At 40.7% G+C, this 576716-nt stretch overlaps 4 protein-coding genes and 1 long non-coding RNA gene across 22 annotated transcripts; 2 read left to right on the forward strand and 3 right to left on the reverse strand.

The window, feature by feature from the left end:
• Positions 1–14522: 14522 nt before the first annotated feature.
• znf503 (zinc finger protein 503) lies at positions 14523–17548 on the reverse strand. Its single transcript, XM_072676900.1, has 2 exons — positions 16911–17548; positions 14523–16469 (listed from the first exon to the last, which is right to left on the reverse strand). Exons 1-2 carry the CDS (start codon positions 17151–17153, stop codon positions 15042–15044), a joined length of 1671 nt encoding a protein of 556 aa, XP_072533001.1. The 5' UTR covers positions 17154–17548; the 3' UTR covers positions 14523–15041.
• A 4425-nt stretch (positions 17549–21973) lies between these two features.
• lrmda (leucine rich melanocyte differentiation associated) lies at positions 21974–305064 on the forward strand. Its single transcript, XM_072676901.1, has 7 exons — positions 21974–22208; positions 23227–23327; positions 206494–206620; positions 208009–208148; positions 211578–211704; positions 274958–275042; positions 304910–305064. The coding sequence occupies exons 1-7, from the start codon at positions 22167–22169 to the stop codon at positions 304987–304989; spliced, it is 702 nt and encodes a 233-aa protein (XP_072533002.1). The 5' UTR covers positions 21974–22166; the 3' UTR covers positions 304990–305064.
• A 20167-nt stretch (positions 305065–325231) lies between these two features.
• On the reverse strand, positions 325232–524982 carry kcnma1a (potassium large conductance calcium-activated channel, subfamily M, alpha member 1a). 16 transcript variants are annotated; one of them, XM_072677908.1, is made up of 32 exons: positions 523915–524982; positions 473950–474105; positions 429912–429973; positions 416811–416904; positions 415747–415858; positions 404263–404338; positions 403054–403129; positions 402448–402618; positions 400019–400110; positions 391724–391834; positions 391474–391579; positions 390060–390142; positions 389277–389346; positions 388847–389002; positions 383153–383262; positions 382821–382889; positions 381267–381278; positions 378227–378313; positions 377115–377191; positions 363547–363816; positions 360661–360754; positions 353126–353249; positions 352294–352518; positions 350793–350985; positions 345575–345688; positions 344607–344690; positions 343321–343451; positions 336900–337094; positions 336262–336380; positions 333791–334009; positions 331797–331825; positions 325232–329571 (listed from the first exon to the last, which is right to left on the reverse strand). In XM_072677908.1, exons 1-32 carry the CDS (start codon positions 524200–524202, stop codon positions 329420–329422), a joined length of 3957 nt encoding a protein of 1318 aa, XP_072534009.1. In that variant the 5' UTR covers positions 524203–524982; the 3' UTR covers positions 325232–329419. The 16 variants fall into 16 exon arrangements, with proteins under 16 accessions (XP_072534009.1, XP_072533995.1, XP_072533996.1 ...); XM_072677894.1 differs by lacking the exon at positions 363547–363816 and adding an exon at positions 370637–370810 and having other exon boundaries at positions 523915–524981; XM_072677895.1 differs by lacking the exons at positions 363547–363816; positions 381267–381278 and adding an exon at positions 370637–370810 and having other exon boundaries at positions 523915–524981.
• On the forward strand, positions 523881–540321 carry LOC140554669 (uncharacterized). The gene is made up of 3 exons (XR_011979638.1): positions 523881–524060; positions 526316–526419; positions 538885–540321. It is a non-coding gene; the product is annotated as an uncharacterized lncRNA (long non-coding RNA).
• Positions 529848–574201, reverse strand: dlg5a (discs, large homolog 5a (Drosophila)). 3 transcript variants are annotated; one of them, XM_072677892.1, is made up of 35 exons: positions 573435–574201; positions 559047–559115; positions 557412–557565; positions 556393–556536; positions 554747–554930; positions 552888–553144; positions 552419–552731; positions 551652–551882; positions 550375–550559; positions 549894–550019; positions 549205–549337; positions 548392–548519; positions 548117–548292; positions 547876–547979; positions 547169–547261; positions 546536–546841; positions 545580–546134; positions 544534–544654; positions 543623–543767; positions 543125–543207; positions 542914–543003; positions 542412–542580; positions 541913–541990; positions 539692–539854; positions 539415–539548; positions 539175–539339; positions 538879–539062; positions 537299–537447; positions 536567–536737; positions 535812–536008; positions 535435–535578; positions 535194–535321; positions 533999–534108; positions 532801–532910; positions 529848–531773 (listed from the first exon to the last, which is right to left on the reverse strand). In XM_072677892.1, the coding sequence occupies exons 1-35, from the start codon at positions 573730–573732 to the stop codon at positions 531670–531672; spliced, it is 5901 nt and encodes a 1966-aa protein (XP_072533993.1). In that variant the 5' UTR covers positions 573733–574201; the 3' UTR covers positions 529848–531669. The 3 variants fall into 3 exon arrangements, with proteins under 3 accessions (XP_072533993.1, XP_072533992.1, XP_072533994.1); XM_072677891.1 differs by having other exon boundaries at positions 557412–557574; XM_072677893.1 differs by lacking the exon at positions 541913–541990 and having other exon boundaries at positions 557412–557574.
• Positions 574202–576716: the final 2515 nt, after the last annotated feature.

A 576716-nucleotide genomic window follows, 5' to 3' on the forward strand; every position in this document is an offset into this window, starting at 1 on the left:
GCCTATAGGCATGGTGCCAATAGGTTTGTGTCTATCTGCTCCAGAAAGTCCTATTCTATTGGCATTGCTTCTTTACAGGGACTAGAAAGGCTGTGTGTGTTTGTGTATTTTAACATCTGTAATGGGCGCAACTTAAAAGAGCTGAATGTATTCTTTAAAAGGAGCGTCCACAAACATTTGGACATATAGGGAATGTGTGAGAATTGTGTTTAAGGGCCCATATCATGATAAAATGGAATGTGTCTCATTGTTATTGAAATAAAACATGTGTAATATCTCTAAATATTCAACATGTGCCGCTCCTCCCTCCCCAAGACCTGCAACAAATACAGCTGCAAACACAGTCCACTTTGAATTCACTCGTTTTGTGATGTTACAGAGCCCATACCATTCACACTGATATACATATTCAGCTGACAGCCGTGTAGTTCACTCGTTTCTGTTGAAGTTAGAGTACAATATTCATAAGCAGTTCATTTAAAGATTTTTTTGTTTGCTATTTTGGATCACACCATTAACGATGGCTGTAGTAAGAGAAGAGACTGTGTTGCAGGCAGGGCTGGGAGGGTTACTTAAAAATGTGTTCTGTTACAGATTACTGATTACCTGCTCAAAAATGTAACTGTACTGTAATCCAAAGGATTATTATATTATAGTAATATAATCTTTCAGATACTATTGGAGTACTTTTAAAGTCTTGTAAAGCCATATATATTCAAATAAAGACAAAAGAAACACTTTACGGATAAATTCACATAAAACCGTCCTGTGTATCGACACCAAATACCAAATTTAGCCATCTCATCTCCACATCAGTCTTGTGTTCTAATGAAACAAATACCCTGTCTACTAAATTATATATGCCACCACTGCTGGAACAAAACCTTATCTCCAAAATAGGAACTTCACAGAAAAAGGAAAAAATCTTATATTTTCAAACATAATGTAAAGAGATTGTAAAACGAGCTATTATTTTTTAACAGTATTTTAAATCTATTTATTATTATTATTATTATTATTATTATTATTATTATTATTAATACTAATAATATTAATATTATTTCAGTTATTAACATTTTGATTACTAATGAGATGAGACTCATATGGGTGAGACAGAGATGGACCTGTCTGCACTTTTAGTCGTCTCACTGTGAGCACACTTTTTTTCTCTACGATTGGTAATGGCACATTCTGTCATGTCCAAATTCCCTGTTCTTCTTACACATGCCTTAATTGAATTTAGTGGTACATCACTAAATGCCTAGGCCTACTTGGAAGTTCTTTAGAAATGTATAATGATCATATCTAATCAATAACTATAAAATGTATCACATCATTCCTGCCATGGTGGGGCCCCCTCAGCAGGTGAGGGGCCCTACGCAACTTACATAGTTTGTGTATAGGGAGAAACAGCACTGGAGGGAAAAGAACTCTGGAACACTGAAGTTCTGGGTGGCTTTTTTCTTAAGCTAGAAGCCTGGAGCTCCTCATGCTGAACAGAGGTAGGACTGAAAGTGGGGCGAGATGGGTTGTGAAACCACAGGAATCATAGAGTAGAGGTAGAGATGGACATTTTTAGGAGGAGGAGCTTCAGGCATGGTCTTTCACTCAAACTATTGAGCTCTAATTATTTCAGAACTTCTTCTTTGGCGTGGAAAAACAAGCTGACCTAAAGTGTTGCTTGATGCATAACAAATATGCCTCTTCAACACAGTATTTTTATCTTTTAATTAGTAGCAAATATATCCTTTATGCGAGGTGTGATATTGTCCAGGAAAAAAGACAGACAAAACAGAAAAAAAACTTCAATCAGGTTTCTTTTTTTAAAATATAGATAGACAAGGAGTTGAACTTAGCAGCTATCACATTACATTAAGTGACATCTCTCTCAGAAGCCTGTGCTGGTTGTGTTCAGGGTGGAGCATCTGGTGCCCTGTGGATGGGAGCTATTAACAAGCCCACTGTTTGCAGCCTCTTCCCAGCATGACTGCTTGTAAATGGCACTCTTTTATAGTAAAAGATCTGCTTATTGGCTCAACCATCTATGAAAGAGCACATGGTTTCGGGAACTTAAATTTAGACTCAAGAGCCACCACAAACCATGTGATACGCAAACTGTGTTTAGTGAAAAGCCGTAGGTTTTTATTACCCGAAACAGCTTTATTTTTCTGTTTTCTTTCTTTTTTTTACTAGTTTTACATATTTGTCTATATTTACACAAGCATGCAGCTCTGTTTAACACATTACTTAGTTCTGCTTGAGGAAAGCCTGACTGTAATATTGCTTTGAAGAACATTCATGCAAGTTGAACCCAAGCATGTTTAGTGTTGAGAGATATTAGTGTGCAGTCGTGTAGTGCTGTCAGGAGCCTGGCGATATTTAATCGCAGAAAGAGTGAACAGTCTGCGAAAGCAGGCCCAGCGAGGCCAGAACAGGATGAACCGAGTTGTCATGAGTGAAATCCAGGCTGACGCTTTGAGGCAGAACACAAATTTAATCATGGTCACATTAGATATGCTTTCATCTACAGTTTTTATCATTAAGCTCCGTGCAGAACAACTGTTGGTTGCAGTGACAAAGGCATACAGCTGTCGTCAGCAGCTGGGGCTGCTAGGATGGTGAATGAATGGTGTATAGTGACGAGTGTTCGCAAGAGACCCAGCTATGTCAAAGTGGTGCACAGAGAGACGAAAGTATGTATGATATTCACTGCACATGCTCCGCCCGAGGGCGGTTTACATAGAACATATACAGTTACAGTGTTCATGGAAGCAGTAGCCTGCAAAACTGCTTTGACTTATACGTCCAATAAGCTGGAATCTCCTGAATCCATTACTCCAGCCACCTTGGCTTACTCGTACTAGAGACAGTGCTGTCATAATAAAAACATGTACAAAGTGGTCATTTTATAGGAAAAGGGAAAACTGTCTTAACCATAGAATAAGCAGCATATAACATAGTGTATGGTTTCTTTGGCTAGCTGTGATACTATAATTTAGTGATATTACTGCATTGAAACTGATGACATTGGTCAGCTTGGCCTGTAAGTCAGATGGCCACCTGTGGTGCTGGATGTGCATTATCTGACTAGTTGTGCTTTTATTATAATTTTTCTAATAATTGCAAACTTCAGTGGGGAAGCCTAAGGGGTGTCTAGGCTCCCAGGAAAAGCCTAATGACTTTTGGAAACTAAAAAGAAATATATTTGGCCATTTTTTATTTAGTTGAATCTTAAATTAAAATTCTGAAATTGTTGCAGCATTTTGGTTGAAAACCAAAGAGATACCTTCTTGAACTTCCCAACAGAAATTGCACAAGCAGGATTTTCCCTGACAGTGCAATTTGATAGAACCAATCAAGCTCCCCATTTGGTATGTCTTTCAGAGCTGAACTGAAGCCCTAACATGTTAGATCCACCAGTCACATTGTGTTTTCCAATAGGTGACATTCATGACGTTCATGAGAAAAAAATGTCACTTTAGGTCGTCTGGAAGATCTAGATTCTACACTGACTGTTATTGATAAAAGAGATGATTCATTGTTCGATGTTACAACAGTGGCAGCCCTGTGCCAAGGCTGTTTACTGGAAGAGTCACTGTAATCTGAGTAAAAGATCATGTTAATGTCTGTTACAAGTTTCAAATAAACCATGATGTTTTTACAAGCTTCAGATGTCTGTGTTTAATCTACAACTGCCAAATAATGTTCATATACACCCTCGTCCTGTACATGCTATTTAAATCCCACATGGGGCAACACCAAAAATTAGCATTACTGTAAATCTGTCATGTATAACATGCCTACTGATATATGTTTTGGTTAGTCATTTAAATATTGCGACATATGCACACATACATGGTAAAACAACCAACAACAATATGCCTAAATGTCTCAGAAGATCAGCAACCTTCAAAACGAAGAGTGTGTCTGGCAAAGAATCTGATGGTTGTAAATAATAGACGTTTGAGCTACATGTATCACTTTACAACCTTTTTAACTTCTTTTTTTAATCTAATAATGGAAAAAAGTGTTGGTAGACAGCAGCCATGCACCCCGAATCACATCACAAATCTTATTTTAATAAAATCTAATGCTTTAATAAAATAAATTAATATAAAAAAATCCTTTTCTTCACATTTTATTTCATTTTTTTAATTTATCTTGAACATAGCAGCTTCCTGAATATTTTATGATAAACAGACCAAAACAAATGCTCCAGAATTACTAGGAATAAAATCTTTTTACATTACCTTACATTAAACATTCATTTAAAAGATACACTGATCAGCCATAACATGTGAAGTAAAAAACATTGATTATCTTCATCTTTAGCATCTGTCGAGGGTGGATATATTAGGCAGCATGGGGACAGTCAGTTCTTGAAGGTGAACAAATCAGGAGAAATGGGCAAGCATAAGTCAAGAATCGAATTGTGAGGGCTAGATTACTGGCTCAGGGCATCTCCAAAACATCAGACAGGTCTTGTAGGGTGTTTCTGGTCATGGGCACCTAAGGCTCACTGCTGCAACCCATGGAGGAACCATCTCACAACTTACAGGACCAGTGCCAGATACCACAGTACACCCTCAGAGGTCTTGTGGAGTTCATGCCCCGAATGGGCACAAAAGGGACCTACTCAATATTAGGCAGGTGGCGCTAATGTTATGGCTGATCGGTACATGTTATACAGGTTTTATGTCTAATCTACATGTTACTATATACACAATAGTATCAATAGCATCTCACATATAATCATAGACGTAATCATGGTCCTCGTGTTAAAACCAGCTGGTAAGTGCAGCTGGTAATTTTAAAAATGGAGTATTACATTTTCATAATGGAGGTATGATGATGGGATGATGGGAACGCTAGGTATTTTGTGTATACTGTATATCCACTAGTAAACAATGTTGTTCACTTTTAAAGTAGCGAATGGATACATTTGACATATTGGCAGCATTCAGTCACCAATCAATCCTTGCGTTCTCATGAGCACTTGAGTTTACAGCTTGGTGAGTTATGATTCACAGACTATAAATGATTCAGCAGCTTCTGCAGATTACATCATGCACATCTCCACATTACTGACATCTTCTAGGTAGGCATACATCAGTACAAAACATAGAAGCATAACACTCATTCTGTATGGCCCAGGTCAGGTGTAGTGTACAGTGCAATACGGTGCACACATGTACACACACACATATACATAGTATACTGTATACTGTATGTCCTCCCATAACCTCAGCTAGAACTGTGCTGAGGAGAATAAGCTGCATATGGAAACATGGTGAGGAGAAACATGAAAGGCGCTGTGAAAGTGGAGGTCAGCAGGTGTGTGTTTGGCTGACTAATGCATTCATGATCACCTGGTGATTCACTTCAACTGTTAGTGCGGAACCATTCCTCATATCGCAGCCCCTGCCAGAGAGGTTAAATATTAGCCCACAAATATACGGCACATGATACTACAATGGCTTTTGATTGGCGGCGTCTATGAAATGGAGTATAAATGACTTGGTAATGAATAATATAATACCGCTCTGTTTACAAACCAAAGAGTGGACTCCTACTGCGGAGTGACCGTATTTCTCTTTGAACTGCCGTTTAGACTGACAAAACAAACATTTGCAGAAAACAGGCCTATTCATATTTTATCGTGCTGCTCCCTTGTGAACACTGAAGGTAAATCATGCATCAAATATTAAAACACATTTTGTGTGTGTGTGCATGTGCACGTCACATCAGACGTTTCTGATTGCCTTTGGATCTGGGCACGTTACTGTGCATTGCGTCCTTCCACTGGAGGCTTTTGTAGTTAGGGCCTGATACGTGGTGTGTTTATGAGGTATGGAGCAGATTATTAATCACCGCTCAAGTCCACCCCCTCACCCCTGCCTGTGCCTGCAGGACACTTTAACACCCGGCACTCTCAACAGCAAACAGTCAGGGCGCTGCGGAAAGCACATACTAGTAAATTATTTAGTGGGATATAGCAAATTACACTGCGTGTCCCATTCATCACATATGTTTAGAGAAAAATGTATACAGGCCAAAGCGAGCTACATTGAGAGCGCAGCACGCTAAAGCCAGAGGCCGACTGGAAGTCTGCTGTATTTTACAGTACTGCCAAAAGTCACTCATTGAGACTAATTTTGGTAATGCATTGCAAGGTATTGAACTAAGATCACCATTCCAGCTCCAGATTGTTTGGTCTGATTGTGTGATTCGGGCTTGTGTACAGCTTTTCGGTTAGACTTGCTGTTTCCAGGTAGCAACGGATTTCCATGTTTACTGTATTTTTTCCTGTTGGATCGAAGAAGTGCACCTTTTTATATTATGATTATACAAATACAGAAGTAACAACCAACCATCCACATGGGGCACCACAGCAAGCACTTGACAACACCCTAGCAACCACTTGGGATACCATAGCACCTGCCTAGGGCCGACCTAGTGACATCCTAACAACCACTAAGCCACAACATAGCAACCTCCTGAAATATCATATCAACTACCTAGCAATACTATAGCAACCATCTATCATCCACTTAGCAACCACCCATGATACCATAGCAACCAGCTAGCAACACCATAGCAACCACCTGCGATATCATATATACCACCTAGCAATACCATAGCAACCACCTGGAATACCAAAGAAACTACCTAGCAACAGTTTCCCTCTAGTGACCATGTAGCAACAGCCTAGCAACTGCCTGGAAGTGGGAACCACTTAGGCTATGCAACTGTTCTAGTTATGACTGATCTTTTCAGGAGTGCTGTACAGTGCTGCACAGTGGTGGCTTTTTTTTTTTTTTTTGGCTGCAGGCTTTTGACATGCTCCGGCACACCATCACCCGAATCACAACATTGATTGAGAGAAATGCAACCTGAAAGGGGTCCCATGTGCACCTTAAAGGGGAAACATGTTTTGTTCAGAGGCGGCTGAAGACTGAGAGCTCAGGCGGAGCGTGTTTGACATAAACACAGGAGCGGCCTTATTAAATTAAACATTAAAATATGAGCGCCCATGCAAACATTACACAGTGCGAATATGATGCTCTCTTGCAACGAGTATTCACATATTACTTTTATAATTTTCTCTGATTTATTCTCGCGGCATGTCAGCGCCTCGACACGACAGCCTGTCATCATCTGCTGCCTTTGACTGACATCCCATCAATCTTACCCATCCTGCCAAAGGGGAAAAATGGGATGCTTGTCAAAATAGGAACTTGTCTTTGGACATATTTCAAATCTATGCTACTGAAAATGCAAAATAACAACTCTAGACATATGATTTAAGATTGACATGGCTTGAAATTGCATAAAAGTATGCGCATCACTGTGTAACTAGATTAAAGTGATTCATGATGGTTGGAATCACAGCATGCGTTTTGTAAATCTATATGTGGTTGTGCTGCAATTCCTAAAGCTCTAAATAGGTTTGCACTGTTTCGTTCTCTGGAATGCCCATAGGGGGTGCTATTGATGATTCATCATCCTCTAACTGCCTGCATCTGCTGTATTTGTGTCTTCATGCAATCCTGCAATTTGATGAATAAAACCACAGTACAGGATCTAATATAAAGTCATCAAACATGTACTGTAAACTGGTATGTTCTTCACGAGTAAACCATCATTTTCACCCACTGTTTCTGCTGCTGCACTGTACAGTAGATGTCTCGAGAAGCAGCACCATATGGCTTACAGCTGCACAAGACTGCATAGGGGGCTATGAGGTGCGGCTGTAGTCTTCAGAGAGGCTGTAGTTATCTGTGGGAGGTCATGGTACACGCATATCCTCTGAGTTCCAGCAGTCTACCACAGTGGAATTGGTGGGGTGGATGGGGTCAAGGAGACGGCGGCAGGTGGAGCGTTCTGTGCCTCCCCCTGTGAAGACGACATGTGGATGATGTATGGAGGGAAGATACCATGGACTATTTTCAGGCCTTTCTTCAAGTGCTCAAGACAAACGGAGCAACTTTATTGGAACATTCACAAACGGAAAAGGCCGCTTTAGTGTGAGACGTTTGCTGGTTTGTTGTCCTACTTAAGAAGTGCAATTCTTTACAAATTACAAAGTACATAATTACAAAGTATATCTGATTACAGTGTATTACTTTAGGACTGTGCCTCTTTAAATGTTATGGTTAATGCTTAAGTTAATGCTCCATCTTGGCTGATATCTCCTCTACTCAAAACACATACAGTACACAAGTACTGTTGTTGGTTTATTGGCACAATGAAGAGTCTATTTTTAATTAACAGACTTCTTTGTAAACTAATCGACAACTACTAGTCAATTACTACACAATATTGCTTACATATAATTTCCTTTTCTGGTGTTCTGGCCTTGCTGTCTGATTCGGGGGCACTGGTTGAGTTTATCTTTAATAAGCAGTTTGTGTAGTTTGTTTTTCAATGTATCTGCCAATTAGCCTTCTCCTGCAAGAAAAAGTTGTCCATTTTGTGTGTGTGTGTATGTGTGTTGACATGTGTGAGCTGATGATGGATGTGTGTATGGAGACGCTCCTGGAGCTGTGATCTCCCACCAGATGTGTCTGAGCCGAGGGGAGAAGTTCCACGCAGGCTGTCAGGAGCAGAGTGCTTTCAGAGGAGACCCAGGTGTTGGCCTCCGGACAGCTGAGAGAAATAAACTGAGTGGTGTTAGAACGATAGACACAGGAGGAGGCAGAGGTGGGGGAGAACGATTCAGAGTCCAAATCTCATCCTAATAAACTCTTTTCTACTTGAAAGATGCTTGAATATATTATGATTGGAGCTCAATTACATCTGAAATGACAGATGCCTGAACTGAATATAGAGGTTATGCCATTGCAGTTGAGCATACTGAAAGTCAGGGAGTGCTCAGCTGATGTGTGTGTCTGCTGAACATTTGATTTTAGACTTTCTAGATTTTCTGGCTTTGTGTAGTCATTCACAATAAACCTTACAACTCGATTTGACCTCTGCTGATAGACCATGCAGTTTCGCTTCATGCCGTATACTCTGCAAAGTGTTGTTATGCCATGTTATGCTATGTTTGTGGGCTTGATCCTATAACCAGCACCTTTATGTGGTAATGTGGCTGCTGTTTCAGTTGTAGTGCTGTTTGAGGACCATTTACATTTTCTTCCTTATTTTGCACAACAATCTCTCTCATCTCTCACAATTTGATTAGCAGAAATGACAACATCAAGTCCCCCTGTTTACCAGACGTGCTCTCTAAAACAGGTCATTCCATTATTTTCATGCAAAATAACCATGTTATTGGTGGGTTATTATATACATATATATTTATATATTTGTGTTTCTTCTTTGTCCATGGAGCAAGAGAGAATCAGGACTGGAGGTTATTTTGATCTCCTGTACTACAGTTAACGGTAAAATACATTAAAGCAATAAAAATAATGGGAGGCCCATATTTCCTGGGGCTGTGATGCCTAGACCCATTTGTCTCTTGGTCAGCTCCATTAGTTTGGCTCCGGAGCTCAGCACTGTCAGCTTCTTCAGACAATTCAGATCGACGCAGGAGACATCTGAGCATCATCACCGTCTGCTTGAATATTAGTTCAGAAGTTTCACTTACTCACCATGTGAATACAAGGGACCTCGGAGCTGCTGGAACAGCATGGATGCTAGTTCCATTCTAATAACCGATATCAGCCTGCCAAATAAAGCTGTCACAAATCACTTGAGTGTTATATGTTTAATTTCTTATTCTGCCTGGATCTAAAAAGATCAAAAACACAATTCCTCGCAACATCTCTGATATTAGCATGAGCAGCGAGGCATGTTGACAGTCCATCATTAGGTCTGTCATGCTATCTGTTCTGAATGGAAATGCGGCTGCTAATATTATTCAGCGTCTGCTCAGGAAAATGAACTTTCATCGCATTGCGGGCATGCTTTAACAACCACACAGAGAGCGAGGCATGTAATTTTATTATAATCAGAAAGTGTGCTCAAAAATTGTTGCCTGGATTGACAGTGTGGTTTAAGTGTAATGTGCAGACTCTGGAAGCCAATACATCCTAACTGGAACAAAGTTATGCACAACAGCTCTGGTGCCTTTTCAGAAAAATGTGTTGAAACTAATTCTTCAAAATGCTTCATTTCCTGGGAAAGCTGTTAGCAGTTGTACGCTTTTCCCCTGTAAGATAAATGTATGTAGAGCTTCTGATTTGTTTAGAAGATCAAAAGTTCACTTATTGCAAACACTGGAGAAGTTAGCATAGACTACTTAGCATCAGTCACGCATCCACATAGCCCACACAGCCACACTTCACACAGTCCAAGAAGATGAGAAAATATGACTAAGTTCATAATGGCTGCTTTGTTGAATAAAGCCAAACTGACACTTTTACTGAATTCTTGGTTCAGACTAAGTGGCTTTATATATAGGCCATGCAGATAATTAACATAACCTGGTAGGAATTCAGTCAACTACCCTTTAGATTCAGACATAGATCATTTCAAATGAAAGCAAGAGGTCTCGGTTGTATGGGCCTATTTTTGACATCTCCTCAGCTATTTACATTTAGCACTGCCAGCCATCAGAGCCATCAGCAAGCTCTTTACGCACAGGACCATTAAGTATTCTCAGGCAGGGCTCATTTCCATAAAATATTCTTTGTCAAAACCTAAAAAGTGCAAATGAAACAGGCATTGAGGTATGATAGCAAAGCCCCGCGAGCTGCTGTAAATGACCTCAATTATGCACTTACAGAGCAAGAAAGGTGCCTGGCAAAGTAGAACCTTTGAATGACAAGCCGTCGCAGGAGCCGTTTTTCTTTGGGTCCATCTCACCTTGATGAGCACTTTGTAATTTGTAAATCAATGAGGGAGAGGGAAAAGGAGAGAGAGAGAGAGGGGGAGAGAAAGAGCGAGAGTGAGAATGTAAGTGCTGAGTGATAACCCAAGCTGCCGTGTTCAATGAGTGAATTGTTTGCCTGGGTCTCCATTACTGCTCTCTCAGGGAGCCTGGGCTGGGATTAATCTGTCAAAAGGAGATAGTTTAGCATTGATGAATATGACATGTGACCATTGATGATGTTGATTTTATCTCTCGAGATTAGCGAGATTTACTTGGGATGGGTAATAATGTCATTTGCTTGATGCAGTGGATCTGTTTACGAGCTGATTAAATCGCGAGGCTCCTGCTTCATTTCATGCTATTTAGTTTATGGCTTCATTACTGCAAGCACAAAAGCTGTGGACATTTCCGCATCTCATGTCACCATAAATCTCTGCTTAAGATGGTGTGTTTCAGCAGGACACCTTTTAGTGGAAGGGGAAAGGGGGGGGTTAAAAAGCAATCCTTAAAGGAAGCCGAGATTTACTTCCGTCCAGCTTTCGTGAAGATGCATGAGAATCTAGATGAATATCACGTTCAGGTCAGCCTCATCAACTGACCAAACAAGCAGCGGTGAACCATCAAAACCATCTTTCTCATAACCTTTCTCATGTGCAAGACTGATGATAAGCCTCCTTGTTGCAGCGTAAAAGGATTTGGTGTCATTATCTTAATCCCATAAATCAAGCTACTTTCCTGAATGAGGAACATAATGCTCTCTGACTTATGTCTGGGAGTTCAGCACTTTAGTGCTGCTTACATATTGACACAGCTGTTGCGCTAACCATAGGCTTAGCAGACCATAGCACGTCTGTGTATTTTGTCACACGCCTAGTAATTACATCTGTGTTGGTGGTAATTCCGCGCTATTAAATGAGGGAGCTGAGTGTGAATCAGTGGCTGAGTCGTCCAGGTCCAGGTGTCGTCTTGGGTTAAGCGTACAATGATGTCAGGCGTTCAGGGTAGTGCCATATCATCTGAGGCCTACACCAGAAGCCGAATCAGAGACATGAGGCCTTGCAATTCAGCATTTCAACAAACCGGGACAGGGCCTTGAGAGACATGCCTTTAATGCGGCCCATAAACCAGCTATTCATCTTCACCAACGCAATTAGTTATTCTATCACTCCTGGTAGGAGACCCTTCTCTGTTGCCACATATATGGGAAAGCAGTCACCTTAAGATGACACTGTTTCAGAGGAAATGAATGGGCACTAGGATTTTATGAGTGTGATAGGTGTTACACTGTTGAGTCGTAAAGTCTTGTTTGTGTTGTTTTTACCCAGTAGCAGGTTTGGACAATGGTTCCCTCTCCGAAGGCCCCATGCACTAAAAACAGCCCTTGATCCACTGCTGCCATTTGGTGCAGAGTGCTAAACCTTGATCCCCTGTACACTCATACTATCCGATGACCTCCGGTTTTTGTGTCCCAGCATATCCTCCTCAGAAACCCAGCCCGGACGGTGCACCATTCCTTCTCAGAAGCTTTTTCAGGGCTCAGTGGTACCCTCTACATGCCAGCAGCAGAGTGGACGCAGAGAGTCTTCCTTTTCTCTCTATCCACCACACAAACACGCTTGGTTCAGAGCTGATCGTAGCCTAAGTTGTGCTCTGGTACTGAGCCGTGTAACTCTGTGCTCCTCTTTATTCTCGGCAGGGTAATTTATGCACACATGTGCCTGCGAGCTGCTCTGATGACAGGCCCGGGAGGAGGGGCACATGATGAATGGCTTTCCATCGGGGACCGCCACACAGCCACCATGATGTGGGGAAAAATGGAAATTGCTCTCTTTCACCGTCATTACATCAGTTTAAAGCTTGTGTGGGCCTCCGGAAAATACTCTAGTTGCTCTGTCTTTTTTGAGGACGGTGTGTGCGGGGTTAAATCCTAAATCGTTGATGTGCATAAATTAATGTAAATGAAAATGTTAGTACGTTAGTGAGGTTACATTATGTTATACACACCGTCGCTGTCATTCACAGACTTCGCATCTCCAAAATGGCATCTTTACAGGGTAAAAACTTCTTAACTTCAATTAAGTCACTGTTAAAAAAATATATACAGGTAATTTCGGAGCATTTCCGCTGATTCATCATGAAATTTACACCCATATCTACAGAACGACTGCCAGAATTAAAACGGGTCAAATGTGAAAAAAGTGAAAATGGAGAAATGCGTGACAGCGGCGATTTTACACATTTCAACGTAAAAATATAAGCTGATAAAGTTTCTGAAATACAGTATAAAGTTTCTGAAATACAGTCCAATAATAAACAACGAAAGAAATGTGTGAGACTAAATTGTCTACAATTGTAGATTTAATCTTGTTGCAGTTTCAGGACTGACGACAAAAAACTAAAGGCCTGTAAACCGGGCTACTTCAACCCGGATTTGTTTAATTAAATTATTTATTTATTTAAAGAAAATATTCGTTCATATTTATCAGTTTATAAAGTGACAAAATAGTTTTGTTGTTGGTGAGCGCCGCTGAGATCGTGTTCTTCCAGTGGATTATTTATTTATATATTCAAACAAAAGTCTAAAATTGTATTTTCGCAACAAGCAAAAAAAGCGCCACCCTGTAAATATAAAATATTGAGAAAATCAGATTTAGATCTGCTCTAATTCACATTAGAGTAGAGTTTTTTTTTGTTTTAAATAGGTAGAAGTGAGCTTTCTCTTAGGGAGTGCCAAACACCTTAAATAAACCTGATGTTTATAAAAGCATTTTGTTTAAGCTTCCGAGACATTAACATTAAAAGCTGAAGGCCACTGGCCAGAGGAGTCAGTGTAAGCTAATAATCAGCCCTACAAGCCAGAGATGGACCCTTACACATTAACCCGACCTCCAAAATAAAACTTTTTAAATCTTGAAAGATCATTTTTACATAAGCAGTAAAATAATTTTCACAACAGCCCGGCCGCAATCAGCCCCTCACAGTGAACACTGCGGCTAATTCACCTCTGCGTTCTCATTAGCTCTAATAAAACAAATCAAATAAGACTAAAATACAGTGGAATAATTCAGAAAGGTCCACAAACCGCTTCAACACAATCGTGTGTTAGTCAGTTGAAAATGAGCGGGAAGACAGCCGTTAAGAGTTATCACAACAGCCTGGAATTTCACAAAATTCCAGTTATGGGCAGTATATTATTATCATTATTATTATTGTTATTATTATTAAGCTTTCAGAAGTAATACTTTATGCATTTGTAGAAATATTGTGCCCAAACAGAATGAGTCAAATAAACTTAGGCTAAATATCTCCACTTATTTCTGCGGAAGGTACAGATGTACTGGCGACTCACGGTGTTTTTGAATATGTCAGGTTTTATATTACAAGACAAATCGCAGTTTTTAAAAAAATATATTTTACTATTAGTGTTATAAAAAAATAGTTTTATACATTTTGACTCATCAGCAAAGTTTGAAATAAATATTTTTGATAGTTTAATATGAAATAATCCGATTTTAGTTCAATAATGTAACCTAACAGGACATTTTATGAGATAATTGCCAAGAATATATCTTTAACGCTTAACTTAAACTAAAAAAAATAAATAAAATAAAATACACCCACATTTAAATCATACCAAACAGAAAATATGGTGCAAAATCACGTGGTGTGTTTCAGTTCAAGGAAAAAAAGGAGGCGAATATGCAACAGAATTGTTTCTTATTTTCCCAGAATACATACAAAAAAATACCAATTCTCTCTCCATGGTATACACCTGAAAAATAACGGCCATTTAAAATTATGCGGACAAATTTGGGATTTAAAAAACAAAAGCAAAACAAAAACAAACAAACGAAAAAAAAACCAAACATGCATGTCAATTATTTCCTTTTCAATGTGACATTAAATAAGAACGTACAATACAATCATAGCAATTTCAAATCAACGTGGAAAACCGCAGAGCCCCTAGTTTTATTAGTACTCTACCGCGGCTCTCACTTTCACCTACTGACTTTAATGCACTTTTGAGTTGCTCTGATATTTTTCCTCTGTATTATTGTCCGCTTTGAGCTGACAGAAATAAATACGGGAGAGGGGAGGAAGTCCACGGATCCAGTCCTTCAGTGGCGCGCTGCTATAAAAGTCTTTATATTTCAATCTTTATAATCTATAAATTTTTTTGAGGGGGGAAAGGGTGTATGGGGGATAAAAAGAGTTTGTTTCACTGGTATCCAAGCGCTGATGCTGTGGTCAGTCTCTGCCCGTAGAGTGCATAGGGGGAGTAATAGGGCCCAGTGGCGGCCGGCACGGGCACGGGGGCTCCGGCTGTGGGGAGTGGACTTTTAGAGTACGGGTGGTAGCGGCTACTCAGTCCCAGTGCGTGGTGAGGGCTCCTGAGCGCGAGCGTCCCGGGACTGCCCGGAGCCCCTGAGGCCGGCATGTGCATGTGGCAGGCCATGGCCGCGGCTGCTGCGGCGCTGGCGAGAGACGACGAGCTCGGGTAGCCGGACATGAGCTTGTCGGCCCCGGTGAACGCCGTGTGCGTCCGCAGGTGACTCAGCAGCTCCTCGGACGAAGAGAAGCGTTTGTCGCACGGCCCGTTCGCAGACACCCAGTTGCACGCATGCGGCAGCGGGTCGTTCGGCAGCACGAAGCCGTAGGGGTAGAGCGCAGCGTGACCACCGAACGACGGCGGCGTGGAGTGCACGGAGTGCAGAGGGTGCGCTGGGTACACCAACGGGTATCCGGACTTGAGGGCCGAGTCGTGCGCGCACGAGGCGCCTGCCGCCGCTGCCGCGCCCGCCAGGTGGCTCGCGCAGTGGTAGCTCAGGCAGTACGGGTCTCTGCACAGGCTCGCCGACATAATGGAAGGGGGTGAGGCGCCGGCCAACGGGCTCGAGCCGGCCTTGCTGCAGCCCAGCGACGTGGCGAGCTGCGCGTTCACGAGTCCGCCGCCGTGCGGCAGGAAAGGTTGCGGGTAGCCCCCGTATGCGCCGGCTAGGCCGCCCGGATACGACATGCCCGCTGGCGGAAGCGGGAACACGGCCTGGCCCGGTTTGTAGGGAGACACTGGCGCCACGAGTCCAGAGCCCAGCACGGAGGAGGCGGAAGAGACGGAGGGGAGAGACGACTGCTCGGACGCGGCCGAGGCTGCGGAGGCCTTGCTCTCCTGCTGCTGGTTCACCTCCACGTTAATCCCCGCGCAGCTCACGCTTATCCTGCTGTGGCTGACGCCCGTGGCCCCGGAGCCGTCCGTGGCGCACGACTTGGCGCACTCGCCCTCTTTCTTCTCTTCCCGCTCGCCCTTGCCGTCCGAGGGCATCGGCGAGGCCGACGTGCTGGAGGTGGGGCTGCCCGTCCTGGGCGTGAATGGCTGGCAGGTGGCGCTCGGCACGCGGAAACCGGACTTGTCCGCGCCCGTCGCGCCTGCTGCTGACTCCTTCTTGTCCGACGGCTTGGAGTACGGCTTGAAGCTTGACTTGTCCTCCGCTCCGATGTCGCTGAGTTTCAGCGGTCCAGACTTGGCCTCCTTGTCACCGGAGCTGCCGGACGACGCCGAGGAGAGCTTGGAGGAGGGCGGGGGGTCCGGCTTGCCGATTTGGGAGCATGTCTGCGCCAGCAGCGCCAGAGGACTTTTCTTGGCATCTAGCTACGAGAGCAGAAACACAAAACACACACACTTCAATACACAAATATATATTTTATACACGAACACACACAACTGCTGACTTCATGTGAAGGCAGTCGGCGCTGGTTTGGGGGAAAATAAACTGCAGCTGGCCTCGCTGAGCTCAGTGCAGCGAGACTGTAGACAAGATACATCCAGAATCCAACCACGGTGCTGTTTCTCTCACACACACTTACTCACATGCACACAAGAAGAGGCGTTTAAAGCGGATGCGGAGTCTTATTAACACGCATCCAGCTCGAGCACTTTAACAGCCTATTCTGCCTTCCCGTTGTGTCTATGGCTCGTTCCCTTCAAGCCCCCACAGCATAAACACGCAGCTATACAGGCTACTGCGGGATGATACAGAGAAAGCACGACGGGGAATGAGGGAAAAAAAACCCCACAACGGGCTGCTCTTACCTCGATCGGGCTGACCGGAGTGGACGGTAAAGGCTGCAGGTACTCCGGGTGCAAAATGTGTCCTGTGCGCGCCGTGAGCATTTTGAGCACCTTGATGGGCAGTCGCTGCGCTTGCCGTAAAGGGTCCGATGGGGGGACGGGGTGGAAGAAAGGCTTGGTGCTGGTATTCCGAGAGCCGCAGCTGTCCCACGCTAGAGCCGAGTTGCCGTGTCGGAGAAGAGTAGCGGAGGGCGATGTGATCATGACCCGCTAGTCGCGCGCTCACTCCTCGGACTCATGAACGCGGCAGTCTTCGCTCTCAGTTTCTCAATAAAAAAAAACCAGAAACAGCAAAAAAACAAACGAAGGAAAAAAATGAAAAGCAATCGTCAGACGGTGTTAATCCGCTGGCAGGAGGAAAGGCTCTCTCTCTCTCTCTCTCTCTATTTTTCTCTCTCTCTCTCTCCGCCGATCCCGGAGCTGCTGCGTCTCTCTCTCCCACCACACGCGTCGCGCGCACTCTCTCGCTGCTCTGCCGCACGTCCGCGCGCTGCTCCTCCCAAGCCGGGAACTGGGAGAAATTTTCACTTCAAAAGCGGCTGAATTAGTGCGAGATTAAAGCCTTTGCCGCCTTCCAATCAAATGGGAGCCCGAGGTGATTGGAGGGTCAAGGGGATGTGACGTGCTCCTCTCGCGCAGCAGCGCCTCAGTGTTTTTGCTTTTGCTTTTTTTCCCACCAGCGCGGGGGAGGAGACAGCGTTTAATACACTGTGTCTTGCGCACGCCGCCGTGTTTACAGCCTTAGTCTCACTGTCCACGCTAGACCGGACTATCCAGATAAACACATTTCTCTACGTCCCATCTCTGTTCACCCACCAGGTCTGAAACTGCAGCGGATCACCTTCTTTCGCCAGTCTTCTAGAAGCTAGAGCTAAATTAACGTCACCATTACACACAACTTATTACAGCAGAGCATACACGAGTAAAACCACGTATGTCGTAATATTGCTAACCGTCGACGTCTTGGACTCGCGCTAATAGTCTGTGTTGTCAGTTTAAGGCACTGTGAACTCGCTGTTTATACCCAATTGCGTATTTTTGAACACCTCCCTCCCGCTTGGTGGATTTGGAAAGAAACTGGACGAGCAACCAGGAGATCAACTGCTTGGTGTTTGAATCCCCCAATCAGGCAGGCGTTGACAGGAACAGACCAATGCAGTGATAGAGGGATGTGAGGGCCTCGTGTTTTCAGTATAATGTACACCGCCCTCCCATTCCCATCCCCACCCCTCCGTCAGCTGTCAATTCTGCTCCACCGCGATCAATCAGCTATTTGTCAGTGGCTGTCAATCCTCCTGTTGATTTATGTCAGCTCTCGTAGCTGATTACAGGCCGCGGGTGACTGAGGAAAGGGCACACGGGGGAAGAAGCACCTTGCTATAGAAGCACTTCATATGAGGGCCACTGTGCTGCTTTATTCACTCGGGAAGGTGCTGATGTAGGAACGGACACGTATGGAAACCAAACCCAACCTGCTCACACTCACAGCATGTCGGACTGTAGTGAGTACTGGAAGGTACCGTTTCTGGCTTTGTTTGCATGGGATTTTAAAAGCGTAACTTTTAAAAAGGATTTTATAAAATACTTTTATTGTTTGAGGGCTAGAATGATTACAATGTTGTTGTACATTTTGCTTTTATATCTATATCTATCTATCTATCTATCTATCTATATATATATATATATACATACATAATGTACATGTGTATAAAATATATGTTTTCAAATAAAAACATATTAAAAAGTTTTTTGGCTGTTGTTTACAGCTGTACTGAAGTCTGTGTCATGTGACCATCTTTGTACAATAAATAGACATGGCTGTATTTCTGTCTTGGTCTCGAGTCTTTAAGGTACATTAACAGCAGGGTCAAACAACGATCAAAGGCCAAACTCCACACCAAGGTGCACACGCCATTACTGCACTTTCACTTGGGCTGATTGTATTTCCACTCCTTCCATTTTTCCCAGTGAAGTTTTCCAGTACGATAAATGACCTCATTTACACTGGTGAGTGGAGGGCATGTGAGTGTAATTGTAAATATTACGTGTATTTGAAAACACTGGGTTGAGACTGTATGAGACTGGAAGACGTACGTTGAAAATGTTTATTTCGCGTACAATAAAAAGCGGGGCGAATAAAGGGAATGGATGCGGTGTGTGAGAGGGTTTTGGTTAAGCAGAGTAAAGAGGCTAATCAGCAGCGAGGCTGCAGCTTTTCATAGCGCTCTGCCTTTCATCTCGCGCTGGATGGAGGCGCTCAATTAAAAGCCTATCGGTTTGGAAGTAAATCAACGCCTATCAAAGTTGTCACATCAAACAAAACGATTATTATTGCAGCCCGCCTCCGCCATTAATCTCCTTCTGCGCTAATCCGCCTGACAGGTCATCGAGGAGAGCAAGAAAACCTGGAGTGGACAGTCAGGGGGCAAGTGTTTAAGTCTTCACTGGTTCGGGGGGAGGAAGCCTGGTCAAATGTGTTTAGGCTGTGAGGATCGGTGACCTCCCTGTAACAGGGTTTTATTTGAGCTTTAAAAGCCGGTGAAGTTGCTGAATGTTGTTCATTACGTTTTTAAGTATAAATTATTATTTACAATAATAAACACACAAATATATGAAGTAAGAATAATACAGCCCAAAAAAGTGTGGATATTATAACCATCTTAACTAAGGCCTTATATTTTCACGCTTATATTGTGGAAAACACCAGCAGTATTTAATAAAAGGGAGCACGACGACTGACTGATTCAATCTAAACGTACATTTCTCAAAAATATATTGTCTTTAACAAATAAATACGCAAATATTAATACATGGACATTTCTCGAAGTTTTTCTTTTCTTTTTTTAACATCAGTTTGTTTTTACCTCTTACAGAGCCCAGAAACAGCATAACGTTTCTAAGCAGTAGAAGCAGTCCGTATTGTCCCCTCCTGTGTCGGGCATTTAAAGTGGAGCTGAGCAGAGAGCTGCAGCTCCGTATGCAAAGCTGCGTGATGGATAACAGGGTGGCTGTTTTGTGCAGGGCCTGTCACTGCGTGACACACTGCGTGAGTTATTAGGGCACAGAAGGGCAACCATAAATTTCCAGCGTCAGGCCAAAACTCTCTTTATTGTCTGCGTGACGAATGGGCTTCTGAAGCAGACACCAAATACTCGGTATTACCCTTAAATGGGAGCACATTTTTCAAGGCCATAATTCACGATATTTAAATAGAAAGTTTTACATGGTTCCGTATATTTCATATCAATGACATGTTTATGAATCACTCCCTCCATCCAAACAGAATTATTTGCAGCGCCGAGGCTCCCCGCACGTGGACTTCAACTGCACGAGAAATAAAGCAGAGGCTCATTTTTCACCTACGCATGTTTTTCAGCCGCACACACACAGAAGAGTTAAAGGTGGACAAAATAATGCGATTACACACTCCTGTTTTATTAATGAGACTGATAAGGATCAGGCAACAGTTCAGCAAATGGCAACGAAAACTATCTACATTATTTTATTTGAAATGAAGCGCTTAAAAGACAGAGCTGTAATACTACTAAAGACAGGTTAAATTAAGTTTGCTGTGACTTTACGGTGATACCCTTTCATTTTTTAATCATTAGGGGGGAAAAAAACCCCACAAACCTAAGGCTGCGTCCCAAAACATACACTACCGCACGATGTAAACACAGAGCCGCAGCGAGTCAGAAGTGCGTTCAAATACAAGTGTGTGGTTTGGGACGCAGGTATACAGTCTGTAGGTTGTAACATGCACCGCGCACAAAAGTACAAGCATCGAGCCTCAACAACAACCCCGGAGAAAGAGACCGCGGCGAACCACTTTACCTGCCCTCACACAGGTTAAGCGCTTCCAGCGGACACAGAGGGAATAAACAGAAGCTTTTAATCAGCGTCCCTTTGTTTAGTTTCAGTGCAACGTTAAGGTATTCAGGAACTTGTCGCTGTCGAGTCGTCCCGGTGTTTTTCAGCTAGTAGAGTAAAGCAGTACAGCACTTTACGGCTGTTGGTTTTCACAGCGCTCGCCTCTCCTGCCTGCCCTCCTGACTTCCGCGTATGGGCGGGGCCATGTGACGCAAGGCGTGACGAAATGCCCGCTGTGGCGCGCTCACATAAGCAAACCTTACACTGTATAAACTTCATTTACTCTGCAAATGGACCAAATCAACACAAACACGAGACATTATTCATTAAGCAAATCTATAAACACTACTAAAAACTAATAATAACGACTGAATGTGACTTTAGGTGAGTTTTGTTTAAAAAAATGTAGGCTGTCATAAAGATGTTAGAAGAGAACAGTTAAAAACTACGTTAAAAATGAAGTCATGACTTTTTTTTAAATAAATAAAATGTAAAAAATGAGGAACATTTATAGCACTGCTGCTCATCAACTCATCTTAAACGTAGCTAAGTCCATTGACGTATTACTGTGCTGTCCATAATATTCATATGTGAAAACAGTTACACAACTGTAAACAGAAGCTTAAACTTATGTTAGTTTCTATTTACACCAGGAAAGACTAGCTACAAAGTAGCTAAAAGCTAACTACTGTCGCTACAAGCTAAGACAAGCCCGTTAACCTTCGACTTTTTTCAAAATGAACAAAGGACAATTTACTGAGCAGCTATATAAACACCCACACCAGTTTGTTAAGTTAATGTGGGTTTTAAGTGAAGGTCCTTCAATGAAGATGTAAGTTAGCTAGCTAGCTATATTTAATTAGTGCACTTCCTTCAGATTGAAATCCATACACTGCCAGGAAACAGTCAGTAACACAGGAAACTTTAAACAGATAGGGAAAGGCTCTCCATGTTCTAGCAACACTGACCAGACTTACAGCAGCTGAAACCAAACTTTACAAACTTCACATACTATGTTGGGCTGCAGTGACCCTCTATAATACTGGCACTACTTTCATTTAGACTCGATTTAGTCAGACTTTCACTGCTCCCTCTCTGCTGTGGACCGAAGAGTGTCTTGTGTAAGAGCTTGAGCAAAGAGAGGTCCCGCTCACACACGCGTGCTTCCTTCTCTGATCAGCTGACTCCAGCATGCGGAAGAGGGCAATTACAATCGTTAGTACTGAGAAAAGCGAGGTAAAAAAGTTGGCAAGAGTGCGACCAAATACGAGTTTCTCTAAGTTGAGCATTCTGACAGTCCGCATCTGACAGTCTGTTTGAGGCTCTCTGACCTGTCGGCGGTGGAGAATGGCACACAGCGAGTCAGTGGCTGTTGTGAATGGGACTCAGGTAAGTGGGCTGAAATGTTCTGCACGTGCGTTTCATACTGATGTAACGCACACGTTACTGCGCGCGCGCCTGTTTGTGTGTGTGTGTGTGTGTGTGTGTGTGTGCGTGTTTGTTTTTTCAGTAGTTTAGAGTTTTCAGTGGTCTCAAGTAGGCGAGTAACGGTGTCATGTGACAAGGGGCGAGTTTTAATACGGTTGGCTGTCCATTATAGGACCATAAAAAACAGAATATCAAAAACCTTGTATTTCCAGTTTTTTTTCCAGTTTTTCACATTTTGCCATAATTAGAAACTGGCAGTAGTTCTTTTTTATTACAATAAATGAACCAATTGAAATACTCCAAAATGACTTATTAAGTCATAAAATCTTTTTACATTGACTTCCTTTGAAAGTTATCTTTAGTCTTCTGTAAAGTTGCTATTCTGGAAAAAAAAAAATACAATTATTCTATTATAAAAAATACAAATAAAGGTTCCTAAATGGTTTTTATATGTAAGGAAAAAATGTAAAGGAACCTTATTATGTTTTTGTAGTTATTATTGCTATTTGTTGCATTTCAGACAGTATATATAAAAAAAAACAAAACACTTGTCTACCATAAAATAATTATTTGCCAGTTATTTAGGCCTTGAAAATATTCCTCCTTATTTACATCTTACTTCTTATTTACAAACAGTTCTTCTTAAGGCACAATAAAAAATGGTTTTCCAGGTAACCGAAAGTTTTTTAAAGCTTATTTGCTTTAAGAGCTGTTTAACTTTTTGAGTTGAATTGAAAAGATATTGTTGATGTTAACTTTGCATGGACTATCAGAGGTGTCAGATTATTTTTTTTATGTTAGTAATCAATATCCATTCATTTTAAAGTTGGAGTAAGCTTTTTATTTTTTATTTTTTATTTATTTATTTTTTTTTTTTTTACAAGTGATTATATAGGGTACACATGAAGAATTGACTCTCTCTCTTTCTTTCTCTCTCTCTCTTTCTCTCTCCCCCGCTACTTTTCCTTCCGAATTTAAGGTGTCCTATATTGGACATGACTGTGAGGTCATTCCAGATTTTCTTTCAGCTGCTTATGGAAGCGTTGCAAGACGACTAGATCTCAGCTTCAACCAACTGAGGTAAGATGCCAGTAATACTACCACAGTGAAAAGCTAATGATGAGCAGATGCATTAAAGAGGTCTAAGGCTAGAAAGTAAAACAGTTCCACACAGTAATCGCACGAGCGTATTTGCTTTGATATTAAGAGGTGAAAAGGTGAAGAGAAACAGGGTGCTGTTATGACAAGTACATAACTTGTTATCTAGGCACTTGGAGGCTCACACTTGGTGTTTCTGTGAACATATATAAAAGGCCCTTGACGTTGATCTTTGTTTGGCACATATGGTTTGGAAGTTCTCTGCGGTACATCCCCTTTTTTCACCCCTTCTGTTTTGTTATTGCTCTGCTATTACACCATCCTGTGGCGAAGTCTTTGGAAATACACTTTTGTTGCATTCATTTCTTTTGAAATTCATGTCACAACAAATTCATGTCTGTGTAATTCCACAACATGCCAAGCGATCACAGCCGTGATATCCACTGTGTTTGTTTAGTTTACCTGGATTTGTTCTTTTATGAAGGAGAACATGTTGTAAAAAAATAACTGTTAAAAAGTGGTGGATCAATGACGTAAACAGGAGACGGCTCAGTGGTTTAAACTGCTCCTGTCTGAAGTTTCTTACAGCCTTGCAGACGGTTTAAGAACATTCAGCTAAATGACAGCAGTGTCACATGATATGAAATATTTGACTCAGTGTATCTGCCGCGTAGGGAGACACATTTTTGCATTAAGTGCAATTTAATATCTGCATTATGTGCATTACGCGGTTTGGAATGTCATCAAGACATCAAAGGGCCTGGGCCACGAAGAGGCATGCTGTGGCTGCATGAAAGGTCTGATCAATAAATGTGACATGTTAATGCCGAGCAAATAGAATAAAAGATTCCTTTGACAGGACATGAAGAAGCACCTTGTGGCAGCTGGGGAGGGGGATGCCATTTCACCAGCAGGACTAGCAAAGTTGATCTGACAACTAAAAGAGAAGAGATGATGGTTATAAGGTGCTTTTGTTTCAGACTTCTTTTCTTGACCTGTCAGGCCTTGAAGGACTCTGAATGGGCCTCTCTTTGTCATGTGAAAATTGTCGTCTTGAGGCAGTTATCTGTGCTGAAAATGTGGATTCTTTCGTTTAATTGATTCGCCTTGCGATCAAGACTGTCAGATTAATAATTGCGAATTCCCGCGCTGCTTCAGTGTTTCATGGAAAAAATGTGCGCTTATCAGTGCATTAATATTCCTAATGAGGCTGCACCAGTAGCTTACCAGCACTGGGTGAAATCTGAGTTTACATTTTATTTGCTGAGGGTACCAGAGGCATGCATTTTTAGGCATAAAAACAGAAGCGTTTTGCATTGTGTGTGCTGGGCACAGTGTGTGCTCACAGTAGTCCTCTTCATTAGCTAGATGAATAGCCAGTGATGATATTATGCTGATGTAGAAGTAGAAAGAGCCAAGACAAAGAAAAATGAGTTTGTGAGAACATGGTTAGTTTGAATTTGTTTCCGGTGGAACCTCACGTCTTAATTTAATGCCACTTAATGGCACTATTTAATGTTGTTGTAATAGCTTTCTCTCCTTAGGAGTTTGTTACTATATATAGCTAATAGAGAGTCCCAGCAAATCTGCTCCACATCCTCAAAAAAACAGAACTCCTAAGGTTAGATGCACTGTTTAACTCGTATTGTGTTCTGCTGTGGTTGTCGTCAAAGCCTGCATACTGGCCAGAACACATCTTGGCTAATAAGGTCAGCAATGCTAAGTACTCTGTTATACCATGCAGTGGCTGACAAACCTGAATGCATGACATTAAACACAATAACAAGAAAGACAAGCACTCTTCTATCCTTCCTACTCAAGGAGAACATAGCCAACCCTAACAATCAAGTCATTGCTTGTAGAGTACAGGGAAGTGACATACCCTGGATCTAAAACACTGTTGTCTCTTCATTAAAAAGCCCAAACGGTTATGTAACAGTTGGGAACACTTTTTGAGGCCTACTTAATGCAAGAAAGGGAGAATATGGAAGCGAGTGGGAATTCATGCTAGGCAAAAAGCTAACCCTATCCTAAGATGCAAGCACAGCTTGCAAAATGGCCACCATGGGTATCTGATCCAAAAGCTAACCCTAGCTGACCAGCTACAAGCTTTTTAGCTAGCTAACTGCACTATGCTGAGAGGACAGCAACAATATCCAGTAAGACAAATAATAGCATTGCTATGGTATGTGATGCTATGCTATGGCTGTTGTGGTGATAAAAAAAACTGTTATTTAGAGCAGAATTCGATAAATTATTTAAAAGCATCATCATAATAGGGGAAACAGCATGTTTTGTTCTAAAGCCATAGGGTTGTAAATGCACAAGAAAAACCTATCTGGGCACTTTTCACCCCGACCAGAATCTCAAACCTCTGGAACCAATGGCACTTTTAACTATTTGTCCCTGAGCCTAAAAGAGCACATTTGAGTTTTCCTTTTGGAGCTAGGCTTTAGGTCAGCATGAAATGTGACTTGCAGTAAGGACAAGCATGTGATCAGAATGAGGGAATGTGGTGTGCAAGCATGCTCTGACCACCTCCTCCCTAAAGTGCAGACAAAAGCCTTATAGTGAAAGGGTAATAGATGGACATCCTGCTCCCTCGCATGAGTTCGCTATTATGAGAAAAACATAAAGACGTGGTTTCGTCTAAGTTTCTTAGTTGTTGCAAGAGCCAAAACATGTTAATGTGCTTTTTTTCAGAAATTGTGTCTATGTCTGTACTGTATAACTGTTTTTTCTTCCTGCTGTGTTAGCAGAGAATATGCTGAGAGAAAGTAACCCTTTAAGTGAGGTCTTGAGGTCTTATGAAAGTGAGGTCTTGAAATGAAAATCAGACAAAATGAGCAGAGAAAGGGCTTGAGGTGATGAAAGTGTGTTCTTCACTGTTTGTGTGCTTCCTGAGGAGAGCGGTGTCAGGGAGTGTTGCTGTTAACATGCATGTGGAATCACATTCAGTTTATCAGAGCTTTTCACATGGTGCTGTTTATCAGGAGGTAACATTGAATCGCACTGATGGTGAAGCAGCACCTGTCCAAGGCCAGAGCGTGGTGAGGTAGCAGATGATTGGCTCCAGAGGTAATCCCAGGATGGGTTTCAGGAGCAACCTGTCATATACGCACAGTCTAGCCATGAACTGTTGTCAGAGTGCCCTGTCCGTCTGTGGACGTGCGCGACACTGGAGGTTATTGGATGCTGGAGACAAAGGAGATCTTATTGTCCTGTCTAGTCTTCCCCATATGAGCTGCAAACAGGATGCACCTCAGTCATCCTGAGGTATGAGGCAGCCATGATCTCCCTTCACTAGTGTCACTTCATGTCGTCGGGGCTTGACAACCACTCTGTCATCAGAGCTGGCTTGTATTACCTGCTCAGATATGAGCCATGACCAACAGTCAGATCGGAGGATCATCCATGCTTGGGAGATTCTCCCTATAGCATTTTGTTTCTGTGTTCTGGTACTTCTGATGAGTTTTGTGTTCACTGGCTACCGCAGTGCAGTCCTCTGAATATCACCTTTTAGATTAAATAACATTTGAGAAAACAGTCTCTAAGGAGTCTATATTGTATCTGAAACCATAGCTGTCTTCAGAATCCAAATTCCTATTAGAGAAAGAGTCACACTTATACATTTTGTACAGTCTTTAAAAACAGGTTATTTAAGGGTTCAACAACTAAAAGAACTCTTTGGACTCTTAAATGGTTCATTGCTTGGTTAAACTCTTGTAGATGGCTCGATATAGAACCTAGGTTCTAAAATAGCAACAAAATGTGTCCCACAGTCAAACAAAAACCCTTTCATAACTATATAAAGCATTTTTCTCTTAGAGTGTACTCTTTTATTAAGGTTTAAAAAGTATATTGACACTTCACTTAAGTAAATGTAGTGTGTAAATAAATACAAATAATGCTAATAATATTTCTAATGCTAATATTATAATAATCTTGGAATTGTAATTTAGCTGGGCCATAAGTATTTATTTACAGTAAAATGTTTTTATTTTGTCATTGTCTAATATAGCTAATAAACACTGGACATAAACACCCATTCTGCATCCAGAGCTTCATTTGTTTGGAGCAGACAAATCTATGTGGTTCAGAAATTTAGTGTGGTTTTACTTGCCTAATGACTGAATGCTGGGCCACCATTTTGAATAAGCACTCCAATTCAGCTCAGAGGTTTAAATAAGGTCTATTTATTATTTCGGCCCTTTTATTATTTAAAAACTAAACAATCAAGACTTTTGCCCATTGCCATGTATTAACAGATATGGACTTTGCAAAAGTCAGAGTCCAGCGTCTGTTAGCAACGTTACTATCTTTGGAAACACACATCAGATCGCACACAGTACTAACTGAATTACTCTTGCTCAAGTATTTTTCACATCTGTCATGTTCATTGCTCTGTATGGTCAGTATATAACAAACACTATGTCGTGAATGGTGAATGAGTTATCGAGTGAACCTTTCACAACACAGAGCATGAAGTGATTTTCCCTTCAGTGTGGAGTTCAACTGATTTTAAAGGCCTGCTTTACTTATCCTCTTGCAGCAGAAGATGTTCCACATTAAGCTTTAATACAGCATACCCACCTGTGTGGTGGGTTCTTCTCTGGTGCCAGGCTTTTTGCATTTTAATGGCTAATCAAGTATGCTAACTTGCATTTTTCAAATTGAAGTGCTTAAAATGTTGCCGGTCTGTCACAGTGAGATATGATCACAGCCATGTGATAAAAGGAAGGGAGCATACAAAGTGTGGTGCCTGGGTACAGTGAGAAATGAAATAAAACTGTGTATGGACCGTCAGCAGTGTCGTTTTATATTCCTATCTAAAGCACATTATAGTATTACTCTGCAGCTCATGCCTCACTCAACTGTCTCTCTTCATTCGTCATGGGTTAGACTGTATCTTTCAAGCCCCCACATGTCAACACCAGAAGGCTCCTGTTAATTGACAAATGAGAGTCAGCGACATGAAGTGCTCCCTCTACATCAGAGCTAGGTGGAGTCTCCTATTTGATGGGGCTATTATTGGCATGAGCCAGTAAGAGGCATCACTCTGTGGCGAAATGAGAAGTGACAATGGAAGAAGGGGCTGTCATTGTCTTGCGGGTGTGTTCAATCTGCGGCGATGCCAGTATGCAGATAAAACGTCAGTTAAAAGAGTATGAGGGGGGAAAAACTGTCGGAATGAAGTCTTCAAATCACTTAGCTCAGAGAGGGAGTGGAAATTGATGCTCGTGCAGAAATGAGAATTTTCCATATCTGATCTATCAAGCTTATTTAGGGCTAATATTTGGGAGCAGCCTTCACTGTCTGCTTTGTATTAGGAAATATGCAATGTTCTTTAAGCCTAACTGGCTTATAAGACAGCATCTTCTGGTGTGAATGAAATATATGCATTTTCATTTGGAACACGGCTCTTGTAAATCAACTATGCGATGATAAAACCCCATTTAATTTCTCGGAACAAATTTGTACCACAGCAATTCCTTCAAGGAGTGATGAGCTGAGGGGAGGGTTATAATAATACAAGGGAATGCTTTTAGACACATTGTTTTTGACATGTTTGTTGCTTGCTGTTTCACTAATGGAAAATTTGAATGTGTTTTGTTTGTGGTTGTGGTGCTTCTTTTGTACCATCGTTTAAGACATGACCGGGTTATGTTGAAAGAAATTGTACTGAAATCGCAGCAAAACAACAAGACATTAAAAGAATCTGAAAAACCTGAAAAAAGGGTTTACCCAGAGGTCACAGAATACATAAATACTTTGTTTTCTTGTAGTTACAAAGGTGTTCCAAAGGGTTAGCTGAGCAATGCCATAGAAGAACCACTTTTGGTTCCAAAACCAGAACCATGTTTGTAAAAGAGAAGCCTGGGGGTAGAGATCCTCATAGTTAAAAACCTTCACTTGATGGAAAGGTTCACACATGATCTAAGGAAACCAAAAGTGGTTATTCTATGGCATTGCTCAAAGAGCCCTTTGTAGCACCTTTTATTTCAGTATTTATTATCAGTAGATATCATTTTCTAAGCTCATGTGTATCTTTTTCATAATTGAACATTAGAACATGTATTGGTATTACTATATGTTAAGCCCAAAACCACATGCTCAGATGAAAGGCCCAATCAGACTCTTCTGGCATTTTTCAGCTGACTAGCTGCCATTAGAATAAAATTGGAAAAAAATATATTTTTGGCAGCTGAACTGGGATGTCATCCTGTAGGCAGAGACTCAAAATGTAAAAAAATTGGATGGCTAGTATCACTCAGTATAGCTAGTTGTCCTAAACACATCACAAAAACGGCCTTTTCTGCATGCCAATTATTTTTATCCAGCTGTTTTGACAATTCTTGCTAAACGCTTCCTAAACTTGATATTAAGACTTCCAAACCATACAGCAATGTCGAAAACAAGAAGGATCGCTACCACACTGACAAACTCTGTAAAATGTTCATGCTGACTCGCTTTTAGCTTTCTGAGCGAGTACGGTTGTTGATTGCCTTTTGTACAAACAACCTCAACATTTTCGATAAAACTCTTATATAGCTTATCAACTATTAATGTCTCTAAACACTTATAAGAGGTATCAGTATTGACTGTTTTATTGCGAAGATTAAAAGGTAAAACAGGTTCCTCAGGACTAAGCATAAATTCCATGGTTTTATCCACATTAATCACCTGTCCGCTGGACCTGCACCATCGTTCCAAGAATGATGCTCCATTAAAATAATTGCCTCCGTCTCCATTCTGGTGAAACAGTCCAACCAATGCCATATCATCTGTACAATTAACTAACAAATCATATTTGTCCTGTATTCATTTGTGTGGATTGAAAAAAGTAGATAATAAAGGACATCCCTGTGGGGCACCTGATCTCATTAGAGAAATGTCCTGTAACAGATACTCTGTGTGGGATTGATTAGAAGGTGCAAGATCCAGTGAACGAAACTTCTATTTGCATTCAGGTCCAGAAGAATATAGTCTGCATAGTGTAAAAAAGGGGAACTAAAATCTAGAAATAAAATGCGTGCCTAGGTTTTACTCCCTTGTAAATGTTTGGCCACCATATAAACCTTGGGGAGAGTTGCATCCCCCTTTCTCCTTGCATGTTTTATAAGCACACTGTAGGGGAGTCCAGGTTTTGAGTGGCCTGGCTATAGAAGATGTCAAATGGTTACTTACAACTCCATGCATTTAGCCAGTACTGATAACAGGGCCACAGGTCGAAAGTCATTTAAAGCTTTAGCCCCCGGTTTCTTTTCTAGGGGAATAATAGTCAATACCTTCCATGATCTGGCCTCTGTAGAGACGTCTAATAAAAAGTGAACACCATGTATCTCTGCTTGTTTATCTAACTCTCATTACAAATAGACCTGCCCTCTGTGTGCTCCAGGCAGAGTAAAATGCTATTGATGTGTACTGCTTTTGTGGTCTGTGTGCCAAAACAGACTGTCCAGTCTACAAGGGGAAAATCATCCCACCAAGCCCCACCAAATTAATTTTGAAAACTTCTCACAGGCAAGTCATGCACTCTCTGTTTTGGTAAGATGACAGTGTTTTATCTGATGAAACATACTGGAGCCAAACCGCAGCAATGTGGTCTTCATTTGGAGCTCACTCCATCTTGCTGACAGGAGTGAAAACACAGGTATCAATACACCAACTTACTGTAGTGTAATGTTTCTTTAACCAGACACCCCTGTCCTACAGTAGATTGAGCTCTAATGTATACTCTCTGAAAGCTGGAATGACACTAGTTACACTAGTTACCTGTAACACTAGTTACACTAGTTACCTGTAGAGTCCCTGTAGAGAAGCTTTGGCAATAGAATAGGACTCTCTAGAGATAAACATGAACCTATTGGCACCATGCCTAATGACAGTTATGGGCTAGAGGGCTATAAAACCCCCCAGCATTGAGCTGTGCAGCAGTGGAAAGGTGTTCTCTGGAATGATGGTGCTGGGATACGTCTGGGATGAGTTGGGGAGTTGGGGATGAGGTAGAGTGGTAATCACCCAACATCCAGACTTCATAAAGGCTCTTGTTACTAAATGCAATCAAACTCTTACAGCAATGCTCTAAATGCTGTTCCTGGATAGTAGAGACAGGATATAATCTTTTTTAACACCATTGATTTCAGAAGAAAAAAATAATAAGCAGGTGTCATAATAACTTTGTCATATTTGAAGATATGATGGACAAGGTTTTTTTTGTGTGTTTGACAGTCATAATTCATTCCAGCATCTATTATATCTCTAAATTAAACAGACTGGTTTTGTGATCGTGCTTTAAAGGTGCCATAAAATACTATTATTGAGTTTTTTTAAGCCGTTCTCTGATTTCTAAATAGAATATATGACTTTGGCCAGGGTGAAAAAATGCCCAGGTGCAGTTTTACATGCCCAATTAAGACCCTTTACAAGAATACAACAGGCTGTTTTTCCGTTTATGGTTGGCTCATGAATAATTTGATTAGCTCTGCTCTGATTGGCTGGGTTACAGCAAGACACAGTGAATGCTCACACTGAATCAACATGTCTGGACACAACAAGCATTGTGTGTAGATTTTTTTTAGTAATTATTCCTGCCAACTTAAGCTTTTAGCTTAATATGGAGACCTGCATGCTTCTGATGAACATATTAGGGAAAAATATGTCTCAGAGAACTAACTACAACAGTAACGAATGCAGCATGTTCTTGGGACGTTTCTATCGTAGACTATGTTAGGAACACTGGTATATGCAAATTTTGGCGGTGTAAATATGAATGTTTTGCCTCCCTCTTTTGCTCATGCAGAATTTGCATTTGAATGAGGACACATGATTTGTCTCTTCTATGTACTGAGGTCTCATTATTCAATTAGGCCAAGGTAAACAGTTTTCTGCTCTAGTGCTCCTTTAAGACTATTATATATGAAGTACCTCCATTCTGATTGGCTGCCTGAAGTGTGCTGCAGTGGTGGACATACAGTGTGTAAATAAAGTGTAAATTAAAATAAAAAGTGGATTTAAAAGCTGCTTAGTTTCCATATGGGTACTATGTGGACTAAAGAGTGAAGTTTTATTGTTAATATATCAGAAATGCAAGAAAATACCTGGACCCTAGGTTTATTATTCAGTTATTCCAAATGCAGAAACTATTGTAAATTATTTGATAACCCTAACTTTAGCAGGCTACTGCTTATGTTATTGATGATGTTTATGATGTTAATTAACACAGTAATATCATTATGGAAGTGGTGAAATGTGGGCTTACGCTTACGAGTCTAAGGGGTTAAGTAATATGGCTAATGGTTCAAGTTAGGACAACCTAAGTAATTTGGCTAAGAGTTTAAAGTCTGTGTCCTAGTATTATCACAAACATTCTGCAGTCAGATGCAAAAACCTCCTCAGTCTATGTATGCTTTTATATTTATATGGAGCTCTAGAGAAGTAGGTCTTATCCTGCCAACTCCATCTCAGTGGTATAGTTCCCTCCAACAATATGGCATAAATCACGGTTTTATTGTTACAATGCAACAAAAGACCCCCGATGGCAAAAGAATTATCTTTAAATCACTGTCAGCATTTCCATCAGCCAAAATATCCTTCCAAAGCTACTGTACTCTGCTCCCAGCACTTCTTACACTGTCGGTGTCCAATGGAACCAAACATCTTTATGTTCTCTTTTTGTTCAAATTAAATATATATCGGGTATGGATGCCATTCCCTTTATAACTGCATCCCGTTTTTATTGTATATCCCAAGACTGATGGTGCGCCTGTGACACAGTGATTTACAGGCGTTCAGTTTTCTGTGGCAGGGCTTTAGAGGGGAGAGCTGACATGCAGCCAACACTTTGGAGGGGTAGAATAAAAGCTGACGTTTTATTGGCTTTAAGGAAGAGAGAATAGGAAGGCCAGTCACACACAGGAGAGAGTAATAGTTTCTGTGCTTTATGCTTCTCGGCCCTGCCAGCTGTCAGAGAGCCCCTCAAAATGGGGGGAAAATTTATTGGCTATTATTTAGAAACATGTCAGTGGTAATGACTACAGCTATGATTTCAATTATCACCCACTAAATATAGCTTAATTCACTGTTTTGCTGGACCTAATGAGTGAGTCTGACATCATTTTTCAAAAATTCGATACCGTGCCATTTTAATATTTTATGTTGACCACTGGTTTAATTTCCCCCCTCTGCATTTGGCATTGAGGAAGGGCTTGGTCCCTCAAGGGTTGTTGTACCGTCAGCGTTATGTAGTTCAAAGTCTTCCCAGGGATATATTTTTTCCATTGACAGAAATCCAATTAGTTTTAGTACACAGTCTGGCTGAATAAAACGGCTCTTAAAATCTACAATATGTTTCCTTAGCGCTTTAGCAGAGCACAGAGCCCAGTGATGGATTTTTACAGCCTGACCTGATCAGGCCGCATTATACTCGCTCCCTTTGTTTGACATGTTTAGAAACAAACTATTTAGACATCCGTCTTCTTCCAATAGCAAAAGTGGCCCATCAATATTGCATGAATTTTTACAGTTAGCGGTAAGCTTCGCGTAGGCGTACACATGTTTAAACATCCTTTAAATACTAGGCACTTAATCCGTAAACGTTGACTTAACAGTGTGTAAATGAATAAAACCAGATGAGATGTTTATTTCGTAGGTGACACGTTTAGTATATGTAGTGTATTCTGCACTGTATTGCCTGCGCCATGCCCGTTTCTTTCTGAACTAGTGCTTTGACTGGCACTGTGGTTGCTTGCACCATCAGAGGCGCGAGGTTTAAATATGTGTTACTGTGTGGATCATTTCCAGCTTACGTCTCCTATCATGCAAGTCATCACGCTGATTAATGATGTAAGCAACTGGGAGGTATGGAACTTATTAGTACTTTTGAAGCGAAGAGGGTCTGCCATTCTTTAACTTCCCCTGGACTGTTCCCAAAGGGAGGGAGAAAAAAAGGTTAGCAGTTTGGAAATGGAACAAAGGAGTTTCCCCCTCAGTATTGCCCTCTGTATATGCTTGCTTCATGACACTCTGTCTCCCACAGCCTCTCCTGGAGAGACGGCTGTGAAAAGTGAAGACAGATACACAGGCTTTATCGTGCCAAGACTTGAGAGGATGATTGTAGCTCCTTCCCCATGTTTTGAAATTTGGGCGCAATTTCTCCAGCGGGCGATATGATAAATGTTGACGCTGTGCGAATTTATCCCACCGCCATAAAACATGCTATGAAGCCTGTCATTAGGAATTTACTCCTCCAAACACTCATCATTATTAGAAAATATCTACGAGAACATTTTGAGTATAGATGGTGCCCAGAATAATAAGTCAGGCCTCAGTGTTTTGACTGCTGTTAAGCAGTGGTGTGCCACCTGGAGAGTGATGAACTAGACGGTACTGTCCAAGTTGCTTGCTTTGCAGACCTGCACCGGCCCAGAGAGGAGCACATTTTTCCCCCCTGTGCACCAAGACCATAGAGAGTTTAAACAGCTGCTGCAGATTTTGAGCACAGCTGCAACACATTTCCCCTGCACATTTCAGCGTCACTCACTGCCTTTTCATAGCCGCAGCGCACAACTGCTATTACTGTCCTTAAAAACACTGTCTTCATATACTGTACTGAATTAGGGACCAAAAATGCAGTGCTTATACATTAGCTGCGCTTGGACCGGTTTACCCCTTCATTCACTATAACTGACTGCAAAGTGAACTGACCAGGGAAAGACTATAGAATATCCAAAAGATTTATAGTGGACAATTCAAACAATGCTACAAAATGGCTCACACACTATTTGACTGTATTTTTCGAATGGAGCATTTACAAATTCAGCAGTAGTACAATTCCAGAAGTAGAAGTGACTGTCACAGCCTTCGGTAATTGTTTTATGTGTTTATGACTGACATTAGATGGCCTTACTTAAATTGGCCCATAAAAAGACGCTGCTATGCTGTTAATCAGGGACATTATGTTGGTTGCCACCAAAGCATTATTTACATTTACAATCAAGGCATTTGGCTGATGCTCCTATCCAGACCAACTTACAATTGATGATATTACACAGGTCTTGCCTTATTGGGAAAACAAACCCATGTCTACCGATGCAATATGAATGTATTGGGGCACCTGCTCGTGCATTGTTTCTTCAAGAGAATCAAACAGGCTTTCTAGTAGATTTTGAAGCATTGTTGTGAGGATCTGGTTGCATTCAGTGACGAGTATTAGTGAGTTTTTTATATTGGATGATTGCCACCTCACCTCATCCCCAACTCATGCCAAAAGTATTGTATGGGGCACCATCATTCCAGAGAACACAGTTCCACTGCCCCACAGCTCAATGTGGAGGAGGGGGCTTTATACCCCTCTAGCCTCTGCCTGGCATTAGGCATGGTGCCAATAGGTTCATGATTATCTGCTCCAGAGTCCTATTTTATTGCCAGTACTTTTCTACAGGACTAGCTGTGTGTATGCATTTGCACATCCGTGTCAGCAATGGGCCTGACTTATCCGAATGTATTCTAACAACCATTTGGATATAAAGTGTATAATATATTTGATACTATTTTTGAGAATGAAATCTCAAGGTGTGTGCAGTGAGCCAAATGTTCCTGACCATGAACATATATCTCATGACATAATTATTCGCTAACTATGATAAAATGTACAAAAAGTAAAAATAATTAAATAAATAAACCAAACAACAACTTTGAAACAGTTACTTTGCAACTCAGTCATTTTAAACATAGCTTTGAAGGCCATGTCGGTTGTAAACAAATACAACACTGCTAGTTAGCACAGCGGCTACCAATCACACAGTGTTTCCTGGTGAAAAACAATGGATTTGAACTAGTACACGAGTATAGATGGAAATGCCTTGTAATCTGTATTTTGGCACAGCGAACCATGGGGTAACCATCCAAATTTGTATGGTAAAACTGTGATACTCTGACAACCCTAGCTGACTATGGTAAGCTTTCACATCCCCAAATCTTTATGTTTTATTGTTGTTTTTTTTCAGGGAAAAATAATTTGCTCCTGTCCTGTGGATTTCTGTCTTAACTGCTAGTCTTGTAAATTGACAGTTTGTTGTTTGTTGTGTCTTGTGCATGGACTGTGTATATTTAGTAAGTGGGTCTTATTTACCTCTCTGCTCTGTGTCTCATTGTCCAGACATTTGGTGATGTTTAAGGCACTCTTCTCCCCCTGGCAATAACGCTGCTTTTGTGTTTGAGAGAGCAGTTGTTTTTTATGTCTGGGCCAGAGGGGTCTTCAGAGCTCATCTCGTAACTGAGGGAGAGTGGAAGGCTTCAAAACGCCTGGCACTGGAGGAGGAGCAAAAGGAGGAGGACGAAGAGGCACTGGGATATCCTCATGAGCATGCTCTTCACAGACAGACAGCCTGGGCTGCATTCGTCTGATCTGAGAAGCGTTTGTGTGTCAATAAGATGAAAGGCTTTCAGGTGAAATCCCTTTACTGGACTCTGCTGTAGGAGGCCTCATTGGCACTTAAGTAAAGGAGGAAATTTCACAGACCAGCTACATGGAGTGTCTGTTTCTGTTTGTGCTGGCTTTACAGAGCAGCGCATATTCATAGTTTGACGTGTACAGTCCACTCATCTCTTTAGACAGAGCCCCTTTTTAACGCTGTCCTTTAACGCGGTATCAAGTTTTTACAGCTAGCTGAGAAGACAAGAGGAACTAAAAGTCTTTCCAAATTTCATTTCTAGTGGAATTTGTAGCTTGTCTTTGGACATAAAGGAACGAAGGCACCATCTAAAGGCCAACTAGACTGATGTCTGCTTTTGAAAAAAGCCCCAGCACTCGTTTTAGATCTTGCTTTTTTGAATTTTACAAAGACGTTTTGTGATGGTTGACTTAATATCATCAAAATGTTCCATAGGCTTTCACAAAGACTGAGACTGCCATGACGGAGCCACACATCTGCCTCTGGCCCATGAAATACAACTCTCTACCGCTGTCTTCTTCGGCATTAAGACTTTAGATGACGTGATGAGGTCTTCTAATTCCGCAAATTGAAAGCTTTGAATCTGTATCTGAAAACATGGTCTTTGGGAATAGATTTATTTTTTTAGTTGCTAACTTGCTTGTTGCGAACACAAAATTCCTTCAGTAACACACTGCCCAGAAGTCTGCTAATGGAAAAGAGCATGTCCTACTGGCTGTGGTCGGAGCCCATGAAAGTGTGTCTCTTTCTTTGAATAGAGTCACTGTGCTCTGCCCCTGATAAGAGCATGCTGAGGACATTATGAGCTGAAAGCCTGTTACCCGTTCAGGGCGGGGGGAATTAGGTGTTTTGACCCTGTGTTTGGGTTCAAGCGCAGTGGCAGTCTTCAGAAGGAGCAGAGCTGGCTGCTTAGTGGGCTTGTGTTCTGCACTCTCTCCTCACCCTTAATTTGCTTTTAGCATGCCTGTCAATCAGAGAGAGCGGTACATGTGGTCTTTATTGGCCTGCGTCGTGTGGATCCGACAGGGAGTTTTATTCAGTATGCAAGAAGAAAAAAGAATCACTTCAGGATTTATCGCAAGCGTTTTCCCCGAAATAATTCCGCGAGGCGTTCCAAGTCAAAGTCGGCCATTTTCGCGCAAGTCTTCATACTGTTGCCACACATGTATTGTCTCTGTCCAATGTGCCAGAGATATAAATAACACACCGCTCCTCTGTGTAGAGACAGTCACAACCAGTTGGCTGTGTGTTGCAGGCGTGGATCCTTCCATAGCCCAGGCAGGCAGTTTAAATTAATTATTAGTTTTATAGCAGCCCCTCAGGCCGTGCTGAGGCAGCTGAGCCCTAAAGGGGGCTAATCCGGCCCTCCTTTACAGAAAATCAATGCTGGCCTTTGGTGTTGGCATGCCATCCGGGTAGGGGGGACACATGTCAGATAACTCCTGATTTTTTCATGAGGTGTGTTTTGAAGTTGTAAAACCAATGGGAGGTAGCTGGAGGTGCTGAAAATGAAAGGAATATCCAGAAGCTGTGAAAGGACGGCCCAATTTCTCATGAGGGGTCAGACAAGTGTTCACGAAATATGAACTGAATGGAGAAAAGAATGCAAAATGCTTTTTAAAATACATTTTCAAATACCTTTAAGAAATATAGTGCTTTTTTGTAGTACCTAAGGTATCCTCATAATGATAAGTCAGTATAATTGAAAAAGTACAAGTTTGAATTACGTGTTTACTCAGTGTAATTGAATCTCTCGTCTTAACTATGAATGTGATGTTATTCATGTAACTTCTTTTAGAATTAGTTGATAATAATCATGAATAAAGAGTCTGGCAGTTGATTCATTAATTCATTTTCTCTGTTTACTACTGCCTTTTTGCACTGTTCCAATACTGTACCTTATTTGTTCCATACCTGCATCTTATACTCTCTAGCTCTGTTTGCTCATTTGCACATCAGTTGCACTTCATTCTTATGTTCGCTATTTTGCACTTCTGGTTAGATGCTAACTGCATTTCCTTGGCTTGTACTTGTAGTTTCTTACAAGTTAGTTTCTTCTCTGACAAATTTGAATATATTATCTAATCTAATTGAAGAGTCAGATTATTCATCATGTTTAAAGTTGAAAGATGCCCAGAGTTAAATGCTTAGATTTGAGTTAAATGCTTAGATCTATTCATTTCAGCCACAGCTTGATTATTCTATGTTTACCTCCATTTACTATATTCATTACATGTAGATATATACTGTGTCAGTTCAGAACTTTTTGCTTTCATAAATTAGGTAAAGTGGGTCATCAGTTTATATACAATATATATATATATATATATATATATATATATATATATATATATATATATATATATGTATTCCAAGATGTTAACTCTGAATTGATTAGCTGAACTGATCTGAGCTGGCAAGTCAGAAAGGATTGATTTCTAAAAATGATGCATTCATAGAGCAGTTGTTGATTAGGCCTTAGTTTTTGGATTTCCATTCAATGTTTCTGGTCTAAGTTACTAAAATAATATTTCATGCGTATTCCGAATGTGCTGAAACACAGCGCAGCTTTCTCTGAGTCTCCTCTTTGCACTGGCTGAGGGGTTAAGATCAAAAGGTGTAGAGGACTAGAGGGCTCAAAGGTTTTTCTTGAGCCTGTCACTCACAAAATCTTTGGAGCAGGCCTGCACAGAGGAGCCTTTAGTATGCTGTCCATGGCCTGTGATGGAGCCCTCTGTCATAAGTTCATGATAAATGATTTGGTACATGGCTGGAAGACTCACTTTTTATATAAAGGCATCGGAGCATTTTATGTGGGGGTGATCTTTGACCATACATACTGTAGTCACCAGTGAGCTTTCATTTTTGTATCACTTCCTTCACAAAGGTTGGAGTCAAAACCACCTGATTGAGGTGGACAGACACCAAGCTGGAGAATTACACGAAGCTCAGTGCCTCCCCTCTGGTCTGAGCCCGGGGTTTCTGGTGTACGAGGTTTACAATTTTTTTCCTCACGCTCCTCCACTGCCATGCTGAAAGCTTTTTGGCTGCAGCTCCTGTGGAGGTGCTGTTATCCTGTGGACGCATGCGGTGGATGTTTCTCTCAGCAGCCCAGCGAGAGGCCTCTCATTATCTCAGGGGAAGCCCTCCAGCACATCTGAGGGGGAGAATCCTCTTAAATCCCCAAAGAGGACGCACAGCACAAGCACCCCACCCCCTCCCCCTTCTCCAGCTCGCTCATTGCCCTCCCTTCCCACAGGCTTTCTCAAATCTTGGACACCTCCAGCATCTGTAATATAGGACCACCATCTCCACATGCCTTCTTGGTCCAGGACATATCTTCTCCCATGTAGAGCAGAAAGGAAAGATTGAGGCAGAAGGATTGTTGGCAGGCCAAGGATTTGGTGGCAGTTTCTTTTCCCTTCATAATTTTATAACCCATAAAAAAAAGCCCTCAGTGGTTGGATTATTAACCACTTGTCACAAAAAACGTACAGCTGTAGAAAAGCAACACTTTTGATGACTTAATGCCTAAAAAAGTGACCACATGGTTTTGCTGGGGACCCTTTTTGTTAGCTGTCTAAGACAGTATGCAGGCTTTATCCAAGTGGAGGCTTTCTGCAGATCTAAACAAGGTTCTTTTGTTTTTAGATATGAAGACAAATATCATTGCCCGCCCTTGTTCATTCACATTATTATTCGGTGCTTTCTTCATGGCGGAATGCGAGAAATTGATGAATTATTTCCATCACAGTGAATCCATCTTTCAGCCAGCGCAGTGAATAATAGAGTAATGTGACAAATGCCCAAAAAAACGAAGGGGAAAACCTCATGAATGGAATTAAGGGAGTGATGCAACCCGGCATAGCTCTCCATCTGATTCACTGTGGCCCATAGATCATTTTATGTTTAACTGAGTGTGTAGGACATCTGGATATTAAACAGAACTTCGAGTTTGTTCAGCTGGGCCTTTGTCTCTACTTTTGACTCTGAGGCAAGAAAATGAGCTGCACAGTAAAAGGCCAAAAGAACGATGATATCATAATTATTTTAATATGGGCTAAAACTGTGAGGGTGAATATGTAGTGAACGGAGTCCATTGAGCAAGTGTGATGGGTGTCTCCAGGCTTCAGTCACAGAGGAAAAAGGACAACATTGTTCGGCACAGAGGGGGGATAGAAAAAAAAAAAAAAGTTACATTTTTCATGAGTGTATGTCAAGGACTCCCTCAGAAAAAAGGGATATTTTAACCAGATCTCAATTAACATTAACTGGCCATCTTTTGTTCTGTGATGTAGTATTGATGAGTGGCCTGGAGCTGCTCTCTGGAGCTGGAGGAGGATGGAGAGTGGGGTGTGCAGCGTGGCAGGCTGGTGGGCACACATTTATCAGTCATTTTAGCCTTCGGAATTTATCTTTATTTTCAAAAACAGATGTGAGGTTTTGGCCATCTGCAGTTTTTTTGTTGTTTTTTTTTCTCCCTGCGTGCTTATTTAGATTTATGATGTACTATATCTGTCAATAGTTATGTGATCTTCCCAAAAAGAATATGTATGTAAATGTATTTTCCCCTTAGCTGTGGATTCCTGTGTGTTTGCTTAGCGTACCTCTGATTAAGGGTTGGAAGGCAGAATTATTCAGTTTTATGGTGTGCTTGCCAGCTTGGCAACAGCGGTAGCATTTAAACGTCCATTTACAACCTTTTAACTGTCAGGATCTGTTGAATTATGGATATTTACTTTCCTCACAGCTCCCAGAACCACCAAAATGACTTTAATAGCTCAAGTGGTGATATTAATGTTTTCTTATGAAGAACAACATTATTAGCATATTAGTCCAGTGCTTAAGAGCGCTGCCATTGACTTCCGATGAGGAGTGCACGTGCTGGGAGAATCCAATAGTTCATAATTCTCCACTTTATTCGCTGCCGTTTTCTAATGCGCCCGGCGATGAGTTCAGGAGAGATTGTGCATCTCGATAAATTTGATTCTATCGGCTTGTCAGCGACGGTGTTTGGCTTTTTAGACAGTATATTTTTCGTAGTCCAAAGCAGGCTGTGCTGTTGACTGCAGAGTCATTTCGGAGGGAGAGGGAGACTTGTTTGAGATGTGCATTTTAATCCTGGCCTGTTTAATGTTTGCCCCCTGACAATCTGAGCCAGACATCATTTTAATGGCATGTACAGTGATAAAGCCAATAAAACGTCAAGATGATTGATAATATGAGCATTATGGCAATATGACTTTCCTGTCCTCCTCTCCGCTGTAGATGATGGTTTCCAAATTGAATTCTGTACGCCATCGTGCGCGCGTGTGTGTATGCGTAGTGTTGGGGGCTTGTATGTGTATGAGCTGTGAGTGTGTGGATTTCTCTTTTCCTGCAGCTGTACGTTTGTGTTAATTGGCGTATTGGAGTGGAGTGACTGGCATTTCTCCACTCAGGGCCTGCGCTCTTAAAAAGAATGTTGTTATTGTGACTTTACTGAAAGCTTCTTTGTGATGAAAGGGTTGAAGTTAATCATGGAAAGTATTATATATTACTCTAATAAACGAGATGGCACACAGTTCCTAAAAATGACTGCAGAGATGAATGTATCACAGCTATTAGATAATGGGTCTATTTAATATTTGCCCACAGTAGTTAAACTGATACATGGGGGGAAAAAGGCCTTTTTAACTCTCTTTTGCTTCAGCAGTCAGTGTATGTGTGTGTGTGTGTCTGTTTAAGAGTCAGAAAGAGAGCTATCGTGGCCCTTGTGCTGAGTGTGATGTCATGGGATTAGTGTATAAGTGAGAGCGTGTTGGACCTGTATAAAAGCAGAGTAAATCACTCATTGGTAATAAATAGTGTTAAAGCTTTCCTCTGGGGTGACAAAGATCTGAAGCTTTCTGCCAAACGCTACATCCAGTGTGTGTGAGTGTGTGAATGTGTATATGTGTGTGTGTGTGTGTGTGTGTGTGTGTGTTTCATATCAAATGAGGCTTATTTAAAGAAAATCTTGAATGGGTTTGAGAGCCTGCAGAGAACTGAAATATCATTCATTTCCCTCCACATTTCTGCACTTGTCCAAACACCATCAAGCCGGTCCTGGCTGTGAGGACGGAGAGAGCCATCTTTCATTCTGCAGCAGAACGGCTTGGTCTGAACACTCAGACTTGTTGTATTCTCTCTTGGACACCCATCAAAACAGAGTGTAATAAAAAATTAAAGAATGAAAGTCAATGATTCATACTGCACAAGCAACCTTTTAAACCTGCGCATGTATTAGAGCTGTAGGTTATGTGATACTGCATAATTTAGTGTTATTACAGCGTTTGCATCATTTGATGACATGCTTAGTTAATCTTATTTGTACATCTGTTTTATAAGTACTCAGAAGCAAAGCTGGAGCAGTGCCGTAGAAGAGCCACTTCTGGTTCCTTGAAGAACCTTTCCAGTTGAGGATCTTGAAGATCTTTGATGATTGTCCGAAGATCAATTTTAGTTAAGGACAGGCATGGGTTTGAGGACTTATTTCAAAGTGTTAAAAGCTTCCACGTAATGTTTATATTTCTATATCAGTTTTTAAGTTTTAAGTTTTTGTAGAACCACACATCCAAGCCCAGAGTCATGTCTGGAATTTTATTTTTAGCAGTGCAATTTTACTTCAAGACCAATGTATACAGAAAAACATTAAGAAACATTTACTTACAGAAGGTAATTAATTAAAGCCATGTTCTCTCCGTACTTCCCAGCTTGTAGATGCTTGTTGCAGTCCGCTAAGAACTTGTAGAGTGACCCCACTATTCCTGTTAACTGCCATTTCGTAATTACATTATAACCAGCTACCTGAAAAATGGATGGGTAGCTATGTAGTGATGGGCAGGTATGTAGAGGAGGATCATGTGGCTGCTGATTGTTGACATAAGATTTAAGGGTATTTGTAAACTGATATTTACATCACATGGCCTAAGCTTAAATCTCTCAGGGTCCCTAAACCATTTTTACCCTGTAAAATTGTACAAAATATCATATACACCACTGTTGATTAACATGTTGGAAAGACTGTTCCTTATTTGACTATGTCTTTTGGAGATCAGTTTATCTTCTACTCACTTAGTATCCACAGTAAAAGAGATATCGACCAGTGCTCAGACTTTTGAATGGCATACACATTACTGATCAAAAGTTTTAGACATCTGTGAAAATGAAAAAGTTCTTTATCTGGGCAGCAAGTGTTTATTTACTCAGTACGACATTAATATTAGCCTTACATTTACATTTATGGCACTTAGCTGACGCTCTTATCCAAAGCGACTTACAAGGTTATTGGTATTACAGAGGAGGGCCAATGTAGTGTTAGGAGTCTTGCCCAATGACACTCTTATTGGTGTAGCGCAGCATAGTCACCCAGACCGGGAATCAAACCCCAGTCTCCCACATGGTGTGGTAACTCACCGGCAGGTAGTGGTGTTATCTGTTGTCAATGTTAATAGTGATTTTAGATCACTGTGTTCATCAAAATATCTCCAAAGCTCTTATCTTTATTTACAGTCATCAAATAACATCTGGTTTGGCAAATCATAGCTTAATGATGTTGAATTAGGTGAGCTGGTGGTGGAGTTAAACAGATCCATGCACTGGCTGGGGGCGGCCAGGAGAAATCTGGAACCTAACTTTGGAGAAGAACAAGATAAGTGCAAATACAATGAAAGCTATTAGTAGATATTAGTGCTTTATTAACTAACTATAACTAGTTCTCAACACATTAACTACTTAACATCAATTACTTAGCACTGTGTTTGACTTACATGCACCTGTTCTAATGTCATCTAGAGTTTATAAAGGAAAACACTCTTCTTGCTGAGATAAATGCTTTTAAATTATGTGCTTAAGTGCCTAAAATGTCTGCTTGGTAACTGTGGAGTAAAAACCTTGTATCTCCAAAACAGCAACTTTACAGGAGAAGGAAAAGACTTTCTCAACTTTCAGTGGAAGACAATGTAAAACATTCGGAGCTTTTCTATTGGTCCATTCATCATAAAATCTTGAGACAATGTAAAGAACAACTGGCAGATTCACATTATCTTAAAAAACAGTATGTAAAAAAACTGCAGAAATGGAGATACAAGGTTGTTGCATGACAGTGATGATATACAGTATTTCAAAGTTCAAACATATCATAGATTACTTGCTGAATAAATGTTTTGAATAAGTGTGTGTGTGTGTGTTTGTGTGCTATATTAATTCTCAGTCAGCATGTGCTGACCTGTGTCCTCAGAAAAACACTACTCTCCATTTTAAACCTCCCCGCTGGCTCGTCTCGAGAAAAGCTTTTTGCATTTTATGTAAATAGTGATTGATGGTGCATCTTACCTAGCGTGCAGCTTTTGACAAAAAGTATTGATGGGTGCTCTCAGTAAGTGTTAGTCGGGGTGACAGAGCAATCCATTTTAAGATGAATTACAGGACAAACTACCTCCATGGCAAAGTCATGGATTCTGTTTCATCTGCTGTTTAAGGGCTGACTGAATTCAGGAATGCCTGACTGTGAGAGTGCCGTCATTTCAGCACCACTTTAAGCTCTGGAATGTACCACCATCCTTCTGAATTTGGGCACAGAACTGCTGTGTGCTGCATTTTAAACTGGAGTTACTTTTATTGCCAGACCTGAGACTTGAAATACTGCAGGATGTACAGAAAATTCCCCTGTTGTTGGTGGATCAAACCAAAAGTACTCTATGCTTTGCTGTAGGGGTGGGTGATATAGCAAACATATTTACTCTTAATATCTTTATGATAGACGATATGTTTAATTGTATTTTTATCACACAGATAAAATGCACTAGCAGCGTCAGATTTTTTAAAATGCCTCTAAAACTATTTGTATTATGCATGCACTACATCCAGATCCACAGGAGTAATTATGGTCTCTGTCAGTCAGTGTTTAAGTGTTTTGTAATCACTGCAAAAACTATGAAGCATCGTCATACTGCCTGTCTCTCGTTTGCAGTGACTGTTCCTTCTGTTTAAAGCAACTTGAAATTGATACATTTGCATTGGATTCTGATAGTCAGCTAATATTCAACTGTTTTTCATTACTGTTTGAACCTATAAACATTACACAGGCAACCAGTAGTGGCTGCCACATGCACAATGTGGACAAAAGTATTGGGACACCTGCTAATTCATTGAAATCAAGGCTATTGAAAAAGAGTTTATTCTGCTTTTGTTGAAGTAACTGTCTCTACTGTCCAGAGAGGGCTTTTTTATTTATAGATTTTGGACTTTTGCTGTGAGGATTTGATTGCATTCATGAACATTAGAGATCACTACCCCACCTCATCCTCACTACTCCACACCTCCACAGTGCATTCATGTTTATGGGTTCATGTTTATCTGCTCCAGAGAGTCATATGCTATTGGCAATACTTCTCTACAATGACTAGACAAGCTCTTTGTGTGTGTGTGTGTGTGTGTGTGTGTCAGTAATAAGTGCAAATTAAAGTAGCTGAATGCGTTCATTAGAAAGGGGTGTCTGTAAACATTTGCATCCATAGCATATGTTCATGTGGATTAATTATTTAGCTCTTAGGGCCAATTATCCAGTTTGAGGATATTCTGAGGAAAATAATAAATGGAACTGAGCAGTGTTTTACTAGGATCAAAATCACAACTGAAAACGGTTCTGAAAACATGTTTTTTTTACATCACTATTACCGGTTAATAATTCACTTTTGTAAGTAAGTGATTAGTAAGTGATTATGGGCTATTTTTTTTTTATTTCTATAGGAATATGTTGGTGCTGTTTCATTGTATGTGTGTAAATGTCAAGAATGACCTTAGTAATACACACAATTACTTTTGTTAAATTAAATATTAAAATCTAATGTCTAAATGTACTCTTTTATTATATTAGGCAGGAATGGAATTTACATTTGTGTTGTTTGTTTGGGATTGTTTATTTGGGTTGGAATGCAAGAACCATTTAAATACTGGTTCTGCTGAGAAGGATCCACTTGATATATTGTATTCAGTTTCTGAGCTGATCTTCCTTGGTGTGATTTCAGTTTTTACCAACCTAACATAGTAAGTGCTGTTCACTGTAAGGAGAATAGTTCACTCTGAGGTTACCCTCCACATTTCTGCTTTCTCTTAGTTCCACAAAAACACATTTTACATTCACATTGTTCCTACAAAATAATGTTTTTTGGTTTGTGGGAACAAATGGACTCAGTAATGGAATCAGTATTGCTCACGAACTTACTCAACAAATCCTGTTGATAGCCAGTTTAAATCAATAGTTAAATCACAGCCTTAACAGACAAATAAAAAAAACCAACAGGTGAATTTAAATATAATAATTATATTTTATATTTTATATTTATTCATAATTATTATTCATTTATCTTGAACAGTTCCAGGCTTCTATTCTTGTTGTTTTGCCTTTTGCTTTTTTTTTTTTAAAGTAAATTACTTTGAGCGAAGGGTCAACCTATCTCTCTTTGTCTAAATGACAAATTATACATGTTCTGCATCTAATCCTTATATACCAATTTTCCCACTAAGGCTCATTTGCTCAGTACATGCTTCCTGTCGGGTGCTTGCATGGTTTGTTTAAGTTGGATAATGTGGTTGATCCACATAGTAGTCAGAGTTGCAGCCCAGACTTGAGGCTTGATGATGGATGGACAGCCGCATTTCCCAAACCATGCACACAGAGGAAACGCAATTTCTGTAATGGCCACAATCAAGGAGAACTGCTCTCACTTCTTTCTTTTGTTGACAAATGCAACATAACAGCTCCAGACCCGAGGCAGGATGATAAAGTTTTGTGTATGTTAAAGCAGGGGGAAAAAAGAGCAGAGCTGTGAAGTGGATCTGGTGCAGACACAGGGTTGACAGAAGAAGATTTTAACAGATGCTTCAAGGGGACCTCGGCCCATGAAATCATCCTGTCCTGGATCCAGAGCCCCACCCTCTAACTGCTGTATAAATAGATTCTCATGACAGGGCAATTCATCTCCAGCCATGAAAACATCAACTTTAAAAGACAGCTTGTAGAGACCCGGTGCTTGTTAGGGCCAGATCAGCAGTGCAGATGCCTGGGATGTAAACTCATGAAGAGAAGATTAATTTATCTGTCATCCCTGACTTTGACAGTTGCTGTAAATCTGATTCAGGCCTGTGCTGGGAGGGGTGGAGAAACAGGGGTAGAGAAGGGTGCGATGGGTGCTAGATAAAAAAAAAAATATCGGGGCAAAAGAGAAGGCCGCAGTGGATGGTAAAAAAATTCAAATGGGCAGCATTGAAATAGCTCCCTCCCTCCCTCACTCACTCACTCGCTCACTCGCTCACTACTTCAGTCCACCTGGGATATGTTGAGCGTTCTTGTCGGATGATGTGCTTGGAACTCATTGTTAAAAGAGAACATTTGGCAATGATTTCAAGCCCTCCCTTCCACCCCTACTTTTTCACTCTTGTTATTTTCAAGATGGTGGTCACGTAAGGCGCCCTGGAAAATGAATAGTGGGAGTGTCAGAAGAGCCATTTGCGGCTTGATTGATGGGAGCAGGCGAGCTGTGGTGGCCCTGTTCTGTGATCTGCTGCATCTGAACCATGCCTGGCATTCCCTTGGAAACAGCACAAGTTTTTTAACACTTAATGCCACCACATTGTGTTAAAGTGCCATATATCTCAGTGGATCTGCGACACGCTCGCAGAAACGTTCCCAATTATAACAGAGAAGTGGAGGAATATCTGTTTGGCAGAAAGCAACTTTCTCTTACTTCATCATCCATTTTTTAATGCATGAGTTCAAAATCCAGGACTCCATTGAGATTTCCATTGATTAAAATACTTATTTTACTATTTTACAAGTTTGCGTGGTTAAGGTTTCAAGCAAAGTTTATCCCACTTCCATTTTCCATAATGTCTGTGGCCAATGAAAAGGCTTCATTTGATGTACCAGTGTACAGATGTGGATGTAGTTACAGCCATGTCCACAGCCCATTTGCTGTCAATAAAAAAAACAACAACTAGGTAACTATTTGGCATATGGACTTTGATGTCTGCCTGTCTCCAAGTGGACCTTTTCTGCTCTGCTATATTTCCACCAGCTTTTTCCTTCAAACGTCTCCATATTACTGAATCAACTGTATGGAAGTTTCAGAAGTCCTTCCACTAGGCCCTTTTCGGGACATTGTTTTTGATCTTTGCAAACGCTGTTAAACCGATAATGAGCAACCATTACATTTTAGACTAGCGTATCAACACCGTTTATTTAGCATGATCAGAATCTGCCACAGTTCGGTGACAAATGTAAGCTGTGGGTTGTCTTTTGATGTAAATTTGCATGCAAATGGTTTTTGCCTTGATATGCCAGTCCTTGTCCTGGAGCAAGGCAAGGCCGTAAGCCTTGAGAGAGAGAAAAGACTGATGGGGGGGATGGGAAGGGCGTATAAAAGGGGGTGGGGATTTTGTTAATTAGCATGTGGAGGGAAAGTACTTCTGACAAGTGGTAACCAGGCCCTGATAAATATGGTGACTAAACATTTCCCCATCCCTTTTGTCTGTCAGATCCCCCAGCTGGGAAGTTTAAACTCCTTTCACCTGAGAGGAAATCAAAGATAATCCAGAGTTTGATGTTGGGAGAAACTTTTCAGTTTCTGGAAAAAGGGGTCACCGAATGTATAGGGCAATGGGTTTAAGCTGTAAACCCTACACAAAGGGTTCTGACAGCCTGCGTTTCCCTGCTCTTCTTAGAAGAGTCTTTGCGAAGTTCTAAGCACCTTCTCTGTGCATGACTAAACCTATTGAGGGCTGGAGAGATAAAGGAACCCAAGGCTTAAAATCAAACTTTAATTTTCTATTAAAAAACAAAATCCGAGAATCAATTTGTGTGTGTGTGTGTTGGGGGGCTGGGGTACAAGCAAGCAAAAGTTCTCGTACAGGTGGAAGGAGAGGGGGAATTTCATTTGATTGATTTTATTCCATGGTTTGTGCTTTATAAATGCTAATGTTGCCATGGAGATGCTGAAAAGAGAGATTATTCAATGTTTACCCCCTATAAATGGCAGTCTATTCAGCTCTAAACAATCATTCTGTCAGTGTTGTAGATTTATTCTTAAGGGTTTTTTCTTTGTAGTCAATCATTAGCAAACTTCAGTCGAAGGTTTGCCAAACTTCTGCTATTGGGAAACGAAAATACAGTGAGTGCATTGAGTTGAAATATCGCTTTCAGGGGGATGCTGTTGATGTTTTGCTCTCATTGTTTATGCTCTTTGTCTTCTTTTCCTGTTAACCTTAGAACTATTATGATCCCACACTGCCTGTTTGGCTACACTAACTCCAGATCCAAGCTGGTCTCTCATCTCCACTGACTATTTCTAAAGGATCAATACTTCAAAAAAGCAGACATGCTGTAGAGAAAGAGTCTGAACACAGCATTCATTACTGTAAGTCTATTCTAATGTTGAGCTACCCAGAGTATAAAATAATAAGACTATGGGAACTACGGGAAGAACGGGTCTACTTTTAAGATCTACCAGAACCTTAGGTAAACGATTGATATTCCCATGACAAACTAGTAATGCATCGACATGCATCTACCACAGTAAGTAACTATAATGTAAGAAAAATCGCACAGTCCAGCCATTATGGTGTGCGGGGTCACTTTCGGAGTGTGTGAGCCTTCAAGGCACGTCCTCCTCTGCAGGGCCTGAATAATGACCTTTTCCTCCTTTCCCCTCTGACTGATTCATGCAACTTCAGTATTGCTTTACTGCACATTTGCTTACCATAAGAATGTAATTTTCAGCTATAAGGTCCCAGGACTTGGCAGGAGATCGGGGGTGAGGGGGGGTGGTAAATTTCTTGCCAAAGCAACAGCCCTGGATGATCTAGAGGTCTGCCCCGGGGGATGGGTTATCCACATCAGGCCAAAGTGCTGTCACGCTGTGGAAAAATGATTAATTTCCCCTTGCTCCCTTTTATCCCTGAAGGATGCGGGGTTGCATAGCAGCACTCGCTCATATAAACGCTGCACCCATGCATATGCAGTTCTCAACCAGAGCCATTAGCTCGTCTCTGATCAATAATTGACTGCATGATTATCATTTGGCGCTAAGCTAGAGAAGGCTTTGCCGCGTGCCTGCGCATATGTGCCAGTCGCATGGTCAGTTCTGTGCTCTCAGGGACAAATCTCAGACAGGCCTGGCACTTGTTAAAGTGCATTACTTTAAAAAAGAAGCATATATTATTGGATGTAGTAGTAAACTGCATACAATTCAAATGTGATATTCAACACAAAATAACCTAATAACCTAACATGAATTTAATTTCTTGTGAGCTAGTTTGGAGAACTAAACTTTCTCTAGGACAGCGCTAGCTGGCTTGTGGATTTGTTGAATATCAAATCAGTACTTCCTGTATGTTTGTTATTTGTAGTTATTATAACATTAGTGTTTTACCTTGTAAATAAACACGTACTGTATATATACTATACAGTTGTTATTATTAATAATATAAAAATGATTATTAATATTATTATTATTATTGTATCATCCTGTACTACACAGACACATATTGCAATTGTGATATGCCTTCCAATATACTGAAAACACATTTAGCGACCTTTGATGCGATTACATGATTCATATTGGATGACAAGAAAGCCATAATTCATCCAAACACACAAAGAACATCTGTGATTGGTCAGGGTGCTCAAGACAACACATAATAAAACATTCAGGGATTAGTGAGAGGCTTATTTGCATATTGCATATCTGTAGCGAGGCTTATGTTACAATAATGATTTGATATGATACAGTGTGTCAGTGGGATACAATTTTGATAAGAGAGCCTAAAAATTCTGCCAGATGTTAGCATAATATTATTCCATTCAATAATTGATTCATATGATTAATAATTGTTCTAAAAAGTATTTTTTAAAAATAAACATTGGGGTTAAATAATGTATATATTTCTAGAGGACTAGAGAGATACCAGTGGCCAAGGCCAAACTGCTTGTGTATGTAACATAATGGTCAGTGAACATAATTATAATTATGAATGTATGCTTACAGGGAGCATGTTATTCTTCCATGCTCTTGATTTTGATAAACCATGTTTCTTAAAGTAATGTCCTTATTGAGATTTCTTGTTTATTTGTGTTAGATATGCAACATAGTCATTAATATTTTATTTGCCCTGGTCTGTTGAATGCATTGGTCGATGCTTGCATGTATTGATTTGAGAGGCTCATACTGAACGATACAATATAATGCACTATATTGTCACGCTCCGGGGAACGATATATTGTGCAGCCCTAACTGGCTACATAGACCTTGTGCAGTAAAGGCATTGCTTCCATAGTGCCCAACATAAACAAACAGGTCAAATCTTCCTCTCCCTCCATCCATCCATCCATTAATCTCTGGTTGTGTGAGTGAGCCGCTTTTAATGAAAAGAGAGCGTAGAGAGCGAGTGACAGAGAGCAGGAATAAATAGCGAGTGTGCAATTCTATAATAACACGGTTAATGACATAAACTATTCAAATGTCTCAGAGGCCGGTGCAGAAGGGGGCCTCTGCCGTACTGTTACAAAACAGAAGACAGTACCAGTTTGACAGCTCAAGTGTCTGAGGCCAAGGAAATAATTGATAGCAGGCTGCCTGCATCCAAGGTCCTTTAGCAGTAATTGCAAGCAGAATGCGACTCTCTGATCTCACCAGTGGTATTCGCCATGCCAAAACAGCCCAGCTTTGACAGATTGCCTTCCTGCAGTAATAACTTAGGCATGTTCTCCGCTTTCTCACACAAGGCCACGCAGCCCTCCTACCACAGAACCGGGCTGAATGATTATTTTATGCTGAGTTTTTATTTCGCCTCTGCTCCCATTTTTGACAGGCCACTCTCAAAATAATGGTTTTATTTTATAACTGCCAGAAATACTCAAGACATTCTTTTTTCCTCCCACTCTTGATTTCTATGGCAAAAAAATAAGTAGTGGTGAATAGAGAGTGCTTGTACGAGCACAGTTGAAGAACGTGCGGTTGCATTTTAAGTTTGGATAGCGAATACCTTTCAAATACTTTCCTTCTGTTCCTCTTAAAGAATGTAATTGGCACTAAGCACACCTGACGATGTCTTTTGCAGTGCGTTTCCGCTCATTCTCCTCGCTGCCTGGTGCAGGCGAAGTTGTGAGGCCGTAGCTGTTGAATGAGAGCGTGTGAAGCTGTGCAGCTATCAGAGCTGCCGCCCTTTTCCTCCTTCCATGTCCCTCCTCGGCGCTCCACGTCTGCACCAGACAGCACTCTGGGATTTATTGTCAGCCAGAGTTTCCTTGATGGGGTGTAATAATACTGAGCCTCCTTTTCCCTCGCCAAGGTGATAGAATCTCCCCTCGCAGACCCGAGAAGACCCCTGTGTGCTCCCTCTGCAGTAGCCTGTGTTCTCTGGCCGGGTTAGAAGAAGCCTGCCAGCTCCACCCTATGGCTGTCCAAACAAGGTTTCACTACGGGCGCCGACATCAAAAAGATCCACGCAAAGCCTGCTGGAACACCAAACTGCGGGATGTTGGTTTCATTTATTTATTTCCCTCCCCCCAAAATCCATAAATAAAAAAGAGGTCCGCTTGGCGGTAGCCGCTGTTTTTTTTCCCCCTCTTACTTTCATGGGTATTTTCTCCCACTCATTACCTCTGTTAATTTATGGACGTGTCACAGATTAAATGTGGCGCTTCAACCTAACAGACAGCCATTGTGAACGGTGCTGTGGATGTAAGCAAATTGTCTTCAGATGAAAGCAGAGCAATATGGAACAACGACTGCCAACATACGTAATCGCCCGCTAGAATAAAGTTTTAAGATAACAAACTGGCAACGCTGGGAATTCCACTTTGGTTTAGTGTAAGAGACTTATATTAAATCATGTGTAAAGTGTTAAAGGCCGCTAAATGCCTCAGAGCTAGAGCTTTCAGCTGCTGAACTGCAGAGGCAGTGGAGAAATGTATTAATAGAATCCCCTGCCACAAACACACAATTGATAAAAAGATCCTTTGAATCTGCTTTACAGTGGAGGATGTGGAAAGACAAGTCAAAAGAGGATAAAGTGGATAAGACCACTACCAGCCCCCGATGAGTGCTGCGCGAGACGCAAGCGCTATGTTAAATCGACTAAACATAGAAGTTTTAAAGGTGGACGCAATGTGAAAATGTAAATAAACTTTATAGGGGCTGTGGGTCGGGCCCGGCTGGATTTATGGATTTGGCATTCACCCCATGGCCATCAGTCATCCCTCCCCCTGCTAACTCCAGCCAAGCCCCCGATCACAAGACCTCCAGCTGAACTACAGCTGACCTGCTGGATCTCTGACCAGCTGGGCCTCAGATGCCTTAATGAGAACCATTCAGCCTCCTTAATAATTGTGTGAATATCCGATGGGCTCTTTCTCTTTCTCTCTCTCTCTCTCTTTCTCTCGCTCTCAAAGGGTTTTTAGAGGTCCTCTTTAAAACTTCGATGAGCGGAGGACTTGTAAGACATGTTGAGGACAACTTCCCTCCCTGGTGGCTGTGATGTCACCCGAGAGTCCCAGGAAAAAGCCTGTGCTTATTTACAGCACTCCGGCCTGACCATGCCAGTGCTCTGGACACACAAATAAGTTTTGACGCAAGAATTCATCAACAAACAGCCCACAAACAACCAGAGTTATCTTAATGATTTGATTTTGATGATTGGTTGAATTATCTGGGCTTATTCGGATAATAAATAAATTTAAGTGAAATTAGCAAGCCATACACAGCCTTTCAAGATTCCAGAATACCAGAATACTTTTTTGGGGAAAGATAAACAAGGAAGTCCTAAAAAGGCAGTCCTTGTAGCAGTCTCGCCATTTTTGAATCTGCCAATTTTTCTGTAAACAGATGTTTCACGACGAATGGACCAATAGAAATGTCTTGAATAAAATTGTTTACATTGACTTCTATTGTTGTTCAAGAAAGTTATTTTCTTCTCCTGTAAAATTGCCATTTTGGAGATTTTTGCGTGACAGCAATGCAGTATTTTATTTCTTACTGTAAGCAAAACTAGGAAATCTAACTATGCAACACCATAATATTACCATGTTACCACCTATTCACTGATAATTCATAATAAAAGTACCTTTTAATTTGAGTAATTGAGTTGAATCTAGCATTCATGACAGCCCTGTCATAATTGAACTAATTAAAGCTGGCGGAACGGTGTGGTGCATTTTTGCGTTTTCTAAAACTATAGAAGACTTACTGTCTCCTACTGTCAGGACTGATCCCCCTAAACTGTAGAAGTGAAAGGATCAGAGCTGGGTTTCCCAAAAGCATCTAAGCACAAAGATGATTCCTAAATGGTTGAGCGAACATCACCCTGAACATCAGCTTAGAGAGTCTTAACATTAAGATGCTTTTGTGAGACTAGGCCCTGATAAGTTCAGGCAGGTTGCTCTCCTGCTTTAAGCGATTTCATTAATACTTCTGTTAGCTCGTGTTTTAATTAACACATGCGCTTTAATCCTTTTGGATACCTTTGTGTTGTGCAATCTACATAGGCTCTGTCCTCTGTAGAATACATCTGCATGATTTTTGTCCTGCTCCCAGTGTTTTAGCCATGAAAGTGATTAATGTATAGAATTACACCGAAAGCAGTGCATGTGTATTCTTGTAGAGTGAAAATGTGCTTAATGTTGCATAAACATAATGGAGTTGGCAACCTTTCAACTCTTCTTTCTGGGGTGTATCATTGAGCTATATAAAATAATGTGGAGTGCTGCAAAGGCTAAATCAAGCCTTAATAAGGGGTATGGGCCTCTTTAAGCAAAGTGACATTTTACTTAATTGTATTCTATAAAAGTTGCAGTAACGTCGGTCCAATAAGTTGTTTGCTTGCCTGCCATCCTGATAAATTACCAACTAGCCGGGACAAAAGCTGAACCCCAGAGAATATTTCACCATGTACTGCAAAGGATTTGCCAACATTTTAGACCCAGGGAGTGTTTGTGGCTGAATATGCAATAATAAACTTTAAAAAAAAGAATACGTTTTTGTGACTTGATTGTAAATGATTGATCTATGACCTAATAGTTCCGGTCAGAGGGTGCTTTGACCGTACACTGGTGGGAAATATCGGCTCTGGCGTCATCCAGTGTTAAGCACAGAAGAGAAAGTGGCCAGGACGAGTCAGAAGCTGTGGCGGTCCACTCTGCCGATAAGAGTTCATGCACTTGTCTTGGCATTAGAATAGGAGGGGACACCTGCCTGAACTCCTCTCCATCTCCAGCAGGCCTCTTTGATCTGGATGACAGTTTGACTACATTAGTGGGAGTGTCACACTTAATCCCTTTGCTTTGCTCCCTCCTTTTTTGGCCTAGCCAGGGGCCAGTCCAGGGAGCGTTCAGAGGGCTAAATCTTAATCAAACACCCATGCCATGACTACAGAGAGGCTTCGGTGTAGTAAGGAAAGGCCAGTGTTCAGACTGGCATGGGTTCACACACATGTGATGTTTGCAGGCGGCTTCTGATTAAGACAAGGGGGTTTGAAAAGCTGTGGCCTGATTAAATGTATCAGTCATGTCTGAGATCTCTGCAAATGTATGTGTTAAGCCAAACAGTGTCTGGATTAAAGCTGAGACTTGCCTTTAAAGATGTGAACCACAGTGCTTATTGATTGATTAGCGCTTATTTTTAAGATACATTATTCATTGGATTAGGGATCATACCTTCAGTATAGTTCATGTGCTGTTTGGACTGTACATCTCTAAAGACACACACACACACACACACACACACACACACACACACACACACACACACACACACATCTCTGCAGCTTAACTAAGTTCATGTAAAATAAGCTAGTGATTTTTCACATGATCCTCATTTATGAAGTGGTCACTGTAGCACGGGTTAGTGCTTGAAGGCGTTCTTTGAGTGTTTATCAGAGTTTAAAAGGTGAAAGGTTGAGCTGGAATGGCCTTCACATTTCTACTGGAGATTGTTGATGAGGTGAGCCAAGGTCTCGGCGAAAGCAGATGACTTGCATGCACTAACATGTTTATCTCAGACCTTGCCTGCCATTGTTCTTCCTAAAGTTCTCAAATGTTAATAGGGGCCTCAAATAACCACAAACAAAGAAAGGAGCTTTTGTGCTTGACTCTGAGTACGTCAGGTGTCAGGGCTGTGTTCCCCTCTACAAATAACACGGCTAGTGATCACCATCCCCTCAACAGCGTCTGATGACTTGTTTTGGGTTGGATTATTCTTTTTTTTTATGATATTTGGGTTGGGTGTAAGGTTCTGTGGACAATACAGTCTTATGCACAAGTTTGGTGCCCCAGGTAAAATGAGGCATTTGTATTTGTAAGTCTAAATAAAAGAGTAGACAGGAAAGATACAGGAAACACACATAAATATAAATATTTTTGGCACATTTTACAGCACAATATCGCACAAGACCTCTATATCTTTATTCCTATTTTTGCACAGATTCTTTATTGTTTATTATTATTCAAGTTTAGCAAATAAATAGTAATTGGTCTTTAGAATTTGTCTTTTGAATACGGCTGTGTGTAATTGATGTAGATCATTCCATATATATTTAATATAATTGATAATAAAAATGGTTATTTTAACAGCTACATTTGGAATTCCTCTGGTCCATGAATTTCTAGCACCTTTATTTTTAAGAGTGTGTATAAGGATACATTTGCTACAGAGGGGTTCACAATATATCATGTAATTTTAGGGTTCTACTAATAAAAAATAAACTTTACTCTGAAGTAAAAAGCGTAGCAGTGTAGTGGATAACAACATCTTCTTCCCAGAGTCAGACAAGGGTTAGATTTCTCGGCTGGGCAAAAACATGACACTACACCAATAATTGTAAACCTCGGGCAAGACTACTAACACTACGTTGACTTAGTTGTATAACATGATTCAAATGTAGGTCACTCTGGTTAAGAGTGTCAGTCAAATGAAAGTGTGATTAAATCACTTGATGACAAGCAAGGGGACGGACAAATAAACTGCATCATTATCCACAATAATTCTAGTCAAGAAAGTTAAAATCTTCCCAAATAATACTTCTTTACCACCCCTTCACATGTTTTTTTCTACTGTGTTGTAATTATTATCAGTCATTCATGCGCACCATCTCCCATTGACAGGGTACTGATGACCGAACACAAATGAGCCATCAGCTGCTAAAATGCCAGCAACAACTCACCTGGAATTATTAACCAGTTTTCTGTTTGTCATTCCCTATTGATTTTTCTACCTCATAGTTTATTTCTGGCAGTAAAAATACACCCTGAGAGAGGATTTACAGCTACTGAAGGCCTTGCCTGCTAGGGCTGCCATTATGAACAGATGAAAGCTGGAGGGGAGCTGGAGCCCTGGTGCAGTGTGGGATATTGTTTAAATAGCGTAAAAAAGGCCCCGCTCATTTACACAGCCGGAGTGCAGGCTGGGAAAAACGCTGCTGTAATCCCGCTTGTAGCAGGTGGCACTGCTTTAATATCGGTATAAAACAAAATTGAGTGGCTGGTTTTTAGTGAAAGCCGCTCAAGCTGCTCGGTGGCACCGGAGTTGACCGTAGAGATGGCGTAGGTTTTTGTTTTGTGTTTATTTTATGAATTTTGTCACTGTGTGCACCTCTGGACACTTTGAGTCGGTGCTGTCAAACGGAAACTCCCTGTCTCCACCTCTCCCTCTCTTTCTCTATCTTTCGCTCTCTCTCTCTCTGTCTCTCTCCCTCTCTCACTCACTCTCATTCTCTCTCTGTCTTCTCATCTGAATTACCTGCTGGGTCCGAGCTCTTTTATGCTGTTGTTGTGACAGGTAGATTTATAAGGCTTGAAATTTGTACAAATCAGTTGTCATTCACTGCGAGCTGTCAATGTGTCAAGCTGTCAGGCCTGCTGTGAAGGGGGGGAGGTGGAGGGGGGTGCCTGGAGGGGGGTGGGAGAGCTGCGTGAAGAGGGCAACCGCAGAGAAAAGAAAATGAGTTCAAACAGACCTGAAATGGAGCTCTATTCTTCCCTCTCCGTGCCCCTGCGGAGCCGCCATTGATTTTCCTTGATGTTGAGCAACAGCGTGCCGAAAATGACATGCCTCCTCCATCGGTCTATGGCTGCTTGCTTATTGTCTTTTAAATGGCAGGAAATCATTTGGAGGAGAATACAGGGTCCTGTAGTCGGGTGTTGTGTTTCTGATTGGTGGCCAGTGAATATTTTAGTGCCGTTCCACCTGCATGTTGCATGCGTGTGTGTGTGTGCATGTGTGTATTTTTGTGTGTAATGGTGGAGTCGTGCTGCTGTGCTGATGGGCCTGACTGTCTCCTTGACTCTGAGGGCCCAGCATGAATCTCCTTAGAGAGGGCAGCTGAAACCCAGGTACACGAGTAGGAACCTGAGGCCTGTCTACAGATCAGTCACACGAGTCTGACTCCTGGGAGGTCTGTTGGTTTTCAGTTTAATTATGATTTACCCATTGTAGCGCCATCAAAATAGACCCGGCGCTGGAGGGACTCTTCACATTGTAAACCAGGGTTGGCAGGATCCACAGTACAATAGTCCTATATTTGCATGGATTCCATACCATTCCAGCCAGCAAAAAAGCTGTTGAAAAGACATGACTTTGCGAGACATCTTAACCATGTTGAGAAAAGTTCAGGTGGTTGGAAAGGTATCTAGATAAAGACATCCCTTCATATCAACCACCTGCAACTAGTTTGACTTTTAAGTGACCAGTCAAGTCATTATGGCATTGCTTGGTGCTATCACCGTATTTATATATTTATATGAATATATTTAAGTTTTCAAACTGCAGAATGTACAGAAAGACTCTGAAGGTTTTCATTAGTCTGATTTTTATGGTTGTATTAATTTCCAACTACTATTTTTGGACTAAAGTCATGATAGGCTGATTAGATTTAGCCCAGAAGACAACATCCAGATGACATCTGGTGCTGGGTGGGAACTCCTCTTACATTATTTTAAAATCAGAAAATTATCAAATACAAAGTTTTGTTTACTCACAGGTTCACCAACTAAGTAAACACAATCAAAATGTATTGAATCAGTCATTCAAGTGTTGTGAATCAGGAGAGAGACGCAGGTTAGCATTAGCCTAGTTAGCATGATAACATTCTGTACACCCAGCAGTACGAGGACACAGATATGACAGCTGAAACTTCCAGCCGCTCAGGCATGCCTCCTTGGAGCTCTGTTGGTTTTCAGTATGGGTGCGCAGATCCAATAGTGGTATTGGTCAGATAACTCCCTCAATCGGACCTTGGAAGATAAGTATAATCCGATCCATTACCTTGATTGTGTAATTGCATGGTTCATGTTACATGCTGATATTCTAAGCTTCATAACCCAGGATCAGCGTAACCTACAGACAGATGCATGCATGGTCTTTACAAGCAACTCCACCTACAGATGTAATGTACATTTCTGATCAAAACATGGCCACATTTGTATCAGTCTAAATTGTGTTAATATGTACATCTCAAAATTTTGATTAATGTAACTAGTCTAGAATCTTGTGAAAAGAACATGGCATGCGTGACCGTCTCTTATAGATTCTTCGGAATTTTTAGGTGACGAGTATAAAATTATATAAAATTGGCCTGGGGTCTAAGGGTTACGAGATAGAAAAAGATTGGCATAATCAGTATTGGTATCGAACATGAAAAAGTGGTATTGTGCCACCCCTAGCTTTCAGTTAAATTATGATTTACCCATTATAGCTCCATCAAATGTACACCCAGTGCTAGATGGATGCTTTGTTTTTAAATGGGAAACTTTACATTGTAAACATTTTCACATGGTTATGATATAATAGGTGCTTCTAAGCGCTCACCTGCAGAACATTGGTGAACTTTGAGCACCCCCAAAACGAGAGCGGCGTAAAACATTTGTTTGGTTGGATGTGATTTAATTGCTGGTGGCATGTTTTTACTGCAGATTTACAGTACGAGTTGAAGATTGAGGTCAATGTTTTGAGAGCTTTAAATTTAACAGGAAGATGCTTGACACTGCCAAAACATCTCAGTGAATATTAATGCTGTAGCGCGCGGCCAAGTTAAATCTGTGCTGGGGATGAGCGATCGGTTTGCCATGTTTATTTTCCCCCGTTGAGAGTATTAAATCTACAAAGGTAGTTCCTGAGCAGATTTTCAACAATAGACACTCTATATCCAACGGAACTCTTTAAAAGATCAGCACGTTCTCGTTACAGACGTCTTTAATGTTATCAGACAAGCCGGACATGAGTTTGAGGGGTATTAGCCGAATTTTGTTTGAGAGCTGTGTAATTTGTGGGATGAGGCCTTGATTTCCTCACACATCTTTGGCACTCACTCACACACACACACACACACACACACACACATACACCTCCTTCCTGGCTTCTGTCCAGCCTCTCTGCTTCATACACATCTGGCTTGTTTTGCTTGGGCTTTAATTAGCCCTATGATTTCTTTTGGAGCCTGTTTAACTGATCTATCATCTCTGGGAGCATGTTTAAAAAAAAAAAAAAGCAAAACAAAAAAAAAACGACAGTGTCGAGGGACGGAGCGGAAAGGTGACACTTGAGCAACAGTCGGCACCAAGAGGTAAAAAATTAATCAAAGATTTCCATATCGCTGCGAGCAGCTGGCCGGCCTGCCCCGGGTGCCTTTGAGCAGGAGGGGTCCGCTGAGAGAGGAGCATGATGCAGCCCGAGTTTGTCTTGCAAAAGTGCAGCTGTCCAAAACATGACAGCTACAGCATTAGCGAGGCCATTAAGAGGTGTAGAACATTTCCAGGGAAATGATTTGAAAAATGACAATGCAGGCTCCTGTGCAATATTAATTACAACAAGCGAGCGCCGAAAATAAGTTAAAATCTGCCTGAGCGGAACATAAGGAGATGTGTTATTTGGGCCTCTCGCTCTCTTTTCCTTCCAGTCATTTGCAGGTTTTTTTCACACCCTAGTTAAAGACAAGGTTTATGACTGCGCAGGGCCGTTTTGGAAACAATGGAGCAGTGTTCGTAGTGTTCCTTCCAGACTCACTGTAGTGTAGCTTTAATGTCGGAGCTACCTCGCTGATGTTGACCTGCTTGGTCTCATTGGTGTAAACAGGAAGAGTATTCTGCAGCCATTGGGCTCCCACATGGATTTTTCCTTGTTTAACAAGGGCCGTCTCCACTGCTGGAACGCTTTGGTTTGCAAATAGCCCTCGTGTTTCGTTCAGCTTTCATTGAGGTGCAAATTGTTGTTAATTGTCAGTAACTCATTTGCGCATGTTAAGCAAATAGCTTGCACCACATGGAGGTCTTAGATCTTTCGCATCTCAATGCCTAGTTTGTTTATGTGACACTAGTAGCTGTTTTGTTTTTTAGTCTATAGCCTAATGCTAGGTATGCTAAAAGAGACCTTTTGAAAGGTTTTGCTGCAGCATAGCTAGCATTAAGCTATAGAATAAAGAAAAACAGCTGCTAGTGTCACATAAACAAGCCAGGCATTGAGATGGGAAAGATCTGAGATCTCCCTGTGGTGCCAACTATTTGCTTAACAAGCAAACATTCCAGCTCTACACAATAAAGGTGCTTCAAATGGTTCTTTGAGCGAAGCCGTAGAGGAACCACTTTTGGTTCTGTGAAGAACCATGTTCGCTTAAGAGATTAAGGAACAGAGTGGAACAGAGAGCACCTTTACTTCATCTTGAGCAACAAAACACAAGATTAAATATTCGGTCACACTATTCGAGTCAGTCAGATTCTTGTGACTGTGAGAGATCTGATTAATAGTGGAGGATTTTCTTACTTATTGGTAGGTTTTGCTTTTACCAAGCAAGTGGATGTTTCTGGCTCCCTTTTGATCACTGAAATGCCTGATAAAAAGCTGAATGCTATCAGTGTATGCGGCTTAGCCTCTGCCCTGCACTAGTCTGAGAGAGTCCGGGCTGAAGTAGGTGGTTTTTAAGAGGGGAAAAACCTCCCCGGAGTGAAGTGTTGGCCCATTAAAGTCAGACACCCAGTCTGTGGTAAGTCTTTTAATGGACAGAGAAGCCAAGTCTGATGACAGACAAGCATTTTAATGAGGTGATACGTGAATAACTCAAAATGCATGTAGTTGGGCGCTTTATATGATTTAATTCCACGGCCTGTAAAAGCTGAAGCTGAGGTAAAGCTATGCAAAATAAGGGGGTTCAGTGGCGTCAGAGCGTATTGTTTTATACCTCCGTTCTCGCCGTGTGTTTTGCTTTTCTGGTAACCAGCATCTGCTGTTTGATAGGAAATTAATTTGCAGTCCCTCTCCTTGTAAATCAGGCATGTAAAACAAAACCTGAACACACCAACTAATTACAATCAAAGGGGCTGAGATCCGTAATGGTTTGCCTTCACTCAAAATGGTTACTTTAATTGGTCGTAAATAAACTCTTGCTGTTTTTGTGTGAGTTGTAAACAGCTGAATGCTTCAATTAAGCAGAAATACAGCAGTAGTGTGTTAGGAGCCCAGTGCAGGAAAGACACTGGCATATGGAGATGATCTGAGCTCCCCTGTTAGCATTTGGGGGCTGTTTTTATTTTTTCACAGGGTGCGTGAGAAGGGGAGATCATTTTTTTTTGGCCATTGTAATATTATGGTGACTCATAAATAAATGGTTGCTGCCTTTGGTACTAAAAGTTTTCATTAGAGCGGCCTGAGTTTCGTTATTGACACTATGGGTTGCCTATGCAGGGTGGAACGAGACAAAATTTATCAGTGTGCTTTTCTGCACCTAATAAATCATCTAAACAGGGGAGCCATATGGCAGATAAGACCTTGAGAATGGGGGCTTCAGCCGAGGAGGAGTCAAGTGGCCTGAAAATCGGAGAGTGCCATCACAGCCCTGTTTTCCCCCTCTTCTTCCTCTCTCTCCCTCTGAATATCTGCTGCTTATTTTACACGCCATTTTCTTGTTCACCTTATCACCTCTTTGTCACTTGTTTTTCTTCTTTTCAAGGGGGGAGGGAAGGGAGAGAGAGAGAGAGAGAGAGAGAGAGAGAGGCAATTGTCGTGAGTGCCGGAGTGGGCAGAGATAAGGCAGGGAGAGAGAGAAAAAGAGAGAGAGAAAGAGAGAGAGAGGGAGAGGGTCCGGGAGGTGCTCTGACTGATGGCGAGGGATGATGTATGTAGCGGCTGTGTCCCCGCTCTCCTCTGGCCCTTTGTCATTAATCATGGCCATTAGCTTCTCTCTCGGCTGCCTTGTCTGCGGCGGCCTATCAAAAGCCTTTCCTTTTCTCCCTCGCAGCCCACACCAGGAAAGGCCTCGCGCTCCTGCTTTGCTGTCACATGTTTTCTTTCCTCTTCTCACTGTGCCTCAGACAGGAATTCTAATTTGGAAAGTAGATACGGCCTGATAATAAACCTGCAGTGTTAAAATGCACTGAGAAAGCCTGACTTAAAGGTGGAAGCGAATAATTGATGTGGATTGTGCAATGCCCTCAAAGCCTTGCCACTTAAATGTCGGCGAATGAGCATTGTTTAATGCTGTATGTGGTTATTTTTTGACTAATGAGAGGGTGAAGTGACAGGGGGTAGGACAGTTCTCCCCTAACAGCACACAGAGATGTTACCTCAGTCACAGTATGGTGTTTTTCAAAAGACAGCCTTGTTTACCTGACACCCACCAACCCTCGGCCAGCTAGCCGCTTGAGCTGCGCGTCCCAGGAAGTCGATAGACAGGCATGTGCTATGCTGCTCGGTGCCACACTGATATAGAAGGTCATATTTTCAGAACACATGAACAGATGAAAACATGGAAACCTGAACGGGTAGAACTGAGAACACGGGGGTAGTTGTGTGCGGATGTTTTTACAAAAGCTTCTTAATTTTTGGATTTCTTCTTGCAAAGTCATAGCTAATTCTGGTCTCGTTTTCTCTCAATGTAAATTTGACCTGGGCTTGTCTCCCTGTACCTGCTGTTGGTCTTAACTTGGACACGAATATTAGAGTACCTTGGCTTTGACTTGATGTGTCCTGGTTTCAGTTTTGACTTGGTCTAGTAGTTTCTAACAGCTTGATAGCTTGACTAAGACACTAGTCATAAACTAAGTAACAGCATTGTGGAGATACTTGGTTGTTTCACAGCAATGACAGTTCATTGTATATAAATATATATTTAAAAAATGATGTCCAGATGGACAGCCCACACAAAACATGTACATTATGGAAATTATGTCATTTTCATAACATAACAGTTTATCAGTAAAGGCAAACTTGATAAGAGAAGGGCGGTTATTCTTCATTTTAAAATATGTCAATATGACACTTTTATTCCAATACATTTTGATTGGTCCATGCTTCATGGAATATTTACACAATGTAAGGCAGCTGGTATTTTCAAATACTGTGGGAAAAAATATAAATGGAAGAAAGTTTTCCGTTTGAACAGCATTGATCTATTTTTCAGAATATAAATATGCTTCCTCACAATAACAATAAATTTCATTTTCATTGGGGAAGGCTCTAATCCCAAATGTGCGCTAATCCCAAAGACTTCTCTGGCAGCTGATCTCTAAGGAGCGCTCATATTACATTATGTAACCGATGTATCTTTTTATAAACATCATTACTAGCTTTTTTAGGTTTAAGTAAGAAATTTGCTTAAACAGCACTGGCAGCAGGTCACGGCAGCAGTGTTGGCTTCTGTAGTGCAATATTTTAAAGGAGAATTCCTCATATTTGTCAGACTTTCTGCATAATTTTGACTGGTGAGATTTAGAGAAAGTTATTCAGAGTAGGTTAATGTGAAACTCCAAATGAGCAGTGAACCTTAATATCTTTTTTGCATAATATGTTAGGTGTTTATGTTAAAATGGTAAAATAGTTTCTTGGAGGCTTGAGTTGACTTAGTACACCTTGGCTAATGTACCTCTCCACTATTAAATGATTTAACCGAATCATCAGACAGTATGCAATATATTCTTCACCATTTCATGTGATTTCAGAGGCATTAAATCCGTCAGACTGTCTGGTTGCCATCACCTCCACAGTTAAACAGTTTTGACTCTAGAACAGCGCATTTCATATCAAAGCACTCTGAATGACATTTTAATTACAGTGGCCTTTGGTGGAATTCTCCTTTAATGAATGGCCATCAACACCCCATTATCTACTAATGCTCATATGAAATGACATTTATATTTTATCACTTTTATCTACTTTTATCCTTTTTTGCCCTCGCATGTTATAATGAACTAATCTAAACTAATCTAATAGTAAACTAATATCTTTATTATCCCCTCCAAGACAAAAAAGCAGTGAAAAATAATAGCAGTGCTTCTTCATTGTGATTGAAGTGAGCAGTATTTGAAGTTCATGTATATAGTGTGATGATGTCCATTGATTACACCTTTTACTGGGAATGCATTCACACACCCACACATGCACACACCTACGCAAACACACACACACACACACACACAAAGGCAGGTTTTAGTAGGGATAGATGTGTGCCCCAGATCGTTCCCATTGTCTTGGCTAATGAGAATAAACAACTGGCCAGCAGACTGACCATCAGATGTAATAGAGATATATAGCTGGCTGCTGCTGCCTGTGTGCCTCCCTCTCTGCTCTCTAAACTGAGACTGACACATATACTAAAGCACCATCAGGCCCAATCCCAGTGCCCCTGCACTGCCACTAACCACCCTGCATCTGCCCACTGTTCACCCCCCCCCCCTCTTCTCTTAATGCATCATGCTTACTCTGTGAAATTATTACTGGCTTTAATACACTATTATTATCAAGACACAGGGCTTTTTCAAACACAAACTGAGCCGTATTGATTTAGTGCAGGGCTGCCGAGAGAAAGGCCCATTGCAGGGTGGTGGGGGGGATATTTTATTTACCTCCCAGGCACAGTAATGAGACTGAACAAAGATGCAGGAGCAGACATTAAACTACAGTCCAGTCATTTTGCATGGCCACTTCATTATGCCTAATTGTCGCAAAAGCAAGGGAAAAAAAAACACTTGCACTGCCTTTCGTATGCATTAATCTTGTGCTTTCGAGTACATCATGCTATTTTATCATTTGTAGTTTTGTTTGCTCTCTAAAACTAGCCTTATTTGCCATATATTCCTTAATAAATGGCTAAACCCAGTAAATACCTTATTCAGCAGGTGTGCGGGGAAAGGCTGAGTTGAAGCGGTGTGTTTTATTTTGCGCAGTGTAGAATCCTTGTCCCTGAGGATTTATACAGGCAAGATCAGCACTTGTCTCTGCAAGCCCAAAGTGGCTCTTGTTAGGCGGCCAGCGCAAAGATGACTGATTTTGACAACGCAATTTACATCTTTGTATGAAACAATCTGCACTAGCCGCGCTGATTTAGGCCGGATTAAGCTGTTTGTCTCCGTCACCGGATAACTATTGCAATCTATCAGCGACCCTGCTTTTCCAATAACACATCCCTCTGCCCAGCCCAGGGGACTGGTGGGGGGAATTGATCCAGAATATAGAGAGCTAAATTGTTGCCGCAACTTCATAGAGGCCCACAATTACTGAATCATGCAGATGTCAGTAATTCCATAAAACTGATATGGGGGTAATGAAAACATCTGACTGCTGGATGGTGTGTGGATTTATGGCTGCATTAAGAGGGAAGGAGGCTCGGGTGACAGTTTTGTAGCGTTGCTCCTGTTGTTTCACACGTGTAAAGGGCCAGATCAATTAGTGTCTGCAGCCCGACACAGCGCCTCTGACAATGCTTTTATAGCGGCATGAAAAATGCATGTGTTTCAGAGGGAGATTTTGGAGCCATTAGGCGTCTACATATATGATTTCACGTGAGTGCACATTTACGATGATGTATTGCGCTAGCGTCATGTTGCTCCATATCAGCAGTAAAGCATGGCCTTTCTCATAGTGCCGCCATAAAGCCGCTCAGTCAGCCCATAATGTTTGTCCTCAACTTTGACAATTAAAATGACCAAAGATTAATTGGCTTTCAAGCTGCTGTGTGGTGAAAGAGCAAGACCAGGGACAGAATCATGCAAAGCAGCATCCATTAGTGGACTCAGAAAAAACACACAGTCTCCTTCGTTACATCTTCTTTGTTTGAAATCATTTCTTCGTAGTTTAATCGTTCATGTTTAGTGAACGATTAAACAGGGGTAATGGTTCATGTGTGCTACCTACCCATCATGCAGTGATTGATGTGAAAAGACGAAGTGCCCCTTTTAATATTAATTCTCTAGAGGTGGAATGATCTCATTGTGTCCCTTCACCCCTTTGTTCATTCTATTCTTTCCACGATTCTCTGCTGTCTCACTCATCTTCTCTCCTTTTCCTTAAGCCATACGTCTAATTCTAATTAAACAGTCATTACGTCGCCTCCCTCCCTCCCTCTCTCGCGCTCCCTTGCTCTCTCTCGCTCTCTCTGGCACTCTCTCTCGCACTCTCTCTCGCTCACTCTCACTCTTTACTCTCTCTTCTCGCTCTACTCCGATGCTATCAGACCTTTGAAAGCTCTTATTACAGTAATAAGTGTGAAGGGAAATCTCAGCCTGGTGGTTCATATGCGGTCACGGGCTGGATGTGTAGAATTTGCATAACCTGTTAAGGAGATATGTGAGGGCCGGCATGATTGAATTTCGCCGCGCTGCGCTGTTAATTAATAATGCTGTGGCTGTGACAGGCCTTTATCGTGCACTGTGGATTGGTGATGATGTGTGTGCTAGTGTGGGCACAGGCAGGTGCTGGCATTATGATGGCAATGGCCCATGCTGTAATGAAGTAGTCACAGGGAAGGACTTGCTACACGAACAGGTCATTACCGGACAGCCATGTTGTTCGTTTGAAGTGGTGGGATGGAAGGAATAATGATTGGAATGGAGTCAGTGAAGAGGAGTGTGGAGATGGGCTGTTTGCAGTGCTCCAGAGATGCAGTGTACGAGGGATAATTTCAGGTGAGGGTAAACAAGAGTATTGCATTGAATGGGTGGGTGGTTTTTTGCCGTGGTGGCTTTGTGGCCATTGTACATCCAACATGTTCAAGCATCTCACAGTCCCTGCAGGCTTGTAGCAACTTCTCTGGGGAGCTGCTGCAAGCGTTCACTTGGGGTTTCTGTAGCGGAGCACAGATCCATTATGTTAGATCGTTATTGGCACCTCTTTAAACGGATCAGATTCCAATCAGGCCGACTGTCCACATTCAATACAGTTTATTAGTTCTGGTTCTTATGAAATTGGAACAATACAATTTTCATTTAAACAAATCACACTGTCCTAAAAAGCATGGCATAGTATGGTACTCTCACTGTTGGGCAAGCTACTTGGGCTAGAAGGTGCAGTGAGCTATGCTACCAGTTATACTACTTTACCCCCAGAAAAATCTAGCTAGCTTAGCTACACCAACATGGTAGCATTAAGGTAGTTTACTTCCTCAGAAGCCATTTTTAAGTTTTATTCGTACTTTTTAATCAAACCAACTTCTATGCCAAGTTCAAATAATCTGCGTTTGAGAATAGCTTTTGTAATGAGCTGAGCTCATTGTCACTTACGTGTTTTCATTTTGGTAGCTAGCTGTTTCACACACAATATCAGTTAGCAAACGGCTTATTGTTGTGAGTACTTACACTATATGTCCAAATGTTTCTGAACACCCCTTGTAATAAATGCATTTAACTACTTTAAGTTGCATCTGTTGCTGACATGGATGTGCAAATGCGCAGACACCTTTAGAGAAGGATACTATGTGTCCTATACAATAGGACTCTTTGGAGCGGATAAACATGAACCAATTGGCACCATGCCAAATGCCAGGCAAAGGCTAGAGGGGTATAAATCCCCCAGGGTTGAGCTGTGGAGCAGTGGGACTGTGTTTTCTGGAATGATGGTGCTTTATCCAGTTGTTTTTGGATGGGTTAGGGAGGAGATGGGTTGATGATTATCCAACATCCTGACCACACTGATGCTCTTCTGGCTGAATGCAATCAAATCCTCACAGCATGCTCCAAAATCTAGTAAAAAGCTTTCTGTGGGCAGTAGAGACAGTTATTCCAACAAACGCAGAAAAAAACATTTTTTTTTACCTTTCATTTTGTAAGAAATTATAAATGAGCAGGTTTCCCAGTGTTTTTGTCCATATTGTGAACTTTTGGCTTTGAGATGTGTATTGGTCTAGATTGGTACATTTAGCAGTACTGTACTTACAGTACAGTACTGTTTCTGCCTTTAAACTGATAGACTAACATTGGTTACACTGGTTAGTATAGAAGTGTGTCGCTCTCGGCGCAGCTCATCAGAAAGTGCGTTCACTGCGTCTGTTGTGAAATAGTCTTTCATTTCAGACCACAGAAGTACAATTTGTCTTGCTTAAACTTCAGGAATGCTTAGGATAATGTTTGTGAGGATGCCACCGCATTACTTAATCAATAAAAGAACTTCACTACAGAAGAACTGTATGATTGTGTTTGATTCCTAACACAGTGACATTCACAGAGTGCTAAAAAAAAAATCACTAAAAAAAAAGTTAAAAGTAGAGAATGTATGACTCCATCCCATAGTTTCTTAATTATACTAATGTGGCTAGACCGGTGAAGTGTGAGGGCGTAGTGTAGGATGTGGCCATGCTATAGTGAGTTGTTTGATTGTCTGATCTACTTCCTCCTGGTCAGGGTCACTGTGGGTCCGGAGCCTACCTGGAATCATTGGGTGCAAGTCAAGAATACCCGCTTGGACTGAAAGGGCTCTACTCTATCGCAGGGTGGTGTTCTAATAATGCAGTTGCATTAAATATCATAAAATAACAGAATGATTATTTTCCCTCATACACCCCTAGAATCTGGAGGATTTGGGACAGAGGAAGTGACTTAGCATCCTAGCTTTGCTGTCCACTAGCTCAAGGTTACCTCGTGAGGCGAAATATGTATGCAAAACATAGCCCTCTTCTTTTAATGTGCTGGCTCCATATGCCTGAGAATGTGTGTATGGGGGTGCTGCCAGCTGCTACGGCTTAATATTCTGCCTCTCTCTGCCGTCCCTGTCCTTTTGGCCTCTCTCTGTTTTACTGCCAAATTAGGTAGCAGTAATTGCCAATTATGTTGATTCTTTTATGATATGGACTCAGCTCTAGACTGGACTGAAACCGAGCATATTTCATGTACACCACAGATGGTTTGAGACATTTGGACCAGCAATGACACAGCAATCAGCCAAATGGCAGTGTAGAAACAAGTCCACATGGGGGACAGAGGTTACAGAGATGACACGCTTCTTTTAGGATGCAGAACGTAAGTGCTCTGGACCATCTACAAGAGCAGGACTTGTTTTAACAGGTCTTTTTCTGTGTTGCAGTTTCATACATGGCTTCATTTCCTGTGTTTCCTTCTGAGTTTACCCTGTGTGACCTCAAATTTGCTACATAACAAAGACATGTGCTGTCAAATGCCTTCCATTGCTGAGCTGCATCTAGCATTGTTAATGAGCCTCTACAGCTCCCTTCTGAGAATATGACATTGAAAGGCCCCCTCATTAGATATTTTAAGGAGTGTAATACTTTTTCTGTCATTCACACCCACATGTGTTACATAGTAGGATGTTAGTTAATAGGAAAGATTCTGGCTCAGACTGATTTGAGAGCAGTCATAGGCCAGGGCCTACGCTTATAAAACCTTTCAGATTAAGAATATGGAACCTGGATAGGTTTATGCTGTAATATATGACTGAGTAGATGAAAAGATCTAATGAAATCTGGCCGTAGATTAGTGTTTTTTCTGAGTTGCTCTTTAAGTATGTGCCCCGATAGACAGATTTAAGTATGTGAAATAAATGTGTAAGAAGTTCTACGGTGATGGACTGGCGCCCTATCCAAAGGGTATACCTGAGGGTAGGCTTTCAATTTTTGTAGCTGGATCCCTCCTCCCTCACTCTTCTTTGCAGAAGGCCTCTAGATCTGAGATAGTCTAGGGTCTTCTTCTATGCACAGCTTGTTTAAAGTCTGTCCACAAGTGTATGAATTATATTTATTTAGGTCAGGGAAACGTGAGGTTCAGGTTGTGTCTCTTAAAGCTTCAGTTTGTGTCTCCTCATGTAGTGTAAAAATCGCAAGCTTTCCTTGATTAATCACAAGTTTGGACAATTGCTATATATATATATATATATATATATATATATATATATATATATATATATATATATATATATATATTGTATATTTATAAGCTCCCTGGACAAAAAATTCATCACCTTGCGTCTTTAAGGTGGCAGTAACTTCAGGCCCCTGCAGATGGTGATGATCAGGCTATAAGTACAGTGGTACAGTGTAGTGAGTGTCTCGTTCCGAGTGTGGAAAATGGGTCGCAAAGCAGATGTTAATAATTGGCAAAAAGTAGTGATTGCATTCGGGTGTGCTAAAGGCCATAGTGTGAAGGAAGTTGCTGAATTTGCAGGTGTATCAAAGGGGTCTACCAGCAGTGGCAAAAATCCCAGTCAACATGAAATGAACGAGCAAAACAGGGAAGGCATCCGAGAAGTTTGGCTAAACCGATGCAAAAGTGGCCAAACATTGATGTCACCTACATCCAGAAACTTGTCCAGTCCATGCCAAATTGAATCTCAGCTGTTATTTGTGTGCATGTAGGTATTACACACTGTTAGGTCACACAATTCAGTCACAGGTGACTAATATGTTGTCCAGTGAGCTTATATAGTTTAAGTAACACCAGTTTATCGTCTTGAAGTAGTATTTTTATATTGCATGCTGCAAAACAGAAGGGAAAATGCTGCTAAACTGGATACAGTGATAAAACAGTAGAGCCTCCCTACATTAGGGATGTGAAAAGCTCAGAATAACTTATGTCCAAATATGAACTACCATTACTGTGTTTTATAGCTTGTTTGCTGACATTATGTAGCATCTTCAAAGGCATCGCTGAATTCCTCCAGCTTTAAATTGGTTCTACTAAATCAGATACACCTTCCATAGGGGACACAGGAGGGTTTTTTTGCGTCTTTAATGTTGCATACCATTCCCGCAAAGAGGATGCTTCAGTGCCCTTAATCTTGCCTGAAATGGGAGAATGTCAGAGTGTAATAGTACTGTCTTCATTTGAAGGTAACTTATGGAAGTAATATATTCCAACAAGCGCCGTATCAATGGTGGTGATGTAAACATCCTCAGTGGGATGCACCAATACGTGAAGGTATTTGCTTACATTTTCTCTGGGACATAAATGACTTTTTTAATGCTAACATTTCATATATATATATATATATATATATATATATATATATATATATATATATATATATATATATATATATAATTTATACAGTGCCTGAATGATGTGCTTTTTGTCTTTGAGTCTTGCACAACCAAGGAGGAAGGTTTCTCTGTAAATTGCTTGTACAATTACGAACGTTGGCACTTTGTCTTGTGCTTGTTAGATGCTTTAAGAGTAAGAAGTTAATATGCTGGGAACAGGGGAAATGTTGTCTCCTTTAATACCCTTGTATCATATTGAATTTAAATCCCTGTAATGGACCTCTGTGTGTGTAATTTGTCTAAGTGAGCGCAAGTCATTATTTTAAACCCCAAGCCCTTCTTAAGTTTTTTTTTTTCTTAGCCGTTATTGGTCAGATATCTCTTTAAACAACAAATAGGTGGTCTGTGACAGAAATAAGGTGCAGGCATTCGATACTTCTTTTTTCCCCCTTGTCTCTTTTTTTCTCCCTCCCTCACACTCTCTTTCTCTCAGCAATACAAAACCATGCATAATGTGCAATCTGATAAGTGTTGTGGAGCACGCTAACACCCCCCGCCCCAAAACCACCACCACCAACCCCACCCCGTCCTATACATCACAGTGGCGAGCTCAGCTGTGCTGTGAGAGAAGTGAACTCTGGGATTGGGCCGGCTGAAGTTGATTAATCGGTCGGTGCGGGTGAGAGACTCCAGGGCCAAGCAGTAGGTCCATCCTCGTGGCATGTGATGTTGATTGGCTTTGTCCTGCGCGGCCGCGCTGGAGGAGCGGACATTAAGATTAAGTGATGCTGTCGTGTCGGCGAGCGCTGCACTGCATCATTCGGAGCGAGAGACAGCTGCGGTGCTTAATCCTTCATCGCCAGGGGAGGCCTGCCAGCCCAGAGATATACAGCCAAAGATAACCCTCCATAACTTCTGCTAAAGATCAGGAAACTTTGAATTCACATCCATCTGCTCCATAAGCTCCCCTTTAAAAAAATAAAAATAAGAGCAATCGCTGCCCTGCAAAATGTAAAGGAGGAGACGGCAGGAAGAAGGATGGTGGGATTCATCAGTGAGAGTGTGAGACAGAGTGTTTGTGTGTCAGTGTGGGTGTTGCATGAACAACCTCTGCCGCTAATAGCCTTCATTGCTCTTTAGGAGCTGCGGCTGGTTTGTGTTGTTGAACTGCCAAGAAATGCTGGTAAAAGGCGCTAGATGTGCTAGATTCTGGAGGTTTTGCTTCCATGGACTTCCACTGTGGTTAGCAATAGAAGCTACATTTCTTGTTAGCAAATGTCTAAGCCTTAAGCCTTTCACAAATATGGTCCCACCCATGGGATCTGAACAATTAGCTTCAAAAGGGATGCAACAGTCAGCTTTAATTCTCCTGATTCATCAAATCTATTTCATCTGCTCATTAGTCTTCCCACAACATACAGCACATCCAAAAAACGCAGGAATTTTCCATTCCATCTGAAATGGTTCAGATGTTACAGAAAAGGAACTCATACTGGGCGGATCATTACAGGTAGCTAGAACTTACTTGTGAAAGCGTTAAAGGTCATTCTACACTCTGGCTTGGTTTGGATGCTCTACCACAGTCAGTGCATTGTGATGAATTTAGCCACCTACAGTCTTAAAATATAAAATAATGATCATGAAAAGAGCCAGCTTTGTTTCCTTAAGTCACATTTAAGTAGATGATTCTTTAAAGAACCATTTTTATAAATAAAATGTAACTGATGAATGTTCAGAACCATACATCCTAGCCAATATCCATTTCTGAACCATTTAGGAGCATAATTATTTTGAAAAACTGCTAGCTGTGGTGACATGTTTATAAGTAGTGTTGTCATTATATTTATTTATTTATTTATTTATTTGTATTTTTACAACAAAAAAGTTACATCATTCTGTCAGTGTAATTTAATTTCTAATCTGTTTTTAAAATAGTTTTCTTGAAGTCTAATATTTATCTAGTCTAAATGTAGCTTGAAGCTACAGACGAAATCTAAAATACAAAATACAACACATTTATTTCTCTCTTTTTTTTTTGGTGGAGGCTGTATCTTCCGAATGACCTTCCAAAGTCAAGCGCTCAAGTCAATATAACGACAGTGAGGCTAAGCCTCCTGACCCTGCTCATAAGGTTAGCACTATTGGCCTGCAGGCCTTCTTGATTAGGTTTAGTCACCTCCACTTTTTCCTTACTGCCTAATCGTTAACTCTGCACGTGCTGGCTCGGAGTAGCAGCCTGCCGGAGCCAGAGCCGGAGTCGGAGCGCAGGGCATTGTTCCCTTGAAATGGATGGTATTTATTTTACAGTGGCTGGAGGAAGAAGGAGAGTCTAATATGAGAGAAAATAAATCCAGCGTGCAGCCTGGACTGAATGATTATTTTCTATGCAGCGATTGGTAGCGTCAGCATGTTTCAGACTGCTGGGCTTTGCATGTTTGCAGCTGGCTTGATGCAGCTGTCAGCCAGTGATTGATGAGTATCATCATTTAAAGTGTAAAAGAAAACGTCTCTGTGAAGGCAGACATGATGAACTGCCGCCTGCTGGCTCTCCCCGAGACACGCTCTGCGTTTTCTTCCCTCCCTTTTTCCTGCATTCTCTCTCTTTCCCTCTCTCCCTCTCTCCCCCTCTCTCTCTCTCTCTCTCTCTCTCTCTCTCTCTCTCTCTGTCTCTCTCTTGCTCTCTGTCTCTCTCTCTCTCTTTTTTCCACTGTCCTTGCCAGAGTGGGGGAGAAGTCATCAGAAGCAGCCTCTCCCCAAGCCCTCTCAGGCCTCTCGCTTTGATAGTTGTCAGATCGTATGAAACGTCAAAATTCATGTGGCCTGTGCAAGGAGATATATTTAGTGCGGCTGCTGCATACCTACGTAGCACCTCTGACAGTGACATATTAGTTCTGCTGTCTCCTGCAATCTGATATCTTTAAATTTGCCACCTTGTTAAGTTTTGATTAATGCGATTCCATTTCAGCGGAGTAATTGGCTGGGCCTGTTGGTAGAAAATACCCAGCCTCTCTGAACAGACAAATGCTGGGCCATGCTAATGAAGGAATGAGTTTGTTATATTGATGGCGCGGACTGACAGTTATTAATGATTGTTATGATAAACAGACGAGTGCAAATCAGGATGAGTCTTGCGAAAGTGACAGTTTAAAAATAACCCGCGTTGGAAAGTACTAACGAAGTAATATACTGTTAGGAAAACAATCATGCAGGTTGTCAAAGGAAGAAGTGTAATTACTGGGCTACACAGGCTGCCGGGAAGGACTGGGACCTGCACGGTAACGAATAAAGAGGAATATGTTGTGACAGAGCCAGCAGATTGATATGCGCTATTAATTGGATCTTTTTTTTTTAGACCATTAAGGCCATTGCAGTTAAATCATGCCATATATGATGTTTCTAAATGTCCTACAAGTCATATAGCTGCAAGCACAAATTGCTGTTATACTGTAACAGTTTGTACAGTGTGTGAATGTGTCTGCAGGTTTCTTCCTTATGTATAAGAACATTGAAATAGCGACATAGGGAGGGAAGATGTATTTTGGCTTAGGCTGGATTTTCCAGCATTTTTCTAGGACTGCGGAATGACATCAGAATTCGGTTTGTGCTTCAACACACACACGCATATACACACACACACATATGTATATAATTGTTATTATTGTAAATGCATGCATTGCCAATGACCACTCACTATCTAGGTCATGCATTGCTGCCAGCACTGAAAGAATAAAGGCTAGCATGGGTTTCCTTTTAGACACATATAGCACTAGCTCATCCTATGAAACAGCGCAATGTCATTGGACAGCTCAACATGCTCAGAGGAGACGACTATCAGCCAATTCTGCCCATGCCCACATTGGGTAGTTTCACGCTAAGAGATTGTGGGATCTGGAGGACCATCCTACCTGCTTAGAGACAGCTAGGCCAAGAGTTATCTGTTGAACTTCTAGCCATGGATGGCTGTAGCATTTCCAGGGATTGAACCAGTGACCTCCTGATGATATGAGCATCACTGAAGTGCAGAAGAACATAAGAGCAGAAAATTCATGAGACTCTAGGCTGCTAAAATGTCTGCATTTTTTTTTTACTGCACTGGTAACTCTCTCCGTAAGGTTTAATATTGGTGATATGGGAATGAGTATCAGAAATGGCACATTATGTACATGAAAAATATGTAATATCAGCCTGGAATTCCCATAATAGTCTATCCCAGTGTTTATCTTTTGCAATTGCAAAACTAGCCTTTGCGTGTGGTTTGTATAAATTGCTGCAGTATCCTATTGCTGTAATTAGAGCACTGAACTCCTGCTTACACACTAAACTCCCAGTGCTTTTGCATTTTCTTATTCGTGTCTCCTTTGTGGCGTCTGTTGTATGCGGTTTGCTTCGCTACAGAAACACTAAGGAGTGGAACTCAGTGGAGATGTTATTGTCTGGTTGCGGGTGGAAAGAGGTGAAGAGAACTGCATGTTTTGTCTGGCATCACGTTTGAAGCGTATATGACAGGGGAACAGCAGTAGGGCATGACTGTCGTGAAATGGCTGCTTTTGGAATGTGATGATCAGATGACTCCGCTGACCTCTGGATGAACTTTGCTTGGTGTTGATTTAAGAGCCTTCAGAGATCAAAGCAATGGCCAAACCTAGCAGGAGGATGTTGTAGTGTGGGCTGTCAACAATAGCAGGCGGAACGAGCAGTTTTGGGCTACTGACACAGCACACAGTTTTAACCTACTTTTAGCTTTTAGCTCAGTTGGATGTAAAACACTGAAGCTATAGATAGCAGGTTTGCTTTTGTGTGTTGGAGTAGAACTGGCTTAAATGAACTTTTAAAGGTGTAAAAATAAGAAATAAAAAAAGAGTAGCACAGAACCAGTGTTAAGTGCCCTCTTGTACTCATCCGCAGTCTTTTACTTGACTTCTAACTCCTCTCATGCTAATGAACTTTTAAGGTATCATTACAGAAAAGCCTAAATGACACTGAAGAATAATTTGTGAGAGGACAGCATTAATCTCCCCTGGATTCAGACGCTCCTGCTACACTTTTAAGGTTGATTACCTATAAAAATAGATCGAAATGAGCTCATAAATCATATGATTATTACAGTGTCATTTTAGCCACAAATTATAGTGATTAAACTGGCTCCTATCTCTCTCAGCTTTTAGGTTTAGTGGCCTGGAAATGCTTAAATACCAGTTAAATACGGACAGATTCATGGAGTTCTCCTTCGCTCTGGATTAAGCCATGATTCAAACATGAGAGATCACTACCATGAGCTTAAAGTGCTGTTGGGTCTGGCAGTATCTGAGCTGCATTGCTCATCATTCAAATCTCCCAGCAATTTACGGGCCATACTTCACCACCCCAGGTCTCTGAGATATATTTTTAATATTCTTTTACTGCTTTGTACGCAGTTGCACTCGTATATCCTTGTGCTGTTTTCAAGCAAGTAATCATCTAATAAAAAATATATGAAATTTATTCGTTATCTGGTTGATTCGGCAATCTAAAAACAACATGAGCAACTGAGTGTTGACACCCTAGTTAATTTAAGAGTAATACCTACTAATGTGCGTACCACTTGCTTACGAGTAAAGAGCTTGTATTTGTATAGAATAAGAAATATTTAGTCATCTTTTGGTTCTCTTTTTTTCTGGCCAAAGAATGGGTGAAAGCTCAGATTTCGTTATTGTAGTTTTCCACCCCCTCTTCTCTGCTGATGACAGGTGCATAATAATTGTGCTACAGCAGAACAATCGAGCTGACAGCAGTTTAAGAAAGTTGGACAGGACAAAAGGACAAACAGTTTTTCAATAAGAGACACCCAGCCAACATTTTCCGTGGAATTTGTATTAGGAAGTGCAAAGCCCTGTTTTTCATCATCCTCTGGAGCATTGGGGTGATGGCCCTCCAAACACTCCTCGAGTTGCTCTCCCCTTTTGATAAATGTTCTTTTTAAGTGTTTTTCTTTTTTCCCTCCCCCCCATGAAATCACTACAGTCAGAGCTTGGAGACGAAACTCAAGCGGAGATCACACACGCATGCACACAAGCCCTTTAATATGGCAACACTGAAGTAGCTCTCAGCCTTTCCATTTTGCCCATTAAGAAGCACTCAAGAAGTGGAGCTGGCCAAGAAGCACTGGAGCTTCTCTGCACTCTGTATTGTGGTGCTCTCTTCATGGTCCTTTTCACTTTTTTATGCGAAGACCATGATTCCGAGCCATATGGAGCCCATCCACTCATTGTAGTTGTGCTATTCTCTCTTTCCCAGCGGCCCTCATAAAGACAAAGCCCGGCCCGCTCGCTGCTCGGTGGCTGTCACTGTTGCTCGGGCTCAGTGTTGTTGATGTGTGGAACAGCACTGGCCTGATGTCTAAACTCACTTACAATTAATCTGAAGCCAGTGTGATTCACCAGCCGCATCTCCAAGGCAGCATAAGAGAGAGGGGCTCTTGGCTTCCTCCAACTGAAGCTTTTTCCCCCCCCTCCCCTCCAGCATACGCCTCTTTTTTTCCAAATTACATCTTACACCATCCCGTTTAGATCATATAAATGAATAAAGATGAATGTGGATAAGAGTAAGGGCATAATGAATTTGACATTTATGAAAGTAATTACATGAAAAAGATTTCAGAAATTAAAAATGTAATGCATGTCAGACCAAATTAGCCCACATGCATACATGAACCCCAGCTGGTGAACCCTTTAATAAGCTTACATATCCAGCGCCGAACACCTGTTTCTAATTCATCCTTTCATGTACTGGGAACAGATTACCATCATTATGAGTGTATGGAGGAATGCTAGACGCATATGTAGAAGTGGCCATTTTGATGTTCTTTTTTAAAGGGGTGTGTGGGTGAGTGTGTGTAATGGCAGACTCTGTCAGGCTGCTTGAGCCCTCTGTTCTGCACTGACTCCTGCTGGGAGACGAGGGCCAGACATCAGGCCTAACTTCAGCCAGCTGTTCTCCGTCACCCTCCATTCTTCTGCAGCTCACACTTCACTTCAGCTCAAACTTCGCTCTGCAGTCGCTTTTAGTCAGAGCGCTTGGAAGGGTTGGATGGCGGGTTGTCTTCGTACAAGAATGGAGATTTTGATGCGGACGTCAAGTCCAGTGTTGCTATGTTCGATACCAAAACCCTTCTCATGATCTAAGTATGATCATGGAAAAATATATTCAGTATTCAAATTATTCCAAATTGTTTGTTTATTAGTAAAATGTAATTTTTTAAAACAATATATATATATATATATATATATATATATATATATATATATATATATATATATATATATATATATATATATATATATATATATCCTTCTATTCATTCATTTATCTGTTTATTCATCCATCCATCTATCCATCCATGCTTTCAACTATTTGTCAATTCATCCATTCATCCTTTCAGCATATGGTCATAGAATGGGAAGAGACTGTATGACTGTAGGTGGGGAGTGAACTCGAAAAAAAACTGGTCTTGCTTTGAGCTAGAAGATCGACTCCTGCCCTTGATAGATGGAGATAGACTGAGAGATTAAAATTACTTACAGGGGGGACATATGGTGACAGGGTGTGAAAACTTTGTCATAGGATATGAGAGGTACAGATGAAAATGAATTGGATGATTAATTGGTAGGAGAGGAAGAGAAGCTTCCTGCCTGAAACCATTTCGTAACTCCGCAAAGAATTTCAAGCGTCGAAAATGTCATGTATTTGGCAGAGTATTTAATGTTTACCATCAGTCTAGAGTATTGAAAACAAAAACAACTTTCGATAAAGTTGGCAGAGCGAACAGAAATACTGAACTCTGTCAGAATGATTTTAATTACAGCAATCAGAGCATCAAAGCTTGGAAGCACCTTGTAAGCTAAGGCACTTTGTTTACTTTTTACTGTTTTCTTTGATGTTTATTTATATCCCCCATCACCACAGTCAGCTCTGACAATGAAGCTTCATGCTTAGAGGCCTTACATTTAACATAAATACTGATTGCAATGTACTTGTTTTATTTAGTGATTTATTTTGTGCTAACTACATAATTATAAAATCAAAATCAGTTATAATATTTGTTCCTGCTTTTGAGAAAGGGTTCATTTTGATATTTTGTCTCTGCTACATTCAATAACTCCATCATTTTCAAAGAACTTTTCTTCCAGTTTACAAACGTCGCTCTTTGTTCCAGCTGGGATGGAGCTGTGAGATTTCTGCAGGCAGGGCTTTCATGTCCTGCGTTCTGGACTTCTGAGCCATGGTCCTGTGTGATTAAGCCCATCACTGTGTTCTGTCACACACATACACAAACGTGAAGCTCCATGATGCAGAAAAAAAACCCTCTTTATGCTTCTTGAGATGTTTCTCTTTGCTTCTTTCTTCATTTTTTTCCTCCCTGCTAAGTGCTAACATTTACACGAAGAGACGGATGAGTAAGTGCACGCTGAACTTCAAACCCTCCGTAATTGTGTTTCATGCGGGATTGAAACTTGTGAATTGGACGTGGATTGCAAAAGAACAACAGAGCTGATTAGCGGTCGTTAGCTTTGCTTGCTGGAGCGTTTTGACACCTGTCTCCCAGCCTCTCTCTCTACATGCTAGAGCTAATCCCTCTATATTGCTGGTCACATGGCTGAGAGACTGCAGGGAAGAGAGAGGGAGAGGGAGAGAGAAGAAAAGACAGACAGTGAAAGAGATAGAGATGGATTCCCCAGCAGACCTCTAGCTTTCTACATGTCTGACCAAGAGGGTCAGTTTCATGTTTTAAGCTTATAGAACTTGAACTGTTTTCGAGACATTCATGGTTGATGTCTTACCAGCTGATTCTGGCAAATAAGGGTGTTAATATTCAATAAAATTTACAAAATGAACATGCTACACAATTTATCATGAATAAATTATGGCTGATTCAGATTTCTTTTTGGTTTTTGAGCCTTTCTTAAGCTCAGGCTCATGCTGTGCCAGCTAAGTGAGCACACACAAGCGCACACTGATGAAAAAATTAAACACCACATCCTAAGGAAAATAAATAAAAGCTCTTTAATGGACCAAACTGGCATTTAAAACAGCATTATGTGGGAATCTCTTTACCTCTCAGTGCTCCCCCTACAGGTGTGGAGAGTCACCTTTACACCACTGCCTTAAATTTAAGTTGCTCTATGAGCTCCACCTCAATGACAGCTGTACACATGCATTTGTTGACAAGCAAAGACACAGAACCAGCATGTGGACAGATGCAGTAGAGTAATATTACACAATACTGACACTAGGTACACAGCATTATGCAGTTCCCCTTTAAGTTACCTAGTGCAGTAGCAGCATTCTGGGCTTGGAGAGGCAATGGCAGAGACACCATTATCCCGATTACAAGTCAGTGGAGCATCAAAATGATTATGAAGCTGCTATTATAAGGTAAAAGTTCTACATAATGTACATAATTCTACATAATTTAAGTTATTCAAATCATTTGCCTGTTTCTAGAACATGAAACCAAATAAAGAGCTTGATCGACAGAAAATAAGCCTTCCTTATTCCTTACAGATTCTGATTTTGGCCAATTCCAATTTTGAACCCTAATATCAGCCGAAGGCCCCTTAGTCACAAACAAGTCCAAGCCAGCCTGTGTAGTGTATAATCGGAGCTCACTAGTATCAGTACATTGTAACACAGAACATATCGAAAATCAAATCAAATCTAAACCACAGAATCAGAAATCACTTCAAACTTGAAAACATGGGTTTTAATACACCCCTACTGAAATCTATTGATACCATCTCAGTAAGACACTGTAGAACAGCTCACTGGCTGAACATGCCTGCTCACACTCACTCCTGTACTATCCCAGGAATTGCTCTCAGGAATGGTGTACTGGTTCTTTTCTCAAATAAGCTCTGCAGGGTAATTTGAATCGAGAAGACTCGCAGGGGCTGGTGGTGGGGGGGTATACATGCTGCATGCTTTCATTTAGGCGATCCTCTACCTTGCCGTAAAATGCAGTACGTGGCAAACCATCTGGTTGCCTCTTGTTTACAGTACACAGTGTCAGCCCAGGCTTATTAATCATGCTTACACAAGTGTCTTAATTACTCCCTATGTAGCTGCTCCGACTCCAACCCAGAAGTTGACCTTTCTCTCCCTGTTCCTTTAAACTATTAATCATACACAATCAACGCCAGCAGAGCCAAGGAGAGGGCTACCCACATTCCCAGGCACAGAGAGGGCCCTCACAGACACACAGCAGAGCCCAGCCTGGTGCCAGTGCTGGCCATATCTTTATTAATGACTCTCTCACTGCGTGAGTCACATGCACATGTGCACAAAAAATAGCACATCAAACTCACCTAGGACATCCAAAGGCATCCAGCATGTTCCTGAGCACCTACAAATTGGGCTTCTTTAGCTTTTGTAGCACGTCAGCTTAAGACGTACACGGATAATAGGATAGGATGGATAATAATGAATAAGTGGATGAATATCTTAAGGAAACAAACAAAAAAAAAACCCGACATGAATGAGATTATATTTTACATCAAAACTGTCCTATTATTACTTTTTGAAATAATAGCAGGTCAAAGCCATATATCTTTGATAATTATGCAATTGTACAACCCTTGTCTCCAATCTCTATACCTCAAATACATTTTCAAGTCATTCCTCATTCTGTTCGGAGCATCAAATTTCAGGCAAGTATCCCTAGGCAAAACAAATGCATTTTGCTTCCAAATGCGATGCTCTGACATTTATTGCATGCAATGATTCATCCATGTCACACAGTTGTGGTGTACGGGCGCAAAGGCCGGTTAGAAACTCTGATGCAGGAGGGCTTCAACCTTTCATATCTTGTTTAACCAGGTGCACAGTGGATTGACGAGTCGAGCTTCTTCTAGCAGGTAACTGACATAGCCGGCTTCCCCCCTGCTGAACGAAAGCTTAATCTATCATTTGTCAGTCAGGGATGGACTTCCATTCAGTCATGTCATGGCATTCACTCAATATGCCAGTTGGGAGCTACAGTCTTATGCAAAAAAGCGCACAAGCAAGCAAACATCAAACTGGGTGTTGACTATTTAAACAGCAATGTTGATTAGAATTGTCAGTAAATCACACACCCACAAAACACTTATCCTCAAGCGTGATCACGGTTCTCTTTGCTATGTATTTCCATTGCAGAGAATTATTATATTTTCATAAGATTAAGTCATCTTGCATCACTTAGAGACAAAGGGACTCCAAAGTTCTGTAATAGTTTTATGGCTGCCCACAAATTGCAGCCATAAATTTTTCATTCTTTTTAATTTACATCCATAAATCAGTCTCGAATCAGCTCTAGCAGCCTAAGTGGCGTTGCTGCATATTTTGAGCATGTGTGTATCAGTGGCTTGCTAAGAAACCGAAAGCTCATGGAAGGTAGCCTACTGCATTAATTGAAGGTCATAAATTATACAAGCTTCTTTTATAATGGCAGGTCATAAATAACCCCGGTGTATTGGAAACTGTAACACATCTGTGTTGAAATTATGTATTTGGAGGTTATGCTGATTTCATTATAATGGGTTTCTCATAATGGGGTCTGGTTTTGTCTTCCTGTAAGGAACAAAAACATTCATTATGTCAAAGGTTTTTAAACTCTATAACCCCCTCTCTCTCTTATACGTTTAATTTGTTAAGTCATTATTTCTACATTTATCAATACCAGTCCCTGACATTTTAGACCTCTAGGATGTAGAGTCTAGAATAGCTTTGATTGTTTATTTCCAACCCAGTATCAGGGCAAACATGTAACACACATTTGCTTTGCAGATCAAGATCTGGCTTTCACATTTCATCTTGATTTTATTCTTTAGTATCAACCTTTGATTCTTCTCTGGATCTTTTAGGCATCTTGGGTGGTTGAAGATGCTAAGTTTCAGACCATACTAGCTAGGCCTTCTTCAATCACCAAAAAAAACGAGACAAAAACAAAGCTAAACAAATGCATCCTGAATTTGCTGGGTTTTACACTCTGTGCTACTATAGTATTCGGGTAGCTAGTTGATATTTGGCATGGCTAGAATAGAACTGACACTTGGTGCAGGAGATCAAGGCGTAAACTATGCTGAATGACAAGCTTTTAGTCTGTGTGAAGACATGAACACATGTATGACTGCATGATGATAGTTATTTAGTTGGTGCTTACACTCTTAAAATAAAGGTCCTAAATGGTTCCTGGCCTGGCTCATACAGTTCTGAACTAACCTTTAATTACTTTACATACTTCTGTGTTCCTAAAGAAGTTTTTTGAGCTTCATTATAGGGTCTTTACACTCACACATTTACAAAATTCTTTTCACAACAACCTGGTCACTAGAATGTTACGCTTCAAGCAGTCATCAAACCTGTCTGGTAATGTGACGTCCCACTGTGTACAACCCTAATTGCATCCAAAATATGTCTTTTATACCAACCATGTACTCCAAGCAGTGCAGCAGTGCACACAAAGTGTGGATTTATTGCCCAATTTGTGCAGTGGATATTTTATGCTCTGTAGTATGCATCAGATATACAGCACACTGTAAAACATGAGAACCTAAAAGAACCCATAACAAAAGCAGCTGAACTGGGTTTATGAGCTTTGGTTCATTCAGAGTAGTGTTTTTTGAGTTGAGTTGAACTAGCTAGATCGCTGTGAGGGATATGAGGATATGAGGGTATAACCATGTCAGAGACCATATCCAAAATTATGTGATTCATGACAGTGTAAACAAACATGGCTTGTGTTATTCATATCTTTAAAAAGTGTTATTTTTAAGCACTTTACATGAGTTCATGCCAACAAATAAAAGAACAGGAAGGTATAAAACATCACCATTTTAATAAGATGTGCAAAAAAATAAAACAGCTAATAAAAATGACCACAGGATCTGTGATCTTATATTGTCATTACCACACTGTTCTGCAAATGATGTGTGTAGCTGAGGAGAACGGCAGTATTCTGGAACTGCAGCTGTGAGAGTGATAACTCACTCTGGGTGGGCTGCCGGAGATAGACAGAACTTTCTTGCAAAAGTAAGGGTCAAAAAACTATGCTCTGAAAGGGTCTTTTGGGAACAAATGATTGTTTTTCATATAGCATCACTCAGAAGAACCCCTTTATCATTTTCTTTTATTATGTTAAAGATCATAAGGCAGCAGTTGTATCTGTAGAATTTCAGCCACATCTCCATCATAACAGTAACCTGCTTGTTTCCTCCAGTCCTTCTTTGGATGCACTCTTACACTCCTAGTAAAGGGAATAAGTATATACAGCTCTACAAAGGGCTCTACTGTGTTATAAGTCAGTGCTTTTGGCTTTTTTGAGTCTATTTTAGCTTGTGTATTCATTGGTAGACTTAAGATGATGTAGAACCACATGATGTAGAATCAGAGCATGCATTGGGACTTGTATGTAGCTATATCTTGCCCCAAGTCCATAGTGGGGAGTACATTACAGTGCTATGGTCGATAGCACTGTAGAGGTGAGCAAATTGAAGAGTAAATTCTCACACTGTGTGGATCATGTTCTCTTGATGAACATGTATCCTGGGTGGAGGCTTATTACTGGTTATTCCAGCCTCATTTGAGCCTCATCCCAGGAGTGTGAAATGCATGATTAAGTACAGCTCTTTACAGAGGCATTTGCAAACACAGTACGCATTGAACTCTTGAATACTGTGTATTATCCACCATTAGATGGTGATATTAGTGCTACTGCCAGTAATGAGCTTGAAGAAGAATTATTCAATTGGCTCACACACTGTGTTTCACTGGCAGTGGAGCAGGAAGTGTGTGTGGCTGTGAATGCATGGGTTTATTAGCACGCCGCTCAAAGCAAACTATGGTTGATGATGTGGTGGGGGGCCCGCATAATTCATGTGTGATATAGTGGCAAAGCCCCGGCATGATGTACAACCTAATTATCATGGAGAGCACAATTGAAAAATGAATTCATTTAGTGATGATTTTATTGACATGGCTTTCTTTCACAGAGCAAAAGGAAAGGTCTGGATCAATAGGTAGCGTGAGATGGCTTCATCATGATAATCCTCTCCTGTGAGAATGTGAAAAGACGCTCGAGCACATCGCTGATGAGCTGAACTCGCGGCGCACCGCCTTGCCTTTCCTCATTAATCAGCGCAAAGTTCCTCTATTATTTAACCAACGGAAGCGCCACGTTCTTGATCCTGCGTGGATCTCTTGCTACAATTCCTTTATCTCGATGTGGAACGAGCTTTCCCAGAGGTTAAAGTTCTGCTGTCCTTTGTGGATGACTTCAGCTTAATGTTTACACAAAAGGCAACCAAACAGGCCGCTTTGAAGCAGTCACACCTGCCAGTTCATTACTGAATGCAGTCAGGCCCACAAAGCCTTCTTGTTTGCGTCCATCAAACTTTTATTTCAATCCGTTTGGCGACAGAGTCGAACAAGCTGGCGCAAGCCACCGATAATGCATGGGTAACACAATACTATTAGGTTTTACTCATGACAATGGTGTTTATATCAAAGTCGGCTCATCCATTCAGTCCATTTTGTTGTATTGATGTTTCCCCTGTGATGTGGCCCAAGAGACGTCTTCTTTGGAAGGTCGAAAAGGGACAAGGTTCTGTCCGTTTTCGGGCGCTTCTTTGCTGGTTCTCAGCCTGGGAAAAGGTTGTCGAACAATGGTGTTCAGCCTGTGGCTTTTGCTGGGCATATGATACGCCACGTGGAGATTGTTTTCCGGATCATGTTTGCTATGTCTGAATGGAGGCTGTAAAGCAGAGAGGCTTCCTTTCCAACATATGTGCATCTTACATTACAGTTTCCATGAGCTATTTTGATTTTAACAGCTACCCGTAAGCTGCTGAGTATTTTAGCTCCTCTATAATGTGAAAAAACGTGTAGCTCACAGCCAGCAGTTTGGACAAAAGCTTCGATACCGACACTCCCTGTTTGTTGTAATAAACAAAGCAGGCCAGTCCCCAGACAGACCTGACTGGCAGACCAGGTAGGACATCTGTTTCATGTGTGCTCGTAAGAGAAGCAGAAACATGGCCGGTGGGCAGGAATGGCCTTTTTTCAGGGTCAGCAGGTGAGAGGTCAGGAGGTAGAGCTCCGTCTGTGTGATTTAGAAGCAATCTTAAGGGAAGAGGATGCCACTGCCGCTCTCTTCTGAAAGCTGTCACTCTGCTGTGTAATTTGCTTTCTGCGAGAAGCAAGTCAAACCATGAATAATGAAGGGTTGTTAGCCTCTGAGACGGAACAAGCAAAGCGAAACACAAAACACTCTAGCAAAAGAGCTGTAATTACTGACGAAGCAGTGTACTCTTTGAAAGGAGTGTTATTGTGAGTGGACGACCTTTTAAGTCTTTGGCAAGTGCCACTGGAGCTGGGGGCGGGTGGGGGGTGAGGGGGGATTTCATATCTTCTCAAAGCATCAGAAGTCTGCAAAGAAACTATGGCTGTCATAAAAGCAAAATGAAAATCACATGTTGCAGAGATGTCTGTTGTTGTAGGCACGTTTTCCTTGCTTTTTTAATATTGTTTACAACGTCTTGTGTTCATTTTTTTGTCTCTGCTGCAGTCGTGCAGACTCTTAATCCCATGCCCGAATTTACAAGCTCTTAAACACTTTGAACATTTTAAAGCTCTTAAGGCATTGAAATCAAAAGGAAACACGCAAACAAAGCCAAAAAGATCTGGAGCTGGGTTCACAACCATTCGAAAGTTAGGGCAAGTTGTAAATTAAAAGAGTTGATTATAGCGTTTTGTGTTAACTAAGAGGAGCATCTGCATGTGAAGGCAGCTCCCTGCTGATCAGTCCTGTGTTTGGGCCCAGGCCAGCGCAGACCACCCAGGGGAAGATGGATGGGCTAAAGCTACCTGTGTCAGCCCCTCTCTGTCCCCCTGGCTTGTCCAGACCCTCTGAAAAACCGCCCGCTACAAATGGCTAGATTAAACAGTGACTCACAGATGACAAATAACGCGACGCAGGCTAAATCGCAGCACGGGAAACAGGATCTCACCTGACTTTTCAAGATTTATTTTATCAGTCAACTAATTAACATGATTTATGGCGCGGGCCGGCAGTGACGGAAAGTACAAAGAGAGCGGAGCGACTCCTCCTCCCCGAAGGAGATGCTATCAGGTGCTTTCTGCTGTGCTTGCATGGAGTCAGCATGGAGTTGTAAATCCAAGCAGCTCTGCATTGAAGTGCTGACCCCGCTTCACATGGGGAGGTCAGGAGTTCACATCCCGGCCTTAACCGGTAAAAACCTGGGGTTTGAACTTCTGACCCTTCTACTGTAGAGAGAAGCCAGTGTTTATCGGGGCTATCACCCCAGGCGGGGGTACACCCCCGGCCCAGCCTCCTGACAGGAGCCTGTCTGAACGGCCTACTCCTGAGTGCAGCCTGCCACTTAAGGACAGGTCTTGGATTAGCAAGCCGAGACTGGACACTGGAGTTTGTTAAAGGGATCACGCCCAGCCCACTCATTGCTAGGTGTGGAAATCTCTGGCAGGGTGTCTGTGTGTGCTTAAAAAGTTGCATTTTACAAATTAAAGACATTGATTGAGAGATTGAAATTGTGAATTAAATTGAAATGTATAATGTCTTATATTTGAGGCTTCAGACAGGCGTTTTTTAAATCACAGCACACACACATTGAATAATACAGACATGCTTGCTTGTGCGTTAAAATCGCCTGCTGTTGAGTTGGCACAAGTAAAGACGTATCCCTATAGAAGTGGGTTGCTGTGAAGAATGCTTATATTGATATATCATCACTGCAAATTTATTATTACATTACATATACAATGGCAGCATTATTACAAATATTACACATAACTGGAGAACAGTTATTGTAGTTAATGTATGTAGCCTATATTGTGAATTTATAATTAATTATATTTTTATAATTATTATATTTATAAAATTATATTTTTAAATATCACATTCTGCAACTGCAGATGCCCTCATACTGAAAAAAGCTTACTTTGGGCTTCTATGAACAGGTTAAACAATGCGTTTACATACGGTATGATTTTTATTGTATGATAACCGTCTCAGGAAAAAAAAACGATTTTACGGTAGTAGTTTACGGGTTGTTGCTCTTCTTATTATTATTATTATTATTATAATTATTGAGCCTATTGACAATAGTATTTGTTTGATTTAACAAAAGCTTTACTATAGTTAAAGCTAAAACCATGTATTAACGGAAATAAATGTCTCCTTTTTGAAAATAAATAAATAGGAAAGTTGCATGTGTGTGCACTTTTTGGTGTACAGCTAATGATTGTTTTAATTTCTCCATTAATCGATTGATTGTTTGGTTTTTAAACTTTAAAAAAATTGTAAGAAAGTGGTGGGATTCTTTTGCATTTTAAATTTGGTTGCATTTCTCCCTAATACTGGTATTAAGCAAACATACACAGTCTATTCATATCATGGTATGCTAAAACCTGTATACCGCTGCAACTGCTGAGGGGAATTACATTTTCCTACAGGACCCGTTAGCATCCAGACACATGAAAGCAGATGATCATTTCAAAACTGAACTTATGTTTACTTGGGTTCTTTGTTTTATATCAAATTTAGTCAGAAGGTCTCAAACAATGTGAGACCAAAGTGTGACAAATATGCAGAAATAGAAGAAATCTGGACTTTTTACAAGTCCAACTGTGACGTTTTGTGCGTCTGTGCAGAATCTTTCAAGAGTGAATAGATTTTCCCCCAGAAGTATTCACGTCTGCTTGAAGTGGAGAGGATTTCCTCTCACATTTGTATGCTCTGCTGCTTTATACATTCCCATTAAGTTTGCTCACAGAAAATGACAAAAGCGATTTACACAATTTGTCTCACAGAAAATAGATATTTTTATTCATGCATTCATTTGTGTTTTTAAGCCTGCTTTTTTATTTTTTTAATCCGCATTCATCCATTTTGCTGTGTTTGTGAGGTTCTGGATGTTGCTCCAGAGGGCTGTTTCCTTCCCTAAACTAGCTAAAGGGGGGAAAAAAAGAACTAAAAAGCTTACAAGCTGATTTTATGATCTGATAAAGGGTGCTGTTTACCGCTGAATGATATACTGCCTGCCAAACTTTGTAAGTGGATGGTTCTACAACAGTGGCTCCATTATAACTGCGACTTATTGAGAGGGGTTTTCATTGCCATGTTTGTCTCTGAGCAGAGGTGTATTCCATTAGAAAAGCACACTCATATAAAAAGCCACACCATGCTGGCAGGCCTCACATCCATCCAGAAATAAGCCTTCTCGCATAGTGTAAACAGTGGTGGTGAAAACACTGTGCTCTAAATACAGAGTAAAACATACTGAAGGTTCAGGATGACTGATGAAGCAGCATTACTAAAAGTGTCAGTTTCCTACCTTTGCTGTTGTGTGTGTGTGTGTTTTTTTTAAATCAGACTGCACACTCTGGATGATCCTCTTGACCACACAGACATATCCGGATCACAGGAAGAGCGGCGGCCCGGCATCTGCTACAACACAGCAGAGTGATTTATCTCTGTCTCGCCCAAATATTAGTTCAGCTAACCCAGCGCAACTCCGCTTCTAATCAGACGGTGAAATCGGCCTCCTGCGTGACAGCTCGCAGCCCTTATAGAAAGCTGTTTACATTTGACTGCAGGATCCCAACATAAATTCCCGTGAGCAGAATAAGCCTCTCTGGCTTGTGTGGAATTTTGGTCTTGCTTGCCACCGTGGCAGTGTGTTAGCAGTGTGTGTGTTAATGAAGGATTTATGGCTTGTTAGAACCCTGTTAATTACACATTGTAGTGCCGGCCTGATGTATTTCTGTTAATAACACTGTGGGGAGATATTTCTTTTGACTGTCCTCTTTGAGGCGCTTGCTCTTCAGGTGTTAAGTGGATGTCCTAATTAAAAGGGGATGATGAAGCCTCAGTTGCATAGATTAAACAGGAAATGCACAAGTGCAAATGAACTGAAAGCTGGGAGAGTGCCTTTAAATTATGCACTCCATTACAGAGAGCTAGTCGAAGTATACAAATGAAGTTGCAGGTTTATAGTCTGCAGTTTTTGAACAATGAAGGCCATATGTGCCTGACAAGCCTGCTATGTAAAAAAATATCTTGTAAATCTGATTATAATAGCATCTCAATTTTTACTGTTCCATTAGTGACTGAATCTAACTTTACTGAATACGCTACTCTGTTGTGCTAACTCACGAAAGGAAATTGTAACCAGTAAGAACATGTCCAGACAAATTTAACAACAAACAGATAAAAATAGCAAAACATTAGCAGGCTATCACGCAGATCAATCGGCCTAAAAGACTAGAGCTCAAATACTTTGGCAAGATACTTCATAGCATATTTGGAACTTCATATTAGATCTTCTGCTTATTTCTATTTTATTTTGCTTAATTGTATGGTTTACAATGCTGGGTCCAGCAGCGCATGAAACCATAAGCAATTACTTTGATTTTATGTGAAACGTATCACTCCTTAGGATTTATTATCCAAAATGTAGCATTTGGTGTATTCTTACACACACGAATAAACAATTTAAAGCTGAAAGTCAGGTCCTTGATTTTTTGGGGATTTCCCCAAAATATGCGTGCATCTACCGAATAAAGCTGGATTGAGGGAACTTCATTCTCCATAGTTCCTGAGCCTGGAAAAATGTGCGTTCAGTGTGCCAGCAACTCAATACGACTGCATTCTTCCAGCCTATGGGCCCGGCAGGGGCACTGAGTGCATATTTTCAGAGACATGATAAGCATCACTTTGGAGTTCACAAGATGGACAGGGAGCTGGCACCAGTTTGGTTAATGTTCTTTTTTGCTGAAATTGCATTATGGACTCTGTGAAAGAGAACATTTAGTTCCTTGCTTAACCTTTTTAGCCGCTCTCTTTTCTACGCTCGATGTTCACCAAGCCTGCAGCTCTTGCATGATGACATGCCAGTTGTCAATGTCTGTTTTCCTTTGGACAAACAGTGAGTCAGATAGGGTAAACTTCAGCTGCATGCTTTCTTTGATTCTGTTTCATGGTGTAATGGTTATTTCCAGAAGATCTGAACGTTAGGTTAGCACTTAAAGCACATGTTGTTCAGGTTTAGATGTGAATGATTGAGTATGTGTGTGAATATATATACTTTTCATTTTCTTAAAACCTGGAAAATGTTCTTTTCACTTACATTAGGTTTTCTTCTACAACATGACTCAAAAGTACCCTTATATATTCATTTGGGCCACCTATATTTTTAAGAATATGTTTTTATTAAGGTATTACCCCCCTGCCCAAAATTATTCTCATATACTTATTAGATGCAGTTCTGTTGTTAAGCTCAACACAGTAGCAGGGCTTTGTTGTTTGACCTAGAGGAGGAATATTGCAGTTGCATACTAATAAAAGTGCCTAAATTGAGATGATTGATGCATGCAGCCACTCCCCTGTACCGAGCATGACCTTCCCCAGTATGTCCCTGTGCATATTTCCTTACTATACACCCCCCCCCACACACACACATACACACTACCTCATCTCAAAAACTCCAACACTTACAAATTAATGTCACCCACCATGATCTAGGTGCATGCTCAGCTGAAGCCAGCAGCTAAATCATCTCCCCTTTTGTCCACCGCCTGCTGGCCCCTCCCCTAATGCAGCGAAATGAAAGCTGAAGGAAGTTCTGTCTTTCTCCGTTTTCTTCTCTGTTGACTTTATTTCACCTTTCTCTCACCCATAACCCCCTCCTGCCTGGTGAACTCTAAATGCACTTTGACTCCTTCATGGCCACTTTTTTTGGGCATTTGGTCTGTGTGTGTGTGTGCACCAAAATGAGTGTGTCGAGTGAAAACCCCTCTCCTTGCAAATATGCTGGCAGCCGAGTGGCTGCCCCCCAGAGGTCAAGTGGTTTAGGGCCCTGTGCTGAGCTCTGCCGAGGGATCGGGCAGTCTGCAGGCGTGATGTCTGTTTTACACAGACCTGGAAATCCTGACCACATGCTGCCATAGCCAAGTCCCTAGCAGCAGTGCAAATATTTTCACTCTTACTCACAGGGATGGACACAGGGCCATGAAACTGAGGTCAAGAAGATGCCAGGAGCAGTAGTTCATGGTTTTCTTTCTGCATTTACATTCACTGTTTTTGTTTTAGAATCTCTCTGCTGTACTTTCCTTCACTCCTAATGTTTTACTTCTGTGTGGGAGACTATAAGAACTGTATTAACCTGTATTATCCCCCTTGAACCCTAGACTTTTTTTTTGTTTTATGGAATGTTCTTGGTTTTAAACACATATAATTCAGTAACTATTGTACATTATTATTTTAGATGCTATAAGGTATACAGTGACGGATGTAACATATGTGATTTGAGGATGAGGAATTGAGGTGTTGGGCTTCTAGGGTTTTTTTTTATAAAATGAAATGAAACTTATTAAGGATATGTAAAACAGTTTTTAGGTCAGCAAAAATAAATAAGAATGAATTAACCAGCTTCTTATTACTATGCATATACAGATACAATACCCTATGGCTGGGACACCAATATTCAGGAACTCTAATCGATGTAATTGAACTTTACAATCTTAGAATTTTGATAATTTCCTCACCATGTGTGTTCCTGTACTGTCCCCTTCAAAACATACTACCCCGTGTATAGTCACATGACTCTGCCCCCTGTCCAGTCTGCCACACTGAAGCAACATGGAGGAGAACTCAAACAATGAGCCAACTGAGCCACTCCAGCAGCTTATATAATTGTTCATTAATTATAATCAAGGTAAAATGTTCAATTAAACATGATATTGATTCGAGGACATATTGGCCAGCACTACTATACCCAGTTTTACACTCACAAAATCATATTGATTTAATAAAGGTTTGTTAAGGTTGTGCCCTCATACTGCCCAACCTTTTATTCAGCATCGGTTTTCTCTTATAAGTTAGTTCATAAAATAATTATAGTGTGTGTTAATATTTGATCTATTGGGACAGTTTGTGGTATGACTTAAGACATTTACACTGGCTTAGGATTGTTTAATGGCATATCATGTTTGTTGTTTTTGGCACACATGTTGGTGAGTGTGAATTACGTCTTTGCCTGGGTGTTGTCGCTTGTGCAGTTGTTTATCCTTATACAAACATGCGCATATAGGATGGGTGTTACTTCAATGCTAATGGCTGATCAATGGTGCAATGGCCATGCTCTTGGTCCCTCCTTTCTGCCTGTCATGGCTAACGTGGGCTGAAGTATCTGGGTAACGAAAATGGATTTAATGACCAAATATGTCTGATTATCTCCTCGCTGCATCACGTTGGGGAACTTCTGAGGGAGAGCAGAACGTCGGGGAAATATTACAAGTCATTCATCAAGTCCCCTTCATTAGCATAGTGCCGAGTACTTGCAGAAATCTAAATAAAAGTAAAGATTGGGTGCTTTTTCATTTTTTAATGAAAAGTCCTTGGCGAGACGATATATATATATATATATATATATATATATATATATATATATATTTTTTTTTTTTTTATTTTTTTTTTTTTATTTTTTTTCATCTTGGGCCAATGTGCCTTGGTTGTGCCAAGACCCAGACCATTTGAGGGAGGACAGTAGTAGGCCTGTGGAGACACTTCTATGAAAAATGGACTTATTCACTCACTAAACACTAACATAGGTCTAAATGAAGACTCTGCTGTTGGACTAACCGGTGCAGTGAGACCTTTGTGTGCGTTGTTGCGTATGAAAATTGATGAGGGAGTTTTGAGACTGGTTAACAGGGTAGCAGTAGTTATTGTAGTGATATTAATTAGGAGGTTATGGCATTCTTAATTTTTCCCTGTCAGATTGAGCGTGGTCCCTGGTGGACAAGTGGGTTCAAACGTGAAGCCCAACATCCAAACGCAGAAATAATGAGATTCCTTCCTCTTCGCCCCCAAATTTCACTGTGATATACAACTAGCAATTAAGCATGGCCTGGTGATTCAGTGATTAATGCTGCTGTGCGGCCTAAAGAAGCTGTGTAGCAGTCCTGATCAGCATCTCCTCCTGCTTAACAGCTTCCCTCCTATTAGCAGCAAGATGGAAGGCTCCATTTACAATTCCCTAACCTTTATGACAGCCCTCTCTTTAATCAGTGCTTTATTTCCTTTGTAACACAAATGTCAATACGCAGGAGAGATGCTGCTAGTGTGGCACACCGAGATGGACAGAGTGATTTATACATTTTGTAGGGAGCTGTTTTCAGGTTCAGTAAAGACCTGGGCTAAGTGTATTGTAAGGCGTTAAAGAGCTAAACAAAGAAGCTCATATTCTAAGCTATGTTAAACTGTGTTTAGCTCCTTACCTGACCCGTCACTCTCCATCTGAGCTGAAGCAAAGAGCTTCTACTTCTAATATCTCTCTAAAATCCAGTATGAAATGTGGCACTCGAGCACAAACATGCTAAGAATGCCAAATATGTCCTTCAGCTTGCCCTAAATCCAGGCCATGCCACATGTACAGTACGCCGCTAGTAGACACATTCCATGTGGATGGATTGGTGTGTAGGTATCGCACTCTCTAATTATCGAAGCGACATACTCTGGCCTTACATAGAAGTTGCTTTTGTAAGATGTCAGTGCTTTCAGCATCTCTGGAGGGTTTTGAGAAGATGCAGCTTTTGACCCTGTTCACCATGGAGGAAGCATATACTGTCTCCTCCCTTCCAAAAAGCTGATAGGGTGACCCCAGGGGAAAGACGCTCCTCTTTGTAACTCCCACCCCACCCACCCTTGTCCTCTGTTTTAATCAAATGAGGAGGTCAAATGTAATCTCTGACTATCACTATGGTCTAATTAAATCTGAAATGACAGGTAAAGTAGTAGATTAAAGTAAAACAGGTGTTCAAATATTTAATTATAAGGATTATGGAGTGACCATAAGGATTGTTGAGTCACTCTGCACCCTGCACTTTACAACTGGGGCTAACAGCCCAGTCAAACTGCACAGCAAAGACTCACCCTTTCATTATACAGTGCCTATATGAATGTGAATAGCAATCTGAATATTCATAATTTATAGCTTGTATGTTTGAACAGTCCAGTAATGTGTGTGTAGTTTATATTCATGTGTATATAGTCTGTATTCTACTCTTTATAGTTTACATTTTATGTTTTATCTGTGTCAACTGTGAGGGACAAACAGTTACGTTTTTCACCCATTTTACACCTGTGTTTATGTGATGATAATCTTGATTTGATTAGACCTGACTAATGTAATATCCCATCAGACAAGAGGCACATGGGTCCTTTAGAATATTATCCCAACAAATGTATTATTTTATAAATTTTCTGCATAAAGACCCCAAATTGTTCAGTGGGGTTTCACTGGCTACCTAGAATTAGCATGACATGCTAGCAATAGTGATCATTAGATGGAGTTGGGAACATTTTTAGCTGTCTTGTTGGAGTTAAAAGATAAAACCTTTGGTGTCTTCGGCCCAGCAACATCTGGACTCTCACAGATCCTGCCCGAATTTAGAGGCAGGGGGCAGGGCCAAACCCCTGGTCAGCCGGCAGGACCAAACTGGTGGCAGTGGGGGTGTGACAGAGGGAGAGACGTGACATTGCTTCTAAAAGTAGCAAAATAAAGCAAGTAGAGGTCTTTTTGCACACATGGAGGAAATTATGTCCACATCTGATCTATTTTATCATGTGTAAAATCAAAAGATGTTATAATAATAATAATAATAATAATAATAATAATAATAGTTATTTATCTATCTATCTATTTATTATCATTATGGAATCAATATTCTTCCACTACTGCTGTAAAAAAGACATTGAAAGTAGTGGTTTACTTCGCTGACAACATGCAATTAAAGGACTGAAGAATCTGTGATTAAAATTTCCCTTCTCAGTGAGTTGGCAATGATTAGTTGGCAGTTTGACTAATGATAACACATATTTCACGTCCTCCTGCTAGTCTCTCTTACAGTAGGAAGCAGAATCCAACTGACATATTCATTCATGTCACTTTTTGTAAAATAGTGTTTTTATATGTTTTGAACGCTTTTTCCAGTGTGTGCTTGTTAATCTCTAAAATCTTAGAAAGACTTTTTATTGTTTGAGCTTTTTTTGTTAAAACTTCAATTGACCTTACAGTGCACAGTTTCCATGCATGACATGTAATGGTTTGCATGTATACTATATGTCCAAAGAATCGTAGACACTCCATTCTACTGATTGCATTCTGCTTCTTTACATTGCACTCATTGCTAACGTAGATGTGTAAATACACACAGACACACAGCTTGTCTAGTCCCTGTAGAGAAGTATTACCAGTAGAATAGGACCCTCTGTGGCAGATAAACAGGAACATATTGGCACCATGCCTAATGCCAGGCATGGGCTACAGGGGTACAAAGCCCCTCAGCTTTGAGCTGTGGAGAACTGGAACTGTGTTCTCTGGCATAAAGCAGGTGTCCTAATACTTTTGTCCGAATAGTGTACGAATGTAATTGGAATGTAGTGTATAAGGACCATCTAGAGAGGACAGTTCCTGTGGGGTTGCTTTTTAGACTAGGCCTCCATGCAATGTTAGTCCACCCGCTGACCCTGTTGACATTCAACTATATACTCTACCTCATTGTTGGGGTTTTCTGGATGAAGTGTTGTTAATAATCGTAAAACTCTGTGGGTGCAACCGTCAATATTCCATTCTGCATTTATGTACAGCGCATAGTATCTGTTTTATTTGGCCCAGAGCAGTGCTGTTCTGTGTGAGTACACTGAGGGAGCCCTTATAGGCATTAATAGAACTATTTGCTTTGGTGGACATTGTAGGCCTGATAGGCTCCTAAAATGGGCATGCAGTTTTGCTCTCGCTTTGCCGTTTCTGTTTAGTGGTGAAAGCTTTTGATTTAGCTCCATCCCCCTGGGTGCTATTCAGTTGAATAAGCGACAGTGGTTGTGCAGTGCACAAGGGCACTCATTCTCTCTCTCTCTCTCTCTCCCTCTCTCTCTCTCTGTCTCTTTCTCTCTATAGCCAGCTCACTCGACCTGGGTCATTTCCTTCTCACACCCACTGCCTTTGCTTGGACAGTGTCATTTTCTCTCTCTCTCTCTTTCTCTCTCTCTCTCACTCTTTCTGTCTGTCCCTTTCTCTCCCATGCACTCTCTCCTCTCCTATCAGCCTCTCTTTTTTCTCCTCAGCAAGTTTCATAAGCTCAGTAAAGCATGGCCTTCAATTCCCTTGTTCTAGTGTTTTCACTTAAGATCAGGAGTGATGAGCAAAAGGGTTTTCTGGCTCAATCCTTGAGCAAAGGCCTGTCGTGACAGGGATTATTATTTATTTGTCATGGTGGATGTAATAAGCTGTAGGTACAGCATGGAGAGCCCTTGATTTATTGCTCTGTCGAGCGCCACTAGCGGCCCGTCTGCTGTGGCGTGCAGGATGAATACGCTGCTGTCAGCGCTGTCCATCCTTCTCTCGCGCTCCGCTCCCTCCTAACACCTAGCCCATTTCATGCCAGAATACATAAACAATCTTTCATTATTTTGACGCCTTTTTTCATATTTGCTCTTCACTGAACGTGAAGCTTGAATTTATGGGTTTTCCTTTTTGTGTTATTTCGTGGCGTTGGCCGCGTTTTTATCTGAACGTGCATCTCTGCACTCGGATTTGATTTGTTTATTGCCAGTGCCTGCTGCCTATTGTTTGGCTATATCCCTAAAATTGCATTGCAGCAGCACACTTTGTGAAGGCCCATGAGACTCAGCGACTCGGCTAATGAATGATCTGAGCTGCCGCGCATGTGTGTGTGTGTGGATGTGTGTGTGGATATGGTTATATGAGCCTGGTCAGTGACACTCGGATCTCAGAGAAGGGAAGGGGATGGTAGAAGGTGGTACGTTTCCTGTTTTGAGCTCCAAAGCCGCCCTCACCGCAAACCTGCGCCTGCTGCATTAGTGTCAGCGTGGACGTGACGGTTGGACACAGGGCGCTCTATGAAATATCATGCCCACAACCGCTGTCAGAGACCCAGCACCAAACCCATCCTGTCAGCTTAATATTTCATGCTAAGCCAATCGCATTTGGTTAGTGGCTCAGTGTAATCCAATCGCGGCCCATAAAAGCAGCACCCCCCCAATTCCTGGGCGCGATTCTCCTCTCAGACCTGATGAACCGGTTGAAATCAAGATGTGGAAATATGGCCTAATAGGGCCTTGGTGCTGAAGGAGAGTGACTTGTCTCCTCCTGTCTTCATGTATTTACATTTCTCCCGAGCAGACTTAACCGCCTTACAGGGCTAAGGGATTTGCTAAACTGGAACTGACTTGGTAAATAGGGCCCTCATTTATTAGTGGGCTTTTTTATTTGAGAACAGGCCTGAGTGAGGCATCAGAGCAGATACTTAGCCCACATATCAGAGAAGATTGTGGGGAAGGGTGGTTTGGGGTGGGGTGGTCCACTGGGTGAGGCGGGAGAGTGGTGGGAGACAGGAGTTAATTAATATGAGAAATTTGTTTTGTGTTCTAATAAAAGGCTGAGCCGGGGCGGTTTGTCACTTAAACCCGGCTCAGCTGAATGGCTGAAGGGCTTTCTGCCTCTAATCTGTGAATTACATTACTCCCGGCACCACATAGCCCAACAGCGAGCGTGTAATGGCTGCATTAATACCGCCGGATACTGATAATTATAATAGAATTCTATTTTTTAAAGGCACAAATAAGTGTTAATTATGGAGAAAACAAGATCTTCTCACTCTGCGCTGCTGGAGCCAAACTGTCTGTTGTACTGTCTCCACAGGAGGCCTATGCTGTTTTATGGGTTAATTTTCCATTGTGTGTGTGTTTTTTTTTAAGAGTTATGCTCTTATTTATGTTTTATGTTTGTTGTTGTTGTTGTTTGTGGATATTTTTTTTCCTGGTCATCATCACTAACAGTATGGTTAATAGCAATCATTAGTTATCCGGCAGGGATGGGGGAGTGCTCAGATGCGGGCAGTGAACTGAGAATAGTCATTTGGTCGCTGAATGCAAGTTTGACAGGGCCCATTTATAACCGGCTCATTCCGTAATGTCCAGCCTATTAATAACATTTTGTTGCTGTCTAATTAGAGGTGTTGGATGCAAACAGCCCAAGAGTGAAGCACAGGCTGAATTTGTTTTCTCTTCATTTTAAACAATGTTTGAAATCCTCCTCCTCACTCCTGTGCTTCCGTGATTATGTCTTTTCCTCTTTGGCAGATTATTCTTCAGTGTTAATGACATTCTCAGTTTAAGATTCCGGTCTACTACTAGTAGAAGCACCACAGCTATATTGCTAAATACTATGACTGCTATACACCTTGCAGTATATTAGAAATTTAGTGGTGAATTAATGGTCTGATATAATAATGTGGCCCTTTAAATATTGGTCTGTTTTATTTTGACCAAATTAATTTACTTTTGTTGGACAATTTGATTGTGATTGGTCAAGGTTGTCACAGCAGTTGTTTATTTACATATTGCAATCTGCAACATTGGTAGTGCAAAGGCCAGTAATATTGTAATGATGAGTGGCAAATAAACCATCACTGCAAAAAAACAATCTCCAAAATGTCAATTTTACAGAAGAAGGAAAAACCATTCTGTAACTTTCAAAGGAAGTCAGTGTAAAAAGAAATTGTGGGGCATTTAGGACATTCACACGATGTAAAGAAAAATAAAAAATGTTAAAAATGGAGAGCCAAGTATTTTGTGTGATATTGTCAATATATTGGAAATCCCAGCCGATACAAGTACTTCCAGATCCCTTATTTGAACAATTATTATTAGATTTTAAAGAATTGAGGGCTTGGTATGCATAGTATACTAAGCATATTTAGATTTTTACAAAATAGATGGGAAAAAATTGCATATTAGCATTTAGTGTTAGCAACAGTGAGCTGTGCCAGTACTGAATATCCGCTTAGTACTCAATGGGGAAATGTAAGTATTAAAGAAGCATATTATGAAAAACATAAGACTGAATTCTTTCCTTTTGAGTAATCCCTGATATCAAAGGCAAGTAGTCATGTTGTCTGTTTCTGTTCGCGCAGGTGCAGCATGCTAAACTGAGCTGGTGTTTCTCACTCTGAGCCTGTGGAGAACAGTAAAAGTCCCCTCAGAGCTCTGCTGCTCTCAGTCTAAAGCACAGCTGACGTGGGCCTGATGAGCCCTTAATTAGTGATACATTTTCACTGTGTGATTTCTATTGATGTGCGGGCAAGAAAAGACAAATTGAGCCGCAGCCTGACCTGAGTACCAATTGTTTCAGAAAATCCAGTAAACATCTCTCCCTCCCCCCTTGCTCCAAATGCCACCCTCCATTTTTATCACCCTCCTTTTTACTTTCCACCTCTCATTCTCTCTCTTTCTTTCTTGCTTTGTCTCTCTTTGCCTTTTCTCACTACCGTATGTCTTTTTTATAGGTGAATAAATGAAAGAAGATGTGTCAATCTGCATGCATTAGCACCTATCCGTGTGGCTGTGCGTGTGCGGCTCAGTGCATCGGGGTTGTGGTTCAGTTCAATTACGATACTTTTATTTGTATTTTGATCACAAAAATCAAGTGCATACATTATTGGATGTCATTATAATCCATTAAAATCAGTGCTACCAAAAGCGATGCAGTTTAATCGCCACATTCAGAGGCAGCCTAATGTGTGTGGAGAGAGGGAAAGTGAGAGAGCGAGTGAGGGAAGGAGAGAGAGGGAGAGTAGTTAGGCAGGTAGAGAAAGGAGCTGCTGCTTTAGTGTGTTTTTGCTTGCCTGTGCAATCGAAGGCGACATGCCTCAGGGCCCCTGACTGCCCGGCCCACCGCCTGGCCGTCAGCAGATGAGGATGAGGAGAGGCTGCAGATGCAGATGAAGGCTTGGCAGAACCCCCTCCCACCCCTGTGCCACGGCGTCTCCGGCGTGATTGCAGGATCCAGGATGAAGTCGCCGCTGACAAAGTGCGCCGATTGATGGATGGACAAAGCCGGGAAGTGGATGAGAGAATGGATGAGGGCAGAGGGGGAGTTAACGCAGGCAAACAGGGAGAGACAGAGAGGAATGACCTGTTAAAGTATTCAGCCACGCAAAGCCCCACTGCAATTTACTCGCCGCTCGCCGAGCACACCCAGGATTCTTTGCATCTGTACGGATTCTGGCCCCAGTGTGTACGTGGGCTCGTGGGCCTGTGACAGGCGGCGGGCGCTGCATGATCTCTGATAGTATTGTTCTACTGCCGTGTGCATATACTTAAAGTGCCGGCTGTCAGGGGTGCGCGTTTTATGTTTGTGTTTAAGGGTGAGCGCGGCGACTAGGACGTCTCGGCAGGGTTTTATGGAGCCATCAGTGCACACAGCCACAAATCAAGGCACTCAGTTGTGGAATGAAATAATGTTCTAATTTCAAGAAGGGGGCATGGGAGGCTGGGTCTCAGCTGATAACATTGTGTTGAACCCATGTACAAACAAAGAGCAATAAATACTTTCATGAAAGTATCCTGATCCTTGTTCCACCTGATTTTAGAAGAATTTGTGGTAAAATGTCACATTTCTATTAAGCATCATAGTACCTAGTTAGTTGTGTATCATTTTCAGAATTTCTTGTTTTTATTCAATTTGTCTTAAATATAATAACATATTTTGCATAATCCTTATAAAACAACTTTAAGAAGCTTTAGGATTTCTATCGTGGTGTATAATACATCTGTAATAACCTAAATAAAGCATTCATCTTTGTAGAATATTGGAGATTGCCACTGATATTCTTTTCTGATATTGATACTGATACTGATCTGATTTTTTGAAATTTTTATTACTTTAAGCTTTAAAATGAGCTATTTTTAATTGTAGCGCTTCACTAAAAATAAGCATATAAAATTATAATGATGTATTGATTGTAATACAGAGCAGAATGTTTAATAAACGATAGACTACTGCTAATAAATTCTACTGCATTTGTAACCCAAAAGAAATAAACAGTATATTCATCTGTCATGCTAAGAATTGTGCTGTGTCCTATAGTAATTTGTCCAGATTGATTGCTTACTACCTTTATAGAAATTCTACTAGTATTACTGCAATTCTTTATTTTAAGGAAAATACTGTATCATACGATGCATCAACACTGCAGTCCTATGCTAGCATGTTTTAGTCTCAATGACTTCCATTCACTACACTTTTTTTAGCTTTGTGTGCTTGCAGTGCAAACAAACTCTTTAGCCATTCCTTTTTTAGGTGTTTAGGTTCAAATTCTCTCAAATAAAAGCACACATTTCAAATAATATGATATCAACCTGATATACTGTAGCTTAGCATTGACAGCGAATTTCTCAGCTAGCGTGTTTTAGTTTAATTGACTTCCAGCTTTAGCAATTGTGTGGTTGTAGCGCAATTAAACACTTAATTTTTAAACTTTTAATTGAAGTTGTTTGTTTTAGATTTATCTTAAATAAAAACACTTATTTTGCATCATTTATTGTACTATATAAACCTGACATGAAGTAGCTTAGCATTGAGCTTAGCTAACTGAGAGCAGTTCTCAGTTAGCATGTTTTAGGCTAATTGACTTCCTTTCACTGTGCCGCCCCGGATTTAGTGACTGTGGGGCTGTAGTGCAATGGGAGACTCCAGCCATTTTCTAGAGCCTGAATATGTAATGGCTGCTGGAGGCAGAGATGGGGGCCGGTAACCTTGTTGTCCCGACCAAAGCCTTCCTGTGCGATATGGGGGGAGAGTCGGCAGCGGCTTGGCTGTGGAATGGATTCTCATTACGGCTGGACCTGCTCTACATTAGATGTCACGGGTGGCGGAGAGGGCCCTTTGGAGATGAAGACTAATGCTACTGGCCTCAGGAACTCCGATTAGAATCACACTCATTACTCAGCACCACTGACGGAAGCAATTTAAAGGCCCCGTCCATACTGTACAAGGGGCAGGGCAGACCTCTGTCTTACACACCCTCCCACACACACTCACACACACACACACACACTTTCCAGTGCATCAGCCTGTGCACCAAGGACATTTGGAGGCCGGCTGCCTCTCTCACACACTTCCCCTTTTACCCTTCATTGACTTAATCAGAGGAAAAGAACCCAAGCGCACTGCCATTCTGCACATGGCTCTCGAAGCCAGACGTGTATCGGAGAACTCATCTCAAACAATGAGCAGTAAGGCAATCCGGTGTGTGGCTGACGGAATATTGATACAAATGTAAGGTGAGCTTAAAAAAGCCCACTGTCGCTCTCCGGCTCCTTGCTAAAGATTAGGTGGTCAATATGCGTCAAGCGGGTGTCGGGGCCCGTGATTTAAAAAGGTGTGTGATAGTCTCTCGCGGCAAGGTTACCACAGCTCCCAAACCCTTGTGACAGCCGGCCTTAAAGGAATGACAATCCGGAGGTGTACCGAGGTGCCTGCCATTCAATAATGACTGATTGGCTCATCAATTAGCCAGCGTCGCTGTGGGAACTCTATCACTGTAATGAAGGAGAAGACAACGCTCGAGCTTACTGTCACCATAATGTCACTCCAGCTCTAGGAGATAAAGCGCTCCTCCCATGCTGAGTTTTAAACAGGTTTATTTGATAAATCGCTGTGAGCGAAGTGGGCGCGCGTGCATGTGGGCGTACGCGCCGGCATGCCAGTGAGTGTGTATGTGTGTGCCTATGTGTGATCATTTCCTTCAATTGACCTTGACAAGGCGGTTTGACAGGGGCAGTGAACAGTGCGAGATGAAAAATGAATGATGGGACAGAGGCAGGCAGCTAGTCATTCTTGTGTGTGATTAGCTGTGAAATCTCGCAAACATACAGCCAAGTCACTTTTTTTTGCCTTATTTATTTATTTCCTCTCAAGCTCAAGCTTCTCTCTTGTACTGACAAGCTGTGTTTTTTTCCTAATCTACAAATATTCATAGTGTGTATACCTTGTTGTTGTTGTTTTTTTTGTTTTTTTTACTTTTTATGAAAGTTGTTGTGCATTAGTTTGACATATATGCATATTAACATATGGTCTCTGTGTAAAAAAATGGGGACAAAAAGTCTGTAGGTTCTTCTAAGGGTTCTTTAAGCGATGAAGATGTGACTTTAAAAAACCTTTAAAGCGACATTATGTAAAATTTGTTCCTTAAATGGTGTGTGTCATTTCCACTCTGGGTCCAGAACGCTCCAACTGCACTATGTAACTTTGGTAGAGCAGCATTAGACCTGCGCCAGTAACACAGCGTAACCAGAGTCTCTACTTTGCTTTTTACTGTATTATTACTGCACGTAGAGCTGCCCATGAGGGGGGAGCTCATAGAGCAATTTGTATTTACGACAGTGGAGCAAAAGTGAATTCATTCCCAAATGGAAAAGCAGAAAGTACTAATTCTTACATACTGCTGCTTTAAGTTAGTAGTTAACTTTCACATCTAGTTCTTTTTTTTTTTTTTTTTTTTTTTTTACAAAAAATGCTCTTCACTGAACCACAAATGGTTCAGATATGGTTCTCTTTATTTATAAGAGTGTACAAGTTTGGGAATTTCCATAATTCTGTCAATATTCATCTTTAAAATTGAGAAGGGAACAAAAAAAAAACCTCATATCTATCGCAGATGCTATTGCAGATGATATCATAACCCGTTTGGGGATCATAAATGCCAGTCTAGTCCTGTGTTCTGAGGACAGCATTGACTGGTTGATGTTTTAATGTGTCCCCAGAAATATTGAAATGTTTTATTACAACAATAAAGAGAGTGCTTTACATCACCTCCCCATAGAGACCCATTATTTCCGTGTGTGTGGATCCACAAAGCACTACGGATTGGTTAATGGCTGTCAATCATTGATGTGAGTGTGACAGCGTGGTGATGGCTTTGGTCGAAAGATGTTTCAGGCTCTGCTGTCTTTGTCCTGCAGTGTGCTGAAGATACAGTTATAAAAGCATGAGCAGTCTGTTCAGCCTTATGTAGCAGGCCCTCTTCTCTCTATTCCTCTCTCTATTCTCTCTCTCTCCCCCTGCCTCCCTCTCTCTCCCTTTCTCTTTCTCCCTCCCTGTTTTCTCCACTCTTTTTAACAAATGGGCATCAACAGGCCATGAAATAATCAATGCTGATGATCCATCTTGGGCGCTGTCGATATGTTAATGAGTCTGCCTCATCGTTATGGCGACGAGGCCATAAATCATTCCCTTTTACCAGAATGCATAGCAGCTGGTGCGGCAAACCCCTGGCCAGGAATAAAACACTGTCTTTTAACGATTAATGTCCAAACATTCTGCTGCTCTGCTGCTTGATTGTTTTCAGATGCCAAAAAAGTAGGACGGATTGTAAATCAATAAAACAATAAGACAAAGTGTTTTAATAAAAGGAGAGGTTGCGAGTAAATCATCGAGGTTCTCCATTTAGCACAGCTTCCTGGGTAACGAATAATTGGATACCTGCTACCCAGAAGTCATTTTTAAGGTTATAAATGCTTGTGTCTGCTCAGGGTGAGAAGCAAGCTGGCCGGCTGCCTCCAATTTTTCAACTCTGTGTATGTGTGTGTGTGTGTGCCTGTTTGTGTGTATGATTGTGGATTTTCTGCAGTCTGGGCACAGATAACGTTTAAATTATTATCTGTTTTTTATTTGTATGCACAAATCCTCTACAGTTAACACATTTAACAGCTCAGCAACTTACTGTTTTACTGAATGTCTCGAGTTGCCCTCTGTATGTCTCGAGTTGCCCTCTTTCATTAATGTATATATAAATATATAATGACTATCTATCTATCTATCTATATATATATATATATATATATATATATATATATATATATGCTGTCAATCAAAATCCTAAACTCATTATGTAAACATATCTTGTAAGACAATTTGAAGAGCTAAAGTAAATATGTAATATAAATAAATAAATAAATAATACATGCTGGACTCCCTGAGGAAGGATTTGGAACTGGTTAAATGGCCACAGTGACATACATTAAACCTCTGCTTTTTGTTATAATGTTTTTTTGTGTGTGTTTATTCTATATACACATGTTCTAACATGTAACAGGATGTGTGTTATTAAATATCTTGGTGCTAGTGAAATGACTTATTCTGCGCTGTGTTAAATGCAAATGTATAGTCACTTGGTTTGTCAGTCTTGTTTGTTTATTTTGGGGGCAAAAGGTGAGACTGACGTTGTATTCAAATATGCCATAATATTAGCACCACTGACATGTGAAGTTAAAAAAATATATATATATTATCTTCATCTACCTAAGCACCTGTCAAGGGGTGGATATATTAGGCAGCAGGTGAACAGTCAGTTCTTCAAGGTGATGTGTTAAAAGCAGGACAAATAGGCAAACATAAGAATCTGAGACACTTTTACCAGGCACAAATTGGGATGATTAGACCACTGGAGGGTAAAACATCAGGCAGGTCTTGTGGTTTTTCTGGTATGAAGTGGTCAGTACCTCCTAAAAGCAGTGAACTGGCGACAGGCCCCACCTCCATAACTTAACTCAACTGGGACATACTCAGTATTAGGCAGCTAGTGCTAATATAATGTTATGGCTGCTATTATGGCTTAAAGATGAATGCAAAACTAACAACATAGACTTAACAAGACTGTTTAGAGGGAAAAGTCTTTTTGTCACATCATTGAGCACAGCTCACATGCTGTTGCATTCTAGATGCAAAAAATGTGCTTAAAAAGCAATGGTTATTTAGGTGTTTACAGAAGAGTTGGAGGCCCAGCCAATGCCATTGGGTCAGCTTGTGTCACATCAGTAGAGTTGAAGTGCTGCAGAAGTGTGTATAACTACATTTTCAGCTACCAGAAAGTCGCAGATAATGATTTAACCCAGCTCCAAGCCTAAAGTGTTAGCATCCCTAATGAAGCATATGGATTGTACCTGTGAGGCTCTTGCAGGTGCAGATGTTTGTTTACACAGAGATAGTTCCAGAAGCCGCATCGGTGTGAATAAGCTGTGTGAAGTGTAAAATGCAGTCATATGGCATGGCAGCAGTGGAACATTAGGGGAATATGATATTTGTCTGGTGTGTTTCTCTCTGCAGGTGTATGTTCCTCTGCCAGGAGCGCAGTAGATTGTATAGTGTTCTTATATCAATTTAGCTCCTGTTATGGTTATTGCAGCTTAATGCTGTTGTAAAAATTGAACATGACACTGGGGTGATTTATTTTCTGCGTGTTTTCTTAACCTTGGATATTGGATTGTTTGTCAGACTATATCCCTTTGATTTATGACAAAATGTGGGGCTGATAAAAACATGATAAACACACACACACAGGCGCGCACACACACGTACACGTACATATTATGCAAAGGCACTTCTATACCTCCAGTGAGAGAGAGGGAGCGAGAGAACAAGAAAGAGAGTGTCAAGATAGTTTATGCAGGGACATGCGGAGGCTCAGGGTGACAGAGTGTGTTTATGATATGTGAGGGTATGGAGAGTGTCCATGAGAAATGCTTTGACGTTTTACAGGACTCCTGAGTACAATCAGGCTTGAAGTCAAGTATACTGAGAGGCCCTGTAACTTTTACTGTCCATTAAAGCTACAGTTCTTTTCCTCCTCTTCAGACACGCAGACCAAATGGAAGACAAATGAGTCTGATGACTGTTGGTTTTGACAAACCTTCAGAAACTGAAATACATTTCTTTGTGCTGCAGTACCCGATTGCTGTCCTTGTGGCCATATTTCATGATGCAGTACGTTCAACAGAAACCTGATTTGCTGAATTGGTCCCACTTTATCTTAAGTATATGTAGTAAATGTGTAGTTACATGTTAACAAGCTTGTAATAACAATGTTACCACTGTGAGCGTTGCATTGTAGCAGTAAGGACAGCTTATGTAATTGCAGATGTGAATCCACTTCAGTTTTGACTCTTTTAATCACACCAGTGCATTTAAATAGCTGTTACTGTTACATATAGCCTCATCCTATTATATATGTATAATCACAATAAGAGATGTAGTTGTAGTTGTAGTTAAATGTAGTTACAGCTGTGGAGATACATTTGTGTAATTACACAAGTCAAAAAATGTTGATAGACGTGTGTATATACATAAATAGTACTTATGTTTAGGCCTGTCAGGATAATTGCTTTATCAATTTATTATACAATGTGTAGACATGTATAATTTTATAAATTTTTCGGACATTAATATCACCCATTGTGTTTGCTTAGTAAGGAGAACTCATTAATGTAAATTAGCTGAGAGCTTATTTTTTTTTATTTGTGTTTTTTAATTTTATTATACCTTTTTAAATTAGGATATCTAAACTTTAGTTAATGCCTGGATGTTCTTAAGTAAAAGTTCATTGCTCTTTAAAAGTGTGTAATTGTGTTTTTTGTTGTTGTTTTTTTTTTTTTTTTTTTACTATTTATATCATTTATATCATAACATTATATCAGTGGCATAAAATGATCTTAAAATTACATTAATATTGTTTATCGCAATTATTTCTGGGACAATTTATCGTACACAGTCTAAGCCCAGGCCTATTTCTGTAATCCATCTGTAACTGGTGAATAGATCACCAGTAGTCATCCAGACATTGCCTGGGTTATTAATCTGTGACAACACAGTTATTAGAGACACTCCATATAACGTGGGGCCGCTACATTTGTTCTTGCACCAACTGTGGACAGTCTACCATGCTTTGAAATCAAATTTTGCTTATGTTCATGGTTTTGCTCCCGAGCTACATGGGTAACTTTGCAAAGGAACACTAATAGCTCCCGACAGTCGTGATGTAAACGGCACACTGTAATCATTGCACAATTACTTCAGACCACTTTAAGTGAGATAAATCTTACTTAATGTCTGGCTACAGTAATTTTGGCATCTTAACAAAACAATATTTAACATATTTGGTTGCTACTAGTGCTCTGTGTGATGGTGTGGAACCCACCAGGAAAGCTGTGCGCTGATGTGATTTGATGCAAAGCATGCAACTCTGGCTTCAAATGTGGCTTTTAAGAAACATTAGATTAAGTTTGAAGAGAACAATATGAACCACAGTCACATGGACAGGTCTGAATTTATTTCCATTTGCATTATGCTGCTTAAGATCTACTCGCTTTCACTTCGGGTTAGCAGTAGTTAGACATGTTCTTGTAGTTTCAGTGCGTAAAGGCGATATGTACCAAAGTATAAATTTAAAACCTGCCTTGGTTGATCAATCCAATAAGAGTAAGTCTAAACATTTTTTGTGTCTCCACAGTAAGAGCGTACTTGGATGGTTTGAGATGGTGAGAATTGTATTGGAACAGCACCATCTCTCCACTGCCATCCATTTCTTACCTTCCTGCCAAGTGCTGGATTCTGCGCCGGGCCGGTTTTTATGCGATTCTCTGGAGATAGTGGGGAATCATAAACGTCCACGATTACAACTCTTCTAGCGAAGTGAATGTTATTCACACCAGTGCCCTCGGTTACATTGCTTCATATATATTGTACAGCAATCATCCAGGCCACTCAAGGCCTCCAGCATGGAGAGGGATTACTGCATAGTTCAGTACCCCCAAGGTCCTTCTGCTCAGTCAGTGCAGGTAGCATATACTTGAATATATTTATTTACTCATTTGAGGCTGTTTAACAACAAATGCTCATTGGAGCACCATGTTCAGATTCTGCAAATTGAAGCACAGATCAGTAGTTCAGGTCGCAGTCACGTCGTCAAGCAGGAACGTATCACAGAAGCAGAATACGGAGGCAAAAACATGGTTTTTATCCACAGTTCTCCTTTAGATCTCACGAATACAGCTGGAGTCTCTCACTCTCTGGCAGACTCCTCCATAGTTCATGGAATGCCTGCAAGCATTAACCTTCCCAGCATATTTACATAAAGGGAATTTACTTCAGCCTTTGACGTCTAAAATTCCTGTTATCTCCTTTGGGCTTAAATCATATCTGTTATACCAGAGCAGTTTTTACCTCTCGCTCCCTCCTCATGCCGAGTATTATAATGATGAATCTGCTTCTCTGCTCTATGCCAACCCTGGGCGGACATAACAGCAGTTGTTTAAGTTTCCAAAATAAATAGAGAGTGTTTCAATAGAGATAGATAGCAGAGACGAGTCTGGGAAACTGCAGAGTTTGACGTGTGGAAGTTGCCTTTCTAAACTGTTTTTGTTACTAAGACAAGGAACATTAACTCCAGATGACAATGAAAGTAAATAATCTATCAGTAGAGTGCAATAAATGCCATGTGTTGAAGAAGCAAATGAGGTCTATATTTTCTCCCACATCTATCCATTAATCTGCACGTGTCAAAAGCTGTAAGATGTCAACTTGTTTTCTTCTCCGGGTTTGTGCTCTGGTACTACAGGCGGTTGGAGAAGGAGTGTAATTGATTATGCTGATCTCTGACCTTCATGCAGAGACATCGCCTGTCCATATAGTACATTCCTCTGTACTTTAGAGTTTCTGGTAGGCTTCCTCTTATTATGTCAAGTGGAACCCTTCCATTCAGGTTCTGTAAATAATGTTTGAGTAATAATTATACATGACGTTTCCCTATATCTAACCATGAAGATGGTACTCTTGGATGATATCACAACTTAAGAGCAGGTCTTTTGGATTTTTAATAATTTAACCCTGGGAAAGTGCATATAGATTTGTCTTATACTGTAGATGTTGTAATGTGGCCTAGCAGTGTAATAAGTTTTTAAGCAAAGAAGGCTCAGTGGCACGCTAATAACACTAATGTGTGGTCCTTTCGGTGAGTGTTAGACAATTTAAAAAATCACGTTTCCACATTCCTTCCTTAAATGTTTCTGATGTTTCGTTTAGTGCTTAAATTTTGCTTCTGAAGTTTAGCACTGAAGATTGTAGCTAAAGTACAATTGTAGCTAAAGTACTAGAAGCTCATACAATCAGCAATACCCAAACTATTTAAGAGTTATGCTGCGTTCCATTTACCTCGGAAGTTGAAAGAGCTGGGAATGACGTCACAGTTGACCATGTTCCAGTTAAACATTCAGATGATTGTACACTATTTCCAAATGTTTCCAAAAAACAGTTATAGCTAAAGACTTTAAACATAAGAGTTTACCACAGCTGGTTTGACAATCCTTTCCCATCTACATCTAGCAGAGGATGTTATAGGAACGTTCAACAGTGTTTTTAAAAGGTTCCAGGAAGTTTAGCCTGTAACGTTACAAAAGTAAAGTTTCAGGAACATTCTGAAAATGTGTGACGCAATAATGATTTGCATCACAACCTTATAAGAATGTTTCTAACACAACATTCCCAGTTAGTCAAAAACTAGCATTAAGGAAACATCTGAAGTAACTTCCCCAATACTAAAAATACAATAAAGAAAATACAATAAAAACATTGATATGACTGATAAATAATTGCACTGATTTCACACTGATAAATAATATTTAACAAATGTGTCATAATACTTTATAGAATTAATATAATCTCTGAATTTACACTGATAGACTTGCCTTATGTTTTAAAATATGCCAAACAAATGTGAAAAGTCAATATTCAGTTGTAAGAATGAACAAAAGCACTGAATGTTCTAAAAAACAAAATTGTAACATTCAAAACATCTGCTTAATGTTCTTCTAGCATTGTTAGAGAGACCATGTAAGCATGTCTGTCTGAGATCTGTCAGTTTAGTGCGATTTAGGACAAGTTTGCATGATACCTATTGGTTAGATGCGATCATTACACATTAGCTACATTAGCCTTGTGGCTCCAGAGAACTAATTCTGAAGCAGCTTTGATTTACTCAGAGAGCCGAATATGTGAAAGGACCTCTAAGCATTTCCGGTCAGGCTTTTCTTTTTTTTAATACTGTAGTCCAGAACTAATCAGTTTCCACTTAAACTGGATCACGTCCAGATGCCTGTGCAGAACACAGGGCAGCTGCTATTGAGGCTAATGCAGATATGCAAACACAAGAGAAGAAGCCTATAAATTCTACTTTAACTAAGTGCTAGATCAAGTCTACGCTATTATCACATGTAATGTCGGAGAATGGTGCAGCTGAATAAGGCTTTCAAATGACAGACTCTCTTGAATGCCTGTTCAAAGCTCTCGTTTGTTAAAGCATGACAGAACCACTTTACTCATATCCTTGGGGTCATCTGCCTAATTATTTGCTGAAGCATATTTTGAAATTGCACATAATTTAGACTGTATGAAATTAATGAGGGAGATTCTTATTAGGATTCCTGGGAATTGCTGTTGATGGGAACAATCTGTGTGCAGTGAAAAATGATTTAACGCTCTCAGCAGGAGTTGGTAGGATTTAGCATTGTGGTGTGATGCTATTAATTCTCATTGTATTGCAAAGCAGCTTGATTGCACACTGTGAACACTGTTTATTGGAGAATTAGTGCAATTTTTGCCGCAGTTGTTTTGGTGTTCCACTAAATGCTAATTAGGCTCTCTTACAGTAATTAGAGCCTCTCGCCAGACAGACCAATTTAACTAGTCCCACACTCACAACATTAAGAAGATTAAAATACACACCGCTCACACTCTGTAATTAGCTTTATGCTAACCGCAGTCCCTGACAAAACTGGGGGGGTAGGGGGGGTGTATGGTCAAAAGTAGTTTTCAGTCGCAGTTCTGAGAATTGCTTATCAATGTGTGATTCTCTCCACATGGACTCGCTGCACCCTTGGCATTTTCTCATTTCTAATCTTACCACACAGGCTCCAGACTGGTCTAGGTTACACGTTCCTGAACTTGAGCAAGTTTTCGTGGGGTGTATTTTCTTAAGGCAGCCCCCTCCATGGCAGACCTCATGCTGGTGATTGGTGGCAATGTATTAGAAAAAAACAGCCTATTCCTGAATATAATTGGCTCTCATTCATCATGGTTGTCATGTCACATGTAATGCGGAGGAACAGTGCACGGCTTGCGCATCAATCTCCGGCTGGCCGCGCTGACAGGTCTTCTGAGGGCTGTGGCAGCAGGGAGATGGCATCCTCCTCCTCTCGGCCCTGCACTTTCAAACTGCTCGCTTATGCAACGGATGGTATTTTACTAAAGCGCTCCTGAGAGCTTCTCAATCATCCTTCTGCATGCTGTGTCGTTCAAAAAATCTACTTGGCATGGGCCTGCATTATTATACATACCTGTTTTTTCCTATAGTGTTCTTCATAATGCCCTGCTGTTGTTCTGATCTTGGCTTTAGTTGTGATATTAGCATTTTAGCATTAGCATTTTTATTTTTTCGTTTTGTTTTGCAAATTGATTTCAGTGGCAATTGTTCACTTTAATTAATGCCTTCCAAGTCATGGCTTATTGCCTCTGCAAATTGTCTTGGTTCATGATGATTAATACCAAGCATCATTGACACAAATTTAAGTAGTGCATTGATGAGCAGAAGGATTTTACAGCAAAGTGCTTTGAATATGTTTTTTACTCTTTTTTTTTTTTTCTTCAAACCTTCTCCACTGTGTGCATTTGCCTACAACCAAAGCACAGCAGCCACATTAGTCAAACTGCTGCCTGCTGACCTCTACTCCCAGGTCGTGCTGAGAGAAATAGCTGTTGAACTAAGATGCATGTACATACATATAATATTAATACAAGCATTAGGGTGTGCTGCTGTTGTCTGGGTGCAGATGCGAGGCCCGAACGGCGGCCTTGAGGCGATCAGCAGCCCACTTCATCATGTTTTTTGCTCTCATGAATAATTAAAAAACTTAAATTACTTGCCATGTACAAAATTCATATGCTGGGTTAGGGGAAAAGATACATGAAAATTAATTTTCTTTTCTCTGAGAGTGACAGGAAATCAATTAATCTTGATGTATTATTTCATGCAGGACAGGGTACAAGAGGCAGCAGATAGAATGGCTACAGCTGTTCTCATTGGAAGGGCCATATATTATAGTTGGCGTGTTTGACAGCTTCTGAAGGAAATGGCTGAAGGATATCAGGCAGGTGAAGCAACTGTAAAAATTTATTGGAGGATACAAACTGTTCCCAGGGCCTGACATAAACCTAACAGCAATAGGAAAACAATACCAAATAGCACCGCCAGCCCTCCACCCAAAAAATAAAGAGAACTTGTCAATGTTTATGTCATGCCCCTGTGCAAGACACCTTGTGCATTTGATTAACTAGTCATATGCTGTAATTTATTTGTTGTGTCTCTCACCGCCTTTTGGGGAGGAATAAAGATTTAGCATGGGGCGGATAAAGGTGTCCCTGTAATATAACACTGGGGGATGGAATGACAGTGCTATTTACAGCTCACTTAAAGTTTTATAACTTGTCAGTGTTTGCAAGTTGTTGTCCGGTGCCCTCTCGGTCTCTTTGCTCAGGCTGTAAATAAGACTTTTGTGCACAGATATGATTGCTCTCTCAAGAGGCTGTCTGATTCAACACTACTATTTGGACCTTTTATGTGCAGTGCACGTTTTTTCGTATATGTGTTTGTCCCTGTGTTTGAAAGAGGCCTCTCGGTTTGGAAAGATTAGGGGTGTATCTTGTTAAACTCATAACTGTGAACCCAGCAAATCATTTGGCTGAAGGACTCCGGCCTCTAGCGGCGTGCTATCATTTTACCACATTAATATAACTTGGCCGGAGTTGCTCATATTGCAGAGCTTATTTATTACCTGTCGGAGTGAACTTGAGATTAAGGTCATCACATGAGTCGCCTATGTGACAGCTATGATTTCCATCTTCAAGTGACAATGCGGGGCTGATGGAGTGACGGAACAGGTGATCTTTGCGTGTAGGTGACTCTACCTTCTCCAGAATGTATGATAATGTCCTTGTCCAGCACGGAGCCCGAGCACGTTGTGACCTATGCGAATAGTCCCACTCAGCAGTGAAAACCTGCCATCCTACTTACTGAAAGATTAATTGCAGCACAGCCTGCAGTCATTGATGTTGAGTGACAAGTGGCGTGCCATAACTCCCCAACTATTTGTTTTGCCGTACGAGGTGTCAGTGGCCAAACAGTTGCTTCCTCTTGTGCTCTGAGAGCAGGACACAAATAAGCCATAAGCAGTGCCATGAATCCGTGGCGCGCTGTCCTCTGCATGTGTGTGCCATTCTCAGCAGCAGGAACATATGCTGCTGTACCTCCGAGGGAAAACTGGGCGACTTTGTCTCGCTGTTCCGCGACACGGAGAGTTGGCACTGTGCTCCGTCCTGCCAAGGAGAGAGAGCTGTGTTCTGGTGCGCCATAAATTCCGTTCCATTTATGAACAGATTTCTCTGGTCAACATGACTGGTAATCAACAATCAGTAAACATCTGTTACTATCTATTAATAACGCCGCTCTGCAAATTTATGGCCACAGACCGCTGGCATATTTGTATGAAAATATATTTCCCACAGCTGACGGGCTACAGCTTGGTGCAGCGGTCGACACCATTTGTAAATGCGAGACAAATTAGAGAGCAGAAGACAACTAAATTAAAAAGGCAAATGACCCCGGCCAGATGGAGCTCAATATAACAAATGTAATAAGTTGTTGAGTTGCCAGTTGTACAGACGCTGATGGTGAATTGATTTGGGAAAGCGATGGCCGGCCAGACGAAAGGTTATATCTGCAAACTTTTACAGAGGGTCGTCCAAAGCGCTGTCACACAAGAAATATAATATTACAGAATCATTGTTTAATGTAATGGTGCTTGTCAAGTTGTAATTTGGGAATTTGGAGGTCATCAGGTTTGTCTTTTGAACAAGGAAAGTTCAGGCTTTTTTGAGCACCCAGATATTAGGGGTGGCCTAAGTATGCACCATAACTGTTTATACTACTGTACAAATGAAAGAAGCCATAAACAGTCATAATCATCAACTTTTCGAACTGCAGACTCATTATTCAGACATTAATCATAGGGCAACAGTTAGGAATAATTATTTAGTAACTACTGGGATATGTGAATTACTTATATACTTATGAGAGTGAATAGTTGAAGTGAGGGCCCACATACAGACATATACAGGCATACAGATACTGTACTGTTTCAAAACATCAGTGTATGGAAAGCTGTGCAGTGTCAGCAGCAATGTTGATACAGTATAGTATATGAAAATGTTTGCCAAACCAGTAACATATACCGTGTACTTTTTGCCAACTTCATTACAACCTGAAATGTTAAATTCAGTGAATGAGTTCGGCAGAAAATTTGCGGTTGAATATGATGACCATTAGCATCAAAAACACATTATTATTATTTTCACACATTATTTGTCTAGTTTTAAATGCATATAAACATGCATTTTACATGATTTGCTATTGTAACCTTGTTTGTATTTTGGATTTTAGTGAACCAGGACAGGATTTGTTGCTCAACCTGCTAACTTTAGGCTTACTTCAAGCTAACCCTGGATTTTCTGCCTTCCAATGGTGGATTGCTTTAAACTGAATACCTCACTATGACAGCTTACTTTGGCATCCGTTAAAAGGTTGGCACGCCTAACCTGCTCTAGGGGATTTTTACATTTCAGATTACAAATTGTAAACAAGTCTTGGACAAAAGGGCTGAGCTTCTGACCTAATCAAGGCCAAGCTTCTGACCAGTGAGAACTGACCCTTTGGTGTAAGCAGACTGTTAGTCTATGTCTGGTCACATTTACTATTTACAGGTACTATAAATAACAAATTACTACAAAAAATGATCTTTATTCCACATTATTTAACTACGCTGCAGTAAATATGGTTAACAAGCACTAATTGGGCTCTCTTCATAATGAAATGTGCAGTTGGTCAGTGTTATTTTAGTACTGATAGTATCAGTGATATGTTCAGAAAAGCATATTAAAAATCTGTTGTAATATTGAGCCAGACAAAGTATAATGACTTTGATCAGAGAAATAAGCAGGACTACATTAATGTAATATAAAGTATATGTCACAAAGTTATTGTGATATAAAAAGTATAAAGTGATTTATTTTAACATCAAAAGTTTCAGTGTTAACACAGTGACAGCAGTGACAGGGTTGATTTTGCCCTTACAAACGCTGCATTACTTTCTGCATACTATACAGAATGATTTCTTGCCTGTGAAAGCCTCTCGCACATCTGTTTCTCACGCATTTGGCTGTTATTGTAACCATAACGCTGTCATGTGCACATGCCAAAGTATTATTCTGAGCTTGAGTGTCTAAACGTCGTAAAACCAAGATGAAAGTTAGTCAGGAACCCTGCCTTTTGCTGAACTTGTTGAACGTGACACCAAGCCCCGGGTTCATCTCAACCCTTTTTTACTCACTGCAAACCGTGAAGGTTTCGTACTAGATTGCCAGATATTACCAGATTTTTGACACTTTCACATCAATGCACTTAGAAATAAAGGTGCTACAATTTTTTTTTTTTTTTATTAATGCCATAGAAGAACCACTTTTGGTTCTATGCACTCACATACACTATACAGGATTGGGACACACTGCCCATTCATTGTTTCTTCTGAAATCAAGGGTATTAAAAAAGAGTATCCTAACTGTATCTACTGTCCGGAGAATGCTTTTCACTAGAGTTTGCTAACAAGGGCCTTAATAAGGTCAAGATGTGGGATGATCACCACCGCACCTCATCCTCAGCCCCCCAAACTAATCCCAAAAGTATTAGACTCCAGAGCATGCAGTTCCACTACTCCACAGCTCAAAGGGGGCTTTATACCCCTCTAGCCCACACCTGGCATTATACATGATGCCAATAGGTAAGAGAGTCCTATTCTAATGGCAGTACTTCTCTACAGGGACTAGCCAAGCTGTATGTGTGCATCTGCATCTGTGTAAGCAATATGGTGCAACTTAAAGTAGCTTAATGTATTTGTTAGAAGGCGTGTCCACAAACTTTAGCTTTATTTTTAAGAGTGAAGGTGGGACAAAGCAGTGCCCTAGGCATTATAGTTATATACACAGTTATAACTGACAGTGCCATGGCCTTTTGCCATGAGGTGCTACACCCACCTGAAGTAGTTTAATCAATTCCTTTGTTTTTCAATTTTCTGTCTATTTGTACAAATATAATTCATATGATCGAATTCATCCCTATATGTTTTATATGTGAGACTAAATCACCGCTGTCAGGATTCTTTCTTGATTAAATCTTGGTTTCTTTTTCTTCTTTCTCTTTCTTCAGAGCACCTTGTGATACTGATGCATTGCACGTGTACTGCAGGATAAAGCATATTAGTATTTTCTGTCTTGTAAATGGATTTGCTCTCACAGGGCAAAGAATACATTTATTTGGGTTGAAGACTGCATGTTAATGAAATAGATCATGAGTGGTTCCATTATGGTAATGGGTTACTGCACTTCCCTAGTGGCCTAATATTTTATTTATGACGCCTTCTTTAACTTTGATAATGATTTGTGGATCATTGTATTGCCTTATACCCTTATATTAATACACATATAGTTAGCTTCATCCAGATGCAATTTGTTTAGTCTCATTTAAGCCTCTAAATATAAATAGGGATTAGAAGTGGGTTAATGAAGTCATGTTCTGAGGGAGAAATAATATTTCTCTCTTAGGCCGGGTAAGGAGCCATTCTAGTAATTGGCTAATGTATCATTTTATACACTCTTTATACGTAATGAAGTGGCCAGTGCCATTTGTTATTTTGAAATTAGTCTAAGTGAAATCATGGTTATATGCAGTCAATTGCTACATCATTGTGATGCTGCTGTTAGAGATCTATGTGAGTTTGGTAAATAAAAAAAAACACTGCTTTAAAACTGATTCTCATTGGCCGTTATAGTGGTATGATAATGGTAATCATATGTGGTGTGCAAAGGCATTAACACTTGAAATGTCAAATATAAAATACCAGTATGGAATCAATATGTATGTATGTAAAGTGGGTATTTATTTCATTAACGTACGTTTATACTACATTACAACCTTCCTTTACATTCATTGCACCACCCTCTCTGTCTTGTCCCTCGGAAAATAAATAATAATAAATAAAAAAAGAGAGAGAGAGAGAGAGAGAGAGAGAGAGAGAGAGAGAAAGCCAGCCTAGGACTGACAGGCTCAATTTGTTGTGAGGATGACACAGGGACGACACATAGTAGATTATAAAATGCAGAGACGTGCAGAGGTCAGATAAACAATTTGCCACCAAACTTGGGTACCCATAATGCTCTCTGCCCTGTCTGCTCAATATTAGGTTGAAGGAGGGGGAGGTGGGCGAAGAGGGGGTTCAGGAGCACAAAAGAAAAGCGAAAAAAGCTGGGAGCTGATGGCAGTCAGGTTTGCATTTTTTTTTCTGGGTTAATTCACTGGATGAAAAGCTGCACTGTGCGATGTGTCATATATCAAAGGCAGGGCATCAGTAATCTTTGCTCAAGGGCACGGATAACAGACAGATAGACATGTGAATGAGATGGAAAAAAAGCAACTCATCCTTTTCTGCTAACACCACAGAGGAGATAAAGGAAGATTTATGAGTCATCTTGGACCACATACCAGCATGCGGCCCCATTTTTCACATGCTCCAAAAATTGGTGCTGGAAAGCAATCTGCTTGTCACTGTGTCCATCAGGTGCTTCAGGAGGAAATTGGGTCCTTCGGGCTTTTTACTCCACAGTCAGCTATTTTCTTTATAGCGGTTTTGTTTTTAATGGTATCCATAAATATATGTAGGGTTATAAGTACCTTTATCACCCAGGGTGCTTTTTTTGTGTGTGATGTGATGTGCAGTCCGGGCTCCTGCTTTTGAACTGAAACTGGGCTGATAGCAGCCATGCAGGGAATTATGGGAGCTGCTGGCTGCTCGGCGCATTGATTGACACTGATAAGATGGTATGACTACCCTCTTGTTCAAAATGATTGGCAGACATTTCCCTTCATGCCATGAGGAATGTGTGTGTGTGTGATGGTGTGTGTGTCTTAGTGTCTTTGTGTAACATTGAGAGCATGGCTTTGTCTGGTGTTTTTTAATGCAAATAGCATTTTTCACATTGTTGTTTCATGTAAGTTTCTAATATACATTGAAAATGTACAGTCTCAATGGGGATATGATGGGAATGTTATTTATATCTTTTAAAGAATATGAATCAGCTCTGTAAAACATGATTCATCCCTTGGAAATACATCAACAGTGTACACAATGTTAACTTAAATTTAGGTTGAGGTAATGAAATGACACAGGTTGATTGATTGCGAGGCATCTAGGGTCTATCTATCTTTAGGACTTTAGGATACCAGGCTGGTCCCCTCTGTGTCCTCTCAGTGTCCTCTTAGTGTCGTTTTGGCGTCTGTCAGCAGGGTTAGCTTTTAGCCTAACACCCGATCATTTCCCCAGGTTTGGCTTTATTGCGTGACACCTTTGAACTCCCCTTCTGATGTGTAGTTAGCTCAAGTCTGAGGTAGTCCGGTTTGTTTTTCGAGGAAGCAGACATTGGAGATGGTAAGAAATGGTAAAAGCCTTGGTTCATCTGGTAGAACTGTGCTAAAACTCATTAACTTTTTATAAACTGTACTGTACGTAAGAACAATCTCTGAGAACTAAGAGACTAAGACATAATTTTTCCTTTAGTAAAAATTTAACAAAACAGTGCCAAGAATGTTATTAAAAAGGCACACATACTGTATGAAAAATTCATATATGTGCGTGCTTTAGTATGGGCTTAAAATACTCTTAAACAGCCATGTTTAAAAGTAAGTGGTTTTAGCTCCCTCATGCAGCGCTGCCACTGAAGCTAATGCACTTCGGAAAACCTGTTAAATTTAATGATGATTCAGTCGTGGTTAACAAAGAATGTGTTTTACTGTTGAGAGGGGATACACGTAGCTCATTAATGCCAACATTTCACAGCACACAGTGAACATATTTATAACAGGCAATCATAAATCACTACATAATGATGTTAAGCACGTGTTAGGTTCATTTTCGCCAGCCACAAAAAGTCTTATCTCATAAATACCTCTCTGATTTAGAGCGATCCTGAAGTCTGCACTGGATGAATGTATTTTATAAGAAGGTAACATAAATGTACAGTTCCCTATTCTAATCAACTCTAATGTTTTTTAGAGAATGGTTTCTGTGATTATAGTAGTTGTATTGCTAGGCTTTCTCACTGATTTGATTTCCCAGCCTAGGTGTTACCTCATACTGGTCATTTTACATTGGCCTGATTCATATAATTTGCCAGCTGACATACATATACATATATATTCATAGCTGCTATTGCTAGCTTGGACCAAACTTTATGAAATATGGGCACAAATCTGTATGCATAAGCTGATGTTAGCATGGTAGCACATTAAACCTTACTAGTTTTGCGTGGCTAAAACAACACAGTCCAACTGAGTAGGGTAGCATTTTCAACGGGGAACTTGATGTTATGTAGCAAATCAAACTTCTCAATGCGTTTCTTGAGAATGCTCTGAAAAGCTGGTCTAACCCCAGAACCATTACACTGAAAGACAGCACTTGTGGATAGAGAAAGGAAATTACAAGCCTCTTCCATATATTATTAAGACTCTATTTAGGGTTCATAAGTCACACATTTGATTGATGAAGCTTTCAGTTTAGAATAACCCCGGAGATGTTGAGTGCTAGCTGTAAATGACAGGTCACGGTACACGTTTGGGCCGCAGAATGGAGCACAAAGGGGAAATTCTCCACGGAGGGCTGGAGTCACAGCTAATACTCAACAGTCTGAGTCTGTCTCATGAGGACATGAGCAAATGTTTCATCTTTAAGTGTTCAATTAGGAAAAATATGGGATAATTGCACACAAATGGAGGACTAGCATGAGAGCTATGTTCCGCTGCAGCTTGTTGGCAAAAGTTCACTGAATCGGACTACTCCCATGTTCCCCCAAAATGATTACGTGCATTTATTTCTACAATTACCGCACTTATGTTTTAAAGTATGACATGAACATGACATTCATATTTTCAACATTTGGTTCCCATTTCTGGCTATCACTTCCAATTCAGAGTTTTTCTTTAAACTGGAAACTGTGTGTGCTCGAACTGGAAAAACATTATGCACTATGTATGTGTGCATAGTCTACTATATTCTTCATTAATATGCTGTATACTTATGTTTTACATATACATGCCTTAATCTGATCTTTCTGCTGTTCTGTTGGAAGAAGAAACCTAGTGTTCTTGTACAGATGCCAGAATAGCATTTTAGGCTAAGGAGGCAAGCCAAGTGGAACACATGGATTCTGCCTCTCGTACGTGTAGGTGCCAAAGTGTTCTGTGTTCTAGTTTGCTTTTTGTCACAGAGGTGTTATTTTTCTCCTGAAAGTGTTAATTGACTGCCAGTATTAAAGAGGAATGAGGCTGACATACACCACAGGCACTTAACTCCTAGGAACTGCCATTAGCTAGGACTGTCCACTGAAAATGTGTTAATATGGCCCATAAGAAATACCAGACACTGTAAAGGATTTAATATTTCAGAGAATTTGCTTATTATATACATCCATGCAACCATATGTACCATCCCAAGCATAAGAAACTAATGCCACTGTATTCACAAACCATGTTAAGTTGAGGGGGGAGACATGCTGTGCCATTAGGTGGAGAGTGGTTTATTTGTTTTTCATTACCAGTATCCTCCATCCTCCATAACTGTTTAAAATAATGTGTGTTGGACCACTAGCTAGCTGGCACTGGCAAGCTCAATTTGGTGAAGGTTGTCTCTTGCTAGCTATAAAATTCAATGTATCTATTGCCTGTCTATTTTTAAAAAATTAATTGATACAATTACTTTTTTGTGACAAAAACAGTGTCTTCATTTTACAGTATATAATGATTTTACCATTTATACTTCACTGCTAACATGAATGCAGTAATGCCTTTTAAAGAAGTCTAATTTTTGCTCTGATAGAGACAATTACAGTGCTAGCTTTATTGTTGTAATATTGGTTACAGTACTGTGATTACTACTGTAACAAAAATCACAGTATTTTATAGGTACTGTGATTAAATGTATAATATGCATACTGTGAAATGTACTACACACACAGCTGCCAGTATGTTACTGTGCATTTCTGTGGAGAAACGAACATGCACTGAACTGGAGAAAAAACTGTTAATGTTACTGTACCCAAAGAGTGTGTACACAACCATTGACCCTTTGTTGCAATACCAGTTTAAGGCCTCAGCCCCTTTTCCTCACCATTTCCCCTCTGGGGAATCGCAGACACCATCATAAGGGCCGTTCCATTACTTTATTAGTGGAAGTGTAGATTGTATGAGGCCTTGAAAGGGCCACAACAAAGTGTCGGCTTCAGCAGTAAAACCAGAAATGATTGTGACCTGTGTAGGCTACATGGCTAATAACAATCAAAAATAAAGGCTTTTTATAAAAGCCAGGCACATAGTGAGACAGAACAATTATTCACAAGATATGTATGTTAAATAAAATTGCATTCAAATAAAAAAAAGGGGGTTTTCAAGTTTGCATGGTTTACCGAGACTAGTGTAGCCCTGTAGCCCTGCACTGTGAATTATAGCTGACATGATTGCCTTAATTAAGGTAAAATATAGAGGCAAAATGACATGGACATGACTGTACATTGCACCAACCCAGCTACTGTCCTTCTGTTGATTACTTAGCTTATTACAGTAACATAGTAGATGGAATATACTTTATTTAAGTGGAACCAGTACACAACTGAGTCAAGTAAATTCTAAGAACTATTTGTTACTATTTGTTTTGTTCTTCTCATAATAAGCCAAATGTGTCAGACAATGAACAGACCAAATAACCCTTTATTATCCTATTACTACCTTTTTAATACTCAGTCTGTGTCAAAGAATTGCAAACTGTTGTTGATCATCTTGTTTGGCCCTCATTTGTCCTTCAGCAGAGCTCTTAACCTCCTCTCTCTGTGTGTGTGAGGAGCTGGATGATTGGACTTTGTGAACTTTCCAAGGCTCCAAAAGCTGAGAACTGCAAAGAATGCATAGATAATTCCCAGATTTCACTTATTGATGAATCTCACCTCTTCACATTGACTTACTGTAGAAGGTCAACTATGTCACTCCATGGATAAAGTCTTAAAGAGCATTTTATTAGCCACATAGCATGTAAGGTCAGAATATTGCAAGATGTTGTTAAATCAATACCTTTTTGCCCTCATTTGTTCTGCAGCAGGTCTCCACCCCCCCTTCTCTCTATGTCTGAGAGCTGAATGGCTTGGTCTAAGTCAATCTCTATCTCCTCTCTCTCTTTCTTTTTCACTGGCTTGCTCTCATGTATCAGGTTGCATGGAGGGCTGGTTTGTGATGGCTCCGCTGGGCTTTCAGAAAGCTGGCAGCTCAGAGGGGACAGTGGGGATGAACTTAGCACAACAGGCATATTGACTTTGATATCCTATCTGTTACCACCACTTCCCTTTTACATGGCTGCCAGCAGAGATGACATTAGAGCATTAGGCACGGCGCTAGCGCCGGGCTCAGTCTGCCCAGCAGTGGGCGGGACATGTGTTCACGCATGTTCTTCCAGCCCGGGTAGAGAAGAGAAGACACGCTCCTCACACCCTCCTCACCCTGTTGCTCCCTCATTCGAGGAGCACCAATGAAAGACGGGTCAAGGTGAGTGCGGGGGCGAACGCGGGTTCAGCAGGCAGATGTTCTTTGATGGTAATTGCGAGGCAGGGAAAGGCGAGGGCCGGCCCCAAGATGTAAAAGCATGCACTTGTTGTGCGTCTTGTCAGCGCCAGGGGCCGGGCAGTGCTTGTTGTTTTTTTTTTTTTTCCCCGGCCCCCTTGAGCTCTGCCATACCTGCTGTTGCTGTCAAGCCTCCTTGCCAATAGTGACATCTGTTCCTGAGTGCGCCTGCTGAATCTGAATGTCAATATCCCTTCGCCTTGAACCGCAACAGAGAAGTATTTGTCACTCAGCGACAATCATCCCTCAAATGAAAGGTTAGCGAGACGGCGCGAGCCTTTAATCAGACGGCGGGAGAGCGTCTGTCAGCGGTGCCTTTTAAACATGCAGCAGCCTCTGCCAGCCGCCAATGAGCCGAGTGATTGATCTGCGCAAATCATTTTCTTTTTGCTACTGTCAGTGGAGAGCTGATGGCAAGGATGCCGTCATGAGGATTAAATATGACTGCTCTAGGCTCTCTGGACTCTTGATGAATCCTCTCCACTTCACATTTGCCCGCCTGTCACAGGGTCCAGCCCAGTCTAGACTGAGGCCATAAAACATCCGTCTGCTCATCACGTCATTAAAAGCCTCTGACACTTATGATACTTTAGTGTGGTATTGGCCTTACTGACCCCTTCCAGGATCTCCATAAAGCGGACAGAAGCAGTACTTCCTTCATAGCCCCATGGTTACGGTAGAGTTCGGTATAATTTAATTTGGTCAAGCCAGGAAAAGGTGGATTGGTTTTCATTAATGCATAAATATTGCTGCTGGGTTGGTGTTAGCTTTGAGTTTGCGGCCGACGTGGGACACGTTACTGATCGAGTCGAACTTTGACTTATCCAGACCAAAAAGAATGGATTACATTTAGTAAGCTCTGAAAAACATCTGTGAATGGAAAAGTAATCGCCCTACGAGGGAGTTTGCAATTTTGTGGTATTAAATGACCTGTCGGGCCGAAATGAAGTAGAGGTTCTTCCCAAAACCGATGAAGTGCTCACACATAAAGTTCTTTAACTTTAATAGGATCGACCACTACTTTACCCAGCACTTCATTTTATCATTCAACTGCATTATTCTGTTATTTTAGCAGATTTGAACTGTATTACACCAACCTAGGCCTGATTTATGTAGTTATTACTGAGCCCAAACTCACAATAGAAATGATACATTAATCAGAGTTTTACTGTAAGACAAATGTTTTTCCAATTGAAGAGAGCGCGGTTGCAGTTAAAGGGATCCTCATTAGGTTCTCGTTATTGGCTAAGTGCTTCTCATTTTCTTGCTGGAAGCCGGGCCTCACTGATCTTTATACCCCTCTGAAGATTACCTCCAACATCACCCACCGTTCATTTGCTCTTTCTGACGCAACGGTTACATTTATTTTTAATGTCTGGACCATGTCGTTGACCTTCAATTCCTGCTGAGTCTAGCACCTGCTGACCCTGCCCTTAAATCTGTCAGTGCAGAGATATATACGGGCCTGCCGCGTCATAGGCCAGCCCGAGCCTGCCTGTCATGTCCCTCTGATGTTCTACATCTTGTTTGGGAGATATTCCGCCCGTAATGTTCTGTGACCTTTTCCATTGAGCGTGGCGGTCGTCCAACGGCTTGGAGAGGGGCGAAATTGAGCTGTTTCATTCCTCCCTGAGGAGTCTCACGTTTCCCTCTCTGGCCATTTATTTGATAGCTATCATTTTCTTGAATTCATAGACGAAAATTGGCATTGATTTGCAGGATGATGGATGCTGAGAGTCCCTCTATTGACACAGCCATTGACAGTTTTCAGTAAATTCTGCATCTAATTATCACTCTTGGCTAAATGATACCCCTGACTGGCTGGGAGAGGTGGTCGATGGGTCTGGCTGCATTGTTCCTGAAGGCCCTATTGAGCAATGTGTCAGGTTCGTGTGATGTAGCTGAACTGAGAGCACATTTCTCTCAGTTAGCACCACCGCGTAATTAAACCTAATGCTGACTGACGTCAGCGCTAGAAAAGATGCACATGGGAGATTGACGTGATTAATTATTGCTCTCAAGTGCTTAAATGCTTTTATCAATATACTTCTTTTATCTGGCTTTTCACCCATAAAAATGGAAAGCCTGATTTTAAACCTGTGTTGAGGATCATTTTCAGGGTGTAATTGGTACTTTGTTGACACCATGCATTCCATCAATATGTTGATTATATTTACTTCCATTTTTCCATCTGCTGTTTAGTGCAATAGAGTAAGCATTACTGACACTGAAATCAATTTCTGTGCTGCCTCCCAAACAAAAGCACAAGTGCTTTTACATGTTGTACTGCAGTCAGTGGCTTCGTCCCCTCCGACTGGCCTAAGTCACTGCTTTTGGACTTTTTTGGGATGCCAGCAGTAGGCACCTGCTGAAGGAGGTGCGACAGGCCGGGTTAGCCAGGTGAGCTGAGTAATCTGAACCCAAAGCAGCCTTCCTTTTCCCACAGCAGCTATGAATCGACACTTCAGCACAGCTAATGGCTCACTCCAGCTCCTTCACAGGCAGACTATTGTGCTTTGGAATGAGTACAGAGGGAGGGGGGAATGGTGTAATCCTGAACGTGCCCTGGATCAGTCCGTTTGAATTTCACACCCACACTGATGAGCATGTCCGGCCACACTGAAGGTCCTCTATGTGCAGCGTTCCCAAAGAGACCCTTCACAGGATCATAGAACTACCATGGCCCCTACCCTGGTGATCCAACCCCAATTAGCCCAGCAAAACCAATGCAGTGTACCTTTCACTCCTAAAAAAATAAAGAAGCCAGGGTTCTTTGGACTGATGTCATTGAAGAAGCCCATTTGGTTGCCTGAACAACCTTTCGTTGGAGAACCATGTTTGTAAATGGGATGTGCAAGTATGGACTTTTCTAACCTTAAGAACCAAAGGATCTATGCCAGTTTACACTTTATGAGCAAGAACCATTTAGAAAGTAGTACATACTTCAAATTGTTCAGGAACTACTTTGAAAGTACACCTAACCCTTTCACAAGTAGGTTCTAGCTGCCTGCAAAGGTCGGCCTGTAACATCTGCACCATTTGAGGTGGGACGGAAAATTCCTACATTTTAGGGATGTTGTGGAAAAAATCTATTAATCAGATTTGATGAATCAGTAGATTTAAAACATAATTTTCAAAGGTTAAATAAAGGTTGCTAAGTGGTTCATGATTTGGATGTATTGTTCTGGGAAACGCCTTGGCAACGAGTTTGTAGACGCAGTTGTAGACACTTTACTTACCTTTAATTCACATTCCATTAAATATCTATAAAATTCAGCTTATTTTTCCTTAAACCTCCTCAAACCTCACCCTAACCTTAACCTCTATCCAAGATCTACACCTAACCTCACCCTGGTCTTGAGCCTAACCCTCACTGCGGAGTTTCACCTGATGACTTATTAATAATGTGACCCTTAGTGGATTATCTACAGGAGTGTACTGTGTACTGTAGAGTGTAAATTATGTGGAGGTTCTCTTAACTTATTTGTAGATCTCATTAATAAGAAATGTTTGTTTTGGAAACTGAAAGTGGTTCTACTGCAATCATCATTCCACTGAACCCTTTTTAGCACTTTTATGAGTGTAATATGAAAGTTGTGTAGTTATAGTAGCGAGGATGAAATGTCTAGACCCGCTGTCAGACCCCTCACAGAGGGGTTACTTGAATATGTGTTTTAGTTCTTCACCTTTTTATGAGTGTGAAAGACCATCAAAATCATGCAGAATTTGTAGTGACCCCCCTCTTTCCTGTCTTGTTTATGTGGGTTTTATGCGCTCACGGCTGGGGAGTGGAGCAGCCAGCTGTTGTGGTTAGTAGCCAGAGCAGGCTGGTGAAATGGCAGCAGCGCGGCACCAGGCGAGCAGAGAGCATATGGCCCGGATGGCGTGACGGAGCACACCGAACAGAATGCGATACCGCCGTCTTCCCTCGGGGACTGTCACCATGAGGAACAGCCCTCCAGACGCAAATCCAAAAGTACAGCAGATCAAACTGTGTTTGCGAGCTCAGTGCCTAGGGGAGACTCGCCTTGCGAGGTGTAGCTTGGCAAGTCATCACTGTGCACGAGAAGCAAGCACTTTTATTTTCCCAGTGCCTCCACCAAGCACTTTTCTGTTTTCTTAAATGACGAATTAGAGTTTTTTCCTCGCCTTCGCCACTCATGCAGTTTGTACCATTCGCCTCCACTGGGATGGGATTTACCAAATTTTCTCCCTTTTGGTTAGGTGGGTTGGAAAATACTGTAAAATCCCATCCAATAACGGTCATGTTGCTGTTCAGTGAATTAGACAAACGTGAGCCCACACAAATGACATTGAAATAAATTGATATAATGACAAGAATTCATGCCTTGACATTGCGTGAGGTGAAAAATGTAGCTGTGATTTCAGGTTTTTGTATTTGGCACGGCATGTAATGTGATCTTCGATGCGTCAGAGGAAAATAAATCCACTTTTCCTCCCTTTTTTACGTACGTGCAGGAGCCATGCGCTGCTGTGGGTTATTTCAGGAACTGGTGGGAGAGGGTTGCTGGGGTTGCTGCTTCAGTCCACCTATACTGTAGTGGAGAGATAATTGCTTGATGGCCAGAAGGCTTTGATTGGTTGTGCAGTTGGAGTCCCAATAGAGAATGAATTCTTCTGGTGTGCGTGGGGTTGGGGGGTTGGGGTGGGTGTTGGTGGGCGGTGGGTTCATATATTACACCGATTTTTTTTTTCTCTATCTCTCGACCTTTGGGAGGGTCATGGAGGCACGTCGGGTCATTCAAAGTTCAGTGTGAAAAGGGTCATTGGTGAACACTTAAACACAACAACCTTGTTGTTTACCAGAAGAACTGGCGGTGCAAGTGGGACAGGGAATAAAAAAAAAAGATATTTTGAGTTTAAACGTTCAGATGGTCATTCCATTGTTTTCTTGGCTAACTCTGCTTTTACTTGATTTTTAAAAAATGAGTTAATGCTTTTTTTGGTCTTGTTGTGGTTAAGTGATGTGTTCGTATTGGGTGGAGAGGCTGACCTATATTGTACAGTACACCCTAATAAAGGGACCAAAAAAGGCACATTGCATTGAAGCCATTGAATAAGCATGCATGCTTTTTTTTTTTTAGCAGTTTTACCAATAGAACAAATAATACAACCAAAAACACAGAAGCATAAACAAATACAGCCGATTCAAGTAATCTCATTCCTCACGTTATCAACAGCCCCTGATCACATATCTTCTGTGATTGCATTTGCTTGATGCAGTCACTGTTAAAAGTATAAGTTCCTTAAGGTTTTTTTTTTTTTATTTAAAAACTGTCTAGGAACCTCTTAAAGATCTGTGAGGAACCTGCAATGGACCTTTTTTTCTAAAAACCTTTTCTTGAAGGTTCCATAAAACACCTTTAAAAGTTCCTCCAAAGTTTCAAATAGAAGAACTTCCAGCAGTTCCTTAAGGACCTTTTAACAGTGCCCTGTTCCAGAATCACTATATCCAGTAGTTCAAGTAGTTCAATACAGTAGATCTTAGGTGGACACCCAGGTCTGTCCAGAATTTCAGTATACTTTACTGAAATTCTTACTTTACTGCTATTAAGCAGGCTAAATTCACTTTTACTTGATCAGTTTTTAAATTAAATGTCAAATGATCTCTGACAGAGTGGGGCAGGGAATCTGTATTTCTAAGATAAAAACATCTAGGAGAATTCAATTAATAGGATTTTAAAGAACCATTTTTTTTTCCAGAAAAGTGTACAATGTATTAAGAACTTCCTCAGAATATAAAGGTTCTGGACCCTTTAAGAGTGGATAGAATCTTTTGGAAGTTTTTAAAACTCTAAAAAATATGAAAAATCCCACAAGTACTTATATGAGATTTTTCTTTCTATGAGTGTATTATTATTGACATTTAAATTTAAGAAATTGATAAGAGCTTTACTGAAAGTGAATTCTAGCAATCAGGCTGTGTGTCTGACATTACAGCATCTCAATCTGAAGTATATGATTTCACAGTTTGGCCACTAGGTACTAATTTCAGCCTGAAGACAGGCTTATTAGATTTCAGTAAAAGCCACAATTTTAAGATGTTTTTATGATTGAAATATTACATGGCAGATGCACAGTATTTTTCTCTATCTTGCTACGCCATTCTTAGCTATAATTTTGTGATTATCTGTAGACAAAATCCAATTGGCAATAAACTTCACATTAATAGCCGTATCCATTCTCACACTCTTTCATGTGGAAGAGTGGCGCTTATCGGGCTGAAACCACACAGGCCCGGCCGAGCCACCGAAATGTTCGTTTAACCCAGCACAGCTTGTGTTTGGGGAATAGCTGCAGGTTAATAGAATGGTGTTTTCCAAGGTTCACATCTACTCCTGTGTCCAAACTCTGGGCAGCCTTTTGAGAGCATGCATATCCTCTTAAACCCCCCACAGAGGTCTCGCAGGAAGCTGGAAGATTGGAGACTCTGCTAGTGCCAGGTGGAAGGATCTATAATACTTAAAGCAGAGAGGCACTTACTCGCCTCAAGCTTTGTGCAGATCTGAATAGAGTAGGGGTATAACAATACACACATTAAAGTGCCTGTATCTTGGAAAAAAACAAATTTACTGTAAATAGAAATAGAAGTTCAACATATAAACTGTTAACGTTTCATTGTCCGGTCCTAACAGTCTATATAAGGAAATTTTCACTTTTTTAATTTTAATCTGGCAGTTGTTCTTTACATTGATGAATGGACCAATAGAAATGCTCCAAAATGACCTGGAATGAAATCCTTTTACATTACTTTCATTAAAAGTCAAAAACTTTTTTTCTTTCTGTAAAGATGCCATTTTGGAGAGTTTTTTGTGGGACAGCAATGAAATACAGTGTGTGGTAAAGGCCTTAAAGAAACAATAGGCTGGGATAAAGATGTTGAAAAATAATGATAACATGATCAGTGGACCACTATCCATCTTCTTATTTACTTCCTCCTGATCATGGTCACTGTGGGTCCAGAGCCTACCCAGAATCAATGGGCACAAGGCAATAATACCACCAGGACATGGTGCCAGTCCATTACAGGGTACCACACACACTCATACACACATATTCACACCACCAATTTTGCATAGCCAGTTTACCAACAGTGACTGGAGCAGGGATTAAACTCACATCCCTTGGCCCCTGGAGCTCTGCAATCTGTTTTTAGATTTTGTGAGACAGTATTTGTGAAGTGTCTAATAGAGTATATTTGATGCTGTTAAATTATGGTTATATCAGAAAAACAGGCATAAATTTAATTGGCTTTTACAGGTTTTGCTTGCATCAAACACGTTTATAATTAGTGTATTTAAATTAGTTTGTAGTAAAAGTGCATGTTTGTGTTAATTATGCTTTCACCAGCTACTGCAGTCTTGTTTTGGCAGTTGGATTTTAGTCAAATTAATAAGAGCAAAATAAATGTTGGCATTTGTACAAGCATTTTTACTTCTGTACTGACACTGTATCCATATCTGTCTATATAAAACCATCATATTATGTCATGACAGTGGTGTATGGTTACCCCTCTAGGACAGAGAATAAGCCTTGACTCCTGTTACATGAATATACAGGTACATCTTAAAGCTGCTTGTGACAAAATGTGGAAAGGTTGGCTCATATGTGCAGCAGCCACATATCCACACAGCCACACAGCTTGTAAGTGCCATTACCACCCTCCTGCCATGCTAGCGAGGCACTCCATGACGCGGCCCTGATTTGGCACAGCTGAATAGAGTGTCACGTTGTAAAAGGCCCGTTTTCCCCCTCGCTTCTTTTCTGCTCTGTCAATAAAAGGAACGAGAGCTTTGGGGGGGGGTGGAGGAGGGGAGCAGAGGTGTTTGCCATGCCAGCCTAACTCTCTGAGCGAACACGGCCCCGGGTTGAGGAGCTGATTGTTGCGCCTTTTCTCTTCCAAGCCTTCGCCTCGCCCGCAAGTTTACATGACCCTTCAACTCTGTTTCCACACAGGCTGAGAGCTGCGCTCACAGGCTTCTGTCTGCGTTATGAAAAAGGCAGCTTTTGTGGGCTTGCTCTGGTGGGATGTCGAGTTCAGCAGGGCCCAGAATAACAGCCTCCTCTTGGCTGGCCCGCACGATGCTTGCTACATCATGTGAAAATCATCAGTGCTCCAGCTTTATTAATCAACATGAGGATGAAGAAATGTGGTTTTGACTGGGTTAGTGCTGTCAGCAAGGCTAATGCTGAAGAGTGAATCCCTATGGGGAGGAATTACTTTGCTCCAATTTTTAAATCATTCTGCTGTCAGAAACCAAAATTCTGGAAGCCCCCCTTTACTCTTCCTTTTTCATGTCTTCCTTTTCTAATTTTCGTCTTAGATCATGATTTGAATGTATTTCATCTGGCGTTGCTTGACCTTTTCACTTCACTACGAGGCACTAATGATAAGGACAACATTATTAAAAATGCCAGAGTATTAAAACAACTGCGGTTATAACGTATTTCATTTGTCATGCTACATTTCATCACAGTAAATGCTTTGGATAGTATTCGTCCAGGAAAAGAAATGTCTATTTATGGCTATTGAGGTAAAGGCGAGGTACATGCTGGGACTCAATTTCACAATCCAATTGTGTCATTTATAAATAGGTCTCTGTTTAGGGCCCTATAATACATGGCTTTCTGACACATTGTGATTTTGCCCAGAAACATACTTGTGGTCGCACCCAGCTATGCAATGGCTTTAGATCAAAATAAACAAACCCCTTATGTCTTATCAATGTCCTTCCTGTTGTGGAAGGAATCTCTTTGCCTTTCCAAGCGGGAAAATATATCACCAGATAAATTGTTACCAGGAATCTGATACTAGGGACAGGCTAAACCACTTCTAAGCAGTCTTTCCCAATCCAGGCGGCTCCACGGTGTACTGTACTGCAAGGAATGGAAAGTGTATCGTGAAAAATGGGAGTATCATCAGGATGAAATATGCCTTTCATCCAACATGGCATAATCAGAGGCCGCAGTATTTCTGAGCTATGGTTCTAGTGTTCCTCTGGAGCCTTCACTTTATCGTTAGGAGAGCACGAAAGATAATGTAAGGGATAATACAGAGCCATTGCCTTTGAGATGACTGTCAGAGTGCTGTTAGCCTGTCAGGCCCTCCCCTGGGGGGCAGGGTCAGCTTGTCCGTCAGAGCTGATTGACACCTGAGGGGTGTAAGCTATCAAAGCCTCTGTCAGTGAGACAGAGTAGAAAATAGGTGTGATGGGTGAAGAATTACAGAGAGTTTAGGAAAAAAGTGACAAAGAAGAGGTGGAAGATGTTGAAGAAAGAAGTTTTGAAGGTGAGCTCTTTGTTTCATTCATATTATCATTATTATTATTTTTTAGTATTGTTATATGTTTTTTACATAATTTGTAGTACAGCTGAATAGCATTCTTAAACAGAGTTAACAATCAGACATATTATATGATGTTCATAAGAGGCTGCAATGTGGCATAAAATACAAGTACTAACCAGTTATGTGAAAAAAGTATTTTTGCAAATTTGTCACACTAAATAATTTCAGTTCTTTATACAGCACATAATACAGTGTTCGACAAGGAGAAGATCAGGAAACACACAGTTTTTAAATTATAATCTCATTTCATGTAAAATTTGTGACCAATTTTAAATGGTTGTTGCTTCCCCTTAATGTATATCTGGTTGTGCCACCTATAGCAGCAACAACAGCAATTAAACACTTCTATATATATTCCTATAACTGGAGATCTTTTAGAGAATTCACAGTTCTATCAATTATGCCAAATCACCCAGACCCAAAAGCAGCAAAGCACCCTCACACTATCACACCACCACCATCATGTTTGGCTGGTTGTGTGATGCACTTTTGACCCATCAGTAGGAATATTCCAAAAGGTGTGAGGGTCATCAGGGTGTGTTTGGCAAATATGATATAAGCTTTTGTGTTCCTCCTGGTTAGCATTGGTTTTCACCTGGCTACTATGGATACAATGTTTTCAGTCTCTTTCCAATGGTGAAATCTTAAATGCTAACCTTATCTGAGACAAGCCAGGCCTGCCGTTTCTGCCGATCTCGGTTCTTTTGTGACTTTCTGTATGAGTCATGACTGTGCTCTTGGAAGAATTTCGATAGGCTGACCACTTCTGGGAAGATTTACCACTGTTCCAAGTTTTCTGCATTTGGATGGTAATGGCTACCAAATGAGCCTTGGAAGTGTTTGTGTAACCCTTGCCATACTAATAGAAGCTATATTTTTGGATCCTTCCTTTTTAACTGATGGTTTGGCTTTTTTTTTTTTTTTTTTAGGATTTATTCTTCCCTCCACTGCCTGTATCACTGGTGGCAACACAACCCAAAAACATGATTGATGTTTTTACAAACGTCTTTTACCAAGGAATAGCCCCACCAGTTTGTACAGAACTCCCTGTAGCTACTGAATAATACACCTTAGTGTGTAATAAGCCTTGCTGTGTTAAGGGCTTGAAGGAATGCAGCTCCCTTTTTTATCCAAACATACGTTTGCTGATCGATGCCTAAGTGTTGGATATTGACTTCATCAGTCCACAGGCTTTGTTTTCAAAACTGGCTTGTCTAGTTTTGTAAACCACAGTTACGTTTTTCTTCTTCCCTGAAGATTATGTGCATGAAATGCTGTACAGAGGAACAAATCATTGCCCACGTGACCCAGCTAAACGTTTATGCAGGTTCTTGTTTGTCATATAGGGGGTTTGATTTGTCTGTCTTGCCAGCATAAGGGAAGTTCTCTCCAGGAGTTTTCTTGGTTTTCCACAGTTTCCCTGAACTGGCATTTTTAAATAGAAGTCAAATCTTCTTATAGCTTTCCAGCTACTTTGTGTATACAGGCTTTTTACAAGTATATTGTTGTATTGCAACGTGACCTACATATGATTATATATTTATAATTGCTTTTGCATTGACTTATCACATGTTTGTAATCAGTACTACAAGCTGCCACACAGTCAGTTTTAACTGACTGATTTCCTTTCATGTTGCATTCGGCTAAATTGTTTACAAACTGTAAAGTTTATGTTGCTTGTATAAAACAATTATTATTCTCTCTCAAAAACTGGATAAATTATTCAGTGAGAACCCAAACAGGTGCCCTATTCTCCGCTAGGCAATGAACATTTTGCTGAAGTGAATAGTGTTGCTATTGGTGACTGACACTGAAATAAGTCTGTTTTGATATAGTCACATCTGCTGCGGATTTGTAGAGAGAGCGTTGTACTTGTTTGAAGGATGTAGACAGAGACAGAGTGAACGCGCTTGTCTTCTTTCTTATCACATGTCCTCCTCCCTCCATCCTGGCCTCCGTCTGTCGGTGCTTCTTAGTCCATCTCCTTCTTCCCACTCTCTGATTAGACCTGACAGAGAGTTGATTCAAATAAGCCTGCAGTGTGGGCATTGCTAGAGCACAGTGTGTATGTGCTGAATGAAAAAGAGAGAGATTTACTAATAGGGAAACAAATAAGCACCCAGGCCCCACTTTCTGCAATTATTTCCATTGCTTGTTCCCACAATATTGACAGATGCTGAAAATAGAATGCCCCCCCTCATGCAGGTGTTTAGTATCCATTTATTTTCATTTCTTTCCTTAAGGAAAAGCACTGATGAAAGGTTACTGCTTCTCAGCAACCCATATAACCCATAGTAGTGCAATTCCCTCTGCAAATGATTAATATGTTGGTAAAGCACTGAGTTTCAAGCTTAGATTATGCATTTCATCCTCATATTTTACATGGCTTAAAAACTGCAAAGCATTTTTCTAGTGGAGTATTAAAAGTGTTTCATAATAGTGTTCTTAGGCTGTAACAGTTTTTCATTAAGCTCTAATTGTTATTGGGATTTGTGGAAGTCTATTATCAATCTTTATCTATATGCTTTGCAAAGATGTTGATCAATGAAAATGCTTTCCCTTGTTGAATGTATTGGACACAACAGAGCAGCCACTAGCAGGGCTATTTAATAGCCTCTATAAGATCCCAGAACCAAGATCAATAAGGCATTGAAATAAAAAGATGAAATTACTTTTTTCCCTTTCTTTTCAGGAGCTCCATTACAGAACCGAAGGCTCCAAAAGTTTTTCATTCAGCTTCCGAAATAATCGGCGAAAAGAGAAAACAACCATCTCAGTGTTTTTTGTGGGTTTTTTTATGGCTTCAGCCCCATTAAAATTCTTATGAAGTTCATACATATCACTACATCAAATACACATGAATTATAAATGCCTCACATAACAGTCTTGCACTTGTAGCCCCTGGGTTGCCTTAAAACTGATTTGGTCTGCATGCGCATGTGAACTTTGTTGTTACATTGGCCGAGCAAAATTGGAGTAATGCGGTTCTCTATCTTTTAGCATTTGCATCACATGGTACCACATGTAAATGAAGAAACATCTCCACCTTCATGTTTCACTTTGAAATCGTGTTTGTTGCCTCAGTCAATGAATCTGTGTTGTAATGTTAGAGCTGGATATTGGTAGCAGGAAACAGCAAACAGCTTTGCACATTACTATAGGTAGGCTACTAATAAGAGCGTTGAGCATTGTTTTACGTTAGTGTCCTCTGAGAGTAGGTGCAACTTGGCTAATTCTGCTAATGGAGACAGAAAGAAAGTCTAGGCAAACAAAGTCTGATGATAATAGCTAAGGGCTAACCAGCAGGAAGGCAGCAGATATGGTGCCAAATGGATGGAAAATGAGCTGGAGATTCTTGGCTCTGGCGGCTAACTACACAGAAGTTCTACAGCAGATGTGTAGTGATTAAGGGTGGATGACAGGGGCATAACGATTCATAGAACTGAAATTTAATGTGATACAGTGGTGTCTTAACATTCTATGTTTTCTTTTTAGAGCCATCAGTGCACAAAATGCACAATTTCTAGGACAAAATCTGCACATTATTCTGTCCTGATGTAACCTTTGTTTAAACAGCACCAAAACAGCAGTAGCATCTCTAACTCATTCATAGACAACAACCAAATGCAGTATGATACAATATGGAAAATGTTATGGATATGTTGTAATTGCTCATTAGATTTTCAAAAGATATACCCTAGAAACATCCAACCCCAACAGTTTAATAATGAATGCTAGCAGCTGTAGCTCATTCAGAACACCGCTGTTAGACAGACCAGAATTTCTACACTGGTTTCTGATTTGTGACAGAATAGACCTTAAAGTGCTGCTACTAGTCTATGCATCACTCAGTAGTTTAGGCCCAGAATATTTCACTGATGTTTACAGTTTAACCTGAGTTGGGCTTACATCCATGAATGCAGATCAGCTAGAGCTGACCTAGAGGCCAAACCAAACATCCAACCAAACTTTTTAATACACAGTATGCTGTTTTTATGCTTGTTTTGAATTGTGTAAATCAGTTTGACTTTGTGTATTAACTGTGCAACATTAATAAACTAGCCTTGTTTTGCCTAACTGTGATGATCTAACATGTTGACATCTAGTAGCATAGCAGTTGGGTCAATGGCATTAGGGTCGTGCATAGCTAGCTGGAAAGCAAATAAAAAAAAAAGAAAAATAGAAAAACAAATAAAAATGAACATTGATACTTTGTAATAATGCAAAATGTTATGACATGTCTGAAAAAAAAATTATTGTGGACAGACATAATGTATCCTGCAGGAGAATGCCAGTAAAGTGGCTAGAGATAAGCTAAGTTTAAAGCAGAGCTTTGGTGTACAATCAGCAAATCAACGCTTACAACATTTGCACTAAGCTGAAATTACCTTCACAAGCCTTGCAGTTTAGCTTTGTCTGTCGCTTGTAATCAACCAGTCATAAGCTTTGTTGCATAGTGTATTAGTTCACAGAGCCGTGTGCATGTCACGATATGCATACGTTCTACATGTCATCTGTGATTGATCATTTTTGAGAAATTACATCTTACCATTCACTTAACTCTGCCTTTATAAGAACTATACTGAGGCCTCTGTGTATATTACCCATTCTACACCAAAACAAAATACAAATAAGTGTTTCTTTCGTCTTTAAACTGTCGATGAATCTATAAGAGCCTTGACATCCCATAATTTTACTAACTGTTCAAGATGTAGAAGTCAAAACACAAGGACATACACTATATGTCCAAATGTTTGTGGACACTCCTTCTAAGGAATGTGCTCAGCTATCTTTGCTGACGCAGATGTGAAAATGCACACAAACAGCTTGTCTAGTCCATGTAGAGAAGTATTAAAGAGCAGATAAACAAGTACCAACTGTGCCTAATGCCAGGTTTGTTCTAGAGGGATATAATGTCCCCCAGCATTGAACTGTGGAGCAGTGGAACTGTGTTCTCTAGAATGATGGTACTTCATCCAATACTTTTTGGATGAGTTGGGGAGTTGAGGTGGTGATCCTCCAACATCCTGACCTCACTAACGCTCTTGTTGCATAGTCAAATCTTCACAGCAATCCTCCACAAAATCTAGTAGAAAGCCTTCCCTGAACAGTAGGGACAGTTTCTCCAACAACAGCAGGATACACTTTTTAATACCATTATTTTCGGAGGATAAACATTGAATGCGCAGGTGTCTCAATACTTTTGTCCATATATTGTATATTATATTAGCCTATATTGAATGAATTGAAATTAACTGAAATGTTAATAAATTACAGAATAAAAAAACGTTATCCACCCAAATTATTGTTGTGGCTCATCTGTGGCTCATCTTTGTTGATATGGGACAAATCAGCTCCTCTTCCTGACCCCTGTTTATAGCCTTGCTATAAAAGCTCAAAATCAGTCATTCATGCAGTTATTGACTGTTGTAGTACTGAAGGTACTCATCATATGTTCAGAAAACTGCATTATCATCACAATCACACCCATGTTTCATCATATTTTCCAATACCTCGAAGTGACTGAAGATATAAGCATGGAAAAATAGCTGGCAGGATTGAACTGACACTTCCAAAAGTCCAAAAGTGTCTGAATTGCTCTCAAGAGCTTCCTTGAAGTTGTGCTTGTGTCGCTGTGAATTTCCACTGGATGACCTCTTCCCTCATTACACACATGCAGACTAAATAAAGTCAAGGTGACCAGACATGCCTCTACTGCATTCTGTTGGACTTGACGTACTCTACCTTTCTGTGTCTTTGTACTGTAAATAGTTTTGGAGCACTTTGTTACCTCTTGTATTGCTCTGTAGCTCTAGGTGTTGGAATTCCCAGTCTCGGAGGTTGTATCACATTTTCCTCTGCTATTTGATGGTGTCATATCATGTGCGGGGTCCAGATCCTCACTTGTAGACACATGCCTACTGTAATACACTTCATAATGTTTCATTACTGTGTACACAACCACCGGAGCTGGAAGACAGATCGCACTGATGATGTGTGGAATAAACCTGGAATCCCGATGATCAAGCTGGATCAGTTCACAGTGTGAAGCGGGAATAATAAACACCTCTATTTGTTTTCCTTTCCCCGTCCAATCCCAGCAAGCATTTGGAGTGAGAAGTGTGTAGTAATAAATTATTGCTTGACGTCATTCGACCTGGACTAGGACTTCAGGGGTGGACTGGTGGACCAGTGGACTGTTGAGAGGGAGGAGGGGTCTGGACACATGGATAAATAGCTGCTCCTCGTTTATGCTTGTCAAGAGTTTTAGCTTAAAGCCGGACTTCACACTGCGTCTGTTTTGCCTTCCAAGCTATGATTTATTCCTTGTGGCCCAGCTGAGGTGCCACAGCTGTTTGCTGGACGGATAGTTTTACAAAGGCACATGTTAAATAAGCTTAGCTCACTGCCGCCATCCATCCCCACACTTCCAGAACAGCCACGGTCCTGAGTGGCTTAGTGTGGACTAAGTACAAGGACTCTTCGTGTAAAGTCCAGTTAAAGGTCATTCTTTCAGGGAGCATGTTTAAATGGTGTTTTTACTGTCTACAGTACTCTCTAAGCAAAAACAGTATTTTTATTCAGTACTTAGTGCCGAAAAGGTTCTTTGAACAAAAAGTTCACTGACAATCACCATCATCTATGTGAAGAACCATGTGATGAAACTAGTCACAGAACCCTTTAAGCATCCACATGGTTCTTGTAAAAATGTAAATTTGAGCTTTATTCAAGGTTCATAATAGCCTTTACTAAAGAACACTTGATGAAGCCCTTTTTAAAGAGTTAAAAATATCTAAAGTAAAAAAATCGATATATTATATACGTATATATATAACTTAACAATCAAATTAGTAATTTTAGATGCTTCTGTTTTTACCTTTTTGGCTGTCTGAAATGTGATGCTACCAAATTTAGTCCATGTTAGCAGAGAAATGTTCTTATGGATAAAACTGGCATGTATAGACATATGATGTACAGCTAAGCGTTCTAATATGTCTCTGTCAACATTAGGTAGCTAGCTGGTTTACAGACTAGTCAGTTCAAAATAAAGCACAAATATTTCATATGGATGAGGTTTTATATCTTAGATTATAGTAGATCATTTAGATATCAGAACATAAATGAGAGATTTGGGTTTGGATTGGTCCATTTAATGAATCATTAGAATGTTGTTTGATATTGACACTCCTCTACCTTGCCTCCTTGTCATTTTCATCTGGCTTTAGTTTAAATTAATTGATTTAAATTTAAATTATAGAATTAAAATCATTGGTCAGAATCCCAAAAACCCAGAAAGTAAAAATTCATGCTAAATATATAAATTAATTTATCAGATTTTTACCACAAAAAAATGCAAAGGAGCTCATTTAAGCAATTTGTTGTGTCAGTATAGTGCTTTAAAACTGAATATTACTTCATAAGAACAACTTTAGTCAAGCTTTCTTTCGTGTCTTTGTTTGTCATCTTAAGACCCAAGCCTTTTAGAGTATAATATATATATATATATTTTTTTTTATTATTATTATTATAATTTTTTTTATTTACTTACATATTAAATATTTCATATATTTAAAACAATTTTAAAATGCTATATTTATTCTTATAATTCAGCAGCTGCCCAATGTCTTCTGTTATAAATGAGCTTTAAATCAACAGGTTTTCATATCTTTTCTAATCACATTGATTTCAAAATGATTTCTATTCAGCACAATACAGATGTAGCAGACAGATCCATAAATGCTGGAGTAATCCTTTAACAAACATGTACACCGTTTCAGTAGTTACTATGGGACTGCGCTGAACCTCTTTAATTAATTAATAGAAAAAAGCACAAACAAACAGCTTAACAAAGTTTTGAGATGAGAAGGCGTATCCCAGCGTGACTGCGGTGTAACAGTGTGTGTTATTCACCCTGCCTGTGTGCTGTCTTGTATTATACCATGTAATTATGGTGTGGGATGTAAGTATCCCCCTCCGTTGTTCTCATCAGTGTTACCATAGCACTCTCCCACTCTCTCTATGGGTGTATGGTACCCATAGCCTCTGATGCAGCCTTTTACTGTAATGACCCTATTTATGACTTATTTACTATTTTCAGATTTCCCTGGAGCTGAGCAGAAAGCTTTGATTCCCATGCTTGAGATAGCAGACAGCATGTCCTGGTATTTTAACTCGCGTCTGTTTGAGCCATTCACTCTCTGAATTCATAACCAGCTGGAGATCAAACGCAGGCCCGATTTATTAGGCTCAACTGCGGGGATGAAATGTATGACTAATGCGTTGTTTGTTCAAGTCAACATATTCTTGGTCCATATACACTTATGCAGCCCTTTCATGTCCGTCCTCGGGGATGTGCTGTTCTGTGTGAGCGGTGCGGCTAAACTCAATGGAAAAGGCAGTTCGCAGATAATGCCTATCATCAGGGCTTTGGACATCTGCCATGGAAGTGACATGATTCTGGATGGCTCTCCTAAAGGCATTACATAATTGATGTTTTAGTGGTGATGCGGTACTTTTGGCCACTTTTGATGAGGATCCTTTGGGTAGGCGTTGCTGCCGATTTCTCTTGAAGCTGTCCATCCCTCAGCCAGCTCAACTTGTCAAATATATATATATATATATATATATATATATATATATATATATATATGCACACATATATCTCGCAAATGAAAAACATGTGGAGAAGGTTTGTCATTTGTTAAAGCGTAGTAGAAGGAGCAAAGCAGGCCAGCAGACGCCTCATCAAGAACACTCATTCAGGATGATGAATGTGGCCAAATACACATTTGTCCGTAAAACTTGCAGAGTGGATGAGCATCATTAAGCATGAGAAATAGGTGCAGCCCCGCTGAGAAGTGAGCGCAGCAAACAGATGTTGGGAATTTTTTCAGGCATCTTTCATCCAGAGGAGCGTCATTAATAAACCTGAAGGTGATTCTCTTGTTTCTATTTAATAAGAGCAAGTAAAGTATGAGCGGCCGTGGAAATCGCTGAATAAACAACCTTACAAGGCTTTTTAAGTCACCGTAGGTATCTCTTTTGTAAATGGTAGCTGGCATCAGGCAGTACTTACAGCGCTATCATTTGTGCGGCGTTACTCGCCCAGCTTTTACTCCCATATCGAGCAGCCATGTTTTATGGAAAGCAGTGGAAATGCTCCTCTCCATCAGCCCGGAGCTATTTGACTAGGCCTTGCAAAATGGATCATATTGACTGTGAAGTGAGAGTCCAGTTCAAACTCATTTGTCTTCTTCCCTTTTGGAGGTGAATTAGAATAAACACAAATGATCTCTTTATCGCGCGGCACGACAAACAGCGAGGCGCGAGCTGACGAGTTTGAGAGAGGGAAATTGAAGGCCTCTTTGTAAATGTGAGCGAACTGCTCAGAAGCTCTAGTGGCTGCGCCTGCTGTCTTATCTGTCGAAGTCATTCATCAAGGATCTGTGGAAGGCTTGCAAATCAAGGTGCTGGGAGAGTATGGGTGAAACTGGGCTGGTGTTAAACGGCGCAGGCCCTGTTGTTGGAGCTCTATCTCAGCTGAAGCTGTCTGGTTTTATAAACAATCCCAGGCACAGAAGGTATACTATGAATAATGCTTAAGCCCTGAAGAATCCCACCACCAATAAATCTTAATACAGGTTCTTAGATTCCAGTGGGCTGCCCACATCTTTTTCCTACCCAAGCCCCACTCTATTTCACCTCCCCATGCTCTGGTAGCAATTTCTCCCTTGGCAAAACCCACATTGGCTTGAATTCGCTTGTGCCACAATTTACCTGCATACAGGATTACATGCACATCCCATGCAAATCAATGAAACCGTGCCAGGATTGTTTAGCCTCCTTGCTTTACTACATGCAATTTATCACCCCACAGTTTAGCAGCGCAGAGCAGGTAACAGGATGAAGTTTATGTGATCATCAACACATGTTTGAGGAGTGTGCTTTTCATCTGTGTAGTTCCATGTTATTGTATTTTTGGTTCAGGGATCTGTGTTCCACTGCGGGCGCTGCGTGGAGGGGAGCACTGGCCTTTCTCTCAGCCATTTCTCTTAGTGTTTGCTCTGGCATGCCACACTTGGATGAAGTACAGACTCCATACTAAAATCATTTCCTCAAATACAAGTTGGATTATAATTGACAATTTGCATTTGTGCCTTAAAAAAGCATGTGATAGATCATTGCTGATACTGGTCTGAATGATTAAGCCTGAATGAATGGAGTTGTTTTTCCAGACTTCTTTGGCAGGCTGAGAACACAAGATTGATTTAAGTCATAAACTGCTGTCATGTTTGCACCGGTTCTGTTGTAAATTGGTAGCTTTCCTGAATATTAACGGTGTCATTCACTCTGGCCAGTATAAATGTTTTTTGCATGGGGCTCTTTCCCCTTCAGTGTTATTTGGCATCAGGGACATTCTACTATATGAGCATTATTAAATAGTTCACTCAGACATTTTTGCTGCTGTACATGCTCATATAAGACTCTCTCTGCTGAGTATTTCGGAATTGTTCTTAGGTTGCTTAAACTATGATACATAAATCATTCTAGATGTCTGTAACTATTTTTTACTCTGTTTTATATGTGATGTATCTTTGGAGTATGACATAGTAGTGACTAATGCTGTTACTGAAAGTAAGTCACCTTGTGTATTTGATATAATAAATCCATTAGCATTTTTCCGAAATAATAAGCCAAATAAATTTCCTTGCCAGTGCAAACATGTCTTATGACTAAATGGAAGTTTTTTAAGGGAAAGGTACATAGCACAAACTTGGCACACGATGGAAATCCTCTATCTATGATCATCTGTTAAAACACCTCTTGACATGCTCGAAAACAAACAATTTAACAAGGCACCAGTCTTGTTATTCTGCTGTCTTCAGCTGCCTGTTTGCTAGTTATATTCTGTTATTTGAATGTTTTTGCATATGGGAACCATCTTTAATTAATTTCACTTGCCAAGCACTCTCATCCCTCCTTTGTGAGTCTGTTCCTTTTTTTTAGAGCTTATACATAGCAGACCTAGACATATGGGATTGGATAAATAGACCAATAGAAATGCTCTAAATTAAAATTGTTATAAACTCTTATTTTACATTGACTTCCATTCAAAGTGTGAACCATTTGTGCAGATATGCTTGCTATTTTAGCTTGTGCTACACACCGTTTGTATTGTAGTTTTATATACAGTAGCTTTCTTTTTACACTACATGCTACATGTCAGTTGTTTTTCATTTTACAGTGGTAAAGGTGCCAATTACAGTGTCAGCCATAATGGTTAACACTGCTGCCCTGAGGTTCAATTCCTCTAGTGAGCAAGTACACCACATTATACCAGTGTATAAGTGCTCGGGCAAGACTCCTAACGCTACACTAAGCCGTCTCCAAGACATGAGCAAATGTAAGTCGCTCTGGATAAGCGCGTCTGTCAAAACACCATAAATAAAATGTAGCATTTGTTGGTCCTGAAGATTCATTTGTGCCTTCCAAAATGATTTACCCTAGACCTTGTCCAAACTCTGCATTCTAATCTTTTGCTTAGATTGGACTGTGTGTTCCATAACTCAGTTAAAAGGCAATTAATTCTAGTTATGGAAATGTGTTTGCTTCGTACTTCTGTGCACTTCATTTGTACAGAGTTCAGCTTCCACGTATAGGTGCAAATATATCGTGTCATTCAGGGTGCTTCGACCCTGTTAATGGTAATCATGCCTCTGGAATCATTGGTGTATTTCAGGCAAGGCCACAGCTATTCTTTAGCCTTGTTCTGAAGATAAATTAGTAGCTCCTAAATAATGCACTGAACCCTAATTCTCTTTGATTAGTAGTGAGTTAGATGATAGCGACCCATTGAAATTGGTCATCAGCATAAATAATGACTGAATGAACTGATAAAATGCAAACTCGCCAGCCATCATAAATCAAATGAAATCCACTTGCTGTGGAAGTCATTGAAATTAGAAGTCCATGCTCCTATTAATTATGTTGCCTTCTGAAGGCGACAGAGTGATAAATCAGGCCTGAAAGGTACTCCAGTTAGGGAGCTGAGGAAGCGAGACTGCCTGCAAATGGCTTTGTATACCCTCCTAATTGTTTCTTAAACAACCTACCTCTAGAGGCACATCTGATAGCCATGCTTTGTGGAAGGGTAGGGAATACTCAGCATGGTCTAAATGCATGTCTGTGAAAAAGGAGTAATAATATGTCTTTTTGACGGTTTGCCTTTTTAGGGATTTGCAGGTTCTGCTGATGGCGTTGCTTTCGGAAGCTTTTGTAAAGGTGCCATACCGGTACAGTTTCATGAGGTGCATAGGTAAAAACCAAATGTGCAACTTTTGGGACACCATTGTGCCTAAAGCTGTTTTGGAGGATGGTTAATCTTCCATGAGAAATGACTTTTTGGAGTAAGTTTGTAGTAGCTTTTCTGTAATGGATCTTTTTTGCATCCGAATTAGAACAGAGTCAGATTATTTTTTCTGATCAGCAAAAAAAAAAAAAAAAAAAACAAAAAAAAAAAAAACAAAAACAAAACAAAACAAAAAAACATTTAGGAAGTTATTATTTTAAAAATAGCAGTAACATTGTGTTCTGCATTATTATGCCTAAATTTTTATGCAGTTAATTTGCGATTCACATACGTGCCGAACTGCGCGGGAGAGGGGGCAATCCGCATGCATACCAGATCAACTATGGTTACACTACTAGTATGAATATACTATTGTTTACTGAATATACTGCTACTTGCAAATTTTTTGATGCTATAATAGGATTGCCTATGGTATTATTATTAATTCACACACATATTTTACATATTGGAACAATATTTTGTAATTTGCTTGTGTGCCCATTTGATGATAAATGGACTAGAAAGGTTACTACACAATAACTTGTCAACCTTTTTTCCATTTCCTGAAATCTTTCTTTTTTTGAAGATACAGTGTTTTGTACATAAATCAAACAGTACAGTTTTGACATGGTTTCTCTTTCTCCGTAGCTGATGTGTTTATACAGTTGAACTGGCCTGTTTTTAAGCCTGGCCCAGCTGTCCCAGTGCCCTTAGAATCTGCCTTTTCTGCTTGCATACGTTACTTTTAGCTCTAAAACATCAGCCTTCCATGAGCCGAGAGAGTAAGTGTTGGAATCCAACCCAGGGGCATAAACAGGTATTGGTCTCAGATTAGAAACTGCTTCAGGGGCGTAGTGTGCTGCTATGCAGCCGCAGCCACAGCCTCATCAATCACTTGCTGGTATTAGGTTGTCCCTTAGCTGACGGGAGCCATTTTAGAAGGCTCCTTAGAATAATTGCATTACCGCGCTTTATGTTAGGTTCACCTGTTTTGTAACATATGAGAGGTTCTCATAGGGTCAAGTGGCCGGTCTGAGATTAGCCAGGTAGCCCACACCTAAACTGAGTTAGCTGTGCAGAGGAGTTTTATGGCATTTTTTTTCATGAAAGAAAGGCTTTCATGAGCTGGGATATGCAGGCCTTATATAAAGAGTATGCCTGCAATATGTGGCCCAGCGAGAGACCGTATGATTCCTTACTCTGTGTTTGAAATAAAAGCTGAAACACAGGAATGATTTCACAGTACTTTCCGTACTAAGACATTTGAATGAACCATTATTTCTATGAAATCCATGCAGTGGACAACAAAGTGGAGAGAAACCCAAATCAAGTATATAAAATCAGTAAACAAAAATTAGAAGTGATAGTGGAGGAGGCAAAATACTCCTTGAAAGATATAATAACTGTGGTATGACATCAGAAAGCCATTACTTTTAAAAAAAAAAAATACACAACAAATAGTACTTTAAACTTCTGCTATCTGAAGCCTGTCAGCCATTTTTAAGGTAGCTTGACATGCCTTGAGATTTTTGAAAAAGACTTTGAATCCTAAAATTTAAGTTAAATTAGACATTAATTCTTTAACTGATTATTTTAGAGCCTGCATTTCTGAACTCTTGAAAGTCTAGGACAAGTTTGAGGCGATTGTGAGGTTAAAAAATATGTAAGAACTTTTTTTTTAGAATTGTTTTATGCGAAAGAACATAATGAAATTCATAAGGTGATTTTAGTATTGATTAAAAAGCACAGAAGAATACCTTTCTCAAGATACTTTTGTGAATCCAGCAGAAAAAAACATGCAAAAGTAAAGTGTAAAATACAAAAATACATACATATAAAAAGCAGACAAATACAGAAATACATGCAAAAATAAAGCCGAAAAATACATGCAAAAATAAAGCAGACAAATACAGAAATACATGCAAAAATAAAGCCGAAAAATACATGCAAAAATAAAGCCGAAAAATACATGCAAAAATAAAGCAGACAAATACAGAAATACATGCAAAAATAAAGCAAAAAAATACAGAAATACATGCAGAAATAAAGCCAAAAAATACAGAAATACATGCAAAAATAAAAAATTTAAAAATACATGCAAAAATAAAGCGTAAAAAAAATATGCAAAAATAAAGCCGGAAAATACATGCAAAAATAAAGCAGAACATACAAAAATACATGCATAAATAAAGCAGACAAATACAGAAATACATGAAAAAATAAAAATTAAAAAATACATCCAAAAATAAAGCGTAAAAAAAAAAGCAAAAATAAAACCAAAAAATACATGCACAAATAAGCAGAAAGTACAAAAATACAAATACAGAAAATTTAAAAATATGTGCAAAAATAAAGCAGAAAATACAAAAATACATGCATAAATAAAGCAAAAAAATACAGAAATACATGCAGAAATAAAGCCAAAAAATACAGAAATACATGCAAAAATAAAAAATTTAAAAATACATGCAAAAATAAAGCGTAAAAAAAATATGCAAAAATAAAGCCGGAAAATACATGCAAAAATAAAGCAGAACATACAAAAATACATGCATAAATAAAGCAGACAAATACAGAAATACATGAAAAAATAAAAATTAAAAAATACATCCAAAAATAAAGCGTAAAAAAAAAAGCAAAAATAAAACCAAAAAATACATGCACAAATAAGCAGAAAGTACAAAAATACAAATACAGAAAATTTAAAAATATGTGCAAAAATAAAGCAGAAAATACAAAAATACATGCATAAATAAAGCCGAAAGATGCATGGCAATACAAAGCTAAATGAATGTTGTCATTTTGCTCATACAAACTACTGTATATTTATTAGACTACTTTTATATACAACTGTGTGCATTACTACAAATGAACATTTCCAAGTTTCCTCATTTCCGACATGCTGACATATACAGTCTACTGTTTATCCCTGCATTCAGTCATAATGGTTTCCACTAGGCTTACTCTTTAATTGTACCTTAAGAATAAATTAGTCTGGTAGATAAACCCCCTCTTTCCTCATCATCATCTTCTTCCAAGCCCTACAGAAACCATTTAGGGGAAAAAATGGAGGCAGGCCTGGCCTCAGGTGTCAGTGGCACGGTGATGAATCATGGGAAAAACATATTAAACCCACCCTGTGTACTACCTGTGTTTGGTGGCTGGATCTTTGTCCATACCCTCATCCTGCAAACAAAACGAGATCCTCCTGTAAAACGTGCAGAAATATGGCCGTGTGCAGTGAACATAAAGGCAGCCCTGTCTCAGCAAAATTGATTTATTTGATTCTGTGACATTTTAGTTGTGGTCGTTATGTTATATTTATGGGGGGATTGCTGGAGTCTCTCATTATGCTCTCCTAATTTATTTTACATACTTTTATGGCCGCTTGCACCCGCCGAGACTTTATTGCAGCTGTTATTGAAAAGAGGGGGGGGGTGCATATCGATTGATATTTACATGTTTATTGCCAAGATCATGATTTATTCGAACTTGCTCCCAGAGTAGAATGTGGTCAAGCAAAAAATAAAAAAAAATTAAAAAAAAGCTTCAGAAGTCCATCTGTGCACAGTTTGCAGCTCATCTAACATTTCAGAGATGTGTGTGTAAGTATTAGTCATCGCTATAAGGATGTTTTACTCTGTAAAGATCAGGTTTCCACCATCTTCCACTGGGAGAGCTTTTGTTAAAGTGTTGTAACATATAGACAGTGTTCAGATTGCACAGCTAGAATAGCACAGAATGCTCACTATTTAAAACTAACTAAGCCAACATATCCAGTACATCCTACACTCCTAAAAATGAAGGTGCTTCCAGTGTTTTTTGTAGAGTGATGCCATAGAAGAGCCCGATTTGCTTTCATAAAATACCATGTTTATAAGAGATGATAATGTTCTTTACTCACATCTCTGTTACAGTCTTGGTTCTTTATAGAACCAAAAGTGATTCTTCTGTGAATCGCTCAAAGAATCAGCTCCCTTTACTCTATGTCTCAGTTCTCAGCTCAGCTCATGTTAGATGATTCAGTCATTAAAGGTGCATATGGAGGTAAGTCAGCCTGAGATCCATCTTTTGCAAGATTTCCTATCTTCTGAATAATTAAGTAATAAAAACAATCCAATTAAATTACTTAAACTTTTGATGCATTACATAATGACCAGAGATGATTCCTCTGCATAAAGTAGAAGTAATTAATAGCTGAGCAGAAGTCATTATGAGCTGCTGGTTATTAAATTGTAACCTCTCGCCGTAAAAAAGAACGCGCTTTTTCCCCCCTCTCCAAGAACTTGATATATGCACGTGTACTTCTAAGCATGGCCTAGCATGAAATTTAGTGTTTCCAGGATATTTAACATTAGGACACAGTTAAAATTAATTCTACATGCACTTTCCTGAAAAGAAAGCTGACAACGAATGTCAATAAATTGTATAGCAGTGGCGAGGGGTGACAGTAAATCTGGTGCAGGGTGTGTGGTGCGGGGGGTGCTTAGGTGGACTGTGATGCTATTGTCAGAGGGGGCGGATGGGTGAAGATGGATTTGGAGGGGAGGGCAGGCGAGGGGGCGATTTTAAACCCCAGCACTGATTAGTTGAGATGAGAGGCAGCCTGCGTGTCCTTGCGGTGACATTCAGGAACTGATATTTGTTTGGCTTTAAATAATGCCCTGGACAGTGGCGGAGAGTGATGGCCGGAGCAGGCTGACATTGCGCCTGGGCCAAGGTGACTGACTCCAGGCTTCTCGTTCTCTCTCTTTCTCTCTCTGAGCACCTCTGTCTCTCTACCTCTGTCTCTCAGCCTCTCAGCCCTGTCAATACACATCCAGCAGCCTGATGGGCCTTCCTTCGGATCATTGTGCTGACACTGCCACGTCTTCATCACCACCTGACGCTTCACTATACTGTCAACTCGGAGTACACTGTTCACCCGAGCTTTACAGCTGGGCTAAAAAAAAAAACATGGTAAATGTACTGTGTGAGTGCTAATCTATACCATGAATATGGTATATTGTGTGCTATGGTTAACGACTGGTCTGCACTATGGTCGGCAACCAATATTATTTACATGTGTTGCTTGTGGGTCTTGATTCACCTTACTTACAGGACTTACAACTTTCATGTCAAAGAATGACTGTGATTGGTCAGGAAACTCACAGGATGCAATACACAATCTCCATCCACAGCTGTGTTGTTTTGTAGCAACTGTTGGATTAGACCTTACAGAACTGTGAATGATTCCACATATTGAATTCAGGCTGAAGTTTCAGTGTTTGCATGGTGGGAAATTTATTTACAAATGTCACTTACATTAAAAAGGGGGGAAACAGGGATGCTGTGTCATGTAGAATTATAAGCAAAGTCACCAACAAGATTCATAATAGGCCACACAAAAACCTTGCATCTCCACTTTATGGCATAGTATGGATATTTAATTAAGTATATTCAAAATAGAGAAATGCTCCAAAAGGGCTTGGAATAAATAATTTTTACATTGACTTCCATTAAAAGCTAAGAAGGTTTTTTTGCTCCTCCTGTAAAGTTGCCGTTTGGAGATACAAGGTTTTGTGTGACAGCACGGATGCGACGATTTTCCACATTGCATTTCACATTGTCTAAGAAGTGCCGTGTTTAGTGTTCTCTGAGGAAGTCATAGCTCATGGTTTTGGCAGGCCGGGCTATTGTTGGAAAGTCTAGAATGACTAGAATTTCCCAGCCTGCAGCTGATGATATGGTGTTGATTAAGCCGGGCCTAGCCTAACCCCGCTGAGGACTGCCAATGGCGTATGATCCCTGTAATTATCGCCTCTCTTGGAGTGATTTACTCTTATGGGAGCTTGATGCATCTTCCCAGAGAAATTACTGACTGTACACCAAGTACCCAATTTTCCACGCTGACCCCTTTTAATTGGGCCCATTTTGGTGACACTGTGATTTACAGTGGGAGTCGCAGTGGATGACACAGGCCGCACCACTCAGACAGCACTCCTCCTCCGCCGAATAAGGCCGCGAACCCTGGCCCCGCTACTCGGGAGTGCCATTCATTTGCATTTACTCACTCTGTCAGCGCACACTCTCATGCGGAGTGACGCGGCCAGTCAGAGTGCATTTGGCCCTCTTTCTCTCTCTCTCTCTCTCTCTCTCTCTCTCTCTCTCTCTCTGTCTCTCCCTCCGCCTGCCATGAAGGGCAGAAGAAGAGAATGGTCACTCATGCATCTGAGCGCAAAATGTCACTGTCACCAAATGTCACAACGGGTAGTACGGCCGGGCAAGACGGGCTGGAAGTTTCACATTTAGGGTGTCAAAGTGTCAATAGATGGTGTGAAGTAAACAATACACCCTATCTGAAGCGCTAACACCGAGAAAACAGGGAAAGGCCCTCGAGAGCAACGACTTTGATGGATATGAATGTTGTTAACAGCAAGGCAGGCTCAGTCTGGGTACAAAAATATGTCTGTTTTCACACTTATTAACAAAACACATGCACACACACATTCTCTCTCTCTCTCTCTCACACACACACACACACATAAAACCAACCCCTCTCATTGTTCCATTTGTTTCCTAATGAAGTGATGTTGACAGTAGCACCCTGTCACAGTGAAGAAAATGTGTGTGAGCGAAGAGAAAAGTACACTCCGCAGTATCTCTGTGTTTGTCAAATAGGAGTTGAAGCATTGATTTTTCTAATTCATCTTGTCTCTGTGTGAGATACTGTCTCTCTCCCTCCCTCCCTCCCTCTCTCTCTCTCTCTCTCTTTCTCTCTCTCTGTCTCTCTCGGTGGTTTGACTCAGATGCTGACATGCTGTGAGAGACTACAGATCCCTCTTACCCTAGCCTCAGGGGAAATGCAATTATTTTACTGTTTGATGAGGAGGGGGGAAAAAAACGGCCATGTTCCTTTATCAGGCAAATAATAACAGAAGTGTCATATCCTGTCTGAATAGACGGGGTTTTATCTGATATTGAATTATAAAGCAGTGTCCCATAGTAGCACGGCCTGACTTCTCTTTGAGTGTTTCACTTTGTAGTTAAAATGCAATCCATATTGACATCTCCCTTGCACCCTCTCTAATGAAGCTGCCAATCTCATCCCGAACCCTTCGTCTAAAACACAGCAAATATCCCTACATGCCGCACCATTATATTAACATGCTGCATGCTGTCTCTGCAGTGCCCAGAGAAAAGTATCACAGAAGAACTGAAGAAGCGTTTAATAACGGCGAGGGATACAATTCAGCAGATAGCAGAGCCGAGTTCACCTAACTCATCAGTGATCACGTCTCACGCGCATCAATTATCACAGTTTAGTTACGTTCATTAAATGCTTTGAAGTGTGTGTCACCGAGTGCATGATTTTAGTCCCTGATGGTATTATCCTATTGTCAAGCTATGCGTTGCATATCCTTTATTTAAAGCAATGTATGACAGGTGGGCAGACACATTAATGACTGCAGTGCCGTGTGTTCTAAATGATCCTCACACTTGATTGACATTCCACTCTTTTTTATTTCTCTCCTTCCATGTTTATGCTCACCACTGCTGCTGCTGTTGATGAATCTCTATAAATAGGTAAGTGCTGAAAGTTATGTTATGAGCTGATGGAAAAGTGTAGTCATGTTCATTTACGTGAAAACATCATTATTTATTTCTTGTCTATCATGCTGCACATGCTCGTATATTTCTCCACAATGTATAAAAAGTTGTGTTTCTTTTTTTTTGCACTGGTTGCTGTAAAACTCCTACAAACTTCTAAAAACAATCAAATCATTTCATTTAAGGAACTGCAATCGCTTTAACCAGGCTTTAACTAGGTTTGATCTAGGCTTTAACCAGGCTTTAACTAGGTTTGATCTAGGCTTTAACCAGGTTTTAACCAAGTTTTAACCTGGTTTAACTAGGTTTGATACAGGTTTGATCCAGGTTTGATCCAGGTTTGATCCAGGTTTGATCCATGTTTGATCCAGGTTTTAACCAGGTTTGATCCAGGTTTGATCCAGGTTTGATCCAGGTTTTAACCAGGTTTGATCTAGGTTTTAACCTGGTTTTAACCAGGTTTTATTCAGGTTTAAACCAGGGTTTATCCAGATTTAAACCAGGTTTTATCCAAGTTTCAACAAGGTTTAATCCAAGTTGGAACTAGATTCCCCCACTCCCCCCAAAAAATGCTTGAAATACCTCCTCCTCTATGCCTTAAAATGGCGCTGAGCTGCATCGGGCTGGGTCCTCAGTGCCCGCAGTGGTGCGTGCACTATATGCACATGAAGTTAGTGAATTTACGGCTTTAATTTCCCCTGAAACATGCCCAGCCTGCAGGTGCTGCGGTGGCGTGGCTGTAGGCAGGGGTCACTCTGATTAATGGCCGTCCTTTCACAGGGGATGACAAACCCCCTGAAATGTTGTCATCAGGAGTCCAGCTCCTCTTTGTTCCTCCCCAGCAGCTGTGACAGCCTGGCAAATCAGGACTTTTCCAGGCTTAAATCTGCCAAACTCGCAGACAAAACACAGCCATCATCGGCTGAACAAATACAGTGCGCCCTGTTCCCCTGGCCTTGCACGGCGCGGAGATTACTTGCCGTCCTCTGTGCTTATAATTAGCCGTAAGTGGCAAATAGTAGGCGCAGGCAGTGCAGAAATTGTTCCATTATGCTTAATTAACACCTACTTGATTGTGGCTAATTACTACTGTTTGATAATAAAGGAGCAAAGTTGTCAGTCTCCAGACATGGAGAAGCCATCTGGATCACTGATAACCATATGCTGACGCTTTGAGCTGCTTGAGCTGTCAAAGGCCCACAGACAGGCAGGTGTCTCCACGGCATGATTCTAGCCATCAGCAATTAGTAAACATTCATATGCAAACACCTATAGTGTGTGTGCAGGCATTTCTACAGCACTGTGTGTGTGAATATACGATACACTATGTGTGTTTGATGATAACTACACATAAGACTAAGCTTCCTGAAAGAGAGGTTTGGAAAGTAAAAGTAAACTTGATACACATAAAAGTAAACAAATATTTGTTATAATTCTAATTTCAAATTTCTCTAAAATCAGTTTTTTTTCCTGATAAATAGCTTTTAAATAGAATTTTCTTTACTAAAAACATTTCAGGGTGTTAATCAAATCAGTGGGCAGTACCGGTACTTTTGTTTTTCCACATCAAGCACTGGATAAAAAACTATGGTGATGGGAGAATAAGGTGTTGTTGATACTGGAGAGCAGTGCATCACTACTAGACCAGTATTGTTGTGCAAATGAGGCCTTGTGGCCACAGCCTTTTTTGTGTCAGTGTTTGTGAAGGGAGAGCTCGGAACACGGTGGAGCAAAAGGCTGGGATCTGGACTAGACTAAAGCTATGGCTAGCCAACACTATCTTTTACCATCTTTTCTTAACATAGACCACTCACTCATAACCAAACTGGACTAAACACATGTCATAATTGAAAGCATTGGATTATTTATTGGTTGATTTATTTATTATTATTATTATTATTATTATTATTATATATTTTTTTATTTTTTATTTTATTTTTTTATATATTTTTACCAGTAAGGCTCAAAAACCTGCAGCAAACCTGGGGAAACAAGTGGGAGCTTAATCTTGCTAACAGCTATAAAGGACAGCAAGCCATAACAGCTTGCTAACAGCTATAAAGGGCACAACAAAGGGACATCAACACTGTCCAGTCAGACGGTATGTTTGATTTTGAAGTGCTGAAACTAGGCTATAATATGTGAATTCATGTAAGCCCTGTTTTATTCTAGGGCAAAATAACCGGGTTAGAAAGTAAAGTAGCTGAATTCATTAATAAGGGTGTCCGGATACTTTTGCTTTTACGGTATTTCTGTTTCTCCTATAAAATTCAATGATGTTTCTGTTGGTACTGATACTGATGACATAAACACACGTGTTCAGTACCCAGAACTGTGCACTACACGTATGACCAGATGATTCTAAACCAAAGAATCCATTAATTTGATGTTTTAGATGTTGGGAATGCTCTTAACCTAGGGGTTAATTGTAACCTAGGGATAATTGTAGCTCTTTATGAGAGCCCGCAGTTGTTGTTTAAAACTTTGTTTTTGCCTAAAAGGCGAAGCAGGGAGTTGTTAGGACACAGCCTGCATGCCACCGAGCCTGAGAAATCATTTTAAACTGCAAGCACCCTGCCGTAAACAAAAGAAATGATCCCTGCCTGTAATGCCTGTCTGTCCTTGTTAATTAGCTGCACACACAATGTGAAATTAGCTATGAAGGCACAACACCAAGATAAATAGTTCCTTATTTGAATGAATAAAGTAAAGATTCAGTGTGTATAGCATTTGTCATGTTTAATTGCTAGATCAATTAAAGTTGTGGGTAATGGTGATTTATAAAGCTTTCTGTGTAATTTGGTATTCATTAACTCAGCCAGACTCATGGTGATATCAGCTTGTTAATTGTGTTTCCTTTTTTCTTGAAGGGGAGCTTGAAAATGCGGTTGGCACAACGTTTCCTAATTTTCCTAATACTGATGTATAGCATTGCAGAAAAGCTGGCCAGTAACCGCCTCCTTTCTCCTTCTCTCTGAAACTTTATATAAACTCTCCAAAACTTTAAGTGTAAACACTCACTGGTGTAAACAAGCTGACCTGCATTGCTGAGTGTGTGCCAGTGCTAAGCTGGTGATCAATGGTGCTTTAGAACTTCAGCAGATGAACTGTCCCATGCTTATATTTTGCATGAGGCTTGTCAGATTCAACATTTCTTTTCGGAGTCTAGATTAGGGGTGTCATGTCAAGTGGGCCAGACAAATCTTTCTTGCAAAACCTGATACTGTGTCCACTTCTATTCAAACTTCTGGGAATATTTAGCTTGCTTTGGAGGAATTACAGATCATAAGCACACTTGGCTAAATCATGCTAGGGGAACCGCAGCTGACTGACTTGCAAATGACGTTTTTCTCAAACTGACAAAAAATAACTGACTGACTGACCAAAAGTAACTTCCAGCATTTTGTATAGCCCCCATCAACCTATGTCAGAGGTAATACAGTCATAGGCAAATATTGCTGCACCCTTGTACACAAATGTTGTGGGTTATTTTAGTTGAGAAGTAGTAAACCGTATTTACATGTAAATATAAAAGAAATAGATGCAAAAGTGTTGGCACTTTACAGTCAGTACTTACTGTAAGACTCCAAAAGCTTTTTATTGCCCGCGGAATGTCTCTCAGTTATTGTAGTGGCCAGTAGATTTTGTAGACAAGTAGTTCTATTGTATTATTGGATTGTTCTACATGCACAGCCTGTTTAAGGTCTATTCACAGGGTGTCTATGATGTTTAGGTCAGGGTCATTCCAAAAGCTTATGTGTATGTCTCTTCAAGTAGTCCATTGTGGTACAGTTCACAGCTCTTTTTAGCCTCAGCTTTTTCACCGATGGTTTGATGTCTGTATCCAGGATCTGCTGGCATTTTGTGGACTCCAGTATTAACAATGCCACTGGCAGCAACACAGTCCCACAGTTGGCAACATGCTCTTTTCATGTAATCCAGTTTCTCTTTTTCTTCAATCATACGTTTGCTGATTGTGGCCAAATACTTCTATTTTGACTCCATTGGTCTATAGCACTTGTTTCCAGAACTCTGTAGTGTATAATATTAACCAATATTATGCTTTACTTATCTTGCTCACCAACCACACCTACAACTGAGGAAAATGCAAGTATGGAGTTAGCTCCCTGAGACTGTTTGATTTAAGATAATAACAGCAGAATAACAGCAGAATAATCAGTTAAATGTGCACTATATGGACAAAAGTATTAGGACACTGACTTATTTATTGTTTCTTCAGAGTAACTTTGGAGTAACTGTCTCTACTGTCCAGGGAAGACTTTTTACTAGATTTTGGAGCATTGCTGTGAGGATTTGATTGCATTCAGTAACAAGAGCTGTCAGGATGTTGAATGACCCCAGATCCCAGGTCCAGAGAGCACATCTCCACTGTTTCACAGCTCAGTGCTGGGGGGCTTTATACCCCTCTATCCCACGCCTGGTAGGCATGGTGCCAATAGGTTCATATTTATCTGCTCCACAGAGTCCTTTTCTATTGGCTGTACTTCACTACAAGGATTAGACTAAGCTATATGTATGTGCATTTGCACATCTGTGTCAGTAATGCATGCAACCTAAAGTATCTGAATGCATTCAGTAGTTTTCACATGGCTTTTGATTGCAGTCTACCACTAAGTGTCATGCTGTAGGTGTGTATCTGTGCATGTGTGTGAGTAATACACAGGCATATTTGTAATTTATGTTTATGTGAACATAACACCTTAATTTTTTTTCTAATCTCACATCACTCTGTGAACTGTAGAACCACACACTGTAGTTTTCACATTCTGTTGTTTTAATGGAGAAGTGACTAGTGAGAGATACAGCTACATACGTCACAGTCAGAGCTCCCACAGATGTCTCATAAACAAGACGCACGATGCAGTTATGCTAGTCCAAAAGGAAAGTGCAGCAGCTACACCCTTCCACTCGCCCTCTGCCCTCATTCAGTGCATTGCAAATGCTCAGGATGAATTAGAGCACGTATACAGGCTGCATTTAGTGCAGGAGCGTGCAAAGTGAATGAGCAGCTTTAAGTGACAGCGGGCTGCATCTCGCTTAGAGAGACTCCATGGTCAAATGAGGGGCAGTGTGATTTGGGCAGCATCATGTAAACACTTCATTATGCACATGCAGCTCATGCAGGCTGAGCACACCAGACAGGAATGATTGGAGGGCGGCGGGATGACATGCCCTGCTTTCCCTCCGCGGGGCGAAGATTTAGGCCAAGTGGAAGTGCACCAAATGACTCAAGTAGCACAGCAGAATTCCCTCTCAAACGGGAAAGTTCCTTATTCATTTCCTTAGATTATCATCACATTTGTGTCACCAGCCGAAGAGCTTTATTGACTTGCAGAGACGTGGTGCCTTCGCGGCGGATTGTCGTTATTTGGTGCACTGACATATTCATGTGTGTCTCCACTAATGCTTCCAAATTACTCCGTCCGTGGACGTCACAATCGAACAGATAATTTTAATAAGATCCGGCTTGACTTTCCACTGCACTCCTCTCCCACTTTATGGAATACAAATTGTAACCTGTTTTTAAAGCCACACGAGGCGCTGAACTTTAATAGGATTTGACAACATCATATTAGGCACAACAACTACGCATAATGTACCGAAAAATTGGACGTGAAATTGGAAACATAGCCGAGAACAAAGTGAATTTACATGGTTTGGTAGGTTGGATGTCTGATATCATATTCTCTCATGCAGGCACTCTGGGGAGAGAGGGAAAAGGGCTAGGGGCTTTAACAATGGATATCAGCAGAAAGTGCTTTTAAAGTTAAGGCTGATGGATGGCTTGTCAAAAAAAATAATTGCACTGGTTGGAAAGTGGGGCTGCGTGCTGAGGAGGGGGGAGTGCGGGATATACAGAGAGGATGATGGGAAGTGACAGTGGTCTGTCAAGAAGCAGTGGCTGCCCAGAGAAGTGTGAAGCCCAAGCTATAAGGTGGCAGAATAGAACAGGCTGTCAGGGCGGGAAAGTGGCTTTAATACGCCGAAAAGCAAAGGAATCCGCCTGTCAGCGCTGCTCAGCCAAGCCGAAACACGGAGAAGAAAAACGGCGGGAAAAGGTAGAGATGGGGAAAAAAAGAACGGGGGGAAAAAAAACAAGAAACACCACCGCATAGAGTGTGTACCTGTGTCAAGGAACGAAATAGTACAGTGTGTGAGTGAGTGTGTCGAGAATAAAGGCTAGTGTGTAGGACACAGTGGAGTCCAGGGCCTTCCGTCCAGCCTCCTCCTGCAGTGGTGATCAGAGTCATCGGGCTGACTGCTCTCTGTGTGGTTTTCTGTGAATGCTGAAGACTCACTGATGAGACGGACGGTTTTATCTCCTTCTCTTCCTCTGCCTCCTCCTCAGTGCTCATGTGGAGTAATGAAAGGACAATATATGAGGACACATACAAGTGTCATTTCATATTTTCTGATCTCTCTTGAAGGCTCATTACAGAGGCGGGACAGGTTTACAATTATACAGGCCAGCTTCCTAAGGCATTTACATGAATTGGTGGAATAAATTCAATAATGCTTGTCTGCATAGCCTTGACCTTGGGTGAAAGGCACTCTAGTTTAATTCATTACTGTGCTACTGCTGAAGGGCTGATGTGCTGATTGTACTTGTATAGTGCACCAGACCTCCGCTTTACTCTAAGGTTCACGCTCACCACAGTCCTACACTACTGTGCACTACAGTTCAGCACAACATGGCCTAAAAGAGGTAGGAAAAAGTGTGTTAATGGGCCGAAACGCATCCAAATTTTGTTCTAGGAGTAAAGGTCCAGGCAGTGCAGTGTTCTCGGGTTTGATTTCTAAGGAATTTAAGGAATTGGACGTAAGGTACAAGGACAGTGCAAAATACTTGTCGTTTCTGAGATGTCTGCATGAAATTGTCAGTACAGACTACAGCGTTTTCAGGCAATGGCAAGTTGTGGTATTGGTGCCCCATGTCCTGCCTGCCTGGTCCATCCTCACAGCACTATTACAGTGTGGTCTGTTTGTAAGATATGGTGGAGGTAGTGTAGAAATTCCCAAAATTCCAGACTTCATCATTTGAATATCCAGGCCATATAATGTTGATATTGTTTGACAGTTCATGTGTTTAATGTTGAAATGTCAGTCAGTGAGCAGCTGAGCTAGTGCAGTGTATCAAGGAAAATGCCTAGATGGAATACAGACTGTTAGCTGGGAAAAGTGCTGTTTTTGGAAACATGCAGATATGTAGGGTTTGTGTTCTTTCAGACTTAATAAAGATAAAACGTGAAAACAGGAGAAATGTGGAAGAGGACGAAGAGAGGAGGCCAATGGCCTAATAACAGAAGAGTAACAGGAGGGGAATAGAGTAAAGGAATAGGTTTTCAATAACTAAATATGCAATGGTATAAGTGTCTGTGCTATTAGCGTGTGGGGGATCTAAGGGGTGATAACTTTCTTATTGTTACACTATTTACCTATAATTACACAATTATGTTATTAATTACATAGGCTGTTATTTAATCAGTTACATTTAGGTTACCATTTTGTATCAACATAATATTTTTCCACAACAAATAAGAAACACATGGCATAAGTTTTGTTTTTCTGCAAAACAATCCAGATTTCATAACAGTAACCTTTGATAATTTCCAAATCATAATAAAATCTTCTATTCTACCTACTTATTGCTCAGAATTCTTCAAATCTGAACTTGTAAATGAATTGTCACTTATGAGTATGTCACTTGGGGCTGGGGTGAAAAATGGTCAGATGCGAGTTCACCTGCCTTTATTATAGCACTGTTATTTTGCCTTAGAATTAAACATGCTGATTTTTCTTTAATGGTTGGCTCTTCCTCTGTGTTTATTTGTTTATTGGCTGAATTACGGCACCGTGGTCGCCTACAGTGGCCACAGTGCATAGCATAGCATAGGTTTAACTCTGTAGCAAAAACACTGCAATTATCCCTGATTCTTAGTGAATAGTGTTGCTGACATGTGATGTAGCCGGGTTAGCTTTTAGCCCAGCACCTGCTTACTTCCCCGGGTTTGACTTTCTCAAGTCTTACCAAAAAAAAAAAAAAAATGATGAGCTGTATTTTTTCTTTTCTGATGTAGGCTGTCAGCTGAAGTAGTCCAGGTTGGTTTAAAGGTATGGACACTGAGCAAAGAGATTGTAAAAGCCACTCACTTTTTGAGTTCTTTCTGTGGACACCGCCCCAGTTTTTGGGTTTTGGATTTGGTCTGTATTACAGCACTGGTTTGGGAGTGCTGGATTTACAGTTGAATGAAGAGTGTTTTAGGTTGATGTTATGTTACCTGTAACTCTCATTGTTCTACTCTGCCAAAGCAATATAGTTTCAAATTATATTCTATTAATTCTATTCTATTCAGTTTCTGTTCTAGAGTTCATTTAAAATGCTGTTAGTAACAGTGTATAAATCTTCACTTTGGAGTTTTAATTTGCTGTTCTTGTTTTAAGTTACAGTTCTCTCACAAATATCCTTTAAATGTGAACTTAAACACTATATCCTCAGTATGCAGTATTTGTTATTCCCTATTATTAAAGTATTTTGGTAGTCTAGATTTTGTGCACCTTCTGATGTTAGCAAAATTGAACATGTAAGTGTACCTAAAACAAAGGATTATTGTTTTGTCTAACATGTGGACATGCGTCTGCCCTTTGAACCGCTCTGTACAGTAGATTTGGACAGAATGTGCGCGAAAACGAGCGCATTTCTCTCCTCAGAGCATCAGCGATGACAGATCTTCTCATTTTCTCAGCCCGTCTTATGTGTGATAGATCAAAATCCATGATCTGTGTCCTCACATTCATAAGCAATTAGGCCTACCATAATTTATTCTCCATTAAAAAGATAATTAAAGTCCTCTGTAGTTTCTTTGAAAGTTAAATTATAGTCTCATTTGCCACAAATATAAACCATGAGATTTAAAGGGCCACTAAGCATTCACATCATGAAATTAGTTATTCAGAGAACTTATCATTACAGATGATAGTATAATGATATGTACAGTCATGAACTTTTTATTGTGTCATTGCCACTGGAGCATACTTAAAGAGCAATCGCTATGGAAACGAAAATTGTGATCCTAATGAGAATATTATGGGGACGTATTAAAGCTGTCGTGTTCAGACCTTGGCTATATAGTTTTCAAGTGTGCTGACAAGGTGATATCTGTATTAAGGAGAAGAGGGATTCTCTACACATTGACAGGCATGCAGATGCACACACGCCAAGCCAGCTTTAGCCAGCATCTCAGTACCAGGCTATAATAACTGGATTCTAATGAGTAAGTGTGTGCAGATCAAGGTTTCCCCTCACATTTTATGAAATAATAATAGAACAAGGTGCTCTCTGACACACACACACACACACATGCAGACACACTGCAGAGAGTTCTGGCAGGGAAAGTGAGTCCACTTCTGATTGGTGCTGTGATGTATGGACTGCCCTAACAAAGAAGGGAGTACTCGCAGGAGCCAGGCGGCTCTAATGGATGGAGGGAGAGAGAGAGAGAGAGAGAGAGAGAGAGAGAGAGCCCTCATTTAGAGGAGGAAGGCTGTTTGCCCTGCCAATATGACACAGGGGGAGTGGACAGCCATTGATCTACAGCCACAAATGACAGCTGAGAATTCAGCAATAATCATGACAAACGAGTGGAAGGGCCACAGGATGGAGGGAGAAAATGTCAATACCTCCTGCCCAAAAAAGGAGGCCCAAGGTCACAGGGATAGGGTGCGGTGTGCCCCTCTCTCTTTAGGTCTTCTCAGAGACTCATAGCAAGATAGATAGATAGATAGATAGAGAGAGAGAGAGAGAGAGAGAGTGAGAGAGAGAGCGAGAGAGAGAGAGAGCTAGAGAGCTGTTTAACAAAGATCGACTGATCATTGGTCCTAAACAGTGGCAGTGTGTTTAATGCAATACTGGTTGGGGCGGGTGGAGTTTAGTTTATGTAGGTTTGGTTATATATGGTTACTAATTCTCCCATCATAACAAAGTAGGTAAAAATGTTAAGGGTCACTGAAGACTATTTTTCTATCGGTTAATCTATCGATTATTTTGTCATATATATATATATATATATATCTGACATATATATATATATGTCAGATATATATATCTGTATACCCCTTATCAAAGTGTATGTGATCTAGTGTATTCATGCCATTCCTTACACAGAGAAATGTGCTTAAAAGAATGGCCGAATAGAGGCATTAGACATGGTTTATATCCAGTCAAGCCCAAAGCGCACAAACACACACACACACTGGCACCGTCAATCAACATAAAAGCCCAGATTCCATCCTTAACATTTTCTCTTAGTCTTGTATTCACTGGAAATTCTAAGGTAGCAGGCAGACAAATATATCATTTTGATAATGAGCGCATTTAGCGGCTACAAGAACAACAGATTAACAAAGCTACCCTACCCTGCACACGGACCAGGTGCCGCATTCGCACCAGATATGAACCAGTCTGAAACATGAATAGACAACAGTGGTGGTTTCTGGTAGTCCATCATCTATAATAGCACCTGTGTGTGTTATCTCTTCAAGTCCTTGTGTATTTTGCGAGTACTGTGGTGGAATGCCTTTGAAACTTTGCAGTGTACAAACCACCTTTTTGTTTTGTGCCAATTTCAGGTTCTCTCACACTTTCGATGCTTTGGGTCTTTGAAAACCTTTAAAAACAAACTATTTTGCAACCAGGTCGGACTCTCCTGCAGTTTGATCAAAGCTGACCGGACTTGAGCCAGAAATGGCTGACCTCATTGAGCAGTTATGTAGTGGTAATGAGGAAAAGTTTGTTAAAAATATTAATGTAAAATATTGTAAGTATACAAGTATGCACACACCTTTGATGAGTGAGTTACATTGCATTTTGTTTCCACTGATACTGCTTGAGATGTTTCTACAACTTAACTGGAGTCCACCTGTGGAAAAATATGCCCAGAGGAATGAGAAAAATGTCCAGAAACAGATGTGCTTTTCTCGTTGTTAAGAAAGTAGTTGATATCTTGTGAGCTAGTCTGAAGAAGAAAGCTTGGTTCTAGATTTTCCCGGATGCAATTTGTTCAATTAAGCACTGCTTTAACAAAACAGGTATTGGAAAATAACTTTAATTGAATTTGAGGTTGTTTTATGCTAGTTAACAGTGAAGACAATAAAGACAATAAAAACACCTTATTACAAAACTTTAAATAAGGTGTTATCTCTGTTTTAATAAAATATTCCTGTTAATGTGAAAGATAAATGTTAAATGATAAATATTTTTTCTTTTAAAATGTAAAACCAGGAATGTGCAAAGCTGCAGCAATAAAATATGACAATATGAACTTTTTGACATGACTTTTATGTTGACACAGTCAGTTTGTTCTTTTGTATTAGTGATGATTTTGACATGGACTGCTTGCTCATTTGTATTATTGACTTTTATTTTGACACTGTCTGTTTGTAATGTTGAGCTTGTTTTTTGTTCTTTCATTCCATTCCACATTAGAAGTTATTAGTGGAGTCTGTCCTTCTGAGCCTGACTTCTCCTTTGTACACTCAGCTGGGTCTGTATTTGTCCATATAAAATCTCACACTAGTAGAACTCTGCTCTGCACTCGCACACCATGTGAGGGATGTCAGTTCATGTATAATAACATAATGTATATAATAGTTTTGAGGTCTTTTTAAATCCATTCTCAGACTCATATGTATGTACAACTTTCTTTCTGAAGCCCTCAGAAAGCTCTTCGAATCTCGCCATGGCGACACCCCTTACTTCAACAATCAAGAGCAAACCACACTATATGTGGTTTTAATATGAGGTTTAAAGAAGACAGGTTCCTCCAAAATCCTCTCTAACCATGTTCTAATCATCTAATTCTAATTTTAGAAGTAGTAATAGGTAGTGATAAATATGGGGATGTCCTACAGTTTTTATACTTCTATTAATTACAGTAATTACAATTAATTCTAAGAGACATTTCTCTAATTTACTTATATGTCACCTCCATCCATGAAGATCAAATGTCCATGTGTTTAAATACATTAAAAAAGACAAAGGTTTTCATGAGGTGTCCTAATTTTTGACTTGTAGGCTGTAGATGTATTCCCTCTAATGCTTTTATGACTGTAAAAATCTGCACATTTGGTCCATTTTCCCACCTGAATTGTCACAGTTGTAGCTCTGTTAAATAAAGCTACCTATCTTCTATAAAGTATGTATGCGTTTCTTATTGAGCAGTCCTAAAATATTAGCAGGCAGGAGAGAAAGTGCCCGTTGGACGTGCATTTATTTTGCATTCAGCACAGTCACTGAAGGAGAAACATTTCTCTTTGTAGATTGGAGTGAAACAATAATGATTAAATTGCCTGTGCAAATCAATGTGGCTGTGTGATAAGCTCTGATCGGTAATGGCCTGTGTGTTCTTGCTGGAGGACTGCAGCAGCAGCAGTAACAGCAGACGCAGCAGCAGACGCTCGGGAAGCATCGCCTCACTGGATGAGGCATTTTCTAATCAGCTTTATCACTCATATCAGAATTTATCTTATTCGAGGAAAATGCCAATATATTAGCCCGGCGTCTATGATACACAAGGTGACCCTGCTGACTTAATGACATAATACATTATCCTTAATGAAGTCAATATCTTGTCTTTTAGCTGTCTGTCTATTGGGGCGATTAATTGCAGTGTCATTAAAGTTAGCTCTCTTTTCATTTGAGCCTGGCAAGTGGCATAAAACTAATGTTCTTAGTTATCAGCCACTGAAATAGAATGGAAGGTGGAGGAAATTGCACAGTGGGCGAGGGGGGATCGCACGGCCCACCGGATGGCAGCTTTCAGCGACTGTTTACACAGACAAACACAGTGTAGCACAGCAGTGAAATAAACTACAGAATTTTTGCTGTCATGCAAAAGCCACGAATCTCTATTTAGCATTTTCTCTTTTTGACATAATGCGTATCTCGCAGCTGTTCTTTACATTGTGTTTACATTTCCTGATGAATGGACCAATAGAAATGCTCCAAAATCACTTGGAATAAAATATGTTTACATTGACCTCTTTTAAATGTTAGGAAGGTGTTTTCCTTATCCTTAAGTTGTCATTTTGGAAATACAAGGTTTTTGCTTGCCTGCCATGATATGCTTATTGAATGTAGCTCATAGCCAAATGCTTTGGGCCTATGTACAATAACACACAATAATATGTATGGTGTAGCTCTGATGTACTTTTGCTTAGGCTTACTTTTTTAATAGAAGCTAGAAGGAGCATCATGTTACATGTTAGAAGATTAGAGCCAGCAGTTGATGGTGTATTTTCAAGGTCGATGCTGTGGTGCTTCATCATGCGAGCTGATTGACAGGCTTTGGGGGCGGTGGGTATGAAATATGGCACTTTGCTGCGAGTGTGTGTATTAAAGAGAAGCCGTGCCGCTAGCATCTCACTCCTAAAGTCACACCAGGCTGACAGTGCAGGACCCTATATTAATCTCAGCATGGTGACGACTGCCCCGGGCCACGAAAATGGCACTTGGTGATCAAAACAAATCAAAGCTCACATGTTATGCTGTCGTTGCATTACACACTCCTGAATATGTGCTGTTTATCACACCAGCTACATACAACGTTATTGACCATTTCGAGCACCAACGATAATAGAAGAAAGGTAGTGTTGCTGTAGTGATTGAGACTGTGCCAGTGTGGTAGCCATGCAGGTAGTAAGGTAATCTTTACTTAGATGCAACCTGTTATTGTCCAGGACAGGGGTCACCAGTGTTCAAAGTCTTTAAATGTGTCTGACAAGAATGATTTCATTTGTTTAATCAGTAATTAATCAAGCAATTTCTAGCTTACATGAGGCTTGGTCCTGCTTGGAGTGCTCATTCTGGTGGTCCTTTTTATGGATAAGACTGATGACCCCTGGTCTAAGAGATGGAGTCAACAGCATGATGACAAAGTAGCAAAACCATCTCTCATAGCCATGTCAATGGTGCTGCCTTTGGCACCTGTGGAGGAGTGACATTGACCAGGCAAAAAGGGGAGGGGAGAGGAGAGAGAGAGAGAGAGAGAGAGAGAGAAAGAGAGATAGGAGTACAGGATTGGTCCCTTTCGCTCCGGCCTCACGTTCCCCCCATGCCTTCCCCCCGCCCTTGCACTGAAACAAGCAGACTGGATAGGGGTAATTTACAGCGTGTTATCTTTGTCTATAGCAGGGAGATGATATGAAGTAAATCAAGGTAGGAGTAATGAAAGACTGAGAATTTATTCCTGCGAGCACATTTTAAGCGTAGTATCCGTTATGGTGGCAGTGTCTGAACAGGCCGGAATGAGGCGGGGTAAGGTGGAAGAAGGTGGTAGGGTGGGGTGAAGGGCAATAAAGCTGCAGCAGGGCCTCCATGTTAATGCTGTCTGTCTGGGGTTAGTAATTGGGTTGCACTGATGAGTTGCGCTGGAAGACAAAGTGTAAATCCAAGCAGCCGCTGTAAATCTGGCATTGTTGGAACAAGGTGCAATCCCAACAAATATTGATCCTGCCTGGGGGCTGTTGCAGGGTGAGCGAGCTGTCGCCGGCTGTGTAGCTCCAATTACTTTAGTCAAACTAGCGCCGCGGCGTGGGGCCCTCCACCCTCAGCTCATCCTGTGTGTTCTCCCGCGGCTCGGGCCTGCCTAGGCCACACAGCACACAACACTGAAGGTCAGTGGATGGTGGTCTGAGTTCTGACAGGCCAGGAATGATGGGTAGTTCTGTTTCCCTAGTCTGAAAGGCTACTATGTTTAGCTGTGAGTAGATGTAAATGACATCTGTCATCCATATTACGCTGTCATTTTCTATAACTTGCTGTTCAGATCCTCAAAGCGATCATTAATACGGTTTGAGCCTGTCCTATTCAAAGACCAAGCATATATAGCAGCGTGAGGCAGGCAGTGGCGGAAACGACACGATCCTGTCTCAAAACCCAACACATTAGATTTAACCTTTTGCTTTGAAACTGCCTTTCAGTCTTTGTTAGCGGCGTGGCAGCGTCTGCGTGTGTGTGATGAAGTCAGACAGCTTATCGTTGCAGATTTCCTATCTGGTTTGACAAGCTGGTGGCAGGAAGTGCTCCCTGCCTCCAAAGCCAGCGCTGGTGTTGGCCGTCAGTGACAGCCTGCGTCCTGCTCTGCGATGAATATGTTAATGTGAAGGGATGTAGCTTTTCATTAGATGAAACCGCAGCCCTCTCTCCTTCACTGAAGAGCGTGTGCGGATTTCATGAGGGGAACGGTTTGAGGAGTAATTTAGAAAGTTGCGCTGACGTGCGGTGGAAATGTAGCCTGAGTGTGTTTGACAAATGGAAAAGGTCACGTCTGTTTCAGTCGCAGTCACCTGGTCCTCTCCTCCCCACCTGTCTGTCCGGCAGAATTATCATCAGACCTTTTAGACATGTGCTACACAGGTTAACCCTCACTGCAAACCTCATATACTCAAACTGCCCAACCTAAAGCTGTCATCAGGCATAGCTTTACGTAGCAAAGTGTGGGCAAAAGTTTTAAATGGGAAAGGTACTAATGTTTGTGCTAGAGATGGACTGATCAGTGTCTTTGAGGCTGATACCAATCCCTGGTCAGGTTGATTGGCCGTCGATACCGATCTGGAACGGGGCTGTATACTACATTACCCTTCATAGGCTAACAACGCATCATTCAGGGCTTCTGCAATGTTCTGTGCTTTGTTTCTCAGGAAATGTACTTTACTTTTTGAAATCGACCACATTCAACGCTGTGGGAGTCCCAATTTCCATGCTTCACTGCACTGTGGAACCCAGAGTGAAAACACCACTAAAGAAAGGCTGATTATCTAGTGCTAAAAACTACATCACCTTAGACATGATCCTTTAGCTTTCCCGCTGTTGCTGCTGTACTTTTGGTTGTGGTTAATTAGAGGTGTTTGTTAACTCTGCTGTGTTCTGTTACTCACTGTACTTGGCTGAGTGGGACGAGGACTGGGTGTTAAAAGTCTTTCTGCTGCTTCCCCTACAAGACATGTTAGATACGTTCTACGTTCACGTGTCAGCCAGAGTGGCAAATACAGCACATGGAGCTTTAATGAGTTTCTTCAGCCGTGTGCAACAACAACGCACTGCATGTTGACCATGGAGCCTCGCGCAGAGCTGCTGTAATTCTTAATTCACAAATATGATATAATCGACCCTCAGAAGATTCCCTAAGGTATGTCACCTGGTCGGAAATTGGATATTTTGGCTGAAAATTAGGCAATACCCAAACATAATCGATTTCTCCATTTCTATGTTGCAATAGATTGTTCGGAAAACAAAGTAGCATTGAACGTTTTCCTACACTCCCATGTGCAAATCATTATACCCCAGTGTAGTGGTTGGTGTCAAGCATTAAGCTGTGAAGCAGTGGAACTATGAAGCGATAGGAATGATGGTGCTTCATCCAGTTATTTTGAAAGGAGTTGTGATAGTGGGGAAAGTCCTGACCTCACTAATGCTCTAGTTGCTGAACATAGTCATATCCTCACAGCAATGCTCCAAAATCTAGTAGAAAGCCTTTCCTAGACAGTAGAGAAAGTTACTCCAGCAAAAGCTGGAGAAGAAACAATGAATAAGCAGGTGTCCCAGTGTTTGTCCATATAATGTAGGTGTAAAGCACAAGGTAGGAGTCATGAAGCAGTATGGAAGCTGTCAACAGTGTAACCTGTCCATGTGACAACATACATGTAAGTAGTTACCACCCACCTCCTTGTTTGAACCCACTATCCCTCTTGTTTACAGTTACATTTCTAAAACAGAGCTTGGCGTAACTATTACTCAGTCTGCCAACACAAGAAACTGACAAACTTTGCAATGTAGAAAAGGAGGTCACTCCCTGCTCCTGTTTTCCCATTGCAACTTGACCTTTACCTCTTAGGCTAAAAACTACACAGTGCATATCTGCTGCTAGTAGCTCAGTGGCTACAGTGTACGTCCTGCTTCCTGTGTCCATCTGGGAAAAGAAGAGGATGGTGAGTTAATATGATGGCTGCTTCTTGGCATAAGATTAAACAGTGTGGTCAAGAGGCCATTAATAACACTCATATTTTGGAATAACTCTGTGCTTACGGAACCAGGTGCATTTAATCTCTTTTGAGGGGGGAAAAAGAGGAAGGGGAGACAGGAAAAAAGAGCAAAAAAAAAAAAAAAAGAAAAGTAAGGTCAACAGGGAGAAGCTCATCCATTTCTTCTCCTTGCTGCTGAGAGTGATAGGCCCAGGTTTTCCAAGGTAGTGCATTTGTCTGTCAGAAGTGCTGGCTGGCACAGTGATTTAGTTTGTGTCAGATGATGCTCGTGTCCGGCTGAAGCTGCTGCCGGGCTGGATATGGGGAAATTTGTTACTTTTAGCTTTGACAGGGAGATAATTGCTGATGGTTAACAGAACTGTGTGGAATCCAAAGGGTTTTTTTGGGGACGAGGCGAGTAATAGAAAATACAGCCGGGGCTCAAGCCCTTCTTTCCATGGGCCTCGCCTTTCTGCAGGGTGTAGCCCGGCCAACTTTACCTCCTGCCTGGATGAATGAGACACTTAACAGGCCAGTGGTTGCAGTGGAGATTAAATTCTAAATTACTTTACTGAAAGACAAGAGTTAGGACATTTAGGACAGCCCTGCTCGTACCCGCTGCCTTAATTAGGCTAAAAACACCTCCAAATTACTGACCCTCGTCCACCCCTCCAGGCCTCCTGTCCATACCCACAGCCCTCTTGTCTGCCCCGGCTGCCTTGTCTCAGCTTAAGATGCATTTGAGTGCATGGATCAGGCCTGCTGTCAATCAGCTGTCCACGGTGCCAGCGCCATATCGCGGGAGGAGTTAAAGAGGAGGCGGAACTGAGCTGCGATGTGATGGGCTGAAGGGCAGTAATTGACAGGTTAAGCCTCGACTTAATTGTGTGCCCCTCCTCGCATTTCAGCAGAGTCTAAAGGCCTGTAATAGGACAGGTTAAAGAACACAACTCTGTGGGCCTCTATTTGCCTCTATTTTAAAGAACCCATTTATACTTATAGGTCCACTTAAGATATTTGTGTGTTATATTATATATTATATTTGTGTAATATATTTTACATCATTTTTTCATCCCCTACAGCTGAACAGGCTTTTTTGGTTGCTGTGAATGACCTCCATGGTTCTGATTGGCTTCTCTGGATTCTCCGCATCAAACCCTTGTTTTTTTTTTTTTTTTAATTAGCAAGGAAGCTTTTGATTTCCCATGACATTGGCCCCTTTTGTCCTGCTCTGGAGTGGCCCTGGTTGAGTTTTCTGATACTATTACATAAGTCTTAGCTTGTTGTCTTAACAGAAATTAACAATTTACAAACAAGGCAATGAATCCTCTCCTCTTTTCCTGACAGATAATTCTCCTTGAAGAAAAGCGCTGCCACTGTCTTTTGACCCTGCATCATATTCTTATTTTGGGATGTGACAATGAGAGTAATAGGAAATATTGATTGGCAGGGCAGTTAAGTTGTCACTGCGGCCATTTAACATGTCAGGAGGAGCTGTTAAATTGTCAAAAAATCACTGGAGGACTCTCTTCACGCCTGATACTGCTCTACAAAAACGTTTCACATTTAAATTGGTGGGGAGTCTTTATTTATTTATTTTTTCTCCTGGTCCATTTCAGCAAAAATCAAGCACACCTGTAGGTCATCTTGGTGAGAACGACAATTCTACTTGTTCTTTAAAGGTTGTTATTGGAAGGTAATTTTTCCACCAAAGTGTGGGGCATGTTTGTGTGGAAATATTAGCAGCTGAGTGGCTACTTGTGTGTGCTGGCTACATCAACTCATAAAAAATAGCAGTTTGATGAAGCCCGGTCTATGTGGTCTCCGGTGGAGAGCAGTAGGCCGTGGAGGGATGTGCATGTGCGTGTGTGTATGTATGGTCAGGGTTTGGCTCTGGTGGCTGGGAGGCCATAGAACAGCGTGGGTGGTAAGGGGCCTCAGGCATACTGGCAACTAGTGGTTCTGCAAATGGCCATCTGTAGCCAAGCAAGTTGAGCCAGTGGCTGCTTACTGGGCAGAGCAAGGCCCGCTGTGGCTTTGTGCGTGGAGAGGGGAGTAGAGGCCAAGCTCTACAATTGCAACTTTAGAGGAAGCTGCTTCTGCTGCCTCTTCTTCTTGTCCACTGGCTGTTTGCTGAACCCTCAGTAACCTCAGCATGTATTGTGTGGACTCAGTGTATGATGCAATGATCAATACTCTCTGGAAAGAGCGGAGTGAAGGCAGAGACCTGCACAATCAGTGGTTAGTGAGCAGCGCACTCTAATCGGTGTAAACAAAGCTTGACCTCTCCTCTTCGTGTTGAGAGTTTTACAGCATATTTGTTCACATTAATATTTAAACCATAGGTTTGCAAACTGAATCGTCTGACGCTGAATACTATTCTTACAATTGCACCTTCTGAGCTGGGAATAACTGGGTTAACATAGTCTCACACTGAGAACTGTGCTCTTTTGACAATAATAGTGCAATATAGAATATGCAGGTTTCCTGAAGAGCCCTTCAAATAATTATTTTAATGAATAATGATAAAAACTCTTATAAAAACATGATTATGATTGTATATATGTGCTTTCCTAAAATGTGAATGTTGAGTCATTAAACTTTGGGATTATAATTAATTCAAGATACAAGATTTATTCAGTTACTGAAGTGAAATGTATAAAAACTCAAACTTGTTGAGTTTGTATACAAAAGGAAAGAGTTAACTGAATCAATACCACATGAGAACCACTTTTAATACCTGGTTTCACTTGATTGGGATGAACCTTTTTTAAAAGTTTAAAATCTCCATGGACAGCAAAACAAATAAAAAAATACATAAATAAAATATAATACAATAAAATCATGTTTTTTCCTTTTTCATAGAAACCCACATTTTGGCCCAGAACCATTTAGAACCTTTATTTTGGATTTGCTGTTGTAGTTCACTTGTATATACTCTAAAATAAAATGAAAAAATGTGGAGATCAGATTCCCGCTCTTGCATTCCAACCCAAACAGAACATTCCCAATCCAGAAAACATTAATTTCCGTTCCTTTTACATAAGCTGTATGAATGGCTAATATTGTAAACCAGTAGATTTGGAATGTTATTAGACTCTGTAATTAGACAACTGTATTATCAATAATTTGCTCCTACATATAGCTATGAAATAGCCCATAATCATTTATCATAGATTGATTAGATCAAAACAAGTGAGAAATCATGTGAGAAGTTACAGAAAAGCACAGAGATCATCAGAGATCATCAGCTACTTATCGGCTATTCCAAAACTCTCCCAGGACTCTCATTGGTGTAGCACAGCATTGTCAACCAGACCAGGAATCAAACCCCACGCTCCCACATGGTGTAGGTGTAGTAGTTCACAGCAATGACCTTTCCTTTTTCTGCACAAAACAGGCCAGACTACTGGAGTGAGTGTCTGCATGCCACAGATGTGATAACCTATAAGTTAGACTGAGAAATTAAATGTATATGCCTGAAAATTGCATCTATATTACAACCTGCAGGACAATTTGCTTTGTAATTACCAGGACTAATAGGATGAAGGGAAAACACAGGTTTTTCTCCCATGTTGCTTTGTGTGGTCCATGCTAACCAGGTTGATTAACTGAAAGTGTTGACCCACAGAACTGATTTTTCTTCTTTTCTTCTCTCTCTCTCTCTCTCTCTCTCTCTCTCTCTCTCTCTCTCTCTCTCTGTGCCAGCCTACGGAGGGTGTCTAAAGAGACAGGTCGCATTAGGCAGCCGAAGCAGATGCAGAGACAGGGCAGTTAGACTGGGGGAATCTGGCAGGCTTGTCTGGGCTGGGGTTTGGGGAATATAGCTCTATAATAGCTGCTCCTGGGTCAGGGAGCGCTCGCTGCCTCTGTCCTCCTGTGTGTTAACTAACACTCACCAGTTCCAGCCCAGAAAGAGGCTTCACAACAGGAGCTTTCCCCTTTAACCTCTGATCCCCCAAACACACAGTCAACAACACATTACAGTGTCATTTTTTTTTGTAGCTCCTTTGCAAACAACATTAGAGGTAAAGAACATTATGGACATTCAGTGTGAGGTAATATACCAAATTATTATTTTAAGACATTTTCACTATTCCTAACCCTAAGTGTTCTGTTTGATAAATGCAGTTGTCAAATTATGTAACTAAAATGAAACCAATCAACAATCAAGATACAGGATTTTAAGGAACTAGCTATTAGAAGATGAGTAAAGTTTGGCCTTGAAGGAATGCACATGATTAGCTGTGGCAATTAAACGATGATTGGTATTAATAGGCTGAAAGTATGCCAAGAAAACACTCTTCACACCATTACACCACCTCTGCCAGCCTGGACTGTTGACACAAGGCAGGTTGGGTCCATGAATTCATGGTGTTGGCACCAAAATCTGACCCTTACCGTCTGTGTGCCTCCACAGAAATCAAGGTCTATCAGATCAGGCTATGTTTTTCTAGTCTTTACCTGCCCAATTCTGCTGAGCCTGAGCCCACAGCCTGGGCTTACCTCAGCCTCAGCTTTCTGTTCTTGACTGAAAGAAGTAGTCTAACCAGTAGTCGTCTGCGGTTGACCTCTCTTTTCTCTTTCGTCCACAGAACTGCCACAAAACTGCCACTGCATGTTTTTCAGCATGGCTGCCACACGATTGGATGATTAGATAAATACACAAATGAGAATGAGTAGCTGTACCGAATGTAATATATATATATATATATATATATATATATATATATATATATATATATATATATATATATATATTTATATATATAATGTGAAATAAATCAATTAATTTCACATAACCCTCATGACCATTCCCATTTGATTATTTCATTATTTTTGAAGGTGAAAGTCACACTTTTGATTAATGAACAGTACATTTTTCAACCAGTCTGTCATCTTTCCCCTATTATTTTTCTCTCCTTTTCTCTCTCTCTCTCTCTCTTTGTCTGGATGTCGAAAGACAGGGAGTATATTTGCTCACTGTATGCATTTAGTGGCTGCGATAAGGGTGTACAGTCCTTGATCTGTGAGGTGTGTTCGGAGGCCTTTAGTGTAAGCTGCTGTGTTAGACAGTGAGCTGTCCCTGTGCATACTGCTGGGGCCTGTGGCTGGGTTAGCACCATTAATGAAGGGTGCCTTTAAGAAGTCTCCAGCGAGCAGCCAGGCATTACAGATTAGGTCAGTGGAACGGCTAGCGGGTTGAGCATGATGGATGAGGGGCAGAATGAGTTTCTGCTGCGCAGTATTGTGAAATCTTTTCATTGTCACCGACGGGCCTATGAGGCTCTGACGAATGAGGGAGCAAGTGTCAGAAACGCCCTTCCCCTGCTCCCCGCTATGCCTTTAATATCTCCCTGAGCTGCCGCCAAAGTATTGATAAAAGTAAAGTTTAAAAATAGCCCCAGCAGCAAAGAGAGAGGATCCGGAGAGCTTGCCGAGATGATTAAACAAGGTCGCTGTTGTGCTTCTGCGAGCTTCATTTCTGTAAACACACCAGCACAAGCTACCGGACTTCCCGCTTCCAGAGAGAGAGAGAGAGAGAGAGAGAGATGGGGCGAGAGAGGGAGCCTCTTTATGGGAAATGTTTGTGACCGGGGTGACAGCTTGGCTTGATGGATGGGCTGCCTCCATCTGGTTGCAGTGCATGTAATAAATTTCCATGCTCATGTTTGACCTCTCTCACTTACCAGACACATCTTTCACTTTTGGGACGTCCAAGAGGGACTCACAATTACGAGGCGAGATGCCGCCAGGGCGCGGGGATAGTGCTGTTTATGGGCCCCAGCCCAAGGGCAAAGAGGCCGAAAAAATAGATAGCTGTAAACAATGCCTGCCGCTGCCAAGAGAATTCTTCTGCATTCAATAACCTTTCACACCTACTCAGCTCCCCGTGTGCCCACTAGCATCCTCTGCTAAAGCACATGGACCCCGGCCGTGTTCTTATGGTCCCCACTCCTACACGCTTTTTAAAGTGTGCAGCTGCACACGGGTCTACAGGACATACACATTTGTTACGGTTCTGGATGCTTTGCACTGATCCCAGTGTTACGTTTGTGAGACGACCAAAAGACAAACAAGTCGAGATGAGTTAGAGCAACACATTCCTTCTTGATTCATAAATCTACTAGTAAACACAAAGCTTTAGGTGGGCCAACTATGGTGTCATTTTGGCAGTTCCTGTCTTAACTCTCAAATCTTGTGAAGACTGAAGAGCTTTAAGGCCCAACTTTTTTGATTTTATGAAGGATCACTAAGATGATTTCAGCACGGTATAAAGAAGGCACAAGTGAAAAATGCTGAAACCTCTAGATCAGTGTATACACAGCACAGGATTAAGAAATGTTAGCGGTAGTAATTTTCATTCTGGGAGTCATTATTCTGGGCGTTTCCTGCTAAGACTCAGATATCATATATCACTCAGATTATTTGTCTGTTTGGATTTCTCACATGACTAGGATGTTATTTAAAAAATATTATTTTACATGTTTGTCTCTCTGATGTTGGGAAAACCCATTTTAGTATTAGCTAGAATTGCTTTGGTAGCACTATAGGGTGACTCAATGAAAGTTTTAATGGTTTCAACAAGAACCACACAAGAAGAAGCTTATTTTTAACATAAATGCACTTGAGCCTGTTTGTGCTATATGATCATTGTTGCTTAACAGGTTGCTTTAAAGTATAGAAGCACTATTCTTTGCTTTATTGCCAAAGCCACTATCACCAATAAATATGGATGGATGGATTTAATGGATTTCAAGTATATATGTGTACTTCATTTAGGTACTTCTATTTACAAGTTATATATTAATTGTACTCGTATTGTTTGCTGGTCTGATGATCAGCACTTGTAAAGTGGATATAATAACGAATTGAGATAAGTTAAGAGGCAGATGTTTCTGCAGCTGACAGTGTTTTGTGAGGTAACAGCTAAGGCCTCAAAAATCTTCACAGCTTAAAACTGGAGCTTTCTATTAGTGTGTAAACTGAATTTGTGATAAGGTATTTTCTAACTGAGTTTTCCTTAACTTAACTTCACGTTTTGCAGACGTCTGTTTACGTGGTCTGCTCTATAAGCACAGTTTGCTAGAATGCCCTTAAAAGTAACCCAATGCATTAAGCAGCCTCGTTTTTCAGTAATAGAAACAGATAGCCGGCCATTGGATTTTAATAAAGTGGGATAATAATGAGGCTAAGAGTGGAGTGAATTGTAAAGCAGGAGGCTAATGAAGTTCCTATGCGGGCAGTATGTGCGAAATAACCTATAACCTATTAAGAAGGAGCCTAGCTCACTGGGGTTGAGTCAGAAACCCTGATTGAATTAGTGGGCTCTTTAATTACTGAGCATCTTAGATGGGAGCTTTGAATTTAATTGAACTTTTTCATGCTCCCTGCTCACCCAGCCAAACAATTTGTTCGGGAAAAAAAATTGAATTAACCACCGGACTTTTTTTCTTTTTTTTTTTTGGGATTGATTATTATAACATTAGGAGAGTCCCAGGAGTTTCCAGGCTGTAAAAAACGAAATTGCATAACATTACTCACAATAACGCATATGTTATAATCGCAAAGAACTTACTTAAAATTCAATCCACTTTGGCATCATTATCATGTATCAACATAATAAATGAGCCCTTCAGAGCATGGTAATTATAATTTGATAAATCATCAGCAGAAAATTAACTGGATGTCAAAACATTCATTGGAAAGGGTGATGAATCGAGGATGATTGTGGTGATGAATTGTGTTAATCTGCGCAGTATGAAGCCGGCGAAATGGCTAAGCAGCCCAAGATGGATGGGGCATAGAAGCAGCAAGGTCAGGACACAGCACTGCAGAACTGAGGGAGAGAAAAAGAGGAGGGAATGAGAGAAGGAGGTGGGGGGGGAGGCCGTGCAGCGTTCAGGGCTTTATCTACCTTCACATTTTACCTTCGTTTTTCACTGTGGGTTTCAGGCAGGACGCTTTTTCCTTTCTTTTTTTTAGTATGTGTGTGACTACGCCTTTAATCTTCGCCTTCACAGAGTACAAATATGGTCTCTGGTTAAAACAATGGAGTGTGTTTAACTTTTGCTCCACTCTAATACAAGTCAGTTGTTTTCTGGAAAAGAAAGGTTAGCAGCTTGTGAGGGTCGTTTAACCCTCATATGACACAGCTTGTTGTGTATTGCCTCCCAGCACAAAGTAAGCTTTGTGAACATGCATAGACATGCATTGTATGGTGGCAATAGGGCAATGTTTGGTCTGATTTCTAGCTCGTATGTTGCTTTTTGGGTTCAGGCTGTTCCTCTGAAACTAAACGGGTTACTACTTTGCCATTTATTCTCACGACAGCTTCTCATTAAATCTCCTTTGCACACAGTACAATTATGTCTAGTCACTCTGGCATATTACGGTCTGTGCCTTGATTGAAGGTCGCTACTGCGGATGTAAAATGCTCCGTAGGACCCCTCAGCCCTACAGGTCAGTTTCAGATGTAGTGAATCCATCACAGTGTGCGGTGCAGTGCCAAGCCTTAATGGTCCTGTGCTGAAGCTTTGCTTTCCTGCAGTTTGAATTGCTGATCCTGCAGCTACCCTCCATTTGTACCTAATATACAAAGATACAAGTTGAATTTTTCACTGTTACTGAGAGTAATGTTCCAGTACCGTTCCACACACAGCTCATTAAGACTCCACATTTATAAAAGACAGAGAGCTCATTTAAAAGGGCTTAACTAGTTCTGTCTGATACTCAACAGTGTCTGCACTTTATTTTGAGTCTAATAGGGATGATCTACAGATGCTTATACTGTTACCAAACAAACCAACTAGTAGATTTTTAATGAGATTACTTCTCTATGAAGCAAACAATGCATTATGTCAAATTCTACATATATAATAGTTCTCAGATGATTATATTTCCACCACTCTGTCCCCACTGACACATGGCTTTGTTTGTATCTCCTCCCTTGTCTCCGCCCTAGTCCCGCCTTTTCATTAGTGTTCCCACCTGTGCCCCATATTGTAGCCCTGCCCTTTCGTTATCTTTCCAAGGTGTACCTTGTCAGTCTCTGTGTATATATAGTCTCTTTATTTCAGTTGTTCTGGTCTGGTCTTTAATTATCTACAATAGATAATAATATGGGCAATTATATGGCTGTGAGTGAGGAATGGAAAGGTAAATGGGATAAAATAATGTTTCTTATTTTCAAAGCTGAAATAGAAGTAGAATGAGGATAATAGTTTGGAAAAGTTTCCTCTATGAATTTGAATGTAGTATGTAAACAATGAAAAGTTTCTGAACTTGCCATTCACCCAGTCCAAACAGACCATATGTACACATTCACCCACCTATTCATGCTACAGCATCCTAGCCCCAAGTCAGAAAAAGTGAAGGCATTGAGATGAGGAGCAGTGGAACTGTGTTCTCTGTACCTGGCGCCATCCAGGACTTCTGGCATTAGCTGTACGTTGGTGATCATCCAACATTCTGACCTCACTAACACTCTTGTTGATAAATGCAATAAAATCCTCACAGCAATGCTCCAAAATCCAGTAGAAAGCGTCCCCTGGAGAGTAGAGATAGTTACCCCTACAAAAGCAGGATGAAGTATTTTTAATAGCCTTGATTTCAGAAGAAGCAATGAATAAAAGCAAGTGTCCCAATACTTTTGTCCATATAGTGTATGTGGCTGTCAGAGAGGAAAATAGCATACAGGAAAACTGTAGAATACGGGCCTTTTAAGACTTTAGGTGCTGCAGTTACAGGCTCTTTGTTCGGCACCTAACTGGGCACATTGTGCTCTGTGAAGTTTGCGGGTCCAGTGCTTCCTGTAGGTTAGGTGTATTTATGGGTGCTTGAGAGCCGTGCTGTCAGATGTACCAGTGTTTACAGCTGCCGCAGAACTGCGATCAGTCTCTCAGCAAAGCCATCAGAAACTTCCTCTGGACTGTGGAAAAACTGGCCGTCTCCGCCTGCAGCCGGCTGCTGAGCTCTCCCCATCACTCAGCGCACCGCAAAAATTAAACATCCCCAGAGAAACATATTTTCGTGCTATGGAGGACATGTCCCCTCTTTCCTTTTAAATAAGATGTCTTTGGGTGATGACTCTTAAATAAATGTCTGGTGGAGTACAGCAGGCAATGACAAGTGCAGTGTACCATGCCTACAGTAGGTGAACAAAGTGAAAAGGTCATGTTATTGAAGTAAGGTTTGTTGACACTGCCACTGGGTGCATAAAGAAATCCAGCAACAGTTGGTTAGAGCTGTATGGCTGATTGAAATGGATGTACCGTTTTTCATTTTTAATACAGATGCTGCGCATGTGGAAATGACATTTCAACAAATAGTAGTAATTGCTTGTCACTTAGTTTGAAATGTGACAAATTAGACAATGCTACTTTCATTGGACTCATTAAGAAGTCAGGAAATGAGTTTATTTCTGTCTGATTTTGTCTTTTTCACTCAGTTGGACATATGTAATTCACTTATTAACATCTGCCGTTTGTTAGTGATGCCAATGGCTCTAATTAAACAATGCATTCATCATTATGCACAATTTTCAGATACAGTTGCCGTTGGACTTTTACATACATTTATCTTGGACATGATTGTCATGGAAAGGTTAGGCTTTCAGTGATTTATTTCAGCTGTTCTTTTTTGGGGTGGGGTGGTTGAATGGGTGTGAAGTGAGTGAACTGAGTGAAGTCACACTCTGAGAACCTGTAGGGAAAAACAAGCACAGCGTAGTTGCAAATGTATTGTCATACAAGTTTGAAGTTTAGAAAACGTTTTAAAAAATGTAAATAAAAAAAGTTAATTGACTCGCCTCAGTTAGCTGGACGTTCCTGGCTACACATCAGTGTCCATGGACCATTGATTCTTTGGTAGTTGGGCTGGATCGCTGTCGAGTCCATCTGCCTTTATCTAGAGCAGATAATTGCTTGTTTCATTCCCGGTTTGGCCATTTTCCTAATAAATCGGAATATTTTGTCACTCAGTTCCAGCGGGAACGTGGCGTCAGTGCACATCCACTATATGTAAAATGTTTCCCTTTTGCAGATAAATACATCAATAAATTAAAAAGCTGCATGTGAAGTGAAGCTCTTCTGAACTATTTGGTTTCCAGCCAAGGATATTTTCATTATGGATTAATCTGCTGATTACTTTATTACCGTTTCAAATAATTACCATTAATTAATTGATTGATTGTTATTGAAAGAAATGAGGATTTTCTGTTTGGCTGCGTTTATTTTCCAATACCGGTCTTAAGCACATATATATACAGTGGTATACCTAACAGTGGTATACTGCCGCAGCCTTAGCTTTATGTATAGACACTTTTGATATCTGAAAAACCCTAAAAATATAACTTTTTTTTCTATTAAAGTAGTATGCTGTCACTCATTCTGCGCCAGAAAAAGTCCAATATTGCTATGACACAAAAAAAAGCAAAACAAAAAAAAAACATAAACTCTGTGCTGCACCTTACCTATTATGCAAATGTGTAATACTTACAGGTTTCCTTAAATGCTCACATTGTGTGGAGTATCATTAAGCTTTGATTTAAAAAAATGGTTCTTAAAAAAATTACTTCCTCTGAAACCTTCAGTTCACCAAAATGTTTTTACAATGGTACCTTTATTTTCTGGAGTGTACATATAATCCACATAGGAACTGTTGAAGTGTGTGTATAAGCCATGAACTTCAAAGTCTATTGGGGGCGTGTTTTATTTAGTCCTGTGTATAAATAACACCACTAACAGTATGAATATCCACTGAGTCTAGTTTCAGTAAGTACTTTACACTCTGGAAAACATGCAGGACATCTGCTTTGATTTGGAACAGAATTCAGGTTATAGGAACAAGCTCTCTGAGAACGCAGAAGAACTCGTCACGCCTTTTGCGTTTTCTTCTTCATGATGCAAGTGCTTTTTTTTGTCAGAAGATGATCACTAGGCATGTCTGGATGGGGGGAGTGGGGCATGTGTGTCACTTTGTGTCTTAAGTTTTTGATTGTCTAAATAACACAGTATCTCATCATACAGCTGTCGTGCATTTTGACAGTACAATAACCCATAATTCCCTCTGTCACTCAGTATTTCAAGGGCAGTATTTCATGGCGTGAACTGAGCAGGAGCACATTTACATTTTGGAGGATGTGGGAGTGGTGGGGGTTGATGGGGGGGAAATGGATTTCTTGTCTTGTGTCACTTCAGATTTTACCCCTCACCCCCTTTCTCTGCAAAATCCATTTCAGAGTAGACTCGTAAATATGCCTTGGAAAAGGATCTGGCCTTTTTTTTTTTTAATCAAAGCTAAAGCATTGATGAGTGCACTGGGGCTTTAAGAAGATCCAGTAAATGAATAGTTTGGGCTATGAAAGTATGTATACTTCATGTTTCTTGTATTGTATTGGCCTGTGTTTATCCAGACCAATGGATCCTAATGAGCACCACACGATGATGCAGTTTACTCACCATGTAATTTATTCTCTAATTAACTTCACTCACAGTTAACTTCACTCACAATCTTTATTACATTTTAATGTGTGAATGTAAATACATTAAGCTGTTAAAAATAGCTTTGTTGTTTTATTGTACAGGCTACATGTTTACAAAAGATTTTTCATATATAAATAGATTTCTCCTGAAGCTGGTAGGATAGCAGAGTCTGAATTTGGCACCAACAACCTGAATTCATGAACCAAACTTGCCTGTGTCAACAGACCAGGCTGGTGTAGATGGGGCAATGGCACGGGGAATGTTTTCTTGGTGCACTTTGGGCCCGTTAATAGCAATCCATCATGGCTGGAATGCCACAGCCTGTTTGCGTATAGCAAGACTGTTGAAAACATGGACACTGTGGTTCCGTTCTATAAACATGAAGCCAAAACTGTTTGCCATGTTGTTAAATTGGCAACCAGGGTATGCACTGTAGAGACCAGAGGCCGAGCCAGACTTGCCTACTTTTGGAAACCCGCCCCCTTCTCCCAGACCAAGTGTGTCTCAGACTGCCTTTATTGAGCTTACAGCATGGAAGCAAAGCATATTTTTCCCCTGGATACCCAGTTTGTCCGGTAAGTACAATGTTTCAACAGTAAAAGTGCAGCTCTTGTAAGTTTGACTACAACTCAGCTACTCCCTATAAAGGAACAGAAAGGGTGCGATACAGGTCCTGCAGATGGTCTCTTCCAGCCAAGGCTGTCAATCACTTCAGTCCTAAGTGTCTTCAACGCCGCCTTCAAAGATATAGCAGAATAGCAACCAGCCAGTAGAGGCTCTAGTTTGCTTTACTGTTGAGAGACGTTGCACTGTCAGTGTTTCCTACAGTCATTGGTGAATAGTTGCTGACCATGTGCCTTTCTTCATGACCACAATTCACCCATCTTCTAATGCCTACTTCCAGCATGAGGGTGCACCATAACACAGAGCAAAAGTTGTCTTTAACTGGTTTCATGGCATGGAGTTCAGGGTTTCTCAGTGGCCTTCCCAGTTGCCAGCTCTGAATCCAGTAGAACACCTTTGGGATGTGGTAGAACAGGAGATTTGCAGCTTGAGCTAGCGCAATCATTTCAACATGGACTACAGTCTCATACTGTTGTTTCCAATATCTTGTGGAATCCCTGCCACAAAAAAGTAGAAGCTATTTTGAGAGCATAAGAAGGCCCTACCTAATGTTAGGCCCCACCCTCACATCCTCATATTTTTTTTCAAATGAGAGATTTCCTTCCCTCTGTTTTTGAAAATATGTTTGTTGTTGTTATGTTGTTGAGGCAAACATTCCTGCATGAGCATGCTAGCCCTGTATGGGGCGACAGTACCTAATAAAGAGAGACATTAAAACACCATGAAGAAAACACAGAAGTTTAATCCTAAATTACACACTACTCCCTACGTAGTGTACTACTCACATAAATCTAAATACAGCACTATATATCTGTAATAGAACAAGATTTACATTTATTCATATGTCTAAATATGACATCTAGTGTTATCTGAAGTTGTATGACTTATGTAGTTCACTATATAGGGAGAAATTAGGTATTTGAGATTCAGCCAGAAACATGCATGCGTTGTGACATCAGCATTTTCATAAAGCACAGTTTCCCCTGTCTGTTTTCAAAATCTACACTTTAGAGAACATTTTCTGAAAGCTTTGTTTTCGGTGATCAAAAATGTTTTGTGTGGACGGACCAAAGCGCAAACAAAAACTAAATTATCCAGATAGTTGTGGACTGGACCTTAGTATAGAGTTCCAAATGAAATGCTTAGTATATATATATATATATATATATATATCAGCCAAAGAAATTAGTATGCGTGCAGCTCTATAGTTATCATGGATAAATGTACCATCATGTGGAATTGTGTGCCACAGTCTATATTTTTAATCACCTTTTTAAAGACAAACCCTGTTTTCTTTATTTTTGTATGCACTCTTATAGATTATCATCTGAGTAACAAATAAAAACGAGCCAAAATGTATTTTACGAAAAGAGCACTTTCCTATTCATGTGAAACTGTAACTTTCTATGAAAGTCAGTGTAAAATGTTGGTGCATTTCTATTGGTCCATTTGTCATGACATTCTGTCACAATGTATAGAAACCGCTGCCAGATTCACATTATTTCAAAAAGTGTAAAAACAGCAAAAATATTTACAAAGTTTACAAGGTTTATATGTGGCAGTGACGATTATTTTTAATTGTCTGAGCTACATATAAAAGTGAACTTTACGTGAAGGCTGTGGTGTGTGTATATATGCAGTAGTGTATCTTAAAACCCCATCGCATTGGTACTGAAATTGACCTGAAGGCTTCAATCTTCTCTTTGAGACGCTCTAATGCTGTAATATGTGTCAACTACATGTAAATGATTCCCATCTACTCCTTGACTGGATTTCCATTTGCAAAGAAGACAGGGCCCCATTACAGTTGTGTTTGAGCCGTGCCGGTAGCTGTGTAGCTGTGAAGAGCTCTATTGTTTGGAAAAGCCTCTCTCTCTCTCTCTCTAGTCACATTACAGTGAGGTGCAGAGCTCTTAGCAAGGTCAAACACTTATGATAATTCTGCTACCATCTTATTTGATATCAAAGAGACTTTCTCCTCAGTGACAAAGTCTTCTATGACCTGCCTGAAATCCAGCGAGTCTAGCTGCCATTCATAATACACAGCAAGGCCTTAGGTCTGTCATTAGCTTCAACTGCGGGAGGAATGTGCGTTCTCAGAAATGACCCACCCGAAGGAGCCATATTAATATAAATGTGACTGACTGAGACAGCATGGTGTTTATGTAGCTACCCTGATTTGTAGTTTTAAAAGAATCACTGCTAGCTCAAAGGAGAGGTTGTGAAACTTATATGATTGCCTAATTTGCATAGGTTGACCTTGAGCTGAACTCTTGACTGGCATCTCTACTACAATAGGAGCGTCCCCTACTCAAATGTATATATTTGTCCTACTATTGTGCTGTTTTTCAAGTTCTTATCTTTAAATTGCAAAGGCAAGGCAGACAGTTTGCAGTACTTAGACAGGATACCTTACATTCTTAAAAATGATGGTTCATAAGTAGGTCTTGGTTTGGTCTTCTTTTGGTCTGTTAGCATAGGTGAAAGGCCAAAAAAAGGCTAGGATCTTGCCACTTCTGGGGCTCTGTAGCATGCCTGACCCTGCTCTGTGACCCTGGCTTTTTAAGACGGGATATGCGAAAAGAAATATTACATTATTTTGTACAAGTGAACATATGTGCATATGGGTATTCACAATAAAGCTACATACTTAACGTTATGATGTTGTAATTATTATTGACAAATAATTGCTTTAAAATGATCTGCAGTAGACAGATCCTTCAAACCAGTATTTCATGTTGTATGTATTGTACTATGGAGAAGCTGAATGTTTAGGTGACACTGCTGGGCTGCTGCACTACATATATACATAATTTACTGTATTTGTATTTCAGAACAATCACGTGTATGTTTCTGATTCAGCTAGATTGGAATTGGGACCAATCCAGGCATGTTTTAATGGAAGTTTAATGGATGGTCATTATCACTATCTGTAAATAAAAGAATTAAAAGAGTTTAGAGTCTGCAGTGTAGAACTATTTAACAGTGGAACATGAAAACAGAACATTATCTGAAACTATATAAAACTATCACAGAAACGCTCTGTTACACCAGCGGGAGAACCGTCTTTCTTTGTTTTTAAAACAGCACTAAAGAGTCATTCAGAACTGGGTGGAGGCTAACGCTAATGCTAACACACATTCACTCAATATGAACCAGTTATTTCACATCAGTAGTCTACAGACAACAACCGATATCAGTTCAGAGTGTGTACCAGTACACACACATACACACACACACACTTTTGAAGTGACTTGACTGTTTTAAAGGAGCTGGAAGCTGATTGGAAGATATTAAACACACTATAAAACAGTCAGTTGAAGAAAAACTAAATAAATCAGTCTAGAATGTCTTATTATAGACATTTATAATAAAAATAAAGAGATTTTACTGCAGTATTAATCAGCAGCTCATTTATCTAATATGTATTATTTATACAAACACAAAACTGGATCGATATTGGCTCTGCATGAAGAGACTCAGATCTGATCGGGACACCCCTACAAATCGGTATTGGCAACTGCAGATATGTACATGATGAATATTAGATATCAGCAAAATAACAATGTTGGTGTTGCATATTAGCTTCATATCATAAAACATTGGCTGTAAAGTAACTCAGTTGAAACGGCTGTGACTCTTTTTGAGAGAACCACAAGTGCTTCTTCTCATGATCTCCAAAGTACCCTTTTTGTTCCACTCTTAGCAAACTTATTATTATGTGCCACATGAATAAAACTATTGAATAAAAAGTATAATGCATATTAAAAATAAAGCAAGTGGGATCTCTTTGGTCTGCTTTGTGTTGTGAGCTTTTTACATTAGCCGTTTATGGTGTTCAGGCTATTGTGCAGCTTTGTGCTGCCTCATGTTTACTGGCTTGTTGTGTTGCTCCCTCTGCATTGTTTTGAACGATCCCCTGGGCAATGTTCCTTAATGTCCCTTTGCACCCTTGTGTCTTTACTGTTGCTATAGAGACTGTGTGGGCTTGATCAATAAGGCACAGATCAAATGCTGCAAGTTTGCTTAGTGAGGGTGTGCATGTGTTATTCCAGTTGAGCGAGCTTATGAAGCGTAGCTTGTAGCTCATTTCTGGGCTATATTTGCTTCTTTAGAGTTGCATTTGCTCTGTGAGGCGCCTATGATCTTGAGGGAAGCCCAGATCTCTGGTTTTGGCACTCGTACTGAAAGCATTTGCGTAAGTGAGCTAAATTAGGATTCATTAATCAGGTAGTGAGGGTGCGTGGTGTGAGATGAGCTTTTTTATAGCCTTGTTGTGTCTGACGGGGCCATAGTGTAAGCCATTCAAACCTACAACAGTATTATACTTGTGTCCACTTGGTGAGAGGCCTACTCCTCGAGGGTTTTTATCCTCGTCTCTATGTGTGTTTCCAATGGGGCCGATGAAAAAGCACAGTGTGCTGAACAAATATGAGCGCCGTGTTTATTTTACTATTGTTCATATACAAAGTAAAGGAGGACGGAGTGGTGGGGTGGAAGGGGAAGCAGGGTTTTTTTGTTTTGTTTTGTTTTGTTTTTCACGGGCCAGGCTGACACTGAAGGGAGCTTTTGAGAGGCGACCCGATCCTGCTCAAGTTCACTGGTAAGCCTGTTGGACATCCGGCTTTGTTCCCCTTATACTGCGCTTATCACTGGCCTGATTCGCTTGTCCCCTCGCATGTTCCTCTCCTATCTCACCACGGCCAATTTTCGACAGGCTAAGTGCTCAAATTGAGCCATTTTGTTTCACTTTAAACTAAAGCGGGGCCTATTATGCGTGATTTTTCATTCATAGCCCCCACTGTTCTTTCACTCTGTCCATGCCCCTCTCTCTCTCTCCCTCTCTCTCTCTCCATCTCTCCCTCGCCCATCGCCCTCAGAGGTGGGAGGCCTTGTGAGGCCCCACTGTTCTCACTCCAGGCATGTCAGCTTCAATCTGCCACCCCTGGGTGTGAGGGGCTGGCCGTGGTGTGGGGGCTCACAGGTCAAGCCCGCCGGTAATTGATGTTGCTTATTCATCTGTTTTTCCCCCTGTCTTTGCTCTCCTTGCCGCAGTGGCCTTTTGTTTGGCTCTGCTGTTTGAAGATCTACTGTAGGTGTTCATGCCCTCTGAGACACGCCTCCCCTACAGCACTGTCTCATCAGTGGCCCCTCCAGGGAGGGAGGACTGAGACATACACATGTCAAGGAGCCCCCCTTCCCAATTACGTGTTTTTATGTAATGCCAGGACATGGGGCCACATGTCCTTTGTAATACATACACATAATAGGAATGTGTCCACACTGCATTTAATATGATATGTTTTGTAGGTTTTGTATTCGTATCCAAGGCATACCTGTAACATTATTTAATGTATATGTTGCACTTGCAACAGATCTCAGTACTGGTCTGTGTTCCACACTCAGTTCTTTTTTTATAGTTTTGTTGTGTCTGACAGGGACATAGTGTAGGCCATTCAAACATACAACAGTATTATAGCTGTGTCCACTTGGTGGGCTGTTTTATCCTCATCAGCTCTCTGTGTGTGTTTTATGTTGCAGTTGTGTTCTTAGCTGTCAGTCAAAAAATGACCTTCCACTAAAAAGATGTAGGGACTGGTTATGGATATATTGTTATAGATATATTGTTATAGATATATTGTATGGATATATTGTTCATGAACATATGTGCATCTGTTAGGACCAGGCTGTGTGTTTCATAACCGTGTATTAATTTAGCTGTAAGGTAAAAGTTAAATCCATTATGTAGTTTTACATTAAATGATTTATAAATTATGATGCTATAATCAACAATAATAAACAATAATACAAATTGTCCCATTGGGCTGTAAAGGGATCAGACTTGGCCAATTCTGAATAGTGAATAAAGGCCTTTTAACTGAAGTTTTAGTACATGAGAGTTTTGCTGTAATGTAAAGTGTCGTATGTTTGTCAAACCTGTATACATGACGTATACTATCCGTTACAGTGTGCTTCATTGTTCTGTAGACCTCAGGCCCTGGAGTCAATGAAGATAACAATTACAATTTCGAAAGCATGTGACGTTTTCCCTCTGATCATTACTGCATAGACAGGCCTTCAGTGCTGTAGCTGCATTAGTGTCACATGAGTGAGGACGTAAACAGCAGAGGAGTGCAAAGGAAAGGAAAATCTTTAATTACTGAGCTCCATTTGATCTTTGCCTCTGACATGTCGGTGGGCTGCATGGGTGGTACATCCCAGAGGGCCTTTGAAGAGGGCGATTTTGTAAGAGATTTGGATCATTACACAATAAAGAACACTTCATAAGTCGTGAAGTGAGTTGGGGAAATGATGGTTAATGATGTTGACAGCAGTTCACCTCTATAGAATTATGCCGAGATTTGACTCGACTTGCCTCCTCTAATGAGTCTTGCTTTTCCAAGGTAATGGAGCAATAACACAGAGAGAAAGAGAGAGAGAGAGAGAGAGAGAGAGAGAGAGCATGCAAGAAAGAGAAACACCTCCTCTTCCATCAAGCTAAGTCAGTTAATGCTGCACAGAGCAGCCATCACGCGCCTCTTTTAAACTGTCATGTCAATGTGCTATAGAGGGCATCTTCAAACAAGTGAACAGGAAGGAGAAGTCTTCCCGTCTCCTTTTATGTCTGTGCCACGCAGGAATGGGTTTACTTTAAGGATGACTAATCTTAGGCTTGTATTGTAGGCTAACGATAGCCCTGTTTTAGGGCCCCTTGAGATAGCAGTGGATTATTTAACTGCTGCCTTTACTTTTTCTAGTTGTTAGATAACAATTGTATACTCATCACATACATTGCATATAGCTGCTGTCCAGTGAAAACCATGTATCTCCATTTTTGTCCATTTTTATTCCTCTCCATGGTTTGAACTCTGTAGCTGTTTTGAACACTGTGTAAATAATTGTGAATGAATAGACCAATAGAAATGCTCTAAATTACTTAATTAAACTCGTATTTTACATTGACTTCTATTCCAAATTAAGGACGTTTCTGCCTTCTCCTGTACTCAACATTTAGGAGATACATGTTTTTCATTGGACAGCGACGATATACACTCTTAACCCTGCGCAAAAAGGCTTATTACCAATGAAAGCGTATTATTACTCAGTAACTACAGAGTATATTACTGTACAAACTGGTGGAGCTGTTCTTTGGTAATAGAAGTTTGTAATAATACTTTCAGCCTGCCAGCGGTCCATAGGCTGTTTAAAGGGTTAAAAATAAGGGTGTTACAAAGTGTTGTTTGGGGGATGCCATGGAAAGAACCTTTACAGTGACTTCTTTAAACCTTTAAAAGGTTCTTCCATATATGCTAATTTTAAACAAATGTTTCTTAACGGAAGCAAAAGTTGTTCTTCTGTGGCATTGCTCAAAGAACCGTTTACAGCACCTTTATTTTTAAGTAGTTAACTAAGCTACACATTGCTCTTCAATTTAAGTAGTGAGGCTCCAGCATAGCTTCCACTATAAGGACAGTAGTCATGCTGCAACAACAGAATACTGAAATATCAACACTTAAATGTATTACAAGTTGCTACGCTACCAAACAGAACTGTGTTGTTACAAAAGCAGGCAAACGATATGCGACCACACTAACATTAGTGTCTGAGGCTCAAAACGAACCTCCCCCCCCCCCCCAAAGATGGATCTATCTGGGCAGTGTGACCCTTCATACGTATACAAAGAGAATTCAGTAGCACCCGCTAGAATTGCGCAATAGGATCAACCTTGCAACACTAGCTATGAAAAAATGCATTTGCGGGTGGAGTACGAATATGCTAATTAAGCTCCCTTGATCTTCCAGCCTGTGAAAGGCCGTGGTGGTGTTGAGATTGAAACTTGGATTTGGCAACAGGGCACAGCCCTCTAGCTAGTTGTGCCAGTCATGAGCCCTGGCAAGCCCTGTGTTTTCATACTGCAGGAACAGGCTGCAACAGGGTTTCAAACTATACTACTGCCAACTAGACAGCAAACATAAAAGTCTACAAAACTGTTTACAGTGCTTTGTGTTAGCACCTTCAGATCTGACCCCTTAGTTAGCTAAAGTGTGGCCCAAGGTAATCTTATAGAATTTTTACTGTCCTTTTAAAAGCTACTTTTTAGTAGCAGATTACAGTGACATGATTATGTAAAACTGCGTGAGCCAATGCGTTGTATGTCTCATCCCCCCAGTGAAGCGCTTTAGTTAAGTTTAGTATCATGTGTTAATAATTGGGCCTTTGCAGAGTCAGTGTCTTTTAGACAGCCTGATTTAGGATGTGTGCTGTGTTTAATTGCTCTGAATGTATGTGTAATTGTCAATCTGAAGTCGGTCCGATGCGAAGATTGTGTAATTATCGTTCTGAGACACTGTGTAATGATATTGTTTCTTGCATGTCGGAGGGAGATGTCTACATACCTGACACTTTAACGCCTGCATAATGATATGCTGGAATGATAGCTAATTATAACATAATAACAGGCTGATGAAAGCTCGGGGTGGATGTGCCTCATATATTTAAGTAGCAGTGTGGAGAGCACTGCAATTAAATCAAACCAGTCCATATTTAATTACAACCACATTTAATTACGGGTACTTCTACTGTATACAAATTTAGATTCTCTGATTCTTTGTGTTTAGTATTTCTTGCTCTTACGTTTGAGTGTGTACTTTTGTGATGCTGTCATCTTGTTGATTGCTTTTGAAACTGAAATTCCAATTTTTGTTTATGTATCTTTGAGAATTGGTAATGATGCGAGCTGCTGATCTTCTCTTTCAGAAAGCCAGAGTTGTTGTTTGTGCAGTTGTTGAGATAATCACTGTAAAACTGGGCCAATGTGGATCACAAGCAGATCAGTTAGAGGGGGAGAACTTGATGGCAATTTGGACGAGGGAAGAGCACTGCTCACTGACTGCTTGAAACCTTTTAATTAGCACTAATTACCCAGCAGAAAATGTTGGGGCTTGAAAGGATTTGTGTCAGCAAGTGAGAGATCAAAGATTGCGGCGCTCGCATTTTAATCTGCAGAGTAAAAACTAATAAGGACCTTGTAATGGGGCCCCAGAGAGTGACAGTGCAGGTGGTAGACCATAATCCTCTCTGTGCCGCTCTCAAGCCCCATGTCTACTCCCAGTTAGATCATCAGATGATTTAATTTCCCTCTAATTTTGAAAAATTAGGATTTCTCGTCTCAGTGACTGTTGGAGAGGTAAAGTCTGCTTTCCAGGCAATCCTAGGGAGGGATTTTCTGCTTCTGCTTTCCCCCCATGACCACTCATTTAAGGCTTTGGGAGTCTAAAATGAGGGGGTTTTTTGTGAGGAGGAAAGTGTTGCTGACCACGAGACAGAGCGTGGTGGCTGTCTTCTGCGTGTGTGTGCCTGTTGGGGGAGATGAGAGTGCTGCAGAGTATGGGCATGGCTCAGACAGGGTCATCCATCAAGTGTCATCAATCATTTGCCATGAAGTGACAGCCGGCTAGTGATTATTTGCTATTAGATAGAAGCTCAAGCATACAGGACTGCGGCATGACAGTTCAAGCCACTCAGCTCTACATACTGAAGAGAGGCCAAGATCTGTTTGAGCTTCTGGGATGTGTTTACATTGAGTGTGTTCTGTTCTCCTCAGAGCATAATCTGTATTCATAGTTCTCATACTGCTCATTACAACGTGCCTACAAGAACACCCTTCCACATCTTGGATTTATCCAAATATTTTGCTTGTGTTTTCTGGGGGTCATTCGCATTGCCTTTTTTTCCATTCATCTCCCAGCGAATGTGCCTTAAGATACATTTCCCTCATAGATAAACAATGATGGGACGCCTGCAATGGCATCTGTAAAGAATAGGATTGATTTTCAATGCAGTGGTATGAGAAAGAAAGTGCATTTGTTTTGTGTGGAGGGGTATAATCAGTCAGTGGTGTCGTTTTAAAGAAACTGGGTTGCAGCAGGGCCAGAGAGGCCATGAGGCATGAAGAGAAATGGTGTGCAATCTTTCTCTGTTAGAAGACCCACATACAGTCACAGTGCAAGGCTTACAAACCACTGGAAAGAAACTACCTGCACTTTCAGCACTGCTATGGAAAGTAAAAGGGCCCATATCATAGTCTTCTTTTTGAAAAAGAGTTTAATGTATTCTGCAAATTGTTGTGTTACAATGTATAATTTGGTGGGCTGGATATCATTGACCACCCACAGACAACAGCACAGTTTATTTTGATTTAGAAAGGGATATTGGGTAAACTCCCAGATTACCACTGTTCTGTTATTTGTTTTAGCCCAGATAGTTACCAGATATGCTCCTCCAGGTGGTTGCTTCTAAATGTACTGTGAGGTCTGGAGGAAAGCAGTGTTTTCTGATTATACACCTTGGACATTTATTTAAGAACAGATATCTATTTAAAAATCCAAAGGTATTATCAAGAATGTGGTGAATGAGAATGTTTTTTTGGAGATAGATATACAGAATTAGCTGTATATATTGTTGTATGTGTAAAATGATGTGACATATGTATGTTGTACTTTAATATGTTCGTGTGTTTAATCGACTGCTATCTTGGCCAGTTCTCTCTTGTAAATGAGCTTATCTGATTCCAGTTCCTTCCTGGTAAAACAAAGGAAAAATAAATGTCATTAAAATCTGTGCGTTTACATAACTGTATATGTTCCTATTCAGCCTACAGCAGTTTAGCTCTGCCCATTCATACTAAGGTCATAGTTTTAAAGTTATTAGGTTATTGTTTCAGCTGCTTTCTGAATGTTGTACAATTACATGCAAGCTGATCACAGATGCCATTTATTTATGTTAGTGTCAACGGCACTAGGGAGGCACCAATATAGTAATAGTGGACCAGCGGCAATCACAACTTGACTCATGACTTAAAGGTTCTCTACAATGGAAAACTTTGCCTTGGCATAGATGAATAATGACAGTTCAGTACAGAGATGTGACAAACCATGAACTGCATACACTGTTGTCTTTTGAAACTGGAGAAAAGAGCTGGAAAAACAAGTCAATTCTAAACCCCTCAAACTGTTACATAACAGTCTTGATTGTATTATTGTATAGTGTTGATTTATTGTATGTATGCCTCTGCTAGCCATAGTCAAAGCTAATGTCGGTAAAACGGTTCAGGAAAATTGTTTTGTAAAATGTTTTTGGTACTTTTAATAAAAATAAACCTCCACCAGATTCTACTACAAGGGTTGCTTGCCAAAACAGGCCTTGTGACCGCAGCCTTTCCTGTGCCAGAGTGTGTGGAAGAGCGACTTTAGCAAACTTTAGAAAGCTAAATCCAGAGAAGCGAGCAGATAATGTGCTGGGCTAAAAGCTAACACTAGCTGACCACCTACAGTCTCTTCACCTAGCTAACTGCTCATTGTGCAAAGAGAACACTATCTGGTGAGCCTTACAGACCAAGAATAATTACAGGACAATTACAGTTTTCTTGTTACAGTGCTAAAATAAAGCTCTGCTATGTTTCCTGTGAGCCATCACGCTACCTTAAACCTGCCAATAAAAGCAGAGCCTGGTGTTATAATTTTGTGGCAAACTAACAGGGTTGTAAATGGACATGTAGAACCGCATCTGGGCTTGTTTAAGTCACATAGACTTAGAAACAACAAAACCCTAACATTACTGATTAAATAAGGAATTTAATGTAATAAATAAATGAAACACTACGTGAGTGACTTTGCCTGTCAGTTCCTCCCCATATGAGTGCATAACTGCATTATGGGTATTGTATTGAATGTACTGTTGTTGTCTTGGCAGCTGTAGTTACTTCTGTAAGACAAATGCTCTCTCATTTTCTTTTTTTCTTTTTCTCCTTGGCTCAGTCATGTTTTTTTGTTGTATGCGCAAGCCTTCCTCAATAAGTGCAAAGTACTTCACTGAAAAGTGAAAAGGAAAATTGCCCAGAGCGACAGGAAAGTTAAACACTGTCACCAGATGCTGAGTTCAGAAAGGGTAAACAGCAGTCTTTACTATAATGCTGTCCTCCCACAGCTCGCTTCAGCATCAGGATCAATGTGGCTTCAAATAACGAGGCTTAGGCCACGATAGCACAGCGTTTTGATATGTTTGAAAATAACGCATGGATACCCATTGCTGGTTTGTGGGTGGACATTGATGCGAGCAGGAAACTCTGAGAGCAGCAATATAGATGTGTAATTTCTTTTTCAAACTGGTCCTATCTTTATAGATATAGCTCTGGATTCAAGCTTAATAGATACAGCTCTGGATTCAAGCTTAACAGACACAGCTCTGGGTTCAAGCTTTATAGATACAGCTCTGGATTCAAGCTTTATAGATATAGCTCTGAATTCAAGCTTTGTAGATACAGCTCTGGAATCGAGCTTTATAGATACAGCTCTGGATTCAAGCTTTACAGATACAGCTCTGGAATCGAGCTTTATAGATACAGCTCTGGATTCAAGCTTTACAGATACAGCTCTGGATTCGAGCTTTATAGATACAGCTCTGGATTCAAGCTTTGTAGATACAGCTCTGGAATCGAGCTTTGTAGACACAGCTCTGGATTCAAGCTTTATAGACACAGCTCTGGATTCGAGCTTTGTAGACACACTATTGGCTAACACATCTTGACTATCCTCAGTCAAACATTTTTAATAGACAGCAAAATGTATTTCTGACTTTTGCAAAGTGATAATGTATGTCAACCATTAAAACATAGTTCTCATTGAAAACAATAGTGAGTGTCTGTGTGAACACTTTAAAGAAAAAAACAATCAGCAGTGAAGGTGGCATTTGAAAGAAAGAGGCAAAACTACTTTCAGGTAGTTAGCATGTATGCTAGCTAGGTAGCTTAATAGGTAGTTGAGCTGAAGTTTTACAAAGTTATAGATCACATTGCTTTAAAAGCCATTTGAAATGTAGTGTCTCCAACAGTTGGTTTGCAAGCATGTTATTTGAAGCTGTGTTAAACTAGACAGGATTTTAGACTTCTATTTTCAGTACAGTGCAATGCTTAAAGCTAAAAAAGATACTGAATAAAAAAATCTGGACTTAGATTCGCACCCAGAGGTCCGATTCCTGACTCGGACTTGCATGTAGTGTCTCACGTGTCTCCACTCTCTATCTTAACTGAAATTTACATATATTTATCAACTATACACATTTGGACAAATGTAAATAGACCTAGATTACCGTTCTACAAATATACAAATATAGGTGTATAGATGATTGTAATAAAACACAACACAGACATTTAGCACAGTACTCTTGCTATTGCCTAGTTCTGGAGGACAATGTTGATTCTCATTTAAACACGTCCACCATTTCTTTCTTTTTTTTTTTGCATTCAGACAGGCTACTTCAGGTCTCAGTAACACTAGTGATTAGACAGACAGTTCCTGTGGCCAGTAATACTAGTGATTAAGCAGACAGTTGTGTTTGCAGGGTCCTGGGCGTCCCTGACAGGGCCCATCAGGTCAGTCAGCCCCTGCACTGGAAACAAAGTTTGCTAGGGCCGGGGGTCAAACCCAGCTTAAAAAGTCAAGCCTGTCAAAAGCCTCCGTCACATTCCTACCTTACGGCCAACCTCAGCTGATCCCCGGCCATTAATCACAGCGGAGAGCTGCTCTGACCTCAGCCCTCTCTCCCTTTGAAGTGCGCTGTCCTCTGCCGCATGAGGAAATCATTTGCTGCCTGATTCAATGAGCCATCAGCCGAACCAGTGGACCTAATGACATGTGAGAATATTAACCTCCTACCACTGAGAGCTGTGAATCTTGAGAGGCAGTCTATAATTCACCCACTATTTCAACCTTAGCCTCAGCCTTCTACCCAACCCATCCAACCCAGTTCTATCCAACCGAATACCGAGTCAGTCTTACCCTAACCTAGCTGCAGCACTCCACTGCTGCACTACATTAAAGACTGTACATCACGTACGTATCCACTGCATTTACATACATCTGTAGTGCATGGATTTTAGCACCTTAATAGGATCCATATAATGGGAAATGGATTTATATTTTATATTATTATTTTTAGTATTTTATATATATATATATATATATATATATATATATATATATATATATATATATATATATGTGTGTGTTTTTTATGATTAATTATTAATTGTTAATTATTATTATATAAAATAAACATATTCAGGCCCTTTGAAATTGGAAAATTGAAGAGTATTTGCTATTCTACTTGAATGAATCCATTGTAATGTGCACTGGTAAGCCAAAATATTAAGACTGATGGTCATCTGCGTGCCACCAAAAGAGATCAGTCTACGAAACCTTTGAAGGTTCTCTGTGGTATCTGGCACTGAGATGTTGGATCTGCATCAGAAATTAGTTCATCGTACAGGTAAACGGTGTACATGTACCTGGCCATCCAATGTGTTCCTATTGTAGGTAGTTTTGATGGTGGATATAGGTTAGCTTGCATAGCATTATGAAATGCGTTGCGACACTATTGAGCGCAACTACATTTTGAAACCCAGTCTGCGTAGCTTAAAGCTTCTGCGTTCCTGTCTTTGCGTGAAGTATATTTTGGGCCTAAGCCGAAATAGGTTTTGCTGGTTCCTCCCAGATGGGACTAGCTTTGTGGCTCCCACACACACCAATGTGCAGATGCGCCCAACACCCTGTCACTAGTGTTGATTTATCTCTTCTCGAACCTCCTCGGTAGTCACACACCACAGCTGACCAGAAGCATCCTACGTACTGTACTGTTGATATGCTCCCACCGCATTGTCTGGCCAAAATCAATTGTCCCTTGTAAAAGTCACTCAGGTCTTCACACCTGCCTATTTCCCCCGCATTTAACAACCCGACTCCGAGAACCGGCTGTTCAGCTACTGTGTAGGTTCCAGACTTTGACATGCAAAGGGATTGCTATGGGATAATGAATATTAGCCACTTTAAGTATGAAAGCTCTTAATGTTTTAGCTCAGCGGTGTATACTGAGTTCATACAGAAAGGTATTAGAAATCATGTCATGTCCTCAGTAAGAGAATATGCCATTACATTGGAGATGCAAACACCTGCACCTGCAATCCATTATCAAACACAGCATCCACATCATTATCCGTACAAATAGCACAATGTAGGTTTAAAGAAAAACATCAAAGGGACGTACATCCCCATTAAAGCAGCGGGCCCATTGGTCTGCGCGACTACAACACGTGTGAACTGACGTGCGTCCCATTCCCATTTCCCTACATGTGTGATCTGTAAATTGCTGCCACCTGAGGGGATTCTGACACGTTGTGAGTGAGCCTGGTGGAGGGGCTGAGAGATTAAGCCAGATAATGGCTGCCTAATACTGCTGCTCCAAAGATTTATGGCACTGCAGCATCCAAAGCCATCATGTTTTTGAAGATTGAAAACAGAATTGCGGGTGGGTTGAAGGTGGGAGGGCATTAAGGTGTAATTTGTCTTATCTAAGCTCCTTTTTTTTGTTGTCGTTGTACGGTGGACGCAGTGTTTATACTCTGGAATGATTTGACAAAAGGTGTTGGGCTTATGAAGCTGAATGAGATGCTTTTAAAATGCGAGAATATGCTGACTTATTTTCTTGAGTCATGCATTTCAGGTTGTATTTTCACTTACATAAAATCAGCCCTTTTCTTTGCTGGCAAGAGTTTAGCTGTATTTTGTTTTGGGTGGGTCAATGTGTGTGTGTGTGTGTGAGAGAGAGAGATCAGGAAATGATCAGGTGGAGCTTTCTTAGGTCCTCGGCCTGCAGCTCGGTTGGCTCTGCCATCAGCATCTCCTCTTGTCCGCCTTTATATTAAGTTTATTAAAGGCACTCCGATCCCTCTTTTTACGGCTGCACTCTCCTCTCCCATTCATTACGGTTTCTTATCTTGGCAGGCAATCTGAACTGCCAGGCAGCTAGTCCATTATGCACATATGAAGCCCATCACTCCAACTGTATTGGCCAATTCATCAAACATTTATCTTTTGCCCTGTGAACAGTGTGTCAATTTGGCTGTCACTCCTGAGCCTCCGCTGCCTCCTCGGAATAAAAACATTACTTTTTTTTCCACCCCGGAGACAGCTTTGATGTGACATCACCCTTCAAACTTTAAAACAAGGCCTAAGGGCTTATCCCAATCTTCACATTCGTTCAGACAGCGACCCAAAAATATTCCACTCTCTCCTTCTCATTTGGGATAGGACTTGTAATGCTAGTTACAAGACAGAAAGAAATCTCTTTGTCCACGCAGCTATTGTTCCTTCTCTGTCTTTGTCTCCAGGCTCGACCCAGGTCATGGCTTCACATCGAACTAGAACTAGAACAGTGCAGAGCTGGTCAGGTGTATGTGTGTGTGTGTGTGTGTGTGTGTGTGTGTGTTTCCAGGCTGAGCTGTAAGTGTTTGTTGTACAGATATGAGTGGTTTTGGGCTAGAGACACATGGGCGGCTCAGTGGAGCAGTGGATGTGAAGAAGACTGATAATCAAAGGATCAGCACAGCAGCACTGTCGGGGCAGACACACTGGGGACGCAAAGAGCTGCTGAGAGAAAGAGACAGTGAGAGAAAGGCCCTTTAAAACTAGAGCACAAACAAGGGAATTAATGGCCCTAGCTAAAGGGAAATATCAAAGCCAGAGATATCATGAAAAGGAGGCTTTCATTGAATGGGATCAATGTTAAGACATGGGCTTGGAATACAAAGGGAATTTAAGTGTGCTTGAATGACCACTAGATTTCAGATCTGCCCTCTTAATAACCAGCTGTGTGGGAGCAGACTGTTTGCGGTTAGCATTGTTTGCTAACTTACAATGTTAAAGGTTCAGCAGGTGTAGTCCTGTTGTGACAACACCAGTACAATACCTCAGTCGTTTGAGATGAGCAACTGTGACGGCCTCTCTCTCTCTCTCTCTCTCTCTCTCTCTCTCTCTCTCTCTCTCTCTCTCTCTCTCTCTCTCTCTCTCTCTCTCTCTCTCTCTCTCTCTCTCTCTCTCTCTCTGGCTCTGTATCTATCCGCCTGTCTCTCTCTGCTTTAGCCTGGGTGGACATGTGACCTGAGATACCCGCAGACTAATGGCTAGAGTGACTGACATTTCAACCAATAATCACAGAGTGTTTTTTCCCCCCTCTTGTCAGTAGTAGTTTATCAATCAGCGTGTCTGCATTAGTATTTGTCTATCGATCCATCCATCTCTGTCAGGCCATCTCTGTGTCATTGTGCTCTTGTCCTGTTGTTTGGCTTCTTTTGAGGATGGGCTGCATAGTAATTTGTTTTACAGGCTCTGGCTTTAAAAGGAAACTCGAAAGCATTTGCATGTCAGGCGTTTTAAGGGACCAGTAGGCAAACACATTGTTGTAGTGGTAAATGCACCATGACCTTTCTTGCTTGCATATGTAAAAAAAAAAAAAAAAGAGAGATGTATATGCACTCTCTGAGCTTTTTATTAGGAATACCTATAAATGTACTCGTTTATGCAATTATCTAATCAGCTAATCATGTGGATGCAGTGCATTGTATAAGATCATGCAGATACAGGCCTGCAGCTTCAGGTATTGTTTGCATGAGCTCTCAGAATGGGGGGAAACTCTGTGATTTTGAGCATAGCATGATCATATTTCTGTAATTGCTGATCTATTGGGAATTCCACACATAACAGGAGTCTCTGGAGTTTACTGGTGCAATAAAGGAAAAAAACATCCCATGAATAGCATTGGTGGAGTGGTTATCATCTAACATCCTGACTTACCACCACTCATGTCGCCGAATGCAGTCAAATCCTCACAGCAGTGCTTCAAAATCTAGAAGAAAGCCTTCACTGGACAGTAGAGACAGTTACTCCAACAAAAGCTGGATCAGCTCTTTGTTTGTTTGTAATACCCTTAACTTCAGAAGACACAATGAATGAGCAGGTGTCCCAATACTTTTGTCAATATGGTGCAGTACTGCTAAGACCAAAATAACAATAAATATTAATAAAAATCCAAATCAAACAAAAACAATAACTGTGTTATCTCAATGTGGGAAATCAGTGTTGGAAGTGTTTGCAAAGGCCAGACGATTAGCCAGCAAGGGCCAGACGTATTGTTATCAACCCTGATATTAATGTAGTATACCTTGTGCAAGACCTCTAACGCTTTCAGTGTGTGATTTGACAAATCTTATGTTTGTTCTAGAAGCTGTACTCTGTGTCACACTATGGCTCTACGGCTCTATTTACCCGGTTCTGTGCTTTTGCGTGTGCTAATTAAGGCCGAAAGACACAGAGAGAGAGAGAGAGAGAAAGAGAGCCATACTGTAGATGCACGCGTGTTGAGATATTAGCTGTGACAATGAGCTTGATCATAATTATCTTAACAAGACGAGGGCTCATTGGTGTGGCTCATTAAATTTACTCTCTCTTTTACTCTTTCAGCTTCTCCCTCCTCTCTCTCTCTCTCTCTCTCTCTCTCACTTTCTCTCACTCTCACTCTCTCTCTCTCTCTCTCTCGCCTCCAATCAGACACGGCTTTCTGCACTGTGCCATTCTGCCATTGTAGTGGGACTTTGAAGATAGTGGTGAAAACGTGCAAGCAGGTTTGGATTCCCCTTGGGGGAGAGGTGCAAATAAGAAAGGTTCCTACCTGTACGTGTGTGTGTGTGTGTGTGTGCTTGTGCTTGTGCTTGTGCTTACCACATCTCTAGGGAATGCTAAGCCTACTTTTGCCCATTAGCGTTCTGCTAAACAAAGCAAGTGCCGACTCTATTACAGCATTAACTGTGCAGTTTAAAAGTTTTCTTGCCGCACACTTTACAGATGTTATGGATTATGATGGCGTGTAGAAACGACCCCGAAAGCTGAAGTGAAATTTGCTGCGAGTGCTTAGAGGTCTGAGACTATTAGGGCTCAATCCCCCCGTGTTGTTTGCGAATGTGATTCGGTGCTCTCCCTTGGCTCTGAATTTAACTGATTAAATCACAGAGTGCACGCAGCAGTGGTGACATGAAAACAACAATTAATAAGCAGCCCCCCTGTGCCATGCGAGCGCCTCTTAACCAAGCAGCTAATAACATTACGCATGCCGCCAACTAGCCAAGGCAGACAGGTGGAGACGAGCAGGAGCCCAGGACTCATTTACAGAGCAGGGAAATTAGAGTCATTACATTGCACAGATCGAGCGATACACACCCTCACCACACCCACACGAAATGTGGTGATAATACTGGGAGGGATTTCAGCATTTCTCTCCTGTTTCAGGGCCTTTGTGCCTTTTTTAATATCATTTTTCTCTGTGTTTTCTCTTTAGGTGGCCTTTAATGGTGTTTATACCTCACTCTTTGCCCTTCTAGCCATTTTCTCAGCCTCACTATGAAAAGCGCTGCATTAACACAACTCGGCTAGAGAAGGAGACAGACTATTAAAAGCCTGATCGTGGCCACACTGTGGATAGATTTGTCCAAAAGACAGGATTTGCATAAATCAGCTGGCCTTTACTGCCCTTTTTGCTCACATGATCTTCCCCCCTAGATGTCACCTCAGGATTTAAAAGAGGCAGATAAAGCCAGATCCCATATTGTCATCGAACTTGGAAAGAGTAGCATTGTATCTCTCGGTACTGAAGAGGAATGAAGCCCAGTGTCTCGATTGCCATTGAATTGTTCTTTTCTCAGGGCGATCTGACAGAGCTAAATGTCAATTAACTGAAAGTGGACACATTAACATTGTAGGTTGTCAGCCTGTGCCATTTGAGGGATTAGAAACACACACCCTGGCTTTGTGCACCTTCCATGCGGTGAACTTTGGAAGGCCCGACATTACCCTGAGCACAACCCTCCATCATGTTTATGCCAGAGCAGGGTCGAGGCGGTGGTGGGTGGGGGCACACACACACACACAGAAGGAGAGGAGAGAGTCCTTGGGAATTGCGTTTGTGTGTGTACATATGTGTGTGTGTGCATTGTAGGAGATTAGATTAGATTTTTCGAGAAGTGAACAATATCAAACTTTCCCCTCTAAAAGCTGCTGGTCTGCACTGTAAATGGGCTCATCATGGCAGAGTTGTAGAAGTTGCGCTGGTCGTGTTTGTGGCCAGGGTATTATAGCTGTGCTGAGAAAATGATGGATGACAAGTTAAATTTGTGTCGGGGGAGTGAAGGTGAACTGTGACAGAGTTATTTATCTTGGGAATGGAGGGTTAGGGTCAGGCAAAGCTGGGTGCCTGAAGGCACAAGACATTGACAAATTCATCCCGCACACTGCATTTCTGAAGCCCTTTTGTTTTGAATCCTGGCTACTCAAGAGTGACCCTCATCGCTCATACTGCCAGCATGCGAAGGAGGCCGCACCATGCCAGGGGATCTTAGCACCACTAATTCTTGTCATTCACTCTCCTGACAGGCCCAAGCCCAAACTATTCCGGCCCGTGAAAGAGGCTGGCTGAAATATTTATTTCTGCACATAATGGCCGCCCAGATTTAGGGCCATATCATTTTTCCTCTCTCGCCTTATCATTGCAGGTCACTGACAGGCCTGAAAGCATTCAGCCAACTGGAAGAGCTGATTGTGGACAACAATCTTCTCGGAAATGACCTCCGGTTGCCCAGGTTACCGCAGCTTCATACCCTAACACTCAATAAGAACCGAATATCCTTTCAGCCCGCGCCGGCTTTGTGTCTCAGCGCATGCTTTACAGCACGGCGGACGGGGAGGTAGGGCGAGCGAGAACTCTCTCTTGCGTGCTCTCTCTCTCTCTCTCTATCTCCCTCTCGTTGTCTGCTGGCCATTCATTTTAGGATCTTGTCTTTACACACTTCAGCCCTTTAAATGCTCTTTAAATGCTGTTATTGTATTAAATTGAGCCGAGAGAGAGAGAGCGAGAGAGAGAGAGAGGTGGTTTGGTGTGGAGTCCACTTTTCCTCTGACTTTGTGCCACTGTGACCTCTAGTGGAAGAGAGAGTAATAAATGCTCCACTGCAGCTGTGAGAGAGGAGAAACAAGGTCCTGCCTGCAAAGTAAAAAAGAAAAAGGAGGCAGTAAAGCTTTCAGTTATTGAAGCAGTTAGATATAATGATACTGCTATTATTTTCAGAAAAGAAGACACATTTATAACCACTTTGCTTTATAATGTTTTTCTGCAAGAGTTCTATAGGATTGTGTATAAGTAACATTTTATAGAGAGTAATGCTAATGTTTATATTTTCATTTGGTATTGTTGTATGTTTTAAATCACTGAGACATTTAAAATAAGCTGACAGAAAAAGGCTGGAATATTATGGAATACCATAAACTCTGGCCAGGTTTATAGGAGGCATTACAGCAGCAGATTTGATCAGTCAAAAATAATTGCTAAGTTTTTCTGCATGTTGTTTTTCTGCATGTTGTTTTTCTGCGGACGGTTCCCGAGCATGCGATAATGATACAGCCTCACACCCTGTCCCCCCTGTCCCACCATTACACTCCGCTCTCCCCCGGCTGAGTGTCAGCGGCTCAAAACCTGAGTTCTGCTGTGAAGTGGTCTGCACATGCTAATGGGCCAATTATTTACACCCTGTAGTGGCCCGCTGCCATTGAAATTCAAGTGCTGCATTAGTGCAGTTGTATTTTGACACGTTTGGGGCTCCATTTTCCAATGAAGTGAATGTATTAGTGATGAATGCGCTGTGAAGTGGCTGTTTGTTTCCCTGCGTGGAGGCAAGAGGAAAAAGTTTCCATGGCCCGGGGAGTCACTAACCGTTTTTACCACAGGGCATCCATCATTTTGTCAATGTTTTTAATGTTCTGCACCAAGCCACCTAGGAAATGGAGAGAGAAACACGGGACGGGAACAGCCAAACGCGGCGCAGGCCAAATTCTCCGCTTTAAACGCCGCTGCTCTTTCCCCCTCTAACACAATGCCTGTTGAGTGGGTTTAGAGGGCGGTGGTAAAAGCGGCAGCTTTTAGCTGCCGGCTGGCGGACGGGGCCCGAGCGCACTAAGCAGTAAATGCTAATGCTATGACCATGCTGAATTCCTTGACCTCTGCCCTTTGACACCTCACCGACATAGAGGATCTTCTCGAGCATTTGCAGGAAGTGACGCCAGCGCTGGAGTACCTGAGCCTGCTGGGAAATGAGGCCTGCCCCAACCAGCTGGTCAGCCTGGATAAGGACGAGGATGACTACCAAAGATACAGGTCAGAAACACAAACACACATACACATATTTACAGGGGTATGCACAACTTTGTCCTGCTCTGTTCACATGACACATTTAGTTGAATAAGTGAAGCAAATGAATGTGGCATTTTCTGGTAACTACAGCATTATTTACGTTTACATTACTATTTAATATATAGAAAAAATATATAAAATCCATGTACAGTAAACATTTACCTTTTAAATTGAACAAATAAACAGCAAGTGTGCTTAAATGTGTTCTATGTAGTGGATGTGTTATTTATTTTGACTAAACATGTAATTCATTCGTTCAGCACGGTGGTGGTGGTGGTCTAAAGCCAAACAGTACAAACAAATTCTATGGCATTTGGCCACGCAAGACAATACACAAACAAGAAGGGTAAATAAAACAACATTTAAAAAATAAAATTTTAAGCATTAAGAAAATGTTAACATATTTTAATGTCGATTATGCCGATTTTTGTTTATCTTTTATATGAACAATTATACATATGTTAAATTATATATATTACAAAAATGTTTGTGATGGATGGTGGGTTAAACCAACATTCCGGCAGGCCAGATCACTGTGGGCAGGCCTGTGCTAAATGAGAGAACAGCACAGTTCCAAACAAAATGAGGAAAAAAGAAACCCAGAACTCTAAGCATATACCAGCCTAACCAATGTGTATTTAATCCATATAGCCTGTCAAAAACACCTATCGACCATGCATGCATAATGCTCTCTGGAATGCCAGTGTAGTTTAGGAGCAATATAACACAAGGATCTTCTATCAGCTGAGCTGTAAGTGGTCTTGAGAGTTTGAAGAAAGCCTGTCTCAGCTGAGTGAGGTGGGATGGGTGGTCTATTAACTAACACTTGTTCTGCTTCCTGATGTAGAATCATTAACATATCAAGAGCTGAGTGAAAAATACATATTCCATGATCCAGCTGTTCGGTTTGTTTACTGTAGCTATTTATCTGAGTATTTAGTGCATAAATCGTTGTAAATGTGCTGTTCTGACATGCTGTGAACATGAGCCTCTATTGTTTTAACATGTTAGTGGCTCCCAGTCCGGCCCGGTTGAAATTTATATGAAGTGGAGGAGTGTATTGCATGGCGTTTAATTGTAGGTGAAGTGTTAATGCATGTGTGAAGTGACAGATGTTGTTCTTATTGCTGACACGCATTTTGTTAAGCTGCAAAGACTTATTTTTCCTGAGGAATGTGTTGTTTGGCAACTTTCAGTGTTTTTTTTTTCTCCTTTGGATGAATAGCTGTTGTGTAATACCATAAATCACCAGCTCAGGCTGCTCCGTTAGGCTATAAGCCCATTTCTCTTAAGGGTACCCGACCTCACCTTTCCCCCCCCCCTCCCCCCCTGCTTTGTTGAGTTGCAAAATCGATTTCATGTGTGAATTGTGATAACCACAAATGAGTGTTTGCTATCTTTTCTTACAAGATGAAACGATGCATTCATTATCAAGCCCGGGCCTATGGGAGTGCAATGCCACGCTATGTTACCACCATTTGTCAGGTTTTCAACATGAAACCCTGTCAGCTGGAGAGAGTAAGAGAGAGAGAGAGAGAGAGAGAGAGAGAGAGAGAGAGCGGCGGGGAAAAATGCATTCTTTTGTCTATCTTAGCACTAAGTGCATTTTTCCTGACACTGTGTTCAGTATGAATCATTTACCATACAGATGAACCTAAAAGGCGCCACTCACTTGCAATGCCTCCCATGCTTCACTTAGTGCTGGGGAAGGCCATTCTCCCAGTGACTGACAGCGACGGCGGATTTGTGATGTAATATTCATAATGTGTCACAAAGTAATACATCAGTTTGAGCATGATGCAGATTTCATGTCTGACAAGGTTAGGCAGTGCTCAGGTCATGGCGGGACTGGCCTTGGGCTACACACATTTCCAAGTGTGCCCTGAGAAAGGAACAAACACAAAAGAGAAGAAACCCAGCCCATAGTAGAGTAGCAGGGTGAAATACAGTGCACCCTGTTCAGATTTTTCAATTAGTCTAATGAAACGAGCGGCTGTGAGTACACACGGCTGTATTCCACGGCAGCCGCTCAGCTCATTCGTCATTGTTTACTGCAGGGGCTTGAGGTGTTTCTGATTTTTGGATTTTTTTGCAGCGGCCACGATGGTGGCAGCCGCAGTGGCATTGACAGCCGTTTGCAGTAAAGGCTGAGTACAGCAGCACTCCGGCCTCATTATGCGTAGCCTCTTTGCATTGCCGATGTTTATCTAGACTTTAAATCTGTGTGTGTTTTTGAAGATCAAAAGTTGCAGGGCAGTTTGGCCTGGGGTGCTTTAAACCGTTGCCGAAGCCCAGCACCAGCCATCTGTTTGAACACCACAGACCATTTCTGAGTAATCAGGAAACACCTGCATATGTCCCATAAGCAGCGGCTGTCATTACGTTTGTTTGGGAATGAATAATGGTGAATAAAACTTACTGCGACTGCGGAGCTCCTTAGTAACTAATGAAGAATTCATGGTAAGCTGTTTCCACTTGTGTGCAATAAAACAATGTTAAATTCTCACCAAAAAAAACAGGAAGTGCAGCAACGGCTACCACCGCCCCCGTCACGTATATACATCTTTACACTTGGTTTCATGGTGCCTTTGATATACTTGAGCAATATTTGTAGCTATACAGAGTTTTGATCCAAGCTTATCTTAATAGGATCAATCTGAAATTCTATTCTCTGTGATCCATCACTAGTGAACATGTAGCACAGGTTTGCTATCTTCCTTCATCATTGTCATCATCATCAATTTGTCACTGGCTTGTGCATGAGAGCTCAGTTGGGGATCTGTCGCTGCCCATATACACATCTGTTCACACCCTCCACTTACTCTCTCCCTCTCTCTCTCTCCCTCTCTCTCTCCCTCTCTCTCCCTCTCTGAAGCTTAATCTTGACATGCTGCTTCCTCCATTCCAGTCAGCCTGTGAAAGAATCTGTTGTCATCTCCGTATTCGTGCTATTATCTCATGTCATTTTCTCCCTCTGAATGAAAGATAGAGAGTGCGTGAAAGCTTAAAAAGACATCTGTGATGTCCCAGAAATGACAGCTTGGCAGATGAGGTCTATGTATTTTATTTTTCCAATCTATTTATATGTTGTCCTTATTTTTATCCACTTTGAAGGTGATTATCTATGTACAAATAGCACTGCTATTAAGCTAACACTAAGTAAGCAAGTTTACACAGTTAATTCCGTTGGCATGTCAAATGGGCATCAGCGTCTCTCACACATATACAGCTGATGTTGTTTTTTTCAGGGCTTTTCTATAAGTGTGTGAGTGGTATGGTTTCTATCTAAGGTCCTCCTGAAGTTAATGCTGAACACTGCCCAGTTAGCCAAGTGACTAGAATGTGGACCCATGAAATCATGTCTAATACCATCTGCTTATGTTCCTGTTGCAGGTACTTTGTGTTGCATAAGCTGAAGAATCTGAAATTTCTGGACAGCAGGAAAGTGACTCAGAGAGAGCAGCTGGAGGCCGAGGCCCGTGGAGCGTTCATGAAGGTGGTCAAGCCCAAGGGCGAGCAGGTCTGCCTCTGCCGATTTCAGTTGTCATTACAGTTAGAACACTTTGCTGCGTATCATGTTATGGCAAATGTAAGCAGACATACAAGTTTTGATAGATCTTTCACAATCTGCTACTGTTTGATTTCTGCACAGATTAGGATCACAATCTCCACTACACTCTTTAAAACAAATGTGCTACAAATGGTTCTTTGAGCGATTAGCCTTAGAAGAACCTCTTTTGGTTCCATAAACAACCTGATGTCAACGTTCTTTATTAATAGAAAGGTTCTTCACATTTACACGTCCCTATTACACACATGGTTCTTTATGGAGTGTATGTGCTTTTAAAAGACTTTGGAAAATCATTATTCAGGCAAAACCTGCTCTTCATACCAAGTACGATGGTTAATCAATATTGCAAAAGAAGCCAATATTTTATTTGAAACGTCTGCATACATTTCCGCTTACTCAGAACTGTTCAGAAGGGCTTCTCAAAGTAGTGTTTACAATAAATAAGGTAGGATTTGAACCCACAGACCTCTAGAACCCCAGATGATAACTTCAGGTTTGCGTCAGCATGTAATTCAGAAGATGATTAAGTGCCTTTACTCTATGTAACTGCCCCAGTAAGTGTTTTACACTTACATTTACATTTGTAAGCCCCCTCTGTGCCTGTCTGTGTGGATGAGTGTAAGAATTAGAGCACGCTGGGCACTATAATCTAATTCACACCCCTCCCTGGTCCACCTTATTGTTTGTCCGCGTTTAATTGTCAGAGCGCTTTACGCAGCTGCTTGCGCGCGGCCCTTTGAAGACGGGCCCTACCCGTCCCACTCGCCTCGTTCAGGGGAGGGTCTCTTTAAGGAGAGCAGGCTGACCTCATTCCGTATGCATGAGCCCAGATCAAAGTGGACAGCGGCTGTCCGCTCGGCCTTGCGCGGCTGTGTGTGACAGCGGTGGAGATCGCAGCGACAGCTCACGTACACACGCCGCTCCCAGTCGCTTAATTACCCACTGCACATGCAATTATTCCTCTCTCGCTTGTTTTCGGGAGAGGCACGCTCACTTTCTCCTCTTCACATTCTTGTTTTTTCCCCCCTTTCTCTTTTTGGGATCCTTTCATTACCCTCCACTCTCTCCCCCTCTCTTCTTTCTTCTCCTCTGCTCTCCTCCCTCCTCCTGCAGGACTTATAAATGAATAGCTTCACTAAGATTTGATTTCATGTAATTGTACAGTCATAAAATATTGATGTGGTGGTTGAGCGAGGCTTCATCGTTGCACCATCCCCAGAGCGCTGCGCCGGATTTGAGAGGTAAATATGGTTGTAGCATGGCAAGAACAAAGCAGCCTCATGACAGGCACTGCTCATGCGAGTCAACACACTGTATCAGAAAAGTGCGAGGAAAAGGAACAGAGTGCTCGTCAGCGCAGACACCCAGCCAAAGTGAGAGGAGCGGTGTATTGTCTGTTATCAGGATGCAGAAGTCACTCATTTGATTTAGCATTAAAGTGGCAAACAAGAAGAAAGCCAAGCAAGTGTGATTAGTTAACCTCATTCTGGCATGTTTGGAGTTTGGAACGAGCCCTGGTAGTCGCAAAATAGGGAGAGAAGTGTTGTGCAACCACTCGGCTCCGATAAATCAAAGCCCCCCGTCCTGGACACGCAGACAGGATTTTAAATGTATGAATTATTATGGAGTATTGCAGGGAGCCAATAATCAAATAAATAAAGTAATACACTTGAAACGCAGCGGAACTGTAAATCTGCTTAAAGGAGCAGGCCACGTTTTTGTTTAAAGCCATTTTTATAACCCACCTAAGGGAAAGCAGATACTAGAAGAAGAGAGTGCCTGGCCTCTGGGCCGTGCCCCACACTTAAATAGATTAAACTCTGGTTTAACGCTGTGGAGGCGCGGTAGCCCTGCACAATAGCAGCCTTTGTTGAGGGCATTTTTCCGTTTTTTGAGAAGGGAGAGGGAGAACGTTGGCCACGCTGGAACGTCCCGTGCCACAGCTGTCATGCCAGAGCTTCCCCAGCGTTTGTTTTGAGTTAGATGAGACATGATGTGGCAGCCACAACAAGCTCTGTGGGGCATGTGTACTCTCCGGCTCTAATTGGCTTCATCATCGCGCCGATTGTCTGCTGACCAATAGTGCAGGTCACCAATTAACAAGCGCCGGAGACAAGCTAGCGCTGAGCGCGGCCGGTGGAAGATGATGGCATAATTAGTTATTTGTGTTTGCTTTTATGTTTCATCCAGTGGGGTGTCTTACATTTAAAGACATGCCGAGCTTTAACAATGTTACAGCAGCCTGTAATTAGTGCTCTCATTTTCACAAACTTCCCCCCTATTCAGCTTCAGCTGAGAGAACAGCAGGCTCAGGCAGAGAGCAAGCGATGCCTCTGTGTAGAAGAAGCGTGTCTTTTAAATAGATTTTTTTATCGTCCCTCGATTTTTTTTTTTATATATGAGTTGACTTAGAAAAGTAAATGCGCATCTGGAACATTACAGCAAACTTGATTTTTTTTAAATGAAAGTAATACTTTGTTTTTATAATACATAAACATGCAGTTTAATACTTTATATGGAAAATGAGAAACACAGATGCCAGGCCTCTGACTTTTTGTAGCTCTGTGCAATCCTGTCACATTACACTTTCAGATTGTCCTTTATGTGTGATCAAACACATACACTCCTAAAAATAAAGGGGCTTAAAAGGGTTCTTTGAGGGATGCCATAGAAGAACCACTTTTGCGTCTATAAAGAACCATTTTGTAATAGAGACGTGTCAGGGTGAAGAACCTGTACATCAAGTGAAGGCCTTTTTTTGAAGACCAAATCCACAAAAATGGTTCTTTATGAAACCAAATGTGGTTCTTCTATGCCATCACTCAAATAAGCACCTTTAGAGTGCAATATGCATTTCGTGTGCAGAATGTGTTTGTTAAAACTGCAGAATTAGATCATACACTGGATCTGGATCTTCTTTGCATGTCGTCCAAAATGGTTAATCGTAATGTTTCAAGGCCCTGATGAACTTCTGAAAGCTTTGGATCACATTAGAATGGAGTGTGACCGCGATTTAAGCTGCTTTTCAATCATGACATTATAGCATTACGCTCATGCTACGCCACATGGTTCTCATCAAACTTCAGCGCGCTCTAATACAATATGAATACCATATCTTTTGAGCATTTTGACCTTCTCCAAGACTCTCAAATTGTATCCAGATAGAGCGGATCGCTCCACAGAAAGAGCTTTTATTGTAATTAAACCATTATTGATACTTTCTTTTCGCCTTGACAGAAGTCTCCTGTTTTTAAGTGATGTCGCAATTTCTCGAATGTAATGAAATATTTAGCATCTGTGCAATTTAGCTCAAGGAGACATTTATTATAGCCTGTTGCAAATCCTTTTTGCTTCTGCATTGATTTTCCCTTCCAGCATGCACCAATGGCCCTAAAACTATATATTAATGTAAGTGGTAGAAAATAAGCTGTCTCGCTGTTGTTGTCGGGTGTCTGTGCATGGCTGCCGCGTGTTGGAAAGGAGGAAGGTCATTTTGCAAGCTGCAGTTATGAGGACAGCGTAATTGGGAATGTGTTTTATTGGATTTCTTGAGTGGTGAGAGGGAGTGATCTGAGCAGCACAAAGAGGGTTTAAACAAGTACCTGCAGTAAACAAGGGAATTCAAAAGGGCTATTTAGGATTTTTCTTCTCTTTTTTTTTTCGCCTTCCCAAAAAGCCACAGTTAAGAGAAGGAAAGTGGAAAGCCTTGAGCTGTATTTTGGGGAAATTGGGCGTGCAGGAATGCCATAATGTGATAATTCTCTTAGAGGACTCAGAGGTCATGGAATGCGATGGCGTGAAACCACATCGAGTCACTGGGCAGCTTTCGGAAAAATACATGTGGTCGTATGTGGGCTGCTTCTCCGGCTTCCTCAGAAGTACTGCGAACCTCTCATAACGTCGCCGAGGCCTGCACTTTAACAAGCCATGTCTATCAAAACACTTTGACAACGCTTTGGCAACCTGTACAAACGCTTTTCCTGCAGCCATCAACCACTCAGGGTCCTGCCCTTACGAATGTTTCACTGATATCAGCATCTTAAAAACACGTTTTTACAGAGGATGAAGTAACTGCTCCAACTCCCCTAACAAAATAATGTTTGGTAGCTACGTAAGAGTATAATGGTTCTGAAATGTCAGCTAGATTATGCTTGGATGAAGCGTTTCGACTTGATTTTCTCATAGGGATACGCGATTTCTCCCACATCCTCCTCATGGGTAATGAAAAGCAGACGGCCCAACTGGAGTATTTGGAGCCAGGACTGAGGTCCCATCAGTTCTTGTCACACAGAGCCCGCTCTTAGTAATCCATGCTGGCAGAGCCAGGAAAGTTATGAAGTGGATCTCCTCTGTGCATTTTTTATATTAATCTGCCTCTCACCAGAGGAGTCCGTATCAAGACGGCAAAAACGACAGCACCAACCAAAGACAGACCACCTGAAAATGGCCTGTTGGATGCCAACTGATTGCTCTCCCAAGTTGAGTGGAAAATTTCCCTTTCTCTCTTTTTGTAATCTTTCATGTGTAGGCTGTAAAGAGTGTCGCCATATTCATCTCCTTGCTTGAGAATTATGAGTTCCCTGAAGCGTTCAAACATAATAAACAGGGGGCTATAGAGCTCAGTGGCACTGCGCCTTCAGTGTGTTTGCAGAATCATTTTATGGGATAAATCTTTCCTCAGAGACAGCTATAAAAATATCATTCTCAATGGGAAGTGCAGTTCGAGCGAATAGATTGCTTGGAAGCAGAAGTTTATTACCATTTTCTGCGGACAGATTAAGCTATATTTGTTATGCGAAGCTGAAAGTAGCATGTGACAGAATAGATCCTGTTTGTGCTGAGATTATTCATGGACAGAATAAGAGATAAAGTGGTTTGTTTTTATGACATGATGAACCGCCGCAGACCAGTAAAACTGGTGTTAATTTCAGTAGTGGTATGTTTACTGGACTAAAAGAGCCCTGCTTAAATTCCACATTTCTGTGTCTAGGATCTTCAGCACGTATAGACAATTAGGCTGCACTTAGTGTTTTGAATAATATGGTAAGAGTTATGTGGCTGGGATGAAGTAGATAAACAAAAATCTCAAACCTCTGAAGACCCAAATACACGCTTTAAGTGCCCATATTCTACATTTTTCTGTTGCATGTTCACCCTGAACTTTACTTGTGACATTTGCATGGTTTTATGTGCCAAAAAAAACTTTTCCAGCCTCTCCTTATTTCTCAAAACTGCACCGGGGGCGTTTTTGTTACTGCATGGGAATGAATGGGACAGGCTAAGGAGGTGTAGACTGGATACGTGGACATTTTTTGGTACTGCTAATTCACCCACCCATTCAAACCTCCCTATAGTACTAGCAATGCTCCTGACACTTAACACGTCTCCTCCGATACATGCGACACCAGCCACCGCCTCTTTTCAAACTGCCACATTGATGCCTGTGCCAGCCAACATGGCTTTTCAGAGTGATGAGGGAAGAGAGCTACCCACCAGGAGAGAGCACTGCCAATTGTGGTTCGGGATTTGAACTCACGACCCCTGGGCTATAGCGGCAGCGCATTAGGCCGGGAGTCTCAAACAAAAATGAATTTAACAGGAAGGACAGAAAGATAATATTATGGCACACTCTTCTAAATAAAGGTTATTTGCACTGATGCCATAGAAGAACCTTATTTGGTGTTTCCATTAAGTTTATCAAGAACCGTCCCCTGAAATGTTCAGTTGAGACCAAAGGCAGTTCTGTGACATCACTCCAAAGACCCAATACCATGCTATCATACCTCCTTTTTACTCCCACAAGCCCAGGCTATCTACAGCCCCGAGAAACATCCCCCTCACCGTGCTGTTATTTCCTTTGCTGGAAAGCCAGGAGGACGCTGTCTCCTCCACGTGTCTGAGAGGGCTAAGGACAGCCTGGGCTTTTCCCTCCATCTGTCCTGAGGGACGGGCTTTGGGACAGATCTGGTGTCCAGCAGTGCAGTGTTTGGAAGCTGCTGAAACTGCTCTGGCAGCTGGAGCTCTGGAGGTCGCCGCAAGGGCAAGGCCCACGAAAACACTCGCAATTAGAAGCCAGTGACTCACAGTGTCCACATAAATCAGATGACATTGCACATCATAAACAGACTGTAAAACTTTAAAGCACAGTTAATTGTTAGTAATAGCAGCACGATTGATTTATGGGCTAGTACAAAGCAGAAAGATATGGGCGGGTGACCTCAGTGTCACGTCACTCTTATTACACAAGTGGTACGTTGCATATTTCAACTTGAAAACAAGCAGATGTTTTTGAGGAGCTCTGTTTGAACAGCCAGGATGATGTTTCCCATTTGCATTGCTTAATGGAAAGTGAGAGGGGATGGTTCAGGACTTTTGCTGTCTTTCGTTCCTTTCTTTTGTGTAATTGTTTCAGATGAGAAATGACAATTGATTTTTTTCATATTGTTAAACTTGGGTTTAGACATGAAGAAATCAAGTCAAGTCTGCGTCTTCCCATTTTATAACAGTAAAATAGTTATGTGTTCATTACATAATAAAAATGACGAATTTATATGAAGAGTGAAATAGGGCCTTTTTTCCATTGCAGGAGCACGAAGGAGCCATACTTGGGACCACTGGAACGTTCAATGGGAGGGCTTACTGACGTAGGGATGCACTGATTGGCTCCATATTTGCACCAGCATCGTGCCGCAAGATATGGGGTCGACAAGAATAGTTGTAGAATAGGTTGTTCAATTTTATCGTTCTTTGAGTAGGTTGATCATTAATGTGGTGAAGAGGACATTTAATGCGCTGTAACATAATGAAGTTTAGTGTACTTAAGTCCGCTACCAGGATCGTACAACATCGCTACCGCAGCGCTAACATGGGTTGGTTACTAAGCTAAAGACTAAAGAGCAGAACTGTTGCTAAATTATTATGAGACGCTGTGCTCTTCCTGGTCCTGATTTGATGGTTCTGCTCTGGCTCCTGTATACTCAAATAGCGCTGTATCAACAACTGTTAATGTACATTTTATACTAAAGGAAATGTGGATTTTGTCATTACTTGACATCAGAATAAGCAGAAAAGGTGTGTTTAGCAGCTGTTACAGACAAGATAAGTTGAATGTAAACGTAATTTATTGCATAACTAAAATATAATCAAACATACAATTATGTAATTACATTTGCTGAGTAAATAAAGTAAACAGCTTAACTCTAGCATATGCTGATGTAAAGTTTCAAATGCTCAAAAGTCTAGACTGTTGACTTTTGGCAACAGCCTCCCTTTAATGCCATAGTACACAGGTTCATTTAACCAGGGTGTCCAGTTCCAGTCCTAGAGGGTCTCAGTCCAGCACAGTTTGCTGATTTCCCTGCTCTGACACACCTAATAAGCCTGATAATTAACTGGTGAGATGAATCAGGTGGGTTTGAGCAAGCAAACCACCAAACTGTGCTGGACCGAGGCCCTCCTGGACCAGGGCTGGACGACCCCGCGTTACACTAATGCTAAGTGAGTTGCTGTTTCGCTTCAGTTACAATACTTACTCAGTGATGTTTTTGCAATTACAGAGGCACAGACAAGCACGTCCCGCCGCGCCAGTTCTCATAGTTTAATTACAGTTTAACTTTTCAGTTTTCCTCTGATGATTGTAAGATGCTGCCAGCCTAATTAAACACAGATGGCTTATTCTGAAAGGCTTCAGTGTGTGTGTGTGTATGTGTGCTGCGTTGCTCGGGACCGTGCCAGAGCCGTAGTTTAGATGGAGCCAGATCATTAGGCATATTTAAAGTAATCCTGCATCTGATTGTATCACATAACGCTAATTGTGTCATCATGATTTATATACACATGCAAATGGGCCCGCATCGCCTCTGTTACCATTGTAACACTTAATTTGGGTTTCATTAGCGTGAGGGGATGCTGATAGAAATTTATCTCCCAGTCAATCCGCTCAAGGATAAGGATATATCTGACCTCAGAGAGGGAAATGGAGAGGGAGGGATAGATATGTGCATCAACGAGGGAACAGTCTGCTTTATGTTCGGTCCTTTTTGTTTAAACGATTCCGAGTACATGACTAAAGAGCTATAGCCGAAGTTTTCCAAAACGTCTTTGAAATGTAAGGTTAGAACATGGATCAAGGTCATATGGCAAAGTGAAGCCGATCTCATTCTCACTGAACTGTTAAGTAAACCACATATTTATGTGATTTTGGTGTTTGGAATCCTAATGATCAGCACTAAGCATATGCAGTGTTTGGCTGATGAGAAACTGTCCGTGACAGAGATTGAGTAGTATTCTTTCCCGGGGGGTCTCCAAGCTTTTCTCACTCTGTGTCAGAGGCTCCCTGTGGGGGCGTTAAGTCGCCGGACCTCCGGGGGTGCTGGAGCCAGTGGGCCAGCAGGGACTCCATTACCCAAACCAACCATACCCAAACAAGCCCACTCCTTTACTGCTCCCTGCTAGTGCTACTGAAAACAACCAACCTCAACCTCAACCCACTGTACACCCTCAGAAAGGCATGAGCTGTTCTCCCATTTGAAATATGACCATATATGCACATATAGTATTGGGCATATATTTTCAGATATATATCACATGTATGTAGTAGTTGTATATGTTTATGTTGTATATGTATATGCCCAATATATGTATCATATATTGGGCATGTATAATATATGGATCATACATATATTTTTCATTGGTAGGTAAGTACTTACATGTCTTTATGTCTTACTTATATGTGTATAATATGTGACAACTAGTGTATCAGATTTCAGTGTGGGCTCTATGTAGGGTTTTTTTACCCTTAACTGGCAGCTATTATTCTTCTTATTCTTATTATTCAGTGGCTAATTATTTGGTAACTTATAATGCAGTGTACATTATATAGTGTAGAACTATTGTTTTTAGTGCCATATAGTTGCCGTGGACCCCTTTTTAATAGTGTATTAGGGTTAGAATATAAAACATGGGTCCACATAAAGAAGCTTACAGTTAAAGTAGTTCATTTCTGTATTTTTATTTTTATTTTTGCTTATTCAAAGAGGGAATTGAAATAATGAAACCTAATCAATACATTTCACTGTCGGTAGACATTTTGAAAAGCTCCTTGTAGTGTAAGTCAAACACTGGTCCGATAAAAGGAGTGGACTGAACTTAAGGGAACCCTTTGCTTAGAGCAATAGTTGTTGACTCGCTGAATTCAAGCAGGATGCCAAAAGCAAAGTTGTCTATTCAAGTCGGTGCTTACACAAGGCCTCTTTGTGGTTTGTAAAGCTTGTCAGACACATCAGGGCCGGTAAGAAAAAGTATATTGTTTCCAGCACTTGGATTCCTTTCCTTCTGACATCTGCCACTCTGTAAAGATGATAAATTCTTGCCTCATTAGCCAGCGGTGTGGGATTACAGCCTGACAACACATTAATCACTCGCCTCTGTGGCAGGCCCCACTTGCAATAGGCATTGTTAACAAAACTTTTCTAATATGTCACTCTCCTCGTTGACAGCCTGTAATCAATCATTCTGATTGACAGGCCTGATAGATTACACTATTTATACTGTATGTAATGAAAGATAGCGTTTCCACCTACTGTCATTCCTGAGACGATGATAGCCCACCTCGGTAAAAAGAACACAAGACGTGCTACGGAGGAGAAAAGAGAGAGAGAAACAGCAAACAGCAGACAGACGCTGGCACGGCATTGTGAACTTTAAGCAGACAGTGTTCTGCTCCTTAGTGGGTGTCTTTTTCGTAGGAAGGCATTGTTTGGTAATGTGGTCTAGCTTTAAGGAAGTCTTCACAGCGACAGCTCTATTGTGATGTGGGCTGCTGTCACTGCCAGCTCTGTTTCAGGCAGGAGAAGGCTAGACTTTGTCTACCTGCACATTCGCTTCATCTGGCCTTATTGTGGAGGTGAAACTTTTTTGGTTGGCTTTTCTGCCAGTTTTTTTCAAGAGAGGAACACAAAGCTCTGCATCTGTGGACGAATTAGACTGGAGCATGGTTTATTATTATAATAGCCGTGGGTAATTGTGATTATAGTCGATCATAGTCTAGTCTCTTGTTCCACTTGTCATGAAATGTCAGGTGACATTTTTAAATGGTTAAAAAATACAGAAGAAAGGTACATGGTTTTGTGCTGACCGTGACTATATATTAACATTTTCTGTTGCTTATAACCTTTATTGGTTTTTCTTTGTGAATTTGCAATAATAGACCTCCTAACAATTCCTGTTGAAAAGGCATATGGGAGTGGTGTCATCTAAAAAAGAAAAAGGCATTAAAAAATAAAGAAGAGGACTAGTCCATCACACAGCTGACAGCTAGTGGATTTGGTGCTTTTCTTGAGAGACGGTGAGCTGTCAGGAAATTAGTTAACTGGAGCATATTGTGGAGAGGCAGGTAATTTAGCCTCATTGATGGCATCACATAATGGCCTGCAGGAGTCAGCTTCCTGACCTGCCACTGCTTTGTGTATAATGCAGAATTTAGTGGCATGCTCAATGCATCTTGTCAGCTGCAGGATTGGATTCTCAGCCCACTGTATCTCAGCTTGCAACATATTGGTCAATTATTTCTGAGGCTGTCAACACTGTTATTTTGTGTGTGTTAACTTTGCATCATTAAGACACCATGCGACAGGGAGAAGCCCTCTTGAGCGTTATTTATTTTGATTCAAGCGAGAATAACCTTCACATTCTTTTGACCCCCTGTTATGTTAAGATAGCAGGGGGGAGTCACAGCTGTTGACAGCACGAGATTCGGATTTAAGAAATTCTTTTAATCTAACTGTTAAGTGTAATGCTCCAAACATGAGCATACATTTATTTAGACAGGTTTTATTTATTTTTTTATATTATTTATTTTTTTATTTTTGGAGCGAGTGGCAGCACGTCCCCTGCCATTGTCCCATCCATATATCGTCGAGCGTTCCGAGATGTCAGGAGCAATTTAGATGTAGCTAAAAAAGTGAAAAGTCAGTCACTTTCAGTGCTGCATCCACAGTGTACACACACCCCAACAGTTCCTGTTACGGAATTGTATTAGTCAATTAATATTTCACCATTTACGGGACAAGGAATCGAACAAGACTGTTTAGCAGTGTGACAGTGCTGACTTTTATTTGCAATGAATCTATTGGCTATTAACAGATGCAGCAGTAAATAAACAGGCTGCTGCAGTTGTAGTGAAGACTCAGGCTGGAGAGATGGGCTTAGCCATGGATGTTCGAGTGACGGAACCGGGGATGATTAATGAGAAACTCGGGCGAGTAAAGCCACATCACCATGTGGGACATGATTAGAGCTTGACACAGACTGTAATAACATCTCTCCATGTCTGTTTACCTTCTCACTCTTCTTTTATTCACCCCCCCACACACACACCTCTCTCCTCAGGACTCATGCGGATGTATAATGTATGTGCGATAGGCCTAGCGGAGGGTCATGTAGGGAAAGCCTGCCCTAACAGGTAGAGCTGACACCTCAGCCTAGGGCTGTACGCCCACAGGAGGGGTGAAGGGGCCGGGTTTCAGATCAGTTTGACTTCTCCATCAGAGAACAAACAAGCAGGGCCCACAGGAGATTAACTGGACCAGAGCAATGCATTAAAGCTTTATGTCCTCCCTGCCTGTAGCCTGACAACTCATTAACAGGCTGACATCATCGTCTGTAGTGCTAATCAAGAGGGATGGTAGAGGATAGTAAAATATGTGACATGGTCAGGCTTGGGAATCAACCCTTAGACATGTCAGTTATGACCGTGGAAAACAAAAGCATGGTGTAATTCAATATAAATGATTTCTCAAAAGAAGTTCTGTTGGTGCTAATCTTTCAATCGCTAGTCAGAAAAGTGCAGTCTCAGAGATGTTGATGCAGTATACTGTGATGCATGCAGTCATACAATGCTGTATAAATATGTTATTAATGCAATCAGGACTAAGTGGATTTGGCAAGCAAGTGCCATCCACTGTTAATAAAAATCATACCAGTTCATATTCATTCTTGCCCCTTGGATTAATGCTGAGGTTGTACAATGCAAAAGGATTTGATTGTCTGATATGGACTTGTTTACAGCTTTTAGATCAGACATGCAGTTTCTGCATAGCAATGGATTATGAATTTGTATTTTTCCATATGAATGAATGGGGCATGCGAAAGTTAATACAAATACACTAATAACAAATACGCACCATAGCATGCACCTACCAAAAAGGTTTACTCTAGTGACTAATTAGCAACAGCCTAGTAGCTGCAACAAAGTGGGAATCACTTAAACTCTATTAAATGTCTGCTTTTTACACTAAATGTCATCTTTATTCAAGGTTTTTATTTCCCAAGTTATATTTTCTAAATTTTTTATACTAATAACTCTCAATTTCTACAAGTTCTGTGATTTGTTACATGCTAGTATCTGTTCCTTCAAACACTATCTCAGGTGTGAGAGTATTTTGGGTTGTGAGAGTCAACCCTGCCCCCTCATTATTTAATCTGAATTCCTAATTTAGCAGCCCTCCTCACTGGTCTGAATGAGAGAAAGAGAGAGAGAGAGAGAGAGAGTGGGAGAGAAAGGCTCGTTCTCCCCATTCAGTGTGTGAAAGGCTAGAGGCTCAGATCCGTCAGAAGACAGGCCTCTTGCTAGCCTTGGTGCCTCTGCGGTCACCCGCAGGCCAGTTGGGTCAAGTGACACTCACACTCTGTTCATCCCTCAATTGGCATAGAGAGAAAGGGAGAGAGAGAGAGAGAGAGAGAGAGAGAGAGAGAGAGGCAGAATCTCTGTACTACATTGCTGATCAACAACAGTAAAAGCCATTGCTCCTTGTTTGCTAACACAGCTAGCTAGCTGGGTTGGCTTAGCCTCTATGAGGCTTTGGGCCTCTGGCTTTATGAGGAGCACGTAGTGTTAAATGCCGTTTAGGCTGCCTTATATTTAGATTGGACTCATATGCACATAGTTTGTGTCATTGCTTGGATTTCCCTGTAGCGGCACGGATAATAAATTGCCCCTGTTGGACATCTGTAACCAGAGAGGAAGGTTTACCTTGTTAACCGACGGAATGGGCTTCATCTTGTTTTTTAATTAACTGTACACCGCATAGGTGCTGCAGACGGCCGTGACTTCTGACATTAGTGGCCGGCTATTAATATCCAGCATGTGACCTTCGCGAAGCTGGCACCGGGCAGCAAGTTGACAGATTCATGGCTCCTCTGCCCTGAATAAGGTTGTCACATATTTAAACGCTTGAAATGGGTCCAGAGCGCCATAAAGCACAGACATTTTAATTCGGGGCTGGACTGGAAGGGAGAATTTCAGCCATATAAATGTTGGCTCTTGAATAATACAGGCATGGCCTAATAGTCGGGATTAAAGTATTACCAGAACTAATTCAGCCGTGTTAATATTCAGACATGAATACATGATCCAGCCTGTAAGTTTCCTTCTATCTGACACATTATTTCAGACTGATGTAAAGTCATGAGGTGAAATGATGACACTTCCTTTTTCCTGCATTTTTTTCCCTCCTCCCGACCCCTGATAGTGTAAGGATCTCTTTGTGTCCAGTGTGTTGTTATCTGAAGCCCATGTTGCCTCTGCCCAAACACAGGACGGCTTTTGTCTTGTGCAGGATGTGTTTCCTCGCTGTCCGCCCGTGCAGGGTGTTGCATTTGATCTGCGGGCTCAGGACGCTGGGCTGGGAGCAGGGGGCACGGCAGCACCGCTGTGTTTTTTGACAGAAAGGAGGATGAGAGGGGTAGAGCGCCTTTTCTCTGAAGCAGGTGTTTCTATCCTGTCCTGCTCGGGCCAGACAGGGCCAGGCTCCAGATCAGCTGCTGCCAGCCAGCCAGCCACTGAAATGCAAACTGGCAACTGGCTGACCTGGAAAGAACGTCCCGTTCTGGAAGCTTTTTTTGAGGAAGAAAAAAGTAGCGACTGTGACCGCGAGCCGTGACACGGGCTAAAATATTGTTTCAGCGGAATATCACCTGATATTGGCATGGGGACACGGCAGGCAGCTGGTAGCACAATAGACATCGCATCCACCCTGTTTGTCTGCCAACTGGCAGCATCAATCAGCAGCCTTGTTTGAGGTAACGTGATAAGCGTTACGGCCCCCACTTTCATCACACCTCAGCCCAAAGCGCTGGGGACCTGGCCCTTTTCTACCCCCCACACCCCCACCCCCCCGTAAAGCAATCCGCAGCCGGCGCATCAGATAGCTTTACTATATCCTGTCATAACTCATCGGATTTCCAGACAACTGAGAGCCTTTGTCATCTGCATTCCAGACAGCACTGCGGCTTGCTCTTTTCTTTGGGTGCTGAAAGATAATGCGTCCTCTCAGTAGATCTAGTCTCCTGATTCTTCAAGTCGTAGTTAAACTCTTAAGGTAACTCAATGGCCATGCAGTTCTTGGGATAAGCTTCCATTTGTATGGAACCTTTATGTTATGTGGAAATTCTTTCAACCTTGAAAAGGTTCAAAGGTTCTTTACAAGGGAACCAAAAGTGGTTCTTCTGTGAGAGCCTGTCAGTTCCCATACAAGCTGCACTGTGTAGCTCAAGTGTCATTAGTAGTCTTTGCTAGCTCTGCTGGGTTCTGATGGTCACTGTACTGGGCTAAGTGATGTACTCTCAGTGTGTATCTGGTTAGTGGTGTTATATCTTTACTCCGCTTCCCCCATGAGGCACATTACTTTTACAGATTCTACAAATATGTGAGTTTGACTCAGATATGGTAAAATATAAAAGCAGGACTGGTAACATTCTGTCAACACTGGTTTTAATAGGATTATACAGCTGTGTGCGAGGTCCATGTCGGTTGAATGAGGATCTGGAGCATCCTGTGGCCTTGCGCAACACTGCAGCTGTTCGTTAAATGTGGATAATATGATCTGACTTGCTTTCAGGACCAGCTAAAGTATTACATATTTATACTGAAAAACGGCCGATATGGATACATATCCGATCAATCCTTTCCTTCTCTAATTTACAACTTGTAGTATAATCTGAAAAATAAGTCGTGCTCTAGACTGGAGATGAGCTCTGATCATGAATAATATATAAAATGTCATTCATGACTTTCATCAGTTGTGATGAGTAGTGGCATCATTTAGGAGGACCAGTTTTGGAGGACCTGCTTGTTGTGAAACACCTTCATGAGGTTATTGGCATGCCTAATGCCAAGTATGGGCTAGATGGGTATAAAGTCCTCCAGCATTGAGCTGTGGAGCAGTGGAACGGTGTTCACTGGAATGATGATGCTCCATCCAGTACTTCTGGGATGAGTTTTTGGAGGACCTCTTTGCCTCATCATTTTAAAGGACGGCTTGTTGTGAAACACCTTGATGGTCTGAGGGGGTGGATGCACTGCTCACCCCAGTTATGCTGTGTTTAACACTGAGTTCTTCACACTCTCACACCTCATTTACATGTTCTCCAGAGAACAAAACATGGTTCCTCTGTTGCATGTTATTTTAAGAATGTAACAGCAATGCACTTGTGAGATTGTTAGATATAAAAGCATTTACAACATGTAGTAGCGTCTGAAAAAGAAGGCCCGCTGTAGACTAGACACAAGCTCTGATCATGAAGAAAAGTCCTTCATGACTTTCATCAGTTGTGGGTCGTTGTTTTTTGGTGTTTTTTTTTTTTTTGGTCACGCTGCGTGTCATGAATGTCATGGCTGGCTGACACCTGTCCTGTGTGTGGGGTGGTTGGAGCTCTCTGCGTGTCTGTCAGATAGTTGAGAGGCTGTTTGTTTCCAGGCCGCTGTTGGGCCAGACGCCTCTCCGGCGCTGCAGGCCGTGGCCAGGCTTTGTGCTCATCACACCAGACATGACAGGCCTCCTTCTCTTTGGTGTTGAGAGTGAGTGCTCTCTGTGGCCCTGTGGGGAACCCAGAAAAAAAATGGCGGTTGCTTTTTTTTTCTGCCTCTTTCTCTTGAACTGCACATCAGAGAGAGGATCAATATTGTGTGTTCTAATATGAGCTAGTTGCTTCTGCAGTAACTGAAAGGATAACTTGTTGTTTACATGTACCTCATAGCCTGTGGATAATGTGTTTGACTTTTATGTTTGTAGGGTTGAACAGTTTATGCATTCCTTTTAACAGCTTATCGGCTGACTGAAGTAAGCATGTTATAATAATGGCAATATATTGGCTCACTCTGTAAAGACAACGCTGCATAGCAACACAGAGGGGACGGGAGGCGAGACTCTAGTCTGGATCTTAGTTGAAACTTTTCTGAGCAACATGGCTTCACGTCAAGCATTATTGCAGGAAGTTCTATTGGTGTTTCATAACTTCAGAAGCTACAACACATGGACAAAAGTATTGAGATGCTCATTAAATGTTTCTTTGGAAATCAGAGGTTAATCTTACTTTTGTTGGAGTCCAGGGAAGGCTTCTACTAGATTTTGGAGCGTTGCTGTGAGGATTCGATTGCATTCTGCGACAAGATGGATGATCATCGCCTCACCTCATGCACAACTCCCCAACTCATCCAAGAAGTATTAGATTGAGCATCATCATTCCAGAGAACACAGTTCCACTGCTCCATAGCTCAATGCTGGGGGGCTTTATACCCCTTTAGCCCATGCCTGGCATTAGGCATGGTGCCAATAGGCTCATGTTTATATGCTCCTGAGTCCTGTTCTGTTGGCAGTACTTCTCCACAGGAACTAGACAAGCAGCGTATGTGTGCATTTGCACATCTGTGTGAGTAATTTGAACAATGTGTGTAGATTTTGCACTACTGTGTACAGATTGGTTTAAGCACAGTCCATTTAGAGAAAGGGATATGTGTAAAAATGGTAGTGTATCAAACAATAAAGCCTACGAAGGGTTCCAACTGCCAGGGCCTCCATCAGTATCCCTACCTAAAGGCATCTGCTCATCTATCTTACATAGGAAGATATACCGGTAGTTTCATATTCTAACTCAAGATTAATGTGCTTTTTTACAGCCTGCTGGGAGCTGCAATCATACGTGTCACTATAACATAATATCTAGGCTCTAAAGACATGACTATTCATTTTAATGGCCCTTTCGTCTCACAATTGAGCATTATAATGCACGCGACTCGTCTCATAGCTCACCCATTATTCACAATGATGTCGAATCATCAAAATGCATGCTCCATTGTCAGTTTGCACCCAGCGAGTCCTGCTGTTAATCAACTTTTAGGATTTTTTACCCAGTGCCTTGGAGATTACTCAGGGTACAGCAAATCTTCCTGCTTGCTTTTCTTCATCACTGAGGATCAGTAGTGGCATCGTTAAGGTGTCTTCGGCGGACCTGTTTGCGTCGTCATTGGAAATGATAGCTTGTTGTGAAGCACCTTGACAGGCTGAGAGGGCAGATGCACTGCTCACCCCAAATATACTGTCCTTGATGATGTTTTAATGCAGACAATGGCTCTAACTCTACTATAGCTGAGATCAGCAGTCAAAAACTGTATGCTCACAGAGGTCTTCTGGAGGAGATGTACTCCCTCACTACTGATTGCTTGAAATGATGAAAATATTGTCACTCCATCACAGCGTATAGATACTGATTCCTCTATAATCATCTATGTTTGACCAAATGCTAATATTCTGATATTGGAACATGCACATTAAGGAACCCACATAAGGATTTTATGAAGATCTTGTTCTTTGTTTAGTAAATTCTGAATAGGACATTTCTAAATGATTTAATCCTTATGCATTACCCTTTATAAGCACATAGCTGGAGGTCTGTTGTGTGGAAATCCCTAATTGTTGCATTAGTAATTGTAGTAGTGCACAATAAACTTTAAATATACACAATAAACTTTTTACCACCCTGTTATGCCTGATATTATTACATACATTTACATGTTATTTGAGTGTAATTGGCAGCCCTTGGATTCATATGGGTTCTTGATAGTGCCAGGCTTTGTATTATAGTATCTATTCAATGTTTAGGATCTATTCATGTTTTTTTGGTTGCAATAGACATATTTTAATTGAGCAGCTTTGTATCGTTAAACTACATAACCTAAATCCTGCTTGCATGTTGTGTAATAGGCATTTGGGTGCTACAAGTTCTACTTATTACTAATTACAGACTAAATAATTTCCATAGCAGAGTGTAATCAGAGTGTTTCTTGTGCATCCAGTGTCCTAATAGAGGGGATAATAAATAAAGCTTAATGTATAGTGAATAAACCTTTAGAAATACTTCAATAAACTCCTAATATGCACTCCTTAAATGAAAATACTACCTAAGATTGCATTCTGCTGATCTGATGTTACTGAAATCTTCTTTTGAAAGTTATACATTTTTACTACACATCAGTATGTAAATATTTATAGCAAAATGTCTGTCTGTTCATAATTTTACATAGAAAAAATAGTTTGACTTTCTGTCACTTATGAGTTTTGGCATAAATGATTTTAACAGAAACACTTCTAACTTCTAGACAGTACCCTGAGAAACACTCCAACCTGACAGATCCTTCCCACTTTTTCCCACTATCACCTTTTTCCATGTTTCAACATGTTTTCCAGCTATCCCAGACTGTTCAGTGACCTCATAGTGCTGGCTGTATTGTAAAGTCTCGTTTATCTTCAAATGAACAAATCTTTAGCTCAATAATAGGCTTAAAGCTGCTTAAGCTAAACCACTCTCTCTTTCTCTCTCTGTGACAAAATGCACATTACTTTGCTTGAGTTTTTGTTAGGATTGTGGGAGCCATCACTGGCCGGCACAAATATTTTCTGTTCAATAATCCACTAATGGTTCTCTTTGTACCTTGTCCAAATGTGCAAGTTCTTTTTTACTTTTTTTGTTTCTGAAGGGTCGGCTGTGCATGACCAGTGTGGGAGCAGGCCGATTATACGGAGCCGCTGATGGCAGTGAGCTCATGACTTGTGGCTGTTTATCAGTTATCTAGACCTCAGGCATCCAGGCACGGTCATGTTGTATACCCTGCCCTGCATACTTTAGTGCTAGGTCATTCCAATCTGAAAGATCAGGATTGGGGTCCATCATCGTAGCGTGGAATTGGCTGCATTAAACCTGTCCAAGTCCTGATCTTTTGTTTAGACCATTTTACCTTAATGTTCTTTATTTACACTACTGCTGTAGTTATACATTCTACACTTGCGACAGATAGGTACAGTTTCAGAAGGGTACAAGCAGTTTAAATATACTTTATAGTACAAAACACAGCTCTACTCCCACTTCTAATATGTCATCTGCAATATAAACATCAATGTTTTGATCTTTGTCAAAACATGGTTAACTAGCTGTAATATCTAAGTGCACATCCAGCTATGTTGGCTGTTAACTACAGCACATTAGAGTAAAACTTCAGATAATGAATATGCAGAATCTGTAGGTATTTACATTTACATCATGTAATTAGTGTAGAAATGACAGTTTTCATACATTGCCCTCCCCCCACACACACTTAGACATAATATAATGGACATCCTAACATAATCCTAAATTAAATTGTCATTTTTAGTACTTGGTTGCAAATTCTTTGCAGTCAGTGATTGCCGGAAGTCTGAAACCCATAGACATCAGCAGACACTGGGTTTCTTTCATGCCAGGGCTCTACCGGGCCTTTATTGTGTCTTCTTTGGTTCCTGACAGTACTTGATGTGTTTTAGCTTCTGTTTTTGCTTTCCACACACACACAGCCATTTTATTTACTATCCACAAGTACCAGTGAACTTAGAAGATATGTCTTCTAAGTTCTTGTATGGAGGTAAATGTATATACTGTAAAATAGTTGTTTTGGGTACTATTTTGTCTTTCAGCATCTGGCATGAACATCCCAATCTTTAAAGCCATGTTTAGACAAAGTACCTTAGGGAATCAAGATGGTTTCAAAAAGGGTTTATTAGATTGCTTTAGCCTGCTCCAGATATCTGAAGTGTTTAGTGTCCACAATAACAACTGAGAAAGGGTTGATTATGGGTACAATTCTGATGCGAACCAGTACTGGGAACCACTGTAATCAAGACATTCCCTCACCGGTGGTGTTTACTTTAGTCATCACTCTAACCATCATTAATCGTTGAAAGCTGCTGCTTAATGAATACACCACCTGCATCATTCCTTTTAGACCAGAGCACTTCCCCTCAGGGCTACACTGGATCAGACGTGTTGGAGGCACCTGTGTTATTGTTGTCACTCGCTCTCTGCCGGTGTCAGTACACTCCTACTTCTAGGCCTGCACCGTAGGCTCGTGACCTCTGCACGTTTCTATATCGTTGTGTCTAAACTCAAGCGCGGCCCTGTGGGCACACACATACAGAGAGAGGCCATGGCAGCTGAGGGGTTACAGCCACACTGTATATCCTCAAAGAGAGAGAAAGAAAAAGAGAAAGACAGAGAGAGCAGATAAGAGCAGGATGAAATAGGCCGGCTCCTTCTCCAGCACTACACTGTGTAAACATCTGTGTTTTACCTGTCATTTCCCCTGAGAGCTGTCTCATTACCTTTATCTCAGAGCTCAGCGTTCAGCATGAAATTTGATCCTGCCCTTCCTCCTGCTCTACATGCGTGCCATTTTGTCAAACAGGCTCGACATTCTTGGGAGGATGAGGCGGAGGGCTTTTGTTAAGTGTGGCACTCAGGGACGCAGTGGACCGCGCTTTAAGGCAGGGTGGAATATTTTTGCTGCCATTGTAGTTGAAGTGCGCCATAGGTGTGAACGTTCACGGCAGCTGTTGTCTTCTTCTGCAGTGTTGTTTGCACACTCATTAGCAGGCTTTGGCTTTCAGCAGACTCCAGCACAGGAATATCACGCCGTTTCATCATGTAGGTCCCTGACCAAGGCCAAGACGACAAGAAAGAAGCTTTTCAACTACAGCTCCAACAGATAAACAAATAAATATATTTATCCAAGGAATATATTCCCCAGTCTATCTCAATCCCTTAGAATTAAACCCGCTGTTTATATTACTGTAACATGGGTAGATGCTCTCTCTTCTTATTGGCTGCCCTGGATTGTGCCTCTTTTAAATGGCAGTCTGTGATTGAAACACTTATTTGGTGTGAAAGGGTGGAGCTAAACTACTGGAGGCCACATTTAGCTAAATTACTGTGCGAACAGCCCCCTGTGGTGGTAAAAATGCATTTACCTTAGTTTTATGAAATTATTTAAAAATAGATTATTTTTTGAAAAATGCAAATAATGAGCTGTGCTGGATGCTGTGGTGGTGGTCGACAAACAGATACCATGCATACAACAAGCCCTCTATGACATAATGTATATTTTAGCTGGCATTCGCAATTCTATTTAGGGCGGCGGTATCCTACAACCACAGCCTTTACTGAACTGCGTGTTTCAAAGATTACCCATTAATACATAGGCTACACTATATCTCCAAATGAGAGTGGACACCTCTTCTAATGAATACATTCAGCTACTCTCTGAAGCAAGAGTTGACTCTCTGAAGCAGATAAACATTAACCTGATTGGCACCATGCCTAATGCCAGGTGTGGGCTAGAGGGGTTAAAAGCCCCCAGCATTGAACATGGAGGTGTGTTCTCTGGAATGACGGTGCTCCATCTAGAACTTTTGGGATGTGTTGGGGTGGTGATCATCCAACTTTCCGACCTTTCTCACCAACTTACTTGTTGGCAAATGCAATCAAATCTTCACACCAATGCTCCAAAATCTTTAAAAAGTCCCTTGATTTCGGAAGAAGCGATAAATGAACGGGTGTCCCAATACTTTTGTCCATGTATTGTAGCTCTGTACATCTGTGGAATATGTGGGACTCAAGGGACTGTCTACAAATTGCAAGGTTATGAGCAGCAGCAGCAGCAGTAGTAGCAGCAGCAGCAGTAGTAGTAGTAGTAGTAGTAGTAGTAGTATGGTGGCATATACAGTGCCCTCCATAATTATTGGCACCCCTGGTTAAGATGTGTTCTTTAACTTCTAATAAATTGAGTTTTTTTCTAAATAATATAGGACCACGATGGAAAAAAGAGTAAAATCCAACCTTTAACTCAAGTGAATTTATTCAGTAGGAAAAAAATCCCACATTAAGAAATAATTGTTTAACATCAAATCATGTGTGCCACAATTATTGGCACCCCAGATGTTAATACTTTGTACAACCCCCTTTTGCCAACAAAACAGCACCTAATCTTCTCTTATAATATTTCACAAGATGGGAGAATACAGATAGAGGGATCTTTGACCATTCCTCTTTGCACAATCTCTCTAAATCATCCAGCGACCTGGGTCCTCTCCTCTGCATCCCACAGGTTTTCAGTGGTGTTGAGGTCTGGGGACTGAGATGGCCATGGGAGGAGCTTGATTCCGTGTGTAGTGAACCATTTCTGTGTAAATTTGGCCATATGTTTTGGGTCATTATCTTGTTGAAAGACCCAGTGACGACCCATCTTCAGCTTTTGGGCAGAAGCGACCAGATTTTGTTTTAAAATGTCCTGGTATTTCAAAGCATTCATGATGCCATGCACCCTAACAAGGTTCCCAGGGCCTTTGGAAGAGAAACAGGCCCACAGCATCACTGATCCTCCCCCATATTTCACAGTGGGCATGAGGTGCTTTTCTGCATACTCAGCTCTTGTGTTACACCAGACCCACTTAGAGCATTTGTTGCCAAAAAGCTCTATCTTAGTTTCATCTGATCAAAGCACACGGTCCCAGTTGAAGTTCCAGTACTGCTTAGCAAACTCCAAACGTTTGCGTTTATGATTGTGAGTGAGAAAAGGTTTTTTCCGTGCATGCCTCCCAAACAGCTTGTTGGCATGCAGATAGCGCCTGATGGTTGTTTTGGAGACTTTGTGAACCCAAGAAGCTACCATTTGTTGCAATTCTGTAACAGTGAGCTTTGGAGACCTTTCTATTTCTCTTATCATCCTCCTCACTGTGCGTGGTGGCAAAATAAACTTGCGTCCTTGTCCAGGCTTGTTTACCACTGTTCCAGTTGTTTTAAACTTCTTAATAATTCCTCTGACAGTAGATATGGACAGGTGTAGGTGAGTGGCTATTTTCTTGTAGCCATTGCCTGACTTGTGGAGGTCAACACACATCTGCCTTACTTGAATGGTATGTTCCTTTGTCTTTCCCATGTTGAAGAGAAATGGCCTCTGTGTCATGTCATATTTATACCCCAGGGAAACAGGAAGTTGTGAATTACTAATTAAATGTTCCTACATACTCTGATCAACTTCGTAAACTACTGTATAATTGACAGAAATACTTTAATTACATTTATTTCCTAAGAAATGTTAGGGGTGCCAATAATTGTGGAACAGGTGATTTTATAAAGAATAATTATTTCTTAGTCAGGGATTTTTTCCCCTTAAAATTCACTTGAGTTAAAGGTTGGATTTTACTCTTTTTTCCATTGTGGTCCTATATTATTTAGAAAAAAACTCAATTTATTAGAAGCTAAAGAACACATCTTAACCAGGGGTGCCAATAATTATGGAGGGCACTGTATATGTAAGGACATCACTAAATATTATATTTCAAACAGGCTGCTGAATTTCCTTATATTTGTCCAGTGTGGACTGAGAAGCGAACTTTTGTTCTGAACTTAATTAAGAGTGTCTGCCTACTACATCACAATTTATATTTTAAAATGGGGCGAGGGGAGTTGATAATGTGGACACTTAAAAAAAGGTGGGGGTGTTCTTTAAGGGTTCTCTTGTTAAAGTTGCAGGGCATTTTTTTAATAGTATAGAGAACCCTTTCCACTTAGAGTATTAGACGAATTGCATTTGACATGCCCCCATAGCCTGGCTACTGGCCTCTGTAGAGGTCGGCCTGCTAGTTTTGACTGGCAGAGTTGTAGGATTTAGTCTCAGTGTATGAGCCGAAGCCACGCCCCCCCCAGGTGTGGTTTAAAAACAGAGTGCATACTTTACTCAAGGCCACAGAAGCTGTTGTTCTCGTTGTTGTTCTTTTAAAGAGGCTGTTAAATACGGATCAGCTGCTGACGGCACTTTCACCACCCTTTCTGTCTTTGTCTGTCTGTGTCTCTCTCTCTCTCTCTCTCTCTCTCTCTCTCTTTCTTGCTCTCTCTCACTCCCCCCCCCGTCTAAGAATGGGCTGTGCCTCCGGGGGCCACATCACTTACCTGCTGACACGCAGGACATGATTGATGAGCAGCCTCGGGCGCTGGAGTCGACTTTGTCAGCTGCTCATAATTTATACATCTTATCTCTGTCAGAAGAAAAGAGAGAGCGTGGCGTATGGAAATGAAAACACGGGTCTTGTTTAGGCTTCCAGTAGCAATGCAGCTCGGAGAGAAAAATCCGATTGCTATCTGGCTACTCTCTCATCACGGCGGCTGCGGTCTGACCCTGGCTTGCCCTGGCTTTTCTCTGCCTGGCTCTGGTCTCTAGGATGGACAGGCCCCAGATGCTCTGTTTAAAGTTGGATCTCCGTCCAAAAGTGAGGCAGAGTTACCGTGTAATTATGTTTCCGTGAGCTTTGGGCGCAGTTTATTTTAGAAAGGCTCCATTCTGTGTCAACAATTAATAATCCTGGTTCATTTCAACAGCAAACTTTTCAGTGTTACAGCACTAGATGAATATTCGAGGAATCTTGTGTTGGCTCTGTTTTGGTGCTGATCTATTACTGCAGCAGATTTCATGTACCGCTTGATTAGCTGAGCTAGGGTGTGTAAGTGTGTAAGAGCATATGTACAAGGTTAATGTTAAACGAGAGTGTTTACCTAGACATGATGTCCATCATGATGAATCATCTCACTAACTTTTTAATTTCCATTTTGATCCGAACATCCATCACATATGTCAGATCACTCGTCCATGGCCTGGCTTGTCATCTGTGATGACAGACAAGAGATGCGTCAATGTAATCTGAGCTAGACACGCTTTCATTAGAAAACACATACAGCTCTGTGTACGACGGAGCTGACAAGTCCATAGACGTGCACAGTAAAATATATCCTGGTATTATTTAAGTAATGAAACCTTTTTAGACAGGTGTTTTTATTTTATTCTCAGGGTTTTTGTCCACTACAGAGATTAAATAACTAATCTTGGATGTAAGTGGTGTTTCTCTTAATCTGTAATTACTGTAAAATCCAACAGGGTTTAAAATTAAGTAGAAAATTTGCATTAAAACACTTTATTTGCTTGGTTAGAAAATCTGCATACATCTCAGTTTATAACAACAACAACAACAATAATAATAATAATAATAATAATAATAATAATAATAATACTTTGTACTTCTATAGTACTTTTCAAAAACCCAAGGACGCTTACAATTTCCAGAAAAGAAAAACAGTAAAAACCTACAGGTAAACAGTACTAGACATGGTCTAGATCCATGGTCTAGAGGATCATGACTAACTATTATTACTATTCCAAAAATGGGAAACGGGAGAGGTGCGAACAAGAACCTACAAATTTATTATATGCATTGGATATGTCCAAAATTATATACTTATGCATCTGTTTTGCACTTTGTTCTCACTAATATTGCTCAGGTGGAAAGACCCTCTTCCTCCTACTGACTTTCAATGTCTGAAACTAGAGAAGATAAGATACTCCCTTTAAGGGATTGTACAGAGATTCCATACAATTTGACAGCCCTTCCAGACATTTGTGGAAAATATGGAAGCTGACAGTGTATCCCCGTAATATAGATTTATTTAAAATGACTATGTGTCTTAGGTGTGTCTAAGCTTTGAGTATGTGAAACGTCTTGTTGCAGATCTGAGAGGTGGGTGGGGTGGGTGTGTTCACGGTAGTGGACTACTTGTACTCTGTATGTTGGTAAAATCTTGAATAAAAAGTAAATTCTGAATGTAAGTTCTGAATGATGGCAGTTTAACTTGGCTGAACGATTAAAATATACTTGTTAATAATTTAAATAAAACGGCAAAATCTGATGTACTTTAGGGATGTTTTTAAGGGATCCAAAACAACCCTGTTATTAATCGCTGTAGAAAAGAGCATGTCAGCTTTAAACCGAGATGACTCCTCTTGTCTCGTTTGCTGACTGTTTGACTGTGTGTAGCTGAATTTGAACAGAGAGTTTAAAACACTAAACTTGTAATCATCCTCCTCTTTTTACTGTTGTAACAACACTTTGTTCTTCAGTATTAGGCGGCTGTATTGTTTTTTTTTTATATATATATATTTTTAAAAAAACGTGTTTCGGTTAGCACGGCACAGCTAACAAAGCAACTCTGATTCCATAACCCCTTCTCGCTATTGATCTTTAGTCGCACATAAAAGAACTTTCCTAAAATCATGCATTTTTCATTGCAGTATCAATGGGTTCAGTTGAAGTCTTTGCATTTGGCACTAAGGTTTGCTTAAAGCTATACTTACGAATGCTGTCTGTTTTGCTCTATTGATTCAGTGGTTTTGTTTCTTGGATATTGAAGACACAAGTCCCCTGACATCACTTTGCTTTGCCTTTGATCAAAATGTTGGCTCTGAGCTACGGTGAAGAATCAAGTAAATTAGGCTAATTATGCAGCAGGGAGATACAGGAGTTTATCGTGCCTCCTATTGAATATTAAAACTAGATGAGAGCACACTTCCCTGTTAGAAAAAATAAAATAAATAAAAACTATGTTTAGCGTTCTGAACTGAGGACACTGAGCTGTTTGAGGTGATTGTTTTCCGTGTCAGAACTTTCTTTCAGAGTGTGTTGATGAGGTGATTAACGCAAAGCCAGTTATGAGGAATAATGAATGTTCTTTATGTTTACATTATAAGACATGATTAATGTAGCATTTCAGATTCGAGTACCTTCTCTGTTAGTTGAGCTGTACAAAGGATTTTGACCTGTTGTTCTGTAACTCGAGTGCTAGGAGCTGCTGATATTGAGCGACCTAGTTAAGGAAGTTTCATCAGATGTGCTGCCTTCACTCCTGCTCTGATCAGAGGCGCTGCTTCTTCACTGCTAAACTGTTTCATCTCACAGCAGAACTTATGCTAATCATACACTTGTGTTTTGACAACAAGTCGTGGTTATGATGATGAATAAGTTCAGTCCACTGTACTTGTGATGTGAACACCCCTTGCCCCTTGTGCCAGTACCCCCTGCAGACACCACAGTGTCAGGTTTCCACAGTGGACCCTACAATGATGTCTGCATCTGAGGCTTTCTCACTGTGAAGGGCTGTGAAATACAGTTTGGGGGTTTTGGTAACACGAGTGAGGAGGGGTGAGGACTACATGGACTTTTCTGTTGTTATGGACAGTAATCGGACAGATAAGATTCACCCTGAGAACGGTTTTGATATCACAGAAGTAACTTTTTTGTTTACATAGTGGGTATCCTTTTAAACAACTCACAGTGAGAGCTAGCTAGGCTAAAGAACGGCCTCCCCACAACGGTTTTAGTTGTAACACAATGTTAGAACTGAGCCATCTAACCAAATCTGCTCAACAGTCCACATATCAATTCACATATCAAAATACACAATTATACAGTTCAGAAAAGTTCTTTTTTTTTTTTTTGCAGTTTTTATGCAGATACTCTGGTAAAAGCATACTATAGATGTCATGTAGATGCCTGACTATCTGTTATGAGTGACCCCACTTATGACACTCATATAACTTTCAGCTAAATTGTTAATTATAACTAAATAATTAAAATGTATAATGCCTTGCTTTAAGGAACACAATATGCTGTTTATGCCTTAATTAGTGCTAAGTATACTAATACTAATACTTATACTAATAATAATGCCAACAGACACATAAATAGATACTGAATTTGTTGTGCAAATACAAATAAGTTGTTTTTACTCCATAATTGGTGATAAATATAACCTCGCTTTAGAAGAGTGAACACTCTTAAAAACTCAAATAAAAAAAAACTCTAAACTCTTAATTAACTCTAAAGCCACAATAAACTTGCACATAGATCAAAAAACCTGGTGCTACCCTGAACCCACATGATTACACACATGTAGGTCATAATTCATGCTCAGTTACTTGCATAGCAGGGTCTTCACAAACTGTTTATTGTGCATTATTACAACTTATATTGTAATTATTGGGGAATTGTATGTAGCAGATCTGCAATTATGTATTATAAAGACCAAGTATAATTCAAGATATAGATTAATAGAGAATATATACTTGTGAAATATCAGTTTTGGCTTGCAACTCAAAGAATGAAGTATATTCACAAGCAAAAATTCAAAATGTATGCTTGGAATTAATACATTTTTGATTGGCACTGTCCCAAAATACAGTGCGAACTCCAGGAGTGGAAAAACAACTGTCAATTTTAAACATGTTGGATACTGAGCTGAGCATTCCTTTAGCTGCTTAAGCTTTTGTATAAGAGACATCATTCACAAACTCATAAATATATTATTAATAGTAATAATAATAATAATAACAATAATAATACATTTAAAACTTGGTACCCCATCATAGTAACATCACTATTCGCTGGGCAAAACTGGGTCAAAACATATCCTTATATTTAGCAGTATTAGCATTTAGCATGCAACTATAACATAACACTGATGCTTAATAACTGCTGTGAAACAGTTGAGTGTCATATGAGAAACAAGCAAAACTGTGTGTTCACATATTTAAAATTAGTGATACTTTTTAAAGTCTGGTGGTAAATCGCCTGCAAATCATGTCTTATGGTGCAATTACTTATGAACTTTTTTACAATGTCTTTAAAATGTTACCAGCCTGTCATTATTACAAACCATTTAGGTTAATCCATGTTAAATTGTTTGGTTGACGTTGTCTTATCACATCCTTGATTTAGCAAACACCTGAATAGAATTTTCTCTGACCTTCAGGTGTCAGCTCTTTTCATCCTTTCCTTGTGATGCACAGAAGTTGTAATTTATCAAAGAAAACTATACCTTATCACCAGTCACACCAGCTAATGCTCATTTTGAAACATTTGGAGCGTTTGTGTGCTGAGGAAGTGATAGACATGAGCAAAACATACCGTCCTGCCATAGTACTCAACCATCTTCTTAATCCCTAGGTTTATCATTTGGCTGTTTATGCAAAAAGCTATTGTGAATTATTGGAGTGCCACAGGGTTCTATTTTAGGGTCACTGAAACTGATGTTTATAGTGACAGTAAGGTAGTTATGAGAGTGTGAGCTTACATGCAGGGTCCAATGGGTTAATGAAGCACCGGAGATTAATGTAGTAGGCACTGTATTTTAAAACTTCTTCATTTATCAAACATGTCTGAAAATCTTGCTAACATGTCGTAAAACGATGTGGACGTTCGGGTTTGCCAGCGCAGCACGTCCGTCAGAGCTCATTGCTCCATACAGGCTTTTTCTCATGTCCGCAGGATGAATTCAAGAATAGCCCCCACAGGAAATAATTCCAGAAGTGATGTTGTGGTGACGGTGGCTGCTGTTGTTGTCAGGTGTTAAATAACACTTTGGACCAAGGACAGCCAAATGACAGAGTCCTCTCTGGGAGAATCTAAAAAGAGGAAAAATATAGTGCAGAGAGGCAGGAAGGACTCCTCAAAGAGGTGACCATCAGCACAGCGCCCCAAATGTTTGGCAGCACACTGCTGCCATGGTATAATTGGAGAGAAAACATATATGGGTGCAAATAACCCCCTGTCAGTGGCATTAAAAGGAGTACGGCTGATGGCTGAAAGAGGGAGAGAGCGACGGCGAGAGAGAGAGAGAGAGAGCGCGGGTGAAAAGTGGAGGCTAAGTAAAAGGCAGATGAAATGGAAACATGGAGGGTGTAAGAGCAAGACAGAAAGAGAGCGAGAACACATGGAAATATTTCCGATGATTGTTAGCTGGTTGTCCACATTGTGTGCTGTTGTTTGTGAAGCCATGAAAAAAAAGAGGTTGTAGAAAATCAGATGTTTTGTTGTTGCGCTGGCAGCTGGATTGATCTGTGACATGTTTTGAATCTACAAGGTTAAAATGGAGAAAAGGTAACGTTGAAGGGGACATCAGCAATGTCGTCAAATTGATGGCAGATCCATGTGTGTGTGTGTGTGTGTGTGTTTGTAATGCACAGAAGTGGCTGGGACCATCAAAGCCTTCCCTATCATTAGCAGCCGATAGGTAGCCTCGCTGTCTTCAGCTTTCGGCTAGCAGGTCTGACTGAGACCGTGAGATGGCCTGGCCTAGAGACGACTGCAGTGGATGTTGATGTTGTGTATTAGGATTTAAAAAGACTATATGGATTATAGTGGAACTCTGCGCTTAACTCTAGCAGTATGGTACAAATTTAGATTAGTTATTATTGTTTTTGATTATTTTCCTCACAGTATCCTGGGGTTATATTTTTAAGTAAGTAAACACGGCCTGCTTGTTTTGTTACGGGGGTGAAGAAAAGCTTGCGCAGCTCATGCTAGGCTCTTCCCATGATCTGAGAGTCTGGCGCTCACAGGCCCAGGGAGGGCCCCCCTGCCGGGCCATTTACCAGCGCCTCAGACTCTCTTTGTTTAGCCGCAGAATTGCTCTTAAAGAGCGCGCCTGTGTTTTTGCATGCCTCTGGGAGGAGAAACTTCTGGCTGTGGTGCAGTGAGGGCTCTTTACTGGCTCTGTCTCTTTCGCTTTCTCACGAGCCGCTCCGCAGAAGAGCACCGTTTGAAGGCTCGATGTGGCCTGACCCCCGCTCTCAAGCCGAGCGTGTCAGAATGGTAATGAGGAGCTTGCGGAGCGATGAGGGGTTAAATAAAGTCCTCATACGCTGTCGGTTAACGTTTGTTTGTTTATTTATTTATTTACAAACCCAATGTTTTGGGTGGTGGTGTTTTTTTTTCTCGCCTCTTTCCTCAATTATGTCCCCGGACAGAGCTTGTCTTGTTTTCTTTTTTTTTCTTCTTCCGTGTCCCCTTCTGAGGCAGCTGTGCGGGCGGCCATTGTCTGGACTCAGATTGCTGCTTTAGCTCAGTGGCCACCCTCATTAATCATCCCTTCAGACTATTTATAACGCTAGAGCCGCCGCGCCGTTGGCTTTTGTCATGGTGGCACCCTGTTTGGTGGCGGGAGGAAGCCTAATTATTAACTGTTAAAATGACAGTCTGCGCTGTTCCGTCAGCCGGCAGATTGACAGGAAGAGTGAGAGAAAGGCCATGAAACAGCAGTGAGCCACCTGACCCATTTTTCCCTCCTTCCCCCTCCTTATCCTCCTCCTCCTCCTCCCCCTCCTCACTCCTCAGAGTCCCAGCAAACTGCGTCCCGCTTTTTTTGTTGTTCTGTTTTTTTTTTGTATTTGCGTGTATGTTCTGTTCCTTGGCGGCCTGCTATCTGGTGAGCAAACAGCCGCCAGAGCCGGATGATAGATGGCGTTATGTTTCATTTGAGCCTGACGACGGCGAGGACTGTTTGCCTGGGTTTTATTGTTTGACAGGTGAAAGTAAGAGTGAGTTAGTTTAGATATGTAAATGGATCGCGTCTCAAAATAGACGCGCGCGTGGCTGCAATTAGCGCCTGATTTGTCTGACAGTTGTAATTTCCCTCTATTGTATAGACGGCCCCTCGTTTGCGGCGAAAAGGATGGTATCGCCTCCTCCGGTGCTGCCGACGGTGTCGCAAATAATGCAACAACATCATTTAGAGAACAGTGCGGCTGTCAATCAAACTTTAAACTTGACTTCTGTTGCTGGGGGCGTGCTTTTTTCCTGCGTCTCGGGGGTTAATGCAGTGTTTTATAAGTTGCAGTGTGAATTACTGCGGCATGCTGATAGTGTTGAGACAGAAAGTGGACTGGTGAGGGGAGGACTGCTGGGAAACATGAGCGCAATCTCTCCTGTGCCGAATGACAGTCTTTGTTATTTGTCTTCTGACACCATGGCAGACAGCTATCAGGAAGAAAGAGAACTCACTGTGAGCTGGTACAAAAAAAAATTGAGAGTCAGACTTTTTTTTTTTCCCCTCCTCAACCACCCCCCCACCATCCAACACACACACACTCCTCCCTTTCTCCCTAAGCTTGAGATCCCCAAATAATGAAAGGGATCAAGTTGCTGTCACTGTCACAGTACAAACATAAACTTTTCTGGCACCTAATAAATAGGCAGCGTGGCATTGTTTTCAGAGCCAGACAGGTGTGTCTGGTACACTGCTGATGGCTTATATTATTCTGCTGGGGAAGCGTGTTTGCTTTCTTGTCATATATTGTCACACATCTCTCTCGTGAGAGGAGGGCGCCTTGAAAGATGGCCAACAGTAATTATACACGTGCCTTCCATCGCCGCCTTGTTGTGTTTTGTTCGGCTTCTGTTAGGAGCTGCGCCGCTGGCTCGCGTCCTTACGGCAGGATCTGCAGAGCGCGCTGTCCGTTGGCCGGTGTGTTTCCACTTGTTAAGCAGCATGCTGATTGTTAAGGGCTCGTTAGCCGCTTCAGCGGCAAGCAGAAGGTTGTGGAGCAGGCCGTGGGCGCCGGTTACTCATCGCCGCAGCATAGTTAAAAGCCCTGATCCCGGCGCAGGCGATGACATTGTTTGCACCTGAATGGCAGGTACATCAACATCTCCTTGTAAGCGTCTGAAAAGAGAGACAGTGGAGGCCTTTGTTCTCTTCCACAGCCCACTTGGGGCTTTGACAGCCTGTTGATGGATATTATCATTCTTAATGTCAGTAAATAGTGCCATGACAGATAGAGGATCTGTTTCCTTTCAGTGCTCCAGCTCTCATTTATCTCTCCTCGGCTCTCTGGCACTCCTTTCAGAAAATGTGAGGCCGGAAGTGAGCGGCGACATCAGAACCAGGGAATCTTTCTGCTGCGCTCCTTTCTGTGCTGTGTCGAGGGGAGGCTTTGGCGCAGCTCAGCAGCTGCCCTGCCCCTTTCTGAATCTGTTTGGACAACTTCTGATAGTGCTCTGTCACTTGAAGGCTTTGTGTGCCACTCTTATTCACACAGTGTAAACTGCACTCTAAGTGATATCGCCCAGAATGGGCTTTCCAGGTTGGGACGTCTTTCGTTATAACTGCAGCGTCCCTTTATCTAGAGTGCACTTGGAGACACTGTGTTGCATTTAACCTTCACAGCTGGGAAGAACCGACTACCAGTAGAGACCAGAGCTCTGGCTGTAGAAGTCAAACACTCTACAGTAGGCCCAAGCACGCTGGGCGTTGTGGATATGGGCATATGACCAAAAACAATGGAAGAAGCAGAGATTTCCTAAGAGGTGGATGACATAGCAAAAATGTAATATTAAGAACTAACCATGATACATTTTCATTTTACAGTATGCCTTTTGTGTTATGACCCACTGTATGACCCACAGTGTTTCTGAGGTTTGCAAATATATTAATGCACATATTAATAAAGCAAAAGAGTACTACATTAATAAAGACTATTATAAATGCAATTCATCCTTTAAACTATTTGAAAAAGAACATTAAGAACAAATGTAAAAGTTGTTACTACATACATATATAAACAATTTAAAGAATATAAAAAAACTACATTAACTGTTGAATAATTATGCTTTTATTGTGCGTAAAGTATATGCAGTGCTATGCGGGTACTATACACTGATTGGTATTGTAGAATTACACAATAATGCAAGAGTGGTATTGCTGGGTAGTTATACTGTTTGACTTTTATTTAGCACAATGAGTAAGCATCCATGGTGCAGGCTAGAAAAAGTAAGTGAACCCTGTATAGTAGCAGTCACCAAAACTGAATGCTTCCCATCACTGCAAAATAAGATTTGCACAACCCTGCAGAGAAATTTGAACCATTCCTTCATGCAGATATGTTTTAGTTGATTTAGTGTTTCTGGTATGCCTTGCATGCACATGCCACTTATTACTTAAAACACCTTTTACAACCGGTTTGCTTTTGGAGAAATCATTAACAAAGGAGTTCACTTACTTTTTCTATCCTGCAATGTGGAAGTTTACTCAACATGCTTAATAAAAGACCTAAACAATACAACTTTTTGTATGTTCTTAGTTTAGCTAGATTGTGGTTGACTATTATTGTGACCTACCGATATCAATCAGGCCACATTTTATTAGTAATCAATGCAAAAATCCTACTTCCAAAGGGTTTGCTTACTTTTTCTTGTAACTGTAGTCAGATATAGTAACTATAACATATTGACCCCACCTGTCCTACTATTTAGCCAGGGGTAGTTCTACCCTGCAATTTTTTCTTGCTCTAAAACATCTCAAGTAAAAATCAAGTAATTAATTAACAAGCATTTAGGGAAACATTAAAATGTGCCTTACACTGCACGAGGAAACAGCTTTTTGGGCTTTGTGTTTGACTGGACTGACCAGCCTTTGGGGAGAGAGAGGGAGAGGCTGTGTCTAGGTCTTTATTAGACTTTCCTTCTACACAATTAACATGTTCATCAGCCTGTGAGCTGTGCTGAGAGCACGGGGAGGTCTGTAATTGAAAAGCATGTGGCTCTGTCAGCAGGTGACGGCAGGCAGGCACACCTGACTGTAGGGATGAGGCTGTGGAGAGTGAGAGATGGAAAGTAAGAATGCATACTAAATCAATAGATCCAAGCTCCAGTGAAGAGGTCTAGTAGTTGAAAATCACTGAGGGTCCAGTAGGTGAGTCAGGTGTCCGTGCGTGTTTGATTATGATTCTTTACTGAATAATTCAGCGCATCACGTCACCTCACATTTTACCACAATTCATCTAAAACCGCACCACAGTTCACCTCACATTTTACCACAGCTTGCCTTACATTTCACCACAGTTCTATTCAAGTTCATTGTTTTGGGATAATTCCGAATTATTACAAATAAATGAGTACACAAATGTGACGGCTATTTACACAACACACCATAACAACAATGCACTAAGCGTCTTTGGAATTTGGTTCTGCTTTTGAAAATAGCTGTAGGTAGCAGCTTAAAAGATCATTAAGGAACCTATAGAGGTTATTTAATTTGAAACTGTGCAGGAACCTCTTAAAGTGCTTTGAGGAACCTTTAAGAAAGGGTTTACAGAGGAAAAGATTTCTGTATGGTTTCTCAAAGCACATTTGAAACCACAGTCTCGAACTGAAGAACCTCCAAAGGTTCCTCAGAGATCTTTTACTTTTAACAGTCTATGAATGGAACCAAATACAGACTGAACTAAAACATTTGCATTGAAGTCCTGTTGTTGGCTTTAATCCCTAATATAAGTTTCACAGGTCTGTGGTTTTGTCCCCTCATTTTCTCATTTTTAAAAATCATGTAAGTAAGTTTAGAATCCGTCCTGCTGTTTCAGGATGTCTTTCTCTCATGCAAATTCAATGGATTCCGATTTCTTGTTCGCAATCCATTGACTCTTGTACATGAGCTATGAGTTGTTCATGCACAGATCCAGTTCATGGACACTGCGGCCTTGCTTCCCCAGACACTTGGAACAAACCCTTGTTTTAAATAATTCCCTTAATATTTTCTCTCTTTATTCATATAATACCAATTCTGACTATTTGTTGGTTTGAGAGTAAAATACAACATAAAAACTATGAAAATGTACAGAATTTAACAACCGTCTTGAACCATGGTAGCTTGGGTATCAGACCAGTTCACTGTGTAAGGTCACTAAAAGGTCTCTGGTTTATAGCTGTAGCATGGCTATATGTATACGGGATGATGGTGTTCCTCACTCTTTTCTCCTGAAAGTATTTTAAATACATGATAATGTCTCTTATTGTGGATGTTCCTGTAAGTGTGGGTTCTGTTAAACATAAAGAGCACTCCAGTTCAGCTCTCCATTTTTTGGTCATCCCACCTCTGCAGTCAATAGCAAAAGTTATGCATAATGTTGGAAATTCTGCCGCTGTCTCTATAGCAGGCACAGGAGTTTTCTTTTGCTGCCTTAGTGCCAAAAATGGAATATCCGTTTTGTCTTCATTCGTCATCCATTGTCGTCATAAAGTAAATTCAGAAGAAATCAGGGCTTCCAAACTTGGTCCTGGAGTACCCCGTTAAAAATAAAGGCACTAATAGGGGTTCTTTGAATGGTGCCGTAGAAGAAGCACTTTTGGCTCCATAAAGAACCATTTTTGTGTGTTAAGGAAATTTGTAATTGAAAGAGAGCCTTTATTTTCAAGAGTGTACCTCTTGAGTGAGTTTTTCCTGCTCCCAACACATCTGATCCAACTAATCAGCTAATCAACGGGGCCTTTTTGAGTTGAACTGAATGTGTTAAAGCAGAAAAAACACTCAAATATTCAGGGTACTCTAGCACCAGGGTTAGGAACCAACTCACTAAAGCAATGTGATTTTTATATCTCTTTCCAGGACCATGTTGTCATTGCTCATTACATCCATTTTTGTTGATTAGCATATTAACAACAGCATAGCAGCACACAAGGTGTATTACTCAGTAACTACAGGGACTTCTGTAGAAACTGGTGGGGCTATTCTTTGGTAATAGAAGCTTGTAATGACGCTGTCGGCCCATAGGCTTTTTGATGGGTTAATCAGTAGCTTCTCTAACTACTAATGTAATGTCATGAGTGATGACCCTGAGAGGTTTGCTTTCCAAAATTGCTAATAGCAATCCAGTTATAATTGACATGCTTGCATAACATAAAGAGCGGTTGTTACTTTCAGGTGATGTAATAAAACTGATACAAATGAAGTTATAAGGTTTTCTCATGACAGTGACAATATGTGAGACTCATCGCTTCTCCACCCACCCCCCCAACCCCCACCCTGATTACTCTTACCTCAACTCCTCCCTTACTCCCTTGCCCGTCTTTCTTTGTCTCCCGCACATTAAGCTGACACAGCGACTCATATCCTGTGTGGGGATGATAGATACGTCATATCTGTGAGAAAACATGCTTGTCTTGCGCAGGTGCATGAGCTTCCTTTCTCTGCGAACAGACAGTGCGCATGACACTCTTCCTCACTCATCCCCGATAGTGCAGTGGCACGCAGGCTTTATCAAAGAAGGGATCTTTCACATGCAATTATGGCAGAAAATAAAGGTGATGAAGTGCGCCGTGGAGAGGGAAGCAGCGGATCAAAGGCCTCTTGTGAGCTCTGATTAGAGTAAGAGACCACTGCTCATCCCTGGGAATTCCACAGGTCTGCCTAGGACACAGGCAGACAAGATAATGGAGGTGGCGAGTGACAGAGACTGATTATGAATGCATCTTGTCTGACCTAGCCAGACCGGGCTGCCTCTGTGGGGATGGGCTAGCCATGAACGTCTTAATCATTGAAATCCTATTTCATTTTTGGACGGTTTACTTTGGGCAGATACGACAGCGAGTCATTTGATTATAATAAGCTTACTGTCATTTGTTTTCTCCAGAATTACATTGCATTCCTAAAGTCAGCAAGAAAAGTCTGCATTCGTGAGTGGCTTCTGGGCATTTAAGGGGTTCAAATGCAGACCTGTAATTTCTGTTATTTTTATTCAGTAACTACTATTGATATTGATGTGGTTGGCCATTCACTTTTCCAACAAAGCTGCATGTCTCCAAAATAGTTACCTTATTAACTTTTAATGTAAGTTAATATAACAATATTTTATTATGTTATGATAAAATGCAGATCCGCGGTTTAAAAATGGCCACAAAAATTGGCCATAATTGAGCAAGTCACTGTACAGATACACATCTGTATATAGTAGCAAAAGAATGTGTATATCCTTATTTATAGTAATATCATATTATTATTATATGTGAGCTAATATAAGTCATGATGTTGTGATCAATTGAGGTGTGGGCACACTTTCATGTTCTGGTAGTTTAAGAGCTTCAAGACGTGGAGAGTATTTGACGCTTTGTTTGCATTGGACAGTGCAGATGTTTTGACTTTGACTGTCCAAAATGTTTTAAACTTTGCTCCAGTCACTTTACAGAGGAATATTTTGAGAGATTGCCATTCTGTAAATGTGTTTGAAACCTAGTGGGGAATATCCACTACACACTTACAGTGCTGGTTTAGAAAAGACATACCCTAGCTTAGGCTAAGACATACCCAACTTTGGCTCTAAATAAGCAATCAGCAATGGCAGTCAGCCAGTTTACTATTTTGATTTTGGCAAGCCCGGATTGCAGCTGCCTTTTACTTTGACTGTATCTCTTTATATGATTTCATGTTATTTTGCATAGGTTACTGATTGTTTTTGTTTGGGAATTCAAAATACAATGTGTCCTTTTAAGTAGTAAATCATTTTTTTGTAAGTAATAGAATGTCTGGCCCAGAGAAAACATCATAAGCCAATCATAATATTATTGGCTGACAGATTTGACATAAAAATCATGACCAGTGCATGATAGGGGACTGTGACTACTGCAGCAGAGGTATGAAGAAAAGCCTTATCTTATGAATGATCCTATAAAATCGTTTGCTCAAATCATGAATTCCCTACACCAGTGCTCACTGTAGTGTTCTTTATCTCCAATGCAGGAAATTGTCATAAGGGGAGCATTTCAGTGCCATAAACAGACATGTTTCATTTGCTGAACTCGTAGGCCTTTCTACAGGATCAGATATAATGGAAATGATTGCAAGGCTGTATGTTGGAGGTAATATAGCTATAGGTGTTGTATAGTGGCTGTGACTGTGCTCCTCCTCTGACTGGGCCTGCAGCTCTGTGCTCTGACAGCTGTCTTTCTTAGCCTGTTTGCTGAGGCCAGAAAGCCTGGACGCTCTCTGCCTGGGCGCCGACTGATGGACGTTTACTCGGATCTTTTTAGCTGAGGCGGTGCAGAGCTGAGATGGACTGACCGTGGCTGTCACCCAGCCTGTTCAGCACTGAGCTTCAGCTTCTCTCAAGGTCACTAGAAGAACTTACCAACTCCCCACCTGTATGGTTTTATTCTTTCGAGCCATCACATTTCTCTGTTTTTGTCTCCTTTAGCCGATGCTAGCAGTGTTGTATTTACAGTCTGTTTTTGGTACAGTCTGACAGAATATGCAGAAAGTGGCAAGGCATTAAGGACTGTGCTCCTGACAAACATAAGGGCAGTGGACATTCATGAGTAGACTTCTCATTATAACCGTCAGAGAGGGATGGCAACACACTGTTCGGCATGATCACTCTCATCTTAACTCCTGACAGCTTTAATAAAAACAATTTACACTCCTCTTTTCCGCATATCAAAGGTGAAAGAGGTTTGATTGATGTTCCAAAGTGCATTCTGACATTTGAAAAGAAAGGACGACAAGAGACGATACTAATTTGACGCCTGCGATACAAAAGCGCTGTTGAATTGATCCAAATCACATCCTTGTCAAGACAGCTCTAGAAAATTGAGCATTTTTCATCACAACAAGAAGTTAGTCATCAGTGCAATTCTCAGCTCAATTGTCAACAAGCACAAGCTTGCATTTTACGAAAGCGCAGGCTTTCAAATGAAGGTCGGATTTATTTATTTTTTGTAGCAGGTGGGAGTTTTAGGCGTAGAAGGGAGTTTTTAGTTTTAGAAGGTGGGAGGCTGAGTGTCAGTGTTAAAGAGCCTCAGCCAAGCCACTACAGGATGTCAGAAAATGTGCTTAATTGGAAATGATTAGGGCTCTTGGAAAGCCAATTCCGCTTTTCTTCAGGGAAAATGGGAGAGAGCGTAATTGTGCTGTGTAATCCGCCGCGGCGTTGCTCTTTCATGTGCATGAGGAGATCAGAAAAGAGAGATTTGCAGGCCGGACCTCCCCGAGCTTGACATGGCTGCTGTAAGGAATTCCGAGCCCAGCTGCTGGGCCTTATTCTGCTAAGGGGTCAGAACCTTTCTGGGGTCAGCTGGCAGCATCTCCCCTTATAAGCTCCTGATTGAGTGAAATAAAGGAGTCGTAGTGCGAGTGCATTCAGTGAGGATAAGTGTGACCAGTTGGTGTTCTTCATTCCCTATTAGAAAACTAGACATAAGCAGACAGGAGGGATTTACTGGTGGATACATTATTTTACACGTTTGCAAGTTTATCTGCTACCTATTCACTTAAAAATAAAGGTGTTATAAAAGGTTCTTTGAGAGATGCTATAGAAAAACTATTTATGGTCCATAACCAAATAATTTAAAGGTTCTTTCCCAATTTAAAGGTTGTTCATCTCCAGTGTTTCCACTAGGACTTTTTTAAGCAGTGGCGGCAGACCCACCCACACACACTACCAAGCCCTCAACCGGGAAATGAATGTGAAAAGGTACTAAAATTAGGATTTTCACAAAAGATTAAGGCAAACTCTTTAACTATTTATTTGGATCCATTTATACATATGGCGTCTTTCACCCACTGTGAACTGGCTGAAAGATACGAGCTGTATAGGGCTAGGACAGTAATGTTAGCTGAGGTAACCTGACCTTAGCATTTGTTTGTTTACCAAAAGACTAGCTGCCTTTCTCTGTGTAAATTTCAGGTCACAAGTGATCTATTGTGGCTTTCTGTGGTCCCAGTGTGGCTTTAACTTACTGTAGAATAAACAATAGCTTCTGTTCTTTTTAGTAACACTATTGAACATGAATATTAACCCCTTAAAAAGCTTATGGCCTCACAGCAGGCCAAAAGTGTTATTACATCCTTCTATTACCAAAGAATATCCCCACCAGTTTCTAAAGAAGTCCCTGCAGTTACTGAGGAATACGTCTTAGTGTGTAATAAGTCTTGCTGCATTAAGGAGTTAATCTAGTTAAGATTCCTGTTAAGTTGCTGAATTGACCGGTAATTGAGATGTTAGCTGTTAAGATATTTCCTAGAAACATAATGTTTACTTTCCAGTTTTTGTTTATGCTCCTCAAACTGGGTTAGAGCCCTGATATCAACACATCTGTGTGGAATGGCTTGAATGTGCCGGGTTGTCCATTAAACTTTGAACGGTTTGGGAGAGAAGCTGTTCCCCAGCTGTCCCAGGGCTGTGAGATCTATATGCCATGCCCCAAGCTACCCTGAGGAGGAACACAAACACACCTACCTCAGACACACACACACACACACACTTCGTCTAAAAAAAAAAGAGCATTTTCTCACATGTTGTATCATATACTCTCTCAAACACCACTTTTTCCACCCCCTCAAATCCCCACCCCCTTTCTGTTTTTACAGAAGGTGTTGGTGTATGCGTTTGTGTGTGTGTGTGTGTGTGTGTGAGAGAGAGAAAGGAGCAGTGAGCAGCAGGTTGGTGCTCGGGGGGAGTTTCCTGGCCCTGCTGGCCTGTGTTTGAAGTGAGCCACAGGCCCTGTGAGCAGGCCTGATCTGTGCTCAGGGAATCACAGCATCCCTCTGCAGGCTCCAGGCCACTGCCAGGAACGGCAACAGCAGAGCAGCTGCACAACAAAAAAGAACGAAGGAAAAAAAAAAAAGACAGAGAAGCAGTAATCTTAGATGTTCCTTCCTGATGGCTAGCCCCTTGCAGGACATACTGACATCATCAAAGACAATAGATATCTCAGGGAGTGCAACTCTATCTGATGGAAGCTAGACAGGATTATTTTCTTGGTTTTAACATAAGATTTCGGCACTTTTCCTGCCTGGCATTTGTAGTGCTTTCATGGCTGTGCACTCAAGTGTACGAATGATATTCAATGAATTTAATGATTTTTTGAAGGCTAATTATATAGGGGCATCATCACATAGTATAAGATATGCTACATAAGCTCTGGATATCATATTTAAATGTGCCAAAGAAGGCATTTAAGGAGTATTTGAAGTTGTTTTTGAAGGATGAATAGTGTGTAGTTGTGGTTCAGGTGAAAAATGTGATTATCATTTACCACGCTTGCTTACATTTTGCTTAAGTTCAGGTTAAAACATAAACCAGTATTTTCCCTTCTGAAGTGTGTGTAGCTCCAGGTTGGTCTTCAGCTGAGGTAGTCCAGTTTGTTTTCAAGGGAGCGGATGATGAAGAGATGGTAAAGCTAGGGTTAGCTTTAAGCCCTGTTTACGTGGTTGTGTCTTTCACTTCATCTTGTGCCACGTTTTATTGTTTCGCCAGCTTTTGCTAGTGAGCTGGGTGTATGTAAACATGTGGGTGGGTGGGTAGGGGGCGGGCAGTATTTCTATATAACAGTGTTTTAGGTTGTTGGTATGTGATTTCCATGTGCCGAACTCTCATTATTCACCTCTGCAAAGACATACTTTGATATTCTAGAGCATGAATAGTTAATGTCAGTATTTTCAAGAGTATACATAACGTTTGCTACAATAAATGACATTGTATTGACGTATAATATTGACACAAAGGCCCATACAATAGAGCAATATTTGTTTCATTTGTAAGAGTCTGTAATTGAAACTGTAAACATCACTCCCAAGCAATGGAACTAAGAACAGAAGCCTAGTGTAGAGAGCAATAGTTTTAAAACTGGCTTATTAACCTGTTAAACTTTATTAGCACCATCAGTGATTCCAGGCTTTTTTCTCCACACTGTCTTTAGAACAACTCAGCCAGTTTGCATTGCTTTGCATGTAATTAGCGATTAGTAATATTCAGGGAGCAATAAAAGTCACAGAACATTTGGGGTGGATGTTAAATATGTTGTGCTGTAATGTGCTGTAATGTAATATGTTGTGCTGTAATGTGCTGTAATGTAATGCTCATGCATGTGTTATAAAGTGTCTATGCAGGAAGCTTTCAAATATAGTGTTCTAGTGAATTGTTTCTTCTAAACATCATTCAAGCTGTTGGCCACCATAACCCACTGAACCCTCAGTATGAAATCTGAATCCTTGTAATTTAATAACTAATATTAACATATAGATGCCTGAAAATGTCATTTGGAGCAACACCATAGAAGAACCAACCACTGTAGTATCCCTAGAGAACCATTAACTAGATCAAAACTCAATTGAAGCCATCAGTTGAAGGGTTCTTCTCCAAAAGTGCTTCTTCTATGGTTTCTATGGCACTGAACAACCCTGTTTTACCAACCTCACTTCAAAGAGTCTGTGAGCGTGAGGAACCAATGTGTGTGCCCACAGGCAGGCCTTTTAGAGTTGAGAGTAGTAGCAAAGGAGAAACCTTATTTTTTCTGTGAAAACCTCTTTTAAACCATTTGGTTAAAAGATTATACATGTTCTTCCTCTCCATTTCTATTTATTGTAATCCACTGTGCACATGGCTGGCTTTATCATCGCCATGAACTAAGCATAACCTTCCCAGATGCAGTTCTTGGAGAAAAATGACAAACAGGTGTCGTCCATCATGACTAAGTCATGTTGTTTTGGTAAGCTGTCTCTGTGCTCTTCAGTTCAGTGGTGGTTGTAAACTGTTGCTTATATCACAGAGCAGCATGACCCTTTACTCAGGCAAGGAGAAAGAGAGAGAGAGAGAGAGAGAGAGAGTAACACAGTCAAGACAGAGAACACTCAGTGTCAGTGTGTCAGTGTGAGGTCCAGACTGGGGAAATGTTTGGGTCCAGATAAGCTTGTGCTTGACAAGAGACTCCAGATGCTTTTATATTACAAACTGTCATGTTGCAGCGGGACAGATAAAACCCAGTGATGGGCCTCAGCACTCTCTGCAACCACACACCAACACGCACCCTCACACAGGAGATAAAGGAACTGGGTGGAGGTATAGTTTGTTTGTCTTTTTTTGAACATGTGCTGCAGACTAGCCTATCAGATTGACACACAGGGTGCCAGGTCTTCCTGTTTGCATTGGATGATTTTAAAGGGCTTAAGGTGTATAAGCAGCTCCGTTTCAGGGGCATAGTATGTAATAGTTACACAGAGAGGATTGTAAAGACTAAACCTGTCACTGATTACTTAATTAAAAAAGTCAATCATAAATTAAAATGAACTTTCTTTATGAATCAGCAGTGATTATTTAGCAATCTGAAGGATAATACATATCTATAGGTTATATAGGTTTTACAAAAGTTTCTACATAAATAAAGACATAAATAAAGTCATTCATAATGGTCAGGTGTGAAATGCTTTACTCATTACCTAATAAGAGTTGTTGACATTGGTGGTGATTGGAATCAGACGTCGAATGTCTCTAAAACATCCCTTTTTTGAGTGGCATAACCATCTTAGCATTGGGAGATCACTGGTTCAATTCTGAGTGATGCCACAACTATCCAATTGACACCGCTCTCCATAAGTGGGATGGATGACCCTCCCTCTACCCTATCATTCAGCCTAGATGCTAGTCAGACCTACAGACCGATCAGTCACCACTCATCTCCAAGCACGTTCAGCTGTCCAATGACGCTGCATTAGTGGCAACCTTTAAAAGAAGCAATGGCGCATTTCATTTGACTCAGAAGAATCACATACTTCGTAGCTGCTGGGTGGGAATTGAATCCTGTCACCACCACTGTAGACAATAACCACTCGGTTAAATTATTCTGCATGACTTCCATTTTTACCGCTGAATTGTGCCGAATTTTTGAAAAATTGGCGAAATTCACAAGCAAACAGGGTTTACATTTACACTTTATGGCATTTAGCTGACGCTCTTATCCAGAGCGACTTACAGGGTTACTCATATTACAGAGGTGGGCCAATGTAGTGTTAGGAGTCTTGCCCAAGGACTCTTATTGGTGTAGCGCAGCATAGTCACCCAGACTGGGAATCGAACCCCAGTCTCCCACGTGGTGAGGTAGCTCACTAGCAGGTAGTGGTATTATCTGTTGCGCCACACCAACCACTGATAGATTAACGCATGGTTCTTTATTTTTCAGTAAAGTCCACTGTTGATAGCTTACTTAGTTACTGATATAATCAATAGTGATGTCCCTACTGACAGCTTATCAATCATATTATTAGCATTGTCTTTGGTTCCTGCTCTGGTCAATGGGCAATGTGAGGCCATACCCGTAGAGTCAACAGTCAAGCCTAAATAATGTGTATTATGTGACCTTTCGACTCCTCAACGCAAGTGTGCAGTACACTCCCACTGAGATATTACCTTCTTTAGCCCTGTTCATCTGCCGAAGTGAAAACACACAGTAAAAAGGTGCTGTTAATGCTGTAGTTCATTATCTAAATGCAGCGACAGTGTGGACTCTTTGCCCTGATAAAAATACAAGGTAATCCGCCTCGACTGTCACGGCCGCAACCAATTCATTAGCCCTCAGAGGTGAGCAGTGGGAGCTGACTCTACTCCTGTCTGAATTGGGTTTTCAATCTCAGCACTCGAGCCGTAACACGCTCTAACACACTCCCATCAGGGAACTGCCTCTGAGCTCAGCACTCTTGCTCCTTTCATTTGCACCTCGCCTTACCTTTAATTGTGCAGAGCGCAAGAGGAGCACCTAAGGCTGGAGGAGTGGCGGAAGGGGTTTGACCAGGGCAAAATTTGAAAGGGTCTTCTTGTATTTATTTATGTTTTTGTATCTGAGATCCACTTATGACATTTGCACAGGTTCATATTTATATATATATATATATATATATATATATATATATATATATATATATATATATATATATATCTGTGTGGGGTTTCTTTCTAATGTCTGTTTGGTTATATGTAAATGTTTGTGACATCCAGTTTCTATATATATGGACTAGGGGATGAATGTCACATTTTACATACTCAAAAATGAGTTTTCCATGTTCCCCTTTAACAGCTGTTTTGTGCATGCATTGCGTCCTCACGTCTTTTACACTATTTGACTGATGCGTAACAATGTTGTTTATTTCTCAGTGGGGAAGAAAGAAGGAATGAATGAATAATTGGATGTATTCATTTGTCAGTGACTGGCGTATCACCTCTGGAAGATTGATTGCGGTGGGTTTGGATGTTCCATGGGCCAGTGAGAACATAGTTCAGTGGCTGCTTAGTGATGCATTTCTTCAGCAAATGTCACGGGCCTGTAGTCTTACTGTCACACCATTAGGGTAACATCATTATGCACGCGGCCTGTCTCATCCTGAAAAGAACAGAATAATTCCTGTCGAAAATTGAAGCAAATTGTTTAGGAACATTTTTTTTTGCAGCGGCAGCAGCAGCAGCAGCAGACCAATCATTTTGCCACGCTTCAGGTATGCCAGATAAATGAATAGCCTTTTGAGCACTTGCAAGAGCAGGCCTGGTGAATAATTCATGAGGCGGGGCGCATTTGAATGCGCTGGGCAAAAAAGAGAGATCAGCTGCCGGCCGGTGGCCACACCTGTCCCGGAGTGATGTGGGGTGGCGGGTGGCGGAAGTTGCCATGCTGCCCTTTGCTGTGTGACCACGCCTACCTCTCGGCACCAAATATACTACTGAAGAGTGAGCAGCCACTGTGCCCTTAGCATCCATCTTGGACTGTCCCACGCCACTGCTTTCTGACACTGCTGTGATGTGTTCCGAGCCTCAGGCCAAGTGAGACACGCTGATGAAGTGACAGCTGCACATGAAGTGATAGGCAAAGTTTGGCTTCTTTGATGGGCACAGTCACGCTTGTCCTGGATAGAGTGACTGCTGCTTGAGGTCAGCGTTCAACAGCAAAGAGGTGACTGCCTGTAATGTTTCATTACTCGCCATTCTGGGGTCAGTACAGAGTGTTGGAAAGCTGTAGGACTTTGATACTGGATTAGCAATGGTTTACCCTCTTACCATGAATGTAGTCAATCAGCAAAGACATGTTTGGTATATGAAATTTAGTACTTACTACTTTACTAGTTTGGTGCAGCAGAATTGTGTCGATGCAGCTAATGTAGCTATCAAATACTGGACGCCTATAGCAACCAGTTTATTGTGTATTGTAACTATAAAAAAAGGCCTACATTAAAATTTCAAGCTTCAAGAGGCTACTAGCTAGTACTGTATTTTTTTTTAGATTCACACAGTTTAACACAGTGTGTGATAATTAACATGTGCTCTTGGCACATCAGTACATTGGTAGTGGCTATAAGCTTTCTGTAGCTTACTTGTTAGCAACATTAGCCTTATAGCTTCTCTCAAAACCAAGCATGTCTTGGCTGATTGACTCTTTTTGATGGGAAAATTGTGTAAGCTTATATAAGCATTTGTTGAAGTAAGTGCAATGATGGGAAGATACACACCTGTGCATTCCCCTATAGATCCAGCAGGCTTTCACCAGCTCTCCAGTTTCTGATTTCATGTCTGGCTCAGCTACAGAGCGCTGGAGAGTCAGGCCCTGCTCCCACTCAACCCACTGGAATGAGCGTTTATGACTTAACGTCCAGGCAAAGGCAAATTTTTTTCATGAAACATAGTTCTTACTGCACAGACAAGTCTGCACGTCCTGCTGACAGTATTTATAAACACGTCATTCTGCAATCATTCTAGGAGTCTCACCTTCACATCCAGTCCAGCCTTTTTCAGCGAGCATGTTGGACAAGAGAGCTGTAAGAATCGTGTGAGCCAGAATTTCTTCCTCCATATCCATACTCCATTGCCTATGGATGTAATGTGTAGGTATCTAAATACTGGCTTAATATCTTGTATATCTGCCTACTCATATATACTGTATATAAGATGTAGAGCTTACATATGTTCTGTGCGTGGTGAACGAGGGTGCTGACCATGCTTGCTGTGTTGTTGTAATTCTCCATAAGCTTCTTTTGAAGGCTTGTCAGATTGTGTTGTTACCTGTCTAATCGAAAGAGACTAATCAAACAAGGCCTAAATAGAGACTTGAGTGCTCCTCTAATTGCTCTCTGTGACAGAGTTTCAGAGTCATCATTTGCACAACTTAATGAATAGGTTAATAAAATAGAATAGTTTAATTATGTTTTACTTCCCAGATTGTTAATGGTGCCATAGTAGCTCAATTGAATAATGCAGTTTCTGTTATTAATTATCAGTAAGTGAACTTGTTTAAATGATATTTTACAGCCTCTTGATAAAATTACAGCTAGAGGCAGTGTGGTGATAGACAGACAAAGGCCACGGACGAATTATCATAAACTATTAGCTTGTTTCCAAAGGGTTTTATGTTAATCTTTTAGTGCTTAAGTACCCCCCCAATTAACATATCACGAGGAGCTGCCTTCCAGCAAGGCTTGCAAATTGAAGTGCTCAGATAAAAAAAAAAAAAGAAGCCATTCAGATGAAAACCAAAGGAACGGCAGGCTATCGCGCTGAAGTGTACAGGAATTTTTTTACGTGCACTGGTGTGTGTGTGATCAAGGAGCTACAACGATTTCATTATCTCTCATGGGCTGTGACACGAGATGTCTCTTTCAGGGCCCTTTGCTTTTGTCTGGCGCTGAAGCGGGCTGCTAACAGGCGGATGAATGGCTCTCATCGTCGGCACCATCTGATGAAGAAACACGTTTACATATCAGCCCCACTGGCTTGATATGCAAATGCGGCACGTCGAGAGGGCCACAGGGAGATATGGCTCTTTGTTAGGGCTTCAGAGCCCTGTGTTTCTTTTATGCTAAACATAATAGTATCCAAAGCGAGAGCGCTGGCGCCCATCTTGTAAATCAGCCGGCATCTCTGCTGGGTTAAACGAACAATGCAGTGTGCTCCTGGTAAGGACATGCATGATTAGCAGACTAATTGACAGTTTAGATTTTTTTTTCTGGTTTTGATCTCTTATATTCACGTGGCATTGACTGTAGTGTAGTGACCGAGGATTTGTATGGATGTATCAAAAAAAAAAAAGCAGGTAGATTATGATTGAAGGGGTAAATCAAACTTAGAACATTTTCCCCTTTCCCCAAATGTGGTCCTTCATTTTTGTTGACATATGTATGCCTTACAGTGCCAGAAAAACACATAAGCAAGTCTATGTTTCTTTCTCAAGTAAAGTTGCTCCTATAATGTACCCAGTGAGTACCCATTTGATTATTGAACATATGTACACAGCTCAGCCCTATCTTACCACTAACAGGTGACAATGGCATCTGTCAAGGACTGTGATATATATAACAACAAGGGAACAGTCAGTTGAAAGCAGGAAAATGGGCAAACATAAGAATCTAAGCTACTTTGTCAGGCCAGATTGTACAAGCTAGACTTCTCCAAACATCGTTAAAACATCAGGCAGGTCTTGAGGGTTTTTTCTGGTGTATGCAGTGGTCAGTACCTACCAAAACTGGTGCAACAGGGAAATAGGCACCTAAGGCTCATTAATTAGATTCATGATGGAATTTGCTTCTACCGTCTTGGTGCCAGATACCACGGGACGTCTCAAATGGTTAGATCCGTAATGGCGGCCTGAGGGGGGGCTACTCAATATTAGACAGATGGTATTAATGTTATGGCTGAAAAAACCTTGTATAGAGACAATATATAATATAATATAATATTGCAGAGTTCAAGAGTCAGTTCAGACTGCCCCAGGAAAACAAAGCCTGTTGAGGTACAGACCTAATTTATACTCCATTTCATTCAGAGCAGACACTCGGGTTAGCCTCCTATACCGTTACAGAGTTCTGAAGGACTCCCCTGGGTTAAAAACTGACACACCCTCTTTGAATTACACTGAATAGCTAAGTACAAGACCTCAGACACCGCCGAGAGTTCACAAACATCCAGACATTACAGAGCAAGAGATTCACTTCCTTCACCCAAAACTCCTCCTTTTCTCTCCTGTCTCGCTCTCTCGCTGACTCCACTCTTATGTCCACAAAGCCATTGTGTTGGTGTCCAGATAGGGGAATAAAACACTTGTCTGTGTTCTTTCCCCATGTAAATACTGTAGAAAAAAAAACGTCTGGCCAGACCTTTAAGCATGATGAACACTTTCGCCTTCAAACTAAATTCCATTGTGTCAGGCTCTATAACTTATTGCACATGATTACAAAGCTACCGATATAATAAATAACACTGATGGACAGAATTATACCCAGCGCTTCCTGCACTCCCCAATGACGCACACTAGCTTAGTGCTCCTTGACAGCGGCCTGTGATTTAGCACCAGCGAGGAGGCCAGGAGGGAAACAGAAAACATTCAGGAGAAGGCAAAAGGCCTGAGACTGGCCCTCCGCCTAGTTTATAAAACCCTCTCTTATTCAACGCTAACGTGCCACCATTAAAAAGCAGAGGGGAGCATCGCAGATGATAAAACCGCTTGTTATTTATTCCCTAAGAAGAAAGTTTATCATTGCAGTCATGGAAGGGATTTGTTTGACACAATAGTCAGTGAAAGAGTAGAGGATGTAAAAAAAAAAAAAAAAAAAAAGGGGGCTGGCTAACGTTGACCAGAGCCGTGTCTTGCACATCGAAACAGATGCGTCTGCTCTTGACATGTCACGGGCAGAGACAAACAGAGCAAAGCAAAGAGAGCTCAGTGCTGGCACAGTCCTGGCTAATCTATCTCACTAAGAGACAGATTAAAGGCAAAGTCCAGTAAAACAAAGTTCTGCTGCCTTAATCAGGGGACAGACTGCCAGTGGTATAAATAATAAATGAGGCCTGGCTATTGAGAAGCCTGGGTATTATTAGAGAACACAGCCTTTTAAAGCATGGCATGTAGGTCGGCCAAGGCTATACTTGTACCAATAAGAGGTACCTCCCACAGGGATAGTCTAGAGTGGTTTTGGTAGTTTTTTTGGATGATTTTTGTTGCTTTGAATGACTTCGGAAGTGGCTGCCACTGTTCTGCAACAGCAGCCCTGAATTTAGCCCCTTTATGCCTAGTTTGGTTTTCCAGATTTGAGTCAGGCCTGCATTTTAAAAAAGAAAGTATGAAAAAAAACATATGAAACATATGCCTATGTTTTTCCATGTACACTTATTTTCCAACCTTTTTTAATCCTATAGGATCAAATAGACAAGTACATTTAACTGACTTCTATTCTGGCTGGTTTCCTTGTATGATGCAAAACTAAAAGTCACCTCAACAGAAACAGTCATTATAGCATCTGCCTGAAGAAGCAAAACTGCTGTGGATTGAACAGGTGACTGTATGTAAATGTGCAGATATTTCTGTCCGGACAAAAACACATTTTCCATATGTGACTGTTTTCCTTACTGTGATTTCGTTCAATAAGCCGTCTTAACAGAAACCCTCCTTTAGGCTGAATGAGCAGGGCTGATCTGCTATATAGACTGAACAGGCAGTTATATGTAAACACACAGATTTATGTGACATCACAAAACATTTTCCATATGTGGACTGCATGGACTGAGGAGGGAAACCCATTGAAATGTTGGGTTCTGGCGCTTTAATAATGTTTAAGGACTACACCAAAAAAAGGGACATTTGATTTCTTTTTCTGTGTCTATGATGTTGACCCTTTAAGTACTGTTGCTTGTTTGCTTGTTTCAGAGAGAGAGAAAGAGAGAGTGCAGCGAGAATTCGTGTGTGAGAAATGGAGAGGGGAAAGAGAGAGGACAGGAGACTAAAATTAAAGGCTAACTGCTACCCTCCAGTGTCCAGGAATGTGGTTAACTTTCCAGCAATACAGGTGCTTGCTCTTAGCCCTCATTATTTACTGCTGTCATAGTAGACTGAAAATCCTCTGTTCCACTGTGTTTTGACTTTAAGTCAAACTCACTTGCGTCCACATTGCTGTTTACGCTGACTTAATGCTCGTAATCATTTCACCATGTTATTTACCTCTCAAACGACCTTCCCTGAATCACTTTATTTGAGGCTGAAAGGTACCGAAAAAAATGACTTTTCCGTTTCCCCTTTTCTCCAAGAGGAGAGTTCTTCCTTAGCTAGGCTCTGTGAACGGAAATGGGGTTTAAATGTCCCTGTGTCATTAGTTCAGCATGGGGTCACAGCTGGGCCTCTCCCGGTGTAATTGTGCTCCCTGATTTATCTCGAAAGAAGCCAAAATACTTATAAATCTCCCGGCACATCTTTGTTGTAGGATTCCTTCTCTGATAAATGACCTGAGGCGAAATAAATGCCCTGTGAATAGATATGAATTATTCATTCTGATAGAGCCTTAAATGTGTATATAGCGTTAAGAAAAGTCAAGGTGTTACTCGGTTATCTCCTGTTTCGCTGATGATGGAGAATGCGGGCTTGGCTGCTTTCTCCGAGCAGTAATAAACTTTATTCCTACCTCAGCCATCAACTCGCAGGCTCCACACATAAATAGGCTTTATGTAAATCTGTCAGCACCTAGTGTGTGCTGGAGCTCCTGTGTAGATATTGGCCTGTCTGGGAGTTTATGACAAAGTTTAAAATCATTCATTAAACTGACCCCGCCGGTAAATCCACTTACTGGAAAAGTGCCCCCGCTCTTCTGTTTGGTTTGCAGATGCGATCACGAGTCCATTTTTAACTTAATTAATTGGCCGTTTCTGTTGACAAGAAATTTATGCCGTAATAATTTGCTGGAAATAGATGCGGAGCATTGGAAATGAGATATCCATCATAGCCTTGTGTTCCAGCAGCTGCAGCGCCGCTAATATGAAAGTATTTCAGCCAGCGACGACCCCGCTGTTTGTGCAGTCAAGATTATATATACCCCACGATCCATTGCCTGCCTGAGAGGCGCTCATGGAGGTCTATGATAACAAAGAGTTGGTGATTTATGGCTTGCTGTGAAAGCAGAACTTGATGAGATTAAACAATTTCATAGCACAAGTGTTTCTCAGACCGCCCTGATTTGTAGGTTTGAGCCGATAGTAAATCAAGTTTATATATCTGAAAGCCTGCTCAGCAAAGGAGTGCAATTACTGTTTAAGACAGCTACTTTTTATTTAATTTTTATCTGGGGTTTGTCTCCTTTATTCTCGTGCCTGTCAGGGAGGCACTCACCTTCGTAAGTCCTTCTGGCTGGGCGGGGAAGATGCTGCGAGGCGAGGCCCTCCTGCTATCTCTCTCTACCAGCCTTTATACACAACGGCAGCAGCCATACAGCATTGCACTGCACTGCACCCGTAGGAGCCGTGCTCTGTTTCTCCAGCCATTGTTTGCCCTGTTTGTCTGGTGTGAGTAAGAAACACAATGGTGAGCGTGTTATTACTCACGCTCATAAAAAGTGACAGCCTGTAATCCTACGGCTTGTACGCTCGGCACATTGTCCAATAACCGCAAGTAGACGAGTAATTTGTGAGTACCTGGAAACGGTCAGGACTACTACTTTTACGCTCATGAAGTTGTACATTCAGTGCAGCTGTTGTGTGGAGAGGCCTGTGCATTTGTTACACTCCTTTTATCCATTTGGAGATCAAACCGAAGTAGAAGAAAACCCAAATGAAGATTCCACTGCTGGATTTGTCTTATTCCTAGCTGTCTACAGTCTGAAATAACTGGGATGTTATTAAGCCCATATCCTGCATTTTTGCTCCTCTTCTTTCTGATTGAATCCTCTTGTGAGGTTTTTGTGGTTGTATCTACCAAAAACATAAATAATGACTTTTTAAAACTCACATTGCATTGTGGGACAATAGTCCTCATATGTAATAGAAACCATACTCAAAAACGTATTGTCTTTTTTTTTTTTTACCCATTTTCCCCACAATTTCGATCGGCAATTACCCAACCCATACATCTTATGCCCTATCACATGCAATCCTCCGGACACTGGGAGGGAGAAGAGCGACACATCCCATCGCCTCCGCCGATGCAATGTTACTGAGTAACCAACGTGGCGTGTGCCCAGCTCTGATGCATCGGCCAGCAGACACCAGTGCTGGCCAGCTCCGTACTGGAGTGATGTGGGGAGAAAGTGCCTTCTGCCCACCCTGGAGAGAGCAAGGCCAGTTGTGACAGGGATGCTCGGGACATCTAGACGAAAACACTCCTTATAACTTTATGACATCACAAAAACATTTTCCATATGTGGACTGTATGGAGGGGTGAAGCTCAATGAAACTTTGGAAATTGTCATGTTGACAGTGGGAGTCGTGGGAAAAAAGACACAGAGACAACAGGGAGAGGACAGGAGCCTTAAAAGCTATTAAATCCTTATAATGTCAGTGTGACCATGGGTCGAGCTACACTGCTATAAGCTAAATAGACATGCATATGTAAATAATATCAGAAAATGTTGGGTTGTTTTTACTAATTTATAACTCAGTCTTGGGTGGGAATGGTACATTTCCAAACTTGAATAATGTTTACTTACCGTATCAAACCCTTTTATTTCACCCAAGTGAGGAGAGTGTGTTTTTCCATGATATGGGCCCTTAAAAACGAAGCAGTCGACTGTATCCAGCTTTGCAACTGTACGTGCTGAAATACCGTGATTGCATTCATTTGTTTGTTGTTAGATGAAACAACGGAGAGCAAAGATCAAGCCAGTCACTAATGAGCATTTTTAGAAGTTGTGTGTGTGTGTGTGTTTGTGTGCGTGTGTGTGTGTGTTTGTGTGCGTGTCTGTACGTGCCTGCCTATGTGCGCATCATCCCATATCTCTCCAGCAAACATCAAGAGATCTCATTATTTAGACACGTCTCAATATTTTTTTCTCTCCCCTACACCCCGAGTCAAAATTAGTTTTCATCCTGCCTGTGATCTGTGCTGACTCGGGCGAGCAGAAAGTAAAGAAAATGGCACTCTTCACATCAGGGCTGAGTCAAATGTGCACTTCACAGAGCAGCACTCGCAGCTAAGCATTGCTAAGTAACCTTCACATTTCACTCGTGTGAAGAGCTAATTTCCTTTAAGTTCACATGTCACTTTCTGCGGCGTTGCTTTGTGGGTCCTCTTCAAATGTCTCCAAGCGTCTAATTGCGTAGGAAACATCCCAGACAACCCAGTGTGACAGTCCTGCTCGCCGAATCTTCAATTATTTAACATCCCTGCATACTTGAAAACATTTCTGACATTAGATACAGCTCCTAATCGGAACAGAAAGAGCCACGATGTGTCACACTTTTGGAGAGAGAGAGAGTGTGTCTGAAATGGAGAGAGGAAAGAGAGAGAGAGGACAGGATTTGAAGAATGCTGGAAACGGGGAGAAGGTTTAAGAACTTTATGTTTTTCATTTCCGCAGATTCAGAATTTGGGAATCAGTATTCAGCAGTGTAATAGATATTGTCAGCTCTTGGGTAGCTTCATGTAGGTCAGCAGTTTGTTTTTCAGCATTGTTAACTCATCTTTGGACAGTCGATATCCAGTAGTATAATAAGCATGGACATTATTTTTGCAGGTTTATCACCTGCAGCTAGTCAGCTATCGGCAAATTTGTTTGGCCAGTTGTTTTTCAGCATTATTAATTCTTCTAGGCTTTTTTGTGTTTTACAATAATCTGCAATATGTCTCCTACTGTAGAATTTAGAAAGTTACAGTGGCTAACAGTGCCAACTCTTGGTCAGCTTGTAGGTCACTCCAGTCTTTTTTTCACATTCAGAATGTGAACATTTGGTATTCTGTGTAACAAGTAGCTCATGAATAGCAGTTTTATGTAATTATGTTTTTCCAGTGCAGCATTTTCAGCATTTATTGGTGTATTGTTATATATACATACATATTACATATATATATAGCTGTTTATTGTTTATTATGTCAATATAATTCTGTATATATTTTTTTCAGATTCAGAATTCGGAAATTCATACACAGGTTGTAAATTATTCTTGCAGGTTTAGATAATGTATGTTTATCACCTGCAAACACCCTATTAACAGTGTCAACTAATGACTAGTTTAATATTGAATTTTGGAAATGTGTTTTTAAAGCACATGCAACTCATCTATATGTGTGTATGTGTTTTTCACCCATTTACAAGACGTCTCCTACTCTCCTAATTCACAATTTGGAGAATCAGTATTCAGCTGTGTACTCATCATGTTGTAGGTTGTTCTTGTGGGTTTGTTTTTGTATGTTTAGCACCTGCAACCTGCCTGATAACAGTGCTGACTCCTAGTTAGCTTCAAGTAAGTCACATAGCTTGAAGTAATTGCCAGCTCTTTTAGGTCTATTTCTCTCTTTTTGTGTCTCAGTCTTCTGCAATGAGTCTCAGAGTCTTCTAACATTGCCAATGCTTTGCTAACGTCATATATAGGTATTGTTATTGTATTTTTCAGACAGGTTCAGAATTTGGAAGTTTAATGTTTAATAAAGTTTAATGAACATGCTTATTTTGTGTGTTTATCACCTGCAGCACGTCTCCTAGCAGTATAGACTGTTGTCTAGCTTCATGTCGGTATTTGTAGTCAGTTTTATTTGTAGATTAAGAATTTGGAAAATTAATAATCATTGGTGTAACATGCTGTAAATGATTGACTAGCCTCATATACCTCTTTTCTCTGGGTCTGATTTTGTTTAACAGCCACAGAATAATTAGCAGCTCTTTTAAACTCAGAATGGAACGGCTGTGTAATAAGCCTTGTCAACTCAGTCCCTTATGGTCAGGTTCAGAATCTGGAAATCAGTAGTATAACTCCTGTTGTAAAGTAATGGCTAGCTTCATTTATATTTATATTTATATTTTCTCATTGAATGTTTTGTTTTATAGCTTCAGAATTATAAAATGTGTTATTTCTAAATGTAATCAACAAAATAATAAGCAACTCTTCTAGGCCTATTTTTGCATAATGAGTAACATTATTCATTCTCGTGAAACCACATGTTCATGTAGGCCTAATTTTTTCAGTTATAGAGTATGAAAAATTGGAACTCGGCAGTATTGCATGTGTTTAAAACTTGCAGCTAGCTTCCTGTAGGTCTTTTCTTTTACCGCAGTGCTTTTTTAATCCTGCTGTTGGCAACCCACAGCACTGCAACACACCTGATCCAGCTCATTGAGGGCTCAGTAATCAGTGAATGAGCTGTATCAGGTGCACTGAGTCATAGAACACCTGAAAGCATGCAGAAACCAGCATTGCTGTCGGTCACCAGGAGCAGCATTAAGAGGCCATTGTGTTACAGGTTTAGAATTAGTGAATTCAGTATTTTTAAATGTAATAAGAAGCATAATGTTTCACTCATCTGTGGCCAGTCTCCTAGTTGACTTTAATGATAGACAGTTAGTGTATGTGCAGTGCATATCTGATGTAGACAAGCTTAATGTACCTTTACATTGTGCTGGCACTTGGCGAGGGCCACTATCTTGTTTCTATCAGTGATCTGCATCTGGTCTGCGCACACTTAAAGGAGCTTTGAATATGTAACAGTGGAGCTCAGAGCTAAAACTTAACCCAAATGACAAATCAGGCCTGACCACCAGCAGCCCCCTTTCTAAGCTTTTCTTAAAGAGCTAAAGGCTTCCCAGAGGCCCATTTATATCAATGCTAAGAGTGGCATAAATGAGTAACAGCGTTTATCCCCTATTAGGCCTAGGATGAATTGGAGCCTGTGTACTTTTGGTACTCTTTTATTATGGCCGTGTGGGTGCTGTTTAAATGACCATGGCCGACTCCGAGAAGTACTCAGCGATAAAAGGTCAGCAGGCTCTTTAAAATTCAACCCCTAAAAAAGCGAGTTAAGTGTAGTGCTTGTTGATATGGGCGATTAACTTCCTGTTGTGCCTAACCTTTGCTTGTCTAACAGTGAGGCGAGCACGCGGGGCTGTGGCTTTGGAAGGCGCTCGGGCCGTTTGGCTTGGTGCTTCAGGCAAAAAGTGTTTCACTTGTGATCACTGATCATATGATCCATTTGCTTAGCACAAGCTCGTTGAAGTAGAACTGGTAAATCATTAAACACACGCTCAACGCCACTCACGCTGTGCTCCCGCCACGGCACACACTGTTAAAAAAACCCTGCAAGCCCGGGCGCCATTTACATCCAGCTCTCTCCCCGCTCATTACCGAGGAAAAAGAAAATTAATACTTCTCGTCTGCACTCAGCAGTCATTTAAAACACATTACTGCTGCCCGTTTGAGAAACAGTTATCAAGGTTAAAAACATTACACCGGCTTTTTGAAGTCTGCTGTACTGCAGTACTGTAGTGAGACCCCATTTTCTCCCTCCCAGCATGAGATTTAAGCCAACTGGAGTCTTCTCTGTCAAGGTCTCACTCAAGTGCTGTTGTTTTAGGTCTGTAGTTGGATTTTAATATTGAGGGGTGGGGGGGTGTGGGGGGGGGGTGAGCAGATTCCAGGTGAAATGAACTGTTTGTATATTACAGTATACCTCTGAATGTGCGATTATGTGAATTTTCTTCAGAGCATTTAAAAACAAACACACAAACACACAAAAACTCCTATTAATTGAAGCCTTTTCTTCATAGCTGATGAACGGGATTCAGGTTTACAGGCAGTGTGCTATTTTTAAGGGTACAAATGATGTTAATTTTATTGAAAATAGATGTCAAGCTAACGCTTGGTGTTGACTCAAATGCTCATATAAGTTTGCTTTTCTCTGATCTTCAGATCATCAGAGAGTGCTGCAAGTGTTACAAGAAAGACAAGGAAAGTTTCATACCCACAGAAAATCTTTTTTTTGATACAGACCCAAAGAGAAAACATATCAAAAGACATTTTTCTACATGTCTTTTGCAAGCACAAAAAGCCGAAATGGTGTCAAGAGAAAACAAAACAGAAAGCTTGTTTCTTCTAACAATTGCTTTAAGCTACAAAATCTCCTTGAATCCCCAGCCTCCCCTTACTGTCGACTTTCCTCCCTCTCTTTCTCTCTCTCTCTCCTTTGCTCCCTCTGTCTCTCACTCGCTCATTCCCTTGCTTTCTCCTCTCCCTCTCTTAAAGGGAAAGCAGGTCCTTCTGTAGGGGCTGATAGGTTGTAGGCTGATGCTTAGCAACAACATTCCTGCGCCTTAAGTAGCAGTAAGCCCCTGGCTGAACTCTTTGAAGTGGCTGTCAGGCCACATTTATTTCGTTTTAGCACTTTGTCTACTTGTCCAGATGTATAAGGAGATAAAAAAGCACTGGTGTTTACACTGATCTCTGCTCTCTCTGCTCTCTCTCTCTCTCTTTCTCTATTTCTCTCTCTCTCTCACACACACACACTCACATTCTCTTTCACTGTCTGGTGATTAGATTGCAGCCCTGATCTGTCTTATGAGGATGAGCTGAACAATGATTTGAGTTTTATTGAATATTATATATATTCTTTTGAGCTGCACAGTATATTGCTTCTCATTTTCCATGTCAGATGATGGCAAGATATATCCTGAATACAGAAAATCTATATTATATATATCAAAAATATATTGTACACAAAAATTGCAATGAAATTTTTACCTGATATCATGTAGCCCTCAGAATTGCATGATAGAGCAATAGACATGTTTAAAATGACTTATAATAATAGCTTTTTACATTGGCATCCATTGCAAGTTTAAGGTGTGACAGCTCTAATTGTGGAAGACCAGTATGTACACTTACCATCCAGCTCTCCCTCTGATGAGCTCTCCCTCTGAGAAGTCAGCAACCAAACCTGAGATCTTCTACTAGTATTCCTCTAACATACATATCAGTAAAACATAACACATACTATATAATGCATATAGAAAGCTCCACAAAACAGGCCTCTTCCCCTTTCCCTCTTCTGTTTTCTAAAATAGGCATTTGTTTGGAGATGATAATCCTGAACGACTCTGAATTTTATGACTTTGGCAGCATTTACTGTATTTGTGTTGGGAAAAGAACAGAAGGAGGGAGAGAGTGTGAGTGTGATGTATAATCCAGCGAAGGACTCATATTTCACTGTGACATTTTCAGCAAGGAGTCCTCCCTCTGATAGCGAGGCCCCCGGTGGGATAAGGGCTGCTGTGGCTTTCTCTGTTAATGCCATTATTAGAGATTTCTTCCGTCCCCGGCTTGTAAATTTCTGCTGCATTATCATAAACTGCGGTGATTACTCAGTGTATAAAGACAATAATGATGTGAGCAGGCAGCATATGCCCAGGGCCTGCGGAGTGAACACTCAGTCTGATGAGTGGCCGTGAGACACTCTTATATACTTAACACTGCAGCGCCCCCATCTGACCAGTGCAGATACTACCGCCCACACCTGTGCTGTTGTGTGCTCTGGTATGTGCTCTGGTGTGTGCATACACGTGTGTGCATGTGTGTCTGTATGTGGGACAGTAGTTCATGTAAAGAAGAGGAGGATCACATGGAAAAGCTATAGTAACCAACTGCAGAACTGGAGGCTTTTATGATCTTTTTGAAGCTGTTGAGGTTTCCATGAATGTTGGAGGGGCAGCAGGTAGTGTGTTTGTTGCACAGCTCCGGGGGCCTGGGATTGTGGGTTCACCCTTGTCTCTGTCCGTAAGGAGGTTGGCGTGTTCTCTTTGTGTCTGTGTGGGTTTCATCCAGGTTCTCCAGTTGTCTCCCACCTCCCAAAAACACACAGGTGAATTGGCTATGCAAATTTTTCCCTAAATATGACTGTATGTGTGTGTGTTAGCCTATGATGGATTGATGTCTTGTCCAGAGGGTATTTCTGCACTGCACCCAATGATTCCAGTTAGGCTCTACATCTTCTGTGACCCTGACCAGGAAAGAGTGGATAAGAAGATGGATGGGTGAATGTTGGAATTAGGGATGGGTCCAACAATACTGGAGGCACTTCTGCCAATTCTGACATTTTATTTTGTAGATCGGTCCACATGCAAAAATACAGAATACATTTTTAGCCACAAAACTATTTTAATGAAGGTCTTTGATAAAACTACTTTTTAGAGCGATTTCTTGATAATGCCTATAACTGTAGAAATAACTAAGAATTCCCGTATTTACACACACAAGAAGACGTATAACTCAATAAATCAATATTAGTAATCGTGCTACATTACATGGGATATTAGCCTTGGTATTCCTTAATATTGGATTGGAAATTTGACATCACACATCCCTATGGTTACATTTTTTGTTAACTGGAAACCCTGTATAAGGGTTGCAATGAATAGTTAACCATTTTCCAAGCTCTTACTAAAATGCTGAAGCCAGTCAGCGCCAAATGACAATTTTAAAAGGCAAGCCAGTAGTAAGAGCCAATTTCCCATTCTCCTATAAAGCTACAAAGAAGATACAAGGTTTTGTTACAACATTCAACAACCCGTGTGTATGTCCAGAGCACAGATCTCTGTGGTTCCTCTTCACAGCTTGAGGGTCCTAAATGACTACAGCCCATCAGGATCAATGTTTTCTTTGAAATTCGGTTCATTCTTAATACTCTTGTTCTATATTTCCCTTTGGGGTCAGTCCATGTATTTCAACATTGTAATGTTTCATGGACACATTACCTCAATTCCCGCTATTATCAGTCATTATAATCCGACAGATCAAAACACCAGTTAGATAAAGGGTAATGCATATCTCTTAAAAGCAAATAAAGACAAATGGCCCAGTGAGAGCAAAAGCTCTTAACTGCCTGTGTGTGCTTGAAGCCTCGAGAATAAATGAATTCCTGAAGCCTGGAGCGACCTCTTGGCTTGTGATTATGTTTGTGTAAAATCTTAAGGGTGCTGATCAAAGCAAGACCTCTTGTCCGCCTGCCCTTTAAGAAGCTACAGAAAAAAAAGGGGAGCCTGATAACAGCTGGCATTCAAATTGAGTTTTCCTTTAACTTTGTTTCGCAGGGATTCCCATTATGAGGCGGGCCTCCTTTCTCATCATGAGGATGGCTCATTGAATAAAGAGAAAAGAGAGGAGGGGAGGGGAGTGGAGGGGAGGAAGTGGGAGGGAGGGCTCTGATTAATCTTCTCTGAGGGTGGGGGTGTTTGATCAGTGGACTTGGCTGGAGAGGGGGGTATCTCTGATGTTGACAGCAGGCGACTTTTGCGCACGGCGTGTGATTGACGCGCCTGGCCGCTGGGCCAGTGGGGGGGTTGCGCCGTGTCCAGTGGGGCAGAGCCAGCCCCTGCCTGTGGGTGGTGGTGTTAATAATGTGGCAACTGGGAAGATTAATTGTAGACAAGCAGCGGGATTACGAGGGGCTTTGTGGCAGGGAGAGGGCCGTTTGCTGGGGAAGGCCTCTGATCTGTCAGGCCCAGAGGAAATTAGTCAGGGCAGACTGAAGCTGACTCTCAAAACGCTGCTTTAGGATATTAAAGCCAAATGGCTGGAGGAGATTGAAGCTGGTAACAAGGAAACCGCTGACAAGCTCATAAGCTGACACGGCTACCTCACGCCATCAGATGTGGCCGAGCATGGTGATTAAAGTGCAGTAATTGCAGGATGTGTGAAGTGATCATGCCTGAGCTAAAGAGTTATGATTAGGAAATACACTCGCTTTCTCTTTTTACACTCGTATTTAAAAATTAAAGTTCTTGGATGGCTCTTGGCCTGGATATGGGGCTCTGAGAAAGCCTGCAATTGGTGTAGAAACTTTACATTATGTAGATGCCTTCACAAACATACTTATTTTAACCATCTTATAAAGCCATCCAATTTAAGGTTCGTTAGGGAACCAAAAGTAGTTCTTCTATGGCATCTTTCCAAAGAACCCACTTACCTCTAGAACCTTAGTTTCTCCCTACCTCCTCTCGCAACCCAGCCCAGACTGATCTGACTTTATACATGTAGGGTTCTTTTTGCCCCAGAAAGGCAATACATTTACCAATGTCCACTTTGCATTTTCAAGGCTATTCTCTTTACTGGACTAAAAAAGAAAAAAAAAACAACAACAAAGGCTGGAATATCTGAGCTAAGCCCTTGTGATGATTAAATACCTTGTGAATTGTTTCCTGCGAGAGGCCAGTATTTTTGCAGCTTGTCTTTGAGGCTAACTAGGGTGTTTTTGGTCCTTGAGAGAACACTACAGGGATCAGACACAGAGAGAAACAGTGGCACAGAGTAAATGCACCAAGGGTCTAGACATGTCCTTTAGGTCCCCCGTCACTGTCCCGGCCCACAAAGTGAACTTTGTGTGCATGTTTGTTTGTTCAGGGACGCCTTCTAAGTCTAGAGAGTGAGAGATGAGTTTACTTAAACTCAAGGCCAGGCTTGATTTCATGCCACCTGTTGGTTTGTCAGCACACAACAGTGTGTGTGTGTGTGTAGGGAGAGAGAGAGAGTGCGAGAGTGTGAGAGTGAGTGACAAGATGACCCCAGGCTGACCTGCAGGCAGGGTGGTTCATGACTGAGTGGAAGCTGGGGCCTTCCCCTGGTCCTCTTTTAAACAAGCAAAGGACAGATAATCAAAGCGAGGGTCTCTACTCACCTCCCCTCTCCACTGCCCTCGCACGAGCTAATGAAAGCCGCCCTGCACCCTGATAAAACAGCAGCGCTGCTTCCACCATTACCTTTCCACCACACTGGAAAAATTTATGGCTCTTGGACAATCAGTCATAGCAATGAAATCTTTCTCCCTTACCCAACCCCTCGCTTTCACTTTCTCTCTACCCCCCCACCCCCCTTCCTCTTTGTCTTTGCTCTCTCTTTTTCTCTCTCTCAATTTGAGTGTTCATTTCTCGCCATCAATCTGGACGAATGCTCCTGATTGGTGGTGACAAATGAGTGCTTTTCATTCAAGACTCAATTAGGATCAATGCATTCATTGCTCCGAAATCAATAATGTACATTTCTCCTGTCTATCCAGCATAATAAATCTGCTCAGAGTACACTGCTGAGTAGCACAGGTGTTGAACTGAGCCATCCATTAACACATTCAGCTAATGCAGCCGTGTTCGTCCTGTCTTGTAGGATCCCAGTGATGTCAGAGCAGAAGTCACCTCCACACCTTACACTCCTCTACCTAGAGGCTCCAGAGATGCCAAAAACCATAAAGGTAGGGTATGACCTTCTGCACAACAAAGGTCAATGTAAACAAGCAAGGAACATTTCTTAAGTCTCTAACTGACTAGAACGCTGCCAAAAAGCATATCTAGGCAAGTTGTTCATTATATTATATTGTACTGGACATAATTAAATGACAGTATAATAATTTAACTTAATACAAAAAAATTATAAACATTTAAACCAAGTAAAATGTCTAGAATATAAATATTATATAATATAAATCTAAAAAATAAAAGTATTACATATACATTTGATTTTAAATGATTTCTCTTGGAAAAATATCATTTTCCCAAGAAATGTATCCCTTTTGTGGGTGCCTTATGATCAGTACATTCTTAAAAACAAAGGTGCTTCAAACAGTCCTTCAGGCAATGCTATAGAGTCTTGGTTCCATAATGACGTGTCAGTGGGAAGAATCTTTAAATTGTTGGAGAACTTTTACAATAAATTACATTTCTCTACTTTTATAAGGTCCTTCACACTCACTTATTGACTGATTCTGCAATGCTGGTCTTGTCCAAATTCTACACACAATGCAGTTATCAGAGTTAGTAATTGGAGTTAGGTTGGTTACTTCATAACCATGTGTTTGAGTTTTGAAAGTTCTTCCACCAGCTAGCAGACATAACAGAGAATGGCTTGTTGTGATGACCTCATCAAACTTTGAGTTGTATCGTATCATCTCTGGTTTGTCTTACAGGGGATCCTAGCCATTAGCCAGTTATGTATGCTGTTCTGTTTGCCCTGATTGCACAGATTGGATTGCACAAATATGCAGTGTACCTACAGTGGCAATACTTACATTAGCTTAGCACCTTATTGTGTTGTGTGAGGTTTTTGTATGTTATGTCTTTTTATGTGCCGGAAGGTTTGAGTTGATTCCCACATGGATGAAACTAACACGCTAACCTGTGGCTTAACACAGCCTTTAACACCAGTGCAATAAGTTTCCTGCTGCTCTGGATAGAACCAGCTAACTTTACATGCGCACACTTGAGGGAATGCTGACAGTTTCGATGACACAGCCACCATGCTAAATCTTCCCATTATAGTTCAACCTCAACTAGGGTTAAAATACCCCCCCCCCCCCCATTAAGAAGATTAATGACATATTGGTAGCAGGGAAAGGGAAAATGAAGCCACATGCCTATCAATATTTTCCATTTTTAATTTCTTTTGAAATGATGTGTTTGATGATTTTAGCTGTATATAGTATAGTTTAAACCCCACTGTTAATACTTGTATTCATGGAGGTATACTTAAACTCTTTACTATCCATGTTCTTAATTTCTGGTATTGATTAGTTCATCATATTGTTTTTTCACTGAAGCTTCGATTCTTATATATTCAGCTATAACTAGCTATAATGTGGTGTTTCTACACAGAATTTCCACACTTTCAAAACAGATCCTCCTTTACCTCCATCAAACGACTCAAAATCATGCAGCACTATTGTTTTAGAACAGTCTAAAATGTTCTCCTCACTAACAGACTCGCTTTATTCTCAACTGCTGTTCAAATTCCCAAGCCGGCCTTTCACGGTGCAGCAACGGTGCTGTCACTGCTGCTTTCATGCGAGGTCAGCGGCGAGCCCCCCCACCCCCCACCAAGGACAGATCTATTTCACAAAGGCTGACCCGCACCTCTCAAGTGATGTAGAGGAAAGCCCAGTGCTTTGTCAAAATCATGTTGCTTGAGAATAGTCCATTAAAAGGTGAGCAGAGCTGACATATGAAATATTTTTCCCCCCTCTTAGATTTCGGCGCGCTGACACTCTCCATTCGTTATTTTTACGATACTGTACTGCAGCGTTAGATAACACGGGCCCTCATCTTTGTCCTTCGCCTCCTTTTATTCCTCCGCCGTTATCGTGCCGTTTTTATTTATCTTGACTTATTGCCTATTCTATTTGCTTAATGCATCAGCTCCGACACTGTAACTCTTTATTTTCGCTCACCTTTGGCTGCGCCGTGAAAAAGCTTTAATAGAATAGCCATGACACTAAAAGATGCAGTTCACCTCCAGGACTGTGTCAGGAGGATGCAGGCTATTTGTATGCATTGGCAATAATTCATCGGCTACTTGTGAATCATCACATGATGTAATTACGTGGTTATTTATCGGTGTGCATGCGCTTCTCCTATAGGTGCGGGCCCCAGTTCCTGTCAGGCATGCTGTATGTTAGATGCAGTATTGCGCTGGCGGGCGGAATTAGCGGCATGTCTGACAGCGGGCTGTCTCCAACAGAAAGCCTCTTTACCGTTTCCCGGTATCGCTACAATTAATGTCACCTGTGCCGAGGCCCCTGAGCCAAGGTGCCACGGGTAATCACGGCAGGCAGGAGCTCTCTGGAGGCGAAACAGAAGGACTGGCCTGGCTGTGTGCTGGCCTGGCTGACACACAGTGAAGGGGACTGGAGGAAGTCTTGGCTTTGGGATATGAGACCCTTGTCTCTTGCGTTTGTGTGGAATTGGAGAGTGGACACATAGTGAGTGGACAGGAGAGGCTTAGAGGAGGCTGGAGGAGCTGGACGTGGAGGAAGAAAGAGGCAGAGAGGCCATGTGGCAGAGCAGGCGTGACACGGAGTGGACGGCAGCGGCTGCGGTCTGCAAGGGTGGCCGCAGGAAGCGGCACTGCTGTCAGCTCCGACCAGCTTTAAAGTAGCCTGTCTGGCTGGAGAGCCCAGAGTTGCTATCCAGAAGCGGCCATCTTTTTAAATGTGTGCTTCTAAAGCCAGCGCCAGAGCAGAAGGACTGCTTTCAGCCACACGGAGCTTCAGTAAATCAACAGAAGCAAATTAATACCAAATACAGTAAAGCTATAACACTCTGACCTGTGGAGAACCCTCACATTTTAATGTAGCATGTTAGATTTAGTTCTAACAATAGTGACAAGTATATTCACATCCACCCCAATACTTCATTAATAACAGAACTCGGAAATATACAATTCTCCTCATACGCTGTGGAACATTTTAAGGCAATAAATACTACTTTTGAGCTCTCTGCATTAAAAATGTCTGATCTGACCACCATTTATTTTCTCCTTAGTGGCTAAAACAGAGGCCATTTACCAGGAAGAGTGAAACTGCACTCCTACGTATATAAGAGCCCGCAATGCATTTAAATGCTGTTATTTTGGGCCACGCTCCAGCTGGGTTGTATGTATGTATGTATGTAAGTATGTATTTTAAATGGCTCACAACTGTTCCTCAAACCCCTGGAGGCAGGCAGCCTTCAAAGGGAAAATCTGAACTGAAGACTCCCCAGGGACCCTGCACTTTTTTACGCCCGCAGTTTTGCTTTCATTACAGCGCGGCTGATTTCTCCGGCCCCCGAAAGGGGACTGTATCTAAAGAGTAAACTGTTTTACAGTTTGCAGTACAACAAATAAACATCTGGGACCGTTCACAGCACTCCATTAGAACATTCCATTTTTTTTTGCCAAAAAAGTGAAAATGATGACAAATGGGCTGTCGAGGAGGCTGGGAGAGGCCAGATGACAGAGCTGTGGGTGCTAAGCACTGATTTTTAAAGCTCAGCAGGACTGCGGGAGATTTACACCTGCTGCTAGTCCCCCCTATCCTCCATTAACTTGCATCTGGCAAGCGTGCATCACTCATTTACCCACGTCTGGATCTGCTCTGATGACAATGAGCTAAAATGCTAGGTTTGACAGAGCGTCACAGACAGAGATATCTGAGCCTGAGCCTTTGTATAATTGAGATAAATCTGCTTGGTGTGGACAATATGATGTCCTCATAACAAAGCCTGATGGATATGCACTGCCCACAAGCTTTGCTTTTGGCATGACTAATTCTTAACTAGTGCCTCTCCAGTTTTTCTAGTGTTTTCTTGTTTCTGTAGAGTTTTTTTATGTGTGTGTTTTAACACAGCTTTATTGATCCCGACACCAAAAACATAGATAAAGCTGCTGAAAAGGGTCCATCAAAGTGATGGCGTAGATGAACCCAGTATTATTATCATAAAAGAATAGTTCAAAAGTGTAAAGAACCACCACATAATGTTAATACGGTTTAATAACACTTCAGAAAAGCACATTTGTAAGCCAAATACCCTTCAGGAACAATTACCTTTAAGAAGTGTATTCCTATCAGAACTGTAAACCAGACGAAAAGATGGTCCAGCTCTGCTGTTGCTTATTAAAAGACCTGTGTGTGCTCCTAAAGACACTAAAGTCCAAAATCATGATGATTCTACCATTGATGTTTCTCCCTTGGTACGAATTACTCTTACATTAAAGACAAATGTTGGCTCTGCTACAACAGCATTACTTACAAGGCTGAAACATGTGGAATCTAGATTGGTCATTCCCTTTCTTGTGGGGTTAACAGAGGGAGAATTATCTATTTATTCATTTTGGGGAACTAATCTGATTTAGTTCATTTAAGCTTATCTCAGTGTTCCCCAGATTTGGGTCAAAATGCCATGCTTTGTTAAATGACTAGTCACTAATAATGTAGAAAATGTTAAGAAGCCACTAAAAAACCTGAATTTTCAAACCTTTCAAAGCTTCCTCCATTCCTGGAGTGAACGCTGCGTTCGTGTTTATTTCCTCTCTGATGCTGCTGATACATATGTTTTCAGTTCAGTGATATGGCAGAAGGAAAGGTGTTGGTCAGATATTTGCTCTATGACAGAATTCAGATCCGGCGCTTTCCAGTTTCCACACTGATGAAGTGTTTAGGATCCTTTGCTAATGACTTAGGGGTGTTTTTTTGTGGCCATTAAAACCTGTGTGTAAAACACACCTATAATTTCAACTGTAGAAAAATAATGAGCTCCCATAAAACTAAATAGCCATCACGTGAGTTTATATCAACTTGCAGATTTACACCTTGTGTCTCTGCTTAGAAGCGGTGCCAAGAAATAATGGATGGAAAGTTGTGTGTGCCGAAAAAAAAAAAAACCTGCCCAGACTTTGTCATTAGATGTAGTTTCACATGCATCTGCTTTAGATATCCTCAGTGTTCTGCATCTCTGAATAATTATTGTAGAAGATTTCAAACCCGTCTGTGGGACACTGCGAGAGACCCTTGCTTTAAAGGGGACATACCCTATATATTACTCATGCTTTATATGTATTTTTTCCTGATGTCCACTTTAGCTTGGGTTTATGCTTGCTTTGGGTACCAACACAGCTAAAAGTCATTTTTTATGCAGAATCTATAAAATAAAGCTGCTACAAATGCTTCTTTGAGGGATGCCATAGAAGAACCATCTTTGTTTCCATATGAACCATATTTGTAGTAGTGCTGTGTGAGTGTGAAGAACCATTGCATCAAGAGATGGATGGCGTTAAAAGTCCAGTGTTTTTAAACCACCGAATTGTTCACAGCTATGTTCATATAATGATGGATCCCACTGTTCTTGTAAATTGAGCAAATCCCAAATATGAAAATCTTGGCGAATGTCAGAATCTTTGTGAAAACTGCGTAAGTGGATTAGTGTAGTGAGTACCAATAACGAGCTTCCCATGGCAAACTGGGGTTCGATTCCCCAGCCCGACAAGCACACCACACTACACCAAAAAAAGTCCTAGCGCTACATTCACCTACCTGAATAACATCATTCAAATGGAGGTTACTCTGGGTAAAATGCTGTACATGTAAAGAGGTGGATATATGTACATGTAAATATGTAAATTAGTGTTTTTGGGGCAGATACTGTTTGGTTTGATTTCAAGTAAATTTTGCAGCCATGCGAGAGCTCCATAGTTCCAGCGACTGTACAAGGAACTGCAGTGTGGTGTGACCGAGGAGCCTCGCGCAGAGCTGATATAGCTTGCGAATATGATCTGATTGGCTAAATTAGAGAGATATGGGCCATATAACAAAAAATCTGATATTTTGGCAGAAAATTGGCAGATACCAATACGTAGCCAATGTATTTGACATCTCTATGTAAATGTGACCTTACAAATGCAGTGATTGAAAAATGTGCTGTCTTACAGTGGAGATTACAGTCTGGGAAGTGAATGCTACAATTTAAAACAGTGTTTCTATACCCCATCAAACTCTTTTGTTTCAAACAAGTAAGGAATGTTTGGTGTTCCATGACATGGGTCCTTTAAGTCGAGCTTTTGACAGGCATACAGGCTGTGGAGTAGCTGCCAGGGGGCTGTTTTTTGGCCTTTCTCTTTGTGAAGACAGCTTTTGTTTCCTCCGTCGTAGCGAGATGATATGATATGATTTCTGTCAGAGGGGATCCAGTGGGCCTCCCAGGACTTCTCTGGCAAAGGAGCATGAATATCCATTAGTCTGGAGATGGAGATTAATGGCAGGGATAGAGGAAGAGCCAGGCCATTCTGGCCATTCTTCACTGCCTATCAGAACGAGAGAGAGAGAAGAACGAGAGAAAGGAAGAGGGGGAGAGATGGGATCGAATTCTTTGGTGAGGCTGCCAGAGCAGTCCTGTTTGTCACTGAGGCTGGAGTGCACCTCTCTCGCTCTGCCTTTCTCCCTCTCTCCCTTGCTCTCCCTTCAGAGCACAGATTAAAACAGCAGGACAGACTTAACTTCCCTGACAGCTTCAACTGCTGAACTCTGCTTTGCCATCTCTAAACTGCTTTGAGATGCCTTCCCCTTCCCTCAGTGTCATTACTCCTATAGAAAGCCTCTGCATTCGCTGAATAATTCTGTTTGTGTCGGATTTGAGGATGTCATTGACACCATTGTGTGTTTTTTTTTTCTTCTTCTTCTTCTCTCCTGCTCTCGTGCTCTGCTGTTTGATGTAGTCGAATGAGCCTCTGAAGAGCCAGTCATGAGAGACTCCTGTTGAAAGTAGAGGAACTTTTCAAGAGAAAGGTGGCTCTGTCAAGAAGGCATGGTGTTTATTTTTATTTCGTTTAAGGTATTTGTTTTTATTTACTGCCGTCGTTTGAATATGAAAGCCTGTGATATTTTGCTCTTGATGAGGGCAGGTTAATAAGGCATGTTAGGGAGTCAATTTAGAGAGGCACTGAATGCACTTTTGGGAACGAGGAATAGTGCAGGAAGAAAACTCTCATAGGACTGAACTACATGTTTGATGTCGAAGTTGCTGGAAAGGTGATAGTTATTGACATTTGTAGAAGAAGAGGTTAAGAGCCAACTTTCAAAGTAACACGTCTAGTACCTATAAAATGTGCACTACCTGGGAAATTGACATATCTGCATTTTCCCTTTCGGTTTGTCTTCTGAAAGAGATCTGCACAGACACGCTTTGTCTGTTAAATGAGCTTAAACCTTTAATCATAAAAACAGCCTTTTATTCTGCTCTTTTGAGTTAATCACATGATTTCTCTATAATAGAACAGGCCTAATTGTGCAATTCTGACCTTTTCTCACATCTCATATTTCTCCTTTGAAGGCTCACATTTGTGTTTTTAAGTGTAATTGTAATCTGTCCTGAACGTGGATTTAACAACTCTGCCCAGAAACGACCCCAAGTTCACCTGCTAATCTGTAATGATCATGAATGATCCCAGTGCACTGACAGCAACAATAAATGAATGAACTACTAACTCAAGCCTTCACTGCAAAGATTATTTGCTCTGGACAGTTCTTAGCTGGCCAGATGCTTTAACGTTTGTGCGGCTAATGCTGGCACCAACTTCAGTTAGCTGCAACTGCCTCTCTGCCAACACTTGTGGGTGAAGGGGTCCTGCCCCACCCAATGTTTGGAGGGAACTGAATTGTCCCTGTCAATCATTTCTGCTGAACACATACTTGTCACTTGGCTTTTGGGGCCTGGGATTGTGGGCTCAGTCCTTTCTCCAGTCTCTGTCTATAAGGAGTTTGGAGTGTCTGTGCTGGTTTCCTTCTGGGGCTCAGATTACCTCCCACCTTCCAAAAACAAAACATGGTGGGTGAATTGGCTATGCCAAATTGTCCATAGATGTGGATGGGTGTGTTGATTCCAATGATTCCGGACTAGGAAGAAGCAGATAAGAAGATGGATTAATGGATGGATGGGTGGTTTAAATCCATAGGTAACTACATTTTGGCATGTCTTTACTACTTTGACATAAAGCTAGCAACAGCTTTCTAATCTCCTTCTATCAGCCTTCTCCTAAAAAGAACTAATGCTGTAGCTGTTAGCAATAGCTAAGAAAATTATATGTAGCATGGAACACGTATCAAATGATGGCTTTGATGGTTATGAGCCCTAAATCAACTGAAGTCTTTATAATGACAGTAATATGTGCATGTATAGAGGATGCAGGAATGTATGACTCACAAATGTTAATGTACATGTATGTCATTTTAGATCTGAAAAGATCAGCAAACATCACTTATTTGCATCACTTCAACCTGGTAATATGAACATAGCCACCATACTGTCAAATTGTTCTATGGTATGTAAAGTACACAATCTAACAAAGAATGTAAATTAGTTGGTTTGTATTCATTTCCATTAACAAGCTGTTTAAGAGTATGTCACACTTTTGTCATTAATTAACAAATCAGTACTAAGCACTTGTCTGCATTCTGAATGAGGGCAGAGTAATGATATGACATACAGTGGGAGAAAGCACCAGTTCTGTATGCTACTGTATTTTATGATGCCTAACATGATCATGCACAAATGGCATCTACTCTAGGGGCAGGTTTTAATGAGCTAAAGCGGGCTTTGCCAACGTTTCTGAATACATCGCCTGCGAGACGCTAGATACGAAAGGGTTAAGGTAGTTCATCTCCATGTCGAAAGGTTGCAGCACACGAGGCGTTATAAGCATTTTGGAACTGTGATAGAGCAGACTTGGCTGCATTTCTGAACCATCTATTTACACAAACACTCACAGCATACGTGTGAGTGCTAAGTGATACCTCATGCTGGACTGAGAAAGTGCCAGCGTGATGGACAAGGACATGAGGCCTGGCCAATCTGCGCAGCCCAGTTCCAATAACATACTTGCGGTACCTGTGACTTTGGTTTGCTTCCCAGCACTGCTGGCCCGTTGTAGCAGACTGACAGAGAATATATCACACAAATGGAAACCTCATGCTCATTTTCTAATCAGGCCCGAAAGTGATTGCTAATGCAGTCAGAGCATTATTCATACTGGTGAGTGATTTGTGACGTGTGTTTGGGACATCTGAGATGCAGGCTAGTATTTCTTGTGTGCTTTTAGTTGTGCCAAGAGTTTAGTGCAGGTTGGTGTGGCTTTCATAGTTTCGCAACGCAGGACTTTATCATTGTAATTTATGAGGAAACAGGCAGGCCATATGGTTTGGATATTTTTACAGCAGGATCGATGCTGGGTCCTCGAGTTTCGCCTCTCTGCTTGGGTTGATATGGATGGCTCTGCTCATGTCAAGAGGTTCCTCAGTTTGCTCAGAAGCTGAGACACTAGTCCTGGCAGATGTTGAGCAACTTGTCATTCTGAAGGCGAAACTGATCTGTGCACAATGAACCCTGATTGCATTATAATGATCATGTGACGGAGCCAGTGGAAATGTTTATTAAGATAAATGCCCCTCACAGGAAGAGGAAAACACGCCAAAAAGTCATAATTCAGAACCGTGAAAGATATGTGCTGGAAGTATTTATGATTCATACTTGTGGAAGATTTTCTTTCCAACATTTGTTTGTTTGAATGTAATTCACTCCACAATTAAATTACAAATGATGGCAATTAATTTTGTGACAGCTTCCATCACTCTATTTTACTTGTGTACTGGGTGTTTATCGGGCCTATTAATCATCTAAACCAGATGAAAATATGTTCTGAGAAACATCCCCACCCAAGTTCCTGTCCAATGGGCTGCCGTGAATTCATCTCATATTTGTTACTTACACGGCCAGATGTGTTTGTGAGCGATTTCACTAGATTTGAATTATTCGCATGGCATTGTGAATTTATATTTAGCACTGTGTGGAGAATTGTTAGTGTAGTAAAGACTGAATAGCTATGATTTAAATGGTACAAAAGAGAAAGCTTGACTATATAAATCATCCAAATCCATAACTGACATATCGCCCTCATCTCTGTCCTCTGACCCTCCATCCCCCACCCATTCCCCCATAATCTGTGGGCTGAAGCCATTGTGGTGGAAGGGACAAAGCTCATCTGTCAATTATCGCAAGCTCCATTGGGCTGTTGTCTAAACTGTTTTCTTGCTCACTGGTGAATTCACTGATTTATTGTCACTGCCTCTACCTCAGCATACAATCACGAGACATTGATGTTTGAACACACACACACTATTGCATGAATGTGTGCGTAGCTGAAATTAATGACCTAGCACATCATTTATTCCATTCCGGAGCAGGGAAATAGACATTTAGTATTCACTGCCACACTCTATAAAAGGAGCTGGAAAATCTCAGCAGAGTTTAAAGCCTAAAATCATGAGAATTTGACATTTACACTCTTGAAAATAGAGGTGCTACAAAGGTTCTTTGAATAATATTATACCAGAAGAACCACTTTTGGTTCCTTTAAGTACCATCCATAATAGAGATATGTAAGTGCGAAGAACTATTTTAAGGTTTAAGCCTTTAGACCCTGTATGTAAGCCCACACATAAATTGTTCCCTGTTTTAAATAGCTTATTGTCATGAATAACATCAGTGTCATAGGTCCTAAAATAGAACCATGAGGGACTCCATAAGGTATGCTAAAGCAAAAGCATGCCAACTAATTCTCAATAGTTTCTGCATTAGTATTAAAAACTATTAATTAATCGTAATAATATAATATAATAATATAATAGCATAATGTAATATGTCATGTAAAGGCTAATTCCCAATTTAAGGATTCTCATTCAACTTCATTACAAACCTTATGTTACCAAAGGTGATCTTTATACCACATTGCTCAAAGAATCTTAATTTTTACCAGTATAATGTGTCTTTGAGATTTCCAAAATGACAACTTTACAGATAAATAGATCTTTCTTTGGACATCAATTCTACTAGTAATTTCTATTGGTTTATTCATAATGAAATTGTAATAGGATGTGAAAAAACAACCAGATTTAAATTATGTCAAAAAGTGAAAAACAACAAAAATGGAGATACATGGGTTTTGCATGGTTACAAGGTTATACTATTGTTACCCTTAGTAGCAATAATAATAATAATAATAATAATATTAATATTAATAATAAAATGTTCCATCTCAAACATCCTCCTGCCTCATCTGTCAGAACGATTTGCTGATGAAGTTGTTCTAAATGGAGAGAGCAGGTTTCTCCATCATTCTAATGTAACCGGACACGTTCTGTTACCATCATAATTTGATTGGGTGATGATTTCTGACATGTTGTGTCGCTGTAAGACTGTTGAGTTGACTGAGTCATAGAGGTCAGACACTGAAATTAATTCCAGATTGCAGTCATTTGAATGAGTACTCTCCTCATTTCCCCAGGAAACCTCGCCTCTTCAGTTTTGCTTGTGGTTAAGCCGCTCCACTTCAGGTCACCTAGTCAGCCAAAGATGTCAGTATCATACTTGGCCGCTGTCATATTACAGCTGAAGGATTGTCTGACCCTGAAAGTCCCCTCGTTTGGAAGTGCGTTATCAAGTGACTATGTGGTAAAAAAAAGAAAAAGCCAGACTATATTTTGTACACCAGTTTAAAAGAGAATAATTGTGTGATTTTCTGCTTCTTTTTCATCTATATAATCAGATTTCCAGATCAATGTACTGAAATGATTTACTATGTGTTTCCTGATATGGAGGCAGAAGAGATGCATTAGCGGCATTGCGCTCTTTGTGGATGCATTTATATATAGCTATTTCCCAAATGCTGACAACGAAAAGAGATTATGGTATGGGGAGCCGTGTGAAAATGTGCAGTAATGGAACGTTTCTGAAGGCCTGAATGGTTGTAAATAGGCTTGCCCTCAGAGAAGAGCTAAAATATGCCTCTGCACTTGACACCATTAAGTCTATGCTAACCGCCGTCCCTCAGGAGCTTGTGGAAATTGTACCACCTCCAGCAAAGTGTGTTTCACAATTGGGCATAGCCTGAGATACTGCTCCAGTTCAATTGATTCAGGGAAGGAAGCGGCAAATAAAAGAGGAAAATGGCATGAAATGAAATGAATTGAAATGAACACACATGTCCTGCAGTAGGACTTTTTTTTTTTTTTTTCTCAAAAGCCACACTCACACGCGGTGACCCAGTTGCACTGTTCCTAGCGTGGCTCAGGGCAGAACTTTGCTTTTATGCCTCCCACTAGCCATGGTTTTGCTTCTAAAAACCACACAGTGTCTGTCTTGTAGCGTTTATTCACTAACACAGAAATAACTGAAGTAACACGGTAACTGATAGTGTCTGATGTAGGTTCATGCAATATCCTGTACATACTAAGCAGCTGAGGAGATGGTATAAAGTGTATTTCCTGACTGAGCTGCTTCTTTTGTTTTGTTTCTTTTTCTTCTCCAGTAAAGTGTATTGCAGTGCTGGGCATGATATTAAGCTAACCTTGGGAGAAAGCAAGGGAGGAAGGTGAAAGAGCCACAGGCCGAGCTTCCAGAATCACTAACTAACTGTGACATTTGGGCCGTGGAGATGTTCAAGTCACTGCACTAATCAGAACTGATATCCACTGAACTTTAAGCTCTTCTTTAGGTAGCGTACCAGCGTTATTTGTTGTGGTCCAATAAAGGTTGGGCTCTTTGTGGAATCTCAGCACCGTAACATTCAGAGAAACACAGGTGGAAATTTTTACTTTGACTGATGTTTAGATGTCCATGATACAAATGGTTAGATCAGAGATTTTAAGGACATTTGGCCACTATTAGGTTTGCAATTCCATCCCCTGTCCTTCTCTTTCTCAGCCCGGGCTTACTCATGCAGCCAAGCGCATAATGCGCTTTGAGTCCTGTAACATGTACGATTATAATTAGCTTTGTCAGGTCCTAGCCCCTACAAGCTCCATGCAGATAATATGATAATATGTCTTCATAACCGGCTGACCTTACATGCTCAATATTTCTCCCCTTATGAAGATTACATGTCAATAAAGTAATTGAGTCCTGGGCTGTGAGGCAAGTGAAGATTTAGGTTATTGGACTTTTCGGGGGCAGTGATGTATGACCGTTATTATTCCACCTGTCAAGGGATGTGCAGGCCGCTGATGATGGTCCGAGGATGTCAGAAGAGAGGAAGGGGAGAGAGAGAGAGAGAAAGAAAGAGAGAGAGAAAAGAGAGAGAGAGTTAGATAGAAGGGAAAGAGGAGGGGGCTCAGTGCTCCTCAGTGCAACTGTTATATCGTTAATCAGGCTCTTCCTCCAGAGTCTGCTCCTTACGCATATGGAAGCTGGATATGTCATATTAATTAGTGCAAGTAGACATACAGTAAAGGCATCCATTAGGAAGAGGGCAAGGAGACTGGGTATTAAAGGGAGCCAACAATACAGACCCATCATGGCCCTGCCTTCATCCGTCAGCCTCATGGGATCATCCATTCTAATTCACTGAAATATTAGTTTGCCTCTCTCTTTCTCTCTCTCTCTCTCTCTCTCTCTCGCGCTGGAGTGTATGGATGCTCTGCTGAATCAGTGCCCTTTATAATTTCAACTCAAAGCTTTTTCATGGATTTGAACTCTGTTGTCATTTTAATAGTATTAAAGTGATCCATTTTTAAATGATTGTTTCATGCACAACATCTTCTTTTTCTCTAACAGATTTTACAGCATTGAAAATCATGATCTTTTAGGTCATTCTAAAAGTGGACTGTTAAGTACTAAAATAATGTGCTAAGGCAATGCTCATAATGGCACTGATACTGAATAGATCTGCTGCAAAAGTAATGAAGGTGGTAGATGCTGAAAGAAACTGCTAAGAAAGTAGTAAAGAAAAGTGTCAGTATTGAAAAAATATACTAAGAAGGTAGTAAAGTGTCAGTACTGAAAACATATACTAAGAAAGTAGTAAAGAAAAGTGTCAGTACTGAAAAATTATACTAAGAAAGTAGTAAAGAAAAGTGTCAGTACTAAAAAAAATAAAATAAGAAGGTAGTAAAGTGTCAGTACTGAAAAAATATACTAAGAAAGTAGTAAAGAAAAGTGTCAGTACTAAAAAAAATAAAATAAGAAGGTAGTAAAGTGTCAGTACTGAAAAAAAGGTACTGAAATAGTCTGATAAGAAGGTCTTAAAATTGTCTTTTTAAGTCTTTAAAAAAGTACTGAACAAATCTGTAAAGAAGGCAGTACAAGTGGTTGGTACTGGAAGGATCTAATGAGAAGGTGCTGAAAGTGGTAGGCACTGGATGCATTTTCTGAGAAGATACTGAAACTGGTAGGTATTGAGAGAATCTACTGTGAGAGTACTGAAAGTGATTGGCATTAGAAGGTTAGTAGGGGAGCAGCCACATTTGAGTGTGAAGATGAGTACTTCTAAAGACGAGTGAACCAGAGCTTTCCTTGCAGTTAATGACTGAGTGAGGAGAGGGAAAGTGGCGCTCTGTGTTAAAGGATATTTTACCATGTCCATTTGCATTAAGGCTGGAGATTGATGCACTCCAGTCAGATAAAGCTTCAGTCTGAGTGATGCCTGCGCTCTGTTATAGTGACACCAGCCTCCCAGCCATGTGCTGTGGCTTGGGACGGGCACCCCTGCACCCACTCAGGGCACAGCCCCCCGTAGCACATCTCCACAGCCCTTGTTCTTTTCTTTCCGTCCCCTCTCTCCCTGCTCTCTGTCAGAGTGTCATGTCGAATCACTGTACAGCAGCCAGCTCCGGAGCCCCAGGTACCAGTCCAACAGGCCTCAGATGCTGCGCTGAAATGAATATAATAATGGGTGCCGGAAAATAGCACAGGGCACTTAGCAGAGACAGGAAGCGAAGTAATAAGTGAGAGAAGTGTGTGTGTCTGTGGATGTGTGTGTCCTCTTCAGGGGGGAACCAGAGAGCAGATGCATGTCCCACAGTGAGGCAGGTGCAGTTTGTCTCCTCTGTGGCAGAGGTGGCAGCGGGGGCTGTCAGATTGGTATTGATATGTGTCACTCTGGGGAGTGTCAGGTGCTTTATTTAAGACAGCAAGGAGACCAGGCACTCATGTGGTAATTGACGTTTGGCTTTAGGGAAGATTAGGTTGTTTGTTGACCTAGCGGAGCAGCTGATGGAGCCATCCCCTGTGTTAAGTGTTGTTTTTTTCCATGTATGGTTAAGGTTTAGTTACACCCCAGTAAGATGCCAGGGATTTTATTCTCCATACACATCAAATCCATTTTCCATGCTGGAGGGATTAAAAGCTTGTTTGGGATCAAAACTGTAATAACATTTTTGACCATTTTTGACCATGCCTGTTGTCCTTTACATACTGCAAACATTTAATACAAACAGACATATCCATTTTTTTGTACTGTAAATGTAACATTTCAGAGATTTCAGCGTTTTTCCATGACCTGCATTTTGTTATATTCTCATGGCATATTATTATTGACAGCAAAGTTGTGAATGGCACACAAAAAAAGCTCTGTCAAATGGTTCTTTCAGCAATGTCATAGAGGATCCACTTTTGGTTCCATAAAAAACAATATGTGTGATAGAGATGTGTGAGTGTGAGGAACCTTCTTAAAAGATTCTTCACGCTCATGCATCTCTGCTACAATTATAGTTCTTTATGGAACCAAAAGTGGATCATCTATTGCTTCGCCCAGATGAACCATTTAAAGCACCTTTATTTTTAAGAGTGTAGTACAAAATATTCCATTTAGGTTTTCCATGGTTTATCCCTGTAGGAGAACTTTTCCCTTCTTTCTTTTCTCAGGGAAAAGTGTTATTGGGAACCCGCTCTTCTCCTCTTACAGTCAAATGACCATTGTGATGTGTTGACACGCCTGTCCAGTATTCACTTACATGGTTTGGTGGCCATATTCGATTTGACGCTAATCCCAAATGACATTCACTGAGGAACCATTTTGCTCATTGACGCATGAAGTCTATCACATCCGTCACTATTACGCTTAGACTCAATTTCGAGTCCTACAACCCTACAACCCTGATCTGGCCGTTCTTTTTCTTTCTCCTTTCTTTCTTTTTTTGTTGTAATAATAGCACCTTCGAGTTTTGGCCTCACTGTGGAGTATTAAACAAGCTAAACGTCCACCTCGAGACACTCGTCCTTGCTGGATTGCAACATTCATGGGCTTCTAAAGCAAACCCTCAATCCTGTGACAGTTATCAGATCAGTTATGTGACATATAATTAGTTATTTTACATGTGTTATGTCAAACACTTCTGAATCTGAATGAAGGGCTGTTTGACCTAATTTAGAATCCATTTGGTTGTGCAGTAAATTAAAGGCCTATTCTGAGGACAGAGAGGATTGACTGAATTCAGCCTCTCTAAAGATGGAGGAACACTAGCTTTTTTACTGTCTTGTACTTTTTAGAGTGTCTGTTCTTCAGACAGCTGACCCCTGTACGTCGTCCTCTCTAACTCAGCAGTTTAGTTCATGCTAATGGGACCGACAGTGGACTTTATGCCTTCACTCTTGGGGTTTGTTTGATAAGTAGCTCTGCATGTAATGCCCACAAATTTAGACGGTCATTAATTCAACCCTGCCTCCAATGTCAAAGTGATAAGAAACGGGCCAATCATTCTCTGCCTGTTCATACAATACAGGAGTGTTATTGAATCCTGACACAAAGATTAAACTTTAAATGAGTAACTTTCCAATCACCCCACTAATGGGACCATTACTGAAATCAGCCCAGTTGCAAATTATACTCTTCACATTTTGTTGAGGTTTTGGCCACTTATCTGTGCTTGCCTGTTTTAATTAGAAATGGGTTGCTAATGATGACCACAATCACTCAGCTTCACAGAAAGTACATACCAGAATCTTTTACTCTTATCAAACTATACTTAATGTCTTGGAGTGAAATGGCTATTGAATCATAATGATTAATGGGGTCATTTACTGACAGTGGTGCTGTTAATTAGCGTATGGTATTTTTTTTTTCTTTGTCGCAGTAGATACCCCGCTGCTACACCCTCTCATATTCGCTTTAATACGATGAGCACCAAACGGATCTGTATTCAGTACTCTGTCATAATCTTTTACAGTACAACCTCCACAACCACCACTAGTGCTGACACAAACAGCGGGTGGAATTCATGTGCAGAATGGCTGTTAGCGGCGGTGTAAGTCTCCTTATGATAGACCAGGAGTTGTTCCAAGAAGATTAAGGCTTTGTAAACTGCTGGAGCACTCCGCCTCAAATGACTATTCCCTTATCTCCAGAGCCCAGAGCTACTGTATGCCTCACACAGACTTGCTCTATGTAGAATAAATGTCATTGAAATTAATTTCACCAGTCTTGAATTAGGCTGCGACTATAATCTCTTTCTTCAGTCAAAATTTATGTCCTCCAGAATTCAATTTCCTCCTCAGCCTCATAAGTTGGAACACAAAGAGTGATAGGCCTTTATCAGTGGAGCGGTTTGAGGACTTCATTAATGAATACTGCCACTTTCAATTCATAATGTTTGATTCGGGTATAATCCTGCGAGAGCCGCACTCTTTCGCAACGCTGCAACTTGACGCCGTGAAGAAGACACCTTTGAAAATGAAATTGAGCTCATTTTCTTTGTTCTACAAACATCCTTTAGAATATATGAATCCAGCGGTAGGTTACAACCAAGTCTGCTGCTACAGTGAAATGAGTACTTTGGGTAGCGCATACATTTCAACATGGATTGTTTTTCCTTTATTAGGAAACATGCTGTGGCAAATCATTTTATTGATCAGGGATTTTGAAGCCTAAATTGGTTTAGGGAGCGCTCTCCAGTTGGAGCTAGAGCAAATCTCCCCGCCCTCTCCCATCGCTAGGCCTCATACATTTGACTCTCATCAAGGTTGCTCAGATGAATCTGGGCTGAACTCTCACATCAATAACTGCTTAACAGGATGAAAAGAATTTGTCTGAATTTCCTCAAAATAACCAGTTATAGAAAAGCTATAGAAAAACTTGTTCTTCCTGCACATTTGAAATCAGGTCCTCACAAAGCCCTCTGCTGGACCTGTTCTCAGCTAATAATAAGGCACAGCCTATTGTTATCATGAGTTTCTGCAAGAGTTACTCCGCTTGGCAAAAGGTTACATGGCCACGCCTTCTCACTTCAACATCTTCTGTGGCTCTTGCAACCTTAATCTAGGGTCATGGTGCCGGTTTCTATCAGCCTGAGTCCGAACTCTCTGACCTTAGCCATCTGAGCTTTCAGAGAAATGCTGCGTTCTAGTGGAAGACGGTCCACAGTTAGGAAGACGTTTGTTATCCTTTGCCCCAGAATTTAAGCTAACATCCAAGCTTCTTAGGATCTTATAAGACGGGTTTGCCATTTGTCCTGATGCTTTGTTAATGTGGCTGGCATTTTCAGAGAGAGGTTCCCGTATGTGATGTAGGATTTTTCTATTTTTTGTAGTATAGTATTTTTCTGTTAGCAGATCTGGTTTTATGGAACAAAAGTGAGCCAGGAATTGGCAGTGTACTGGACAATTAGGGAAACCAACATTGATCAAATTATTGTTCACTGTCATAGTCAAGAACAGTCTTCTTACACAGTTCAGTTCCAGCAAGCAGCTGCGCTCCTCAAGATGAGGGTTCCTGAATGGTTCTTGGCATGGAGGTATGGTTCTAGGATAAACCTTTAGCTGGTTTGAAGGCTGTAAGAATGTTGTTAACACTCACATATCTCAATTACAAAACTGAGACCCAGTAAAACGTTGTTCAGCAGGGACATAAAAGATATTAGTTATAGATTCCCAATGAGTTATTATTTATGGCTTAAACATAACAAAACTTGCCTGATGCATTTTTAGACTGTATGTCAGTGGGCTTTCATCTCAGGAGCTGTATTAGCATTAGTCATAAAACAAAGTTTCATTTTAATAAGATCCCGAAATGGAAATGGAAATTATCTCATTTCCCATTATCTTAGTTAGGATAATTACATTAATAATCTCGATTGATCCCATTATCATGAAAAAACAAAGTGAACTAAATCTAATGGATGGCTCTTTACGGCTTCTATAGTTTAGGGACCCAAATGTGTTTGTTCTGTGGAATTGCTCTAAAGATCTCTTGTCTTCACCTGCATTTTTAAGAGTATACCAGTGTTAGTGCCAATCTCAGTGGGCAGTCTTTCTGGTCTTTATTCAGATTCCATCTTCACATTCCAGTGTCCATCTTGTCTGCTAAACAATGAAGTAAAACTTCATTCAAATGAGGCTAACACAACATGTTGAGCAGTAGGGCCCAATGCTACCCACCTACCGTTTTAATGGTGTATTCCTTTAAGATCATTAAATCAGAACCTAATAACTCCTAAAGATTGCAGCACTTATTCAGGAGAAATTGAATAACTATTTTTTTTAAAGACAATGATTACTGTAACATTATTAGACCCGTTTTAATAGTTGCATTTTTTTTTCTTCTATTTCCTATAGTGGAGGAAGCATTAGGTTCATTATGAGTATTAGTTCTATTATGCTTCATTGCAGCGTTCCAGACTCTCTCTGTTCCCTGAAAGCTCCAGTCTTATTTGTATGCTGTGCAATTTTCAGCTCCTACTCCCAAGCCTGTGCCGGGTTGAAAAATGGCCTGCATTTTCTTGATAGCCCATGTGGATGTAGGGTATAAATGGCTAATGAATTACAGATGAACATTGACGCAAATTAATCTTCCTGATGTCCCTGGGTTATATGGCAACCATTTAAAAGTTTAATCAATACGCTAAAGTTGAAAACATGCAGGTGCTGCAGTTGTTTGGCCATAATAAACATCGCTGGGAAATGGGGAGGCTTGCACCCAGTGCATGCATCATAATGACAGCTATTTATGTTTAATGGACTAAATATTTTTTATTGGAATAGAACAAACATCAGCTTAACTCTACAACACATGCGTTTGGCTTCCCTCAGAGGCCTCTCGACAGATGACTGACGTCCAGCCAGCCACAGATACATGAACGGAGAGGCAAAGAAGATGGATGAAGTGCTTTTTGTTTTCTGCTTTCTGCGAGGTGTCCTTCCACATTTCACATGGCAAAGAGACAGTTCTGTGTAAATGGTGCTTACTTTCAACATCACCCCACCAGCTGACCTATAGACAGTTAAATCTCAGATTGATGCAGTTTGCTCAGCTCCTATCACCTCTCCAAAGAGCAACACATATATCAGTGGAAAGAAATGGCCGCACATCTGTGTCTGTCTCAGTAGTTTGTGGTTCATCCTCAGCTTTGGGCTGAAAGCTGCTCCACTGTAGCTGCACATGGGTCCATTTGAACTGCAACCCAACAAGCCGTCACTACCTCACCTCCCCTTCTTGATTGAATAAGTAACATTATCCAGGGTCCAACTGTAATAAGCTCCAACTTTCTTCTCTCTATTTTTTTTCCGCTCAGTATAACCTCTGTCTTCTAGAGGAGACTGGGGAAAACAGCTGCTCTATGAATATGTATTTGAATATTTATCTCTGCTTGTTGCTGATATTTATTGGCCGGGCCTGTGACTTCTGAAGGACCTCTTGGTGAATGCAGTAATGTGAAGAGCTTTGCCTTGAGGAAGGTTGTTAAAAACAGCCCTTTGATAATGCTGGTCGCAGCACAATGCATTGCACAATGGTACTTTTTCTTTTGCACTACAGATACCATTGTTTTTCTTTAAAAGTTAAGTTAAAGTTTATAGCAAGCTGTTTTTATAAGACTCCCTTCAATTAAGATCTAAAAGCTGAAACTGCTTAAAAAACACTCGACTATAGGACGAAATACATAGATGGCACTACGACAAGTACAAAAAATAAATTAAAGACTTCATGTAATTTTGAATCTTTTTTCTTCCTTAATGTAACATATTTCAAAAGGGAAACTAGACATGTGAGGTAATCAAGGCCGTACATGAATTTATTCATCGAGATTTGATTGGATCATCAAAATTGGGCGTTTGCGAAACAAACATACTCTACCCATAGACTATCCACACTGGAGGAGGAGGACAGAATCCTGGTACATTTACATTTCTGGCATTTAGCTGACACTCTTATCCAGAGCGACTTCCATATAGCATTAGGAGTCTTGTCCACAGACTGTGGTGGGCTTTCCCAGCCAGAGAATCCATCTCTAGTCTTCAACTAGCTGGTAGCACAGGAGACACAGCAGAAGTGGGGAGATTTCTTACCAGGAGTTAGGCCATATTCATTACATGTACATCTTTTACATCTACACATGCTGTTGGGCACAGAGCAGACAGTAGCTCAGTGATAGCTGAGGGTGGTTGCGGGTGAAGGTAACGCATGCTGTGATATTATAAGTTGGCCACTGGTACATGTATGATGATGTAACCAAACTTCGGAAGGTGTATAAAGGTGAGCAAAAGTCAACATTTGAATCATAGATTATGGTGAAATGAGACATTTCTGTTTAAAAGGATATGACACAATAAACTGTGCTTTAAATGACCAAGTCAAAAGTCAAAAATGCAAAGTATAGTCAACAGCTAGCTACTTCCTATCACAATAACATTAGGCAGATGTTGTCATCGCAAGACTACAAGTAATTCTATGATATTTTAGACTCAATTTGTTGCAGAATCAGACTGGTTTAGTTCCATCGTTCCTCTGAGTTCCAATCCAGCCTTCTCTACTGGCATTGGCCAGATTACGAGCATCTCTAAACAAAAAGCTTGGTAATGGCACTCAACTACAATATATATATATATATATGTATATATATATATATATATATATATATATATATATATATATATATATATATATAATAGACAGAACTGTATAATAAGATAAGAAATACTACTGATGCAGCTTTCTGGGAAATTATTATCCTGAACTCATCATGGTGGAGACTTCTTCAACCGGATAAAGTGACTGAAGCAGATATACTGAGGCTCATATAAGAGCACATGACCATGACTGTATCTGAACTTGGGCATAACTCTTCCTCACACGCCCTCATACCCTTATGGATGTCAGCTCTGCTATTAGTCTATCTTCTCTTCCGCTAATACTTTAGCCCTTTGAGATAATAAGGAAAGTTTAATTGCATTGTTAATTGATTTCCCCCCCACAGCATGATTACGCTAATTGGTTGCAGATCTGATGAAAACGCATGATGAGAGCAGACCTAAAGCACTCAGAAGGAAAGGGAGAGCAAAAGAGAAAGAGAGAAAGAGAGTGGGGGAGGCAGCTTTGCAGTGAATAGATAACCTTGATGTTAAGAGCTACATCCTTCAGATTTGACTTTCCTTGACATATTGATGGCCCTTGAAGGGAGAGAAGCTGATTGTATGTAGAATGCAGTCATTAAGTACACTTCAGCCAGCTGTTGATTTTTTTTTCCTGGAGCTTCTTGTTTGGAAAGATGATCTCAATAGATTTCACATTTCCTTTAGAGTCTTAAGCATTTTTTTTATGTTCTGATATAGAATATACTATATGTCCAAATGTTTGTGAACACCCCTTCGAAATAATGCATTCAGCTACTACTAAGTTGCACCATTTTGCTTATATAGATGTGCAAATGCACACAAAGGTGTATAAAAGCCCCCAGCATTAAACTGTGGAGCAGCGGAACTGTGTTGTCTGGAATGATGGTGCTTCATCCAATACTTTTGGCATGACTTGAGGAGTTTGGGATGAGATGGGGTGGTGATCATTCAATATACTGACCTCACTGATTACCTTGTCGCTGAATGTAATTAAATCCTCACAGCAATGCTCCAAAATCTAGTAGGAAGCTCTTTTTAATACCTTTGATTTGTAAGAAACAATGATTTGGAAGGTGTCCAAATACTTTTGTCTAAATGATGTATATCATCTCGGTCACAACACAACCTCTGGTCATTTTGGACCTTTTCCTGGTCCTGTCATGTTGAAATCTTCACACAATATAAAGTGCAGCTGATGTTTTCATGAACAAGGCAGATCTACAAGTCGTAGTTCTTGATGTCAGTGACATTAAACTACTGTCTAATTTTGAACCTGGTTGTAATCAGGGTATTGAGTATAAGCTAACTGTAGAAGTCAAACAGTGTGGCTTTGTTCCTTGCTGGTGAGTCAGTCTCAGCTGATACTCCAGATCTCCCTTTATGATTTCAACATTGTTATTGGGGGTAAAAGGCAAAGCAACGATGGAGGATGTGCAGCTCTCAGGTCCTTATAGCTGGTTGTGTGATAGCTGGTTGTAGAGAGCGAGTGGAGCACCCTTATTGTTTGCAATCAGCTCTGAGAGCACTGTGGCTGAGGATGAGCAGGCCTGCCACTCCACTCAACGATAGAGTCCTCTAAAAACAACCAGGTACAGCATGATAGCAACAATGTCTTTGACTGTTCTTGTGCCAGAACACACACTATGGACTCTTTAGCTTCTAGATAACTGTTAATCTGCCACATTAAAGTCTGAGGTGCATGTATGTGTGTGTATGTATGTGTGTCCGTGTGCATACGTGTAGTCAGTCAGGACCTGGTCCAAATGGAAAGTCTCTGTGATGCTAGATGCTGACAAAGTCATTTTTTGTATTAACTGTCAGCTCATCAGGCCAGCCCCATAGGCTCAGGCCAGCCTGTCTGTTTTCCACTAGCAGCTTGTGTAAGAAATAGCTTGTCCTGCGTTCTGTCTCTTTCCTAGCTCTCTTTCTTTCCTCCGGTTACCATGTAAGCAGTGGAGGGTCCAGCTGCGGCTGGGCGTACTGGATGCAGAGCAGACTGCACTCTATCACACTTCACCTTGACTGCCAGTTTACATTGAACACACTCTCCCTGTCTCTGGCTAGGCCGCATGTTTTTTTTCCTCCTTCTTCTCTTCCTCGATTTCTCTCTCTCTCTCTCTCTCTCTCTCTCTCTCTCTCTCCCACACATAGCTCTGTGTCAGCCAGCAGACGGAAGTGGACATCTCCCAGGCCTCAGAGGCGTCTGAGCAATGGAGCAAGTGGAACACGTGACTTTTTGGATGGAGTATTTGACTTACAGTGTAACTCCATTAGCAACCTGTATCTCTGTGTACATTCATCAACATCCCATAAAACAAATCAGTAACATGAGAAGGAGTGAGTGAACACACTATTCTCACCATGCCACATTGAATCTGGAACGTTAAATGTCTCAACACAAAGCAGAGCGGATACATCTGGTGTATTTCCAGATACATGTGTATTTCCACCAGATATGGGAGGACAGATTCCCTTTTTACCTCTAAATCTGTGTTTGGCAGCAAAGTATCAATGTCATTAATTAGTATATCAAAATAAAATATTTTGTATTAAGATTTTGACCAATTACACCACCATATATCATATGAATTAATATGATTCAAAATAAGAACAAGCATATATCAGTGTCACCAATCGGTGTGAGCAGGGGGAAATAAAAATCAGTGTCATTTATTTTATACACTAGTGGGTAGCATACACTTGTGTGTCCTCCACAAGAAGCTGCTTCTCTCGTCTCCTCTAGTATCTAGAAATCCAGCAAGAAGGCCTCACAAAATCAGTCTCTGCATCACACCCAGCCTTTTAGATTTTACACTTCAGATTGGGTGTATTGTTATACTACTGTAAGTACTAGCATCCCCTAGTGCATCTGCCAGTGTTTTAGTCTGTTTTGTTCATATTTACCACTACATAAAATAAGCAGCCCGCGCACTGATCGAATGTGAGCTATTCACCTAGAAGGGCCGCAAGCATGTATGTGTACAAACATTCTGATTCGATCTATAGAGGTACAGACCTCTACTTCTTGCCTCAGCGTTGGTAACTGGGCAAAAAAGGTTAATAGCATTCTGTTCATTGGGCATATCGTCTATATCAGTTAAACAGTTTGTTAAACAGTTTAAACCCTCTGGAAAATTCCTCCCCCACTTTTGCACAAAACCGGGCACCAGTGGCAGGCCATGGAAAGCTGGAGCGTGATAAAGCCCTCAGTCTGCATCTCTTCAGCTTCAGACTCCATCAGCACCAAGTGCTGGGCAGTACAGCGCCTCATCAATCATAGGGCCTTTATTTATTACTGTACTTCAAATACAGCCTGCTCCGTCAAAATCAGCTACAGCAGTAATGTGGTTCAGTCTGCCGTGCCAGTGTGCTGGAATCTTTCTCCCTCACCTCACGGGCCTCAGGCCTGCAGGGGATGCTCTCCAAGGGCTAGCAGCATTCATGGTGTATAATGCAACTGCATTATCGCTGTCTCTCCAAATAATGATCCAAAAATGTGGATCTGTATTTAAGGTAATTTGGTTAAACAAGAGAAGAAAGAACCCAGACAAAGTGCAAGGTGCTGTGTTGCAGGCTTTGCGAACTGCAGTTCTATTTAAGAATTCAACTAATTCCATAGTTGTATATCTAATTACACAAATAACTGCTTTTATAGGAAACTATGTTTTTGTGGACACCCCTTTTAATCAGTGCATTCCGCTGCTTTAAGTTGCACCCATTGCTGACACAGATGTACAAACACCCACATGGCTTGTAGCCCTGACCATAGAATGGGATGCTCACCATATCCAGTGTCAAGCATTAGCTAGAGAGGTAAAAAAGACCCCTGCATTGGGCTTTGGAGCAGTGCAACTGCGAGGTCTGCGATGGAGTGCCATCCAGTATCTCAGGGATGATGTTCCAAATTTAGTGGAAAGCCTTCACAGAAGAGTCATATTATCAGAAGAATCACTATCATCTCTTTTTCATTAATGTATTCATAACTGGTAACATCCCTGCTGAGTACAGACCACCAGTGTGTGTGGGGGGGCTAGGGGTTATTGCACTCCTCTCAGACCTCTGGCTTGTAAAGTGTATGTGTGTGTGTGAATCCTGGCCCATACCATGTGAGATGTTGAATATCAGGAGGCACCTTAGTCCCCACGGCAACAGCAGCAGCTGGAGACCTCCACCCCACCCCCACCCCACCACACACACACATGTACATACTGGAAGAAGTGTCTGTTGCCCCCAACAAACCCACCCAGTCGGTCCATGGCAGAGCAAAGGGACACTCTCTTTCTCACACACACACACATACAAACACACACACATACACTTACATGGACACAGATCTGATCTGAGCGGACAGCTCCTTACACTTCACTGTTTGGATCACCTCAAGTTGTGGGTACGGCGGTTGGGGGGTGTGGGGGCGGGGGCATGAGCGTCGCTCTGCTACAAAAGTCCAAATTTAGATTGACTGAGCTTATCCTCGGGCCTGCGCTCGTCCCGTTCGTCCGTCTGACGCGAACAGGCCCTGCCACTAACTCGCTCTGCAAAGGAGCGCACCGCACTGCAGCGCCATGGCAGCCAAGACACTGCTCACGGACGAGGGGGGTGAGCAGGATAGGAGAGAGATAGAGAAAGAGAGAGAGGGAGAGCGTGTCAGGTTTGGTTAGGCTCCAGACTGGTGTTAGAATATGCGTGGCACTAATATGGCACCAGTATCTCTGTCCTCATCTCTGTTGTTTGTCAGTGCGGGCGATCGGGGGCCTGTCTCTCTCTCCTCTGACAGTGTCTTTTCGGATTACGTCAGTGGGCCGCTGCGAGCACTGCTGCTGCTGCCGCCACCCCCCTTTCGCCCGTCACTCAGTCGCTTCGTTTGATGCCTGCCCTTTTTTGTCATTAATGCACTTGATGTCTATTTAAAAACTGTGGCCAGCGCCGTATCTGTTTTCCTGTCAGGAGATCATTGACAGCATTAATGCCACTTGTCCTTGCCTCATTTACTAAAGCGCTGACACCTAGCTGCAGTCTACCACATCCATCAAGTCCCCCTTTCTCCTTCTGTTTCTCTCTCTCTCTCTCTCTCTCTCTCCTTCTCTCTCTCTCTCTCTCTCTGGCATTTCAGCGCTGTCCTGTCTTGAAACCAAGCTTCTCGAGCCGTCACTGCCAGGCCACTGCTTTCAGCTCCTGCAGTATTTCGGAATAGCTGGCATGAAGACGACATTTTCCAGCAAATCATCTTTTGGTTTTTTAGCCCTGAAATGTGTCTGCCTTCTTGTAAGGGCAGAATGTATGCCATAGGCAAATTCCAATCCACCATGTAACCCTTAAGAGAAGTGCATGCAATCCTATTCCTAAAGGTGCTGTAGAATACACTTATTGAGCTTTTTGTAATGTATAAATAGGGAATGTGGGACTGGGGTAAAAAATGCTCAAATGCAGTTTGTAATCCTGAGACCCCCTGTTAGGGTTTACAACCATGTTATTTTGCCTCCAAATTATACATGCACAAGATTTTCTTTTTAAGGAGAAAATTAAAAATGATAAGCTGCACTCTGATTGGCTGGTTTATGCCACCACAATGGCTCACATGAGCCACATAGCATAGATTAGCATAGCATAGCATAGCTTTCTTTTTATCACTGTTACAAGAACATCGTAATTATTTTAGTGGACAGAGTTGCTGTAGTCTATGTGTCTTCTCAGTTTCATCTTAGGATGGTGTGCTGGGAAGTTTTTAGAAGAAAAAGGTTCATTCAAGGTTCCTCAAAGCACCTTATATGGTTCCTCCATGGGTTCATACTGAAGAACCTCCAAAAGGCTATAATGTTATGGCTGACCAGTGTATGTTACGCCCATGTACAATGAATAGTCCTCTAACTACAATACAATCTACAGAATATAAAGGTGTACTATAAGGATGATCTTTTTCCCTGATTGTTGGACCAAAAACAGTCATAATTCATGTTTACATGTCCACTGTCCAGACTCCTTTGATATCTTAGAAAATCAGGCTGTTTTTTTTCCTCATGTACAGATAATCTCTTTTCTGATTGGTGGATTTGTTCTCATTTAAAAAAGCACAAATGGCACACGCCTTTTAGCTTCAGTGTGAATAAGTGAGGCTAAACTGCTGAAAGCAGAGAAGGCCCAGTTGATATTTTTGAGATTGATTAATCTTTCAGTGAGCAAACAGGCTGACAGACATGCACAAGATAAATCTTTAAAACTGAAATTTCATTCAGAACAGTAGGCCATGCTATCATGTTTAAACCAAGCAGATTCACACCAGTGGGTGGATATTAGAATCAGCTTCTCAGCATGAGACTAATGCCTGCTGCAGCTGGAGAAGGATTCATCCTCATGTTCCGGCCCTTCCAAAGTCTATCATGGAACACACACACACACACACACACACACACACACACATTAGAGTTGCACAATTTAATCGTTGGTAACAGCATTTACAGGCCACTATGTGGTGCCAGTGATTAGGCAAGCTGTGTTAATAACAACACTTACACAATATTCAGATTCAGATTGGTCGGGGCATTCACTGCACCCGGAAGAACTCTAGAAGAGTAAAGCTGTCTGTAAATGAGAATGCTTGGTGGTCTTGCAGGATTTGCTTTTAGGACAAACATGTTCATTGTGGCCTTTCAGGATTACCTGAATGCAGGGTGCAGACTATTTACCTATTTAAGCTAATGTAGAAGCGCTAATGAACAGAAGGTCTACACATACACACATATACATGAATAGATACATCAGCTTTCTCTGTGGAGATTACAGTGATAATGACTTCTTGGCATATTCCTCTCTCTCTCTCTACCTCTCTCATACACACAGAGGGAAGCGGGTTCTCTGCTTGTTATTGTCTAGACAGCACCCTCAGGCCAAATGTTGTCTTTCTGGTGTTCTTAGACTTTAAGACGAATGCACTGTATCCCCTGACACACCGTTCATGCCAAAATTTGAGTGAGAAAATGACAGATTCAGGAGGCTGGCTCCTCACTGTCTGACAGGCTTTATATACATATAATAACAGCATTGCTAGCAAAATGTGCATTCAAATTTTTAACCCTGTTTTGTTGAGCTCATGGTTTAACCCTGATTTGTTTTTGTATAGATTGGATACAGGGTGTCTTTCTGCTTCTTGATGTTTTTTATTCTAAGGCCTGCATTCATTTTTTTTGTGTCGGTGCTGAATATAGACACAAACTACAATGAAAGAAAAAGTGGCATTTATAATGTATTTATTTTTAAATGTACGTAGACTGAATATTAAGCAAAACTTCATAGACATAGTAATGATATATTTACATGGATTGGTAAAAAAAAAGGGCAATTTATATTATGCCCCGCCCCCCCATAGAGAATTGCTGGTTCAAATGCTGCTTGCCATTAACAGGCAATTGGCCTTGCTTTCTCCCGGTGGGTAGATGGCTCGCACTTTCTCCCCACATCACTTCAGTGTAATGTTGGCCGGCCAAGGCGTCTGCCAGCCGATGCATCAGAGCTGGGTATCTGGCGCCTTCCTCTAGGTGCGTTGATTGCCTGGTGATGTTCAAAAAGAGGCAGTAGCTGGTTGCGCATGTGTCGAAGAAGGCCTGTGTCAGCCTTCATCCTCCCATTATATATCAAGAAATAAAATAAATAAATAAATGGTTTCTACAGTCTTGTTGAGCGTGTTTAAAAAAAAAAGGAAAATTCAATACTGCAAATAACAACATAACTATAAACAACAACTCTTTTATATACGTCTCACTATTTGATGATAAATGATGATTTTTGTAATGCTTTAGCTACAATGAAGGGCACACTCTCCTGACCCCGCAATCTCACATGAAACCTTCCCTAGATTGGCATTCTGGTTATGGCACTGTATAAAAACCAAGCAAAATATGTCAGGTATTATTATAATAATCACAGTAAATAATTTGTCTGTATCAGTCATAAGGCTAACAGTAGGTAACAGTATAATTTCAAGATTATCATAAACAGCATAGTGTTTTACAATGGCATTGAACATGGCAATCAGTCAAACAGCTGTGTGTTGCGTATAAACACGTCTGTACAAATCCTGCACCATACTCAACACTGGGTAATCAAAAGTACTGTTATGAGGTCAGCACAACATACCTCTGATATCTGATTCTCTCTTTGTGTCTGTTTGCAGGAGTATTTGCCAAATGCCGCTACGTCTATTACGGCAAGCACTCAGAGGGCAATCGCTTCATCCGCAATGACCAGCTCTGACAGACAGACGGACGGACAGTCCAGCGGACGAGGGCTCTATAAAGATATCCTCCGTCGTGTCTTTATAAATATACATATCGCCACATGCATTTTAAGCAGCCAAACACAGCCCTCTAGTGCCTTCTGCTGAGTGTGCCATCGCTGCCACCTCACATCGCTCTCACGCTGGCTGAGCACTGCCATTCACACTGACATGATTGCCTTTAAGCAGCACTACCCCTCTACACACATACACACACTTACATACGCTTACACACACCCCACACAAACACACACACACACCACGCCAAGTGCCTGTGCTGACAGCCTCTGCTCCATGATGGATTGCCTGCTCCAGCCGCCGCTCTCCACGGGTCAAAGGTCACACCTGAGGCTGCAGTGGGCCCACACGGACACCCAGGATGAGCCGCCCTCAAAGTCAAAGCTAAAGTTAAACACACAGAGAGACACTGTTCATTCCAGCTATTTGCTCTGCTCACTTTGTACCCAGAACACCAGTGGACCGGCGACAGGACATTGTTCAGAGCTATGTCCCGTCGCTGACATAGCAAAACCTTGGACCTCCAAAACAGGAACTTCACTTTAATGTGTAGAAATGTAACAAGAGTTTATTATAAGTAATTTTAGACATGTTTGTGTTGGTCCACTTCTCATGGTTCTCATGGAAAGGTTCTCACGGTGCAAAGGGCAGCTGGTATTTTCAAACAGTGTAAAAATGAAGTCAAGGAGTGTTCAGATGACGCCCTTTTAGGTCCCATCAAACTTTCTTTATTTCATTGATGTTATCATTGATTCTCACATTCCAAAATCAATGAAGTTGGATCCCAGAGCTGTACACAACTCCTTGACACAAACAATGTCATCGATTTTATATCACTGTCCACTGAAAAGCATGTATCTCCAACATGGAAATACATAGCATTTACAGGAAAATGCTTAAATGTTCTTTGAACTTTAAATGGAAGTTAATGGAAAATAAAAGTTTATTCCAAGTGCATTCATTCCATAGAGCATTCATATTGGTCTATTCATCCAGAATTATTTACAAAGGGCAGCTACAGGGTACAAAGGACGTATATATAAAACTGACAAAAACAGAGATACATTTTTCAATGGACAGCAGCGAGATATACATACAGTGTAGAAAGATTTTATTCAAAGTCATTTTGGAGAATTCCTTTTCCATCATGAATTTAATGAATTTGTAACACAAAAGGTTTGTGCATGACAGTGATGATTACTCTGCCTTAAAAAAGGCATCATCTGAACATCTGTTGTAATCTGTTGTGTGTAACTGCAATTATATACTGTCCTACTTTCATGATTTCCTTTTTTTAAGTCAAGCCTTTAACTCAGGAAACTTCAGTTGTTTGCCAGTGTTGTGATGATGTCTTGCAGTGCTTTTCACCACTCATTTTGCAACCACTATTGATTTCAATAGCAAATTTATTTAGAATGCCTGCAATTCATGTGAGAAGGAGGATGAATTTCTTCAGACAAAAGGCACTCGATGAACACTTTATTTCTTTTAAGTATTTTTTACTTTTTTATTTGGCGAGTGAGGGGCATTTTTCAGCCCCCTCACACTGTGGCCTTATGCATGCTTTTGTGTATGTGTGGTGATATTAAGCCCATGTGTGTGTGTATATGCTGTGTGAAGCTGGTGTGTTGCGGGGGCAGATGTTGCCGTGCAGGAGCCTGGAGGAGCAGGGAAAGTGGGAGGTAATGAGCTTTGCTCTTGTTGCTTGGGTTCAGGAGAGGAGAGGAGAGAGAGAGAGAGAGAGAGAGAGAGAGAGAGAGAGGGAAGGAAGGACTGAGAGGAGGGGGAGAGAAGTCAACAACTTTCTCCATTCCACTTCTGATTGCCTCCTCATGTGGGTTTTGGACCTCTTCACACCATTTTAATGACTTGCTCTCTAACTTTTGTTTATGGAAAGGAAAAATAAAAAAAATCTATAACAGCTTTTACTGTGTATCTGAAGCGATGGCCAAAACATTTTGGGGAAGGTTTCACACATCAAGTACATTAGCTACAGTACTCTTGAAAAATGTTTTAATGTTTTATATTTAGCCAAGATTTTCTTTGTGCTTTAATTTGAATGCTTTATTGTTTTCCTTTTCAAATATTGTATTTCAGATTGAATTGCTGAACTCATTGCACCAAAGCAAGATGTAATGGTGAATTACACAAGGGTAACCAAAGATCTACCACAAGTTAAATGTATTATGTTGTCTTAAAATAGACTAAATTACACCCATGTCATTGATTTATCCATTCCAAGGCACTCCATGATTTATCCATTCCAAGGTTTTTTATTAGGGTAGGCCTGTTTTTTTCTTTCTACTGAAATGTGCATTTCTATATATTTTAGATTGCTTTACAGTCACAGAACTGCTGATTAACAGAGTATTGAATACTCTTACTTTAATTAACTTACTTAAACAAGTCTTTATAACTGATTTGTACTGGCAGTGATTAAAATATGCTTGATGGGAATATTTGAATGTCCTCAAGTTCTTGCTGTGGTTTGATTGACTTGCGATTCTTTAGGAAAAGATTCAGTGGATTTAAAAAAACAACTTTTCGCCATTATCTGATTCAGTTCTTAGATTCATACAGTTCTGAGCTGTTTTAGAATTTCACTCATAAAACAAATGTGACTGGAAGAGCTATTTACACTGTAAAGCAGAATATACTATTAACAGTATTAAGCATCTAATTTAATTAACACATTTTACCATTAGCACATATTATAGGCATGGCCAAAACTACTGGCACCCCTGCACTTCTTTCAGAAAATGTACGGCACAAAAAACAAAAGTCATTCCAAGCAAAACTCCAGAAATGGTCCTGTTTAATTAGATGGTAAGAAATAGTTGGATTTCAATCTTTCATTTGTATTTGTGGCAGTAGCAGGTGCTGACCATTTAGAAATCACTGGTTCAACCAGTTTAAATGGAAAATAATTTACCCAGTTGACCCAGTCTGTGTCTGTGCACCACTCTGAGCATGGAGTTAAGAAGAGCAAAGAATTGTCCAAGGATGTGGAAAGCAAAATTGTGTAAAACTATGGACAATCGTCATGTTTCTGTGTCCACTGTGGGCAACATCATTATGACATGTACAGCCCACAGCACTGTAGCTAAACTCCCTGTACGTGGACGGAAGAGGCAAATTGATGGAAGATTGCAACAAAGGATTGTTGACAAAGTTGATTTTGATTTTTTCACCTTCAGATCAATGAATCTCGGTACAGCAGTGTATCTCACCTCTGGTATCTCTGATGCTTTGATTGCGTACAGTTGTCTTGGCCCTGCTCTGGAACCTCAGTGTCCCTATGTGTCTGAATGAAGACGAGTGTGATTGTTCTTTCTTCTGCTGTGTGGTTCTGACGAGCTCTGTGCCTCAGTCTGTTTAATTAGCGTGTGTTTAGTGCTCTCCTGAGTGCGTTTTGCTGCTGAAGCAGGGCTAAGGGAGATGATGCGGATGCAGAGGCTGAGCTCGGAGCGTCGGTCTGCAGTGCATGCTCTGAGGGAAAGGTCACACATAGCCCAGTGAAATGTTTCTGTGTTCTGGCTGCACGGCTCTGTCTGTGGGTCAGAGGCTGTGTGTATGCGCGCCCAGCCCCACGCATATGTGTGTGCATCTGCACAATATGTGTATGTCACCAAGCTTGTGTGTTTCTAGATGAGGTTGATGTAAGGGTATATGTGTGTGTGTGTTTGTGTGTGTGCAATATGTGCATAATGCTGAGCTTGTGTGTTTTATACATGATGTTTGTGTGTGTGTGTGTGTGTGTGTGTATGTGTGTGCGCAATATGTATATATTGCTGAGCTTGTGTGTTTCTATAGGATGCTTATGTGGGTGTTTGTGTGCAATATCTTTAGAGTGTTTACAGAACGGTGGTCGGAGAATTAACAGGCTTCGAGGGTTCCACTCAGAGGACTAACCGCAGACAAAGGCACTGCCACTTTGACCCAAGGATCATTGATTTAAATCCCGGGTCATGCTGTCTGCCATCAGCAGCCGGAGCCTGAGAGAGCCCAATTGACCTTGCTTTCTCCAGGTGAATAAATGGCTCTCTATCTCTCTCCCCACATAAAGTCACTGTAATCTGAGCGTGTTTAAAAAGAGGCAGAGCCGATTGCACATGTATCAGATGAGGCATGTGTCAATCCTCACCCCCCAGTGTCTGCAGCGTTACATGTGATAGGAGGAGCACTAATGAAAGGGTTGGAAAGAGAGACAAATCTGAGTGACTTGTAGAATCCAGATTTCTTGTTTTCTGACCGGGGTAGCCCACAGAAAATGGACTGGGTTGAATTTCTGTCATGAGGAGAGGGGGAGTATGGGTAAAAACAAAACCATTTCCTTTCCAGTCAGAATGCACATTAAGTAAAGGTTATTCATTTTCAGCTTCAGAGAAATAAAAATGGAAACACGCATTCAACAGAAAGAGACACAAGAAGCCTAAACTACTAGATATAATAGCAGATGTTTTAATATTTAGTGTGTTTACATATTTAATATTTTGTTAATTAACAGTGCACATTCTTCTCAGAGACTCACTTCCAGTTACAGAACCTGCAGGGAGATTTTTCCACACCTCCAAAGTTCAGACAGCTGGAGCATTCTCTGCTGCTCCCCATTCAAATCATCCCAAACACATGCAGTGATTTTAAAGTACTTTTGTCTGCTAGATGTCTGCTAGAAGATCCCCAGTGTAAAGTCATATTCCCGCAGTTGGAAGGATGTACAGAAACTCCTGTGGATTATTTCAGATCTGAAGTAAGAGAGAAGCTACCCTTAAAGTAGACATGTTGGGAAAATCTCCAGTGCTTGTGAACATATATCTAGAGAATCTAAAGTGCCTACCAACCCACAAACTGTGAAATAAGACAACCCAGTCAGTTTTTTCTGTGGTCCTCTCTGGTCAGAAAACAGACATTTATTGTACACATAAAAAATAAATCTGGATTCTACAGGCTGTTTAAATTTTGCTCACTTTCCAGTGTCATGGGGGAGCTTGTTTGAATTAGATCTCCACCCATGGCTTAAAAAGTACCTAAGTAAAAATGGTGCCTCTTTTTTTTGTTGTTTTTTTGAAGTGTCAGACCTGTGTTGAAGTTCAGAGCTAAATTCAGGAACTGTTCTGTTGTTGGTCTAGCCTCAGAAGACAAAAACTGAGTGGATAAAGTTTGTATTAGATGGCACTGTTGCAGTTACACACTGCAGAAACCTGTATGTGTGTGTGCTGAACACTTGTGCCTGGCTGCTTTTCTAAGCTGGCTCAGCACAACACACGAATTTCCCCACTGCGGGACTAATAAAGGATTATCTTATCTTATCTTATCTTATGATGGGCAACAGAACTTTTCCTAAAAGGCAGCAAACAACTGCTCATTGCAAAACTGCCAAACTGGCAAAACCACAAGAGAACTGTAGGCTGATGACTGGTATGCTTGAATGTCTGATCAGCTGCGGTTAGCTTATTGCTGGGATAATAAGGGGGAGGTCTAGTCAGTATTGCTTTAATTAGCATTAGCTTTTTGTCTGTTGCTGAAGACACAGCAACCTGTTGCCTGGATGTTTTCGCTTTGCACCGACCTTATGGCGCTATAGTTTAACCATAACTTATATTCTCCTGTGGTTCAGTTCTGTTTACCACTATTAGCTTTATGCTAACATAACGGGCAAATCCCTATTACCAAGCTAAAAGAAATTAGCAGTTAGCTAATAAAAATAAATAAATCTGCTTTCAGAGAGATCTGTGTTAAGTAGGGTTGACTATGTTTTCAAAAAAGAGGACAATGGGGACACACAGACATCCATCATAATTAGGATGCTGTGGCTGGGGGGCTTTATATGACATTTCTAAATCATCTACTTTCATTTTAACTTATGTGTCTTTAAATAAAATAAGTAAAAAAGCAAAACCGTTTACACATTTTTAAAAATAAAAATATAAATACATCCATCAATAAAATGTAAGTCAGTAAAACTGATTAGTATTTCATTATATGTGCATTTAGACATTTGTTGTCAGTGGTTGGTCAGCTGTAGTAGGAAGCAGTTGGACTAATGGTTGACACAGCTGCAGGTACATGAAGACCAATGGTGGTGGTGAAAAGGCAGGACTTACACAGACATGTTTAAAGCTGTAAAAATCCACACACAGTGCTGGCACAAAATCAATTTGCAATCCCGAAAATTTTACACAGTTTAGGAATCCTGGCCGTACATCTTTTTACAACCCAAATAGAGGACGTGTCTGGGAAATAAAGGACGTATGGTCACTCTAGTGTTGAGCATCACTAGCTGGCTCATGTTTATGATGTAGTGACTGTACTGTAGTGACTGGTCTTTTAGCACAAACTACCTTAAAAAGTTGAAAAGAGTGGCAGCCATTGTTATCTTTTCCTCGCTGCTATACAAAGCCACACCCATATCCCACCCCTCTCCTGAGACAGCCAATAACTACAGTGGTCATTAATGTAAAATGCAAAATTGACATAAATTAGCTGTTTTGAGTAATTCATAGCAAAACTTTTATTTAAACAATTAACACTTTATATAAACCCTAAATTCAAGTGTTAATGGGTCTCTATTCTTCACAGTTCTCTTTCAAAGAACACAAGCAACTATAAATAGTTGGGAATAGAAAGCTTGAAGGTTTTTCCAGGTTTGGAAACTTTTCCTCCAGTATTTCAGTGTAAAATATCCTCTGTTTTACTGCACTACTTTCTGCAGCAGAAGCCAACTTATAATTATCCAATCTTCTCAGAAAGATCTCCTGAGAAGTGAATAACTTGTCTGATTTGACTGGAAATTAAATAAATGACTTTAGCACAGTTCTGTATGCGAATGAAGGAGTGTGTGTATGTCATTGAGCTTGTGTGTTTGTACATGTTGTTTATGTCAGTAAATGTGTGTGCCTGTCATATATGTATATTGCTGTGATTGTGGGTTTCTACAGGATGGGTATGTTTGTCTGTGTGTGTTTGTGTGTGTGTGTGTGTGTGTGCATGTGTCCTTGGTCCTGTGCGACTGTGCTTTGCGCACTGCTCCTGTCGTGCTGCTGGGTAGCATGGTCACTAGTGCGGGCGTTTCTAAATGACAAGGTTTATTTGTCCGTGTTGTGATATGTTCACAGGAAAGTGCCAGTGACAGCCAGAGGAGGCAGGAAGAGGGAGCCACAACAAGTCCAACCCCCCCCCCTGCACACATACACATACACACACACTGCACAAAATGTCATCTCTTCCCTGGCTGGCTCACCCAGCCATCCCCCATGAAAAGAACAGACATTTAAAACTTTGTGACATGTGTCAGAGACGCTGCCATTGAGCCAGTGCCGCTGATGTAGGCCGAATTGACAGCGGCGGAGCCGGCGGAGCTGGCTAGGGGACATACCGAGTTTGGTGAGTGTCACTTCCCATCCTCGTCACGGCCTCATCTCCAACAGCTCCGCAAATATAAACAGCATTAGGAGGGAGGTGCGAGTGTAGAGGCTAGACATATGCTGCCACGCATGTGTGCTGTATGTGAGTGAGGCAGTGCAGGAGAGTGTGTGTGTGGGTGTGGGTGTGCACATCATAGAGCCGGGCACATGATGGGGACTAATTAAGGACAGAGGAACAGAGCAACCGGTAGGCACGGGCTGTGACCTGAGGCAGCAGCATGTGTATGCGCAGCTCCTGGTAAAGTTCCTCACTGGAGTAGCGTAGCAGCGGCAGTGACGAGCTTCAGCCCTTCAACAGCAGCAACTCGAGACAGAGAGAGAGACAGGCAGAGGAAGAAGAGAGAGGGATGGGACCTGTATACAATAACATCACAAGCTGGATGGAGAGAAATCACTTATATGTTCTACTCCTGCTGTTGTGCACATGCCTACATTGTCAAATAGGGCATCCAGAGCTTACTCCAGAAAATGCAGTGAAGCACCCAACCCCTTATGCTCCAGGCTTATTATACATGTATGTATCTTAAGAGATAGTACTCAGTATCTACTATAAATTATTAGGTACCTGCTATGACATAAAAATAATTACATATATTATATAGACATGTATCTTTAAAATAGTAATTTTACAGGAGAGGGCAAAAAACCTAAGGTATGGAGGGTAGGTCAGTGTAAAGTGTTTTAATTGGTCCATTTATCATAAAATCTTTATTCAATGTAATGCTAACATAATGGGGGCTTAACACCAGGACAGCTCACAGACAGTTCATTTTTCTGGCAGGAGCTGTTTTGGTGGTTGCTTGATCAGTGTTCCGGTTTGGTTTGGGTGAAAATGTCCTTTGTCATTGTCAGTGCTATACAGAGTCTGCATCTGCCAGTGATGGTAAATTGTGCAGTCTGTTAATAAATGCATGACTGTAAGCATGGCAGGTGTCACAGTATGGGGAATTCTCGCCCCTTAATAGAGAGGAGTGTGCTAACTTCATATGTCCGATCCCATCTATTTTTGAAGTAACTATCATTCTACTGCTTATACTGGGGTTTGGCAGTTTATTAGTAGTTTGTCTGTTCCACATGGTTTGCCATCTGTTCATAACATTGGAGGGCAGAATTTGTGTGGTAGCCAGTGGCACAGGAAACACTGCACAAGTAGACGGATGAATGAATTTCACAAAATATTTGACACAGTTATCAAAGAAGGTGATGCTAAAAGGAGTGTGGCTTCTACAAGAGGACAATGATCCCAAACAACCCTCAAAACCCAGCATCAGCTTCAAGAAACAGATGCTGAAGCTTTTGGAACGGTCCCTTAACATAAATGTAATTAAAAATTTGTGGTTAGATTTTAGATCTAGAAATGTTTTACATGGAATAGTGGGTAAAAAGTTAATCAGGAGTAAAGTAACTGCATTAAAAGTGTTAATTCCTTTAAAAAAAATTCTACAGAAGTCATGTAGTAACTGAATAATACACCTTAGTCTGTAATAAGCCGTGGAGTGTTAAGGGGTTAAATGTTAAAATGTCATTTGTTTCCATTGTTTTAACTTCTTTTCACTTCAAAATTCATACAGGTACATTTCCAAACTCTCTTCACCCCGAACAATGAAACACACTGTATTTGTTTATTGTAATTTTCAGGTTGTTACAGTAAAGTGCAAATGTCTGAGATCAATAGTAAAATGTTTTTGTAATTTCTCATTACAAATACACAGATCAGCCATAATAAGCACTGCTGACAGGTGATGTGAAAAATATTGATTATCTTCATATACAGACATGCATTTGTCAATAGGTTAGCTATATTAGGCAGCACGTGAACAGTCAGTCCATGTAAGTGATTTGTTAAAAGCAGGAATACTGGGCAAGCATAAGAATCCAAGCCACTTTGACAAGAACCACATTGTGATGGCTGGACGACTGGGTCAGAGCATCTCTAAAACACAAAGCAGGTATTGTGGGGTTCTTCTTGCATGTAGTGGTCAGCACCTACCAAAAGTGCTTCAAAAAGGACAATCAATGAAAAGACAACAGGGTCATGGGCACCCAGGGCTCACTGATGTTATCTGTGGAGGCCTAAATTACAGGACCTGCTGCTAACATATTGGTGCCAGATATCACAGGACACCTACAGAGGTCTTGTTCGAGAAGGATCAGCTCTGTTGTGGCGACACAAAGGGAACCTACTCAATATAAGGCAGGTGGTATAATATGGCTAATCAGAGTATATGTTCACAGATAAATGATTTGAATGAAATGTTGAAATTTCAGGATTTATTAGTAGTTATATTCATCCCTATTTTGTTTGAATCATGAGTCAGGGCCAAAATTCTTCATAAATTTAAAAAATAAAAATTTGTTACAATTGGGCTCTTTTTGCATTCCATATATGGACTGTACAATGTGCTTGGATATGGGCCCTTTATACATTGAATAACAAGCCCTGGGCTCAAGGGGGTCATATTTCACTTCACACAACAGTTACCAAATATTTCATAATGCTTGGTTTATAAGTCTCAAGATGAACAACTGAATAACAGTTCTTAAACAAGGCTTCAACAGAATGTCTCCTAGAGGGGTTTTGCGGGAGAGCAGGCGGGTGCTGTTCATCTAGAAGGCAGCATATGATGATTGTATTCCCATCATGGCATTTTCAGGAGGCCCTTGCTCCAGTGCTGGCCTCTGTGTGTGTGTAGCGTAGACTGAGAGGAAGCCCAGGGCTGTGTGAGTGCAGCACAGCACAGCGCTCTCCTCAGCCCGCTCTGATCCCAACACCCAATGTGGCTGCCTGTCAGAGCAGCTCTGGGAAATCGCCCATAGTCATCAGTTATTAGGCTCCTCTCTCCGAGTGATTGACACCAGCGGATGCAAATCAGGCGCATGAGAAAGTGGCGAGGTGCTGTATGGGAGATTGACAGCTGTGCGCTGATAGCACGCTAACTGGATGAGGGAGAGGTGAGATGAGGGGCTGATCATTCTCTCCAGCGCAGAGCCTCATCCTTTACTGCAGACACGGCGAGACATTAGCCCAGGCAGACAGCCCAGGAAAGGGCAGGCAGAGAGAGAGAGAGAGAGAGAGAGAGAGAGAGAGAGAGAGAAAGAGAAAGAGAAAGAGAGAGAGCCTTATTTCCGGCATGGTTTCAGATGAGTAGCATTTGTCATTGAGGGGGAAGATGGTGTAATTAGCTTGTCAGTCTACTTTAGGCTGAGCTAGCTCTCGCCGGTAAGAAAGATGGACGAACTGCCACGGGAGTTGACAGGCAGTCGATAATGTGGCAATTAATGTCATAAATAATTCCGCTACCAATTATATCAGAATGGACTTTGTGCTTTAAAAAGAGAATAGTGTTCCCTTATCATTTCCTCTATCAGCAAGCTCTGCCATCATGTCTCACCTAATTATTTCCCTTAAAACACAGCAGCGCAATGTGGCCTTTCTTTTCCAACATCTTTCAGGGCACAGGCTAGAAAAACAAATGCTTGCAGCAAACATGCATGTATACACACACTTATAAAGGTGCCAAACAGAACCAAAAGGGTTTCCTTGGAATAAAATAACCAACCACTTTTAGTTCTCTACCAGAACCTTACAACCCATTCAGAAATCTGATACTGTCTATGGCCATATATGCACATTTGGATTGGGCATATATTTAAATTTAAATATATAAACGTGTATATATATATATATATATATATATATATATATATATATATATATATATATATATATATATATATATATATAGTCATATGTATGTATAATATGCATATGTAGTGCATGTATCATATATTGAACAGTACCTTATATAATATATTATATATAATATATGGATCATGGTAGGCAAATACATGCATGAGTATATATGCACTAAACACAACGAAATATACTTTGTAGTACACAAATGTAATATATGATAAGATATATATTACCACTGTCCATTTTGGCTGTGTTTCCCTTAATGTAAATATGACAGCTGTTCTTAACACTGTGTGAAAATGTCATGATGAAGAACCTATTTGGACCAATAGAAATGGTCCAAAATGACCTGGAATATATATATATTTTTTACATTGACTTTCACTGAAAGTCAAGACATTTTTTCTTTCATTTCTATCATATATATCGGAAATATCATATTGGCAGTCATTTATTGTTAAATATACACTATATATCCAAAGGTTTGTGACACAGATCTGCAAATACACACACACAATTTGTCTAGTCCCTGCAAATAGAATGCTAAATGCCAGGCGTGGGCAAAAAGGGTATAAAGCCCCCCAGTATTGAGCTGTGGAGCAGTGGAACTGTGTTCTCTGGAATGATGGTGCTCCATCTAATACTTTTGGCAGGAGCAGGTTCATGAGGAGGATCAGCTGGGGTGGTGATCATCCAGAATCTTGACCTTACTGACGCTCTTGTCGTTGAATGCAATCAAATCCTCACAGTAGAAAGCCTTCCCTGAACGGTAGAGACGCTAATGAGAGTTACTCCAAAAAAAACAGGATAGGCACCTTTGATTTTAAAAGAAACAATGATAGTGTCCCATAGTGTCTAAATACTTTTGTCTATATAGTGTACATTATACACATACGTTTGTATATGTTGATTTATGGCTAATTCGATTTCCATATAGGAAAAGATGTGTGTGGAAAGAATCTGTAGTTTCAACCACCATCTTATTTAAAGGTTCTGTACCAAGACCAGATTTTCCCCACAACCACACACCCAAGACTGGAGGCATTGTTTGAGAGTGCCCTGTATTTGGTGGGCTTTTAAAGCCTTTTTATAATGAAGAGACACCATTAGGAGGAACATGGTTATGAAATGTCATGGTCAGACCGCAGATAAGGCTGCAGACTAATATAATTTGAGAATATGGGCAGTATTGAATGAATCAATTTTGCTTGATATTTTAAAGGTTGCTAAAGCCTTACTAACAGGCACAGTATTGATTCAGCGCCCATCTTCCTCTGTGGGAAAATATTGTTTCTCATATACTTCACCTCTAAACTCAAGGCAATCCTCTCCCTGAATATGCGGTTTTCCACAAGATTTGAACATCCTGCCGGCTCAGAGACTAACAGACATGGCTTTTCTCCTGCAGAAAACAATGCTTTGCGGGCAGTGGCCATTTTTAGCTAAAGGCTTCCTCACATTTCTGTATCCTTAAATCAGACTGGGACTGACATAAAGACTGCATGGGCCTGACCTTCTTACCATTCTCCCACAATATGCAGTTAGCCTACCTTTTGCTTTGTTGCATAGATGATTGCAATATATCTTCGGTCAGGCTGGGATCATGTCCCTTTACACTATTAATGCTCCTGTGAACAGATAACAAATGGCTATGAATGTGTATTCCTCTCTATATTAGTGGCTGCGTGGTTATTAATTGTCTGCCTAAGTCGAATCGGATGGCCAGATGTCGTAAACGGCTTCTTGTCCGGTGTCGTTAAACTGCTCTTTGGAAATGGATGGCCAAATAAAATGAGCTCAGCTCATGCAAAGCATCAGTAATGTTGTGTAAAACACTGTTAAATGCATCAGATGTGTTTTCAGGTGGGGAAAAGATGGCGGCAGCTTTAATATATAGTCCAGCCTGTGATGGCTCAAGGTCACATCAGCTTCCTCTACATAATGCATGAATCCCCCCTTCCTCGCTCAGCCTCCAATCATCCAGACCAACCTTGGGATGAAAATTTTACTAAGTAAATCAGTGAACATGCTGGCATTTCTATTAACCTCCAATGTGCGACTGACAGAGAGATGAATTATGCTAAATAATAACACATCGCCGTAAATCAGCTTTACAACTTGAAGGTGAAGTGAAACTCAACCGGCCAGCACATGCTGAGCCATTATTTGGAATACAGTAAAAGGTGGTGTTTTCGTATTTGGGGGTGGAACTGCCATCACTTCAGCAGCCCTTTAGCATGTTTGAGGAGTGTCCTTCCAAAGTCCTGTATATCATTTCTAACAAATTAAGAAAATGGAAACATTTTTATGATCTAATAAAGTTAGTATTAATCATCAGCACTGATATTACCTGTATCTGTAAAGCCCACTTCCGTGCAACATATATCACAGGAAAAAATAAAATTCCAGACAATGGTAGCATCTTATTATTGAGTTTGCATGTGATGAGAACTTACATCTAAAATAAATACAAAATCTTTGATGGTGTAATGTGAATGGTAAAAACAGTTTGCTGGCAAAATTCATACATAAGAGAGCACAATCTGTCAAAGTGCATGTTCTTTATTCATAATCCTGCACAGGATTTAGATACTGTAACATATCACTACTGCAGAGATGCAGCAGTTTCTTCAACAGTTATCCTCTGATCAACATAACTCATACAGTCTTACTGCTTACAATACAAAACACATTTAAGTGGCTCTTTGTTTTAGTAAAGAACCAATGACTTTTAAAAGTGTAGGACATGTTTGAATGTGCTGTGTGCTTTGATGCACAACATTACTCTCACGTTTCTCAAAATAACATCCACAAAATCCACACAGTAACCTTAGATATCACTGAACTGCTTTTAGGCATTCAGTTCTATAGGGCTGTTTTAAACACAGGAACGGAGTCAATTCTATAACTTATAGAAACCCAGGCAAGCTCCTTAACACACTCACATTTCAAAAAGACACAAAATAAATAAATACATAAATAAATGACTGTAAAACAAACAAAACAAAAAAACAATGCTTTTTGATAAAGAACACTGATCTACGTGTTTAATGAAGTTTTGATTCCACTATCCTGCGTTTTTTTCCGGCTTTTTTATGTAAAGATGTGTGTTTACAGTGCTGTGCTTTGTCCTAGCCCAGAGCTTAGATTTGATATACTTGATTTAAAGCTTCAATAAGACAATGGTGGAAATATTGGCATTTACACACATTTTCACAGCAGGTCTGGAAGGAAGAAAAATGCATGAGCAGTCAGCATACACACAGTGCCCTAAAGAGCTTGATCTTTAAACACAAGTCCTGGGATGCTCTCTGTGAAACACACTTTTACACACTCTGTGATGTCAAAAATGCTTTTGTCTTTTGCTGTATTAGTCAAAATTCATAATCATACTGTATGTCTTAAAGATTCCAGTTTATACATGGCAGCGTCAGTTAGAAGTCGGGCCAGTAGTGAGTCTCTCTCTCTCTCTCTTTTATGTGCAGTCCTTCTGGCTTCAGGCTGGTGAAGAAGGAGGAGGAGGGTTTGTCTTTGTCTTAAGACAGTGACATATGAGTGTTGTACAATTTGACATTCAGCAACATCTACTCGTGTATGAAAGATAAGAAACTCAGAGATTGTTGAGAAAATTCTCTAGAGCACGTCTGAGGACCAAATAAAAGCGTTTGGCTGGATTTTAGAGTTATGAACGCTGCTGCTAATTATTGAAACACTACACAACAACATTACAACTGGATGTATTTATTCCCAAGAACACTGAAGTCACCAGGCTCATGAAAGCAGTCTGAGATTACTATGGTTCGTGACCTGCTGTGTTATTATAGTGGAAGTTGCCAATTTAGGCTCTCTTACAGTAAGAAAGAGAGTATGATGGACATAGTCACATATATATGCACTTGTATTTCAGAGATCCAACAGTTTATCCTTTTCCAATGAAGTGTTTTTTACCCTGAGACCCTGAGAGTGCCATTACTAATACACATTTAGTGCATCCATTGTTTATGTAAGTTTTATATATTTTTTTATAAATCTAGCAAATGGATAACAAAACATTTGACAGGCTAATCATTCTAATCTCTTTATAAACCATACTGACTGAACAATGTTTTTCTTGTTTTAAATGATGGTGCTACAAGCATCACAGTGTAGCAGTTTATGTCTGTAAATGTGCTTCTGATCATGTTAGTTATTGCTAGGATGGATCTGTCTTTATGAAACAGAAATATTGGCTTGTGACTGAGTGATATTAAATACAAGATGCCAAAGAGAGTTCTCTCAAAGTCGACAGCAAATTGTGTCAGAGTGTAATTGGCCTAGTGTATCTAGGCCTAAAGAGACCACTCAGCCTTTTCTCAAAGGTTTGGCTTAGCTTCGGTATCTGATGAAAAGTAAGGGATCAAGATAAGGGAATTTAAGTGTGGTCTATTAACGCCAAGCAATTAGACAGATCCCTAGCTGGAGCAGCTAATGCTACACGATGCCAGCTGATAGCAGGGATTTGCTTCTTTTTTATCCAGTGCGCCAGCGGACTCCTCCAGCTTAACATCTGCGTCACCAGCAGGGCATGGAGGGATGAGCCCCCACTGACAAAACAGATAAGTCAATTGGCTGAGGCTTTCGCAAGCTGTCCTACAGGGCCGGGCTGTATTGTACATTAAGAGGCAATGAGAGGATGCTGTGCATATTCTAAATTATGTAGGTCTACAGACAGAAGAGAAGACAAGAGAAGAGAATAGTGCTGGAGCTGTTGGTGTTTTTTCACTTTGATGAAAGATCATGTCTTTGAAGGTGAGTGGATGGGAAAAGAATTACAAATGGTGTGGAAGAAAAGCCAACAACAAAACCCCTGTGCCTTTTTTTTCTCCCTGTTTTGTTCCTCTTTAATTCTGTTAATCGTCTCAGGTAAAGATTAAGTGCTCTTGCCAATTTAATTCAGCTCCAAATGATGCAACAAGGTCACTCTCTCTCTCTCTCTCTCTCTCTCTCTCTCTCTCTCTCTCTCTCTCTCTCTCTTTCTCTCTCTCTCTTTCTCTCTCGGCCCCTCTTTCTCTCTCTCTCTCTGGTGGAGAGTAGAATTGAGTTGTCATGTAGCTCTAATAGGCAGCACAGGGAATCATTAGTCTAGCTCAGCTCTCTGACTGATGGGCATTTCACTCCAATCATCTGAGCGCGCTCAGACGGCCCGGCACTATTGACACGGTGTCAGAGCTGAGAGGGGATGGCTTAATCAGCCGGGACACTTTCAGCATTGATTTGACAAGCTGCCGTAATGACCTTCTTGTTTTCGTAAAGGATCACTGTTTATCTGGGCTGGCACTGATGCACTGAGCGTGCCGCATCGTCATGGAAACTATTATCACGACAGAGCCGGGCCCTGGAGGGCTCCTGAGGACGATGTCGAGAACGTGACTCGAGGGGGGTCGCCGTGGCCAAGGGTCCGCTTTGTTGCCACGGTGATAGCTGCTCTATCCCTCAGCGCCTCCTGTCCAACACCAAGCAAAGGGCTTCACAGTCCTGTTCGCGTTCTGCGGGTGTTTTGACTGGTGCGGGTGTAACGTGTGTAAAACATTCCAATGTATGCCTTAGACAAACGTGGTGATTTTGAAAAAGTTGCCGTGCTAATATCAAATCCTGTCAAGAGTTCCATGCATTGATTCTCAAGATGTCAATATTAGACATTTCTCAGTTTCATTTGCTCCGCTGACAAACCACGTAGAAAATTGTTTTTGATTCCAGAGTTTATTGATTTGCCAAATGGCCCGTAATAGCCACTCAAATGCCTGCTCTTCTATTCATGCAGGAAAATGCTTAAGCACCGCACTGTAGGCCTCCGGCTTTGCCTTGATTTCATTGCCCTGCTCAGAGTTACTGAAAGCTTTCCTGGCTTATTTACAGACTTGTATTGGGCGAACAGCGCCTTGCTTTGTTTGCGTTTGGCCTTAATTCAGAACAAGCCCAACACCCCAAGGTTGTTTTACAGCCTTTAAGCATACAGCCTTTCCATAACATGTTCCTGCGAGGTTATTTGCTGAAAGAGCTGGGGATGAGGGTGCTGTCAGCTGGATCAGTGTAATCAGCAACCCCACTCCTCCTCCTCCCCTCATCCACTCCCCCCCTCCACAGCCCATGTGTCAGACAGTAAATATTATTGGCATGCTGACAGGTCTGAAGCCATAGCTTTCTGTGTAAAATCGTTAATAAGCAGCATTATGGGGCCACTTCATCCCAAGGTGAGAATGTAGAGGGCTGTTTTCATCCACAATTATCCAGAGGACAGGATAAAGTGTCCATTGTGAGATGATTTGCAGGCTAAGCGCTGGAGTGCTTTGTCTCTATGAGACAGAGGGGCTCACCCAGAGAGGGAGAGAGACTATTCTTTGAATATTCCACCCTAGGATTTAGTATACTGCTAAAAAAAGGCTTCTAAATAGTTCTTGGCTTGGATCTGCTACTAGAGATGACATTAGATTCGGACCTTTGTGTTATATGGAATTAAAAAAGGTTCTACACACATAACCCACCCTAATGCAAAGTACTTCAGTTTGTTTTACTTAAACTAATGCCTCTTAGGTTTGCTAAATGTGTGTTCAGGTAGGTAGCTAATACACAAGCAGTAGAAATATCTCTTTGTTCATGGGGAGCTGGCTGTTTAAGCGGTTTTATTGTGAGAGTTTGGAGGATTGAGTCTTGCATGGTTACTTTTGGTAAACATACTGCCAAGTTAAATGGCTGATCAATCAATTTCACAGAAATCGATCTGAATCAGTTCTGCCTGCGTGCACACAGAGGGAGCCACTTTATCGTAAATCAATCATTTTGAAAACATCTCACAAAGGGGCCAGTCCTTACTAACAAGCCATCAATTTAAGCCGGCTGGGTGCCACCCTTATCAGGCTACAAATCAGCAGCGCAACCAACATCTGTTCTACTTCCACCTCTCTTTATTTCAGCTTGTTGGAGGGTCAAGCTCAAACCCTAGCCTTGAGCAATACAACACTCCATTTGCACGTAGGCTCGCTGTCTGTTATTACGGACGAAAAGGTCACATTTATATTCCCTTCAGAGTTACTGTCACCTTTATAAAAATCTAAAAAAAAGCCAAAGCCATAAACGCCAAAAATATTACACTCAAAATGATTACAATCAAACACAAGATGGGAAAATGAATGCTTTTATTGGAATACACATAGTGTGAATTGTTAATTGATATAAGTAGTTTTTTTTTTAATACATATAATACCCTACAATGGACTGGTGTCCTATTCAGGGGATGTTCCTGCCTTGTGCCTAATGATTTGACGTTGGCTCCCAACCCACTGCGACCCTGATCAGGAAGTCTAAAACTGAATTATAGAAGAAGCATATTCGAAGGAGAGTATGACCTTTTACCCCTTGTGTTTAAGAGTATCATAACTCCTCTTTGCTGTTTATGTAGCTATTTTTGTTCATTTTTAGCGACTGGGGCAATAACTTTGAGTCTGACTGTATATTACATCTTAACCTTATAGGCATGCCAAAGGGCTTCCAGCGAAGCCACATTACATGGCTAAATTACACAAGAAACGCTCCCTGCAGTTACACGCAGTATTGCACCACTAAACATGTGCATTGCACATCAAGTCATTTTCAGTCCTGCACTGCAGCCGACTTCACTTTAATATATATTTCAGGAGCCCCAGCGCATAAATGCATTCAAACTTGTAAGAGCAGAAGTTAGTTCCTGTAGGAGATTTTAGCAGGCTTCCAGAATGTTTTGGCTGAAAGCTATATCCACAATCTGTTAAACAATCAGCGTCAATGAATCTGAATTTCTGCAACTTGTTTTCTTCAAGCACATTTACTGCCTTAGATGTAGTGTGGAACTCTCCAGGCCTTTCAGGCTTCTAAGGCTTAATGTTTTCGGGGAATTAAGAAATACATGTCTGTTTTAGTTAAACTTTTATTTAATATCGTCATTATGTTTGTATTTAATCTCTGCAAGTACTGTAGTAATGATCTTATCTCAGTGTTCACTTTTGGTTGAACAACAAGTGGTTTAAGGCAGGGAAAATGGCGTATGATTATTACAGTCCACTTACCAAATTTCCACCGGGTTGAATGTCCTTAGAGGATAAACAAGTGCTATAAATCCCAATGCATCCCACAAAGTATGAAGCAAGGCTGATGACCAAAGTATAGTCCTTGAAAATCCCAAACTACACAGTATGGACAAAATTATTGGGACACCTGCTCATTCATTGTTTTTCAGAAAACAAGGATATTTAAAAAAAATAAATAAATAATTATTTGCATTTGTTGGAGCAGGTCTGTGTCTACTGTTTAGGGAAGGATTTCTACAAATTTTTGGAGCATTGCTGTCAGTATTTGGTTGTATTCAACAACAACAGCATTAGTCATTGTGAAATCAACAATCTGTTAACAATCAGTGCCACTGAATCTGAATCTTTGCAGCTTGTTTTAGATTAAAGGCCTGACTTTCATTCAAGCTCTTTCACTGCATACACATCATGCTGTGTGGAACTCACTGGGCCTTCTAGACCTCTAATGCTTAATGTTTTCTGGAGATATAGACATACATGTCTGTACATCTAGGGTAATTTTCATTTTTTATTATCATGCTTGTACTTAAACTTACAAAAAAGTGTTGTAATAATACTCAGTGTACTATTACATTCTTATCCTTGTCAGGTTTTTGTTGGAAACAAGTGGTTTTAAGATGACTAATGGTGTCTAAAGATTAGGATAGGCCAAATGGCAGATTAAATATGATCAGATTTCAGTCAGTTGAAAACAGTGACAGCAGCTCTGTGTCAGGGCTGAAGGAGTGAATGTAAAATACCTGTGTTCATTTAGAACAGCCAAAGATCACATGCACCTTAGGGGCTTAGGGGAAATAACTGAAATAAGCATTCCTTTTCTTCCCTGTTTTTGTGGCTTGATATGACAGGCCTAAATGCCTACCTCTTATAGTCACGATTGGCCACTGACTGCTGTTACACTCCTGCTTCACAGAGCAACAACTTATTTGTGCGGTGTTTGCTTTCTTTACAAAGAAGTGAAAAAATGGACGAGTACTCAGTCTTTAGAACACAAATACATCCATTTTAATTTGAGAAAATACAAAAAGAAACATGTACAATTTATGTACAAACTTTTTGTACAAGACAGTATATTTATCAGCAGGTTATATTTGACAGAGTCAGGTAGATCAACTCAGCACCATCAATATCTCCAATTATCCATTAGCTAAAACAGTTCAAACAATTAAATCTGCTATGAGAAACTCCTTTTTCCTGTAATGAATATGCCAATAATTAAATATATGCTTTATAGAAATTAAAAAATTATCCCAATGCAGTTCAGCTTTTTAAGACTTAATTCCCTCACAGCAGTTTATTCTATACAATTCCTACTTGTTTAGGAACACCCAATCTTTACTGTAGGGTAAAACTGCCAGAAGTATGCAATGTGACAGTGGTGTATGACGTATCTATAAGTGTGCACTTAGTTGATAGTTGAAGTTGATATCACTGGGGTAAAACACTCCAGAACAAGTGGACAGGTGTTCACAAAATATAAAGTCAATTAGTGCCCCTGCTGCATCTTTCAGTCAGTGTTAATCCATCAGTTCCTGTCTCACTGCATTAATTCTTTATGGTGGTTTACATTGAAATCATGCATGGTATATTTTGTACAGCTGGGCTATGCATATGTGCACATTTTTGCCCATTTAGATGCCACTTTTCGCTTTAGTGGGTCTTCATGTGTTCCTCCTTTTGGCTGGCAGCACTGCCCGGCAATGCACTGGCATGGAGGCGTGGACGGCTTGGATGTTCTCCATGCCAGTGTTTGATGCCATTGTTAACCAAAACCATCTTAATGACTTAAACACATTGATTGAAAGATGCTGCAGAAGAGACACTGTCATGGCACTTTAAACAGTCTGATATGTAGAGGATATCTTTTCACCTCACGGTAAGTACAAACAGATCACTTGGTGTTTCTCTGGATTTTTTTTGTGTTTGTGCACTGGAGAAGAAAGTCAAGCTGAAGGACGACCACTGTTGATCACTTTGGAGAAAGACTGGGAGTAAAGAAAATGTCCAAAAAGTACAGAACGGGAAACATTTCTAATGTGTATCGACTGCTTTTGGTTTCAATGAATAATCCTGCTTAAGATTGTTGTCAGGGTTGGTATCTGAGACGTCTAAAATAAAAAACGAGAAGAAAAAGAGAACTCTGTAAACAAATAGTGACTGTGATAGCTTCAAACAAACGATGACCGCAGCACTGTGACATAAACTGCCTTAAAAGCCGACAAAATGGAATGTAAACTCTGACGTTAAAGAATTCACGTAAAACTCAGTTCTTTAAAAAAAAAAAAACACAGCATGCCTACTGTGAAACCAAGTCCCAAGCCTCTACACTTTCATCAAATGAAACCTGCTTTCACTGTAACTCTGTAGCTTTTCTTTGTAATGTACTGCAGACGTTTCATTACAGGAAAAGGATCTTACATAGACAAATCACCTATGAAGAAAATAAAAAATATTTGACTTTTATCTCCAATGTATAGTGATTCATTTTAGGTCAGAATTCCTTTTTTCAGGCTAGCAAGTATGTGATTGACAACCCAATTTTACATACATTTTACTCACATTGTTTTTTTTAAGTAACTCTACTTGCTACAAAGTGTAACATCAATGTATTCACAATTCAAAAAATCACTTCAGGACAAAGCCTAGTTGGCTGCAGTAGGATCATACTACATCCAGTAGACAAACATTAAAGCTGAGATCCTTTTTCTTCGGAAAATAAAACGTGGCCTATAATGGGCAGAATTTACACAACATACTTCGACACTATGTGTTTCTTCCACAGTAGATGGAATTGTAGCCATCTATAAATGTCGTTATTTTTTTCTTATGTCTACAATCATATGGCTATTTGCTCACTGCTGACTGAGCATATCTAAAGGTCTTCCATTGTGCCATCTGAACACACATTTCCAAGTGTATAATTATAGGTGTATGCACATAAAAATACTTCAGCACGTTCCTCTGAATCCTGAGACCTAATTTAGGTCAATATCAACGACAGCATTCTCAATTCTACCCTCAGAAAAGAAAGAGTAGGTGCAAACAATTAGCAGTTACCCATCATCATGCACCCTTCTAAGTCAAGAGAAGCTTATCACCATCGCTTTTATCAATTTCAAATTAAACTATTGTTTACATCCAAGCACTGTATGAATTTCATTTGATACATATATATTTTTTAAATCTCAGCCAATGAAAATGAAAGATAGTACACAATTTTGATCATCAATATAGCTACAAAGGTCTTTCAAAGCAGCCCATGTATCGAAGCACACTCTTAGGAGACCAAATGGAGAGCTGAGGTTGTACCTTTTTGACTCAGGTTGTCTCCTATAACAGATCTTATAAGCTAGATCTATTTTCCATTTTTTTTAAAGCAATGTGATATGTTCTGTTCCCAAGGGTAAAAATGGACAAACTGAATTGGTGTGCACTGTAGTCTTGGTAAGATGCATTTAAGATAAATTTAGAAATAAAGTTCTTTGATATGTATAAAAATAAGTACAAAATGATTACGCTCATATGGATAAAAAATAAGTATGTACGTACAGTATGTATAAATCTGACAGAACGTTTGAAGCAAAGTTCAAAGGTTCTGCTTAGTATTTGTATACTTCCCACTTAACGTAAAGGCTACACAAGCGTGTTCCAGTCTTGTTAAGTGTAGGTCTATCATTCGATCCAGTCTACTACCAAAGCAACACAAAGAAACTGTCAAGGTTCACGTCGTTTTAGATGATAATTCACAACTATGATTGAGCTTGGCTTGTGGATCTGTCTGCTGACCTCTTTGTTTTTGTTTTTTTAAGGCATCATGGCTGGTCACAGAGAACATCCAAGCATGTCTTTGCCTCTGTGCCAACAATGTGTCAGGCAGTGGCTTCGCTCAAAAGGAGGAACCATGGATGCCCACTTTTCGCAATATGTGGCATATGAAACTGTACTCTTAACGACGCTAAGAGCATCGCTACCTTTAGGTCAGCTTTACGCTCCAGTGAGAGAGAACGTTACACATGGTTTGAAAGCTCAATCATAGTTAGGATTATCAGCAGGTGAGTGCAGTGTGTACTCCATTCCTTTCCTATGGACAACAACCCACAGACACAAGCATTTGATTCCTGGGCCTCGTTAGGAGCCTTGATCACACACATTTTGTTTTTTGTTTTTTTCCAAGCACGGCAAACCAGCAGTCAAGCATGATGGAAAGACGTCAACAAAAGTAGTGCATATCCTCGTAATGTATTGCCAATTTTGTAGGGCTACGCTGGGGACAACCTTTTGCATTATTAGAGAAATATGGCAAATACGTTCCCATGTACACAATGGCCTGGACGGTGTGTATGGATGGAAATGAGACCACCTTTCCCTCTCTATGTGTCCAGGTTGGGCAACGCAACATTTACTCAGCTGAATGAATGCCCCAAGTGCACTCCATGCAGGACAGAGGCCCGTGCACAGCCGGCACAACTGTTACCTTAACGTAACCATTCCTGCTACACACTGCTAATCCTGCCACGCAGGGAATTCGGAAGGAAAACAGACGTTTTCCATGATCCAGTGAGCAACCCGGAGCAACATCAGATGTCTTTTTTTTCTTCAAGTTATTCCACAATAACTTGATTACCTTTAGTGCAAAAAGAAGCAGATGAAAATGTGTAACTCAAGGAGTGGGACTTATCTGATGCTTTCTGATGAGGTTTTCTTTGGGTAATGTCAGGATGAGCTGAGTGACTGTGACCCTCATCCTCCATAACACAAACCCTTCTGCACAGAGTCAGGTCACGACAGACATGAGATATTGCAAAGAATTACAGGAAGTACTTTTTTCTGTTTTAACATAATTTCAAAAAGTGCTGGGGGGGGGGGCTGTACAATCCTTACTTGATTGTCATTATGTACATCACTATGTATACATTTATAAATTAAATGTTTCCAAAAGCATGGAAGTAACATTAAAGGTATACACATAAGAGGTCCCTTCCAGTTTCCATGATCGCAACAAAACCCTTGAGCTGTGGTGCAAGGGAAGTACAGTGAATCGTCATCATTGTAACCATCTTATCATCATCATCATCATCATCATCATTGTCATTTTTACTCGTTTTTTTCTTCTTCTTTTTTTAAACGACTGGATGCTCCGACTCCCTTCACGTCATCAAAGGCCAGGGATTCAGCATTCATCTTCGACTTCTCTGATAGGTGGAATCAGGCTGGTAGTGGATTTGTACTGATTGACTTGATTGGCCATGTGAGTGCTCATCGGCTTGATTTGAATGTTCCTTGGGTAGGCATTTTCTGGTTCATCTGTAAACCATTTCTTTTCTGGGAGACAACCAGGCAGAAGAAAAGCAGGGGAAGACGGAAAGGACAGCATTAGTATGAATCGCTTGTACAGTTGAACACAGCTTTCAAGTTCACATTCACATTCAACAACCACAGGGTGAAAATACAGGTTGGGGTTCCTTTAATGCTAATGCTAATACTGATGCTTTCTCTCCTTATGGGACAGCAAAAAATGCATGTAAAAGAGCATTTACAGCCTCTAAACACAGAGGAACACACTGTAGAGTAAAGAAATGGGGGTAACATCATGCTGTGTTGCTGCATTCATTATCACGGTGGGGTCAGGTCTGCTCTGAAGTTGGACATTTCATTCTCACTGTAACCCGCGCAAATCTGGGAAATGAGACACAACGTGCCAAATTACAGACTTTAAGCCAACGTGTGGGGTGAATTTCGGTCCTCATCCTGCTCAACTTCCCACAGGCGGTGTCATTTTCCAGCACTCCCAACATTTCTAACTCCGACTTTCAATGTGAAAGTGTGTGCGGAGCTCGGAGTGTCAGGCAGCGAAGGCCTGCAGGCTAGAGTGTCACAGCACAGGCGTTTGATGTGAGTGGAGTTGTGCCTGCGGTGGTGCAAGGAGTCAGCCACCTCGCTCTATTCCCCTGAGTTCACTACTGATACTGGCACTCGTATTGCCCTGAGACATCCTCCGGCACGGCAAGAGTTAAGAGAACCAATTTCAGAGGGACCGGGCTTCTCATCATGTTTTCCTTTCTTACATTTTGATGAGACTTCTGCCAAGAGGAGAACATTTAGCTGTCAACTTCCCTGGTCTGGATGAGCAAGTTCTGATCGAGCCAATCCACATTTTAGAGTTGGAATATCTTGCACTTTGTTGCGTGAAGCGGGAAAGAGCACTTAGAAGTAGCGAGTAGGGCTGGGCGATACCTATTAAAAAGTGAAAAAAAAAAAAAAATAAAGATAGTTGACTAAATCCCCACCTATTTTTATCTTTATCTTCTGTTAAAATGTGTTCATTGAACTTAAAGTGAGTAACCTGGCTGGCATAACTTAGAAAACAAAAAAGGTAATTGAACTTCTAATAGCAGGTTAACAGAACAATAGCATAATCAGTGTGATTATCCTCTCAACTTATTGAGTAAAAGAAAACTTAGGGCAGGCAGGTTGACTTTTTTTCTTTTTTTAAGAGATAGGTATGGTGAAATATGCATTAATATATTTTACAATTAATCTAAGCCACTGTCACAACTTCAGCTGTATGAAAAATGCTTAGACAGTGTGTTTGTGACAATGGGAAATTTACTCCCACACACAGACATTTTGGGGGGCTTTTTGTGTTCAACATGAGTTCAACACAGAGGCTAGCTGTATGTGACTTCAATTTTAACCCACTTACTAGTCACGGCCACATAATTACACAACATTAGAAGAAAGTAAATACAATGTTTGGAATCTTAAACATCTGCCTTGCTGGCCTAGTATGACATTAAACCCCAGCCTCCAGCATACAGTGAAATGTCAATAACCACTACGCTATCCAGTCAATGGGAGTTATAACTCTCTTGAAGCAGGTACATTACTCCACATTCATCCTTTTTCTAATAAAAAGCTTTAGTCAACAATAGATGGACTGATGAACATTAACTGCCAATAGTAGGTCAAATTTCACTTTAATTATCTTTGCCATAATGGGCCACTCATGCTTTTCATGCAGTAGAATTAGATTACTTGCTAATCACTAGCTAGATCTGTTTTACCCTATCACCCTATCGCCCAGCCCTAGCACAAAGCCTATTTCTACTGATCCAAATGGTGCTAACAAATTATCAGATTGACGTATAGGAAAAAATGTTCAAACACACAGACCTCTCACACAGTGCAATTTGTCTTAGATTAACAGAAGAAACCAAACCGATTGGGACATAAATGGAAGAGAAAACCAAACAAATAGAGGGGGCCATCCAGAGAAGTGAATCAGATGAACTCAGGTATAGAGGTAAAAAGGTAGAGGATGATGGTCAACCACATGCAATGCTCAGATGACCCTAAGCATGACAAAGAGTTAGGCAGCAGCAACAGCCATTTGCTTTCTATTCGAAAGCAATGGTGAAATGTAGGCATGACTTCCTTGGAAAGTAAAATCAACATCCCCTCTCATAACAGTGCTCCACAAGGACAAAGTTATGATTCAAATATCTCACAACAGGTGCTGTATCATGCATAATCATTAACTTGCATACCTTGGCCCATTCTATTCATCCTTGTTGCACTTTAGAAAAAGAAGTGGTCTAAGTAAGTTTTACAGTTCTTAAGGCAAGGAACATGTCTAAAACAGGCGTACTGACATGACCGCATCTTTTATATTAGATTAATGTTTTAGAAAAAGATTACAAAACAATTCACTTTCATTGGAGTCTTAACTACAAACGTATTTCATTTATATTTTATACAATTACTGCAATAAACATGAATAACAGGTTATTATTAAAGTATACTGACTTTGTAAGGGTCTATATTTCATATATCCTTTATAACATATAAATGAATACAGATAAAGTGCATGGCCTGTTCGAGTATCTAATACGACTACACATCTACCACTTTATAAGGATAAAGGTTTCCAGATGAACCAAATCACTGTAGGTCAAGCTCAGTTTTACATTTTATGCCTAATGTTCTTTACTTTGTGGTTAAATGTACTGTAGTTAATATGGAAATCTATCACTTACTGCAATACCTTGCAATTGCAGGGTTTTGGAAAGACAGAGTTTTTAAACACAGTAACTGAAACAAAGTTTTGTTTAGAAACTACTCATGTCTTATTTTGTTGCCCTGGAAAAATGATTTCCTGCATTTGCAAGGCATTTCATCTTACCAGCTCTATACCCCGACTACCAAATTCAAAACTAAAAACATTGCTAAAATAAATATAAGCACAGACTTAAACATGGACATGCATTTGCAGTTCACACGCACACAGACAAATGAAAATGAAAACACTCAGGAAGGCAATGAATAAATGTCTGTGGTCGACTCCTGTTCTATTACAAATTAACACTAAATGGAAATAAGGGCCTAGGCCATGTCAGAGAAGTTTACAGTCACATTAACCTGCACCACTTAAACAAGCAAACAGACTACATAGGAGATATTTGTATAGATTTTATATACAAATATCAGCGCATAAACACACAATCATACAATGATACGTAATACATCATACAAAGACATGTACTTCTTGGTACAGATATGGTCCTTTGTGTAGCACTGTAGATATTTTATAGATAAGGCCAATCTGGCTAACAGGTAATGGAGGCTTATTGCCCTCATTTAGCACTGTGCAAACTCCATACCTAAATCTCCAACTCATTTTATTAAAATCAATCTCTGCATCAAACTAAAAAAAAAAACTTTTCAGATCTTCATTTTCAGCTGAAAGAACTTTTCAGCTTCAATTTCAGATCATCAGTAACTTTCTTAAAGAAGCTCATGATTGTTCATTCAGGGAATGCTTTTACGCTCTGGATTTTTCATCAGTTGACAATTAAATTAAAGTTCTGAGACTTCATATTTGAGTGAACGTGTCAAAATGACTATTTATTTGTCCTCTTTATTCTTTAAGTTAACCTGTACATTAACATTTATAAAAAGCTTATAAGTTTGCTCTAAAGGTATTTACTGTGTTTCTACGCAAAATATGTCTTTTTTTTCAATATGTCAACCAAATACACATAACAAATGTGTAAGTGATTTATTTTTGAAGCAGCTGCCAGGTATACAATCATTCAGGCATTGAGTTTGCACAACAAATTACTAACTAGAACTAAAGATCGGACTATGTTTGAGGGAATGGAACCTTTTTTTTGGCCAAGCTATCACTAAGTACTCCTGTCAGAAAGTTTGTTTTAGAAAAGTAAATTCTATTAAGTTCCCTTGGCTTTTTATTGCATCATTATAATGGAAAAGCCAAATGCAGACCAGTGCTGGTATGGTCCAGAGTTATGGTGAGGCTGAGATGAGGCGATGCACTAATGGTTCTAAACGTGGGCTCAGAGCAAAGGTCACATGCAGATGACCACAGAGCAAACTCACAAACATAACAAGAAGTGTTAGATACAGAAAATACAAACATTTCCTTTTCTGTGTAACATATGCTCAAAGGACAGCAGTCACCAAACACACACACAGCACAGAGCACAGGCTCATACTTTAAAGGGTAAAAGGCCATATTTACTTGTGTTTGTCTCTGGTCTCACGGGCCTTGCTGCTGCGGTTCTGCCGGTTGGTGGCTGGGATGGAGTGGACAGAGGAGCTCTTCTTGCTGGACGAGTGTGAGGAATGAGAGGAGTGGCTGGTTCGGGACTGGCCCGCATTATGGTCAAACTGCATCAGGCAGAAGATCAAGTCTGTGGGGACCAGCTCAAACTCATAGGGTGGGTTGGTGATGACATATCTGTGGAGGTACAGGCATTGTTGGAATCTTTGGAGATGAAAACAATGATCTTTTAAATAAAAGTATTTTTTAAATCTATAAAGCCTACAAATATATCTATGATAAATAATCCTTATATTTAATAATATACAAATAATAAGCATATATAATACATTAAATAAATGATAAGTAAACCCATGAGTAATAATTAAAAAATCAGATACAAATTTTCTGCTCTACAGTAAAAGAATGTAAACATTAAAAAGGTTAAATACAGTTTTGGTAATCATGAAATACCATAAATACAAAAACACTACTTTTTACTTCTCTTTTATTTCATTTCATTATTAAATAGTATAACATGAGCCTATTCCATACTGTTTATATAACAGATAACATATGTGTTTGTTTTGTATTTATTTTTTTGTGAAAAATACATTACACTTAAAAACTGCACTAATGTTGGATATACAATGGGTTTCAGTGTGCAATATATATATCTTTTCTCATTGGCTCCTGGCATAATCTATTTGCATATTGGGTGTGTCTACACCTCCTTCACTCACTGTCAAGTGTGTAGTTATTCCTCCCAGACTATCTTCTCCTGAATGTACAGTTCTGTTTTGCCTAAGAATTGGATTGGCTGGCTTCAGTGCTAAAAGTTGCAAAAGCAAGCCATTGCTGTCTGTACTGATTGCAGTGGCTATTCTTGTATGACCCCGGGATTATACTTTTTGGCAGTTATTTTTTGCCAGTTAAGAAATAACAAAACTGTAAACTTTACAACAATACTACAATTACTAGCTCTGAAAAAGTGAATTTTCTAAATTTTTAGTAAATATGTATTTGTAAGTAAATATATAAATTCAATAAGTTCAGCTATCATAGAATAACTGCCAGTCTGAAGGGCTGCACTAAAGACAAGTTACTTGAAACAACCATTAATAGATCTTTGTACATTTCTGAATAAAAGCTCAGGTTTGCTTTATTAGAGAATTAGATCATTAGAAACATGTACTGTTCTTTCAACATCAACTCTTTGATTTAGTTTATAATGAGAGCCAAGTGCACTTCTCAATGAAATAAAAAAGTCAACAAATAGATGAGATACAAATTAAGTAAGATCACGTTTTTGGCATATTTTGAGTCAAAGTGAATTTATTCGGTTGAGTTATATTGACTGAGTGAAGAGAGTTGTTTCAATGAAGGAACACCTTTAGGCATAAGGCACCTTTAGGGTGTGTCTGGCAGTGCAACCTTGAAAAGTAAACACACCTTTCCCATTGGCTCATGGCACCATCTATTTGCATACTGTGTGTGTCTTCCCCCTCACTCACAATCATTGTGTAGTCATTCCCCGTTGTTTATCTTCACTTGGGTAGGGTTTAATAATTTGTATGTTGGTTGTCTTGAAAACTGTAAGGTTTCAATTAACTGTTTTCTGCACTGCTGCGAGAGCCTTTATGCTGGATGAGTACTGCAGTGTCCACTCATCGTTACAAAAACATGGTGCTAGTGCAATGGTAGTTCTTTAGGAAATAAAAGCCTTTGTGCTATGTAAAAATGTGTGATGGTTTTTCTTTAGTTGAGGTTTTGGGTTAGGCTAATTCAAAATATTTTATTGAAGTATTTAGTCTTTGAGTTATTCTAACATTCTAACACTGTTTAATATCTTAAAAACATTTGGTTCTTAAAGATGATAATAAAAGAGTGTTCTTCTGAGGAGGGAGGATCCACCCTCATTGTAATCTCAGTTGTCATGGCTCTACAGAGCTCTTCAATGCTAAAGAACCCTTCTGCAACACGTTTTTTGTTTGTTTTTGTTTTTTGAAGTAGCTTCATAACTATAATGCAAAACTAAATAAGCTGATATAAATAATATACCGGAATGGAATAATGTGAATATTATATTGTTTTTTTTTTCTAAATATATTATTTAAATACAGTATCAGATAGGTACTTTACATTGTAAATAAATATTTGAACATCCACTTCACTCAACAAATTTAGTTTCGTGATTTCAACAAGAGTTTTTGAGTCAGATCTTTGAATCAACTTTTAACGACTGAGTTTAGTTGGTAGCTACTGGCATGCGGAAAGTGTGCAATGCAACCTATTGGAGTAAAACTCTTTCTCATTGGTTCCTGGCCCATCTATTTGCATATATGGGGGGGTGTCTTTTCCGCCTGACTTACAGTCATTGCTTAGTTGCTCTCAATGTGCAGATTGTCTGCCTGGCTCCAGTGTAGTGTGAGTTCAGAAAACAAGCTCACCTTTTAGTGCACTGGCTTGGTGAACTTAGGTGTGCATCTCTCAATCTGTAGATCCCAAAGCACAGCATGTTATATGTTTTTAATGCTTTACAAAATAAGTCCCCGTAGCATCCGCCATCCTGAAAGAGAAGCGAGAGTAAAAAGAAAAAAAAACATTAGAATTTTGGCAGCTGTTGAAAATTTTGAGAAATGCTTTTACCACTGTAAAATGTTTGAGAAAGGTATGGGAACTTGCAGGAATGACACAGCTAGTCACTGTAGGAGTAGGAGTTTTTAAACTAGAGAAATGCCCACTGAACTTGTATCTTCTGTGTAACCAGAACACTATTGTGACATGGACTAAAAAAATAGGGATCAGTGTTACACAGCTGATAATGCTGGAAAAATGCAAGGAATGGTTTGAGACAGGCTTATTTTTCCACCCAACTGCCTCCTGTACATACATTCATACACTCACACACACACACACACACACACACACACACACACACACTCTCTCTTTCTCTCTCGCTGGGCCTCCTCTGCGTGCACGGTGTGCTCAGTTTGAATTAGCGGGCGGTGGAGGCGTGGGACAGGGGACCGCACGCTGTTGGGGAAAGTGACAAAACGTGTCAGCTCCTCTTAAGCATCCCACTTACCCCTAAGTCTGCGAAGGGCCCGTCGTACAGGGCCAGCTGGGCCACCCGACACCTGTCCCTGTTAGCCAGCGTCTGCGGCGTGCTGTAACCTCCGCGCAGTGCATTCTCCTCCGCCAGCAGTGCCTCCAGCTCTGGCGTGGCGCCTCCCGTGACCAGCGTCCGGATCAGCGTGAGGATATTATCGTTGAAGTATGTCTGAGGAGATAAGGTGGGGGATACGGACGGGAGCACCATTAGAGCTGCGGCGTGAAAGAAGACGACGAGGCTCTTCCGAGCCATCCTCAGCCTTGTTATCTAGACCCTGAGCTGTCTCTTCACATCGCACTCCCCACCACGGGAAGAGACACGGGAATGCAATTAAGCCAGCTGTTGTTGTTGTTGTTGTTTTTTGTCCCCCCCTTTCTCTTCAGCACTCATTTGATATCAGCAGCCATGCTTAACAGGAGAGCATTTCACACGTGCTATTACCAGAGGACCTATCTGATATCAATTATCATTACTAGCACTAATTAGAGCTTTATGCAGGCAGTGGATAAGCACTTGTGGCCAATGTACAGTGTTTAGTACTGTGTAGTTAATCATCTTTTGTAATACAATGTCCTCAATAAGTGCCAAATAAATACCTTATTTATCATTTCCAATTGAACATCAGTTGTAAAAAAACACTTGTTTTTTAAAAGCCAAAACACTTTTGTTTCTTAATTACTGTTTTGTCCTCTGTGATTAACATCTGTGTTTATTGAATAAAGAACCCAAAAAGGACCCACTATACTTTGCCAATTATGTTCATGTCCAAATTTTCTTTAGACCAAGTTTTCTGAGCTTGAATGAGCACAAAACGTTTTTTCCCATAATTTATGGTATACAATGCAATACATGTTAAACCATATGGCTTACAATATTGCCTAATTTACTGCTAACACATTAGAAATGTGATATACATGTATTCAAATAACATGTTAATAAGTAAAGAAGTGACACATTTGTTGACAAGTTGGCTGTAGGTCCAGGTAGTAGACCAGGTAGTAAAATGGCAACTGCTTGTACCCTTTCATTTGCCAGCATACTTGAAATGTTCCATGGTTACATTTCAGTTGCAAGTTTACTTAAACATATTATAATTGTAGTAATTGGTCTGTTTGTGGTTAATCAGGCCTGAACAAGTGACAACTAATTTCACAGGGAACAGGGCCCAGTTTCCAAAAGCATCCTAAAAGTGTTGGGGGGGGGGGGTGTTTGAGTTGGCTCTTGGTTTTATATACAGAAGGTATGCTGGCACGATACTTAAGATTAGCATCTAAACGTGAAGGCATAGCATTTTAATAACCCAAATAAAATGGCTATTTGCGATACTTAATACTTTCTTGTAAACCCAACGTAACTTGTTTGTGTTCAAACATCCACACACAAGGTTTGTTCTGGCATGGCCACGCCCACCACTAATTTCCTTAGCCACTGATGATTTGGGGTTTCAGAATGCCTTTCCAGGCATGATAATGAATTTAGGTGCCTTATGCAGTGCATGATGAGTAACTCCGGTACTGCAGTGGCCACTCTTTCATCGTCATTATGTTTATGTTGTCAGTGTTTTGGCAGATTAATAATATATAATTAAGGAATCAAAGCTTAAATGCTATGTGAGGAATGCAAGTGAACTTTTGTTAAGGTTTGGGTTATGTTAACTCAAAAGATTCAATTATTATTAATAATATTTAGACTTATTTAAGGCAATTAGTGGTCTCAAACATTTTACGATTAAGTTTGCATACTGGATGTGTCATTCCACCCTCACTTATCATCAATGTGTAGTCATTCTTCCAAGGCCGCCTTCCCCTATGCATGCCCATGTAGCTTATACTGTGATCTACTTATCTGGCTTAAGTGGTGAAGGTTTTAAGCAAAGATAATTGCTGTAATTTTTTATCAGTGTGGCTATACAATGCCTGTGTTGCAACAATAGCATGAAGATGGCAACTGTTAATAGCTTAATCAACAGTTGAAATTAAAGTAAAAGAGCCAAGAAAGTAATTACTACTCCTTAAAGTTGAATTGGATTGGAAGTTTTGTTGTATTTTGTTTGCAGACAATATTTGTGCAGTTTCAAAAATATATTTACAAGTAAAAAAAAAAGTATATATATATATATACATATATATATATATATATATATATATATATATATATATATATATATATATGTCCACGATTAAATTACAACAAAAATAGTTGAGATACACACTTTAATAAATTAGGGTTTGACCTTTAGGGTGTGCCTTTTGTTTGGACAATGCAACGTAAAACTTGCATCTTTCCCATTGGCTCCTGTCACTTTCTATTTGCATACTGAGCATCAAAGTAGCAAGACCTTAAGTTATTCTAACCTAATAGACTTGTGTTGTTTTTACATTTACCTTTTTAATTTGTTTAACCAAGCTAATTTATTTAAGGTTGCCTTAAATGTTTTAAGATTAACTTATCTGGACTTACAGTGTATAACAGTATTTACAAAACAAGTGAACAAAGGACTAAAGTGTACCAGAATAAGGCATTCTTTAGCTTTTAACAATGTTAGTAAGCTCTAGGATCTTCATTAATGAATTTGAAATGCTGTAATATCAAATGAAACATATACACCCTTAACAGCCACTGCTTTAACCTACACAAATAAACATATATTTTTACACAGATACATAGATTGTACACAGTGTGCTTAGATTAAATTCTAATACACACTAATACAAGTATCAACAGATTTAACAAGACCTGAAAATTATCAACAGATTTCTGAATTCTGAATTTTGTTTGTTGTCCCAAGTGGTCCTTCAGTCATCTCAGCCCCAAAGATAAATCCAGAAAAATAAACAGCACACACTTTTAGTTTATGCTCACAAATCACAGTCTTGACCAATGTGATCTTGCAGAATTTTTCTAAAACAAGCAGGACTTGAGACCAAAACAAACAGAGGACATTACAGAGCTGCTTCCATTTAGAAGCGTAAAGGTGAAAGAAAGTATCTATTTTAATCATTAGTTTTTCAATGCTGGTTAGAATAAATGTATTTCATCTTTCCTTTCAGCTCAGCTCTCCATTTAGCTTGGCTGTCAGTGACTAATGGACCTTCATGCATGATGTCAACGTTGTGTTTCACATGAGAGAATCAATGCCCCCCCCCCACACTGCAGGATGTTAAGATTGATTCGAGACCTGAATGGTAACGACTGGACTGTGAGCAGATTGGAGGGGGATTATTCACATCCCCCAAAGAATAATCTGAGATCATAATCATACTAGGCCAGCCTAAAATCAGGACATCTTCAGCGACTGGCGTGAGGCATGAATCAGCCTATAATTGGCCTTGATTATTCTGTAGTATGACCCAGGCATAGGCAATTGACAAGAACAGGACTACTGATTTTTAACAAAACAACAGTAAATTCAGCCCTGACTGTGAATGAAAATTACATGTAATTTAAAAAACAAATGTTTTTTGTGATTATGTCCTCATGGTCTTCCCTTGTGTTAATCTATTTGTGTCTAAATTAAGTTTTTACATGGGCTTTCAAACTATAAATCCATGCAGTTTCTCTGTGTAGCGCTGTTTGCTCATGATGTGCAAGTAACAAAATATAAAACCAACCACTAAATGAACAAATTTTCGCTGTCATACAAAATATTCATATTCAATGGAGGTCAATCTAAAATCATTTTATTCTATGTCATTTTGGAGCATTTCTATTGATCGATTCATCATGAAATTCTGAAGCATTGTAAAGAAAAACTGTCAGAATCACATTATGTCAAAAAGGGAAAAACTACAAAAATGGAGATACAAGGTTTTTGTATGACAGTGGTGATACACTCTATTACTGTGTAGTTCTGATAATGTGTTCTCACCACAGCCAGGTGCCTTCAGCATGTGTGTATATATATATATATGTATGTATGTATATGTGTGTGTGTGTGTGTGTGTGTGTGTGTCTGTTCCTGTGTGTCAGGCACTGCAGTGAGTGGCAGAAGGAGGTGGGACTCGGACTGTGCACTGGAGTGACACCTCTCTAGGCCCCTGACAGCACCATTCAGCTGAATGATGGATGAGAGTTGTCTATTAGCCAGCTTCACCTTTGTCCAGAGTGGAACGCACTTGAAGGCTGCTTTGTTCTAACTTCACTTAAAGTGAAAGGTACTGGAATTAAGCCATCATGCTTAGGGTGGGGGTGGGGAGGTTGCAATGGTCGTAAGTGGGGGGAGGCGGGGAGGGGAGAAGGAGAGTAAGAGGAAAAAAGTCTCATCTCTCCTTCTCTACCCAAGATGACATTGTTTGGAGATTAAAGCTTTTGGACCTCATAGGAGCCCACCTTGTGTGTCAAGGCATGCCATTAAAGAGAACTCGAGCACTTACCTTGTTAAAAGATCTAATAAGCCTCTTGAAAGTTCATTTCATGACACATTATATGAGGAGTCTTGGCAACAACTTTCCTTTTGATGTCACTGCAGCTGACAGTAGTGTCTGATCAATGTGGCGTTTCATTTACGAACCTTCTGCCTTACGGTAACGCTGCAGTCCTACATCTGAGCACACCACAGCCTGAGGTTTTCTCTCTCCTATGCACTATTTCAGCTTTCAGCTAGCTTCAACAGATTGTGAGACACCTTCATGTAATTCTATATAACACCTTTTGATGGGAGAAAAATGGAAGTAAAGCCCCTGACAGGCTACTTTGTTCACCCCATCATTAAGCAATTAAACAAAGCACGCTCAGAAAGCTCAGTGAAAAAGCAGAAATACTAGCCAATATCATTATAATGTTAACAAAAAATCTACTACTATTCAACTCAATTTAATTATAAAAATGTAAAAAGCAAGATGAACAGTCTGAACTGGTAAAAAATACATTATTATTTTAAAGGTATACTGGGCTTAAATCCAATCAGGTACTTGTTATAACAGTTTAGGCATTTACTATTTAGTTGTTTACATGCTTTTTTTTTTCTTTAATGTATAAATACTATAACTATTTGTTACAACTAAATATATTAGTTTTTCTCAAAATATATGTATGATCTAGTTGAAATAAAACATTTTGATTTAATATCCATCAGAATATTGCTTTACCCAAATACATAAACATTTACTACAACCAAGTATAGGTTTTACTTATGAATAAAATAATTTCAACCCTACTTATTTTCATTGTTATTAACCTTTCTCAAATTAAATGTCTAAATTCAGTACAAAGTGAACTACATTCTACATACTAAATTAGTTAAGAACAACTCAGAATATCATCTATCTTCTGAGTTACAAAAACAAGACCAAAAGGTGAACCATCATGCATTTTATTAATCAATATTTCAGTCTCTCATTCTTTAGTTGACTGTTATTGACCTGCCAGTGAAATTGTCAACTGACAGCATAATTGTGCTAACACAAGATCAAACACTGCAGTACCCAGCCAGAGCATAGTCATGCTCAGCAGAAAACAGTACCTTGCTCTTACAGCCTTTAACACTGTGGCCAAACAATCAACTGTTACACAAAATGCCATAGCTTATCTAAGAGAAGGTACCCAGGGAGAATGATTACACGCTGACGGTGACTGAGGTTGCAGGACACGCCCAATATGCAAATAGATGATACCAGGAGCCAATTGGAAAACAATACAGAATACTAAACCAGTACAGCGGGCCGTGGACTTGTTAAGAAACGCTAATACAAGAAAAATGAGCACTGACCCGTCATTGCAGTTTCCATTTTTGTGCATTTTTAATATTGCATTGTCCAATCAATGTCCATTTACCAAGGGCAACTGATTAAACTCAATTATTATAAGTTCAACTCAAAGATCCCTTTTGAATCTTGAAAATGATAACAAAAACTCTCAGAACTTATTATATTTGTAGCAATATTTGAGCAATATGTGAGATATATCTATCTAGTTTTATGTACAACAGACCTCAGCAGACTTCATTAAAGAGTTTTTGTCTTTTTGACTTTCGGAGCGAGGTAATAGCGGAAGCAAAACTCGAAGAAGAGTGATCTGATGTGACGTGACATTAAAACCTTTGTGGTAAAAATATAATTTTAGTAAAATTATAACTCTTAGGTTTTTATAAAGGGGGATTTTTTTTGCTTTGGACAATCTGAACAAAACAGATTTAAACCATATTCAATTAGGCCAACGTAAAAATATACTTTAAATTAATAACATTTTCTTGTTGAGAACAGGCCTCACACATAAAAGGAATTTTAACACAAATCCCACATTTATTAGCAAAATACAAAATAATTTTACATTATACATTCACGTCAAACCTGTATATCCAAACTTGTTAGAAATGACTTCATCACAATGTGTGTATGATTAGCTTCAGAGCCGCAGTATGCACTATATATTTGTGGGTGATCAAAATTAAACTTACCGCGCTCATTAGTGAGTCCAGCACACTGATGGCAAAAGCAGTCCCACAGGCAAAGGGCTGGGTGAGATACAGCTCCGTATCCGGGTCATCATCGTCATCTTGGTCCAGGAACTGAACGTTGGAGTCATTCACTGTGGCACAGAGAAACACAATTACACTCACTGCAGAAACACTCTTAGTTCAAAAGAAAAAACTAACTGAGACTCCTCGAGTTTACTGTACAACTGCTCTAACACTATATACACAGTAAACACTGGAGTGCAAAACGGTTGTGGGGTGAATATAGTGCTCATACGCCCAATAAATGAGCAAAATAAACAATGAAGAAAACATAAACAACCATGCACTTTAGAGATCATGCAGCCTGAAAATACACAAGCACAACTGACTACAAAAAAAAAATAACTAAACAAACAAACACACACACTCTGGACAGAAAACATCCATGGAATACAGTCTTACTGTACCTGAATAGGATGCACCCTAAACATTTTTTTATCAGGGTTGCAAAAACCAAAACGTTCAGTATTCGAGGGCTAAACCTGTCTGCTTTGTTTAATATATCGCAATAATAAATGCCGAATATGCAATGAAAAAAAGCTACTTGACATATTCCAAATAAAATAAAGTCACAAATACAAGCATTACTGTTCAGGACATAACTGCTGTATTTTGAAAGAATCTGCAAGTTTAGTTCCACTACAGCCACGCTGCGTCTCTGAGAGTATTTTCTTGAGTAGCCACTGTTTGGAGAAAATGCCCTGAAATCCAGTTCTATTTGAACATGGCTTCATACAAATCTTTGTTTCACCCCTCTTCAAAATGTATGCTTTAGAGATTAGGACCAGCTCCAAAATAAATAAATAAAAATAAACAGCTTAAAGGAAGGTTTTATCTGGAGGGCTTTTTTTCTTTTTCTTTTTTTTGAAATTTGATTTCTTCCCAGACTTCCTGTGAGCTGTGGAAGAGAAATGTCAGTCTTTCAGACAGGCTGCTGATGAAAAAGAGCCTGGGCTCCAGAAATGAACTGCAGGGAGATGCTATGGAAACAGCCACAAGGACAGACTAGCGTGATCAAAGGCCTAGCGATGCTCTGAGAGAGGAGGGGGGGGAAAAAATCATAAAAAAAGTCCAAAACAAGACAGTCAGTTTCAACCAGAACCAAGAATAAAAATGTGTTCAAAGTGATGCCATGGGAGCAGGCCTCATCTGCAGCCAGAGAAATCAAGACAAGCCGATGAAGGAGGCAGAGCGTCAGTGTGGTGGAGGACAAAGGCACAGCTTACCCAGTTCTGTTATCATTTGTATGTTGGTTCCACTGTTTTTTTCCTGACTGAATGAAACCAAAGGCAGTAGTTTGCCAGGCTTAGCTAATGATGATAAAACAGCGTTGAGGGGAGATTGTTATTGAAACAAGTTCAAAGGCAAACAAAAAGGAAAAGCATAAATGAGAGTATCATGTCAACAGTGGGATTAGAAATCTAAAGGTACAGTATCTGAGAGGGGCACAGCATCTGGAGGTGCGGAGTGAGATACCAGACATCTGTGCCTAACTGGTAAACAGAGCCTGCCTCCATGGCATGTGGGCTTTTGGGCTTTCATTGGCTGTAGCGGCAAGGTATTAAAAAGGAAGAACACTCTATGGGATTAAGGCGAATTTACACCTTAAAACAGCTAAATGTTCATTTTAGCCTGTGTTGTGTTTCGCGCTGTTTTGGCATGTCTAACAGCACTGAGATTAAGTGTCTCAGATGTGGGCTTCTGGAAGCCCCTCATGGGCCGTATCTGATTCCTCTGGTCTAGAGAGGCTGGTGGAATCCGGGTGCGCGAGGTGTGTGATGCTCCTTGTGTCGCAGGCCCTTCCGCTGAAGTGCACTGTAATTGGGTCAGTGGAGAGTTAGAGTGGCCAGTCCCGGCTGCTTTAGTGCCCTCTGAGATCTGAAACTTTCATGAGTCCTTCTGCTCTGGGAATACTGCCACCGTCATTGTTATTAATAAATGGACCCATTTTACAGCATGCTTTTTGCCTCCTTGCAAGACCAGCTCCTATCCCTGTGCATTAAAGGCGTATATTGTTAAGCACATGTACTTTGACCTGTTCCAGCAGTACAGCATGCCTTAACATCCTAGACACATATCTGTCCGGGGACAACAGCATTGAGACACAAAAGACACAGCTGCTAGACTGCGGGATGGTAGTTTAGATTCTAATCACACCTGACATGGTAGGGGTGCGACTGTAGTCATGACTCACCTAGTTCAGTAATGATTGGGATGTTGGAGCCGGTTGTGACGGACGCTTGGCGGACCAAGCCATGCACTGGACTGTTGTCTGGAGATGACCTGTCCATGCCAGGAGGTGTGAAACCTGAAGAACATAAAGAGATCAAGTCTTAATATCTGCAGCAGTGACATACAGACTGTAGGTTTAATGAGTCTATTCATGTTCCCCCCACAAATGTGGGAGTTTCATGGCAACTGTTGCTAGCTTTTAAAATTGCAGTGGTCTTTGGAGTCAACTAATCTCCAGTGTAAAACACTTAACTGCCAAGCTGGGCTATGTTTCTCTACACTATTAAAAATAAAGGAAATAAAGGGGCTTCAAAGAGTTCTTTTAACAATGCCATAGAACCACTTTTGGTTCTATAAAGGACCATGTTGGTAATACAGAGTGTGAAGATCAAGGAAAGGTTCTTCATACATCTGTAATACAATTGTTCCTTATGAAACCAAAAGTGCTTCTTCTATGGAATTGCACAAAGAAGCCTTTGAAGCACTTTTATTTTTAAGTGTAGCTAACTAAACGGCCAGGAAACAACAATGATAAATTTGCCACCAAATATATAATTTGAAGTGTATGATGAGTGGGTTGCCACAATGTCTTATTGGGTTGAACGGGATTTTCGTGAATGTAAAGCTTTGATAACCCTGCAATAGTTGCTACAAAAGAATATATTTGTCACCAGGGCTGCTGTGGCACAATTGCTTTTTTCTCCTTCTATTTTTCTGTTTATAGACTACAGTTTGAATTAAGCAAACATTTTTTAGGCCTTGCTTTAACTGTTTTTTCTACAAGCATAAGTAGAAGAAAAAAAAACCTGCAACTGGGTTGCTGTGGACTGGAGTATAAATGCCTTTGTATTGCTGTAAAAGGCAGGCAGTGTCAAAGATGAGAAAGGATAAAAGGGCTGAGATGCCAGCCTAAAACACCGCAGTGTGGATATTCAGCTTTTAGGGGTCAGTCGAGACATATTTAGCATTTGCTGCCTTCCATCAACTGGAGGGTATAAATTTTATATGTTGTTCATTTTGTTACCATAAAATTGGTGAAGTGGATCCTGAAAACCTTTTATGTGAAAACGCGATTCTGAGCCATGAAATACAAGCTGCGGTGACAGGACTATGAATTCACATGACTTGACACTTTTGCATTTCCTCAAGCTGACAAGTAAACACCTTAAATCAGTAATGCCATATGCATAATGCAGCAGGCCTGTTTTGACATCCATCATTTAGTGCTGACTAGAGAAAAATGCAAGCTTATAGTTCCTTTCTCTTCTTTTTTTACAGTAGCAAACATAATGCAGGGAATAGATTCAGGTCACAAAGTTTTAAAAGGAGCACAGAATTCCGTATGCTCGCCCTGCTTCCTTTCAGCCGAGAGACGCGAGAGCAGGAGGAAGACACCAACACTTCCCACTTTCCCCAAATTTCAGATTCTTAACAGGATAATTCCAGCTCCTGTTGTTTACTCTGTTAACACATCACATGAGCAATGACAGTCCGAGTCTAGCTCCTCACTGGAAATCTGAACAATACCAAATAGCGATCCTTTTCGTAATGCCTATGAAATGTGACATTCACTTTTTACAATGAAGACAGGAACCTACTACCACAGTTAACATTTGCACTTTTGAACATGAGGCACAAGCGCAGCCTACTGCATCCGCTGGTAAACGTAGACATAGCACAGTCATATATCACATAATATCTGTGCAGGTTTACAATACATTAAAAAAAGGAGAGGATACTCTGTACTCTGTACTTGTGTGTGAGTCATAAATGAGACTATTTTATACAAGACTGAAAATAATACTCTAGATTTTTATTCATTGACTAGTACAATTTTGCAGTGGAAAAAAGAGTTACTGTAAATTATTGTAAAACATTAAGATTTAAATTCACTGCTGTTATATTCATGAAGTTTCTTTGCTTACACTTCATACAGTTTATTTTTAGTGATGTCACAAAAAATCTCATAAAGAATTGGCAAAACAATCTTTACATCAATTTTTAAACATTTGAGAGGTTCTTCACACTCACACATCTCTTTTATAAACATGGTTCTATGGTATTGCTTAAAAACCCTTGGTTTATGCAGTACACTTGTGTACACAAACATATATTAGCACATCAGTAATCATTTTTACTGTTTGCCATAATATAATCCAGCAGGGAACTATCTAAACAACTATAAACAAATTTTCATTTATTTATTTATTTAAATGTGTTCAAAAAAATAATTTCTGGTATAATTATTTCTAGTCTTGAATGTACCCCGTGCACAGCACTGGTTAGATGAGATCAATGATTGTATAAATAATTAAGAAAAAACTATTTTCACACAATTTTACACAATATTATGGTACTGATAAATCCATAATCCTATGTTCTATTGATATCATACTGGAATTGAATAGTGTGTTTCACTTTGCTAGCTACCAAGCCTTCACAGGCAAATGTACTCCTTTGTAATGTTATTGTAAATTAAAGTTAATTAGCTAGACAAACAAACAAACAAATGACTAGCAATAGCCTATTATAGTTTTAGCAAAAAACAGTCAACAATATCTCAGGAGATAAAAAGTCTAAATCGTACTAAATTTAAAAAGTGGAAGCGTGGAACCACAAATATAACTGTGTATACTATAGTTGTACAATTATTGAACTATTTTCCAACCTTTAATATACATGTTTAAAAATAAGCAACCCTAAAAAAATATGCCCCAACCTCCTGCTATATGTTTATTTAGAAGCAAGCATAAAAGAGTAGTGTACTTAACTAGCGTCGGGTTCATGTTTATTAGCACTGATGAGCCTCCAAAGGTTTAATACTTTGGTAATAATATTTTTTTAAGCCGTGCTTGACAAATATCTGTAAATATAAATATTAATAAGAAACTGCTGAGGTGACTAACTGGGTTCTAAATGGGTCCATAAGAGTTCCAAAGAGTGGTTATAAATGGGTTTATGCAGAAATGCAAGTTTTAGCTATGAGTCTTTTGTTTTAAGGTTGTAGGGAAACAGAATGTGGACTTTCTGGCAGAAACAGATGCCCCCAGGCACTACTCGTTTTGCACTTGTCTGTACCTTTCCCCTGGCAATAGGCTTCATGATTTAGTCATTTACACCTTCTTCCTCAAATTCAGCACCTTGCACTGAGATGCTAAGAGGTTTGACAGTTCCATAGAAGAAGGGTGAGGCGGTTTTGGGAGATATGCATCATACTCCACACTAAAATTAGCATGGCATTTGTATTAGTAATAGTAAGATCAGACACTGTTTATACAGTGCTAATCATATACTTCTTCCCACAGTTTATCCTTTCCAGAAACTGTAACAAAGAAGGGGCGTAAAAACACTTACTAGTGCACTGATAACTTCTCATAATTTGTAAGACTGTTAATAAAATAAATCAACATTATCTACAGTGTTCCTCTGTAGCTTATCACGCCAGATGTTTAGATGAATTAATATGGGGTGCAGTAATGACACATTGTCTCCCTGCGTCACTCCCACAAACAGAATGATAAAGGTCTATTATCAGCCATGCTGGGAGGACCTATTCTTCACCAGCAAGCAGTCACCGCTGAGTGATACACAGCACTTCAGTTAGCCTCACACATGTCTCCCCCAAATGCTGTCATTTCAAGGTTTCAGCTACATTTCTCTGCGTAAAAGTGGCTCCTCAATAACAGTTGAAATCTTAATTGTTGTGGGCCAGCTTGTGTGGGCTGTGTAATTTGCGTAATGAAGAGCAGCTGAAGAAGTGGTGCTGCTGATTTGTACTGCCTGCTTAATGATGATGAATCCTGATGGGCACAAGAGGGTTACATGTTTATCTGAATGCATAAACAATCTGTTCAACTCAATTTGTCGGCAAACAAATCTGCCGCAGCTCTACTAATGGAGGCAAATAATGCACGGTCTGCAGTGTGATATTTGGGATGTTTAGCTGCGCTTTGATTAGAGCAAAGATGTTGCCACACACACACACACACACACACACACACACAGGCACATAAATGTTTCAAAGTATACAGAAGGACGCTTAATTACTTCAATAAAGTTGAGAAGTGAGATATAAACTATACTAAAGAATTGTACAGTATGTATTTGCTAAAAACGACTATTTTTAAATCCTACAACTAAAGAATGTATTTTTCTTGCTAAAGATAAATAATGAGAATTTGGTACATGAATGTACATAAACATACCACAAACCTTTAACACTCTTTCAAGTGTTTTCTGTTCAATTAAAAGACAATTCTAAGTAACCAAAACAGTCAGAAAACAGGTCAAATCCAAAACCTCTGTAAAAACTGTACTTTTACATTTATGCCCCAATGTACACAAACACAGCTCACTAGCAAAAGTTCTAGTCAAAACTGGCAAAACAACAAATTGCGACTTCAGGAGAACAGTGTTGTTGATACTAGCGAGCAGCACATTGCCACCAGTATCTACTAGTTATGGTAATATGGGTTGCTATGCAAACCAGGACTTGTGACTGTGGCTTTTTTCTGTATGGAGCAAAATACTCATCAGAAAGGAAAGTGTCTCCTTTTTTCCAAGGTTAAGTAAAAGCTAACTGAGAACACAAATACAGTGTTTTTAAAAAAAGTAAAGCTTATTGTTTCCCCCCCCCACAAGTTCACCATAAAAGGAAGGTATGTTTTAAAATACCAGGGATGTAGGTAGGCTTGTAGCATCATATCAAAGCATATTTTCTATTTTTACAGTGACAGACCTCCTATTTATACATTAAGAAACAATATAGTATTATAGTTCTTATAATTCCTGACCTTAATGTATGATTGTAAAAAAAACTATATAAATAACTATCACATATTACACTATTTAATATTACATGGGTTCTTCTCATTCATTCATGTAGAAAACTGGTTCCATTCTTTGAAAGGTTTTTAAGATAATTACAAACATTGGTGCAAAAGAACCTGTGTTGGCAGAGTGCCCCCAGTTTTTGTCTTTTCTGCTTGTTGAGACTAGCCTGTGTTTGTTATTTATTCTAATGCAGGTATCCTAGTAAACGAGCAGATCCTTTTGTCTTTGAAAGCACATGGCAATCAGCAGGTTTTACAGTCTAGCAGACTGATGCTGCAGAGGATTATTCTCTCTGCCAGCCCAGTCGCCTCAGGCCGTGTGCTGAAGTGTCCTAGGCCACTCTTTACCTTGGGAATTAGCCTGCAAGACCCCAATGCTGTCATCAAACTGCATAGATTTGATGTTGAGCGATGCCAAGATGCATTCCTTGTCCTGCAGTGAAGCATCGTCGATATTGTTCTGATTGGCTGACAGGATAACGCACATGTCGCAGAGGTTGATGTTGACAGCCCTTAAATCAGCTCGACTTAATGGCGTACCCTTCAGCCGAGAGAAAGAGAGAGAGAGAGAGAGAGAGAGAGAGAGAGAGAGAGTAGGGAAAGAAGAAAAAATGGAGAAAAACAAATTAAGGTTTGAGCCAGGGAGGAGCTCTGGGAAATTAGTTAACAAGTACTATTTTTTCTAAAGGCAGTGACATTCAGTTGATCTAACTATGCACTGGGGGATGTGGAGATGTTCTCTAATCTAAAGGGTAGCCTTCGCTGACGGCAGCGTTTTGGGTTCACTTTTAATATTCAGTCAAGCCAGTGATAACAAGCTCTAAAGCAGGCAGCTGGGCCAGTGTTTCACACAAGCAGCATGAGCCTGCAACAGCCATGCTTTATCAGCACAGGGAAATACACACACATACACACACACACAGAGACACTGCTGAAAGAAACATTCATATTCAGCACATGCATAATAGCCAAGTTTATACTTCAGTGTAAAACAGGTAGTGTCAACTACGCTTCTGATTGGTTCAAATAGATTCTAACTTTGCGGCATGCTGTCACAAAAATCTTCGACATAATTTTGAAGTTGTTCTTTACATTGTGAATGGACCAATAGAAATGATCCAAAATGATACAATCATTTTATATTAACCCCCATTGAAGGTGAACAAGGTATTTTCCTTCTCCTGTAAAGTTGCAGTTTTGGAGATGCAAGGTTTTTGCCCGACAGCAGCATTATGCATACCAGAACTGCTGGAAACAACAGTAACTTTAATTTAAGCTGCTGTTAACCATTAATCATAGTTTAACTAAAGACTTAACTTAATTTTTTATTTCTTTTATTTTATTATTTTTTTTTTTTTGCTTTAACAGATTTTTTTTTACAGAAAAGTATAACATTAGTTGCCCCATGTCAGTTTTTTTCACCTCCTTATTGGTGGAAATATCTGCCAATATGTAAACAATAAAGAAAAACAAGCTATGAAAAACATCACGACTATAGCACCTGTATTCGCTTCATGCTTTCAATCAAATAACAGCCATGGTCTTGTTATACAATGACACACCCCTCTTGTGTTCTGTTGCTTAGTAGGTTAACTTCTAAAAGTGTGAATGCCCCCCCTTTTTAATGGTGGAAAGATCAGCCAAAATGAAAACATCCAGTATATTTAAAACAATGTTTGGGGCTCCAGCACATGCCTTCGATTCACCAAATCACAAGCCATGATCCTATTTACAATAACATACTTTCTGTTGTGTTCTGTTGCTTAATCAGGTACACTGCTTCATATGTCCCTGAATTTGTTGTTGTGTCAAAAGGGATGATGTGTCTAGTCTAAAGCACTGTACTTACGGGTAAGATGGAGACTTTGGGGAAGTTGTGAAGGGTTTCCCACTCTCTCCTCAGATAGTCCAGCGAGCCCACAAACACAATGTGTTTCAGCTCGTGGTAATGAAAGTTACTTGCTCTTAAAGGCATCACCAAGTTTCGCAGCCCCACCAAGGCGGACGTGACATCTCCAAATATACAGACCACCACGTGTCCACTCAAAACCGTCATGGAGGCCTCACTCCGCGTCTACAGGGAGAAACTCTTATTAGGAACAAATTTAAACTAAAGGAAAGTAAATGTGCTTACTGAGAAAAACAAACGTGGAACTGACTGAGAGTTTAGAACCAGCCCTTTCAGTAGAATTCCTCTGCTTGTATCATTGAGCTCCCAGTGAGAAATCATTAATATTCAATTAAACCATGATTGTTTCATTGGTAGTGCTACTCGAGGCAGCTAATAATTAACTTAATTTATCTCTTTACAAAAGTGAGATATTAACAAAAATACAGTATATTAGGGTGAAGAATGAATCACAAGTAAGTCTCTTTTCTTTAATTAAACTTATTTCAGGGAGTAACAGTATACATATTAAACATGCCATCTCTGGGTTCATTATAAAGTGTATTTAATTTGTGGGTTCCATTTCTGTTAAAATATCTCTGCTGTTAAGAGAGTGTTAAATCTTGTAGCAGTTCTTCTATATGTGTTATAGTCTCTGTGTATACAGAGTCTCATGTGTTTGTGCAACTACGCTATGTGTCTGCGCTTTCTCTGTCACTACAATTACCAGTTGTCTGTCAGGTCTATGAGCACTTAGGGTGTGTATAGTGTGGACATGTAGAACAATACCTACCAGAATGACCTTCTCTATGTCTTTGGATGGACACCAGTGAAACATTCCAGTGGAGTCATATCTCTTCACATTAACGTCCATATTCTCAATCTGCTCGTTTCCCGGAATGAGTAAAGGGTCATGTCTGAACAGGAGGGAGTAAGACAGAAAGAAAGATCATGCAACCACATGACAGATGACATGCAACCACATGATTAACCATATAACAGTTATACAAACAAATTCTCAAAAAAACTATTTGGTATATTTTAGTGGTTTATAAGTGGTCAATTACTAATCTCACTCGGTCAACTTTATAAAATTACTACAATTACATTCCCTTCTATGGCAAAGTCCATGATAATGATTTATACACCAGTAAAGACAATAAAGTATAATACTCACATTAAGTATAAACTATTTTTTGTCACAGGCAACATTTTCTTTACTGAACAGGTATCAAGTAAGATCAGTACAGTAGCAATTCATAACATTTAAAATGTATGACATTTATAATAAAGCAATTTAAAATAACATTTAAATACCTCAAATTAGTTTCAGGACAACCAATCATTCTCACTAACTTTTTCCTCACGAGAAAATTGCATTTATATTAATTACACTTACACAAAATACTTTCAAAAGACATTGTTTTAGTTTTATTTGTTTAGTTACATTACCTCTATCTCTTAGATCTTATCTCTTACCTCTTTTACAATTTATTAATGGAATTATATGTACAATACAATTCGAAAATAATATAAAAAGAAGATAAATAAATAAGAAATCTGCATTTTTCCAGCTAATGATTTTTTTATTATGGATTAATCTACTATACCAATTGCTATTTCAACTGATCAATTGTTTGTTTTCTCTGAAAACAGTTAAAAAATGGTTGGATTCACTGTTAGGTACCTTTTTTTGTTCAGTATTAAGCATAACCATAAAGTATCATAGCAACTTAAAAAAGCTAAGAAAGCTTCTCTGATGTTACTGGCAGAGTTTAACAGCTAGCTTGACTCGCTAATTTGAATTAACCAGGCTAAAACCACAAGGGAAAGGTTTTCAAGTTAATGTTGTTGTGCCAGAGCTGGTGCAGGCTTTTAGGAATGACAGCTTTGCACAGTGAAGGTGAAAAGTGGAGTACAGATGATGTGACTGGATGTTCCTCGCCTTGCCTTTTTTCCCAGGAATGCCTTTATTAGCAGTCTTAGGAAATAAGCTTTAAAAGTGAGAGAAATTAACCTTTACTAGGCTTACTTTAAATACTGCACATGTGACTACCATCTTTCTTGAAGGTTGGACCTCATCTTCTAATTGTGACAGTAATCAAAAAACCCTTAGCAGTGGCGGTGTGAGCACGAGCAGAGCGCTGACTGAGTGGCATCAGAATGGAACGCCAATTACCGGCTTTTACCCCGCACCGCTCCTGACGCGCTGCGCCCAACAGTAAAAGCTTTAACAGGGCCACACTTTAAATATTTTAGGAATTTGCCCAATCACATTGTGCTCTCCCGAACTGAAGGCCATTAATGTTTCAGAAAAGTGTCACGACCAAACAGGCTAATCTATATCAGCGTGGCTGGGTTGCTGAAGCTGATCTGGAAGAACATTGACCGTGAAAGAGGTCCTGCTACTCCGCTGGCACAAACACTAACGCTGGCACTAGTGTACATTTAGCACGGGGATGACAGGGCTCTCCTGAAAGCACTCAGCAGCTGCTCTGTGCTAGGGGAAGATAGGCTTTCCTGAATGAATATAAGGACAGTTCATTGGATACGAGTCTAGTTGGATTTGGTGAAAAACAGCACCAGTGTGAAGCAGAGCTAATTTTGGGGATGTAAAAGTTACATTATAATCTCTCACACATACATTTTTTGTGGTAATTTTTTGAGGTTTACATACAGGGATACAAGGGTACTTTGGCCACGAACCATTCTGCACTAGTGCAGACCCAGTAGACTGGTTACGGTTTCCTTTTCCATTTGCTGTGTTAATAAATCAGGACCAGAGAGTGCCGTAATCATTTTGCAACACTTTCGTTTATTAGTTTTTCACTATAACTACAAGACTAATGTAGCTACCTTACGCTGGCTAACGTACTGAAGCTGTAATTCAACTGTTAATCTGCATGCATAAATGACACTCATACCCTGCCAAGGTGGCCATCTTATAGATGTAGTTGATGTGCTAATGACGCTAATACACCCACTTAGATTATTAATTCAGTGTTGCAGAAAGTTCCTTTAATTCACCAACGCCCCTTAACATCAGTGGTCAAATATTCACCCATAATTATGCTGAAAGCATAATGACGGTTACCAAAAGCATCTGCTTAAGGTGCAACTCAATTTGTTTTCTATTAAAGATGAATCTTGAACACTCCTACCCCTGATAAAGAAGACTAGTATTAGTACTCCAATATCAGACCATCAGGGTACATCCTACAGACTATCCTAATACTGACAGCTACACAATGCATTGGGTCCACTTCAAATGTAAACATTTAAGCAACTGATAACTTATTTATAAACCCATAATAGCTGAAACATAAATATCTAACCACACGCTCGATTATTGTACCTCTATTGGTCAAAATCCAGGGTTTAATGCTGAGAGTAGCATGTGGGATTTCTCATGTGTGCAGTCTCATAATGCGTATCAGATGTTTCTCTGGGATTCTATCATTTATGAGAGCACTTTGGGAGAAATTCCACAGGACACTTGTCAAAAGGCCATAACAACGTCAACAATAACCCGCTGAGCAGCCCACTACTGAAGCAGAGAACGGGTCAGAAAGTCTGCCTTTGAGGTAATAGCCTGAGGCCAGACCTTGCAGCCTCCTCTCTGCTCTGTGGCTGCAGGGGAACATGTTTTTCCTTCTCTGCTCTTCTACAGCACACACTTACACACAGCTTTCATCAGTAATTCCCTCAAACTCACATGAGTTGGTGCCAAGGAGAGGTCATCACCAGCAGACTGGACTACTGTAATACTCTTTCCTCTGGTCCACCCATCAAGGCTTACCAAGCCCATTTCAAATCAATGAGCTTTAACCAAAACTAACAATGACCCGCCCTAAAGACTTTGCTGTATAAGTCTTGTTTTAATACAGCTGACGAAGCGAAACAAGTAGAGCAGTGACATAAAATGTTAGGATCTCTATTAGTAAATGTTGAATAAAAATATTGTACTTTTTTTTTTTTTAAGTAACCAAATGTTTGCTTTTATATTTGTTTTTGCTGCAGCAAAAAATGTGTGGTAAAAAAATGAGAATAAAAACAACAATAGTGAAATGTATCAGTTTTACGTTAGCTAGTGTGTGTTTATTTATTTAGTTATTTTTTTATGTCTGTAAGTTTTACTTTGTCTAAACGTCTTGTTTCGCTCTTCTGTTACAAAACTATTCTTTATTTTTTATTATTTTATTCAATAATAGCTTGCAGAATGCAGAATTTATTCATATACATACACAAATGCAAATAATAAACAACAACATGCCAAAGCTTGGGCACCACTGGTCAAATGACATATTTTGTTAATGTACTTAGTGTAAATGTGAACAAATCCTCTATGGAAAACAACTTAAACATAAACTTAGTCCTTAATATTTTTTTTTGAATTACTTTAATTTTGCACATGCAGCATATTTTAATTTTGTGGTTTAGTTTTCAATATGTTTAATCAAGCTACTAAACAGTAAATATGCAGTAACTGAAATATACAGAACTGTGTTTTTGTTAATGATGTGAAATGTACACTTACAAAATGTAAAAAACATAACTTTAGGTTCCCAAACTTTGGCATAAGTTTGTAATTATCTTATGTATTTACAGTGACTGTAGTGATTTATACATGATGTGTGAGTTACACAAATAAATATTTTATTGTACTATATTTATTTTCTAACATATAATTATTCTCTTAAAGTCTTACAGAGCTTTTTTATTATATTGAATTAAATATATATATATTGTTTCCCATTATTTCATCAGAAAGTGTTTTCCCTATAAAAACACTATATACAATTAGATTAAACACAGATATTTTTCATATAGCTTTACATATGAATCATCAAAATCATCAGAATACCTTCAAATTAGCATCAAATTTGCTTATAAATCATTAATAACACTATTTTTTTATTCTGCTATTTCATGCATGTGATGTTATTTAATTGACATGAAATAACAGAATATTATATCTATCTATTATATATGCATTTCTCTGTTACATATCATTAACACTGGATTAAATCAGGGCTCTAAATTGCATCAGGACCACCTCCTATTAATTACCTCCGGTAATGAATGATGAGACCTTGTCTTCACTTCTAGCATTTGCATAATGAGAGATAATTCACTAGGCAAATTAATTTATTTCTATAACATCTGCATTTGGACACGCAGTCCCACCACATGTGGCTCCAATTTGAAACTAAAACTAGAATTTTTCACACTGATACCAAGGCATTGTTTTCTCCATCTTTCTTTCTATCTCTCACTCTCTCCCTCTTCCTCTCTCTGTCTCTCTGGGTCTTTCTCCTTCCGTCTCTGTCTGTCTTTCCTAAGTAGGTTCATTCAGTGACATTCCTTTGAAGCCCCCCCTTCACTCCACATTTCAACGCTGTTTGATTGCCGAAATATCACATCAAAAAAGTGTCAATTAGCATGCGGGCTCTGCGCAGACGCTACGAGGCTGTGGGCAGGTGCTAATAACAGTGAAAGCATTTAGTGCTTTTACACCCCGACTGAATATTTCATTATGTGCTGCATGTTTCACCACTCACTCTATGGACCCCTGTCACTTCAATCTCCCCTCAGTGCGCTGACTGCCGCTGCGCACCTCTGCCAAGATAGCTACGTCTCACCCACTGTCAGCACAGCCTGACAGTCACCAGCACAATCCTCTGCTCCATGCCACTCCCAGCTAGCAACATGACATTACTGCTGCAGCTAAAGGATCACGGCAAACGCATTGTGACTTTCCGCAATTAGACATGTCCCGTGCCCCATCATAAACTCTGCGTGAACGGTGTTAATTTCATCAAGAAGCAGGAGCCGAGGTGCACCGAGCCGAGGCGTTCATCGGCTAAGTGTTGTTGTTTTATTAGAAACAAAGAGACGATTTGATTTACACGAAAGAAACAAAATGTTCCCGCTAACTTTCCATCTTTCGTGTCTCTGTTCTTCCACAAGCGCCCATAAGACACCACCGAGGCCCTCAGAGCTTCCCCCGAACATGCAGTATAGCTCTGTCTCAGCTGGTAAACATAAGAGAAGCACTTCAGCTGAAAATTCCACTGGTGGAAATGCTATGTAGCTTCTAAACGCAAGCAAGTTTACTCTTTTAATTGGCACGTCCAGAGCAGTGGCCTATATGTGCTTTAGTAGAGCGAGAGAGAGGCAACTTCAGCTTCAACCAAAGCAGAAGTTGCCCTCCGAGCCGGGCTAGCTGCTTTTCAAACAGTGTTTAGCTATTCTAGCCCATCACTTGGCAGTCACTGGCTCCCCCAATCCCTCTCCAGCAGCCTATGAAAGGAGCCTCTTGCTTTGAAAATTTTCTCCATCATGCAAACTGACAAAGGCATGCTTTTCAAAAACCCACAGCCAATCTGTTGATCATTATTTATTTACGACGGCCTGGAGGCGCAGAAGCCTGTAAAAAACCATACTTGATATGGTATACACTCGCATGTTTTATCCCTTCCCTTGCTTGTAGAAGCGAATATCCCTAAGGCAACCTTAAACAATCACGTTTCATTCATTGTGCATAAAACACACCTTTAGAAACCGGAGCATTTAATATATATGTTTGCATAAATATATGGTATATGAACAACGACGAGGGGCATGGGGGGCAGCGGTTGGAGAAGTCCGCAGGACTGCGTTTGGTAATTTGATGTTTTGCTGCAGGGCTAGGACTTGAAAAGCCTACACCTAGAACAGAGGACCTGTCATCCAGTACCCAAGAGCCAGTGGAATACAGAGGCACCCTAAAGCACAGAAAACTTTGACACCGCTTTGAAGCGTTTCAAAACAGGGTAAATAACTCCCAAGAATTATTATCACTCACAGATCAAAGAGGAGATGCATATATTACACTGCAAACAGGGACCTTCAACTCGGCACAGAAAAATGCTTCTGCACTTTAAGTTAAGAACTGAAAACTAAACATCCTTCCAAGCAAGGCACATCGCTGGAAGTGTGCCAGCTTTTCCTTTTCATTCTATCTGTCTTTCTTTTCCTTTTCTTTTTTTTTTTGCAGCTCAGTCTCTATAACCAAGGGCATATTGAACATCCTCACTTGAAGAATGTACTAAAGGGTAAGATCCTCACTGCATCTGACAGAGTACTGTAAGTAACAGTCTGTGTAATTGCTTGTTTTGTGGTGGGGAGGGGGTGGGGGTTGAGGGGTAGTCAGGCATGTATGGTGGGAATGTATGTGGAATAGTGACTGGTGCCTGGTTTAATAACTGGATTAGTGCCTAAGCAAAGGCAAAGAACAATGAGCCCCATTCACCAACTGTTCTAAAAAAGAAATTACTTCTTAAAACCCATGAAGATTCTGACATTCACTAGTGTTTTCTTATTTGGCATTTGTTCAATTTGTGAGGAAAATATGATTCATCATTAAAAGAGCATAGCTGTGAAGTGTTCTGCAGTTTAAGAATAAATCCAAGACAGGAAGATTGAGAATGTTCGGTGAAGGTGGTGGATCAGCATGGACTTATTGGCTTTATCAAATATGTGCGAAAATACACAAATCCAAAACTTATAAGTACTTTTTTATTTATAATTGAGAACCAAATGAATCACTAGGCTAAACTAAATGGCAGTGTAATTTTTGCAGTGAGTTGCATTGTCCTCCCGAATCTCCAGCTTGGTATTCTCGTTGGCTAATCTGAAATGGACAACCTTGTCTCTGCATTTTTAAAAGCCTTTGCATATGAGTCCCTGTCTCCTGGCCACATGGGCGGAAAGCAAGCCCTTTTATCAGTCAAAATCAATTAGCAGCTTTATAATTCCTCCGGACAGGATAAAAGGAAGGTAATATTTGAATTCATTTTTGATTGCGATGATACATCTCACATATGGCCTTAAGTACCAAAAACACTACTCGCTGGGGCCCCTACAATAGATGAAGAGCCCGAGGCTAAGTAACCACGCGGGCGTCTCTGATTGGTTGGCGCTGTCATTAGTGCCACCACTGTTTAAGAACTACATGTGGACGAGACTGGGGGGGTGACAGCTGAGACTTTAAAGCGAGAGTATTTTTCAAACAGCTTTTCATAGCCTCTTTCATGACAGAAATATTTCAGCTCTATCATTAAGCACTGACAGGCTGACAGCTTAAACGCCTGAGCCTTAGAGGGCTCCTCTCCTCTCCTCTCCCTCGCTCCCTCTCTCCCTCGCCACTCCTCCTACTCCCACCATCCCACCACCATCTTTCCTGTCTCTTGCTGCTGCTCTCTCTCCCTCTCTCTTTCCCTCACTCTCTCACTCTCTTTTTCCTTTTGAAGGCTGGAGGGGAGCGTCTCGAAATCAATGTCTTACCTCATCATTTTGGGCGAGCAGTTGGGTGAATTTCGCATGCCTCCGTTGCGCTGCTTCTTTTTGGGTGACAGCGTTGATGGATGCTCATCTTCGACTGCAAACACATGCAAAGAGAGTCAGACTGTGGACAGCAGGGATTGTAAAGTGTGCTGGAGATGACATATTAAAGAACACAAAAGCCAACACTCAATCAATCACAGCAAAAAGAAGTCAGAGAAGACCAAAAATAGAAAGAGAACACCGTTAGTAGGGACAAAAGGTACTTTTCAGGAAAAGCAAGAAGAAGTCACTGAGGACACTCATTAGGGCCTAAACCTGATTATTACTGAGCCCTTCATTCTGCTCCATTTGTAAAAGTACATGTCAGAGTATGTGCGGATGTGTATATCTACATGTGTGCGTGAGCGTGAGTACACAGCGGACAGCGGAACCTATAGCAGTCTGCATCAGTGCTGTGTCCTCTCTACATCTCTGTCATTGTATGGAGGACAAGGCTACAACAATAACAATGACTAAAAAAAAAACTGTGAAAAAAAAAAAAGAAGGTAATTTGCATCATGTGTTTTTTCTAATGGATCACTACACGGCCAAATCAATCCACATCATCATCGCAGCACTAAGTGATGAGTAGGGGCTGCTCTGTCTATGTATCTTCCATGCCACAAGCACTTGACAAGCATGGATACAGCCCACCAAGCTCGCCCATCTCATGCTGAAACGCCACTCCAACAGGAAAATTACTGAGGGGCTTATGAAAGTCACAAGCACTCCTGCTACTGAACACACCATCCACACGAGTGGAGATGCTTGAAGGTCAACATCAGCTTCTTAAACTCTTGAGGATGTTACAGACTTTAATAGCAACCGGATGCGTTTTCATAGTGGGGTCTTACCAGAGTGTGTGGAAAGTGCTTGCTCTAATCAATATGTATGTGTATTTTAAAATAGTCGACAACTAGTTTTGACAAAGATTTTGTCTAGTCGTTTCATATTGACCACACCAATGCTACACTTTCAAGAATTTAATGAGAGCTCAACTTAAAATGTTGATGTAACTGATATAGCTAAAATATTAAATATTAAGTACCAAGTAGTAAGCTAAAATATGAGGCACCATTTTCATGTTAATATAATATTTAATCAAATAATTTCAACTGCAGCACTTACACTAATGTTTTTGAGTTATCTCAATTAAATATATATTATTGACCAAACTAAAAAAAAAAATTGGATTTTACGACCAGGCTAAGCTGAGTTACCTTAAAAAAATTATTTTGTAAGTGTTTATATTGATACTAATGTGATACTAATTCCTATCCAATGCTAAACAGTGTGTATTTGAGTCTGAGGGCAGAGAGAAAACAAGCAAAGTTTTCAAACTGGGTCACTGATGTTACTCACATTCAAACCAAAACTTGCACAAACACTTCAGTTAGAGTTCCAAATCACAACAGCGGAATTAGTGAAACATCTGCACGCGTCGCAAGCAGTGCCATCATAACACATGTAGCCTACGTATCTTTCTTGTTTGCTTGACATCTAATTACGCTAATGAATAAAGACAAATTAAAAATGCTCTGTCTGGGGATATACCAAATGCCAACGTTTGACATTTGCAACTCCACAATGGCCAGAGCAACGTGAAACACTAATCAACTTTCAAAATATCACTCCTGCTAAGCCGGCTGTGGCGAAGCCCTTTGTTTCCCTATTATGGGTGAGGAGCGAGTGTCCAGGCTAAGCTTGGGCCACACTGCTGCCCTTGCTCCTCCAAATTAGGCTGTGGAGATTTACGAGCTACAGCAGTGCCCTTCAGGAAGAACCTTAACAATGAAATAACTCTACCTGCAGCGCGGCCACTTCAGCAAGTCCCTGCTCACTCCAAATTACATTAAGGCACTTTTACAACTTCAATCAGAGCGGGATCATCCAGCAAAGTGCGACCACGGGCATCAATAGCTGGTGCTATTTTTTTTTTTTTGTATCTGTGGTCAAGACGATTTCACTAGGCACCTGTTCTTCTTGGATGTATGACGTGCTGATACTTTAGTACTCAGCATGACAGCAATGGAACATCTACACTTCAGAAATCTTTGTGTGTGTGTGTGAATTAATCTAGCCATGTCTGAAATCTCCAGAGGTGTTCTTAAGTATTTAGGTGCTTCTGATACTGCTAGCAACTGCTGCTGCAAAACATTCCCGAACACACACACACACACACACACAGTGCTGCGAGGACCAAGTTGGTTGCAAGCAGGGCTGATATTATTAATTAAACAGTATTAGAAATATAATTTGTTATACAGTTGTATAGACCTTCAAAGATAAAAAAAAAAGAATGAAAAAAAATATATACATGAAAATATAAATTGAAAATGTAAATGAACAAATAATAAAATAATAATAAATAATAATAAAATATCGCCACTGTCACACACACATAAAACTGTTTTAAGTGTTTATGGAGAATTTCTATTGGTTTACTCATTTAACAGAATATAAAGAAAATATTTTAAAAATCACAAATAAAGATGCAACATTTTTGCGATTATATAAAAATGTTGTGGAAAGTAAAATAAAATGTGAGCATCCAGTAGGCTTCGTTTGCTACTATAAGAGCAAGCAGTAAGAGAATTTAAAATGTGTACAATTACCATCATACAAACTACCAACTAATCCTTTCTGATCCATCAAGAAGTCATTTTAAATTTTAATTTGTGTTTTAGCTCTTTTTTTAATTGAGTAATGGAGCTGAATGGAGCGATCATGACAGCCCTGCTTACAAGCTGTGTTACATGCATGCAGCCATGCCTGTGGGGTGGAGGGTGTTTTTTGGGGGGGACTGATGCAGGCTGCTTAGGGGCCACCTACAGGGCGTGGGGGAGCATGTGGAGGAGAGCGTGGAGGAGCTGGGGTGGTAGCGGTATTTCCCCGGCAGGCTGCGGGCTCGGTTCAGGCCGGCCAGGCTGAGGTGTCTGCGTGAGGGTGGGACAGGAGGGAGCAGGCTTCCTTTACGGTTATTAACGAGAGGCACGGAGGCCACCACAGAAAGCTCCACCGCAGGCCGTGGGCCGCTGCCCAGCGCATGCGGGGCAGCCACACTGTTGGCCACTTTAATTGTGCGATTTTGAAAAGTGGGTTTAACTTCCTCCTTTACTGTCAAACAATGGAAGATAAAAACAATGAGAGGACTGGTGCCTTTGCTCAGCACACACACACACACACACACACACACACACACACAAAAAACAAACAAAAAAAACTTTGGTCTCAACGTGCTCACAAATGATTAGTCTTCTATTTTAGTGTACATTCAGTTTAAATCTTGTAATTAATGTTTGAGTTAAATCATGTTTTATTGAACTCTGCTGATGTGACCTGAGAACTCATGCCATTATTCTTGTAAGTAAGAGCGAAAACAAAATACATTATATGATTAAATCATTTTATTATCCATTATTAATCGCCGTACTGCTCGAGAACCCCATCGATAAATATTTAAGTATGAAAATAAAAGTTAATGCGATTTCCTTTGCAGGACCATTTGCTTTCCCCTTTGATTACTGTTTAAGCTCAGAGAGGCACGATTTTTGGCCACAAAGGCCGCCGTCACATTTCTAAATAATTGAGGATGACACCTTGGTTTTATTAAATACCACTTAACCACTTGGCATGCACTTAAAGTGAAATGTTCAATATGACATTTGCTTTGCCATTGCTACTAAGCATGAATTAATTAAATGCACTCTTCTTTCCCCTCACTCGTCCACATAACAGAACAAAGCACTGCACACTTCACATGATAGTAGTCTGACTGGATCAGCTCAGACAGCAGGTAGGAAAGTACTGTATTTCTACAGCAGTCGTCGCAGAATTATTAATTACACTAGCTTTGTGTTCTTAATGGACTCAGCAGCAGAATCACACACACACAAACTACAGCTACTGAAAATAGCTAAATGTCTGTCAATATACAGACAATATCCATATATCCTGCATATCCTGTTATAAAGAAAACTGCAAAACCAAGAACAAGCGCAACCTGCTAAAACAGGCTCAACATGTGATGTATATCTATTAGACTGAGTTGGGCACACAGGCCAAGTGAAGTAAGTGGTTCACACTGGGACTTATGAAACACACCGTCTGCCACCAGAATTCAAAGCCCCTGCGACTTAATGGCATCTACACAAAAGGTAAGAGGTTAACCAATATGTGGTGTAAGTGGAAAAGCAGTTTCCGTCTGCTCCCCAAACCTAGCTCTGAGCAATAAACAGACGGTTATTTCTGCCGTCAGCTGCCGCATAGATTTAAAGGCCGCCACGGATAACTCCTGGATTCATCTGGCCCCTGTCAAACACACGCAGCATTACGCGGAGAACATGCGCCGTGGCACTTTCACTGTGGATTTACAATAATCCAGACGGCAACTGTCCCTTCCTGAAATGCAAATGCTGTGATGAACCCTGATTGCAGAACCCTTATCAAGGCAATAAAGAATATATAACTAGGGCTCAATGTAATTAAAATATTCTGTTGTTGGCAAAATTTTGCACATGTACATTATTCTACATATTATTATTATTATTATTATTATTACTATTATTGCATGCAAATGTAAATACATATTAAATAGTGTTAAATAAACACAGAAAAATATCCAACACACACAAGACAAGCACCGTTTGTTAAGCACAGTCTAAGCAATAATAGTAAAAAATACATAACAATAATTGATAACATAACAAATATTCATATTCATAGTAACAATAAAAGTGCATTTACATTTCTGCTTCACAGCGTAATGTATGGACCCTTGCACACTGAAAGATAAATACATTCTGCTCTGAGCTGAGCCTCTCTCTGCCGCCCTGTTTTTTTCTGGAGCGGTAGCGCCATCTGCTGCTGGATTCAGCACAATGCAAGCACATCACTAAGGCTCTAAACATGTGTGCTATTTATGAAGTTCATAGCGTTACGTGCTCTTAAACCATCTCTCACAAGGACAGAGCGCTCTTTATCCAGCATCTGGATTTCGTGTGGGTTTTCCTCCATCAGCACCTGACCTTTCCCCCACGCACATGTTTTAAAGTAACAGAGCAGAGAGCCACTCTGACGCATTTGACTACAGTCCAGCGCTGAAGAACTGTCATCACAGGCTCCTATCAATCTCCACGCTTCTACAGAGAGCTGAAGATGGCAGCTTTGTAGCGTAATACTTCAGGGGGCAAAATCACATAAAGCACAAAAGCACAGCAGACAGGTTAAATGAGGAGAGCTAGATGAGTGGAGCAGAGGAGGAGGAATGTGGAAAACAGAGGAGCAGACTTACGTGATCTGACATATCCGTTATACTTATATTTGGCTGAGCGGAGTGCGGAGACAAATGAGAGGTTACGAGGAGGGAGGGACGGAGGGAAGGAAGGAAGGAGGGAAGGAGGGAGGGAGAGAGAAAGAGAAAGAAAGAGAATGAGGGTGAGAAACAGTACACAGACACATAACACACAGATCAGATGAAAATAAGAAAGATTTAGGTTTAAATGAATCAGCATTTAAACAGGATCTAAAGCAAAGTGAAGCAATGACAGAACAAAGAGGATGTTGATACTGATGATGCCGATGCTGATGATGATCAAAACAAGGGTGAACAAAAAGGAGAAAAAGGAGAAAATGAGGGCAGATGAAATTTGGCCAGTGGTTTCGACAGCAAGCGGCAGTTTTTTGGAACTTAAATTAAACCACACCCTACACTTATCATGACCTAATGTACTGATCATACAGGCTAATGTGATGATACTAAGCTTCACAAAGCAGCTACAGTGCATATACTGCAAAATATGGTCCTGAAACTCCAAAACTCTCACTGCTGTGAGGAAAACGGCCCAACACAGCACACAAGAGCTATGATTTTCGGCTTCTGAAAAAAAAAGAATCACTGTCTTGTGGCAAACTCTTTCAGCAAGCTCACTGAGCCAACTTAGCATTTTTGACAAACAGATACTATATTTTTAGTGATGCATGACTCAATGCAATTACACTCAATTCATTATACAACACAGATCACTATGTAATGCAGAGAAATATATGACACAATAAGCCAGTCAGGAAAACACTCATCACATTGTATTTGGAGCAGAAAGTGGGGAAATGAACATTCCTCTCCACCAGCAGATACCAGAAAAATGTTATAGTATAGTGTAATTAATGAAATGTAGCAGTCTTTAGAAAGCTGTATCTATCAGTATATGTATAATTATTATATGTAATATAATAAGTAAGTCAGTGGCACACACATGTTCATCCACATAAATCAGCATGACAAGTAATAATACGACATACATAAATAATGACATAAACAGATCCGTATTTGTAATGTAGTCGAGTTTTGGTGAAGATAGAGTGGGGCTGTCTATATGTAGCTCTAATGCATTGCCTGATTAAGAAGAAGAAGAATGAGAAAACTACTAATAGGCAATTACAATAACTGAATAACAACGCTAAGCCTTGAGTTTAAGGGGTTAATTTCAGACTATGGCTGTGATGCAGGTGGAAAGTACAGTACACACTTTGTGCCCAGCACCTCACGGTGCCCTCAGCTTTGCCCTGCTCTGCTCCGCTGCGCTGCGCTGTGTATCCAGAGACCCGCTCCTTCATTAGAGCTGTGGTATCTGATGCCGTAAAGGTCACAGCGCAGGCCCAGGGCGGGGCCGTGACATGAGTGCTCAGGCAGGGGCCCCCGCGCCGGCCCTGGCATCTGTCGCCTGCTATCTGAGGGCGCAGGACGAGCGAGTGGCCGCTCCGGCTAGCATCTGTCCCGGGCGGGCGGAGGGGGGCGGGCGGCCCCTGCTCCTGCCTGGTGGTAAGGAACTGTCAGGCCAAGTTTGCTGACGCACCAGCAGTGCTGGGGAAAATGAAAATGCAAACATAATTTCCGTGTCAGGCCGCATAAGGGCTGGCTCAGCTGAGGTCCTCCCTGCGAGGAGCGGACAGGAGAATCCGCTCTTCAGGGCCGCCCCGCCCAGCCCTGCCCCGGCTCTCCAAATCATCATCTCCCACGCCTGACACCGAGCAGAGCCGGCAGGAGGGGAAAGAAAGGAAAAAAAATAACATATGCCCCCGAGAGCAGAAAAGAAGCCCCTGACCTCTCCCTCCCGTCTCTCTGTCCAAGACTGGCCGCTGTTGTTTACAAAACAGCCATGGCCCTGGCTCTTGTGGAAGCTCTGTTATGTCCAAAACAGGAATTAATGCCCTCTGAGATGTGGAGCGCCTTTTAGACTCCTTAAATCTGCCGTAATGAGAGGATAAGTCTCGGCAGGTAGAGCAGAGGGACCGTAATTGTCACGGTAACTTACAGCAGAGGCGGCTGAGCCACTGGCAGCGAGCACGTGCCTCCTGCGGCTCGCGCTGTTCACTGGTATCAAACACCTCTTAATGGTGTGCCGAGCTCCGCAGTCGTAATGACGGCTACACCACTCCTGGCTCCTTGTCAAGCGCTCTTTGGGTTTTTGCTGCAGCTAACAGCAAAAATGAGACGCAGTTGTCTACCTCTCATGAATCTCATTTTCATACTAATAATTCTTTGTCTGGTTCTGGCATGGAAAAGCATTAGCATCCAGATGGTTGCACGTGCATAACGACACGAAGAGTAGCAGGGCAGAGAGGAGAGGCGCGGAGTGGAGGAGGCTCTGAAGATGCAACGCTGCTTGTCTAGGACAGAGCACCTATGCTGCCACGCGTTCCCCACATTCTGCAGAATTACTGCATCCAGGGGAGCTGTATTTATCTCAGCAATAACTGCGCTCATATAATGCGGAGGTATAACTCTGAGAGCGCCATGCTTAGCACAGGCACACTGTGATATATACGCTTTGTGACCCGTGGGGTGCAGAATGGATGGAGTATACAATTCTCATTTTACAGGACGCTATTCTCCAGCTTCTTTTCGGCCCACTGAATTAAACTACACAAGCAGGCAGGAGGCCTCAGAGCACTCAGAGAAGCTCACTAACTCGACTGCATGTACAGCTGCAGCACTGTTCAGTGCGTTTATGAGGTGTGAGCGTTATCTGCAGAAGCCGATAACGAAACTTGAAACCGCATACAAGATCGAGTCCAAAAGAAATCAATTATTCAACCCCGTGAAATCAAAGTCAGACGGAGGCTCGGAAATTAATTCCTCATCATAGAAACGTTGTGTTAGCTCTGACACAAAACCGATGAGAGAAAGCAAAGCAAATCCTGAGCTCCAACAACTGTCAGAGGTATGAAGCTTTGACCGAACACACGTTCAAATCAGAAACAGTAAAAAAAAAATACATACTAAGACAGTGAAAGGAAAGGATTTCCCGAAATCCAACAAGGGATGATGGGGCGAGGGGAGATCAGTAACAATGTAATGGCCAGTAATTGGTATCCTGGGATATCACCCCCCCGACCAAAACACAAGACACAAAGCCTAACTCATCATAGCGTGTTTGACACTAATCTAACGGGATGTGGAGAGCGGTCGGAGAGCAGTTCAGAGGAAATGCAATCGTCTGAACTGACCCCTGCTTTGATAAGCAGCCCATGCTACTGCCAGGACTAACTGACAGACACTTTAGTATTTCACATCTGCCGGGGCTTAATGAGAAGGCCCCTCCGCAGCACCGTGCAGCGCACGGCTTACTGCGTCTGTCATCCGCACTTCTTCCTACGGACCCAATCACTGCCGTCTCAATTGAGTTTCTGCCAGGGGATCTCCTTTTAACTTTTACATTGAGCCAGACAGTCCCACTGTGGTATACAAGGCATTAAATAAAGGACATTGACTGTTTTTTCTTCTTCTCTGGTTGCTGGCTAAGAGAAAAGCATTGAGTGGGGGGTGAATCTTGATCCCATAGCAAAGTGGAAAGCACTCTGTGTTTGCCTACTCCATTGTGTACTTCATTAAAAGCAAATTCTCTGGGAGGAAAACGGTTTTCTTTGGGCTTGTGGACACGTTAGAGGGATAATGGCTTATGAGTAAAAGAATAGGAGCTCAAGAATAGGAGCACAGAGACAGTTCAGTGTGTGCTTACTCTTGAACCAAGCTCTTTATGGCCACTGACTATGAGCAAAGATCCCCTTTCGAACAACATACTATGTGACGTATGGAAAATACATATGATATTACATATAATATGTGGCATATATGATACTGAATGTTGCAAATGTTGGATATATAACTTAAGAATGAGGGTGATTCTGAAATAGCACTAAATGAGCTAACAGCATCTTTACAAATGGACAGAGCTCTTCAGGCAAATGTTCTGATTTGACCATACATTCATATCTACAATACAGGCCACATTCATTTCTCACTATCCCCATACAGAAAAAAACAGAGCATTATCGGACAGCACTGATGACGACACATTCCTCAAAGCGATCCAAGGTGTTTGAGGCTGCTTAATTGGAAAAAGACAGAAAGTTAGCAATGCATTTCTTTTTCATCATCCTCAAGGACCATCAAAAATCACACAGCACATCATCAATATCAACATACTGTACATTACATGACAAAAAAGCCCATCAAATCAATGTTCTTTTAAAGGAAACATTGAACAAACAAGATTGAAAAAAACCTGCTTTGCAGTTGTTTAACACCGAACAGTGACCAAGTGTGAAGGCACCAGCACTGCACAATGCTCCAGTAAAACACACTGCATGCGCCAACACACTCCTACCACCTAGTGCGGCACCATCACAGAGAAGCCACAGTACTACCACTACCACCAGACCACTGTACAGAAAAATCATACTTATCGATAATAATAAACAACCACCCACAGAAAATAAAAACGCCACGGAGAGGGACACAGTGGTGGCAGAAAAAAACAAACAGACAAAAAAGAAGAAGAAAAAAAGGGACAAAGCACAGCACATGGAGGACGTCACGGACACGCACACAGGTCACAGACGTGAAAGAACAGTGTGGTTTGGCGATCGAACTTACAGGCACGTAAACTGGTTGAGCAATCATGAACAGAGACAGAAGAAAGTGGGAAGGCCCTCTGAAGGCTGTCCATGTTACTATGTACACTGCCTGACATGCACGAGCAGTCGCGCTCAGAGCGCCCGCAATCAAAACAACATGCCAGTTTCATTCGCTTGTAGACGGACATCTTGGCTACAGTCATGTGTTGGATGAGAGGAGAGGAGAAGCAGCAGGTTAATGGCAAGGAAAAAAAAGAGTTCATCAACCAGGGATGTCTGAAGGCAACTTTGTTTTGTTTTTTAAAGGAACAGAAAGTGACAAAAATAAAAATAAAAAGCCTTAGCAGCAAGCTCTCACAGGCTTGACCCATCAATGGGAGATGAACATGCAGCTCCTGCTCAGCCAGTTCCAGCACAGATAACTCTTTGCACTGTCAGAAAAGTATTTAGGGAGGCCGAATTCACTTGATTTAGAAGATTCTGATGAAACACTTTGGAGGTTTCTCTGCAATTACTGCACACTTTTGTTGCAGGAAGCAGCCATCTCGCAAGGGTCAAGCTGTGCCCTAAGGCTGATTATGTCATAAAAGGTCAAGAGGTCAGATATGACAGTAGGGTCAGTGGGGTAAGGGTCAGTGGGAAGGGGACATTCGGGCAGAGAGGAATGGGTGAATGCGTTCAGCAGCAAAACTTGGTTCATCAACTGTATCCTCTATGTCTAAAAGAGAGGATCACGTACCTGTATCCCATCATGCAGCAGCAGGGCCCTGTCAGTGGCATCGCACTATGCTACAGGCTCTTACACTTACTCAACCCTAGTGCCAACTCACCACACATGCCCCTACAGTGATAGCCAGACTGGGCAGGAGATTGTGTGAAAGTTATAAGACTATCGCTGTACATATCTGATTTGTTTTTTTTTTGCCTTTGATTAAAGGGGCAACATTTTTTTTAATTATCTTCTTGTTTTTAAGTATTTGAATTTTATTATTTTGATTCATTTATGTTTAAAAGAGTCTGAATTCATTTTATGATCATGTTTCAGCTTCTCATAATCTCTGAACTGAACAAACTGTTTTCATAACTTATAGCCTGAATATATCCCCACTGTCACACAAAAGCCTTGTATCTCCAAAACAGCAACTTGAAAGTAGAAAGGAAAACAACCTTCTTATCTTTTAATGGCGTCAATGTAACCAGCGGACAGATTTGTATTATGTAATGAGAAAATCTCAGAGTGGTTCAGCTGTCTAATGCACTGCCTCTGTGGCCTGGGGGGGTCCCTAGTTTGAATCCTGAGCCATTGTCATCAACAGCCAGAGCCTGAGAGAGCAAAATTGGCCGTGTAGGTAGATGCCACTCGTAGTGTATCGGAGCGGAAGTGTTAAGGCCTTACCCTCCTAGTGTTGGGAGAATGGCTAATGCCAGGGGGAGTTATGTACGGGTGAGTTAACTGGCATTACCAAACTGGGAGAAAAAGGCAAAAAAATTGCTGAATACATTTCTAAAAGGTTTCCTGGACTAGACAAGGCTTTTGTGTGAGACATAGAATTGGTAAGAAATTGAATGTGATATATGTAAATGACCTCCTTTCTGATTGGCCACCCAGTACTGCACCTCATTTAAAAAGCAGTCTGGGGAAAAACACAGCCTGAATAGGTGGATATTATAAAAATGTGCTGATTTAGAAGTGTAAGTTTCCAAATACATTGTAGGCCAAATACCTTGTGGAGCAAATGGAAACCTGCAATTAACAATGTTTTTCTGCTTATTGTTTCCCCATAATTTGCTCCCTTTAAAGAGTGAATAGCAGCTCTGCAAGAGTTTTTGTGCACACATGTAAGAATAGTTGTGTGTGCATGTGTGTGTCTCAGGGGAGTGGTGGTGAGAGGCTACAGCAGTATTTGTTTGCTGTGATCCTGGCAAAAAACGAACAAAAAAACAACAAAATAAACAGTCCCTGGTACTCATTCTCCTGGTGCCCCTGTGTTAACAGACCATAATCAAGTCTGGCACCCCGGTCTGCAGGGAAAATGCAGCTTTTTGGCTTGCATCTGAGGACATTAGCCTAAATTAAGAGGCCAATTTCAGTAATACGCCAGTGAGAGAGAATAGGGTACATTAACCTCAGGGACTGTTTTTCTTTTTTCACCCCTATAGGATCATGCACAAGAGCTCAAATTAGGGATCGTAAGCATGCCGTCCCAGCGCTGGAGTGGAGGCTAGTCAACTGTTTGCAGGGCAGAAACAGTTCAAGGCGGCGCCCTGTCGTGCAGCAGTGAGGCTGAGACTTCAATGTCATGCTGAAATCCGTCACTTCAGAGATTTGAGGTTGACATTCATCAAAGCATACGTCATGTGGACATGTTAGTCAGAGAGAGACATGGAGGGAGGAGGAGGAGACACAGGACAACATGACGACGTGAGGGACTTTAACGCGGCTACACACAGACCCTAACTGAAGCCTCTTAAACCCCAGAACCAGATTTAGCAAGAATGCTGCCGGCACATCTTATGTGCATCCCAAATAACAGCTTCCCAAACAATGATAAAAAAAGAATTCAACACACTACAGAACCAAGAATGCCAAATAACACACAAATATGCAAGATTGGTGAGGTGAGCTACCTGTGATGATTAATACTGTATACCGTTTGTACAGTGCTCTCCAAAACAAAGCCAACACACATCACAATAAAGCTTTTTTTACTCAAAAGAAAAGCTTAAGAAATTGTGCCTAACCATCTACAGAAATGACTTCACATCACTAAAAAGCAACTAACGTCAGCAACAAACAAACAGGAAGAAAAAACAGAAAAAAATAAAACACTGAGAGACAAGTGCGAAAAAAAAGCCTTCCATTCACACCAAACTAACCCTTCAGCTGACAGCATTCTTGCTAAACAGGTTTAGGAGGACCTCAGTGCTCCATTTCTACTCCTACTCCAACTACAGAGCTATTCTGCCATCTAGAGGCCTCTTACTGTACAGCAGCTAAGTCAACTTAAATCCGCCATGGCTCTGATATAAGGAGAGGTATCGTAATTGTTGGCAGTGAGTAAACAAGGGCCCACGTACAGAAGAGAATTGAAATGCAGAGCTGGACCATTTCAATTCGGAGAGTTAAGGACGAGCGCTATGTGTTGGAGAGAAGCTGGCCGGAGCCTGGGCAGCGGGGGCTTGAGGGGATGTGGAAGCGAAAGGGAACCACATTGTTTTGATTGTGTTTTGGAGACAATGCTTGTTAAGTCTAAGAATCTGAAGAACTTCCCACAGGACACTTTCCGCTTTCTGAAAACACAGCATCTTGCAAAAAAATTGCCTCTGACAGTGAGTGGGGGGTGGGGTGAAGAGAGGTGGAGTTCTCCCTTCCTCTGTGCTCTTCAGCGTCTATGACTAGTGTTTTTTCCAGTATCAGTCTGCTTGACATTTCGGACTGTCACCATATTCATTCCGGGTGCGGTTTTTGCTTGGGGGGTTAGGACACCAGGGCTTTTGGGATTGGTGGGGCTGGGATGGATTCAGACTGAAGTTTGAACATGCTATAAAATCTAATGGAAGCTGGCATAATTCCATAAACTTATGGTTAACCCCTGGGAGAAGTGACCTACCCATGCTCTGACCACAAATGCGTTCTTTCGTAGTTGCTGTTCCAAGACTGGACAAGCTTTCCAGAACGCTAGTAAAGTCAGTCTAATCAGATGTAGAGCAGAACTTTGTCAAAACATATACATTAAGATTCTAATACCAGAGAACCCAGTCTAATTTATTATATGTGAGAAAGGTCATAATCCATGCACAATCCATCAGAGCAGCATTGCAACACTTTAACCTGAATATCCAACAAGTAGCAACTATGCAACAAACAAAGCCATCTGATTTCTATATCTGACATATCTTGACAAATCAAACATTGCAATCATTTCTGAATGAGTGAGTTCTGTAAAGGTTGTTCAGGCTAGCAACGGTTGCTAAGAAAGAACCCCCTGTAGGCGGAGCATGAATAAGACATTGGGGTTGTGGGCCCATGAGGTTCTTGGTTTGTTCATTGTAAAGCTAAAACACCTGGCTCACAGGGGCATGGAGTGGGGACAGTGGACAGGTGTTCGGTCAGTCTCTGGGCTCTACTTTACTCTGCTGTATTCTTGTTTGGGCTGAGGACAGTGTAGAGATGAGAGGTGTGGGGAGGATGCAGCAGCTAGACTGATACATGCAACATAGATATAGATATATACTATCAGCATAGAAAGAGAGAAAGAGAGAGAGAGATTAAGAGAAAGACAGAGAGAGCGTGAAAGACAGACCGCACTCTGGGCCACAGGGAACCCGTTTTTACTCACAATGTATCACTACCAGTGAGGGGTTTATATAAAGAGGCATGTTCCCGGGCAGCAAGGAAGGAAATACATCAAAAATTCTGTCAATTGTCATAAAAATAGTTAAAAAAATGAAGAACAGAAAAACAAACGTAAAAAGAACACAAACTTCCATTACAGCAATGGAAAGTCCTCTCTGTTTCAGTGAGGCAGGTTAAAAAAGACTTCTACTGAGCTGAAAACTTTAGTCTATAATGGGGCATATCAACGAAAGAGTATGAACAAATAAAGCAGCTTTGGTTAGACTGCAGTGCCTGCTGTATCAACCTCATCTCCAGGAACATCCAGCAGGCCATATTTAGGTTAAAATCTGTGAGATAACTGGAAACAAAAGACTCAAATGCAGGGTGTTCTTTTACAGTCCGCTGTTTGGACAGTTCAGACCCTCCGTCACTAAGCTTGCCCTGTGCCTGGCTGAAGTATTCATCCCGTGGCTAACTGGTCCAGACAAAAATATCTGCTTATTCATTTTTGTTTAAGTAACTGTCTCTAATATAAGGCCTTCTACTAGATTCTGGAGCACTGTTATGAGGATTAGATTGCATTTGAGAGAGTGGTCAGGATGTTGGATGATCATCACCCCACCTTATTCTCAACTTCCCAACCCATCCCAAAAGCATTGACTGGAGCACCATTATTCCAGAGAGCACAGTCCCACTGCACCACATCTCAATGCTTGGGCCTTTATATCCCTAAAGCCAGCATCTGGCATTAAGCATGGGGCCAAATGGTTCATGTTTTTGCTCCAGAGAGTCCTATTTTTATTGGCAGTACTTCTCTATGGGGAATAGACATGCTGTGTGTGTGCATTTGCACATCTCTGTCAGCAATGGGTGCAACTTAAAGTAGCTGAACTCATTCAATAGAAGGGATGTCCACACATTTTTTACTGCTGTGTAAAAACACAATTACAGCACTAAACTAACAGTGCATTATTGCTGCATGTTAAAACATAATGCTTCCATCTAATACGGCCAATAAGGGGAACAGACATGAGCAGTGGAGCTGAGACGTCACTCGACTTGATTGTTATTATTAAAGCAGTGGAATTAAACTAATGAAATACCTGCATAACTGCACACCTACTCAGTTTTCATCTAATGATGCACACTGCGATAACGGCTGACAATGAGTCTAACAGTCAGTGGTCTGAGCTTCTACACTGAGCAATACAAATCTTCATGACTATCTCCTTTCTACTTCAGTGCTCTCCTGTCAGACTGCGTTCTGGCTGGGCTGAGGTGCTGGGAGATGACAGTGGCGAGTCTGAGCAGCACTAGCACCGGGCTCTCCGGGTAAACAGGGTAGATATGATTAGTAAAATGATCGCAGGGCCAGGAGTGAGTGTGTTTGCGGTGTGTGTGACGAGGGTGGGCCGGGGCTTTTTGCCTTTTGTTTTTCCACCTGACTGGTGCCATTATCTCGGCATCTCTCCCACTGATGCTAGCGTGGGCTGACAGCTTCTCTCTTCAGCCTCGCTAATCACGTCATTGCCTCTTCCCGTCTCTATTTCTCTCTGTCTCCTTCTCTCCCTCTCGTTCCATCATTAGCATGTTGATGACTAGCTGTCGTCTTTTTTTTTCTGCAGTCTTTTTCCCCCCACCTTGTCATCACTCATTGACCCTTTCTCCCCCTGCTTTCTCTCTTGCTCACTTTCTTAATAACGTGTGTCTCTCCATCTCCTTTTTTCTCCCTGTATGCAAGCCTGTCACTGTCAGGCGTCATTCTAAGACATTTCCTCTACTTAAAGCGCTACTTACTCCAGATGTAAAGGTCACCCCAAGCTTTTGCTTTACCAGAATCTTTAGCATCAGAGTGTTCTGGGTGTTGTTACATTTAACAAGAGGCACTGAGTGGATCCAAAGGGCTGTCCTTTCCAAACTTTTCAAAATAATAACCTTAATAAAATTGTAGAGGAAAAATACATAAATAGGGCAAAACTAATTGCGCTTACAAACTTAAATTATCAAAAAACAATGACTTATGATAAAAGTAAAGTACACACAATATAAAAAAAGCAAAAACAAAAACAAACTATCACTGATCCTATAAAGAACATCAGTATGGTCCTGTGGAGAGCCAGTGAAGTGTGAGAGGGGTGAGATGTCCTAGTGTACTTACGTCTCTTGCAGCCACACTTTTTGATCCTTTTGGGATCTGTGATGTCATCATGACAAGCTTTGCAGTAGAAAAATGCTCTGAGAGAGAAATAGTATAATAATAGATGAAACATGATCATTCTCCATTAAACAGGGTCATTATCAGACAATGCTATCAGAGGAACTAACTAGGGGTGCCAACATATCACCTTTTCCACCATGCCCACTTTTAAGAGTCTGTTTCTTAGGTCATTTTTCATTTTTTAAGGTACATTTTTGGTCATTTTGTATTAAATGGTTTATGATCCTATCATATTCAAAGTGAATGCAGTAGGCTACTGCTGTGGACCCTGGTCATAAAGTAGCTTGCTATGCTAACTCAACATTTCAATATTTAGAGCATAGCTAAATAGTTTCTGAATGCAACTCAAAAAGACTGTTGTGGGGGTTATTTAGAGGGTTTCGAGAGTGTCACAATAATTGGAAGTAGAGTAGAACAACTTGAACAACAGTGTTACAAACACAACACAAACAGATGTTTGTTTAGCCCCTTCAACCACAGACGCATGTCCTCTTCTTTGGAATGTGTTGGACAGTTATATGGTGCTCCACAACACTAACTGTTGTTTAAATGAAATTTTCTTCTTCTCTCAATTACTGTGACACCCTCGAACCGAGTATATTAGACCACTCATTACATGTTTATTATCTCTGTGGTTGTAATCTACCTCAATGGATTCGCTGTTCTAACATAAGGTAAAATAAATGTGAAAATAAGGTGAACACAATGCCAATAAATCTGAAAATGCTAAAACAGATAACAATTACAACAGATTTGTTGCTTGTGCACAGCCTGACCATACGCATGGTCAAGGGCTTCAACGCTACTGTTAAGACTCTTTGACCAAAGCTGCACATTCTCCATTCCTACCTAAATTTGTTCTGCATGCTGAACGCATCAATGTCTACTGAACCATATTAACAGCTTATGGTATGAACTTGTTTAGACACATCAAGGAGTATAAGGTAATTATCAGCTATTGTTATTGGCCTAGCAATTTTATATTATCGCTTTCCTTGAACAGATTATCTTGATTCAGTGAGAAACCTCTTTTTAAAGAAGGACATGAATACCTTTTGACCTCTTTGGCGTCACTGGCAATAAAGAATCCCAAGGTTCCCTCTTGCATCTTAACATGGTTCCCAGGGTTGATCAAAATACTGTTCAGTCAGAAAGAAGATCACACATGTTAGCGTAAAGCAAATAAAGCTTGCACGGTCAAATGCTCTAATCAAGAGGAATGGTACACACGTTTCTCCATCCTTCAGAGAATACTAATGGACCAAAAGAGCGTCTATACTGCACTGCCACCACCGAAATGACTTTTTTTTTTATTCCTTTGATCTGCTGGGAGGATGAAGAGCTAATCCTTTCCACACAAAACAAATAAGCAAGATACACAGTAGCACATCTGATCCATTTAAACTCTTTTCTAAAGGCAGTTTCAGGGTTTCAGGTTGGTCTGTGGGATGAAGTAAAAGAAAGAATTTGAATTAATTGCTTCAGTGAGGGTAGGGGTGGTTTTAGTTGGAGCGTTCTGATTGGCAGCTCAACTGAAACAGATGGTCAGAAGGTTTGCTTCAATACAGCCGTGGTTCACCTGTTTTTAGTACTGAGAAGTGGAATGTTAGGGAATGACCAGGCTGTTCAGAGTTAGGGATGCACCCTGAGCCTAAGAAGTCTAAGCTAACTGCACTGGTAAGCCATGGCATGCTGTAAAATGAGCTGACCCTGAGTCTGCACTGCTGGTTTGAACACTGCAGAACATTTTATTAGAGAGCAGCTATTAGCTTCTGACTTCGATCGAATAGGCCTAGGCTCATACAGTCAGTTCCCAACGACATGTACATGTCAAAGTGTTCTCTCTTGCTTGCACATTTCTACTGTTCACGTTTCAGATATGCCAGTCAGTCTTCAACTTCATTGTACTCTAGGTGAGACTCCTCAACATGTACATTTCTCATTCAAGTATGGCTTCCAGGCTTTGAGTCACATAGCAGCCCATTCCAAACAATATCATTCATTACTGAAGGTAAATGCTAGTCAAAACAGTCAACGTCTCAGTATGACCTCCCATTGTTCTGATTTGCACTGGCATAATTCTGCCAAACCTTTGGGTTATTTCTTTTTGGCTTATTTCTAGAAGCATGTTTATTAGGATTCAATGTAAAAGTTCAGTAGTGATGACAGAGCCACTACTGAGCCACTGTATCATTCCCCGTTAATTAGACAGAGACGGGACGACACAACACAGTCATTAATGCTTGCCTTTGGTTAGGAGTCATCAATGAGTTGAGTGGTGACTGTAACATTGGACAGACATCCGGCCTGGCCAGAGCAGCGAGGCCCCAGAGCCCAGATGAAAGGGAGAAAAGCTGGGGACCGCAGCCCACTAATGCATTACAGCCACATTAGAGTAGCAAGATATCCTGCAGTCTTACACGTGCATGCGGGTATATGAACAAGTAGAGATACAGTCTTGTCAAAGCGCTTTCCTCTGGGCTCTACAAACAACCATGTTGTCAAAAATGAAGACCAAAAAAAAAAAAAAAAAAAGAGGGGGATTTAATCCATCATAAAGCTGTGATGTTCATCTTAATGGTTAGCCTAGCAAATTAAAACTTTCTGGAGCTTTATATGATTAAATTCCCCCACTTTATAACAAGCAGCACATTCTGCATGCTCATCAGAAGATGACAAAAGTGCTCCTTAGAAGATGACAAAAACAAACTGACTCATTCACCAACATAACAACACACGTTGCTCCCCAAATCTGAGATTTTCTCTTCTTTGGAATAAAGCTTGGCTTAGAAATCCAAAGGGGGCCAAGCACCACACACTAAATGTGTCCCAATAGTTCAGCAAAACAGGCCCATAGTCTGATCAAACCTCATATTATGGGAAACAAGGCAAGCATCACATGTCTCACGTGACAAAGAGTGTTTAGGCATGCGGTTACCAAAAGTGTTCACAACCAACGGCACATTTAAAGAGAGAGAGAGCAGGTGCAGCCACCGCACAGCGGCACGTAGATGCAAACTGTTGCAGTAACTTCTGTGCAGTTGGATTGTTGTATAGAACACCAAACTGACAGGAAGTGACCTCACTTCATAAACATCTACTCAGAGACGCACAGGCAATAGGGTACATGATGAGTGACAGGTCCAGAAGACTGACACACATTAAGACACACATACACACACACACACAGGGGCATGTTCACCCTCTCACACATCCTTTTCTCTCTTATTTTTTACTTTTACATACAAACAAAGCAAAAAGAGACTTGTGCAACGCACTCACATACACACCCACACAGACACACACACACATACACACATGCACATGTGATAAGGTGTTAGAGTGGCAATGGCAGTTAAAGAAAGATGGCTGTTAAGGACAGTGGCCTTGCCTAAACCCAATGGGTGCATCATGTATTATTATTTATGCTATTTGATGCCACATGGCTTTCTGAGCTTAAACGTGACTGGATGGGACAAATCCCACCTCAGTCAAAGGTTCCGATACTGGTATAAATCAAACAATGAATCAATCAATCAATAAATCAATCAACCAATCAGTTATGTTTCTAGTCTGGTCTTCACAGATGGTCAAGATGGTTCCATATGACCATTGACTCGTCTGAGCACTTCTCTTCTGTGTGTCACAGCATGCTCTTGGTTACGTGAGAAGAAACTTTAAAAACATGAAGTACTGTTTAGGATGGAGAAAAACCGCACATACAAAAACAAACACAGAAGGAAAGAACGAATTAGTTTGAGCAGATATGTGCAACAGCTGACGGACACTGAAAAAGAAGGTGGGGAATAAAAAAAAAGATGCAAATGAAAACAAACGAGTAAGAAACTAAAATCAGAAGACATGAAGATGATACTCAAACAGTACAGACAAATAAACGAGTGACTCAAATGATAAAGAACTACTGTTTCTGCCTGCAAAGAAGTTAGTGCATTAAGCACAAGGATCACAAATAAGAAAAGTAAGAGATTTTGGCCAGATCTGAGAAGGGGGGGTTGGTACAATATCCTTAAGTTTTATCCGACAGATGGAGGATCTAAAGTGCGGAGGGGTAAGATAATGAAGAGGGCATACCGCTTTCTGCTTCTGCAAACAACAAGAAAACATTACAAATCACACATTTATTACATGATGCCATGGACTTAAAAAAAGAGGAGGTGATGCTTAAAGTGTCAAATCATTTTTGTGCCACAATTGATCTTGCTCTAAAAGGAGGAGGGCTATGGCAGAGGTAAAAAAAGTTACTTTATAGTCACCTTTTAAAGACAATGTGTTGCTGGGCTGCTAAGTTCTTTATAGGGACAACAAAACATAATCCACCAGCATGGGATAAAGGACTAACATGATAAAGGAACAACAGGGTAAAGAACTGTGTTCTGCCCTTTAATGAAGAAACTATCATGTTGAGTAATCAAGACTCTTGTGGCAAGTACCTAATATACACCAACCACATTAAGATAGTTGGCAGGTTAAATGAGAATCGTTCACATCAGGTAAAGCACAGTACATGTGTTGGCACAACAATACTGGAAGAGAGGGACACTCTTAGGAATAGGTAGTATAGGTATCTAGTGCAGGCTGTACTGAACTTATAAGCTGAAAAGAAAGTTTTAATATGCCTTACTAAAAGTTTACAAAAATAATAAAATATTAAAACAATATTCTACACCCTGCAAACGTGGTCACTGTGTAACTGTGTAAGAGCATCAGAAAATGGCAAATTAAACGGTGGGGTTATAAGATCTGGACATCTAGGTATGATAAACCAGAGGGTTTAAGGGTTGCAAAGGCTATAACAAACAAAAAAATCAAAAAACGAAACTATGAAATCTACTGTTCCGACTTCACGCCACAAGTGATCAAGGCCAAATGGAACGATTCATGTTAAATATTTAGGTCTAGGTTTTTGGTCTTTTTTTGCCAGGCCAGTTAGGGTTTAACGTCACACTCATTAGTTGTTGTGAAATACAACAAATGCATTAGTAAGAAGTTATACAAAAACATTTGAAGACAGGTTGTGGATGTGGGAGGGGTGGTGGGATTTGGCAAGTTGAGGTTACTGAGACACGGAGTACTTCATGTTATTAGTTCTTATGGTTCAGTTAACAAAATGCAACAAGAGTGCTATTGATGGGAGGCTCTTTACTGCAGGAGTAAAGCCATCATCAATAGGTCACAGTGAGTTTGAGCAGATGTCATGGCTCTATCGCGTCACACTGACTCATACATACAGTCATCATCATCTGTTTTACAGTGAGGGTCGCCACCAGGGGAACAGCCTCCAGTGATCTAAACAATACTCCAATATGTGTGAGGGCTGAAACATGCTGCTACCACTGCAATGAGACAGGTACTAAAAGCCAATTCCCAACCAAAATACAAATTACAAAGGAAGAAATGCTGAATTAACTTTAACTTTGTTGTCAAAAAGTGAATATTCCAATTTTTGTAGTTAAATGTTTCAAGAAAGATTGCATTCATTGTAATTGTGGTTGTTTGGTAAAGGGGAGTGATGTGCTGGTGTGGGACAGTAAAGTGGACCAGTGTAGGGACCCAACTGCTTTGCCCCTCTTTGGTCAGGTAAACAATGTGCTGTAAAGAAATCAGGAGGACCAAATGGGGACAAACCTGCTTTCCCTCTGCTCAGACTTGTATTCAATAGCGATCAATAACAATTTGAGCTTCACATAGCACAGCCTGAAAGCAAGAGAGAGAAGAAAAGATCAGTGCTTTGCATCAGACGGAGCACCACAGCAATTCTATTACCTATAAAGAATTATACCACTATACAGTAAAACTACTGCACTTTAGCTATTAGCTTTACCATTAGAAAATAGCACAGTATTTAAGGACAGTAATCAATCATATTTATAATACAGAGCATTATGTATGCAGTGTGTTATAAAATAGATCAATGAAACATAGCTGTATAAGAAAAGTAAGGAAACCGTCTTACTTACTCACAAACTGTAGGAAATGAAAGCCCCACAAAGGCACTGGACAAGTACTCGGTGTACATTTCATTGGCCACACCCTCCAGGTAATACTTTTGCCAGGTGTCTTCTTCAATCTGTACAGCAGTGAAAGATGAATAAAAGAAGTAATGAAGTCAGTCCCATGAGTATGACTGCACACACATTTATAAATACAAAACCGGGTTATTCTTTATAAACTAAAACAAAAACTAAACCTATTACCATAAATATAGTAGACTATAAGTAAATATAAGTAGACTTTGAGTAAAAAAAACTACAACAAAAAAACAAGTTAAAAAGAAATAAACAATAAACAATAGTAACAAAAAACAATAATAATTGTATTTAAGTAACTGGGCACTATTTTGTTGTATTAGTTCTGTTAGGTCAGTAGACTGGAGGATATCTTCACCATGGTTCAGGTCCGGCGACTCTTTCTATGCTTTTTAATAAACTGTACTGTAGCAGTTCTGTCAAGGCTTACCACTGAGCTACATGGTAGAGTTCATGTTGGTTTATTCTTTAGATGATAGAGTTAGACACATCTATGCCTATATCTATGCCTATTTTTTACTCAAAGTCTGCTCAACATCTATGAATTAAATCTGACTTTCTATATTCAACATCATAGTTATTGGTTCATTTCAAGTCTACGTGTCCACAGTATTTGTAAAAGGGCAATTATACAGTAAACAGGCTCAATTGCTAATACACTATAACAACATAAGTATTGGTTCACACCTCTTAAGCACTGAGTCCAGGTGTTTTATGCAGTCCTATTACTACAGGTCTATAAATCTAGCCATGCAGTCAGCCTTTACAAAAACTTTTGAAAGAATAGGCCATACTAAAGAGCTCACTTCCACCATCAGCTGTAAATGGTATTATTGAAAAGTGAAAGCATTTAGGACCCACAGCACCTCAGCCAAGTGGCAGACCACGTAATGTTACAGAGCGGGGTCCCCAAATGCTGAGAGGTATAGTGCGTAAAGTCTCTAACCCTCTGCTGACGCCAAACCTGCTGCTGAAGCTGCAAAGGGGGCACTAACTCCATATTAATGACTATAGAATAACAATGGAATGTTATAAAAGCCCCGGTAGTTGTAATGTGCAGGTGTCCCAATACTTTTGTCCATATAGTGTATGCATTTCAGGGTGGTTTAATGTAAAATGTGTCAGTTATTTCTTTAATTATTATTTGAAAAATCAATACACAATAGCTTGGGAATGAGCTAGTGTTCCACAGCACAGAGGCCAGTGGTAAGGGGCATGCTGTTCAAGGCACAAAGTATTTGTCTGTATGGGTGTTGAGGTCTTGCTTCTTCATCATCCCCTCATTACACGTGTGTGGGGAACAGGGCAGGGCGAGCTTTGATAAGCAGTAGTGCCATTAGGCAAAACCCTCAGCCATTACTCTGCCATCTTCGAGCCAGCATCTGTCTGACAGCCAGGCTGAGCGAGGCTTTCAAAGCCGGGGCTTAACTCCTAAAGAGAGCTCCCCCGTCTCGGCTGGGCTGAGAGCCGCTCGCTTTATTCTGGGCTAGCATCTTTAAGGACTGTGCTAATAGGAGGGCTCTTGTCATCCTGCCCCTGAAGAGATGGCAGCCATTTACTTAGGGCTTCCTAAATTACCTCACACATTTTTGTCAGGCCTGTCAGACTGGATGTAAATGCTACAGGCATGAGCTTTTCCAGCGACGGAACAATTATTTCCTTGAGTTCCTCCAGAGAGCAGGAGGAACACTGTCTGATCGTCAGCGTGAAGAATTCGTCTGTTTACTGCATTTAAAAAAGCAAGACGCCTGGCAAAAGCTTATGGTTTACACTAAGTTATTGCTTCTTAGTTGGTTAATGGTCTTTCCAAAGGTATCTTCTACAAGTAATACAATTGCTATCTCCCAAACGGTATGAGTGTGTGTACATGCATGTGTAAGTGTGTGTGTCTCTCATTAACACCTCTCCATGCCCTTCTGGTTTGTCTCCCAAGTGCCCACTCAAATCAGCCCTGATTCCAGGCAGCAGAGCAGTCTATTCTAGCCCTTCTGCTTGAGCGAATCGGATGAGACAGATTGGTGATGCACTCTCACACATTGTCCTGTTGGGCTTTCGCTGAGGAGCGTAATGTGCCACTGCTGACCTATTTTTTTCCTAATTGCCTCCTTAATTAACGCGATGTGTTTAGTTGAATGACGAAGACTGTGGAAAATGACTTCTCAAGGAACGCTGTTTCCTCAAATGCACCAAACAAAGAATGCATGGTGGGATTACTTCGGGTGCACTGCAAATATAACTTTGAGAAGTTTCCTTACTGTGTTTTTTCCAATTAAAATGAAAGGATATTTTATGATCATAGGACATTTTATTTACTTTTAAGTCCCCGCAAAATGTTTTATTGTAGCCTGCATTTTCCCTTTTACTCGTAATAAATCTCTTTTGGCAGCGGGAGAGCACAAGCTTTGTATTGCAAAAGTGCAAATAACACACTCCATATGCCTCCGTCACTCCATCATCAGAATGGAGAGGGTTTGGTTCAAATATAACTTTTGGTTTTGTGTGTTTGTTTAAAATTACAGAGTCCACTTGCAGCATAATTCGGGCACATAGTTGGAAACATGGTCACACTGAACTGGGGACAAGCTGCCTCACAGGCTGTGGCTTTCTCCTAGTTATCATTAACATTCTGACAAATGCAACATGTAGTCTTTTCCTGGACTAATGGAAGAAGAGTATTTATAAATCCGGCACCATATTCAGGGTTAAAAGTACCCTACAACAACAACAGCAATAATAATAATACTATGCTTTTACTGTCATGTATACAGTGATTTGAAAAGGTATTTGCATTTTCTTCTATTTTTACATATTTATCAGATTTTAATTTCAGGTCATCCAACTATTTTTAATATATGGGATAAGGACAACATGAGTAAACACACAATACAGCTTTGTTTGGAACCTATATCAGTCACATAAAAGGTAATTTCCCTCTAAGCTAATAAAGCAAACAGTAAACTTAATTAAATTAGCAATTTTCACTAGCCATGCCCAGGTACGATTACAGCCACACCTGTTGAATCTAAACATCACTTCAATAGAACCTGTCTGGCAATGTGAAGCAGACTAGAAGTTCTCTAAAAAAACAGCACATGACATCTAAATAGGTTCAAATACGGATGCAAATCAAAGTCACTGAAATTGACAGGTCTGGAAAGACAAAGCCATTTATTAGGCTCTGGGACTTCAGCGAACTACAGTGAGAGCCATTATCTACAAATGGACAAGCAGTGTCCAGCCTACCAAAATTTCACCAAAAACGCAACAATGACTCGTCCAGAAGGTCACAAGACAACCCAGACAAACATGTAAAAAACCTGCAGCGAGGTTAAAGGTCTTCCTCAAGGGCACAACAGTGGTAGCTCATTGAACCTGGGATATCGAACCCACAACTCTGTAATCAACAGCCACTACCTCTCATACTTCCTCCTACATGTTTATTTTGTAAGAAGTAATGAATGAATATACAGTGGTTAAGTTGCACATTAAGCCTCTGTTACACCCCCCCCACTAAACAACAGCAGTAGCCTATTTTTAGTGTTCAAAACAGTATCATGAACAGCAGACGAGCTAATGCTGACCTCTACTTTTCCACGTTCAATGACTCGCCTGACAGATTTACAGAAGCGCTTTGATGGGCAGGGAGCACTACAGCAGGCTGTTTGAATTTGCGTCCCCATGTTTGAGGGAGAAGTTCTTTTCATTTAGAGCTGAGACCGTTTGTGTGCTGCAGTCTGGCATGGGTGGTCTCGGCCCTGTCTCTAGTGTTTTTATGAGCAGAGTGATGTACCCTGCAGATGTTTCCACACATACCACATTTTAACAGTCACTACAGAGTTATCCCTCATTTTTCTATGACATGAGAATGTTTCTCTCAAAGAGAAAAAGCTCAACCTTAATGTTAAGAGCTTGCACTGAGTCCAAAAATCAAAGCCAACATTATGGCTCCTCCTGGGATAGGAAATAAATTTCACGATCTCTGTGTGGCTCCACAATACGACTCTTATCCATCTGAATCAGTCTCTTTTCACCTGACACTGACCCCAAAAGTCTCCCCTTTATCAGGGTATCTATATTTTAAGGGTGATTGAATTTTAGTTTGGTTGGTTTGATTGATTAAGACATTTTACTACTAATAGTAATGTACTTTTCGGCTGTTGGCGTAACAGAATTAACATGGTCCCCCCAACAAAGATGGGATATTAATAACTTATTTTAGGTGTGTAATAATCATCAGTAAAATCTGTGGTTATAATGGTAATACTTTGTGTAAGAAACTAGTGCACAAAACTGTAGATAAAGACATCAGGCACAGTACATCTAGTGGAATTACACTGTTACATTCACTATATGGACAGCTCTTCTAATAAATGCAGCTACTTTAAGCTCATTTAGTCTCTGTAGAGGAGTACTGCCAATAGAGTAGGGCTCTCTGGAGTAGATAAACATGAACCCTTTGGCCCCATACCTAAAGCCAGGCGTGGGCTAGAGGGTTATCAAGACCCCAGTATTAAGCTGTGGAGCAGCGGAACTGTGTTCTCTGGAATAATGGTGCTTCATCCAATACTTTTGAGATGAGTTGGGGAGTTGAGGATGAGGTGGGACGGTGATTCTTTGCTCATTTTTGCAAGATTTTCCAATCCCTGTTTTATTTTTTTTATTAATTAAACAGGATGTTTCTCTTGCTGTATTGTTAAGACCTGTAATGAGCCTCATTCAAAAAGCAGTCTAAATTGAAACACTCATTATCACTTTAACATGAATGGTGCTGAAAGGCTGCACAGTAAGCGGGCCGAAAGATGCAAGTGCTCTGGTTTTTGTGACATCACAACCATAATCAATTAGAAATGGCCTGTTTTGGCAGTTCAGCTTCCAAATGGCCAGTATGGACTGAAACTTAAATAATACTTCCAACTCAAAATGGGATTGTCCATGCTATGCTATGGGCCGTTTGAAGGAGGTGTATATTTATTCAGTTAAATTTGAGAATTTTAGAGGACCCACAATACTCTGAAACATTCATTCATCCCCACACCCTCACACATTCATTCTAAATCCGCAAATCCACAGTCTGGCTGGAGACAGGCTGGCGTGAATCAGTTCCCTGTCATACACACCACTGCACTATTTTGATCAGATGTTTTCTCATCCATTAGGATGCTTCCTGTGACAGAGCTGTGTGTCTATGAGTGTGTGTGCAGCTCAGGCAGTCTGACTCAGTTGGGCTATAAATACAGATTGCTTTGGGGTGCTGCTCGTTGACTATGGAACAGACACATGGTTCACATTTCCCCGCTATATCAGCACGCAGGGGGACGGTAAATTCAGCACGAGAAAAACCACTAATTTACATTCGCGCCTCCGCAGTGCCATTGACTCATATAAATTACCTCATAATGGTGACAGCATTGCTGTGTTGCTGTCCTGAGCGGGTCCCAAATGAGACGCTGGGGCTCAGGAGATGATTTACATCACAGCATAATGGCCCCAGTGATTGAGCTGCAGTGGGAATGGACTGGGGGGTTGATTCTACTGTCTGAGGCTGAGGAAGGATGGCGGTGAGTTTTTTTTTTTTTTTTTTTTTGGCTTTTTTTTATCAGAGCCAGAGGACAGAGCTGACAGTACCTTGATGAATGACCTCATGGAGAAGAGGTTGGCCAGCATGGTGGACAGGCCCTGTGCCAGGCAGCTCTGGGCAATGAAGCCTGCCTTTAGCTCAGCCAGGCAGATCGCATCATCACCCTCCTTCCAGTTCCAGCTGGGAATGTTTAGCAGATGGGCCTAAACACACACGGGACAGGACAAGACGAATTCAAGAAGCCTTCCTTCTGCAATGTCTTACAAGTCTTTTTTACTGAGAAGAAACGTTTCATTATCGTTAGCATTACAGTTAACTCCACTTTAGAAGGAGAATACGCCTAAATTAGCAAGATTTCCCATCTGACAAATCACAGAACCATGGATTGTGCAGTTTAATCTTTCCATTATGGTGCAAAAGTGCAATACATGGCCATGTAACACGAGACCAGAAACACTGATGAGACTGCAATGTTACCTTGTTGTGGTACTGCAACATTTGAGTGATTATTCTTATCTTTGGATGGTAATTCTTGATGGATATAACCCTGCAATAAAAAAGAAAGACACCAGATAAGTTACGGCTCCAAGCTAAACCATATTAATCCTCCATCTCGACAGCTGAGCCTGTGAAAAGTGAGGTGAGAGTTGGGCCTGGGACATTCCTTTTGAACTCAGCTCTGTTTCGTTCTCTCCAGGCTCATAAAAAAAGAAGTGAGGAATTTATTTGCATATGAAGCTGCTTTATGCAACATTAGGACTTCATAAGATGAGGGTGTTGACGAGCACTCACATTCCAGCTTTAAAAAAAAATATTTGCTTTTCCTAGCACGTCAGGGCTGGATGGAAAGCTTGTGCACGGTCTGAATGAAGTGAAAAATGGGTGCCCTCACTGGCCATGCCCTCCCAGAGCAGCCTTAACCAGCTTGGAGAGGAGGAAATTCCTCTGAGGGCTTTTCATCTTGGTCCAGATCAAACATGTGTGGTTGTGGGCATTTAGCAGGGCTTGATACAGCCGTTTCTTAGTATTTCATTCACACCTCCTTTACACTGTGTGGAGAGGCAGGCTGACAGACCTCCACTCTCTAAACAACACTGAAACTCTCCTGTAGGCATGTGATACTACCCACGTATTTCAAAACAAAGGGAGCATTTGTTTGAATAAGAGTACATTGAAAAAACAAGCCAAAAGGCAAATGGTTAATGATGGATAACTTATGTTGTACTTAGTCAAGGTAAGAAAAACAGACAAGGAACTGACCTCATAATATTGGAGGCATCTTCAGCATCAGGGTCGGCACAGTATTTGTTTGCAAGAATCAAGCATGCGTCCGCTGACTCAATCTGAAGATTTCAGTGACAAAATAACACAAAGGACAAGAACATTTATCAAACTAAGACGGACATTTATCATAGAATTATCTCCACAGATAAAAGAGAGCATGTTACATATAAATATTTATAAATGATAATGTATTCTCAGCATCAGGACTCTCTATGTAAATATTGTTGGAGGATGACATATGATGAGCTGAAAAATTAAAGGAAACATAACAAGAGCAGATGCTTTTGGACAGATTAAGCAAACATCCCACCATATTCTGTGGTGTAAGAATGCTATGCAGGTCCAGCTGACCTTGATTCTGGATCAAGAACGCAAGAAGGAAATGATCCATGTTACTTTAAAAGTGTTCAGTATTCAGTATGTGCAGTACAGCAACTAAAGTGTCATCTGCATTTAGATCTATGGGAAAAGCATCAGTAAATAATTGGAAATCGTGGTAGAAAGCACTCATTCAGTGGATGTGATGCTTGCTCATTGGTGTGATATGTAAGGAAAAGCAGAAAAGTAGCTGTGTCAGCAAGAACAGGACATCCACAACCACACAGAGAGGCACATTTGTGAGTTCAGTGGTGCTGAAACCACAATCACTGATCCAGAGAGGTGTGGAAAAAGTGGTACAATCAGATCAGTCATTCTTCACCATATTCACAACAAGTGGGAGAGTGCATGTGCTGTGCACAGGACTGAATGCTTAATCGCAGCAGTGAGAGGGTCTGGTGGCTCTGTTATTGCTATCGCTAGGCTGCTACATTGCTATGGTGAAACACATTATAATAGCACCATGCCTTATGCTAAAGGGAAATAAAGCCTTCAGCATTGAGCTGTGATTCTCAATGATGGTGTTTTATCCAATTCTTTTGGAATAAGTTGGGGTGGTGATCGTCCAACATCCTGACCTCACTAATACTCTTGTTGTTTGATTTCAGAAGAAACAATAAATGAGCAATACTTTATATTTTTCTATCCTGGTGAAAGTGGTTTTAATTAGGATGACATCCACAAGGCATAAGGGCTCACAAAAATATTTTATGTAGAGTAAAAGAGATTAAAATCCCATTTGAACACCTGTGGGAGATTTTGGATGGACACTCTCCATCACTATTATAAATTATAAAAACTGGCGACTGAGGATATCTTTCAGAAAACAAAAATCTCCATCTATCCAGCATAATTCCAGAGAACCTATGCTGAGATGCACCCAAGCTGATGGTATGACACTTTAAAAAGATAATTACAGTCCATCCACCAATCTTCTTGTTTGCTTCCTCCTGGTCAAGGTGACTTGTGTATTGAAATTTGGTTTTAACATACAGTCATTAGCGGACGTTACCTTGACCCTAGCCAGATCATGTGGGTTGAGAACAGATCCTTGGTAGAATTCCACCTGAGTGAAGTGACGTTTGAACAAGGCTTCCAGCTCAAGATTAGGGGAAATACTAGAGATGAGAGAGAAACACAGAGAAAGTTGGATCTAAGGAGCTCTGAAAGTGTTTTCTATTTCTCAAAATGACACTAAAACCAGCCCATAGATAGAACAGAAAGGGACTTTCTGACAGCCACATATCTGAGGTTTTACTTACTTATGGAGAAAAACAATTTCTACATTGACATCATCCCTGTCCTTGTGTAGGAAGTCTTTAAGGAAGTTGGATACACTTTCGAGTGTGATATGACCACAGACCACAATATGCCTGCAAAGGGGAAAATACAGCTTAACAGCACAAAATGAGACAAAACTCAACATTTTGCTTAAAAAAACAGTCATAATAAGCCTTAAAATCGTTTTAGACAACAACATGGGTCTAAAGTTTTAGAACATCCACAACTTTTTCCTTGCACTGCCAAATACTCTCTTTTTTTTACATCAAATCTATAAACATGGTCTAACAGCATGAAAACATTACATTACACTTTGATCTAGCCTAGATATTCTTCAGTTCTATCACATATGTTATGTATTTGATTTGTCAGACATTCTTGGAGTGCAATGCATCTCAAAAGCCAAACCACCCTCTTGTGAGAATGCGTGTTGACAGAGACCTGTACGTCAATGCAAATTGACTTGCTAAAAAGTTTCTAAAGTGTTCTCTGGTCTACAGATGCTGAGAATTTCAAACATGACTTCAGGCTTTCTGGCATCTCCGCACACATGCTGCATTTTAATGTAAGGATATGTTGAATGCAACAAAACCTTAAATTCAGAGCTAAACTGGATTGGGACGGAGGTTGTGATACTTCAGGTTCTGCTCGTGGCCTTCTTCTTTGCCTACTGCTTCCAGACTCAGTTCTCCTTTTACATACTAGGAGCTTCTCCCGAAAAGTTACTACCCATGCGGTAGTATGTTTTTAATGAGACAGTACATGAACACACACTGTGTCAGGTTTCCACTTAAGTACAGTGTTGATGGATCCAATGTTGATGGTAATTGACTTGATTGGCCAGTTCTGGTTATTGGTTGTAACATAGTGGTCATCCATGTTTGGTCAAAATACTGATGTAAAATGCAGAAACACACACATGGCCAAGTTTTCAGAGACGCTGCCTGAAGACATTTGAGTCTATCATTGCAACTTTGACAAAATAATAGCTATTTCTGATGTGGTGTTCAGTTCCTTCTCAGAAGGACGTCTACAGGCAAACTTCAAAAACTGAGCGAGCACACTTTTGGCTCTCTGAAGAACCTTCAGGAAAGTCAGAGAACAATAACAGTGCTTTATTTGTTAACCAAATTTCCATGCACGAGGTCTGCAGGCCAGCTCAAATCCCTTATTGGATCTCTTCAGAGCTGCTGCGGTCGAAGTCTGAGGAGCTACAAGCACACTCAATCATCGGCCTAAACCTGTGCCGCAAGTTACCCCTATGAAGACTTTGCGTCCTTACATTTGGACGAGGAACATACACATATGTCCAGCCTTAACCGAAACTGTGTGTGTGTGTTTATTCTCAGGTGTGAGAGTATGTCTTTTGTGATTTTTTTTTTCATCTGAAGGCGTCTGTTTGCACTCAAAAAGCCGAGCCCTGCCAAACAGCAGGAGTATCTGGCTAGAAGGGAGTGGACAAATGTGCTTTTATTGCAGCAGTGTCTGGATGCTATTGAACATAATGATCTTCACAGATCTTGCCTCTATCCCTCTAAGTATTTTAATGAGCAGTGGTAATTGCATGCTTGGCTGTCCTGAGATGAGAGGACTCTGTTGGGTTGATGGCTTTAGGAGGAGCTGGCCGCATCTGGAAGAAGAAGGGTTTGATGAGGCCCACATTATTCATGTCTTCTCATTCCAAAACACCCTCTTTAGAGGTTCAGCTAAATCTGTATAACACTGATATCACTTTTTTTTCGTACAATGTAACAGCAATAAAGAGTTTCCGAGCTCATGTCAGACATCCTGTCTCTGTGTTTGGATGAGTTGTCAGTGGTGTGTGACAGTGCTACTGATTGTATTTCACCACCATGGAAACACTCTTTCAATGCTTACGATATTGACAGAGAAAGTAATAGTGCAAAGGCAGGCGGGAGAGCTTAGAGTAAAGCCTGATGTCATTAGAGGCTGCCAAAGACCTCTTCACTTTTCCAGTGCTAGATCTACAATAGCAAGAGGGTGGTGTGTATTCCCACTGTTTTACAGTTAACATTCACACACAAATCAATTAAAACACACTACACAGCAAGTAACTCACAAAATAATTAAGTAGTACTTAATAATAACCAATTATAAGGAGCTTCAAAGGTCTGATAACTGATAATATAGGCTGATGTTAAATGATCCAAAAAAACTTACAGTGCACTTCAATAGTTTTAGTTAAACAGTGCTCAGAGGTCCCAGAGAGCATAACTGGCCTGATCGTGGCTAAATGGACGGGATGGCTCTTGTTCCCTCATCACTCGAGGCTAGATAGTGTAGGTTTCTGTTAGCTAATGTTAAAAGAATTAGCATTTAGTGGATTTAGTTTGTTCTCGTCCAAGCATGTCCAGTTCAAAATGAAATGTTTGGCTTGCTTCATGTGACTCACATGCTGAACACATGCTAGCCTTTACCGCCCCAGCACTTGTTGAATAGTGTGAAATGGGGAGTCCAATGATTACTGGGTATAAACTAAAGATGACTTAACTGGGTAGAAAAATTATGAAAAAAGTACTTTACTGACTTTCAGTTATAATGGTGAATTGTCAAATATGTATACGATATGTAATACAAATATTATATAGATCACATCCTGCAGCTTTGATTAGATAAAAAGCAATCTTTTAATTCACTCAAACCTTAATGCATAGGATGATCAGTTCCTGAAATGATAAATCTTGTTAGCAGTATCACAATACATCGTGATATACTGAATAAATAAATAAATAATACATAATAATAATAAATAATAAATCCTAGGGATCTTAGTATCAGGCGATATTATCAGTCAACTGATATATTAGTCAGACCCTAGTACCCTATTATAGAAACACATTATTGAAAGAAGTGGCTTAACTGTTAAAGTAAAATCTACACAGTTACACAACATTATACAGAGAACAACACACGGTGGAGAGAACACTTGGAATTACAACGTAATGTTAAACACGATAAGATGAAAAAAAATAATAATAAAAATGGCACAGACTCAGCAAGCAAATGCACAAGGGCAATCATCTGGCATGCACAGTGAAACATGCAAAAAACTGCACTCAAAATATGGACAACAAATCAAAGCAACAAAGAATGAAAGAAAACAAAAAAAGACCAAAAGCTCGAACATCAGCATCAGCAGCGACACCATCTTTACTGCTCTAATCCTTAAACTGGTCAAACTGTAGCATCAACTGGCCAAATCCTGATTCGGCACAGAGAGTGAGTTCTCCACTGACAGCAACATCATCGGCCATTAGTTCTTGTTTCCGTCATGTAATCGTCTCTGTGTTAAGGCGAGCTGTCAATATATTATGAAGAGGATTTTTGGGAAGTGTTGTGGATGGGAGAGGTGTTCTGACCGATTAAACAAATTCTTCTTTTTAATATTAGTCATTTAAATTTTAAAAACTACTAATAAAGCAAATGTGCAATATGCAACTATGGTTAGATCTTTGGATTAATTCATTAAAGCAACATAATGTAGCAATTTTACCTTTACCTTTAACACTGTTTGTAATAATACTCTGAAATGGAAAATGGCTCTGTCACTGCTTCTCTAGGCAGAGATATTATACTGGGTCCTAAAACTCTAACAATTCTACCCAAAAAATCAATTAATACATTTTTATAGTCACAGGTTTTTAGAATCGTCCTTTATTTTTAATCTTAATAGACTACAACATGCTCATATTGTGCAGATTTATATGTCATTTATAGTTTATTAGTATTAATAAAATCTCATTTTAAGCATAAACATTTTAGGTGATTCTGAAGAACATACACAAATCTTTGACTGGTACTGTACTTGACACATTATTTGTTGCAATAATAAAGTGCAGCTTTGGCTCAAATCAACAGGGCCAGTGACAATTTAATTACCCGGCGGCAGGTGCACCTTCAAAACATATATAAACCAGACGCCATTACATATAAGCTTTAAGGGAAAAGTTCAGCAGTATGAACGGTCCCATAACACTGAACGTCATTAGGCCTGCTGCAGGGGTCTTATTTTCCATATCAACCCCAATAGAGCAAAGGAGACCCAATGAGTAATCTTCCACTGATCATACTGCCGTTAGTGTCCTAAGAGAGTCATGTCAGTAATGGCATTTACACATGCCAATCCCTTCTCCTCTACACCAGAACTGAAATACACACACGCACACACGTGAGAAAGACGTGGGCCTGCATGTCTGAGCTGTCCCGGCTCCGTAGTGTCAGTGTAGCGAGGCAGCACACACACTCAGAGGAGGCGTATGAGCTCAGGGTTCAAGCAGGGTTTACTCTACTCTCTGCTTCAGCGCTGCTCTAATGGAAACCACAGAGAGTCGATCCCCTGCCAGCAGAGCACTGCTCTTTATTACAGCTATACATCCAGCGTCAGCTCTGTCACTGCTCTGATGGCTGAACGCTACGCTGCACACACTCTGGCGTCCGCAGCTGCCCTGACCCCTGCGTAAGGCATGGTTTCAATAGAAGATTATACATCAAAACTGCTCCCTGAGTCGGCACCCATACACACTGCTGGACTTGATTGACCTCAGAAGAAGGTAATTGTTGGGACCTCCGCGCAGAACGTTATCCCAAAGTGGATATGCCAATTTTATATAGAAAAGTTCAGAGAGAGAGAGTATAATCACATTTCACGTGACATTTTAAACAGGAATAGAAGGTCTTTCGCAAGGCTGAGATAGTGGAAGAAAAAGCTGTATTGTAAATATTTCCCCCTTGTCAAGACAACAGTATGGGCTGCAGATGTAGACTAATGAAAAGGTAAAAGATATCTTCAATATCAAAAAATCGGACCCTTCACAAATAACGATAATTCACATTATTGGCACTGTTCTATTGTCTTATATACATATAAAATATAGTATATAGTAAATATTTACACATTAATCAGCCATACATAAAACAACCTGCCTAATATTGTGTAGGTTCACTAAAACATCTCTGAGCTATGGACTCCACAAGAACTCTGAAGGCATCCAGTGGTATCTGGCACCAAGACTTTCGTAGTAGTTCTTTCAAGCCCTAAGAGGTGAGGTGGGGTCTCCACACTCACAGATGCACACCTCACAGATGCTTTATCAAATGTGGAGGCCTAGTCAACAAAGTCACTATAGAGCACTTCAGGTAAGTACTAATCACTGTATATATACCCCACAAGCTCTGCCATGTCAAGGCATGGACTCCACAAGTCCTCTGAAGGCATCTGGCGCCAGGAGGTTAGCAGCAGATCCTTTAAGTCCTGTAAGTTGTGAGGTGGAGCCTTCAGGGACTTGTTTGTCCAGCATATCTTACATATATTAGATCACATTTGGTAGCCTAGTCAATAACTTAAACTATCTGTCATGTTTTTCAAATTATTGCACTAGGAGAGGGGCATTATCCGGGTGTACGTCCTTGGAGCGCTTTTGGTAGATACTAACCACTGAATACTATGAACCCCACAAGTCCTGTTGGATGTTTTGGAGATAATCTAGCCATTATTGTCTAGCCTTCACAATTTGGCCCTTGTCAAAGTCTCTCACATGTTTTCCTGCTTTCAACTCATCACTCAAGAACTGACTGTTTACTTACTGCCTTATATCTTCCACTCTATGGAAGGAGCCACTGTATCCAGATCAGAAGTTATTCACCTCATCTGTCAGTTATAATTGGTTTTAATGCATGGCTGATTACTGTACGCATAGCAAAGCAAATATAAAGTAAGTAACTATCATAAATAAAAACATGCTCATATTTAATTCAGAAACCATTACCAGATTATTGCAAATATTCCAAGTGTTCCATTTTAGTCTACTTATTTAAATGGTTGTATTTTTGTATTGATTTTTTATGTGCATATGTATTGTTTTTTACTTACTAGTGTGTCTAGTAAGACAATGATAAAAAGAAAAATTTAGTACTCATACTAGTACTCATCATTAAACATTTTGTATATATATTTAAATATGTATGTTTATATATATTTTTTCTAAATACTGCTACATTTATTTTAAGTGCTTATTTCAAGTCCTTTTTTATTTATTATTATATTACATTGTGCTTACATTCATTAGACATTTTATAAAGTACATCTACTACACATATCTTACTTTATAGGTATACCATGATCTGCTCCTGTAGGCCATCTGTTGCAGAATTTTTCAGCCACGCCCCACCTTATTCATTAACAGCACCACAGGTCTACCACTGACTGGATATTATTTGGGTGGTGAACCATTTCCAGCACAGCAGTGGCACCAACATAGTAGTGGCATTTGGAGTGTGTAAAGTGCAGTAGGTGTGGTAGGCAGGAAAGTAGTTCGTGTACCTAATAAACTGCCAGCTCAGTGCTCATGACTGTATTTATGAGTGTAGTGTTAATGCTGCATTACACCGTAAAGACTCAGAGGGTTTTTTCCCCCCACCCTGATCCCTAAGGAAAAGTGCCGACAGAAGAAATAAATAAATATCCTGACACATTTATTTATATGTGTCTTGATGTGTCCATTCATAAGCGCACACTTGCGTCCATATTTAAACAATAATGCAAAGCCCGGTGCCTGTCTTTTTGCTCGGCCACAGAGCTGGATCGCGGCCGTCTCTAATTGCAAACATATGTCTGCATGGCCAGAAAGAGAGAGAGAGAGTGAGAGAGAGAAAAAGAGAGAAAGAGGGAAAGGCCAAGAGAGTGAAAGAGAGTGAGAGAGAGAGCGAGAGAGAGTCCTCTCTTCTGACAAGCCCTTCTCTCAACACCAGGCTCCAAATCCAACCACAGGGCTGGGGCCAAACATAACATTTCATCAATCTTGTTTCACTGACAGGGAAACAGCATCAAACAAAGAGGCTCCTAATGGCTTTACTCTCTCTCCGCTTAGTATTTGCCCTAAAACTCAAGATGATGAAAGCTACTCATGACTGTGCGCCTATTTCACATTGAGACAGAGACAGAGGAAAGACAGAGCGAAAGAAAGAAAGAGACGAATCAGTAAAAGATAGGGATAGAGAGAGAGAGAGAAAGAGAGAGAGAGAGAGAGAGAGAGAGAGAGAGAGAGAGGCTTCACTGTACAGGACATCAACGTTAAACGTGAGCACTTGGGGAGAATCGCTGTGCTGATGACAGGGCCGTGTTTGAGCCAGAAACGAGTGAGTGTTCAAAACATTCACATTCAGGGGCAACCTCTGGAAATAAAATCATAAAAAATAAAAACAATACTAATAAAAAAAAAAAAAAACAACTCTACTGGACATAATAAAGTACCAAGCGGGGCAAAAAAGCAAGCCAAGTGCAATTGAGAGGCTCCAATGTGCGAGCTGAGGCATCCAGGCATTCAGGGTGTGTGATCTGACTGAAGATCAGGGCCAGAGTCATGTCAGACAGAGATGAGGTGATGGACACACACATACACACGTACAGCCGAGGAGCAGCTTTTCTCACGGCAACATGCATGGCCGCTGAAAAAAGCCAAACACACCTCTGAGTCACAGAGAGCATGCGAGAGATGGTTTCACGCATGAGGAACTCTCAACTCAAAGCAGAATGATAACAGAAACAGGTCAGAAAAAAAAGGATGGAAATGAGACTTTTACAAGCAAACAATAAAGATGCAGTTAAAATAGCTGTGCATGTTTTCTTTCAAAGGTCCGTGTCAATTACAAAAGAGTAGTTTTAGAAGCCATTGGTAGGGTTTTCATGACTATCTTTGAGTAGGTTCAACTTTGACTAAACTGAGATTACAAAAAAGTCACATAAGGAAACTTAGCAAATCTTACTCCCATTCTAGAACAACAGGAAATGAAGAAAAGAACAGTAGTCATGAAAGCTCTAGAGACTGAAATGAAATTAAAATGCAGTAAATAGGATGTGTTGAAAAAAAGAAGCCACAGACACAAGAGCAAAGGGCATGGACATGTGGCTTTCATGGCCAAGGTCTCCAGTCACAGTGTGACATTCGTTTAACTCCTTTAACTCTAGGGCTACATTTCTAAACATCTCTTCACACAGCTCTACATACACTGTACTAGGCCCCTCTATCAGGGGTGCGAGCTTGAGTCACACAACCACACCTGCTTCTGGATTTGGACTTACTTTCTGCCTCGTGTCGAGTTATAACTCCCTCCGTATTTCTTCCGATTAAGGATGAGAGCAGCAATTTCTGGCACGTAGCGAGCAAACATGGCCTACATGCATGAAACAGAAAAAGAAAAGGGCATGCAGAGAGGGGTTCTACTGCGGCCGAGGCAGCAGAGCCTCCTGGAATACTTACTTTCTGCCATTAACCGCACTATAGGAACCACCATATTTCTTGCGGTTTCCTATTAACTCTATGATTTCAGGGACGTAGCTGGCAAACATGGCCTAAGGAAAAGATAGGAGACAGAAGCAGAGACTAAAAAAGAGAGCGGAGAGACTCTTCCAAGGGGGGGGGGCGCGCCGTTCTCCACACACACTCCTCCTGACGTCTTGAGGAGAGCACAGGTTGTTTAGGGAGACATAGAGTTGGTTAAAAGTACGTGTGTGTGTGCAATTTGCGTCACTTAATTTTTGGGCAACAGCAGGATTTACGTTTGAGAGTTTAATACCGGGGGTTTACCGAAAGCCTAAAAAAAACAAGCAAGGGCCTCAAAAAATCCAAAAAAGAGTGTTTGTTTAGCAGCGTTCTAATCGGGGGGGGAGGGGGGATCCCATGTGAAAAAAGGGCGCAGTAGAGAAAAGTGCAGATTTTAAAGGCCACCGATTCAGAGAAAAACTTAAAAAAATATATATTCAAGAAAAATGTATTAAAAAAGTGGAGTCGATCACCCGCCATTGTGACGGCACCATCTCACAAGGAGAAAAAAAGAAGAAAAAAAAACCTATGTGCCATGTTTTGTCCAACAAACACTGATGATGTGGCAGGTTGATTTGAATAGTCCAGGCTGAGCGCCCACAGCTGCAAAACACATTAAGACTCATTAGTGTGGCTGGAAATGAGCTGGATGCATTTTGCATAGTTCGCAGCCTCGTGTCCTGACGAAAGCTCGGCTCTGTTTCGCCTCCTCAGCGCCGATCCCTGTCCTGTCTGAGGCCTTTCTCTAAAACCAAAGCTGCGCTGCGGCTCTCTAGGGCCCAAATGAATTATGACATCTGTCTGATCAGAGCTGACGCTTTACAACATTTCCATACTGAAGTCATTAATTGGGCTGCTGATAGAAAGCAGGGAACAGGGCTATGATAACTTCCAGGCCTCTCCGAAACAAAGAAAGAACATATCTCTATGGTAACTCCATGACAGCTGGAGTTTTTATCTGTGCCTCGGTACGGTCTGCATCTGCTCTGCATCTGAGTGTCGTCTGTATCTGGTCTATCTAATCTGCTCTATGCGTGTATACAGTCCAGAACTATTTGGACTGTATCTGTGTTGTAGTCTGTATCATGTACCTGGACCTGAGTGATAACAGGTTTATTTTTATCTGGTCTTTAAGATAAATGTGATGTTTAAGCTGTATTGCAGCCTGTAAAATATGTATGTTGGGGTTACATTTTGTTGCTGTTATTTGTATTACATTAACAGATGTTAAAACACTGCTGCTATAAAGTTATCATTTTAGAAACATGAGGTTTTCTTATGACAGTTAAAGTTCCTACTGTACTCTGTAATCCACTGTGGCCATAGTTATTTGAGCTGTATTACAGCCCATAAATTGTATGTGTTTAGCTCCTGTTACCTGGTATGTATTGCCCTGCAATCTGGATACTGGGTCAGTACCGTAGTCTGTAAGTTAGATGTTTTTGGCTATATCTATTCAGTCCACATACCCTATAAACTGTGGGTAAGCTAACGTTTTGGTCAGTACTATTGTCTGTGACCTGTGTGTGTTTGGCTACAACGTTTTAATAATAACCGCACTAGTCCGTACTAACCGTACTGTAATCTGTATAATCGTTTGGTGAGTACTGTAGTCTATGGGCTATACCTGCTTGGCTATAACTTTCTTGGTCAGTACTGTGGTCTGTGAGCTTTATGTCCTTGGCAATAACTTTTTTTGGTCAGTACTGGGGTCTGTGAGCTTTATGTCCTTGGCAAAAACGTTTTGGTCAGTACTGGGGTCTGTGAGCTGTATGTGCTTGACTAAACAGTTAGTATGTTCAGCTGCAACTACAGGTTATCAGCAGTGTGTTGTAGGGCTGCTGTTGCTGTGGTAACGCTCAATCAGAACTATGGGCCATCATCCTGCCACTGTGTTTGTTGGAATTCGGGGAGGGACACAGAAGGGTGGGGTTTCCTGAAACCGCAACTGCTTTAAGAGAATAGCAACAACATTATCAGATTTTGTCAAAATACTTCACATTTCTCACAAACTAGCATTAATAAAAATATTCAACATGTTCCTAATCAAGAGGTGGAGCCTTTAGGCATGTCATACAATTAAGTATCAAAACTCTACTCAACATACATGTACATGTAAACTCTACATGTGCTACAGTGGCAAAACAGGAGGAGAGATCTTTGACGGTGGAGAACAGGCATTGTAAAGACACTGTGGAAATATACAAAGTGGTAAGCATTTCATCGGGGTGTTATGAAGACTATGGGTAGGTGACAGTAATGGGCTTCGTCTAATAAATGGTCATCTTAGTCTAGGTGAAGTGACGGACAATATGTGCAGAGAGGGTTGTCAGACAAAGTGCAGATGAGAGGAAAGTCGCTTTTACCAGACCGCCGAGAATGAAGAAGACCATGAAAAGGCGGCCAAGGGTGGTTTTCGCACAGACGTCTCCGTAGCCCACCGTGGACATAGTGACCATGAGTAAGTACACACATTCCCAATATGAAAGTGGTTGAGAATTTTGGAAGTTTTCCCAAGGATCCCCTGAGTTTTCCACCTGAGGGGGGAGAGCATGAATAGCGTTACTGAGACAAGCCAAGGCCCACGAGTTCAGCTCTAAGCCTGATCCTCTACAGCCACCTACTGTTTTTTCAGATTATAGCCGCCACTGAACGTGGGGCACCCAAGAGGGGTTTTACGTGCTTGAACTGTGAAAGGAACCAAACAGGTGGCTTTACTGTAGATCAGAGTCTCTGCTGCCATCTAGTGGCACAGATGTCCTCTGGCATATCCTGATAAGGGAATAAAGAGAACAACTGCATTTTTAGCATCTCTGCTATAACAAAAACTACAAATACCGAATACGGGTGTTGGTTGGTCATGTGATAGGACTTCGTTCCTCTTCACGAATGTTTTCTTTTTTTGAATTTATACTCATATGTTTGTTTCGCTGGAGAGAGGCTGGGGGGCTTGTGTGTGTTTTCTCACTCACCAGATGAATGAATCCTGCAGCTGTGAGCCATGTGCTTATGAAGATGGAACACAGGTTCACCAGCTTGATGGAATTACTGTGAGAGACGAGAGTTACATCACACCTCTCAAAGTGAAACACATCGCACTGACGTACAGATTAATCAGTCATCTACTGAGCCCAACACACACATGGCGAGGTTGGCCAGGGACGCCGCCACTTCACCGCTTACTGGGAGCAAACACAGGTTATCATAAAACCATGATTTCAAGTTCAGTCATACAGGTGGAACCCCATTTCTGACTACAGCTTAGCTCAGCTTTTTTTGCCAAACAGATATTTGCAGCTGTTGAGGCAAAACACTCATAGTGCTCAGCTGATCTGCCTCTCTTTGGCTAAGAGTTGTGTGCTCTTAGTGTGAGCGATTTCTCACATCACTGAAGCTGGTCACTGCACTTAAAGAGTAAATCCCAATTTCTGAGGTAGCAATGGAAATAACCTTCTACCAGTCCTACAACCACAGAGTGCACGCTATTTCTCCCTCTCCTCTCTGATTCCCTGACTTAATCACATCAAAATGCCACAGAGTGTCAGTCTCTCGTGCTTGGCCTGCTGGAGGAGGAATCAATCAAGGCTTGTTTGCGAAAGAGCCTCAGCCCCAGGCGCTTTCGTTCATCACACTGCACTGTGCTCTTTTCTTACCTACAGCACACTAAATGCAGATACAGCGGGGGATTAATATCAAAACACTGCCGAGCTATAAGCTCTGCCTGACATCTGGGTCAAAGCTGGGAGGTTGCAGGGCTTTCCATGAGGTGGCTGGAGGACTACTAGAGACACACAGAGAGTGCAGAGTCTCAGAGAGTGAGGAGAACATCACTAAGTGAGCTCTGCTTAGAGTTAAGGTACAATAAGGAGAATGAGGATAATAGGTAGAACTTTGAGGAAGATTGAGGTCTGTAGGTACAGACAGTTCTAAAGTGATGAGAAGAGAAAGCTCGCAGAAGACTGTGGGAAGATGCCTTAGTTTTAGCTGTTACAGCGTGGTCACCATCGCAACGTTTCTGTGGAAGCCAAGCTATGTGGCTTATGTGATGAGCAGTGAGTCAGCAGTGTGCACGTACAAGCGAAGTGTTTCGCTACTTATTGTACCTTGAACTAAAGATCTTACCATCACAGTCATTACTGGGCAACATAGGAACATTGTGGAGTGCAGGTGGTCGGCCTTACCTTGTTTTTAAGATATTCAAAAACTGTAATATTTCTGAGAACTGTATCAATCTCAAGGCTCTTAGAAATCTCAGACCTGCAAGACAAAAAAGGAATTACAAGGTTACAAACCACATGTTTCCACAAGTGCCACAAAAAAACATCAATAAACAATCAGGGTAAAGGGTAACTTGGGTAACACTTTGTTTTGACAGCCCACTAGAAACTAGATGTAGATGCTCACCTATTCTTCAACCAAATTGATAATCAGCTGGGTTTCATAAGAGAGTTCAGGAGAGTTTCAACTTGAGAATTTATACATGAGCTACAGAAGGCCATCAACATAAAGTGTGACAACTTGTTAAAACAGACGCTGACAGTTCAATTTCCATACAAAGCATTCACGTTCTATGGCTAATCCTAAAGCAGGGATTTACATCATAAACAAGACTACAGGGACTTTACTGGGACACCACTTCAACCCTAAAGTGCACACTTAGACATAATGAGAACAAATATGGTCACTGTTACACAAAAACCTTGTGTCTCCAAAAGGACAACTTTGAAACTTTGACTTTAGACCAATAAAAATGCTCCAAAATGGTGAATGGTGATTTTGGAGCATTTCTATTGATCAATTGATAATGTCATTTTGAGACAATGCAAATAACAACTAATAAACAGATTTTAATGATGTGACACAGCATATTACTGAGATAAGGAGACAGAAGTTTTTTGTGTGACAGTGACTAAATGTATCTAGTAAACATAAAAGGTAAATGTTCAGATAATGCTCTGTGGTTTACAATCATACTTCAGTCACAGTTGCAGCCAGTGATGACTACGATTTGCTGTCATATTTTATTCATTATTTCTCACTCGCAGCTCAATGAAGTGGAGACATTCTGTTGAATATGAAGATTCTAAACTGATTCCACATTTGTGATTGTGAGCACAAAGAGAGGCCACCAGGAGTAGACTAGACTAATCTAGCATGATTTGACTTTGATGAAGTCACTGTGTATGCTGTCTTGTTTTCCAGAAAAAAAATCCTTCTTTACATACTTAACATGTGCTTCTTATTTGTTGACATTAAAACAAACAGAAACACATCAGAACAGACTGAACCATGTTGATACAGACTGTAGATCTGATGTAAAAGTACTATGCAAGTCTACAACTATGCAATCAATCATGTACTTGTGTGTTTACATTTGAATAGCACAGCAAACCAACAGCATAGACTTCTAAGGGATAATAAAGGGTCTCTACAATGGTAAACTGGAACAGTTGGATGATGGGAGTTCTGATTAGCACTGTGAACTTATGAATGATGAGTTTCTTTTGGCACCGTGGTTCATGGCAGGTGTTGGCTAGAGGTAAAAAAAAAAAGCCCTCCGAGCATTGAGCTGTGTTCCACTGCAAATAACATTTACGGCCCTTGTGGTTTGCGTATGTAAAGCTACCGTATCACCAGTGTAAGACAAAGGAACTGTGTGGGCAGCTGGGTGGTGGCTATAAGGCTAATAAAAAAAAACAAGCTGAGAAGACCCAGAGATGACAGCAACAATATCAGGTAAGATTGGGAATATTATAAAAAAGTCCATTCTTGATATTGTCGAAAAAGCTATGCTAAGTTTGGCTAGGCTAGGTTAAACTATGCTATGTGACTGTGGGCCACCATAGTGATGTAAACCAGCCAATAAAAGCAGCCCACCATAAAAGGAAAACACTGTTTCATTCTGAGTCAAAATAACAGGGTTGTAAATAGGCTTGTAAAGCCCAATCAGAGCATTTCTCACCCATAAACAAATTTATACAGAACATCTTAAAATATCCATAAATGCATTCTGTTGCAGCTTTAATAAAACACAGAGATCTTTAGAAATAAAGTGACACCTACTACCCTGAGTACACAGCAGTGAGAGTGGTTAGGACATCTCTCACTACAAACACATCAAAAGAAGCACAAAAGACTGCTGTGCACAGTCTTCCACTTGTCATGAAGAGTTAGATTTTGAGTTTGTGTGTGTGTGTGTGTGTGTAAGAGTGAGTAAGAGAGAGAAAGAGAAAAAGAGTGTGTGAGATAGGTGCCAAAATGAGCGCATCAGGGAACAGATTAAAGAACAATGCAACACCTGCTTCACCAGGCTGCTTACATAACATCAATCTAGCCCTGTAGCTCTCACAGCCCTGCAGCACACACACTCTCCATGTCTCACACACACACAGAGCGATGATTAGATTAATCTCAACACTCTTAACATCGCATCAAACACTCTTTTCAGACATGCAAACATTGGATTTGAGAAGATTTACACAGACACGCTCCAGATATCTGACTAGTCGCTAGTCGTCTGAGAAGTACGTGTTCTGAGTTCCGCTCAAAAAAACGTTCTAGGCTTTGCCTATAGTGCTACTGCAGAAGCCTGGAGTATGTAGGGTAAGGCTGTCACCAGTGGTGGGCGATATACTGCCTTTATATACACTGAAACTGTCCATGATGTTGCTTTTCAGAGCTAAAGGTAATGACACATCCACAGCTCAATTTTATTTCATACAACAGTTATGTCTCTATTGATCTGAGTGTTCAATGCAATATACACAATATGGACAAAAGTATTGAGACACCTGCTCAATCATGTTTTTTTTTCTAAAATCAAGGGTATTAAAAAGAGTTTATTCTGCTTTTGTTGGAGTAACTCTCTACAGTCTAGGGAGGACCTTCTGATAGATTTTGGAGAATTGCTGAGGATTCGATGGCATTTAGCGACAAGAACATCAGTGAGGTCAGGATGTTGGATGATCACCAACCCACTTCTGGGGTGGGGCTTTATACCCCTCTAGCCCATGCCTGGCATTAGGCATGGTGCCAATAGAATCATGTTTATCTGCTCCAGAGAGACAAGATCTATTGGCAACACTTCTCCACAGGTTCTAGACAAGCTATGTTTATACACGTCTGTGTCAGCAATGGGTGCAACTTAGAAAAGCAGAATGCATTATTTAGTAGGGTGTCCACAAACATTTGGACATACAGTGTATAATGTCATTTGAGGAGCGTTTTAAAGAACAATAACATTAATAAAAAGTAAATAAGTCTCCTTTTTAGAAATGTGCTTCTATCTTCTATCTGGTCAGTGTTTCCTGTGAAAACCCCTTTTGGTGACAATATACAGCCAAGTCCGTTAGTATTTGGAAAGTGACCAATTTTCATAACTTTGCTTTTCCAAACCACCTCAGATTCACCTCATATTGGGTTAACAGAGATATTGCATGAACAGTTTAGAAATTGCCCTTTTGTTTAGCATAGTTCCTACATTCTTACAGGCTCAAAAGTAATTGGACACACTAAGACTCATTAAAATATAAGCAAATTTTTAATAGTTGCATGCAAATCCAGGCTGGCTATGAAACTTCTTTAGCAGTTAAATGTTTGATTACTTTTGAAATGGAGTCACTATGTAAAAATGGTTGTAATTCCTTTACAGTAATGCAATATGTTTGTTAAACTCTTAATTAATGCCACAAGTCTACACTTCAATCATGTTTCAAACCCATAAACGGTTTAGAAGCAAAATGATAAAGCTTGTCACTGTTCAAATACTAATGAACCTGACATTAAGAAAACAGACATCCTGACTTCATCAACTTTATTAATGTAAATGTAATCTTCCTTTATCCAAACTTTAATATCTTTATGGACTATAAAATGCCAAAGAAAATTTAGCCTCCCTATAATCCAAAATGTGAAAAATACACAGGCATTCTAAAAACAAGAGACCTGCTGATCATTTAGTCAAACAATACCTAACAGCACCAGCTTTTGCAAGCAGTTATATTAGTCTGATCAAGCAATCTGCAATCTTAATGATTAATTGAGTGATAAGAGTCAAAAAGGTAAAGAAATACCAACCAGACTAAACTGGACACACACAAACCATATTCAGCCTTTCAAAGCTTCTAAACACTTTATCGACTACTGGAAAAGATTCAACTAGAAAAAGTAATAATAATAATAATAAGTAGTAATAATATAGTCACAGTCACTCAAAAAACATATCTGATCATCTCTGGAGGAAACACATGTTTACGTGACACTACTGTACATATCTACATAGTAATCATTTTACTGCCTTCGTAATCCCACAGAGATAAATATGATATTTCTCTGCAATGCTGATTCAGGTAGATTTACTCCTATTTCAACATTTAATCAATGTTTACGGTATGGTATCTGCCCAAGGTTGCCATATCTGCAATCCATTAAAAACCTCAAAGCAAAAACTTCACATACACTATTAAAAATGAAGATGCTAAAAAGGGTTCTTTAAATGATGCCATTGAAGAATCATTTTTTATAAAAGAGTGTGAAGAAACCTTTAAATTGGCACAAGAAACTTAACACCGACTTTAAACCTTTAAAACGGATTCTCCTTTACAAAAATGGTTCTTTATGGAATCAAAAATGGTGTTTCTATGGCTTTGCTCAAAGAACCCTTTGTAGCATCTCTATTTTTAAGAGTGTATGAGAGTCATGGTGGAGCTGTTTAAGAGTACCCCCAGCCACACTCTCTTACCCCAGTTGAAAAGCATGCGGAGACAGGAGGAGAGGGAGTAGAGGAGGCCATCGCCCTCTTTGGCCTCTCCTGTTCTAACGCGGTAGCCGTTGTGAAAAAGATCACCACACGACTTCTTGCGTCTCCGGTTGTCCTGGACAGCCTCAGTCTGAAGGATGCCCCGTACACCACGAAACACCAGAATCTTACTGGAGATCATGACTCTGATATACCCTCTAGTCTTGCTCCTCCCGAACTTCACACACACTCAAAAAGATGCTTCTTCACAAAGTCAGCAAATAACCATATCAACCTGCTTTCTAGTAAAAAAAAGAGCAGAACACTAAGATGCCGAGAAGACAGCCAGTCAGCCACAGTACAGCCTGAAGAAGTCTGAATGACAGAGTGTATTACATACCCTTACACCCCAGGATGGAATACAATCTAAAAGAGACACCTGTGGCAGCGCTGTCTGGCTGCCTGACTGTGAACAGAGGCAGCCTGGGATTGCAAGGCTCATCTTTTCGGCGCTTTAATCTGCAACGCCCACACACATATCTCCCCTTTGCCCACTCTCCGTCACCAAAGGGACTCATAGGATTTTTTTGCCCAACACTAATGCGCTACGTCTGCATGAGGTGAAGTGCTTCTGCATATCCTAAACCTTTCTGGGGATTTAGAGCAGCTGAAATTGGAAAAAAGAAGCAGGAACAAAAGCAATAATCCTAAAATTAATCACAAGCACTACACTGATATGTGTGTTTCTCTGAGGCCAAAGTGGAACCGCAATGTAGCCAAAATCTCACAATTTACTGTCGAAATAAAACAATTTTCGGTAACATAATCATGGTCTAAATTAAAGACCGTAATCCAGCTCTGCATTCATGAGACACTGAAATCCACTGTATTTTGCTGGGGCATCTGCTGTGGTCTGTGGTGTGATCTTTATGCTGACAGTCTACAAAACTGAATCAGTGCATCCTAATGCTTCCATGTGAGGATGGTGATTCAACTGCATTGATTTTGTAACGTCTAAAGCAATCTGAGTCAATTATATCAATATTCAATTAACTTTAAAATTCTGCAAGAGTTCATCATAAACGGAGTGATGCACCATCAAAAGAAGGCAGCCTTTTGCTGGCCTTTCTCATCTTATTTGATGAGAAAAAAAAATAATGACAGGAAATAACAATTATAACAACTGTAAGTTATACCAAGATAATAAAATCTGACTGAATTATGTATGTGGGCCTAAAATTTAATTCCTCACCATCAAACTATATAGGTTACATATTTGTTTTATATTAATTATTGAATCATTTCCAGGATAAATGTAATTATTTTTCTGTAGATACTATGTTTCTGATAGTAAATACTGAATATTTTTTTAAATTCTGAATCCTTTATTGTAAAGACCAAATCATTTAATGTAGATACTGCATAATTTATACTAGTTAATGAATCATTGATTGTGGATACTGAATCATTTATTGTGAATACTAAATCCTTTATTGTAAAAACCAAATCATTAAATGCAGGTACTGCATAATGTGTACTAGATACTGAATCACTGATTGTGGATATTGCATCATTTAGTGTGAAGGCTAAATTATTTATTTTAGCTATTAAATAATTTACAGTAAAAACAAAAACATTTATTAGGAAACTACATAATTCATAGTAGATACTTAATCACCTATTGTATATATATATATATATAATATATATATATATCATAAAAGATACGGAATACTAAATAACTAATAACTAAATAACTAATAAACTAAAAAGCCAAGGGTTCAAAGAGTTAAAACTTGTCAGCTGCTAAATGAGGTGTTCAAGACATACAGTATTCATTGCCAAGAAAACCCCAACAAATGATTGAGACAAATGAGTTGAGTTAGGCAGGAACTGGAGAAGAGACTGATGTGAAAGAGGCAGCGAGCAGAAGATCAGGGTAAAGGCGACTAGGCCAAGCTGACACGCTGGGCCAGGCTTACAGAACACATGTGTACAAATGACATGCTTATTGAGAGCTTGGCACCATGGTAGCCCACTTCATTCACATCCCAAGCTCACACACACGCCGCGTCACGTGTCTCGCACTCACACGCCACTGCTTCCTTTTCTCAATCAGCATGGGATGGACATTTGTAAAGAGGGATAATGTCCTGGATTACTCCCAGCAGGAAAACAGCTCCCAGAATGCACTGGTCATGTATCGCAGTGCCAGTGGGGCTTGCCACGTGACGGGGTGGTGGGATTTTATTCTGCACGTGAAAGAAGCTTATAGCACAAATTGGTTTCCTCCTCTAATGTTGGTCATGTTCTTTTGAAAGAGACGCTTCCTGTCCGGCCAGGCCGAGGGCTATTCATGCCAGCAGTGTGGCAGCAAAGCTGCTTTATTCAGAGAGGGAAAGAGGAAAAGCACAGTGTGGATGCACAGCAGCGCTTCACACCACCAGGTGGCAGTGTTATGTAAGATGTTCTTCTGTGCTCACTGAGGGAGATGGGGAAACACCCTGTTTGGTTGAGATGTCATAAGCATGGCATGGCAAGGGTAGTTCTGAAGTGAAATACCCAGTAGTCCCCAGCAGGCACTGGGTCTAATCTGGCAATTTGCAAAATAGCTCATAAATATACAGTATGAGTGAAGAGCTTAACGAGGGATTTGAAAAGAGCTTCAATATCTTTAGTCAAATATACACAGGATGTCTGCATGTTAGCCAGTGCAATTACTGTACTCGGTTCAATGTGGCCCATGAGGACCAGTGCTGAGAGAGCATTTCTAAGAAGGCCTTAGATCACAAAAAAAGTCTCGGCTTTATGGGCAGCTGTGTGGAACGAGGGTTAAGGCTGACGTTAATTAGATGGGCAGAAGAAGAGATATGACTTGCGGCTTGCCCGTCTGAACAGAACCTTTTATTAATTCGCACAGTCTCCTTGAGAGAACTACTCGCTTCACACCACTTTAAGAAGATTGCTTTCTATTTTTCCTAAAGTGGAGCTTGACGTTCCACTACAACCAAAAAGGCACGCTTCTCCATTGTCTTAATCAATGTCCAATTTCAAAGCAGGTCACGTTACTGGAAAGGCTTGCTCATGGAGACACTATAATGTTGGAACGCTGACTGAAATTTCTCCACTCAGGAAAGGGAGTGTTCAAGCTAAATCTGGGAAAACAGTTTGATCAGTCATTAGTATCAGTCATTAGTAGCTAACAGGCCAATATGGAGATGCTTTCTCCTGATGACAAGCAGAGTGGGATTACTGCACAGTACTGCACAGCAACTGAATACGTAAACTTAAAGTAGTGTTATCAACATTCAGTAAGTCATCTACTGAATGTACTACTGTGATATTAATATGAGCCAGTATATATGTTAACATACAGAGAACAATAAGAAAAGCTTAAGAACAACTGCTGTGTTTGATTTGGGTCATAATTAAACCTGGTTATTTATGCATGATACCAATACAAGATCAAATGTATAAAATGTATAAATTGAATATAATGCAAATATTCATAACTTAATAACATAACATAAATTAATAATGTTTTAATATAAGCAACCTCCACCACTGCGAATTACGTTTCCAACTGTTTATTAACAATTCATCAATAAGCAATATGTGAGCAGACTTAACAGCTTCCATAGGTGGGGTTAAAATATAGTCAGTAAAACATGAATTAATTTATACAAGAACAATGATATTAATTAGTAATTCAATGTAACGTGGTGCAATTATTTCAACCTAAATGCTGAAAAAATATCTGAAATATCAGAAAAGGCTGTGTCAAATGTATCCAATTATTTCTGACCACACTTGGGGGTTTCCAAAGGTCCTTCCAAGAGATATAGACATCTTTTTGATTTTCTAGGAAGATATGACATTGGGTTACGACTTACCCCTGCTGCGTGGAGGCTGTTACTCTGCGTAGCTAGCTCTCAAATACTTTTTTCAAAAAGGTGCTACATTACTGCCACCATGAGAGTGATTCAAATGATAAGTGAACATGAGTTTTAACTGTGTGGCATATGCACACAACTCAAATCAAATGAACCACTTATGAATAAGTTACTTTTTTATGTTACAAAAGCATTTTACACAACGTATCTTCAGGCAGCTGCGTAAAGTCACAACTGACAGAAGTCAATAAATAAACATCCATAAATCATAGACAAAGAATTTGAAATTAATCACTGGACACAGAAGGTAGCGATGGATATTTATACAACATTAGTTTGGAAGGAGAAGGGGCGTCTGGCATGTTTCTCCTGTCAATCCTAAGTTTGTTATTATGAGCAGTGTTTTTGTTGGGCAGCCTGTTAGAGTAATAGGTAATAAGTAGAGTACATAATTTACTGTTCTATTGTGGATTGTAGAAAAGACTCAAATTAGACTTTTACACATTATTTGTTATATAGCTGGACCTACCTAGTTACATTTTACCCCATGTTAGTTTATGCACCCACTCTTCCAGCATCTCAGTCTAGCTTAGCTAAAACTTTCTGCTCTTCTGACGTTCAATAAAATAACAAAATCTATCCAGTGCATGGTCTAATAATATTTTCTTAGAAGACTGCCAAATACAAACATTAATGTAGAGCATTATTAGTGCACCATCCAAAGAAATGCCCTAAAATAATTTGGTGTGTGCAAGTGTTTGGTATTTGTCTTCATTAAAAGACCACTTCCACTACAGCGGGTTTACCACTAAAAGCCCTGGTGTATGTCTACAGATGAAGGGATTTGAATTACTCCCTTAATGAGCAAGATTACTAGACTGGTGATATTTTGCATGTAGCACACCCGTATGACTTGGCTGGCGATATCACACAGAGGCTATTTCATATTCTTTCATCATTTTGGAGCCTCTGCTCCTCGGGGCTCAGAGCTGGGTGCAGGGGACTTCAGCCAATGTGAGGGTTTTAGACCTCACAGTCTTTTTGAGTGAACAGCACCATGACAAATGATTGCCTCATCCATACCCTTGTAATAACAATTTAACAAGACATTATTAATAAAACAGCAGCTGTCAGAATGTAGCACACATCATGTAAGGTAGGCCACTTCATCAAGTGTTCAATTATTCACTTTTTAGCTAGACCATTTTGTACCAGGATGTAAGGAAACTGACATTCATTCTCTTTCAGTCTAGAGTTGCTGGTGAGCAGCAGTGTTTTACTACCTGATGAGAATCAGGATAAACATAAGTGTGTATGCTTTCATGTGCGTGGGCATCTGAGTGTGTGTATGTGTATGGGACTGCATTTGCATTTGTTGTGCAGACTCCATTGCCTTTGAGGGACAGAGTTACTGCCCTAGTTCTTCTCAGCCAAAAGGACACAGAGAAACTCGCACACACACACACACACACACACACACACACACACACACACACACACAGGCAAAAATATCACAAGTGCACTTCCCCCAGTCCCCTGACACTGCACTTTTCGCTCACCTGTGGGTCACCCCCGACTTTGACATAGACACAGCTTGACAGAAAATCATTACCAATGGGGAAGTGAATGAGCATGGAATGTTTAGCCACCCTGCCGGCTCCTAAACAGCTGCCCTGACTGCCCAGACGGAACCACTAGTTGTCTCACGACCTCCGAGAAATGTAGGCTGCGGCTCCAACATTGAAACAAGTTCTACTCTTGAAGATCCTCTGAATGACCTTACACTACATCAACCTTCTACACATCTTCTCCTGAAACACACTCCACCAACCTTCTATACATCTTCTCCTGAAACACACTCCACCAACCTACTACACATCTTCTCCTGAAACACACTACACCAACCTTCTACACATCTTCTGAAACACACTCCACCAACGTTCTACACACCTTCTCCTAAAACACACTCCACCAACCTTCTACACATCTTCTCCTGAAACACACTCCACCAACCTATAATACATCTTCTCCTGAAAAACACTTCACCAACCTTCCACACATCTTCTCCTGAAACACACTACACCAACCTTCTACACATCTTCTCCACGTCAAACTCACTTGGAACATTTCCAAGCATTCAAAAGCTCACTTATTCAGGACAAAGCAATGCATCCTACTGCTTTGGTACACTTTGTAGCCTAAGAAATGTTAGCTGCTGGGTTGGATGCTTGGCTAAGCATTGCTGATTTCTGTTTGTGGTGATTTTCATTCACAGCCAAATCCTTAGTGCCACATTAACATCTATAGTATTTGCTTACTTTAGCTGGACACAAACGAGGACACTGTGGATTTTGATATCTACACATGGAAGATTTTATGGAAATATGTTGTAGAGCTACATATTATTCCTTCAAACAAATTTTTTGACACCCCCCAAAATAGACCTGCGATCCTTCGAGAGGTCACAACCCTCAGTATAAGAACCACTGAAATGCATGGTTGCTTTACTCTGCTCCTTGATCTCACAACCTCCTCTCTTCAATCTCCATATTTAGTTAATATATGTGTGGATATGACATAAGTAGTGATGGCGCTGCTGATGTCCTTTAGATTTGTAAATTTCAGTGGTGTTTACAGCTCTGGAGCACAGGAGTCAGATCCAGGTCAGTGTCCTCCCTCTAGGCTCTATGCCGGTCCTCAACCTGTGCTTTTGCCCTGTCATCTCTGCCCTCACTCACCCATCTATTAAGTGGCATTTCAGTACATTCTCCAGCCATTCAGGGGACAGGACATGACAACAACTGTGGCACCCAGGCTTCATTTTAATAAGATAGGCTGCCCTAACGTTCGCCTTTGCCACCTCATCATCAGTCCCCTCTCTTGTCTACCTCCTGTCTGAGCTTTCTATCGCTGCAGTGGTGGAGGGAGGCCCTGTCACTATGCATGAGCAGCAGGCACTGACTGCTGCCCCAGGCTCCAGTGCTGAGAGGGAGTGAAGGAGAGGGAAGGAGGGAGAAGTAAGGTAAGAGACTCACCCAGCCAGCTCCTGTTCAGATACACTGATACAAACACTGGCGGCACAGTGAAGAAGTCCACCACGGAGTTCACCTCCAGCCAGAACCACAGCTTATCATTGGCTGCGATGAACTGTAGACACATAAGAAGAATGACAGATGAGAAATCAAATACTGGTTAGAGTTTAACTCCTTAAAGGCCTGCTTATTATATAGTGTTTCTATTCAGTAGCTATTATTGGGGAGGTTGTTAGTCTCAAGAACCTCAGCAATACAAATCTACTATCAAAGTTTCATAAATGTTTGTGATATGCATTATGCCATATACTTTTGCCTGCAAACTATACATCCAAAATATAGTTTTTTTCTACTGGATGTGCTGTAATTCTTCACCTCACATTCATTTCTATTAAAATAAAACAGAATTGGAAAGTAAAAAACCTCCACTGAAATCTGTATATTTGACATATGCTCTTATCCGGAGAAACATACATTTTTATTGTTGTATTAGTCCACGAATGGGATTCAATACACATAATAACAAACAAATAATAAAGCACCTTACTTGGTGCTTGGGCCTCAATACATATATACATATAATACTATATTTTTGGGGGTTACCAATTTTCACCCCAACTTAGTCACTGCTTGCTAGGACCCCCTTTGGTCAGCTAAAGTGCTAAATTCCAATTATGTTACTTTTAACAAATGCCCTTGACAGCAAGTGATGGGAGGACACCTCTATGGATGGCCATGGCATTGCTCAAGATCTAGCTCAAGTGATCTCTCAATGATATGGCACTACACTTATCATTGGCCACTCAGCCCCCCAGTTATTTTCTCCCAAAATATTGTGATAGTATATTGAAGTGATTTCCTCATAATTGGAATGCATTATTTGTTAACTGTAGTTATGATAGTAACTGTGTAGTGAATGGAAATATGGTATACAGCCCCCTGCAGCAAAAGGGGCCAATAACTTACCATATATACCATATAACCATATATAAATACAGCCTGATCTGTCTCCTGCTTAAAGAATACTATCAAATGTTCAACAAAAGGTGATGAGGAGAAGTACTTACACGCAGCCCAAAGTAGAGTAAGAAGAACACGTTGAATGCCATGTCGATTTGTAACGTGAAGTCTTTGTAGAAATTCTGACAGGATTCTATAGGGCTGAGGGAAGAGAGAGAAATCAGTGAACAACAGTGCTCACGCAGTGCTAACCACAAGTCGCAATGTGCAAAAAGAAATGTTTTCATGTAATTCATGTACTGGAGCCCTTTGCACCAGTATAAATGATGTCATTATAAATGATGTGGAATGCAGTCCTATTAATCAATTCAGAACTGACCTGAAAGAGTTAAAACAACTACTGACAGATTCAATTAAGTTAAAAGGCGCTGATTCATAAACAGCCATCAGCTTCGGAGGCGAGGCTAATGTAGTGTTGCCCTTTCAGTGGCATTATCATTGATCTCGCCCCAAGTCTCAATTATTTATGAACTACTGAGCCTCGGAATTAATAAAAACAAGACTGTAAAATAAACAGAAAAGACTCATATGACACGCTCAGAAGAACGAAGCCATTACTGGGCCCTTCTTCTGCCTTTATTCTCTTTTGTCTACACTGTCTATGCACTGTTTCACCTTTTTTCCTTAATGTTTCAGGCTTTAGGTTATAAAGACAAACAGGAGAATACACTCAGATATTTAGATAAACTATGAATACAATGGCTTATGCATTAAAAGGAACAGCTACATCAAACTAGATAATGCTGCTAACAATGCATGGACAGCAGCATCCACCCACTAGCCTAATGCTATTTTCATAAGGCTAAATGGTTGATTTTCACTTTCATTCACTGAAGCATTTCTTCCAGTCATGTCTGTTCAACTCTTTCTGAAAGATAAGAGAGCACATTAGCATCTGTAATTATTCACTGTAAATGTAAGTATTCCACATCCATGTTAAATCACTGTTTTCAAATACAGTGGCAGATGCTTTTTGCACCCACGCGTGGCTTCCCACAGCACAGAGGAACATTTGGCATGGGCTGTATATCCCTCAGAGCACAGTTCTGCCCTCATTTCACAATAACGTGCCCTGCTGACCTTCAACCTGGATACAGTTTGTCAGAAGGGGAAATTCTTGTAGACAGAATTAAAGCTGAGGAATACTAACGGTACTGAAAGCATGCTACCCAGACAGCTTCGTATCAACCACTGTAGACACATCAGAGCTTTCCGACCATGAATAATTGATCGGGTATGCTTCTGGGTATAATGCTGTAGCGGCCACAGAAGGGGAAAGCCCTGCTTACTGCCTGTGTAACTACATATGTAACAGAAGTCATACCAGTCAATGTGTATAAGTGACCAACAGATGATCAAGTGACCAGTGGTTGGCCAATATATGTCACCAGTGATTAAAAATACTACAAATAAAGCATTGATCATTATTCACATATTTTAATGTTAATAGAATCAACCACTTTGGAGGATTTAGAAGTTTTATGTTTGTATGCATGTCTCCAGCTTTGAGGGAGTTTTCCTTGCCACTGTCAATTTTAACCTGCTCACTTGGTGTTACATGTTGCATGTTTTGTTGATTTCTGAAATTCTGTAAAGCTGCACTGTAACAACATCAGTTGTAAAAAGTGCTGATTTTCTGATTGAAGTCATAAAAAGTGTTTCATCCATGACTGCTTTCTGAATAACACACAATACAGGGCACCCAATCACTACAGAAGTCATTCACATCTTGGTTTAAAGCCAATGTAACACACACAGCATGTTTAACTGTAAGGGAAAAAAGCAAGGTTGGAAAATAATCATGGTAAAAGTGAACACCAATACAACAAAAATATTTATCTATAATATATGTGATATTTTTTCTGATCTTCTATTTTTAGTATCCATATCATTCACAGCTTTTTCATATTGAGACCCTAGTGAGTATTCACTGTGAAACCCTGATCTACAGAATTAATGTCACTACACACTCCGCAATCACATAGGATCCCTGTCCCGGACACATGGCATCCAGGCAGAAAATAGCACTGGCCAGGCCCTTTCCTTCCACCTGCCACCTCCTTCAGTGTTGTCCTAGCGTGAGAGCCTGGACTCCCAATGGCATAAGGGACAATTTATGTTCCAGCAGCTCTATATAGCACACAACTGATTTCAGGTCAAGCACTGAGCAAAGGGGGGCCGGGGGGTGGGGGGGGGGTGCGGTGCTGCGGGTGGACTTAAGTCTGGTCTGGTGCTCCACTGCGGCTCTGCTCTACACTAGGTGGCCTCAGTTCCTTATCGTAAAGAGTGGTGAAGAGTGCGGAGGACACACGGCAGTGCTGTGCCACCCTGAGGGATGAACACAACACAGAGGGCTATTTCAGGCAAACTATGCTTCTTCACATTAGCCTCCTTTCATGTTGGCAAAAGGGCCTTTCTCAGCAGTTTCAGAGCATTTAAAGAGATATGAAGTGAATCTTCATGAATATGAATCTTCATAAGTACTGTATAAAATACTGGCACTGTACAGTATTTACAGTACCACTGCTTTAAACTAGTCAACAGAATGTAATAGACAAAAAGTGAAATACAGCAGTGGCTGCTTGGGAATCAGAGGTGTCTCAGACCAGTTCCTATAATAAAAGAGGGGTTAAGAAAGGGGGGGGGGTTAAGAAAGAGAGCTATGAGAGGGAGAAAGAAAGCGAGAGAAGGGATTTGGGAAATGGGAAAATGGACGAACAGTATAATGTATCATGATACAGGGGTACAAACAAGGCCAAATATTAGAATTTTTAATTTGCAAATCTTACCTATTTCCTTGACAATTTAGATCGCCAATTACCCAACCCTTACGTATTCTCTCCCTCCCCCCCATTACATGCAATGCTCCCGATACTAGTGAGGGCAAGACCCACACACGCCCCCTCCGACACGTGTGCAGCCAGCCACACCTCTTTTTCAAACTGCCATCGATGCAACCGGCTAGCTCTGACACACAAGCTAACAGATGCCAGTCTACGCCATACTAGTGTGATGTGGGGGAGAGCACCATCTACCCACCTTACCCACTGTCCACCACTGTCTGCCACCAATCTTTACATGTAAAGAATTAAAAATCAAAACTATGTTTCTGAGAATCGATGCAGTATTGCAAAACATAATAACATGATACTTCGATATTTTCTTACACCCCTTCTACAACTGGATTTCAAGCCAAGCATTCCAATCCTCTATTAATGAAGCTTGTGGCCAACTAATAATTGCTTCGAGACAGAGAAAGAAAGAGAGACACAGAGAGAGAGAGAGAGAGAGAGAGAGAGAGAGAGAGAGAGAGAGAGAGAATGAGAGAGAGAAAGAGAGAGTAAGTGTGTGTCGTTGTCCCTTGTGGATTAAGGGCCAGGTTAATACTGCAGTGATTGATTTAGGCCAAGGCTCCATTTCTAAAATAAGAGTGATTTAGCACCTGCAAGGGCACCAGACAAATAAAACCTCAGTTGGGACCCTAAAAATAGCCTCTCCGTTTTGATTCTCCCTGAAGCGCTCTCTGCATGTGGTTCACTTAAAGGAGAAACACACAAAGCACTGTTCCTGTGTCTCTCTCGCTTAATAATACTGGCAGGAGAGTAAAGACAGTCTGAGCAAAGAGAACAAAAGACAGGATATTGCACTTAGCATCTCATGTAGCTTCTGCCCATAACAATAGACCATTGCTCACAATGCCTACAATGTCTTTAAGTTAAACTGCAGCTCCTTAGTACAGGAGCAAGAAATACACAGAGGGGCAGTGGCAGTGGCAGTGGCAGTCATGGCTCAGCAATTAGAGGTCCGGGCTATTGATGACAGTGGTGTGGGTTCGATACCCAGGCTTGGCAAGCTGCCACTGTTTGGCCCTTGAGCATGGCCCTTCACACTCTCTGCTCCCCGAGCGTAGCAGCAATGGCTGCCCACCGCTCCGGGCATGTGTGCTTACTGTCCACTGTGTGTGTGGTAGCCAACATTAAAGCAACTGTATGTAGCATTCACGCTCTTACACGGATTGTATAATGTCATATTAGCGTAAAATCCTGTAATATTACTTTACCACATAAGTCCACATGCTTCTTCCACTTTTGATGACAGTTTTGTATATCTCAGCTTGTCCAGAAATGTGTAAAGTGTGTCCTTTAGTGGTGTCTCAAAGCACGTAATTACATGTAATGCTGCTTTAAAGTTAACCTGAAATCAAAATGGATCCTTTCTCACCCAGTCAGAAAAATCATATTAACCAGCAATATCAAATTTAAATTAATTAAAAAAATTTCAATCTGGACCTGTGAAGAACCAAGCAAACACATAAACATGGATGCTTTCCACTGTTGTGGTTAAGTGGGAAATTCAGGATTTATTGATTCACATTTTCAAACACACTAACTCTTAAGTGGTTGTACAGCATGTGTATCATATAGACTCGGCTGCACAGAAATCTGTCACATGTAGATTTCATATTTTCATGCAAACATTACACAGCATAGCAAAATGAAATGCAGTTTCTTATCTGGCTACTGATTGAGGCCTTAAATAAATGAGCCAAGATCCAATAACACTGACTGCTGTCCTCTGCTCTGCAGCACCTCCGTGTGATTAGCTGTGGAGAGGAGTGACTGTCCTCTGGCCCTGATTCAGTGAGAAGAGCCTGGTGCTGCAAAGAGCTTTTTTGAGTCAGCACTGGGCAGCGTTGGGAGTCTCTTCTTCCCCCGTGTGAATAATTGAAAGAACATGTCCTCCATGACTGCTCTACTGAGTACTGAGAAGAACTTTAGCATTTGACCAAGTATCAGGGCAAGACGTCTGATATAGGTGGGGTTAGGGAAGCACGTCTCTGACCCCACAAATACGTCATTTCATTAGAATTCTTAGTGATAATTGTCAGTGCATCATTCAGTCTCAATAAAATACAAAAAAATGAACAATGTTTTTGTTCTGTGTGGCATAATTGACATTTATTTGAAATGTTAGTAGAAATTGATGTTATCTGATTGATATTCTGCTCCTGTCCTTCTTTTTATTATTTGAACTTTTTTCCCTGTTGGATTTTGGCGTCCACCGAACCAGAATGTCCAGAATGTCTGGTCTGAACAGGGACGGCACAGCTTTTTGATTGGATGTATGGTACACCTCTTGTGCCACTATATACAAATACACTAGCAACACCCTAGAAACCACCTGGGATACCATAGCAAACATCTTGTAATATGTTGGCAATCACTTGGAACACCACAGCACCCATCTAGCCACACCTTTGCAACCACCTGAAATACTACAGCAACACCCTTACAACCACTCATGATAGCATAGGAACCACATAGCAACAAATTAGTACTAGGGACACCATGGCAAAGCAAAGAAACACCCCTAGCAACCACCTCAAATATATTAGCAACCACCTACCAATATTTACCTTTAAATTGCACATTTGTGCAATCACTCTGTACTGTCTTCTGATAATAATAGTTATTCATATAGTGGCATATGCTTTCAATAATTGTTTATGCATGCTATGCAGCATCTCGAAATCTATACATCAATGATGGTCTAAAGCAGGTAGCTACAGCATCATTATAGCAGCTCTAGCCTTTTTGACCATCATCACTACACAACTAATGGATGTGCCAAGGTGAAATTAACTTATTATGAATGTTTTCTCAATATAAACTGTATTCTTTATATGTTAGACATATAATCAGGGCTGACTGTTATAATAAAACATCTGCATTTTTTACCTATAATTACAAACCCATTACATTTTTATGGGCTATCTGATAATTATATTTTGAAGCAACTTGAACACTGTGAAAATATCCTTATCTATGCAAACACAAGTTTTAACACTACATATAATAGATTTGCAAATCCAGGGTTCATATAGCCCCGCTTACAGGGACACAATTAACTGATTTTGATCTAAATGGCTGTGGTGATGTTGTAAGAATAGAAATGATAAAATATTTACTATGCTTAGAGCATATTTACAGTATTTACAATCTATTTCTGGGCTTTGATTAAGACTCAAATCGATGCAGTTGAATCACCACTTTCAGACTGACGCATTGCAATGCATATAATGAATTTTTATGACCCTACTAGCAATTACTAGCAGACCATCAGCTTCTTTAATAGAGGATTGGGGTGCTTGGCTACAAATCCAGTTTTGAGCATATTTCACTAGCATTAAGAACATGTCTGCCGATCCATTTTCCCATTTTCCAATCCCTTTCCCACTCTCTCCCTCCCTCTCTCGCTCTCACTCCCTCTCCCTGTCTTTCTGATGAGGCTGAGCTTAAATCTGGAACTCTGCGCAGGCTCCTAGTGTGTGGGAGATCTGAGAGCACAGGGACGCTCCACTAGAATTAAACTGTGTGGATTATTCATCCCTGCATTGCAGTGGCAGCGTGTTTATTTCTGAAGCTTCTCAGACAGTAGCCAAGCTCGAGGCCCAACCCTTGGCCAGGTTAACTCAGCTCATTCATATTTAGCTTCACACAGACCCGACACGACTCTGATCTCCTTTCAAGGGTACCTATTTCTTCTCAATTAGCTGCATGAAGAGGTCATTAGATTATGTTACTGTGTTCCCCTATTCATCACTGAAATTGACTTTTCAATACAGTCAGTGCTGTGGGTCCCAAAGGCCTGACTGAATATAAATGAACACACATTGCATTGGTGCTCCTACAAAGGCTATGTGATAATCAAAATACAGCACAAGTGGGACACAAACAAAGGCATCCCTTGAAGGAGAGCCTCCTTCGGCTGGCCTACATATCGCTGTCTTCATTGTGCAGTCCCAATAAAAAGAGACTTGTGTCCAGCGGGAGCAGTACCGCCTTTTCCCTTTAAGAATATGACAATGAAACAACACAATGCTAGAGCTAAAAGTTTCTCAACAAAACAACTGCCATACGTGTCTCTTTATATTCAGCATCCATGCATGATTTACATGCAAACAAATGAACCATGGTGTTCACACACCAGTAGAAATACCAGAATCTAATACTACACTGCATGTTTTAGGTCATAAAGTTAGATAAAGAGTAGTAGAAAAGTGCCTTCATGCTGTGGGGAAGCACGTTCTGAGGATTTTAAAGTTTGTACAGGTTATATATGTCTAAAGACATTTGTAGCCACCAATTAGCATTGCGCAAACAGCACAACAAAATCATCACACACTTGTGTCAAACTGTGCTGAGCTATTACACCTGCCTAATATTGTGTAGGTCCGCCTTGTGCCCCAAAACAGATATGACCAGTCGAGGTATGGACGCAACAAGACAAAGCTAGACCAGCTTTAACATTTTGACTGTTTTGCAATACACTATCTCCTCTCCTCTGTGATCATGTGATCGGTGGATCATGAGCACCCAAGGGTGGATCATGGACCTCAGGATGCTGTTTACTGGATATTTCTGGTCCATCACGCAGTACAGCAGTGATGCTGGGGTGTTTAAAAACTCCAACAGCACTGCTGCAGAGTATGCAGAGAAACAGATGGACTGCAGTCTGTAATTATAGCACTACAAAGTGCTCCTATATGAGTATAGAAACAAGGAGGTGGTGTTAATGATTGAAGTATGATTGTGTATCTCTAATTTCTGGTAAACATATAAGCAAGTCTATTTGAGACAACAAAACAACCCCACAGTGACACTTCACAGGGTTACATTACAGGTTCTCAACCCTGCTCACTGAATACCCCCTGCACAGCACATTTTAGGACTTTCAGGATTAGTTGGAACAGGTGTTTTGGGAGGAGAGAGGACACTACAATGTCCAGGACTAATGCTGGAAATCACTGCAGTACTTCAACTGAGTCCTACTGACCATTCATGACAACATTAACAAGCCATTACCACCCTACTGATATATCTACAACCCTCTTACCTGTGTTCAGTGTGTGTGTGTGAACATGTCACAAATGATGATCACAAACATGATCTGGTAAGCTGTGTGTCTCCAAACTTTGACCTGGCCTTTGTTATTTAAACTCTGGGGAGCTTGCTGGTTGGCCACCAGAGAGGGCTGTGCATCCACTGAGCTGTGTAAAGTGGCCCCCTGAGAGGCCGGCACAGCCACTGAACCGAAGATAAAAGCTCATCTTCGCACAGCCCCTCACCCCACCCCTGCCAATACAGCTTTTCACCCTTCATCAAATTTAGAGTTACCTTAGGGAGGTACCATCATTTCAGAATAACTCAAAACGTTCGACTTGAGCTGTTTCTTGATGGCTTTTTTAATGGACCATTGCATTGTCTATTTGTGCACCGACGGCAAGTCGCATTTGTCATGTTGCCCTTTTGCTTTTAGGACCTATTCAATACATAAACAGAAATACAGGAACGCACATTTGTATCAGACTGTCAGAAGCAGTTCTCATAATTACAGCCAAAAGACTGCAGATGATCCATTACCAAGCCATTAGCGCATGAGTCATGCTAGCAGCAGAGGTCAGCTGAAGATCGTTAGCTCAGTTAGTTATGGAGGGTGAGAAGCTGGGTGTTGTTTGCACACATCTCGCTGCAGTAAAGACAGCAGGAGAAGAGGCTTCAGATGCCACAGCGCTGGGATGGACTCAAGGCGTAACACTAGAGCTCCACTCAGTTTAGATCATTAAGAGCAGCACCCAGCACCCAGCAATGCTGCCATAGCCTAATTTGGAGCTCACCCAGGTGAAAGAGGTGAGGAGGACAGTGAGAAGTGTCCTAGTTTTACCCGTAGATAAATGAGAGCACATAGAGACCACCACATTCACACATACATATACACAAAAATGGACAAAAGTATTGGGACACCTGCTCTTCTCTCACTGTCTAAACCAACCTTGCTTAATTAATTTAATGAAAGGACAGTGATCTTTCTTACAGTCTTATAGTAGCCCATGTGTGCCTCAACAAGACTTTAATTTTGAGGTCAAGATTTAGCTTAACCAAGCTCAAATTTTATAATATATAACACACCAGTCAGTTTAAGTGCTATTCTCATGCACTCGTATAATACAGAATGGCTATGAGTTCTTGACTCCTTGGCCTTAACATATAAATAACAGAGACCACATAGCCCTCTTTAGTGTATTAATATTTTTAGTAGATGCTGTTACCATAGTAATGTTTACATGGCTGAATGCTGCTGACGGTTGCATGCCGTAACTGATTCACATAAATTTGCTAGCTATAATCACATCCTTACTTCCTTAACAAGTGTAATAGTTAAATGTGGTAAAGATCACCAAGTCGTATACAGCAACACAAAAAATAATTCCAACACATCATCAGTTTCACTTAAATGAACATGGAGGCATGGGCCTAATTCTTAGGTAATAACGCTATTTAGAGGTAGAAACAAATTTATAACGAAGGCTGCAATACTGTTAGACCGCTAATGCAGTCTAATATGGACATAGGTTTTAAGTATGTCAACCTCAGATAGATGGACTCCACTATTCACCCAATCAAAGTCCTCTAAATCAAAAACAGGCAGTGACAAAATAAAAGTTACTAGAAGTCAAAATAGAAGTCACTAAGTTAAGCCGACAGACTGTTTAAAAATAGAAATCGATAATACACCAATAATAATTAAGTAATTTAATGCAGTACACAGCTGTGTGTTGTGTATGACGTTTGAGTATAGTAAGCAGTAATGGCAGAGTTATGGTTTAGAATTTTCATGTTTTATGTTTCAGTGAAAGTGGGGCAGTGAGAAAGAAATCAATGGGTTAATCAGAGATACAGTTTTAAACTTTGTTACACTTTGTTTTAATTGTTCTTTCTATTTTTCGTTATATTACTATATCGACATTGCTACATTCTTAATACCTCATCGTGCCTCTTCATACATTTCCCTGATTGTTCTTTCTAAAGCTGAACTAAGTGTATCAACGACTGTTCAGATTACAGTCTCGCCACTATGAAGATTAAGCCCCATAACCACACAACCTCCCCTGCAGGGATTGGAAATGCACTGTACACTCTTCCCACACAGTAGACACAGTAAATCAGGACAGCTCAGTCTTTCAGATGTCCGTCAAAGCTCTTAAACAGTGGCATCCTCCATAAGCCTGCTCATCAGCGAAATGTTCTACCATCACTGGAACCAGCATGTTAAATAAAACGAGATCATTTCCAGTTCTTTCTTTATCATATGCAGTTTTTTTTTTACTTCATCTGACTAATCTCAGTATTTTAAAGTGACTTAAAGCTCATCTTTAATTCCTTCTTTTCTGATTACAAAGCTTTTCGAGTGAACTAATCGTCACCAGCAATGTCAAGCTATAGACCGCATGTCGAACGCTGTGCATCACACAACAAGACGCGTGCTGTTAGGAAATGACATGCTGGCTTGGGTTTGTTGAATGATGCATACACACAGAAGCTTGGCGGTCACTCTGGCTCCTCTAAAGTCCTGACCCCGGCATTATAGGGATTAACAACTTCCATCATGGCCAGCTCTGCTCCCGTGTACTGTCTAAGGCAGTCAACTCAGCAAAAGGCCCAGCAATGCCAGCTTTATCTTTTCCTTTACATGCAAGACTGGTCACATGCTGAGTATCATTTCAACACACATCCACAGCTTAGATTAAACCTGCACACTTTTTATATCCCCACATTAACACTGTTTACCATGTAGTCATCGTGTTCTATCAACAGAGGAAACAACCTGGAGGTAACACCCATGATTTCACCTGGATTAGCTGATCAAATGCTGCTGGTGTTATGAGTCATGAGTCATTGACCCACAATAAGTCACAATAAGTGAAGCTGAAGCAGTTCCAGTCATGTGCAAAAGTCTGGGCACCCCGATCAACATACATGTAATGATGATTTTCTATGAGAAAATCAGTATCACACCCTCTACAGAGAACACAATTTTGCACACTGGAATACATGGTTACTGTTCACTGGCTTATAATAGTTCCTAACCTGTCTAGTTCTATTAGCTACATGAGGATGTTTTCCAGATGCTCACAGATAAGAGCAGATGCTCATGGATAAATATAGAAGAGTTAACTTTAATATTCAAAAGACAATAAACAAAAAAATGTACGTACAAAAAGCAAAAAGAGCAATATTTGCTTAAACAGTAAAAATTAGAGTGGTCGAACGAGCAAACAAAGCCAAAAAGGGAGAAGCAACTAAACAAAGAGAACAGGGATAAAACAGGTCATATAATGAATAAACACAATTGAGGGAGCACTCCAAACCAGGCCTGCCATTACATTTTTATTTTTTTTACATTATACACTGATTAGCCATAACGTTAGCACCACCTGCCTAATACTGAATAGGTCCCCCTTTGGGCAGCCACAACAGAGCTAAACATTCTAGGCAAGGACTCCACAATACTACTGAAGGCATCCTGTCGTATCTGGCACCAATATGTTTGCAGCAGATCCTTTAAGTCCTGCCTCCACTGATCACATCAATGCGCCTTAGGTGCCCATGAGGCTGTTCACCGGTTGTCGTTTCTTGGACCACTTTTGGTAGGTACTGACCACTGCATACCAGAAAAATGCTTGTGCTGTCTGATGTTTTGGAGATGCTCTGACTCTGAAGTTCTGAGATCTAGACATCACAGTTTGCCTCTTAAGCTTGCTAATATGTCCTGCTTTTAACACATCTCCTTTAAGAACTGACCTGTTGACCTGCTGCCTAATATACCCCACCCCTTGGCAGACACCACTGTAGATGTAGACAATCAATGTTTTTCAAGTGGTGCTAATTTTATGATCGGTGTATTGTCCCAGAAATAATTGTGATAAATGCTATTATTGTCATTATATGTCCATTTTAATGCCACTGATATAATGTTTCCATCCTGGAGCTGTGGAATGAGAATCCAGGTTTATTTGGACTTACTCTTCCACACTTTTTGACTGGAATTAGGCAGTAAGTACACAAATAAACACAATAGGCAATATAGTGGTCAGCAAGGCCATGTTCATATATTGTATGATAATTATCATGACAGGCCTACACATATTGCACAGTTGAAAAAGAATGGCAATACTTTACAACAAACAGAACAAATAGGTAAGTATTTATGGACAGTGGGCAAATGCTAGTCATGTGCGTTCCCACTGACCCCTGGGAAATGAAGTCCCTATGACTGACAGAGCCGGCAGAGGGAGCATGAACAGTGACAATTCCGGCTCATTTCAACATGGAAACTCAATGATATAAGGAAAATCTAAACTTCAACCTACATTATTTCCCTTCAAAACTTTCAACAGTTACTAGGAAAGGAAATAAACTTGTTGGGGGAGCACGGAAAGGTTCATCATCCTGATCATGGGTTTAACAGCAGAGGTCAGTAGAACAGCACCAAGTCTACTATTCCATGTCAAAATCCTGACTGATGATTCGAGTTTGCAACCCTCCACTTTCTAGTATTAAGCCTTTACCCACTGAGTCACTGCTTCCCCCAAGGCAAGATGACAGCAGGCACACACTGTCAGGAAATATGAGTTCCATTTGCAAACAGTGATACCTGGTTGCCCAGGCAACAGCTGGGCAAATGAACAGTGCACCTGTCTCTAAGGAGCATGGTGGAAGGGGGGGTGGGGGGTGCAGCGGGCATCAGAGATGCTCAGCCTGATGTAACCATGGAAACTGATTCACTTGGCTCCCATTGACAAAATAATCATGCCATACCAAGGCTGAATTCAAAGTCCTGTTTTGCACTGAGGACAGAACAAAGATAGGAAATTCTATAATGGTGCACTCCATGAAACGGATAATAGAAGGATTATTAAAACGGTATCATTATCTACATTGAAAAATAGCAGCCTCGTACAGAGGAATGTACCCCACCTGTGCTCTGTACCAACATAATAATCCAGGGAGATTCTTCATCAGCCACTCAGCTCGAGTACAGCTCTTGAAGCAAATGCGCAAAAGTCATTTTCAGCAAAGCTGAGGTATACCTGGCCCTTGGACCAGGGGAAATCAGCTGTGCTTACATGCTAGCTAGCAACCGAGCAAAAGAACACGGGCCTTGTTCTCAGCACAGGGAAACCAACCTAAGATTACAATTTTCGCTGTTCAGTTCAGACATGATCACATCTCTATGAAGCCTTCAGCTCAGCTCCACTGTGACGTTAGTAAATCGTTTAAGGAGAGTTAGAGAAGTGTAATACTTACTCAGACGAGTCTATGAAGTATATTCCAAGAGCTCCAATACTGAGCGCAAAGACTAACACCACCTGGAGGGAGAAAAGGAGAGGACTTATTAGTGATGCGCCACTGAGAACACAAGCATTTACAGAAATTTTCTTAAAAAGGAAAACTGTTCAACATGAATCTGCCCTCAGTAAAGACAGGTAGTCACTGCTGAAGACAATAACATCATCTGTCTAGAACACTGAGTTCTATGAGCAAATGGAAATCTGATTTTCTATTTAATTGGCAAAAAATAATAAACAAACATTGCATAGTAAATATGATCAATTTGGGTCATTGCACTGCTTAATGCTTTAAGATTCTTCTCCATACTGTGACTGTGTGATACTGTCACATTTGTTCTAATGTAAAAAAAATATATAAATAAATAAATAAATAAATAAATAAATAAATAAATATTGAACAGAACCAACCATTCAGAGATTTTTACAAACTTTACTACATATGAATATAACTGCAGTTATACTTAATTTACTCATACTGACTGAACAAAACAATTATAACAATGAACAAAAACAACACTGGGAACTTTACCCCCATCCAAAATTATCATAGTGTATCCAACAATAAAGGAAGCATACTGATAATGATAGAAAGCATACTGACACACAATACTGAACTCTTCTGACACAAAATACAATTTTTAATTCTTAATTATTATTTTAATTTAATAGAGAAAAAAATGTAGAAAAAAGGTAGAAATGGTGCACCCATCACAGGACCGTAAAAAGTCTTGAATGAAGTGTTGAATGTATTGCAGGTGATACATTAGGTAACATTTAGAGTTACAGTAACATTTAGACCCTGTTTATATCTGTAAATTTCTCAGATTTGATGGATGTATGTAAATGTGAATTAGCATATTCCAGCCCAGACAGCAAATGGATTTCAGTCCACCTCCAAATGTGGTTTGAGTGTTCAGATCATAATTCAATTAATCCGAATGTGAACCAATCACCAAAAATGCATATTAATAACAGGTATAAACAGGCTCGCAATGTCACAGAAACAATGAAACACAAAGAGTTCAAGAAAAAGTGCATCAGAATAACACGGATAAAGTATGATTCTACTGTTGACCGTTTGAGTTGAGTCAGATCTGGGTTTTGATAAGCAACTTTACATGATACTCAATGCTCTTAACACTGCAGAGATATAGCTGAAAAAATAGCTGCTGTCGAGTCCTGAAAGCCTCCACCTCCTCCACAGCACACACTTTCTTTTGTGCAAACACACACACACACACACACTCACATAGCATATTCATTTTGCTATGCTGGAAACACAGTGTGCAAGTGTATCTGTGTGTGTGTCCACCTCTGTGTGTGCTGCCGAGGTTCAGCTACCACAGTTGAGCCAGATCTGACACACAGCACCTTCATCCACCCAGTGGTCAGTCAGTGAGTGGACAGAAAGGAAACCCTTCAGTCCTGCAGCGGCAGCGGCCACAGTCCAGTGGAGCGTAGCACCCTGGGGTCAAATCATTTGATCTTTTCTGAGCCGCTGCACGTGAGACGGACACTATCCCCTGATCAGGTGAAAGAGAGACTTCCCATATCAAATGGTTGTTATGCTATGGTTGTGCCACACCGGCACACTCATACACACACGCAGGCACGCGATCACATTCAGCTTAGCTTACAGAGTGTTTTATCTATTAAAGAGAGACATCCCGCAGTAACCTGACTCTGGACACTTATACTGCAGGCTAACACCGATATGCTAAGCGATGTGTGTGCTCTGTCAAAATGATGCATCTGTGTGCTGACACTTCACTTCAAGAGCCAACACTTTGCTACCACACCATATATTACTGCTGCTTATGGGCAGCAGAACAGCAAAGCTCATGTCATGTAATGAATAACTACATATAAATATGGGACACCACAATGCAAATAAACAATCAATTTTCATAGAAATTGATCAGAAATGATGATAATGTCAAGCATGAGGACAGGGTGTCAGTCCATCACAGGGTACCACACACATCCATATCTAGAAGCAATTTACCATAGCCAATTTACTTTTGCATAGCCAGTTTACTATTGCCACTTCATCTTTATACTGTTTTTAACATTTTCCACTCATTTACCCTTGGGAGAACCATGAACAACATTTTTCACAAACGGTGACCTGAGTGTAAAATGAACCCAACAGCTTGGCCCACTACTAGCTCAAATCACCTGAGCAGAAAGTGCAAATGAATGAGTGTTTTTTAGTGCCTCAGTTAGCCTATTGATGAGCATCTGTGCTACAAATACGTACACCTTTACCTTTACCTTTTTACCTTTTACTCATAATTTCATGAGCATCTTTAAGATATGCACAAAACTAAGAATGTCCCAATCTATTTTTGCCACCCAATTCCATCCAATCTTTGTGTTTTTATAAATATAGAAACATAATTTAGCTAAGATGTGCTAGAAAGTAAAATCACTTTGTTTTAAGTAAACAATTTAGTTAACATAGCATTCATAGTTGGAACTGTTGAGGTTATAACTATGAAAAGTTTGACCGGTTTAAGTTCTATAGTACAAAACATTGTTAAAGGACAGGTGATGCCCAAAACCGTAGTTCCGCTGAACATTCAAAAACACTGTCATTAGGTTATATAGTTTGAACTTGTTTTAGGCCCATGTATGATAAAGCATATTCAAATCCACTCATGTTGTCTTGCTTCCTAATTTATAGGGATGCATGTTGATATGATGGAGCCAAAAGAGAGGCAACAGACCAGACACTTCCAGATGTTAAATAAGGAATTATGCTGATTAATAATTTGAATTGTTCAAATTTAATCTAAAAGAGTAGTGAACTGATCCAGGTCAAAACCAGGAGAAGTCGTAACCAAAGAATAGGAGAGAAAAGCAGAGACAAGGTAAATATTGTTGCTGTTGTGCAAAAACCTTTTATCTCCATCTTCAGTGTTTTCCTTTTTTGACATGTGCCAGTCAGGTGGGAGTCAGTGGGATAATGGGACAAAGAGTCGGTAGATGAGACAGGTAGTGTGACATATCAGTCACGCATTTGTATTTACTGAACAGCAACGTGTTTAACACTGAGCTACTGCACTTAAATGTGTGCATTTTATTTATTTGAATGTACTTGTAACCATATTCAAACACCTGCTACATTTCTCTGTGATGCAAAATCCAGGTGAATGTAGCCCTGATTTCTACATAATATCAAAGTTTATGCAGTAGCATCAGCATATCGAGGATATCAGAATTATCATACTACTAATTATCTTTTCCATATAAACCATTTTGGAATCTTTAAAAAGGCTATAATAAGGTTGTTGTGGTTCAGTTCAGCACGATATTTCAGTTCAAACACATTTTTGTTAAAATCTATGTTTTTTAGTGAAGTTTGCAGAGCAAGTGGATTTTATCCAGCACTTGTGATTTAAGAGCATAAATGTTCTGAAGCCCTCTCTAAACTTGCCTTATCCGGTAAGTAGATTTTTGGCACACCACCACGGTAGCTGAGAATCGCTGCAATTTAGTTAAAGCCCCAATTAGGTACTGCTGCAACTTCCAGGCCTAAACATTAGCGAGACTAACTGACCATACCCAATAGAACTGTAATATATAAAACCACCCCACTCTCTAAAAGTAAACTCAGAGTCCTGGACAGGGCTGTCATCCAACCTTGAATTCACAACCCAATAAATATTCATTTGAACTCTTCTATTCTCTTTCAAATCCAAATGCACAAGATAAGCCACTGTCACTGAAAGGACATCAAAGACGATTCTAGATATAGATAACCAGCTTCTTATCTAAAACTGGTGAAAGAACACTCTGACCAAGGTCAAGTTTCGTCTGAATGGAAAAGGTCCTGATAGTGGGCTGAAAGGCGAAACTGAAAGAGCTCCTGGCCTGCTCTCCAGAGCCAAAAGAGCCACTTACGGCCTGGATGCCTCAAACATTTAACACTGGAATGTGAGCAGCTCAGCACAGGCTGTTTGTATAGCCAACAATGAAGAAGTTGACAGCATGTCAGGTCAGTGGTGGGGATCTCTTCAAATAATTCAGTATGGGTTTGGAATCCTGCAGCGCTGTGCTTTTACACAGAGACTTGTAAACTTTTGTTTTGTTTCACCCTTTGGCTTCGGTTTGGCCCACTACTGGCCACCTGAGCAGCCATTGCAAATGAATGGGGGTTTCTTAGTGCCTCAGTTAGTCACTGTGCTGTTGATGATTTCATGAGTATCTTGAAGACATGCACAAAACTAGGGATGTCCTAACCCATTTTTTTGCCACCTGATGCGATATGTTCTTTGTGTTTTTATAAACACAGACACTTAATTAAATTAGGATATGCTGATAAATAATACAGAAAAACACTTTTCTTATCCAATGTGAAATTCTGGACTGATTTATGATTGTTTGGCAGCCTATTCATCAAAATGGCCATTTATCATTATGTTTACAATCTTACAGTCGGTCTGACCTCCCTGGCTACTTTAAAACATTGCACTGAAATCCCTTAATGCGTGATATGTGTTTATAGTGGTACACACTCTGTACAGATATCCTTTGTTTTTCTGTACTGATGTGAAACTATTTTATAGTGTTGTGAATGCTCTAGGATATGGGCTTTTTATAATGTGTGTTCTTAAACCTACTCTTGATTGTGAACAAACCAAAGAAAGGTGCACTGTACCAGTTAAAGCAGAGTGTTTTTGCAGTAGTAAGAGTAGTAAGAGTGTATTTCACCACATGGTTTAGGTGGCAATCATCTCAGATCATTCCTACATTAACCAGTTCTGCAAATCAGGGGTTTATATATGCAAATAATAAAGAAATGAGCCTTATTTGTGCTGACACATGCACTGATTTATGCACCATTACTGGTGGTGGGCATATTCATTGTTTTCACTAAAGAGGAGGGCATAGTGCAGTGGTGCTCAACTTTCAAACCTGGTTCCGGAACACCACTGCTCTGAACTGTTTCACCAGCTGCCAACACACCTAATGCTACAAATGAAGCCATTAAAAAGCCTGTCCCAAGGTGAACTGGGTGTATAAGAGTAGGTAAAACACCACAGCATGCAGGGTATTGAAACCCAGGACCAGAACTGATAACCACTGGCAAAGTGGATATGACACATGAGCCTCCACAATGTGCCACCATGCCCAATGCCAAACATCAGATGTATAATTCCCCCAGGCACTGGCTTGCGGAGGTGGGTCTGTGGGTCTGTTTTCTAAAGTGTTGGAGCACAATCCAATACCTTGAGTTTTCGATCCTGATCATTCAACATCAGCACCTGACCTAGTCAATGTTCTTGCAGCTGAATGCAATCCTCACTGCAATGTTTCAATATCTACTGTGAATACCTGCCCCCAACAGATGAGGCTGTAACTGCAGCACAGAACAACAAACTTCCCACTGATATCCCATTGATACAGCATATAAATAAACTAGCCTGATGTGTGTCCAAATGTTTGTGGACACCCCTTCCAATGGATCCATTTAGCAACTTAAGTTACATCAGTTGCTGACACACACACACACACACAGCTTGTCTAGTCCCTGAGTGAAGTATTGCCAATAGAATAGGACTCTCTGGAGCAGATTATCATGAGCCTATTGGCATGCCTAATGACAAGCATGGGCTAGGGGGTATAAAGCCTCCTAGCTTTGAGCTGTGGAGTAGTTAATAAGTAGGAGAGTTGAAGATGTGGAGGGATGGTGATCAGCCAACATCCTGACCTCACTAACGCTCCCGGCACACCTATATAACATACATGCTCATATAAATTAGCCCTTTTCTTACACACAGTTTTAGTTCGGCCTGCATGGCTAAGGGATTACACAATAGACTCTCGGAAGAGCAGGATCACAGCATCCATTATAGATGATCAGGGGCCGATTATTTTCATCGTTGTGTAGTTGAGTGATATCTTGCATTGTCTAATGAGAAAACACCTGCCTGCATTTTTAATCTGGCCTCTTTGTCTGAGCAATGGCGAGTTCCAGTGAGTAACAGCCTGCGGAAAAGGAGCTGTGCGGCCTGTGATAAGAGACACTATACAAACAGAGACATACTAAGTATGATCACCAGAACACTCCCCCCAGCACCACAGCCACATACTCCACACACTAAAAACCCTTCAGACTGCACACCGCAGATACTGATGCAGCTATAAGCCCTGTTGGAGCTTTTCTTGGGAAATGGCTCATGTTAGTTCCCTAGAAAAGACTTTGAGATATTTTTTTTGTCCCACAAGAGGGCACAGTGGGCTTGTACTGAGAGCACACTAAATTGTGTACTGGGATTTGGAGATGTTTATCTAAGGCTCTTAAAAACAACCGTTTTGAAGGAATACTCCAGTCTTTTTTTCTAAACGAATCTCCAAGTTTATGGTTCATACCAGTGAGTACTAATTCCTGTACATTTTCCCACCCATTGACATCAATATACACTTTTACTAGAAGTCAGTGGGCAGGTGCTTTAGTATTCATCAACAAGAAGAAAGAGAACAAGAGAAATAAAATCTTAAATTTAACTGGAAAAAAATAAAACCACACACAGGACTGATATTTATGAACATACTATATACCACTAAAGGACAGCAATGAAGTCCATATACTTTACTACTACATCTAAATGTGCAAAAGTATGCGTAAAAACTAGTATTTAAAGTTGTTATTTGACATGTTAATATAAAGTATTTGGCTTGAGCATTACAAGTCTATTTCCAACCTGTCATTTGGCCTCAGTATGAAAAACGCTGATCTTCCTTTTCTGCTGGGCTTGTGGAAAAAATAAATAAATAGATACACTGTCCAGCAGGGTGTTAGGTTAGCTAACTGAAGAGTTTATAGTAGGTTTTGGTAGAATTAGCTTGTGACCTAGTATTCAACTAGCAGTTCTCACTAACTTCACCAGTACTGCCCTAGCTCTGCCATTATGAGTTATGAGTTACTCTGAAGTTGAAAATAAGGAAACTTGGCCTATCTGAAGGAATATTTAATACACTTTCAAACAACAGCAACAGCAAATCCATCACAGCATACCTAAAACCTGCCCTATTTACTGACTTTCCAGTCGTAGCTGTAACATACAGGAATAACAGAAGCAGTAAAGAGTTGTGCTGAAATCCTGAAAATGTAAATTCATGTTTCTGATTTTTAGCATTTTTTGTATTCGTTTAGTAACTATTTTTATACATTGTATTTTTAATTTGTGCACAGATCTCAACAGAAACTAAAACTACCAATTAGACAAACAACAACTCTGTGATACTCTAGATTTGGTTCATTTTCTTTGCTTTTTATATAAGTAAAATATAAACAGAGAAACATTTTACAAAGCTTATCTACTTTTAATTAAATACAGAAGCTGTTTGTCCACTACTGATGCACCCCCACACACATACAAGGTGTTCCTTCAGGGTGAGGGGTAGCTTGGTTTGGTGGCTGTAGACTACCTAAGTCCCAGCTACTGAAGAGCAGTGAGCATCCACAGATGAGCTGAGATGATTAGGGCAGTCGTCTTTAAACTGACCCAGTTATTCAGCTAGGAAGACTGTGTGCTGGCAGCGTGTTCAGCCACTGCGAAACCATTTCTACAGCGACAGTGCATTAGGCTCGGTGGAGAATTTACAAAGAAGGGAGGTTCCTTCACAAAGATCATTAAATAGAATATAGACTTTTAAAGATGTTCATTGGTTTCATGTCTTTATAATCTGTAGTAAAACTTCCATCCAAAGCACAGAATATCAGCTTTAATATAAAGGGGTTTAAATGTATTCTGAACCATGCCGACATCACAGACCTAAATCTGAAATCAAATGTTGTTTTACGTAGAAATTCTTCAGGGAGGCTCCAGTTTTGTCTTCGGTAAATGAAGGGCATGTTCAATAGAGTAATTTGACCAGTACAGAATATTACATTTCTAGTCCTAAATCGATTCATGAGCTCCTCAGTTGTGGATCAGTGTTGGGCTTCTGAGTGTTGAGACATGCGGCTGAGTTGGAGAAGTTAAGATGCTCCTGTAAACTTCAGATTTCATCCTGCTGCTCCCTTCTTCGGTCACATCACCAGTAAAGACAAGTGAGACAGTTCCACTGGCAGCCTGTCATTCCCACGCTCCCATGTTTCACAATCTTCTTTTGGATCATTCTCACACTTTTCTTTATTTCTGCGTTCTAGTTCGGGATAATCTGCATCTCCCCTGTCCATATGACTTTTCCCCTACAGGTAACTCTACAGGTTTCTAATGTAGCAAAGGCAAACCTGAACTTTCAATTCTTAGCGGTAAATCCTCTAAAGTCACAAATCTAAAAGGGTAGAAGACTAAAACTACAGTGGGTTAGAAGCATGGTTATAAACTGTAGTACTTTTTGATCTTTTTTAGTGCAAGAAGGCCTGTTCAGATATCACTTTTCTGTCATACTCTCAAAAACACCAAAAAACATCAACCAAGGGGTTATGTCACATAAATATTAAACCAAAGGGGTTTACAAGGGGGATTATTTTGTCTTTTTGACAGGGCTTATGGTGTCCCATGGCATTGCTCTCAGATCAAACACTGCTTCTCTTTTTAGAAAACCAAAAAGAGAATAAGAAAGTACCAGATCTGCATTGCAGTTTGTTACAATGTATTCTCTGAATCATTGCCTAATAGATTAATTGCTATTACTGAGCCTCAATTTACAAATATTACTATAATATTTTATTTTTTATTTTATATTTTTTAACAGTATTTCCCTCATAAGGCTGCCTCTGCCTGGAGTTTGGGAGACCTCAGATTTGAACCCCCCTCCCACCCCCCGATAAGTAAAGATAGGAAAGACATGGAAGGTAAAAATGTAATTTCTAGGATGTTACACTGGGAAAAGCTCCTTCCAAAATGTTGTTATTTTATATTTCTTTTTAAAGTATAGCAATAAACATTTGATTAGGCCATTAGTAACTGGTCACTAATGTTTATGATCTACACGGCTGTAGAGCTGTTTTGTATAGTATTCACATTACTGATTCATCACAAGGAAAAGTGAAGGTGCTAAAGAGATATAGTATCTAATATAGCATGAGGGCAGTCGTGTTGTGTGTCGTTTCAGGTTGCATCATGAGATGGGTGTTAACATGCTGTCTAAAAGAGAGCGCCAAGGGTTCTCACATGGCTCAGCATAGTTGTGACCTCTCAGCCTCCAACACACACACGTGTACATGTACATTTACAGATACACCCACACACGTGAAAAAAACAAAACATGCAGACTGACACATGTACTCTGCTACTAGGTCGGCTTGGGTTAGATGTTTCATCAGATTTCATACAGAACATAGTGAGAACAGCATGATGTTTACTAGCATGGCATGGCCTGTGAGGATAAGCAAGGACAGTATTGCCTGAAGTCTTACCAAATTTACTTGGTAACTTAGTAAACAACTTAACACTTTAAACATGTGAAATGTGAAAATCAGGGACATTAATTAATTTGTAATAGTTTTAATAAATTCTAATTGAATGTTTAATTACAAACATGTCTTCAATTCTGGATCTTAAATCCAGTTTCCAGTCCTGGATTTTATTCTTGCTGGAAGTAACTGATTGGTCGGGACTGCATACTGGATTCAAGAAGTCCATATATGAGGACCTCTGTTCTATGGCATCACTTAAATCACCATTTGAAGCACCATTATTTTTAAGAGTGTACCTAGGTTAGTGGTTTTGTCAAAATTCTGCTATTTTGATCACTGCAATATTTAAACAGTATCTTCTCAAAACAGAATTCTCTTATCAAGCCACTGCTGTTGCTCTGTGTTTGCACCACAGTGTTTGCTTAGGCCTATTCTGACTTCTCTGTCTCTTCCTCGCCCTGCGAGCGTACATGTTGACCAAGCGCATTAATAATATAACTGGCAGCTGATGCACGCTGGTTTGCAGGCAAGTCTCTTCGCATTAAGGGCAGATATTGAGGACAGCAGAGAGGGAAATCAAAGGAGAACATACAATTCCAATTCACCTCATGCTAATAAGCTGCTCCCAGGATAAACTGGCTCTTAACACAATGCTCATGTATGGCAGCAGGGGTCATACATGTACACTTTCACAAAACACTGCCACGTCTGCTCATCCGTTTCATGAGCTGAAGAAGATTCAAACTGCCTTTTATAGAGTTGGAGTGACTTCTGATTCACAGGGGAAACCACATGGTCACAGCTAGTCTGCTTTAGCAACAAATGTTAGCAAACATTTTATTATTATTATTATTATTATTATGCTAGTTTGTTTCATTTACTCATATCTACTGTGTTTAGTTAAAAGTAATACTACATTACATTTATGGACTTATTGATTTGATTTTCAATGATAATGTCCAAATGTTTGTGGACACCCTATCTAATGGATGCATTCAGCTACCTTTGTTGAATTAACGGCTGATGTGCAAAGGCACCCTTGCGAAGTCGGTCTAGTTGGTGAAGAGAAGTACTGACAACAGAATAGAACACAGGCATTCGCTACAGGGGTATAAAGCCCACCAGCATTGAGCATTGTTTTCTGGAATGATGGTGCTCCATTCAATAATTTTGGGACATTCTGACCTCTCTACTGCTCACTGAATGCAATGTCATTCTGACAGCAATGCTCCATAATTTAGTAGAAAGCCCTCCCTGGACAGTAGAGACTCCAACAATAGCAGGATAAACTCTTTTTCAATATGAGCAGATGTCCCAAAACTTTTGTCTATACAGTGAATAAGGTTTTACGGTTCTCCTGTTGAGACCTTGTGGTATTAATATGGCTGCTGCAACAGAAAGGTCATATGATTGTAAGAGTGGAGTAGATGAGTTTTCTTTTTCCCCTTGCCTACATCTAGCAAACACAGCTTTCCGCCAGCTTCAATTTCTAGGCGACAACATCACCAGCAGCAACAGAGCCACAGCTAGAGCTCAGGCCTCCCTTAGGGTAAGGAGAACGTGACGAGGCTGGATTAACTTCCTTCTTCCTTCACACATGAAGTGCACGACCAGTTTATTCTTAATACCACAGTGAAATTGCACCAAATACAGATGCCATTTAGTCATTCAAGATTGATGTAAGCTGTAGGGGCTAGCTTTCCACAAACTTAACAGCACAGTCGTCCTTCTTATTATTTTTATATAATTTTTCCTGACAGATTATTAGAAATCAAATGTGGTATAAATAGTGTGGAATGTGAAAACATATACACCAAATCTATTGTGTTTATTCTTTACTCTAAAGCAAACTTTACAGACTAAATTTATGACTGGACCTTCATTGCTGTTCTGTGTTGTTTAAAATCTGTTAGTGTTACTCACTAGATGATGAACCAGAACATGTTCCATCAATGCAACATATGAAACAAATCACATGTGGGGAAATATCATTCTAACCATAGGAAAGGTGCTGTTTTTCCAGAGGCAAATCCTGGAAAGCACCTCACATTTTAGAGATGAGATGATACAACAATCTGATGTTGCGTACAGCCAGCTCCCTGGAGAGACCCTGCAGAGAGATGTGAATGCAGAGTTCACCTACACTAAACGCCAAGGGAGAGCCCCTGCAGGAACCTGTGCCTTCTGCCTGGTGCGCTTCAGTCCCAGTGACGTCAATCAAAACAGCAGAGAGGCAGCCTCACAAACTGATCCTCAGCCTTCATAAGTGATGCTGCTCTTTCAGTTCCACAACCACAGTCCACTGCCGGTAATGAACTGGTTTGAATGGATGGCAAAGTATCAGACATAACAAATATGTCATAACAATGTAATCTGCTAAAGCTTCTGACAGTCTGATCTTTGCAACAGGGCTGCGCAAGTCTATTAATCAATATTGTGAAATCCGCCTTTTTTCAATACTGATATTACAGAAGACTGCAAAAGGCAAACTAGTTTCCTACATAATGCAATTTACTGGGGTGTGCTGTTAGCATACTGACCAATCAAAGTGCAAGAGCAGATCATATTCTGCGCGAGGCTTCTCAGTCACAGGATGCTGCTGTTACTTCTTCAATCGCTAAATGAAACTACTGCCCCAAAAAACACATTGGCCCATCTCTATTCTATATCCCTTTTTAAGACTTGAGGAGATAATAATCAAAACACAATTCATAAGTAATCAATGCAGAAATTGTTCGCTTGTCTTACAACTGCATCCATATATAAATAGAATCCGTACATTTATACGTTTTTTAAGTAATTTTTAAGTAATCCTCATAGTTAACATTGATGATGGCATTATACATAATGTACAGGAACGTTAGCTATCAGCTACTTAGTTACTTATAAATCTTATTCTTTATTATTTACTGTAAAAAAAAGAGTTTGATGTGGTGTGTAAAGTTTTGTTCACTCTCAAACAGTCAGAATATAGAAAACAATCTGCTAAGGCAGCCTCTTTTGAATTTTTTGTGATGTCATAAAAAATGAATCCACCTATTCACTTTGAACTTATAAAAGGTGATTGAGCCAGGACAGTCAGCTATTTTTGTGATGTGACAAACACCAGCACAATTACATACACCATACCACAGTGTTCAGTGTTGATTCTGATTGTGCTAGTCTGTTGCCCTGCCCCCCCTCCCCTCCTCACCAGTTGAAATAGAGATGCTGAGTCTGACTGTCTGTTGCTCTGTGCCCCCACCTCCAACCCCCTTAGGTGAAATGAAAATTCTAATTGGTTCTGCCTCTGAGTTTCACTGTATGTTCTCCCGCCCCCAGTTTAAATTGCGATTCTGATTGGTTGATTCTGATTCACCTCTGAGTTTGACTGTCTGTTGTCCTGCCCCCACCTAAAAAAAAGATTCTAATGGAGGTTCTGCTGCTGAGTTCATGCTTACAGGTCACATAAAGATGATGTATGACTATATTGTGGCCACAACTGTTTTATGAGGGAGACATAAACTGCAGAACAGAATTACACAGCATTAATCTGTGAACTGCAGACACATATCCATATTCATGAGTACACACCTGGATGTTGCAGCACAAACATTCAAATTTACCCAACCTACACACAAACACACCAGGAAAAACAATCAATTTGTGACTCATTCTAAATTGCCAGTTGATTGGAGGGGAAAAACATGAAAATATTCTTTCTTTAACCTCATCATTAATAAAATCACGGCGCCTGCTGTAGTATGAGCGTGAGCGGAGCTTGTGTTTGGTGTTTTCTGTGTAGACTGGTGAATAATTCACCACCTGACTCCATGGGAAATGTCACCTACTGGACACTGGCTGCCAATTACCCTCTCAGCAGGTAATGCAACATTGATTTGAGGAGATGCTGAATGTTAGTTCAACTAATCTTCCTCCAAATAACACAAACATATGCACAGAGCTCATAGTGCACACTGTTACTGCAACACAGGGAGCACAACCACGAGAAGCATTGCATAAAACAAACCTGAAATGTCTGCACTGTGAAATGTGGGATACCACTCTTCATTACAGCAGAGCACACAGACAGAAAAAAACACAGCATATTTTTCATCTAGCTGAAGAGCAAATTGACCAAAGCTTCATTCATAAACCACACAGGTTTCAATCTTTGAGTGCTCATCAAAATAGACTAATAAATGATTCAATTATCCAACAAAAGCTCAGACTGTCATCGATGACACACAAAAAGGAAAAATTCAATGTTAGCATTTCAAACTCTGATCTAGCTTCACTGCCAGCCCCTGTTAATTACAGGACCCATATCTTACACTGTTCTTTTTTTTACTGTTCTTTTGTTTGTGTGGGTTTATGTACCAAAATCTGTCACAATTCATTTCTAATGATCATGTGCAACCTCCTTTTACCAATTGGAATGAAACTCTTTGTCTTACTGTGTTTTCAATATTAATAAATGTAAATAACCTGAGTGACTTCCATCCTGATTGACTTCCCTGTATTGAGCCTCATTTAAAAGCAGCACTCCATATAACTTCAAAGTGAATGGGTGAGGTGTGGGGGTTCATGTCTGAGTTTCCAAAAGAAACAGTCCAGAGCCTTTCTTAAATTACATCTACATTATTTCATTTAAGACCTCATTCCATGCTTTCCTAACTCTATGAGGCGGAGCTGAGTGGTATTATTTTACTGCCAGTTTGCTGGCGATGTGGATAGTGATCTGATAACAAGGGCTAGATTTGTAGTAACTGTGATCGGACATAAAACACGGCTAATTCTGCCATTGTATGATCTGTATCTATAACCTGATCTCTCAATGCTGCTGTTCTAATTATTTTAATATCAAACAAGCATCTAACAAAGCTAAGTTAGCAATGTGTGGCATTAACTGCTGCCGGAGAAAAAACAACACATGAACAACAGTACACTTCAACTGTTCAACTCTGGTTGTGACCAAAATGGATCCCTACTCACACTTTAGTATTGCGCTCTATAGGGAGAGACTATTTAATCCAGTAAGTAGCAGCAGAAACACAAGTTAATTGGGACACTTTTTCATCATCGTCAAGTATATGCTGAGCCTTGTTTAAAGCCATGTACTCACATAAACTGTAAAATGTAAACAGAATGTAAAAGAGAGCATTTGGTTTTGGAAAACACTGGTCATTGTAGCAGTCTGATGTTTCTCCAGCTCTTATGTAAAGAGAACTCACACTACCAAAATATTAAAATGCATACAAAATGAAAAGGAAATGTTTTCTCAGCAAAAGATGTTGTGTTATACAATATTATAATCTGCAATATATGATTTGCAGGAACAAAGCGGAGCAAAGAATTTGTTAAAGATTGCGCTCATAAGTACAAGAGAAGGTGAATTTGAATTTGATGAAAACTGCTGTCATGCAAACATGCTTTCTTAAGAAAGGAATATTATCCTTCATACTTTTTTAGACATCGAAAGAAAGGACATAAGTGCTGAAAAGAATCTGTCCATTACGAATGTAAATTAATTGTATAACTAAATGTGCAATTATGAGTGTAATCACATATAAACCTTTACACAGCAAAACAATAATACTAACTCTTCTGTTTTTTTTGTTTTTTTTTGACACTGTACTTGAGGAAGCATTTGCCTGTATAATCAGTGTTTGCCTGAGGGGATGTTCATTGTTTTTTTACACAAAGGGCTGTGGACAAAGGGAATTAAGAAAGGCTTCAAAGTACAGGATGTCAACAGAAATTAAACAACAAACAAGCTGGCTGCCCTGAAACACCTTTTGATTGTTTCATTTGTTTAGTATTGATTTCCTTTCATAGTTTCATTTCCTGTTCCTGGAAAAAGGAGCTGTTTAATAAAAAATCTGCAGAAATTCTGCATTCCCTGTTCTCCCAGCAAGCTAAGATCAAAGCTTCTCTGTGATCAGTGACTAATGGCTTTAGGAAATTCATAAACACACCTCTGACTGTGGGCAGACTACGCATTGCAAGATCTGATCAAGTGAGATATGGAGCCAGGATGTTAAAGTGTTCTGCTGCATGCAGGTTTGGTAATGTAGGCTCTGCTGTCTACTCTCCTTCAGCAACAGCAGTGTCTGGCTGCCTGTTCTAAGTCTCAGAGGCTGACGGGTGCAGGGTGGCGAGGATTGGCAGTCTCCGTCTAGCAGACAGAGTGATTTATGGAGCAGGGGAAAAGAAACAGCAGAGGATCTGGAAAGGAACATCTGGGCCTCTGAAACAATGGCAGAGGGCGATGGGGCTTCCAGATATGTAGTTCTCTTAATGCTTCACAGCTAGTGCTTAGTACTGTCAAACTCATTACATAGCCTGCTAACTGGCAGTGTGGAGGATTAATGCTCCTTCACGTAAACAAACACACATATATCCAAATCAGGCTGATGCTATTATGTTTGCTGCAACCTATTCATAACAGCAATGCAGCTCCAAATACAGCCTCATAATCATCATTCGCTGCTGCACTGTCAGATGCTTCTGCTGTGGTTTTCAAGTGTCCATGGTGAGAGTGGGGGGAAGATATTAGTTGGCTGATAATACTGGCTGATTTAAAGGTCTCCCACATTTATCAGTATTAGCAGAATCCCTGCTGTTAAGCACTAGTGACTTGTCTTATATTGTAGCAAACTTCTTGCATTGAAAAAAAAATGCCTCTGAGGAATTTAACGGTTTCTTACATTCTTTAACTTGCATGTTCCCTGATCGGAATACAATTACTGACTGGACTTGCTTCTAATATTACTGAATATACAGTACAGGTTTTAGGCTTTAGTACATTATTTATATTGTTATTTCAACAATAAGCCATAACATTACATAATACATTTTTTAAATTACATAATTTAACATAATTACATATACGATCAACATTATTTAACCCCCACTGGAAATTAGGTTTGTTAGCAAAATGTACAAACTTCTGAAACCCTTCTTCTGGATATACTCATCCATTGTACTTTCTAACAATAAGTTGGCCTCACCAAGTGGGGTTTAACATATGCATGCAGATCATTGGTGATATCTATAACTAGATACAGTTTGTTTAACTGACTATAGATTAAAGAGACTGGAAAATCTATTGGTATAAACATTGGTGCATCTTTTTCCCATTACTTTGTCACATAACTGTTTAAATGACTGGGGGCATTCAGACAGATGAAAAATAGGCTAGGCAGAGGATGTCCCAATATTGAGCTTATCTTAGACGGAGGGTGACAGCAGATATTGAGGAGAGCGCTGGCCTGCCTGACAGGCTGACATGTACGAAAATGATGTGTCAAACTGAGCTGATTTCTCTGAGAGGACACTGAGGAGCTCCAGCTGATAGGATAAGGCACCTTGTCACAGAGCTGGGCCACAGAGCTGTTTTTCCGACCTTGAGTGATTACCGGGCTAAAGGAGCCTGGTGGATATTAAAATGGGCCTTGGTCGATGCCTGTCACGCATGGGAGAAAGACGAACCCTGTGATTGGTCCAGCTGGGAGGTGGGAGGACATACAGTATGTGACCAGAATTCAGACTGGCTCCCTGATGTGCTGGCAAGCAGGTCAGTGTCTGCCGTGCAAGGACATTAGATCATGCATGTCCATGGTCGAACACACCATGCCTCATGGTTTTAATGACCGCCTCTGGTGTCAACCCTTCAAGTGTGCTTGAACATTTCTGAAATTAGTTGAATCATGATCTTGTTCCATTTAGTCTGGGAAGTCGGAATCTAATGCAGCTAAAGTAAGAGCTGTTACATGGGTCTTGTATAAACAACACACACAGTACCTGAACACTGATTCATAACAGTGCCTACTGTATTTTCTACTGTACATCTGTCAGCCCACTATCAATGGCCTCATCCCACACAGAGTCACTGCCTCAAAAAACTACGTCATTTTGAAGGCACTTTTCAAGCTGCTCTCTGTTCATTATCATACTGATTCCAAACTGAAAGTCAATTCATCAAATTCAAACATCAAACACATCTACGTTTCGTTCTTAAAACAATTCAATACGGTTCAGATTCTTTAGGACACAGTCATGGAATGCATCATGGGACTTCAAGACTTAAGTTGATTGATAATTGTAGTATTTTTAAAAATGCTCTGAATATGAAAGTGGCTGGAAGAATTTTTATATTGCTCAATAAGTAGTGCTTTATTAAATATCACTCCAGACATTTTTACAGTTTTACTGTAAATCTGACCCATGTTTGGCTATGTTCACACAGCAGATAAAGGTGTCCCAAATTTGATCTTTTTTATCCTATGTTACACAAATGTGTTATTTGTGAACAGCAAATCTGAACAGCCCAATCAAATTCATGATTTGAATACATTCGCAAAGGAGAAGGGGAAATGGACGACAGCAGTGAGGGAGGGAACAGACCTCTTACATCTTTGGGGTGATGTCTCTGTTCAAAGAAAATAAGAAAGCAGATATTGTTTGAAGACTACTGTTAACTAACATGCTTCTTTGCTAAAAATTATTTACATTTACATTACATTTACGGCATTTAGCTGACGTTCTTATCCAGAGCGACTTACATGGTTACTGGTATAACAGAGGCGGGCCAATGTAGTGTTAGGAGTCTTGCCCAAGGACTCTTATTGGTGTAGCGCAGCATTGCTTTATTAGCATTATTAATTATTAGTAATCAAATAAATAAAGTATTTATTGAACATTGCTGCCATGTTAAGAAAGCAATAAAGCACTCAATATTAAAAGCACTCAATGCTTTCATAATAAACTTCACAGCATTAACTTCTAAATGTATTTTAATTGCATCAGTTGCATCATAGCATTGATACACTATAATATGTATTCTGTCTAGCAGAAGAGCAGATAGTGAATCTGCTGTGTTCACACAGGGCTGTGTAGAGAGCAGTGAAAGGCCATTCTATTCCTCAGCATCGAGCCGCGTGTGCTGTACCTGTGGAGGGAGCGTGTGACATTTCCCTGCTGAGATTTGCGAGCAGCACTAGCCACACTTCCCTCGCCTTCTGTCACCATGTCACAGCTATTCTGTTCTACCACAGCCCATTGCATTCATACACACACACACACTCACATATGCAAGCAGGCCTCTATAAGCCTATAAGTCCCAAAGTCTTTGTACAGAGATTTTACATTGTAAAAGGGCAACAGTGGCAGAAAAACAAATCACGAGGATCATGAAGAAGAAAAAATGCTGAGAGAAACCAAAACTCTCAAGGAGAACGCATCCCTCTCTGGAACTATGAAATGCACTTTACAAGCAGATCTAAATAAACACATTCAGATCACAGAGAGCAAAGAAATGTTAGGCTCAGGAATGTTTCGAAAAGACTGCTGGTTTTATTGGACATAGATAAAAATATTAAATATCAAAGCATGATGAATATGAAGTTCAATATGAACAATGGGGAAGGTTAAAGTTTAAAATGTTCTCAGTTTAAGTGGAAGTATAGAGCCAAATACACTTGACTGAAATTTATCAAATCTATTCCTAATGCTAGGTGTGGGTTAGAGGGGTTTAAAGCCACCTTGCTTTGAGCTGTGGAGCAGTGGATCTATGTTCTCTGGAATGATGGTCCTCCATACACTACTTTTGGGATGAGCTGGGGAGTTGGGAATAATGTGGGCTGGTGGACATCCAACACGCTGACCTTACTACTGCTCTTGGCGCTTAATTCGATCCTCACAGCGGTGCTCCAGATTCAAGTAGAAAGTCTTCCCTGGATAGTAGCAACAGTTACTCCAACAAATTCTCAAAACCCTTGATTTGGAAAGAAATGAATGAATGGATGAATTAACAGATGCCCCAATACATTTGTCCATACATGTGTATTTAAAAAAGAAACTTTCAGCTGATAAAATAATTATGGAATGACACAGTATCCTCAGCAGTATCACAGAAAGGACCTCTCACTGCAAATATCAGAGCGGGACAGACTCAAATCAGTGAAACTTTATGCACTATAAAGCCGTAAACATTTTAAACATACCGTGCCTAATATTCAGGGATGTAGAGGGTAAAATAAGTTCATTGTGAACTGATATTATTATTTAATAAGAAAAATGGAGGACGACCACCACATGAAGAAGCGCAAACTGATGACACTTACAAATAGTTTAAGCATGCTCAGCATTTCCCTCTTTTCATGTCTATTCATTGGAGGTCTGCTTTCCTACTACAGTTCATAATCTCCAAAAAGCTGGGAATTAATGTGAATTCAGCATTGTTCTGACAGTAATGCATAATAAATAACCCACTGCCTGAATACAGAGTATTATTAAATTATTAGCTTGATTTAACTGTTCAGCTGCAGTTCATATATGCTTTCATCTTCAAAACTTTGCTCTGACTCATTCAACACAGTTTGAATACTTTAAACTGACCTATGTTACAAATAGCCAACAACTATCAGACATAGGAGTTTTAGTTGAACATGCTATGCTACCTATGCTAAATCTAGTAGAAAGTCTTCCTTGCACAGTAGAGACAGTTACTCCAGCAAACGCAGGATAACTATTTAGTAATCTTGATTTCAGAAGAACAATAGATGAGCGGGTGTCCCAACACCTTTGTCGCTTATAGTATATATTAGCTCAAATTGCAAACTTCAGTGTGAGCCACAAGCCAATCAGATAACCTAAAACACTCGAAGTAGCAGAAGTAGCAAGTGTTGGTGTAAATAATTTCAGGAGCAAGCTACTATTCCCAAAGACAGGAGCCAAAAGTGTACTGGCAGAGTGTTCAGCCCCTGTGTAATATAAGAGTGTGTGATATGTGCAGATGAGCGTGGTGCTGTGGTTTTAGTCAGATGCAGCAGTGCTGGGAGTGTGAGTCACTGTGTGAACTGTCATTAGTGATTAGAGTGGGCTGATTCATGCCTGCACCAGCACGCTTGTCACATTTAGCCGCAGAACAGGCAGGCCAGGCTCAGGCCACCATAGGTAAAGCATACTTACACACACTCACTCACAGTGTATGCAAACCACCATAGAAAACAAAAGGCTGCATGACATATTTTACATTTACATTAGGTTGATTTCTTAAGCGAAAAGAACTTCCTTTTCTTCCTATTCTAGTTTTAAGAATTGTCACCAGACTTTCCATTTACGGTTCCCTGATAGTATTGGGCCATCTTGCTGCACAGCATGTTTAAAATCTATTAACAAATGTTCAACAATGTTGAACTCAAGTAACTGTGAGGGCTATTCCAAAAGCTTTAGCTTGCATTTCTTATGGTAGTATGTTTTGGATTATTGTAGGGTTACAGACGCCAATATCTTTTCAGCTTTTCAGCTGCTTGGAAGAACAGTGCACCACCACTCTTGGTTTAGCAAAACCATCCTGCAGGTAATCTGCTGTTGTATACAAGGTTATATTTCCTGCCAGCATATCAGCAGCTGAGAGTTTTTTGGTCTTCCATATCTTGCCTTGGTTTTCACAGTTCCCCTTAACTGCCACTTCTTAGATGTAATTAATATAGACTTTCCATTTCAATTCACATAGAATTGAAAGGTTAGCACAAAGTCAGAGAGTCAGGGATTTTATTACACTCTGGAACTGACAATTCCTGCCTAAAAAGTTATAGTTCAGTTTGCTATTACAAAATATATATATTATTTATCTATTAACTATGTAAATTGCTTGGAAGTGCTCAAGTACACTACATAATACATATTACATGACAAACTATATTTCTGTAATTCTTAAAACTAAAGGGTGTTTCAGGGTACTGTAGGTACTGTATGTTTTATCAGTCCTGCTCCTGGAGTACCACTGTTATTCCCTAGCAAATGTACTTTCAGAATGAAGCTCTCAACCATGTCAGTTACACATTATGATCATTGCACTATACTGTAGCCAAAAAATACATGCAACTAAACACAAAATACATTAAAACATCTCTAGTTCTACAACATCATATAGGAGACCAATGTCAAGCAAAGGTCTGTCATACTGGTGTACAGCCGAGGTTGAAAGTGGTTCATGTTTAGACACATTTGCTGTACGTGTTGCTTTTTTCACAGGTCACTTGGCGACTAATAAGTCAAAAGCCACCAATTGTTACCTTTTTTGTCCATTTGGAAGCCAATCGCATGCCTTCGTGCTTGTGTGCTTGCACTTGTATAGAGGAGTGTATAAAGGAGGTTCTGAGAATGTATCACAATTCTTTCCACCTGTTAATTAGCTATGTAAAACACTTTCAGAAGCTATACAGCACCCAAGCCACATGGCATGAGATTCCCCACTTGGGTACTGAGAGACTGTGCTTGATATTATATTACAAAGAGTTAAAGCACCTTCACTGTGTGAACAAAAGGTGCACCATGTTCAAAACGCACTGGATGCTGGTAGCCCAATGGTGTGAGCACTTGGCTATGGACCATAAAGTCATGGGTTGGATCACATTAGATGCCAACCTGCGGGTGCCACTGTGCCCTTTAGCAAGGAAAGAACTCTAAATTGCTCCTGGAAGACTGCTCCTGCAGTTGGCAAAAGTAAAAGCTAAAAATGGCATAATGTTCCGTGTGCAAGTCCGAAGGATTTTTTTTTTATATTATTAAGGGCACACTTTTAGCGCAGTTATGCCATCTACAGCAGAATTCTGCACAATGTGTCCTTCATGCAGAGGATCTAATACATGTGCATAATGATGAGGGAATGCTATAGCTAATTTTTCAAAGTGCCCACAGGGAAAGGCGGGAGAACCTTTTTAGCTTGACATTTGTTCAGGCCTCAGTGGCTGCTGAATATCATATGGTAGTCAGACTGTTGTCTCAGGCCTTGTTACCAGCATGGCTCTCCATTATGCATGTGTAATAACAGCATGAATCATACCTGTCATTACTAATAAAATCAAAACTTTATCACTGAACAGACACTATTGGGAGGAAAGCTAGCCAATTGCACTGCTTACTGTCTGATTTGGGCCTTTTATCTTTCCATTCTACAGCATGTCAGGCTCCATTTGGTAGGACGAAAGCAACAACTGTGCAATATCTGACATTAAAACATACATGCTGCTGAAGATAATAAGGCTAATGGACACTGCTGTTTATGTACATCCCCTGCACTCCCCCTGCACTCTTATTAAAGGTAAATACAGTCAATGTTTTAGACCAATCTCTATGCACCTACACCCTTATGAGTTAAAAAGGCTTTTAGAGTGATTTCACATATGAATCATTTTTGCCTCCTCGTAAAAAAGAACTTTCAGTACAGGGTTTTTTAAAGCATTGGTTGTAAAAACAGCCCTCAGGGGCCCTCAGATGGTCCACACTTTTTCTCGATCAATATGCGTTGCGATTTGGGTTGGAACAAATAGCTGAACCGTCTGAGGGTGCGTGAGGACAGGTTTAAGAACCAAAGCTTTGAAGAATGAGTGCGAAGAACCATTAAATGTACATAGAACCTTTAGACAATGCAAGTTTAATACCAAGTAAACGTTCCGTTCACCCAAGCTAAGAACCACAGAGGAATCATTATCCTTAAGAAGGCATAAATTAGGGGTGTAATAATAAAACCGTTTTTTTATAACCAGCAGCAGAATGTATGGCTCCTTATAATCTTGATATTTTTCTCATTAAATCACATCTTAATAGGTTAGCATCAGGCAAACATATAAAAACATAATACAATACAATATGTTGTATTGTTACTTTCCTAGTGCCTGTGCATGAGCGTAATTCTGTCCATAGACTTTTATAGACCTTGCAGTAAAAAAAACAGTGTTTATCTGGGAAGAAAAACAGCATTTCACTAATGTGACATAAATCGACTTAGTAAAGACATACAGAAGCTAATCTTTAGCTCTCCTAAAGCAAAGTCTCTTTTGTTCTGTCTCTTCCCCCAAATACATCCACGTAGTGTATGAGAAATGAGGCTGATTTCGCTCCCAGTGGAAACACAACAGTGACACAGTTCTTTACCTAATTAATTCCAGGTTTCTTTTCTCCGGCATGCAGTTAATGAGAGGTTTACAGCTCACGCAAAGGCCCTTTCGGTTGTGCCTAAACATTATTCAAGCTTTATGCTGAAACACAGCTCTCTGTATGTGAAACAGGTGTGTCAGCAGTAATACAGGAGAAATCACAAGGCTACATCACTTCAATGTAGTTCCCTCTGCACCTTGCAGCCACTAGCGCATGTCTGAAAGATAATGCCACATCTAACTTCAGCAAAGAAAATTGCCTTTCTGTCTGATGGGAGAGGAGGCCGATAATTTTGCATGAATAACCTACTTATTCAGTCGAGACTAAAAGTGCTGGTGTCTCACTCCAATGAGTTTAAGAATAAAGGTTTCGGAACTTTTCCAAATAGCAGGAAACAGAGCAGAACATTCCTAAAGAAGTTAATGAGAAAATTAGGGATTTAAACTAAATACTTTCTTCTACAGCTGTTTACTGGATGTTTTTCTTTACTGCTCTGCCCTATTCTTTTACATTTCTATTACATACTAGATATTAGATATGATACACAGAAAAGCTTACTGCACACAAAGGGTTATTATTTAGTAACTACTTCTGTACAAACTGGTGTGGCTATTCTTTGGTAATAGCAGTTTGTAATAACACTTTTGGTCCCTATGGGGGGCCCTATGCTGTTTAGGGGGATACTAGTTAAAAGTCTGTAAGATGGTGAAGTTAACTAAACTTAACACATTAACATTAACTGTGCAAGTCAATGAAATGATCTACTGAACACCGAATCCTTCCTTACTAACAGAAAACTGCTCAGTGATTGCTTGCGACTGCTGCTGTAAATCTGCAACAGAGTAATAAGCTAGATCTGTCTGTATTTTATAGTTCCCATATCACCAACATGGACTTTACAGCCTACGGGCTGCAGCTCTAAGAGGCATAAAACCATTACATACAGTCATAGCACAGGGCCTTGCATATTCAAATATGTTCTAGGGGAAAGAACTACAGCCAGAGAGGCAATTCAAACTGCGGCCAATGCAGTGCTCTAGGATGTCAACCCAGCAAAAACCCTGCACGAGGAGGAGCAGCGTAAACGCGTAGTTCTGTCTCCAGATTGAGAGTGCAGGCAATAGAAACTGGGCGAGTTGGGAGTTAGGTCTTGCTTGGTGTGAAGTGCACAGGGAACTGAAGATGACACACGCAATGTTACTGCTGCAATAACCCACTAGTGGGAATATCTGACAATGCAACCTCTCTGCATAACAGACTAACATCACTGTAAGACTAAATCAAAATAAGTACCTACACAGAGTTAGGAGCGCTCCCTTGTGAGCCAATGCCAAATGAAAATTTATGGTTTCATTATTTATTTTAAGTGTGTGATGCACGGACCTTTGGGGTTGTAATACCTCAGGAGCCCTAGTGGTTATCCATCAACTTAACCGCTGTAGTACTGGCTTCAAAGGAGTCCAGATTATTCTAAACTCATTTGTGCGTACCCAGATGACTCCACATAAAGCCTTCCTAACAGTTCTGAGACAAACATTAAGAAACATAGTCAGAATTTACAAAAAAAAGAACAAGAATATCATAAGTAATGTCATACAGACTATTGTCCATTTACTTTGGTTAAGCAGATGAGGGCACTCAGGTAAAAAAAATAAGTTCTCTATAGACAAACAAACTTTCTGCTGGTGTTTGTTAAAGAAGGCCCAATGGGTCCCACTGTTTGTGGGAGAACCTGTGTACAAACAGTGTATGCTTAAATCCATCCATATGTACATTGTTAGTAAATCATACCCAGCGTTTCATTAAAGCTGTCAGTTCACCTCTACCAACACTTTCACCAGCCACTCTCTCACTTCCCGTGCAAAATAGTCTGTCACTTAGTTAAGTGGAGAAAATTGCTTCATCCAAATTATGAAGTGCTAGACTTGCTTCGTTTTCAAATTCAGAAACGGACACAAACAGAAAAGGACACTTAATGGAGATGCAGCATGTAGCTAAAGCCTTAATTAGTGCAATGGACAGCACATTGCAGTCTCAAATAATCAGCCTGTGCATAGGGACAACTGAGAAAATGAGGGTGCACACACATGCATGTGCACAGTGTCCTAAACTAGTAGAATGATCTACGGCTAAATTAACAGTTTATTAGTATTATTTAGCAGCACTAATCGAATATATGGGTGCTACTTAATGGAATCAGTATCATTTAGCAGTATCTAATATCTGTGGAATGTGTTACTAAGAACAGGCTGCGGTTTTAATCTACTGTACTGAGCTCTAGTCGTCGGATCAGGTATTGCTATCCATGCTGAAGTAAGATCTACCGTTCACCTTGGTATATGGTAGACTACTGTCATAAGACAGACTAATGCCAGGTTTGACTTGAAAAAAATTATATCTCCAATAAACCGAAAGGGGTGGGGTGAAAAAAGTATTTTAAATATACAGTGTTAAACGTTTTAAAACCAACAGATATTATCATTTAAGACAGTTTTATTAAATAGTTTTTTCTTAAACTGAATATTCATTACAAATTAAATGAATACTAATAAACATCATTTTTTCTTTTTCCATTAATGCCAGGTAAACACTACATGCTTATTACTATATACTACATACACTAGAACTGAGTCAATGACTGTTTTTGGAGCCTCAGGTCAGCATTCAAAAGCAAAGCAACGTTTGCTCTGAGCTGTTGTGGTGAACTGCTGAAAGACGCAATCCGAGAACTTGAAAAGTGATTGCTGATACCTCCACAAACAAATATCTAGCAGGTTATTCTAACTCTAATTCCAGTAGTGTAAAAAAATGTGTTGTGACTGGAAGTTATGAGGAGGCAGAGGGAGGAGTTACACACACATGTCTTTATCCAGTATTACAGACATCCACTTTGAAAAAAAAGTGTTTTTAAAGAGGAAGCAGACTCGCTGCTGGTTCCTCCTGGTGAAAGATTTTGTAATTCGTGACCCTGTTGCACAATCGTGTTGTGTGCAAACTACAACCATTAAAACTTTCCCGAATACAAGTTGTGTAGTGTAAAGGTTAAAGTGATCTGATGACTTTGAAGTTGTTTAGTAACCTGACATAAAGTATTCTGAAATCTTATAAAAAGCTATGCATGCTTTGTTAAAGTGTAGTTAAGTCAAAGGCATTTTTGTGAACTCAATTTTTTTTAGTTTATTGTCCAAATAATTAATACATTTGATAATCTGATCTGTCAAAAGTTGATTTAATAATTAATAAACTTTGAATTTGAAATATGCTAACTCTACATAGTTATCACAATTATTTACATCTGAAATATCCAAATTATTCACAACTGATGTGGATTTCATACCAGTACATGTCATTACAATTTGCCAAAAGGAAAGTGGCATTACAATGATTTTTACAATGATCATCAATTGCTCAGTATTGACTGTGATAATGTCAGAGGTCAGTCCCCACAGTACATAAGTAGATAGAAATATCATCTACATTTTAGGCAACAGTGAGAATCAAGCAGTGAACAAGATTCACAGACAGGGACCCTGTGAGAAACAGTGAGAACACACATCACCTTAAAGTCCAGGGATAACTAACCATGCTCTAGTTTCAGCTACTGCGACGGGGGCTTGGCGTTCATGTTGCTCAAGCAGTCTGAAGATCTAATAGAAATGTGGGTGGATGGAAAGCCTCTGTAGAAGCATTAGCACTAGTGAAACCGAATCTCGGCAGATGTAAACAGATCTAAAGTAGAGCCAGCAGATGTTCTTCTCAGTGCTGACTCCTATGATGAGCAATTAGCTGCACAAATATGACACTGGTGACAGCAGCATATATTGAACGAACCTGAGATGAAACCCAAGCAGCCTCTTTCAGGCTTGAGCAAGAACCAGGTCATTCTATAGCTCAGACAAGACCAGCTGACAGTGAACAGGGACACGCAGCAGTAAAAGCACTAAGGTGTGGGTGCAAATGAAAAGTGTGACAGTAAATGAAGCATTTCTTTATTGAGAGCTTTCAGGCTTTGTGAGTGTGGAAGTCTAGGAGGCCCAGAATCTTACCTATAAAACGAAATGAGATGTCATCTCCCACCCACTGCCTCTGACTCAACCCTTATAATCTAAGGAACAGACACCTGTGTGTAGTTTAACAGCAAATGCACAGCAAGTACTGATAGATAATCCCTTCGTAAGTCTTAAAGAAAAATGTTTTACTTGCTCCTTTTCTGAAAAGAATCCGAGAACAGTATAGAATATGTGCAAAGGCCTACTGATGAAATAAAGGCCCTCCATGAGGAAATACAGCAAAAACATTCTGACTCAGATTTAAACTAGGACATAGAAGAAATAATATAACCAAGGATATGTAACCAAGGTCATTAATAAAGCAGTGTATTAACAGCTTTCTAATTTCTAAAGTTTTTTTCTGCCATGCCAAGAAAATAGGCCTCAATCCCCTGACCTACCACTGTAGCCCAACTAATATTATCTATAAGTGAATTATCAAAGACAAGAGTGAAGATCAATGTTGCTTTCTACTGTTATATAGAGCTAGAGGCATAAAATGGCATGACAAGTTATGCAGTCCTTGGTTTATATCTCCTATTTGCATAGAACATTTTGCTCCATCCTGAGCATCTGATATACTGTTCGGTAGCACTGGCCATTAAATTAGTTTACTCTAAAGCTAAGAAACCTGGCCCTTGGCTGCAAGTCCAACAAACCTAATATTAGCGACCACTATGTTGGCTGATGTTGAGTAATAAGCTGTGCTGATGTTCAATTAGGTAGGTAGCACAAGCATGTGTTTTTGGGGAGCAGGGCCTTCGAGGGAACACTGAAACACAGTGTGAGCAATATAAAGGCAGGCCAAAGTAAAATGGTATAGTAACTGATTATAGAGCATCTCTTAAGGCTGATTAAACTTAGTTTAGTCACAAGTTCTTCTAACTTAGTTTTAAGTTCTGTATCTCAGTTTGATCAACAGAACATTTTAATGGTGAGCAATGAAGTAAGTGACCTAAGCATTTTGTGAGATTTTTAGTCTGTGTCACCTCCATCCAATTTGTTTACTCCTTATTCCCCACTGCAGATTAGAATTTCCCCTATCACATGAGGAGAAGCCTTCCTATTCCCCTGACACCCGGCCATGGAGGACAACAGGATTTGAACTGTTGATCTCCTGTCGCTTCACATGCAGGCAGTTAGACAGCTGCACCACTCTAGAGCTGTAAAACTATGTACATATATGTGTCCAAGAAAGAATGGGAAGGACAGTTTACACAGAACTGTGTTTTATGTGCTGTGACTTCACAGCTCTAGAGAGGCACAACAGTCTAACTGCCTGCTCATTAAGTGTGAGGAGTTAGTGAGTTTCCATTCTCGTTGTTAGAAGCCCTTACAGTCTTGGGACATCATGTGATAGAAGAGAGCCCTGCAGATGGGAATAAACAGTAAACAGATGGAGAGGAAGAGGAACAGACAAACAAATAAAAATCATACTAAATATTTTAGCAATTTTAGATGCAGCGCATTCCCTAATGTTACTGAGTTAAATACACACTGATCAGCCATAACATTAGTACTATCCACCCCTTGTGCTGCCACAACAGATCTGACCATTTGAGGCATGTACTCTACAAGACCTATGAAGGGGTCTTGTGGAATATGGCACCAAGATGTTTGCAGCAGACTAAGTCCTGTAAGTTGTAGGTAATGGACACTGCATACCAGAAGAACCCCACAAAATCTGCCTGATGGTTTGGAGACGTTCTGACTCATTTAGTTGTCTAGCCATGACAGTTTGGCTTCTCAAACTCCTATAAGCATGTATTTAGGGCTATTTCAGTTGTCATGAAAAGCCTGCATAGCCTTATGAACGACCCATCAGTGATGTTGATTTTTATTTATAAATCAAGCACTAATAAATGAGAGCTACAGGGAACAGAGGTGTCTTCATATGTTCAAGAACACATTTAAGCTTCTGGCTGTCCATGAAGGTGTGTGTGTGTGTATGTGTGACTCAGTAGAGCTGAGAGTTTGCCTATGGTAACTTTCTGTTGCCATGGATCAGAGTCCAACATGAGCTCAGTCCTCCCTGCGTCATTACCTTAGCCTCTGAGTCAGCTGTGTCCCCTCACTTTCAAACAAACACACACACACATTCACATCATATGTCACTCACGTCCCCTTCTCTTTCACACATGCACCAAACTTACACACCCACAGCTGGCAAGCAAAAATACACCCATATCAATGTCTAAAAACACATGGACACCGGACACTAAATCACTAGTGCAGTGTTTATGATTGTGTATCAAAGGCTGAACACCTCAAAGGTTCCTCATCCCTTCAGATTTACCATGTCAGTCAAAAATAAGGCTACGTCATCATGAGGCACACTGAAAAACATTTGCTCTAACAACTGGGAGCACCTGTCCCCATAAATATCAGCTGTTCCCTCAAACACTGTTACTGGACACTGTTCTACTACCTTGAGGTCTACACAAAGGTGTCAGCGAAGTCAGCTAAAGAACGTGTTTCCATGTTTCAGCTGCTTGACGTCTCTATATTGGAGGGTTAAATTCATGGCACAGTCACATATCACAGCTGAGCATAAATAACACTTTAGACATCAGAAGTCATTATTCTTTAGCAGTCACTAGTCTTAAGCAGAGTCTGAGGAGGGCTGTTTCTAATTTCCTAAAAGGCCTGTGAGTTCTGGACATGAGAAAAGTCTGGCAGACTGTAATTAGCTAAGTGTTCTTGGATAACCGCAGAATTAACTACAAAGGCCACAGAGCCCCAATCGCCTAACAATCACAAAAAGAGGATGGCAAAACTGAGACAGAAGTTCTGGCAGTAGAGAATTGAATCTTCATGCCTGATAGAAAGAGAATATTAAATAATAGCAGGGTGAACTTGTGTAACAAGTGGAGAATGTCTTCAAGATCAAAAGCTCTTTTTGAAGAGGCTTAGCTTTGTAATATTGCCCTGAATAAGTAGTCAGGAAGGCTCAGTAAAGTGTTCCTGGAAAAAGCAAGACCTATCCAGTCACTTGAATAGTCACTTATAGACTGAAAGACTACTATAGCTAATGTCTTAGCTATGGACCCAAACAATCTTTTGGTCAGCAAAGGTACAGGCATCAGCATAAATCTTGATAACGAAGCATTCATTTTTATGGTATTAGCTTTGTGTTGTAATGAACTGACCGCTACAATGTGTGGACAATTACTCATTACTGAGGACTCTGAAGGTCTCATGCTCATCTACTTACACAGATAGCATTAATTATTTTCCCTCAAATATACATGCAAAAACCTTGTTTACTCCTTGTGTACTTGTAAACTCCCTCAGGGTAAAGAGAAAAAAACCTTGAGAGGGACAAAGATTCAAAAGGGCACCCATCATTCTCTGGTTAACACTCAGATAAAGTTGTTAGCAAATACTTTGATGACATACTATTGTTGTTTTATGTATATTGGGAGTGGATTAAACTACGATGTGAGCACAACATCCTGTGAAGTTTTAGAGTGAAATGGAGAGTGGTGGCACTGTTTGCTAGTTAGCTTAGTTAACACTAAAAGCATTTAACAAGACTGAACGTGTCACATAAACAACATGCCATTGTGGGAAAATACATACAACCATACATTTGCCTCCTCTGGCTGCAGAACAGTAACAATTCATGTAATCTAACTTGTGCTTTTGTTCGGCTATTAACTGAAGTTTCTTGTTTTGACTGAAACCTTTATCTTAGTTAGCTCTCTTTTAGCAGCTCAATGGCTTCTTAAACTTGGCACCAGTAGTCACACAGTAGGCATTTTCGCATGGAGCATTCTAAATTGTTAACTAAACAATTTGCAGATGTTGAAACTATATGCAACTCCTTAGCCAGGAGCCAACTGTCTAAGTGTAGAGAGCCTGTGACTGTCGTGGGGTATTTTGCACACTGCCCACCTCTCACTCTGGAACTTTGAAGCTTTTCTTTTTCTGACCAAAAGGATCCTAAAAGAAGAAGAGGACCACCAACCCAACTTCTATGCTGACAGATGCTTTATGTACTACTGTTGGTTGGTGTTTTTCTATTTGTTTTTTTTTTTTTTGGAAATGTAGTTACATTATTTCACAGAGGTAACGATACCTTATCTTGTTAGTCTATTCTACACACTTATCAGTTAATAGAATTTGTAATGAAAATCTGTGACAACATGTTCATATCGTTGGAGCCCCAGTGTGCACCGGGCACAGCTGAATGTCTCTGAGCGGATGTGTGTCTTGTCTTCTGACCTTTGGCAGGATCAGATGGAGAGAGGTCGATGTGCTGTGTCTATGTGCTATGTGCTAACGCAGTCAGAAGTGGAGATGGGCTGTTTAATAAATCTAGCTAAAATTAATGACTGAATGAGTCACAGGCTCAGCAGACTCCTAATTATGACAGTCATTAATAAACATAATTATAAACATCATGGGAATCCTTCAATTGTACAAATGGAAAGACAACTGCAGCTGCAGGACAGAAAAGGTTCTCAAAAAACAGGGAGCTACAAATAAAATTAAAGGCCAGTGGCTCTCCAGAAGGCTACAAAGAGTTGGACAGTTTGTTCTGATCTCAGATTCTTTCCAAGCTGGTTAATATTTTATCTCCGATCCTCCACTGGACTTATATATAGATTTTGGAAAGGTGAAATGGTGACATTTCGATGAACGGTGAATCTTTAATGTGACAGGCCAGCCACAGTTTGCTTTTCGCTTCCCTGTAGGATCAGAGTACAGCCACACATGGCCTGACTCTACCCTGAGCCCAGGGACTGACCTGAGGAGAACAGAAGAAACCCACCAGACAAAGCCCAAAGCACAACCTGTCTGCAACTCCAACATATTCAGGATCTCTGATATACAGCAGCCAGGAGGTTCCCGCCTTCTGAGTGCAAAGGCTGTAAGGTCGGAGCTAGATGGCTTGAGTTTCCCAACCCCAGTTGCTTCCCTGTCCTGATGAATTGCTTTGAACTGACATTTCTCCTCAGTCTTTAGCCACCCTAAATCCCATTGTGCCTTGCCTCATCCTTCTGTAATCCACACAGGGCTCATCGCTTCTTCCCTTTCCTCAGATACCCTACATCACATGATGTGCTTCTAACGGCATAAACTGGGCACATGAGTTTCAAAGACATTCAAAGACGAGTGCCCATGCCGGTATGACGCTGGGCTGCCAAAGAATGCAGAGAAAGCAATCCTTTTTTAGAGCTGCAACTAGGGCAGCGGCTTCACATTGTGATATTTCACAGTACAGCCATAATGATATGATATGATACAACACAGAACAGCAAAGGAAACAAACAAACAAACAGAATCTACCCAAATGTCAGCTTGGAGCAGATGCTGTGTTATGTTTATTGTAAATACATTGTAAATACTGCGCTCACGGACTGAATAAAAAATAGGCTTAACCGAGCTTTAACATACCTGCTGAAACATCCAGCCTGACCAGCACAAGCTGAGTTTGACTGTTTAGCTGGTCTACAAGCATGGTCAACCTGACCAAGCTAAACAACCAGTATTACCAAGCTTGACCATGGTGGTCAACTAGTAGGACCTGCAAGACCAAGCTGGCTGACCAGCATGACCTTCAAGACCAAGCTTGCTGACCAGCCAGTCATTTTATTAACTGACCACACCTATACATCGCTATACAGCAGTGTTTACTGCACAAATCTTCTCTTTAGAACCTCAGTGAGCTTTATAAGTAGCATCACTGCGACAGTAATGCTAATTTTCCACATGGCAGTTTAATGTTACTAAGCTAACACTCTTCTGCCAGGTTACGATGCTACTTGAGCAATTTAAACACTTTACAGCACATCCTTCAGTAAAGTAACTGTGTATTACAGGAGTAGAATGTTATGTTCACATGCAGTACAGACTTGTGTGTATTTCTTATTTTTCATTGATGCACACAAAAGCAGCAGTGCTAATAGTTCCCCTTCAAAGAAAATGTTAAACATGGCTATTTATATACCTGTGGATACCCTGTTTATAATGAGAACTCAAATGTTGAATCAAGTAATCAATTTTAATTAAGTAATCAAACTGCATGTACACTTTCTGATGCTACCCAATTTGCACAACCTGCCTGAATTGGACGACACATGCACAAAACAAATATGTTTTGCGATGCTACCCGATTTGGACACTTTGTGTGTGTGTGTCAACAGTGTGAGTTCAGTAAAAGTAACAACAGCAGAGTCATGCCAGGGAGAATACTTCATGATGAACTGCCTATCAGAAACAGTCCCAATGTACTTGTGCATAAAGTTTAGATCCTTTTCTAAGAAACAAGGTCTACCTATCTATCTACCTATCTATCTGTCTATCTATCTATCTATCTATCTATCTATCTACCTATCTATCTATCTATTTATCTGTCTGTCTGTCTATAATTATGGCAGTGATTATATGAACAGTGTAAAGCATTTGTGCAGACTGCCTTGTAATCTTATAAATGCCTAGTATGTAACTGTACATTGACAATAAACACACTTTTCATACAATGGTTCAGCATTTACACATAATCATTGCATCCTTGTTAAAAATATATAAAATATATAAAAATATATTTCAGTGTTTATTTGGAGTATTTCATTGAAAAAGTAAATTTCCTTAAACCAAACAACAAATCAGCCAGCACGCATCTGACATCTGTACTTGTTTAATTACACCCTGGAGCTACATAATATAATGTAAGCCTTTCATTGCTATTTAGCTGCATTAGACTCAAGACTCCACAGCAAAACTAAACAAGCAAACTTCAGGCCCCAAACATGTTTACACTGCCTATGGGTGGGATAAAGGGAACCACTTCTATAAATTGCTTGAAAGTAAAATAATATAAAGCTGTATTTCTGGCTTATTGCCTATATTAAAGCTCAGTGCATCCAGAGTGACTGCAGCACTGATTCAGCAACAGCACTCTACGCAGTCTTTCATGTGGAGGCTAGAGTGCTGGCCAGGGCCACTGTACGTATGGCTCTGGACTAACCACACCCAGAGCACAGTCTGCACTGAGCCTGCTCCATCTGCGCAGACATAAACAAGCATTCATCCCAGAGAACAGCACTGCGATCAATGCAGGATTCAATTGCCATCGATTGGCTTGGCAAATTATTGCAATACAAATGAATACACAGACCTTCTCATATGTCACTTCAGAAAGGGATCTGGCAGCTGGCAGTGTCACTGTGTGCTGAAGAAAATGCATCACCCCCCCAACTCTCTCTTTCTCTCTCACACATTCTGAGCAGCTTTCCTCAACCAGCAAGGTCACGAATTGGAGGAATTGTTTGGCTCTTCTGGCATTAATCAAATTAAATCTTAATTTCTGTGCGGAGCGAGGCCTGTGTGAGATGAGATAGTGCTCTCAGGAGGGGTGTTGCTTCAGAGCTTACAGCGAGGAACACTCGCAGGAGCCCAATCTCTTTAGAGCACTCCAGCTCACAGCGTGCAACACCCCCCACACACACACAGCACACACTCTCCCCCAACTCCTCCTCAAATGGGAGATTTGTGTTTCTGCCTGAAAATTAGTTCTACAGGAGAAACAAACGAGTATTGAATTATGCTAACCTGATCCCACCGGAAAACTGTCTGTGCAAACAGCCGGCCATTTCTGCCATCCTCACACACTGCCTCACATAAACATTCCGCAATTTAAAGCCAGCTCTTCAAATGACTCAATTAGTATTCATGCACATCGTGTTCAAATGGAGGCTGATTTTCATACAGAATTACAGCTTGCTGCATTAAAGAGTAATGAAGACAGAGCATGAGGAACTGTCTTCGCCATAATGAGCCATGCTTCAAATCTGCAGGTGGGGAGGAATGCACATTGTAAGGCAGATAATTGCAGGCAACGTTCATGCCAACTGTCAGTAAGAGCCTTCAGACAGAAACAGTGCTTTTCGTTTCTCCTGCTGTTGTTATTTTGATGGATTTTTTTTTTTTGCTTCAACACAACAATTTACCACTTGATGAGTTTACACACAGTGAACAATTAACACCAAATTAGAAACTGGACACTACACCAGCTTAATCCTCTCACCCTCTACAGTAATACTGAGCATCTGACCCGCGCTGACTACCAACGTCAAAAGTCTGGCTTGCTGTGACATTAGTCATGGTTCTCCATTAGTTCACTTTATTTGACCATTATCCTGTTTTTAATTCAATTTCCTTCCTGTAAGTTGTTTTTTGGTGTTTTATTTGAGCTATCCAGTTTTGACCAGTGGAAGATAGAAGTCTTGGTTCCTCTCAGGAAGGAACAATCGCAGGAGCCCTGGCTTGCTCAAAAGAGTCTCGGACCCAGACCTAAGCAAAACTCCTTTATGACAACATCTATTGTGAAAAGTGCTACACAGGCAAACCTCAAATTGAAATTGAATTGAAATTGAAATGTTTTTCAGGACAGTTTATACAGTAGCATCACTGTAAGGGTGGAAATCTATACACACCTTACAATTCCATTCAGTTGCACATTGAGGTGGATGAATAGTTCAAATGGTACTTTAAATGTCTAGAATTTAAATTTTTATCTTGCGTTATGATTTTATGTCAAAATCTCTTGATGAATAGACCAACAGCAATGCTCCATTAAAACCTCTGAAACGTCCACGGAAAGAGCCACTGCCACTGTTTCTCTCACTGAATGTTGTTCACATAGATAGATAGATAGATAGATAGATAGATAGATCACTTTATTTATCCCACAGGGAAAGTCAGTTTTTACAGCAGCAAAATCAAACAAGAGAGCAGCATGATAGAGGCATAAAAGCGTAAAAAGTGATTATAGTGCAGTAATAATTACATTAATATAATGTAATATACAGAATGAATTATGTGTAATGTAACAGTGCAGTAACTACATTAATATAATGTAGTGATGTAAGGCATCCTGGGGTATCATTACAGTATAGAGTTTTAAAGTGGCAGTGCAGATGACAGAGCTGTGTGGCAGTACATACTGATGAACAGAATAGTGTCCGATTCTCTTGTTGCATAAAAGGCAACAATTTAAGCAAGTAAAACAAGTGTGATAAATGCCTATTACCTACGTAAAGTAATAGTATGTTTAATTATCTTTGCGTCACTTTTTTACAGTATATAGTAATACGACCTACAGTATATAATCATTGTTACATTAAAACCTAGTATCTCTATCTTTTTGGCAATTTTCTTTTTTTTTTTTGACATGTGAATCTGACAGTTCTTCTCTACATTGTGTAAAGATGTCATCATGAATGGACCAAATGACTATAAATAAAATCTTTTTACATCCTTCTATGAAGAAGGTTTTCAACATTTTTGCATCAATGCTGAATCTTGCACCATAAGCTACACCATAAGAATCCACCATTTTTGTGCAGAGCTGCTCCATCACCTCCTGCTACAAAAACGTACGAGTGTAGCCAGACAACATGTTGAGTGTCCAGACTCACTGAGTGTGCTGCCTCTGCTGCGTAGTCAGAGGCAGGAGAGGTGAAAGTCTGGACCTTGGCCTTCACTCACTCACTCCCTCACAGGTGGCTCCTCCAGCCTGCCCTGCTCTCTCCTTCACAGATCCAGACGGCAGCTGTCAGCACAGGAGCCTTACTCCAGCCAAAAGCAGAGGACAAGACACATGACCTGTCCACATCTGTCACATGCTCAGCAAATAACAGAGATCATGGGACAAATACTTTCTTACCTGTCCATCTAATCTCTTAAACGAGTTAAATAAATAAGCAGATGAAGTTTAATCTTCAGGTTTCTTGTACAGAGGATTGTACATTTCGTGACTGACCTACTAACAGGCTCTCTAAACCATTAGACTGAACACTAGGTGATGGTTCAGTAAAAAAGAAAATCTGAAGTGTAGGCAGAAGTACAGACAAAATTCATAAATAACAGTTAAGCCTTTTTAACCCCTTAAACAGCCTATGACCCTCGATCGGTCAAAAGTGTTATTACTATTATATATCTTTTATTACTAAAGAATAGCCCCAACAATTTCTACAGAAGTCACTGTAATACATCTTAGTGTAGCCTAAGCCTTTCTGCTCTTGTTACTGGAAAAAAACACCTTTGGAGTGTCAAAATACATTTATTTAATTGTTTTTTTTAAATAATTTATTATTATTAAATAACTTATTTAATGTTTTAATAATAAGTTATTTAATTTGGTTTATTTTTTGTGTTCAATTTTGTATCGAGAATCATAGAGTTTCAATGGTACTGGAACCCACTACCAAATTTCTGGTATCGTTAAAAGATGGAAATTGATCTAAAAACTATGTAAAATTAGTCATGATCTGCTAAAATACCCGTGATCATACAATTATGCAATAGCTGTGACAGGACTAGTATTAAGTAAGTGTTTGTGTTTTTCATTGCCTTTTATGCTCCGCACATCATGTGACTGACATCCGTCCTTCAGCGGCATAAGCAGCGCTGTCATGCCTGGCTGCAGCTGAAGCTTAGTCATGCTCCCTGTGAGCTGAGACATCGTGTTATTCTCTTGCAGACCAACATTATTCCTGCATCTCATCCTCAGTGCTCCAGTGTCACAGGCAACACTCAGGGTTTTTTTCTGGCCATGTTTAATCCCCACAAAAAGAAGCTAACGCCTTACCGATACTCATTGCTGCAAATAATAACAACCTGTGGATGCTGTGTGGTTGTAGGGTGAGTGGTTAGTTATTTATCTGTGTTCAATATCGATGAATGAAGGAACCAAATGAACAGACAAAGGTGTAGATACAGGTGCAGGCTGCATGGCTCCAACCTTGAATGTTGTGTTCACTCAGCGAGAGCCTATCTGACCTCGGATCGGCAGCTAGGGGCCAGGGCTGAGTCTCTGTTATTCCTGCTGGCTGTTATTCTTGTCAGTGCCGCCCCCGCACATGCACACACAGATAAATCACATTTACAGGCCGGGCCCAGCCTCTCTGTAATCCTTTATGACAAAAGCAAATTCTTGTTTAGGTGTCTGATAATGTTTTAGTGCGTGAGGCGAGCAGGCCGAGATCTATGGGACGCCACATAGGCCATCTGGGAGCGCCGTGTTTACAGCCTCAAGCGAGAAATAGGGAGGAAAGAGACAAATACAAAGGAGAGGCGGCTTCAACCCAATAGGCACATTCATCACGTATGACCGTCATATTAACACCTGTCCAGCTCCACACAGGTTATTACCATGTGACTGATACGCACAGCCGCCACATGCATACGTTAGCCAGTGAAGCAAGAAATGTGCTGTCATCATTGAAGCGACATGTCGTGTGATCCGTAACATCACAGCGGTGAGGTCTATGCATCATTTACATAAGACAACAGCCTGTGAAAAAATAAAAGACACTTCTTCTGACATGTATAATTCACCAGGCAACCAGGAGGTGGTCTCTGGTGACAGCTCTAAACTAGGATAGGTGGATTTAGATAGATCTTGTAATTAAATTACCCCCCTCAGGAAACACTTGATCTTTTACAGCCCGGCAAAGTCATCAAGCAATCCAAACGAACAAAGGCAAGGCCTAGCCGAGGGCTATCGGTTTCAGCCTTCATTTCCCACAATGTCACCCCGGCCGTGCAGCTTAACGCCCTTATCTACCTGGCCAGACTAACAGCTTTGTTGTTCTCAGCTTTCTTGTCATTTGTCGATGAGCAGAAGGTTTAAGGCAGGCAAAGAAGAAGAGCTTTCGTTTTTTCAGCTGAGAATCTAAACGGCCTGCCACTTCTGCACATCAGATGACAGAGCGAAGGTAAACTGCTGTTGCTATGGTTACCGGCCAGGCACAGCGTACGCGGATGCTCATTGCAATTTTAAGCTGCAGAAGAACCCTGATAGAGGGCATGAGTCCATCCATCCGCCCACACGTACACACACACACACACACACACACACACTCATATACGTGCCTGGATTTCACACGCACGGGCACACACAGCACATAGTACATAACGACTTTCACAGCTGCATAAACTATGCAAACACAGACGCCCACGTACAGTGGCACATGTAGGGTGAATGCAGTCTCAGCACAGTGTCGGTGGAGCATGTGCTAAGTAGCATTTGGGAGAAAGTAGCTCAGATCACAGTAGGAGAGTGAGGCGGCGGGCCCGAAACCACAACTGGACGAGCAGCAGAAACGCAGTGTTGCACTGTAGCCTTCTCGTGCTGCTACTTTCCACACAACATACAGACATTTACGGGTGACTGTGTCTCCAATATGTGTTGGAATGTCTGACCTCATATTTTCATTCAATCAGAATTCAGTTCAAATTTGCTTTGTTATAAATGTTGTCCTTTTGCAATACTTCAGTATTAATTCTCAAAATACACTGAATACACAAAGGTGTCTGGAAAACCCGTATATCGTTGCTATCAGGCAATTGCAAACCTTGCAACTTCAATCCAAAAGTATTTTCCTTCTTCTGTAGATTTGAATTTGAACCTATCAATGACCATCTGTATTGCACACATAAGAAATTGACCTCCACCTTTAATACATCAGCTCAAGGGCACTTCAGTCATGTCCTGCTGGTTCAGGGGATCAAACTGGCAACCTTCCAGACACAAGGCCGCTTCTCTAACCTTCAGGTCATGGCCGTCGAAAGTTGCCATTTGGGAGATTTGCATGACAGCATTAAAATACATAGCAGTGGATATAGACAGTGAATGTATGAAAACAGCCTATGCTGCCGCATGCTACTGATTATACACTGGTTATATACTATATATTCTGGTTATAACTGATTGTAATGTTTCAAAGTCAGTGCAGTTGAACTGCAACCTTCAAATCAATGAACTGAAGATTTTTTACACCCCTAGTGTCAGCGAAAAGAAAGAGAAAGAGAGTTGAAGAGAAGGAGGCAAGGCAGAAGAAGATAAAAAGTAAAAAAGAGACTGGCTGCGTGAAAGAGAGCGTGGTGGGGTGGGGGGACCATAAGGAAGTAGAGCAAGGATGATGATGAAAGCAGCGTTCATTTGCACACACTGACAGCAGGCTCACTGGCTCTGAGCTTCTCTGCCGTAATGAATACTGTGCCATCCATTACACACCCTCAACAGCCAGAAAGAACCATGAAAAACTGTCACAACTGCATGTGTTTAAATCGCAACTGTGGTGCTCTCCAGTTGTGTGTCAGCTCCAAAATGCTATGCTATTGACAAAACTGTTCTCCCCCACCAAATGTTGCCGATCAGCTAAGCCATGTTAGGCTTGTTGTTTTTTAGTTTTACAAGACAGCTGTGACACAACGACTATAGCAGTTAGCACTGAGCAAACTGCACACCTAAATCATCACACACTTGTCTTAAACCACCTGGAGTTGCTATGTAATCTCAAATAAACTTATCTGAACCTGTACAAAACAAAAATAGAGATAAACTTCAGGCTTCAAAATGGCTGCTGCTCAAAAATCAAGGGTTTGATCAAGGTCATACCCTCTAATTTTTATTGTCTTAAGTTAACCTACCTATCAGTAAGAATAACCACCATTGGCCAGCAAGATGTAGTGGCATGGACTGTATTAGGTGACGGAAGGTGTTCATTTTAGAGGTTAACAGGACTACAGTGTCAAATGGATTACTTTGCACTATTGCACAGAGTTGTTGTTCTCCTCTGCTGTCAATGGCCTGTGGGGCACTACTGTTGTGCCATGGGGAGGCACTCAAATTGGCAAAAAAACTATTCTCAGTATACTTCCGAGATGCTACCACCCCTTTGCCCGGTACCGTTTTTGCATGCCTTTTTTGGTCCTTTGCCCAAGATGATCGTTTGGCACTCTGCTAAAACTGACTGGTGTGCTTACTTATTTATACATGCAGCAAACCCTGCCACATGGCATCTGTGATGTCCTTGGCTGATTTCAAACCAAGGGTCATCAAATTTGTCTGATATGACTGTGGCAGTGGGCAAACAGTGGCAGCATCTAAAAAAACTCTAACTTTGTGAGAATGTGTATAGAGCTGCCATAGGAAAGATGTATGGCGGCATAACAGTGGTGCCCCATGGGCCACTGATTCCAGAGGGGAACGACTACAGAGGAGTCGACATGCCACATGCCACTGTGGAGCAGTTAACCCCTATAATGAACACCTAATACAGTCTTTACTACAACCTCTTGCTTATGTCATTCAAGCCAATGGTGGGTATAATATTCTGATATGACTGTGTATATAAAAGTATAAAAATCTAATTCTACCTTCCATTAAGATTCCTGATACCTCACTTTAACCACTTAACCCACTTTTAACCCCTTACCCCCAAATGAACTGTTCTGATCTGCTTTGGAATTAAGCTGTTATAAGCTTAATGTTAGCAACCTTTAGCATAAACTAAAGAAACCAACTTCAGACACCAAGCATGTCTTAGCTGACCACTTTTTTTTGCTACATCAAAAACTGACTTGGCCATTCCTTCACTTTAAAGAGCTTCCATATCCAGTTGCTCCACTACCACAAAACCCCAGTGTTTTTCTAGAGAATGCACTCATGTGGTCAGGGTGCAGTGGCTGGAGGGAGAAAGTGGTGGCACATAAAGGATTGGAAGATGATTTACGGGCGTGATAAAGCGCTCCAGCTGGACCTGCAGTCGGGGGGGATAATGCTGGCGGCACTGCCACAGCCCTGGCACAATACTCCCACTCACGCAATTACATTATGCTTCAGCTAGAGGCTAAGAGATGACCAGGCCCTTAAATGAAACAGCACTCTCTTAAAGGACAGGCCAGGAATGCCAGAGGGGGAGTATACAGGGACCACTATGCACATCTCTTGTGCAGACGCACACACATATATGTAGATGTACATGTTATACACACATGTGCACACATTTCCTTTCTGAGCACTTTGAGCCATACAGACATGATCAGAGCCCAGGGCATCCTGTTAATACATACTAATGTAATAATGTACACACATTGTAAAGCCTGTGTATGTATAACAGCAATAAGCATACATGTCCTATATTTTAGTTTTAGAAATAAACAATGCAGCTGAATGGTGAGATGCAAGTTTAGCATGTGAGCCAGGCCTTCGTCATCATGAAACACAAGTGGATTCAATATGCCGAAGCTAGCCGCAAACAGTAAGAAGGATGTTGCTTTCTCTAGTTCACCAAAAGGCCAGCTGATCCAGTGTCACAGCCGGCCAATTGACAGCACTCAATGGCTTATAACAGGCAGTGGTTTGGAGATAAGCTCATTCATATTTGTGGACTGTTTCAGTGTGTATCACAGAGTGCACAGCCAAAAAGGGGTGATTATGCCATGAAAGGGGACTTTCAGTAGCTGAAAATAAAAGGTTACGTTCAGTATTCTGAAAAATGTCCATGTCACATATACTATATGCCCAAATGTTTGCGCACACCCCTTCTAATAAATGCATTCAACAAATTTAAGATGCACTAACTGCTGACACAGATGTGCAAAGGCACACTCACAGCTTGTCTAGTCCCTATAGAGGAGTAAAGCAAATGGAATAGGACTCTGTGGAGCAGTGAAACCGTGTTCTCTGGAAAGACAGTGCCCCAATGCAATACGTTTGGGATGAGCTGGAGAGCTGGGGATGAGGTGGGGTGGTGATCATCCAACATCCTGGCCTTACTATCACTCTTGTTGCGACATGCAATCAGAACCACACAGCAATGCTCCAAAATTAATAAGAAACAATGAATGAGAGGGTGTCTCAGTATTTTTGTCAATATAGTGCAGCGTCAATTCTTATTTATTTGAAGATATTTTTGCCTTTCATGAGAACACAATTATCAATTTATTTAGCAATTTTAATGATGGCCAAGAGAGTGGAGCTGTAGTTGGCCCAATATAAAGTTTCTTCAACTGGGAAAAGAAAAAGCTGACTCACACTGAAATACAACCTCTACAGCAGTAACCCCTGTTAATAAATCACTCACACATAAAAACACATCCACGGACTCTACAGGCCTACTGTGTTGTGTAATTATATTGGCTTCCTACACAGAGTTGAATTAAGGCCGAAACTCTAGTCTGGCCAAGCAATATTCACACTGTACTGTGGGGTTTGGTGGTTATAACTGACAAACTAACAAACTCCAAAGCCACTGTAAACCAATATCATATTCTTCTCTGTGTGTGAAATATCTGCAGTGCCTCAGTAGGCAGAGACAAGCCAATGTTCAGGAGCATGGTGTCTCACAGATTCCGGCTGTAATTTGCTGAAGGTCATAAAAAGGGAGCAGCTCTCATTTGCCCAGTGCTCCCAAAGTAAATGATCTTCATTATCTGGTAAATTAGCTCAATTGTTCATAGTTAATTGACCTGTCCAATGATGGCAAAGGTGCTAGCTATAACAGCTGGGACGACAAGGACCACCCAGCCTGCCTCAACATTCTGTCTCAATTTGGTCTCATTCCTACAATGGGCTCACATCAGAACATACTGTACTGTACATCAAGTTCATGGACACGAATATGATATATAGAGTTTGCACATTTTATATAGCGGACTAGCATCACTCTATAGTAACTCAATATGGTTATAGACATTAAGCACAGTGTGTACACTACAGAGGCTATAACAGAGGGTATGGACAAGCTCAGAGAGAAGGCGCTATTAATGGGAGGAAAGTGTGAATGAATCTGGGTTTATGTTTGGTGGGTGTGGTAGCTGTTGCAATCATGGTCTACACTCACCAGTACTCTGCCCGTCAGAGTCTGCGCTGAGATCATCACCCCGGCCCAGTCTTTCACCGAGGTCATCCAGCCCACCTCACTGGCTGGAGCATCATCCTTCTCATCCTGGCTCTTCACTGGGCCGTCCGTCTGACCGTTACTCACCTTCTGTGCCTCCTGCACACACACACACAAACACATAATAAAAAAATGAGCAACACTAAGAACACTAGGGGGACAGATTCATAAAACTCAGCAGAACTGTGCTAAGCCATACAACATGTGCCATGTGGTACTGAAGTTCCATTCATAAAGTGTCCCTGGTAAAAGCTAATTGATATTGACACGTTAATGAGCTGATGCATATAAATGACAGAGATAATGCAGAGTGCCTGTTTGAAGGCCCAAAATGAACATGCTGGCCAAAAATCTGAGATTCTGAGATTCTACAGATTCTAAGCAAACAATAAAAGTACCTTTTTAATAAAATGCAGAAAAAAAGTGAACTAAAAAAAGATAAAAGAAACTAGTAAAAATATCACTAGCAGTCCATGTGCACAACATAAACTAGATTTTAAAATCATGATTTTTTAAACAATGAAAGTGCATACAAATGGTATTATTCCTCAGACTGTCTCTGTTTTTATTGGCTGGCTAAGTCACATTCCAGCTAAATTACTCAATTGTGAACTCTGCATTAAGAAGAAATCTAGCTCAAATAAGTCACCTTTTTTTCATCATGTACAGTACCAGTCAAAAGTTTGGACACACCTGGGTTAATGTGTGCTGATCATCTTAAAAGCATTTGATCCAAATGCAAGGGTGACCATATTTTAGTTTTTCAAAAAAGAGGACACTGGCATCCACCGGAGTTCGTATGTCATGGCTGGGAGGTTTCAAGTAGACCTTTAAAATTCTGAATCGATTCACAAATATCAAAACTTATTTTCTAAATGTTTAGTGGTTACATATTTTTGATAGAAAGCACAGAGCAGTGACACATGCAAGAAATTCGGCACCCTCTGCATTAAAGCATAGCGAATGGAAGGACTTTGGCTCTGGTTGGCAGCAACTACAACCAGGCATTTTGCTGCCAACCAAAGCAAAAGCGTCCACCATATCAGAACTTTAATTGACAAAGATTTGCGTCTGTATTCAGTCATTATGAATCAGGGCTTTGGAAATATGTTGCGCACTTTGGAGCTAAGATCTTATCTGAGCGTTCTGTCTTCAAGATATTTTACTGACACAGTGATGGAATCACTGATGAAAACCCGTAGGATAGCTGTAACGTGATGCGTGGACTTTCACTGCCACAGAATCATATGTCACCATAACTGTGAATTCTATCACTGATGAGTGCCAGCTAACGTCTCAGGTGCTCCAAAACAACAGCAGTGTATGAAAGCCATACGGGAGTAAATATGGCTAAGCTGTTAAAGAATATTGCAGAGGAATGGCAGTTTTCAGTCATTTGCATTGGATTCACAGAAAGTAGGGCTTCATTAACCAGTATACATTTGCCAAATAATATAATATTGGATATAATTAATACAACCCAGCACTGTGCAATATACCCTTGAGGTTGTTTTTGAATCAGCGCAGCACTTTATTTAGCAGAAGAACAGTGTGTCACACAGTGAGGTAGTTGGAGCATAAAATTGTTCATAGCCATGTAACAGCCATGACACAAAACCTACAATACCTTCCCTGGTACATGCAGTACAGAGATACATGCTGTACTGAGCTCATGACTACCCAGTATACATTTTTACAGTATAGGGAAAACATAAAAAGTGATATTTCAAAAATATTTTTTTTTACAGTCATGACTTATGACTCACACTAAAGTTTGTGGCACCAGAGCAGCTGACAGCAGGGCCTGGCCACAGCAAAGCCATTGTGGAGTGTGTGAGTGTGAGGCATCTCTCAGACTGCCTGACGCATACAGCGTGCCTAGCGGCGTGTAGGCAGAGGAAGGGACCGCTATGATTCACTGGCAGTTGCCGTGGGATACTGGGGTTACATCCGCAGGGCTACACATTACATCACCACAGGGTAGCTGGATGAAAATACAACCATCATATACTGAGCAGTGAGTGCTTTTCTTTAAGACTACTGCAGAAATATCTTGCATTTTTTAGGACTGAACAGAATATTAAGGATGTACTTGGGAAGGGTTTTGGAGAAGGGTTTTGGAGGTTTTGCAAATGATTTTATGTAGTTTCCTGAAAACTATGACAATTAGGTTAAGAGATAAGTAGTTGGTCATGAGTCATGAGCTTTATTAACACAACAAAAACCTCAAGTGATAATGCAGTGCAGTACAGTGTATGGAGGGAAATGACAAAACATTTTAAATCATAATACACAAAATCTCCTTCACAACATATCACAACATTAAGTCACTCTGAAATTTGATCAGTTGAAAAAAAAGCCTCAGGAGTGCTACATTAAAATGCTCAAAAATGGAAGAACATACCTGCAGATGTTCATTAGTTCTGTACAAACAGTATCTTTCCAAAACACATTATGACTTTTTAGATCATCCTTTTAAAACGTCTGACACTGAAAATTGTGGTGAATACTTTTCTTATGACTCTACCATGAAAGTCATATATCTGCAGATGCAGTGCACCACCACACCAATCTTCCTGACAGTAATATTTTAGCTCGTCCAGACCTCAACTTGACCTCCACCATTCCTGTCAACAGTAAAATTCTTAAGTACATTATGAACTGAGGAAAAGACTACCTGAAAATGCTTTGCTATATTCTTACAGCTTTCTTCTGCTTTGTGGGGATCAATTATTTTAATGTTCAGAGTGCTTGGCAGCTGCTTAGAGGAGCTGATACTGATCTCTTTAATGTCATGCCTTTTGTAAGTTGATCTACTATTGATAGTAACAGTGGTGCCCAATCTTTAGCATGCCTCTGTATCTAAAACAAAGTTTTACTCAGTGTCATATGCGTTGTACACTCCTAGAAGTAATAAATATATACTTTAACTTAAAATGTTAGTTAACTTACAGCATTAAACATTTATTTTACTTAACCTAAAATATTAACAGAAAAAATCTATATTTAATGTAACATAATAGTTAAAGTTCAGTTCAGTCAATTTCAATGGTTTATACAAGACCCTTTCAGTTCATGCTCATAAAATCAGTTGCTACACTTTTATGTATTTAATTTTAGTCATTTAAGGAGTTGTTTGTGTTGATTGAACAGATACTGCATTAAACAATGTGTTAACTGAGTTGCATGTTAAATGTTTTCACTGGTAATAAATAATGTGATACTACATGTGAAATTGGCCTAGAAATACAAAGAGATTTATGTAAATAATAGTAAAAAGCTATGAAAAATGTTATTCTATCATCTTTGCTGTTCAGTCAAGTATAGACAAGCTCTTAGTTATATATCAGCATGGCATGTTAATACCTCTCAAAGTTTCTGACAGACAGCTATGTGAATGCTAATAGCACAGTCATTGTGCATGTCAGCTAACATTACAGCATGCCAGTTTCTAAAATGCACTTTCAGTAGTAAGACAGCAATCTACAACAGCCCAGTGAGGAAAAGGCAGCAGCAGATGTGCCATGTGGCCAATCTGATGAGGCATGAGCACGGTTAACGAGGAAAGAGGAGCCCTTCAGTGGCAACCAAAAGACAGCGAGTGACTCGGCTGTTCGGACACCCAGGGGAAGCTCGTTCCACCACTTTGGTGCCAGGACAGAAAAAAGCCTGGACGCTTGTCTTCCACGGATTTTGAGGGATGGCGGGTCGAGCCGAGTCGTACTTGAAGCTCGAAGGGCTCTAGGTACGGATCGGCTTTTGACCATTGCCATCAAGTATGGAGGGGCTGGTCCGTTCTGAGCTTTGTAGGCCAGCGTCAGGGTTTTGAATCTGATGCGGGCAGCTACAGGAAGCCAGTGAAGAGAACGCAGCAGTGGAGTGACATGGCTGAAAAACTGCACAACACTGCAGAGTTTGTCTGTGTTTGACTGTAGGAGGAGCCTAGGAGCGCGTTTTTTATAATGTTGCTTTAAGAACATCATCAATATTTATAATAATAATAATAATTATAATAATAAATGAATATGTGAGAGCTTGTCGGCCTATAATTGTCAAGAATGAAGATACTATGGCAAACATAGCAAACGCTGGTCTGAGTATGCAAAATCTTTCTGGCATAAAATGTAGGAGCACAGCAAGAATATTTTTTTATTATTTTTTTAATGTTTTATTTTTCTGGAGAGTTCAAAAATATTTTTTTCCTGCTAGTTTCAGCATCCCACTATAATTTATCGATATTTCCAGGGCACTTGCAGCAGCAGCTGAGCAGTCGCAAGTTAAATGAGGTTACCTTTGCTTCCCTGTAATAAAAAAATATATATACTGTTAATGAGGTGGCAACTATATAACATTAGGATCAGTAATAGTTTAGAAATGTGTGATTTTTCTTTTCTGCTCAGCCATGCCAAGCCATGATAAGCTGTGTGTGATTTTTGAAACGTAATTGCTTATGTATCACAATGGACTGTCCAAAAGCAGTAGTCCATTCTTTTGTGCACTCAAGTGAGTGGAATTGTCCTCTAAATCAAGAATATTTACTGCATTTACATATAAGAATGTTTTACATGTCATAAAATATACAGTAAAAATAAAAAGAAATACTTTCATTTTCATTTAGGCAAACCAGAATGAATGGATGAATGAATGGAAAGTTAAATTAACTACCCCTATGTCAAACACATAGTCTTGTATAGGCATTTTATAGGCCTTTTGTGCTCTTCTGTAAAGATGCCACTTTGAAGACACAAGGTATGTGACAGCAATGTTACACTATTGTTACACTATCAAATCCTGATACGATGTACTTTTCTATAAAGTGGAAAGCATTGCATCAGCCAGAGTGCTAATCTCCTACATCTCTGGAGGACAAGTTCAGGTTATACCAACACAACTAGGGATGCGTGTGATGGAAAGCTAAGGATACTGCCACTGAGCATGCTAATCGGGGTCTCCAGAGAAGAGCCACACGCCTAACAACAAACAAGGAAACAACCAAAACAGAAAAGCTATATTTACAGCTATACATAAGCTTACATACTCTATAGAAGCTATACAGTGTTATATACTTTAGAGATTTCTGTTCTTGATGTCATATCTTATCATACACACTCTAACAGTGTTCCCAAATCAACTATTAACCTTTAGCTCAGTGGACAGGCAAGATCGCTATATTGTACTTTTCTATGTCAACCAAATGCTGATGCAGACCTGCCACATCTCAGATGGTCTGTAGTGGTGGTAATGTTTCTTAATACAAAGATCTACAAAGTCTTGCAAGCATTTAATTTATTATCCAGAATTAGCAAAACACAAATGCAAAAACATCCAAAGAAATACACAAGCAACCACAGAAAAAAGACACTGGCAGCATTAGCGACACTTTAGAATTAATACTTTTAGCGTAAGACAGCTAGCAGGCTAAGGCAACAAAACCTTTAAACTACCGCTGGAGTCAAAGTTAGTGGCGTCGTCCAGAATCTCTGGCATCCGAATAACTTTCTGACATTTGTATGGTATCTGCCTGCCTCCTGCATGTGCTAACAGTGCATGTGGGTTAAGTTACAGTGCGGCTCCTTCGCTCTGCTTGATGCTGATTTAAGAGCTCATAAGCTTTAAGTGTGAAGAGAGAAAAGTGTGAAGAGTGTTCTCATTCTTTCCTATAGCAAAGGTCTTTACACACTAAGGATTTACACACTATACATACACTGGCAGTCCAAAGAAAATGTGCAGATGTTTTTTGATTATGCCAGACATCTGTTTGTCATTTGTGGGGGCTTTACATCAACACCTCTTATTTTAATGTCATATGTACCAAAGCTTGCAAAGTGCATTTAATGTAGATTTGTCATGCATATGATCTAAGAAGCAAGTTAGCTACATTATATAAACAAGGTATTTAAACACCTGCACCTGTTTCTTCCAAATCACTGATATCAAAAAGAGTTCAACCTGCTTTTGTTGGAGTAACTTCCTCTACTGTTCAGGAAAGCTTTTCTTTTAGATGTTGGAGCACTGCTATGAGGATTCGAATGCATTAAGCAAGTGTTAGTGAGAGTTGGGGTGGTGATTTTTTATGATGATTTTTTTTATTTATGATTTTTAGGTTTTATGATGGCAGTAAAGTAAAATAAAACAGTGTTCTGTATCTTGGAGTGGAGTGATATAATTATACACTCTGTGGTCTAAAACTGAGCCCTTCATGGCTATAGCTGAGCAATGCTGACTACCCTATCTGGACGGGCCGGTGCTCGATTTGGCGCTCGGGGATTTTCTGCTGAAATTGGATTATATTCCATAATGATTTGCCAAGGAGGCAGCTGGTGTTCTCGATAATTAGATTTGTCAAATAACAGTGTCAATAAAACTAGTCCTAAAAGGTTTGCCTGTTGCTCATCGGATTGAGTTTCTCCACTATGTATGATACCCTAGCCCTCACGCTGAAGTCTCTATGGACATAGATCAAAACAGAGGTGAGCTCACTCGCCACTTTCAAATTACACCCCAATTTCACGAGCCTTTCCCATAACACATATACTTCAGATGCCTAGTTCTGTAAAGCCATGCAAGCCCACCCTTGTACCATAACTTGTGTACAGACGAATCAGGTTAGATTCAAACAGGAAGATCTACCACAAAGATCTGCTACAATTAATCAGGACAATGTTTTTAAGTGGGCTTAACCTCTAATGTGCTGTTGACCTCATAACTGATATGCAGAACTAAAAATGTGGGAACTAAACTAAAAAATACTAAACTAAAAAATCCTGACCCATTTTACTATTTTATAGTACTGTGCACCCTTTAAAGTTATGTAATTTTTCGTTATAAAGAATACGCTGCAACAGGCTAAATATGACCATTTAGAGCAAACTGGCCGCATACTCTGAAAAAAGGACAAAAACTCCTGGGGATTCCTAGTGAGGCTGTTTGGGCTTTTCTGAACACCTAATTTGATCTGCTTCATGTGCGTAAATGTTGAGCACAGTCATCCAGCATCATTCATCATGTTTAGAGCTGATTACAGCACAGGAATCCGGGGCTGCTGCGCGGCAACCCCGCTACAATTGTTTCCTCAGCTCCACACGATCGCTGGCAGTGAAAATTGTAGCAGCAAAAAAGTGTTAGCAGACTACAGAGCGCGGCGTGGACGAGGTCACTGTGTGCGCAAAGCCATGAATTATTTATACCGTCTCAAACTGATGGCTGGACAGATCTGAGAGGACAATGTAAACAAGAAACAATTTCTACTTCATTTGAGCAGCCTGGCGTGGGGCGATGGCGGGGAGAGGGAAAAGGGCTGTGGAGCAGCGTGCCATGGGATACTCCATCTGCTATTTTTACACCTGTGATGTCAAAGCCTGAGCCGCACTCTGGCCCTTTTCACTATCCAAACAGACAGAAGGCCCAGAGGACTCTCTCTCTCTGTCTTTTTCTCTTTGTCTCTCTGCATGGAGTTGTGCACCTTCATTAATGAATGGAGAGGATTTTGGTTGACCTTGTTTTTCGACCTTCGTGTTGTTTATTTTGCTAATTAGAAGCTGTTTTTAGCATTTTTTTTTATTTAATGAATCTGGATAACAGTAACACTTTCAAGTAGAGACATACTGGCTAGTAGTATCATCTCCACCGGAATAGTTTCAAACCATTTCTGTGTATTGCTTTCCAAACAGCAAAAGCACTTTTGTAAGTCACTCTGGATAAGAGCGTCTGCTGAATGCCTTAAATGTAAATGTAACTGTAAATGCAAACAAACCCAATTCTCTCAACGTATCTCCTGGTACAGCTTGACACCAGTACTAGGCCTCGCACATTCCCCCAAGACACATGAGGCATGCCATCCTGTGTTGTGAGCAACCAGCAATTCAGCTTTGCTCTATGTCGTAATGCGTTTAGAGGAGAGCACAAATCACTGCATAGTCAGACAGCCTTGCAATACGACTACGCAGACACCAGACTCAGTCATCAATTCGTGAAGTAGAGACAGTGACCCCTATCGTCCAATGCCAGCCCCCCAGGAACAGACCAGCTGCGTCACTCCCCTCCGACCCGCATTCGCTGCCAAGGACAGCACATGAGGCTGTTAGGATCAATCCGAACTGAGGAATCCGCCTCTATACTAACCCTAACAGCATGAACAATGAATTAAGCCAACAAACAGAAGAACATGAATATGCTAATACGTCATCAGCTGTGGAGGATGTAAAACACAATCGTCACAATCCGTACAAGCAAATAAAAAAGCTCTTTCTGATATACTCCCCCTTAGAGTTTCACTAACAATGAATGGCAGGGAGCTGGTCACATGACCCAGCTTGTTCTAACTCAACTTGGCTTCAGCGCAGCTGTTCCAGCGACTTCCATTTGCATCGCAGGGGAAAACTGTATTCCACTGTGAGCTCTATTTTTAGCTTCACCCAGGGAGGGAAGAAAAAAAATCTAACATGCTCTGCACCCCCCTCACACACCCTTTTTTATTTTAATCACAATAGTAAGACAGAAAACATAACAGCTTTCAGACATGGGAAAGCATCTAGAACAGCTTATCTTCATTTATAAACCTGCTCACACATTTTAAATGCAGCCTTACTCAACAGCATAATACTATTTGCCCTCTAACTTTCCTTGCAACCGTCCTCTAAAGATTTTGTGTCTATGCCAAACTAAGCGCCCTCCCGGATCCAGGTTTAGGACTTAAAGGGGAAGCCATGGGCATGATTTAAGGATTACTCAGGTATGGGGCTACATAATCTATGCCTGCGATCCAACATGACTACCTAGGTTGACTATTTATATTATTATTCAACAGTATCTCATCTCATAATGAACAACACATGGGAACACAAACCCCTAGCACTCTATAAATCCCTCACATGTCCACTTTGAGATATAATTGCGATCTTTCTAGCACAAAATCCTCATTTCACAACAACATCTATGCACATGCAGCAGCGTCTTCTGACTAACGGTATGAGAGGCATCTCAAAATAGAGCTAGAAGAGCCAGAATGTGTGGGAGAAGTGGATTCAGGGCAAACCAGCATCAGTGCGGCATCAGTTCGACAAACCAAGACTGGCACTGCGGCTAAAACTGATAGCGCTGAAAGGGCTACATAGAAACACATACACCAATCTGACATAACATTAGAACCTACTGAGCAGGTCCCCCTTGTGCCTCCACAACAGATCTGACCATTTGAGGCATGGACTCCACAAGATCTCTGAACGCACCAACACATTAGCTGCAGATCCTTTAAGTCCTCTGAGTTATGAGTTGTGAGATGGGGCAACAATGAGCACATCAATGAGCCTTAAGTGTCCATGACCCTGTCGCCAGTTCACTGGCCCACACGACCTTTAGAAGATGTTCTATGGCTAGTCGTCTAGCCATCGCAATTTGGTTCATGCCAAAGTGTCCCAGATCCTTATGCTTGCCCATTATTCCAGCTTCCAACACATCACCTTCACCTGTCAGTGGTGCTACTGTTATGGCTGATCGTTGTACATACAACAGGAAAAAGGTCATATCTGTTCCTTGGAGGGACGTATACGCCAGGAGCAGCAGGCTATCAGAAAGGTAATCCACCTCTCAGTGTCCAAACCACATAAGCTTTAGCACTCTCCTGTGCAGAACTATTTTAAGTGCTGCAGGTCTGAAAAAGATTTACATGATTTGTCGGAGTGAACAATAAGGGGGCCAGCCACAATGTCAGTAGGAGGGCCAACAAGCCCTCGTTTAACTGCCTGAACACTAGGATTAATATTCTTCTGTTAATCATAAGGTCATCTTAATGGTCAATAGCTACTATATTTTGTTTGGTAACTACTGTGTAACTAAGTTATACAGTTACGAGTGAGAGGAACTGAAGTGAACTGTGTTGAAGTGCTTTGAGAAGCCTCAGCATTGGCAGGTCTCTGATATTTACTGTATGCTAACCAGTAAACATTACATTATGTACTTCAGTGTCATTTCAACTCTGATTCAACAACCAAATGTTTGCTTAGTTAACATTGCCTGAACAATTGGAGTTTTGCCAGTTGGACTGGTTATTCATACTTTGTGTTTACAATTTACATCAAGTTTGACAGGAAACTTGAAAAAGAAAGTCTTTATACCAGCGTTAATTACATGCTGGTGTAAGCTATTTTCTGATGATGGTTAAGCTGGTCACCCAGCAGCTGCTAAAGCTGGTATGTCTACTGGCCATTAATATTGTGATTTTTTTTGCTACTACTTACTGGTTACCAACTCTTTATGCCTTGTCATTATAATAATTCGACATTGCAATCTCCTGACCTTTGACAGCTATGATACTGGGAAACCCAATAAACAGTTTATGTTTCTTGCCTTACCTTGCTCTGACAGACCTACTTAACAGGTGGGAGGAATCAGGGGTGCTTCAGCTGTGCTGGAATTTTGCCCTCCAGGACCAGAGTTACCCAACATTGCCATAGAATAACCACATTTGGTTTCATAAAGAACCACCTTTGTAAAGGAGATGTAAGTGTGATGAACCCTTAAATTGGTATAGATCTTTTACATTAACGTCTTTAAACCTTTAAATGGTTCTTCACACATAAATCTTTTTACCAAAAGGGGTTCTTTCATGGTATTACTCTTGAATTTGAAGCACTTTTATTATTTAAAGAGAGTACAGTTCAAATTTATTGACTCCTTTATTTCCTTAATTCTTGAACAGGGTCCTAGTCCACCACAGGGCAGCACATACACACACTCATATTATATTGCTAATCAGAATTTTAATAACCATGAGTTGGTGTCAGCATCACCCAGAAAATAGTTAGTAAAATGTATGTCAAATGTCAGTGGTTTTTGCACATGTGTGGGGATTAAACTAACCAGAATATTACAACCAGACTACATTCATTGTTACACACATTAGCAGTAAAGAAGCCATTTGCCTGACATGCAAAACAGCCGACCACAAACGGTTGTTTCAGCCTTGCATGTAGTGGCTGGCCACTGTCAAAATGGTACTACAGGAAAATCCGGCCTAAAACTAAACGGTATGCCAGCTGGCAAACACACAGTTAATCTTGTTGACTTTCTACTTTTTGCTTTTTAATTTTTAAGATGAGATGCAGTAAGCTTTTCAATCCAGCGTCTACATCTTGCTCTGAAAGGCTCTTGTGAGATTTAAGTTTATTTGGTTATGGGCCTTGCCAATAGGTGCCATATTTTCAGTAATATGGCGCTGATTCATAAAAAAAGACAGCAGTCCACAGTGCTTTTAGTACAATTGCTCGTGAGTGCCTGCTGATTTTCTACTAGGGTGAAAATCGCGGGTGCAAGCCCAGAAATCCATCTCCTCATATCGCCACTCGAATGCAACAAGTGGCACACGCTGAAAACGCAGGGGCTTGTACATTAGTGCAATTCTATAGAGAAGGCAAGCTCAGTGCACTGCTGGTCAGAGCTCTATATTCAATTCATAAAGCTGCACCCATTGACGTGTGATTTTCAGCCCCAGTGCCCCCAGATAAAAACACACTCGCTGCTGAATGGTGTAGCTGGGAAGGTCAGGTTACAAACCTCTGCCTGCCCAGCTTTAATAATCCTAATGCCCTCTGATGAAGAGTGCATAGCAGACCACATTAAGGTCTGTAGTCGTGTTTCACAGAGCAGATTCCTGTTGGAATTGTTTCTGGTGAAATGACTGTGACCAGAGGGTGCAGGAGTGTTCAAACAGGACCCTTTTTTCCAGTGTTACCTTCTGGCTATATTAAAAAGAGTAAAAGCAGAGAAGAAGGGATGGACAGAAGAACACAAGGGGACAAACGGACGGCGTTCACAACAAAAAAAAAAAAACCTCCCTCACCAGATGTGCTCGCAGCTAAGTGTTCATTTACAGACATTCTGGTTGTTGCAGTCTAATGACAACCAATTGGCACATAAATCACCATGGTAACAAGACATTTTGTTTGTTTGTTTGTTAGTTTTTTGGCATAACAGCACATTGTTTTGCAATTCTACACCAAGGTGACGACAGTGTCCGACGTGAGTAACTGCTTACGTAAAGGATTTTAGATAGCCGGGGGCATTTTTGGGGGCAAACGTGCTCTTTACCAAATAGCCTTTTGGGATTTGACTCAGCTGTTTGGAAAATGTGCATTCTGTTTCAGGGACTATGGTCTGAGAGTCAACAATACACTGTGTCTTTAAGAACACACACCCTTAACCAAATATAGATCTTCAGTGAGCAAGCCCAGTCATACATCAACACATGAATCATGTACTTCTCTGCTTGATATGAAGAACATGCTCTCGACATACACTCGACAATTAATGCAATGCGAGCATATAATGATTAGAGTAAGGCCTAACGCACTCCTACAGCTTTAAACTAAGGCTGCAAATAGGTTTACACTTCACCTAACAGCTACTGTAGGCAAAATGTCTTCTACTGTGAATAGTTAAACATGGCTTTTTTTTGTCAAATGTTTTTCTTTTTTTCTCCAAATTTGGTACTGCCAATTAACCCACCTGTCCATAGTGCCCCCTGGCAAAATTACTTGTTTTTATATTACGCTTTAGAAACTTCTGATGCTGAATTTTAAGACCTCAGCTTGACCTCCACTGCTCCTGATTCTCAAGTACATTATGGACTGAGGAAACAGTTACCTGAAAGCACTTTGCTTTGGTCCCTGTAGCCTTCTCCTTCTCCTGCTTTGAGAGCAAGGCAGCTGCTTGGAGGAGTTGTAAGCAAGCCAGAACCAACAAGCTAATTAAGGTCTAACGTGTGTGTGGTGCTCCTTTTCTCTTTTTACACCAATCTTGTTTAGATATATTGAGATCTTTTGGAGACCCGTTCATCTTCTACTCACTAAACCATTCAGAAGTTATAATAATATCTTTTTCCTGTTTTCTACCAATTTACTGATTTTGTGAAGTTGCACAACACCAGCATTTTGTACATTAATTTTGGTTACATTTCTGAGATAATGTAACACTGACTCCAATTTTGAAAAGCAGTGCATTTGATATGCCACCATATCCACATTAATATGAATACAATCCTAAATCACACTGAAGCATTCTGCAAATGTCTTCTGTATAAAAAAGATAAAGTCATCAGTTTCTCATAAACTGAAGGTATTCCCGAGGTCACGTGTCACACTCGTAATCTATGTTCACGGGTTTGGTTTGGGACAGTGTGTTATTATTTTTTCCCTCTTCCTCTGTGCCCAGATTTCTTAATTCCATAGCCGCCATCCATTCAGCCACCTGCAGGGTGACTCCATTTGTCGTATTGCTTCAAAAAACACTGTTGTCTCCAGGGCATAACCTGAACAATCGTGTGTGTGTGTTTTGGAGCAGGGATTGATTCTCATCTCTTGCTAGGGCTAGATTTGAATCAGTGCTAGTTACCTCCCTCCTGTATCAGAGCTGTCCAAATCTCCCCACCATGAAACTCCCATCTGCGCTGCTAGCTCTGCCATTAGCGTCCAGTAACCATGGAACAGGGCTGATGGCAGCAGCATGTGGCCTGTCCTCAAGATGAACCACATGTTCTCTATATATACAAAAAACACACTCTTGGCAATTTCAATTTGAAGACAAGGAGCATTGCAATGTAATTCACTGCAGTTGACAAGTCTTCATCCTGTAAAATACATTAATGTCCTTTTTAAAGGTTTTGATGTAAAGCTTTGAAGAAAGGGATGATTTAGCTTCCCCAGGCTAATCAAGTCAAGTCAAGTCAAGTGGGTTTTATTGTCATTTCAACTACATACAGAGTACACAGTGAAACGAAACAACGTTCCTCCAGGACCATGGTGCAACATAGACAGTGCATACAAGACACAAGTGCAACACAAACAAACAAGTGCGGACAGACAACACAACACAGTACAGACCAGAGAATAATAATAAATAATGACGGTAGTGTGCAAGTTGTGCAATGTGCAATAAATAGAGTCCAGTGAGGTAGTAAAGTTATTAGTGCAAATGCTTGTGCAAAAAATGCTTCCCATGTTATCTGGGGTAAATGGTTGGAAAGAGAGAGAGAGAGGGAGAGTGTACATGTACCAGAAAGATATCAGTTCACTCTCTCTCTCTCTCTCTCTCACTCACTCTTTCTCTCTCTACCCAGTTTAGTCTCTGCAGCTGCTCTGGGTGTGATACCTCTGAGCACTTCTCTACACACACATGTCTATTTCCCAGAGAAGCAGCCAGCTGTGAAGACCCTGACAATGTAACACACATATGCACACCAGAACATCTTATGCGTTATGGCACACCAGTGTGCAAAAGCACTAGCAATGCTGAATACAAGACATTGTTACAGTTATGAATGTCACTCTGAAAGATCACTCTGACAGGTAATCAAAGCATATTTTAATGAAACTGTATCAGCAATATTAAATCTGATCCATTTCTAATCCCTTGTGTCAGTGATATAGAGGTGACTTTATACATCATTTAAGAGACACATTTTCAGAAGTGGTCTAAATGTTAGCAGTGTGGAACTGTTTTAAAGTGGGAAATGAAAGAAGCTCCACTGTCATTTAAAATACCTGCGATGGCAGTGTTTTGACTGTGGTTGAGGTAGTTGTCTTAGAACTAGAAGAATGAGCAGCTTGGCTCACACTGTCTGTTCTAGTTCATTCCAAAGGTGTTGGATGGGGTTGAGGTCAAGGCTTTGTGTGGGCCAGTCAAGCTCACCCAACCATGCCTTTATGGACCTTGCTTTGTGTATTGGGGCACAGTCATATTAGAACAGAAAAGGACCTTCCCCAAATTGTTTTCATAAAGTTAGAAGTATACAATTGTCCAATCTTGGTCCAGGTATGCATTAAAATCCCATCACTGGAACTAAGGGACCTGGGCCAACCCCTGGAAAACAACCTCATAGCATTATCCCTCCTCCTCCACCAAATGTTACAGTTGGCACAATGCAGTCAGGCAGATAACACTGTCCTGGCATTCACCAAACCCAAACCTGTCCATCAGACTTCTGGATAGAGAAGCCTAATGTGTCCCTCCACAGAACGTTTTTCCAATGTTACTTCCGGAGGTTTTGAACTCTGCAGTTAGGGTCAGCAGATCTTTGGTGTGCTTCAACACTTGGCGACCTCACTCTGATTTTTATGTGGTTTGCCATATCATGGCTAAGTTAATGTTATTCCTAAACACTTCCACTTTTTAATAATATCACTCACAGTTTAACGTGGAATATCTAGGAGAGAAAAAAATGAACCAACTCACTTGTTGCAATGGTGGCATCCTATTACAGTACCACGCTGAAATTCAGTGATCTCTTTAAAACAACACACTCTTTCACTAGAGTGTAAAGGCAGACTGCATAGGTAGGTGCTTGATTTGATACACCTGTGGCAATGAGAATGAATGAAACACCTGGAATGAATGATTAAGAGGTGTTTCCCAATACTTTTGTCCATATAGGGTTTTTTTAGGGTTTCATAGCTGTCTTTCAACACGACAACGGTTCCTAATTTCATCCAGACAAATACACCACATTGTACCAATTGGAGTTCTTAGGCAAGATTCCTAACAGTACACCTCTCAAACATGACTAAATTGCAGATGTATTGTGATACATCACTTATTTAGATCATTTTCTATGACAAAGGAAATATGAAATCAAACTGACATCAGCAGAAAGTAAACAAAGTTTAAAGTAAATAACTTAACAGCAAAAATACTCAGAATTCAGTCCGCATGCTGATCTTCACAGCATTTTCCTGTTTTTACCAAAAGACAAGACACAAACATCTGCGACCAACATCTCATATCACAGTCAGCTGCCGCCACAGGCGGCTTGGAAAGGTGAAAGTTAAAAACATCCAATACGTGTTTGACCTGGCCCAGCCTCAGTAAACATTGTTAAGGTGTGACAAAAAGACCACAGCTCTGGATCCAGCATCTAATTGGCTCCCGACAGGCTGACCTGTGCCAATCAATGACCTTGCCTAAAAGCGGCTCACAAAAAGCCTTTCCAATGAATTTTTTAAAAAGAGCCAAGGCTTAAAGGTAAGCCCCTTTCAACGATATTAGACCAAAGACCTTCGTCCAATTAAATCTTTAAAGGTGACCTCATCAATCACAGGTTGTTTTGATCTCACATGCATGAGAGAGGTGACGACTCATGAATGATGCTGGTATTTGGCTCCAGAATGTGCTTTATTTATTGTGTCTCTTCACAAGTGCCCATTCCAAGTCCACATCACAATTCTTTAATAATTAATAAAAGCACAAGAAGCAGGCTAGCGCTCAGGCTCCGAGCGGACCATCTGTTCACCAGCCCTCCATTCACAATTGTGAATGATTTGGAGTTCTGCACGCTAAACCTTTCTTAGTGGATAATAATTTGGAAAGAAAGTCTTCTCTCGCTCTTGGTACCGCTTTTGCATGTAAGGCTATTTTCGCTTCACTCGCACATCTACTGTAGAAGTGGGAGGAAGTCGCCAGTGCTGGCAGTGACACATATCTAAGCAAACAGAACCTCGGCTTTTACACCCGGCCTCTAGTTCCAAGAGCATGCTGACTCTCAAGGTTGCTGCCGTGTGTTTACAGTCGGCAGACACTTCCTCAAGAGTAACGAGACACTGGCACACCCCCTGAAATACCACAACTCTTTTAAAAATAAAATAACACAACACTTGACACCTCTTCTCTGGTCATCCATCATGCCGCCACCTGAAAGCCTCTTATCCCTCTTTACTGCAGCCCACATCATAAATCACCCGGGGGGAGATAGAGGTAGTTTGAAATGCATGGTGGCGATGCTGGGACGTTGTGAGGGACTAACAGGATACTACTGTACTTGACTGGAGCTGCTTTCATTACCCGCTACTTTTCTGCAGATGCTACGCTTTCTCTCTGATGGATGTGTTTGCTAAGAAGAACCTGGCAAGTGGTGTAGCGATGAAAGATAAGAGAGAAGAGGACACACTGCAGCTAGAAGGAGCTGGGCATTAGGAAGAGCACTAGGAAGAAGCTACGGGAATATTTATGTTTAAGAGGAGGGTTTTTGTGAGCAGTACAGTAAAATCATTTATGGCCATCTTTAACGTCCAAAATATCACACAAAAATATTGATTATATTTTGAATCATCATTAGTCAATCAGACAAAGTATATTTGATGCCTGAAGTCTGCTACTATTTTCCCTACGGTACTACAAGGCTTTCACACACACGCTTCTTTAATAGAATATTCATTTTTATGGCATTGCTTAAAGGCCCTTTGTAGCACCACTTATTTAAGAGTGTAATACAAAGGTTGGATCTGCCAATACTCCAATAATATCAATATAATAATAATAGAGTACTAACAAATAGGTAAGACTAGGTTTGTGCGGAATGCACTTTTTTTCATACCGTCATACCATCTCTAAATATTTCCATGGTATACGACAGTACCAGGGGCGGGGGGTAGCGTGCGCTGTGCAAGTAATGCAAATAGCCCTACATTTATGTGGCTTATGTACAATCTCATCCTGTTCAGTTTATTCACAAAGTGTCAAACTAAGTGAACTAGCTAGCTAGGCTTAGCTTAGTTAGCTAGCAGACTAGACACCACAGTACAGAATGCATTTCAGCTACCACAGGTTAAAATTGCACACGCTTAGAGAACACAGTGGAGTGAATGAGCAACTTTTCTACTTTGGATCGGACATTCCTACTTTAAGCAAGAGGTTAGAGGGCCACTGTTGGCCCAATAACAAAGCTGGCGGTCCACTGGCCACTGGCGCTTTCTGGATGGCCACTTTTCTTCACTCAGTGGAATGACGTGGAATACCGACCTTACCAAGCCACCAAGCCACCAGACAGATATATGCTATAAGAAAAAATAAATAAAAAAAAATAAAGAATATTTTTCAGTGCTCTGAGTTGTGCTTGTCCATGACCCTGCATTTTCCTTCATGAAAATACAGGCCTCTACACATCTACAGCATGCTCATCAATTATACCCCTCTATTCATTTGGGCATCTTTTCATTTAGCCACTAAGCATGTGTGGTTGTGTGCTGTAAGTGAAGCTGTGTGTGCTGTGTATGTGAAAGGTCAGTGCTCTGAGAGATGCTGAGCAGTGGGCTGTGTGTGCTCTGCGGAGTGGAAAGGCAGCCGCAGGCCTGCTCAGAGGCTTCCCCGCTTCAGCAGCCCTCCCTCCTTCACATTAGTTCACTTTCACTCCCTCTACTTACTGTATACACAAGCAGCTCGCCAAAGCGCTCCCCAATGCTACTGGCTTCCACTGGCAGCAATGTAAGACTGTCAGTGCAGCTCAGCCTTCAGTCGGAAGGGTCAGTCAGAAGGGTGCATGGCCAATTTTAGATACCGACGAATAGATTCTCAAGAGGTGAAGCTGAAAACTAGACTGACCAGTGAGTCTTGCCCTCTTCTAGAGTCAAAGCCTTTTTAGAGACTCTTACAACAAGATTGTGTCAAAACATAGAAGAGATACATGTCAGCAGAGGTTTGCAAAGAATGAAAGAAATGTAGTGTTTTTAATGCTTTTCGTCCACTCTAACTCTAACTAGAAAAATGAAATAGCCCTTAGCCTTTTTTAGAATATATTATTAACAATGATATTTGTGAATAACCCCTTTACCGACTAGCCTCTCTGTATTGTGCCTCATTCAAAAAAGCAGTCCGGGCTGAAACACTCCTTGTAACTTCAGCATGAGTGTGCAGGGCTTATAGACTTTTCATAGCATTAGTTTTTGTGACATTTGTGACATGAACTTATAGTGTCCTGTGTTTGAATAATAAAAGAATATGGTATGAATGGTGCATTGTGAAGCTTTAACAACTTGTACATACTACATTAGGCTCTTTTATTTAAAAAAAAGTTGGAAAAGAGTCCTTTAATGGAAAGCGGTATATTTATTGTCACAGAACAAAAAATTTTGACTAAATAAATGCATGAACATTTAGTTTATAAATAACTGTAGATGTAAGGAGTCTGTTATTATGAAAGTTTTCCCCTAATCATTCAATAGAGTGAAAGTATACCATTGTGAACAGCTGTCAATACCCAAATGACACAAAGAACACCTTGCCAGTAGATCTATCATGCATTGTGGTTGTGTTGCTGCCATTGGCAATACTGCATGAGTGGAGAGAAAATGGATTCCACAAAATGCAAGCAAATCCTAAATGCAAATGTGAAAAGCTTCTACAACACAGAAATGAGTTTAAAATATACCTACCAAAGGACTACCTAAAAAGACATAAACTGAAGCTTTTTGAATGGTCAACACATCCCCTTACCTAACCATCACTGAGAATATGTGGATAGGATACACTTTCCAAGATTTACTGTAATGACTGTGACTGTTTCCAAGATTTACTGTAATGTATACCCTGGCTGTGACAGATGCCATCAAGCCCCGGTAAACTTATTTCACATGTTTTGGACTTGTCCTCATTAAAGACTCATTAAGACTATATATTTAGTTCACTTTCAGATATACTGCAAGTGCCTGTTCCTCAGGTACTGCATTGTTTGGAGTAATCCCCAGTACTCATGCCTTATCTAAACACAAATCTAATTTGGTGGCATGTTTTGCTCTTCTAGAGAGAAAGCTCATTCTGTCACGTTGGAAAAAAACATGACCCTCTTCCCATACACCCATCTATTGTAGAGTGTGGGGATCCTTTTTAACATACCTAGACGAGCTAGAGCTTCAGGACCGTCCCTGAGATTGTCGCCTCCTGCCCAAAATTCGTATATGTACTATTAATTTAGGACCCCTCCCCCTTTGTTCTTTCATGTGTCTGACCTTGAAGAAGTTGTGCAACAAGACAACCCAAGAGCATTTCAGAACCTTCCAACTGAAGAAAATCCCAACTACAAGAACTGAAAGAATTTCAGTTGTTACAAGTGTTTGATTTATGTAATGAAACACAGACTAACTGTGTATAAAAATTAATGCTTAAAGTAGTATTTTATGTTTGATTAGCTACATAGGTTGTATTTACTAATTTCCAAAAACCAACAAAATGCATCCTTTGGCCAAAGGTTTTTAAATTTCTTCATATACAAACTTTATACACTCATTTCAGAAATTCACTAATATATAAATTCATTTCAATATTTTTGATACTTCCATAGTTGCTTCCAAAGCCTTTAGGCTCTAGTGTTATTATCACTACAGCTTTGCCTTGTGTAAAAATATAAAAAAAGAATAAGCACCAAATGTGTCCACTCTGCTTGGAGCATGACCAAAGATCCACGTGCGGGCAGAAAGCTCTGGGGGAGATTGCTTTCTCGGCCTGGTCATGCACAGTCTTTCTGAGCTGGGAGAAGCCGGGTTCACCTCTCAGTCAGCACAAAGCCTCTCAGGCTTTTAGCCATGCTGAATCAGGCCTACCCTGCCCTGTCTCACAAAAACACACTGACTGCTCGGGCAATAATAATAAAAAAACTCCATATAAAAACTACACTGTGTCAGAGTGGATTACAGCATGAAGTGACAACGCTTTTCATATGAGATGATTTCAACAGTGAATCAGCTCCCCCGCCCAATACGTAGCCTCCCGCAAACACACACATACACATGCAAACACACACAGTATAAACACTGGCAGTTCAGTTTGCTACCACTGGCTGGTCACCAATACACAAATCAGCAAACAGAGCGATCACCTCTATCAAAACATCATTCGGTATCTGACACAAATATACCCACTGCTAATTCAGGGAAGGCTTTTTACAGGTCTACGAAGATCACACATGGCAATTAAGTTATGTACTGTATGTATCTCTTTATTACACAAGTAAACAGATGGAACATGTCACTGTACTATATACAGTGTACTATACTGTATTATACTATACCTTTATATATACTATACACTGTACTATACCTTTATAGTACATCTGTCCATTCAGCCGAAGTGACCCCCCCCCCCCCCCCCCACACACACACACACACACCCATGTAACTCCAGGCTATTGCTAACATGCCTTTGCAGCTCTCTGTTAAGTCAGCATTTCCCTTTCGCGTTCTCATCAGAGTATAAAAAAAAACAGAGAAGACAACACTATTTGACATGATCTGCGTGTCTCGGGGACCACATGTTGGAAGCAGCCCTGTAGCCTTCATCTTAAGGCGGTTAAGCGCTGCCTTTTAGCATTACAGTGAGCCAATCCACACCACTAATCCCAAGACTTATGCATCCCCCTTTAAGTGCTCTGCAGCCAGACACAGCGGCCGTACACATCTTCCTCCGGCCTTAGTTAATAGCCACCATTAATCAATATTCAGTAAGTGCTCTTTATCGCACTCATTTGTCAAAATAAAAGCTGAGGAAAGCTCCAGGGACCAATCAAAGGCGTGAAGCAACAGGGCCATATGCTTGGGTCACATGCCCTGGTTATGTGACCACCCCTAAAGCATGCTGCAGAGGGAGTTCCCTCGAAATATCATCTAAATCCTTCAACCATGAGGCAAGAAATACAAAACAAACAAACAAAAAAAATAATAATTCTGATTTTGTCTGAATTTTTTTTATCAGAAGCAAATGGAGGATGATGTTCAGAAGCAACAGAAGCAACAGCAACAAAGCGTTTACAAAAATGCAAATCCTTCGCCCCAAAAAAAAGATAGTAGGAATCAATTGCCTCTGAGGATAAAATTACGTTGGACAAATGTCACTCTCATAAGAGCAGTCCATCGTACATCGCCTGTCGCTTAGCAACAGAGACCTGGATGGTAGACTGTAGGTGTGTGTGCTAGAAGTGTGTGGGAGAGGGAGAGAGAGGGAGGGAGAGAGAGAGAGCACAAGAGGGCGGATTGGATTGAATGAAACAGTTAGGCAGTGGCAAACCTTTGAGAGACTGTTTATAGCTCAGATATGCATGATTATGAAATGGCAGAGATGTTAATTAGATGCTGAAAACTTACATAAATAACACCTGTTTAACAACAAACAAATGAGGTCGATTATCAGAGTTACAGTGTTGAAAACACAAGGGTCTTTCGGAACAGGGACCATGGGCCGAACACTGCTGTGAGTGAACCCAACAGCAACAGCACAACAGTGTTCTCTTGCCATTATATGTCACTCTCTGCAAAGGTAAATAAGTCATTACAACAACGGCATAATACCTCAATCGCTATTTACCCATACAGTTACCATGAATAATTAATACTTGTTTACATGCATGCTGAAAAAATGCAATATGCAAATCATGCTTTCCGTAGACAAGCTGACCTGCTTAACAAATGCAGACAGGACAGGCCGACGTGGAACATAAAGTAGATAAATTATTATGTCGAGGCAACTCTGACCTTCATTTTTAATGAGGTAAACACAAGCTAGCCCTCAGGAGCGCAACACAACTGCACACTTCATCTTCATGCAGACATCTGGCAAGCTTAATGAGGAAATTCAGGCACAAATTATGAAGGAAAAGCATTTCAATTCAGGTCAAACATGATGCCTGCTCTTGCAAAACATGGCAGCCACTTTCCACCTGCCAGAGAACATGAAGGAAACCCATCCCCCTGTTGGCTGTCATTCAGAAGTAGACGGAAGGCTGGTTCACATGCCCAGGTGATAGAATACCGAAATATTGTCACAGTATTTTTAGCAGCAGTTACAAAGAAGTGTAACAGTGTCCTGAGCACTCCGCAGCCTCGCGCTGTGGTTTACAAGGATGCATCCTCCACTTGAATGTGGAGTAATGCCACAGAACCGATATGACGCCCAATGGAAATGTCAATGGTAAGTTTAGATCTCAGTTTGAGGAGGACACGGCAAGGCTGGATTCACACCACAGCTTTCTAGACTGGTCTGGGTAATTTAAGTGTTGCCAAGCGGTCACAAATCAAAGTCCTTCCTTTGGTGTGACCTGAAACAAGACTGTACATTCCAGAAGGGTCTGTTATGTGGTTGTAACAACATAGTGAAGAAGGGTAACCAAACACCATAGTGTGATGACAGGCTGAATGGCGGCTAAGGTGCTGCAGTCACATAGAGATCACGAGTAGACCTTTTGCCCTACTGTCCCACCTCTCGTACCCTGCCCCGACAGGCAGCCATGGCCTGCCAGTCTAGAGCGGCACAGAGGGGGTTTGTGAAGACTGCCTGATATCTACAGTTAATAATGAGGGTCTGATGACATTGACATAGAGTATGGATTGGGGGATCTGATCATGAATACGAGTGAACATGATCCACTGTAGCTATGAGACGCACTGTGATCTAATCAGACAAACCACCTCCAGAGGTGGCCAAAATCGCATAGGACCATAAACCATTTGTATTTAGAATGCAAAAGCATCCTAATGCTCGAAAGACCACAAAAACAACTCATCATAGCAGTAAGGAAACCAGCTGCTTTTCTGCATGCTATGCTAGGCAGGTCTTTTGATTTGTGGTGATGTAAACCAGCCAATTAAAGCAGAGCTTATCCTTTTTTTAGTCCACTATAAAAGGAAAATCAGCATGTTTTGTTCTGAGGCTAAATACAAGGGGTGTCAGTAGGCTTCCAACACCACATCTAATCATTTTTTGCCCCAACCAAAGTCACTCACTCGAACACTATTAAAGCATCAAACTTACTTAAGTTACTCAATACATGCATTTTATGGCACTTTAAAAAGCAGCAGCAAAGCTGCAAATACATTATTTTATATTCCTTCAGTGAAGCATCATATTTTAGCCGTGCACTCTGTTATGCTGAACATGGAGAACAGGAATAAAATCCACAGTGGGCGGGAATGCTTCAGAGAAAAGATCCAAAAACAACAGAACTGTCTTACTGCTGTGAACAGAACAGTCCAGATGGAGTGAAAGTGTGTGTGGTGATGATAGTATGTACTGAGAATGTCATGTAGCACTGGGTAGGAGGGAAGCCCAGCAGTGGCGGAGAGATCTCAGCTTCTGTAATTGCTGCCAATCAAGCGGCGATGGGACGGGCAGTGAGATGACTGTTCAGAGTGAGTCACAGAGCCCCGCCCCCCTGCGGCGTTAGCCTAGCACCTTAGCACACAGCCTGCAGAGCAGCAGAGCATAGAAAAAGAAGCACTGTATTGCAGAATCGAACTGTTTTGGAGTTGCTGTAACACTATTTATTCAAAACTGATTACAGTGAGTGTGGTGTGCACATGTGTAATAGCTGTTTTCCTTAACTTTATACCAGCTCAGCTGCAGAAACATGTATAAAAGAGTGTAATGTTGATCCTCTGGTTTTAAACAGATTTAAAAAATAAATAAATAATAAAATTCAGAGTAATTGTGAAAACTGTAGAGTATGAGCAATGAAACTTATAACAAAATGACTATCCCATACAGTAATTTAATAATGAAATCAGATATCAGATATCAGATAAACAATCAGTAAATAATTACAGTATATAATCTGTCATACAGCAGCTTCTTGTTGCTCCAAAAACACATAATAATGAACAAATAAATAAAGAACAAAAATATCCATAAATATCATCTTAAAATATCTTTTACTTTACATTATTAAATACACACTGAATCCAAGTTATTGTTGTTTTACCGCATCACTAGCTTCAATTACAGCTAGCAGGGAATTCTCTAGTGGGCTGGGTGTGTGTAAATTTTAGTTGTCTAAATATAAGTCTATATGTAACAGTAAAGTTTACGATATGTCAGTTCCATGTACCAAACTCTTTATTATGCCAGTGAATACTGTCTTTGAAAAACTGTATAGCGTGGTGGTGTGAATAGACAAGCACTCCCAATAAGAGCTTCCAACACCCTGAAAGTATGCTAAAGCTAAAGTATGCTACACTTCCAAACAGTAGTCAACTCTGTGAGATATCCTTATGCTAAAGGTCAACTCAGTGGGACTCTAATCAATAAGATTACAGAAATGTCTGTTATCTAAATGTCGAACGCAAGAAACGGAATGCCATGACATTCTGAGTTTCGAAAGAGTAAACTGGCCGTCTGGTCAAACCCATCCAAAAATAGAAAAAAAAAATCACAAACATAATCTACGAAAAAGTTATTATTTTTTAAATAACTAATTCACTTATCATAACCAGTGAGATTCTGCAGCTGGCAAATGAATCTTTGAAAGTAAAGTAAAAAAGCCTTGGCATTTAGCACCAAATATGACATTTGGTCTTGGTCTTGCTAAGATTCAGTCTACAAAGGGTAAGCAAGTTTTTCTACCTGCATAGAGTCAAGGGCACAGCCTGCCATTGCTAATGCCAATGTCTTTTATAAGGGTCAGGGAAACAAATGATGCCACGCTGCAGTGTGAGTGTAGCTGAAACCCCTGGCTTTTCTCTGTTCCCAAAACAATCGACAGCAGATGGTTTAGGAGAAAAGCAAACCCAGGTGTGCATGTTCTTAGGTGTTCGTCATACCCATCATACCAAGGGACAGCGGAGATGAATGAGGTTAAAGGACAGAGTTCAATAAAAAATAAAGTCGTCCCCTTACTTCAAACATAGATGACTCGTATTAGACATGTTTGGTTTCCAAAGCTTGCTTCTGTAGATTTGTGCTGGAGCTACAATGCTAACATAATAGACCATTCTTTGTTGGCATAAACTACCACTGCCGCTGCACTAGCGTCGAAGCTCAAACTAAAGAAGCAAACATCAGACACCACACAGCCTTTGGCCGATCAACTGTATCGCCTCTGCCTCTATTTTTGTCATAAGCTGACCATTTTCAGAGATACTGACAGCATGTTACTGACCCTCACTGGAAAGCTGGCCTATTTGTGACAGAAGCTGTGCAAGGCCACGGCAGAGACAGAGCATGTCAACCATTTCACATTGCGCTAAATGAGTGTGTCTCCATCTTAGGCCCAGATAGGCTGCGTCATCAGCATAAAGCATCTGCTCACGGAAAATATGATGATGGTGCACTGGACTACGCTAAGCTTTTCGCTCAGGTCTCCCTCTCTAGTTTTAATCCCTCCCCTCACACGACACCACTCTTTCACAATCTTTCTCGCCCATATTAGCGCTGATCTTGAAAACACGCAGAATGAGCTGAATCACTGTGTTGACCATGTTGTTAACAAACCATTACAGCACAATGTGACATGAAGTAAAAGCCATAATCAGAGTATTAGCTAGCCGCTAAAACCATTAGGGTTTAAAAAAAAAAGAGCACCACTGTCTAAGAGTCTCTGGAGACATGCTGAGGTCAAAGACGAATATGCTTGATGCTGGCCTGGCTTAAACCAAAACAGAAAATGAAATTCCAAGTGTATGAATGAGTTGATTTCCCCCCCTCAATCTTAATCAAAATATGTAGCCGCTTACAGCTGTTGTTTACTACAGCTGCAGGATTACCGCCAAATGCCATCTCTCTCTTTTTTTAAGATCAGACAGCGCTGATCTTATGTTTCTTTTAGGCAGACGTGTATGGGGTCAGCCGGCATCCCCACAAGCCTGTTCCCTCTGCGCTCCAGCACACATTCACACTCACTGGAGCCTGATTACCCCACTAACACTTCCCCAGGCTCTGGCTCTTACTGCTGTGCGGACGCTGAAACATGCTCGGCGAAGTGCCGCTGTTTACCCCAGCATAAATGACAGCGAGGGCCTGTGGCTTTGGAAGCAAACGAGCCCTCTGCTTTACAGCAGATCCTCAAGCAACTCACAACTAAGCTATTCGCTCACATTTGTTTTGCCAGTTTTAAAACAAATCTTTAAAAAAGGGCAAAAATCATGTAGCCATTAAAGCTAAAAAGGTTTTTTTTATTACTGTTTCAATTCTACACATCGAGGTGTTGCTACTTTGTTACTTTTAGTCCTGTGCTTGCTTTATTACTTAAGCCTGAGCTTGCCAGAGCACAAGAAATTATTACAAATTCTTAAAGCTAGTGTTTTGGTTCCCTACTACATAAAAACGGGTATGTACAAACAAGTGGTTAGACATTTATCAAATCCATGAATGGGTTGTCCCCAGCTTTACTCACCTAACATGCTAAAACTCACATTTCTTAGATCTGTTAATATCACATTAGATGTACCTGACAAGACTGCATGTATTTAACCTCTCCATGCTTCACCTATAAACTTTACAGAACACTTCTAAAAACCCTTCAACCTCAGGAGATTAGAGTGGCTATACAACACTAAGCTTTCAGTTTAAAGTGCAATGCTGCTGAGCAGGCCTATGTATGTATATATCATTTGTCTAATAGAAACTAAGAAGTTGGAAATATCATTTAAAAATCAATAATGTACTTGAAATGACAAAAAACCCAAAACATTTGAACACCTAACCAGCCTACGACCCGCCGGTGGGCCAAAAGTGTAAGTACAAACTTCTGTTACCACAGAATAGCCCCACCAGTATGTACAGACGTCCCTGTAGTTACTGAATAACGCCTTAGTGTGTAATAAGCCTTTGTCCATTAAGAAGTTAAACAATGCGTAAAACATATTCAACCTTTTTACAAAATATACTTAGGCCAACTGAGCACAATCCAATGTACCTGATTACAGAAATAGCAATTGTCGTCATTTAGAAGGAACACAGGTAGTAACAGGACATCTAGGCCACCAAGACGACTGGGCACATTTATACACTGCGCTCGTGTTCACACCAGATCCATCTCCTGTGTCTAAGCCAGTACACAAAGGTATATAATCAGAGATACATCACCCAGGCACAGAAACTGCAGCATGGACTTTCATTTCTTTAAAAATGAATATCAACATTTTATGCATCATTAGTCATTAGTACTGGGAATATAAGAGTGTGCTAATGTTTAATGACATGTTTAATCTTTACAACTGATGCACCAATAATTCATTCAGGGTCGTGCTTGTGTTAGTCTAGAAAAAAACAAACCTGGTGTATATAAGACAAAGCAAAAGAGATCATGTTAAATGTTCCTTACTACATTTGTTCATTGTATGCCACCTTATCATTATTATGAGTTTTGAAGTATTGTTTTGAAATAGTTGCTAATTAGAAGAGTAGTATTTTCCATTCCTGGTCAAAAATAGCCACCAGACTATTTATAGCAGGTCACTGCCAAAGCATATGGAAAGTTGTACCAACTGTTCCTGTATTATATATGGCAGTGAGTATCCACAGAGAGTTTTAAGGGGCAGTTTAGGGTCTATGAATAAGTCTGAAATAAACACACTGTTGAAATAGATTTACCACACCACTGTAACAACCGCCTCGATGACAGTAACAGCAGTCTTTTCCTGATCTCCAGCAAAGATCTGCTATGTAGACAACCACTAGCTCATAAAGTGTTAGGATTAGGCAAGGGGACAATTCAGAAGGATTAAGTAAGCACCCAGGCCCGTCAGAGGGTTGATAAAAGTATTATGTAAATAGAGAAGGTCTTCAAATAACTACAAATAAATCGAACCATAATGGTTGTTCAGTGCATGTATGCCTCTGGCAGACCACTCTGGGCTCCAAAACACTAAACTCCCTGCACAATTATGCCACATGGGAGATGATGAAGCAAATTAGCACATGAAAATGAGCCATTTGCCCAAACCTGGCACGTTTACATCCTGAAATAATGGTGCTGCTTAGTGAGTAGTGTCTCTGTTAATTAAACCTCTACAGTAAACAATACGTAAGTAATGTAAATACAGGATGTTCGGTATTTTCTCAAAACATCTGCTACATCATGCTACAAGCTTTAATCCCAGTTAAAAAGATTTACTTTTATTTGACAGAAATTGATTCAGGAATAGCTTGAAAGTATAATGCTACACTATATGGATACAATGATTGGGACACCTGCTAGTTCATTGTTTCTTCTGAAATCAAATATATTAAAAAAGGGGTTGATCCTGCTGCTGTTGGAGTAACGGCCTCTATTGTCCAGGGAAGGCTTTGCATTCAGTGACAAGAGCGTTAGCGAAGTAAGGATGTTGGATGATCACCACCTCAACTCACCCCTACTCCCCAGCTCAACCTAAACGTATTGTATGGAGCACCACTATCATTCCAGAGAACACAGTTTCACTGCTCCACAGCTTAATGATGGGGGGCTTTATTCCCCTCTAGCCTACACATGTCACCCCAGAGAGTCCTATTCTATTGGCAATACTTCTCTACAGGAACTAGACATGATGTGTGTCTGTGCATTTGCACATCTGTGTCAGAAATGGGTGCAAGTAGCTGAATGTTGTTTTAGATGTGGCTCATTCAAAATACCATATGTAATATCATATCAGATATCCGTGAATATGCGTTTCCAGTACAACCAGAAATGTGTATTTTGGGGAACTATACCAGTGCAGACCTTATATAAATATAATAAATATGCCATACAGATTACAGAAAATGTGTAGTGTATTGCAGACACTCTCACTTCTATTGGGATGTGGCTATCAGAAATCCATAGTACACACTTAGAAAAAATAACTTATTGGCTACACAACCATTTATTGATTACACTAAGGATATCCCACTGGACTAGATAAACACAAAGATATCTTGTATCTCTCTCCTCCTTTTTTTGCAATATGAATGTATAATGTATGCCCTTTGTTAATTTAATTAGTCATTTGTGTCATTTGTTATTTGTGTCGTGTTTATATACTTCAAATGCAAAATAAAATAACATAAAGTGGAATATAGTGTATGTGACAGCCCATAAACACATACGTCTCTAAGGTCAATTTGATATTTTCACCCTATTGATTTACGCCTCATAGGCTACAAACATCCAGCATGCAGTCGACCACAAAACATAATAAATTATGCAAGATAAGTATCTGTGTCCACAACACAACAAATCAGCACAATGAACCATGAATTATGCATATGGGATCCCACTTCTAGAATGGCTTGTATTTCTTGGATTAGATCCTATTGCTCAATTACTCACCAGGGTGAAGTGGGGGGTAAAATATTGGACACATGAAAAAGACTAAATCTGAACAACTACCTCCTAAAAATAAAGCTGGGGTTTTTGAGCGATGCCATAGAAGAACATTTTGGTTCCAAAAAGAACAAAATATTTAAAAATATGAAGGTTCTTTAACAAATAAAAGTTTTACTGATACTCATACATCTCTTCCATAAAAATGTAATCATAAAAGGGAGAGAAGTGGTATCTTCTGTGGTATTTAAAAAAATCCTTTGTAGCACCTTATACTTCCAAGAATATACCTACCTATTTTCAAGAGTATAACCACAAAGAAGCTGACGAGTGAGCTTTATTAAATAGGCTTGGAAACAGAATGTCACTGGTTCAATCCCCTGGGCCTGAATTGGACGTAAGTGGGGGAGTGAAGGAACAGAGCTCAACCCGCAACAATCATGTCTAAGGTGCCCTTGAGTGAGCCACCTAACCCCTAATTACTCTCTGGGCACTGAGGTGGCTGCTCACCACTACTCACCAGTACTGACTGCCCCTATTTCCTAGTGAGTGTGTGTGTGTGTGTGTGTGTGTGTGTGTGTGTGTGTGTGTGTGTGTGTGTGTGTGTGTCTGTGTGTATGATCACTGCCACGAATGGGTGAAATGCAGAAACTATATTATGTTGTACTGTTACATAAAGGATGGTCTTAATCTTAGACTGAACACCAATTACCAATATGTGCTGACTATAAGAATGTCAATTTGCCAGGTGAGCTTCAAGAAGGCCAGGAATGCTGGTGATGTTCCAGGGTTTAAACAGGAATTCAACCCATTAAAAAAGTATCCAGGAACACATTTTTTTTAGTGCTGGACCTGAATTGGACACTTCTGGCAATGACCAACAGTCAACATAATCTAATCTGTTTCTCTGTGGCAGAGTCTTAACGAAAACTATGACATCATGAACTCCAAAAAGGTAGAATTTATGGCAGAACGACTGTTTGAAAAACATCACTATCCAAAGCCAACACACAACCTTACATGGTGTTAAGACAAAAGCTTAACCCCAGATTAATGGAAAGAGTTGCATATTCTGATGAGTTGCCTTTCACCTTTTTTTTCCTACCTTCACATGTTTGGAAAAGGCCAGAAGATGTTCTCCAGCGACAGTGTTCTCCTGCACAGTTTGTTGCCAACTGTTAAGCCCTGTGGTAGATCCATAATGGCACAGGCAGCGATCTCATGAGAGTCATTAGGAGCGATTATTGCTCTGCCTGGTTGCGTAATGGCGAAGTATTATGAGGCCATTTTACAGGTCCAGGTGCACCCTATGGTGCAAATACTTTTTCTCTGTGATGGTCCCATATTCCAAGATGATAATGTCCCCATATACAAAGATAAACAAATTCGCGAGTGGTGTCATTAACACCAGGATGACAATAAAAGCATTCTATGGTCTCCCCAGTAGCCAGATCTAAATATCGTCAAAACCTTTATAGGTAGTTTTGGAGCACAGAGGACAAAATAGACTTCTGATTTCAACTCTCAAAGTCTGACGAAGAAGCACACTCATCCCTACTGGACAAAGGACAATATAAAAGTAATAAAAGTAATAAAAGTCTTTTTTTTTGCAACTGTAGTCCATGCTTGGGGCAGACAATTTCTCACAATTTCCCACCTGGCATGAGATTCCTGTTAAAAAAGCTACTAGTAGAACCCATTGCTCCATAAATCTATTTCAGTGAGCTCTCAAAGCCATAATATTAAAGTGGATAGAAAATATGACTGATGTGAGTTCTATAAGCCATTTCAAATATAAAGAACACAAAGATGACTTTTTTCATAAGGTAAAATAAAACTACATTTACCAGCAAAAAAAAACCTGTTGCTCATACTGTATGTAAACATGGTGGACTTATTATCGCATTCTTAGTCTGTTAGTTTCCAACTTTAGTCACCTGCTTAATATCGAACCCTTGATGAGGAAAATCAGGTGTCAAACAGGAGTCTAACTCTAAAATTAGCATTACATTGGAGTTGGATGTGGAAGCCATTGCTCTACATGTCTCATGTTCTCACATGATTAACCCTGCATCCAAACTCTTAAATACAGCCCTGCCAAAAACTAGAGTTCTTTTGAGCAATACCATAGAAGAACCACATTTGGTTCCCTTAAGAGCCCTTCAGTTGATGGTTCTTCAAAAAGAATTTGAATGTATGATCAATTTTACTGCCCTTGCAACCCTTGCAAACAATGATATTTCTCTGTAATGTTAACGACCTTAGATTTATAAATGTTTATGTATCTGAATCCGCAGAAGCTCAAATGAAACATATCATCAACATTGTCACAGAACTCGCATATTGGTGCGTCCCTACTATGAAACATTTAGAAAGCTGTATTTTTATAAATACAGAGCACTTTAACTGCACAGTTAATTACATTACATAATTCTGGTTATAAAAAAAAATTTATAACCAGATTTTTTTTCTGCATCTGACTGTTAACTCACCTAGAACCCAGTGTTTATTTTTGCTAACTTTTTTTTAGGAAGCTTGAGTCTGAAAGTTTTAAAGTATGTGTACATAAAGTTGAGCTGTACGTCACCCATCACTGCGGTGGATTTCTGTAGACCCCTGGTTCAAGCTTCCACTTGAGGTTTGATCTAATGCTAGTAAATAAGCAGTTTTCAGCCTTCGTGTTCTCATGGACAAATCCCAGTGGATCTGCTGGTAGCTTCCTTTAATAACGAGCTCTCTGAGAGACTTGTGTGACAGATGTTTCTATGATTTCATCCAAATGCTTCATTTCATTCTGCCTGCACCTACTTTATATGGTAGATACAGGCTAATCTTTACATTATTACTTCCTAGATTTACATTAGCATGCACATTTCGTGTCATGTTTTGTGAAAAGCAACCACTTTCTCTTTAATCTCTTGTGTGCATGATACCTCTGACAGCTTCTGTAAACTGGTAATTTTCTCAATAAAAGACTGGAAGGTCACTGAAAGGCAGCTTCGGCTGTCTGCAAATACAACATGCTCAGCTTACAGCTTTAATTAAGTAAGAAGAAAGCATAGCACAGTTCCACATGGTTGTTCTTTTCCAACAATGTTGTGGATCTAGCAGGCTGTTTCTAATACCTATATAATATAAATGAAGCTTCATTACCATATCAACATTTTCCACTACTGACGTGTAACAGCTACCCACCAACAACCATATAAAAGAAGGACTGCAGTTCTTCATTAAAAAAAAAAATTCATGGTACCCACTAGAGTACTGCAGATAATCTTTTGTAAACAGAAAATGTAAAACTTCCACTTGAGTATTGTGGGCAATTTTTCTTCAGTGCATCTGTAGTTCAACTAAAATACATTATTTGACTAGGATTAAGCCATTGGCTGTTTTTATTAGCAATTAACAAACCAGCACTGATTTGTTATCATACTGCTGAGAATATTACAACAGATTTAACGGACTTCTACTCCAGAAAGCCACATGCAGATGGACTGGGGTAGAAAAATAAATGGCTGATTCAAGGACACATTAATGCACCACAGAACCACCAAATTGCCAGCATTTCACTGGTTGATGAGCAGGCTTTTGTTTGTTGTTCGGTTCTGCACAGCATAAATCCGCAGCCTCTGAGGTAAATGGTTTGACAAAAAGACAAATGCAATTTGCCTCAAAGCACAAACATCTCATCAAAGTCAGAACCATGACAGCCAGACATGCTTCTTAGCATCCATTGCCATGACTGGCACAGCTTGAAACAGCATGTTTACAATAGCAAGTGTTTCAGAATTCTGAACTTTTTCTTCCAAACAAGCCAAGGATGTCTAAACACAGCGCATTCGTTTGTGCGGTAGCTCACAATCTGTAGTGCACATATTAAGCTCTACAGTGTTTGAGCTACTATGCCTAGTGTATGTTTTGTGTGCACTTGATTCCGGGTTACATTTCTGGAGAGCTGTCCTCCTGCTGAGTGTGTCAAAATGTCCTCTAAAGACCTTTAAATGGACGCATTAAGAACTTTCTTCACATTTAAAGAACCTCTATATATTAGGAAGGTTCTATACTAACATATATTCATTTACATCTGGAGAATTGGACCCTTCCTCTCTAGAGAGGCCATCCAGGTGCTCGTTCAGTCTCTCGTCACTTCAAGACTTGACTACTGCAACTCTCTTCTGACTGGTCTCCCTCTGCGCCCCCTCAGACCCCTGCAACTTATTCAAAATGCAGCGGCACGGGTCGTCTTCAACGTTCCTAAATTCAGCCATGTCACTCCACTGCTGCGTTCTCTTCACTGGCTTCCTGTAGCTGCTGCAGATACAAAACCCTGACCCTGGCCTACATGTAGCATATGCATGTGATCAGCTGTTGTTTTAGCTGCTCTGTATTAGAGTGTGCCAAACCAAGATGTGTGGTACACTAAAGGGGAACACACTTACATAGTAATCTAGAGTGCCTACCAACCCACAAACAGTCAGTTATGGCTCTCTTTTCTTTGTCATAAGCTGTCTGTCTCATCAGAATTATTCCGCCTCACCATGTTAATAGCTTCAACCACGACTAACTTTACAAAGGTGCCTTTTTTTTTTTTTGCAAGCACCAAACCTGCTAGCATTATGTTGACGTTAACAGCCAAGCACAGGAACAGCTCCATTGCTGGCTGGACCAGCAAAATATTCTTGCTACATTGCCCCCCAGCCTCAGAGGACAGAAGATCTGAGCAGATAAAGATTATTTTTGAAGGCAACATTTCATTTAAAGTCTTAAAAACCTGTATGTGTAAGTGAAACACTCTGTGCTGATGTTTTGTGTCACTGCTTTTTCCACCTGGGTCAGAACAACCCAGAACCTTTTCCTAAAAAAGGAGGGTCACTACCAATTGTTTGTAACAAAACAGTTGAAAAGGGAAACGTAAGTAGTTTAATTCATGATTTTGCAGTGGGTTTTTTTTTGCCATTTAGAATTAGCTAACACTAACAGTTGAGGTGATTTTCCAGAAACATACTTCTGTTACTTTTTGCAAGATTAATAATAGCACTATTGATTTATTCCTTCTTAAATATTTGTAAGATGTAAACAGCTGTAACTTCATATTATCAACAGGCAAATAATGTGAGGGTAAAATGTGAAAATGTGTAGTTGTCTCCAGAGGGATTTTTGCAGCTAATTTCGTAAAGATTCACAAGAATTTGTAAATTGTTTACCAATGTAAGCATGTTGTATCCTTTAGGTCTATCTGTAATTTGGCAAACGGGCACACTTTGCTGTGTGTATGTAAGTATTGTTTGTGTGTTGCTGTTAGCAAAGCATGTTGCTTTACTTTCGTTGACAACGGGAGTCGTGCTCAAAGTCATTAGAGGTTCAGATTGGTTCACCAATGGGACTGGCTGTGTTTAGCTAATTGCACTGATATTAACATGGCTTAGAATTAGCTTTTCGAGCTAGCTAATGTAGATCAGTCTGATGTGGAGGTCACTAACACATCAGTCTGTTGTCTACATGTTTCGGCTTTGAACTAAGCATATGCCACTAGTTTCAAATCTCTCGTGATTCGATTCTGTTTAACAGTTTTGATTTTGCTCTGTCGAGTTTCAGAAACTTGTCTAGATTGACATGTGGTGCTAGCGATAGCTTCAGTTGAATTTCCCTCAGTGAGGGGTGGGAGAGGAGTGAGTGGTGTGAGCAGAGACTCTTTATTATTTAAAGGAACAGGACACTCAAACTGGCCATTCTGAACTGGGCTGTTTAGACAGGGTGAGAAGGGTGCTATGGTGTTTGATCCTTGTGGGATATTGAACCAAGCATTTGATTCATGATGCATGTCATGAAAAACCAAGGGAACTGTGTTGACTTGTGAAAATTACTTGTTATAAAATATAGCCTCTAATGTCTCTTTGCATCAGCCATCTAAACCTACTTTCTCAGCAGTATAAGAACAAAATCTCCAGTGCTAATTTGCTAATTGCAGAAACAAACAGATACTGGTTGACAATTTACTAAAACTATTCAATTGGGGGTTGTACAGTTCATTTCTTTCACACATGTCCATTCACATTCATGTCCATTCAATCAAATAGAGTACACTTAACATATGTGGATGACCTGATCTTAAAATATAATTGCAATTAACATCAGTATTGTTTTAGGTTACAGGTTATATATTTTAGGTAATATTTCTGAGTGTAGTACCACCAACATTTAGAACAGGCGTTGTTCATTGCTGAGGGTTTCCATCTCTCATCGGGGCTGATCTCTAACCTTTGGCACATGACACAGAAGGCCCATAACCTCTTCAAGGCTAGGGCATGACGCTCTGTGGCTGTAAACTGACCTGACAAACCATCAGCCCTCAACAGCCCTCAGTGTGCCGTTTTCTGCTCCAGTGAGGCTGCACAAAAAGAGCAGTCCACACAAGGGGAAGAGCATACAATGTGGAGCAAGGAGAACAGTACTGTTACACCATCTCTTTCTTTCATGTGGCAATCTCCTGAGGGGGAAATCGCTGAGACTGTGGTCCCGAGGATTTGCTCTAGAGCTATATGGAGCTATAGGGATTGTGTTTCAGACTGGTTAAACACTGTATCTGTCAGTTAGCTCTCAGGCTGTCCAGCGGTGTATGCTAGTGCTGTCAGTGTTAGGTCCATCCCTACATGGCATTAAACGAGCTAAATGTCAAGCTCCTGCAGCTACAGGTGCCTGCTGAATAAGAATGCTATTAAGCAGGCCTCCGAGACCAGTTATAAATCTCCCTCTACACCTGCTCCCTATTAAAGACAAGGCTGTCTCTTCCTTGTTACAGCTACCTTGACCATGTCCTTTGATAAAAGTGTTCTTCTATGGCTTTTCATTTACTGTGCAGACACTGCGTGGGACTATTTGTCTGATTAAAGTCTGCGCTACAGACAGCATGTCGGAAGATAGCAATTAATAACAAAAACTAATGTAGCATGACGTTGTTGGTTTAGTTTATGAGGAATACGGTATATTAATGGGAATGGCTGTTAGAGCTGCTACACTACCCCCTGCCTAACCCTTGGAAGATTTTGGTTTTGCTGTACTATTCAATTATTCCTTTAATTATACAGTGAGCTATGAAGTGAATTACATTTACATTCGAATTACATTCTGTCTTGGCAGCTTAGAGTCTGCATGTCCCACATTTTTTTCTGTTTGGCCCAGCATGGAACAATGGAGAAAAAACATGGCACAAATATAAATGAAGTAAACTTTCCATCAACTTCAAATCTCCTCTTCTACCAACAAACACGGCAATAACTTGGACTTCTAAGGGTTAACGCTCTGAATGTATTTTTAAACAGACCAAAGTGGAAAATCACAGTCAGCCGAACGGAAAAGGGCTTGACGGACAGGGAACACAATCGAATGCAGCGTCCACCAAGTAATTAAAGAGCACGCTACAATTTCTTGGCCGGTCCCTGGAGTCAGCTTAGCGGCTCCTCGACGCCTAGCCAGGTTTATGGTGTGAAAAGCACACGCCTGTGCTGTCACTCGAGAGCAACTGGCTAATTTCCCCGGGTGACCCAGGACAACTCTGACCCTGACCCTATTTATGGAGGTCAAAGGCTGAGAGGCAGGAGCCACAGTCTCCCAGACCTGAGTCACTGCCTTCTATTCCCGGAGTGGAAACTCACTCCAAAAAGGGGAATAGGTAGTCCTGCAGAGGAAAGACAGAGAACCGACGTGACTGGGATTTAGCACAGGGACGTACTGCTGCTAGAGCTGGGCAGGAGAGTTAGAAATTAAGACCAACGGGGACTGAAAGAGGCAGGGAGCAAGAGACAGAAAGAGCGTGTGAGAGAACGAGAACGAGAGCAAGCAGGACATTTGGGCATGGGCCAGCACTTATCTTACAGCAGCTGTGCTGCTATGTGACAATGCTCAGCGGAGGAGCTGTGTGGCCCTTAAACTCAACTCCACTAACAGCTAACTATGTCACCACACTGTAAAAAAATTAGGCAGGTCAATTAACAAAGATAAAGTAAGATAAAGTTTTTTCGGACTGACATTTTTTTAAGCTTTGTCAACAACACATACTGAGTTCAGCCCACACCAAAAATTATGATTGTGCTGCAGCTTTATTATTTAATCAGAGTTTTAGTCTTTGTTTCAACTCCTCAATTAGTTTACTGTTTATTTCCATCTCCCTGATGGGATTTGAACCATTTGAATGTCAAATCAGTCCTGATAAGCAGGCAGTTAGTACAGATATGTACATATTTGTACCACTCAAGAGTGGTGCAACCTTCTTACTGTATTTAATTATCATCATCACCACAGCATTTTTAAAATTTACTGTAGACCAAACTGAACTAGGACAGGTTAGTATAACTCAGTTACTTTATCATTTTAAATGGGCCTGCCTGAAGTTTTTACAATGCATTAGCTGGTGTTTAAGTCAATGATCCCAGAGCAATTCAGTGCAGACATAGATTCAGTACAGATTCTTTAGTTATGATTAAAAATACAATAAATACACAAATGTGAACAGTTTACACATTAATGGAATACAAAAAATATGTCTACTGTATGTCGTTTTAGTTTCACTTTTGAAAAAGGTAATTTTATTCTGGCCAGTGATTGAGCACACACACTTTACTAAAGTTAAAAAGTCTCAACTGTAGCCACAGACTTAAATATTACACACATATTGGATTCAAAAAATAAAATGTTTCCTTAAAAACAAAAGACAAAATGATGCTAGTGAGGAACAGTTTTTTTTCCAGAAAGGCAGTGGCAAATGGGAGCCCATACAGTTTAAAATCCATTGCACTGCTTTGAATGTCCATTTTTTGAACTGGAATCTTCATCTTAACAATCAATCCCAATCAGTTCCAGCATTTCAAGATCAATAAAGATGAATCGCTTCCTCTCCCAGATCGATCCACTGTGCAATTTTATACCCCAAAACATTGCCATTGCAGATCACAGCTCCTATAAACACTCTTATATAACACAAAGCTATCCTTAATATGGACTGTGCGTTCAAATGCATGCCATGCTCTGCTCACAGCACAAGGACATTCAGGAGCAGAGAGCAAAAATCTTTGCTCCTATGAATCAAATTATTTTATCATCTGTGTCACACCGCATATTGCAGCACAGCTTTAAACAGTGAGCGGTGAGGAAGAGAGTGCTTTGATGTTAGGCTGTAGCCTGAGCACATGCTGGAAGTCATTATCTTCCACTGAACAGAAAGAGCAGGGTCATTATTTCTTTCATGCTAAACAGTCTTGCAATCATAACTCACTACTGCATAGCATTCATACCACTCCAAAACCCGCTCTTTACTTGTAAGGGAGGTTTTAAAATCATGCTTAATGTTTAACCAGCGTTCGAGTGTTGCCAATTATTTAGTTACTGTCCTGAATGCAGGATAGCTGATCGTACTGCTCAATATTCTGAATCCTGCTAAATCCTCAACACAGAAAGCCGGGATAGAGATTTTGATCATTGTTCTGATCAAAGCTGGGATTAACACACACACTAAATATATATAAGATAATATATAAATATATATAAGATACTAAAAATTAATTTCATTAAACAATAACAAAGCCTGTGAAACAATTAAAAAATGCATTCCTAAATATTTTCATTCAAACGATAAACAAAGACATCTTTATTATATATAAAACATACCGTAAACACAATAGTAGGTTTCCCAGACAAGGATTAACCCATTCAAAAGCTCTGGACTGCCGGAAGGGCCAAAAGTGTTATTACCAAAGAATAGCCTCACCAGTTAGTACAGACGTCCTTGTAGTTACTGAATAGTACACTAATAAAGATATAATATGGACAGGTACCAAGTGTGTAATAAGCCTTGCTGCGTCAAGGTGTTAAACCTAGTTCTGGACTTTATTGCCTGTTTAATGGACATATTAAACACATTTAGCAATTGATGATTATCGTGTAGTGTGAGCCTGGCATTACAGAGTTATGGAATTTCCATAATCCCGAAGCCCTACTATATATACTGCACTCCCTGGCAATGAAAATGGCATGTTTGTGTTCACAGCCAAGCATTTATAAAGTCCACTTGAGACTTGCTTTCAAAGCAGTATTCATGCCGTCCATAATATTTGCACACTCCGATATTTGGTAAAACAGACATTCTGAATATTTCCTAAATAAATCCCATCCTGACAGTGTTCTTTCATCAGCAGAGCAGCACAGTGGGAGACTGCTTGCATTCTCTGAATTCTGAGCTGTGCTGAAACCCTGCAGGTTTTTGAGAGCGTATCCGGCGGAGCTCTCCGTGGTGCTGAAGCCCTGAATTTCAGCAGAATCACTGAGGCTGGAAACAGTCATGTATTATGCATCCCATCCGAACTGCGAGACTTAACACTCTCGCAATGCTCGAGCGAAGCTAATGCATTTTGCACTTTAGATGTGGGGGGAGCGGCTGAATGCTAACAAGCCCAGCGCTGCGGCGCGGCCCTGCCCCATCAAGTGAGCAGGAGATTGTGAGCCGTGATGGCAAGGCTGGCGGTCAGATGTGGGGCATCAGTATGCAGGAACATGACAACGGTGCACAAACACTGGGAGGAAGAGCAATTCCCCTTAGCATTTCAAAGCCTATAAACACGAATCTGGACTTTCATCCAACACAAATTGACTTGCAAGAAATATTCATTTACACATCGCACACCTGAATTCTCAGAACCTCAGGTATGTGTGTATGTGTGTGTGTGTTCGTATAATTTCTCAAACTTTTTATTATAAAGTATTTTATTATGTACCTTTAGAAAAAGAACGAAAGCGTTTGGGGAGAAAAGGACACACATAAAGGATTGTTCACAACGCTTCTGAGATAGATTTTAACTAGGTAGCATAAAGTCAAAGTCTGTTTCTACTGTATTTACAGGAACTCCTCAATGATTTTATTTCCATCCATCTGGATCAGCCATATCTGTTTTGTTTTTTTAAACTCCTCCTCTAAGAAAATCACAGGTTCAATTACAGACTGATTTTGCAGCAGACTAAACTGAGTCTGTGTTATCCAAGCCTAATGTTCGCTGCTGCTATGCACTGCAGTACGCATTTGTGTGCAGATATCCATCCGAGACCCTCCATTAGATATGAAACACTTTTTAAATCATGAAACAAAAATAAATTTAAATTGTTGTTGGAACTTCACTTCGCCCCAAACTGAAACAAGAGCCAGCTTCTCTTTAACGATGCGACTATGTGATGTAAACATTTGGGTACTAGAAACTTGCTAGTCTTACATGAACTGTATTCTGTAGTTTGAGTAGACTTTGTACTGAGTTGCATGTAATGATTGCCCATACTAACTTTTTTTGAGGAACACATTCATGAAGCCTCAGCATGTGCCAAAATGTCAGAGGAACTGAGTGAAGGAGTGAAACTGAGAGAAATGTTAGCACAGCTAGAGAAGAATTAAAATCAAAAAGGTAGTTAAGTAAAATCAAATCATGAATTAAACACTTTCACTCAATTAGGAGGGCGGGAGTGGTCGTATATTGACACTCAGGCTAATCCGATCACTCTGAACACTATTTCCTTTGTTATTATAGGTAGGTGATTCCTCCCCATTCCCCTGAGGGTCGGCTGTGAAACCCAATAGCACTGGGACTACTGACTGATTAATACTTTGTCTTTTCTGAATGCCAGCGTCCCTCAGCAAACAACAAGGCACTGTATTGTCATCCATTTTTAATGAGGTGTTCACAGTGAACCCGAGCCCCACCGTACAGCATCTGTACATGATGTCGACACGGCCTGTCATTTAAAGGGATCATGACGGCCTATTCCACAAAGCCTTGGCTCACTTTTAGAAAGGACTCCTCCTTTTCCTCCACTCACACACAATGCTGCAGCCCTGGAGGCTCTAGATAAAACAAAACACAATCTCTTTATTTAGCCAACAGAACCAATCCAGGTATGAAGGCAGAAGAATGGAAGAATGCAGTACAACTTCGAATGCACTATGCTGCGCTGCAGGCTATAACAAAGAAAGCAGCATCAAAAGAAAGCAGCTAAAACAAGTGTGCATTCTTAAAGCTTCAGCGGCCCAACACTTAACCTTTAAAGACCCAGGAAAACAGTTCCATCTCATCACACTGATGCGTTCTAGCGTGCGCTCCGAGCCAAACAGGTTATTAACATTTCCTGCCATCAGCACCACAACCTGTTATTAGCGTCTCCGCACACAGGGGAGACGGAGGCACATGAGTGAGCAGCAGAAAAGCAGCCCACATCCCTGAAGGTCACTAGAACGTCCTCTACAGCCAGCACTTCTCCTCTCCTCCAGCTCACTGCATCACTGCACTCTGCTCAAAGCTCCAATTATGATGTTAAGCTCAATGTGATGTGGGCCAATCAGGGCCCGCCGCTCCCCCGGCAGGGCCGAGGGGCCGGCCACAGCCAAATCAGCTTCTGAACCGCCGCCTTTCCAGCTCAAGGGCTCTGCCTGCACCCCCCCCCCCCCCACCCCCTGCAGGCTCAGGCCACTTTTCATCTCCACAATAGCAGAATATTGGGGACGTTTCAGATGAAGAGCATTTCCGAAACCCGAGCTGGGAGCACTCGAGGCGTGAGCACTGCCTCTCTTCTCGCATTGTTTTTTTGATGTGAGGTGACACAAGAGAGAAGGCATGAAAAAATGCTGAAGAATAAGCTAGAATTAGCACCACAAGGCTAAGTTCATGAGCCAAATGAAACATCTCAGTACATTGGTTTGGCTGATAATGACAGACAAATGCGAAGAAAGAATCATGCACATTAACCCCTCAAACTCTAGGATTATTATTCAAACATTAAAGGCTGTCCCTTTTTGCGTTAATCTGTTTGTTTTGATAGCTGTAGGGTCAAGCATGAATGTACTATTGTGAAATAATATCCTTTGTTAAGTATGAGCTGAGCCTGAATACACTGGAAGATGCTAATATCAAGTAATCCCTGGAACCAAAATTTTTCGCCAACAGCCATTCCTGTCTCGCCCCTCACACAATCCTTTACATGTGACTTTCTAAGTACCACAATGTGAGGTAAATGATGTTCTTTCCACATAGCTGGTATAACTTAACTTCACTGACACAGGCCAACATGGTTTTAGGCTTTGTCGTCTACCATAATGCTTTCATCTTATTGTAATACTGACTATTATTTGGTGGTTCCCCAATCTTTGTTCATTTGCTTGACAATGTAGCATGATGTATGCATCTGATGGTGACCAGTTGTAGTTTCTAGCCATCCATTAACCAGATTTATTTTCTGGCACCATATAAAGATGTTTTGGTCCTAGCTTCAGGGTCAGCCATATACATACTGATGAAATTGCCTAGATCCTAATGTCAGAAGGTTAAGCATCTGTTTAATGATTACACACATGTTCTCCACCTATAAAAGCTGTATGTTAACACAATGCTACTGAATGGGGGTAAGCTGTGTGTCTGGGGAAGACTGAGCATGGCAAACTGTGATCACTATGAAGACGTTTTCCTTGTGTTCAGTCTCCTGATTCTCTCCTTTCTGTATGCAGGAACACAAGTTTACAACAGTATTCATTCCTGGTGGAGTGTAACGTTAGCTCTGTAATCTGAGATCACATACAGACTCACGTTCAACCTCTGCCAGTAAATTAAAGCTTAAATAACAAGAACAGCCTGCTTCCATGGGGTTGTATAGGTTGCCATTGCTACCCAACTGTCAGTCATTGTGCAGTCTCAAACACCCACAAGTCATGCACAGAAGATTGGTTATTGATTTGATGTTTTGTTTTATTCAAATTTGACTAGTATTTATATTTTAAAATACTTACATTTAATTAAAAAGTGTTTTTTTATATAATATAGCAACTCTCCACAGAGCTTAGTTTATAGTAACTACTATGAGCATGACCAATAGAAATGTAGGCTCACATACAAACATATGATGGTAAGCACAAAAGCCTTAAGATGGTCCTCTGTGTTTACAAGTCATTTAAAAAGATCAATGGGTCAGCCAATAACCAACTCATTACTTCAGCTACTGTAAACTAGTCTCAATCCAATTGTCCTTTACAGCAACCATGCAATGAGGTTAATTAGAAAGCAATAAAAAAGGGAATACTTGACATTCCATCGAACCGAGTTTAGCTTTGGTTAAAATTAGCCAGGGCTTTGTGAAGACACTTGCGAGGATGACCGGTTCTATGGAAAAGCACCACTCACACTGGAGCCTGTGCAGGTCCAAGGCTCCAGGCCGCCCTTATTGAGCTCCAGGGCTAGTTGCTGCACTATCTCAGCCTTGCAGCCTGCATGCTCGGTCTGAAAGAGAGGATGCTAATGGTTTTCCCCTGCCAGTGGGCCCAGCTCCTGGATCAGGGGCTTAGCCCTGGCTGGCTGGCCCTGCTGCGAGGAAACCCTCCCCCAAGCTCTTTCTCAGAGTCAACCATAGCTTTCCTCTGCAACCTTTCCTGGGGTGCCATGGTCCTATTAATAGTGCAGGGACGAGCAAAAGAAGACATAACAGCATGACAGGAGAGCAGTGGGGGTGCTTCTGAGCTGTATTTCCACATCATGCTCAACAAGTCTGATTTTGTTAACCTTTGTCTAGAACTATTACTATATTGTTAATATGTATTGTTTACTTACATAATTGATGACGTGGTTACATAATAAACTGCATGAACTTTAGACTTACTGACAAGTTTAAGCATGCCTTTCTGAATTCTTAATGTTCCTTTTGATGTTAAAGAATGTACATATTTGTACAAAATTGTGCACTGTAATCTTAAAATTAAAATGAATTACATAATTATAGCTTTTGAGCAAATTCAAATCATGATAAATGGAATAAAACCTGAAACTCTAGTATACACACTGTCCACAAGATATCTCAAAGTGCTACTAAAAAAAAGTTGGTCACTGTTTACAGCACCATGAGTTCAGCAGTGGGAAGCTGATCATGCTCTGCCCTGCCTTCAGTGCATGCTCATACCAGACAACAACGTCATCAACAACGCTTGATATGCAAAAGCTGCATCGCTGGCACAGCAGCAGGAACTCTGGCCTAACAGCTAGTCCAGAGGCCAAACACACACAAATGTCACCACAAAATGGGGTTTGTCTCCAGCACTATAACACGCCCCCCCCCCCCCCCCTCTACACTGATATTAGCACTGTATGTTTAACTTAATTGCAGCAACTGAACAGCAAAGGGCGACGGCTGAAACCAATCAAACTTTACATTTACATTCCTATGCAGAGTAATTTCCATGGTTACTCACATTACAGAGGGTAGGCCAATGTAGTGGCTGCTCACGTGTGCTCACTGTGTGTGTTTCACTGCACGGGTAGTGTACTGCACTGTAGTGCAGCATAGTCACCCAGATCAGGAACTGAAGTCCGAACTCCAACACTGGCATGTTAGCGCACTGGTAGGCAGTGGTGTTATCCATTGCTCCACACCAACCAATTAAATTTGTGAGTGCCAAAAAATCTCCCCCAAATAAATTGGGGGCTCCCGAGTGGTGCATCCATATGGACTCTGGCCCTATAATTGTGAGATTACTGGTTTGGTTCCTGGTGATGTCACCTTGGTCAGGGGTAACTGAGAGGGAGCACAATTGGCCTTGCCCTCTCTGGGTGGGTAGTAATGATACCCCATTACTTAGTGCAATGTTAACCAGTGACAGCTCATGTAGAAGCATTACTTCTGAGTACTGCTGTACACTGCATTAGCTGTTGGTATATGTAACTGCTTTGGAAGTATATTTAGCCTTTACCCTTTTAGTACAGTAGCATGGTACAATAGGGTGAATCTAGTGAATCTAACTAGTGATTGGTCAATTCAGCTATATAAAAGATGCAAGCATAACTAACACAGTCATTCATTTTCACATAAAAACTCATTATTACATCTACTCAGAACTCCTGCTACAAATGTCTATGAGCATTTGGGCATACAGTTTACGTAGCGTAATTAAGCATGTAAACCCACAGACATGCATGTTACAGGCTCTTTACGTAAAGTGAACTGAATATTGTTTGAAAATAGTGTGCAGCAAGTTGTGTGCATACAAACACAGTGTCACTAATTAGCAAATACTAATGACTCAGAAACCTATTAACCTACAGATACTTTACTGAACTTGCCTTCTGTTGTTGCTTATACCTATTTAAACATATGGATTGGTGATTTCTTCTTAAAAGCTGCCTAATTGCAATGCAAACACTTAAGCAAGTTCACCCTACAGATACACAGTGCATAGAAACTGTGTTGGATTGTGTGTGGAGGAGTTAGAGAGAGGGACAGCTGATCTTTGGGTGTGTGCTGGTCGCCTGTCGGCTCAAAAGCAGCCGGCACGTTGCCAAGCACGAGAGGGCACACACACACATTACAAACACACTTGGTATGCATCTCTCCAAGCCTGTCTGCATTAAAGACAAATAAACCTCAGCCTTCGGACACAGGAATATCTGTACTCTGGACTTAATATAGACTCTGTTGGTAAAAACAGACCTCGTCTGCATCAAACTGCATCAGATCTGAGAGGATTTGAAGCTTTAGGCATACAGTATTCACCAGAAAACCCCTCAGGATAAAAAAAGACTGACTGGGGAGCAAAGCTTATTATAGGGAACAATCATTTTGTAAGAAAACAGCTTCGTGTTATTTGTCAAAAATGAAAATTGAGTAATGCAACAGAGCAGAACAAGGTAGAATTAACTTGGAGGGTTTTTGACAAGTTGCAAGTAATAACTGCCAGCGAGACAATCTGTCATTTTTAGTTACAGCTGTTTACAAATTGCTTACAAATGTTCACAGGAAAATGATGCGGTTAAAAACTCTTCGCTAAATAATCAGACATGACATTAAGCATGTCTGAATGTAAAAGAATGTAATATCTTATACTTCTTTACATAGCTATGCCTTGTTCATACATCTATTTTCAGGTATATAAATGCAAACTTTTTAAGACTGTTGACTTTGCCCTCCATGTCACACAGCCAGGCTAAAATGAAAGTATACAACAGCATGAGAACATCAGAAACCTCGTTAAACATACGGATCTTATAATATATCAAACCCAACACAGTGCATCAGGTCTTAGATGGCTTGTGGCATTAAAGGAATGGTTGTCAATGTTGTCAATCAACCAAAATAGGTTTTGTCTCTATGGTTTACTTTATTAGTTATGTACTGGAGGAATGAGGCTAATATAGGCATAAGCCAATGTCACCCTCATCCTGTAGATTCTAAATGACATGTGGAGACTTTCACTGGTAGTTCCATTGGTAGTTAGCTACATTAGTCTGGTAGCTCTAGTAGAAAACTACAGAAGCAAACCTCAGACACCAAACATCTCTTGGCTGACTGACCTTTGGGGTACATACATCTTGACATTTGGGGTACATGCGATCTATCTTGATTTCAGAGTGCTACACCTTTATCAGATCATGAGAGCCAAGCCTTGCACACACAGCAGCCTTCATTTAAGCACAGCTGGCCCTTTATGACAAATGCAGCACAGTTATGATGAGGACATGCCACAGGATCTGCCTCTTCGCTCATCTGAGCAGTGGATACCTTCAGCAGCCTGCCTGCCATTACTAGTGCCATGCCAAGAAAACCTGCCCTTCCCAGTCAGCTGCACTGCAGATCGCATTTCAGCCTCCTAATGCTCCTAACAAGCAGTCCCCCCCATGTACCCAAGTGTCAAAGCCCCAGCACAAAGTCACCCTGCCAGACTCTCCTTCCTCCAGGAAACACACCAGTGCCTGCGATTATCCTCCCTACCGCCATTTTCATGTCTTCCTGGGAACTGGATCCGGTGAGACATGGCTTGCATTCTTAATGGCCCAGCCGCCGGTTTCCATCAAACACACAATTACCGGGCGATAGCACGGCCAAATTACAAACTGAATGAAATGTGTCATCTGCGTCTGCAAGACGGATCTGACTCCTGAATAAGCCTGGCGAAGTGATGGAAGGTTTTTAATTCAAGTGTTGCAAACGACACAGACACGCGGCCTGATTGTGTTCTAACAACTTCCATCTGAAGAGGCCGAGGTGCGGGTGTCGGTTTCGGATGGGCTGCTTGCTCTGTCGGAACGCTTGTTCATGTAGGTAATTAAAAGGTAATGAAGACCGGAGACTTCATGGACGTCATTAACCCTTTGCATTTAAATAAATAACCAGTGTGACACTGCTTCCTGAATGCAAGGCTGTACATTATCAATGCAAATGAATGAACAACTCTATCCAACATTATAACTTTGCCCATTTGATTTATAGATTATTGTAGGAGGAAGAAAATGTAAACATGCACTCACAGCCAGCTGTTTAGGCTTCAAAACTATTCCTTGGCTTCACCACATCTAAATATGGATAAGATTCTATTTGAATTTAGACGTTTGTATCCAGGCCTTAGTCTTGTAATAAGGTTTTTCCTTGGTTATTGTCTGTTCAAATCCCTTATAATTCAGCTGGTATTAAACTTTGAGGTTGAGGTTTATGGATTACATTCACATCTATATCATCTATCCAAAAAAGTTAAGATGGTGTGAACTAGCTAGAGATAAAATGGATAGGTTCTTGTTTCTACAGCCTAAAGGTTAGAAAAGTGTGCTTGTGACCAGAATGTTATTGGTTCATTCCCGTGATTTAATTTAATGTTTTACACAATCCTTGGCTTCCTTGTGGAGACACACTGGAATACTTAAAATCTTCAAATTTTGCACACGTTATTTGTTTCCCAAAAGCTGAGCGAGCATCAAACAGAACACTATCTCTGCCAGTCAAGATGATCTCAAGACCCTGTTTACATCTGGTCACCTCATGTGACTAGTAGCTGGATTGTATCCCGATAAGATTTTAGCCACACGCACTGGTAGTCAAATGCTCCTCCGGTTAGTCCGACTGAAATCCGACTGCTGTGTGGGACGGAATATGCAAATTTGCTTGTAGCTCTGCATTTATTATTGGTGTTTCGGGTTGTACTGGGAGGTGGTCTCAGACCACCTCTTGAAGTGGTGGATAAATGAATGAATGAATGAATGAATGAATGAATGAATAATTCAATGAATGGCGAGAATGAAAAAGAGAATGGGAATTGCTTGCTTGCGAAAGCAGGCTGTTTCCTTCTGCGGATTAGACACGGCATAATGCCTTCAGATGGACGGCTGACCAGTTTTACTGAAGGCAACAGCTGTGTGAATCCCTATATACGACTGTAGCCTACATGGAGATGGGCCTGTTTGCAGCCTGCTGCTGAGATGCCTATACGTCATCATGCAGGAGTATGGTGCATGTGAGTGAAGCCCCCTTCTTCCACGCAGCCCATCACGGCTTTTCCCACCGTTGACTCTGACAGCGTGACCTTACCACAGGGCCTTTTCCCGTTCTGCCTTTTTTGTTGTTGCTGTTTTTATAAAGAAAACAATAAACACTTCCACGTCACACTTCACATAGAAATGAGGGGATTCCATAACCCCACCCTGCCAAATACGTAGAAGAGGAGGAGGAGCTCCAGCCCACTTAAACCATTTTGTCTTTCATACATTCTTATGTATGTAGGTCAACACAGCAGCCCTCTGCAATATGGTTTTTGACCGCAAGCTGTCCCAACATTCCCTGAAATTTGTGGAAATACTGCACTGTAATTCCTCCATCGAGCCATACGGTGGGCATCATTCCACACCACTCTCTTTTACACAACATACATGCAGCTTTCTGACGCTGCAAGCATCTTGCCTTGTGAAGAACAGGTCAAACATACTGATCGCCCGATGTCTGTGTCTCCTTCCACATATCTCCTGAAAATATGTCCTAGAGTGGACAGGCTGACCACAGTGATGCACTGAAATGGATCTGTGTTATCAAAAAAAAGAACAATTCTCCAGAAAGAGTCCCCAGCCTCACAGAATTACAACTCCAGGCCTAAATCATCCCATAATGCTGAGAAACAGGGGGGCTCGTCCAAGATCTCGTATACAGCCTACAAATGTGTTACCCAAGCTTTTGGCAGTGGCCTCGCAGTCCTCTCCCCAACAACAGCAAGTATGAATGAGCGAGTTCTCATGCGCAGCTGATAAACACCACGGTGAAGCGCCAGCACCAGAGACTTAGCCAGTTACCTTGTTTTTGATGTTACAGTGGCAGCAGACGGTCCACAGGTACTTGAGGGTCCTCCACAGGAGGATGATGAAGAGACCCCCGAAGAACGTCACCATGGAGGAGGCGAGGAAAGCCCACCACATGCGCTGACCATTGTTGTCACACGGTACGTCTGGTGAAAACGGGATGACCACGTCCATCTTGGATATAGAGACAGAGGAGTCCGGGTTTTTATTGTAGTTGATATTATTACTCATTCTAGAGCCGCTGCTGCCATAGGAAACGTTGCCATCTGCCACAGCTAGCATGAAGAAGCTCTGGAGAGCTGCTGCCAGCGCCCCCAACCCCGGCCATCAGCCATATTGCTTCAACTAGCCCTTCTCCTTCAGCGCTCGCTCTCTAGCCGCTTTCCCCTCAGCCCGAACGATACACGGAGAGATCTCGCGCTGTTGTTTTGTTTTTAGCCGAAACTGCTGGCAAACGCGGGAGACGGAGCGAGGCTGCGCGCCTCCGCGCGAGACATTTAAATCCGCGACAGCAGCGCCTTACGTTTTCATTTTGACAGGCTGTTTTTCCTCTTGTTGCCCCCAAAAATGTTCCGAACGAGAGCTAAGCGCTAAAGCTCCGTGCGCATCTCGCGCGTCTCTGCGCTCGCTCGTTTTTTTCGTCTTCGTCTTTCGTCTTCAGGCACAGGCTCCCCGTTCACACGCGTAACACCGACGACGGATCGATGCCTCTCTCTCCTCAGCGCCAACTTAATAATCGCCCGTCCGCGCGCGGTGGTCGACTGGCAGAGGGGGTCTTCAGCGCTGCTCGTTGGCGGTTCGGTGGGAGATAAAACCCGCTCCAGTAACGGTTGGCGCTCGGTGACAGCTGATCTGCTGCGCGTGTCTGTCTGTGTCCTCTTCCCTCAGTCAGCCTCTCTCTCTCTCTCTCTCTCTCTCTCTCTCTCTCTCTCTCTCTCTCTCTGCCCACGCACTGCTGGGCAGATTTACAGGTAGGAAGGCGGAGTCAAGCCATCACCATCAAAGATGGACAAACCGTCCGCGGTCGCTTGTCCACTCGCTTATTTCGCTCAGTTTCGCAGGTTCAAACTGGACCCTGATTGCACCGCGTGCGCCCGTGTGTGTGTGTGTGTGTGTGTGTGTGTATGTGTGTGTGTGGGTGGGTGGCATAGAGATGGGCTCTTTTGCTCCTGCTCCTCCTGTAGAGCTGGAAACACGCAGCACGGCGCTATAGGCCCTCACTTCGTCAAAACAAGCTAAAGCTGTTATCTCACAGCTCTGAGGGTGACAGAGGGGATTTCACCACTGTTGTCTCCAACAGTCTTACACACACACACACACACACACACACACACACACACACACACACACAGAGGAATTAACCAGGCATATATTGCTACAACCCTGTTGAGCAAATAGCAAATAACAACGATACTACTACTAATAATAATAATAATAAAAATAATAATAATTGACATTTAAAGAGAATCGTAATAAAAATATCTTAAATTGTGCAACAAAATATTCCTTTAGCAATGCCATAAGGAACCATTTCTTTAAGGGAGAACATTTATTATTATTATTATTATTATTATTACATTGCTATACTTTTCTTTTATATTATATATATATATATATATATATATATATATATATATATATATATATTTAGAATTATTATATTTTGATCATTTTATTATAATCACTCAAAGAGACCTTTGTAGCACCTTTCCTTTTAAGAGACCTTTATTAGATTTTCTACTGCTATATACACAGGTCCAGTTTCTATGTATTTGCAAATGTTTCTATTATATTGTAATATAGATTTCATCATTTTATTTGCTCTTAGAAAATAAACAAAACACTTTGACCTGGGTGCCCTAACCATGGTACATGAGTGTTTATGTATTATACTGCTATATTATTTTTGCTACATTTGAATCTGCAGTACGAAAGATTTTTGTCATAAAATATATGCAGTCAAACATGAAAAAGGTGTAAATATGACTTACTGACTTCTAAAATGTTTATGGTTTAGTTTTACAGTCTCAGAGATGCTGTACTTAAACTGAAACAGCTGCTGAAACAGAATCTTCACAGGGTAGAGTGCTAAATGAGAGACATGCTCAGCAGTGAGGTAGTATATCACACAGCAGGACCACCGTCACCTGCATAACTGAAGCCCAAATGTGAGGATTGTCCAATAGGAATGTCCCTCAGCTCTTCTCTTATTGGGCAAGCTTAGAATACTAATCTGGACATTTCAATGTACCATGATAACAACATGCATGATACATGGCTGTACAGTCTGCTAAATAGGGAAAGGGGGTTAAAACATCTGGGCCAGCCTTAATAATGACCCAACTTCTGCTTTAAAATCTGTACATGATTTTCACTTGTGTTTCTCTCTCTCCAGAAAGGGCAGATGAACACTGCTTCACCAATGGTGAGAATGGGACTCAGCTATTTCCCCTCCTACTGGCCAATCAAGGCAAATGCAAGCTTAAAGAGTCCACCAAGGTAGGCAACACAGACTGGTTTTACAATTAAAGTAAACAGTCAGGATTCATTTTACTTTACCATTTCTAACCTCTTGTTATCACTTATTAAACTGGCTTTGGACTGAAATATTTATAAAATCCAAAGACAACCCAGTTTTTCATAATATGGGAAACTTTTTCATAGTGCCCAAATAATGTGTTCATACAATTTGCATTTGAATCATTGTAGCCATGTTTTCCCCCCTTTCTCCTCTAAAACACTGAAATTTGAAAATGGGTACTCTCCTAATACCTCACTAGTTGGTATAGTTGGCATTTGCTGCAAACCATGTACTAGCATGTTATTTATGGAGGGCAACTGGATCCAGGATTGATCATCTTCCTGGAAACCTTTCCCAGCTGTCGGCTCAAAGGGCTGAGGAACCCATTCCTGTGGAAAAGCGCCGAACTGTCAACAGATGCTGCTGAGACATGGCCATTCAGGTGGTTAACTCATGGACAGAAAGTCAAAGTGCCCAAGTTAGCTATACATGGTGAAGCTCTTTCAGACTCCATTAGCCAAAAGGGGTCCAGCCTATCACTCGATAATTCAGCTAAAGCTGAGAAAGGCCCTGTTTGCCAAGCCAACTAAAAAGATCACTATTGGAGAGACTTGCATCTTCTCAAGTTCAGATGAGCTGTCAGCAGCTGTCTCGAAACCGATACCACCACAGAAGGAGCCTTAAAGGAGGGGAAGGGGACTTGGAGGACATGTTGCACAGGGATAAAGTTAAAGTGCCATAGTAGCTCATATAGGAGGCTTCCGTGCAGCACTGCAGTTTAAGAAAGAGCCGGAGGCCAGAGATTAGCAGATGAGGCAAACGAGGACATGAGCTTGGAGGAGGTGCCTTCATCCTCATGACTGAGCTGGGCTAATCAGCACTGGCATAACCAAGGGCACTTTCGCCATTGCAAATGTGCACACACACACACACACACACACACACACACACACACACACACACACACACCCTACACATGTACACCATAGCACAAAGTAGAGGTCTTTTAGAATGTGATAGACTGCATGTCCAAATGTTTGTGGACGACCCATCTAATAACATTCACCTACCGTAAGTTGCATTTAGTCGCGTGGGCTAGAGGGGTACATAGTTCTCTAGAATAATGGTGCTCCATTCAATACTATTGGAATGGGTTGGGGATGAGGCGGGTGGTGATCATTCAACCTCCTGACCTCACTAACGCTCTTGTCTCTGAATGCAATCAAATTCTCCCAGCAGAGATCCACCATCTAGTGTAAGGTCTTACCTAGACGGTGCAGACAGTTACCCCAACAAAAGCAGGATTAATTTAATTGCCAGAAGAAGAAAAAAAAACTGAAAATGATTCTTCAGCTATAGGTCTGATAGGTCTGGGTAATGGTAATCGTAAGGCTTTTACATTAATGGAATATATAAGGCCCAGTTTGTCTCAATTTATAGTATCTAAGGAAAATCATTATCTTAGTCCAAACAGCCCATAACCACCCCTTTCTGCATATTCTTTACCATCAACAGCAGACTGAACTTCAGAAAGAAGAGAATTTGTCAAAAATACAAAGAAACCTTTTTTCAATTTATTACAATTTATTCCAAGAAAGCAGATGATTATTCATAATGGAACATACCCTCACTGTCACCCAACAACCTTGCATTTCCATTTTTCCAGTTTTTCCACTTCTCTCACAATGTGAATCTGGCAGTTGTTCACTGTGCCCATAAAAACACTCCACAATGACTTGGAATAAAATGTGTTACACTAACTTCTATTGAACATCATGATTTGTGTCCTTCGCGTGTAAAGTGGTCATTTTGGAGATGTGAGTTTTTTTGCGCAACAGCAATGAAATTTCCCTGCAAATAATGAGATTTAATCAGTATGTTGTTCTAAAAATAGACACAGCCCTGAAATTCCACTCTATTGCTTTAAATATGTCTTGAAAGGATGAAGTGCTCCAAATTTAATAAATGTGTGTGACATGGCAAGTCTACAGACCAGACAGTGATATGTAGACAAAAAAGTGTTTTTTTTTTAGGCTCCCCTTTAAAGAACAACCTGAACCAATCATAGAGTATTTGCTACAATTTCTAAATACTGAGAATAACAGAAAAATAACTGGTCACAAAGACGATACAGGCTTACAGAGGTGCGTATTTAATTAAATATGTGGTAAATACCAACCAAAAAGGCGAAGATAAGTGCAGTATCAGCTAATGATAAACAGTAGAAAGTCAATACCACCACGCACCTTAGCATGCCATGTCATTTATTGATAAAGTGCCTAATGTAATTGCAGTTCTTCCCCAGAGTAGTTGTGATTTATTGCTGTATGTTAGTTCATGTAACTCATAATTTAAAGACATCTTTGCTGTCATGCAAAAACCTCAGAACTCCAAAAACTTCCTTTACATTAATTCACTGGTCATGAAATTGACAATGTAATTATAATAATTAAAAAAAATAATAATAATAATTACAAATACAAGGTACAAGGTTTTTTGCAACAGCAATGATATTTTATTTTAGTCTAATTGCAGTTACTTATTGCAAAGAATCCAAACATCTGAATATGTAATGCCCTTTTTCTTTCACTTTGTTTTACTCAATTTTTAATCTGATGTTTCCACCACATTGAGCTGTTTCCTATGTGGACATAACCAATCATGTGTCCTATTTGAACTATGGGCATTTTGGTTGATTGTGAAATTATGAAGTTTGCTCATCACCGCCCATATGGTTAAACAGTTTAATAGAGCAAAAGATCAGGAGATTCCAGATGGTTGTCTGAAAGTAATAGGTTAGAAGCAAATGTGCTTCTGCTGATTCTACATTATTCCACTTAATCTATGACAGAAAAAGTACAACTGGTCAATCCGAATGTCTCGCAAAAGCACTTTTAAACCAGTCTGTGCATTTGGATCACTGCAGTATATTCTTATTCTTGCACTTCTACTTGATTAGTTGACTACTATTCTTGTCACCATTAATGAGGTGTGTAGGGGGGCAAAATACTTGGTACTGTAGAATGGGGAAATCACAACTTTAGCACATCAGTTTAGCTCAGTATTTTCTGAAAATAAGTAGACAAAAAGACAAAATGTTGTGAACCACCCAGCTCAGATCTGGACTTGGCAGCTCTCCCTAATAACTGCAGCAGAGAGGCCTCAAAGACTTGTTTCAAACCTTGGTTCCAGTAATTAACACCTCATCTTGCCCTTCTTCCTCATGGCTAAAGACAGTCCATCACCTTAAAGACGGGGCTACCAACAAGACAGCTCCATGCTCAATTACAGTACCTGTCAGTCTACCGTAGGTGCAGTGCTCTGTCTAAATCTTGCTGGCTGAAAGAGAGGGAGAGTTCACCCTGCAGTAGAATGAATACACCTTTCAATCACCATGTTCCACCCCTTTGATGATATAGTGTGACACAGAAAATGACTTTTATTTTCATGTTAATGTCTTCAACATCTCATACAAATCACATTCGTGTTTTTAATATTGAAAATCCCAATCATAACAGTACCTGTGTTCTAGTCATTTCTCCTAGAAACACAACCAGATTGTGTTGAATCCCTCTCATTTAAAACCGTATGTTACCTATTCAGAAATCAGTTAGGCAAACAGTTGTTGAAAACAAAATGCCTACTTTTAACCCAATAGTCAACACATGGACTGATTTTCCTTTGAGAAAATGTGCAATAAGAAATCCCTTTTTTAATGAGAATGGAAATAATGTAGTGTTTGTTTTTTATAACTAATTTAGGAATAGAGGCAATTACTGAAATGTATGGAACACTTACATGAATATTAATTGTAAAGTAATAAGTATAGTACCTATTTTCAACCTCTACTGGAAACCTAAGAACAGCTATTGTTTAGGGTCCATAACCTTGCAAGTGCAAAACATAAAATAAAAGAAATGGACACATAGAATTTTGGCACAACAATAACTGGTGGGACTACTGGTCTCAATAAAGGACATAAATGGTGACTGCTGAATAAAAAAAAGAAAGAAATATACATGAAAAATGACCAACATTTAAACAGTTGTAGCCCAATAGATCCAATTCTATTCTATTCACCCTGCATCTTTTCCTTCCATGATATTTTGCAGTGGGAACATTTAAAAGTGACAAACGAACAAAGAGCAACGACAAGAGAAATACAAAAAGAACATGCTTATATTTGCTAAGACCTGACTGGACACCTGCTGCACTCTCCTAGGCTGATAGCCTAGTCAAAAATACATTTAATATATTTATATATATTTTTTTATACATATATAGACCTATATATTTAGATGAGTTTTGCATACATACAGGTTTAGTGTGAGCCTGTACTTCAGTACTGTATGTATGAATACAAGTGTTAGATTTCAGATTCTCTTTTAAATAGATTCTTCTCTAGGAGAAAAGTTAACACAGTGGTCTGTCTAGCCCTGGAGTGCAATCTGAGGAGTTTCAAACATCAGCCTTTCACCTCAAAAACATGCCATTGTCATACGCTCAGCAGATCTCCAAAGGCACTTCCATTTGGCCCGTAAAAAAAGGAAAAGAAAAATGCTCAGTCGCTGTTCACCTCAACCCAAAATATAAGCACTGGGATTTAAACCAACAGTCAGTAAGTTAAGCTTTACCCACAATGAGATTTCAGTCCTCGGGAGTGATGTGTAAAACGCAGAGAGATACACATGCTCTTTTGGTAAAAGGGTGTCAGTATACAGGGCTGATTTTAGGCTGAGTGTAGGGGTAGGGCAGGTGTGTGTATGTGTGGAAGGAAGGGGTTGAGGGGGTCCACACGATATGACTTCATTAAGAGAAAGGGAGAGTACACATTCAAGCACACGTTAAATAACAAGTCACGGACTGATTCTTCTGTAAACAAGTGTCTTAGATGCAGCATTGCTAATCATCAGATGTCCGTCAGGAAGACCAAAGAAAACAATGAAAACTTCAGTGCTATAATCCTGCATCTGTGCACACATGGACATACATACGCACACATACATATACTTACACACACCAATAAGAGGCGATGTTACAATTAAACAAAACTAATTATGAAAAGAAAAGAAAAAAAAAAAAAAAAAAAAAAAAAAAAAAGAAAGAGGATCACTATATCTCTGTGATGCTCACTGTAGTGTACCTTTGCGTGTAGTGCGAGTGTAAAGCATAGTGTAGTTTGTAAGCTCAGGTGTGAGAGGCAGAAAGCGGAGAGCTGGCTCTGCCTCCTAGGGAGAGCCCAGTGGAGTCCACAGGACTTTACTCTGCTCCTGATCCACTATCGTCACAATCTGAGTGCAAATGTAGGGCAACATGCCTCCTTGGACAATACCTGCGAGAGAAACCATAAAGAGCTTATAAAGGGTACAGTTACAAACAGCAGAATATTCAACAATCATGTCACTAACATGCAGGGCTGGGAATGTTTGATTATGGCATGATAATTAGGCAATGTGACTCAAAGACATTTTGGGAAAAGGCCTTAAAACTTTGTTGCCCCCTCTGGCAGAAATGGAAAGTGCCTTAGATAAAGTCAAGCAGCTTTTTCTGCACACTATCTCTATTTACTGGGTAATTTGGAAAAAATGGGGGAAAAACACACCACCAAATACATACAGACAACAATTCTAGGACACCCGTGTGATCCGCTTTTGGTGAAATATCTATCTCCACTGTCTTTGGAGCATTGATGTGAGGACTTGACTGTATTCAGTAACAAGAGCATAAGTGAAGTCAGGATGAACACCACCCCACCTAGTCCCAAAAGTATTGGATGAAGCACATTAGACATGGTGCCAATAGCTTCATGTTCATCTGCTCCAGAGTCCTGTATTATAGGCAGTACTTCTCTTTAAGAACTAGACAATCTGTATGTGCATTTGCACGTCTGTGTCAGCAATGGGTACAATGTAAAGTAGCTGAATGTGCTTATTAGAAGGAGTGTCCACAAACATTGACATATAATGTACATAAAATGTGCCATAACCTTTCTACATGCCACATTTTGTGATGTCTGCCCAATATAATACATGAAGCACATAGACGGTATTAAAGACTAAAGGCAGATGATCTGGAACATTAACAAAATGTAATTTGATTGGGGTGTCCTGTATACTGTAACATACATATGGCTTCAAATCAATCTATCTATATGAACTGTTGGCATCACAAAAACATTGTATCTTCAAATTAGTAAGTTTTCAGAAGTAGTAATAAAAAAATGTTTTAATGTTCATAATTTGAAGTTAAAAACAGATAAATGCAATCCTTTAAACATGCCTTTATGTTTTTGCAAATAAACTACATATATACAATGAGTCATAAATATCATGGAGTGAGCAAAAACACAATGTTCAAACCTGTAAAGAATTTGCTATACTCCTGCTCTATCTTCTGTGCAACCTCAAACTGTTCCTTGGAATGTTTTTGAGAGACTTTATCCCGCAGATATACCGGATCTTTCAGTTCTCTACACAGTACACAGAGAAGAGAAAGAGAAGCTGTACATGACCATAATCAAGTCCTTCATCCTTCAAGTCAACATTAGCATCAATTCAACTGGCACAATCGGCACAACCATAGTTAAATAAAAACACAAGCTTAAAGCTGTCACATTGGAGCAGAGACAATCTTTTGGAGAGAGAGAACACGTGGCTGGAGTTACAACACTTTAGACAAATGATATTACATAAAAAAGACTTGTAAAATGGACCAGAATTCCAACTGTTGGACATTACGCAAGTTGTGTGCATCTGTGTGTGTATGTTTAGGGTGTGGGTTCTAAGGACAGAAAGATTAAAAAAAAAACATATACAGTCTGCAGACGAAAGCTACACATACTGTAGCTTTCCGTAGCCTGTAAGAACTGCTCTCCTTTAGTGTTATAGTTAGTGCTATTTAGCAGGTCATGGATGAAAGCCATTATTCCCAAGATCCATACAGTGAAGACAGAAGGCTTGAGAAGGCTCCTGAGAATTCTCCAATTTGTAGAGCTCTTCTGGGATGATTTTTCAGCCTTAGTTATCTATGTCAGTCTATGACCAAAATAAAATTAAAGAGACACTTTTTAGAAGTGTAATTCGGCTGTAATCAGTTCTCATTTGCTTCTTGCAAAAAAATAGGCCTTGGATCACTGCAAAGCATTCTGCAGTGCACAACCTTGAGAGTGGCAGCCGCCCACTTGCAGGCTTTGGTTTAGGAGGCAGCGTATATCTGTTTTACATAAAACGTTGAGCAAATACAGCCATGCGCTTAACTGCAGCAGCTCTTAGTGCACTGCAGCTCACTGTATCACTTTCCAGACTTTCCAGACCCATTTCAGGAAATGACGCCCAGTCCCTGTGGGAAAGTATAAAGTCTGTCTGGAATAAAATGCCCCAGAAGGACTTTCTTTAACAAGACTTTCGGGCCATAATTTGTCACACTCTTAGGTCGTACGATCAACCAGGATCTTGCAGCACCCATAGTCCCACATTCGGGTTAATCATTCTTCTTGTTTTTTCAAAAGTACAGATCTTGAAACTAGGAGCGTGTAAGGGGAAGGACGTGGGCACTTACTTTATTTGCTTTGCATTTTTGTAGCGAATGAAAATGACGATTGGGTAAATGTGAACGCTGTGAAGCCGTTCGATGGCGTGAGGTGCAATGTCAAGCAAACAGTGACAGTCCTATGAGAGAGAACGACACAACACAGAGCAACTTCAAGTCATGTTACATGAACAATGAATGACTGCAAACAGAGGAACAGTGGATGCTGGAATAAAACTGGCACACTTGAAGCCACAATCAAGAACTTTGGAAGAGCCAAACGACACTCCAGAGACTATATTTCCTAACACTTACAGAAGGTCAAAATGTTCTTAAATCTCATACACAGGCCGGAATTAAATAAAGAAATACTTAAAAATTAAAAGCTAAAAGTTTGCTTATATATTTTACATTTTTGTAATGAATCAAATTACAATATACAATATAAAAGACTCAAATGTAAGTAAGTTTATGTAAACATCAATTTAAGCATTTTTGCTTAACAAGACCACCAGGTCACCAGAGTTGAATTTTTTTTCAAGCTTAAATGCAAGCTAAAACAAACAGTTCCAGACATAAACAACAACAAACTTGCAAAGCACATAACTGAGATTTTCTATGCGTGTGTAGAACTACTGTCAGGATCCTGCAGATCCCAATGCACTCCACATTTAAGGGCTTTCACAAACATCTGATAAACTAATTAAGAACTTGGCTAGGTCCCCAGGACAGAAGCACTAATCTATCAATATTCAGAATTAATAGTCTGATTGCTGCCATACAAGCCTCAGCTTACTTTATGATTAGGTTTTTAAAAGCTTCACAGACAAATCTCAGATAATAGCCTGTTTGCTCCCCCCCAATTTCCTTTTTTTCCCCTTCTTTTCACATGACTGGCAATCACAACATTACACATAATAATGAGCCTGTGTGTAATTTGTGCATTTGTCTATTTGTATGATTATTGATTATACAGTCATATATACACATTACATAACTGTATATATTTAAATATTTAAGATTTCATTCATTTAGAGGGTGTTTAAAACTGCCATGCGTTATGAAGTATGCAGGGCGCTGGAAACTAATATACACAGAGAGATTCTAACAGAGTTTGATTGAAAGATGTTTTTTGTCTCAAGAACACAAAGAAAGAAGATCAATTTGACATTTTCATTTATTATTGCACTAAAGTAGAAGGCTAAAGCAAACAAGCAGAACAGACCTTGTCTGTAATCTCCTTGATCGAGGCAACAGTTGTTACATCAAAGTGGCCACTCCTCCGTTTGTAGTCAATGAAGAGGCAGTCCTTCACCCCTCGCTCGATGGCTTGCTGAGAGGCCTTCATCACCTCTGCATCATCACATAACACAAGGTCAGCTTTTGGTCACACTGAACTTTCGAAGCTATTAAAATCCTGAGAGTAGTATTAGTAGTTCTACTGCGGGCACAGTGTGGACACTTACCAAGTACACATCTGCTGAATTTCCCCGGAGACTCTTTAACCAGCATGTCTTTGACAGGGTCCACAAGTGGACCTAGGATCAGCACTGGTCTGGGAGTGGTGCAGTCTACTTTCTGAACCCTCTGGTAGGCTAGGCTAACACAGTCTGACCAAAAAACACAAAACACTACATAAATACTCAAAGTGACAGACATCATAAAGTTAACAAGACAGTATAATGGCCAAAAAAAAAAAGTTGTAAAGTAATCCTGAATTATAATCTATGATCTTGATTTACCAATAACTTTTTACAGTGTCTGAAGCAGAGCACATTACTATTAGACCAGATCTAAATACATCATTCTAATCTACTGCTGGGAACAGGGTAGCTCTTCTCACCCTCTAAAAATGGTATGGAGTCTGTGCTAATGGCGTCCAAGGCTAGCAGGTCCTTGCCATCTTTGGAGCTGCTGCGTTTGTGCTTCTGTTTCCTGCGGAAGAAGGACCTGCGCGCAGCTGCAGAGAGCGTTTTACTGGAGCCTGCCTCATCCTTCAGCTCGGTCATACTGTGCCTGCGATAGAACTCTTGATCCATCCTACACCGTGACACAGTGAACAAAATTCAGTTCAGTCCGAAGACCACAATGAACTTCACCAATTACCAACAATAACAAATGATCTTCAATGTGTCCTGAGTAGAAATGTCAAAACATTAAAACATCAAAACGTTTCTGTTTCTTACGTTAAAGAAACAGAAACCCATAATGGTCACTGAAATAACTTAAAACTGACAAAAGTAATAATAACTAAAGATTTACTGAAAATCTATGAAAATCAGACATTGCAACAATGTTCAGGATGAGTACCACTGTTGACCTGCTGTGCCAGAACTAAAAAAAATTTTTAGTGTAAGTTTATAAAGTTCAGAATTGTTTTAAATACTTGAAGGCTACATACCACTGTTTTTTCAAATAAGGGTTCATTTTGAAATACCTGTTTTTAATTGATTAATTTATCATGGGATTAAAATTGGTATTGAGAATGGCAGAATTGCAGTGTTACTGGTACTGACTACCAAAATTCTGGAATTGACACATCCCTAGTCCTGAGATCATACATTTAATACATGAACTCTATTGTGTGGCTTCACTCACATGTATTTACTGGGGATCTGACCCCTCTGCATCTTTTGTGCATTTTCATCCAGTTGCCAAGCCAACCAGGTGCCGAAGTTGCCCTTTGGTAGTGTGTCGTCCACATAGAGAATGTCATCCTTCTTGAAGGAGAGATCAAGCTCGGCCTCAGCCACTCTGTCATAAAGTGCTCTGAGAGAGAGAAAGAGGAAAACCAATGCACACAGAACAAATGAGTGTTAGATGATTGTGTAGCAGCTTTTGGTGAGGGTGCCATGACTCTTCAGTCCTGCTCATTCAGAACATATGGGCCAACAGAGATTATTTACTGCAAATGACATCATGAGAGAGCAGGCAGGCAAATCGCCTGCAACAGCTGCACAATGAAAACTTCCATTCGCAAAGACAAACCCAGCTATTTCTGAACAGCACACGGTCATTCTTCTCATTGCCGCTATACTCACACAATGCCTCTGTCTCGGACTCTCATTAGGACAGCCACTATTAGAACCCACAAATGCCAGAAACCCATACCCAGCCTTTACTGCAAAATCTCATCCTCAGCCTCACACATAATTGAAGAGATTAACAACTTTCCATAAATGTAGATCTTCAGCATACTGTAACCATATTTAGACCAGTCTATATGAACAGATATGCTGGCATTTGTCTAAAAGGAATCCACCAAGGGCTTTTCTACTGCTGTTGCAAATGGAAAAGTAAACATGCTTATGTGATGATGATCCACTGTACCTGATATAGAAACCATCTCCAGCAGTATCTTTCAGCTGGTTGAACTCATCCATGCGATGCTGGACTTTAAATGTGACCGTTTCTGCAGGCTTGAGCATTTCCAGGTAAGCCTCCTCTGCAGTCTTATTCTTCATAGCCACAGAGTTATACTGGAGAGCAGACAGAGGAATGATGGACAGTCCGACAGATAAAATGGTTTGGTGGGTGAGAAAGAAAACAAACAACTGTTGTTCCCTTCACCAATTTCTAAAACACATTTGGAGACCAATACCAGTACAATGAAAACGTTTGCACTTTGCTCTCTTGTACATTAAGTGCCCCATGATCGATTTCCATCAGAGGCTAAATTGAATGTGTTGTGAGATGAGATGACAGTTCTGCTCTGTCTGGGCGAGACAGAGCTGCAGAGCATGCTCCACTCATCTGGCAGAGGGCTACAAAAAGCCATGCCAGAGATGGGATATTACCAATTCCCTTTTCCTCCGATAGATTACCTGGGGTCCAGTGAGAGAGCGAGAAAGAACAGATGTGATCAATGGAGAACAATAGACAGGCAGAGAAGTGTGCTGGGACGAATGCAGAACAAAGCAGTCTTTGGGAGAGGCAGGAACGGCTCAATCATTCACACTCTATTGATCTGAGCACTAAATACCCAACGTACATGGCAAGTTGTAATCAATTTGGTGCAATTCCTCAAAGTAAAATTCTATAAAAAGAGGTACAGGTTGCATTTCTGACCTGATTACATTACATGTGCATGCCTTGCAAACTAGCAGATATGTAGGTGTCCTGCTATCAGGAAGCATAATCATGTTATTTTAGTCAAACAGAATCCCAACAGGACAGGGCATCTTTGTCACAAGCCTCATTAAGCTTAAAATGGACTTCCAGGCCCTCCCGCTGTGTAAACTCGCCAATATTTGCCAAAGTCCTCCTAACCGCTTTAATCTTCCTTCCTTTCTGCTTTCCTTTCCATGTATTGAGATGCCTTTTTTTCCCTACTGTTCCACCCCAGTGCTGTCCGACCCAGCTCTCTACTACCACCCTCCATCAGCGTCCAATGCGACGCTGTCCAGCTCTGGAGCCTCCCATCGATTCATTCATGCATTCACACCAATCTAGATACTGCATAGCTGTGCATATGACTGTTTAACCTCCATGGACGTTCACATTTACACTGAGCATGTGTCCTGCACTCACATTCTCATAACGCACGGCCTGCTGTCACATTAGCCATAGCTCTTCATTAGCTCAGGTTTTTTTTTGTCCATATATATATATATTAACCCTAGGACCACTCTTGTTTTAGCATCTGTGAAGAGCCCTACCCTATTCAGTAGAATATCAGATTATTAGGATTTATATACTGACATTAAGCAGATAGTTTTATCCATCAATTTTTTAATTATTTTACAAAGGGAAGGGAATGTAGCATTAGGAGTTCTGTCAAAAACTCTTATCAGTATTACAAGTGCTTGTCCAGGCTGGGGATCAAACCTAGTCTGCCACATGGAGCCATACAAACCACAAACTGTTAAGAAAATTCTCATTCCTGATCATTTTTATTTTGCTCCTCTCACCTCCAGGATCATGTCTCCAGGCATGAGACCATCTGTTCCCGTGGCTGAATTGTCCTCCTCCAGCCTTTCCACAAAGATCCCCCGCAGATTCCCCCCACAGATCTGAACACCAAGCTCTACCTGAGTCTTCTTCACAGACACCACCCTGGGTTCTGGAACCTTCTTAGAGCCCTCTGATGGCATCCTGATCGGACCAACATATTAATTTAATATGTATTTATTTATAAATATGTGTAAATGACCTCTTGCTCTTGTCTGCATGTGTAATGTACAGTGACTCACGAAAACCACTGTACCTGATAAAGCTGTGCGGGCTCGTGGTGGGTGTAGTCTGTTTGGATGATGGGGTGAGGGTGCCTTCATCCTGCTCGCTGAGGGTATCAATGGTGGAGTGATTGTCTGGGGTGGTAGCTCCACTGCCCTGCGGAGTGGGCTGGGTGCTCACTGGTTCCAGGCGAGAACTATGGCAGAGCGGACCCAATTAATCAACTCCGTCCCAAATAAAACAGATGGACATATAAAAGTAGAGCACATACCTGGAGCGTGAGTGGTTGCCAAGCTGATACATATGGGGGTTGTACTGGGCCATGATGGTGATGGTGTCGCACTGCTGGCCTATGATGAGACGTGCCTGTTGCTCTGTGGCATTACGCAGGTTTATCCCATTAAACTAAAAAGAGCAGAAAGCAGGGTCACATAACAGCTACATATACCATGCCATGTGGTACAGATACACAACCTCCACACAAAGAAAACCACTGCCAGCTTCTAATGAAACTGAATGAAAAGGACAACCCAAGTATTGACAGATACCTCCAGTAGCTGGTCCCCATACTCCAGGCCTGCCTGGTGAGCAATGCTTCCTCCAGTCACCTTGGACACAAAGATCCCTCCATTCTCGCCACTGACGATTGAGATGCCCAGCGGTTCGGCCCCTTTGTGTACAACGACATTCCGCGGCTCCTCCAGGTACGGCCTTAGAGCAATAGAAAAAATTTTCAGTTTCACCTTCAGCCCTGGACTACCTTAAATATTCTCCTTGCTCCAACATGGCGGATTTAAAATAATCAGGAATAAATCAGAAAAAGTATGCAGAGCAGGAGTACTTCACGACAGGGATTGGGAAACGCGGCCACAGAGAACATGGGCAGTGAATCAATGGGTATCTTCATGCAGCTGGCATAAGGGGAGAGCATTGAGCAGACAATAAGTCTTTAAAATTTCACACAACAGTGCAGTCGGTGTTGAATGGCACAGTAACAAAACAAAACAGAGGGCATGTGCATGAAGGATAGGAAGAAACAAAAGATCCAGACAGGTATGATTCTCTCTTAACTCATGTTGTGAAGACTATATAAATACAAAGCTCATTAATCTATCCACTAAAAGTCTGTCTTCAACAAACCCAAAGAAGTCCGGAAAACCACAAATGCATTTATCTCTGGAGGAGATATATGCATTTATCTCTGGAGGAGATATATATATATATATATATATATATATATATATATATATATATATATATATATATATATATATATATATATACACAGACCCTCATCAAGCACTTTATTAGAAACACTATACTAATACTGAGTAGGGCTTCTTTTGCATTTATAAAAAAAAAAGACATAGTTCTTTGTGACAAGAAGGCAAACGTCCTGTTCTATTGGATTCAGATCTGGCGACTAGGAAGGCCACCAAACAACACTGAACTCACTGTCATGAAACCAGTTTGAGGTGACTTCTCCTTTGTGATATGGTGTATCATCATGCTGGAAGTAACTTTTAGAACAGGGGTAGGAAACTCCAGAATTCTTGCAGTTTTCTGTGATTCCTGCTTAAGCACATCTGATTCAAGTCCCTGTTTAACTGTCAGGTTTAGGCAGTGTGTTGGAGCAGGAAAATCACCAAACTGTGCAGTAGTCCAACCAGAATTTTCCCACCCTTGCATTACAATTTGCCGCAACATAGACACATGGTCACCAACAATACTCAAATAGGCAGTGAAATTTAAGGGACTGTTGACACGACAGATTTGCTCCATGGACCATGTTGTTGGCAAATTCTGACCCCAACATCTGTGTGTGGAAATCAAAATTCATCAGAACAGGCTATGTTTTGCTGGTCATCAACTCTATCGTTCTGGTGAGTCTGCCCACTGCATCCTCAGCTTTCTGTTCCTGGATGACAGAAGTGGAACCCAACGGGGTCTTCTGCCTAAAGGCCCTGTTGATCTCAGAACTGCCACTCACTGGATGTTTTTCCTTTATTACATTATTCATGCTATTCAATCTATTTAGCCAGGTATTCCAAATAAAGTGTTGGGTGAGTGTGTATAATCATTCTTACATTAATAAACCAAAAAAATAAATAAATAAATAAATTATAATAATAATAATACATATTTTATATACATATTCTGGATCTTTTCACACAAGTGCAACCAAAACATGCAAAATTTTCACAGCTAAAATGTAAGGGAGGTGCACACTGCTTTAAAATACTTTCTGGGTATGTGAATGTAACAATGAAACGTATTGTAATGTATCAAATTGTACCACAGCATATTGTACTGTATTGCATTGTGGTAATATTGAACTAGCATGTTAGTTTGCGGTTAGTGTGCTCATATAAATATTGTACCTTTTTAATGTTCATCCTCTAATAAACTGAAAATGGAGACATTCTAATATAAAGCACTTATTCAGCCACTCCTTATTTCTGTTTCTTTTTTAATTGTGCAAATTGAATTCAGAATTTTGTACAGCAAATATTGTCATATTCAACTCGTTGTCAGGTAATTAAGATTAAAATAAATATAAGTGCAGAAGCAGGTAAGTGTAGTTTGACATGTTCATGATCTGAACATGGCAGGATCAGTTAGTGCCTTTTAATACATAGATTAAGCCTTTTCATAAATCACACACAAGCAGGGATTTCCACAGCCAGTCACTCAGAATGCAGCTCTGTATTAACAACAAGCAAGCAGGTCTGTTGAGCATTCTTTATGCGTGACTGGCAGGAGACAAACCTCAGGCTCCTGAGAGAGCAGAACCTAGGCCTAGCAGCCAGAGGGATTCTCAGAAACGATCTGTTACGGTATAGAGATCTGAAAGATTCACAGGAAGCAAAGAACAGAGGCAGAACAGAAAGCTTGTGAAATCTACGGAGAGGCAGAGAGAGAGATTCAACAAGAGTGAAGGAAGACAAATATGTACAGATGAATGTAGCAAGAGATGTTTGAGCACAATGTAGAAATTAAAATGAAGTCATTAGTGAAAAGAATGACTGAACCCGATTAATGATCACCTTCCAATTGAGCTACAAAGACAAAGAAAAAATATTCTCCTGTTTAAATCGCGTTTCAGAGGGTCTGAGTGAATTGAAGGGAGAGCTGCCTAAGCTTTGTACGACTGTGCGAGACGTGTGCTAGAGAGCGAGCTGTTGCTTGGCAACCCTTGCGGAAGAGCTGCTAGTGGCGGTGGTGGTGGGGGGGGGTGCAGCAGGGGGGCGAAGTGATGGGGCGGTACCTGTCTTTCCGGCGCTCTCCCGTGGGCAAAGGACTGACTGAGATGCGCGGCAGAGTGGAGATGGAGTTCTGCGACTGACTTGAAGCAAACGAGGACGTCTCCAGGTTGAGTGGGGACAGAGGTGGTGTGATAAGACTGGGACTGCTGCACTCTGAATGGGACAGGGACCCTAAGAAAGAATGCGAGAGACACAGAGACACATTCTTAGGGTTTGGGGAGGGGAAAATAAGGTGATTACTCGTCTTGAACCAGTTAACTTGATAAAAGGACTGCTCCCAAGGTTGCTTGGATCAATTACAGTATATTACTTATAATGCAATTCCTTCTTAACATGTTATCATTGTAAATAGGCACACATTAATTTTATCTTAAATTTAGCTTTTGACTTCAAATGAAAATGACAATTTTTATTTCTACTTTAAAATGATAAACAATTTGAAACGGTCCATGAAAGAGATATCAGTAAAACTCAAAAAGAAAAAGCCTTTTAGAAAAAGACTACCTCTGTCAGAGCCCAGCATAGAGCGAGGATAACGAGGTGTGGATGGGATTTTTATCCTTTCTGTGCGATACTGTACGTTACTGGATGAACCTGCAGAGGACAGAAAAAAACTAACATTAAACATGGCACTCAAAACACTGAGAACATATCATGACCAGAAAGGACTGTCTCAGATGTAGAAGTGTGAGAGGAAGGCGAGGTGGAGACTGACCGAGTCTGGCACTGGACGGAAGAGAGTTGGTGCCGTGAGAGGCTCGGCTCAGGTCCAGACTCAGACGTCCTTGATGCTGAGGACTGAGAGACAGAGTGGAAGACAAAGAGAGATGGTGGGAGAGAAAAAAAAAGAAAGAATGACGAACAAGGAACAGGGAGGAGAAGAAAAAAGAAGGTAAAACTGAACTGAACTGTACAAATGAGAACAGGATATTTCAACCAACACAATAATGTTTCAGAACATTAATGTCCACTTGGGATTACAAACTGACTTTACAAAAAGTCTCTACTCGTTGACCTAGACCATAATGTTAATTTGCATCCATGCTACATTACAAGTAAAGGTGTAAGACATCATATATGCATGTCGGACAGTGAAAATGTGTCTGATATCCAATTTCCTTGCCTTAGGATGATCTTATATGTAGGGATGCACTGAAGTTGTGTTAGCTTGTGTAGGCTCAGTGTTAGCTGAGTGACGTTAAAGTTGCAGTACCTGGGATGAGTGTGCTGATGGCAGATTTGGCTGGCAACAGAGGGACAATTGCTGGTGTGCACTCTGTGGCTGCGGACAGTGTAAACAGGATTCCTCATAACAGCTGTCACTGCTGTGCATGGGGCCAAGCCTCGATGCACAGAGTCTGGAATTATAAGACAAATAAAGCATTAAAAACACCTCAATGACCCAATCTCTCAAGAGTGTGTTCTGCACCTCTCTTTTTTTAATTAAAGAGGGCTACCACTGCACTCCTATCTCCTGACTGAGTGAGTACTGTGCAGTTTGTGATTGTGCCCTGGGCTGTTTGTGTGCGCTCCTCCTTTACGCGAACCCAGCTGCTCTGGGCAACAGATGAGGAGACAGTGGGGAGGCTCGGAAATCAGCCTCCCTGGCCAAATGATGAATATTCAAATCAGGTAAAAATAGATTTAATTATCACACAAACCCCATGCATACTGTATGCGCATATGTCACCAGAGGCACTGGGTAGCACCCTCTGTGAAGATCTGGGCTTTACATAAAACAACTCCTCAAACTGTCACTTTCATTGGCCAAAGGAATAAAACAGTAAAACAAATGACTTTAAATGAAAAGATTCTGTACTATAAGACTGAGACCATAACACTACCATTCTTGTTCCTCTTGTCTCAAGAAATGAAACGCATAAAATAAAAACACCCAGAATAAAAGGTTTCTGATAAAAATATGAAAGCAAAAAAATCCAATAATTCAAAACTAACTGCAAGGTTATGCCACATATCCATTATTATACATCTTTTCCGGCAGGACTGAAATAAAGAACATCATATAGAAAAAAACAAAAGGTAGAGCTAGGGGCGAAGTGGAGATTAAATCAGAGGAGCTTTGGAGCAAGCAGGCACTTCATTAGAACAGGGTGTGTAACTCACTGGGTGGCAGGGTTCCGTTATAGACCGTAGGAACGAAACCCACACTGTGTCGGTGAGGTCGGCTGGGAGACGAGCGCAACACCTCCCGCTGATCTACACAGTCCCCATCATTAGAGTAGCTCTATTTAACAAACACGCACACAGAGCAAATTATGGATTTATAAAACATACATTTTGGTAAGCAGAAACATATATAAAACACTCCCCTAGCACAGTGCAGCTCAACATATGGACAAAATATCATCAAAATACTAATCACAATTGCATTGTTTCATTCATTGGGCACTCAGTCATACGAGTATCACTAAGAGATTTGCAGTTCACAGATGCAAGAAAAACTACATTTCATTCTGCTTACTTATAAAGTGTGCCCAAGACCACCAAGATGTTTAACAGTGCTATGTTTGGAGAAAAGGACACTGCACACAAACACCAAAATCTGTGAAGCATGGTGGAGGGTGCATTATGGGTCTGCTTTGAAAGCTTAGGGCCTGGACACCTTGCTATCATTGAGGAAACAATGAATTTAAAAGGTGCATCAAAACATTATACAGGAGAATCCAAGGGCATTAGACTATTGTCCAAAGCAGATGATATGCTGGGTGATGGAAGGCCACAATGCAAATGGACCCAAGCACACAATTAAATCAACTAAAGCATGGCTAACAAATAAAAAGATCTTTGTATTTTGGAATGGCAGAGTCCTGACCTTAACCCTTATAAAGATGTATAACCAGAAATGGGCTAAGCACGCAATGCATTCCAGAAATACTGATTTACGGGGAGGAATGGTCCAAAACCCCTTCTCAAATGTTATTTACTAATTAATTGATGGTGGTAAATGTTACTGAAGTGGGATCTACAAGTTACTTTTTGTAGCCTGTACTAAGGGCTAGAATCAATTGTTATCAATTTTGTTAGATTGTGTCTACAGTTGTGATTTGAAATCACAAATTCCAAAGGGTTCTCATATTGTATCTTGCAGCTGTACATTTAGAGCTCCAGTGTACTGTAAACCCCAAACCCACTAGCCCTAGGAAGCTCACCTGAAAGCTCTGGAGAGGGATGGACTGAGGAGTCATCCTGCGCCTGAGTGCTGGGGCCGATTTGGGTCTTGGGCGCTTTACCTCCGGCTCCTCCAGCCGCACGCGCCCAATGTCTTCCTCACACGACTTCCGGGAGCTCAGCGTTTTGCCCTCTGTGAAGTACAGGTTCCCATTGCGGTCTTCCCGCTTGGCCTCAGTGATGGTAGAGTCCGATGCTGAGCCGCTCTGCTGCTTAGACTTAAACTTGAAGGAGTCGCTGCGCGTGGGAGGGGTGGGGGGCACTGCACTGCCGTCTGTTTTAGAGGGCTGCGGAGAGTGTCCAGCCAAGTACTCCATCTTGGAAGGCGTGTCCGGCCTCTTGAAGGCATCTGTTTCAAAGATGGACTTCCTCTGTTTGGGCGACTTATAGATAGAGAGCTGAGCTGGGCTTTCTGTCGTCATGGTGACCCCCACCACCATCTTGGGCCAGGTGCCGCCACTGTGCTTCTTGTCTGTTGCCGTCTCCAGGGTGACGCAGTCAGGGCCAGCGGGATCTGTGCGGCTGTAGCAGATCTCCTGGAAGAAAGGATTGTAATGATAATGTAATGAGAATTTTGCAATTGTTCAATTCAATTTATTTATTTTAGTTTGCCATCACAAGGATGCATGCCTCTCTACATACCACATCCTTTATAGCACATAGGCCAAGGCTTTAACTTGTAAAACACTGCATACAGAACTGGTCCAGAAGAACACAATAACATGCAAACTCTTTTGTATGCATTACGGACAGCATGCTTTCCACAGAAAGGCTGCCAATCGTCCACCCACTGCGAAGTGAAAATGGTAGTCGCTGCTGCTTTTGTTGCGTTTTTGTTACCATCACAATTAAAATTAGTTCACTTGATGAAGTAAACTGAAATTGTTCAATTGTTCAAAAATACTTTCAATTTCGCTAAAACATTTTACAGCTCTACCTGAAAGGCGCTACCACTGTAGGGTGCCCCCAGGTCTGAGGCCGGTCGCAAGCTACTGGGATGCAGGGTGGAGCTGGGGAAAGGTGATTTTCTTTCCGTGTATGTGCCTTCCTCGGAGTCAGCCCTAGCTTTCCGCCGCTCTCCTCCAGCCTCACTGTTGTAAATGTCGGTCTGGGTGGAGCTGTTGTGCTTGAGGTTCCTGCTGTTGCGGGAGTGGACGTCAGACATGTGCGTCCTGCAGGTGGACTTCTCAACCTCCCTCAGGCTCTCAAAGATGTTCTGACCTGACGTGCTCTGGGGAAAGAACTAGCCAGGAGACAGATTTGGATCACTCAATGTGGGTTTTCAATAGAACTCAATAGTTAGATAACTGACAGTGGAAAAAACTTGAAGGGGAAAAACTGTTTCTGCAGTTTCTGCAGTTTCACGAAACATAAGCCATGTTTCCAATGACCCCATCCAGCCAACTGACTGGGATTACAAAACCAGCAGTTGGAGCAACTACTTTTTAATACATCAAAGCTTGTGCTTCAGTGACAGAGCTGTTACAAAGGAGTTGTACAGAATGGGAGAAGAGGATCTCCACATTTAGAAATGAGAGCGCACACAGACACCCCAATGAGAGATGCTCACCTTCATGAGGGAGAGGCTGAGTGAGTCCCTGCAGCCCCTCAGCAGAGCCTCACACTCTGTCACAGATTTGTTATCCACAGCGATTCCATTTATCTGGGAAGGGGAAATGTAGGTCAGCATTTCTCCAAAGAAAAGGTACCAGCAGACTTTATACTTTATCTATTTCCATCACATTATCATGTGATGACTCGCGATCCAGGAGAATAAAGAAGACAAAACCATAATGTATGCACAGCTCAGGGTCTTGAAAAGGAGGTTACAGACAGTGCACGGTCATCCTGCATCCTAAATAAAGCAACACATGCTATAAACATCAAATCACTTTTCACTGAAGAATAAATAGATTCACAAGTATAGTGATATAGAAAAAAAAACGATTAGTTGCAACGGCACAAATTATATCAACAGGAGAACAATCTACCAAACGTCTGGTCTTAGCATTGCAAATGAATACAGTGCTGGCTATCATTTTGCATATGACCTAGCTTAACTACTGCCATTTATGGTGAAGTGGGGGATTTGACAGGCAGTAGGTATAATTAGCCCTTGAATTGAAGTTAAGTAGGTGGATTAAGATTCTGCTTAAGTTGGGAGATCATGATAAGGGTTAAGGTCAGGGAATTATGAAGAGGAATTCAACTCCCCAATATAAATCAGGCTCCACAGTTTAATATGTTAAAGAACTGCGTGACTGCTAGCACACTTACAGCAATGAGGCGATCTCCAATGGCAAGGGAGCCCTCTCTGGCAGCTGGGCTGCCTGCTGCTAGAGCAGTCACATAAACTCCACCCTCCAAACCAATGCCGCTGTCTGAAAGAGAGCATTCCACATTTGCTAGCAGTTGATTGATGGGATGTCGAAAGCAGCAGTAGATAATCAGCCTCATTTTGTTTTGTTTTGTTGTTTTTTTAACTTTCATCAGCCTGGGAAATGGAGAGAGGCGATACCTTTGTGTCCGATGAGATTAATGTGGACAGGAGTAACCAGTCTTCCACCTAAGGACTTTCTCCTGCGCACCACCATATTGATCACACCTGCTCCATTAAGCACAGCTTTGACGACCTGCTTCCTGTCTTTGTTAGTTAGATCCATGTCATTTATCTTCAGCAGCCAGTCATTCACTCTGCAAAGAGAAAGGCACAGCTGGTCAGGCCAAAGCGATGGGCAGTGAAATGATCGTTCCTCTGCCATTATCGAGAAAGAACTCAATATCCAAAATTACCTTAATCTTCCGTCTGCGATACTTCCTTTGTCCACTCTGGTCACGAAAATCCCACAATCCCCTGGCAAATATGGATCATTTACCCCCTCTGCAATGTCAAATCCCAATGCCTTCAAATCCATGTCCTCCTGCTCAGGTGGAAAAAAAAAGATTATAATGCATTGAACAAATGTATGTATCATTAATGAGACATTTAACACAGGCTTTTAAAGTTGCAAATAAGTGTTGTGCTGTTGTCAGGATTTGTAACTATTCCAGGAAAAACTTAGGAATAGTTCCATGAAAAACAATCATAGGTATTCATTAGATTTTGTGTGTGGTACTACTGGTACATTGTGCCTGTTCCATTGTAAATCTCCACTTCATGTAGCGCTACATATAGTAATATTTTTCCAATTAGGTGATGATAACATAAAAATGTGATCAAATTTGTCCTCAAAGATTTTTAATGCCATTTTGTATTGCTGGGAATTTATAACATTTTCAGGACGATCAATTATAATGCCTTCTCATTATTGGGAATTGATTGCAGTTTCAGGTCATTCATTAGCAGTCCCTCATTACATTACAGTAGTTTATCAAAATTCTAGATTTCTGATTATTTGTAATATCGTATTATGTTATTGAGACTATTACATTTTCAGGTTGATCATTATAAACACCTTATTACATTATTTGGAATTTATTCCGTCTATGAGTTGAGCGCAAAAGTTTGTTCCATTTCTGGAATAACTACATTATTGGGAATTATTACAACACTTCATGTGAACACTCCAACTTCCATTTACACAATCCCAGAAGTGAGAGACTCACCCTGTCCTTCTCAAACTCCACCACTTCAGTCTCCCACTCTAGCGAGTCTGTGTCTATAGCTGAATCATGCGAGCTGTGTGCCATCAGCTGGCAGAACCGTGCCTCCTTCTCCAACTGGCTCTCCATCTTCTCCCTGCGGCCCCCACAGAACACAATCAGACAGATTTCACCTCTTCAGCTCATTCCCTCTCAGCTGGCCCCATAGACATAAAAGGGCCAGGGTAGAAACCTATACAACCTTGATTATTTTGCATGTGGACTGTTTAAATGTTCTGTTAGAAGCTTGGGGAATAAACGCATTCTAACAAGGAAAGTAATAAAAGCAGCATCAAGGTCGCACCTTCAAAGTAGGTGAAAAGAACAGGATCAAGTAGTAAGGGAATACTGCCACACTGTCACTAAGATACATGGGCTCAGTAAGAGTAAAGCCTGGAGGGCTTCTCTGACTTTAAAAACTCTGCAAAAGTCTTTAAAGTTTTTTTTGAAGAGAGAAGGAGAGGCCTTGAATAGCTGGCACGCATTAACTAGCCACTAGAGGGAGCTTGAGGCTACGGAGCAGTGACCAAAAGCAAGTCTATTTCAGGAGTGCACGTTTCGTGAATAGGAGCATCAGGGGAAAGGGGGGAAAAAAGGGGAAATTATCAATGTAGAAAGGCTGAAAAGAGCAAGACATAGAACAAAGCACTCACTTAAGCTCCTTCAGCTCCCTAGCAGCATCATTCTTCTGTTTTCTCATGTCATCCAGGTTGCGCAGGGCATCAGCCAGGTCGCTGACTGCACGGTCCCTTTCTCTCCGCAGGTTATCACACAAAGTCCTGCCATATAGAAAAAGATCTTTATAGAAAATCAGCAATTAAAACTAATACAATAATAAATCTTTAGGTAAGGCTTGGGCCACCACCATGTTTAACAGCAGAGAACCCCCTAAAATGATGATAACTGTGATCCCACCATTAAAGTTTTTAGATTACAATATTGTATTTCTTCATACATCTATGACCGCTGTACACCACCAGGGTAAACAGATTGTCTTTGGGTCATTTTTGACCCTTCGGACAAGGGGAGTACACTTAACAGAATGTTAAGGCTACACAAAGGTTAAAAGTTGGACTGGGGTAACAGTCATTAAATCATGTGTGACCCATGGCTCCATCCAGAAAGTTACTGTACCGGATGCTTTCTCTTTCAGCCACAATCTTGTCCCTCTCCTGGAAGGCCCAGTCCCTGCGGCACTTTGCAACCTCCGCCTCCTGCACAGCATCCTTTAGCTCCTGAGACATGGCCTCGCACTGTTTCCTCAACACCTCAATCTCCTTATTGGCACGCTCCATGTCCAAAGTAGCTGAGTCTTGTTTCTATTCGTGTCAAGCACAAACATTAGCTGCACAACAGCTGGCAACAGAAGCTAGTCCCATCATGAAACACATCATGCAAACAGAACACGTATTGTAAGCAGTGGTCAGAACCTTAAGCATTCTTAAATTTTAGCTCATCCAGATTGCTTTAAGAGTTGGCCCATCCATTCAGAACAGTCACAGTCACATAGAGCCCTCTGGTGGAGCTGAGCGGCAAATGAGCTCTGGTTTCTGTCTCTGTTACTGAAATAATCAGATTTTGAGGGGGATTGTCATGTATGTGGTCATATGTGTTCATACATATATTTGAACACCAGGTCATCTTAAAAAGCCCAGAGAAGATGAGGGTATTTTAAGCTCTCAAAAATCTTCCAAATTTGTGTTCATATCTAAATGTCATAACAGACGTCTCTGACAAACTATATATATATATATATATATATATATATATATATATATATATATATATATATATATATATATATATATATATATATACACATATACATATACACACACATATATATAAAAATGCAATTTCAATTTCTGGCTCAAATAACTTTAAAACAAGGTTTTTCAAAGGCAAACTCAATTGAGTGCAAAGTTGAGCAATTTAATTCTGCATTATTTAACAATATCTGAAACCGGCATCACTGAAAGTACAAGGCGCTTCTGCCTGGTGGGAGACAGAAAGAGATCTGCTTAAAGTTTAATCCGACAGAAGCAGCAGAAAGGAGAAACAGAGCTGTCTTTTTATCACTGCTGACGGTAAGATACATCAGCTCTGTTGCCCTCATTTCCCCCTTCTGAATTATTACACAGAGAACTTCCATATAAATGCCAAAAATAATGGAAAGCCATCAGGGCCCAAATGCTCCAAAGGATGTAAGGAATTACACTCAAGTCAGAATGAATCCTAAAGATGATATTCAGTAATGCTTCCAAGAGAATCTTAATTTAGTAACCATGATTGTAAGGCGGTACTTATCAGTACATCAGAGCTTGGAGGCATTCAGCCATGAGAACTAAATAACCTTTAGAAAGTGAAACGACAGTTTTAATCTGATTCAGTTCTGCCCCACATGAGAGTACCTGTCTAGCTTGGTAGTACTCCCGCAGTAGCTGGTCCCTCTGGATGATGGCTTCAGTTCTCTCTTTCCTGGCCACGTCTCGCTCCTCACGCACAGTTTCAATGTCTTTACAGGCCTGACTCAGCTCTTTCTGCGCCTCCGCTTTGTCCTTCACTTCATGGCAGTATTTCTCCAGCAGCTCGTTCCGCTCACAGATGGCTCGGTCTCGATCCACCAGCGATGAATTAAGCTCCTGCAAAGCATAATACTGTCAGCAAACGGCATATCATGATACATTATTTATATGATGAATATATAGACACGTTTGGTTTGGTCTGTAAAGTAATATCAAGACCGGCAATGCTGTGATTCACCAGATGTCAGAGACCCAACATGTCATTTTATTAATAATGCACTTCATGATTCATTTTTCACTTTAGAGCTTTTCTTGCTTTTATTGGAATAACAGTCTTTACTTCCCAGGGAAGACTTTCTACTAGATTTCTGAGCATTGCTGTGAAGATGTAATTGTATTCACAACAACGACTGTGATTGAGGTCAGGATGTTCAGGATGATCACCATTTTACCTCATCCCCAACTTCCCAACTCATCCCAAAAGTTTTGGATGGAGCACCATCATCCCAGAGAACACAGGGCTTTGTACCCCTCCAGCCCATGCCTGCCATTTGGCATGGTGCCAATAGGTGTTTATCTGCTCCAGAGAATCCCCACTACTACTGTATAATACAAAACAAGAAGACATGCTTTACAAACTTTCTCTAGGCTACCTGTCTAAGTGCTTCCAACTCCTCGCTGGCCACCATCCTCTCAGACGAAGTGTTTTTGAGGCGAGCCTCAGCTGCTTCCAGCTCCGTTTGCAGCTTGTCCACCTCTTTGATCACCTGGTCTCTCTCGCTCATGATCAGCCTGTACTCGTTAAAAACAGAGTCCCGCTCCTCCTTGTACTTCTCAGCATCTTTCACTGCCTTCAGCTGGAAGTTCTTGTAGCGCGTCACCTCTGACTGGAGTCTCTCCATCTCTCTCTGTAGCTCCTTATTTTGAGCAGATGCCTTATTCAGCTCCTGCTGCGCTGAATCAAACCTGATATGGGCCACCAAAACAGCAGTCAGTCGGTTTGGTAATGTAAACCATGACTATAAGAAGGTACAATTAATAGCTGGATTTAGTACAATTATTATACATTTGCTAAATAACGGTTTTGTGCAGGTATGTGTAACTGAAATTACCACCTCTTACCTCCGGATTGAGGCAGAGTACTGCTGTTGATAGTGGATTGCCGTGTCTCTCTGCTTTACTAAAGTGTCTATCTGTTTCTGTAGCCGCCTGTTCTCCTCCTCCGCCTGCTCCAGTCGACTCAGGTCTGTGTTGTGATTGGCTACTTTCTCGCTGTACCGCTTGCTTAAGCTATCATATTCTTTCTTCAGGCCCTCCAGCTTGTCCATGGCTGTGTCATACAGCTTCAGGACCTCCGATGACCCGTTCTCCCTAATAACCTAGTGAGGGAAAAAAAGAGTCAAAAATAATAATTTATTCTGCTCAAAAATGCTAAATAAATTACATAATGCAAACACCAGAGGGCAACCACGGGTCAAAAAAGGGCCAGCATCTAGCACCATAGCACCAGAACAGACAGTGATACAGTGATCCAGTGAAGATGAATACTTCATCTTGTGAGTGATGAGTGATGAAGTGAATTAATACTTAATACTATATATTGGGTAAATAATTTCCATATTAATTAATCTAGCCACACATAATAGCTAATTTGATGTAAAAGCAAAGTGCTTAACAAAGCTTTGTTATACTTAAACAAGACATCATTACATGAAAATGTTCCTCAGGCCAACCTTAAGCAGTCACTCTTTGCTCCAATTCACTACATCTGGATCAGACTCTCCCTGAGGCCATGTAATCTGTGCTTGCAGTATTGACCAACTGCAAGAGTCTTGGAGTGTGCTGCCATCTGTCAAACAGCTCATGCCCTTCCAGGCTGCCCTTTTCAAAGTGACTGACGCTCGTGCTGAGGCTCCTGAGGGAGGCAGGGCAGTGTAAGCACTGCTGACAGGTCAAAAGCCCCTTTAGTTCAGTTCCAAAGTTCTGCTGCTGCCGTCACATAAACGGCACAGGCCGTGCACACACAGCAGCTCCGCACACTACTGCTGATACAGTGAATCTCCCGTTACTGCTTCACTGCAGGATAAAGACCTCCGCAAAAGACACCCCGCCGACAGCCTGCGAATGTTATAGGGATTTAATGCGGAAGGAAGTCTGATAAATCAGACAGCAGGGGGGGGAAGGGTTGAAGAAGAATTCTTATGACAGGAGCCCAATATGACCGGTGTAGAGAGACGTGTCAGTGTTGACACAGTTATATCTGATCAAATAATCTCCAGGCTCAACAGCTTATGATTTATTGCATGTCAAGGTCAGGTGAGAAGGCTGGTGCTCAGGTCTGTTCACTGTGCTGCAGGCTGGGTGGATGGATGCACATAGAGAACAGCCATTGCGTGTGGTCATAATTTAGCAGAGTTCACAGGACATTTGGTCTGAGATGTACTACACACACTCACAATGAATTTACTCTCGCTAATCCACAAGAGACAAAGGAAAGACGTAATTAAATTCTCTTGCTGTGTTCAGGGTTATCTGAAAATCTCTTATTTCACATGACGATATCTGATGGAGTAGCAGAAAAGACTGTACTTAAAATAGACAACGGCTGAATTCGTCAGCAGGTAGGTTTTGGGTAAACGCTGGAAAAAAGAATGAAAAGAAAAAAAAAGAAAAAGTCCTCTGATTACAGTCAGTCTAAAACGGACTAGAATATTACAGATGATCTCACATTTTCGGTGAAAGGAAATCCAATAATAAAAGGCTTTCATTTCTGAGAAATATCTCAACAAATCAGAATGTACTGGCTTAATCTTTCATTTTAAGATCAGATTTTGATAACTGAATAGTCACCTTTAACACCCATTAGGGCATACAAAATGTCAGGTTGTGTTTTTTGTGTGTTTTTATGTATTTATGTACAGTAGCAGTAGTAGTTTTTTCCTACTGTTTTGCTTCAGTTTCCACTGGAGTTGACAACCTACCTGTTGTTGCTGGAGCCTCATGTCAGCCACTTCTTTCTGGTCCTCTGAGTGCAGTCTCTTGAGCTCTTCACAGCTCTGTTTCAGATGGTTGTGCTCTCTTACCAGCTGAGCATTATCTCTCCTCATTGCCTCCACCTCCTCCTTCAGCTGAGACTGGTCACTCAGGAGACGACTGTGCAGCATACTGAGACAGAAATAAACAGTTTTATTTAGTTTGGTATTTCATCTGGGCCGTTTCTCAGAAGACGGCTCTAAAGACACAAATGAGTTGACCCTCCTTTATTAAATAAACACAGGCTTTAGATCAAATAAATGACACAGGTACATAATTAGGCTACTCCGTGTCCAGTACTGGAAATGTACTACAGTTCAGGAAGATTTCGGTTCAGTTGGCATTTTCTACTAGATTTAGGAGCACTGTTGTGAGGTTCACCAACCCACCTCATCCCCAACTCCCCATCTCATCACAAAAGTACTGAATGGCGCACAATGCTTCCAGAGAAGACAGTTCACTGCTCCACCAATCAATGCCGGAGGGGCTTTATACCCCTCTAGCCCACGCCTGGCATTAGGCATGGTGCCAATAGGTTCATGTTAATCTGCTCCATTGTCAGGGGACAGGGACTGGACAAGATGTGCACAAAGCACACTGTTCCAGGTGTTCTCAGACAACCACTAGTCTTGCCTGGATGTCTTTCTGATGATAGCAAGGGTTTCCCCCCTTGCACACTACCCATGTGAGTGAAACTTTTGCAGTCTTTTTCTGATAGTAGATGCATGTGAGTTTTATGTATAATTAAATTCTCATATATCTGTCAATGTGGTCAAAATGAAGATCAAATGTATATTTAAATATGCTACAATTCAAATGCTTTAATGGGGTGTCCCATTTTTTCATATGGCTGTATAAAATAACTTAATATTTATAAAGTTCCTCTTCGCTTCTGCCTACAGTGAAATGCATGCAAGCCCCATTTGCATGACTAAACCTATTAAAAATTAATAAATAATCTCTCCAAGCCCTTCCCAACCCTCTGTGTGCACATTTCAGCAAAGCAGACTTGTCAACAGGAGAACATGTGTCCTTATATGACTGGATAATAACCAAAATCACTGCAGTTGGAACACATCTGCATGTGTTGCGGTCTGCGGGACAGTGTATTAGGATAAATCTTAAACTGCAGTATATTTAACGACCACAATCATGCATATTGCATATGACTGTAATTTGCCCAAACTGATGGAAAGTATATGCAGTGGTCTCAATGGCTCTCACATTTTACTACTGGTAGATTTACTGGTCTGTAACACAATATCTGTATAAGATATAAGCCTGTGTATTATTTTGGGAGGGGGAGGGCGTCCACCAGAGAACTCAAAAGGCATTAGGTCTATTAAATATGCGTCCATTCATCTTGTGTCTTCAGCCATTTAACCAAGCCATAATAACACTGCTGACTATTCCAGCTTTAATTAAAAGCTCTACTACAAACAGAGCAGATGGCTCTTAGCACCCACATCTCGCTGTGTCGGAGCAGTGAAACCTGCCCTCCCCTCCCTCCTGCTCTGCAGAAAAAAAAAAAAAAAAAAAAGACTCACAGACTCACAGCAACCGCATGGCCTGCAGCTAGCAAGACTACACTCACTGGTAGAAGTCAGCTTCCTTTACTGCTTCCTCACATCTCTTCAGGGTCTTGGTATGCTGGTTCTGCAGAGACTGTAGGTCCACCATGGCCTTCATGCACTGTGTCTTGAGCCTCTCATAATCATGACCAGCTTTGGAATTTGGCCTGTTGGGGGAAAAATAAATAAATAAGTGATATATCTCCATTGTTAATATTTTACAGAATATTCTACATTCTGTAGTGTAACTAAGCTAACTTAAGGTAAGTTACATTTTTCCATTTTAAGAACACTGCTAGGATCTGGCATGTTCTCTCTCTTAGGTGCTGCTGAGACTATTATCCATGCTTTTATAACATCTAGAATTGACTATTGCAATGCTGTGCTCTGCTCATGTTTTAAACAGGCTCAGCTGCAAGGGTTTTAAGTCAAACTAGCTCCTTGGAGCACATCAGTCCAATTCTGAAACGTCGCCATTGGTCCCAGTCCAGTATAATGTTCAATATAAAATGATTATCAAATACAATATTTGCCAAATTAATTATTATTCTTATTTATATTTATTACTATATTATTGCTAATTGCTACCAATATTATTATTATTATTATTGTGGCGACAGACCTATTTTATTTTAATACAGAAGTATTGAATATTTATTTTAAGACTTAATTTAAGGGTCTAACTCTGAGATTAAAACGGTTGAAAAGAGAGCTGGTAACATGCTAAATAATATGAATGGCCAATTTAACATTTAATGCATTTTTTAAAATGCATGAAGTACCTTATCTTTGTTCCCCAACTATGAGTTGAGTTGTAACCACCAGACATTAAATATTTACTTGAACTAAGCTGCAAAATGCTACAAGCTGGACTAACACCCTATAACTAGGCTAATATCTGCAAGCTTAGCAAGCAATGCATTTTTTTTCAATTCCTGAAACATGCATTTTTTTAATTTATAATAAACTTAATTAAAACCTTAATAGCTGGAGGTTTTCCCCAGAGACTCTACAATGCTGTGCGCAGGAGTGTAGGTGGTACCTGCAGTCATCGAAGGTGGTGCCTGGAGATGCAAGAGCGAGGCGTTTTCGGAGCTCGTCCCGTTCCCTGGTCACCTGCCTCAGCTGGAACAGGATGGTGTCCAGATTCTCACTGGCTGGCCGGTTGTCATTAAGTGCAGGCGGAGGTGACGAGGCTTTGGTACCTGCAACAGTGAGCACGTCACCGAGGTAGAGGCACCTTCATTCAGCAATAGCACTGGGGCATGCACTTTAGATCACGATATATCAACACATTTTCACGATATATGATATTTATCACAATATTTTGTCATGTAGACAAAATGCACTAACAGCGACAATAAAAAAAAAAAAAAAAAAAAAAAAAAAAACTGCTAGCCAAATTCTCTCCCATTGTTTGCCATTGTTTTAAATGTTTTACTGGTTTATTATTTTATTATTGTTCATGTTGCATTTAAGCTGCATTTTATGTATGAAGGCTATAAATTAAGTGAATAATAATAATTGTGATCATCAACATCAGTAGTAGTAGTAGCAGGGCAATGACAATTACTGACTATTCCTGCAATACTTTGCACAATACACTGCTCTTTGCCAGGCTGAATTTCAACCTTTAAGAGATGACTAGAACTACAACCCTCAAGAAAAAGAAAAAGAAAAAAAAGAAATCAGAAATACAAAAATAGCTCAAACAGCAGACATTCTAAACACTTTATGTAAATGATGACCTTAAAAAGATCAGCCGCGACTAAGATTCCCCTTTAATCTCCTGGTCTTTGCCATGACAATCTGCTGCAAATATTCAGAGAATTATTTCGGATTCATGCAGCAACAATGATGATAATCTCCACAAAAGATAAAAGGGAGAGCAGAGACCACTGGATTTGATAAAAACCCTTTTCAACCCTATTTTTAAAGATCTTTTAGAATCCTGGCCCACTGTTGAATGCTCTGGTAACTGCTTTGTTTATAATGGCTCTGGAACACCCTAAAATATCCCTCTGTAAATATCCTACACTGACTTACTTTAGTTCTTAGTTCTAAATGTCCACTATCATCTGACCTATTTCTGATCTACCTGTAAATGCATAACTGTTATGAGACGTTTTAAAAATCAATCACATTTTCTAAAAAAATTTTATTCCCCCCCCCCATAATCGATGATGGTGTTACTTTCTGAAGTAAAGCTCTGAGCTTCTCTGTGACTGGGTGGCCACTGATGACAGAAGCAAAGAGCAGCTGTCCTTAAAGCCTTCAAGTTAAACAGCAGGCTCAATCCTTGCTCTCTTTATCTCACCACCTTGTCACTCTGCTTCTCTGGTAGACTTATGCAGACACGGGCCATTGTATGTGTCTCTGGGGGGGAAAAAATCCGAGTCTCCTTCAGAGGTTTATGCTGAGTCACTTGGACAGGAGGCGACCACAGACCGGCAATGAGTGTGCACAATTTCTTCCTCTGGCTCCGAACCAGTAAACTGTGTTCTGCCTCACAACACACTACAGCCTGGACCTCGCCACTATTCATTTTGGCAAGAAATTATGTGGTGATTCGGAGGAGGTGAAAATAAACAAACAGACATGCACGCACATACACACACAGCTTCAGTGTGTCACTTTGCATATGGGGAAAAGTCTAGGCGATAAGCCTTCAACATACCGACACTGCTGAGGGAACTGCTGCTCTCTGAATCTGATGGCATAGTGGACAGAACACTGTAGGTTGACCCTGTAACGAAAAACAAACCCAAAACAAAACAATTATTCAGCAACAATGATAAACTAATAAGTAAACAATAAATCAGTAATGCAAACTCTCAGAGTAGTCTTTATACTAACAGAACTTATACTGCTATAGAAAACATGATCATGTTCTGCAACCATTTAAATAAATAAAAACAAGCAGATGTAGAACTAGATGTAGATTTTTCTGTAGAACATTTGTAGGGAAAGTCTGTAACAGTCAGTACTTTTACAATACGTGATAGAACATGAGACAAAATCACAGCTTTAAAAAAAAAAAAGCAGTGTATAATCTGTACAGAATGTATAAAAATGTAAGAAGTGAAAGTCATACAGCTAGGCATGTGACTTTTGTTCACATGTGTCAAAAATATATATAAATAAATAATTATACCTACTAAAGCTGGATACACCATCTATCTATCCTATTTATAATTCCGCTGCTCTGCAAAGCTCAACACGAATCTTAGTACATTGCACATTATTATGCATCCATTCTTCAAAAAGGCTGGGGGGTGGGGGGGGGGGGGGGGGGGTGTCATTACATCCTCCTGATTATTGCAGCCTCTCTACTCCAGGGTCCTTTCTCCTCCTCCTGTTGCTAACGATGAGTATATAGTGGTGACAAGGCCCAGTCTCATTATCAGAGTTCTCCTCAGGCCTCTCCACAAAGAGGCAAAGCAGCCTTGCCTAGAGGGGAGCAGAAGAGCCAAGCTCCTCTCATCTGCTTACACACACAGTCGCTCAGCAGTCAGCACTCTTTGATTTCACACTGTTGGATGAGGAGCAAGAAATACACACCAGACAGGCAAGTCTAGCAGCTGGAATAAGACTATCTATATCGCTGCGTTGCCAAAGCTGTGCTAGGCCTTAAAATTGAACACATCAGCACCAGCATCTGCTGGATGGTTTTGTGGAGTGCTGAGATCATTTTATTCAGTTTTGAAAAGCTCATAGTCTACTTTATCAGTTTAATAATCTATCCATACAAGAACACACTTGTTAATAGCTAGTGTATTAATTACTTGGAATGTCTCGATCACTGACAGGGTCGTTGTGCAGTGCAGACTTCAGTAAAGTACAAACTTTACAATTACAGTAAGATAAAATAGCATCATCTGCATCTCCATCACAATTTTGACCTAATGAGAACTTTTTTTAAATGGTGTCTTGAATACACTATAATTCAACACTACAATACAATATAAGCACGTTATACACATTATTTTGTTTAGCTTATTTTATTTAAATAAGCTAAATCAAGTAAACATTGTATTTTGCACAGGTCTGAAGAGTTCATTGAATAACAAATAGAATAAACATATATTATTATTATTTTTACTAAATTACATTTTCTGTAATGCTAAATATTTAGTCCCAGTCCCTACACTCACAAAATGTTTTATATCAGCATGTTAAAGGAAAATAGGATATTGGCAACATTTCCACTATAACATTTCCAATATAATTATATTTTATATTTCTATTGCAATTTAAGTGCACCCAATTAAAAAATGATGAGTGTTTTTAATGGGTGTCATTTGGCGTTTAGCATTTTGATACAAGATTTGTATAAAATTCTAAATTCTAGTGTCCCGATAACCTTTACTCCAACATTTACGTAGCCTACCCTCTACCCACTAAGAGAGAACCATATAGAACCATTTTTGGTTCCATAGTGAGGAGATGGTGAGTGTGAAGAACATTTTAACCATTTAAAAGAGAAAGGTTCTTATTTATTTAAAAAAATAAAAAGTTCTTCATGCTCACATTTCTTTTAAAAAAGTTTTTTTTTGTGGAATATAAAACGGTTCTTCTATGGGAGTGGTATTTAATTTAAATTCAATAAGTCCTAGTTACAGATAGTTTCCTCAAGTCAAGGTCCAAAACATCATACTGCCTAAGTTGCATTATAATTCGGTGCCATATCCCATTTACTCAACGTCAAATCAAATAACAATTCAGAACATTTCTACAACATTTACTGTCAGTTTTCACACTGAACTGGATGAATTTGAAGTCATCTCTCATTTTAAGTCAAATTTCAAATAAAAACAAAGAAAAAAAATTTGCATTAAAAGTACAAGTGCTTAACTGGTCTCGTAGTGGCGCTTCACATTACTGCGTTTGATAAACACCAATGGACATTCTGGTTTAGGCACTCTGTGTCACTTTATCTTTTAATAACCTTCCTCTGATTTGCCGCTCTTCACAGCACTAATCCTAACACATAAATCTGACTGGCTGAGCAGCGCCATGTGATACTGACAACCTGTACCATAAAGGACGTAGAAAAGTTATGCATGTCCGTCTAGAACATCGCCTGGGTCCAGACCAGGACTGTGGATTGAAATTGAACGTGCTGTTACGGTCAATTACCACACACTTATTTTACATGCAGCAAGTTTAACACCGTACAGGAGCCAAAGCTAATGTCTACCTCTGAAAAGATGCAGCACCAATGTGAATGGCCATTGACAACAAGCGAAAGAGCATCTAACTGGAGAACAGGCCACAAGTTCTAGCCTTTGCTACAAGACTACGGTAATCAATGCCAATTACCATCAGTCAAACTCTTTAAGCACATCAATAACATCTGCAGCTGTGTAAAGCGCTCAGCCTACACACGTCACCCTAGCCGACTGAGCTTAAAGCCAGCCTACATCTCATCTAACATGTACAGATCTACTTCAGCTCAACTCAACTTACACGTACAGTAACAAGCTAAATTAAGGTTTTAACTTTAAGGGCCTGACCACACATTATGCAAAGATCCGAGATTAGATACAATGGGGAAACAGTCACGTTAGAGACGATAGAACAAAAACAAAAGCCCATCTCTGTTTAGTAAGTAGGTCAGCAAACCCAGGCCTTGCCTTGGGCCACTATGTTGTTTTCCCCCTCTGTGCTGTACACACTGTTTGTCAAACAGTTGTTTCAGGCAACTTAGCGATCAACCCCCCACCACAAAAACCCCCACCATCACCACAAATAGGAGAAGACGCATGTTGCCATGACAAACCTTGGTAAATTTTAAATCCTGCAGAACAGGGTCAAAATATAATAATACACATAAATATACAGGCTTGTGTAAACATTTGGGCAACCCTGGTCAAGTTACAGGTACTTCCTCACCTACTTTTTGATGCAAGTTAAAACAAATACATCTCCCAAAGGAACACTGCACATTTGAATACTGTTTATTTAACATGTATGGGGGGGATGCAAGATGCGGCATGTGCAAAAGTTATGCTACATGATTTCTTTTCCCCAATATGCTAAATTCAGCCAAAAAAAAGCTCTAAGCTCTAAAAACACAGATTTGATTTTAGTTTTTTTTTCTTGTAGAGGATTTCTTTACTTATTAAGTAAGAATTTGAACACAAAATTGTAATTTACTCAAAATTGTGCATAAGACTATATTTATTAAGTCTATAATCTATAAATCTATAATAAGTATCTAAAAGTCCAAATATTTTTCAAATTTTATATACATATACACACAATAATTTTATAATTTATCCAATAAAACACTCAAGCCTGTGTGAGAGGCTTTAAAACAGAAACTGATTTTTTAAGGCCGTGATTTATCGGTGAATCTCATCAAACCATGATAATCTAATTCAAACATATGGCTTCAAAGCGCAAACTTGGGGCTCTTGATAATTTTCATTCCAAAAATACCAGATTTGATAAAAATGCTGCTTTTCTGCGTTAACTACTGTCAGCTTTGGTTATTGTCGGCCGGTCCTGTTCATCATGCCGGGCCTGCGGAGAGGGCTATAGAGAGAGCCTGACAAACGATTCTGTTTACCCACATCTCAGGCCTCTAAATCAAACTGACTCTGGCAGTGTTCCTGCTTTGCTGTAGGAGCCACTGCTGTTTGATTAAATCTGGAGTGAGCCCAGCTCAGAGTCGCCCCTTTTCTCCTACAGACAGCTGAAAGACAGAGCGCAATGTGCCTCAGGAGCAGAGGCACCACACGGCCCAGGAAGCCTTTGTTCAGTCAGCCTGCAGTTTCCCATGAGGCCGTATGGCAAGGCTGTGGCACCGAGGGCAAGGTTCAGAAGAAGCAGCCAATCAGGATTCGGCATGGCTCATGTGATGTGGCAGGGTTTACAGTAGTTGTGATGAGAGGGGGAAATGAGGAGAGCCAGCAGCACTGAGCTCTCACGTATCGCATGATGTCACACACATTTAAGGGGCATTCCAGCTTTTGAAAATCAGGTTCAACAGCAATGTAATCGAATAGGCACCAATTACAATAATGGGTGAAATTACATCAGGTAATCCTGGGATCACAGAAACCCGGTGACACAGAGATAAAAAGATGTACAGACCGAACAAGAGACGGAAGCCAACATGAGAGAGGAAAAAGTGAGTAATGAAAAACAGACACTGTGTCAACACAGCTTCTCAGATCTTCCCCTATCCCTTCACCTCAAACCACAAGCACCTCAGCTGTGGTCAAGTTCTACTTTCACGCTCTATGCATAGGTCTGATACACACTCAACCACAACCATGAAAAAACATTTTTAGGAAATCTCATTTACTATTTCTTCCTATACACTTCACTGCTTTGAACGAATGCATCCAACACTCCTCTGAGCATTTAAGGACAAAGTGTTCACAAAGTGGGGAGGAAAAAAAGAAAGAGAGGACACTACACATTTACAACTAGAGATCTGGTAAATAACCTCCATTTCAAGCTGCTAATAAATAATAATAAATAATGATTATGATGTGCAAATTAAATCTTCATTTAAATTCATGTAACAATGAATTTGCATGGATTTACATGTATAGACAAAAAGTATAGGAAAAATTATTATACAATATGATCACCACCATTCATTTATTTATCTTTAAATACTTTGTGTTTTTTTGTGTTTTTAATTTACTAAAAGAAAAGGTAAATAGTACAGTTGTTAGGTTCTTATGAGTTTCTTAGGTAAAGATGGTAGCTTTATATAGAGCTACCAATTAAAGAATAAATAAATACATAAATAAATATTGTTTTGGGTTAAACTTTTGGATGCTTAAATATCTGGTTCTTCTGTGAATGGTTCTACATATGCCAACTAGCCAGAACATTACAACCACCTGCCTAATAGTATGTAGGTCCCTCTTGCACCACCAAAACAGCTCTGACCTGTTAAACCATTAACTCCACAAGACCAACCTTGATTATACTGAGATCTGGGAAATTTAGATTAATTTAGATTAGATTAAATTATTTGTCATGCTCCTCAAACCACTCAATTTTGCAGTGTGGCAGGGTGCAACATCCTGCTGAGAGACCACTGTCTTTTGAGAATACCATTGAAGAATGTGTGTACTTCTCTGAAACAATGTTTACATGAATGCTATGATCCAAGGTTCCCAGCAGAAATTTGTCCATCTAAGAACATTTTAATGGTTTTGCCAGTTTCCCTTCTTTCCATAGTGCATCCTGGAACCATCTATTCCACAGGTAGGCAGCACATATGTAAAGGAATCATGATTTATCAAATCCAAGCCACCTTCTTCCACTGCTCCATGGTTCAGTTATGATGTTGAATTTTCTGTTTGACAGAAACAGACCGGCTTGCTTTGGCTCCATACACAGCCTTGGGTGCACATGACCTTTACCTGTTTACTGGTTGTCCTTTCATGGACAATTTTAGGTACTAACCACTGCATACCACAAACACTAACAGACTGCTGATCACTCACTTTCTGCTTAAAATGTGGCCACCTCTTTTGAAAACAGGCAGAAAAGTCTCACGTTTGCAAGTGAACAATTACATTTTAGCACATTTTGGCTAAAGTGTGATAGAAGAACAGCATTTGGCCGGCAAATAACTTTCATTGAAAAAAGACAGCTGGGCCACTGACTCACTAAAACTAACTTTCTGCTATACAACACAGCATCTGTTTATAAAACCATTCATTGTTCTAGCAGTGTCAGTATTTGTTTCTACCCTAAACGTTCTCATAGTGCTCAAACTGTGCTAGATAACATTTCTGAACACCACCAGGTCCTACCTAATGTTCATTTTAGCAAAATCCCTCCCTAAGTTGGAGATTCTGATAAGACAAGAGATTGACTCCATTGTCCCACCCCCTGCTGAAATGAAAATTCTGATTGGTTGTGCTGCGGAGTTTGACTGACTGTCTGTGATTACAGGTCAATGCGCCAGTGCAGGGGGTACGGTACCTGTCAATACACCATGACACCCCAACAACCTTAGTGAGGCCTCGCTCATCTAATGGAAGAATTAAGTCTAACACACAGGGCAACTTTTCTCTCACCGTGAGAAGACGACCAACAGTTCACTTTGAACAGAAACAGGCCTTTAAAAATGCCAACTGGCCGCATTTAAATTTGCCCTCGGTAGCTGTACAGCACAATCTATTACAATCCAGGTTTACATTTTACCAGTCAGCACAAATAAAGGACAGTCATATCAAATGCTGTGGGAACGGCAGAAAAGTTCTACACTAGACATAGCCCATAGGGAAGCAGTGAAGTTTCAAAGGCATGAAAACACAAAGCCCCCTGCAGCCAACATTCACAAAGTTTCTCCCAAACAAGTTCAACATGCACTGCACCAGGGTCACTGTCTTACTCTGCACTTTTTAGCACATAAGGCTCAGCATACTAAAATACATTTCCCTGAGACATGCCTATTGTTCAGTCTGGCACTCCCAGCAGTGTATTACATGCCTCCTGCGCACTTAACCACAGCTCTTAACCTCCTAAAAGCTACACATGTCGAGCCAATCACTCTCAAGCAGATTAGTGGGCCCGTTTAAACAAAGCCTATATTAAAGGCTCAGATGTAGCCAGCTATCAGTTCTGCGTTAAACATTGGGTCCAGATCGCAGCGCTGATGGAGGTTAGCGCGGCACTGTTTATTTCCATTACCTCACAACCAGTATTTAGACTGTGGCATTTCCTGTGCCTTCCTCGGTAATTAAGAAGCTTGGGAACACTTGTAAATGGTAATGAAGTCCTTTTTGATAGCACTGCCTCTTGGCGAACCACGTTAAAAGCAGGCGAAAACACTGAAGAGGCAAGGGATGCTAGCTGACTCCATGCCTAGCAGAGACAGTCTAGGAAGGATTATTTACACTATTTCAGTGACACACTCACACAAACACGACAGGTTTTTTTTCCCCCCCCTCAACATTTTCTATTAACACTAGTCAAGGAAAAGAGACAAAGATTTGTGCCTAAAATGGGCCTGAAATCAACACTTTTTAAGCCACATAAATATACATTAACCAGCATTAGCAGCACACTGGTTTTGCTCAAAGTAACACTGCATCAGGCTGAACTAAGAGGTATTTGAGTGTACATTACAGGCAAAGGCAAAAAACTACAGGTTATCCAGTCCTTGAAAAAGATAATAGCGATCCCAAAACCCCTTTTTTTTAGAATAGAAGCGACCTTGAATCAGACTGGGATCTGTATTAATATTTCATAGAACCCCAAATAAGTGTCAGTGCTTGACTACAAAAGACAGTCCACACTCTTCAAAAAGCTACTGTAACTATAGGAAGGCTAACCACTCTAATACTCTAAACTCTCTTATACTAGTAACAATGCCCAATTGTACCAGTCGGTTTCTTGCTTGCATTTGAAGGCCACGTAGACAGCCCATCATTGGTTTGAATTTCCTGTGCAAGCTGCAGACACATGTGAATTTATAACCAAGAAGAAAATGAAGAATTCATGTCTTTGAGAAACTTTAAATACTCTTTAAACACATCAATTAATATTTCCCGCTGAGGTCCCCTCTAGCTGCCTCCTACCAGTCCGACCAGCAGGCCCCGTCCCCACCACCACTCATGCCAGACCAGCGGCACATCCTCCTACCACTGCTACCTGTCTAATGACCATGTTAAAACCTAAATGGACACTGCCACTATTAATATTACCACAATTAACTACTCATTACTCTGACCATCACTGCCATGACTATATTAAGTTATACGACACCATGATTATTAGATTATTATTATGATCAGAGCAGTTCAAAAGTATAGATGGTTTAGTAACTTATCAATAATTTATAAATAGTTCTGACCAGAGGAGGATGGGTTCCCCTTGTGAGTCTTGGTTCCTCCCAAGGTTTCTTCCTCCAGCTCTGAGGGAGTTTTCCCTTGCCACGGTCGCTGTTGGCTTTTTCACTGGGGGTCTTGGATCCTTCATGTCTTCTTATGTTGTTTCTTTTTTTTATGTCTTTTACTAATTGTGTAAAGCTGCTTTGTGACAACAGTTGTAAAAAGTGCTATACAAAAATTTGACTTGACTTAACGGTATTACCTTACTAAAGGGAAGAATATATCCTGCAGTAGGCTGTATTTTTAAAAAGATATACTAGAAAAATAAAACCCAGCAGTAACCAGTTAAAAGGGTAAAAGGGCCGGTTTGGGTCATAAAATGAACATGTTTTATGAATAAATAAATAAATATTGAGCAGCAGATTCTAACTAATAAAGAGAATGGATGGGTAGACAAAACATAAATAAATACATAATAATGGGGAAATTTATAAATCTGTTGTTTATTAATTACAGTTTTTGAAACAAATGAAAAACTTCTACATTATAGCAGTGTTTTTACATAATTTGACAAAGACTAAGCTGTATTTCACACCATCACTGTGTTTGCTCTCAAAAGCAGCAAAAACAAAAGCTAAAGCTGGCTTTGAATTAAAACTCTCCTTTCCACCTTAAATAGTGCCGCAGTTACACTGCGTTCATTTCAACAGCAGAATGGAACTGCTGCATTATTTAAAGGTGGAATGGAAAGTTTGATGAAGAGGAAAACTTAAGCTTAGAGTTAGCTTAGAGCCTCGCCGTAAAACAGGACGCAGCAAACAGCACACAGAAAAACATACAGAGCAGTTGGTTAATCTGTCAGAAGATTTTAACTCCTCACTTCTCCATAAAATGTTTGTCTACTTTCTACAGTTTTTGTCCACGCTGCCAAAATCACCCACATTTCAGTTGTATAGCCATTTGGAAAATAGAAAGCATATCCATTTGGAAAATATAACAGTACTCCCATCCTATCCTTACTGTTGAATTGTGCCTGGTTAGAAATAAAACTTTGGTGGAAATTCTGTGTTCTACCAATGAGAGAACGAATGAGGCGAATTCATATCCAGACGGTGAATCCTAATACACACAAGGTGAATTGACTGCAGAATCCTCAAGGAACTGGGAGCTGAATGGTCAGGAAGGGCAGTTATACTGGACTGTAAGATATTAAAAACTTCACAAAGTTGCTACCAACGTAAATCAGTTTAGCATTTAGTCTCAGAAACTATTACTAAAAATTGTGATTTTACTGGTTTATAAAAATTGTGATTTTATCAAAGTTTTGTGGCTGTATTTTTCATAAAAACACAAAAATTAGTTTAGGTATCAGACTATAGTCAGAATAAAGAGACTCAAATTGGAGGGTAAAAAAAACTTGATCATTGACATTCCTAAAAATAATAAATAATTATTTAGGTACTTTACAGTAATTGACAGTAATTGACTTCATAGCTCTGACGGGACAATGGAAGCAAACTGCGATGTGTGCATTGAAGGCCTCATTGTCGAATAAAAAGTAACACATACACGTGCAACTAAAGATGCTTGGAAAAGTACATTGGCTTCTTACCAGGAAGTTTACAACGGGCTGGTTCCTCTAGTGGCATCACACATAAATGGTAAAACACATCGGTAATTGGTTATAAATAATCAAATGTGTTTAACTGCAATGTTTGCAATGTTTAAGGCAAGTTTTCTGAATCTGGCTCAAATGCAAAGTTTGTAAAACTGAGAATCTGAAACGAGGTCATGAAACTAAAAACAACAAAAACAGACTCAAGGGAGAGAGACTGTAAATGGATTCCCTCACTCAAACTCTATGAGGCACGCACAGCTTTATAAATCATGAATGCATCCATCTCACAGACTCCGAGAGAGAACAAGAAAAGGAGAGAATAGAGGCCATCTCGAAACGGGGAGTGTTTAAGAGCACTCCTTGTGACATACTGTCACACCATAACTCACTCTATCCACACATCTGATCTATGGGGATCCAAGTTGACAGCCCCTATGGTCCGTAAACAGAGCAAGCTGCTGACTGTGCACTTTGGGGTAGCTCTGCTTAAAACAAAAGGCCTGTTGTCCCTGCCCAGCCCGGTGTCTGACTGTGTGGAGGAGTCACCCTTTAGCCTGCAGTGGACAAACCATTTCAAATGAAGCAGGCCCTTCATATGAATCGGGACAGGAGTTCAGTACTTAGTGTAAACCACTCACAAAAAGAAAAACAAAAAAAAACTACTCTGAAAAAAAGATTACTCTGGCTATAGTGATAGTGGACAGCACTGGTCAGAAACTGGTCACTTAGTACAGTGCAGAGCAAACAAGACAAAACAGTCTAAAGAAGATATCCTCACTGTATTTGTTAGTGAGTGGAAATGATACATTGGGGTTCACAGTAACCAATTCTTAACAAATGTGCTTGTATCGCATCCTGGCTGTTTAATTGTCATCCACTGCACATAAATCTCATTCTTCTGCTCTTTAAGAGACTGATTTGCAACATTGATCTCGTCTCCCCATTTAAGGTGATTTACAATGGCCTAAGTTGCTCAATATAAGCACCTTCACATGTGTTCTGCAGCTTCTCCAGCTCCTCCAGCTTGCTTGCTGCTCTGAACCAAACCTGCCCCTCCTCCACAGCTCCCAGCCTCAGCCTGCATGTGTGCACGAATGTGTGTGTGTGTGTAGAGGCCTGGCAGTGAGAAGAGCTAAAGCTCAGCAGTGGCAGCTTGAGAGAATGACTTCAGAGCAGGTTGCTATCAGTGTAACTCATCACACACCACACACATGAGAGGGAGCGAGCGAGGGAGCGAGGGAGCGAGCGAGAGAGAGAGAGAGAGAGAGAGAACGCTCAGGCTTTCATCTGTCTGCTCAAAGCCTGCAGGGGGACGATGCTTTCTTAGTGTGTTACTAACACGCCTAAACGAAAATCGCATGAACCGACTAAGTACAGTAAAGATAATGAAAAGCACACAATTCAGGGTGAAGCATGCGTGTGTGCAAGCATATATTATTTATTTATATAAGTTCTCCCACTTAAAAAGATGAGAGACCTGTAATTGACATCATAGGTAGACCTCAACTATGAGAGACAAAATGATAAAAAAAAAAAAAAATCAGAAAATCACATTGTCTGATTGTTAAATATTTTTTTTTGCAAATAATGGTGGAAAATAAGTATTCGGTCAATAACAAAAGTTCATCTCAATACTGTTATATCCTTTGTTGGCAATGACAGAGGTCAAACGTTTTCTGTAAGTCTTCACAAGGTTGGCACACATTACTCCATGCAGATCTCCTCTAGAGCAGTGATGTTTTGGGGCTGTCAGTGGGCAACACAGACTTTCAACTCCCTCCAAAGGTTTTCTTTGGGGTTGAGATCTGGAGACTGGCTAGGCCACTCCAGGACCTTGAAATGCTTCTTACGAAGCCACTCCTTTGTTGCCCTGGCAGTGTGCTTGGGATCATGGTCATGCTGAAAGACCCAGCCACGTTTCATCTTCAATGCCCTTGTTGATGGAAGGAGGTTTGCACTCAAAATCTCACAATACATGGCCCCATTCATTCTTTCATGTACACGGACCAGTCACCCTAGTCCCTTTGCAGAGAAACAGCCCCAAAGCATGATGTTGCCACCCCCATGCTTCACAGTTGGTATGGTGTTCTTTGGATGCAACTCAGCATTCACTCTCCTCCAAACACAACGAGTTGTGTTTGTACCAAACAGTTCTACTTTGGTTTCATCTGACCATAAGACATTCTCCCAAAACTCTTCCGGAACATCCAAATGCTCTCTAGCAAACTTCAGACGCGCCCGGATATGTACTGGCTTAAGCAGGGGAACACGTCTGGCGGCGTAGTGTGTTACTGACGGTAGCCTTTGTAACGTTGGTCCCAGCTTTCTGCAGGTCATTCACTAGGTCCCCCCGTGTGGTTCTGGGATTTTTGCTCACCGTTCTTGTGATCATTTTGACCCCACGGGCTGAGATATTGTGTGGAACCCCTGATCAAGGAAGATTAGCAGTGGTCTTGTAGGTCTTCCATTTTCTGATTATTGCTCCCACAGTAGATTTCTACACATCAAGCTGGTTGCCTATTGCAGATTCAGTCATCAGTATAAGCTCAGTGCAGGAGCTTTAATGCTTACTGTTAAAGAGGCAGGATAATGCATGTCTCAGAGAAGAAGCTTAGATATACCAGAACAAAGGTAATCCACAGATGAACATGAGGGAAGCGTCTGTGGGAAAGTGTTCACTGTTTCTTCCTAAATCATGGGCAGTACAGAAATAGTTAATCCTGCTTTTGTTGGTAAGATTTTGAAGCACCGCTGTGAGGATTTGATTGCATTCAGCAACAAGAGCGTTAGTGAGGTCAGGATGTTGGATGATCACCACCCAACCTCAGCTCAGTGCTAGAGGCCTTTATACCCACCAGTCTAGCCAACCTCAGTCTCCATTTGTGTTGGACACAGACAGAATCTGGCCTCTGCCTTTAATCCATCCGTTCAGTGAGCACACACACACACACACACACACACACACACACACACACACACACACACAGGGATGATACAGGGGGCACACATGCCCGGAGCAGTTAACAGTCATCGCTGCGGCACCCAGAGCTTTCTCAATGGCCCAACAGAAGCAGCTTGGCAAAGGTATTGAATTCAATGATCCATAACCCAATGCTCTGATCCACCACTGCCCCAAACCTGTCCACGTCTGGCATTTAGCGTGGCGCCAACAGGTTCATGTTCATCTGCACTAGAGACTTCTACTCTATTAGTACTACTCTATTGGTAGTACTTCACTACAGAAACTCAACAAGCCTTATGCGTGTGCATTTGCACATCTGTATCCGCAACAGGTGCAACTTAAAGTAGCTGAATGCAATCATTAGAAGGGGTGTCCACAAACATTCGGACATTTAGTGTGTTTTGGTGATTAATTTCTTCCATAATACAGTAATACACTACGGCTCTATCAGTCCTCTACAACGAATCTTTTAAGCCTGCCGAAGCAGCATGGCAGACAACTCTGCTTTACTCTCAGAAAGCATCCACATCCAGCCGCCACATCTCCATATTTTCTTAACCATTATTTATGACGGATGCTCCTACTAAAATAGACGCCAGCGCCGAGTTTCATCGTCAAACCTCAATATGCTCAGTTAAGGCTGAGTGAACATTTTGAGAGACAGCCTGTGGTAAGACTGGAAATCTACTGCATCAGAACAAATCAGTCAAATGGCATCAAAATGATGAAGTATGGGGATTATACAGTAAATCACAAGCTTGCCCTCAGGCTTAGCTCATCCCCATTTCAAACAAACGCTCAGCAGCAGCAGACTAAACATTAAAAAAAAAAAAGAAAAAAGAAAAAAAAAAAAAAAACTGGCCCACACGCTCGAACACATCCCAACTGGAACATGAGGATAGAGAAGAGAGCCATTTTACAGGAGCACATGCACATGCATGATGAGATCGATTTGCCATGGCACCATGGCAAGGGTTTCCATGGAAACAGTCAGCCTCATTTCATGGATGTGCAGAGGAAGCACATGGCTGGGGTGGGGGTGGCAATGTAAATGGCATGCTTAATGTCAATGAACGTGACATGGAAGGAAGCCTGCTTAAGAAGCACTGGGAATCCACACAACTAACTTCAAGCTTTTTAATGTTTTGCCTCAATTTTCCACATTGCCCTCGCTCTGACCCCCCACATTTTTTTCCAAACTGAAAACATACTTTTATGACAACTAAACCTGCTGCCAGCATTTCTAGTCTTGAAATCATGGATCATCAGAAAGATCCATCACACTGAAGCATAGGTACAAATCCAGTGGTTTATCACTTGATCTGAGCCCAGTCTTTGAACACAGCTTAAATATAGCCCTTAATAACAGCTTCAGCGTTGATGAATTACTCTATAATCGCGTTTGGAGAGTCCGAGGTTTTCTGCAGTGCACTGTCCAGCAGAGACACACCACCCAAACACAACCTGAGACGGAAATCCAGCACAGCTGCTTTTCACCTGACTTTCATTTGATACAGACAGAGACTGAGCACTTTTGTTAGCTAGAGGCTCTTAGGTGGAGAGTTTTGCAACTTGCACACACCGACTCTGAAAACAGGCATGGCGGTGGAGGGCAACCTCCCAGCCTGATTTCTCATTTAACCGCTGAACCCCGAATCTCCGGAGCCTTACCGGAGTGGTCGGTGGGTCCCCCGCCGTTGGTGAAGAGGGCAGAGTACAGGTGAGGATAGGTTTTCTCCAGTGCCACACACAGGTCCAGGAAATGGTCGCTCTCCTTGCTCATCAGCATCTTCAGAAGCTGGTCCACTTTCTCCGAGCTGGACGGGCAGTTCTGGTCCAGCTCGAACCTCTCCCGCTCGCTGAGGGTCCCCGACTTACTCAGCAGCTCGATCAGCTGGTCTGCATCCGTGATGGACTCCAGTAAGTTCTGGTGGCACTGGTGTAACAACTCTTTGTGCTTGGGCTCCATTGCAGTTCGCCGTAGTTCCGTAGCTAACTAGCTAGCTCCCCTTGCTACTACGTCGCTGGAGACACTGACCTCGACTCAATCCCACTACAACCCCGAGAATGAAGCAGCAAACTCCCTCCCTTATGGTCACTTGTACGATTTGAGCGACGCTGCCATGATATACGATGGCTTAAGACAGCAGTTTTCCCTCACTAATAGCGAAAAGGCACACGAAGCCATATTTGTTGCCTGAGGCTGTTGACTGCACTAAACAGAGAGAGCTAGCTACATTTGCCTCGCTCACTCACTCCCGTCTACCAACTTCTTCCATTTTCTCCTACAGCTTCGCGGAGAGCGCATCCACGCACGTTTACGGTTTCTTCTTGGCCATTTATTCTGCAACGTGCCGACCGAACTGCCACCAAAACTACCGTAACTCTGCTGCCGTCCCCTACTCAAACTGTGAGCTCCGCCATGTCTCGGCAGCTCAGTAGCTGCTGCCTGCTGTCACTCAACTCTCCTCACAATAGCCATGTAAGGTAAAAAGGGGCGGGGACTAAGTCTGACACACCTGATTTTTCTCAATGGGCGTTTCCCAATAATTCTATTCTTCAACAGTATTTCAGTCACTATATCAGAGTGTAGACGCGTTATACTGTCTTCCAAAAGCATTTTGAGCGTAAAGGCTAGCTCAGAGAGGATATTTAATACTGAAATTCAGTTTAGATTCAGATAATGCTGCACTTTAATACTGAATTCCACTTCTTACTGCACAAATACTGACATTACTGCCTCATTGGCCTTGCTGCTATTATGCTTTGATGTGTATCAGTGCATGCACTGCTTGGCCACCTTGTTTATCTATTGATCTCCATAGTCCATATATATATATATATATATATATATATTTATATATATATATACACATGTATTTACTTATTATAATTGCTATTTTAAAATAGTGCGAAGGTTGCAGGTAGTGAGAAGTGGCCTGGTGTTGTGGGTTCGAGCCTTGCTCCGGTTACTGTCTTTGAGGAGTTGGGTTTGCTCCCCCCGGGTACTCCAGCGTCCTCCTGCCTCTCAGAAACACAGTAGGTGGTAGATGAATTGAGTGTTTAAGTGAATGGTTGTGTGTGTGTGTGGTACCCTGCAATGGTCTGGCACCCTGTCCAGGGGGTATTCCTGCCTGGTGCTCAATGATCCCGGGGAGGCACCGTGGCCCTGACCAGGAGGAAGCAGAAAAGAAGATGGATGGATGGATGCATTCGTTCCCTTTCATGCACAACATGTGTGGAATTGTATTGTTTTGAGATTAGAATTAGTTGTACACTTGTACACTTGCCAGCTGCATACACTATATATCCAAATATTTGTGGATGCTCCTACTTATGAATTCATTTAGCTACTTTAAGTTACACCCATTGCACCCAAGACTTTTGGGAGCTGGGGATGAGGTGGGAAGATGGCCATCCATCACCATGACCTCACTGAATGCAGTCAAATCCTCACAGCACTGCTCCAATATATATACATAGTGAATATATCTCTCAGTGTCATGTAGGTATCACACTGTTTTTGAGTGATAGTTTTAGGCGTATATTATGTAAGACTAGCACATCATGTTGAACAGCAGGGAATCTCTGTTGTGCATCACATAAGGTCACATTATGTTAATCTGGAGATTATGGACATCTAATAAAAAATGGACCAGAAAACTATGGTACTCTCTAAATGATTTACTCAAAAATGAATGTCAATCTACTGAAAAAAAAAAATCATGCAGCAACAGTCCTGTGTGGTGTATAGTCTCTAAATGCAGTCCATCGACTCTCACTCAGAGAACAGCAGTATTTCAGGCTGGCTCCAAGGACACCTCCTAGGAAGAGATGGACAGAGAGGCCGTGGAGTTCATTCTGCTTCGTTTTTTCTTCATTTTCCAGGAAAAGATGATGGGTTTCACCACTTTCTTGACCAGACAGTTGAATTTTTGTCTAAAGCACCTGCAGTATTGCCTACCGTGGTGTCAGCGTAATATATGTCATAGCCACTGGTTGTGCAGATTTCAATGACACTTTTTTTTAGTGTACCAACAGAAGACATTTGGATTCTTTTGGTGCCCTGGCCTGCTCTCTAAATACTGCATAGATGGTATTTCTGTAGAGATAGGTATAGGTATTTATCTGGGATAAGGAAGGTAGAAAATCCAAGGATATTTGGAAAGAGAAAAATGCTGTTGTTTCACAACTGGAGTTAAATACAGTGCCATGCAAAAGTTTGGGTACCTCTGGTCCAAAACAGCTCTGTTACTGTTAATAGTAAAGTCAGTAGAACATTAATGGAACTCCAGAAGCTATAAAGTCAGAGATTAAATATTGTTTTCTAATCAATATTAGTGTATTACCTTTTTTTTTTGATTGAGTTGTACAGTGAGAAATTGGGCACCATGTAAACGTTTGGGAGATTTGTTTACTAAGATCTCAGATACTAATGGGCTTGTTAGGGCTATGATTTCACAGCCGTGTAAAAGCTGGTTGACCACCGGAACTGCATAAACGGTACCTTTTATCTTTGAGAGAAAATCAAGCTCCACCCTCACGTCAGATCTGAAAAATCCACAGGTGTTTCGGTCCATCCTTTCACTGTGGGATTACAAAAGGATGTTGAGCTAAACAGACTCAGGAAATTGAGTCAACAGCAGAACATGCTGGAGCTGTCCTCAGGACAATAGATGCCCCAGAGTCCAGACACATTCATGAATGTGGTTTGGATTAAATGGATGGTAAGGAGTAGAAAATGCTGTAGATGCTGTAGAGTTCATCCCCTAGTGCTCTGAATGTTAGAGAAGCTTTAAACTAAAAGCTCAGTCAATGCACTGTAGTTTTCATTTACAGTCACTCGTCAGACAAATGAGTCAAATGCATTTATTTCTTTGGCACTAAAATAGAGCAGACATGTCTTTCTTCAGTGTGCTATAACTGGATCTCTTTCAGTTTGTAATTTATCAG

The sequence above is a fragment of the Salminus brasiliensis genome, chromosome 4 (assembly GCF_030463535.1).
Source record: "Salminus brasiliensis chromosome 4, fSalBra1.hap2, whole genome shotgun sequence".
Taxonomy (NCBI): Eukaryota; Metazoa; Chordata; class Actinopteri; order Characiformes; family Bryconidae; genus Salminus; species Salminus brasiliensis.

Coding starts and splice junctions, on each gene's coding strand:
- znf503 (XM_072676900.1), bottom strand. CDS start 17,153: ATGATCACATCGCCCTCCGCTACTCTTCTCCGACACGGCAACTCGGCT. Junction 16,470..16,910: donor CTCCGGTCAGCCCGATCGAG/GTAAGAGCAGCC, acceptor CTGCTCTCGTAG/CTAGATGCCAAGAAAAGTCC.
- dlg5a (XM_072677891.1), bottom strand. CDS start 573,732: ATGGAGCCCAAGCACAAAGAGTTGTTACACCAGTGCCACCAGAACTTA. Junction 559,116..573,434: donor GGGACCCACCGACCACTCCG/GTAAGGCTCCGG, acceptor TTTTCGTTACAG/GGTCAACCTACAGTGTTCTG. Junction 546,135..546,535: donor ACAGTGGTAGCGCCTTTCAG/GTAGAGCTGTAA, acceptor CCTTTCTTCCAG/GAGATCTGCTACAGCCGCAC.
- lrmda (XM_072676901.1), top strand. CDS start 22,167: ATGGCACACAGCGAGTCAGTGGCTGTTGTGAATGGGACTCAG. Junction 206,621..208,008: donor TAACACTCAATAAGAACCGA/ATATCCTTTCAG, acceptor GCCCTTTGACAC/CTCACCGACATAGAGGATCT. Junction 211,705..274,957: donor TCAAGCCCAAGGGCGAGCAG/GTCTGCCTCTGC, acceptor CCTGTCTTGTAG/GATCCCAGTGATGTCAGAGC.
- kcnma1a (XM_072677908.1), bottom strand. CDS start 524,202: ATGCTAGCTGTGGCAGATGGCAACGTTTCCTATGGCAGCAGCGGCTCT. Junction 389,003..389,276: donor TGTTGCAGTACCACAACAAG/GTAACATTGCAG, acceptor GTGTGTGTTTAG/GCCCATCTGCTAAACATTCC. Junction 343,452..344,606: donor ACAAATGATAACAGAACTGG/GTAAGCTGTGCC, acceptor TCTGTGCCACAG/TGAATGACTCCAACGTTCAG.